Source organism: Ovis aries, chromosome 4, assembly GCF_016772045.2.
Source record: "Ovis aries strain OAR_USU_Benz2616 breed Rambouillet chromosome 4, ARS-UI_Ramb_v3.0, whole genome shotgun sequence".
Taxonomy (NCBI): Eukaryota; Metazoa; Chordata; class Mammalia; order Artiodactyla; family Bovidae; genus Ovis; species Ovis aries.
Genome location: NC_056057.1, coordinates 69545258 through 70041399, shown reverse-complemented (window position 1 = coordinate 70041399; position 496142 = coordinate 69545258). Strand labels below are relative to the sequence as shown.

The 496142-nt window shown below is 41.2% G+C and overlaps 2 protein-coding genes and 2 pseudogenes across 3 annotated transcripts; 2 read left to right on the top strand and 2 right to left on the bottom strand.

Annotated features, from left to right (window-relative positions):
* Positions 1-34392: 34392 nt before the first annotated feature.
* On the top strand, positions 34393-35339 carry LOC101104741 (GTP-binding nuclear protein Ran-like; annotated as a pseudogene).
* A 28402-nt stretch (positions 35340-63741) lies between these two features.
* TAX1BP1 (Tax1 binding protein 1) lies at positions 63742-154514 on the top strand. Of its 2 annotated transcripts, XM_012176896.5 has the most exons (18): positions 63742-63861; positions 70314-70482; positions 80677-80779; positions 87227-87414; positions 91031-91189; positions 105812-105960; positions 106053-106143; positions 111061-111246; positions 117656-117880; positions 118420-118566; positions 118920-119043; positions 120310-120413; positions 124158-124283; positions 129399-129470; positions 141454-141637; positions 141980-142128; positions 151915-151997; positions 152601-154514. In XM_012176896.5, the coding sequence occupies exons 2-18, from the start codon at positions 70321-70323 to the stop codon at positions 152800-152802; spliced, it is 2454 nt and encodes an 817-aa protein (XP_012032286.2). In that variant the 5' UTR covers positions 63742-63861; positions 70314-70320; the 3' UTR covers positions 152803-154514. The 2 variants fall into 2 exon arrangements, with proteins under 2 accessions (XP_012032286.2, XP_042104575.1); XM_042248641.2 differs by lacking the exon at positions 129399-129470.
* LOC121819408 (EEF1A lysine methyltransferase 2-like) lies at positions 77579-78078 on the bottom strand (annotated as a pseudogene).
* JAZF1 (JAZF zinc finger 1) lies at positions 154501-486360 on the bottom strand. The gene is made up of 5 exons (XM_015095333.3): positions 486212-486360; positions 307113-307185; positions 204973-205169; positions 163604-163773; positions 154501-156865 (listed from the first exon to the last, which is right to left on the bottom strand). Exons 1-5 carry the CDS (start codon positions 486324-486326, stop codon positions 156689-156691), a joined length of 732 nt encoding a protein of 243 aa, XP_014950819.2. The 5' UTR covers positions 486327-486360; the 3' UTR covers positions 154501-156688.
* Positions 486361-496142: the final 9782 nt, after the last annotated feature.

The window sequence follows — 496142 nt, the reverse complement described above, 5'->3', positions numbered from 1 at the left end:
ATGCCTTTTGAATAAGTCACGCATTCTCTAATATTCACGTCATGTGCTCATATAACCTATTGACCCTTTCGTGACTGAAGATGCAGTGCATCACCTTGATTCTATATCCAATGTATCAATTATAACAAAAATAACAGAGGTTTTTGGTTTTGGTTTTGTTTATTTAGTTTTGCTTAAAGCTATAATTACCAGAGACCCATGACATAATTTTGGTAGCCTTCAGTCACTTTGATATTTCTTAGTCAGATTATTTCTGTATGGTCCAATTCATCTATGAAGACCATAAAACTGTGGTTTGGAGTCCCAGATGCATATTAGAACTTTTCCAAAATACTAAAGCCCAGGGCTCAACTAAAAGTAATTTCTGGGGCGAGTCATTGAGCATTTACCTTTATTTTTTAATTTTCTCAAATAGTTCTGCCACAGAATGAGCATTGATAGTGGCTGCCTTATAAGGTAAAGCTATCTAAGGCATGAGAGATGTTCAGGAACTAGTCATGCTGGCAATAACAATGGGCATAGGGAGAAAGGGACAAGTAGGAGAGGCGTCTGGGAGGTGAAACTGTTGGTAACTGTTACTTCTGAATACTGAGGGAGATTTGAAAGAAAGGGACTTCCCTGGCAGTGCAGTGGCTAAACTCCTTGCTTTTATTGCAGGGGACACAGGTTTGATCCTTGTTTGAGGAACTAAGATCCCACATGCTGCATGGTGCAGCCAAAAAAAAAAAAGACGGAGAGAGAGAAGTAATAATCAAGGTAGATTCCTAGGGTTTTGACTTGGGTGACTGGTTAGACAAAAGTGCCATTTCCCACAATAGGGAACTGGGTTATTTTGAGTTTGAAGTGGATGTGTCCAGGGGCAGTTGGCCAGATGGAGAGTTGAAGTTAGACATATACATTTGGAAGTCATGGGCTAATAGATGATAATGAAAGTCATGAGTGTAGATGGGGTCCTTCCGAACATTTCTAGAGTGGATAAAATTCCTGAGAACACTCTAGGGAGTGGAAGAAGAATTAGAGCATATAAAGACCAAGAGGGAGAGTCTAAAGAAGACAGGAAATGAGGACAGAGAGATGTCAGAGAAGTTAAAATAGAACAGTTCAAAGAAAATATTTCCAATGCCAGTGCTTATCGAGTGAGAGATATGATAAGCACAGAAAAGTCTTTGTAGGCTTTTGCAACTAAGAATTATTGTTGCCTTTAGTAAAGAAGAACATTTGCAATGAAATGATAGGGCCAGCTCCCAATACTCTAGGGGACAATGACAGATGGCAAAATGGACAGAGACAATGAATATTGTCTTTTTTTTCCCCCAGGAAACGTGGCCTGTGAAGGAAAGGAGAAATTAGCAGGAAGTAAATTCAGGGAATTTTTACTTCATCTGTTTTCATTTTTTTTCTTTTATTGAAGTATAGTTGGTGTATAACATTATATGAGTTTCAAGTATACAACATAGTGACTCACAATTTTTACAGGTTTTCCTGCATTTATAGATATTTAAAATGTTGGCAATATTCCCTGTGCTGTGCAATATATCCTTGTAGCTTATTTTATACCTAGTAGTTTACCCTTGTATTGCCCCTCCTCCCTTCCCTCACCCTGCTGTTAATCACTAATTTGCTCTCTGTATCTGTGAGACTGCTTCTTTCTTGTTACATTCATAAGTTTGCGGGTTTTTTTAGATTCCATATATAAGTGATATATATCATAAAGTATTTTTCTTTCTCTTTCTGACTTACTTCGCTTAGGGTAATGCTCTCCAAATCCACCCATGTTGCTGGATTCCAGTGACTTGCCAGAAATGTTTAAAGTTCGTGGAGTTAAGAATTCCCAGTTAGGACGCCACATTTTCACAGCCCAGGGTGCATGTTCGATCCCTGATCAGTGAGTTAACATCCCTCAAACCACATGGCATGGCCAGAAAAAAATAAATAAAGTAAGGTTCATGGAGTCAACATATTCTCTCCCTATTGGCGGACCTACATGGAACATAGAAGGCTGTTTCATGAACATGAAATCAAACATGGAGAAACCAATGAATCAACTGTCTAGTGAATGCCCCTTTGTGATTGTAGTGACAGGAAGTACTCAAAATCAGATGCCTAAATCTCCTATGTTTATCTTCACATTCGAAGTGGTATTGCAACTGGGACCAAGAAAAGGTCAAAGACTGATGTTAAAACTTCCTTTTCCCTAGAGAATGGGCAGTTCCAACATTTCCCTCTGTGATTCTTTGTTTCTTATTCCAAGGGCTAGTCCAAAAGAGTGTTGCTTGCCTTTAATGAGATTTTCACCTATTTTGAAAGAAAAGAAAATAGTATCTCTCTGGATTAGTGGCCTTTATGGGAACAATTGTGTTTGTTCTGAGAATATGGCATTTATTATTTTTTATGGCAAAACATATTTTCCTTTATGCCATGATGGTGCCAAAAGACCGGTGGGTCTTTTTCACACTCGTCTTTGGTAAATTGAAAAGTTAGCAGCACTTCATTGGGTCCTGTTTTATTTTTTTTTTTAACTGAGTCATAAAACCTAAAGACCTGGAACTACTATCCTATCCACCCACAGAGGAACACTTTGTTTTGATTGATATGTTCTTAAGATACGGTAATGATTTCAAACTGGTTACACTGCACCTTCAAGCTATCTTTCGGGTGATTCATTTTTTATTCATTTTATGGCTAAATTCTTAGAGGTTTTATTTTATCTCATTTACAAGTTAACAGGGCATACCTTTATAGTCCTCAAGTATTTAGAACATCCTGTAAACTCACTTTCTAAGAACACAAGAAGTATATCTTATTACAATAATAACATCTACCATTTCTTGAGCATATACTATATGCTAGGCACTCTGAATTCTTTATATAGATTAATCTAAGTAGCCCTTTCATAACTCTATGAAGTAACTGTATTATTTTCATTTTAAGATGAGATCATTAAGACATAAAGAGGTTATTAATCTGTCTAAGATCACATAACTAGCAACCAGACCTAAAACTAAAAGCAAGCATCTGGTTCCAAAGTCCATTTTCATATTATGTCTCTTGAAAAATCAGAGGCTGTCTTCTCATTGGGAAATTAAACCTTGGTTTTTTATGAGATAGTAAAACTAATGAAGCCTAGTATATTTTTGAATATTTGACAATGTAAAAACATTCAATGCTAAACCTAATTCACCCTAGGCATAGAAATACAAAAGTAACTTGCATTTTCTAGGATAAAAAATGAAAATATTTCGATAATTCCCTTTATCCCTTTTTAATCCTCTATTTGTGAACATTTTGTTCCTAAAATAACTTCTGACTCCAGCTTTATCAAGAACAGTATTTCTTAAAAAAAAACAAAACAGTATTTCTTAAGAAAGAAGTTTTTCCATGTGCTGATACTAGTTTTTTGTTTTGTTTTGTTTTGTTTCAGCAGAATTCTTCCTTTTAGCCTACTCTGTCATTGCGGCTGGGACAAAACCAGCCTTTATCTCTCTGTTCCCTCTTCTGGGACATGGCCTTGGATTCTGTTCAAGGAGGGTCCTGCCTCTGATTTTTGTGTCTTTCTGCCATGCTGAATCCTCCAAAACTTCCTTGGCCTTCTTCCAATGACTTCTCTTGGATGTACCTTTCCAAGTGGGTGTCTTTTGAGAAGTCTGTATCATTTGCCAATTTTCCATGTACCATGAGCCTCAGCTTCCGTGCTTTGGGTCTCCCAACCACATTTTGCAATATTAGGTGTAGCAAGAGATTCCACTTCTTACTCTCTTAAGAGAGAAAATCAAACCAAAAATCATTTACATTCAAGTCTTCCTCTAGTGGGTTCTGTGTATTACATCATGTCTCATGGGGTCTCCAAGACCACCTCTCAGTCATACTCATGCTATGATTGATTTCAGCAAAAAGATACAAAGCAAAATAGCAAAGATAAAGGGGACATGGGACAAAGTTCACAGGAAACCAAGCACAAACTTCTAAGAATTCTCTGCTGGTGGAGAGAGACAGGACATACTTAATGCCCCAGCATTTTACACACGTATTAATAGAATGTTATCTACTAGGGAAGCTCATTAGAGACCCTGTACCCAGAGTTTTTATTAGGAGCTGGTCACAAAGGTACTCTATGCCTAACACAAAATTCCAGACTCCGGAGGTGTTCAGCATAAACTGCATTGTTGGTGTGAACAGTTTAGGGATAGTGAGCCATTCCTGTTAGTTGTGCTTCTGTGCTCAGTGGTGTCTGACTCTTTGTGACCCCATGGACTCGGGCCCACCAGGATCCTCTGTCCATGGGATTCTCCAGGCAAGAATACTGGAGTGGGTTGCCATTCCCTTTTCCAGGGGGTCTTCCCAACCCGAGAATTGAACCCTGATCTCCTGCATTGCAGGTGGATTGTTTACCTGCTGAACCATTGGGGAGGCCCATTCTTATTAGTTAAGGTGGAGGAAATCTTTCCCAAGTTCAAGTTCCCAGACATCAGTCAAGGGCCAAGCTTGTAAGGAGGGCTTTGAAAGGATAGCACTCAGTCTGCTATGGTAACTCTTTTTTTTTTTTAATAACTGGTGGCATACAAATAAAGAAGATCTGGTAAAAACAGGTCTAAGCCAAATTCCTTGAAGGAAAGCCAAGAATGTGAGGCTGGAGCTTCCATACATAACTGTCAAGTCCAAAGTTCTGCACTGGACAGTGAATGAGAAAAAAACAAAAATGGGAAACCAAGCAGGAACCTGATTGAAGTAAAACCCACGGAGGGTTTTGATCAGAGGTGATTGATCCCAAATGCTACCCAAGGCATGCCCAAGGCTATCCCTCCTGATCTATTCAGTTCAATTCAGTCGCTCAGTCGTGTCCGACTCTTTGCGACCCCATGAATTGCAGCATGCCAGGCCTCCCTGTCCATCACCAACTCCCGGAGTTCACTCAGACTCATGTCCATTGAGTCAGTGATGCCATCCAGCCATCTCACCTTCTGTCATCCCCTTCTCCTCCTGCCCCCAGTCCCTCCCAGCATCAGAGTCTTTTCCAATGAGTCAACTCTTCGCATGAGGTGGCCAAAGTACTGGAGTTTCAGCTTCAGCATCATTCCTTCCAAAGAAATCTCAGGGCTGATCTCCTTTAGGATGGACTGGTTGGATCTCCTTGCAGTCCAAGGGCCTCTCAAGAGTCTTCTCCAACACCACAGTTCAAAAGCATCAATTCTTTGGCGCTCAGCCTTCTTCACAGTCCAACTCTCACATCCATACATGACCACAGGAAAAACCATAGCCTTGACTAGACGGACCTTTGTTGGCAAAGTAATGTCTCTGCTTTTCAATATGCTGTCTAGGTTGATCATAACTTTTCTTCCAAGGAGTAAGCATCTTAATTTCATGGCTGCAGTCACCATCTGCAGTGATGTAGCTGAGTTAAATGCTTGAAGATGTAGAGCCAAGATGCAAATGCTCTCCAGGTGCCCCCATAGCATGGCAAGGATATCTCAGGGAAGAAAGACTGAGACTGGTCATTGAGGTGTCTGCTTGTCTTGGAAAGTCAGTGCCATGACATTACTTTGTTGCTCACCTAAAAGTAATACAACATTGTAAATCAACCATATTTCAATGAAAACAAAATGTTTAATAGCCATGTGTGCCCAGTGGCTACTGTATTGGACAGTGCAGCTCAAGAGAAGGCCCAGGAGGTCACTTGGAATCTGACTACAGCCAGACCAGTCAGAAGGCTAGACACGCTATGATGTACTCTATCAAAGAGTCGGACACGACTGAGCGACTGAACTGAACTGAAATGAATAGAGACTGATGCCTCCAATGCCATTGTCCCAAGAAAATGTCTGGGCTGGTGTCCTGATGTATGCTCAGTATTTTCATACAGACTAATGCCACATGAGGGTCTCCTAGGTGGTGCTAGTGGTAAAGAACCCCCCTGCCAATGCAGGAGACATAAGAAATGTGAGTTCGATCCTTGGGTCCGGAAGATCTTCTGGAGGAGGACATGGCAACCCACTCCAGTACTCTTGCCTGGAGAATCCCATGGACAGAGGAGCCTGGTGCGCTACAGTCCATGAGATCTCAAAGAGTCAGATATGACTGAAGCACCTTAGCACTCACTGATGCAATGCCACATGACCTTAATTAGAATAGAAAAATAACTCCTCACATGAAGTTCACGTTTAACCCCTAAAGGCATACCTCAAAAAGACCAAGCGCTCTTAGGAAGTTCAGAATGAAGCCTCGAACAGCTATTGCCCTTAGAAATTAAGGGCAAAGCTTAATTCTTCCAATGGTTAATTCTAGGTCTGAGTGTGCTTTGAGGCCAAGGAGTGCTGCTAAGTCGCTTCAGTCTTGTCCGACTCTGTGCGACCCCATAGATGGCAGCCCACCAGGCTCCCCCGTCCCTGGGATTTTCCAGGCAAGAACACTGGAGTGGGTTGCCATTTCCTTCTCCAATGCATGAAAGTGAAAAGTAAAAGTGAAGTTGCTCAGTCATGTCCGACCCTCAGCAACCCCATGGACTGTAGCGTTCCAGGCTGCTTCGCCCATGGGATTTGCCAGGCAAGAGTACTGGAGTGGGGTGCCATTGCCTTCGCCAAGTCAGAAAGCTACCCTATCTTAGAATGTCCATTCAAAAACCTTTACAGTCCTGCAACCTCAAAAGGATTGGTAAACCTTATCCAGTGCCACCAAAAGGAAATTTCTGCCTCTGTCCATGCTCAGCAGAACTCTGGGAACACCCAGATACTGTGAACTGGGGATAAGAAAGGCATCCTATGTGACTATAGCCAGTTACATGTCCTAGTAGACAAACCTTGGATCCAGGCCTTTGTGCTGTGCCAGGATGCAAGCTGAGAGGGCCACTAGGGCCTTTTCAAGAGAACTAATTTGACTCATTAGGGACTCTAATAGTCCCATATGCAACATAACTTCTTTCATTAATCAAAGACAAAGGATACTGTCTGCCTAAAGATAAGTCAGTGATCCCCAAGGAGCTATTATTCCTTTTCCTGCCCCTAAGCCTGTTAGTCATGCAATTTACTCATAAACCTTCCTTCTTTTCTGTGTCCACCTCAGAGTGAGGGGTCTATTGGTGAAAAGTTTATACATTACCTGTGTCTGCTAACACAGCACTGGCCACTCAACCATGGACCTGCAAGATGCCCCTGGACCACACACCTGCAAAATGCAGTGGAACAGTACAAAGCACCGAATATACTTCTTTCCCCTTGGAGGGGCACAGACTTGTAATCCTTCCATAGGCATTTCAAATCCAGGCCCAAGTCTACTTATCATCACCTCTAAACTCATGGCCAAGAGACCATGAACCAAATACTGGGCTATTTCAGCTTTAGGCCAACTTATTAATAGAGCAGTTAACCCTAATAGAGCAACCTTCATACTATGTAACTTTTCTGATTCTGTTCAACCAGTATTTCAATACCCACTGCAATTATGGGTTTCACTCCAAGTAATTCCCCCTTACTCACTTTGATCACCACTCCAGCAACCTACCTAGAAGAATTTCATGAGTTCAGGAGAAGCTTCAGGCTTTTTGACACCTGCATGATTGGACTCTGAAGTCTGAAATATGGCTAGACGATACTGTTTTGTAGATGATTCCCATGAAATTTCAGCTTTGTTTGCACTCTGCAGTCATTCAGAAATATCATCTTTTGCTAGGCATATTACAAAAAACAGATAAACCAGGATGTTCAGGATTGCTGTCCCTTCCCTTGAGAATACCAATATTTACTCTAAATTGGTTAGGTTCTAGAAGAGACAGAATGTCTGCAGTATTTTAACTTAATCTTCTTATTAGCAAGGAAATATCTGCTGCTTATTTAATCAGTTTAATCAGGCTTTTTGTGGGTTTCTTCCTGTAAACTTTATATTGTTTCTTTGCAGCCAATCAGTAGTAAAAGGAAGTTAAGCCTAATGAATTCTACTTTGGAGTTTATAATCATTGCACATACATTATGACGAGTTTATTCTATATTCTCTTAAAGCCTGATGTTCTTGAAGGATATAGTCCTATTTCCCTGAGGGCTGTATTCTAAAGAATGGGGTAATCTAACAAATGATCTATCTTATATCAAAGGGGAGAGTTTCCCATAAATTATATCTTTTCAAAGGATATATCATGACCATTATGGGCAGGCTTTACTTTGTTGCTGCAAAAGATAAACTTTTTTCTTTGACAGTAATTTTATGAGTTAGGATAATTTTATGAAGGCGTAGTAAAGAGGCTTTACTAATAGCATTGAAGAGGATTAGGGTGGGAGTAATGGTCATTAGTTTTCCTGCAAGACACCCATTTCCATTTTCCTTTCTCCCTTTCGTAACAGCATCCTAATTTGGGTACCGGTATGACTCTTTTCATGTACGTCAGGGGAAACTGGCACACCCAGCTCCGGAGAAAAACTGTTTTGAATTAAGGATAATACCATGTCCCTTCCTATGGTTACTGGTGCTGGAACCCAGGCCTAGGCTGGCCTGTTCACAGCATTCCTCTGGCCCCAGGGACTCGTTCAGGAAGGACATAATAAACCTGTTTGTGCTGATAAGAAATGAGAAGAGACATGAAGAAACTTCTGAGAAAAAGTTTTCCTTGTTCTTGCAAGAGAATCACAGGAAGAAATGCTCTTTCTTTGGACATTGAGGAAAGCATATACGAAGGCAGCATTTTGCCATAAGAAAAGCCAGTGTGAGGATGGAACCAACAAACTGAAAAATAATAGTTCTTGCAATCTGGGCTAGACTGAACCTGGTGCCCACCTTCTCTAGACTTTCATTATGTGAACCAATGAATGCTCAGTTACATGAGCCGATAAAAACTAAGTGGAGTCTGATTTTCTGTTACTTTTGGGGGAAAGTATCTTAACTAAAAAGGTTGAGTTAGTTTTAATTTTGTTTCATTTTCAAAATATCAAAATATTTTAATGCCTAAGAACAATTTTTACAAGCAAGCATGTGGTAAAATTCAAGCAGCAAAAAAGGACAAAGAAAACATCCATCTCATTTCAGATTCAACCACAGAATAAGTTTCACATATGTAAATGTGTGTGTTCTTGTTTCTACTCAGATAGAGGCACAATGTATACATTGGTCTAACATCTTGCTTTTTGTACTTTCTATATCCTGGAGGTTATTTCAAATTATAAAAATAGATTTATTTCATTCTTTATAAAGACTGTATGGTATTCTTTTTTATAGATATACCATAACTCCTTTAACCAATTCTAATTTTTTGCCACTATAAATAATGATGAAACGAACATTCTTAAATTTAAATATTTGAACAAAGATATGAATACAAATCTGAGGATAAACTCCTAGGGTGGAATATCTGGGTCAAAAAGTTTATATATTTTACATTTTAATAATTATTGCCAAAATAGAATCTTTTTAGAAAGGATGTTTGGTAATTGCTATTAAAATATAAAATGCATATTTTTTATGTTCATATTCAAATACATTCTTTTTCCTTGTACTTTACCAATTGCCCAAAATTATAGTGCATTTTAGACTGATAACTATTTAAACCACAACTTTATTTCAGTTTTTCTGGAGTTTTTAATTTCTTTTTTTTTTTCTATTGGGAAAAGGAATATACCTTCTTCACCATATCCAAATATCTTCCAACACCTTATTTATTCTATCTACAGTGTGGAATGTATTCTTTTCTTATTACAGATATTCTTTTGGCCCCCACTGAGCTCTTACTCTAATTTGGAAAGACATTTCTAGACCTGCAGTGCTCGCAGTCCTGGAGGTTCGCTGAAGCCTGGGTTAGGCCTGTGTTTTCTGAACTCCAGCTCATTTTCTATTTTCCCTGCCTCTTGTTTTTTTCTCAAGTACATCAAGCAACTTCCTAACAAAGGGAGTTTCTGAGTCCTAGAATATCTTTACAATGGGCCCTCCCTATCTGTGGTTTTGGCATCCACCATTATGGAGGGACAACTGTAAGGGACCTGCGCATCTGGGGAGTTGGTGTCCCCAGGGGTCCTGGAATGAACTCCCTGAAAACCGACAGATGATCTTGTTCTATTGCTTACTTGACAATTTGACTCCAAGTTTCCAACCTCAGAAAATCTCTGAGGTTTCACTGGACAGATTCATTCCTACTGCCACTGCAGCCCCTCCTGGTTGTATCTGGGTTGTGGCTTCTTTCTTTCTGTTTAATCCATCACATGATTCCATCGCTTTTCTGACTTTCATACGATTTTAAAAATATTTAATCCATTGGTGATTCTCTTTCTATTCTCTTCATTCATGTGATTTTATTTCCCTTTTTGGTTTTTGCTCTTTTACTATTATTTTAATTGCATCAAGAGCAAACACATGTGTGCAGTTTGCCATTCAAGTGGGAAGCCTCTCCCTATTCCTCTTTATTTTTCAGAGTCTCAAAGTAATTTTATTCATTGTCATCATACATAAGAATTCGCTTGTCTACTTTTTCCATGAAAAAGTAGCTCATGATGACATTTAACCTCTTATATAATTATATAAATTGAAACTATTTGGTTGGAAATAACATGTCACGTTCTAGAAATGTTAGTCACTTAGCACTTCAGGATGGTTGTAAAGTATTATCATAGATATCATAGGAATTCACTTGTCTTTACCAACTTAGTACTCAAGAAAACAACTGAATGTGTATTTCTATTAAGCATGGGTAACAAGTGAAGTTTTTGTGGCATTGATGGAGTATGACTCAGGATAAAGCTGAATTGCTCTGGAACTAAGCGGGTATGAGTGGAATGAAATGATGTGTTATTTATATTTTGTAATTATTAGCAATTCACTATAAACATATAACCTATAAGCAATAATATGATTGTAAATAATAGTCAACTCTTTTTGAGCAGGTCTTCCCTGGTGGCTCAGCTGATAGAGAAATTGCCTGCAATGCCGGAGACCTGAGTTCAATCACATGGTTTTGAAGATCCCCTAGAGAAGGGAAAGGCTACCCACTCCAGTATTCTGGGTTGGAGAATTCCATGGACTGTATTGTCCATGGGGTTGCAAAGAGTCAGACACAACTGAGCGACTTTTGCTTCACTTATTGAGGAGAAAAAGAGTGTGCATATGTATATGTTTATGATAAATTTTTATAAAATAGAGATTGTTTAGCATAAGTTTACAAACAGTAATAAAATTTACAGTACATGAATTGTAACTGTCATATACCCAATGTATTCTTACACAATACGTTTGCCAAACTTTTCTATCTGTAGCCAACATATGGTTGCAAATGATATGATTTGACAAATGGATATGCATCCCTTTTGCTAACTCTTTTCCTGATAAATCTATCATCATTAAATCTGACATATGTAGTCATTTTTTCATATTTTTGCTTAACAATGAGCTTGCAAAATTCTTAAAAATTTAACAACCAGCTCTGGCAAACTGGCACACAGGAACTCCAGGACACCTATAAACTCCACTTCAGGGGATCAAAATAAGGACCCCTCTATTTTCATCATCCAAATTGTACTTCTCTGATATCATGAAAATATCATTTTTCTCTGTAATCCCCACTCTAACCATTCCCCATTTCCGCCGTACAAAATCTGTACACCTCAGTGACTGAGAGGTTTGACCTACTTAGATCACTTACAGAAGTAAAAAACAGAAAATCAGCTGGTCATCCAAGGTGGTGTATTCAGTTCAGTCACTCAGTTGTGTCCAACTCTTTGTGACCCCATGGACTACAGCATGCCAGGCTTCCCTGTCCATTACCAACTCCCAGAGCTTGCTCAAACCCATGTCGATAGAGTCAGTGATGCCATTCAACCATCTCATCCTCTGTCGTCCCCCTCTCCTCCTGCCTTCAATCTTTCCCAGCATCAGGGTATTTTCAAATGAGTCAGTTCTTTGCACCAGATAGCCAAAGTATTGGAGTTTAAGCTTCAGGATCAGTCCTTCCAATGAATATTCAGGACTGATTTCCTTTAGGATGGACTGGTTTGATCTCCTTGCAGTCCAAGGGACTCTCAAGAGTCTTCTCCAACACCACAGTTCAAAAGCATCAATTCTTTGGCACTCAGCTTTATTTATGGTCCAACTCCATACATGACTACTGGAAAAACCGTAGCCTTGACTAGACGGACCTTTGTGAGGTAATGTTTCTGCTTTTTAATATGCGGTCTAGGTTGGTCATAGCTTTTCTTCCCAGGAGCAAGAGTCTTTTAATTTCATGACTGCAGTCACCATCTGCAATGATTTTGGAGCCCCCCAAAATAAAGTCTGTCAACTGTTTCCATTGTTTTCCCATTTATTTGTCATGGAGTGATGCAACCAGATGCCATGATCTTAGTTTTCTGAATGTTGAGCTATAAGCCAGCTTTTTCCTCTCCTCTTTCACTTTCATCAAGAGACTCTTTAGTTCCTCTTTGCTTTCTGCCATTAGAGTGGTGTCATCTGAGTATCTGAGGTTACTGATATTTCTCCCGGCAATCTTGATTCCAGCTTGTGCTTCATCCAGCCCAGCATTTCGTATGATGTACTCTGCATAGAAGTTAAACAAGCAGGGTAACAATATACAGCCTTCACATACTCCTTTCCCAATCTGGAACTAGTTTGTTGTTCCATGTCCAGTTCTGACTGTTGCTTCTTGGCCTACATACAGATTTCTCAGGAGGCAGGTCAGGTGGTCTAGTATACCCATATCTTAAAGAATTTTCCACAGTTTGTTGTGATCCACACAGTCAAAGGCTTTGGCATGGTCAGTAAAGCAGAAGTAGATGTTTTTCTGGAACTCTCTTGTTTTCTCTAAGTGATCCAACAGATGTTGGCAATTTGATCTCTGAAACCTAACAGGCCCCGTAGATACAGTGATCAGCAAAAGACAGAAAGACAAAAAAGGAAGTAAGGGCAGCTACATTATAAAGAGGACTCGGACTGGTATTCAAAGATTTACCTCCATTGCAGGTAAATCTGGGACAGGGTGGCTCCCAGTGACATAAGGCAGGAAATTCCACCACCCAGGAGGTGGCATATTAGGCTGGGCCTAGGCTGTTGCTGACATCACAGCCACATGGTGGCACTATTGAAACATAGGTACTGCAGCTGCCTCAGTACCCCCCTGCACATACCACCCCCACCTCAGCTTGCTCCTAGGTATGCAAAGCTTTACAGAGAACCAACGTGCATCTCCTCTTCAAACCTAGCATCCCTCTCCTCTTTGACACACTGTTCCTTCCAACGCAGGAAATTCTATCAATGCAGATAAGCCAATGCACGGTCTGCTTGCTAAAAGTTATATAACAGGCCCTTCCAGTGGCATCTGTCCCAGCAAGTTCTACTTGTTGGCCTCTGGTTTTTAAACCCTGTCATTCTTATGTCACTGGGAGCCACCCCATCTCAGATTTACCTGTGATGCAGGTAAATCTTTGAATACCAGTCCAAGTCCTTTCTATAATGTAGCTGTCCTTACTTATTTGTATCTTTCTGTCTTTTGCTGATCACTATAGATCACTATATCTATGTGGCCTCTTAGGTTTCATTCCACATTAGAGCACAATGGAAAAACTCCATTCTTTATCATCTTCCATAAGAAATTTAACCAAATTTAGCATTTTTGTGTTTGGGCAAGTTGTCCCCAGTTTCATGTAAATATCCCAAGGAAGGATTCTAATTGGCCCAGCTTGGGTCATGTGCCTCCCACTGGGTCAGTGTGTGGTCAGGAGGATGGGAGTATGACTGACCAGACCTGTATCACTTAGCAGCTTCTATGGTGGGGGTAGTATGGGTAGCAGCCCAGAGCTGCATGGAATAAGAAAAGAAGAAAACTCCAAAGGAGATGGGGAAATCTTATCTAAAGATAAGACAGAAATGCTCAAAGAACAAAAGCAATAAACATCACTTTTGGTAGAGATTTGACCGTTTCTCATGGTTAGGTTTTCCTTTTTTGGGTGTTTTAACAATTCCTAGGGAACAACAAGGAAAGGTATGCTTTACAGGAAAAAATTGTAAAATGGAATCATATTTAACACTAAGTAACGCTGAAGGATTCACTTTGAAGCATTTTTGTGAAATATTAGTTTATATATTATGAAGTTTAGATTTTTGTACAATTGGTGTTCTCAAAGTAAGGCGCAAGTTTTGCATGCTTTCAAACCCTATGATGTGGTATTACTTTAAATTTTCACTTATTGTGACAATATTTTAGACTCTTCAGTGGAAACATTACATCAAAAGGTACTTTATTCTACTTGAATGCATGCATGTGTATGCTCAGTCATGTCCAACTTTTTGTGATCCCATGAACTGTAGCCTTCCAGGCTCCTCTGTCCATAGAATTTTCCAGGCAACAATACTGGAGTGGGTTGCTGTCTCCTACTCCAGGGATCTTTCTGACCCAGAGATCCAATCCACATCTGCATTGGCAGGTGTATTTTTATTACTGCACCACCTGGGAAGCCCTGAAGCAGAGACAAAAAAGGCAAATGATCTCACTGCTATTTACTCATCACTATTCTAGCTTTCAGAGAAGGCAATGGCACCCCACTCCAGTACTCTTGCCTGGAAAATCCCATGGATGGAGGAACCTGGAAGGCTGCAGTCCATGGGGTAGCTAAGAGTCGGACACACGACTGAGCGACTTCACTTTCACTTTTCACTTCCATGCATTGGAGAAGGAAATGGCACCCCACTCCAGTGCTCTTGCCTGGAAAATCCCATGGATGGAGAAACCTGGAAGGCTGCAGTCCATGGGGTCGCTAAGAGTTGGACACACGACTGAGCAACTTCACTTTCACTTTTCACTTTCATGCATTGGAGAAGGAAATGGCAACCCACTCCAGTGTTCTTGCCTGGAGAATCCCAGGGACAGGGGAGCCTGGTGGGCTCGCACAGTCAGACACGACTGAAACGACTTAGCAGCATTCTAGCTTTATGATTTCATACTGTGTAGGATATTTCATCTCTTAAATATTCTGTATCAAAATATGACCTAAAGGGGTGGGTTGGGGGGATGGAGGGAGGCTCAAGAGAAAGGATATATGTATACTTAAAGCTGAGTCACATTGTTGTATAGCAAAAACCAACACAACATTGTAAGGCAATTATCCTCCAATTATTAAAAATGATTATATTCTATATCAAAATATGATTGATATCAAAATATTCTATATGATGAGATCAAAATATTCTATACCTTATTTTATCTAGGTAACATCCCTTGCTAAGTCTCCATGCCTTCTCTGTCTTCTGTCTCTCTTTCACGGAATTAGGCTTCAGAAGGATATCATCTCAATCGTTTAAATTTTAAACTGATAGGTGCTTCTCTGGTGGCTCAGTGCTAAAGAATCTGCCTGCCAGTGCAGGAGACATAGGTTCAATCCCTGTTCCAGGAAGATCCCACATGTGGAGCAACTAAGCCTGTGCACCACAACTATTGAGCCTGCGCTCTAGAGCCTGGGAGCTGCAACTCCTGAAGCTCGAGTGCCCTAGAGCCTATGCTCCACGACAAGAGAAGACACTGAAATGAGAGGCCCACGCACTGCACCTGGAGAGAGGCCCTGCTTACCGCGGCTAGAGAGAAGCCCATCAGCTAAAAAGACCCAGCGCAGCGGAGGGGGGGAGGGGGGGCGGGGGAAAGACAGGCAGTAACTCTGACTTAGCTGATTGGGTTGACAATGAAGACTGGCTTCGAAAGTCTTTTATCAGGGCTTCCGTCGGGGCTCAATGGTAAGGAATCTGCCTGCCAACGCAGGAAACTTGGATTCAATCCCTGGTCCTAGGAGATCCCACATGCTGAGAAACAACCAAGCCTGTGCACCACAACTGTTGAGCCTGCGCTCTAGAGCCCGGAAACCCAAAACTGCTGAGCCTGTGTGCTGCAACTGCTGGAGCCTACCCTAGAACCTATGCCCTGCAACAAGAGAAGCCACGGCAATGAGGAGCCTGCACGCCACTGCAGAGTAGCCCTCACTGGCCTCAGCTAGGGAAAAGCCCGCACTGCAGTGAAGACCCACCATAGCCAAAAATACATAAATAAATAAAATGCTTTTTAAAAAGGGTTATATTCACACATTTGACTTATTCTATGAACTGAATGCGCTAAACCTACGGCCCTGAGAATTTGATAAAAACAAAGTTAAAGTATATATTCAAATTACAGTACACCAGGAAGTACATTCTTTGCAATGATTTCAAGTTAAGATATTATAAATCATTTTCAGATATCAATGTAAAATGTTCAAGGGGCCATGTGTTTTTCAGACTTCATTCAGGATTACATATGCAAAGAGTTTTGAAGATCTGCATTTTAACCAACAACCACCTCAAGCAACTCAAACTCTTCATTAGGAAACACTGCTGTACATTAACTACAGCTATAATTAACTATGAAAAACATCCCATTTAAAAGAAGGATATAAAAGAAGGTAACATCTTAGTAAAAATTCATACTTAACTAAGCTAACATTTTTCTTCTGTTGATTTAATTTTTTTACTCTTGAGTCTAATCAACTGTGGGTTTCTCCCAGTTTATATAGAATTTGGCCTAAGGGCACACTAAATCTTTCCATCTCACCAGCTTTCAGCCTTTTTGTTTATGTTGTAGGTGGGAAGTGGTTGGTGTTTAAACTCCATTTTCCCCATATTTAAGCCTATGAAGTCTATATCTGTGCCCCCACAAGACCAAAACTTTCTGATTACAGTTCTCTGGGTGGTGGTTTTCCCTCCTCCACTAAATATCAATGAAGAAAAAGAGCAATTTTTCCAGACTCCAGTGGATCCCATGACTGTTTGTTTGGACTCCATGAAAAACAAAATTATAAAAGCGCTACTAACTCTGACCTTCCCTCTTCCACCTCGTAGGAACTTTTACCACAATATGATGCAGAATTCATTACTAAGGTTTGATTCTATTAAATTGCCAGACAGATTTAGTGACCCAGAGCCAAAATGGTTTTTCTACTACCAAAATTTTCCTTCCTGTTTCTAATAATTGAAAAAGGTTGAAACATATAAAGAAGTTGTAAATCCTTAGCAGCACACTTTTCTCTACAAATATACCTTCTTACCCATTAATTAGCAGCCAGCTGAGAGCAACATCTAGCCAGGACAGAGAGACCCCTGAGCGCAAGAGTGAAAGAGAAGAGGTGGCCACCAAGGGCAAAGGGAGCTGTTTGGAGAGTATGCCAGGGACAAACTTCCTGTTGTGCAAGCTTACCTCTGGCCAGCCCAGTCCCTGAGGACAAGGCCCTCTTTAAGCACCACATTTAGCCTGGCATAACCTTGGTTTGGGGAGAAATAGCAAATTCCTGATATGCATTGGGAGTAGAGGGTTAATTTTAATTTCATTTTTCTTTGTTTAATATTTATTTTGGATCTGGATTGTGGGCGCAGCCCTTAAAATAACAAAGTGGCCCAACTCTATCTTTGAGTAAAGAAAAAAAAAAAAAAAAGAAATCTAGCTTTCAAAAAAATACTATAGCTATAGATTTTGAAGGATTTCTTTTATTTTCACAGTATTTTCAATGTTATGGTTGTTGCGTCTATATTTTGTATTTATATCCTGTGAAGATTTTTTCTATCCAATGTTTGGGGAGTAACAACTCCACCTTTTTTTTTTAAAGACAATAATCCCCAAAAGGTAACTACGTGTTCCCTGTTGTGACAGGAACATTTTCTAGTCTCATCAACTGATACTGCAGAGCAAGATAAACAATTGTTAATGATGAAAAGTGAAAGTGTTAGTTGCTCAGTTGTGTTTGACTCTTTACAACCCCATAGATTGTAGCCTGCCAGGCTCCTTTGTCTGGGATTTTCCAGGCAAGAATACCAGAGTGGGTTGCCATTTCCTTCTCCAGGGCATCTTCTCAACCCAGGGCCTGAACCCAGGTCTCCTGCACTGCAGGCAGATTCTTTACCATCTGAGCCACCAGGGAAGCTGCGTTAATAATGAGAAGGTAATAAATAAGCAAAATCAAGAAGATGTGAATTCATCATCCATAGATGATTGCAACGGTAAGCTTGTTACCAAGAAGAAAAGACCTAACTACGTATGTAATATATTTTTAAATGATAAACTAACCATTGATTTATAGAGTAACTCTTGGCCAGCTCAGATTAAATATAGATTTAACTGCAGGTAAGCACATGCACAGGCTTCCCAGGTGGCGCTAGTGGTAAAGAACCTGCTGGCCAGTGCAGGAGACATAAGAGACATGGGTTCCATCCCTGGGTCGGGAAGATCCCCTGGAGGAGGGCATGGCAACCCATTCCAGTATTGCCTGGAGAATCCCATGGACGGAGGAGCCTGGCAGGCTATGGTCCATAGAGTCGCAAAGAGTGGTACACAACTGAAGTGGCTCAGCGTGTATGCAAGCAAGCACATACACATCCAGGTTAGAAAAGAATCTTCTTTGAACCATCTCTTACTAATAACAACATTAAGATCACTGAGAATTCACGAAGACTTTGTCTACCCAAAGTCTCAAATTGGTCAGTTTTGAGACAATCCCTTACAAGTTTCTTTGCAGGAATAACCTTACATTTCAGTATCAACATGGACTATTGATAATTCTTTTGCAGCCGTTCTCCCCACCTCAAATTCCCTCAATTCCTCACTGAGTACTGCTAGGTTGAAAACTTCTGGTTTCCCTAATCTTCTAAACTTAAACTAAAGAATATTAAACTATATCTGGTCTTTTTCAAAGCACAACATCCAGGTTCTCTCTAAAGAGTAAGAGGAGGATGCATCAGAAAGCAAACTGCAAACCAGGGACTGACTGAACATTGTAGTAGGATACAGGATGAATTATGGCCTGAGAAAGTAGAGGCAAGGAGGTAACACACAGATGGGGAAGGTATTCATTTTGTTTGGAAACACAAACTTATTTGATGAACTTCTGATCAAGATCAGTGGAGGGAGGAGTTCACTCAAAAGCAAAATCTGCCCACCTAAACCACCTCCTGCAGCATAATAGACAGAATGTTTAAGAAATTATATTTAGAAGACACCTCCATGCTCCAAAATGAAATGGGTAATATGGGAAATAAAATGATATATTTCTATGTGTGCATAGAGAAATAAGAAAAATTATAAAGTTAAATTTATATCTTTTGGCTTATAGAGAAGTTCATGTGAGTCATAATGTTTACAATAGGATTCAGTTTCACAGAAAACAAGCAAACTCAAAAATCACTCTCCCTCTCTTTTTCAGCCTATGTGTGTGTGTCTGTGTCTGTGTGTGATGAACAAATCACATAGGCTTGGTCCCACTACTGTATAATTTGTGAAAGATACGTATCAATTTTATTTATTTAAAAAATTTTTTTGGCTGTGCCGCTTGTGGAATCTTGGTTCCAAGACCAGGGGTTGAACCCTAGCCCTCAGCAGTGAGGATTCAGAGTCCTAACCACTGGACCTCCAGGGAATTCCCCATGTTGATCTTTTAATATGTTTACTTAGACAAATGGTAAGGATAGAATGGAGAGATGAAATTAGTTTTTCTTTATGCAACTTTGTTTTGTTTCAGTTGTTAAACCAGCCTGGATAAATGCTGTAATTTGAAAAGTCCCAAATTAAGGAAGCTGTAAAAAACTACATGAGGCTGAGTTTCACATAATTTCTAGATTTAATGGTAAATTTTATACTGGTTCGGGATTCATTTATATTTTCTAAATTTTATCTACTTGTAAAAGTAATCAATATTTATTTTAGGAAGATTGAAAAATGCAGAAAAACCATGCACACAATAAGAGAATAAATATCATCAATAATCCCAATTCCTAAAGAGAAACACTATGAATATTTCAGTATAATTATTTTTGGTCTTTTATTTCTATGTGTGTTTTATGTGTTTGTGCATTTTTTAAGTTGCATATTGTACATGTTCCACTTTAAAAAAACCTATTGAAAGCAAGTTTTCCCATTAATCAAATATTCTTCCCTAGCAGTGATTCAGTGGCTACCCCGTATACTATAAGTGTCATTTAGGATTAGATTTGGCTATAAAAAACTAATAGTGACTTAAACACAAAAGTAGGCAGATCACAGATGGTGAACTGGCTCCAAGAAGTCAAGGCTGGCTACATAATTGTGGGGCCCAGTTCAAATTGAGAATGTAGGTCCTCCTATTTAAAAAGTAGAGAATTCTGAAACCATGCCCCACAGGGTTAACAGAAACTGGTGACTAACAGAAATTCTTGAGCTTGTCTTATAGAACAGCAGGTAAGGGAACAGCTTGTTAAAAATCTCTCTGCTTGTAACCTGCTTTGCTGAACTGTTTTAATTATTTTTGACTCCTTAACCACTCTAAAGATAACTCCTTGCTATTGTAGCAGGAAGTTTTTCAGACACTTGGAATCAACTCTTGTTCCATTTAAGCCAATGAGACTGGTTAACACCATCAACCCTAAAACTGGGCCTGCTCAAGTATCTGATAAATGACCGTTGGATGTCAAAGGGCTCAAAACTCCACACTCAAATCATGCTGAATATCTCATTTTCAAACGTGTATCTCATGAAGAAGCATATAACTTGGATACAGCTGCCCAAGATGCTGATTATCTCATCTTGTCCCTACATCCAATCACCTTTCCCCACACATAAGACCACCCTGCTTCTTTACCTCTTAAATATCCCAAGCCCCTCGCTTTCAGGGAGGCAGATTTAAGATTCAGATTTGAGATTTGTTCTCTTGTCTCCTGACTTGGCTGTGTTATGAATAAGCCCTTTCTCTGCTACAAACCTCAAAGTCTTAGCATAAACTTGCTACTCATTGGGCAGACATTAAAAGTACTAAAACACAGGGGGGACTTCCCTGGCGGTCCAGTGGTTAAGACTCCTCCTTCCTCCCCATGAGGTATGGGTCTGGTCCCTGTTTGGGAAACTAAGATCCTGCAAGCTTGGGATAAAGCCTCCTCCCATCCCCCGACAATAGATTGTTTCTTTGAGATCTCTGTCTTGATTTCTTACGGAGTTTTTTTATTTCTATTTAAAGTCATCCTAAGTAACAAAAAGATTTAAAAAATTTAAGCTATTACTGTGCATTTTACCCTTCATCTTTATATTGCATAATGCCAACTTAAATGCAAAGATAAGGGACTTTCCTGGTGGCCCACTGGTTAGGGCCCAGGTCCTCTGCCCTAGGCCCGGGTTCCATCCCTGGTCTGGGAACTAAGACCCTGCAAGTTTCTTGCATGGCCAAAAGAAATGTAAATATAAGAACATTAAATTGTTGCTCAAAGTGAAATCAATTGTTTTCATTACATTTCTTTCTTTTTATATGTTAATTAATTTATTTATTGTTGGTTGTGCTAGGTCTTCTTTGCTGTGTGGGTTTTTCTCTAGTTGCAGAGAGCAGGGGCTACTCTCTAGTTGTGGTATGGGGGCTTCTAACTGTGGAGGCTTCTCTTGTTTTAGAGCACAGGCTCAATAGTTGTGGTGCACAGGCTGTTTCTCCACAGCATATGGGATCTTCCCAGATCAGGGATCAAATCCATGTGCATTGGCAGGCAGATTCTTTACCACTGAGCCATCAGGGAAGTCCTTTATTACATTTCTTGATACACACTCCTTCTACTAACACTCTACCTTCAGCTTACTGATGAGTACAAACTACTGAAAGGAAAAGGAACTTTGGGTTATCTTCCCTTTTTCTTCAGTGTTATTTTCAGGATAAGTTCTTGACTATCCACGACTTCAACATAGCATGAGTAAGGAATAATACAATAGGGATCCTTGGCTTTCATGTTTCTTTTTAAGTAGCAAGTTCTGGTTCAAACCAAAAGTGTAACCTCTAAGGGCTGTCAGGGCCCCAGCTTTATCAGTTGTAGATGTAACACACTTTCTTTGGACTCACTGTGAGTCTTGATGAATTCTAGTTCATTGTGGAACCACAGGATTTCTGAGTTCATGGGGCTCATGTAAATGGGGCAACAAGGACTAGCAACCAAGCATACTGCATGTAACCCTCTTCTCACACACATGCTCCATCATTCTATCAGACCTCATTTACAAAGCACAAGTTCAAAGACACAATTATTAAGAATTTCAGGATAGCGACAATAGGAAATTAGCCAACGCAGAGTCCTTCTGAGCAAGGTCCTTTGTAACATCACAGCTTCCATGCCCATGAAGCTGGCATGTGTGCATTCCGATTTGCTTCAGTTGTGTCCGACTCTTTGTGACGCTATGGACTGTAGCTTGCCAGACTCCTCTGTCCACGGGATTCTCCAGGCAAGAATATTTGAGGGGGTTGCCATTTCCCTTTCCACATGAAGCTGGCATGTCCCACCAAGTTTGCAAGATGTGGATTTCTTTTCTCTTTTTGCTCCTTCATCCTCTGTGTGGGGCTTCCATCCTCAATGTCACTTCATGATCCAAGTGAGCTGCTAGAGTCCAACACCGGAAGAAAGGAGAAAGGGAGAAGTGCAAAAGGATCAGCTCTTCCTGAATCATTGCTTTGAAGGAGTCTTTTCAGAAGCCCAGCTCTGCTTCTACCTCGCTAATCAGGACTTAGTCACAAGGCTACATTTAACTCACAGGTCAGCTAGAAATGTAGATTTTTTTTCTGGGTGCATTACCACCCTGAATACCTGGAATGAAATCAGGTTGTTACTAAAAAAATAAATAAATAAAGGTTAAAGGACATGGGTGGACAACTAATTGTTCCTGCCATGGCAATTTAAAGATAATTTATTTAATCTAACTAATTTTTATTTATGTGAGTCGTTTCTGATTTTTCACTACTATCAACATCATTTTAAAACTTTTAAATTGCAATTTAAGTTTAAATTTTAAATTTACTCTAATTAAAAAAATATATGTTCCTCAACAACTGACAGTGGGACCTTCCCTGATGGCTCAGTGGTGAAGAATCTGCCTGACAACGTAGGAGGTGTGGGTTCGATCCCTAGGCTGGAAGATCCTGTGGAGGAGGGCATGGCAACCCACTCCAGTGTTCTTGCCTAGAGAACCCCATGGACAGAGGAGCCTAGCTGGATACAGTCCATAGGATTGCAAAGAGCTGAACACGACTGAAGCAATGCAATGCACACTCATGTAGATGACAAAAAGGGAAAATGATATAAGCAACTTCTGAAGACTGTTGACTTTGTGAAGATCACTTCTACCTGAATCAATTTACTGTCACTATCTGGATACTTTATATCATTTTGTGTTAATATTGTCTGTTTCTAATACTAACTATCAGGATGCCTTCTATAATCTTGTCTTAATGTTGCTGAATTTCTGATATTGAGAATCTGGATGCATTGTGTCGTCTTGAATTAATATAATCTTTTGAAGTTTGCTGGAATACAAAACCTAAGTGAGAACTGCTATTGTTCATTTTCCCATTAGCATGTGCATACCATGTAATCAAGCTGTTCTTTAGTTGGTGAAAGCTAGTTCTCTGTTCATTGCTAGTAAGTCAAGACTAAAATAATTTGAATGGTCTATAGTTCATTTGTTTGTTACATCCTTGCCAAGTTTATCAAATTATTTCCATATGAAATTTTTTAAAAAGGAAGGTTTTACTAGCCTCCAAAACACTTATTTGGAGTAAACAACTGTGAAAAAAAAATTATCAGCCAATTCTTAAATGACAACTTGTAATTTATTAAAAAGAACAATGTATGCATATCCAGATTCTAATGTGAAGTTTTTTTGAATGAATTTGGGTATAATTGAATTTCAGAATTGGAACCATTAAAATCTGAGTAATATGAGCAAACCAATATTTATAGAGTATAGTTCTACACTCTAACATTTTGTCCTCCCCATATAAATATCTCGGTACATGCACCATCTGAGTGTATAAAATTAAACTACCTGAACACCTTTAAAAAATTAGAGTAAAATGTAAAAATGTCTATAAAAAGAAATTCATTAGAGATTTCAAAATATCCGTAAGTGCTAAATAAGGTTTCCAGAAATCAGTGATTATGCTGAAACGTGTCACAAGGGGAACTGTTAACAAGTGTTACTTTGCCAATGGTAGGAAGATTGCCAACCTTTAATTGGCTTTAAAGTTGGTGTTTTATCAATGGTGTATTGTAAAAAGCAATAATGCCCACATTTATGATTTAAGCTTGAAACGGGAACTCTAGATTTGACTAAATGTGGCAGTATGCACTAGTCCTTCTAATTAAATATATTCAAATGCTTGCCTTTTAAATTTGATTAGGATGTTTATTATCATGTTTCTATTAACAGCAACAACAAAAGATGTTTGTCTGCAATTTACAATGTACAATGACCAGTCAATCCCCCTCTTGCAGGGCTATGCATTAACTGTTCTGTTTTAATGGAAATACTGAGAATGGCTCCATTGAAGCTGCTGGGCAGATGGAATTCTACTGAGTTTTACAAAAATCTGGCATGGCATCATTCTCTGGATTCTATAAGGGAGGGTGTCCACATTAATAAATACCAATAAGATATCATATTATTATCTTTAATACCAGAGTATATTACACTCTGTCCCTTGGCTTCTGGATTTCTAACTGCATTCCTAACTTACCTACTAAAACTGATCCTCCAGCAGGGCACGAGAACTTTGTGAATAAAAATATGTGAACAAACAAAAAGTGAGTAAACTTCCAGACCAACCATTAAGAGGGGAAAATTCCAACAGAAAAATCACTTTCAATATTTGTGTGGCTTCAGAGAGTGGGGAAAAGATCCAGTAAGGATTTCCCAGGGAACACTCAGTATATAGGATTTAGTATTCAATTTTCAGCTAATTTTGTGTGTGTGTGTGTGTGTGTGTGTGTGTGTGTGTGCTCGCGCTCGCTCAGTCGTGTCTAACTCTGTGATCCTTGGATTGTAGCCCCCCAGGCTCCTCTGTCCTTGGACTTTCTAGGCAAGAATATTGAACCGGGTTGCCATTTCCTACTCCAGGAGATCTTCCTGACCCAGGGATCGAACACTCGTCTCTTACATCTCCTGCAATGGCAAGTGGGCTCTTTACCACTGCCACCTGGGAAGCCCATTCAGCTGATTACTCTGACTGATTTCTTCTTCTGACTTGAGTGGTTTTGTGGATTAGGGAGAGTTTACAACTTTTCTGACTCTTGCAAGCTACCAATTCATCAGACTGCCTTTCTATACCAGTCATGAATTTTCCACTCTCCTCTTCCTGCTACTCCCTGTGACATCGCACACTCTGTATTTTAGCTCATCGGCCGTTAGAAACCAGCAAGACACATGCAGTGACCACCACTATAAGCCCCCATAGCAGACACTGCTGGCTGCCTTCCCAAGGTCAACTTCCTCTCCCTTGTCTTCCTGGCTGGCAGAACCGCCTCCCACAGCAGAGCAGAAAATACCGAGTACTTGCTTTCTCAGCCTCTCTTACAACCTCAGTTCTGGCCTGTGATGCAAGGGGAAGTCTCCTGGGGATTTCTGGGAAAGAAGAAAAGAAAGAAAAGTTTCTCCTAGCCTCTCATCCCCAGCTTTTTTGTTTTTTAAAGTGATTATGTGATGCTTGGTGCCCAGGAGACCAACTTGTGACAAGGAGGATAAAGATCAAGAAACTGCAGGAAAGTCAGCTTAAAGCTTTCTGGGCTTCTCTTGTGTGATAAAAATAAGTTATTTTTAAAGTCACTTTTAACTTTACTTTCACTTGGAAGCATCTTAACTAATATTTACTGAAAATCACATACAGTTTGCCAACACAAATAGACTGGCTCTGAGATGATTCAAGTTGCCTTTCAGACAGTTTATAGTATCTACTTGGTTATTTCTCAACCCAGTTTCTTGGATGCAACAGAAAAGCAGTCTTCAACCAAAAGTGTACATGCCACTTATTGAAATTTAAGTAAAATCTAAGTAGAAAAATGCAATTTTTTTCCTGATACATTTACAAACATAAAGTAGAATGTCTGTGGACATAAAAATATGAATCTCAGAAAAGATACGTGTTTATTTTATCATTGTGGATAAAATAGCTTGTGGAATGCAAAATATGAAAAGATGAGATTCACAGCTATTAAGAACACCAAAAGTAATGATAAGAAGTTAAAAAGAAAACAGGAGTGACTTCCACATTTTGTTCATACAATTCACTCTCATATAATCACAAAAAAACAAATTAAATATAAATACTTAAACCTGGGTTTTGAGTTGATCTCAGGAATGTTATCAAATGGAATCTTCTGCATCTATTCTCAGCTAGAAAAACTGGCAAAAAAAAACCCTACTGTTTCTCACAAGCATCACAATTATTTGTTTAGGCAGAAGAACCAAATGTAGAAAGGAGTTAAATGTTTTGGGGGAGTTGACTTCAGAGATAATTCTGTCTATCCTGAGGCTGTTATTGAATTAATTTGGAGGGTAAATATAACACCTTGACTAAATCACCTTGTCTTATATTCTCTCTCTTCATAGCCTGTTCTTTAATATGGAAAATATCATTGGGAGTACTGAATCTTCCTTGTGAGCTTGGAAAATCTGAGTTAACCCCAAGCAATCTATAATCTTATATCAGTTATGCTTAAGCTCAACTGTGGTTAACAGCTTAGTAGAGGCTTAAACATATTCACTGCTTATCATCTCTCATAAAATAAGGTACAAAGTAAGGTACTAAGTAAACACACTTGCATCTAGAAGATGAGTAAAGAATCCGACATTACTGGTTGACTGAACAACAAGTTCTGGAGACTGAATGCATAGCTTAGTGATTATAGTCAATAATACTATATTACATACTTCAAAATTGCTAAGAGCCTACGTCCTAAATGTTCTCACCACAAAAAACAAATGATAATTATGTAACGGGATGGAGGTGTTGGCTCAAGGTATGGTAGTAATCATATTGCAATATATAAATTATCAAATTAATGCCCTTAAACACATTAAACTTACACAATGCTATGTTGCCGTATGTTAATAATTTTTAAAAGTCTAGACATGTCAATTTAGGGCTGGTGTAATGACATCATAAAGTCATCAGGGATTCAAGCACTGCCATCTGCTGAAAAGTCATTTTACAAGAGGAGATTGGGAGCTGGTGTCTACTTAGAAGGGCTTCTCAGAACCAGCAGATTTCATGTTGAAGGCAAAAGCTAATTGGTTCTTATGAATGTCAGAATGATCTCCGGTGGCCTGTTCACTCACCAGAATGATTAAGTAGGGAAAGGATGAACTCTTAGCTGGATATAAATGTGCCTTGCCTATTCCAGCCATGTTTAGGGCAGATGATGCCTTCACACATAAGGTAGGGTTATATAAATAAAGTGTTACATTGACTATGTATTTTATTCATACTATTTTTCAATGTTGTGCAGGTGAGTTCCTAGAATACTTATTCATGTGCATATTAATTGCATTTCTAAAAACTTGGCAGATTTTAAGACACAATTTATTAGTAAATACAGTTTACAACAACAAGTAATATTTTCCAACTGTGAGCATATCGATTCATCCTTCCTTGATACTTTCTCATCAAACATTTCAGAAGTGCATTCTGTGTTTGGCTGGAAAAGCTTCAAGATACTGCTAAAATAAAATTATTGAGCATGAATGTGATCTTCCTATCATAAAATATAAAATTCCACACGTAATGACAGCCCATTTACAGAGACAAACTAAAGTTTTATGTAGGTAACTGGGAAATAAGTGGTATCCCCACATATTATTTCTCTAGTGTTGAGCAAGTACTTTGTGATTGTATGCAGGCCTTCTGGTTATTAAGTAATAATCAATTTTCCAGTAAAGACAATATATGGCTTTTATGCATCTAGGTATTTTTTTGGTCATTTAAAAGCTTACAGCTTTACTTTTAGCTTTTGCATTCTAAACCACTGAAATAGTTTTATGAATTATGTCATAAATCTTTAGAACACTCCCTGGAGCTATATTGGAAATCAGTCATAATCTTTGGGGAACATAAGGTTAATGTAATGTATTTATATTTATTAATGTAAATATTCATGTGTTTCATGTAAAATATACACATACCCTGAGTATGGTAAATTCTTAACATTTTTACATAGATATAGGTTAAGTAACAAAGCCAAGTAAATGAGGATAATTTATGCAATTTTTGCCATTAGGGTCTCATGTGTAAAACTTCATGTTTATGAAGGTCTAAAGACACTGATAATTAAATTTATATTAGACACAGGCACAAAACACCACTATATCTTTCCTATGCATATAAATGAATAGAAATAATTTTGAGGAATGCATGCTTAATTAATAACAATGAATACTTCTGGGGAAGAAGGACAGGGAGGGGGATGTAGATGGTTCTCTGAGAGGACCTGAACTTTATCTATAATATAGACATCATTTATAATTTTAATAATTAAAATAGTTTTTTACAATGAAAATGTTTAATGCAATCGATTTTCCTGTTTCCCAAAGAAAATTGTTAGCAGTTATTTGCCAGGAGCATCACCTGAGTCCCTGTAATCTTACATCAGTGCTTGTGACCCAGGTCACCCAGTACATGATTTATGTAGACTTTTCCCACCACAAAGGAAAGGGTAGTATAGAGATTTGTTCTACACTGGCTTGCCTGCATATAGATAATGGCCAAGAAATAATAACTAACACATGCATCCCTTAAGGCTCTGTTTGCAGTTTTGTTATGAATAGTAATCTGGGTTTAAGAGTTATGTATTTTATGACTGCTTCCTTTCCCTTATATTAATATTCTCTCCCTGGCCCTTTTCTACCTTTATTCTTTTGGTACCTTAGGTTTCAGATTTGGAAAGGACTCCAGGGACCATCTAGCTCTTATCTGGTGTATAAATTTTCAATGAACTTCTCAGCCTCTGGTATTATATGCAAACACATTGCAAGTACTCCCAATTGTTCTGCTTAAACCTTATTCTTTGTTCTTTCTTATCCTAGTTTCCAGTGTCACACAGAGCTAACTAAACCTCAAAACCAGGTGAGTCACATTCAGAAGCTCAATGTACCACATCCCACTATATTTTAAAGAGCCTTGGCTACACCTGCTATCCATGAACCATTCATTGTTCAGACAAGATGGCAACTTGAGGGGCATTTAGCCATCCTCTGCCTGTGGTTCAGAAATAATAACTAACACATGCATCCCTTAAGGCTCTGTTTGCAGTTTTGTTATGAATAATAATCTGGGTTTAAGAGTTATGTATTTTATGAATATTTCAGTTCCTACTATGCAGCAGAAATGGCTTTATTTTGCAGAAGGGACTTTGGCTGGAAACAGAGGGCTCCAGCTCTAATACATGAATGTAAAATGTAAATCTATTAATAGTTGTTCAAATTATTTGCCCTTAACCGACAGGTTTCCAAGAATAATAAATGCAGGGAGACTCTGCTTAGTCATGTGACTGGAAATGGCAATAAAGATGGACCATAATTAGGAAACTGGGTCCATAAATGTGTCATCTGGACTGCTATCTAAAGTGAGTAGGAGGTTTATCAGGGTTCATCGTAAACAGGGACTGATGAATCACAAGTTTGAGAGCCACTGGTTTACAGAGTAGGTTCTATGTGGGTGAAATACTATGTAAAAGAAAGTCCCTTTTGATCTTTTGATATAAATTGTCCACTTAATTGATCATGTAAGGTAATTGTGATATTATAAACATGTAATGATGCTGTCGGCCATTACTTATTGTGTCTGTGGTACTGTGGGTCAGTGTCCACCCTGAGTACTTAACATTCATTTTCTTATTTAATCTTCAAAGACTGTTAGGGAGATTTTCTAATTATCATTTCATAAAGAATGAACCAAAGCTTGGAAAGATTAAGCACTTGCTGTTAGTCATTTAGTACTGAAGTTTGAGCATGGGTCTTTCTGACACCTGGCTGGAGATGAGAAGGGTGTGGTTTACCTGCTCAAACATGAGCCGTATGATTTGGGGTAAAGTGTGATGAGTGGCTGACTTTGATCAAGTCCACTACCTGGATTTTGGAAATGAAGATTTCCTTCGGAGAAGAGATGGATGGAAATAGTCAGCTAATCCTGGGATGTAATAATAATGTGTCATCACAGTCTAGATGCCAAGCTAGAACTTTAAGAAGACAAGCTTCACCTGTGAGTGGGTTGATAAATTTCACCTGGTTTGTTCAAATTAGTAAGGCAACCTGTTAGATGCATTCAGGTATGAGGAAATAAACTTTGTCTCTCTGCGAGGGTAGAAGGTATGTGAAAAGAATGGAGAGAAGAAACATAAACATAGAGAAGGAAGACAGTGATGGTTGGTTTTGAAACTGCCCAGCATTGTTTTCCTGCACTGAATAATGATAAGAAGAGCAAACGCTTCCTGAGTACTTACCATATGCAAGCATTTATGTGAGCACATCACAACTATACTAAATATGTGCAATATAGATGAAAAAAAGAAGGCTCAGAGAGGAGAAGGAATTCTCGTAAAGTCACTCAAGTCTGACTCAAAAACTAAGGAAATGTACTATTTCTTAATCTATGTATGCATCCCCTGTTGTTCAGCCAGGATGTATTTCAAACCCTCCTTTGACAAGGCATGCAGATAAAGGCCTGCAGAGAATGTCTGTGGATGATTTGAAGCAAATTTCTCTGGGCAGGACTCTGAGAGAGGGGGTAAGCGCAGTGGTTGAAAGCCTGACACTGTCTAGCTATTGTGGGTTTGGAAACCTGTACTTTGTTAGCCTGACTATCAGGCTTTGTGTTTTCTGTGCTTATGTCTCTGTCTTCAGTCAGGTTCCTTTGGAAAATTCCAACCTGTTTTACTGAGCTGAGAGAAACAATGTTCTTTTGTTCAGTCCTGAGCCACAGAGCAGGGAACAACACTTCTCTGTCAGGGTGGAGGAAAGGATGGAATGGGATGGCGGCAGCATGGGGAGAATGATGAATATCAAAGTGAGAGAAGCCTGAGAGGGAGCCTCACGTGCTCACATGCACTCTTGGGTCCTTTGCTCTTCTGTGTGTGGTGGCAAGAGGGAGAGAAGGGAATGAAGGCAAATGGCCTTTTACTTATGTAAACTATTGTCCTCCCTTGACTATGGCTGTAGTCTTTGGAACAGGTGTCCAATGGAGCATATACAGGGTTTCTTTGGGGGTCTCCATCATTGACCTGTCTGTCCACTGTTTATTCCTCTGATTTGGGATAAACTAGCCTGATGTATGCTGAAGTCCATCAATTCCTTCTTCTCTCCCATATGACCCTAAACTTGTTGCTGGTGTCCTCTTGCCCCACAAGAAGACTTCTCCAGTAGGGTACTCACAAGATAGCTCCAGCCTGCCTATCTTTTTAAGAACTATTTATTTATTTGGCTCCACTAGGTCTTAGTTGCAGCATGCAAGATCTTCAGTCTTGATTGCAGCATGAGGAATTTTCAGTTGAGGCATGTGGGATCTAGTTCCCTGACCAGGGATGGAGCCTGGGCCCCCTGCATCAGGAGTGGAGTCTTAGTCACTGAGTGTGGAGACTTCCTCACTTATCAGGAAAGTCCCAAGCCTGATAATCTTTTTCACTGTACACTTGGTCAAAGAAAAATCCTATATCCTTGCCATGCCTGTTGGGAATCTGACTAGATTAAAAAAAAAAAAAAAAAACTGTAGTTTAATTGATGCTATACTGGCTAAGCCTAAAACTGTGCCATCTTTGAGTACATCGGCTATACTACTTTAGTAAAGGAGCAATTTACTCCTCAACTATCCATTCTGTCCTTGTTGTCATCACACCCAATGTCTTTTCCTCTGGTCAAACAGATACAGAGGGTAGATTACCAATTCCAGGGCATAATCATAACTTCAGCTGGAAATCATTTCCCTTCTTTTTGCAGGCACTTCCCAAATGCATGAGTCTCCCTGTGGTTTTTTCAGTGTCCTCCTCCCTTGGGTTGGGTGGGCTTCCCAGGTGACTCAGTGGCAAAGAATCCACCTGCCAATGCAGAAGCCATAGGAGATGCAGGTTCAATCCCTGGGTCAGGAAGATCGCCTGGAGAGGGAAATGTCAATCCACTCCAGTATTCTTGCCAGAATAATCCCTAGGACAGGGATTTGCCTGGGGTTGCAAAGAGTCAGACACAACCGAGCACAAGGCAGCACGCACCACTTGGGTCGGGTAGGGGATGGGCAAAGAAGATGCAGAAAGAAAGCATGGTAGAGAGAAGGAACTCACAACCCTGGTATTTCTTTTAGACTGTTTGGTGACAGGGTGATAGCTGGAGAAGCAATCTAACCCTTTTTTAGCAAGTTCGTGGGCCCACATCTGAAGATTTTTTCAGAACTGAAGGTGGAAAGTACAAGCACTTATCTTCCTCACTTTTAGCACTGTTGTCAGGCTTTGGGGTTTTCCCAGTGATCAGAGGCAGCAGGAAAAGTCTTATTAAAGGTTCGATGTATTTTAATCCAACAACAAGGGTGCAGAACTATGCTTGCAACCATAGGTCAATATGGAACTAAAATGAAATAGGGCTGACAGTCCAGCCCATAGTGGCCATTAAATCAGTGGCAGCCATTATAGCTCAACAACCCCAAATTTTAAACCTGTAGGGCCAATTCCAGAATTCATAAGATTTGGGGTTTTAAAATGGTAATTCTATGTAATACATAGCACCCCCAGGGTCTCTGGAGCAAAACCCTCTAATCAAGTACATTAATACTTCTGCAGTAAAACATATAAATAGTCACAGTAATGGGTTTACATAAAGACTTTAAATAACTTAATATCGATGCAGGTGATGATTTGCCACTAAATGAGTTCAGATCGCTATATGGTTTTGGCATCAAATGAGTTGTGAACAAATTGTCAGCTTTTAGAGTTCCTTAGATTTCAGTTTCTGATAAAAAGGTTGTGGACTTGAATTAATAATACTAAGTGTTTGTCCTGGGAACTAAAAACCAAGTCACTAGACTCACTGCCTACTCCCAACAATGCATCATTGAGCTGACCTTTTACAGAATAAACTGTGCTTCATTTGACCCATTCGTGTTTTACCTAGCTAGCAGTAAACAATGCCCTTTCTAAGTGCGTCAATTGTTCTACCTCTCTCTGGCAAAAGTACTTGGTGTGTAGCAGACAGGCCTCTTGGATGGCTATAACAGTACAGAAATTTATTAAATGGTGCCCTGCTGCTTAACAAGCACTAATACAACTCTGAAACATGCCTAATTATAACCATGGAGTGTCAGGCACAAGGCTGAGTTCGCTGGAAATTCTATCCACTTTAAAGAGCATAGAGTACACCCTTAGTTATTAGTCCTTTTAAAGTATTACATTCTGGCTACTGTTGCTTGATTATACACACCATGGACTTTGACCAAGCTCTTTCTACTATTGAATGGCTGATTTAAAAAAAAAAAAAGTTTAAATAAAGGTAGAATAAAAACTATAAATTTAATCTAGAGTCTTCAGATTTCTTATATTTATTGCTGAACTTGAGATATTTACTATCAATTAATTGACTTATTTAAAATAATACACTGTAGAAATCTTCATGTTAGGCTAAAAATATTTTTATTATAACTTATTAGAGCAATAAGAGGTATTTTTAGCACAATGTCAAAAATGCCCTAGAGCTTTAGAATTGAAAGCGTATGTACATAACTTCCACATGTTTGGCATGAAATGTAATTTTTAAGAAATACATGGGATGTGAAATACTTAATGCAGAATAGTATTTATTCCTGTAGGAAAGGGAATACCATCTTCAAAAGTTACATAGGTGCCTACACAGGTATTGATAAATAAAATTTTATTCTTTGGACTAGATTCAAGGTAAGTGGGTATTTATTATTATTTATATTTTTGAATGCCTGAAATATTTCTTGATAAATATACATGTACAGTTTGCATTAATTTTTCTGAGCTAGAGCAAAATAAGCACAAAATATGCTTCAGTGTCAAATATCTTGAGAATGATGAACTGTTTACTATTTAGCCAAACTTTTATGGATTTGCTCCTTGATGTTTCTTCATGCTCAGCATTCTTTGTAGGAATTAGTTGGCAGATAAAACGGAAGGCCTGCAAATAAACTGTCTGTGGAAAATGATTCCATTTTGAACATGAAGCTTGACACTTTATTCTTAGAGGGAGGTTGAAAGCCACTGTGATCACACTCCTGCCCCTTCAGTTGCCCCTGGCGTTTCCGCTCTAGCCTTACCTTTGTATGTTGCAGAAGTTGGTCATCTGTCTTGCTGTCTGCGTTTTTGGTTCTGTGCTTCCTTTCTCATAGAAACTATTGAAAATAAGGCATCCTTATTACACGAAAGAGGCCTTTCCCAGAATCCCAGTCTTTCTCCCATAAAAGTTTATATGCAAAAAAAGCCAGAGTCCACATTAGTCAGCCTTAACAAGATGTGGGAACCTAATCATGGTTCTGTTTGGTATGCAGAAAAATTTTCTTGGAAGCAAATGCTGAACAAACATATATGAAAGTGCTTATTTAGCACTATTTACACAAACTTTTTACATTTAACATTCTCATACTAAAATTGGGGGGGGCAGGAATTTGTGCTTCTGCCATCTTTCCAGCCCTCAGTCAGACGGGTGCAGAGATGCTTCTGGAAGTAACATCACGATGGCTGCCCAAGGAGAACCCCAAGTTCAGTTCAAACTTGTTTTGGCTGGTGATGGTCGTACTGGAAAAACTACATTCGTGAAGCATCATCTGACTGGTGAATTTGAGAAGAAGTATGTAGCTACCTTGGGTGTTGAGGTCCATCCTCTTGTGTTCCATACCAACAGAGGACCTATTAAGTTCAATGTATGGGATACAGCTGGTCAGGAGAAATTTGGTGGACTGAGAGATGGCTATCATATATAAGCTCAGTGTGCCATTATAATGTTTGACATAACATCAAGAGTTACTTACAAGAATGTGCCTAACTGGCATAGAGATCTGGTACGAGTATGTGAGAACATTCCAGTTGTGTTGTGTGGCAACAAAGTGGATATTAAGGACAGAAAGGTTAAGGCAAAGTCAATTGTCTTCCACTGAAAGGAGAATCTTCAGTACTATGACATTTCTGCCAAAAGTGACTACAGCTTTGAAAAGCCCTTCCTCTGGCTTGCTGGAAAACTGATTGGAGACCCTAACTTGGAGTTTGTCACCATGCCTGCTCTTGCCCCTCCAGAGGTGGTCGTGGACCCAGCCTTGGCAGCACAGTACGAGCACAATTTAGAGGTTGCTCAGACAACTGCTCTCCTGGATGAAGATGATGACCTTTGAGAAAGTGAAGCTGGGGCCTAGCGTCAGAAGTCTAGTTTTATAGGCAACTGTCCTGTGATGTCAGTGGTGCAGCGTGTTTGCCACCTTATTATATAGCTAAGCAGAACACGTGCTTAATCTTTGGATGCTGAAGGAGATGGATGGGCTTTGGAGTGAATGTCGCAGTTAAAAAAAAACAACCTTCATTTTTTGGAACCTGCATATTTAGGTGTTTTGGAACACAGTTTTTTCCTCCTTGAGTTTCAAATACAAGACTGCTATAGTCACATGACGATATTGAGAGGTAGAATCTTGTTTGTTACTGTCATTTCCATTCCTTTTTATTTAGAATCAGAATAAAGTTGTATTTCAAATACCTTAAAAAAATAAACAAAATTTGAGAGGAGTGGGAGGGAAGTTCAAGAGGGAGGGAATATGTATACTTAATGCTGATTCATATTGTTGTATGGCAGAAACCAATACAACATTGTAAGGCAACTATCTTCCAATTAAAAATCAATTAAAAAATAAAATTTTGGTTTCCTTTTAGATAATGTCCCAATAGCTATGTAACATTCTGTTATGAGTATAGTTCAGATAAGAAAAGTCTTTAATATCATGTCCATATGGGTTGGGCTTCCCTGGTAGCTCGGCAGTAAAGAATTTGCCTGCCAAGGTAGGAGACGTGGGTTTGATCCCTGGGTCGGGAAGATTCTCTGGAGAAGGAAATGGCAACCTATAGCAATATTCTTGCCTGGAAAACTCCATGGACAGAGGAGCCTGGCACGCCTACAGTCTATGGGGTTGCAAAGAGTCGGACACAGCTTAGTGACTTAACAAAACAACAGTTATGTTTGCAATAAGATTGTTCTTAGAATCTTGGGAAAGTATGTTTATTTTTCCAAAGAGAAATATGCTAAACTGGAAATCCTCAAACAAGCTCATGCTTTTCAAAATCTGTTGCTTTGTGAAAAGGACGTCTAGATTCTGTTGCTGGCATTTACCCTCTGCCTGTGGGCTGGTATTTGTGGAATGAACAGCTCTAAGGCCTGCTGACTTAGTAGCTATTTCTCCTCTCAACCTTAAAAGAGATGTGGAGAATACGAGGAGGGGAGCCAAGGAAGAACAAGAAGTCAAAGACTGCCAAGAGTGCCCGGAAGACATTGTTGTCACATTAAACAGGGCAAAGGGAACTAGGAGCATGGATCCTGCAAGTTCTCTGTGGTTTGGGGAATGAAGCCAGGACTCTGGTTTTCTCAGTTCTATGAACTGTAGCCAGATCAGTTTCATATGAGTGTGCATGCCTAGTCCTGAGAAGCATGGGTCTATAGCTATCAGGAGCCAAGAGTAAATTCTGCTCTATATACTATTCTGCTCTAAATTCTGCTCTGAATACTGCTACTATAAAAGCAATCCAATATCATGCTCTTCAAAGCATGGGGTAGTTACATTATCCCCAGGAGAAAGAGGCTCCATGTTCCATAGGATAAAGCCCTTCTGAGGAAATGACATTTGAGCAGAGACTGGCATAAATCAAGGAAGTTTGTTATGTGGCTATCTAGAAGAACAACATTCCTGGCAGAGGTAACAGCACATGCAAAGTATATTCTGAGACAGAAGTACATTTACCTCATTTGTTTACTTTTTATTATGGAAAATTTTAAGCATATACAAAAGTAAATAGAATTGCATAATGAACCCCATGTATCTATCACCCTGCTTCTATACTTCCAATCAATTTACTAGTCTCCCTCCACATATTGGATTATTTGAAAGCAAATCCAAGACATCAGATAAATATTCGGTATGGATTTATAAAGGTGCAAACACTTTACTTTGACTTGCTGCTACATCATCACCACACAAAAATTATCAACAATTCCTTAATATCATCCAATATTCACTAGTGTTCAATTTCCCCATACTGGCTCATATATTTTTTTGCTAATTGGGTTGTTGAAGTCAATTTTTAAATGAGGTGATCTGGAATGTCTAAGAATAGCAAGGAGGATAGTGTAGCTGGAAAGAATAGAACCCAATAAACAGCAAGTCTCAGCCCATTAATGTAAGTGAAAGAAGGTGAGCAGAGGTTAGTTACCAGGAAATGAACAGGCTGATCCTGGCTGGCAGGGGTGCACAGGCTTCTGTTTGTGTATGGGCAGTATTGCCCAGTTTGCCCAGTTCCAGAAGAAGCCAGCTAGAAGATGAGATGCCCCACCCCTGAGGTCCTTGAAGTCTTTGTTCTCAGACACTCCTCAGAGAGGCCAGACTGGAGAGAACACCAACTTTTGTGCTCAGCACTAAACTGGGAACCTTTCTACACCAGCTCTTAATTCTCACAATAACCTTGCAAGATACTAATTTTTACTTGTAAAACATGAAACTAGGGCTCAGAGAGGTCAAGTGTCTGTACAGGGTAGAGAATAGAATTGAGCACTGGTCCTGTGGCCCCAAAGCTGGTCTTTGTTTTCTGATATTATATATTATACATGGATTTGTTTATTGTCTGTTTCCTCCCCAACCAGAATATAAGTTCCATAAGGGCAAAGATCTTGTCTGTTTCATTCACTGTGATCTTCCTGGGCCAGAGAAAGTACCTTAGGTATAGGAAAAATACCTGGCATGTAGGAGAGATTAAAAATATTAATTCAATGAATTAAGTACATGTTATATACCTTGAGTCTCATGGGAAATGCTTTTACAAGGATCAACTCTACAAATTTTAGGGTCTTCGTGGTGCAATATGAGACTTCCCACTTTTTCTCTACTTCCTTCAGATCTTGCTACATCTGCAGCACTGGGATGGCTTGGAACGTCATCACGGGTGGGCAAGGTGAAGAAAGCTCTGAATTGATCCCAAATGCGATATTATTTTATACTTACTAGACTGGTAAAAAAGAAGGTCTGAAAATATCAAATGTTAGTGAGGATGTGGATTAACAGGAATTCTTATATGCCGCTGGTGAGAATATGAATTGATACAATCACTTTGAAAAAGTTTGGTACTAGCCCCTAAAATTGAACTTGCTCATATTCTGAGACTCAACAGTTCCAACTCTCACCCCAGCGCTCCCAGACCTTATTTCTAGAGAGCCCGTAATTACTACCAATTGACACATTTACAGCAGACTGGTTCACAATGGCAAAAAAACAAATAAATAAAATTTAAAATTCACGAAGGAACCCAAATGTCCAAGGACTTTAGAGTGAATTCATAACCTTTGCTATCATCAAGTAACGATACAGATGGATCTTTGAAACACATTCTTGGGTTTAAAAAAAAGAGTAAACAAATGAAGTTGTAGAAGACTAATTCAATATGATATTTTAATAAAACATAAAATGAGAAAAACAAAATGACACACAATTTAAAGATACATGCATACGTACCACAGCTACTTTGTTGTTGTTGTTGTGAGTTTTACTTTATTTAAAAATTTTTTATTTTATATTGGCTGCTGCTGCTGCTGCTGCTAAGTTGCTTCAGTCATGTCCAACTCTGTGCGACCCCATAGACGGCAGCCCACCAGGCTCCTCTGTCTCTGGGATTCTCCAGGCAAGAACACTGGAGTGGGTTGCCATTGCCTTCTCCAATGCATGCATGCGTGCTAAGTCACTTCAGTCGTGTCCGACTCTGTGTGACCCCTATGGACAGCAGCCCACCAGGCTCCTCTGTCCACGGGATTCTCTAGGCAAGAATACTGGAGTGAGTTGCCATTTCCTTCTCTAATTTTATATTGGAGTATAGCCAATTAACAATGTTGTAATAGTTGCAGGTGTACAGCAAAGCAACTCAGCCATACCACAACTACTTTTTAAGCACAGAACAAATAAAACACAAAAGTTGAAGATGGTGGCTATCTCTGAAGAGGAGACAGAGGAAAGAGGTTGGAGAGGAACATATGAGTAGATGCAAAAAAACCCACCCAATAATGTTCTGGTTCTTAAGTTTGGGTGGTGTGTTCATCACTGCTTATGAAAATACTTCAAATTTCAAATCTTAGATATAAACTATGTGCCTTCTTTTATATGTATTGGCTATTAAATAGTGCAAAATCAAGCCAGCCAGGCCAGGATGGAGCTGTGTGTGAAGGCACTGTGTCTGTCTTCCTCACAGCCATCTGCTGGCTGCTGTCAGGGGCATACTTGGGGCATCTGGAAGCTGTTGTTTACTGCACCATGGGTGCCAAGAGGTGAGGTGAATCTCATAGTGACAAAGAAAACATTCACTCGAACTTGGAACTCCCAAGTACACATCCAGTAATTACACACCAGAGAGAAGACTTCATTCAGAGAAAGTGTAATTCATTTGTATTTAAACATTCCTTTACTGTTTGACAATGTGGTGATCCCACTGAGAGGTACCAGGAATTCAAATGTGTTCTTTTATAAACACTTCTCTTCATGCCCATCGTGTCGCATAAAGCTGCCAAAGATCACGCCTTTAGATTCACTTAGGCTCTTCTCCACATACAAGGAGGTACACAAATGCTCAACTGCACATGTGGAATTAATGTGTCTGATAACACTTGGCCTCCTATGAGAAAAGTCACTAATTTCATCACTCTTTCTAGCAGTTTCAGGAGTCCTGGCAGCTCTTGCAATATATAAATGGGGTAACTTCATTTATTCTAATTAAGTGTCAGAAATGAAAATCAAAAACACACATTAAGACTTTTCCTTTAATAAGGAATGTTAACAACATGTGACCTTAGCTGTGTGACAAAGACAGTACTTGTACTGCAGTCTGCGGTGTCAGACTCGTACGGAGAGTATTAAAAGTGCTCTAAAAAGGAAATTTCTTCATTATATTTAATGATAAGTTTTAGACAAGAAAAATCTATAACTAGGCTTACTTTCTTCCTAATGAAGATTTATAAGTCACCCGGAAGATATAATCAGTGTAAATAAGCTAGTCATTTAGACACTGGTTTTTTGGTTTATATTTATAATGAAAGTGTCGTTATCACATGAGCCAGATAATTGCTAAATGTCTACTTTACTTTCATCAGATAAGACAGTGTCAGTCATTGCTCTAGGCTACAAGGCAATTTTCTTACAAAATTAAAAATAGCTTTTGATAAACCAATTAAATAAGGCTGTGTGTGTTTGTTAGTTGCTCAGTCATGTCCAACTCTTTGCAACCCCTTGGACTGTATGTAGCCCACCAGGCTCCTCTGTCCATGGAATTCTCCAGGCAAGAATACTGGAGTGGGTAGCCATTCCCTTCTCCAGAAATAAGGCTGTGTGTATATGTAGATTATACACACCACATATATGGACTTCCCAGCTGGTGATAAATTGCTGGACTTGTGCAACCAGCTCTGATCAGCTCTCTAACTTTATACTGTAGCTCTGAGCCTAGGAAATGATAAACTCTGACATCCCCTGTCTCTATCTGTTCCTTAAGCTTGTTAAAACTGAGGCCAACTACTTGTGTGCATTTGGAGAAACCCAAAGGGCCTGCATCTTTGAAGTCAGGGATATAGTCCTATTCATCCTGGTATGTTTAGCACCTCAGAACTTGGCCTCAGATTAGTACTTAATTAGCAATAGTTCCTATATTTATCATCTCAATTATTAGGTAGAAACCAATAAAAGAAGGATGAAATCATGTGTATTCATGTGTATTTTTATTTTATTTTATTTTTTTATTTTATTTTTTTAATCTTTTTTTTTTAATTGGTTTTGCCATACATTGACATGAATCCACCACGGGTGTACATGCATTCCCTCATGTGTATTTTTAAAATTACATTTTAAAAAGCTGGACAGACATAATCAAATACAATATATTGTATTGGAACTTGGCTTGAAAAAAAACAAAAAGAGGTTAAAAAAGGCATTCTCGGGATATTTGGGGAAATCTGAATGGGGCCAGATATACGAGGATACTGTGGAATTATTATTTATTTTCCTAGGTGCTTAAAACTAACTTTCAAATATTCAGCAAATACACACACACACAAAGCAAATATAGCAAAATATTACTAACTGGTGAATCTGGGTGAATGGTATGCAAGTATTCATTTTAGTATTCTTTTAACTTTACTATATGTTTGAAATTGTTCATAATAAAAAGTTGGGAAGTTTTTTAAATTTCAGAGGAATGTTCCACCAACACCTGAAGTTAATGCTATGTCAACTATTAAAAAAAAATCACACACACACAAATATATCATCCGTCAGTGTTCTTGTTGTTCTTCAGTTGCTAAGTTGTGTCTGACTCTTGGCGACCCCAAGGACTGCAGTATGCCAGGCTTCTTTGTCCTTTACTATCTCCCTGAGTTTGCTCACACCCGTGTCCATTGAGTTGGTGATGCCATCCAACCATCTCATCATTATCCATCACCCTCTTCTCCTCCTGCCCTCGATCTTTCCCAGCATCAGGGTCTTTTCCAATAAGTCAGTGCAAAAGGTAGCCAAAGTAGTGGCGTTTCAGCTTCAGCATCAGTCCTCCCAATGAGTATTCAGGGTTGATTTCCTTTAGGATTGACTGATTTGACCTCTTGTATTCCAAGGGACTCTCGAGAGTCTTCTCCGGCACCACAGTTCAAAAGCATCAGTGCTTCAGAGCTCTGCTTCCTTTATGGTTCAACTGTTGGATCCATACGTGACTACTGGAAAAACCATAGCTTTGACTATACAGACCTTAGTTTCCGGTAAAGAAACCAACTCTGGTTAATTTAGGGAAAAGGTCTTTATGAAAAAGATAGTGGGTAGCTCACAGATTTGGGGATGGCTTGAAAATCATAGTGTTGCAGATGTCCTGTGAACTCCTCACTCTGTCCCCTTGGATCTCACAGCTGGTTCTGCCACTGATGCTGCAGTGGCTGCCTTGTCTTCCTCTGGAGACAGAATGTAGCTGCCACTAAGCTGCTGCCTCTGCTGGACCAGAATGGATTCTGTAAGTACCCAGTTGGGGTAACCCATGCCCTGAGCACAAGGGAGTCTGAAAAAGCACAAATCTTCCATCTCAGTGTCTATAGTAGAATGCTTGGACTGCTCCGTTAGGTGAGGATTCTCCAGAAATAGTGAGTTGGTTCAGATATTGGTCGGTGAAGAACAATAACAAAAATCAACTGCTTCTGTAGCTGATCTAGAAGTATATGTTATTAAAGGTGAAAGCTACACTGCTTCCTGGTGTGTTAGTCAGTCAGTTATGCCCAGCTGTTTGCAACCCCATGGACTGTAGCCCACCAGGCTTCTTTGTCCTGGGATTTCCCAGCCAAGAATACTTGAGTGGGTTGTCATTTCATCCTCCTGGGAATCTTCATGATTCAGGGATCGGACCTGGGTCTCCTGTATCGCAAGCAGATTCTTTACCACCAGGTAAGCTCACACTCCTTCCCAGCGAAAGTCACACGCCTTCCCAAAGGAAGTCACAATTTAATATGTATATAATAAGATCCCGCATGCCCTGTGGAACAGCCAAAATGATAATATCAACCTCTTGAGACTTCCCTCATGGTCCAATGGTTAAGAATCCATCTGCCAATGCAGGGGACATGGGTTTGATCCCTGGTCCAGGAAGATCTCACATGCCACGGAGCAACTAAGCCCTCGTGCCGCAACAACTGAAGCCCACACACCTAGAGCTTGTGCTCCACAACAAGAGAAGTGACTGCAATGAGAAGCCTGAGCACAGGAACTAGAGAGTAGCTCGTGCTCTCTGCAACTAGAGGAAAAGATCGCACACAGCAATGAAGACCCAGCACAGACAAATAAATGTGTGTGTTCAGTCACTCAGTCGTGTCCAAATCTATGTGATCCCCACGGACTAGGCTGCCAGGCTCCTCTGTTCATGGAATTTTCCAGGCAAGAATACTGGAGTGGTTTGCCATTTTCTACTCCAGGGGATCTTCTCAGCCCAGGGATCGAGCCTGCATCTCTTACATCTCCAGCATTGGCAGGTGGATTGTTTACCACTAGCTTCACCACGGAAACCCTGCCAAATAGATAAATACTAGAAACCCAAAAAACCTCTTAATTGAAAATATCTGAAAACTGAAAACTAAGCTGGGAAGTCTTAGGATTATGGTGATCTTATCATGGGAACTTTCAGTGGACTGGTAGGGTTTAAGCATATTCCATGGTGTGAGGAATGAATGATCAGTGAAGAAGTGGAGATGCAAGGTTAATGAACACATATAGTATGAATATTAGCTCAAAACTCAAGTGTGTAAAAAAAGTGTTGATGCATTCTACCAATTCATTCTACCAATTTTGAACCTATCAATGCCAGTTTTGTCAGGATTTTGGAAGATTACTCAGTACTAAAACAGAGCAGGGGATATTTGGAGACTCAGGAAGTTAGATGGGCTGGTGGTTTCATCCACCTAGATATATCCTTCCACATTTCTCCAGCCCAGAGAAATCTATGTCTAGATTAGGGGAGGAAGATGCCGCCTGCTCTTCTGCCACTTTATTCCTCTGCTCCTTTTCAAGGCATTTTTCTCTGTGGCTTAGGTTGTCTTTCCATCTGGAGGCTTGAGATTTTGAAAACAAATAGAAAAATGTTCTTTCTATATCCCTCCCCAAGGCAATAAAACTATAGATTTGATAGGAGGCAAGATTTGGGAAATTGGCAAGTTATAGGAGAAAAATGGGTTAGCATCTCAAATATATTATCTTGTCGTATAGATTGGCCTTTAAAGAAGTTAAGTTAGGAAGGGAATAGAGAAAACAGGGTGATAGCTGGGAGAAGATAGGGATAAAAGAAGATTCACCTGGAATGAGTGTAACTGTGATTTTAAAAGCACAGGAGAGTCCCTTATCTAAAGAATCTTCCCCATGGATGCATAAAAACCTACTATAAAATGCTCATTTCTTCATGCTCAAAAGTTTTATTTTGAGAATCTCATACTTGAATTAAGTTTCTCATAGTCACAGAGATTAATTTATTGACGATCAGTTTCTTTTTTTTCCCTGACTAGACTGTTGCCTGAGGGGTGGGGGTTGTTGAGTCAGGGAAGGGTACCTGAAAAGGTGGGGGAAGTATGGAAAAAGAAGGATTTAGGAAGGTGAATTTTGTTGCCTATCAGTTTGTTAGAACTTGCTACATCACACAAACCAATCACAAAAATCAATTTTCACAATTTACTAATAAAATATAAATCACTTTATAAAGATGCTCAGCATAAATACTTAGCAATAACTTCATTTTTTCCTTTTGTCCTCATGGCAGAATCAGCATGACCATGGTCTCTTCTGGGAATAAAGTAATTTCTTTTGTCTAGGAAACCCAATGCTAAATAGCAATAAATCATCATTAATTGGTTTCTACAATCTAAACTATATGTTACAGAAGAAATTCTAACCTTTATGCATCATAACTAACATCAAGTAGCAGTCCAAAACTTCAGTATAACAAAGAGCTACATGGCAATAGCTGGTCAGAAGTAAATTAACTCACTGAGGAAGTACTTAGGGAGAAGGAAAAATAATCTAGGTTTATGAAACTAAAGGAAATGTTATAATGGTTGCATTAACCTGTATCCAATCAGTAGAGAGAAACCAGAAAGTGATTTGAATAGAGAAAGTTTATTGTAAATAATTATTAACTATAACAGGGGATCATAGTAGCTAAGCTAGTGAGGAGAACTAGTGAGGAGTTCTCTTAGCTAAAGAGAACTCTGAAGATGCTAAGGATAGCAGATATAAGGAACAGACACTATGCCCATGACCGAGATACATGTTCCAGTAGGAGGATTTTCAGGGCTGAAACCCAGACCTTGGCGAGGGCATGGCTATGGGTCACTGAATGAAGAAGTCTCACAGAGAATCTCACAGAGAAGTCCCTGTGTTACTGAGGAGATAGAACTTGCTGGAAATTCACCCTCTGGAACTTGTCAGAGATTTACCTTCTAGACATTTATGTCAAACTTGCTGAAAACCTGCCTTCTTCATCTTGCTGGAAACATGCCTTTTGGAACTTGCCAAAATCTGCCCTCTAGGATCAGGAGAAAGTTATTCATGAAGAAGTATTTCATTGCAGGCACTCTACCTCCAAATTACCCAGATAGGAATGCTGGGTGCCGGATGTTACCAGCTCCCATGCACTGGAGGAATCAACTGACAAAACCCTCTGCACCGCAGCAGCTGGACACTGGCAAAATTGAGTGGGCTGCAGAAGCAGAACATTAAAGTCATATGATCAGAAAGAGCCTGCCGAGAGGGTATATGAGAGCTAGAAGCAGACTCCTTTCCTCCTGTAATTCCCCTCTAGAACTACCAACCGGCAAAGCTAAAATCATTCCAGCTGGCAATGGAAAAACATTGACAGGGCCTAATAAAACAGGCTGAGAAATAGCTGAGAAAAGAAGAGAAGCTAAAGGCAAATGAGAAAAGGAAAGGGATACCCATTTGAACGCAGAGTTCCAAAGAGTAGCAAGGAGAGATAAGAGAGACTTCCTCAGTGACCAATGCAAAGAAATAGAGGAAAACAATAGAATGGGAAAGACTAGAGATCTCTTCAAGAAAATTAGAGATACCAAGGGAACATTTCATGCAAGAATGGGCACAAAAAAGGACAAATTGTATGGACTTAACAGAAGCAGAAGATATTAAGAAGAGGTAGCAAGAATAGCAAGTGAAGTGAAGTAGCTCAGTCATGTCTGACTCTTTGCAACTCCTTGGACTGTAGCCTGCCAGGCTTGTCCTTCCATGGGATTCTCAAGGAAAGAATACTGGAGTGGATTGTAGAAGAACTATACAAAAAAGATCTTCACGACCCAGATAAACACAGTGCTGTGATCACTCTCCTAGAGCCAGACATCCTGGAATGTGAAGTCAAGTGGGCCTTAGGAAGCATCGCTACGAACAAAGCTAGTGGAAGTGATGGAATTCCAGTTGAGGTATTTCAAATCCTAAAAGATGATGCTATGAAAGTGCTGCACTCAATATGCCAGCACATTTGGAAAACTCAGCAGTGGCCACAGGACTGGAAAAGGTCAGTTTTCATCCCAAGCCCAAAGAAAGGCAGTGCCAAAGAATGCTCAAACTACCACACAATTGCACTCATCTCACACGCTAATAAAGTAATGCTCAAAATTCTCCAAGCCAGGCTTCAGGAACACATAAACCATGAACTTCCAGATGTTCAAGCTGGATTTAGAAAAGGCAGAGGAACCAGAGATCAAATTGCCAACATTTGCTGGATCATCGAAAAAGCAGGAGAGCTCCAGAAAAACATCTATTTCTGCTTTATTGACTATGCCAAAGCCTTTGACTGTGTGGATCACAATAAACTGTGGAAAATTCTGAAACAGATGGGAATACCAGACCACCTGACCTGACTCCTGAGAAATTAGTATGCGGGTCAAGAAGCAACAGTTAGAACTGGACATGGAACAACAGACTGGTTCCAAATAGGGAAAGGAGTACATAAAGGCTGTATATTGTCACTCTGTCTATTTAACTTAATATGCCGAGTATATCATGTGAAATGCCAGGCTGGAAGAAGCACAAGCTGGAATCAAGATTGCCAAGAGAACTATTGGCAAATAAGCAGATGATACCACTCTTATGGCAGAAAGTGAAGAAGAACTAGAGCCTCTTGATGAAAGTGAAAGAGGAGAGTGAAAAACTGGCTTGTAGCTCAACATTCAGAAAACTAAGATCATGGCATATGGTCCCATCACTTCATGGCAAAAAGATGGGAAAACAATGGAAACACTGACAGACTTATTTTGGGGGGCTCCAAAATCACTGTAGATGGTGATTATGAAATTAAAAGACACTTGCTCCTTGGAAGAAAGCTATGATGAAACTAGACATCGTATTAAAAAGCAGAGGCATTAGTTTGCCAACAAAGGTGCATATAGTCAAAGCTATGGTTTTTCCATTAGTCATGTATGGATGTGAGAGTTGGAATATAAATAAAGCTGAATGCCAAAGAACTGAGGCTTTTGAACTTTGGTGTTGGAGAAGACTCTTAAGAGTTCCTTGGACTGCAAGGAGATCAAACCAGTCAATCGTAAAGGAAATCAGCCCTGAATATTCGTTGGAAGGACTGATGTTTAAACTGAAACCCCAATACTTTGGCCACCTTTGCAAAGAACTGACTCACTGAAAAATGATCTACCCTGATGCTGGGTGGGAAATATAGAAGTCAGGAGAGGGGACAACAGAGGATGTGTTGGTTGGATGGCATCACCGACTCAATGGACATGAGTTTGAGTAAGCTCTGGGAATTGGTGATGGACAGGGCAGCCTGGCATGCTGAAGTCCATGGGTTGGCAAAAATTGGACATAGCTAAGCAATTTAACTGAACTGAACTGAGTGAAACAGGAGAAAAGGGGGCAGGACACAACCTATAAAAGAATGACATAGCTATAGGACACGATGAAAAGTGATTAAAACCAAATAGGTCCAAGATGGTACAAGATTTGACTTCCAGTAAGACCTTGAGCCTCATTACATGCTCACTGTAATACATTCAGTCCAGTTCAGTTCAGTCGCTCAGTCCTGTCTTACTCTTTGCAACCCCATGAACCACAGCATGCCAGGCCTCCCTGTCCATCACCAACTCCCAGAGTTCACTCAAACTCACGTCCACCGAGTCTGTGATGCCATCCAGCCATCTCTTCCTCTGTTGTCCCCTTTTCTTCTGGCCCCCAATCCCTCCCAGCATCAGAGTCTTTTCCAATGAGTCAACTCTTCGCATGAGGTGGTCAAAGTACTGGAGTTTCAGCTTTAGCACCATTCCTTCCCAAGAACACCCAGAGCTGATCTCCTTCAGAATGGACTGGTTGGATCTCCTTGCAGTCCAAGGGACTCTCAAGAGTCTTCTCCAATACCACAGTTTAAAAGCATCAATTCTTCGGCCCTCAGCTTTCTTTATAGTCCAACTATCACATCCATATGTGACCACTGGAAAAACCATAGCCTTGACTACACGGACCTTTGTTGGCAGTGTAATGTCTCTGCTTTTTAATATACTGTCTAGGTTGGTCATACCTTTCCTTCCAAGGGGTAAGCATCTGTTAATTTCATGGCTGCATTCACCATCTGAAGTGATTTTGGAGCCCCCCAAAATAAAGTCAGCCACTTTTTCCACTGTTTCCCCATCTACTTCCCATGAAATGATGGGACCAGGTGCCGTGATCTTCATTTTCTTAATGTTGAACTACAAGCCAACTTTTTCACTCTCTTCTTTCACTTTCGTCAAGAGGCTTTTAGTTCCTCTCCACTTTCTGCCATAAGGGTGGTGTCATCTGCACATCTGAGGTTATTTATATTTCTCCCAGCAATCTTGATTCCAGCCTGTGTTTCTTCCAGCCCAGCATTTCTCATGATGTACTCTGCATATAAGTTAAATAAGCAGGGTGACAGTATACAGCCTTGATGTACTCCTTTTCCTATTTGGAACCAGTCTGTTGTTCCATGTCCAGTTCTAATTGTTACTTCCTGACCTGCATATAGGTTTCTCAAGAGGTAGGTCAGGTGGTCTGGTATTCCCATCTGTTTCAGAATTTTCCACAGTTAATTGTGATCCACACAGTCAAAAGCTTTGGCATAGTCAATAAAGCAGAAATAGATGTTTTTCTGGAGCTCTCCTGCTTTTTCGATGATCCAGCGAATGTTGGCAATTTGATCTCTGGTTCCTCTGCCTTTTCTAAATCCAGCTTGAACATCTGGAAGTTCATGGTTTATGTGTTCCTGAAGCCTGGCTTGGAGAATTTTGAGCATTACTTTACTAGCGTGTGAGATGAGTGCAATTGTGTGGTAGTTTGAGCATTCTTTGGCACTGCCTTTCTTTGGGCTTGGGATGAAAACTGACCTTTTCCAGTCCTGTGGCCACTGCTGAGTTTTCCAAATGTGCTGGCATGTTGAATGCAGCACTTTCATAGCATCATCTTTTAGGATTTTTAAATACTTCAAGTGGATTTCTATCACCTCCACTAGCTTTGTTCGTAGCGATGCTTCCTAAGGCTCACTTGACTTCACATTCCAGGATGTCTGGCTCTAGGAGAGTGATCACAGCACTGTGTTTATCTGGGTCGTGAAGTTCTTTTTTAATAGTTCTTCTGTGTATTCTTGCCACCTCTTCTTAATATCTTCTGCTTTTGTTAGGTCCATACCATTTCTGTCCTCTATTGCGCCCATCCTTGCGTGAAATGTTCCCTTGGTATCTCTAATCTTCTTAAAGAGATCTCCAGTCTTTTCCATTCTATTGTTTTCCTCTATTTCTTTGCATCGATGGCTGAGGAAGGCTTTCTTATCTCTCTTTGCTATTCTTTGGAACTCTGCGTTCAAATATGTATATCTTTCCTTTTCTCCTTTTCTTTTCACTTCTCTTCTTTTCATAGCTATTTGTAAGCCTTCCTCAGACAGTCATTTTGCTTTTTTGTGTTTCTTTTTCTTGGGGATGGTCTTGATCCCTGTCTCCTGTAGAGTGTCATGAATCTCCGTCCATACGTCATCAGGCACTGTTTATCAGATCTAGTCCCTTAAATCTATTTCTCACTTCCACTGTATAGTCATAAGGGATTTGATTTAGGTCATACCTGAATGGTTGAATGGTTTTCCCCACTTTCTTCAAATTATGTCTGAATTTGGCAATAAGGAGTTCATGATCTGAGCCCACTGTCAGCTCCTGGTCTTGTTTTTGCTGACTGTATAGAGCTTCTCCATCCTTGGCTGCAAAGAATATAATCAATCTGATTTTGGTGTTGACCATCTGGTGATGATCATGTATATAGTCTTCTCTTGTGTTCTTGGAAGAAGGTGTTTGCTATGACCAGTGTGTTCTCTTGGCAAAGCTCTGTTACCCTTTGCCCTGCTTCATTCTGTACACCAAAGCCAAATTTGCCTGTTACTCTAGGTGTTTCTTGACTTCCTACTTTTGCATTCCAGTCCCCTATAATGAAAAGGACATCTTTTGGGGGTGTTGGTTCTAAAAGGTCTTGTAGGTCTTCACAGAACTGTTCAGCTTCTTCAGCGTTACTTTTCCGGATATAGACTTGGATTACTGTGATATTGAATGGTTTACCTTGGAAACGAACAGAGATCATTCTGTCTTTTTTGAGATTGCATCCAAGTACTACATTTCAGACTCTTGTTGACTATGATGGCTAGTCCATTTCTTTTAAGGGATTCCTGCCCACAGTAGTAGATATAATGGTCATCTGAGTTAAATTCACCCATTCCAGTCCATCTTAGTTCGCTGATTCCTAGAATGTCAATGTATACTCTTGCCATCTCCTGTTTGAACACTTCCAATTTGCCTTGATTCATGGACCTAACATTCCAGGTTCCTATGCAATATTGCTCTTTACAGCATTGGACCTTGCTTCTATCACCAGTCACATCCACAGCTGGGTGTTGTTTTTGCTTTGGCTCCATCTCTTCATTCTTTCTGGAGTTATTTCTCCACAGATTTCCAGTAGCATATTGGGCACCTAGACCTGGGTGTAAATGAACATCTTTCAGTATCCTATCTTTTTGCCTTTTAATACTGTTCATGGGGTTTTCAAGGCAAGAATACTGAAGTGATTTGCAATTCCCTTCTCCAGTGGACCACATTCTATCAGACCTCTCCACCAGGACCTGTCGGTCTTGGGTGGCCCCACATGGCATGGCTGCATGGTACAGGAGCTAATGTAATACATTCAGTTCAGTTCAGTCACTCAGTCGTGTCCGACTCTTTGTGACCCCATGAATTGCAGCATGCCAGGCCTCCTTGCCTATCACCAACTCCCGGAGTTCACTCAGACTCATGTCCATCGAGTCAGTGATGCCATCCAGCCATCTCATCCTCTGTCGTCCCCTTCTCCTCCTGCCCCCAATCCCTCCCAGAATCAGAATCTTTTCCAATGAGTCAACTCTTCGCATGAGGTGGCCAAAGTACTGGAGTTTCAGCTTTAGCGTCATTCCTTCCAAAGAACACCCAGGGCTGATCTGCTTTAGAATGGACTGGTTGGATCTCCTTGCAGTCCAAGGGACTCTCAAGAGTCTTCTCCAACACCACAGTTCAAAAGCATCTATTCTTTAGCACTCAGCCTTCTTCACAGTCCAACTCTCACATCCATACATGACCGCAGGAAAAACCATAGCCTTGACTAGACGGACCTTTGTTGGCAAAGTAATGTCTCTGCTTTTGAATATACTATCTAGATCGGTCATAACTTTTCTTCCAAGGAGTAAGCGTCTTTTAATTTCATGGCTGCAATAACCATCTGCAGTGATTTTGGAGCCCCCAAAATAAAGTCTGACACTGTTTCCACTGTTTCCCATCTATTTCCCATGGGACCAGATGCTGTGATCTTCGTTTTCTGAATGTTGAGCTTTAAGCCAACTTTTTCACTCTCCTCTTTCACTTTCATCAAGAGGCTTTTTAGTTCCTCTTCACTTTCTGCCATAAGGGTGGTGTCCTCTGCATATCTGAGGTTATTGATATTTCTCCCAGCAATCTTGATTCCAGCTTGTGTTTCTTCCAGTCCAACGTTTCTCATGATGTATATACTCTGCATATAAGTTAAATAAGCAGGGTGAGAGTATATAGCCTTGACGTACTCCTTTTCCTATTTGGAACCAGTCTGTTGTTCCATGTCCAGTTCTAACTGTTGCTTCCTGACCTGCATACAGATTTCTCAAGAGGCAGGTCAGGTGGTCTGTATTCCCATCTGTTTCAGAATTTTCCACAGTTTATTGTGATCCACACAGTCAAAGGCTTTGGCATAGTCAATAAAGCAGAAATAGATGTTTTTCTGGAACTCTCTTGCTTTTTCCATGATCCAGCAGCATAAGCTAAATGACACAGTCAGTAGCACCTTGACAGTTGGAGGACAACCATCAATAATAAAAAAGTGAGCCATGGCTCAATTCCTGAAAATCTCTGCCTCTTCCCCAAGATAGTTGGAATAATCATCCCACTCAGTAGTCTGTAAAATTACCCAGTTCCCCAAAACTAACTATCTCATATATCAGGGTCTCTTGCCTTCTGAGATGGCCCACAGTCTGTGGAGTGTGTTTCTTTCTAAATAAGTCCACTTCTTACCTATCACTTTATCTCTCAATGATTTTTGTGTGTGTGTGATGAGACATAAAGAACTGGGGTTCATTAAGTCCTGAGACTAGGTGTGCAATCTCAATGAAAGGACCCTGGGTTCAAGTCCCAGTTGGGATTCCGGCTGGGTTCAAGTCCCCAGCCACGGGTTCAAGTCCTGTCTAAGGTGCACAGTTTCACAAGTGCATGTTCACAGAGCAGGTAAAAGGGCAGATTTAGAATCGAGAGGCAATGAATTGATGATTTACACAGCAATAATCTCCAAATTCCATCCTCTGCCCCAACTTTTAGGCCTCTCAAACTTGCTTTACGAAGCAGGCTGGGTATCAATCAAGTAAATAGCCAAACTCTCCAGTCACAGGCAAAATTTAAATTCCTTTTCATGGATCTCTTGAGATATAGCCAAATCATGGGAGCAAACACCAGGTTAGAATCCATGGACCGTGCATAAATACTATGGTGGACTTGCCTGTCTGGAGCATATTATGCACATTATGATGTTAATGCAACCTTTTTTAGTGTGATGAAGCAGCATTCAGAACAAGTGGCATGTAGGATAGGTGGGAAATGATGGAGTCACATATAAACAATTCTTTTTAGTGAAATGTTTGGCTGTGGAGGTGGACAAAAAGGCTGTACTTGGAGGGCAATGTGAAGCTGGGGAATTAAAAACAATTTTCCAGGTGGCGCTATTGGTAAAGAACCTGCTTGCCAATGCCGGAGAGGTAAGAGATGCAGATTCAATCCCTGGCGCAGGAAGATCCTTTGGAGGAGGGCATGGCAATCCACTCCAGTATTCTAGCCTGGAGAATCCCACGGGTAGAGGAGCCTGAAGGGCTACAGTGCATAGAGTCACAAAGAGTCAGAAAGAACTGAAGCAGCGACTTAGTACGCACACACGCAGGTAAATTACAGGGCCTTGAGCAAGTGGAAAAGACAAGGGGAAAAATCCAGTGGCGATAGAGGGCTACTGAGTTTAATATAGAGCTCCTGAGAAGGCGGGAGGGGACAGGATCTGTGGAACTTAACTGAAAACACATTTCAGCCTAAAACTCTGATTTAGATTTTGTTTACATTACAATTTTAGAAGATGGCCTTAGTAACATTTTATTAATTAATAAATAACTAATAATTAATAAAATAACTTTATTGATTTTAATTATCATTGCTATGTAAAGTGACTCAAAAAATAAAGGTATGTGATGAAAAACACAGAGAAATGGGCCTTGTCGACCTAAGTACCTTAAGAATTCAAAGTATTGTGCTGACAATTCCTTTTCTCAGTAAGATAAGGAAGAAAGGTTAGAGATTATTTACATACCAATGACCTCTCTGTTGCACAGGGAACAAAGAATACTGTTAGGAGCCAGATGGGGCAAAGGTCTTACTAAAGTATAAACCTCTGCAGGCTCTGTTCCTTAATATCGTAAATTACATAGTTTCTCAGTATCACAAATTACATAGTTTCTCTTTTTGATAGCGCAAGAAACTTCTCAAAACACTCAATTTTAACTTCAAAGGTTTTCCTTAGTATTCCCAGACAAAACTTTTAGTGGTAAAGCATATAATGACCACAGAATCTATAAATGTGTTTGTTTGGGGAAATTGCTCTTAAATCTGCAAGATGAAAAATCAAGGGCATTTAGAGTATTGGAAAAAATGTTAATGAAATGATAGTCCATGAACTCTGAGTTGGATAATGAGGAAAGTATTAAAAGGAGAAAGCATAAAGAAATCCTGAGGTCTTTGAAAAATAGTTACAGTGGCTATATTTGTATAAGCAAGTTAGAGGAATAGGAAGTTGTCATCAGAGAGCAGGATGCTTGATGATGAAGGTGAAAGAACGCGTGATGATAAGGCCCAAGTTATGAGCATGGAAATAGGTATCTGGACTAGAGTGGAGGAGATTATTGAAGACGAGGGATTCAAGAAATCTTAAGGTCACGATGTTACCCTTTTAATTTTAATGTCATCCAAATAAACACTGAGGGGCTTGGAACAGAAAGGGAGGCTATGCTCTTGATAACAATCTTCAATGAATGAGGTGGAGTGACTTGGAGATCAGCATGAAACCATTTGCACTTCTGAAGTGGTTTGCCATTCTCTTCTCCAGTGGACCACAGTTTGTCAGAACTCTCCATTCATCTGTCTTGGGTGGCCCTACACGTCATGGCTCATAGTTTCATTGAGTTAGACAAGGCTGTGGTCCATGTGATCAGATTGGTTAGTTTTCTGTGATTGTGGTTTTCAGTCTGTCTGCCCTCTGATGGAGAGAAGGATAAGAAGCTTATGGAAGCTTCCTGATGGAAGAGACTCATTGAGGGGGAGACCGGGTCTTGTTCTGATGGCGGGGCCATGCTCAATAAATTTTTAATCCAATTTTCTGTTGATGGGTGCAGTTGTGTTCCCTCCCTGCTATTTACTGGGGTGGAGGTGAAGATAATGGCAACCTCTTTCAAAAGATCCCATGCATGTACTGCTACACTCACTGGCCCCAACCCTGCAGCAGGCCACCACTGACCCACCCCTCTGCTGGAGACTCCCAGGCAAGTCTGGGTCAATCTCTTGTGGGGTCACTGCTCCTTTCTCCTGGGTCCTGGTGAACACAAGGTTCTGTTTATGTCCTCCAAAGGTCTATTTCCCAATCCTGTGTAAGTTCTGGCAGCTCTGTGGTGGGGTTAATGGCGACCTCCTCCAAGAGGGCTTTGCCATACCCAAGTCTGCTGCACCCAGAGCCCCTGTCCCTGTGGCAGTCCACTGCTGACCCATACCTCCACAGGAGACACTCAAACACAGTTCTGTCTCAGCCTCTGTGGGGTCTCCAGGTCCTGGTGAGCACAAGGTTTGAGTCCTCTGACCTCTCTGGCGGGAATGGGGTTTAATTCTAAAGGAGAATTCGCCCCTCCTACTGTCTTGCTGGGGCTTCCCCTTTGTCCCTGGGCATGGGGTATCTCCTCACAGCCGCTCCAGTGAAGTGCAGCCGCCGCTCTAGCGCCTACCATATTGCTGGGGTTTCTCTCACCTTGGACCTGGGGTATCTCCTCACGGCCGTTCCAGTGCCACGCAGGCGCAACTCCAGCTGTGAAAAGACGAGAAGCGAAGAGCGAAAGAGGAAAGGAAAGATATACCCTTTCGGATGCAGAGTTCCAAAGAATGGCAAGGAGAGATAAGAAAACCTTCCTCAGCCATCAATGCAAAGAAATAGAGGAAAACAATAGAATGGAAAAGACTGGAGGTCACTTTAAGAAAATTAGAGATACCGAGGGAACATTTAATACAAGGATGGGCACAATAAAGGACAGAAATTGTATGGACCTAACAGAAGCAGAAGATATTAAGAAGAGGTGGCAAGAATACACAGAAGAACTATACAAAAAAGATCTTCACCACCCAGATAATCACAATTCTGTGACCACTCTCCTAGAGCCAGAGATCCTGGAATGTGAAGTCAAGTGGGCCTTAGGAAGCATCACTACGAACAAAGCTAGTGGAGGTGATGGAATTCCAGTTGAGGTATTTCAAATCCTAAAAGATGATGCTATGAAAGTGCTGCATTCAATATGCCAGCACATTTGGAAAACTCAGCAGTGGCCACAGGACTGGAAAAGGTTAGTTTTCATCCCAGTCCCAAAGAAAGGCAATGCCAAAGAATGCTCAAACTATCGCACAACTGCATTCATCTCACATGCTAGTAAAGTAATGCTCAAAATTCTCCAAGCCAGGCTTCAACAGTATGTGAACCGTGAATTTCCAGATTTTCAAGCTGGATTTAGAAAAGGCAGAGGAACCAGAGATCAAATTGCCAGTATCCGCTGGATCATCGAAAAAGCAAGAGAGTTCCAAAAAAACATCTATTTCTGCCTTATTGACTATGCCAAAGCCTTTGTATGGATCAAAATAAACTGTGGAAAATTCTGAAACAGATGGGAATATCAGACCACCTGACCTGCCTCCTGAGAAATCTGTATGCAGGTCAGGAAGCAACAGTTAGAACTGGACATGGAACAACAGACTGGTTCCAAATAGGAAAAGGAGTACGTCAAGGCTGTATACTGTCACCCTGCTTATTTAACTTCTATGCAGAGTACATCATGAGAAACGCTGGGCTGGATGAAGTACAAGCTGGAATCAAGATTGTCAGGAGAAATATCAATAAACTCAGATATGTAGATGACACCACCCTTATGCCAGAAAGTGAAGAACTAAAAAGCCTCTTGAAAGTGAAAGAGGAGAGTAAAAAAGTTGGCTTAAAGCGCAACATTTAGAAATCTAAGATCATGGCATCTGGTCCCATCACTTCATGGCAAATAGATGGGGAAACAATGGAAACACTGACAGACTTTATTTTGGGGGGCTCCAAAATCATTGCAGATGGTGACTGTAGTCGTGAAATTAAAAGATGCTTACTCCTTGGAAGATAAGTTATGACCAACCTAGTGGGACACGACTAAGCAACTTCACTTTCACTTTTCACTTTCATGGACTGGAGAAGGAAATGGCAACCCACTCCAGTGTTCTTGCCTGGAGAATCCCAGGGATGGGGGAGCCTGGTGGGCTGCCGTCTCTGGGGTCGCACAGAGTCAGACATGACTGAAGTGACTTAGCAGACAGCATATTAAAAAGTAGAGACTTTACTTTGCCAACAAAGGTCCATCTAGTCAAGGCTATGGTTTTTCCAGTAGTCATATATGGGTGTAAGAGTTGGAGTATAAAAACAGCTGAGCGCCAAAGAATTGATGCTTTTGAATTGTGGTGTTGGAGAAGACTCTTGAGAGTCCCTCAGACTGCAAGGAGATCCAACCAGTCCATCCTAAAGCAAATCAATCCTGAATATTCGTTGGAAGGACTGATGTTGAAGCTGAAACTCCAATACTTCGGCCACCTGATGCAAAGATCTGACTCATTGGAAAAGACCCTGATCTGGGAAAGATTGAAGGCAGGAGGAGAAGGGGACGACAGAGAATGAGTTGGTTGGATGGCATCGCTGACTGAATGGACATGAGTTTGAGTAGGCTCTGGGAGTTGGTGACGGACAGGGAAGCCTGGCGTGCTGCAGTCCATGGGGTTGTAAAAAGTCGGACATGATTGAGCAACTGAACTGAACTAAACTGATGAAACCGTTTACCTCAGATTGGGACTTGAACTAATGTGGTAGGACTGTGTGTTAGTCACTCAGTAGTGTCCAACTCTATGTGACCCCATGGACTGTAGCCTGCCAGGCTTCTCTGTCCGTTTAATTCTTCAGGCAAGAACATTAGAATGGGTTGCTATTCCCTTCTCCAGGGATCTTCCCAACCCATGGATTGAACCTGGGTCTCCTGCATTGCAGGCATATTCTTTACCATCTGAACCACCAGGACTGGGGCCCAGCCAAAAACCCTCCTTGGGAGTTGAACTCATGTGGCTGGATGTTGAATCCAGTCAAAACTGAATTCTTCCAACTCAGGTCTTCCAACTGAGATGACAGACCTTGTTTTAGGACCTAATGAAGCCCAGGTTCTTGATGTCTCATTACAGAAAGAATTCAATGAGAGACAAAGTATTAGGTAAGATGTGGGTTTACTCAGAGAGACATACACTCCACAGACAGTGTGGGCCATTGCTGAAGGCCAGTGCAGCCTCTACATGTGGTGGGGTTAGCTTTTACAGGCTGGGTAATTTCATAGGCTAATGAGTAGGAGGATTTTCCCAAACATTTTTCGGGCGAGGGGGAGATTTCCATGAATTGAGTCACAGCCGACTTTTTGATCTTTGATGGTGAGTCTTGGAACTGCCATGGCACCTCTGGGTGTATCACTTAGCCTGCTGATCTGTTGCAATGAGCATATATTGAGATTCAAGGTCAGCTCGAAGTTGGTTGTCTATCGTCTTGGACCCATTTGAGTCTACTCAGTTTATGTTGTGTCCTTGGGCTATGTCACGCTTTCAAAGGTTGTGCCTTGCCCCCTTCCCTCCTGTTTCAAGCAGACAACAGCAACAACAAGGGGAGAGGGAGTTTAACTGGTTGGTATGCAAGTCAAAGGACCAAAGTATTATAGAAACATTTGGGAGAGTAATGATAGGCAAACTATAAGGAGTGAGAGAATATCAACTATCTCTTAGCATAGGGTAAGAGAAAGTACACCACGCTACTTTAGAGTGTTTGAATTTTCTGTTTATCCAAAATCTACCATTGTTCAAATCTTGTCTTTAAAAGCACTTTTTTAAACAAAGGTTTACATATCTATCAGTTTTTTTAAGGAAAGGATAGTGTTTAGCAATGGGTACCTTTAATACCAATGTAAGCCATTGTTTCAAAAGATGAAGACAATTCATTTTACATGCTTTCAAAACCAATAATGACACTTCTATAACACACCTGTGTGAATTTATTCGTTTCTAATTTTCAGTCCATGTTGTACCACCTAACTGTTCCATTTGTTCCCATTTTTAGATTAAAAAAAAAGGTTTGCTTATTTCTTTATTTTTACGGCTGTGCTGGGTTTTTGTTGCTGTGCATGGGCTTTCTCTAGTTTCCCAGAGCTGCGGCTACTCTCTGGTTGCAGTGCACAGACCTCACTGCCGGGGGCCAGCGTGAGGAATTCCGCCCATGGCAAAGGTCATGAGGAACGAGGTTTGGCATACGCAAAGGCGTGATCAAGCCTCAGGAAACCGCCTGTTCCCGAGCATCTAACCCCAAAACCAGAGTCTGTTTTATGCTCTCACCTACACATCTGACTTTACGGGGGGCTCTCCCCCATAACCATTTCTCTCTGAGAAGGAGTAAACGTGCAGCTCCAAGGCAATAAAAATTCTTGGGCGTGACAAGAGTGTTTCAGCTTACGGACTCCTCTGAAGGTTATCTAGCCCACCTGTATAGGTTTGTCCGGCCACATGTGATTGCTTACAGCCTCCCAACCTGAGAGGCACGAGATGTTTTAGACTTACTAAAGGCAAATTATTTTGGGGAGTTAAAATTATTAGTATAGTTGGTTAGGAATTATATTGGTGAAGGGTCTCTTCATTTGTTGTGTCAATAATTGTTGCTAATTCCCTGCTCTGGGTGGGACAAGGATGTCTCAGGTCAAACCTCTCTGCTGACAGACTAGCTTGTGTGACAGGATTATCCATACTCCTGCCACATGATTGTTTACTACCTCTCAACCATAAACAGCACAGAGAGTTTTGGAGTATTTTGAGAGTCTTAATTAGCATAGGACTTTTTCTTCTGTTTGAGTCAATAATTGCCGCCAGGCCTCTATATCCTTAGGCACCTGGGAATATATTAATCAACGTATTTGGAATATAGCAAAGGAAATATAGTAGTTTTGATGTTAGCAATACTAGACTTTTTGAGTTAATGGATTTTCTCTTTTGTAATAGATCACTGTACTTTGTTATATATCACTGTGTCCTTGCTGTGTAAGAATGTAACTTTATGATATCTTAAGACTAAATAGATCTTAAGGGGAGCATTGGTGAAAGGATTTTCATTTGTTGGGTTGATGTTTGCTGCTAAATCTCCATGTTCCCTACCCTTATAATGAATATAACTAGCATATAGGAAGAAATAAGTATTAACCTTTAAGCATATAGGAGAAATAAGTATTAACCTTTAAGATTAATCATGTTAACCTTGGGTTAAATAAATTCCTTTCTTGATTGTAACTCACTACACCCTCACCCTATAGGAATGTAACTTTATTTGGAGGGTGGTGCCTGGTTTAAGAAAAAAACACCCTTGGAAGAAATAAGTTTTTTTGGTTATCAGAAAGAAAGGATCATAAAATGTAAGCAGGTCTCACTCATGGCCAGAAGATGATGTAATATCCCTAAGACCTTTTTTTTTATACATTTATGCGAAGCACCTGATTTTGACAAAGGTCAGGACTGCTGACCCCCGCGTGACTCTGTATTCATCCCTATGTGTAACAAAAGGTATATAAGCAAACCCAAAAATAAAAAAATCGGATCAGTTTCCGGAAAGACTGATTCCCCCATGTCGCTTCTCTCTTGCTCCCGGTTTTTCTGGCTGAATTCCCATCTGGAGCATGGATGCTATTCCACGTAATCCAAGTTATTCAGCCTCCTTTTCTCCACTAATCTTCCTACTACACTATCCATTTCTAATCTCTCTATATCTGTGATTAAATATGTATTTTTCCAAAGACGCCGACTCCGTCCCCCCACCTTCGAATCACCCTGGATCCACCGGGGCTGGACCCCGGCACCTCACATTGCGCTAGTTTCTCTTTTTGTGGAGCATGGACTCTGGGGTGCTTGGGTTACAGTAGTTATGGCACGTAGGTGTGTGGAATCTTCCCGGAGCAGGGATCAAACCCATGTCCTCTGCATTGGCAGGCAGATTCTTAACCACTGGACCACCAGAGAGGCTCTTCATTTGTGCCCTTTTAGTTATTCTGTCTACATAAGCCCTTTCAGATCCTGTTAACTCTTTCAGAGCTTACTGCTAAGTCACTTCAGTTGTGTCTGACTCTGCTGCTGCTGCTGCTGCTAAGCCGCTTCAGTCGTGTTTGACTCTGTGCGACCCCATAGACGGCAGCCCACCAGGTGCCCCCGTCCCTGGGATTCTCCAGGCAAGAACACTGGAGTGGGTTGCCATTTCCTTCTCCAATGCATGAAAGTGAAAAGTGAAAGGAAGTCGCTCAGTTGTGTCCGACTCTGTGCGACCCCATGGACTGCAGCCTACCAGGCTCCTCCATCCATGGGATTTGCCAGGCAAGAGTACTGAAGTGCGGTGCCATTGCCTTCTCCACCTTCAGAGCCTAGAGTCCAGTTTTTTAGCCAAATAATAGCAATAATAATAATAATTACCAATCTTTCTTTCCACTTTACTTCTAGGAGTCCATTTTCTATATATCTAACACTTTGCTGTCCCATCTTATAATATCTTGACTAGACTTAAAACAGCTTTAGGGAAGAAACTGTGGATTATTCTTTGCTTTCCTCAGAGTATGTAGTAATAGCATAACAAAGAGCACATAGCAAATGACCAAAAAGCACTTATCAAGAAGCATCCTGGCGTGGTGGGAAATGCAGAAACTTTGGGAGTGATAACTTTGAATTCAGGGTAAAAAGGGTTTGCCCTTTTGGGGATTATGGACAAGTTATTTAACTTTCCTGAAGCCATATTCCCCTGCAAAATGAGGATAAAAATTTACAGGGTTGCTGTGAGGAATGGACACAACCTAAGGACCTATGCAGTGACTGGGAAGCACTGTGTGTCCCACAGGCAGTAATTATTATGATTTGTGAACAATCCTCTCCTACCTAACTCCTCTGCCCAGGCTCTTATATCCTGACTTGAAGTTTTCTTCCATGTCTTCAACAAAACCATACTTAATAGTCTAGGCCTATCTCTACCAGGAGCAGTGTACTGTTTACCCAAGCCTCTAATGAGTTCTAACAACTCTGAATATCTTATTTTATGCTTTTTTATACTATATTTTATACTTTTGTCATCTACATTTTCATGGATTTATTTTCTTCCCTTTGCTATCGTAAGTCCTACTAGAGGAACAGTTCTTTAGATATTTCCTAATCAAAACACAGGTTAGGTGGTTAGTGCTAGGTTAGCACAACTGCTTTAAAAGTGCTAGAAATTGTAAGTATTCCAGAAACATTATGGGGTGCTGAGGGAGTTTCTTTCCAATAGTTCTTTGAATAGGTTTACAATCCCTCATTCACTATTTTGTAATCCTTTTTGGAAAGCTCTTTGCTTTGAAAATCAAATGTTTTCTTAACATTTGGTGACAAAACCTATCCTAACCTGAATTCATTTGTCAATAAACTTGACTTGAACTCATGAGCCTGCCAGGCTCCTCCATCCACGGGATTTTCCAGGCAAGAGTACTGGAGTGGGGTGCCATTGGTTTCTCCATATCTCACACACTAGTAAAGTAAATTTTCCTACTTAGTGGTGTCATATTCATAATTTGTTCTGAAAAAAAAATTAACTTGATTATAGAGCTCTGCCCCACGCCTTATGGGATATTATGTAATATAGGTACACTTCTCTAAAATCTGAAAAATTCTGAATTCTGAACTCCATCTGGCCCAAACCCTTTTATGAACAGATTGTGGATCCATATATCCCTTATATCCCTTGTACACTGTTATACATACAATAGGCTAAATTTTAAAAATTCAATTAAATACTGAAGGGACATATATTTATCCCGCTGGGAGAAACACTGTCTTAAAACTCATGGGATCATTATTAAAGGGATTAAAGCAAGTTAAAGTTGCTGAACTAATACCTTCAAGGGGAAAATAAGGTTTAAAAATTGAAGAAGTTATTAAAAAGTACAAATTAAAAATATGCACAGAAAATGTACTTTCCAATATGGCTTTTATTAAAGGTGGGCATACTGTTTTTCTGATTTCATTACCTGAAAATTGGTGGTAATACATGCAAATAAGTCACACGATTAAAAAATATGAAGAGTGATACTTCTGAAAAATTACATTTATAAAGTTTACTACTGTATTTACATTTCTTTAAAATTATTTTTTACATTTCTTAAGAGACACAGACTACTACTAGAAGGTTGCTACCAGTAATGCCAGTGAATACTGACATTATCACATCATTTTCATCTGCAAAATGAGATTGGTACTCATCTGTAAAGATTCTTCTGAAATAAATTCAAAGGTTTCAATATATAGGAAACAAATCAGTCAGCAGATAATTAGACATCTTAAGTATGTGGCAGTAAAGTATACTGAAGAGGATTTTGTATCTTCTTAATTTAGGAGATGCTTCAACATTTGACTTGATCTCATTTACCATCTCTTTTTCACGGTGATGTTGCAAATTTTATCAAGAGCTTTACAGCAATGCAGGAATATAAGGAATTAGAACAGAATGTACTTGCTTCCGTGGAGTTAGGATTTAACCGAATACTCTTAAGGCGGTAAGCTATATAACAAAGTGACTTTAGAAATTACAAGTGAACAGAGAATACAGGGCAACCTGTATTCACGCACACAGAATAACAGGTAAGAAAAGCAGTTAACTCATAGAATTAGGTCACTGCTGGAACAAGAGGAAATAGAATCATAGAGCACTAGAACTGAAAATCTCCTAGGAGAAACCGAGATTTCACAGAGAACAAAATTCCTTAGTTAAGTAAGCACCGGACTGGTCTACCACCGGGAGTTGGGAAAGTGCCCAGGAGTGAGGGGCTGCAGCAGCCCCAAGCGCGTGGTCCCCCTTTGCTTCTACGATTGTCTACTTTCCGAGCCACAGAATAACTGGGTTCGCTTAGATTTATAAACATCCAGGCAATGACATGGTACCAGTCCCTATATCTCTGGCCTACCCTTTCCACTTAACTGGTAAGTTACTTTTCAATTAAAATAATAATTAAAACGTCAAAAATGCACTAGCTAAACGGATCCTGTTTGGTTGCCACAGGTATCTGAGAGAAAGCGGAAGAAAGCGGAGGAATAGCAGAGCCCAGGGAACAGGCCATTTCGGGTTTGTTAGGGTCCAGGAGCCTACTGTCCGCAACCAGGGTGGCTAACTGCCGGGTGCGACCAGATTGACATTTCAGCGGTTAGGCCCGACCGACTCCTCGTGACGTCGGCGGCGGAAGGGGCGGGTCCATGGGAGGAAGTGACGTTTCACCGGCTTTTGGCCGTGTAGGGAGGTGTAACCGGTCGGTAGAGGGAGGCTGTGGTGGCGGAAGAGGTTCGGCGGCTGATGGCGGCTGAAGCTCGGAAACCTCTTTAACACTCCCCTCTTCCCGAGAGTTCCTCACTCGGTAAGCGCCTCCCCCATTCCGCCCCAGCGCCTTGCGTGGTGTGGACGTCCCCTGGAGCTCTGTCGGGGCTCGTGATACGCCCCTCAGTTCTGGAGTCTAGGGGCCTGGCTAGTCTAGGGAATGGTCTCCGTGGTGACGATGCTGCCGAATGACGATGCTTTCCTTCCCGAGGACAAACCTTTCCTCCCGGACTGTGATTGTGACGGGAGTGTGGGCAACTTTGGTTAGCAAAGGAGTTGGAAAAAGCCACCGGGGGCCGTCCCACACGGCGGGGAGGCCCTGGGATAGGCCTTGGCGACTTAGGGGAGCCGTGTGGGATGTGGGCCCTTTGGTTGGGGACGAGTAGCCAGCGACCCCCGAAAAAGAAAGTGCTTTGGCGGAGGCTCTGCTCTAGGGTGAGTGCTTCGTGGGTAGCGTCTGGGTTGCTGGGGTAGGTAAGCTTAGGAAAACACCTAGGTCGTGTCGAAATGGGACACTGAGGTTTGCCTGTGCGGAGTGAAACCCGTGTTTTGGTTTGAGTCGCCAGTAGATTAGGAGGCGGGGACTCCGTGCGCCTCGGGCCGTAGGCGGAGTTAGCTGTTTGTGCTCGATCTCCAACGTCACCTGGGTTGTAGAGTTAGTGAACGCTTCTCTTGTCTGCTTATAAATGACTGTCACGCCTTTTGCTCGAAGGGATCTTAAATCTTCCGAGAAGAGTCACGTTTGTCTTTGCTTAGGCAACTTGTCCTGATTTCACAACACTCCCTCCCAAAATCCCGGAGGCCCGCAGGTTGTGGACAAGTCCCGACAGGAGCTCGTCATTTTGGGGAATGTTTGCTAAGAGATTAGTATGCATGTATGTGTCCTGATAAACAGATTACCTTATTGGTAATCATTTTGTTTGAGAACGCCGTGACATTTGACTTTCTATAAATATTTTAGGTTTTACAAAGTAGTTATGAATCGCTTTTGTGTCAGGGACAGGAAAACGTCTTAAGTTTTCAACTCTCGCTAGTTGTAGAATAGCTGCATGCAGGAATTACTAATTGTAGTTTTGGAGCCCAATTCCAAAAGCGTTAAAAGAGATTATTAGAGTAACATGTAAATCTAAAAACAAAGTGGGCTAATTACCCTTGGAGTGCTATTCAGGTATGGAAAGGTGCCTTCGTTTTGTTCTTATCAAGAATAAACTTGATTTCTTGAAAGAATACTTGATTACGTTTTCTAGCCATTACATTGTTAAATTGCACACCCTTGTTTATACAATTATGGCTGCAGCTATTTGCGTAGAATAAACTGGTAAATATCCTTTACTTAACAAAATAACAGGTATTTTGGAATTCTAAGTTTCGATCTTTTTTAATGATGTTAAATATTTTTGAAAGGTCTTAACCATGTTCCCTTTTTACTGTTTTGGGGGCATTGCCTCACACATGAAGTTTATTGGATTACATTCTTTTGAAATTTCGATATTACTAAGTAAAATTTTGGCTATATCCACCTATGGGCTTTTAAAGTTTAGTTTGTCTCAAACCCTTACAGGAAGGTAAAGATTCCCTCCCCTCTAATTTAATAAAAAGGCAGTTTCACAGCTTTTTAGGAACCACCATTTAAAACAAAATTAAGTGGTGTGCATGACACCTGGCAGAGTGTAATGAGTAGTGGTACTCCGCTGTAAGAGTTCTGGAGATTGGGAGGACTGTTAGTGTGTAAACTGACAAATTGGTGGATTTGCTTCTGCCTTCCAGAAAGATCGCTGATAATTCTTTTCTGGTCTGTAAGCCAGCTGATACAGTCTTTGAGCTGAAATGTGAGTAATTGGAAGCAATTAGAATATTAGCTGTAGTTTTTCCTTTCAGATACTCAGCTTCTTCCCGAACTGTTTGGAGATAAGTTTGAAAGTTCATATATAATTAACTGAAAATTAAACAAATTTTTTTACTATTTCAACTACTGTGTGTAATGTGTTTCTATTGCAAGAGGTCATATGTGAGTTTTTATTACTAGTCTTTGTCTACTTTGGATTTACTAAGTTTTATTATGGAAATTTTTAAAATACCCAAAAAAAGAAGAGTTTAAGGACTCACTAGTTTGCTAATCTTGGTTTATCACCCCTGGAGTTTTTTAAGGGAAATCCTGGACATCAGGATATTTCACCTATAATTTATCGTCTTTAACTGGTAAGGACTTTGAAAAAAATAAAATCACTATAATAATAGTATCACCTAGAATAAAATTATCTTATTTCCTTTTGAATTCTAAGTGTTAGAATTAGCAAATTATATAAAATATCCAAATTAGAAAGTTTAATTTTCTGTACATTTAATGCACAGAAGTTCTTAGTATGGTCAACTTCCTACTTTATTTGATTAAGGTTTACACATTTTGGGCTAGGTAAGTAAAATGAGTATCAGAAGTCACTGGAAAAATGCTACCAGAAAAGCCAGATCAGGCTTGGGCTTGAAAAAGTTCCAAGAGGAAGAAGATAACACTGATATTCCCCCGCCCTCAATTTATTTTAGCTACTTACCTGAGGGCCCACTGCATATTGTCTATTATTCCTTAGATATCGATGAGTCCTCAAAAAATAACAAAAATTGGATTTTAGACCAAAGACTTAACAGAGTTAAGTTTACAGCGTAACACTTAAAAGGAACCCTAGAGATGTTAGGGAATAAAGCAGAAAATAGGGAAAAGGGCACTGCAGACAGCATGTAAAGGTATTTCAGACTTTGTTTCCCAGCCAGATATGTCTTTTTTCTTTTTTTGAACTGTTCTCATGTGTTTTTTATTTTTTTACTTATGTAACATTGGTTTATTACATTAGTTTCATGTGTATAACATATTTCTAATTCTGTATATACTACAGCATGTTTACCACCAAAAATATAGTTTTCATCTGCCAGCATACAGTTGATCCCCTTTGCTCTTTCTGTCCCCCTTACTCTTGTTCTTGGTAAGTCTGGTTTGGTTTATTTATTTATTGTTTGCCATGTTTCTAGAGGTGTACTTTATAGAGAATGGAAAATGAAATTTGATATGGTAAAGCTACTCCTACTTTTGTGGTAAGCACTGTATTTCCTCTCCAGCTGAGGCTGTTTGTTCTTTTTCTCATGCTATCAGTGAAGCTACACTTCCCAAACACTACCACAAGGTGATGCAGTGACTTTGCACATTACTTCCCCACTGGATGGTGTGTGGGTCTGTGTGTGTGCCTGTGAATCATTGTGAATTAGCATTCTCAGTGAATTTTAATGATTTTAAAAGATTTACCATCTTTTCACTCCGTTTTTTTATCTGTGTGAAGAATGAAATATAAACTGTATGGGAATTAGATATTTTACTGTTTAAAAAGGATTGATTCATGTTGTAGTTACATTCAGATAACATTTATCCTTGTTAACTTTTTTATGAGTAGAAGTTATATTGGAATTAATTAAAAAAGTAATGAGAATGAAGTGACTTTTGTAAAAATATTTCTGTAGTTATAGTCAGATTGAAATGTTTAAAGAGGTTAGTGTTGGGAGAGATTAATGAAGGTTATTAATGGGATAATTGCAAATTATCTTGCTCTAAAGATTTATAAGCATCATGAATATATTTAATATCTGATAGAGTTTTGTATTAAAAACTTGAATTTTGGGGAGAGAGTTTAAAAATGAAATTTCTTGTTAATGTGTTTATTTAAAATAATGAAAATAGTACATTAAATATACTGGTAAAAATTCAGTCAATTGAGTTAAAAGTTGAAGTTCTATTAAGTCCTCTTTTCACACATAACTCGAGTAAAGACTGTAGTGTGTGCTTTTTAGTCCCTTTTGATACATTTATAAGCATATACATACACAAACACATATGTGTATTGCTTTAGTTGCTAAGTTGAGTCTGACTCTTGCGGTCCCATGGACTATTAAAGACCAGGCTCCTTTGTCCGTGGAATTTTCCAGGCAAGAATACTGGAGTGGGTTGCCATTTCCTTCTCCAGGGGATCTTCCTGACCCAGAGATCGAACCCGTGTCTCCTGCTTTGGCAGGTGGATTCTTTACCACTGAGCCACCTGGGACGCCCACATATATGTATATACCTTTATGTTGTTTTATATCTTAAAACTTTTCAGTGAAGTAAAAGTCTAAGTATTGATTTTTAAACGCTCTTGTAATTGAGGTTAAACAAAAGTTTAACCTCCTCTACCTTGTTGTATAACATATACTGTTTTGTTGATTTAGTTTACTTTAGGAACATATTTAAGTTTTACGAAAAAAGTTTCATTCTTAAATTACTTTTAATGTACAACATGGGAAACTCACCCTAAGCTAACTTTGTTTTCTTCATAGAAAAACATTACTGATTCACTTGTCTCAGTTTTGGTAGTTGTATCTAAAAGAGTTTGGTTCAGTTAGTTTAGCTGTAGTCTTTCTCATGGATTTTTTATAACAAGTAGTGAACATTTTTTCAAAACTGGAATCAAAGGTTTTTTTTTTTTTTTTTAAAGGAAGCCACTAAACTTGAAAGGAGATTATTATTAGTGGTTTTGTTAACATCATGACATCCCTTTGGGCCCAGGTTTGCTCAGACTATTCAAAGAAACAAAGTAATGAACACTTACTTTAGGAAGTTTCTAGTGTTGTGCTACCTTTTCATTTTTCTGAAGACTTTAGGTTGTCAGCTGGAGACTATTGACTGTTAAGTCTTTCTGTGAAGTAGAGTTGTTGGTAATAAAGCCTTTTTGTTAGTGGAGAGATACAGGAAATTTACTACTGAATGCGTTCTCTTTACCTTAGAATCCTGGCAAACCTCAGGTGGGAGAGGCTGGTAGACATCCAGCCTGGTATTCTGCCACAGTGGCTTTCAGGCTCACGAGTGACAGTCTCTTTGTGGGATGACCAGTATATTGTATATCCTAAAAGTACAAAGCAGTATCTTGACCATAAGAGAAGTAGAGAAGAGACAAAAAGAAAATTGGGCGTTTTCTGAAGTGTTATTTCAGAATTTTAAAGATTAGCTTTAGTATTTCAGATCAACAAAAGAAACATGGAAAAGCATATTATCTTAGATCTTCCTAGAAATAAAGACTTCTTAGTAATTGTTAAAATGTGAGTAGTGTTGAGAATTTGCTGTTAGTCTACTGGTAAAGACACTAATGCTTTCACTGCCTTGGCCAGGTTTAGTCCCTGGTCTGGGAACTAAGATCCTGCAAGCCTCGCAGTGTGGCGCCCCCCCCCCCCCCAAATGTGATTAGTGTTACTTCTGTAGAAACTTCATGGATTGGTGAAGTAAATTAGAATAATTTGGTTAGCAAATGCCTTAACCCGGTTTTTCCCATTATTACAGAGATTCTTGTTTTGATGACTCAGAAGCAAGTGCCATTGTGTCAGTGGTATTGTTTCCTATGTGGTACTGTAGAAACAGTGACTGAAGTGAGTCTGTGACACACTGTAGAGATAGATTTTTTGAGTGAATTGTATCATTTTTTCAAAAGTAGAGCAAATGATACGGAAAACATTTAGGTTTTGAAGATTTTTATAGGCCACTTTCACCATTCATCTGCTAGCAAGTGCTGTTAGTGAGCACTCACTGAATCTATAATAGATTCTCAACAGTATGTTTTTCATTGACACTATATATTTAAAAATACATGTGTTTTTAATCAGTAACTATATGGAAAGGATGCAATAATGCTGGAATCAAGATAGAATGAAAGGGTAGAATTGGTATAGGTAGAGATGAACAAATAGGCTGAACTATTCCAAGTAGACCAACTGAGATTTTACATAATCTGAGAGATTTGAACGAGTGTTTACCAGAAGCCCAAGAAGATAGCCCAGTCCTGGGAATCTGTGAGAGCTGCTAATGGAGACTTAAATTGATGGTTTGAGTCATAGTCCAAATAGTATTTCTCTGTGCTGGCTGTATATAGGATTAAGATTACTTTGGGAGGCTTAAAAAAGAATGTGTATACACACACTTGCATGCAGTGCCCAGGTCCCAAAAAGTCATTGTCTTTTTCTAAGACTCCCTAATGATTCTAATATGTAGCCGGGGTTCAGAAAAGCTGGGGATCATGAATGTGGATCAGGAATGCATGACAGAGAAGTTGACTAGGCTCTAGGTGGAGGGATGCATTAGGTCGGATTAGGGAGGAAAGTGATGCAGGTTCAGGCGTTCAACATAGAAACACTGCTTTTGGTTTGCAAGAGGAGCAGAGGGCTGGGCTTTGCAGGAGAGGTGAAAGTTTGGTTTTTAAGTTTTTTTAACTTGTTGAACTTTCTGAACCATTTTGTAAATTAATTACTTCCCAGTTTGTGTTTTTATATTTAATCATATCGAAAGGAGTTCCAGTGTTTAAGAAGTATGTCTTTTCAATAATTCTCTGAGAATATCCATGTAATTTACTTTTAAAGCTATATATTTTCTCAAGGTATGAGTTTTTTCTTACTTGGTATCATTAAATATGTATAATTTACTTGTTTCAGATTCACAATGACATCCTTTCAAGAAGTTCCATTGCAGACTTCCAACTTTGCCCATGTCATCTTTCAAAATGTGGCCAAGAGTTATCTTCCTAATGCACATTTAGAATGTCATTATACTTTAACTCCATATATCCATCCACATCCAAAAGATTGGGTTGGTATATTCAAGGTAAGAGAACTTTCTGCATATTTCTTCCATATAGGCACTCTTTATTTTCTTCTTAAGAGGTTCACAATTAGTTTATACTTGTCTTAGCTCTATGTTAAGGATTATTTTTATAAACTTCAAATGTAAAACATTATGTAACTTGAATTATTTACTAGTGCAGGGAAGTGTACAACAAATGTTAGGAACTTCAGTTCACTAGACTTTCCTCTCTGTGATCAAAAGGTTTGACTTAAAATTCTTTTCAAATTTTTTTCCTCCTATTTTCTCCATTCCTTACCTTAAAAAAAGTGATCTTTTCCTTTGGGTTGGTATATCATTTATGGTCTTGTAATTTGTAATTAATTTTGTACAGCTCTGCAGCTATGTTACTATCTTTTCTGTTGTCCCACATTGTTAAAATATTCCTCATATTGTCCCATGCTTTAATAAGAGTATTCTGTTTTACATGACTAGTAATTTCATTGATGGCAAGAGTCCCAGTTCTAATATTTTGCCATTATGTGTTACATTTAGTTGAAAATTACACTGAGATGATCATTACAGTGGTGGAAGTTTTTTGGCAATTTCAAGTCTTCAGAATGTAATGGAGAACCAGAAAATAAGAATGTCCATTTAGCAAAGTAATGCTGTAGATGTACAGGTAGTAAAACTTACTTTTCTCTTGGGTTATTCTAGATTCTCCCTCAGAAGCAATTTTTATTTTAGCTATGACTTGTTAAAACCAAGACCATTAGGTATTGGAATTTTGATTGTGTGGTCTGTATAAGTTAAATAGTAAAGTAGAAAAATAAAAGTAGCTGCTAGAATTAGGTACATTGAGAGTATGAAGTAGTGAAAGTCTGGCCTAATAGAGTGAGGAGGACAGAAATACTGTATGGGACAAAACAAAGTTCTGGCATTTAATCATATTTCAGTACCTTTTTGAATCTCTCATCCTTTGGCATTGCTGGATTGGTGAGTTATTTACTCTCTTTTCTTTAGGCTAGTCAAAATCCATTATGAAGATACATTCATTGTAAGCTTATGAAATCAGTATCATTTTTAATTTTACATAAGAGATGAATAACAAGTTAAAGACACTAAGAATTGGTATTTTCTTGAAGAGTGAGACAGAGGAAGAACAGAGCAGGGAAATGAGATTGAGGGAAGAAAAGGGCATTCCTGGCAGGAAAATGGCGTAAGCAAAGGCACAGGGGTGAGAATGAGAATGAGTTAGTGAAGTGGAGGGAGATGAAGTATCAGTCTTTCCAAGGAAAACCTTCAGTGTTAAGCTAAGTAGTTTGGAAACTTTTCATTATGTGCAGCGAGAAGTCTGCATATGTCGGCTGATGTGTGATAAATGTTATTTCAAGAAGATAAATCTTTACTTTTTTTTTTTTCAGACTACTTATTTTTGTCTTCTGGTCCCCCCTCCCATTTTTTGTTAATAACCTATTGTTTACGCCAAAAGTTTATGACTGTCTCATCAGATCCAGCCAAACACAATTGTGTCAGTTTTACTGCCTATTTCCACATTTTTAATATCACTGCTGTAGTTCATGCCCTCCTTATCTCCTTCTAAGACGATTGCAGTAGGTTTCCTGTTTTCCCTGCTTTCATTCTTAATGCCACTCCTCCTTTTTATCTGTTCTTCAAAATGCTCTATATATAATAGAAAATGAAAATCTGAACATATCTTCCTCTTGTTTAAGTGGCTCTTCATCCTCTGTGGGATAATGCCAAGACCAAATAACTTAGGGTGCCAAATAGGGCTCCTTTATAAGACCTGATTTATAGCTTCCTTTTTTACATTGCCTGCTTATTTTTGGCTTTCATAATGCTAATGTATTATCTCTTGTGCACTCCAAGGACTGGTAACCCTTCTTTAAGCAGTAGTACTTACATAAATAAATAATAAATAAATTTGAGTAGAATACCCTTTCCATCTTGCCTGGATGATACTTAAAACTCAGTGGGAAGTTGAAGCATGTAGTAAAAACTTCAAATGGTACAGGAAAACTCAGGGGAAAAAAAAATCGTGTTTTAATACTATTACCTAGCAATAAGCTGGAGAAGGCAATGGCACCCCACTCCAATACTCTTGCCTGGAAAATCCCATGGCTGGAGGAGCCTGGTAGGCTATAGTCCATGGGGTCGCTAAGAGTCAGACACGACTGAGCGACTTCACGACTTCACTTTTACTTTTCACTTTCATGCATTGGAGAAGGAAATGGCAACCCACTCCAGTGTTCTTGCCTGGAGAATCCAGGGACGGGGAGCCTCATGGACTGCCGTCTGTGGGGTCACACAGAATTGGACACGACTGAAGCGACTTAGCAGCAGCAGCAATAAGCATTGTTAACATTGGTATATATCTGTAAATAATAATTTGTCTATAAAAAGTATACACATATGCTGTTGATGCATTGTGAAATTCGTGGAAATGTTTCTAAATATTTACCATTAAATAGTCCTTAATATAGACTTTATTTTTTTTAATTTTGTGTCCGTTTATTTCATAGGATAAGTTCTTGGAAAAGGAATTACGATGTTTGTGGCACTGAATGTTTTTAAATACTTGATATGTACTGCATATTGCTGTCTAGAATGATTTTGATGGATATATTGACAAGGCAGGCAGGGAGAAAGTGCCTAGATAGTAACTATAAGGGAAGGAATGTGTGCTTCAGAAAATGTTAAAGAATTTAATTTTCCTGGGACAGGTACCAGTTTTAGAAAATGAATAGGAAAAGTTTTTTTGGATCATGTTGTCGATTGTTTTAATATTTAGCTGAAGAATAACTTTTAAGCAGAGAGTAATAGAGTTTAGAAGTGAACTTTAATCTTACAGTGCTGAATAAGATAAATTGGAATTAGAATGGAGGCACAGAGAATGTATAGACCATCTTAATTTCTAGTTGAAATAATGCAGGCCTTTGAGAAGGGGATCAATTGTGGGTAATAATCCGTAGGAAGCATCTGTAAGGTTTGTCAGCAATTAACTGAATGTGTTGGCACTGAAACTCATTCATTAAATATCCTCAGTGAGGAGGAACAAGGTCATGTGCTGAGTAGGGATGAGGAGTGGGGCTAGGGGTGGGGATCTTGAGTATGGAGAAGATTTGGTCTTGTTACTGTGGAAGAATGGGGAATTGGAGTAGGTTAACCAGGAGATTGTTGAGCAGTTGTGAGTTTGTCTAGAGATTGAGCACCTAGAATTGAGTGAATTCCAAAAGTGGGTATTATTCACACTGCGAATTTAAAAAAGAACTCAAGAGGGCAAAGGATACTAGCATGGTTTTAGGTGCATTACTGAAATGGTTAACTGACCATGAAGTCCAGGTTGGGTAGGGGAATGAGTGAAGCCAGACTAGGGATGTAGGCTGGGTTGGAGATTTTCATTTTTTCCTTTCAGTTTTTCTCGCTCTTCTCTAGTGTTGGTTAAATTACAACTAAAACATGTAGCATGTTTGTTTATACTTTGCAAAGATCTTTCATGAGAGCATTATACTCACTATTTTGCAGGTGAGGGAACTGAGGTCCAGAAAGAAGTGTCTTGGTCACTCCAAATTAAACTTTGGAGCTAACGTTTGAACCACATGTAAACCACGTGTAAAACTTCAAGAATTGTTCTCAGCAGTTTGGTTAAGTGAGAGATCTAGTTTTTCAAAGTTAACAACAGGATTCCTAAAAAGTTCTGTGTGCATTTTATGAGTGATTGGATTGAAGTTAAAAAAAAAATACAGGAAAAGATTGAGAACTATACATGATGTCATATCTATCTTCAAACCCAACATTAATTGCAATAAAATATTTAATATGTCCCATGATATTTGTTTTATTATAATCAATTTGATTTGGTCTTGATTGTATAAATATTTTTAAGAATTTATTTATATTTAGGCCATACTCGGTACAAATTAAATTAACTTGTAATTAAAATAATTTAAACTAAAGGTCCATGAGACTTTTTTTTAAACTGTAAAGGAGTTATAACAATTCTCATGTTTCAGAGATACTATTCTAGTTGTGGAAATTGGGAGTGCAAAGTGATTATGTCATGTTGTCCAGAGTCACATAGGCAAAACCAACCTTCCCAGTAAGATACTATTCTCACTGAAACCTTACTGACACCAGATTAAAAAACTTTAATTTCCTGGTATGAAAAGTGAAACTAGCAGTGATTTTGTGCTTGAATATCTTGTTTCAAGTTTTTTTTCCCTCTTCTTTGTTTCTCTTTGCCTTTTCATATATCTTCATTCTGCTTCTTCTGTCTTCCTGCCCTGTCTCCATTCCAGTCCTTTCTTATTTTTTGTTTTTGAAAAAAAATTCTCCTGTTGTAAAAATTATCATAATTTTAGAAAACTTGGAAAAAACAGGGGATGCAAAAGATACAAATTTAAGATGGCCAGTATAGTCCCATCACCCAACTATGTGCGTGTGCTCTAAGTTGCGTTAGTCTGTGTTTGACACTGTAGCCCACCAGGCTTCTCTGCCCATGGGATTCTCCAGGCAAGAATACTGGAGTCTGTTGTGCCCTCCAGGGGGTCTTCCCAACCCAGGGATCAGACCCTAATCTCTCTACCTGTTAAGAGTGGTTACCATTATTAATGTTTTAGAAGTGTTTCCTTTCAGTCCCTTGTTTTTTCTTTTAACTCAAGGAAGGATACTTTCAGTCTTTTTTGAACGCATATATTTTGAAAATAGCTGGAGTAGTAGTATATGGGGTCGCTAAGAGTCGGACATGACTGAGCGACTTCACTTTCACTTTTCACTTTCATGCATTGGAGAAGGAAATGGCAACCCACTCCAGTGTTCTTGCCTGGAGAATCCCAGGGACGGGGTTGCCTGGTGGGCTGCCGTCTATGGGGTCGCACAGAGTCGGACACGACTGAAGCGATTTAGCAGCAGCAGCGTCATATGGCGTTTTATATGTCCTGAATTTTTCACTTATGATTGTAGCCACTTTCTCAATAAGTAGCTCTATAACATATTATCTCATAGAGGGACATTTATGTTGTTTATGATACGATATTTCTTAGACTGAGCATTGCATCAACCTTTGTGTATCTAGGCATTTTTGCAGTTCTTTCCTTTTAAAAAAGAAGGACCTTTGCTCTTGTAATGATTTTTGAAAATTACAGTATATACAAAAGAAAGAAAATTAATACCCTTACAAAGTGTACCCTCACCTTCCCCAGAAATACCTGTTGCTGTTTGGTGTATGTTTTTCTAGAATTTCAAAATTCATGGGCTCATTTTTTAATTGTTTTTTAGGTTTTGTATTCATCTGTACATAATCAGCAAACAAATTTCAGTGCCTTACCTGCTTCATGTCCTGTGTTTGTCTCCATTTATATCTCCCCCCAAACCAGTCCCCACTCTCTCTTGTCTTTGCAAGTGCTCTCTGTGTGCTCTCATTCCTAATGTTTCTTTCTTTTGAGGTTTCTCCAGAATTTACTAATACCTGTATTTTTACTTGATAAACTTGTCCTTCTGATCTTCTTTACATTTGCTTTCAGAATTTACTAATGATTAATATCAACATGTTTTTCTAAAATGTTAATCCTATTTAAAGGAAACACACTTGCCATTTTTTTCTTCCGTGTTATTCTTGTTTAATTTCCTTTTTTGCTCTTACTTTGCCAGTTGCATTAGTAACAGAAGAATGATGTCCAGTAGTATTGTTAATTCCCCAAACTGGACTAAATAGTGAAATATCTGTTGTTTTGGTTCTTTCCTAAGCATAGATAGGCCCTCTTAACTGGATATAAGTGGATAAAAGCAGTATGTTTTGACAGTTGTAGGTAACTTTGACTGCCCCATTGTTCTAAGTATCATCATAATTCTCTCTGCCATTTATCAATGTTTTAAAATTTGCTGTTATCAACTCTAAATGTAATAATTTTCTTTATGCTTGCTGCTAAGGGACTAAAAGGCAAATTCCCTTGCATTTCAAAGGATTGGACTCTGCACTCCAGAAATCTGATCAAGTTTACAAGATAACCAAAAAAATAAAAGAGAAATAGTGTGTGTCTTGGACACTGTGGTGTGATTTTTCTAATTTGTTTACTGTTCTGAAACTATGAATGCATGCATAATTTCTAGATGTCCAAATTCTGTTTCTTCCACTGTTGTCCTTCTATTGTGTGTGGAAGTTTAGATGTTAGACATAACTATCCTAAAGGGATCTGTACTCTGTCTTTCCAGATTGAGAGACTTTTACATTATTTTTTAAAAGTGTTTGCTTGACATGCACCTCATGTTAACTGTTGTTCAGTTTTTCCTTCCTTAAAAGGAATTTAAAGTATAGTCCTATATTGCTGATTTTTATATTCAGATTGGGTTGCATCTTGCCCCAATTTCTTGGTTGGCTTAGTGTGGGATACCTGTGATGTTTTAGAGCATGGTCTGCCACTCCCTTGAGTTGCCCAGATTTATGCAATAAAGGAAAGCAAAGTATAAGTTAGCACTGTGGTCACACAATAAGAAACAGCCTGAATTACTGTGATTCAGTTATAACACAGCAAGGACCAAACCACTTAACATATCTCTTAAACATTTTTCTTATGTGATAAAAGATCTCACTTCCCCCATTAATGTTTTTCTTATCATGAAAGACAGCTAGAAACAGCATTTTCCACCTTTACCTTACTGTTTCTTTTGTCAATTACATTTTATTTAGGAATAGTATAGTCAGTGACTCTGTTGGAAGGAAGGAGGTGGAATTTCAGAAAGTATGAGAGTATATCCTGCTAGGAGAAGAGTGAGTAGAGTCCTAGTGGTAAAGAGCTTGAAGGTTTAGAGTCTGACTTTGCCGTTTACTAATTTTTTTCCCCCCTGTAAGTTCATTTGCTGCTTTAAAGTTTTAACTGTTCAGCAGTTAACAGGATTTTTTTTTTTAATCTGAAATATATTTACATCTCAAATACAAAAGAAAACTTTAAAATTATTTTTGGTTGATCTCTAAAACCCAACCACTTACAAGCCTTTTTTTTTTTAAATCCAACCCATTATTTCTACTCAAAATGTGCATCCTATGTACTTACTAAACATTTACTTGCACTTGCATTTTCTGTGTCAGGTCTACTTTGATGCAGAGCTTCTTAAAAAAGCACTAACTGAATCTGTCCAGTGAAGTCTCATGTTTTTTGGAAAACCAACGTTGCTACACAGTTTCCAGATTGGCTGCCAAAGCTGAACGTGGGTGTGGGCAGCTCTTTGAAAAGTTCAGATCCTTCACCGAAGTCATCCAGCAACTCTGCCTTGGTCCAGTTACATGAGGTTATTAGAAAAAAGCCTTTCACTATCAACACTCTGGAGAGAGATTTCAAATATTGCTTCCTCTTCTCAATTGCATTGTCAGGATTAAGGCTCATGGCATGAAACGTCCGTCCCTTTGTCAACACAGATAATGAAACCCACACAACTTTGTGTGGAAGGGTTCAAAAAGTCTTCTACCTTCAAAGTAACGTTAGATAAACCTTCTTTCTCTGTAATACTTCCAGAAAGCTGTATTGCAGAAGGAGAGTAATCAATTCCAGTAACATAAGAGAAATCAAATTTTGCAAGTTCAACCAGGAAAACGCCAGTTCCCAATATCAAGCACTGAAGCATCCAATGGCATCTTGTGTTTCTGCATCCACCTTATTAGTCGAGTCCTACTCTCCAAACCAGATTTCTCCTGTATCTCCATATTCTTGGAAAGTTTGCAGTTCTCTCTTAAAGACAGCATCCCAGTGCTCTCAGGTTCCCAGAGCAGATGGGACAAAGCCATCCCCTCTAGGACCGGCCCCTGAGGATTGCACCACGGCTCCAGCGCTGCTGTCATCGTCCATGCCCTCTACTAGTTTCTTAATTTGTAAGATAAGGGTAGTATTTTTTCAAAAACAAAAAGTGTATTTCTTACTGCTGTTCCCTGTGCCACTTGAATCAGGTGTATATAATTGTGATATTAGCAGTTCTGTGTGTCCGCCATCACAAATATATGGCTCACTAAGCATGTTTTCTAACCACCTGGTCCAGGTAGAGCCTCTTCAGTTAGGGAGATGTTTTTCAAAAAACATCTAGCTCTAGAATAGTATTTCTTTCCAGACTAGCATATGGACCGGCATGGGGACAAAGAATGCAAGGTATAACTTGTACCAGGTTTATCTTTTGGGGAATACTTCAGATGGGTTCTTTTTCAGGAGATGTTAGAAGCATTGGGAGATAGGAAATGAGGGACAGAATATCTTAGAGTTAAGCTCACTGTCCCTAATAGGTTATGTGTCCTTGGGTATTAATGAATAGTAACATTTCATGGACACTCACATTCCAGCATTGTGCCAAGTGTCTTTACAGGGCTTACCTCATTTAATACACATACAAGCCTTTGAGATTGTTAGTTATCTTCATTTTATTCATTTGTTTTATGGCTGTGCTGGGTCTTGGTTGCTGCACAGCTTTTTCTCTAGTTGTGGAGAGCAGGGGCTACTCTGTAGTTGCGGTGCATGGGCTTCTCATTGTTGTGACTGCTCTTGTGGAGCACATGCTCTACGATGTCTAGGCTTCAGTAGCTGTGGCTCCCTGCCTCTAGAGCACAGGCTCAACAGTTGTGGCGCACGGGCTTAGTTGCTCCAAGGCAGGTGAGATCTTCCCTGAACCTGTGTCTCATGCACTGGCAGGTATATTCTTTACCATTGAACCACCAGGGAAGCCCTATTATCTCTATTTTAAAGAGGAAGCAACAAAAATAACTTGTCTGAAATCTTAAAACTAGTAAGTGATCTTTTTCAGCAGTCCGACCTTACTTTCTGTGTTGTTAATTACTACAGCATACAGTGCTTGCAAAAACTACCTTTTATGGAGTGCCCATCGTGGGTCAGGCACTCTGCCAAGTGCTGCTTTTATGTTTATTATCTAATTTAATCCTTCTGACAATTCTGAGAGAAAAAAACTGAGCCTTAGGTCAGGGAAATCACTTACATGATGGTTTCCTTAAGCTTCTTTCAAATGTTTTTGACCATGACACAGAAAGAAATAAAAATTCTGTGATTTGACCCAGCAGAGTCGCATGCAAATACATACTGAAACAAATTTTCATCAAGCAATACTTGGCTTTCATGCACTCTGATGCTTTCTAATTCTTTCTAATTAAAAAATAAATGTGGGTATGAATTACTAAATTGAATCACCACTTAGTCTACTGGATTGTGACCTACAGTTTGGAAACACTCCTTTAGAGACTGAAGATAGTAATACAAGATTCTTCCATCTTCAGTAGTCTGGAATATCTAATCCTAGGTCAGTCAGAATTGTAGAACATATATGTAATCAAACCTTGTGGATGATGCATAATTTCTTGTGTGTGCACAGTCACATCGGACTCTTTGTGACCCTTTGAACTGTAGCCCACCAGGCTCTGCTGTCCATGGGATTTTTTCAGGCAATACTGGAGTCGGTTGCCATTTCCTTCTCCGAGGGGATCTTCTTGACCCAGGGATTGAACCTGAGTCTCTTGTGTATCTTGCATTGAAGGTGGATTCCTTACCCACTGAACCATCATGGAAGCCATGATATGCTGGCAGATGTATATCTATTTTCTGTTTAAAACATATCTAATATTATTATGACAGTTCATCTGGAAAATAACTGAGATGTATAACATATAGGTTCATGTTGTTAGTTGGAAATATTTTAGAGATTGATGGGATACAGGTGGTTATTTTGTGTATGTGAACACCTTAGGAATAAAAGCAAAAATAAGTTTTTACAAAATTTACCATGCCTGTAGGCAAGACTTAACTAAAGATGAGAGACTAGTGAAATTTAATTAGTGGATTTAAGGAGGAAGGAGAAATCTAATTTTAAAAAAGCACTTAAATTTGAGGCATAAAATAACTTTTAAAAACTTACGTTTTGTGAAATCAAATTTTAAATGAAACATAAGTTTTTATATTTTATCATATGTGTGCTAAGATTTTCCATGGGAAATTGGATATCAAATTGCATTTTAATACATAGAAGTTCTACTGTTACAGATTTTTATAGCAGTAGGTTATAGCTTAATAAAGAACTATAATAAAAATTTGATGTGCTTGTTAAAATGCCCATGATTTGTAAACATATTAATGCATGCTTTAATTTCAGGATGCAGTAAACAATATGCTGTAAGATATCACTCATATTAAGCCACTTACTTTATAATATCTACTTTTTGTTGTTCTCCTTTAGGTTGGATGGAGTACTGCTCGTGATTATTACACGTTTTTATGGTCCCCTATGCCTGAACATTATGTAGAAGGATCAGCAGTCAATTGTGTGTTAGCATTTCAAGGTAAGAACTGAAAACAGAACTCAGTGAAATTAGATGTTTTATTGCCATTAAAAATGTTGTACCCTGTTGTAATTATCAGCTTAGGTGTGTCCAGTAACTAAAGTTAAATTAGTGTCTGTCTTTATCAAAAGTCATAGAATGTAAATATCTGGTGACGGTCTCATGATACCTTATGTAGATAATTAAACATTGTTTTCCTTATTTCTTCATTGAAGTCTTGATCACTTTTTTTTCAAATGAGAAAATAATGCTGTTACTGATACTAGATAGTAAGATTAAAGGTCAGAAAAATATTGTATATGAAAACCACAGAGATGATTCATGGGATTTATAGAATAGAAATTCTGTATGGAAAGTTGCCTATAAAAATGGATGTGGATAATACAGAATTTATTTTGTCTTAGCTTGGTGTTATATACAGAGTTTAAAAAATCCTTTTGAGGAAGATAGACCTAGTATTGTCCCTCCCCACACATTCCACCTTCACAAAGGTGATAGCTAGAGCTCCAGCATCCCTCCTGTGGCCGTGAGGTAGAAGACCAAGACAAGCACATACGTTTGTCTTAACATGCCTGAGTTCCCAAATCAAGGTCAGCTGGTAACTGCCTTCAGATTTCTTGTTATGTAAAAAACAAAACAAAACACCTTGTTGCTTTATTTTTTAAAAACACAACAATTTTATTTAGAAATCTGTAACAATTTGCTGCAGAGTGATTTTTGCATTAAAATTGAACTCACTTCAGATCGTATTAAAGCTCTTTCTTAGTCTTATTTATATTGTGGACTGTTTTTGGTCTGGGGAAGCTAATGGACTGTCTCAGTGTAATATTTTAATACACATAAAGTCACCTATATGGGTGTAACAGCTTATTTATTCGTTCATCTATTAATATCTTGGTTGCTTCCAAGTTTTGGCAGTTGTGAATAAACCTGGTAGAAACAGCCATATACAGGTTTTTGTGTGGATGTGTAAGTCTTCAGCTTATTTGGATAAATATCAGAGTATGATTGCTGTTATGGTGAGAATATATTTTGAAATATATTCTTCCCATGTAGCACTAGTGGTAAAGAACCTGCCTGCCAATGCAGGGGATGTAAAGATACGTGTGGTCTATTCTGCATTGGCAGGCGGGTTCTTTACCACTAGTGCTACATGGGAAGAGAAGCTTCTCTTTCTGAATTTCCCCTAGAGGAGGACATGGCAACCCACTTCAGTATTCTTGCCTGGAGAATCCCATGGACAGAGGAGCCTGATTGGTTGGCTATAGTCCATAGGGTTGCAGAGAGTTGGACATGACTGAAGTGACTTGGCATGCATTGGTAAGGAACCATCAAACTTTTTCCAAAGTGGCAATATTTGCATTCCCACCAGCAATGAGAGAGAGTTGGTATGGATTACGTCTTTGCTAGCATTAGGTGGTGGTAGTGTTTTGGCTTTTGGTGGTTTATGTTTTTAAAAAAACTTAACAAGGTAACAAGGTTTATCAGTTGGCAGTGTGATCATATATAGCTTGCATATATATTAATAGAAAAAGTTTCCTTATATACTGTGACAGGAAACACATTCAGAGGATACAATTTGTGCTTGTAATAAAGACAAAGATTTAGGTCCTCATAGATGTTTTATAGATTAAGAAATTTACAAATTATATATGTAGTTTATCTTTTAATTCATGGCCGTTTTTAGATGATCAAATTCAAATGTGTATATTGGAACTGATTTTGTTGTATTTGTTATTCAAAGTTGTGGCTTTATTTCCGGTAATTGTTCATGTGGTTAGTTTTCTTAGAATAAAAAGCTTAACAGAATTTGTTATAGTGACTAATGAATTTGCTTATTTATGACAGCAAAAAGTTTTTTTTTTTTTTAAATTTTTATTTTTACTGTATTTTACTTTACAATACTGTATTGGTTTTGCCATACATTGACATGAATCCACCACGGGTATACATGCATTCCCAAACATGAACCCTCCTCCCACCTCCCTCCCCATAACATCTCTCTGAGTGATTCCCGTGCACCAGCCCCAAGTATGTTGTATCCTGCATCGGACATAGACTGGCGATTCGATTCTTACATGATAGTATACATGTTTCAATGCCATTCTCCCAAACCATCCCACCTCTCCCTCTGAGTCCAAAAGTCAGCTATACACATCTGTGTCTTTTTATGACAGCAAAAAGTTTGAAAGCACTTAAAAAAAAAAGTACATCCAGTTTATTTCTATTTATACTGTAAAAGGATTTTCTTGGGAGCTAATTTACATGTTTTTGAAAATTCATAATTTTTACTTTAAAATTCAGAAAGAGAAGCTTCTGCTTGCCTAGGAGTTGTTATATAGTGAACTCAAGATAGAATCATGAAAAACATGGTTATATTAGAGGTAGAACGAATTTAAGCATAATCCAAATAATTTTGCTCATTTTGTGGAGTAGTGATGAGAATCCTGAAATGCAAAACTCAGAATAACTAATAAAATATGCATAGGTATAATTGTTTTCCTAAATGAACCCTTATTTATTTACTATAATTTGATTGCCAATGTTACAGGCTATAAAATTTGACTTGGAGTTTGGTTTTTACTTATTCCTGTTTTCAGTGTTATTGATCTGATAAGCTCTATTTCTAGGTAGCTTTGAATCTCAACTCTGAATAACTATATTTTGTGTCTTAAGTGGTATTGAACCATTTTTAGATTTTTTCTGTACTGGTCTTCATTGTTTTGCATGGGCTCTCTCAGGTGAGCAGGGAGGGGCTATTCTTTGTTGCAGTGTGCAGGCTTCCCATTGCGGTGGCTTTCCTTGTTGTGGGAGCACAGACACTCTAAGAGAGTGGGCTTCAGTAGTTGCAGCACGGGGTTCGGTAGTTGTGGCTTGAGGGCCCTAGAGCGCGGGTTCAGTAATTGTGGCACATGGGCTTAGTTGCTCTGTGGTATGTGGAATCTTCCCAGACTAGGGACTGAACCTATGTCCACTGCACCACCAGAGAAATCCTGAGCCATGTTTTCTAGTGAGTTATTTTTGTGATATTAAAAAAAGCAGACCTTGAGTATCTAGTCTGTAGAATTTCTAATGCCATGATACCAGAGCTGCTTGCTGCTGCAAGTCTCTTCAGTCATGTCCAGCTCTGTGCGACCCCATAGACGGCAGCTCCTCTGTCCCTGGGATTCTCCAGGCAAGAATACTGGAGTGGGTTGCCATTTCCTTCTCCAGTGCATGCATGCATGCTAAGTTGCTTTAGTCATGTCCGAACCAGAGCTGCTTAGTCAAACTGTTACTTTTGTTTTCTGTTTAAGCTTTTAAAGTAAATGTAGTGGCCATTTGCAAAGTTACTCAGCCACGGATTAATAAATTTAGTAGAAGTTATTAAGAGGATGGAGTTTTTAAAACTTTAAAAATTTATTGCTAGATAAATTTATTGTGGCTTGCAGGATGGTTAGTTCCCCAAGCAGAGGTGGAACCTGTGCCCCCTGCACTGGAAGTGCACAGTCCTAACCACTGGATCCATAGGGAATTCTCTGTTATTTTAAAAAATAACTGTATTTTGAAATAAGTTTAGATGTACAGTTGCAAAAATAGTATACAGAATTTTCATCTGCCCTTCAGCCAGCTTCCCTTAGTGTTGACATGTTGTATAACCGTTTATTTAAAAAAAAAAAAAACAAATTTAACATTGGTACAACACTATTGGCTACAGTAGTACAGACTTTATTCAGATTTCACTAGTGTTTCCAGTAGTTTTCCTTTTTTCTGTTCCTGGATCTAGTCCATAATCCCACATTGTATTTAGTTGTCATATCATCTTCTCCAGTTTGTGATAGTTCCTCATTCTGTCCCTGTTTTTCATGACCTTTCATTTTTGAAGAGTAGTTTTCAGTTTTGTTTTGGTAGAATGTTCCTCATTTTGAGTTTTTCTGATCATTTCTTGTGATTAGATTGAGGCTATACATTTTCAGGAAGATTACCATGAAAGTGATGTATTCTTTTCATTGCATTGTATTAGAGATTACTTGATGTCTGAATGTCTAATTTCTAGTAATGTTAGTTTTGATCACTTAGTTAAGGTGATGTCTGCTAGGTTTCTCTACATTAAAGTTAGTATATTTCTCTTTGTAATTTGATGAATATTATGGGGAGCAACTTTGAGATAAGCAAATGTTGTTTTGCCTCAAACTTTGACCCATTAATTTTAGTTATCCATCAGTGGATCTTACCTACGACAGTTACTGTTGTTGTGTTTGTCTGATGATGCCTTTTTATTCTCATTTCTTGTACATTATTAGTTGGAATTGTTGTGTTAGGAAGAGTTGTCCTCTTCTCTCCATGGATTCATGGAAATTTATTTTCTTCTGTGGGATAAAGTCTAATGTAACCGGAGACATTACTTTGCCAACAAAGGTCCGTCCGTCTAGTCAAGGCTGTGGTTTTTCCAGTGGTCACATATGGATGTGAGAGTTGGACTGTGAAGAAAGCTGAGTGCTGAAGAATTGATGCTTTTGAACTGTGATGTTGGAGAAAACTCTTGAGAGTCCCTTGGACTGCAAGGAGATCCAACCAGTCCATTCTAAAGCAGATCAGCCCTGGGTGTTCTTTTGGAAGGAATGATGCTAAAGCTGAAACTCCACTACTTTGGCCACCTCATGCGAAGAGTTGACTCATTGGAAAAGACTCTGATGCTGGGAGGGATTGGGGGCAGGAGGAGAAGGGGACGACAGAGGATGAGATGGCTGGATGGTATCACTGACTCGATGGACGTGAGTTTGAGTGAACTCCAGGAGTTGGTGATGGACAGGGAGGCCTGGCATGCTGCGATTCATGGGGTCGCAAAGAGTCAGACACAACTGAGCAACTGAAGTGAATCATTTTTTTGTTGCTCAACTTGTTTTGGCTTTGTTTGGCTACTGGAAGCTCTGTCAAATGGACTCCTGTGGTTTTTGACACCCCCCTCCCCCAGTTTTTTTGAGAACTTTTTTCTTATTTTCAAGAACCACCAGATATTTCAGGCTGATACTATATTTTCTCTGCCTCCCCGCTCCCATGGACAAAGATTAGCTATTTTTTAAAGAAGGAAGTCAAGTAAAATTGACATCATAATAGTAAAGGCTAAAATTTTCAAGATCTGAAGTAGTAATAGGCATAGTGAATACAGATTTCTGGGTCGAAATCAATATTGAAGATAAGGTGAATAGATTGATCTGTGTATTTCATTTCACTATCATTGAATGCTTTCTTTTTTCAAGTCATTCTGGAAGATTTCAGAATTTTGGTATTTATTAATAATCTGCTCTTAGCATTTCTGAGGTTTGTGTGTATGTGCTCAGTTGTGTCCCACCTCTTTGCAACCTCATGGACGGTAGCCCACCAGGCTCCTCTATAGGTTGCCATTTCTTCCTCCAGGGATGGATGTTGCCTATAAAACATATATGTAATGGTAATGCAAAGCATACTGTGGAGGATTTTTGAAAAAAATTAATTCAATTTTTATTTTTTTGGCTGCACTAGATCTTAGTTGCAAAACACTGTTTATTTAGTTGTGGCATGTAGGATCTAGTTCCCTGACCAGGGATCTAAGCCAAGTCCCCTACATTGAGAGCTCGGAGTTCTAGCTATTGGACCACCTGGAGAGTCCTCTGAGGTTTTTTTTTTTTTTTTAAATCCCTTTTTACCTGTAAAAAATACCATGGGAGCTTTGGAGAGGAGGTAAAGATTAATTTTGAGCTGTAATCCAGCAAAATTTAAGAGGGTAGCAGTTGAGCTAAAGAAGAAAGGGACAAATATTGAAAACATTTGTCAGATATTGGGCTAGATGGTATACATAATCCATGATACTGTGAAGCTTTGAGATAGCTGTCTTCAGATACCTTTTACAGATAAGAAGCAGGCTCAGGGAGGTTAAATATATAACAATTAGTGGTAGAGCTGGGATTCCAGAATAAATATTTGTGGTTCCAAAGCTTATTTTTGTTCTGCACAAGTAGACCTCATCCTCTTTTTGCCCTTACACAATTCACATGTACGGTATATTCCTTCTATTAATATCTCTCCTTTGCATTTAATTAATGTCATTTGAGAGAACATTTCTTTAACTGATATATTTCTACCCCTAGTCCTCCTAGGTTTTTATGCGTACTCTTCCATTGCTCCTCTTCCAGCCTCTTTCTCATTGATAACTACATAATTGACTCTCCCAGATGAATTGGTTTAATCTGAGTGAAACTACAGGGAAAGAATATTCTGAAAGTATAATCTTAGACCTAAGATAAAAATATGGGCATATTTAGGGAAGAAGAAAGAGTCTGGTTTTGATAGATGATTTATGAAGGAGGAAAGAAAGACATCTTGAGTGTCTAGAAACAAGGTCAGGAATAAGAGGAAATAGCAAGATTTGTTAAATACAAATAATTTAATAACAATAAATACTAATTTTTTTGTTTATACTCCTTTTAGGATATTACCTTCCAAATGATGATGGAGAGTTTTATCAGTTCTGTTATGTTACTCATAAGGGCGAAATTCGTGGAGCAAGTACACCTTTTCAGTTTCGAGCTGCTTCTCCAGTTGAAGAGTTGCTCACTATGGAAGATGAAGGAAATTCTGATATGTTGGTGGTGACCACAAAAGCTGGCCTTCTTGAGGTAGGTACCGACAGGGACTGGGTGATTGATAAATTTACATTATGAACTATATTTTTTGTTATGAACTGTGGCTTTAAAATAGTTTTAAAGACAAATCAGTTGTTGCTCAATTAGAAACAGAGTGTTTGTTGGTTGGCATTTTAAGAATTTTCAGGTTGTCCAAGACTATAACCTGAGAATCAAATGCTTTTTAACTAATGAACTTAAAATATATTTTTTGTTACAATTATGTTACTGATTTCACTGTGGCAGGGACTGTCCCTAGGCTTATTAGTATTTTGTGAATAGTATATAGATTGGCAATAAGTAATTACTGAGATAATTTAGACCTAAAACTCCTAATGTTCCCTTACCCTAACCTTTTTCCTTTAGGGATTGCCTTATCTGTTGATTGTAGAATAGTACAGATGTGGGGGTGAAGCTGATGGGAAAGCAGTATAAAGCAATAATGTGTGTGTTAGTCACTTAGTCGTATTTGACTCTTTGCGATCCCATGGACTGTAGCCCACCAGGCTCCTCTCTCCATGGAATCCTCTAGGCAAGAATACTGGAGTGGGTAGCCATTCCCTTCTCCAGGGATCTTCCTGACCAAGGGATCGAACCCAGGTCTCCTGTATTGCAGGCAGATTCTTTACTGTCTGAACCACCAGGGAAGCCTTTGTAAAGCAGTAAGTCTAACTGTAATTGGATATGAACCTTATTTCACTATACTCCAAGCATGCTCTATCCCAAATGGGATAGTGAAGCATCCTGGTCTCTTAATTTAGGTTGAGGATTTTTCGAATGATTTCTTCTCCTGATCAAATGAATAAGCTGGATTAACCATAATTTTTAAAAAAGTGAAAAATCTTATTGTTTTTTATTAAATATTTTGGAGTCATTTCACCAAAGGAAATTTACTGTGTAGTGGTGTAAAAAATGCCATGTAATTTTAATTTTTAGTACTTATTGAAAAGGAAAAACTAGAACATCATTTATATTTCAAGATATTTCTCAATGTCTTTACCCTAAACCTAGCAAATTAGAATGTTATGTTTGAGTTTCTGTGAAAAAATACTTTAATTGGTTCAGTATACATTTTTTATTAATTTACATTCCTATTTAGTCTACAGCAAGTCATTACTTATTCTTTATACTCACATGGATTTTTATATGTAAATCTCTTTTATGTCTTTGGTTTTATTTACCTTCAAAAAGAAACTGCAGAAAAAGGACGAGATTATAGATACTGTACAGTTGAACTAAGAAAGTTAGAAGGAACCTATAACTTTTATTGTGAAGTTTTTCATATATTCCCTTCCTCCTTCCAGAAATTCCTCTCTTATCTTAAATAAAGAAATGTAACTTTTATAGGGTGACTAAAACATTTTGTAGTGTTGACTGCCTGATGATCAAGGTTTTTAGCCTGGTATTTGAATGCTAGTCAAAGATGCTGAAATAGGCCTAGCTCTTACAAAGAATGCAGTGTTTATATTGGAGTTTTTTGAATGCTTGTTAGACCACCCTGATTTCAGAACACCTCCAACAGAAAAGCAACAGGCATTTTGGCCTCTACCTCTCTTTTGTGCTCCCAAGTAAATTGGGACATTGCACAGTTTAGTTCTCTTTTTCCTACTCTTTTAAAATGTACTTTGTACTTTATAGAGAAAATTTAAATTTCTGTCTCTTAGGTAAATGTTTTTGAGATAAAGTATAGTCTGAACAGTTTTTTGACAAATCTTTTAAGTTTCCACATTCATGAAAATCTTTAATGAGTTTACTAAAAATGCACCAAATTAGTACAAGTTTGAGACATTATTTAGGGCACTGTTGCATCAATGATTGAGTAACAGTTCTTCAGTTTGTGAACCTTGATGAGATCTTAGGTATTTAAAAAATAGATATTTTGGGGGTAGAGTGGGTTATTTTAAGTATGGACTACCCATTGTGTGTGAGAAAATTATTGTTAAATTTCTTAGTTATAATAATTGTAGTGGCTAAGTACAAGACTGTACTTATTAGGTGATAGCTTGCCCTGTGTACTTAAGGAGTGAAGTGTCTGCATTTATGTTTCAAATGCTTTAGCAAAAAAAAAAAAACCTACATAAACTTACATATCTATGTATTTATAAAATAAACATGGTGAAATAATAATTATTCAGTTTAGATTATGGGTGAATGGAGGTTCATTGTAAAATATTAACCATTTTGTATGCTTGTATGCTTGTATGCTACCAGAATACAAAGTTGGGGGCAGGAATTGGACTTCTATATAGTTTTATCTTATTTTAGTTAAAAATTTCTGCTTTTTCTGCTTAAGATTCAGTGAACTCTTCAGAAAGTATATGTCAATTAAATGAATCACTGGGAAATAGTAGTTCTTTTATGATGGTTCAGTCATACTGGGTCAAAGTGAATCTTTAAGCTGCCAGAAAGTTTAAAGCCCAAAATAATTTTTTTAAAAAATAGAGTAAAAAGAAATTCAGTGAATACTTAAACTTTTCTCTTTTGAGGGCATTTACTGTAGTCATTTTCATTTAGTCTGATGGAAGAGATAGATGGGGCATTTAAAAATTTTCCAGCTCTTTAACTTTTGTAAGAGCCATTTTAGTGTTTAAATAGAGTTTGTTTCCATGACCTTGGGAAATTAACTCGGGGTATACTGGGGGAAAACGTTTTTATTTAGCTAAATGTATAATGCTTCTGTTGTGAGTCTCCTTTCTTCTTCCCCTGTTAGAATCAGACAACTTGCTGAAAGAAAAATATTGACGATATTATTTATTTTCTATTTTAGGTCCCTTAATTTGGTAATTTTTAGAATACTGGCGTTCCTGAACTAAGTTAACTATTAGGGTTCATGTAAGAGTCCGTTATGTTGTTAAAGTCTGCATTTTTTTCCCTAAAACTTGCATTTACTGATGAAGTTTGTTTTAATTTACCTAAATAGAGGCTGTTTTGTACATACAGAAACTTATTTCTTAGTATCTTATTTAAATTTATTATTCATTGGGGGATGATTGCTTTACTGTATTGTGTTGGCTTCCACGTATATCAGCATGAATTGGTCATAGGTATACATTTGTTCTCATCTCCCACTCCTAAGACCTTATTTAAAGAACCCAAACTTCATAGTAATCCCACAGGTGAAGGCCTTATGTAACACACAAGGAAGTTCTTAATTCAAAGATTTCCATTCAAGAAGAGGTACATGTTTTTCTCATTGATTATTACCCAAGATAAGAAAAGCCCAGAATAGTCACTCATGAAACTAAATATGCCTTATTTTTAGTACTGATTTGAAAAGTGATTAGCAGGCAGCTTCATAATAAAAGTCATTCCTTCTGCACTTGCCTTCTTGTAATGTTTTCTTCTTTGCCCAATCAAAAATAGTTTACATTTATGATTCATTAATTTTTTTAAAAATTTTAATTGGAGGCTAATTACAATATTGTAGTGGTTTTTGCCATACATTGACAGATTCATGAATTTTTAACTGACGACAAAGGAGTTTGATTCATATGAAGAAGAAAGTTTGTAAAAGTTCTTTCTACAAATTTTTTCACTATTTTTTTGAAATGGAAAACTGAATTTGTAATATATTGTAGGATTATAAACAATTTGAGTTTCTGTTTTGTAGTTGAAAATCGAGAAAACCATGAAAGAAAAAGAAGAACTGTTAAAGTTAATTGCTGTTCTGGAAAAGGAAACAACACAACTTCGAGAACAAGTTGGAAGAATGGAAAGAGAACTTAACCATGAGAAAGAAAGAAGTGATCAGTTGCAAGCAGAGCAAAAGGTTAGTTGTGTCCTAATTAACTGATTGGAGTTATACTGTTTGAAATCCACTTTTTTTCAGGAACTGAACCAATTAAAATGAGTGAAGGTCCCATGTTGAAAAATGTATTTGGATAGATATTTGTATAAGGATAGGTCAAATCCTGTCAACCTTCTGCCACAGCCTCTTTTATGTTGTGACTAGTTAAAATACTTTTGAGATTTTTAGTCCCTAACAGCTGTTTCTAGATGCTTTACATCTAATTATAGAATACGTGATTAATCTTGGGGAGGTGGCTTAGAAATACAATTAGGAATGATAAACACTGAATAAAGGGAAGAGTAGAATAAAGTAGTTAAAATTACTTTTAAAAAATCAGAATTCAATGAAATAAGATGTAGTATTATAATTTTGAAATCATTGATGTGAGAAAGGCAATAAATTATCCTAAAAACCACCTAATTAAAAAAAATTGGCACAGTCTTAAGCTAAGGAAAAAAGTTTAAGTGTAGAACAGTGTAATTTAGAGATACAAATGGATTTAAGACAATAGTCAAAAACAATGGAAAAAGTCACCTAGTGAATTGACTTATTTATTTAATATTTTCATGAGATAATTTATTGACAAACTTGCACAGATTATGGTTATATATATATATATATATCACAGTCGCACTTACATTTTTACTAGTTGGAAATGCTTATGCTCATTGACAGGATTGACCTGTTCCCTAAGGATGGAGTCTGTTCGACATTTTTTTTTTTTTTTTAAATTTTTATTGTAGTATAGTTGATTCACAATGTTGTTTTAGTTTCAGGTATACAGCAAGGTCAGTTGGTTACACATATATCTACTTTTTCTTTTTTAGATTGTTTTCCCATGTAGGCCATTACATGGATATAGTAATATATATGTCAGTGTCAACCTCTAAATTTATCCCCCTCTCCCAGTTATTCTTTTTTGCAGCAAGACCTAGAACAGTTGCTTAATAATTGTTAACTGAGCCATTTTATACTCTAGTGGAGTGATTGTATATTGTACACTTGAGCAGAGGTGATATACAGATAGGGCTCAAACAAAAAAGATTAACCTTGTTCTGTTTGAGGATTGCTTCAGTTAGAGGGTAAACATAATATCAAGCAGTGTGTACAGTTGTTTATTTCCTTATGGATTAGTAGCTTAGTTGTTTCTGACTCTTTGCGACCCCATGGACTATAACCCACCAGGTTCCTCTGCCCTTTGGATTCTCCAGGCAAGAATATTGGAGTGGGTTGCCATGTCCTTCTCCTTATCTCCTTATAAACATCTGTCAAGTCTTTTGTCCTTATTACTATTAGCCTTTTTAGTTTAAAATACACAGTTATTCTTCCAATTTTATTCCTGGGGAATACTTGCAATCCTACAGTAGGAATATCCTACAGGTAGATACTCTGGTTAAAGAACCATTTTTTGGGGTGGCGGGAAGGAGGGTGGTGTAACACGTGGAATCTTAGTTCCCTGACCAGTGATTGAATCCGTGCTAAGCTCAGAGTCTTTTAACCACTGGACCTCCAGGGAATTCTAAGGAACCACTTTTTAAATTTGAACTTTTTAAGCAGGTGTACCCAAGTATTATAAATGTTATAATAAAATCTCATTATATGTGCCTAGCTTGACTATTAGAACATCCAGGTAAATTTTTAATCCAGTTGTTGTAACTCTTTTGCTGTCCTTTGTATAGTTCTAACCCTTTTCTTTCTACTCTTCATGCATTTCTCTTGCTGTTACCTGAGATTGGCAGTTTTCCAAAATGGCCCATTACAACCTATACTTAGCCTGTGAGATCAGGAATACCCTAAAGTATGGCCTTTGATGTTAGACTCTGTTCACCTTGAAATCCAAAGGGAAGAATGGATGATTTAGAGTAGGAATGGCAGAAAGAGAGGCCTTTAATTGTGTGAAATTACTCATGTACATCAGACCATTTCTCTGGTTCAGTTGAGTATTACCTGAAATTTAAACCGTCTTAGGTTCTCTCTGCTGTCCTGGGGACGGGTTAAGCACTATAGATAAGACTAAAGATTATGCTGACAGACTTGGGTTGAGAAAGTGGAGGACTGAGGTCAGGGGATTAATGAAGCAAAATTTGTAGGAGATTGTGGCTAAGGTACCCAGAAGAAATCTTTGGAAGTTTATGGCAACTCACAAATCTTTATGACAGTCACCCATCATGAAGGGGACTTCTTCCTTGCTGCTATTCTTCCATTGGAATATGTAATCTGGGAAGATAAGGTATGTGGAAGTGATTTTTTTTTAAGTTATTCTTTAGAAAATGGTGACAAAAAGACTTAGAATATTTGTTGCATAATAGATTCTCACTAACTTCAGCTAATATTGTATTAATTTTCATAATCAAGGAAGAAATTAAGTAATGTCATCCAAGAGGAGTAAGAATTGACATTTTACCCAGGTTCTAAAAGCTATGTTTGTATAATGTTATATACAAACAATTCTGAGCTATATTTTGGCAATTGCTTAATTCTGGGGATAAAATAATATGCTTGCTAGGAGAGCTGCTTCCTCTTTGCTGCTAGTCATGGGGCTTCTAGTTCTTTATGAATTTGCATTTTACTTCCAAAATTATAGTCTTCATCTTAATCAGGCAGGGCTGCTGGGCAGTTAGAATAGCTCAGAAACTTTTAAACCTGGGTTAGTTGAGTGACTTATAAAATCTGTGACATTTCTTGGCACCTGTTTAAAATCTGGTGTGAAATCTGGTTTAAAATCCGTGGTATGAATTCTAAAAAACAGTCTTCGTATAATAGTTTTAAAGGGCTTCTCTTTGTGAAGTATGAGTATATAAACTGCTGAATATCTGAAGACTGTAAGATAGATCATTTATGCAATATAGAAAATATGCACATCTATAGATATTTAGATTAGTGGTTGCCTGGGACTGGAGGGGAACAGTGACCATAAATAGGTAAAAGGTTTCTTCTGGGGGGTGATGAAAATGTTCTAAAACTAGGTTATGGTAATGGTTGCACAAGCCTGTAAATATATTAAAAACCATTAAATTGTGTACTTTTGGAACTAGCTTCTTGTACTTACAGTGCTTTCAGGGTTCACCCATTTTATAGTATGGATCAGTATTTCATTCTTTTTAATGTCAAATGATATCTCATTAGCTTCCCTGATAGCTCAGTTGGTAAAGAATCTGCCTGCAATGCAGGAGACCCTGGTTTGATTCTGGGTCTGGAAGATCTGCTGGAGAAGGGATAGGCTACCCACTCTTGGGCTTCCCTTGTGGCTCAGCTGGTAAAGAATCCACTTGCAATGTGGGAGACCTGGGTTCGATCCCTGGGTTAGGAAGGTCCCTTGAAGGGAAGGGCTACCCACTCCACTATTCTGACTTGGAGAATTCCATGGACTACAGTCCATGGGTCACAGAGAGTCTGACTCGACTGAGCGACTTTCACTTTACATTTATTAGACTTATGTAAAAATTATCAGTTTGTATATGTATTCATTGTGTTCTGGTTTTTGTTTTGAAGTGCTGGATATATATTTGAAATTAGAAGATTGAAAACTGAGGTTCAGAGAACCAGTGCTCCTGAATCCTATTTTTCAAATAGGACTAAAATGGGCTGTGACCCTGTTAAGTTTTCTAATTAGTTCATAATCTTTTGGTGCCCTGTGGATGGAATGTTTTCATAAATTACATTCTTAACTTGAATATTGGTAATTTAAGATGTCCTTCAAGATATTTTAAAACCAAATTATTTTGGGTGGTACTCAAACAATATTGCTTAAGCAATATGAGGAGCTTGTTATGAACTCTTGTTTATATTCATATTGTTTTGATTCTTAAGTTTCACAAATTAGGTAGGGTAAAGAATATGCCTGAAATGCAGGATATGTGGGTTTGATCCCTGGATCAGGAAGATTCCCTGGAGAAGGAAATGGCAACCCACTCCAGCCTTGGGGGCTACAATCTATGAAGTCACAAAGAGTTAGACATGACTTAGTGAGTAAACAGCAAGGTGTAGGGTACCTTGAGAAGTTACCAGGCATTTGGGAGTCACCATAAGTACACGAGTGCGAGAACGTGAAAGATCTCTCATATAATGGCTCTGTCTAGTGTGGACCTCTCCAACTGTCTTTATATTTTTGGCTTGCTTTATCCTTTCATTAGATACCTGATTTTGGACAGAGGTAGTTTAAGGCTTTTAAACTGTTTAATGTATAGATTGCCCAGTGGCTTTTTAATATATTATTATCTCCTAATGTGTAGAATTGCTAAAAATCAGTTTTGAAGTTAGGATATCATTGAATTTCTAATTCTATTTTCCTGATTTTTTTTTATTGAGAAGAAGAGACATGAAGGTTTTTACTTTTAATGCATAACTTAAGCAATATATTTATTTAAAGCCATTTACTTTCACTTTGTCCCTGATTTGTTATGTAATAGTTTCAGAATGTTTTGTTTCTAAAATAAATACTTCAAATTAGCTCATATTCTTATATAGATTAATACAGAGGTGTTACTTGGAGCATGTTTAATAGTATACATCATGATGACTTGAATATGTATACATTGTGAAGGAATTCCTCCCATCTAGTTAATTAACACATCCTTCAACTACATATTTATCCCTTTTTTTTTGTTTCACTTTGTCTACACTGTGTGCCTTGTAGGACTTTAGTTCCCAGACCAGAGATCAAACCCCTGTGCACTCTGCAGTGGAAGCACAGCCCTAACCATTGGACCACTGCGGAATTCCCCTATATGTTGTTTCATGTGTGTGTGAGAACATTTAAATTTTGCTCTGTTAGCAAATTTCAATTAGACAATACAGTGTTGTTAACTTAGAGCCACAATAATATACATAAGATCCTCAGATTTTATTTATCTTACAGCTAAAACTTTGTACTCTTTTATCAACCTCTCCCTCCCTGTCCCCCACCCCTTAGTCCCTCGTACCCACTTTTCTATTCTTTTTCTATGAGTTTGACTTTTTTTTTAAGATTCTGCATATAAGTAGATACCATGTAGTGTTTGTTTAGTGTATTTCACTTAACATAATGCTCTTAGGGTCCATCCATGTTGCAAGTGGCAGGATTTTCTTCTCTCTCATGACTAGATAGTATTCCATTGTATTTATGTACCATATTTTCTGTATCCATTCAACCCACTTAAGTTGTTTCTTTATCTTGACCGTTGTGAATATGCAGCAGTGAGCATGAGTGCCGATAAATTATCTTCCTTGTCCTGTTTTCATTTCCTTTGGGTACGTACTCAGAAGTGGGATTGCTGAATCATATGATAATTTTAGTTCCATTTGGTTTTCCATGGTGCCTGCACCAGTTTACATTACAAAAGTACACAACAGTACCTTTTCCTCCACATCTTCACCGATGTTTTGTTGTCTCTGGTCTTTATGACAGCCATTCTGATAGGTGTGAGCTGATACTGTTTTTAGTTTTGATTTGCATTTCCCTGACAGTGATTTTTGATCACCTTTTCATGTGCCTATTGGCCATTCATATGCTTTCTTATGAACAAAATGTCTCTTTAGTTCCTCCACCAATTTTTAAATTGTGTGGGTTTTTTAGGGGGTTGCTATTGAGTTGTGTGAGTTCTTTATAATTTTGGATATTTACCAGATGATTGAGTTACAAATATTTTCCTCCAATTTTGAAGGTTACTTTTTCATTTTATTGATAGTTTGTTTTGCTGTGCAAAAGCTTTTAAGTTTGTAGTTCTGCTTGCTTACTTTTGCTTTTGTTATCAAATCTAAGAATTTGTTGCCAAGACCAGTGTCAAGGAGATTATTATCCTCTGTTCTCTTAGGAGTTTTACAGTTTCAAGTCTTAAATTTAAGTCTTTTATTCATTTTGAGTTGATTTTGTGTGTGTGTGGATTAAGACAGTGGTATAGTTTCATTCTTTTGCTTATGGCTGTCTAGTTTTCCCAGCACCACTTGAAGAGAGTACCCTCTTCCTATCGCATATTCTTGGTTCCTTTGTTGTGAATTGATTGAACATATATGCATGGGTTTATTGTTGTGTTGTCTGTTCCATTGATCCAGCTTAACACATGTCACATATGCACGTGTAATATAAATTGTTAGAATATATATACGTAAACCATTTGATTTTAATTAAAAGAGCACTTCAGTTGCTCAGTCGTGTCCGACTCTGCGACCCCATGAATTGCAGCACGCCAGGCCTCCCTGTTCATCACCATCTCCCGGAGTTCAGTCAGACTCACGTCCATCGAGTCCGTGATGTCATCCGGCCATCTCATCCTCTGTCATCCCCTTTTCCTCCTGCCCCCAATCCCTCCCCGCATCAGAGTCTTTTCCAGTGAGTCAACCCTTCGCATGAGGTGGCCAAAGTACTGGAGCTTCAGCTTTAGCATCATTCCTTCCAAAGAAATCCCAGGGTTGATCTCCTTCAGAATGGACTGGTTGGATCTCCTTGCCGTCCAAGGGACTCTCAAGAGTCTTCTCCAACACCACAGCATCAATTCTTCAGCGCTCAGCCTTCTTCACAGTCTAACTCTCACATCCATACATGACCACTGGAAAAACCATAGCCTTGACTAGATGGACCTTAGTCGGCAAAGTAATGTCTCTGCTTTTAAATATGCTATCTAGGTTGGTCATAACTTTTCTTCCAAGGAGTAAGCGTCTTTTAATTTCATGGCTGCAGTCACCATCTGCAGTGATTTGGGAGCCCAAAAAAATAAAGTCTGACACTGTTTCTACTGTTTCCCCATCTATTTGCCATGAGGTGATGGGACCAGATGCCATGATCTTCGTTTTCTGAATGTTCAACTTTAAGCCAACTTTTTCACTCTCCTCTTTCACTTTCATCAAGAGGCTTTTTAGCTCCTCTTCTCTTTCTGCCATAAGGGTGGTGTCATCTGCATATCTGAGGTGATTGATATTTCTCCCGGCAATCTTGATTCCAGTTTGTGTTTCTTCCAGTCCAGCATTTCTCATGATGTACTCTGCATAGAAGTTAAATAAGCAGGGTGACAATATACAGCCTTGACGTACTCCTTTTCCTATTTGGAACCAGTCTGTTGTTCCATGTCCAGTTCTAACTGTTGCTTCCTGACCTGCATACAGGTTTCTCAAGAGGCAGGTCAGGTGGTCTGATATTCCCATCTGTTTCAGAATATTCCACAGTTTATTTTGATCCACAGAGTCAAAGGCTTTGGCATAGTCAATAAAGCAGAAATAGATGTTTTCTGGAACTCTCTTGCTTTTTCGATGATCCAGCGGATGTTGGCAATTTGATCTCTGGTTCCTCTGCCTTTTCTAAAACCAGCTTAAACATCAGGGAGTTCACGGTTCACGTATTGCTGAAGCCTGGCTTGGAGAATTTTGAGCATTACTTTACTAGCATGTGAGATGAGTGCAATTGTGCGGTAGTTTGAGCATTCTTTGGCATTGCCTTTCTTTTGGATTGGCATGAAAACTGACCTTTTCCAGTCCTGTGGGCACTGCTGAGTTTTCCAAATTTGCTGGCATATTGAGTGCAGCACTTTCACAGCATCATCTTTCAGGATTTAAAACAGCTCAATTGGAATTCCATCACCTCCACTAGCTTTGTTTGTAGTGATGCTTTCTAAGGCCCACTTGACTTCACATTCCAAGATGTCTGGCTCTAGATTAGTGATCACATCATCATGATTATCTGGGTCATGAAGATCTTTTTTGTATAGTTCTTCTGTGTATTCTTGCCACCTCTTCTTAATATCTTCTGCTTCTGTTAGGTCCATACCATTTCTGTCCTTTATCAAGCCCATCTTTGTATGAAATGTTCCTTGGTATCTCTAATTTTCTTGAAGAGATCTCTAGTCTTTCCCATTCTGTTCTTTTCCTCTATTTCTTTGCATTGATTGCTGAAGAAGGCTTTCTTATCTCTTCTTGGTACTCTTTGGAACTCTGCATTCAGATGCTTATATCTTCCCTTTTCTCCTTGGCTTTCGCTTCTCTTTTCACAGCTATTTGTAAGGCCTCCCCAGACAGCCCTTTGCCTTTTTTGCATTTCTTTTCCATGGGGATGGTCTTCATCCCTGTCTCCTGTACAATGTCACAAACCTTATTCCATAGTTCATCAGGCACTCTATCTATCAGATCTAGTGCCTTAAATCTATTTCTCACTTCCACTATATAATCATAAGGGATTTGATTTAGGTCATACCTGAATGGTCTAGCGGTTTTCCCTACTTTCTTCAATTTGAGTTTGAATTTGGCAATACGGAGTTCATGATCTGAGCCACAGTCAGCTCCAGGTCTTGTTTTTGTTGACTGTATAGAGCTTTTTCATCTTTGGCTGCAAAGAATATAATCAATCTGATTTCGGTGTTGACCATCTGGTGATGTCCATGTGTAGAGTCTTCTCTTGTGTTGTTGGAAGAGGGTGTTTGCTATGACCGGTGCATTTTCTTGGCAAAACTCTATTAGTCTTTGCCCTGCTTCATTCCGCATTCCAAGGCCAAATTTGCCTGTTACTCCAGGTGTTTCTTGACATCCTACTTTTTCATTCCAGTCCCCTATAATGAAAAGGACATCTTTTTTGGGTGTTGGTTCTAAAAGGTCTTGTAGGTCTTCATAGAACCGTTGAACTTCAGTTTCTTCAGCGTTACTGGTTGGGGCATAAACTTGGATTACTGTGATATTGAATGGTTTGCCTTGGAGACGAACAGAGATCATTCTGTCGTTTTTGAGATTGCATGCAAGTACTGCATTTTGGACTCTTTTGTTGACCGTGATGGCTGCTCCATTTTTTCTACGGGATTCCTGCTGAGTTAAATTCACCCATTCCAGTCCATTTTAGTTCGCTGATTCCTAGAATGTCGACGTTCACCCTTGCCATCTCTTGTTTGACCACTTCCAATTTGCCTTGATTCATGGACCTGACATTCCAGGTTCCTATGCAATATTGCTCTTTACAGCATTGGACCTTGCTTCTATCACCAGTCACATCCACAACTGGGTATTGTTTTTGCTTTGGCTCCATCCCTTCCTTCTTTCTGGAGTTATTTCTCCACTGATCTCCAGTAGCATATTGGGCACCTACTGACCTGGGGAGTTCCTCTTTGGTATCCTATCATTTTGCCTTTTCATACTGTTCATGGGGTTCTGAAGGCAAGAATACTGAAGTGGCTTGCCATTCCCTTCTCCAGTGGACCACATTCTGTCAGACCTCTCCACCATGACCCGCCCATCTTGGGTTTCCCTGCAGGTATGGCTTGGTTTCCCTTGCAGGTGTGGCTTGGTTTCATTGAGTTAGACAAGGCTGTGGTCCTAGTGTGATTAGATTGACTAGTTTTCTGTGAGTGTGGTTTCAGTGTGTCTGCCCTCTGATGGCCTCTTGCAACACCTACCATCTTACTTGGGTTTCTCTTACCTTGGGCATAGGGTATCTCTTCACGGCTGCTCCAGCAGAGCACAGCCGCTGCCCTTACCTTGGACGAGGGGTATCTACTTACCGCTGCCATTCCTGACCTTCAACGTGGGATATAAAATTATGCTATCCTAAATTTTTTCTTTTTACTCCATGTCTCTTTAAAAATGTATATGAAACTCACCTTTAAGATTTAGTTGTCTGTGAAATGTATACATGTTCAGGAAATAATTTAGACATTTGTAGGTACACTTGTAGCCTTTCTTCCCCATACTTTTTCTGCTTCAAAAATAATTTAATCCTTTGGATTTGGTATTTTCTTGTGAAGGTCGTCGTCGTCCAGTCGCTCAGTCATGTCTGGCTCTTTGTGACATCATGGACTGCAGCACGCCAGGCTTCCCTGTCCCTCACAGTCTCCCGAAGTTTGCTCAAACTTGATGTCATCCAGCCACCTCATCCTCTGTCACCCCCTTCTCTTCATGCCTTCAGTCTTTCCCAGCATCAGGGTTTTTTCCAATAAGTCAGCTCTTTGCATCAGGTGGCCAGAGTATTGGAGCTTCAGCATCAGTCCTTCCAATGAATATTAAGGGTTGATTTCCTTTAGGACACACTGATTTGATCTCCTCGCAGTCCGAGGAACTCCTAAGAGTCTTATCCAACACAACAGTTCGAAAGCCTCAATTCTTTGGTGCTCAGCCTTCTTTATGGTCCAGCCCTCACATCCATACATGACTACTTGGAAAAGCATAGCTTTAACACTGCAGACCTTTGTTGGCAAAATGATGACTCTGCTTTTTAATATGCTGTCTAGGTTTGTCATAGCTTTTCTTCCAAGGAGCAAGTGTCTTTTAATTTCATGGTTGCAGTCACCGTCTGCAGTGATTTTGGAGCCCATGAAAATAAAAACAGTTACTGTTTCCATTTTCTCCATCTATTTGCCATGAAGTGATGGGACCAGAAGTCATGATCTTTGTTGAGTGTTGAGTTTTAAGCCAACTTTTTCATTCTCCTCTTTCACCTTCATCAGGAGGCTCTTTAGTTCCTCTTCACTTTCTGCCCTAAGGGTGGTGTCATCTGTTTAACTGAGGTTATTGATACTTCTCGTGGCAGTCTTGATTCCAGCTTGTGCTTCATTGAGCGCAGCATTTCTCATGATGTGCTCTGCATCTGAGTTAATAAGCAGGGTGACAATATACAGCCTTGACGTACTTTTTTCCCAATTTTGAATGAGTCAGTTCCATTTCCTGTTCTACTGTTGCTTCTTAATCTGGATACAGGTTTTTTCAGGAGGTAGGTAAGGTGGTCTGGTATTCCCATCTCTCTAAGAATTTTCCATAGTTGTTATGATCCACAGTTGAAGGCTTTAGTGTAAATGAAGCAGAAGTAGATGTTTTTCTGGAATTCTCTTGCTTTTTCTATGATCCAATGGATGTTGGCAATTTGATCTCTGATTTGTCTGCCTTTTCTGAGATACAGCTTTGTACATCTTGTACAGATAGAATTTTTGAACTTTTTATTTATTTATATTTAGTCTTTATTTTTATATTGAAGTATAGTTGATTTTCAGTATTGTGTTAACTTCAGGTAGTATAGCAAAGTGATTTAATTACACATACACATATATCCATTCTTTTCAGATTCCTTTCCATATAGGTTATTACAGAATATTGAGTAGAGAGTTCCCTCTGCTATATAGTACGTCCTTATTGATTATCTGTTTTATAAATAGTAGTATGTATATGTTAATCCCAGATTCCTGATTTATCCCTCCTCCTACCATTTACCCTTTGGTAACCTTGAATTTGTTTTTGAAGTCTGAATCTGTTTTTGTTTTGTATGTTAATTTATGTCATTTTTTTTCATTCCACATATAAGCTGTATTTCCTCTGTCTACTTACTTAGTATGATAATCTCTAAGTCCATCTATGCTGCTGCAAATGGCATTAGTTCATTTTTCTATGGCTACTGTTCCATTGTATGTATGCCACATCTTCTTTATCCATCCTCTGTTGATGGACATTTAGGTTGCTTCCATGTTTTGACTATTGTAAAGAATGCTGCAGTGAACATTGGGGTGCAGTGTGTCTTTGGCTTACAGTTTCCTCTGGATATATGCCCAGGAATGTGATTGGTGGATCATGATAGTTCTATTTTTAGTTTTTTTAGGAACCCTCACACTGTTTCTTCAGTCAAGTTTGGTATTCTAGTTGATTTCAAAAGAGTGTTTGAGAAAAGCCAGATTATATTAAATGAGTGAGATTTATTTTAAGTTTCTTCTAGCAATTTCCATAAATGACATGATCCTTTTGCTAGTGACTTGCCATTAGAGTATTCAGGTACTAATTTACTAAAATTTACTGTTGTATATGTTTGAATCCAGAAAACGATGCCTTTTTCTAGATAATTGTTAGTGATACTGTGAAAGACACAGTATCTTCACATGTATTTATTTGTAGTCAAAGTTAATTTTGTCCTTTTTTAACATGGGAATAAATGTGTTGTTACTTAAGATGTTTTTAGTGGGTGTTTAGCCACAGAATCACATAAGTGATTAACAGTTTCACAGTCTTTTTGTCTGGTTGTTCATAATTGAGAATTGAGGGGGATTGGTAATAGTGGGTCATGGTGATGTGATCCTTCAGTTTAGAAGAAGTCTGCTCCATAAATCTGATATGCTCAAATCTCTTAATCTCCTTTTGTCTCCTTTGTAGTTACTGTTCTTATCTTGGTGCACAGTGTAGCTGAGTTACTCTTCTCTTTAAGTTTTCTGTTTAAATATTAGGTTTATTGTGCTCTTTTGTCATAATTTGCAAATGCTGACCAAATGAATATTTATTTCAAATTTCAAGTGTTTTTGAAGACTATGTTGCATATTTTACTCTTTTAAAAATATTTTGTATATGCATTTCTATATAGTTTTTTAAAGGAAAGCATGGTTCTTAGTTATTTGTATGTACGCTAAAGGCTTTGATGTCATTTTCATGCTAAGGAAGACTTAGACATATTGAAAATGCTTATCCTTCATTCAGATATGAATGCAACATACCTGCAGAATAATCCCCACTTGGGTATTTTATGCCTTTTATAGTGCGCTTAGAAGCTAAGAAGCTCTTAAGTGTCTTTAAAGGTACCACAAAAAGGTTCTGAGACTCTCAAGTTACAATTCAAATTAATTTGTGATTCACTATGGAGTTAATGGGGAAACAGTGTCAGACTTTATTTTTTTTGGCTCCAAAATCACTGCAGATGGTGATTGCAGCCATGAAATTAAAATGCTTACTCCTTGGAAGGAAAGTTATGACCAACCTAGATAGCATATTCAAAAGCAGAGACATTGCTTTGCCGACTAAGGTCCGTCTAGTCAAGGCTATGGTTTTTCCAGTGGTCACGTATGGATGTGAGAGTTGGACTGTGAAGAAAGCTGAGCGCCAAAGAATTGATGCTTTTGAACTGTGGTGTTGGAGAAGACTCTTGAGAGTCCCTTGGACTGCAAGGAGATCCAACCAGTCCATTCTGAAGGAGATCAACCCTGGGATTTCTTTGGAGGGAATGATGCTGAAGCTGAAACTCCAGTACTTTGGCCACCTCATGCGAAGAGTTGACTCATTGGAAAAGACTCTGATGTGGGGAGGGATTGGGGGCAGGAGGAGAAGGGGACAACAGAGGATGAGATGGCTGGATGGCATCACCAACTCGATGGATGTGAGTTTGAGTGAACTCCGGGAGTTGGTGATGGACAGGGAGGCCTGGCCTGCTGCGATTCCTGTTCAGAGAGCATTTGGTAAAAATAAAAATAAAATGTAAAAAGCAGTTTAGAAACCTCTCCTTATAAATCAGCAAGACAAGTACTGAAAATGTCAGATTTTAAAGAATCATTGGATAGTGACAGCTGTTAAAGCTGAGTGAGTAAATATTACCTGTTTTCTCTGGGATTACAGCATTGAAATCAGAATAGCATTTAGTTTTTCATATCAGTCTTTGGTTTATGTTGCAAATTCAGTAAGGCAAGAAGTTGTTTTGAGCAAAATTAAAACCAATAGAAGGTATCCGACCATTGTTGTGATAAGCTTCTTAATGAATTATGTTGTTCTTAGATGCAATGATGTTTTCATATTCTAATAAGATAATTAAAATATTTTACTTGTAAGTAAAAAATTTTGTTACTTGATGAAAATCAATTAATTTTCATTAGCATATAGATACTATAGATAGCATATTTTCATTGGCATATAGATACTTCATAACATTTGACACATTTAAATTGGCAGAATGGTGATTTTCTTTAGTTTTTGTTGTTGGGTAGTTTTTGTTGTTGGGTCGATGGGTAGTAGACTTTCATTAATAGGAAAATTTTAAATTAATTTTTAATTAGCACAATTTGTCGTAATTTATTAGTTCTTTGTATAGTTTCCCATAACTGTGTGGAAGCCTCCAATGCACTATATATTATTTGATTCTCATAATTTTATGAACTAGGCACTAAAGGCCTTATTATCTCCTTTTTGTCCATTATAAAACAAGCCTAGGAAGAGGCTTGATGAAGTTCTTGTAAGTTAGTTAATTGTCTTAGTTGATGTGATAAGATTTTTTAGTTATCTATTTTAAGATGGTAAAGAATCTGCCTGCAAGGTGGGAAACCTGAGTTCAGTGCCTAGATCAGGAAGATCCTCTGGAGAAGGGAGTGACTTCACACTCTAGTATTCTTTGCTGGAGAATTCCATGAACAGAGGATCCTGGTGGATTGCAGTCAGTGGGGTTGCAAAGATTCAAACATGATTTAACAATTAACACTTTCACAGTACCCATTGTACTTTCTTAATTATCAGTGGTGCTTACTGACTTATGCCGGAAGAAGTGGGTGTTAACCTTTGTTAATATCATGAAAACTGTTTTGTCATTGGAGTAATAGTGGAAAGCAAGATGTGTTAAAAAAAAAAAACCCAAAGTGACTAATTTTGAAGTTTTTTCCTCACTTTCGTTGCCTGCCCTCTGGTGGAGAAAGTCCTGAAATCATCCCAGAGTGTGTGAAAAGTCCAGGAGAAAAGTTAGTAATTGTTTAATTTAGTATTTAAAAAGTTTATTGTATGTTACCATTTCAGGTTTAGTTTTTATTCTTATAAAGTTTGGAGGGGACAAATGAGGGATTAAAATTTTAAGGCTAGATTTCTTAGAAATATACAAATTTGTATTTCTGATTATGTTTCTGTTTCTCAAAATATTTTATTATTGTTTCTAAGGCTCTTACTGAAGTCTCACAAAGTTTAAAAATGGAAAATGAAGAATTTAAGAAGAGATACAATGATGCTACGTCCAAAGCTCTCCAGCTTGAGGAAGATATTGTGTCAGTGACTCATAAAGCGATTGAAAAAGAAACTGAATTAGACAGGTATTTCTAATATTTTAAAAACATCTTCATGTTTTAAAAATGTTTTAAGAAAGTTTTTTTGTTTATGTTAATGTTATTTGACTTTAACTCAGCTTAAAGGACAAACTCAAAAAGACACAGTATGAAAGAGAACAACTTGAATGTCAGCTGAAGACAGAAAAGGATGAGAAGGAACTTTATAAGGTAATTTATTCCTTACATTTTTATTAGTTATCTTTTGCTGTGTAGCATATTGCCCCAAAACTTAGTGTTCAGGAATTTGGGAGCAATTTAGCTGAGTGTTTCTGGCTCAGAGTCTCTTGTGTAGCTGCAATCAAGATGTTGGCAAGGGCTGAAGTCAGCTAAAGGCTCTCAGTTAGAACTGGGCGATGTGCTGTCAGAGTGGCTCACTTACATGACTTTTGGCAGGAGGCCCTTCAGTTTCTTGGAATGTCGCCTCTTCAGTGGCTGTTTGAATGTCCCCACAGTATGGCAATCGACTTCCCTCAGAGTGAGCCGTACAAGGGAGAGCAAGGAGGAAATCAGTGCATTTTATGACCTGGTCTGCAAGTTGAGCACTGATGCTTCTTCTTTATCTTACTAATTAGAAGCAAGTCACTCCAGCTGATACTGGAGAGGGGAATTAGGCTCCATTTCTTTAAGAGAGGAGAATCAAAGGATTTAGGGATATATTTTAAACTACCTCATTGTGTATAGTCCCTAAAAGTTTTCAGGAAGTTTAAGTTACTGGTGTTTTAGATACTTAGCAGGTAATGTATAATAAGTCAGAGATTTTTTAATGGTAATAAGATAGCTGTTGATCAGGATTTGTGCGACTAATTTTCCCCTTTTAAGAATATATAAATGTTAGTGAGAGGATTAATTTATTTCAGTGATGATCATATTTTAGTTTGCCTTTTGGAATTATCTAAGAGACTTTCATTTTAAAAAAGGATTCTGTAGACAAATCTTCACCTTTTAGAGTTTTTTCTGCTTTCCTGTTTAAGCAGCTCTAAAATAGGATAGTGAGCGTTAGTTGTCAATATTGTGGATACATATTGGTATTTACTTATTTTAAGGGTTCTTAAGCAGTTCTTGAAGGCAGTTCCAGATTAGGAATTTCAAGAACATTCTGAGTTAAGTATTACTTGGATAGATTTAATCTCTTTATTAATTAGAAGAGAACAGCACTCATTTATATAATTATGGTATATGTTAAAAATAAAACATAGCTTCATATATTCAGTATTTGAGAGTCTCATCTCAATTTGCACTAAAAATGTAGAATATGATTTATTTATTGCCAGTAGGTTTTCCACTCCTTCTTATTAAAAAATAACTATTCACTTATTTATATTTATTGATAAGCTTGGTGCCATCATTGGGTACCCAAGTATGAAATTCCAAATCTTTTCTGAGAATCACCTCTTTTTTTCTTCATTTTTGAGATACCATTGACATACAGTACTGTATAAGTTTATGGCATAAGCATAATGGTGTATATCATGGAATGATTACCACAATAAGTTTAGTGAACATTCATCATCTCATATAAAAGATTTTTTCCCCTTGTGATGGGAACTCGAGGGATTTACTCTAAATAACTTTCATCTATAACTTACAGTGGTGTTAAATTTTAGTTACTGTGTGATATGTTACATCCCTAGTACTTATTTATCTTTTAACTGTAAGTTTGTACCTTTTGATTACTTTTATCTAACGCCCCCTCCCTTCACCCTCTGTCTCAGGTAACCACAAATCTGACCTTTTTTTTTTCCATATTTAGTTCTGGGTGCACAGCATCATGATTTTATATTTTTATACATTTCAAAATGATTACCACAATAAGTCTAGCTACCACTTGTCACCATACAAAGGTATTGCATAATTACTGACTCTATTCCACATGCTATATATTTCATACCTGTGACTGATTCTGTTTTTATAACTGTGTACCTGTTAATCTTCCTTACCTGTTTCTCTGATCCCCCAGCCAGCAACCACTTGTTAGTTCTCTTCATCTGTCATTCTTTTTTATGTTCATTTGTTCTGTTTCTAGATAATACACGTAAATGAAGTAGTATGGTGTTTGTCTTTGATTTATCTCACTTAGGTCCTTCCATGTTGTTGCAGATGGCACAGTTTTTCTTTTTTTACGGCTGAGTAATATACCTGTGTGTGTGTGTACACATACACATAGCATCTTCTTTATCCTTTCATCTGTTGATGAGCACTTAGGTTGCTTTCATATCTTGGCTATTGTAGATAATACTGCAGTAAACATAGGGGTATTTATATCTTCTCAAATTAGTGTTTTGTTTTCTTCAGATAATATCCAGGAGTGGAATTGCTGGATCATGTTTCTATTTTTTAACTTTTTGAGGAATCTCCCTACTGTTTCTCCATAGTGACTGCACCAATTTACATTCCCACCAGCAGTGTGGAGGGGTTCCCTTTTCTCCACATTCTTGCCAGTACTTGTTATTTGTTGTCTTTTTGTTAGTAGCCATTCTCAAGACTGAGGTGATGTATCATTGAGGTGAGGTGTTTGATTTGTATATCCATGATGATTAGTGATCTTGAACACGTTTTCATTTGCCTGTTGATCTTCTGTATGTCTTCTTTGGGGAAATGCCTGTTCAGGTTCTCTGCCTGTTTTTTGATTGGGCTTGTTTTTTTTAATATTGAGTTGTATGGGCTCTTTGTATATTTTGCATGTTAACTCCATGTTGATTGGATATACTTCAGGTATCTTTTCCCATTCAGTAGGTGTCCTTTTCATTTTGTTGATAATTTCCTTTGCTGGGGAAAGGCTTTTTAGTTTGATGTAGTACCATTTGTTTTATTTTTGCCTTTGATTCACTTGCCTGAGGAGGCATATCCAAAACTTTTTGCTAAGACTGATATCAAACAATCTACTGCCTTTGTTTTCTTCTAGAAGTTTTATGGTTTCAAGTTTTACATTTAAGTCTTTAATCCATTTTGAGTTTATTTTTACATATATGGTGTGAGAAAGTAGCTTAGTTTGATTCTTTTGCATGTAGCCATCTGGTTTCCCCAACACAGTTTGTTGAAGAAATTTTTTTTTCCCTGTTATTAATATTCTTGCCTCCTTTGTCATAGACTAATTGGTTATATGAGTGGGTTCATTTCTGGGCTGTCTGTTCTGTTGATCAGTGTGTCTGGTTTTGTCCACTACCATACTGTTTTGATTACTCTAGCTTTGTAGTATACAAAGTATAGTTACTGTGATATATTGCATTAAAAAAATAAAGATTATATGATCATCTCAGTAGATGCAGGAAAAGCTATTGTCAAAATTCAACATATGTTTGTGATAAAACTTCTCAACAAAGTGGTTAAGAGAGAACACACCTCAACATAATAAGAGTCATATACTACAAGGCTAACATCATAATGTACTCAGTGGTGAAAAGCTTGAAAAGTACTTCCTCCAAGATCAGGAACAAGACAAAAATACCCACTGTCATCACTTTTATTCAGCATAGTATTGGAAGTCATAGCCATTGTGATCAGACAAAGAAAAGGAATTCAAATTGCAAAGGAAGTAGTAAAACTGTCACTATTTGCAGATGACATTATACAGAAAATCCTAAAGATGCCACTGAAAACTTGCTGTTCATCAGTGGGTTTGGTCAGGTTGCAAGATACAAAAATAATACACAGAATAATAATAATCATCTGCATTTCTGTATACTAACAGCAAACTCTTGGAAAGAGAAATTAAGAAAACAATCCCATTTATAGTCAAAAAGGGTAAAATGTCTAGGAATAAACCTAATGAATAAAAGCCCTGTAGTGAGAAAACAGACAATGATGAAGAAAAAAATTAAGATAACACATATGGAAAGATACACTGTGCTCATGGATTGGAAGAATTAACATTGCTAAAATGACCATACTACCCAATCTACAGATTCATTGCATTCTATCAAAATATCAATGATATTTTTCACAGAACTAGAACAAATAATTCTAAAATCTGTATGGAAAAACAAAAGACCCTGAATAGTCAAAACAGTCTGGAGAAAAACAGCTGGAGGTATCAGGCTCCCTTATTTCAAACTATACCACGAAACTACAGTTGTTTCCTTCTTATTTGGGGGTTGGTTAATTCTTTTTTAATCTTTAAAAATTTTTGCTTTGAAAATTAAAAAAAATCGAGTCTACTCTGCACCTCATTGCAGAACATAGAAATGTTTTGCATGTTTATGGGTTATACCCATTCTGTTTGTTGGGACAGCCATCTTCAGAGCATGAGAGAGAGAGAGAGAGAGAGAGAGAGAGAAAGGGAAATATTAACAATACTGATGTCTAAGCAAAGTTGCAGCTGCATACTGCAGTTGAAAGTTGCAGCTGCATACTGCAGTTGAAAGTTGCAGCTGCATACTGCAGTTGAAAGTTGCAGCTGCATACTGCAGTTGAAAGTTGCAGCTGCATACTGCAGTTGAAAGTTGCAGTATGCAGTTGCATACAGTATTTTTTTAAAAACTACTTTCAACTGCAGTTAAAATTTTAAAGATACTCGTTATAGAATTTGATTTGCATATGTACTGTGAATAGCAGCAGCCAGAGTTCCTGGGAAAAATCAATATAGTTGGGTTAATTAGTCAATAAATGTATTTTTAGGCACATAGGAAGTAAATGACAGTACTTTTTCCATAAGCAAGAAATTTAATTGCTTAAGGTATCATTCTTGAATGTACTTTGTTTTTCTTGAATCTGGTCATACCTTTATATATGAATATGCCTGTAACACGTTTCCCCAAAAGAACAACCAAATTCATTTGTAATTTTAAAGAGAACTAATGTAAAATTAGTAAAAGGGAAGATTTTAGAGATCAGGTAATGTTAGACCTTAGAATTAATCTCTGTGGAAAACTAAAACAACAATAGCAAAACTCAGAAAAGTTGTGTTCTGCTTCCATATACTTGGGTAATCATTTGGCAGAATTTGCTTTCCTGACTCCTTGCTTAGTGAGTTTTTCCTTTTCTTGATCATATTTGGGTTAGAGATAAATAGTGATACTTTAAATTATTGAGTAACTTAGGCTGTGGAGTTAGAAAGAATATTCTTGGCATTTTCAATCACTGTTTCAGGTACATTTGAAGAATACAGAAATAGAAAATACCAAGCTTCTGTCAGAGGTCCAGACTTTAAAGAATTTAGATGGGAACAAAGAAAACATGATTACTCATTTCAAAGACGAGATTAGCAGACTACAGTTCTCATTGGCTGAAAAGGAGAATCTGCAAAGGACCTTGTTGCTTACAACCTCAAGTAAGGTAAGTGCTTTTGCAGTATGCATTTAAAGATTGTAAAATATTATCTCTGTTAAATGTATACAGTGTGTATTTTATTTTTACTCTTTACCCCGCTCAACTTCTGTTTTGGAAAAAGTTCAGACTTCTAGAAGAGCTGAAAGAACAGAAAATTGAATACATATATCCTTCAGTATTTTGCTACCTTTATCTCTCCCATTTATATGCCCCCCCACAAGCCATTTGAAAGTCAGTTGTAGGCATTGACATTTCATCCTAAATACTTTTTAAAGTCTCTCTTATCAACAGTTACATTCTTCTGTAAATCCATAATACCTAAGAAATGTCACCTAAGAAATTTTATATTGATATGATAATAGTCATACTTGTATATGGGGCTTCCCAGGTGGTGCTAGTGGTAAAGAATCCATCTGCCAGTGCAGGAGACACGAGACGTGGGTTTGATCCCTGGGTTGGGAAGATCCCCTAGAGTATAGGAAATGGCAACCCCCTCCAGTATTCTTGCCTGGAAAAATTCCAGGTCCAGAGGATCTTGGTGGTCCATGGGGTCACAAAAGAGTTGGACACGACAGCACGCATGTGTACACGCAGGCACACACACACACACACACGTATGTAGTTTAGTCCACATTAAAATTAGTCCGCTTATATTTTTGTATAACCTTTAAAATTTCTTGATCCTGGGTAGTCAGAAATCATACATTAATGATTATTGTTATATTCTCGGTCTGCTTTAATACAGAACAGTGTCCTTAAACCTTTTGTCTGTGATGACATCGATAGTTTTGAAGAATTCAGACTTGTCTGAGAGAATGTTCTATATTCTAATTTTGTCTGTTGTTTCCTCATGACTAGATTCCAGTTACATAGTTTTGGCAAGAAAAAGATGTTTTGTACATTCTGTTGCAGTTACATCAGAAGTCATATAATACCAGTTCCTTTCTTTCTGATGTTAGGTTTAATCTGTTGTTTAAAGTTATGTCTGCTTATCTCTCCGTTACGTTGGTGTCTTTCCTTCTTTGTGATTTATTGAATAATCTGGGATAATACTTCGAGATCATGTGAACATCCTTCTCCGCAATACTCTTTGACCAGTGTTTTTTATACTTCGATGATCCTTACCTGTATCAGTTATTACATTAATGATTGCAAAGTGGTGATTTTAAAAAGTTGTCATTCCCTCTATGTTTATTAGTAGGTATTCTTTTATAATGAGGTGGTTCCCTTTTGTTCTATTCCTTTTTTTTTTAAAATCACTATAGACTCCTTGATTAATTTTTGTTCAGTATATTATACCTCATCATTCTTTTTTATCTTAAGTTGTCCTATAGCTAGGGGGGAGCCTTTTCAGACCTACATTTGTATCTTTCTGATATATCCCCCTAATGCTTTGAATACTTCCTCGTTTTGTGGTTAGAACTTTGTGATAGGTTTTAGTTTTAGGTTCAGACCTAAATCTGGTATTACCGATTTCTCCAAAGAGCCTGATTTTTTTTTTCACATTCGAGAAAGGTATTTCGAAACCAAGAACTGAATCCTTTTGCTCCTTTGCACTTTAATTAGATATTTTAAGTCTTAAATTTATATTGACATCTCCAATTCAAATCCAGTATTTCCTAGGGGTCTTCTTTATCTTCCTCCTTTCCATACTTATGTATACCTTCTCCCAGCTTCCAAAAGTGAAAGTGAAAGTCGCTCAGTTGTGTCCGACTCTTTGTGACCCCAAGGGAATTCTCCAGGTCAGAATACTGGAGTGGGTAGTCTTTCCTTTATCCAGGCGATCTTCCCAACCCGGGGATGGAAACCAGGTCTCTTGCTTTGCAGGCAGATTCTTTACCAGCTGGGCACAAGGGAGGCCCAAGAATACTGGAGTGGGTAGCCTATCCCTTCTCCAGTGGATCTTCCTGACCCAGGAATTGAACCGGTATCTCCTGCATTGCAGGTGGATTCTTTACCAACTGAGCTATCAGGAAATCCCCCACAGCTTTCAAACGTTATATTTATTCATGTTGTTTAACCAGCTTCCCTGGTGGCTTGGATGATAATCTTCCTGCAATGCAGGTGACCCGGGTTTTGATCTCTGGGTTAGGAAAATCCCCTGAAGAAAGAAATGGCTACTCACTCCAGTATTCTTGCCTGGAGGATCCCATGGACAGAGGAGACTAGAGGGCTATACAGTCCATGGACCTGCAAAGAGTCGGACACAGTTGAATGACTAACACTTTAACTTTTTCAACTAGCTGCACACACCATTAGTTTCAGAATTATTATCTCAACACCATTTCCATCAGTATCTCTGCTAAATAAAAACTAAGATTTTCCAGATTTTATCTTAATATATTCACTAAGGGTGTAGAGAGTTCAGTCCAGTCGCTCAGTCAGGTCCGGCTCTTTGCGACCCTGTGGACAGCAGCACACCAGGCCTCCCTGTCCATCACCAACTCCCGGAGCTTGCTCAGACTCATGTCTACCGAGCTGGTGATGCCATCCAGCCATCTCATCCTCTGTTGTCCCCTTCTCCTGCCTTCAGTCTTGCCCAGCATCAGGGTCTTTTCCAGTGAGTCAGTTCTTCGCATCAGGTGGCTAAAGTATTGGAGTTTCAGCTTCAGCATTGGTCCTTCCAATGAATTCAGGACTGATTTCCTTTAGGATTGACTGGTTGATTTTCCTTCAGTCCAAGGGACTCCCAAGAGTCTTCACCAACACCACAGTTCAAAAGCCTCAATTCTTTGGCTCTCAGCTTTCTTTATAGTCCAGCTCTATATTGACAGGGGCTCTGGGTGCAGCAGACTTGCATCACACAGCCTGTGGCGTAAGGATGTACAGAGTATCAGGTTCAAAAGTTACTTGAATTAATTTTTTTAAACATTTATATTATGCATTTGTAATACAGTTCAGTTTTTTGTTTTTATTCTTGTAATCTTTTAATTTTATTTCTTGAATATGTAAAATAGTTGTATCATTCAGAAGTCAAAATGAAATTAAAAATTTACTTTTCCTTAAAAACCCTTTCTTGGGGTGGGAGGAAGGTTCACGAGGGAGGGAACATATGTATACCTGTGACTGATTCATGTTGATGTATGGCAGAAACCAACACTATATTGTAATTATCCTCCAATTAAAAATAAATTATAAAAACCCTTTCTTACCTGTTTTCATAGGTAAAACATTTTCTTTAGTTTCCAGTATATTATTATTGTTTGTTTTTTACAAAAATAAACTTGGTGCATGTGTGTGCGTGCACATACCCTTCTCTGTCTCCTTTCTTTAAGTGAAAGTGGCTCAGTTGTGTCCAACTCTTTGTGACCCCGTAGACTCTACAGTCCATGGAATTCTGCAGGCCAGAATACTAGAGTGGTTAGCCTTTCCCTTCTGCAGGGCATCTTCCCAACCCAGGGATCGAACCCAGGTCTTGCACATTACATGTGGATTCTTTACCATCTGAGCCACAAGGGAAGCCCCCTTTCTTTAAAGGGGGATATTGTTTATACTCTTTTTCCCTTTGTTTTTCTTTTCCTTTTGCTTTTCTTGAACTATATATAGATGGGAAATCATTCCCTATCAGTTCATAGAGATCTTCCCATTAAAAAAAGAATGGGTATAAATACTATGTTGTATAAATTTAATTTGATTTAATCATTATAATTGGAATAGTTTTATGTGGTTTTCAGTAGTTTGCTATTGAATACACTCAGATATAGTTAATGAAATACCTAAAACATCAGATATGCGTGACATTTAGGATTAATGGTTAAGACTCCAGTTACTTTTCAGGGTATTGAATGTAGCAGATTGCAAATGGAAACGTGAGAAGTATAAAAGCAATACAAAATCATGGTTATAAAAGAAATTCAAGTAGTATGTGAAGAGTACAAGATAAAAGTAACTCTTTTATTTCCCAGATATATCATTATAGAATTTCTCATTTTCCTAGAAATCTTAATGTTTGTATAATATTTATACTTCAACAAAAATGTGACTACATATAGTGTTACAAAAACTTTAAAAATTGATAGACTGTCTGGACATCTTGCAGTATGAGTACACATGAAGATCTTCCTCATTCATTAGAACAGTTTAGTAGGGAATCCCCTAGTGGTCCAATGGTTAGGACTCAACGCTTCTCCACTGGCAGGAGTCCAGGTTTAATCCCTGGAACTCAGATCCTACAAGCTGCATGGATAGGAAAAAAAAAAAAAGTACAATAGCAGCTTTGAAATCTCTCTTTTTATTAAATAGCTGTATAGTCTGTAATGTAGTGGAAACGGTGTTAGACTTTATTTTTTTGGGCTCCAAAATCGCTGCAGATGTTGATTGCAGCCATGAAATTAGAAGACGCTTACTCCTTGGAAGAAAAGTTATGACCAACCTAGATAGCATATTCAAAAGCAGAGACATTACTTTGCCAACAAAGGTCTGTCTAGTCAACGCTATGATTTTTCCAGTGGTCATGTATGCATGTGAGAGTTGGACTGAGAAGAAAGCTGAGTGCCGAAGAATTGATGCTTTTGAACTGTGATGTTGGAGAAGACTCTTGAGAGTCCTTGGACTGCAGGGAGATCCAGCCAGTCCATCCTAAAGGAGATCAGTCCTGGGTGTTCATTGGAAGGTCTGATGCTAAAGCTGAAACTCCAGTACTTTGGCCACCTCATGCGAAGAGTTGACTCATTGGAAAAGACTCTGATGCTGGGAGGGATTGGAGGCAGGAGGAGAAGGGGATGACAGAGGATGAGATGGCTGGATAGCATCACCGACTCGATGGATGTTGAGTTTGAGTGAACTCCGGGAGTTGGTGATGGACAGGGAGGCCTGGTCTGCTACAATTCATGGGGTCGCAAAGAGTTGGACACGACTGAGCTACTGAACTGAACTAATGTAATGTTTTTTAGTTGTGTACAATCCTTAGGTGTTATAAAAGCATGATGCAGTAAACATTCTTGTACAGATATCCTGGCACTTGTATAAATCTCTGTGGAATAAATTGTTCAAAGGACAGTTGCCAGTTTGAGGTTTTAAATTTTCTTAATTCAAATGTCTTTCCAAAACATGTATGACATATACTACTGCTAGTAATGGCTGCATAGGTTTTCATTTTATGGAGGGTATATCATAGTTTATAACAAAATTCTCATATTGTTAGAGATTTTTTATTTTTAATAAGTTTTCATAATCTTAATATTTTACTTGATCCCTGCAAAACTAACCCTGCCAAACTAAAGCTGTATTTAGGAACTCATGAAAATAAAATTGATCAAAAGCCATGTGTTTTTCAAAGGTGTTGATGAATGTTTCAAAAATCTGATAAAGGCTATATCACTTGCAGATAATAATGAGCCCACGTATTTGAAGATGTGCTAATTTTCCTAAACGATCCAGATATTAGAGTTAATTGGTTTTCAGTCTTAGTTTGAAAGAAGAGGAATGGTATTTGTTTTACCTTCTTGGACTGTTGATGAACATTTTTTTCTATGCATAATAGCTATTTAAAGAAATTCATACCTTTCTCCAAATTTCTTTTTTCTTTTGTTTAAAATGTTTTCATTTTTTATTGATTGGAAAATATTTTCAATGCTTTTTCCCCCTTTCTGGCATATAGAAACTGATAACATTTATATATTATCTTTATTAATATCATACTAGAACAGTTGCACTTTTTATGAGTTTATTTCTAGAATAAAGAGGAATGTTGGAATAAGCTAGATTTATTGAGCTCACATTGTCTTGTTTATATTACAGAAAGTGGCAATTTTAACTTTTCAAAGATACTTTTAGGTTTGGAGAAAGGTGCTAATTACAGGTTAGATCATAGAAAACATTTTTTTAACCAAAATTTTTACAGTTAAAATGAAGTTTTTATAATTACTGTTATTATTATAAAAAACGAGGGTTAGCAGTTCTAGCTGGAGAGATTCTGAGAGACAGGAGCCTCCGTTTGAGTCTGTTTAGCCAAGACTGTGAACATTGGTTATGTTGCTTGACTTCCTGTATTTCAGTGTCCTGAATTATACATATAGTGATAGTATTGATACCCAATGCATAGGGTTGCTCTGTGGGGGTCTCTAAAACAAAGTCACATCTCAGATTTTTTATAGGCTTATATATGGAGAAGAGGGAGGCAGAGGATAAGATGGTTAGATAGCATCACTGACTCAATGGACATGAAAGTGAGCAAACTCTGGGAGAGAGTGAACGACAGGGAAGTCTGGTGTGCTACAGTCCATAGGCTGCAAAGAGTTGGACCCTACTTACAGCAACTGAACGAGCAACAATAATACTTCATCTCAGTCATGAATAGAAAAGCAATATTTAATTTAAAATTTTAGATCTGTTGAAATAGAAATAAACATTGTTTCTGCTTCTGTTTTTTACTTGAATGTTTTAATTACAAATAAATTTATCTGCCTTTCTTCAGGAAGATACATTTACTTTAAAGGAGCAACTTCGTAAAGCCGAAGAACAGATTCAGGCAACTCGGCAAGAAGCTGTGTTTCTGGCTAAAGAACTTAGTGATGCTGTAAATGTGCGGGATAAAACAATGGCAGATCTGCATACTGCACGCTTGGAAAATGAGAAAGTAAAAAAGCAGTTAACTGATGCACTGGCAGAGCTTAAACTAAGTGCTGTGAATAAAGATCAGGTAAAGCCAGTTAATTTTGAATTTCTATTTTGGTCAAAAACTCATTATAAGCTTATGAAAGAGAATGACTTATGCTAAAGTAATTGAGGTCAGATTCCTGGTCACAGAATTTTAAATTTCCATTCATTTTGTTTAGTCATTGTAACTTCTTCGGTTGAAATTAATACAAGTTTTTAGAAAATTTTCTGTAAGCAAATTCCTAATGGTTAGTAAACACTGCTTTGATAACAGGTATATATTGCTTTGTTTAGATTTTCTTATTGTAGCATAAAATGGTATTGTGGTTATTTAACAGAGTAATGCTTACTTCTCAGGAGATAGATGATTCTTTTCTAGTTTTTTTCTTTAATAAACCTTAGTCCTTGGAATATAAAGCTGAAATTATTAGGAGAGCTTATGTGACTCTGTAGCCAAAACTCCAAAACAAATAACATTAATTGTCGAGAGAAAAAAGTGAAAATAAAGTTGGATTTACTACCACATTATGAGATATGAAATTTTTATGTTTCTCTTAGAGAAAAAGTTTATTTGTTTTTTAGGAGAAGACTGATACACTGGAACATGAACTGAGAAGAGAAGTTGAGGATCTGAAACTTCGTCTTCAGATGGCAGCAGATCATTATAAAGAAAAATTCAAGGAATGCCAACGGCTCCAAAAACAAATAAATAAACTTTCAGACCAATCGGTAAGTGTAATTCATTGTAGTAAAATAATTCCTTCATCAATATTTTTGTTTGAAAATCAGACTTATAATATTATACCTTTTGAATATAATTTCTCTCTGCTTGATGTCACATTATTGGCTCAATATTGTTGTGATACATTTTTTTAAAATTGGTAATTTTTATTTGTTGGAGAAATAGAATGTTCTCTTGTAACATTTAGTCAGTAAAGGGATGTGTGTAACTTTTAGACTTTGACCTTTAAGACAGCAATAGCTTTGTGGACTTCCAGGATTTATTTGTAAGATACATAGTTACTGAAGGAAGGATAGATATGCAACTCATTTAATAGTTGATTGTTAACAATTTTGAACAGGTTAATAGCAGTAGTGTCTTCACAAAGAAAATTGGGAATCAGCAGAAAGTGAATGATGCTTCAATAAACACAGACCCAGCTACGACTGCCTCTACTCTAGATGTAAAGCCACCGCCTTCTACAGGTAGAAATCGTTTAGACTTTTTGTATAAAGTGTTCTGCCTTGAAAAATATCTATGCTTGTTTATACTGCTTGTTTCATGTGTAAGAATTTTTAGGGAGCTTGTAAAATATTCTTGTAAGTCAGGGATTGAGGCAAAGGGAAAGTAAGGTCTAAAAGTCATCCATGTGGTGAATATACAAAATATGAGTGTAAACTCATGTTTATCTTTGTGAGCGTGTTCTCAAGTGTTAATTAAATGAGCTTGTGTTTTTAAATGCAAATGCTTATAGTATTTGGTCTGTAGGAAAAGAGCCAAGAATTGAAATTTTAATTTTAGCTAGCTAAAATAGCAATTTTTAAAAATAATTTTTAATTAATATTTCCCTAAATGTGTGGAATTTTGAACCATTTATGGCACTTTAATTGTATAGTTCTGTGGAGGGAAAATTAAAAATCCCTTTAGTTCTAATCACATTTCTTTCTTGCCTTGTTTTTGTTCTGTTTTGGCTGCTTCGGGTCATTAGAGTGTTTTCCTCGTTAGTACACCTGTTGGTGGATAAGTTAAAATTTTTATTAGCTTATTAACTTTTAGAATGGATTAGAGAGACATAGTGAGTACATGAACAACATGAAAATTTAAATTAACTCTAGGCTTTCATCTGTCCTAGTGTCTTTTTTTTCACCTTATGTTAAAGATGACACAATAACAAAAATAAATGCTAGAGTATATAAAAGTATATTTAATTGTATAATGTTTGGGGTAGTTGATGTTTTAGACTTAATAAATGTATTGTAAGTTTTGTATACTGTTAAATGTTTAGATTCAACTGCTGTGGAAATAGGATCCTGCCTTTCATTTCTATATGGTATTAATAGAAGTACTGAGAAAGGTGTTATATTGACTTAAGACTTACTGAATAGTATGAAGGATTAGAAAAATGGCTTAACATCTTTTCTCAAAGAATGTGGCTTTCCTATATATCTTATATAATAAATATATAAAGAACAATTTTTGTGGCATTTTAGAATATTTTTAGCTAGCAGTTTTTTTCTTTATTGAATGTGAACTTGATTCTAGCCAAACTATAGTGAAATTCTCATCTAATGTTTATATTGTTCCTTCTTTGTTTACTTAGTGTATGAATAGATGGTTTTGAATAATTGTTTTGAATTAGATATTTCTGCTTTAGGATTCCATTTATTTCACAGTATACTGACCTTCAAGTCAGGAAGCTAATATACTGAGCAAAGTAATTTTTAGTAATCTTATTTTCTGCCTTGTTACAGCTGAGACAGATTTTGACAATCTAACTAAGGGACAAGTCTCTGAAATGACCAAAGAAATTGCTGACAAAACAGAAAAATATAATAAATGTAAACAACTCTTGCAGGTAAGCTAATTCCCTTGTAAGGAAGAGATATATCAAATGTAATGGCTTATCTTATCTTTTTTGTTTTGATTGGGTATCCCAGAGTTTGTTTCTTTCTCTTGTTTTTTTTAAGGGGGGTTGCGGGAGGTGGCTCTAGGACACACGGGCTTCAGTAGTTGCAGCACATAAGCTCTGCAGTTGCAGCGCATGGGCTTAGTTGTTCTGAGAGCTTCCTGCACCGGGGATCAAACTGGTGTCTCCTGCATTTGCAGGTGGATTCTGTACCACTGAGCCACTAGGGAAGCCCTCAAAGTTTCTTTACCCTTGTATCCTGATGTTTAGTTTCACTTTTGAAGTGGGGGGTGTTCTGTGTACTTATCCATGTAGGCATGTGTGTAAAATCATGATCTAGGGAATTCCCTGGTGGTCCAGTGGATTAGGTCTTGGTGCTTTCACTGCTGTGGGCATGGGTTCGATCTGTGGTTGAGGTACTAAGATCCTGCAAATGTTACATTGTTGGGGGGCGGGAAATCGTGATTGTTTTCTGTTCCCCTAATATCCTTCTCTTGATAATGGGTAAAGGATTAATTGATGTTGGATGTTGTCTGTCTTCTAAGGATACATGAAAAGTCTCTGAACTGTGTAAAAAGAAAGTAGTCTTTTTTCCTATATGTACTGTAATAATAGCAAAGACTTTCACCACATCCTAAAGTGAGTAGATTTGTAAAGTGGAAAAAGGGAATGTTAGCCAAGTGAATGGTTGCCTTTACTATTATTTATTTTGATTCTATTAAACTGTAATAGTAAAACATTTAAATTTTGCAGTTGTCCTAGCAGCATTCACTCTGGGGTATATAAAGGACAAAGGGAAAATGCTTCTCATTTGTATCTGATTGGGGGAAGGGAGGAAAAGGTGTTTTGTGTAGTATGTGGTTTTCGTTTGTTCAGTTAAATATTTTTTTCTGTGTTTGTTTCTCTGTACATGTGGAGAGGCAAGGGGTAATTTTTAAAGCCGTGGAATGAAGTTTATATATTAGCCCAACGTTACTATAGTAATTGGGCTTCCCGGGTAGTAGTAAAGAACCCACCTACCAGTGCAGGAGATAAAAGAGACACAGTTCAGTCCATGGGTCAGGAAGATTTCCTGAAGGGGAGGACTTGGCAACCCACTCCAGTATTCTTGCCTGGAGAATCCCATGGACAGAGGAGCCTGGTGGGCTACAATCCATAGGGTCACAAAGGGTCAGACAGGACTGAAATGACTTAACACACTATAGTAACTAATGTAAAATATTTTATGTTATAGTCTTAATAATAGTTTAATCCTTTAATAAGACTTTAAGCTGAGTATTTTTGTTGCTTCAGAAGATCCTTTTATAGAGGATTGATTATCCTTGAGGTCAAAATAGTTGTTTATGAGGGACTAAACTATTTTTCAGTAAGTGAGACAATTTTGGATGAATATTTTAAAAAACCTCATTGTATTATCAAAAGGAAGATAGAATGTGTTTTTTCCAGCTGAAAACTTCTGTGTTGTAGTACAACTGAAATTCAGTAAACTGCACATGTTTAAGGTCTGCAGTTTGTTTAGTTTTGCTGTATTTATAGCTGTGGAGCTATCACAATGTCATGCTAATGGACATTTCCACTACCTTCAAATCTTTTTTGTACCCTTTTGCAACTCATTGCTCCCTCTCTCCCCTTTTCCTGGGAAATCATTGGCTTGCTTTCTGCCGCTGTAGATTAGCCTACCTTTTGTACAGTTTCTATAAATGGAATCATATGTACACTCTTCTTTTCCTGTCCCCTTTCATCACAGTTATTTTGAGATTTATTTATATAGTTGCCTATTATTGGTAGTTCATTCCTTTTTATTATGAGAGTTCATTTTTTTGCCATTTAAAAAATTGTTTTCATCTTATTATTGAGTTGTGTTCTTTATTCCAGATACAAATCCTTTGTCTGATATGTGTGATTTTATCCCAGTCTGTGGCTTGCCTTTTTATTTCCTTAATGATGTTTTTGTAGAAGGAAATGGCAACCTACTCCAGTACTCTTGCCTGGAAAATTCCATGGGTGGAGGAGCCTGGTAGGCTACAGTCCATGGGGTCTCAAAGAGTTGGACATGACTGGGTGACATCACTTTCTTTCTTTCTGTAGTTCCTTTTGGAGAAGGAAATGGCAACCCACTCCAGGGTTCTTGCCTGGAGAATCCCATGAACAGAGGGGCCTGGTGGGCTACACAGTCTGTGGGGTTGCAAAGAGTCGGACATGACTAAGCAACTAACACACACACAATGGTGTTTTTAGAAAAAGTTTTAGTTTTGCTGAAGTATAGATTCTTAATTTATTCTTTATGTATTGTTCTTATTTTCTAAGGAAAAAAATGCTAACAGAACTTGTAATGATTTTTTTCTTGTCTTCTGTTAAGTTTTGTAGTCTTAGAGTCTTTTAAGCCTGTTATTTGTGAATGGTGAGTTGTGGTACATACACTATTGATCCAGCATTATTTGTTGAAAAGACTTTTTCTCTACTGAATTGCTCAAAGCATAAAGCATATTTCTTTCTTTCTTTTTTAATTAAAACAATTTTTTAAATTGACTGTGATGTGAGGCTTGTGGGATCTTACTTCCCTTACCAGGAAGCGACCCATGCCCCTTGCAGTGGAAGCACGGAGCCCTAACCACTGGACCACTAGGGAATTTCTAGCATAAAGCATATTAAACATTTTTTTCCTTACACAAAGCACTCAAAATGAAATTGGCCAAGTTACCTTTTCATCTTGTTTTAAAACTCCTTTCCTTTAACATTCTAAGTTGTAGAGAAGAGCAGTGTTTAAGAAATCTGCCTAGAGATTGTCTTGGTCAGGAAACCCCAATTAATATCTGGAAACAATGGCATTACAAATATGATTTTTATTACCTCCCGGGCTTCCCAGGTTGCACTAGTGGTAAAGAGCCCACCTACCAGTACAGGAGACCTAAGAAATGGAGGTTCAGTCCCTGGGTTGGCAGGATCCCCTGGAGGAGGGCATGGTAACCCACTCCATTATTCTTGCCTAGGAAATCTCATGGACAGAGGAGCCCGGTGGGCTGCAGGTCAAAGGGTCACAAGAGTAGGGCACAGCTGAAGCAACTTAGCATGCATACATGCTTGCTTTACCTCCTTTGCAAAAGTGATCTATGTTTGTTGTGAAATCTTAGGCATTATGGAAATAAAGGATAACGATGGTGAAAAAATACCATTATGATCCTGATCCCCAGAAATAAGAGCTATTAATAGTTTGGTTTATTGAATTCCTGGCAGTCCATAGGACTCTGACCTTTCACTACTGAGGGCCAGGTTTCAATCCCTGGTCGGGGAACTAAGATTGTTTCCACAAGCCATGCAGTGCAACCCCCAAAATTATATTTTTGTTTATCTTTTTCTACATAGATATCATATAAAACTGTGTTAAACAACTTTTGAAGCAAAAATAAAATTATACTGTATATTCTGTTTTGGAACTTGATCTTTTCAATTAACATATCGACACTTTTCCTTGTAATTTGTAGATCTGTTGTTCTCTTTCAGTGAATACATTCTGTTCCATTGTATGAATATAAAATGATTTATCCAGTCTTCTACTGACAGACATTTTGGTTATTTTAATTTTTATACCTTTACTACAGTGTTATAGTAAGCATTCAGCACAAGTATGTTTGTATAGATATTGGCTGAATATGGATTTAAAATCTTTTGGTAATTATACTAATTTTGTTCTAGGATGAGAAAACAAAATGCAATAAGTATGCTGATGAACTTGCAAAAATGGAGCTGAAATGGAAAGAACAAGTGAAAATCGCTGAAAACATAAAACTAGAACTAGCTGAAGTAGTGGACAATTACAAAGTAAGTTTAATATTTATATGACTTCATAATTCTGTTACTTCTGAAAAGTGATACTTTTGATACTTCTGAAAAGTGCTATCTATAATTTAGTCTGTCTAAAGTTTTAACATGGGTAACTGAGGTAGCATTTTCATAATATAGATAAATATGTACTATGTAGTTATGTTGAATGTAGTTCATTAACTGTGAACTGAGAAAGTGGTTACTCATATGCATTGTGCTTGTGGCTTTCATTTCGTGTATTCATATGGACATGACTGAAGCAATTTAATACTAGCCACATGGCCATTAAAATTATATCTCTAAATCATGCTTAAATTTTAAGATGAAAAGTGATTATGTCGTAATCCTTGTTCACTTAAAATGGTTTGTGAAATTATTCTAGAGCTTTGGTGTTTTCTGGGAGTATAATAAGATCAGTAATTTTAAAAATTTATGTAAAGGTTTGAAAATTTTTAACCAAAATTTGTTACTTCTGATCATTAATAATTATGCAGGCAGATTCTTTACTGTCTGAGCCATCAGGGAAGCCCAAGCAATACAGTCTTAATTAAGAAGACTTTTTGCTGAGGTAACATTAGGCAACAAACAAGACTGATTGGTAAATGATGTTTGTAAAAATGTTGGGAAAAAAATCAGTAGGCTGTCTAATTAATTAAGTAGAAAAAATATTTTCCCTCTAAATAATAAAGTATAATCTTATATATTTTAAGGCCTGTGCATGTGTGTATACTTTGCATTTTGTGGGTGTATGATTAAAGGCCTAGAAGTTCTAAATGATTTAAATTTGTTCTGTCATAGCTAATTGTACCTGTAATCTAATTTTTAAATACAGCACTCTTAAAGACCAAAACTTACTTTGTTTGAGGTGGTACATTATAGGCTAAGGTAATTTTAATGGTGGTCAATTTCTGTTTTTAAAATTTATTTATTTTTAATTGAAGGGTAATTGCTTTACACAATATTGTGTTGGTTTCTGCTGTCCATCAGCATGAATCAGCCATAGGTATACTGCTGGTACTTTTTTATCTTCATCTGCTATCAGAATGAAAATTTGAAACTTCTTTCAGAAGGTTGTTACTGTATTTGGGATCCCTGTGGGTATTGCTTTTATTGCCTGGCAACTTCCCTTATTGTTAAAACGTGTGAATACTGAATTTATACTGAACAAAAATTTTTTTCAGATTGACTGAGAAAATGACTTAGTAAATATTTATCAAAACCTGTTATATATAAAGCACTGTGTTAGTTATGTGTTTGGTCTTGTTGTTCAGTTGATCAGCCATGTCTGACTCTTTGTGACTCCATGGACTGCAGCACGCCAGGCTTCCCTGTCCTTTACTATCTCCTGGAGTTTGCTCAAACTCATGTCCATTGAGTGATGCCATCCAACCATCTAATCCTCTGTTGTCCTCTTCTCCTGCCTTCAGTCTTTCCCAGCATCAGGGTCTTTGCAGATGAGTCAGCTGTTCGCATCAGGTGGCCAAAGTATTGGAGTTTCAGCTTCAGCATCAGTCCTTCCAATGAATATTCAGGACTGATTTCCTTTAGGATTGACTGGTTTGATCTCCTGCAGTCCAAGGGACTCACAAGAGTCTTCTCCAACACCACAGTTCAAAAGCATCAATTCTTCAGCACTCAGCTTTGTTTATGGTCTAACTCACATCCATACATGACTACTGGAAAAACCATAGCTTTGACTATATGGACCTTTGTTGGCTAAGTAATGTTTCTGCTTCTTCATATGCTATTTAGGTTTGTCATAGCTTTTCTTCCAAAGAGCAAGTGTCTTTTTAATTTAATGGCTGCAGTCACCATCTGCAGTGATTTTGGAGCCTAAGAAAATAGTCAGTCACTGTTTCTACTGTTTCCCCATCTATTTGCCATGAAGTAATGTGGCCAGATGCCATGATCTTAATGTTCTGAATGTTGAGTTTTAAGCTAGCTTTTTCACTCTTCTCTTTCATCTTCATCAAGAGGCTCTTTAGTTCCTCTTCACTTTCTGCCAATAGGGAGGTATCCCCTGCCTATCTGAGGTTACTGATATTTTTCCCAGCAATCTTGATTCCAGCTTGTGCTTTATCCAGCCTGGTATTTCGCATGATGTACTCTGGATTATGTGGGTGATCATATAAAAATGGCACAATGCTATGCTTATAGAGTTTATAATCTAGTACGGTTGCTAGACGTGAGATGGTGATCCAGTTCTTTCTCATTCATGACCTAGGTAATCATCTTTCAAACCCATGGGAAGCTAAATAATATTTTTATTTTATGAATAATAAATTAATGATAAAAGTCAATGTTCAGATAAAACATCATATTTATGGCTATACAATTGGTAAAGGCGCTTGATTTTTTTGTTGTTGTTATTTAGTGCCCTGCCTATTATTTTGTGCTGTTTAGACAAACATCCATGAGACAGGGCAAAGTGTGATGAAGTTCTACATAAACTACAAGTCTAAGTATTTTAGGGCTGTTTCAAATGGAATATTTAGGAGTTAGACATTGTGGAGAAGCTAGACCTGTGAATACACAGATGAACTGTACAAAAAAGATTTTAATGGCCCAGGTAACCATGATGGTGTGATCTCACCTAGAGCCAGACATCCTGGAGTATGAAGTCAAGTGGGCCTTAGGAAGCATTACTACAGACAAAGCTAGTGGAGGTGAGGGAATTCTAGCTGAGCTATTTCAAATCCTAAAAGATGATGCTGTGAAAGTGCTGCACTCATTATGCCACCAAATCTGGAAAACTCAACAGTGGCCACAGGACTGGAAAAGGTCAGTTTTCATTCCAATCCCAAAGAAAGGCAATGCTAAAGAATGCTCAAACTGCTGTGCAGATGCACTCATTTCATATGCTATCAAGGTAATGCTCAAAATCCTTCAAGGTAGGCTTTAACGGTATGTGAACCGAGAACTTCCAGATATGCGTGCAGGCTGGATTTAGAAAAGAAGAACCAGAGATCACATTGCCATAATTCGTTGGATCATGGAGAAAGCAAGGAAATTCCAGAAAAATATCTGCTTCACTAACTACGCTAAAGCCTTTGACTGTGTGGATCACAACAAACTGTGGGAAATTCTTAAAGAGATGGGAATACCAGACCATCTTATCTGACTGCTGAGAAACCTATATGCAAATCAAGAAGCAGCAGAACCAGACATGAAACAACAGATTGGTTCAAAATTGGGAAAGGAGTACTTCAAGGCTGTACATTGCCACCCTGCTTATTTAACTTCTGTGCAGAGTACGTAAAGGGAAATGCCAGACTGGATGAATCTCAAGCTGAAATCAAGATTTCCAGGAGAAATATCAGTAACCTCAGATATGCAAATGACACCTCCCTATTGGCAGAAAGTGAGGAGGAACTAAAGGCCTCTTAATGAAGGTTAAAAATGAGAGTGAAAGCTGGCTGAAAACCCAACATTCAGAAAACTAGGGTCATGGCATTCGGTCCCATCACTTCATTCCAAACAGATGGGGAAACAGTGGAAATAGTAACAGATTTTATTTTCCTGGACTCCAGAATCATTGCAGACAGTGAGTGAAGCTGTGAAAATAAAAGATGCTTGCTCCTTGGAAGAAAATCTATGACAAACTTAAACTGTATTAAAAAGCAGATACGTCAGTTTGCTGACAAAGTTCCATCTAGTCAAAGCTATGGTTTTTCCAGTAGTCATGTAAGGATATGAACATTGGCCCATAAAGAAAGCTGAGTGCTGAAGAATTGATGCTTTCAAACTGTGGTGTTGGAGAAGCCTCTTGAGAGGCCTTTGGACATCAAACAAGTCAATCCTAAAGGGAATCAACCCTGAATATTCATTGGAAGGACTGATGCTTAAGCTCCAATACTTTGGTCACCTGATGCGAAGAGCCAACTCATTTGAAAAGACCCTAATGCTGGGAAGGATTGAAGGCAGGAGGAGAAGGGATGACAGAGGATCAGATGGTTGGATGGCATAACCGACTCAATGGACGTGGGTTTGAGCAAACTCTGGGAGATGGTGAAGGATAGGGAAGCCTGGTGTACTGCAGTCCATGGTGATGCAGAGTTGGACACAGTTGACTGAACCACAACAACAAAGACCTATCAAAGACCATACAGGAAGGGAGGGATAATAAACAGAGATGGCGAAAGAAAGGAGCATCTTTCTAACCGATGGAAAAGAGTTAATATAAGTTTAGAGGTCAGAAGTAGAGAGCATAATCTGGGAGCTGTAACAGTCTTGAGTAATAGGTCTTTAATATCTGTGATGGAGCAGATCATTGTGAAAGATAGGTTGAATCCAGATTTTAACTGTTTGGAATGTGGGTGCTATTTGCTGTTAAATATTTTCTAGGAGAAAAAGAGACCCAATCAGAGTGGGCCTTAATGAAAATAATTTGGTAGCATGGAGAGGATTTACAGGTGGGAAGGATTTTTGAAGGTAAGAAAATTAGGTACAGATACGCTTAGAATGAGTTGATAAAGGACCACCTCTTTTGGGTACCTTCCCCAATCATCATCCATTGAATTTATCAAGGAAAGCTTTGAATCTTGGGAAAGAACGCATGTGGCACATAAGTTAATATTTGTGATTTATTCATATGAGCATGATAGTTGAAGGCATAGAAGAAAGTGAATTTTCTGAAAATGCAGAGAGAAGAAGCCAAAGAAGAAACTGCAGAATACTTGCAATTGTGAAGAAGTGTACTTTTAAAAAGAGCATTAGAGAATGACAGTGTTGGTACCATTTCATAAAAGCCAGGAGATAAGTTTTAAGAGTGAGGCACATGCATAAAAATTGACAAGTAATTCAGGGACTTCCCTGACAGTCCAGTGGCTAGGACTCTGCATTACCACTGCAGGGCATGCAGGTTCAGTCCCTGATCAAGGATCCAGGTTCCTGCATGCTGCAGATTGGCAAAATAAGAATAATAAAATAATCTTGAAACACATCAGAAAAACAATAGTGACAAGTTCAGAGATATCAAAGAATAAGATCCAGGGAAAATACATGGATATGGTAATAGGATTTATTTAAATAGAAGGGTATAAACTAGCTTTTGAAGGGTAAAGAGAGGGTAGATGATGAAAAATAATAATGATCATTTCTTTCTCTCCTCAGCTTCAGTTGGCAGAGAAAGAAAAGGAGATAAGTGGTCTAACTTCATATTGGGAAAACCTCTCCAGGGAGAAGGTACTGAATAATGTCCTTGAAAAATTTCATACGACACTGAATGATAATACAGCTTTTTGAAGGGACATAACATTTTACAGTTATATGAGGGTAATTTTTTCTTTTTAAGTTAAATGAAGAAAAGACAAACAGGTAGAAAACACTTTTTAGTTTTATGATATTTTAAAAATATTTTGATAGAAAAATGGTTAAGTGTCGAATCTTAGTTTGACTTTTGTTACATAGTTTGGATTTAACGAATTTTGGTTTTCTTTTGTAATAGGAAACATTTTAGGAGATGTTTAATGATTTCTAGCATAACCTGGCCTTCAGACAGAGCATATGTTTATAATATAAAATATACTGTATTGCAACATTTCTCACAGTAGGGTCTAAAGGGTCTTGTTATGAATGATAAAAGACACTCCTATCACTGAGAAAATTCCAAAAGTTTTAGGAGGTCAGTGCCAGGAACTGGGGACAAGACCAAAAATATTTTTTATGTTATAGTATGCATTTATGTATGTATGTATGTAGTTATGTATGTGCAATCTTCCCTCTGTGTCTCTGGGGTTGGTTTCTTGACCCCTCTCAAAGGATGCCAGAATCCAAGGATGCTGAAGTCTCTTATGTGAAATGGTGTAGTACCACTGGCCCTGAGTATCCATGCATTCTGCATTGGCTGATTTGGAGTGCCAACTGTATTTTAAGTTTATATTTGGGTACCTCTGTTCATCTGTGTGTTTATCTAATCTAATATTAATAGATACCATTTTCCTACTTGGTACTCATCAATATGAGTTCTTTTTAGTAGTGTGATAAGAATTTTTTGCTGTTCACATAGTACCAGATTGGGTCAATGGGAACACCTTCAAACTGGCTCCTGGTATGCCCCAGTATCAAAAGGATGGTGTTGGTTTTTTGAGCGCTTAATTTTTTTCTAGCACTTAATTTTTGCAAGATATTCTCATATGTTTATTTCACCACTCATCTTTGGAGTTGGCCATTTTTTATAAGAAAGAATCTTAAATTAACTTCTCTAAGGAGTTCTGGTTGTTTATTATTGGGAAATGCTGTTTAGAAGTTATCGCAGTAATTTCATCTGGCTATAGAGAGATTATCAAGATGAGGATGTTGGTTGTGTTGTTCTTGTTGTTTTGCCATGCCATCTGGCTTGCAGGATCTTAGTTTCCCAATCAGAGATCAAACCCAGGTCCTGGCAGTGGAATGGTAGAATCCTAACCACTAGATTGCCAGGGAAATCCTCCTTGTCTTCCTTAATTCCTGTTTATACACCTATTCCTCAGTGAGAATCCTGTGGCCAACGGAGTTAGCACATTTAATCTATTTGGTAGTTCCAGTATCTCACATAAAATAGTGTCAAAACTGCTAGAGCTATATCCATTAAGACACAGAAACCTGTTAAGAGTAGAATTCAATTCAAGATTGGTTGCAGTTCTTCCTTCCCCACCCCATCCCTGGGTTGTCAGTGTATTGCGTTTGAATGTTACTCGCGTTAGTTCTCTCTCCCTCACCCTCTCATCCTCCTCCCTACCTTCAGTATATGGTAACATAAAATGACAGGTGGGTTAGGTTGCACTGTTGCTCAGTCATATCCAACTCTCTGCAGACCCTTGAACTGTAGCCCGGCAGGCTCCTCTGTCTGTGTTTTCCAGGCAAGAATACTGGAGTTGGGTTTCCTATTCCAGGGGATCTTCCCTGCCTAGGGCGTGAACCCATGTCTCTTGTGTCTCCTGCATTGGCAGGTGGACTCTTTACAACTAGTACCACCTGGGAAGCCCTAAATGGTGGATCGAAGCTAATTAAAACAATAGTAGCACAAATGAAGAGTAAGAAGACAATTTTTTATTTCTGGTATGAATTTTGGTCAAGTGTATTTCAAAGTTAAAGCAATGATGACCTAATTAGATTTGACAGGAAGTTGACAAAATATGTATCTTAAATGCTGAAGACCATTTTGTGAAATATGAATTTACTTAAGTAATTTTTGGTAAGAAACCCAACTCCTAAGTGTATTTTGTGCTTGGAGTTACTAGCTAATGTTGGAGAGAAACAATCAAGATACTTTGTTTTTATACATTTTACATATATAAAATATGTTTCATATATAAAAATACAACACAAAATTATATATTTATAGAATATATTTTATAGTTTTGTAGTTTCATATATGATAGTGAAAGTGCTGAATGGTTACAACCATCTGTACATTTTGCTGAGTTACAGATGGCTCAAATCACAGAAAATAATATATAATGACTTATTAATTATGCTGCAGTTTAAATAATCTTGCAAGACTGCAATCAGTGTGTTAGATGGGGCTCTGTCATCTCAGTATAGACCTACTTCTGAGCTCACTTGTTGCTGGGATTCATTCCTTGAGGGTTGTTCAGTAAGGGCCATACTTCGTACCCTGCCATCTTCCAATCTTCCATGAGGTCACTCCTCTCCTCTCTTTTTTTATTCCTCTTCCCTCTGCTCTGTGTTTGACAGAAGATTATTCAAACCACAGGCGGGTAACCTTTAAAAATATAAAGTTGATATGTTTCCTTGCTTGAAGACCCTTATGGGCCTCCCATGTACTTGTGCATTTAAGATAAATGACAAAATTCTTTTTTGTGCTGTGTGGCTTGCAGGATCTTAGTTCCCTGACCAGGGATTGAACCCACACCCTTGACAGTGAAACCATGGAGTCCTAACCACTGGACTACCAGGGAATCCCTCCAAAATTCTTAGTACCAATTATAATCTTTTATATGACTAGCCTCTCTCTCTAGACCCACTTAAAGCCACAGTTTGTTTGATTCTCTATTGTAGAATTCCTCTCGGTAGTAGTTCTGAGTCTTAAGCTTGCATCAGAATCATCTGTATGATTTGATAAAGCACAGCTTTCTGGGTTCTATTCCCAGAGTTTCTGATTTGTAGGTCAGGGATGGGGCTTGAGATTTGCATTTCTGACAAGCTGCTGCTGATGGTGTCGGTCTGGGGACTGCACTTTGAGAACTGTTATAGTCACTCTGGCCTTAAAACTCATGAATTGCTTTCTTGTTTCAGGGCCCTTGTTCGTGTACTTTGCCAAGAATATGCTTGCCTACGATTCTTTGGTAGTTAACTTTAAACTAGGGAAGTCCTGGAAGAATTTAAACATATATAAGAAGAGAATAATGTAATGAACTCTGTTGTATTTCTCACCCAGCAATAAACAGATGTTAATTTTGGCCATCTTACCTGTTCAACCGTTTCCCTTCTGTCTTAACCCGGTGGTATTTTTTTCAAGTATATCCCCAAATTTTTAAATATTTTCTTCTAAATATTTAAGTACTCCTGCTACTCTTGACTTTAATGCTTAAAGTCTCAGGTTAAATGACTCTTCTTCACAGAGGCCTTCTTTGACCTCTCATTCTAAATTAGATACCTCTATTAAACTTACACCTGGGAACTGCACTTTTATTTTACAGCACTTACCATAATTACTGTAACTAATACTTATTTCTGTACATATTTATCTTAATTAAAACTCCCTTCACTTAATTATAAGATCCATGAAGACAGGAATCATGTCTGTTTTATTCACCATGGTATTTGTAGTCTCTACTCCAGTTTTCTGGCCTGGAGAATTCCATGGACTGTATGGTCCATGGGGTCGCAAAGAGTTGGACATGACTGAGTGACTTTCACTCATAGTGTTTGATATTTGAAGTTAAATATTTGTTGAATGATTAAACAAATTAATGTTAATGGGTCAAACATAATTTATAGCATTTGCTTATAAAAACATTTGGTAAAAGAAATGTACTGGCATCAGCAGTTTTATTATCAGTTAATACCCTACCGTGTCAGGAATGCAACAGAAGTAGGCCAGTTTGCTTTCTACTTCCTGTCTTCTTGAGTTACTCTTAATTTTCCTGCTGGTGACACTGTAGTTTTATATTACTTTTAAAGAGTGCATTTATAAGAATTTCTTTTTGCTATTTCAGCAACTTGCTTAATGTTTGTCTTTTCCCCGTGCTTTTTTAGAACGCTTACCCCTCTCTAAGGTTAGGATTAAATCCTTTTCCTTCAGCACTGAAACCTAGATCCAAACAGTGCCTGGGATAAACCAAATGATAATTAAGCGTTAGTTGAGTGAGTTTAAAAAAAAAGATGAATCATCATCTAACAGAATGTGTATTTTACTTATTTTACTTATTTTGTTTCCTGTCCATCTTCCCTGCTCTAGATACGGACTTCACATGAGCAGGAATTTTTGTATGTTTTGGTTGTACCTGAATCTCTAGTTCTTGGAGAGCAGTGCCTGCCACATATTAGATACTCAATAAATATTTATTGAACATTGTTGTTGTTCAGTCACCCAATTGTGTCAGACTTTGCGACCCCATGGACTGCAGCACATCAGACCTTTCTTTCTCTCACCATCTCCCAAAATTTGCCCAAGTTCATGTCCATTGCATGGCAATGCCATCCAGCCATCTTATCCTCTGATGCCGTCTTCTTCTGCCTTCCATCTTTCCCAGCATCAGGGACTTTTCCAGTGAGTCAGCTGTTCATATCAGATGACCAAAATACTAGGGCTTCAACTTCAGCATTAACCCTTCCAGTGAGTATTCAGGGTTGATTTCCCTTAAGATTGACTGGTTTGATCTCCTTACCGTCCAGGGGACTCTCCAGCACCATGGTTTGAAGGCATCAATTCTTTGGTGCTCTGCCTTCTTTATGGTCCAGCTCTCCCAACCGTATGTTACCACTGGGAAGACCACAGCCTTGACTATGTGGACCTTGCTGGCAGAGTAATGTCCCTGGTTTTCAGCACACTGTCTGGGTTTGTCATGGCTTTCCTGCCGAGAAGCAAACGTCTTCTGATTTCATGGCTGCAGTCACCAGCTGCAGTGATTTGAGAGCACAACAGGGAATCTGTTACTGCTTCCCCCTTTTCCTCATCTATTTGCCATGAAGTAATGGGGCTGGATGCCATGATCTTGGAGACGGAAATGGCAACCCACTCCAGTACTCTTGCCTGGAAAATCCCATGGACGGAGGAGACTGGTGGGCTGCCATCTTTGGGGTTGCGAAGAGTTGGACACGACTGAGCGACTTCACTTTTCACTTTCATGCATTGGGGAAGGAAATGGCAACCCACTCCAGTGTTCTTGCCTGGAGAATCCCAGGGTCGGCAGAGCCCGGTGGGCTGTCGTCTGTGGGGTCGCACAGAGTCGGACACAACTGAAATGACTTAGCAGCAGCAGCAGCCATGATCTTAGTTTTTTTAATATTTGATTTTAAGCCGACTCTTTCACTTTCCTCCTTCACCCTCATCAAGAGGCTCTTCAGTTTCTCTGCCACTAGAGTGGTATCATCTGCATATCTGCGGTTATTGATGTTTCTCCTGCCTATCTTGATTCCAGCTTGTAACTCCTCCGGCCTGGCATTTCTCATGATGTTCTCAGTGTATGGATTAAACAAACAGGGTGACAGCAGATAGCCCTGTCGTACTCCTTTCTCAACCTTGAATGAATCAGTTGTCTCATACAGGGTTCTAACTGTTGCTTCTTGACCTGCATACAGGTTTCTCAGGAGACAGGTAAGATGCTTTGGTATTCCCATCTCTTTAAGAGCTTTCCACCCTTTATCATGATCTACACAGTCAAGGGCTTTGGTGTAGTTGATGAAACAGAGGTAGATGTCTTTTTGGAATTCCATGGCTTTCTCTATGATCCAGCGAATGTTAGCGATTTGACGTCTGGTTCCTCTTTTTCAATAACATAGTTATTGAACATACGTGTGAATAAAAATTCATTGTTTTTTAGAGTCGCGTGCTCTCTAGTATCATAAAAATATATTTAAAAGTAACTTTTAATAGTATTAAGTAATTTAGTATATCTTAGTTAGAAACTCTATCAATTTAAATTTATTTAGAAATTTAATATATCTTAAAATGTCTTATGTCATTCCAAAAACCACTGCTTAGAATTATTTACCATTTTCATACTGTTTCAGATATTCTGTATAACCCCCTTACTAGAAATTTGAAAAGGAAAGAGAAAAGAAAATAATAAAGCAGAAAGAACAGTGGCAAAGAATGATAAAAATGATGGTGGGAAGTATTTTATTAACTATTACCAGAGAAAAAGTTAAAAATATCTTTAAAGTAAAACTGTTTCAAAATGTTCTTTAATATCAGGTACCTGACTAGCAATTTTTCTGAATTTCATTTCACATTACCAGATGATCTCTTCCTTTTTGAGAGTGGAAGAGTAATATTTGTATCTATCTATAAATGATTAACAGAGAAGGCAATGGCACCCCACTCCAGTACTCTTGCCCGGAAAATCCCATGGACGGAGGAGCCTGGAAGGCTACAGTCTGTGGGGTCGCAAAGAGTCAGACACGACTGAGTGACTTCACTTTCACTTTTCACTTTCATACATTGGAGAAGGAAATGGCAACCCACTCCAGTGTTCTTGCCCAGAGAATCCCAGGGACGGGGGAGCCTGGTGGGCTGCCGTCTATGGGGTTGCACAGAGTCGGATACGACTGAAGCAACTTAGCAGCAGCAGCAGCAGCATAAATGATTAATGGAAGTTGTCTCGAGTATATCTGTGATTTTTGTGGGTGACAAAGGCAGTGCAGCTGCTGCTGTGTTTTTTGCCTGCATTCATAATTGAAGAAAATGATAAATTTAAGTTAGAAGTTAGTGAAAAGATGCATATTTTTTTTTTTTCCATCTAAGTTCATGGATATCCCAAATTCTAAACATAGATCCTTTGGAGGGGGGTGGGTGCATTGTGAATATAAATTTAAGACTCTTCTCTAAGGTAACAGTTGTCTTCTGATTTGCCAAACAACCCAATCAGAACAATTTTGTCCATGTTCCTATATTTTTGTTTAGCCTGCCTCCATTTTCCCCCATGAGGAATCAAAGCTGCTTATCACTCCTGTTCTCACCCTTATATTATTTGCAGAGGATTTATTGCATCTTTGATCATAAAGGAGTGGAGTATGAGCCTAGAGTAAACTCTTTATTAGGTTGAAATTCTCTATGATGTTCCTTGACTGTATTAGTGCATGTATGAATCTTTTGATGAAACCCTGACTTCATTTAAGTAGTTTATTGTTTGCTTATAGAAAAATGGTCCTTTAAATTGATTTGTACTTTTATAGAAATATTTTCTCATGTCTAACTCTTTTGCTGCTTTCATGCCTTTCCCCTCCTCTTTTCTTGAATCATCTTTGAAATATTTTTAAAATTTACTCTTCCTTTTTCTGTGTTCACATTGTCACTTTCACATCCTGAATCACTACAGCAGGGTGAATGGGTTTTTTGATTGGCAGGAGATGAGGGAACATCCATTGAGGGCCTGCTATGTTTTTTAAACAATCCCCTCATTTCTCAGTAGTCCTCTGAGGCCTGCTGAAGCTAAGTTCCTCAGGGTTATTTGTACTGTAACTGTCAAGCAAATTCTGGTCTGAATCCAGTCCACCATGTCATGCTGCCTCCCTAACTGTTTGTACATTCAAGTGTGCTCACTATAGTTTGCTGCTGCTGCTACTGCTGCTGCTGCTAAGTCGCTTCAGTCGTGTCCGACTCTGTGCGACCCCATAGATGGCAGCCCACCAGGTTCCCCTGTCCCTGGGATTCTCCAGGCAAGAACACTGGAGTGGGTTGCCATTTCCTTCTCCAATGCATGAAAGTGAAAAGTGAAAGTGAAGTCACTCAGTTGTGTCCGACTCTTAGCGACCCCATGGACTGCAGCCTACCAAGCTCCTCCGTCCATGGGATTTTCCAGGTAAGAGTACTGGAGTAGGGTGCCGTTGCCTTCTCTGATAGTTTGCTAGATTAACCTTACTAAGAACTATTTCATGGTGGTGGTGTTGCTGTTCAGTGTCTGACAGGCCCATTGTAGTAAACAGTATAGGTCTTAAACTGTATGACAGATCTGGCATATTGCCCTTGAGCTGTGTTTTTAGGTATATTTCTTCTACTTTTAAAATGAATCCTGTGTTCTAGGTAAGTCATTCACTTACCAGTCATGAATTATGTTATATTTCTTATGCCTTCTCTACTCTTTTCACATGCTTAGGAAGAACTTTTAACTTCCATTTCTCTTCTCAAGCCTAAATTGACTTGCATTTTTCATGTTCACCAATTTTGCTCTCAGGGCTTGCCTAGTAGCTCAGATGGTCAAGCATCTGCCTGCAATGCAGAAGACCTGGGTTCGATCCCTGCTCCAGGAAGATCTCCGGGAGCAGGAAATGGCAGTCCACTCCAGTATTTTTGCCTGGAGAATTTGGAGGAACTTGGCGGGCTATAGTCTGTGGGGCTCACAAAGAGTCGGACATGACTGAGCAACTAACACACAAACTAGTTTTGCTCTCAATGATAATGACTTATTTCATTTTAAGGCCACTTACCCTATTTTAAATTCACTTTATAGGTAAAAATTTAACATAGTCTCACCTTGAGTACTCCCAAGGGATGACAGTCAGCAAAACCAGCTAAATTTTACTTTACAGATGAAAATTTTCATCCTTACATCCTTTGTTAATATTTTTGGTTGATTTTATTTTGTTAAACCACTCTATTGAGGTGCAATTGACATATGATAAAATTCACCCATTTTAAGTGCAGTGCAGTGAGTTTTGGCAAATATATAGTTCTGTAACTATCATTACATTCAAACTATAGAATGTTTTATTGCTGCACATATATGTGCTCATATGTACTCAGTTCCTCCAACTACCCCCCATCCCAGACAACCACTGATCTGCTTTCTTTTACTCTACAGTTTTACTTTTTCTAGCATTTCATAAAAATATAGTCATACAGAATTTATTCACTCATTGATTATGGACATTAGTCCTTTAACCAGCTGATGGACGTTCAAATTATTTCTCATGTTTTGGTTATGATTAAGACTGCTATGAACATTCTCTTACAAGTTTTTCTGTGGACATGGCTTTCGTTTTTCCTTTTTTGAGTATATACTTAGGAAGCGAATTGCTAGCTTGTGTGGTATGTGTATGTTTTTAAGAAACAGATTATTTTCCAAAGAGGCTGTACCACTTTCCTTTCCCACTGCAGTGTATGAGCATTCCAGTTACTAGCCCTTGGTATTGTCAGTTTTTAATTATAGTCATTCTATTGGCTATGTAGGGTTGCTTTGTTACAATTATAGTTTAATTTCTCTGGACTAGGGTTTTTTAAAAATTATTATTGTTTCTTAATGTTAACCTTAAAGTTTTTTTTTTTAATTGAAGTATAGTTGAGTTACATTATTGTGTTAGTTTTTGGTGTACAGCATAATGATTCAGTATTTTTACAGATTATATTCCATTTTAGGTTATTACAAGATAATGGATGCCCCTGTGCCCCACAGTAAATCCTTGTTGTTTATTTTATATATAGTAACTTGCATCTGTAATCTCGTACCCCTAATTTGTCCTTTTCCTTTGGTAACCACAAGTTTTCTATATCTGTGAGTTTGTTTCTCTTTTGTATGTACAGTTGTGTGTATTTTTTAGATTCATATGTATATAAGTGATACCATGTAGTATTTATCTTTGACTTATTTCATCAAGTGCATGCATATATACATACACAGCATCTTAATCCAGTCATCTGTTGATGAGCCTTAGGTTATTTTCATGCATATCTTGGCTATTTTAAATAGTGCTGCTATAAATATTGGGGTGTATATATCTTTTAAGATAAGTTTTCTTTCTTTTTTTTTTTTTTTTCTGAATAGTCCTTGATGACTAACTGGTAACGCTCAGTATCTTTTCTTGTGCCTGCAGGCCATTCATATATATTCTTTTGTGAAATGTCTGTTCATATCTTTTACCTAATTTTTAAAATTGGGTTATCTTTTTAGATTTGGAGTTTTAAAAAATATATTCCAAATCCAATTTCTTTTGTTAGATATTTTGGAAATACTTTATCCCAATTTGTGGCTCATCTTTTCATTTTTAAAACAAACTAGCTTTTGAAGAGCAGAAGCTGCTAATTCTGAAGTCGTACAGTTCAATATTTTCCTTAATGGTTCAGGCTATATTTGTCCTATATGGAATTTTCACCTAACCCAGAGTTACAAAGATTTTTCTCCTATTTTTTCATCTAGTATATTTATATTTTCAGCACTTATATTTAGATTTATGATTTATTTAAAATTAAGTTCTGGGTATAGAATGACAGTCAAAAAATTTTTATTTATATGCAGATAGCCAGTTTTTTTTTAACATCACATGTCTAAAAGAATGTGTTTTCCTCCACTGAATTATATCTTCATCTTTGAAAATTAATTGGCAATGAGTATGGATATATTTTTGGAATCTCTTCTATTTATATTAGGGTCAACATACTAAAGTCTACATCTGAATTTGGCTTGTGGTCTGTTTTTGTAAATGAAGTTTTATTAAAGCACATTGCCATGTCCATTCATTTCTAGGTAATTGTGACAACAGCAGAGATAGATTTGTGTAGCTTTGACAGACTGTGTTCTACAAAGCTGAAGATATCTACCATTAGGCTCTTTATGGAAAAAGTTTGCCTATGCCTGACCTATGTATTTATACTTATGCCCAAACTACTCAGTTGATTACTATAGCTTTTATAATAAGTTTTGCAATCAGATTGTGTAAGTCTTGAGGTTCTGCTTTTTTAAAAATGAGCTGTTCAGCACTTCTGTGTTTCCATGTACATTTTAGAATCAAGTTTGTCGATTTATACAAAAACCTGCTGGAATTTTGAATCAGTGAATCAATCTGAGGGGAAATTAATAGTATAAAAATAGGTTTTCCAGCCCATGAATGTGATACGTTTCTCCATTTCTCTTCTGTAACTCTCAGTAATGTTTGTGGTCTTTAGTTTATAGACCTTGTACATCTTTTGCTAAATTTATTCCTAAGTATTTTCTGTTAATGCTTTTTAAAATAAAAATAATTTAAAAATTTTCATTTTTCAGTGTTGCTGACAATGTAGTTGGTTAATATAGTTGGTTGGTATTTTTTTTTTAATTGACCTTATATACTGCAGCCTTGCTTAATTAACTCATTCTCCTAGTTCTAGTAGATTCCTTAGGATTTTCCCACTTCTATGATCATGTCATCTGTGAATAAAGATGGTTTTCTTCCTTTCCAATCTGTCCACCTTAATCTTAACACTGTTTAGTACCTCCAGTATAATGTTGCATAGAAATGGTTATAGACCTTCTTGCCTTAATATTTGATCTTAGAATCACTTAGTTTTTTACTATTAAGATTCACTGTTGGTTTTTGTTAACTTCACTTTATTTTTTTAAAACCATAAATGCATGTTGGATTTTGTAAAATGTTTCTTTGTAAATTTGTTGAAATGATCAGTTTTTCCTTTAGTCTGTGAACATGGTGAATTGCATCGATTTTTGTATGTTAAACTTATTTTGCTTTCTTGTGATAAAATCCACTTGGTCATGATAATATTATTTTTTAATATTGAATTTGATTTCTTAAGTTGAGGATTTTTATATTAGTATTCGTGAGGGTCTGCAGTTGCAGTCTTCAGTTTTCCTGTGATGTCAATGGTTTGGATATCAGGATAATACTGGCCTTAAAAAAGTAAGCTGAGAAAGTGTTTTGGTAAGAGTTTATACAGGATTAATATATTTTTTAAAATGTTTGATAGAATTTACTAGGGAAGTAGTCTGGGTTGTTTTTTGCTTTATGATTTTTACTAATAGCTAAATTATAAGAGATTCATAATTTCCCCTCAGCTCAATGAAAAGGGTACTTTAATTGGCACAATTTGAAAATATATATTGGGCTTTGTCTTGCTTTCTGGTTTTGTTAAATGTGGAAGGGACATGTATGAGAAGTTGAAAACTGGCATTTCCAACTGTATCCTTTAAATATAATTGGGAAATCATTGTAATATTTTGGCTAAATGTTTAAGCTTTTCTTGTTATAAAATACTCAGTTGCTTTGCTTTTTCTCCTTTTTTTGTTAATTTTAGGAACATAAAAGGAGTGTAGAAAATCAAGCAGAAAGGAAATTGGAAGGTCAGAATTCCCAGAGTCCTCATCAGATCTCACAGTGTCTCAAAACAAGCTCAGAGAAAAGTGGTCATGTTCCTGCAGTATCAAATACACAACCAGTTCTTCAGTATGGTAATCCTTATGCAACACCAGAAACAAGAGGTTATTAAAACTTTTTTGTTGACATAAGCCAAATATGGAGGTTTTTCTTGGTTTGTATCTTTGTGGGATTAGAGAACTGTTCTGTTGGTATAATCAACTCTAATAGAAATCCTGTTTTATAACAAGCAGCTTTAATGTTTAACTGGCTTCATCTAGAAGCAATACACCGTGAATGAGGAGTCTATTTGCTTATTACACAGTTTAAAGGTCATTTGGGTTAAAAAGAAAAACATTTTTTGGATACACTAAAGTGGTTCTTTATATTCTGTTCATCTTGCAGTAGACAGGGATTCTAATTCTAGGACCAGGTTTTAACCTACTTTTCAAAAATTTTTATTTCAGATGGAGCAGATGGTGCTTTTTACCCAGATGAAATCCAAAGGCCACCTGTGAGAGTACCCTCTTGGGGACTGGAGGATAATGTTGTCTGCAGCCAGCCCGCTCGAAACCTAAGCCGCCCTGATGGTTTAGAAGACCCTGAGGATAGTAAAGTAAATTGAATTTCCATTATCTGAGCTTGTCCCTTTTATTTTCGTCTGGTGTAGAGAGTTAGGTGTGTGTGGGAAGAGAGAATATGATTGCTTGTGTGTACACATGATTGCTTGCTTCATCTTTTTGAATAAGTTTCAGAAGGATACTTTAGGATTTATTTGGAGAATGATCTCAGAATATTGTAGTTATAAGATAGTTTAATTTTTTCTAAAAATGATGTTCATTATAAATCTTCATTCTCCCAAGCATCATTTTTTATAATTTTATTTTTGTGCTGGGTCTTCATTGATGTGAAGGCTTTTCTCAAAAAGTGGCACGTGGGTGCTACTCTCTTGTTGCGGTGCCCAGGCTTCTCATTGTGGTGGCTTCTGTTGTTGTAGAGCACGGGCTCTAGGGCACTTGGGCTTCGGTAGTTGCAGCACTTGGGCTCAGTACTCGTGCTTTCTGGGATCTAGAGTACAGGCTCAATAGTTGTGATGCACGGGCGTAGTTTGTTCTGCAGCATGTGGGATCTTCCTGGATCAAGGATCGAACCTGTGTCTCTTTCATTGGCTGGTGGGTTCTATACCACAGGGAAGCCCCCAATGTAATTTCATCTTAAAATTTTTTTAAAAGTTGAGCCACAGTTGACCTGTAACATACCAGTTTCAGGTGTGCAACATAATGGTATTTGTATATACTACAAAATAACATAAGTCTAGTTAACGTCCATCATCTACAGTTATAATTTTTTCTTTGTGATGAGAGGATTTAAGGTCTGTCTTAGCAACTTTCAAATATATAATACAGTATTAACTGTAGTCATAGATGGTTTAATCTTAATTATCAGAGTAATTTACTGTATTCTTTTGATTATAGATGTTCTAGATTGGAAGAAGGAAAGTGTTAATGACAATATTATCCTCTGGAGTGCGTCTTTTCAGTTTTGCACTTAACTAATATATCCCATTTTAAATTATAAGGTGAACTCTTTGTTATCTTTAGCTTAGAAAGAGGAAGAAGTGTGTGTATCATAGTTTTTTAGAGAAATACTCTTGTAGACATCGTTTGTATTCAATCTCGGCAGCACAGTACTGATGGACTGATGGTAATTGAATCAGTTTATGTAGCATGATATTCTTTTTTTCATTTAGAAGATTTCTTTACCATTTAATAGAAAGACCTTTTTCTTACAGCAGCTCTTGTTGGATTTTCTGTGCATTAAGAATTTAAAAGAAATGCTTTATCGTGCTCTTGGCAAGTACAGTGGTATCATGACCTGTTTCTCATTTAATCTAGTTTGCTGCATTTAATTGCTATTAACCTTTGCAGAAACTGATCAGTGTTCAGACAGGCATGATTTTAGCCCTAGAGCTCAACACCCATAATGGAGAAAAATGTATTTCTCTCTCCTGCCTTTTGGCCTCCTGTGTCCATTACTGGGAATAATTAGGAAAACTGTCAGAACTTTTGTAGCCTATTTGAAGTCTAGAGTATTATCTTCCTGCTTTTTTACACCTTCACTTCACATTTTGCATATTTAATCTGATCATTCTTGGCACAGATGTTACATGTGACAAGCCCTTCTCTACTGTAGTCATCTGCTTCAGTTTAATTAGCAGAATGTTCTTTCTGATCTGTGTGCTTTGCCCTCCTGCAAACCCATGAGAAACAGTGTTAGAATCTTGTGCTCGTTTGCTGACATGCTTAAATTTGATAATGAGATGGAAGGGCTCTTAATAGGCACATTTTGGTAATTGTATTTTGCTATCAGAAAATTTTTCACATTAGACAAACTAATTTTCATTATATTCAGACCTTTTTTTTTTTAAAATTCTTGTCTTTACAACAACAAAAATCACTTGCAAATGAAATAGTTTAGTCATTTTAGTTAGAGTAAAGAAAGCAGATTTGAGTTGACCTGTTCCTTTTCTCTGGTTCTTTGCCCTTGGAAGTATTTAACAGCCATGGGACCTAGTACCTTTGAGTTGGGGCTGAAGCAGTTACAGGCCCCTCTAGTCATATTGCACCATATCCCCCATACTGCCATAATTCCCTCCCTTCTGCACCAAAAACTGTGTTTCTATCAGATCAAAAAGCCTTTTATGACTCACTCCCCTTTACCTAATAGTTGTAATAGCAGTAACTGTAACACTAATTATGATGATGGTGATAGCTACAGATGTTTCTGTAGTTTTGACAACCATTGTTTTAATATATTCACTCTCCATAGCTGTCCTATGAGGTAGGAACTGTTACTATTTCTATTTTAAAATGGAGGAAACAGAGATACTAACTGGCTTGCTTCAGCTCATACAGCTGGTAAGTGTACTACAGCCTCATTAGTTGGACTATGGAAGCTGTGGTTTTACCACCTATCAATCTATCTAAATCAGAGGTTCCCAAACTTCCTTAGTTCATGGCACCTTTAGCATCTCAGTAAATTTTTTTTCATAGAACTTCATAGGCTAAAAGAACTAGTAATGATTTCCTAACAAATGTGTAGTAATTAACCATTTGAAAAAAAAATACACATGAAAGAAAGTCATATTTTTCTTAAATAACCTGTTCCAAATGGGATATATGTGGCTGTTGACCACCAGATGACTTCTCAAACCTTGAAATCAGATTGGACAAGCCATTTTCATTTTCTATTTCAAAGTGGTTTTCACCAGGCACCTGCTTTATATCTTAGCAACTGCCAAAATCTTAAGGATAAGATGTCATCGAAAGGAACATAGCACTGTCTAATGTTGAAACTGTGAGCTGTCTTGAACTAGTTGTTTACATGGTATCTGACAATTAGAAAATTAAAAATAATCCATAGTACCTCTGTGAATTTGCTTTGGTGCCCTAGCCTTCTGCACACTTTTTGGAATCATGGTATAAACCCTTACTACTCAAAAATATTATTGGATCAACACCATTGTCATCTCCTGGGAACTTGTTAGAAATGAGGAGTCTTTACCTCCACTCCAGATTTGTAGAGAATCAGACAAAATCTTTTAGTGGTCATATGCTTAATAAACTTTGAGTACACTAGGATGTTTAGATCAAAGTCCATCAGGCAAGGCTTAATTACTTTCTTTAACACACATCTCACTTTCCAGTTGTTTTTTTGTCTTTGTATAATGTGTTTCCCTTCCACCCGTACTAGCTTTACTTCCTTCTCCTCTATCTCTGAAAGACTGAGGCTCATACATTCTATTAATGTGTAGTTTGTTGGCAGCTTTCTACATGAATCCCTCACTGTGAATCTAGTATGCAGTGTTGTTGGCAGCTACCATGAATCCTTCACTGTGAATCACCCAACTAAAGAGAGAGAATTTTGGTATAGACATTTTTTTTTTCTGATGAGCTTTTTTTTAGTTCTCAGAGGGATCTGTGATTTTCAAAGGGGCTGTGTGAAATGGTATATCATCGTGATTCTGATTTCCTTTTCCCTGATGGCTGATAATGTTGAGCATCTTTAATATGCTTGTTGGCTGTTTGTATATTTTCTTTGGGAAAATACCTATGTCTCTTGGCCATTTAAAAATAGAATTATTTGTCCCTTGCCAGATAGATGACTTAAAAGATCTTTCCTCCCATCTGTGGGTTGTGTTTTCATTCTTTTTGGTGATATCTTTTGCAGCACAAAGTTTTACATTTTGATGAAGTCAGACTTACCTATCCTTTTTTTTTGCTTGCACTTTTGGTGCCATATCTCAGAAACCATTGATTTAGCTAAGGTAGCTCTAGCTTTTAATTTAGGTCTTTGGTCCATTTTGAGTTAATTTTTGGACATGGAGAAAAGTAACATTTTTGCAGGCATTCTTTTCCATGATGGTTTATTACAGGTTATTGAATATCCCTGTGGTGTACAATAGCATTTTGTTGTTTATCCATTCTATATATAATACTTTGCATCTGTTAGTCCCAAACTCCCAGTCCACCTCCCTTCTCCCTGCTGTGGTGACAAGTCTGTTCTCTAAGTCTGCGAGTCTGTTCTGTTTCATAGATGAGTTTAATTTGTGTCATATTTTAGTATTTGTCTCTTTCTGACTCCTTCACTTAGTATGATAATATCTAGGTCCATCCATGTAGATGCAAACGGCCACTCTTTTTATGACTGGAAATTGCAACCCACTCCAGTATTCTTGTCTGAAAAATTCCATGGATAGAGGAACCTGCAGTCGCAGAGAGTCAGACTTGACTGAGCAACTGAGCAACTCCTACATATTCTGGTGTGTGTGTGTGTGTGTGTACATATATAGTGTGTATATATACAGAATATTATATATATTTATAATAAATATTCTATTGTGTGTATATATATATATATGTATATATATATATATACACACACATCACCTTTAGCTATTCATCTGTCAGTGGACATTTAGGTTGTTTCCACGTCTTGTCTATTGTAAATAGTGCTTCTATGACTATAGGGGTGCATGTATCTGAGAAGTGACAATTGAAAAGTAATAGAGATCTTATAAAATTATTTTCCTTTTAAAAAAATCTTTAAATTATAGTTATAAATTCAGTTGATATTCCTTCATTGACATAGTACAGGAAATGGATGTTTGTTATTGTTGTTCAGTTGCTAAGTTGTGTTCAACTCTGTGACTCCGTGGACTGCAGCACACCAGGCTTCCCTGTCCTTCACTGTCTCCCAGAGTTTGCTCAAATTCATGGATGTTTGGAGGAGTTTGAATAGTAACATCTCATGAAAAGAGGATGTTGACCAATATTAATAATACAGAGTTATGAGGGATAAAGATTTATTTAAAACTTTATGTAATAGTTACCCAGAGTTATTGATACTCTGTTCTTATGTGTTGGTTTTGGCCTTAGCACATGTTTCTTAAAGGATGTTCTTGAGCTAAAGTTATAATTATCAACTTAGTAAAAGCTCTATTAGGTGGTAGATCTTTATTACTAGTTCCTTAATGGCTCAGTGGTAAAAAATCTGCCTGCCACAGTAGGAGATATGGGTTTGATCCTTGGGTCAGGAAGGTCCTCTGGAGAAGGAAATGGCAACCCATTCTAGTATTCTTCTTGCCAGGGAAATTCCATGAACAGAGGAGCCTTGTGGGCTATAGTCCATGGGGTGGGGTGGGGTACGGCGGCTGTTGCAAAGAGTTGGACACGACTAAGCACCTAGACAAACAAAAAAATGATATCTAAATTGTTTCAATTAATAATTCCTGGCAAAGGTTGAGAAATGCTGATTATATGAATCCTAATGATTCAAACGGTGTAACTGGGTGCATATTGATGGTTTGATCATGATTGTAGTTTTTATTGTGGTTGAATATATATAATGTAAAATTTGCCATCTTGACTATTTTATAATACATGGTTCTATAGTAGTAATTACAGATGACCCTTAAACAACATGGAGGTTAGGGGTGCCAACCCTCTATGCAGTTAAAAATCTGAGTCTAACTTGTCGGTCCCCTGTATCTGCACTTTCTCCTATATCCATGGCTCCACATTTGAGGATCCAGCCAACTGCAGATCATGTAGTACTGCAGTAGTTACTACTGAAAAAGTCCCACATATAGGTGGATCTGCTCAGTTCAAATCCTTATCATTCGGTGGTCAACCATATATTCATATTGTGCAACCAGTCTTGAGAACTCTCTTCATCTTGACAAAACAGAAATTCTCTATTAAATGGCAGTTCCATTCTTCCCCACCCCCCGCTTCAGCCTGTCAGCTGTCAAATTTGATTATTCTAGTACCTAGGGCTTCCGTGGCAGCTCAGCTGGTAAAGAATTCACCTACAATGCAGGAGATCCAGATTGGATTCCTGAGTCAGGAAGACTCCCTGGAGAAGGGATAGGTTACCCGCTCCAGTATTCTTGGGTTTCCGAGGTTTCTCAGACGGCAAAGAATCTGCCTGCAGTGTGGGAGATCTGTGTTTGATCCCTCCATTGGGAAGATCCCCTGGAGGGCATGGCGACCACTCCAGTAGCCTGGAGAGTCCCCATGGACAGAGGTGCCTGCTGGGCTACAGTCCATGGAGTCGCAGAGAGTCGGACATGACGGAGCGGCTGAGCACAGCACAGCAGCAGATCCCTCATATAAGGAGAGTCACATATAGTGTTTATCTGTTAGTGGTGGGATTATTTCACTTAACATATGCCTTCAAGATTCATTTGTTATAATGTGTCAGAATTTCCTTCCTTTTTAAGGCTAAATAATGTTAGTGTACAGCATACATTGTATGCATATGCCACAGTTTGTTAATCCACGCATCCATTGGTAGACATCTTAATTGTTTACACCATTAGGCTATGGTGAATAATGTGGATGTGACCCTAAGTGTACCAATATATCTATTTGAGTTCCCGTTTTCAGTTCTTTTGGACATATACCCAGAAATGGAATTGTTGTCTCATATGGTAATTATATTTTTATGATCATGATTGTGTTTTGAATTTAGTATGATTAAATGTATCTTTGTCTAAGAGATTAGTTAAATTTGTGATATGCTTTGATAAGGCAGTGGCACCCCACTCCAGTACCCTTGCCTAGAAAATCCCAAGGATGGAGGAGCCTGGTGGGCTACAGTTCATGGGGTCGCTAAGACTCGGACACGACTGAGCAACTTCACTTTCACTTTTCACTTTTATGCATTGGAGAAGGGAATGGCAACCCACTCCAGTGTTCTTGCCTGGAGAATCCCAGGGACAGGGGAGCCTGGTGGGCTGCCGTCTATGGGGTCACACAGAGTTGGACACGACTGAAGCGACTCAGTGGCAGCAGCAGCATGCTTTGATAAAAAACAAGAATATTTTTATACACTAGATTTTGAATTGAGCATCCTGTGAGAAGTTTTGGGTTTCAAGTAGGGCTTCAGTTTACTGTAATATATTTCCTTTGCTTAAAAACCAGTTTGCACTAGAAACAGCATTATGCTGATGGATCTAAAGGTATATGAACAAGTAGGTGGCTTAGGCCTTTGTAGATTAAAATTCTATTGAAAATATTTTAAGAAAAATTTAATTATTTGCAATTGTTCATAAATACATTTCAGTATGATATTAAGCAGTTTTGCGAAAATACCTAGGTACTTATATTTTAAAACCTGCTATTCAGAATCCTTTTGAGTTGACAACTTTCAGTGCTAAAACTTGATTATTTTAAGTGAAAGCTTTCTAAAATAGAATACTAATAAATTTGAAGTTTATTAATTAAAAAGTCAGTATTGAATGATGTCCTCACACTCTTTTAATGTATATAGTAAAGCTGTATGATGCAGTGTTGAAATCCTGTTGGATGTTTTTGGTTCTTGCCTACCTTTCTCTTTTTAACCAGTAGCCATTTTTTGTTGCTGGCAGTGAGCCTGCCTTCATAGCCTCATTTCCCTAATTTGTTGTATATAAGCTAGTACGGTTTGGAAATATCCAAGCTCAATGAGTAAAATGGAGTAACTGTATTTGTGAGTGAAAACTTGGTCCTTTTGTGTGACAAGACTGCCAGGGACTATATTATATTAACTGACTCCTCAGATTTTATTACATACTTAACCTATTCTCTTGAGTAAGTGGTTTCTTATTTCATGAACGTCTCAGTATTCTATCTAGAATTCTACTCCAGTCCCTCTACCCTTTTATTCTGGTAGAAAATAGAATAAGAGTTATCCTTACCAAATTATATATGGCTTAGAAAATATAAATTGCTTTTTTTTAATCCCCTTGTCCACATTTTATCAGTTGGGTTAACAGGTCTGATAGGTTGATCTGAATCTAGCACCTTTGCATCAGACTCTCTTGTTAGCTGATTCATGGGGGCAATGAATTGGTATAAGCTGTTCAGTTCATTTCAGTCGCTCAGTCGTGTCTGACTCTTTGCGACCCCATGAACTGCAGCACGCCAGGCCTCCCTGTCCAACACCAACTCCTGGAGTTCACTCAAACTCAACGTCCATTGAGTCAGTGATGCCATCCAGCCATCTCATCCTCTGTTGTCCCCTTTTCCTCCTGCCCTCAATCCCTCCCAGCATCAGAGTCTTTTCCAATGAGTCAACTCTTCGCATGAGGTGGCCAGAGTATTGGAGTTTCAGCTTCAGCATCATTCCTTCCAAAGAAATCCCAGGGCTGATCTCCTTTAGAATGGACTGGTTGGATCTCCTTGCAGTCCAAGGGACTCTCAAGAGGCTTCTCCAACACCACAGTTCAAAAGCATCAATTCTTCGGTGCTTAGCTTTCTTCACAATCCAGCTCTCACATCCATACATGACCATTGGAAAAACCATAGCCTTGACTAGACGGACCTTTGTTGGCAAAGTAATGTCTCTGCTTTTGAATATGCCATCTAGGTTGGTCATAACTTTTCTTCCAAGGAGTAAGTGTCTTTTAATTTCATGGCTGCAGTCACCATCTGCAGTGGTTTTGGAGCCCAGAAAAATAGCTGTTATTAAAAGACAAAAGGTAGTTATGAGATTTTTGGCTCCATTAATACATTTGGCACCAGAAGGTTGTATTTTATTATAATTCTCTCTCAAGAATTTCTAAATGTAGACTATGAAGAGACCCTTCATTATGTTTTTATTTTCTTAAATAGCATTTCAAAATTTTAAAAATTAATATATTTTATATATATATATATGAGAAAATTTTGTTTACTATTTTATATGTAGTTAAGCCGATTCGTATTTCAAGTATTGTTACTGGAGGGCCTAAATCTGGCAGCCAGAGTAATGTGGCACAGAATCACAATTTACCTGTTATACATATTAAGCTTAGCAGATTCAACTATGTATCATCTTCCCTCTTTGTATGTTTAGATTTTAAAACTGGATTTTAGTTAAAGACTTTTAATTTTTGAAGTATACGAAGTACTTGTCCAATATTCCTCAGCTTCTCAATCTCCTATTAGATTACTGATCCTGTTTTTCTTTTGCTCAAGTATAGCCTAAGGGAATCATTTGCCAACAGAAGTGTTTTCTCAGGTGATGCACATGGGCGGGGGAGGGTGGGGAGCCTTGTGTCACCCCACCCCCCAACTCGTTCAGGAGGGGATAATTGTCAGAGTAACAGCGCGTAATGCCATCCTCGCCCTTGTTGATGTAGCAGCAGTGTGCAAGTCTGTAAAGTGACCACTGGGATGCAGGCATGGAAATCCAAACCAGCATTTTGATTTTGATCCCAACTCACATTTACAGGGTTTTCAGCAGGCTGCCTTGATAATCTGTTCATCAGGTAGTTAAATATTAAAAAAATTAATCTGATTATTTTACAACAGGGTTTTTGAGACCTGTAGTTGGTGCATTGCTTTGCTTTTAACACAGTTTTCCAGTTGAATTTTCTCATGTATTTGCCAACAAAATACACATGCAGACCTCATAGATATTTGTAGTTTTCCTTTAATTTCTACATATTGTACAGTGGATGTATATTGTCAAAGATCCTGCCTGTCGTAGGTATTTAATGAGAATAATAGGAAAAGTAATATAGTCTTAAGATTTTTATGATAGTGGCCCATGTATGGATGATAAAAATACGGTAAAGTTACCTACATATAGGTCAGAAGTCTACTGATCTTCCTTCATTCACACATTCAGGTGTAGTACACGTTCCATTCCACTGAATATTGCTTTTTATTTCAAGGTAAGACTTAGTCCACAGTGAAATACTCTGTAAAAACAAATTACTTTCAAACTTCTGTTTACAGGAAAATCCGATGACAACAGAAGTAAAATTTTCTAAAGTATAATCTTACTTCCTTTATATGGTGCTTGATTAAATTGAGGGACTTCTTCTTGGTTTCATTTTTCTCAAAAGTTGCAAAAATTGTTCTTTGCCTAGGAAGATGAGAAAGTGCCCACTGCTCCTGATCCTCCAAGTCAGCATTTACGTGGGCATGGAACAGGCTTTTGCTTTGATCCCAGGTAAGTTCTCTCTTTTCTGTGTAGAATTGGGATTACCAGTGGTTCGCAGTGTATGGTCCTTAAAAGTTTGTTAGAAATGTGTGTATGATCCAGGGCTGTAACTCAGACCTCCTGAACCCAAAATTCTTGCCGTGGGGCCCAGCGATACGTATTTTAGTGTACCCGTGCAGATGGTGCTGATACATACAGTCCTTTGAGAGCCAGTGCTGTAAACAACTTTAGTTGTTAAATTGAGTGAGCGCTGTTGGGAAACAAGTTCAATTAATCTTTATAGTTTTACAAAAGGCATATTCTGTTAGTCAACAATGGAAGAATTCTTGTCACTGAGTCTCATTTCACATAATGTGATTGTATTTTTTCGATTTGATGAGAAAAGGTTTTTGTCAATCTAGTTGTTAAATAAATTTAGCATCTTTATAAGTGGTTTACATAGTTGTCAATAGCAAGCTTTTAGGACCAAGAAAAAGGTTCCTGGAGTAACTGAAGAGTTTCAAGGTAAGTTAAGCTGATACTAACTAGATAAATGCAGTCTTGCCATATCTGAAGATTACTGCTGTTAGAAATACTATCAGACGTGTAATTCTTTCATTTTATTTCCTCAAGCTTTGATGTTCAGAAGAAATGTCCACTCTGTGAATTAATGTTCCCTCCCAACTATGATCAGAGCAAATTCGAAGAACATGTTGAAAGTCACTGGAAGGTGTGCCCCATGTGCAGCGAGCAGTTCCCTCCTGACTATGACCAGCAGGTGTTTGAAAGGCATGTACAGACCCATTTTGATCAGAATGTTTTAAATTTTGACTAGTTACTTTTGTATTAGGAGTTAATAATACAGTTGAAAAAAAAAATCACCTCAAATAGAGCACTAAGGAGACCACAGGTGTCACTTTCGTGTACCCTCTAGCGCACTTTTTGACCAAGAGCTACTTTGAGTTTGGTGTTACTAGGGTCAGGGTCAGTCTTTGGCTTATCACTATCAATAAATGTAATTTTAACCTCTGTTAATCTTACCTGCTTAGGAAATTCTTATGTGTTTGTATATTTATTTCCCATTGTGCAAAATTATATGAATGAAGGAAATAGGGATTATTTTAGTGTTACCACACTGAAAAAAAAAGATGTATAGTGTTATTTAGCAGAATATTTACAAGATTCTGTTGACCTTGTTGTTTAAGCATGACTATTAAAAATTATGTAGTAAAAAGAATTTATCGTAAGTCTTGCAAAGTAATTCTTTGAATACAGAAACTTCATAATTTAGCCCATGAAAAAAATTTTTAAACTTCTTTAGAAAGGGAGCTGCATGTAGAATGAGATCACATGTTTGCAAGATAGCAATGATAGCAACTATCCTTTTTATATTTCAGATGTTTGCTTTAGGAATTAATAGAAAGCATATTTTGCTAATTTTATGTCTGAAAAACTTTAGAATACCTGAATAATTATTTTAAAGCCATCCTAAAGTTGTATTTCTGTCTGATGGGGAAATGGAACAAGATATGTTGGTCTAATTGCTTTATATTAAATGATCTACTGAACAGTGGTGGTTGCGGCATAAAAATCACAGAAAATGTATTTTTTTTCCTCATTTTCCTGATAAGAGTATAACTTAAAAAAAAAAAATGTTCTCAGTAAGTGATTAAACATGTAATGCATAAACCCAAATCAAACTGATGTATTTTTTATGTCTTTGATGTGTATAGCATTGACATTAAAGTGGACACATTTTTAGAGGTATGTAATTTCAGTCAAATCTATTTGTGATCATCTTGAATGTCTTTTTGGTCCGGGGTCTTAAATTTTCTTAAATATAGTACTCTTTTAGAATATAAATGTTAAGAATTTAAAATATAGACTTTTTTATTTTTCTTTTTATAGTTATTAAAATACTTTAGCTTGTCTTAAGCATACTAGTTATCTAAGATATGAACCTAACACTCAGTATAGGGCATTTTGAAGTGCTATATGTAAATTGTATATACACCATCTGACTTGTATTTGTGTATCATTGAACTCCTTTAAAAGGTTTGAGTCCAGGGCAAAACAGTATTAGGCAGTCAGGTGCCGGATGTTAGGACATGGCAGATCTGGGATGCTGTTGTGAGGAATCCACACAGGATTTAAACTTCAGGCTTAAAACGTTATAGGCTAAGCAGAATATAGTCAGGTAAAATATGTTCAACAGTAGGAACAGATAATAATTGTAGACCATGCTAACCTAAAAGTATACTTTGAATAGTATAGACTACTTACTACCAGTGAAATGAAATTGTTCATACTAACCTATTTTTAAGTAGCTTCTAGCCCCAGGCTTACAAATAGTTTACTATTGATAGACAAAACAATGCGATCCATGCAAAACATCGATGACATCTACATGTGTCAGCTGAATCCAAAAAATGGGCAGCCTAAAAGCAAGGTCCTGAATGGATGTTCGTTTCTGTGGCAAACTGGATGCTGGCCTTGATAATGGATGCTAATGAAAATAAAATAAAGAGCCGTGTTTATTTTGGGTCAGAGGCAGTTTATTTTAAATGTGATTTCATTTACAAGCAGCTTTTCTTGACAGGAATTTTATTTAGTTGCCTTCAGTTCTAAAACAAACCTCTGTTGCTTTCAAACTTAATGTGCTCTGTCCCGAACAAAACATATGAAAATATAATTTAAAGCACAGTTTTCACAGACACAGTACAATACATTCACTATACACGGTATAACAAAATATTCCCATCCTTACCTGTTTAGTAATACTGTCACAATAAGTAAATAGAAACTGGAATTTGTTTTATAGTTGAAAGAAATCTAACATGCACAATGACTAATGACTGTTTAGCAGTTGAACTACTGACCCAGCCTACAAGTTTCTTGCACTAGAAGGAGCAAAGCTAGATGATAATTGTTGGCCTAAAAAAATTTTGGTCAATTGTAGGTAGATATGAAATAGCCAAGTAGGGCCTTCTTATGCACCAACTAGTTGCTTCTCATGTCTGGATCACCCTTTAACACAAGGGTAACACTGTACGTTCAGGACCAAGACTACTCTTAAGAGATCTGAGGAAATTTTTAGAGGGCAGTGTCTATAAATACTTTCAATTCCCTCATTATGAGGGACTCAATGATATAGAAGCTTACCCATCTGGCTAACAGAATTGTCTTCCTTTCAGAACATGTGAAAATTTGAGGAGGGACATCTGCTTCCTCCCATCTGTAAGACTTTCAACAAATGGAAACATAGGAAGAAAGTTACTTTTTTATAAGCATTTCGAGTTTGATTTTCACCAGTTTTGTGGGCAGTTAGCCATCTCAAAGCAATTTTTATTGCATAATTAGGCAATTGGTAAACTCATGTTTAAGGAATAGCACTTGGGAGAAATGAACACTCAAGGCATGATGGTATTGTTGCTAAGAAAAACTTCAGGAATGGTCCAGACGCAGTTACACTCTTAACGGGTCATGTATTAGTCACTCTTTGACCACCTGCTGCAGTAAGCACTTAATTGTCAATAAGGCTCAATTTCATATTTCAGCAAAATGTCTTATAAAGCTAAACAGACGTTTCCAATGAGAATACAGACATCTACAATGTGATGGGAAAAAGTGCCTTTAAAAAAATTCTAAAAACACAATGAGCATGAAGAGGTGATGGGGTCTTAATAAAATGGTCCTGTTTGAAACGTGCTTGGAATTTTCTTATTTGCAACCCACAGGTTGGTTGGGCAGTGGTTGCAAGAATTGGCAACACATAAAACATTAATCTGTTGGCAATAGAGAACTACAAAGTGCTTTAAAACTTCACCTAAAGATGAAGATAGAACTAAATTTTACACACAAAAAATTTGCACTTAAGTATTTCAAAGTGTTTCCTAACAGATTTAAGGGAAAAGTATTTAACTAAACTAGTATCTTGGTCCACAGATATCAATAGGCATAAGTTGAATCCCTTGCACCCAGCAGGCACTCAATGAATGGTAAACTAATGCGTGAACTGAATAGACTTTTGTACAAAAATGCTATTGTATAACTCTAAAATGAGAAGTCAGATGGCAAGATTCTCAGCCTTTTAAAGGGCAAAAGGATTTGCACAATAATATAAAACACAGAAAGCACACCCTTTATGTATGTTATTTAAATATGAAAATATTTTTAGCATATTATGTTAAACATTCTTATTTATATTTCCGTTACCTAAAGTCTTTCTACTCACAAGTACTAACTCCATTATGTAAGGCATGGTAACCAGTTGGATAATGAAGGTATTATTTTGGTTTTGAACACAATGAGTTGATGTGTTGAAAACTTCAATCACATTATAATCTTGGGGGAAACAAAAACCTCAGTGCTAGCCCCTCCTCCCCCCTCCCCAGCTGATACCACTGCAATACAACTAAACAATATGCATCATGCCCTCGGTTTTAATCTTGGTTTGGGGAAAATGTGCTGAAGAACCTAGAGCTTTTTGTTTTGTTTAGCACCTTATATCAAAGTAATGAAAATGGGTATGATGATTACATGTGCAAATGTACAAAATCATTAACTCTACAAAGATACATCATTCCAAAATTACAGAAAAAATTTAAAGCATGCATGTAATTCTTTAAAGGGTTGCTGAATGCTTCCCCTGAAAAAAGGTGGCTGTTTTCAAAATCAGCAACTGCTGGTGAGGATTTCTTGGCACAGTTACGACCAGCATGTTATTGCTGCATCTTCCTGATAATCTCAGCCGACACCGGGGGATGGAAATTGATTGTGTGATGCCGCAGGCCCTGAGCTGTCTTGTAACTCTTACCACAACGACATTTGAATGGTTTACGGACACGAATCTGTGTTCTGTGACCATTCTTAGCATGGTACTTTATGCCGTTCACATTCTGTGGAGAAGACAAAAATATCATATGTTAAATGGTGTCACCCAACTGTCTGATGGGGAAAACCTTAGTGTGGGTCTGACTGCAACTGGACATCTCTCAGATGGCAACTGTATACAGAACAGGCTTTCGTTAACTCCAGTTGTGACCAAAGCAGTCCAGTGTGTTCACTGTGGTCTGTGCAGACAGGGTTATGCACACAGCTACCCCAAGGCCATTTCAAGTAGGCCTCAGTTACTTTGAAAGTACCGAGTTTGAGTTTTACATAAAATACATAGTTAAGACTCATCGACTGTACAGGCATAGTTCTGTCTGAAGAATGTTGCCAGTGAACAATTATATAAATCTATCCAAGATAGCCCAAACAAAAAAATCTAAAAGAAAACAAAGGGTAATAAAAGTTCAAGACGTATAAATTCTTGACTGGAAACTCAGCATGTCTTGTTCCCAGCCAATCATGATAATTCCTACCTTAGAGAATTTTTGTTCTTTTTCTACTCTGCATTAAGCCTGTATCTCTGCCCATTTAAATCCTGCCCCAGTACAGTTGTGTGTTATTAAGCACCTGTGGGCAGACAGGATGCTGCTTTTATTTATGTACTACATTCCAAACATATATTGAACTTTGAAAACGTCAGTTTCTGAAATTCTTAGCAACAGAAGACTTCCAAACTTCAAATTGGCGTATAAATCCTAAGTGATACATGAAATATCTGCATGCTCTCTGGATTTCTGTTCGTTGGTTTTGCTAGCTCACATGCACATTCTGTTTAAGACTTCATGCCTAGAATCACTATAGATTTAACCAGATTACTTTTCCTTTATCCCAGTTAAATGGCAAGTAAACAGACTTGGGGCATTTAGTAAACTGATGGAAGAACAAATGGCAGAGATGGTACTAGAACATGGATCTTAACTTCCAGGTCAGCTACTGTCAGGTTGAGCACTAGGGGGAAAGAAAAATAGGCTTGAGTTGCTGAGCATCAGTCACCAGAAGAGTGGGCTGCTATTCAAAGTATTACCTGAGTGTAGGCCCATTGAGCCCAGTCCTACGCCCAACTAAAGGATTCCAACATAACCATCTTCTACTTCACAGGATGCCCTTGTCGAGCTCCCAAAGAATAGGAACAAGCTGCTGCTGTTTAATGAGCATCAAGCACAGTGCCTGGTACATAGTAGATGCTCCACAAATATCTGAGTGAGTTTGTTAGAACATGCTTCATTCTGGAAGAAATTGAGAGATTTGCCATGAAACAAAATATGTTCAGTGGTTATCACTGTATTTCCCTATTGGAGATGCACCGTGCACGTTAATTCTTTTTAAAAGTCCTATGGAAGAGAATCCTTTTGACACTGTTGAACCCAGGGGCAACAGATAGCAACCAGTTGTCTACGCTTAAAAGAATCTTGTAGTCTGTCTGGTGAGTTGAAGCTCAAGGACAGATAAAACTTCTTCCCTAAAGGCCCAGCTGTCAGCGTTCTGCCTCTTCAGCTCTTGTGGGTCTTGCATTAATCCCTGCATGCAGGGTGAGGAAGCCCTTCACTGGTCTTCTAGAGGCATGCTAGCAACTAGGAGACTGCCGTGGTAGGGTGTGGAGAGAGCAGTGACCGTGCAGAATCCGACCCATTAAGGGCGACCAACCCCTTGCCGCTCCAGCTATCCTACCAGGAACCCAGGCACATGGGTAAAGAAGCCGACCTGTGTATCTAGCCCCCAGCTAGTACCCCACTGCAGTGGCATGAGAGACCCAGGTGAGAGACACCTAGCTAGGGCCAATATACAAAGATAAGCATTGTCTATCAGCCCAATAGTTAATGGGGTACCTCGGGGTTGTTGCTTTCTGTGGATGAGGAGTTACTAAAACATTTCATAGTGAACTTGTAAGAAGGATCATTATAGATCCAGGTACCCCTGTGTGTTAAGCAACTCCAACAGGACCAGAACTTAAGATACTCCATCCAGGCTGAGGTTTTTTTTCTTTTTTTAAATAAGTGAGGCAAGGTGTGAAACTAGAAATTGCTAAAGCCATGGGAAACCTGTCCAGTGTGAATCCAGATCTGGAGTTAAGCAGGGGAAGGTCATGTACAGGGTTGAGGTGATTCCAATAGGATCTGTGGTCTGTACCCAGTTTGAAAGTAAATGCTGTGTTGTGTGTGGCTGTGGGACTGATAGATACGTCAGCTTTGCTACTCTGGAAAAATCAGGAAGCCAGCTACACGTATGGAAACATGGCAGCTCTGGGTTGACCCCAAAGAGCCTAAAATAAACTACCTTACCAGCTATCTCTCTTTGTTGCTGTGACTTAAAATGTTCACAAGGGTCATGGGACAACCTTCTCACAGATGTTAGTTATATCTCTAATCAGATGTAACATTTCCCTATCTGTTCATTCACAGATAACTATGGGAACTTCACTTTCCAAGACTCAAAAGCTTTGCTGAAGCTCCTAACTGCAGAGATCCTGAAATGAGTTTGGTCTTTCAAAAATACTCACAATGACAAAAATAAATGTCAGGCAACCTGAAATGCTTATTAAATCCTCTGATCTCTGAAAAGGAGAAAGAGGATTAAGCTCTGACAGGGCAAGGAATGTCACTAACAGAACTTTTCCTCATGCCAAGCACTTGGTATCTACTGTCTTATTCAGCACTCGGGTTTTAACTAAAAACTGACACTCATAGAAGTTGACTAGGTCACGAAGCTGGTAAGAGACAGAACCGAAATGGGAACCCAGGGATGCTTGGCTCCAGAGCCCCTTTCTCCCCCAGAGTCCACGCACCTAATGTGCTGTTAATTAGGGCCAGCTGCTAGTCCCTAAAAAATTCTTAAAAGTTGGGAAGGACTAGGACACTCAGTCTGGAGAAAACTGTCTATGACTTACAGTGATCTGACCCAGGAAGGGGCACAGCATTAGGTACAGAGGAGGACCTGAGGTGGCACTGGTTCTTTTCCATGCCTGCTGAGGGAACTGATCCAATCGAACAACAAAATTCTACTCCAAATCAAATCATGAGAGCTAAAGTTAGGACACCACACACTGGGCCACCATGCCTTAACTATTTGATCTCTGTCAGTATTCAGGCTTGTGTAAGTACAATATGTAATGTGTACCATATAAAATCCTAACTTTCAGTTTCCTGTGAACCTTGATGATCTGATGTGGAAGAAAAATGAAGAACCCAAAGCTGGGCTTGGAGATGGTGAAAGTGTTAGTTGCTCTGTCGTGTGCGACTCTTGGCGACCCCATGGCCTGTAGCCCGCCAGACTCCTCTGTCTGTTGGATTTTCCAGGCAAGAACACTGGAGTGGGTTGCCATTTAAGCTAAACAGTGAAGGCATGTGGAGCAGCATGGTGACACCCCACCTGCCCCAGAGACGGCACTGCAAGTCTTCCTCTGTCATACTTGACATAGCAGCACATGGGATGTCCAGAGCAAGTCAGGTGGGAACCAGGTCTTTTTCTCCCATGGTTATGACCGTAATCTGTGTTCAGTGTAGGTAATTGTAGACATGGAGAAAGTAGAGAGAAGCCTAAGAATGTATAACAGAGTCACAGTTTAACATCTGAGGTGTTTCAGTATTTTTTGCTTTGTATGTATGTGTGTGTGTGTGTGTGTGTATATATATACACACACACAAGATTGGATTCCCTCATCAATATTTTTTGAAAATAGCATAAATTTCTAGGAAAATCATGGAACTGAAGAATATGAACATTTTTAAAAGCTCTATTTTCTGCCAAGTTTTATCCAGAAAGGTCAGTTATGCTCCCACCAGGGCTTCTAGGGAGACCCTCAGGAGAGGCAAGGAGATTAAGATCCACTGAAGGGGAGAAAGGCTGAAGTGTCCTTCTTGGGAAAATCTGGAGCTACATGTGTGCTTGACTGTAATCTACACAGATGCCAGAGACCAAGCTTGCTTTATGCTGCTGAAATGCTGTGTTCTCTGTGTAGCCAAGGACTCTTTCAGAGAAACTTTGTGCAGAACCAAGGTGGATGGAATCAATTGTGCTCCCGGCCTGGAATGTCTGCGAGGAGCGCAGAAGAATGAATCGTGTTGCAGCTCTGGGGTTCCGTTAGTCAGTGGGGAGCCCACATTGCCCCCTCTTCCTCATGCATTTTGTCTTTATCCCTTTCTCCTTAGGGTATTTACTTAATGTTCTGGATGTGAGCTGCATGCAGAAGGGTCTTTGAGCTGTAAGCACTTGGGCTAATAAGATCATAAGTGCTCTGCCAGTTGTGTGAACAGATGAGATAGAAAGGTCAGATGATAGAACTTTAGGATGAGGGGGAACTTCAGTCTGGGAAGCTGGTAAGGGCTCCCACAAACATTTGAGCTGTCCTTTGAGAAACGGGAATGAAGACAACGAGAGGAGGGAAAGGGGGGCATTTAGAGGCAAAAGAATTAACATGGGAAACCACTGTACTGCTGGCTCCTGTGCCCTACTCTATATGAAGTCTGGGCAGTTAGATACTCATCTTCTCTCAGTTCTGCAAATGCCACTGAAATGGTGAGAAGAGCTGATCCTGAGTCAGTGCCCAAGAGCCTCGTGGATGAGAAACCCCCTGCCAATAGGCAGGGCAAGGATTGAGACATGTCTGAAGCTGGCCGTGGGGATGAACAAGATGGCAGCCCTTGTGGATTCTGCCTGACACCACAGTGCGCTAGCTCATAATGCCCTCCTCTCACCAAAATCCAATCCAACAACCATGCAGTAAAGAAGGTGAAACAATTACACTAGAGAACACCACTGCCCTGCAGCCGGTGACTTCCCAGGAGAGAGTGAGACTAAAGAGTTAGGTAACATGACTAGCTTTACCTCAAGCAGCTGGTTAGGAGAAGCAGTTTTGCATTTGTTGGTGTCCCTTGCACCATTACCTGGTATTCTGTCCCAGGAAAGGAAACTCACACTTCCCTCATGGAAATCACGACCACTAATTGCCACCCTTGTCATTTGCCAGTCTGTGGTATTGAAACAGGCAGCCTCCACAGCCCAAGCTTCATGCAATTTTCTTTGGGCCTTAGATGGAGAAAGGACACTCCCCCAAAAGCCCTCATCGACCTAGATGTAAACAAACTGCAGGAAGGCAGAAACTACTGGAAATTCAAGAAAAAATAGAAGCAAAAGAGTAATGACAAGAAAGTAGAAGTGACCAGGCAAAAGGGATGTAAAAACAGAATGAAGCCAGAGGTGGAAAGAGAGAAGGCTTCACCCTCTTTGGCCAAAATAAAGAGTGTAGCTTACATTCCCTTTATTTAAATAAAGGGTGTAGCTTACATTCCCCTACCTTATTTTTTGTTTATCAGTCAGTTGCGGTCTGGGTTATTACTTTGCTCCCTCTTTTAACTTAGCTGATGTGTAAGACACCCCTAAAACAGTGTTTGGACCCTTGGGAGAAGACAGCAAGACAGCGAAGCACGGTGTACCAGCTCCCGAGAAGCATGGAGGGCAGGCGTATCCAAGGGCAGGCGGGACACAAGAGCAGTGTCCTTGTCCAGCTTTCTCCATTTTCACATAGAGAAAAGAAAATCCTTTCTGCAAGCAGAGCTGTCCTCTGGACAAACTAGTTTCTGAACAATCCCTTGGGCTCCTGGCTTCCTGAGGTAACCATTTCATTCTTTTCCTACCCCCACCCCACTACCACGATGCCTTCTGACCCACAAGAATGTACGTGTGCACTGGGGACATGGCACTGCATCAGGGCACACTCATGGGACCTCACATCTCCATCCTGGGGTTTCATCTGGACTTTCCATGATAAACATTTAACCGTGTGCAGAGTTGGTGAAACCCTGAGCCACTTACCTATGATACATTTGTGCTTTATGCTTTAATATCAGGAGCAGGAACTAAATACTAAAATAATTGTGTGTGTGTGTTCAGAGACATATTGAGGGAATAACACAGGAAGTGCTTATGCTGTCATATTTTTCAAGCCTTTCTTTAGAAACAGTCAATCTGCTGAGCTTTGGGGAAATTAGCATCACAGGCACTGAATCTGTTTTTGATTTTTATTTTTTTCACAGTTGGATTTAAAAGAGCTGCTAATGCTTCATGGGAAAGTCTGCAGATTTGCTTTCTTGAAATGTCCTCTGGACCCACACTTGCATGTATGGGTGTTTCTCAGTGTTTTGTCCCTTGGAGTTTTTCTCAATAGAGAATTTAGTGCCCCTGGCTCCCCTGACAGCCAGAGTCAGGCCTGCAGAGACACAGGTTTTGTGCCGTCTACAGAGACTTTGCTGAAGCTAGAGCTGATGGTTAGGTGTGAAAAATACCAAAAGCCCCCTTTTTCCTCATCTCTTTTCATGCCATTGGGGGGAAGTGGGCAAGGGCTTCCTTAGCTGGAAGAAAATACCCTACAATGTTTTCCAAAAGAGCTCTGTGAACCGTCTATAGGCTTTAAGACTTCAAAGTGGTCTGTGAACCACCTGCAGATCCAGCCAAGGGGAAAGGTGTTTGGCAGACAAACAGGTGACACATTTGATATTCTGCCTGATTTGACATGAATTTGAAGAATATCAAAGACATGATCCTCCCACAGCTACAAAAAAAATCTGACCTATAGTTCCCACACAGATCAGCAAAGGGGAAAACCCACCCAGAGACCAGAGCTAGCCCTGACCTGAGGGCGGCCATACACCCAATCGGCTCCGCAGAGGGAAGCACCTCTCCCCAGACTCAACTGACACGGCTTGCCATTTTCCATCTGGTTATGCCAAGCGAGAGGGTATTTCTTTTACCTTGTATCTCTTTTTACATCCAGGAACCGGGCAGGCAAAAGGCTTCTCCTCCCCTCCGTTCATGCACATGGAGCTGAGGATGGCTTCAGAGCTGATGGCACTCTCTGTGGTCCAGGACTCGTCACTATCTGACTCCTCATAATCCACCTCCTCCTCGTCGTACTCGCTGCCTGCGGGGCCAGAGCAGAAATGCAAGGAGCGTCAGGAGTGTCCCTGCAGGACAGGAGGCATGGCAGTGAAGGGACAGGCAGCTCCAACTGCCCTGGAAGAGGACATCTAGGGCACCCAGGGACTGCAAGGGCATCTAGTCCCGAGGACAGCCCTGAGGGGGAGGGTATCTGTTTTCCCATCAGAGAGACCAGGGTTCATGGTAAGGAGTTAGCTGTGCAAAAACTTGAATGCAATTCTTCAGCAAAGGTGACTGCTATAACCGAGCACGACAGATAGACCCCTGTCCCAACACACACATGCACACACACACACACACACAGGAGGCACATGACACTTCAATGAGTAGAATTCTGTCCCCTTTGTTTTCATGCTTTATCACCATAGTAAATACAAAAATCTGTGGGAGGGGTTACCTTTTACACTTACTAGGTATTTACACTTCAGTGGGAATTCATTTCAGATCTTTTTCTTTACAAGCTGAGCTGGGAAGACCACGAAGAAATGTGGCACCAAAGGGAGATAGGGAGCAGGCAGCTGAAACACCCAGAGCTCTGGGGGCACGATGTTGTCATCAGCATGCAGGTCCAGCTAGAGGAAGATCCAACAATTCCCTACCACACCTGTCCCCAGCGAATAGCACCTGCCTTTCAGTAGACACCACCTTTCCTGGGAGGGAGGGCCGGCTGAACCCCCACAGCAGAGAGCTCAGACACATGCCGGGATCCCCTTGTACCCCGAGGTTAAGAGCTCTGCTCAGAACGGAACTAAAAATCTGCCTCACCAACTTCTGCTCAGCATGGAGGGGATGGAGAACCACTTCAACAAGCACCCCCCCCCTTTTTTTTTTAACGAGGTCTACAGCCATTTATGTGGAGTTTTTGCACAATACAACCCTGAAGGACATAATTCTACAGATCATAAACAGTGTAAAATAATATGTTGACAAGTTCTAATGCATTTACAAGCCTCATGGAATAAATAGGAATTATAGCACAACATTAATAAGAATTATATGGTAGCAATTACAGTTGTGAAATTCATCCCCAGGTGTGAAGCTAAATTGCAGCAGGGGCCTGCCTGGGTGCTCACTGTGGGCTCCCTCTGCTACATCAATTATTTCAACACCAAATATTGGCACTTTTATTGGGTTTCATTTTAATAGGCATTAATAAGATTGTTTGAAGAGCCAGGCAAGCCAGGAACGATGCCAGCATGAGGTGAACACTTAAAAGGATCCAGGAAGGGAGGAAGGGACCTCAAGGTGAACGAGGGCCTCGTATGTTTCAGGCATGTTAGATGCATCATCTCATTTAACCCTCTGGTGGACCCTGTGAGGTGAGGAAGACTGTCACTCTCATACACACAAAGAAACTGAGCACCGTGTGGTTCAAGAGCTTACACATTCTCAATTAGCGATTAAAGCAGTCAGTTTTCCCCAGGTGACGTTTTCCTGGCCTCCAATGCCAGCAGCTCTCTGGGGGCTGGGGTGGGGGGAGGAGGGTATTTCTCAACCTCCATGCTTCTGGTCCTCCACTATCTACCACTCAGAATTCAAAGCAGCCTGTTTAGAAACTTGGGCAGTGCAAAAAACAACCAGGCAAAAATGAGGCGTTGGCATTCAACATGGGTTTCAGCAAGCCCCGCTGTGTTTGGCTGGAGACCCCAGGGATCAAGACAGCACACGGGTGCCACTCTGCCGAGGCCCTGAGTCGGTCTGTGAGCAAATTTCAAAATCTGTTTTTCAATAGGACACTGTTTAGGACATTTTACTCTTAAACAAATGCCACATGCCGGTGTCCTTTAAATTGCTTGTTAGAAAACTATAAATGCTGTTTCGCAAAGCTCTTCCAGTAGGACTTAAGAAAGTGAGAATGACTAATTTACCCATCTAATTGGGCTAATTTGTTAACCTGAATACTGAAAATTGCACAACATTTACAACTGGGGTACAGGGGGTGGGGAAGAAAGCCTCAGACCAACCGAGGGCTTAATGAAACCCAGCAGAAGATAAAACTTCAAAACTCCTCGGGATCAAAAGGGGCCAGGACCAAGGGATTGATCCTGTGGACACAGCTGCTTGGAAACTACGCGGCATCCAGTCCCAAGTGTTGCAGGAAGGGGGACCACAAGTCACCATCCACATCAGGATGCCTTTGCGAGTATAGGCGTGCTCACACACCACAGGGTCCTCTGGGTGCTTTGTGAAACTGCCTGCCTGGGATGGGGATCGAGAAGGATCTGATTCTACTGAGTTCTGTCCTGTAACAGAAGCTGAGCAGTGCACGGCCCTGGGTTCATGCCTTGGCTGGACAGTCAGCTGAGTGACTACCTGGCCTCTTCTTTCTCTTCTGTGAAATGGGGCAAAGACTCTTCCCTTCAGTTTAATTCAAGGGTTAATTAATGTTGATAAAGCACCTGGCACAGGAAGCCAAAGTGAGGCTATGGGCCTCCCTGGTGGTGCAATGGATGGGAGTCTGCCTGCCAGCGCAGGGGACACGGGCTCCATCCCTGGTCCAGGAGGATCCACGTGCCGCAGGGCAACCGAGCTGGTGTGCCACAACTGCTGAGCCGGCGAGCCTGGAGCCTGTGCCCTGCAGTGAGAGAAGCCACTGCAGTGAGAAGCTCGTGCACCGCAACAAAGAGAAGCCCCTCCTGTCACTGGAGAACGCTCTTGTGCAGCAGCGAAAATCCAGTGCAGCCAAAAGAAATAAAAACGAAGACAGTATAATATCACTTTTGTAATAATATGACCCTATAATATTACATGTAAAATGCTACTATCTTTTAGAAACGACTGTTGTGAAACCTAACAAAAATAAGAAAATTTGGAGGTTTGGGGATCTCCAGTAGAAAAACTACAAGAAGGATTCCATGTCACAAGAGAGGCATGGTGCTCACTGAGGACTGTTCACGCAGACACACCTACAGGGGCCAGGCTGGGAGCCCGTGTGATCCGTGGTGCTGCCGCAGATAAGCTGTGCCACCCCAGGCAAGTGATGTAACCTCTCTGAGCTTTAGATTCCGCATCTGTAAAATGGACTGATAATACTACTACCTCTTAAGGTTGTTGTGAGGGCCAATTGAGTTCCTGCTTTTAAAAGGATTTAGAACAGTGGCATATCATAAGCATTAAAAAAGTATTTGGTAAATAAATAGGCAAAAGTTCACATGAAAAATTTCATCCGCTGTTCCCTCATGCTTTCTTGAGGGTACTCGCTTTAAAAAAAAAAAAAGAGGAGGTAGGGGGTTGACTCATTGGAAAAGACTCTCTCTGATGCTAGGAGGGATTGGGGGCAGGAGGAGAAGGGGACGACAGAGGATGAGATGGCTGGATGGCATCACCGTCTCAATGGACATGAGTCTGAGTGAACTCCGGGAGCTGGTGATGGACAGGGAGGCCTGGCGTGCTGCGACTCGTGGGGTCGCAGAGTCGGACACGCCTGAGCGACTGAACTGAGCTGAGCTGGTGGGGGTGGGGAATCTGCTGTTCCTTGTATTCCTGTTTTCCAGGTGCTGCTGTTGTTGTTTAAGTCGCTCAGTCGTGTCCGACTCTGCAGCCCCATGGACTGTAGCCCGCCAGGCCCCTCTGTCCATGGGATGTTCCAGGAAAGAATACTGGAATGGGTTGCCGTTTCCTCTTCCAAGCAATCTTCCCAACTGAGGGATCGAACCCAAGCCTCCTGTGTTTCCTGCATTGGCAGGCAGGCTCTTTGCCACTGAGCCACCAGGGAGTAAGCCCACTCCAAGTGCCACCCTGTCATCAAATAAGAGGAATGTCCCCAGCCATGAGACGCGTCCTGCAATGAGAGGGCCTCCTGCAAGTCGAGGGGCTGCTGTTCCAAAAAGCGGCACATACTCAGATGCTGGCATCCGCTTGGTGATCACAGCCAGAAAACTTGTCAGCAGGGCCCACAGTGTCTTCAGAAAACATCTGAGGGCCCCAAACCTACTGCTCTTAAGCTCTTTTCACACATATTTGAATCCTAGGAAACACTAACCTAAATGAAAGTTACAGCTTTAGCTGAGAAGTATCTGGGCCCACCCGCTCTGCTTTACTTTACTCACATGCTCATGGTTTTCCAAGGAGAAAAGTCCACTCCAGCCTGGCTCGGTTTCAATCTTGGCTTTATCTGCCATCTCAAACATCTGAATGAAGGGATTCCCAGCACTTATCACCCTTTGCTAAATAATCCTGCCACTCCCCACACCATCCCTCATTTCAGGAAAGCAGGATGGAGCAAGGCTGGCTCTCCTAGCAGCGGGCGAACAGCTCTTGGATCCTATATCCCAGCCAATAAAAAACTGGTCACTGCCTCCTGAAGGGGGAGTGTGAGTGAATATACTGAATATAAATGACATACAGACCCTGATGCTGGAAAGATTGAAGGCAAGAGGAGAAGGGGGCCGAGAGAGGATGAGATGGTTGGATGGCATCACTGACTTGCTGGATGTGAGTTTGAGCAAACTCCGGGAGGTGGTGATTGACAGGGAAGCCTGGCGTGCTGCAGCCCATGGGGTCGCAAAGAGTCGGACATGACTGAATGACTGAACAACAACATTTACTGATATATTACTGTGTAAAACAGATAAGCAAATAAAAGGATGAGGATAAAATAGTTTAGTCAGTTCAGCTGCTCAGTCATGTCCGACTCTTTGCAACCCCATGGACTGCAGCATGCCAGGCTTCCCTGTCCATCACCAACACCCGGAGCTCGCTCAGACTCACGTCCATCCAGTCAGTGATGCCATCCAACCATCTCATCCTCTCTGGGCCCCCTTCTCCTCCTGCCTTCAATCTTTTCCAGCATCAGGGTCTTTTCCAGTGAGTCAGTTCTTTGCATCAGGTAGCCAAAGTATTGGAGTTTCAGTTTCAGCATTAGTCCTTCCAATGAATATTCAGGACTGATTTCCTTTAGGATTGACTGGTTGGATCTCCTTGCAGTCCAAGGGACTCTCAAGAGTCTTCTCCAACACCACAGTTCAAAAGCATCAATTCTTCGGCGCTCAGCTTTCTTTACAGTCCTATTCTCACATCCATACATGACCACTAGAAAAACCATAGATTTGACTAGATGGACCTTTGCTGGCAAAGTAATGTCACTGCTTTTTAATATGCTGTCTAGGCTGGTCATAACTTTCCTTCCAAGGAGCAAGTGTCCTTTAATTTCATGGCTGCAGTCACCATCTGCAGTGATTTTGGAGCCCAAGAAAATAAAATCTGTCACTGTTTCCATTGTTTCCCCATCTATTTGCCATGGGGCCGGATGCCATGATCTTAGTTTTTTTAATGTTGCGTTTTAAGCCAGCTTTTTCACTCTCTTTCACTCCCATCAAGAGGCTCTTTAGTTCTTCTTCGCTTTCTGCCACGAGGGTGGTGCCATCTGCTTATCTGAGGTTATTGATGTTTCTCCTGGCAATCTTGATAGTTTAATAAATATACATAACAACATGAGAAATATTTTACTTAGCAAGTGTAAAGATTCCGTATCTCCTTCCTCCGCCTTATGGACTGTCTTGTGTACCTACTCTGGAGCCCACTGCCCTTCAGGCCAGCTGGAGGGGTCAAACAGGCCCATCACTGCCACCTTTGAGGCCATCACATTGAGGTGAGCTTTTGGATTGTTCCAGGGAAGCAGGATGGGGTGTTAAGGAATGCATATGCTCATTCATTAACCCTGATCTTGACTGAGCAGGTGATCCTGGAGGCGCATGTGATCTCTGCCCTGTCAGTCTAGTACAGGGGTTGCTGGGCTCCAGCCAGCAGAGGGAGGACCCAGAATCAAGTCAGGCTCCTGGTTCTGAGCCCTCATCACCCAGAATCCATAAAATGTTCATTTCTGCAGCATGTTCTAAAGAAAAAAATTATAAAGCATTTCCTCTGTGTAAGAGAAGAAAAAGACCCCCAACACCCATTCTTGTAGCTGGGAGCGATTGGGGCAGGTAGGTGTGAGGACAGCATGCGAGTCACAAGAATTCACCCCATGGGCCCAGAGCAGGTGTCGGGGGACGGGCTGGCATGTGTCCTCCCAGAAGCAGGCTTGGGGAACAGTGAGTTGGTGAGTCGGAATTTTGCAACGAGAAGGAACTTGACAAGCCCTTGACTCCATCCTCCTCAAGTTAACATCGCAGACGTGAGAGGTGTTCAGTGGTTTATCTCACAGGTCTCTTTCTCCAGGGCTGCTGGCCGGGGACTCCAGCAGGGTAAGTCTATGCTGTGGCGTAAGCACTGGTTCATCTTCATCTCTCCACCCCTGCCCTTGCCTTTCCACAAGTCAGCTCTAAGCCTTGGCAATGCCAACTGAAAAAGACAAGTGCTTAGGCACAAAACAGAAAACCTGCCACAGGCCAGCAGCTCTCCCCACGCTGACTCTCTTGAAGGGTCGAGAATACGGCATTCTCATGACTAAAGGGAAAGCCTGAAGGCCTTCAGTTAGAAAAGCAGAGGAAAACCCCACAGCCGTGGCTTCTTAAGAGCAGTGGTGGCTGTCCTTCCGGAAGTGCCAACCTTTCCTTTGGGCTGTTGCTCCTGAGAAGGCTGACAGCACAGGGACCAGAACTGCAAAAACATCGACCTTGTATTTTAAAACAAAAATCGACTGGGTGAGATTTCTGATTTGGATGAACTTGGTCTCTTAGAAGAGAGAACACCTGCAAAGATCTGCATCCCAAGGACAAAGGTCAGAGGACTTGGGAGGCTGGGGGAACGTGCCAGGGGGGATTTATAGTGGGGATTCAGCCAAGCAATTATTCTGTTAGGATGATTACTGTTTTCACTGATGCTCTGGTTACAAAGTCCCACGGCTTTGAGGCTCTGCCCAACCCTAGTTCTCACTTAAGCACTTTCATTTTCACTGCACTAATGGGCACAATATGAAGCTTTGAGGGATGCACAAAGGCACGATAGCCAAAATGCCTGTGCTTTTTTTTTTTTTAAATTTGGCCTACTTTTGCTTTAAATCATGTTCCTTAACTTCTAGCATACACTTCCATACCTAAACTTACCTGTGCCTACTGGATTTCTTTTAATAAAAATTGTAGCTACCTAAGAATGAGCAAATTTTGCTTGACACTTGCATTCTGGAACTGGAAGGAGTTAGGAGATGCCTTTGCCATTTAGGTGGTGGTGGTGGGGTGGCTCCTGTAAGCCTGGAATGTGGAGATGTATTTTTCATGGAACCAACCTCTGTTTCCCCAGTTTTGCAAAGGGAAGAGTTGGGGTTCAGGAGGTGAAGGACCTGTCTAAGGTCACCCAGTTAGAAACAGGCAGGCTGGACTGGTACCTGAATCTTTGGTTTCAAAGTTCGTGCTTTTTGATTCAATTTTGAATGGAATGTCCCTGACTGACAGAAAGGTGTGACACACAGAGCAAAGCCTGGAGGTGCTGGTGAGGAGGGGAGGGGAGGGAGCCCAGCATGGGGTGTGGGGAGCACAGGGCTAGTCTCCTATACCCGAAGGTGAGGCCTGCCCTCCTGGGTTTCATTCAGTGTTTCAAAGAAAAGCCCCAAGAGTTGATTTTTTCAGGCTTTTCTTATTCTTAGGCATCATTAAACAATTTACAAATGACTTTCACCAACGTGAGAATTTCTACGAGAAAATTAATTTCACCTTGCTCAGTCACAGGTGGGAGTTGGCAGCCACTAATCTTTCTCACGTCCAAGGAGCAGTGGCTGCACGGGCGCAGGAGGGCCTAGAGGAGCTACTCCACATTCAAGGTCAGGAGGGGCGGCAGTGAGGAGATACCCCCTCGTTCAAGGTAAGGAGCAGCGGCTGCACTTTGCTGGAGCAGCCGTGAAGAGATACCCCACGTCCAAGGTAAGAGAAACCCAAGTAAGACAGTAGGTGTTGCAAGAGGGCATCAGAGGGCAGACACACTGAAACCATACTCACAGAAAACTAGTCAATCTAATCATACTAGGACCACAGCCTTGTCTAACTCAATGAAACTAAGCCATGCCTGTGAGGCCACCCAAGATGGGTGGGTCATGCTGGAGAGGTCTGACAAAATGTGGTCCACTAGAGAAGGGAATGGCAAGCCACTTCAGTATTCTTGCCTTCAGAACCCCATGAACAGTATGAAAAGGGAAAATGATAGGATACTGAATGAGTAACTCCCTAGGTCAGTACGTGCCCAATATGCTACTGGAGATCAGTGGAGAAATAACTCCAGAAAGAAGGAAGGGATGGAGCCAAAGCAAAAACAATACCCAGTTGTGGATGTGACTGGTGATAGAAGCAAGTCTGATGCTGTAAAGAGCAATATTGCATAGGAACCTGGAATGTCAGGTCCATGAATCAAGGCAAATGGGAAGTGGGTAAACAAGAGATGGCAAGAGTGAACACTGACATTCTAGGAATGAGCAAACTAAAATGGACTGGAATGGATGAATTTAACTCAGATGACCACTATATCTACTACTGAGGGCAGGAATCTCTTAGAAGAAATGGAGTAGCCATCATGGTCAACAAAAGAGTCCGAAACGCAGTACTTGGATGCAATCTCAAAAACGACAGAATGACTTCTCTTCATTTCCAAGGCAAACCATTCAGTATCACAGTAATCCAAGTCTATGTCCCAACCAGTAACACTGAAGAAGCTGAAGTTGAACGGTTCTATGAAGACCTACAAGACCTTTTAGAACTAACACGCAAAAAAGATGTCCTTTTCATTATAGGGGACTGGAATGCAAAAGTAGGAAGTCAAGAAACACCTGGAGTAACAGGCAAATTTGGCCTTGGAATGCGGAATGAAGCAGGGCTAAGACTTAATAGAGCTTTGCCAAGAAAATGCACTGGTCATAGCAAACACCCTCTTCCAACAACACAAGAGAAGACTCTACACATGGACATCACCAGATGGTCAACACTGAAATCAGATTGATTATATTCTTTGCAGCCAAAGATGGAGAAGCTCTATACAGTCAACAAAAACAAGACCAGGAGCTGACTGTGGCTCAGATCATGAACTCCTTATTGCCAAATTCAGACTCAAATTGAAGAAAGTAGGGAAAACTGCTAGACCATTCAGGTACGACCTAAATCAAATCCCTTATGATTATACAGTGGAAGTGAGAAATAGATTTAAGGGACTAGATCTGACAGATAGAGTGCCTGATGAATTATGGACTGAGGTTCGTGACACTGTACAGGAGACAGGGATCAAGAACATCCCCATGGAAAAGAAATACCAAAAAGCAAAATGGCTGTCTGGGGAGGCCTTACAAATAGCTGTGAAAAGAAGAGACGCAGAAAGCAAAGGAGAAAAGGAAAGATATAAGCATCTGAATGCAGAGTTCCAAAGAATAGCAAGAAGAGCCTTCCTCAGTGATCAATGCAAAGAAATAGAGGAAAAGAACAGAATGGGAAAGACTAGAGATCTCTTCAAGAAAATCAGAGATACCAAGGGAACATTTCAAGGACAGAAATGGTATGGACCTAACAGAAGCAGAAGATATTAAGAAGAGGTGGCAAGAATACACAGAAGAACTATATAAAAAAGATCTTCATGACCAAGATAATCATGATGGTGTGATCACTCACCTAGAGCTAGACATCCTGGAATGTGAAGTCAAGTGGGCCTTTTAAAGCATCACTACAAACAAAGCTAGTGGAGGTGATGGAATTCCAGTTGAGCTATTTCAAATTCTGAAAGATGATGCTGTGAAAGTGCTGTACTCAATATGCCAGCAAATTTGGAAAACTCAGCAGTGCCCACAGGACTGGAAAAGGTCAGTTTTCATTCCAATCTCAAAGAAAGGCAATGTCAAAGAATGCTCAAACTACCACACAATTGCACTCATCTCACACGCTAGCAAAGTTATGCTCAAAATTCTCCAAGCCAGGCTTCAGCAATACATCAACCATGAACTTCTAGATGTTCAAGCTGGTTTTAGAAAAGGCAGAGGAACCAGAGAACAAATTGCCAGTATCCACTGGATCATCGAAAAAGCAAGAGAGTTCCAGAAAAACATCTATTTCTGCTTTATTGACTATGCCAAAGCCTTTGACTGTGTGGATCACAATAAACTGTGGAAAATTCTGAAACAGATGGGAATACAGACCACCTGACCTGCCTCTGGAGAAACCTATATGCAGGTCAGGAAGCAACAGTTAGAACTGGACATGGAACAACAGACTGGTTCCAAATAGGAAAAGGAGTACGTCAAGGCTGTATATTGTCACCCTGCTTATTTAACTTCTATGCAGAGTACATCATGAGAAACGCTGGACTGGAAGAAGCACAAGCTGGAATCAAGACTGCCAGGAGAAATATCAATAACCTCAGATATGCAGATGACACCACCCTTATGGCAGAAAGTGAAGAGGAACTCAAAAGCCTCTTGATGAAAGTGAAAGTGGAGAGTGAAAAAGTTGGCTTAAAGCTCAACATTCAGAAAATGAAGATCATGGCATCCAGTCCCATCACTTCATGGGAAATAGATGGGAAACAGTGGAAACAGTGTCAGACTTTATTTTTTTGGGCTCCCAAATCACTGCAGATGGTGACTGCAGCCATGAAATTAAAAGACGCTTACTCCTTGGAAGAAAAGTTATGACCAACCTAGATAGCATATTCAAAAGCAGAGATGTTACTTTGCCAGCAAAGGTCTATCTAGTCAAGGCTATGGTTTTTCCAGTAGTCATGTATGGATGTTAGAGTTGGACTGTGAAGAAAGCTTAGCGCCGAAGAATTGATGCTTTTGAACTGTGGTGTTGGAGAAGACTCTTGAGAGTCCCTTGGACTGCAAGGAGATCCAACCAGTCCATTCTGAAGGAGATCAGCCCTGGGATTTCTTTGGAAGGAATGATGCTAAAGCTGAAACTCCAGTACTTTGGCCACCTCATGCGAAGAGTTGACTCATTGGAAAAGACTGATGCTGGGAGGGATTGGGGGCAGGAGGAGAAGGGGACGACCAAGGATGAGATGGCTGGATGGTATCACGGACTCGATGGATTTGAGTCTGAGTGAACTCCAGGAGTTGGTGATGGACAGGGAGGCCTGGCATGCTGCTGTTCATGGGGTCGCAGAGTTGGACACGACTGAGTGACTGGACTGAACTGAGTTTCTCAGGTTGAGTTTTCCACTGTCATCCTCCATGCCTGCACATCCCCACTGTGGGAGCCGGAGGTGGGCAGGACAGTGATTGACAGACGTACCTTTGGGTGGGTGGCCCCAAGAGCTCATGTCAGCATTTCATTTGGGGAAATGAGCAAACCCAGTGGACAGGATTTCAGAGGGCAACTATATCCTACAGGACTGTGGAAGAGTCTGCCTGGGTGTCAGCCAAGGACGTAAACAGTTGATTTCATGAGTTACATGAAAACACAAGAGGGTCTAGAGTGCCTGTGCACACTTATATCCATATCTCCCCACCTGGACGAGTCCCCTTCATGGCCCAGGAGCCAGCTGAGTGCCTCATTCACCACAAGGACCATCTTACATCTAGCCCACTTCCTTTCAGACTCTGCCCACCACCTCTGTCCCCTGCTCACCTCTTTATTCTGTGATGATGGCCCCAAACCCATTCTAGCACCTACAGTGTTCTTGTTCTTTGTATTCATAAACAGAGTGACACACAGATAAAAACAAGTCAACCTTTTCCAGAAATCCAATATGCCATAATTTTAACTCAGATCATTAATATTCACGCACAAGTGATAACCGCAGTGACAGCTAACCAAAACTCTTGGGATGGCAAATTCTGGCAAATACATTAGCAAAGCGTTGCCTCTCTGCCTTACAGAATTATAATTATAATTAGCTTTAATTGGTACCGACCCACTTTATATGAGCTGAAGCAACAACAGTCTAAATTAATTGACAACAAGTGATTACAATGGAAGACACACTTCGTGGCTCAAGGGACCATCGCCAAGTCTCAAAAATTCTTGACCTTCTTGGTCCGCCATCACTGTCCTAAGGGCAGCTGACCCTTATTGGGGGCACACTCATTTAAACCTCACAACAGCCCTGTGAGGCTGATACCTACTACAATATCTTCATTTTATATACAACAAAGGCTCAGAGAGGCAGAGTGCCTTGTCCAAGGTCACAAAGCTCTTCCGTGGTGGAGCAAGGGTTCTACTCTAGCTGCCTTAGCTCTAGAGCTTGCCTTCCTAACCTATCTACGATCCCACTAATAACTTGAATTCACCTGAAGGGAAGTGCCCGTCTCTCAGTATGTTCAAACCCATGTCATTGAACTCGTGGTGGCCTTGAGAGCACCTGGCACACCCAAGTCACACAGTATGTATTTGTTAAACACACAAATGAAAGGCAACGATGAAACAGGCCTCGCGACACCAGGTCACTGCTTTCTAACCACGTAACAGGGTTATGCGTGGGCGCTGCAAGTGATGAAGGCATGTGGAGGCACACACGCGGCTGTGGATCTGACATCCAGGGTCTGCCACTTCAAGACAGATGAGATGCAGAAGCCCAGTTCCCCGTCACCTTCCATTGTGTTGATTTTAGACAAAGTGAGAACCACGAGTTGATGATGTGGTCACAGGCAGCCGCACTCCTGCTGGTACACTCATAACAAGGGGAACCCGGGAGGGACGCAGAGGCCACCCCCCCCAAACTGGCCAGGACTGCGCAGCCCTGACTGCCGCGCAGCCACCATGACATGGCTGCCATCACTGAAGGGCTGAGCAGTGCTCGGAAGCTGTGACCCTGCTCCTGGCTCCTTCCTTGTCACTTTCACTCCACAGCCCATGACTGAATTAAGGTTAAGATCTATGGAATCTTAAGCTCCATGGAAGCCTTAAGGTTAAGGCGATGGAAATTAGCTGCTTCTAAAAACTGGGTGTTTAGATTTTAAAACAACTCCACCAAGCGAGGGTAAGAAATCCTCTAACTGAATAGGCACATTTCCAGAAAAAGATGTAAAGGGAAAACCAACCTTTTTCTTATCAGCACTTTCTTATTTTGCCTCCATCCTCTTCTTCTTTCTCCTTGAGACTTCAGAGAAGCCTCTGTTCTTCTCTCACCCGCTCAGTTTGGAGTCAAGCCCCTGCAGTTTGCTCCTGACTGAGTTTTGGTACCTAATTCTCCAGCTCTCCATCTTGGTAAGAGGAGAAACAAACTGCCCCCAAAGCACAAGAAAACGTCTTGTCTCCTTTATTGTTCTCATATTCTGGCTATTTTTCAGGGAAAACAAAATGAACAATAAGAAACAAGGACGTCCCTTCGGTACTGCAAGGATCCCGGTGACATCGCCGCCCTCCCTCCCACATCAGCTCCGCTATTTCACTTTTGGGGGAGATTAAAATGGCCCTTTCCCCTGAGCCTTCCAGTTGCTGCTCGAGATTCACTGAGATTTAACATAAAGGTTTCTTTTGGCAACAGGCAACTCTCAAGACCTATTTCCGATGCAGTCTCAGTGTTTTCAAATTGTGACTCCTAAGTGGGTCTTGAAGTCATTTTTGTGGGACATAATTAGAATTCTTTTTTTTTAAATGGACAGAATGGAATAGAAAGTATCAGAGTATAAGATGTGTTTGTAAAACTTGTTTCAGGTGTGTATCTCAGTGTAAAGATTCTTCTGACTACATGTCACAGTAAGAAAAGCATGAAGCCATTTTCAACCACCAGTAACCACTAGTATAGAGCTTCTTTCTACAAGAACCAACATTCATTTCCAGGCGGGGAAATCAAACAATTTTTAACTGATATTTAAATAGGGTATTCAGTTGAGTTGCTCAGTTGTGTCTGACTCTTTGCGACCCCATGAAATAGGGTATAGAGAGGCTGAAATAGAAGAGAAAGGTCATTTTTGGTGCCTGCCAGTAAGGCACTGTGTCAGCTAGCAGGAACCTACAAACAAACAGGGGAAGTGGGCTGTTGGCAAGCTGACCTCAGGCCCACCAGGAGGACACAGACAAGGTCTCACCGTGAAAGTGACAGAGGTGTATCATGGACAGTATGAAGACAGCTCTTCACCGTTTCGGGTGTCCTTCTGGACCGCGCCACTTTTCATTTTTTTTGAATATTCTCTAAGGGAGCCAATCTTTGTTTGCAGGGCGGGTGAAATCTGGTTCTAAGAAATGTCCTAAATCACCCACTGAGCTCTTTTAAAAAGGGTCCTACAGGGCACCCTGGACTCTCTTACCAGCTGTCATCAGGTTGCCAAACAGAATAGGTTCTCTGAGTTTCAAACCTTGCAGCTGAGCTAAGAAGGGCTGGCCAGCAAGCAGGTGCCTGTGAGGGGTGAGTGTCCAGACTCAGAGAATCAGACCTGCTCAGTCCTGTGAAGGTGCAGGGGAGCCTGGAGCGGGGGGTGTGAGTGTGTCCAAGGGCGACTGGCTTGTCCTGCCCGTCACCCTCTTGTGTCTCCTGGGAGATGGCTGTCAGACTGGGTTCCTCAAGGCTGGGCTGCTCTAACTGTCCCCAGACCCCAGTACCCAGCATGGTGTGCACGCTGAGCAGGGCTCTGCCAGTCCTTGTGGACGAAGGTATCTACGGCAGAGGCCCTGAGCACTGGAAGGATGGAACCACACGGCACAATGCACACGGGGATCTGTATGCAACATGCAGACTCTGTGCTTCGTATTATGCGTATGCAGTACACGCTACAACTTGTATTTGACACAATAAGGGGAACAGCGACAACGCCACGAGGGATCACCATCTGTACGGTGCGCGTACACAACAGCTCTGTCTCCCATTAAACCTGATGAACACGACTACGGAAACCAGCTGGATCCCAGCCAGAGGCTGCGCTGGGGCAGGCAATTCAGGGACTTGGGAGCAGGCCGCCTGTATCAGGATCTGGCTCTGTTATTACCATCTGGTGCCCTCTACCAGACTCCTCTGTCCATGGGATTTTCAAGGCAAGACTACTGGAGCAGGTTGCCGTTTCCTCCTCCTGGGATCTTCCCCACCCAGGGATCAAACCCACATTTCTTGAGTCTCCTGCACTGGCAGGCAGATTCTTTATCACTGTGCCACCTGGGAAGCCACCCTCAGACTCCATATTCCACCTTCAACTCCTCATCTGTAACCTGGAAAAACACTGGAACTAACTTCATAGGGCTGTGGTGAAGATGGAGAAGGAAATGGTGGTCCACTCCAATACTCTTGCCTAGGAAACCCCATGGACAGAGGAGCCTGGCCTGCTACAGTCCATGGGCTCACAAGAGTTGGATAGTAGACTTAGCAACTATACCATCACCACTAATATGTATAAAGTGGTTACATTAACTGGTGGCATACAATTCTGTATTATATTAGCTCTGGATGGTATTATTGTTTTGATCAGTAATTTAAAACTGTCTAGACTTGAAAGTTATGACCAACCTAGATAGCATATTCAAAAGCAGAGACATTACTTTGCTAACTAAGGTCTAGCTAGTCAAAGCTATGGTTTTTCCTGTGGTCATGTATGGATGTGAGAGTTGGACTGTGAAGAAGGCTGAGCGCTGAAGAATTGATGCTTTTGAACTGTGGTGTTGGAGAAGACTCTTGAGAGTCCCTTGGACTGCAAGGAGATCCAACTAGTCCATTCTGAAGGAGATCAGTCCTGGGATTTCTTTGGAAGGAATGATGCTAAAGCTGAAACTACAGTACTTTGGCCACCTCATGTGAAGAGTTGACTCATTGGAAAAGACTCTGATGATGGGAGGAATTGGGGGCAGGAGGAGAAGGGGACGACCGAGGATGAGATGGCTGGATGGCATCACTGACTCGATGGATGTGAGTCTGAGTGAACTCCGGGAATTGGTGATGGACAGGGAGGCCTGGCGTGCTGCGATTCATGGGGTTGCAAAGAATAGGACAGGACTGGACTGAACTGAACTGAGACTTGAAAGAAATGACCAGGTATGGACAAAGCCAGCGAGAAATCATCAGGTTTGAGTCATCTGTCTAAAATGAATGGACAAAAATGCCTAAGATATAGTTTGCCTTTTTAATACAACGGATGAGAATACTGCTTTCTCATGCTGTCAGAAATAAACAAATGGCTGATTCAGGGTTATATGGCTGAACTTATTTTTCATTATTTTACCCACAGTCCTGGAGACCTGGGAGTGAAAGAGACACGCAATCTCTCTGCCTTCAAGGTGCGCAGTGAGATGAGGGCCCCCCAGTGGCTCATTTCTGCATGGTGGGTTCCTGCAGCAAGGGCGTGCCCTGCTCTCAATAATGTGAATTCTGGAAACAATGGGAGCAGCCTTCTCTGTGGTACAGAGGCACTTGCCAGGGCTGGTTACAGGAATGGTGTTTTCCTTTCGAACTACAGATTTAACGCGTTATATGTACAAGCAGGGTGGATATTTTTATGCCAAGAGAAAGTTCAGAGGGTAGGGTTGGGAAAAGGATGATGATGGACCCCAAGAAGAATGATGCAATAATCAAGATAAGAAATAATTAGGGTCCATTGGCAAAAACCAGTTTCTGCTGCATCGGAGTAATCGTTTCTTTCAGACCCAGCTGAGGATGTGAAAACGCGCCACCGCAGAAAATATGGTGTGCTTCTCTGGGGAAGAATGTCATGAAGAGTCACTGAAAGTTCACAGGAATCGCAGAGATCTCCCATAAAAGCTTTGTTTCACACTTTGTCCCATGTGGAAACTACAGCCTGGGCCGCATGAAAAACGAGTTTTATGAGAGCACTTCTGATTTTTAAGAAGGCTATTTGGCTTCATAACAGGGCAGCTTCCCGAGAGCCCCGGGATGTCATTTTTACATATTGCACATAGCAGGCTGCCTCCATAATCGCCAGGGCCACACTTAAACCTGGTGAAACGTTGCTTGAGTGACAAACCTCGACAAAAGCGATTGGGAGAAACTGCAGGGGCAAGAACTTCCCGGTCAAAGAGATTGTGTTAAGTGTGCTATAAAAAGTAGTCTGATTTTTTGCATGAGGGTTAGGGGTCGAGTGAGATGAGAACAGCGTGGCTTCTGCTTCTGGCATTTTCCATTCCCTACACGATTATTACCCAGCTTCTCCTGGGCCCCACTGTTGCTGCAAGCCTTGAAGTCCAAGGTCGCAGAGTGAGCATCCAGTGACCTTGATGATGCTTTCTCCTCTATTTCTATTTTTCTGGCAATATCTCACATGACCATGAGCACACACTTCGGAGCCCAACAGCCTGGATCCCAATGCCACCTCCTTCACCAACTGTTCACTGACCTTGGGCCACGTGCTCAAGTTTTCTTTGCCTAAGAACCCACATCAGACAATTCAATGAATCAACATACATGTAAGTGCTTAAACCAGCACCTGCCACTCAGCACTCTCTGTAAGTATTCTCTGAACGCCAGGAGCAGCAGGGGTCTATGAAGTTGCCTGGTTTCCCCTGCCCATTCTCACTCCTGCATCCGTGGCTGGTTCCTGCCCCGTGGGTTAGTGACCCTCAGGCCCAGCTCCCATGTTCCACGCAGGGCTGCTTCCTGCCCTCCTGCCTCTCCTGGCCTGCTCTCGCCTGTGTGTTGGCCACCTGGCCACTGTCCACTAGATTCACCTTCCCTGTGTGCTGTTGTGGGTCACCCCCCCGTGCTCTCTCCACTTTGGACAAGAATGTGGCTGCCACGGCCTGGCAGTGGACTCCCCTAGCTGCCCTGTCCTAGTCCATCCTGCAGATGTTCTGTGACAAAGACGTGATGCCACATCCCTGGAAGGCTGGCTTCCTTTCAGTTGATCAGCGTTGACTTCAGAAGTGGCCCTGAGTTCTCTCTGTGGCTGTAACGTCATATGCATTAACTCTGGCCGCGAGGGGCTGCTTGGTGACGGGAACATGGTTCTTAGACTCAGAAGCCAAAATTCAGATCCTCTTTGTGGGATCCTAGGGAACATACCTGGAGAAGGCAATGGCACCCCACTCCAGCAGTTAGCAGGGAACATGCTGCTGCTGCTAAGTCGCTTCAGTTGTGTCCGACTCTGTGCGACCCCATAGACGGCAGCCCACCAGGCTCCCCCGTCCCTGGGATTCTCCAGGCAAGAACACTGGAGTGGGTTGCCATTGCCTTCTCCAATGCATGAAAGTGAAAAGTGAAGTGAAGTTGCTCAGTTGTCTCCGACTCTTAGTGGCCCCATGGACTACAGCCTACCAGGCTCCTCCGTCCATGGGATTTTCCAGGCAAGAGTACTGGAGTGGGGTGCCATTGCCTTCTCCACAGCAGGGAACATACCGGTCTCCTTTAAGCCCTGTTACTCCACTTGAACAAAGAAGCCTGCAGCAGGATTGGCCAGTGGAGTGAGGACTGAGCTGGAACACAGAAAAGGCTTTTCATGGTGCCCAGCAGAGGACGAGCTCAGCACAGACCTGGTCACATGACCTCTTCCCTCCTTGTCCAAAATAGAGGTGGTGGGCTCCTTCCTCTCCTCCATCCTTGCCCCTCCCCAGGTCACTTCAGGGTTCCCTGGACACAGGCATTGTTGTACAGAAATCCTACACATGCAGAGTGCTTCCTCTCAATGTGTTTACAGTACGTAAGTCACGCTTAACCGAATGATGCTATGTAAGTGCCACATGGTGATAAACAAGATGTTTTCCCATGGCTTAGTAACAAGACTAAGGGTTTATTATTAGACATCTATTGATAGTTGAAAACAGGAACAGTTCTGGCCTAATAAACCACACCTACTGGTCCCCGGACAGGCTGCAACAGAAGTAACAAAAGATCTGTCTGCTTGGCCCAAACTCACACGGAAATGTGATGGATGATATATTTACAGTTTGGATTCCAAAATCATCAGGCACTTGAATTCTATTGTGTCTGTTACTGCCTGTGACTGGTCTGGGAATTTTTAATATAACGGATGAGGATGGACCAGAGATTTCTGGGACCCTAGACAGCTATATCTTGAAGGCACCAAAGTGGACCCACAGAACTGTGGCATAAACAGACTCCTCCCCTTCCTCTCTAGAGTCTCCAAGACGGACTATCAAACTGCAGGAGAGGCTTCTGTTTGGGTGGCTTCCTTGTGTGCAAATCCCATGGAGGTGGGGTGGGTGCTGAGGAACTGCTTCTGGCCCATTTTCCAAAATGATTCGGGACAGAGCAGGTCAGGAAGACGCCCCACCTGCCATTTTCATGTGGGAGGAAGAAGGCTTTGTCCATAAAAAACAAAAAATAGAAACCCAGTGACCTAAGATACCATCTCACTGTCCTTTTGCCATTTATTTCATGTTTACAGTTAGGAAATGGTATTTCTGTACCAAGATCTGATCCTCTATGCAAAATAAAGGAAGACTTTATTTGGAATTTCTGTACTTTGTCTTCCGAGGCCCTCCACAAGCTGGCCCCAGCCCTCTAGCCTCATTAAGAGAGCCCCCCACCCCCACGCCTGCCCCCAACCCGTCAGCTTCTCTCCTCGGGAACGACAGGAGGTGTTTTCACGGCCCTAACTCAGCATCTCCCTCAGCTCCTGCCCTACTCCCTTGCTCTGGTCTCTACCTGCTCCTGTCATGAATGCCTTCCAGCTCTGCTTTAGGTTCCCAAAGAGCCTGGGCTGTTTTGAGCTTCTCTCCTACACCTCTAAGTCCTGAGTGTACCGTCTGTACTTACTTTCCAACTGACTTTAAAACACCCACGCTTGGCCTTTATAAGCTGTCAATGCTAGGTCATAAAAGGATACCTTGCAAGACCTTGCAAGGATACCTGGAAACAACCTCAGGTCTTTTGTGCCCATCTCCCCTGTTACGGAGACGTCACTGAGGACAGATGCACTGAGGCTGGGGGAGGTGACCTGTCCTCGGTCACATATTTAGCAAAGGTCCAGGCAAGGGCAAAACTCCAACAGCCAGGTCCTGGACTCCTCCCTCGCCTGATGTCCTGTCAGTGGCTTGCCTGAATTAAACATATAGAAAACCCATCATTTGCAAGCCAGACAACAGAAACTTCCATCTCACAGGGACGGTTCATGATACTGAGAGAGCAAGTTCTGGAAACTACAGGTTGAAATCGATGCTTCTGAGGTAGTTTCGACAAGTCCACATGACCCTCAACCATGATCTGTATGCACAGATTCAGAATCACAAATATTCAAGGAGTAGGAGGTTGACACACTTCTCTCTAAATGTCACTCTAATGTCAAGGGAAAGATGAAGGTAAGAATGTTCAATTCTAAGTTCTCACGCCACTGAACAGCTTTACTGCCCCATCCTCCTCCTCCTCTGCTATGGAGTCTGATTTGTGGCCGGCACTAAACCCAGATGATCCATTTTTCAAATCCATCCTGGCCCAGAGGCATAAGGTCGACTTCAGAGAGGCAGCCAGTGCTGTGTGCCAAAGGAGGGTGATGTTTGCAAATGTGATTATTACAACCCTAGCCAACCTCCCATTTTTCAACTCACGTCTACTAACTACTACTTCCCTTGAATTGGTTTTCCCCTATCAGGAGGATGTTCCTTTTTATCCAAAGACAAACCAATGACTCTTTGCAAGTCCCATAAGCCATATGTCATCCACAGATTTCCTAATGGGATAATCCACTTGTCACAGACTATAAAGGAAGCATTTTCCAGTGGCCTAAATGAGGATTAATGAACTAATATTCAGCGAACCTTTGGGGAGACACAAGAAAACCTCTGGCGTGGGCAACGTCATCAGAACCCAAGCAACCTGCACACTGCATTTATGAGAGGCCCTTTCAGAAGGCTTCAGAGGCATAACTTTCAAGTTTTAGCATCCAGGAGAAACACATGGCTATTTTTTTTTTCTAAAAGGTTAAAGTGGGGAATTCCTTGGTGGTTCAGTGATTATAACTCCATATTTTCACTGCAGGGGGACTGGGTTTGATCCCTGGTTGGGGAACTAAGATCCTGAAAGCTGTGGGGGTGCTCCCTACACCCACTGCCAGTAAATCAAATAAAATACTTGGTTGGCCAAAAAGTTTGTTTTCTACAACATCTCATGGAAAAAACCCTAACAAACTTTTTGGCCAACCCAATACAAGGTGAAAGTTTAGAAAGCGAAACCACAAATGTAAATGATATGATGGTGCCAATCTTTTGGGGTGGGTTTCAGAACGAATGTATGAAGTTGTGGTTCTGCCTCATGATCAAACGGAAACTCATCACAGGCATGTGCTCTGTCAGCAGGAGGCACCGCAGAAAATGCAGCCGAAATCTGTGCCTCTAGGGTCTAAAACAAACTGCTGTCAGATCAGGGCACTGGGTGCTGCTGGGGCCTTCTAGTTAGAGTGCCGCAGACTCTGGAAGTCATTCTGCATTCTCATATAAATGTTGCCCCCACAACCACTCTGAGTTGCAGAAAAAGTTCTTTCAATAATGAACAGCCGTCTGTTCCACAGAGCACAGGAAAAACACGATAAACCAAGTCACACACCTTGGCTGTAAACATATTCTTACACGAGATTGCTACAACTCCATATAAAGAAAACGCAGGCTCTTAACCACCCGCAGAACTCTAGCAACAACGAGAAAATGCACAAGGTTTCCTGCAATTAAGCCGCAGTGTTTTACAGTGCAATTTTATTTATACCTGAAAGAGAGTAAATAAATAAATATATAAAAGGTTGCACAGACCCCTCCCGCCCAAGGCTTATTCTGCAAATTAACTTTGCAGTCATAAAACCCGTGCCAGCTGGACTCTTTCCCCTGGTCCTCTGTGGCACAGGCAGCAAAAGCAGGTATATAGCTGAGAAAAAAACAAAGTCGGGCATTTTCCACCCTCAGCCAGGGATGTTAATTGAACTTTGGCTCATGTTTAAAGATTTCTCTCTTCATGTTCAAGAAAGAATTAAAAACAGTTGAGTTGGGGGAAAATGAACATCTGTTACTGACTTACACTCACAACCACAATGAAAAACATTCATAATTAAAGCAATTTTGCATCCCTCCAAGTTAGAGCTGTAATGTTGGGTTAAAAATATAAATGTGGAGGCTCCTCATTGTCTTCAGGGCTTGCTTCTTACGGCTGCTTGTAAAAAAGGTAGTTTATGCTGGGTTGAATTTTTTTTTCCGCTGGAATAACAATCTCAGGAAACAGATTTGCGTAGAAAGATAGGGGATGACAACACAGAGCACCTACACAATTGAGCCCCATTTTATGAAGCTATGAAACAGTAGTCAAGAAGTGTTTTATATTTGGGAGTTAAATACACTTTACGGCTGTGTAAAAAGCCAGAGCCATTTTGGGCCGAACATAAACATTCCAATGTCTGCGAGGTTTACTTCTGTTTGAGCCAGTGGGCAGGTTTCTATCAACCGGGAGGGATTCGTGGGTGACGCAGAACAGTGCTGGAAAGTCTTCTACATCAAGTCATTTCCCGTCCAACATGCAGAAACTTCATCAAGAAAACCAAATCTATTTCCATACCCTCACCCTGGCTATTGAAAAAAACCTCCTCCCTGATAGATCAGCCCCCAGCCTCTTTGCCCTCCAAGTCATCTTCCTTCTGCTGCTTAGTTAACATTCCCCCAAAGAGCCTCATAATATCACTCTTGTTTGATAGCAAGAGTTGCCTCTTTTATTAAAAATGTTTCCCCACTGCCAAGTCTATTAAACACAAATTCCTTAACCTAGCATTTAAGGTTCTTATACCCAGATGTATGCTCTGTGAGTCCAATACACCAATCAAATTGGTGTGGAAACCATCACTGGTCCCCAAACCATCTCTGTGTTACCCAGCTAAGTCTGGGATCTTGGAATATACAACCCCCACCCTCTAACCCTTATCTGCACTCATCCTTAAACACCTCACTGCAAAGCGACTTTCCCCAGGTAATGAAATGCTAACTGAATTGTTGCCAAGTAAAAGTGACTTCTTTAACCACTATAAACGTAATTTAAGGCTCTCAGGTTCAGGGTCTGATAGGAACTTTATTTGCACACTCATCTTCCTTTGCAACTAGATTTTTATCTCCCTGAAGGCACTGATCTTTCTTCACTCATCTCTGCATCTCCTGCAGACCTCAGCACTGGATCTGCCAGTCATAGTCATTAGACCCAGCTTCCTGGCCATCTACCTTCTAGAGAGTTGGTATAACATTTTTAAATTCTTGTCTGATATACTGCTAAGGTATATGCAGATACTTTGGGTCAAGTATTATATGGACTAAAAATCAGTCATATTTGCCTTCCATCAACATAACATGTAATTTGATCAAACAGATTTGCCAGGTGTGGGAATATAATTGGAATGGCCATCTTAGTTTGTCCCTTTTCTTGGTCAGGGTGACAGGAAATGAAATGACATTATTTTGGAAAAATCTTAAAACACAGTGTCAATGAGCTTATCTAAAAGTTCAGCATCACTTTGCCTGCTAAAGGTCTAAGGCCACTGCTCAAGGGGATTGGTCCCATCTTGCAGTGTGTCTGTGGGCTCAAGCCAGCTCCCTGACCACAGATTCCAGCCCAGAGAGGAGATGAGGCCAGGGAAACCCCAGGGAGAGGCGGGGAGAGGGCAGAACACTGTTATATACTTAACAGAACATGGAGGTTTTTCTGAGGTTTTGGAAAATAAGTCTGGACAGTCTTCTCTCAAAGTGGTATTGATTCAGCACACCTTTCCCTTCCCTTGCCACCCCCTCAGGGATGAAAACCAGAAGTGCCGAGGGAGCGGCGATGTTATTCCTGGCCCCGACGCACAGGAAGGGCCATAAATCTCTCAAGAAAGCCCAAGCTTGTGGGATTTCCAGAACCAACCCACAGATTTATGAGGACCAGACCATTCAGACAGATATCAGAGTCTTGGGTTCTTAGGAAAAACATGAATATACAGGAACATTCCTGTCATTTTGGGAAATACTACTCTTTCAAGGGTTCCCCACTTATTAGGATATGCCTGACATCGTGGGAACATCATCAAAACAGCGCAGCCTGAACCAGGCCGGTCAGCAAACCTTTAGTTGGATGACCTATCAGGGGAAGTGGCCTGTGATTCACTGGGGAAGGAGAGATGGGAGAGATGGTGTGGGCAACACAGGTTTTACATCTGGGCAGCACTATTGCTCAAATGGCCTTCAGACCATCACGACTGGCCCTGGCAACTGTGAGACAGAGCAGCGGTTCTCAGACGACGTCCCTGGACTCGCAGTGGGCTGGCAATGCTAAAGGTACCTGGGAGCTGCTGGAAGCTGCCAACTTCTGGCTCTATTTCTGGAATTTGGGCAGGTACCAGGAATCCATATTTTTAAGATGCTCCAAGGTCACTGAGAGAGTCAGGGAACTCCTGAAATACAGTGTACCACGACAGAGGTGGTTGGTGGGTGATTTAAGGTCATGTTTTGATTCTAAGGGCTTCCCTGGTAGCTCAGATAGTAAAGAATCTGCTGCGTCGGAAAGATCCCCTGGAGAAGGAAATGGCAACCCATTCCAGTATTCTTGCCTGGAGAATTCCATGGACAGAGAAGCCTGGTCCATGGGGTCACAAAGAGTCAGACACGACCAAGTCACTTCATTTTCTTTTTTCTTATTCTAAAAGAGAATTCTTGCTTGTGCACCACCCTAGAAAACCTGCTCCTGTGCCCCAACCCCCAACCCAGGAAACGGTTCCACCGTCCACTCAGTTGTTCCGGCAAAGAACCCAGGAGTCACTCTTCTCTTCCCTCCTCCAGATGCTCATGCAAGCCCTCCAGGCTCTGTTCCAATGTATCCTGAGTCCACCCACGTCCCCTCATTATTCTGGTCCCATTATTGCCGTCTCTCCCACTGCTTCAGTAGATATCCCCACCCAACATTCATTCATCTGTCAGAATAATAATCTTTTAAAACTATAAACCCAACCATGACAGTCTCCTGCTTAAAGTCCTCCAACAGCTTCACATTACACAACTGGGCAAACTCTTGTCTCCTGGGCATTTTTCTCCCTCCCCACCCATTTGAACCAGCCAGCTGAATACACTCCCTTCTTTTTTATCTGGCTAGGAGGTACTCATTCTTAACACTCACATTGGCTATTATTCCCTCCAAAAAGCCTCCTGTGACTCCCCACCCCAAGGCTGTGTACACACCAAACTTGACTCTATCAGGCAACCTGGCATTCTGTGCGGATTTCATCATCTGTCTCCTGAAAACAAATATTCTAGGAGCAAAGGAGTTCCTTAGTATTGCTGAAGGGCACGTAAATGGATCACAGTCCTATATCACATTGTCAGGAGTCAGAGAGAGGACAGCTCACAGGAGTGCGCTCCGGAGAAAGGCAGAGCTGGGTTAAAATCCAGATACCCAATCTTACTATGTGCCCTCGGGTAAGTCAGTTAACATCTCTGAACGTCTGGTTTCCATTCATATATAAAATGGGAACGTGAATAACATGCTTAGCAAAGCACCCAGGAGTCGGGAAGATCCCCTGGAGGAGGAAATGACAACCCACTCCAGTCTTCTTGCCTAGATAATCCCATGGCCAGAGGAGCCTGGTGGGCTACAGTCCGTTGGGTTGCACAGAGCTGGACATGACTGAGCAACTCAGCATGCACACGAAGCATGAACACATTCCAGGCGTCCTGATGCAGAGACTAACACTGCATTTCTTACTCCTCCAGGCGGGCACACAGCGCTAACTCTAATGCCCCACAAACACATTCCAGGTGCCCTGATGCAGAGACTAACACTGCATTTCTTACTCCTCCAGGCGGGCACACAGCGCTAACTCTAATGCCCCACGAACACATTCCAGGCGTCCTGATGCAGAGACTAACCCTGCATTCTCACTCCTCTAGGCGGGCACACAGCGCTAACTCTAATGCCCCTCACCAGGCTGGCGAGACACCTGAGGAGCTCTCTTCTATCTGCTTCTGTAACTGATTTTTCTTTCCATAAATTGTATCTCTGGATTTGGTTTCCTCCTTAGGTGATCTGTTTTAACACTGTTTCTGAAAAACCAACTGCGCAGGACTTGATAGAGTTCAGTTACGCCTAGGCTTAGGAGAGATCTGAGGGGGCTCAGGACACCCCCTGCCTGTTCTGCACCACCCCCTCCAAAGCGTGTGTTTCCATTTTCCAGTCTCATCAATGCTGTTGTCGTAAGAGCTATCAAAACTTTGCAAAGCCCCGAAAATGGTGGAGCACTGGGTCTGAAGTCTGAATTTTCTTCACTGCTCTCTGGGTAAGTGATAGCAGCCTAGTTTCTTCAAATGCCAAGCATTACAGTGCTTTTATCTCACTAATTAATAACTAGCTTTGGCAAGCAGGAAACTAAAAGGCACAGTTGGACTGTGCTCAAAAACCAACTGCACAAATGAAAGCCAGGAGTGTCCTGGGTTTAAAATGCAAGGCGAGGGTGAGGCTGTGTAGATTCCAACACAGCAGAGATGCGGAGCGGGTGTCTTCCCGGGGATGACGGAGGTGGTGGGTGACCTTCCATCCCTCTTCTCAGATAGAGGTCTGTGCACTTGTGTGAAGGGCAGGTTTCCACAATGAGCACTCTATACTGAAAATCCCTCCAAGGCTAGAGGCAGGCTTTTCTATTACTGCTCTGTAGCTTGGAAATCCCAGCTAGCTGATGACTTTATGGGTTTGTACGGTCTAGACAAGAGGGTTACTCTTTGGCAAAATTGCTCCGGGGGGAGGCCCCTGTGAAAATTCCCATCCAGCTAATTACCATTCAGAGGGCAAGCTACCGGGAGGGCGCCAGCCTCTGGCAGAGGCTGCGGTTGGAAAGCCACACTCCTGGCTTTATCACTGGCTACGTTTACTTTCCTCCCTGTCAAAACAAGGACAGGAAAAGGGAACAAGAGTGCTAGTGAGAGAGATCAACTCGGGGTGCTGGGGGATAACAAAGAATGAAGGCTGCCCAGAACTGTGACTGGGAGAGCCGTGCCTTCACTAAGGACAGGGAAACACCGGCCATCTGTCTGCTTTTACAAAAACCATTTCAACTTTCTCAGCAACTTTGAATCTCTGGAAGCAAATGAGTAAAGACACAATGGTCTGAACTGGGTACGGGGTAAAATGCTTCCAAAAATAGAGATTCACAGTGCTAAAACCCAGAGGAGCTCACAACTATTTTCACCTCAGCTTTTATGGGACCCAGAGAGGTAGGTGGTGGTACCTGTTTCTTCAATACTTGGAAGACATCATTTTCACCTACCGCAGGAAGGGGCCAAGGGAAAGCACCTGTCTAGAAACCCTTGGGTTCTGATTTAGGTGACAAATATGGAAAGGGGAGGGGAGGGGGAATAGGCTTCTGTGAAGGGAGATCAAGCCTGCACTTGGCAAGGTTCTCATCCAAAGGCAAAAGCGCCTCTGCTGGGAGGTCACCTCCAGAAGCCCTTCTAGACCACACGCTCTCCCCACAAAAGAGCCTGCTTTCCTGTCCACATTCTTCCTCACTCCTATCTTCACTGTGACACAGCGTCTTCTCTTTTCCCCTCAAGTCCCTCGGGGCGTAGACTGTATCTCTTCCCACCTTCACTTCACCGAGGTATCTAATGATGGGGTTGCAGGCTGGGCGCTCAGTTACTGCCTAAGATGGATAACTGATCAGAGAGAAATCTCTACCCGCCCCAAAGGCACACAGAAACACGATTTCCCCCCCTCTCTTTATGACTAAGCTCTAGTGAAGGACCTTGTGCTCTTTCTGAGGATGGAGTCTGGGAACATTCCAGGATCTGCAGGTCCGGAAGAACTGTATGGCTACAGCTTGATGAAGCCTCCTGAACAAAGAACTGCGATTACAGCGCAGCTGATGATCAGACACACTCAGTGTTTTGCTGTGGCTGGAATGCGAGGAATATGCACTGGGCTGGAAATCAGGAAGCTCGGGTCTTGGTACTTTTTTGATCCATTTGGCCACACAACCTTGGACTTTACACTACACTTGTATGAAGTGGTGAATCTGGATAACTGGATTTCAAATTTTCTGACCATGATTCAGTAAAAAAAAAACAAAACAAAACACAACTCAGAAAATAATGTACACACACATACACATGAAACTAAAAGTTTCCCCAGACAGTATTTATCCTTACTAAGTGTGCAGCACCCTATTTTCTTTCTTTCCTTATATTAAAAAATGCTGGTCATAACTTATAAACTGCAATAGCCAAGATGACCTTGACGCATATTTCTGGTTCTAAAATTCCACAGTGTTAAGATCTTATGCTATTTTAATGCCTTTTTTTTTCTCCATTGCGTCCTTTCATCAGAAGGAGTTTGGGGCAGTAAGCATCTCCTAAATTCAGGGTGTTAAGGAGCAACAACTGATGCAATGAAGTTGCCACATCACCCACCACTCTCCCAGGAATCCTCTGCCCTGAGGTGGAGGAGGGGCGGGCCTTGCTCTCTGACCATCACTTTAAGGGGAGCAGGAAGTGAAAGCGATCCCCTTCCATCCAAGTCACAGAATCTCTGTCCTTAGCAACAAGTACTAGAGTGGTTTGAGGCTTCGCCTGTCTTAAGACATTTATTTTCACCAACTCCTCTGTCAGTCTTCTTTTGACTATTCTGAGGGCATCTGTACTGAACACAAAAGACTATGGGGATGAACATGTCAAAGCAGTACTGTTGCTTTGTCACTGAATAAACCGAGGCCATCCAGAGTGCTTCACAGGCACACACTGTGAGCTTTTATTTTTAATACTGAAGTATACTTGATTTACAGTGTTATGTTAATTTCTGCAGTACAGGAAAGTGACTCAGTTACATATACATTCCTTTTCATATTCTTTTCCATTATGTTTTATCACCGAATATCTAACACAGTTTCCTGTGTTATACAGTAGGACCTTGTTTATCTGAGTTGGTTTTTCTCATAGTTTTATTTTGACACTGACCTTGACCCCCTGGGCCAAGCCAGAGGGAAAGGCAAATCTTTGGGAACCTGATTTGTCCTACATGAGTTTACCAGATCTCCACCATCTCTTTCCTGAGAGATTCGAAGGGGCTGCGTTCAAGTAGCCTCAAGGGCACAATTCAGGGCTCAAGGATGGAGCCAAGTGAATTGGCTCACAGAGGAACCAAACCCAGGACCTCAGATTTAATCCCAGGCTCTGGTCCTCTGAGCCAACTCTAAGTCCTGGAGCTCCAGTGGGTGAGGGAAGATGACTTATTATCAGTCTGCCAAGGACCGGCATGTAGGTTCTGTTCATTATCTTGGTCTGTCAATGAGAAGAGTCAACAACAACTATTAACCAGGCCCAGGCACCCAGGTAACAATATGGCTTATTAGGTTAATAAATTCAGGCCACTCAAAGCACTTTATAGACAAAAATCTGAAATATCACTCAGAAGGAGCCACAAATGGCCATCTTCTAGATGACGAGAGAGGCAAAATGTTCCAAAAAAATATCCATTCACTTTTCAGCCCTGTCACCTTTCCAAAATGTACTATTACATAATAGAAAATACAGACTAAGTGAACAGAAATTCTAGGAGGCTGTGAGATGTTATTTTTAAAGAGCTACCATGAAAATGAAGCTACTTTCCAGTTTATAACATAATTCATTTTCCAGTTTGTCCTCCTTGCTTGACAGAAAATGACAATGTCCATTACTATGCCACATTTATAGCTTTAGATAAAGGGCTTTTACATGGCAAAGGAGAAGCTTTCTAGTCTTGGCAAATCTTCCTTTTTTGATGATGCCAGGAAATAGGTCTTTATTGTGAGCCCTCCCCTCGAAAAAAAATCCTTTTTGGAATATTTATTATTCATTTCAGGAAACACAGCACTATAGATTATTTACAAATGTGTTAACTGGATTCTACTAAACTTTTAATTTGCAATTTACTTGCCAAGTACTATGTATTAGTTACCAATGGTATATTTATGTTTCTGCAATGCATGCTTATTATATAGTTATTCCAGAAACTCTGATTTATTAAAATTTTTTTTAAATCCCAATTTTTATATTTGCAGTTACTTCATAATTTTAATTTTATGGTTTTAGTTTCCAAAAAGGGCTTATTCATCTCCTAGGGGGAAGGAAAAAGCCTCCAGGCTGAGGTGTGTTGTCCACAGGTGGTGGTGGGAACCCACCTAGCCTGTCACAAACATCCCCAGGCAGGCGTCCTCTGGCAGTTCACTCACAACTGAGCTGTAACATTTTAATTATATGCTTTTAAAGTTAGTCATTTGTCAAGTTTTGTTAGTCTTACAAAAACAATTTAGGTATAGCATAGCATATTCTAAATTATATGCATGTATATTACTGAAACCAAGTGGCTTTAATTAAATATTTTTCAAAGCCTGTTTCCTTTTAATGGCAGTGAAATACTGCTGGTAGCAATGGCATGCTCTGCCAAAATGAACTTCATCAAGGTGAACTTTAGGGAGACTGTTAACACAATAATGGCCTAGAAGTTTATGCAAAGTTCTTAAATTAGAAAGTGGCCATTTAAAGGTGTCATTTGGTTGGGGGGGGGTGGTACTGTTCAAGATATAGGATCATGACTGTGCTTCAAAAGTGATACCCTAAACTGAATGCCTGGCACTGGTCCTGGTAATTGTTGGAGCCTTGGAGTAACACAGTACACTTCTGCCTGGCAGACAAACTGGAAAAGGATGGCCAACAGAAAAGCGTGTCGAGGTCCTTTCCACCCCTGAATTTAAGACTTTAAGCAACTGTTCTCTTTCTTCTTTTACCCTTTTAAAAAAGGATTTATTTTTTATCTTTTGGCTTTGGTGGGTCTCTTGCTGTGTGCGGGTCTCTCTAGTTGCAGGGAGCAGAGGCTGCTCTCCAGGCACGGTGCACAGCCTTCTTCTTGCGGTGGCTTACTCTGCTGCAGAGCACAGGCCCCAGGTGTGCACGAGCTTCCGCGGTTGCACCTCCCGTGCTCCAGGGCGCAGGCTCAGCAGTTGTGGCCCATGGGCTTAGTTGTTCCACGGTGCATGGGATCTGCCAGGGACAGGGATCAAACTGGTGTCCTTGCACTGCAAGGTGGATTTTTAACCACTGGACCATCAGGGAAGTCCCCTATTCTTTTTTTTTTTTTTAAACATTTTACAAATTTTATTTTAAAAAGTTTTTTTTCTGGCTGTGCCCTGCGGCTTGCAGGATCTAAGTTTCGTGACCAGGTATCAAACTTGGGCTCCCTTCTGTGGAAGCACGGAGTTTAATCCTGGACTATCAGGTTTAGAACTGCTTTCAAGTTAAATACTGTGACAATGATTTTCACTAGGATCCAGTTATATAGCATAGAAAGAGCTCAAAATATCTTACATGGAAAATACCATTTCCACTATTTGCTATAAGAGAAACCCACTTTACCCTTATTTCGTTACTTGAAAATATTTTAATTTTGAAAATATATCTATTTGAAAACTAAAAGTCCTCCTAGAGCCAGGCTTCAAAAAGATATATCTTGGTTGGAAGGCCATGGACAGATGCCCTGTAGCTATTTTACTCAAAACTATTTTGACAAGAGGAAAAACAATTTCCCTGAGTGACCTATTTTGGGGTCTGTAAGCATCTGGAACACCTTGGCCACTGCTTTTATTTTTCTGCCTGTAGAAAATAATAATGATTGGGTATCTAGGTAGAAAACACAGCAAGCACATCATGATTAGATCTTAAATTCCTATACAGTGGTCTCCCAACCAACTTTAGTTTCTTGGGGTGATTTGTTATGTTTTATTCTTCCATACCAAAGAGAGCCTGAGTTGGCTAGGTTAAAAAGAAAATTCAGCCCAGTGGAGTATGAACACATCTTTGATCTGATAAGATCAAGCTAACTTGTTGCTGCTTTGATGACTATAAATTAACACCAGCATCCCGTTTTCCAAGGAGTGAGTAACTATCTGAGTTTGGTGGTAAGAGATTCAAGGTGCACAGCCAGCATCCTTTCCTTGCTAGGTATCAGACAAGTCCCAGCAGCTTGTTTCTCCCTTCCTGTCAGATGCCACTTTGCTTTTAGTGCTTTTCCAAGGACTTTGAACAAAGCCCTGAGACAGATCCAGGGAGATTCTGTACCTGGATAGTCTTTTTAGCAAGGACAAATTAGCTTAAAGTGTTCTCTCTCTCTTTTTTTTTTTTTTTTGCAGATTCTGTCTCTAATGCTGTGCAGCTGGGTGCGCCTGGGGATCCCTTTATTGTTAAAAGTAGACCCACATGGAAAAGACATTAAAATCAGTTTGCTGCTGTGATACCCACGAAGATGAAAGGGCTTGTCTGATTTTAATATGCTGTGTTAGATGGGAAGGAAAATGAAAAGGCTTCTTTGGAAACACACACATTTGGCGGGGTTACGAATTCATCAGGTGTTAAATCCCTGTCAGCCTCGCAGCAGAGGTGTGTGGCAGCACTGGGTGTCTGCCTGTTTGTGCTTTCAGTGGAATCCGTGCCGTTTTCCATGCTTACAATATGTGGCTCTCTTTAGCACTCCTATTTCGGTTCTGGTACTTGCTTCCAGAGGAAAATTAGTCAAAGTGTGTACTGATGGGAGCTGGCATATGAATGAGCTCTGGACCCTAGCTTAAAGAGACTGCATTCTTTTTGGGGGTAGGGGGTGTGCCCTTGAAAATAACTTTATCTTTTGATATTTCTTGACATTTTTGGGCCAGTGCAGAGACCCCTACTGGGACATAGAAAGAGCAACAATGATTGAGGGCCAAAACCACACTGTGAACTACGTTTCTAGCACCAGGTGAAACATGCCTGAACATGATGTAAAGACTGTCAAGATTTCTTGTGGGAATTCTTAACAGTGGACATATTATTTTTGTTGAATTTGATTAAGCAATAACACAGTTACAGTAGAGATGAAATTCAGGTTTATAATTAAATGTGAATGGTTAAGCATGATACTGCTAAGATGGCAGGCCTCAAAAATATTGTCACTAGAAGATAAGTTATTGATGGCCGTTACTGCAAATTCTAAATCTGAAGATACGCTGTTATTAACTGGGTTCCCATTACAGAAATGGAGTTCATTTAGAGTTTCAGAGGATATCCAGGGGCTGAAACTGGGTAGTGTTAGTTTTTAATTTTTAAAAAGTAAATTTAAATTAAAAATTTAATTTTTCTTTCTTGTAAAATTCTGTCTCATGGAAAGCAAAGTATTTTGGATCTGGAAGATCGATATGCTATAATTTTCTATTGGAAACATTTGAATCATCAACTAATTCTAACTGTGTCCCAGTGTCTGGCAATTAGTTCTTCTTCATTTAATAAGTGTACAATTGTTTTTACTTGACCACACTATTGTTTCTGCAGAGTTTGAAAGCTGAGAATAAAGGATTTCACTGTCTTTCTTCAATGGAGAGGAAATTCCAGAGATTTTCTTCTTCAAACTACTGCGTATATGTACCTCCCTTTTTCTTAAATGGCTTGTTTACAGTAGAGGAAATGCTCTCTGCTCTTTCAGGGAATGAGTGGAAGTTGTGGGCTCCTTTGCCTCATTTCTGCCTGGGCCAACAATTTTTTTTTTTTTAACTGAGGTAAGTACAATGCATAGATTTTAAGTGCCTAATTCAATGAATTTGATAAATGTACACCTTTGTGTAATCAACATCTCAATCAAGATATGGACTATATCCATCAGTCCAGAAAGTTCTCGGGAAGGAGAGAACTTTTTCTTCCTGTTCCCAGAGTCAACTGCTGTTCAGATTTCCACTGTTACAGATCAGCTATCTCTACTTGAACTTCAAATGTACTCTTTTGTGTCTGGTTCCTTCTACTCAGTATAATGTTTTTGAGACTCATTCATGGTTTTTTTTTTTTAAAGTCACTAAATAGTATTCCATTGTACAGATAGATCACAATCTGTTTATCCCTGTACTTGGAGACAGACCAGCTAATACGCAGGGCTACTGCAAATAACGCTGTCCTGTACATCCCTGCACCTGTCTTTTGTGGACATATACTTCCATTCCTCTTGGGTAACTACGCAGTGTGGGACTGCTCAGCCAAAATCACTTGTTTCTGAAGCCCTGGAGAACCTTTCTTAACCAGAGGTTTACGGAGAGACAGTATTAACGTAAGTAGCTGTTTCCATCCCTAACTTTACCTCATTAATCCTCATGGGAAGGTAGGCATTGTCTCCAATGCATACAGGAGACCAAGGCTTGCAAAGCTTTAAGATCATCCATCTCTCAAACTGAAGAAAAAAATTTGAATCCTGATCCCTCTGATGCCAAAAGCTCTCATCACTTTACCTCAATGTTCCCAGAGTTTCAGAAGGTGCTCCAGAAAACTCCAGGTTTCCATAACTATGCCCCCATCAACATAGCTGGGTCTGCTTATGAATCCCCTGGCAGTCCATAACGATCATGCTCTAAAGTTGTTTGCCGCCAATCACTTCCCCCTGATCTCACCTGATTCCAACTCTTTAGGAATTTACACTGACTTACAATTTCTAAGACATTTTGTGGATGTGAATATATTGCTTATAACTGCCTTAAAACAGTAAGGAAAGAATGACCCCATGAGTACCTCTATCTTATCTAACCAATAAACCGGTCCATCTGCGTGTATGTCATGTTCATTACGTATTTGCTCCACATGTGTATAACCTGCTTCTACTAAGAGACGTAAATTCTAATCCATAAGGGCTACACCTTCTGCTTTTTTGTACTCCCAGTACCTGGAACAATGATTATAACAAAATAGATGCTCAGTAAATTACATGAACTGAGAAGATGCCCAGTCTTGGTGCTCTGGAAAACAGTGGCCACTCAACTGGGGATGACTGAACTTGGGCAAGGTTTCATTTAAATGAGCCTCAATTTCTTTTGTCTTTAAAGTGGGGTAAACAAATGGTGATTAAGTTTCTGTGAACTCTAAAGATAAAATCTACTAATATAGACTGGCACTGATTTGATTTGCTTTCTTCAAGTCAAAAACATGTTTTGTTTGGGAAGGTCTCTTGCAGGTGGTGTAGTTGAGAAAAATACTTGTAATTACTATCTTGTTGCTGCTCTCCTACACTTTGAGTTGTAACAGATTATAAATAAGTAGCTGCATAAGACGGTGGGGAAGGAAGCAAAATTAGTGACAAGACTGGGCCATAACTCTCAGGAAGCAGGATGAAGGTTTTACAAGTCAATCAATAAAGAAGATGAAAGGACAATGACTGGAACAAAGCAGTATATAAACAAATAAGAAAACAAGTCATAGGCCAGGAAAGGGTGTGTTGTGACCCTGAATATAATGTAAGCCAGATAGTAGAGCAACATGAAGTCATTCTCCAGCTTAAGTAAACACATTTATGTGAAAAGGGAAATATAAATCAAGGCTACTTTCTCAATGGGAAGAGTTTAGGGAATGTTTTTCAGGCACTGTCCAGATATTCATCTCTTTAGGGAAGAATCCATTAGAAACACCAAATCCCGGCCTTAGGAATTTATTATAAATAGGTCACAAAATTCAGTCAGGCTAAAATATTTAGTTTTTTCTCCTTTTCCACGGTTAAATAGGACAGGATTTATCTCTCTGAGATTTTTCCTTCCGTTTTATTCTTTTCTTTGGGGTGGGGATGGGGGAATTGTGTGAGTTTAGACCTTACTTTAGTTATCTTTTATTCCTTGAGATTTTCTCCCTTTAGTAAGGTTGTTCAGGTTTATTTTCTAAAAATAAAGGGATTGGGGGAAAGTTCACCTCAGCTCCATTCAGACAGAGCTTCTAAATGTTTTTTTTTTTAAATTTTTTTTAATTTTAAAATCTTTAATTCTTACAGCAGAGCTTCTAAATGTTGAGCTAAATTCTGTCAGTTCTATCAGCTATATGGCAGTAATTTCCATCTTGAGGGTGAAATTAATACTTTACTTTTTAAAATGATTTTGCTGTTTATTAGCAGCTCCTGAGAACTGCGAAGTTATAATCTGAGTAACTTACTGCCAAAGCCATAAGGGAATGGTAAAGATCTACTATCACGCCAAATAGCAGGAGACACAGGAATATGAAACGAAATGACATAATGCACGATAGGAACTTAAACTACAGATTAACAGATATAATTTGTTACTTCATGATCATTATAGGCTGCTGAAATAGGAAAACAAAAAAATTGGTTTAATTTCCTTGGGTACCTTTCTCTGGTTTGATACTTGAATTTTTTCCCCCCAAGTGGGCCAAAATATATATGCAAATATTTTCCAGGAGAGACTATGCAGTGCTATTATAACCAGAAATTCAGCCAACTCTTTCCATGGCTTCTCCATTAAGACATAAGCAAGCATCTGTTTAGTCCCACTGGACTCACATTTGGAGGCTAAGGAAGTAGATTACAGCAATCTTTCTCCAAGCAAACTGGAAATAGGCTAACCTAGGCAAGAAAACACACAGCTCTGACAAGATGGGACCCAGCATTTAAAAACAGTGGTTTCCCACCTCTGGCTGTATGTTAGAATTACCTAGCAAGAGCTTCAAGAAAACTCTCAATGCCCGATCCATCAACTGAGTAAGAGTCTCGGAGTAGAGCCCAGGCAAAGGGAGGTTTAAGACTCCCACCATGACCAATTTCAGGATGAGCTTTAACAACTGGTCTGCAAGCCTGAATAGTTAACAACTGACTGCCTGGAGTCAGCTCCAACTCACCCTTGAAAGAAACCTTGAATAAACTAAATCGATTAAGTTCTTCAAGTTCTGATCTGCTATCTGACTGGTGGAGTGGGTTAAAAGTGAGGGTTACTGTGAATAAGAGTAAACTACAGTTACAATAACTTAATGACTTTTTGTGTTTTGGGTTTAGAAGTGTCAAGTTAGCAACTGAGGCAGCTAAGTGGCTGAAGGTCTAAAGAGTTTTTAAAAAGGTATTAACATTACCATATGTAAATTAGATAGTCAATGGGAGTTTGACATATGACATATGGCACCCAAAGTAGGTGATCTGTGACAACCTGGAGGGATGGGGTGAGCAGAGAGGTGGGAGGGGGTTCAGGATGGAGGGGACGCAGGTATGCCTATGGCCGACTCATATTGATGTATGGCAAAAAACATTACAATGTTGTAAAGCAATTATCTTCCAATTAAAATAAAATTTTAAAAGGTATTAATCTGTACATGGGAATTAATAATGTTGTTTCAGTGGGGCTGGTGCTAGGATTAAGTAATCATACATAAAGCATACAGTAAGCATACATAGTAAAAAATCTAGGTTGCTTTTCCTCAGTAATTATTACTACTTTTAAAGGAGAATGGTATGAACTGTTTTAACACTTTATTTTCAGTGAATTCAATCATGTTTATCTTCACTTTTAATATATATGTTTTAAATTTAAGTATAGCTGATTTACAATGTTGTGTTACTTGAATTTTTTCCCCCTAGATGGGCCAAAATATATATGCAAGTATTTTCCAGGAGAGACTAAGCAGTGCTATTATAACCAGAAATCCAGCCAACACTTTCCAGCAAAGTGATTCAGTGATACACATACACACATATATATATAGATCTTTTTTAATTTTCAGTTTCTTTTTGGTATAGGCTATTACAAAACATGGAGTATGCTTCCCTGTGCTACACAGTAGGTCCTTGATGACTATATTTTATACATGGTAATCACATATATCTTTAATTCTTTATCTCTATAATTTAAATCAGGGGCTGGCAACTATGGCCTATGGACCAAATCTGTAAAAAAGGTTTCACAGAAACTTTCCGTTTTATAGAGCACAGACTGTCCACTTGCAGCTCTATAGCTGCTTTCACTGCTATGGTGGCAGAGCTGAGTAGCTGACACAGAGGCCCCCGTGCCTTCATAAAAAACAACGTTGACCCATGATTTAAACCGTTCAAAGCTTTTCTTAAGTGAACACTAAAAAATACATTAAAAAAGAATACAAAGCAAATAAAGACAGGAAATGAAAAAGTTGAGAAAAGAAAATTTCTCTAGAGTTTTAGAAATCACAAAATCAATCTTAATTCTAAGAATTCCTAAGACATACTTGAAACTCTATGATGAAACTGAGATCTGATTCTGTCTAGTCAAGATGGTATATTTTAAAGAATACTTTATAAATGAACTTTCCTGCAAGATGACTATTACTTCTGTACCAGGAATGCATCTTGAATATGAAACTTGGAAGAGTGAATTTAGGAGGTAGAAACATGGAAAATTATTTATAACCTGGCAATGAAAGTGACTGAAACCACATTAGTCAGGCAAAATAAGCTGATCTCTCTAACTACAGGTAAAATAACATTTCAAACATTGAAAAATGTACACAATCAAAATTGTACAGGGTAGGGGTTTAAGAAACCATTTCCCCTGCTAATTTTTGATGTTTACATGGAATGTTCTTCAAGCAGCAAATAACTTAGCAATGATCTTGACAGACTGAAAATGATACATCTTTACCACAACATAAATTAATTCTCTCAGTAGGAAATTGCTAAAATAGACAAGGTGTCAGAAAGATTTCTTTATGTCTGAAGGAGAGGAAATGATTCCATTTCTTCCAAACATTCTTACATGAAAAATAATAAACTCTCACTTTTAAACTTTCTTTATTTTCATGGGGTTCTAAAACTCCCATTACTAATTGGGGTAGTCATAGTTATCTGGTACTGGCCATGAGTCAATCCATATTAAGTCAGGTATAAAACATACCCAAGTATAAAACTGTCCCCATAATTCACATGGCATATGAATAAATATTCATAGAAATGCTCAGAAAAGAGAATCGAAGAATCACACTACATTCTCGTGGCATTCCTTAGATTTACCAGTAAATGTCAGCAGAAATCCTGGAAAGTAAATCTTCACAGAAAGACATGTAAGAGAAACATGGTGGTCTATCTCAGGGAAGGGAAAAATGCCCACACAAATGAACCCAGTTCCTCCTGTATAGAATGATCTCCAATTCTACTCCTGAAACAGCTAGTTGAAAACTGGACCACAGGGATGAACATTTACTGAATGTTCAATGCATGTGTGCGCAATCACATTTAACTCTCACACAAAAACCTAAATAATGGGTATTACCAGTGATCTGTAAGGGGCAAAGCTTAGGCAGGAACTCTGTCTGCCTCCCACACCTATTCTGTGTTCAAAATGCCCAATCCTGATGGAACACAGGGTACCCTCTCAACCATGAGCCCACCGAGACGCCCCTAGAAAAAGAGCGCCGATAATCAGAGTGACGAGTTTGAAAGTTTTCTAAATCCTCCTCCTGGAGAATAACAATGTATTATATTAAAACCCTGTATTGAATAAACCAGTTTACACCACCCTTATGGGCAGAAAGTGAAGAGGAGCTAAAAAGCCTCTTGATGAAAGTGAAAGAGGAGAGTGAAAATGTTGGCTTAAAGCTCAACATTCAGAAAACTAAGATCATGGCATCTGGTCCCATCACTTCATGGGAAATAGATGGGGAAACAGTGGAAACAGTGTCAGACTTTATTTTTTGGGGCTCCAAAATCACTGCAGATGGTGACTGCAGCCATGAAATTAAAAGACGCTTACTCCTTGGAAGAAAAGTTATGACCAACCTAGATAGCATATTCAAAAGCAGAGACATTACTTTGCTGACTAAGGTCCATCTAGTCAAGGCTATGGTTTTTCCAGTAGTCATGTATGGATGTGAGAGTTGGACTGTGAAGAAGGCTGAGCGCTGAAGAATTGTTGCTTTTCAACTGTGGTGTTGGAGAAGACTCTTGAGGGTCCCTTGGACTGCAAGGAGATCCAACCAGTCCATTCTGAAGGAGATCAACCCTGGGATTTCTTTGGAAGGAATGATGCTAAAGCTGAAGCTCCAGTACTTTGGACACCTCATGTGAAGAGTTGACTCATTGGAAAAGACTCTGATGTTGGGAGGAGTTGGGGGCAGGAGGAGAAGGGGAAGACCGAGGATGAGATGGCTGGATGGCATCATGGACTCGATGGACGTGAGTCTGAGTGAACTCCGGGAGTTGGTGATGGACAGGGAGGCCTGGCGTGCTGCAGTTCATGGGGTCGCAAAGGGTAGGACATGACTGAGCGACTGAACTGAACTGAACCTTTGTCTAACCCATCACACTTTCTCAAACTTATTAGGGAACCCTTTTCCTCAACTTCCATTTTGCGAAAGTCATATTCTGAAGCACACTTTGAGAAACAGGACTGCTGCCACTTCCCTTGATGAGAGCTGGATAAAAGAGAAATACATAAACTCTAAGAGAAAATAAACATTTTCATCTACCATTAAGGGGGGATACTACTGAGGGAGTGATAGCATGATTCTGAATGGCTTCTTTCTGCCCTTAGTATGAACCAGAATCTTTAATACCATCCTCAGAGCCCCAGGCCCTGCAGACCTCCTTGGCCTCATCTAACAAACACCTCACCACCACTTGGTCGACCTTCAGTAACCTGGGACCTGCCAGGTTCCCCTTCATGGAGCCTTTGAAAAATGCTGTCCTCTTGGCTGCATGCTCCTTCTCTCCCTCTTGGGGAAGTCTTCCCTGATTCGGTCAAACCTCTCTCCCATCACTGAGTTACAAGGTTATAGTTACTGGTGTATTTCTTTGATGAATACCTGTCTATACAGCAGTGAGGGGAAATATAATCTCTGTTCTCAGATGGGAAAAAGAAGAGGAGGGACTTTTCCAGCCTCTTTCTACCATCTTCTACCACTGACCAGTGGATCTCTGACTTGGGAGAAGGTTCTGTGCTGGTTAGCTCCGTGCCTGGGCACACGCTGGTCTGCTCCTACACAGGCAAGCCTAGGAGGAATGTTTGGGAATAAGTTCAACTCAGGGAAGAAGTCAGTTGTTACAGATCGTAGCTTTATTCTGCAGTTTAGCCTTATGCAGTAATAAAGTTGATTTTACTTTTTACCTTTGAGTCTTATTTTTCAAATCGCTTCCATTTGGGAGATGAAGACAAGAAAGAGTATTCCTTTTGGCCCCCTAGAATGCCAACATCTACTAGGCCTCAGCCCATCAGAAAGCACATGACTGGTCTCCTTGGGTTCACTACTGTAACTCAGGTCTGGTGCTAAGAGGGATTCTGAGTTTTAAAAATTGATCATTCTATCACAGAAAAGCTTTTAAACAAGCAAAACTAGGGAGACTGGTATGATGATAAGCCCCTATGTATATATCACTCAGCGTCAACAATAATCAACACATGGCAATAATCAACACAATCGATCTTGTTTGATCTATTTCTCCACTTGACTGAAGCAAACCCAACACACTGCATCACTTTATATGTAACAAATGGTAAAGGCTTGAAAGCATGTCTATAAAACCATTATCACATGCACATTATAAATGATAACTTATTAACTATATCTTTAATAATAAATAGATGAATGAATCAACAAAAGGTCAAAGAAGAGGTGGATCTCAAGCAAGATCTGCGCCTGGCCCCCAGTACAGCATGCACGCGCACACACACACCCCCCTTAAGGGCCAACCTACTCACCAGTTGGGGTGCTGCTGCGGAATGAAGAGGAGGGAGTGATGGGCGGGGTCACTGGGGGAGTAAGGCTTCCGCTACTGTGGCGAGGTGGCGTGGACACGTTCCCTCGAGACACGGAGCTGGACAAAGTCAGCGAGAGCTTTGGCTGGATCTTCTTCTTCAGAGACTCCTGCTCTCGGCGGGCAGCGTCCGTCATGAATCTGGAAGTGGAAGAGACCATTTGTGGAAACCCATCTAGAGAGCAGGAGGAATTGTGGCTGCTAACCTGAGTGCGACAGATGCTCCCCCCTGGGGTAGGGACTTGTTCACAGGTCAGTCCCAGCTTCACAAACTCAGAACAGCTGCCCTGTTCCTACACGACAGAATCATCTTCTAGCTCCCGAAAGCTCCCTGGGCCAAGCCTCTGTCCTCACTACAGCGCCTTCAGCTACAGGACTGCCTGGAAGGTCCTCTCAATCCTCAGGAAGTACACCTGCTCTCAAAGTTCCCCAACCACCGTCAACTAGAGAGGCCTTCCTTCATCTGCAGCTTGGTAGTGCCTATTGTTTGTGCCACTGAACATACGTGGCTTCGTGAGGACTCGCATTCTTTTTTGTACTCTTGAGTCTCAAACAGGTTATCTGGCTTTTTAACACTTTCTTGGTTGCTTAAAAGTCTTGTCTCCCCAGCTACTAGCTGAAAAGAAAGGACTTAAGTCCCTATAATTGTTATTAGCATGCTGCCAAGCACATCTTAGCATACATTTATCAAACGACCAAACAATTCTGCCCAAGAAGATTCAATAAGAGGGAACAAGCGCAGTACAAGGAAGAAGATCACTGAGAAAGATCTGTTTTTATGTCATGATTTTATTACTCATAAAAGGGAAAGGTGACTTTTTTCGATAGTTTCACTCTGGAAACTTCAAAGTTATATTCTTTCAACACTTCTCTCAACTTAGTAATATTCAAGCTTTGTTCTTTTCTCCCTGTTTAATCTAGCATTTTATGAATTCATATAATGAGATTCAAAAGCACTTAAGAAATGGTATTTCCTCCCTAAACAGCAAATGTTGTCTATGTTTTTTGAAATTGGGATGGAAAGTCTAGCGAACAGAGTTTATGAAAATATTTAGGTAAATAAAGCATATACTTATGCCCACCACCTATGCTAAAAACCAGATCATAACCATACCTCTCAAGTCCCCTCTGTACCCCACCCTCCCATCAACTGTGTTTTGACTATTTTAATACAATTCATCATAAACTAATACCTTTGTGCTTAGACATGGTATTTTACCCAACACATTTTACCTTCTGCTTACAGAATTCCTTTATATTGGTCTTCATTATACTACGGCATTTTAGAAATCAATAGATAGTTCTCATGCCTGGTTAAAAGTTTCCAGTTGCTCAAACACACAATGAAACAATATTACAATAGTGTTAGTATCTTAAAATGTCTACTTTTACACTTGGAACATGGATAGCATATTTCCTGAAGGGCCTTTGCAATATAATCTATACGTATAAACTGGATTTTATTTGTTGAACCAAACCATAATAAAGCTATATGCTTTGTCTTGAGCTCTTATGTTTTTGTGCTGTAAGATGGTATTGACTGAAAAGGGAGAAAGGAATGACAATGCAAACCAGAACTGTTTGCACTCGGTAGCCAGGTATTCATTTATTTTCAGATATAAAGTTGGTTCTACTGCTCTTAAAACTGCTTTTTCCTCTCCTCATAAACCTCTGCACTTAAAATATGGACTGTAAAGTAAGGAACTACGCTTTCTTTTATTATTTAAGTACAACTGCTAACTGCATAACCCACTCCAGTGTTCTTGCCCGGAGAATCCCAGGGATGGGGCAGCCTGGTGGGCTGCCGTCTCTGGGGTCGCACAGAGTCGGACATGACTGAAGCGACTTAGCAGCAGCTAACTGCATGATGCTGACGTCTACCTTACTCCAAGTTTCTTGAGGATGCGCTGCATTTTTATGGCTCTGAAAGCACCAGGTTCATGCCTCATGCATAGCTGACTGGGAATCAGGTTAGAGAGTGCACAGAGAGTGTCAGAAAGACAGTCTTGTAAGAGAGAGAGACTCAGAGAGATAGAGGCTTAGCAGTGTCTTCTCTTACTCTGGTTAAAAAGTATCAATAGCTCATGGTTTTTATTGTAAAATAAATACTCTCCTACAGTTCAGATATAAAAACAGCTATAAACAACCACAACAACATGCACACACATATCCCTCGCCTTCACCCCGTCATGGGTTTGGTCAGCTACGGACAGCCATTTATTTTTGGCTTGTATCTGCTAAGTGCTTTCTAGAAGCGAGAACGAGGCACCATGTTAAAAGCATTAAACATGAAACTCATAAAACACTTCTGCCAATCCTTCTCTCCCTCCACCCTCCCTCCTTCTCCCTTGGATTGGTGGTTATGTACTTGCAGCTATACCCATAAATCAAGGCAACCTCACTATACCAAGATACACAGCTGCAGAATTTATTCCCGGTGGCAACATACACACGGAGGGGCATAAAAATGCCTGTAGAACACTGGATAAAATTCACCAGTTTCTCCCTGGTGGTTTTGCACTGTTCCTCTTTCACTTATCACCCATGACTTTACCTATTTTTTGGAGACTTATTTAAACCCTGAACTTTTCAAGCAGTGTTCCATCAGTACAGCTATTTGTCAAAAGATGGGTGAATTCCCAATGGCCAAAACCACTTGGGGAGACAAGTTAATAAAGGACCTGATGAGGCAGAATGAATAAAGGTTGTCTGTGACTGTGGTCTAGACTGGACTCAGGTAAGTTGGCTCCAAGCATTTTCCATCTTCAGGGGCAGCTACACTGTGACATCCTTGAAGGACCACAGCCCAGACTGTTCCATCATCAGGGTTAGACACATTCCGCTATACTCCTAGGGGAGATGGAATTCAGGCTTGGGAAGTCACACCACCCTGCAGGGTGATGAGTTTTTCCCAGTGGATACTGATTCTTACATGATTGGTGATCTTTCCCAAAGCCCTCAGTAACTGCAGCCAACATGGGGTTTAGAGCAGGAAGGAAGCTGGGTGAGACAGATCACCTTGTCTAGCCTCCTCATTTTTCCTGGTAACTGGGAAATGAGGGGAACGGGCCTGTGCAAGGTCACTTTGCTGGCTGATGGCAAAGCTGGTATTTGAGAAGCCAAGCTTTAGGACTGAATCAAAAGCTCCTGCTCTGCCAGGCTGCCTCCTACACATCAGAGAACTCTGAGCTTTCTTGTTTTTGCTGCAGAGTCATGGTTTTCAAAGCTGAAAGGGGTTAAAGAGCTGAAGCTTAGGGCCTGGGAAAATGCAGGGGTTTACTTGTTGGAAGTGGGGCAACCATTAGAGTGGAGGTCTTTATTCTCTCAGCATCCAAGTTCTGCTGTGTTGCGCCCCTAGGTTCTTGGGGTCTTGGATTTGTAGCCTCACTGGGCTGTGATATGGGGAAGGCTGGCTGTGCCCACCTCCCTGAATTCTTTCTGCTTTGCAATGGGAACTGTAGCAGTAGTGTGCTAGTGTGGGCTCATGCTGGCTTGTGAGAGTTGATCATTAAATTTTTAGGGATTTAGGCCATTTGATAAATATACCTATTATCAAAAATTAAATCATGTGAAGTCAAAATTAAAACAAGTATATTAAAAACAAAGATAATACTCAAGATTTATTAGTTCTTATTGTTTTCTTCCATTTTACTATTATCTATGCTATTGAGGTTATTTACATTAATAAAGTTGTATCTGTTTGGTAGAATTACTATATGATGCTACACAGCATGTTACTTCCCTACTCTGTGCAGTGATGTAATGTTGGTAGCCTGAAATTGGCCATGATGGAGTATTTACACCATGGAAATTGGCAAATATTACAAATTGGGTTTTCCCCCCCCCCACCCCAAGAGTCAACTGTTAAACATTTACCAATATACCTACAGTTATCATTATTATTTTAATGTGGGGGAAAAAGCATTTGAACCAGGCTCCTTGCCTACCTACTACAGGAGCTAATCAGAGAAGCAGTGAAGGATGGATAAGGAAAGTTTCTTTTCCTTTTTAAAGGTATAAAAATAAGACCTCTCATTAAAGAACACTTACAGAAGATTTTTCATGGATTTGTCACTTGTGCTTAAAAACATTTAAAAAATGTGGTAGTACACACACAAATTGACTATACATATTTTAAAGCACAGTTTAAGGAAGAATAAAATGACAATCCATGTACTTACTACTCAGCTTATGAAAAAAATTTATCAGAACACTGGAAATTTGCAGATACAACTACAGTTGATTTTTCAGGGTATTTTCCTTCTGGTATTACTTTTATACACATAAAGAGAACTGGATATTTCTTAAAGAGAAAAAAAAAGTCACTTGAGGGTTCATTCACTGTTGACTAACAGCCTGGAAATCTGTGGTCAGGCAAAGTCATGTTTTCATTTTGAAAATGAAACTGCCATAAGATTAATTTTAACTCTCCTACAAATCAGAAATGCCCAAGTTACTTTAATTTAATATGGTCATTTGTAGTAATATTTGTTATTGCTTGGGGAAGTACATATTCCTTAAGTAAATTTTCAAGACTCCATTATAAATCTTTTAAATCCTTAGACCACAATGTTCATTCAGTCTGACATGTTAAACGTGGAAACATGAATGTAACACCACTGGGGGAAAATGTCAAATTGCTGGTCCACGGAGACCAGTTTCAACCACAAACTCAGGAAATTTACAGAGTTGGCTGGAGCCTGGGCAGGTCCCCTGCTGCACCTCACTCTCGGGCCAAACACCTGAGCCCAAGTGTCTCACTGGTGCAAAACCACTCGGCTTCCACCGGCTCTGGAGAACCCAGCGATGGAAGCGACCACTCGAAACTCGAGTCTCTCTCAGAAGAACTTGAAAAGGATCCAAGGTCTGAGATGCACGGTGTGGTTTCATGGTTATTATAAGACGCTGGAAAGGGCGTGTGGTCCAGACACCCCAAGCTGTGTGTCAGCGGGCTCATGCTGGCATGAAGAAGCGGGTGACCTCCAGAAGCCCCAGTGCTCCCCTTGTTCTGCCCCTGATTTTTCTTCTTGTTAAAACTGAGGAGTTTCAGTTTCATGGGTAAAAGGAACATATCACCTCTAGGTTCCTTCCCGGCTCAACAGTCCATGATTTCAGCAGCAGCATCGGGTTGTGTTTCCCAAACTTTTCTTTGGCCTCAATCTGTTATAAGAAAGCCTGTACACACATATGTATAATTAGGTCCACAATCTGTAATTTTGAAATCTCCAGGGCTCTGAAAGCTGGGAAATTTCTAATGTTCGACAGCAAAATTCATGAGGAAGCCAACCATGATGTGAACTACATAAAAGCTGTTCATATGCTTTATTTATAGTATTTAGTGTGAATATTCATATACTTCACTGAGGAAACACAAATGTGTTTGATTACATGGGGCTGCCCTGGGCCCTGTAGGGAGTGTTATCTAATAGGCAGTATTTGTACCATACTGTCTTTCTGAAATTAGAACAATTTTGACTTGTGAAACATGTTTGGGTGAAAAGATAAAGAAATTTTATGTAAGCATCTGAAACAAAAATTTCATGAAATAATCCTTATGATATGTGATACACTCTGATATTTTTCTATTTCATTTTAACCAAATATCCTGGTCATGACCTCCACATTAATTTCTTGACTAACAGGTGATTGATTAACTGGTGATAGACCACAGTGTGAAAATATTCCTGTAGCAGAAAATATTCCTGTAGCAGTGGGCTTTGTAGGGAGACTGTTCAGATGCTAATTTCTCCTCTATGTTCTCTGGCTGTGTGACCTTGGGCATGTTACCTAATCTCTCTGTGCCTCAGTTTTCTTACCCATAAATGCTAAAAATACTAAGGACTGCTTTACAGAATGCAAAGATGAAGTGAATTAATACATGTAAAGCACCTGGAACAGAGCCTGGTACTCGGTGTTTGACAAACATGTGAATGACTCTTGTTCAGGAAATCCTAACTCACAAATCTTTCGTCTCTCAATGTAACATCAGCGATTTACTGACATTTTAATAGTTACTTCTGAGCTAAACTATTGAGTATTATAGGATACGTACTGCCATCATGAGTTCTGCTGATTCTGAAAGCAATGAACCACCCTCACTGATTCTGCATGCACTGATTAAATGACTGCTTCCATCATAGGTAAATTTGAAAAAGGTGGTAACAGTAACCAGAATACAAACAGAAAGCTCCTCTCCTTTAAGGACAACATGCTGGAAGCTGGGGCATCTATAAAGCCACACGCCTCCTCTTCTTTACTTCTCCCCCTTAATCTCTTGAGAAGAATCCATTGTAGATGACCTTTCTATCAGGGCAGGCAATGAGAGACATTGCTACTTGATGCAAAGACTTCTTTCTATGCAATGCAAGGCTGCCCTTTACTTGAGAGATTCATACAGCTACACCAGGCTCAGATTTGGTTCACAACCAGACCTCTGTACAAAGCACATCCAACTACGTCATTTAAAGTTCAAAAGCTTTGTTCCACCTTTTCAATGGCCCATTGGGCATTAACATTTTTTTGGTGAAAACAAGTTTGTGAAACCAAGAAGGCCTCTGAGGAAAGCCATGAGGAGCTGGCAGACAGACCACGATTCTAAGTGCTCTCCAATCTGCTAACTCACTGCTCCAGACAATGGGATCTCTGACCTGACAGGGACAACAATCAATCTTTCCACTGAAGAGAACTAAGGGATTTTCCTTTTCTCTAACAACTACAATGCAAAATTCAGGACAAGGATGGACAGAAAGCCGGTTAGGAAGCAGAATGATCCATGCTTGTGCTGAGTCGCTCAGTCGTTTGTGACCCCAGGGACTGAATTCTGCCAGGCTCCTCCGTCCATGGGATTCTCCAGGCAAGAATACTGGAGTGGGTTGCCATTGCCCTCTCCAGGGGATCTTCCCAACTCAGGAATTGAACCCAGGTCTCCTGTATTGCAGGCAAATTCTTTACCATCTGAGCCACCAGGGAAGCCCTGAATGATCTGTAAGGCATTCAAATAGAGGCTATGGGAATAATGGGTACATTTCAGCATGCAATCATGTGTGGTTGTTCTAGGTCTCAAAGTAATGATGAGTTTCCGAACACACATCTGCTAATAAATTCATGGGGCAGCTCCTCTCATTTTAGCAACTTAAAGCCTCAGTGAGGATGAGGGGTGTTTCGTTAGAACAGCTGGCAAGTGAAACATGACCTGCTGGCAGCAAGTGGAGTGACTGCTTGTCTGTGACCCTTGATTTTAAGAAAAGGACTTTTACTGGCGATTGGGGGAAATTAATAAATAATAAATGTTCTTCTTTTCAAAGACAAAAAACAATGTGGACTCCCAAATAACACTAATTTCAGAGAGTCCCTAGTAATGTTTCAAACAATCGTATATTCATTTCTCATCTCAGAGCTATTTCTGTCTTCACCATCGGAGGCCTATGGGGTGGATTCTGAAGCTTCATAAAATTTTTTGCAGTGTCACCAAAACTCAGAGCTTCTTTTAATATGCTATTAAAAATTTAGTGCAAAATAATAAAACTAAAAGTAGCACCACAAAGGAGATCCAACCAGTCCATCCTAAAGGAGATCAGTCCTGGGTGTTCACTGGAAGGACTGGTGTTGAAGCTGAAACTCCAATACTTTGGCCACCTGATGCGAAGAACTGACTCATTGGAAAAGACCCTGATGCTGGGAAAGATTGAAGGCAGGAGGAAAAGGGGACGACCGAGGATGAGATGGTTGGATGGCATCACCGACTTAATGGACATGAGTCTGGGTAAACTGTGGGAACTGGCGATGGACAGGGAGGCCTGGTGTGCTGTGGTTCATGGGGCCGCAAAGAGTCGGACACGACTGAGCGACTGAACTGAACTGAGCACCACACAAAACCCTACACTGTCTGTTCAGATCAGCTTGGTACTTAACTTATGAGAGTTTTGAGTATCTGTGTGTGAGATTTTCATCTGATATTCACAAGGGTTGTGGACATAATTTGTGAAGTTCCCAGCCAGTGTATCAGATTTTGTTCTTGGGTATCAAACCAAAACTGACAGATTTAAGTAAGACACTTCCCACATACCCTGCCCCACCTTCTTTCCTAAGTTTATATCTGACACATGCAGGAGGATATAGTTCCTGGACTTGGAAGAATAGCTCCGGTCTAAGTTGCACAAGATAGATCAACTCCAGGGAAAGTCAATTTTGTATCAGCTAATTTATAAGAGCAGCTAATTTATAAGAGTTCACTGTATTTTGGGGGACAGGGAAGAGAAGAGAAAAGAAAAAGATAAAAAGTGATCTTACTCTCATCTACTCTCTTGACAACTATATTTTCTTTTTCCTTTTTTAAGGGCAGTTACAGTATAGGCTAAAACTTTCAAAATAGTTAATAAACTCACATTCAGTTGCCCATTTTTATTGCCAAGTGGCATTCCTTATCTAACTACCATCTAACTTTACTAGCTACTCATTAAAAAGAAAAGGCCACAGTAACATAAAATATAGAAAGGACATAACCCTGGAATAAAATAATCCTTTCATGAGCAAGACCATCATGAGATTATGATAACAACAGAACAGAGAGGAATAAATTTACTTAAATTTTTTTGAGATGCAGAGAAGCTACAATATAAAATTTAGTTTTATTATTTTGTAATCACATCATATGTACACTGTAATACACTGTTTATAATATGCAGTTTATAATTATTCTCTAGATATAAGTTATTTAAAATACCCAACTTTATTTTTTATCATCTCCTTTGCTAAAATTCAGTTTCAAGGAATGCTGACTAAAATGGACCTATTAACATTAAATTTAGACGGAATCATTTGCAATATGGTGGCACACTGAAAGAAACCAAATGCAAGAGCATCCAAATCCAGGAGTTTCTCCTTTCCAAGAGCTGGGAGAAAGGACACAGAGGGGCTGGATGCCCCTGCTCCAGGGCCCCATACACCCTAGGCAACTTGGAAACTGCAGACCAACAGAAATACCCTTATGAACAGCGTCATTCAGAGACTAGCAAGCTGTCTCTGAATACTACTTAGGAATTATTATTATTATTATTTTAAACCAATAATCTCTTTCCTGGAATTTTAGCACTCAAATGAAATTCATGCACCAAGGCTGAATAACTGCAATAATGAACAAAATCTCATCCCTGAATACTACTACTTTTTATATGCCCAATAAATACTGGGTATTTTCTCACAACTAAAGAATAATATAGTTAATCTATTATTCCTTAATGAAAGCTCTGGTTCAGGTTCCAGCAGTCATGACCTAAAGTCACAGGTCAGCATAAATTATCAGTGAAGCAATTAATTTTGATTTACTTTAGCCTGAATAGAGTAAACCATGGTCTCTTTCATCGGCAATGCCAAGAATAAAAACCACTTCTGAAAATGACGCCCACAAATCTTTGGTTCAATGGCCAACTGGAATATCCCTCTCTTGGCAACTCTCTACCATCCTTTCCATTCCTTTCTACTCCCATCGAATTGGAAATGACTATGGCTATTTCTTACACATGGTTTTCATTGCTAATTTGACATCCGTGTAAAAACCAATGAACGAAACAAAGAATTTGCATTTTATGAGGTTTCGTGGTACGAAATTACAAATAGCGTTTGAGTTTCCTTGTTGTGCCTCCTCTGGAAGCAAATTAAATGAGTTATTGGTGGCTTCCATGTAAACTGCTAATGAGATGATGAATAACTCTCCCCCTAAACTGAGAGAGGTTTAAAAACTAAAGAAAAAAAAAATTGATTTAGGGTCTCTGGAGTATTAGTTCCAGTATCATTAACAGCTGTGAACTCAGCCTGGTTGAAAGTCTGGCTTCTGGGGGCAAACTCTTAATCTGATTTAGGTATTCAAAGGCAAATTATTTACCCTTGCTTGTCTTGGGATTCTCATTTATACAACAAAAGTAAGCCTAATGCCTGGTGCCTTCAATCTGCATGCAACATAGGAGACAATGGATTCGATCCCTGGGCTGGGAAGATTCTCTGAAGGAGAAAAAGGGCAACCCACCCCAGTATTCTTACCTGGAAAATTCTATGGGTAGAGGAGCCTGGCAGGCTACAGTTCATAGGGTTACAAATGTTGGAAATGACAGAGTGGCTATGCACGCATGTAAAACCCTAACGCCTTTCTCATGGGGTTTATTGTCAAGATCTTGTTGGATAAAAAACATGAAAAGCACTTGGCTCAATACCTTGTTGCACATATGTCAGGAGGCTGCTCAGAGTCTTGGTATTTCCATGGGTGTTGGCCCTATGCCCCTGACTCTTACCCAGGAATTATGTTAAAAATGTAACAACCGCCTAATTGGATAATTCCTATGTAAGAGGTCATTTGTGGGGGGTAATCTATGCAGTCCAGTCTATCTAAGATGGACTCAGGCAGATATCTAAGTCTGGGGTGAAAAGTCTGTCTCTGAAGAAAAGCAGTTCTCTGACCATCCACTTAGGTCACTTCTTCTGACCAGCTAGGCTGGGTGACAGTCAGCATTTGGTTAAGACAAGTGACTTGGAATGAATCTAGCTCCAGGGGATGGGGTGAACTGGACGGCTCTGGTTATGGAAACTTTGGGTTGAGAAAGAGGAGCACCTGAGATGAAGGGGACTCAATGTCAGAGGAGATCTCACACAGTGAGGGTTTATGTCGAAGATGGCTTGTACCGTGTCTCTGCTGCCATTTACAAGCCACTCAGCCCCTAAAAGCCATTGCAACTCCATCCCAGAGCTTTTCCCTCTGCTGCTTATGGATTCAGCCTCACATATCATCAGGTCCTAGGTTGCCACTCTGCCCTGATTATGGTGATATGTAGTTTGAAAGTCTGTGCCTTCTCTGACTTACATACTTCCCCCAATATCCACTGGTATTTCCACTAAGATCCTAGCAGAGGCATATACAAACTCATTTGGTACATACATTACCCATCCTCAGAGAAGCAGGGAGCAATGACGGCAGACAATAAACATAATAGCTGAGACAGAAAGCTGACTTTATCCAAGACAAAAGATGTCCCTAAGTGAGGAAAGGATATTAACCACACATTCAGATGACTGCAGGCATTTGTGAATACAATTACAGGGCCAACAGCTCACTCGAATTTATTTTCATGTATATGTGACTCACTCAGTGTCAGACCAACATCGTTCAGGAACAGGGTGGAGTCATCAGAGTTTCCTTTAATGGATTAATTCACTTAGGCAATGAAACTATTTTGGAGGCAAATTCAGCTCTATACATGTGTTGTGCTTTTACAAGTACATGCCTGAGGACATCACAAGCTTACAAGACTTCAAGTTTCATGGGCTGTGGAAGGTGATTTTTTTTTCCAAGTGATTTTTTTTTTTTTCCTTTTGCTGCAAGAGTTGAGTTAAGCTGCTTCTGGACTAAAGGGTTTGGTGTTCCCTGTTTTCTAGGAGATTTGTATCCGACAGATGCATTTAGGTATTTGGTTCTTAAGTACACACACATTTGAGGACCGAATAATCATTTTAAAAACATCACAGGGATATGAACGTCTGTGTCTCTTCTTCCTGCTTGACTTAACCCAAGGAGTTTGAGAATGCTAAATATACTTGGTAAACTGTAAACTGTGAGTAAATGCTGGAGATGAAGAGGATGAGGGGGTTGAAGATGACAACAATTAAAAATTTTTTTCATTAGAGATCATTTAAAAACACAAAGTAGAGAGATTGGTATGACAAACTGCCATGTTACAACATTTCGCCATCTTGTTAAACTTTCTCCCCTCCCTCCCTTTTTAGGCCACGATTATAATCCTTCACGTATCTTATTCATGTTCATGCAATCACTTGAAAAATATATACAGATAAAATAGCTGGAAGAAGAATAAAGCAGAATGGAAGAGAAAGAGAGAAAGAAAAAATTTTCAACATGGTCCCTGGGCAATATCTAATGAAGATTCAGAATGAGTTAGATGGTTTGTGACGTAACTGCCATCTCTCTCTGACACAGACACAGCTAAACTATAATGCTTGCGAAGCTGAGCACTATTATACACAGTATATATAATATACACTATTACATACACATGTATACATATATATATGTTGAATGACACACCAAAGCTTTATTAATATGCAAGGTCTGAGCCAATGGCTCCCAACTCTCGGCTATAGGAGACCCATCATAGTGCTGAATGGTGCGGTGCTTTGAATATCATAATGGTACTTCTGGTGTCCTTTAAATTTGGGAGGGAGGAAAGGGAATAATACAAAATTACTAGTCATCATTGTTTCAAAATTAATTTGTATTTACAAGATTACCTAATCACTTTTCTCTCACATGTTCCATCCCAAACATGCACTCTACAGATTACTTGGGGGAAAAAAATACAGGGTGTGTGTGTGGGGGTGTGTGTTTAAAATTTTCAAGAATGTCACTGTATTTAACTGCTAATGAAGTGTTTCTTGGAGGGGGTTCCAGACCTTCTGTGGATTTACAATGAGCAGTCTTTATTTGCATGCCAAAAGCATGCACTAATCCATAGCATCAGCTGGTTCCCAGAAATACATGCACCCCACAATCCTGTTTATCCTGCTGGTTTATTTAGCAAAGCTTTTCTTCACAGAGAGCACAGGTCCTCATTTCAGGCTGGCCAACCTGATTATTCCAAATCCCTAATTAGTGTAATTAAAGCTTTAATGGATTGCAGCCAGGATATAAACCATGCAGCCCCCCTTTTAAACTCCTTGCTTGATGAGTGTGCAGGCCTGCTCCATGGCAGAGGGCTTCCTGTGGGGACACTGAGGCCTTGCTCTCCGGAAGGCGCTGGACACCTCTGCTCCCAACGCCCCGGCCATTTCTGATGCCCAGGGAGCCTCTTTGTCAGGTTCACACTCACAAACCGAACTGCTCCCACCCCTACCCCTCCAGGATTTACCAAAGTGAATTAGAATCTCTCTCCACGTTTCTGCAGATGCTAGCCACTAACGTAGGAGAACAAGTCTAATGTCTAAAACACTTTCCAGCAACCTAGGAGAATCCTGTTACTAATAGACCCTGCAGAGCACTCCTGTATTAACCTGCTTTCAGAGTATTGCCCAGAACTTTTCCAATAACTGAAACCCAAAGGTCCACAGCTTTAACCCACAGCACTTTTGGTGTTCCCCACAATGTGCGAACTGAGCCATATTGGCTCTGGCGAGTTCACATCATCTCAGCTGCAGATGGATATTGGACACTGATACTGCAGAAGAGAAAAGGATTTACAATAGGGGAAAAAAGCCTTTTTCAGTAAACTATGCTAGTGAAGTCGACTGCTCAGTCGTGTCTGACTCTTTGCAACCCCATGGACACCAGGCTCCTCCATCCATGGGATTTTCTAGGCAAGAGTACTGGAGTGGGTTGCCTTTTCCTTCTCCAGGGAACTTCCCGACCCAGGAATCGAACCCAGGTCTCCCTCATTGTAGACAGACGCTTTACCATCTTGAGCCACCAGGGAAGTCGCCTTGTAATTATTGGGTTGGCCAAAAAAATCGTTTGAGTTTTTCCATACGAAGTAATGGAAACCCAAATGAACATTCTGTCCAACCCAATGATACTACTTACTGAATCCTCACAACTACCTGTTCAGGGATTATTAGTCGTCCCGTTTTAAGGTGACAAAATTGAGCTTCAGAGACAACAGAGCCAAATCATTAAAAAGATGCTGATGTTGGGAAAAATTGAAGGCAGGAAGAGAATGGGCTGAGAGAGGATGAGACGGTTGGATGGCATCACTGACTCAATGGACATGAGTTTGAGCAGGCTCCAGGAGATGGTGAAGGACAGGGAAGTCTGGGGTGCTGCATGCAGTCCATGGGGTCACAGAGAGTCAGACACAACTTAGTGACTGGACAACAATGACATCAGGTAGTTTTCCCAAGGACCCACAGCTAATAAACTGCTTAAGGGAAGATATAAATAAAAATGCTCAAGATCTGTGATGCCCGACCCAACAGCCATTAACCCTATGAGGCTACTGCTCACTTTAAATCTGGCTTGTGTGACTCAGAAACTGAATTCCTGATTTGATTTTAGTTAACTTCAATGTAAACAGAATAGCACGGAAATAGAATGTTTCCATCATCACAGAAACTTCAGTAGGACAGTGCTGAAGTAGCTGATAGAAGTTCAGTTCTGCATATGCTGGGATTGAAATGGTGGCAGGACATCCAAGGAGATAAACAAACAGGTAAGCAGCCTAGACATAGGAGTCATCCACCCAGGAAAGCAGGAGAGCCTGCAGGGAGGCAGAGAAGCACAAGGGTTGAGAAGAGAAACTGGCGGGGGGTGGGGGGGATGCCTACCATCCAGATGGCAGGAGGAACAGGAATCTCCAAAGTCACTGAGGAACAGAGTTCTTATACCCTTTTCAGGTTTAATAATTTATTTCTCCTCTTACACTTGTACATAAGCATTTGGACAACAAATATTTTGCTTAAGAATGAAGATCTGCCTTTTGTAATAGAAAAGTACATTTCTTCATTCATGTGATGGTTTGATGCAAAGACGTCAGCCCTTTGAAAGATGCCCTCCAGCTCAGAGCCAGGTACACTATTTGCAGAAAAATGTGAGCCCAAGACACAGCACTCCACGGCTTTGATGCGATGCAGGATGTGGCTCAAATTCAATTCCGAACTATACACAAACTTCCTGAATAATGAGATCGCAACAACTTGTTGAAATGAAAGCTCTGAAGTTCCTTGCTGTGAAGGGACCTTCATTATGATTTTTACTTAAACCTCCCTTTCAGTTGCCTGGGGGAGTCTTCATGAAGTTATCTGATCCAATAACTTTTCTTACTGTGTAATCAAATTTATCCAGAGTAAGTCTAATTTTTTTTCCTTGTTGGGAATGAAAAGTCCATTCACAATGCCTTCAGTAAGATCTGAGACCAAACTTTCTTTTCCCCTGGAGAGAGGGTGAGACACACCTTGGGCCAGTCTATCCCATATTCTTCATCCTATAAAATGATAGCATTTGGAACCCCCACTGACTTCAAGAGGGAATTTCTCATCCACCCTTGCAGCTGTGGGGCTTCCCTGGTAGCTCAGCTGGTAAAAAATCTGTCTGCAGTGTGGGAGACCTGGGTTTGATCCCTGGGCTGGGAAGATCCCCTGGAGAAGGGATAAGCTACCCCTTCCAGTATTCTGGCCTGGAGAATTCTATGGACTGTATAGTCCATGGGTCGCAAAGAGTCAGACACGACTAAGTGACCTTCACTTTCATGTAGTTGGAGGTGGGTGATGCACAGTGGGTGGAAGGAGAGGAGGCAGTGGGAAAGTATGAGCAAGGGCATAAAGGTGCCTGCTAACATTAAAGTTACAAAACCCTTGAAATTTAGAGTTCTGAAAAGCCCACTAAAACATTTCAAACTTTTTCACCTGTATAATTTACAATGAGGCTTTGGTGACTCTTCACAGCGCCAAGTGACCCTAAAACACACAACACAGAATTGGAGAGAGAGGAGTTCTGGGGATTGAAATGCAGGAAGCATACGAACAGAATGGCAGCGTGGCCTACTAAACGGGGGAAAAAACTGGAGGATGCCGAAAGGAAGCTCCCATCCTCCCCACCCTCACTCCTGACTGTTGTAGGTAGTGTTTGCAGCCACAGTGCTGAACTCACATACAGCTGGCTTCTGCCTTGTACATGCAATTAACCACGCTTTCTCTGTGTCTGCATCACTCCCTGGGAGAACATGAGGAGTTTGAGAGGAGATGGTCTCTTTTCCAGGATACCTGGGAGCCATTAAGTGGGAAATTCACCTAATGGAACCCCAGTTTTACTTTGAAAGAGTTGATCCATCTCTTGAGGTTCCCTGAGAATGTGTTTCATCAAGCCTAATGGGAGGTCATTACAGAGGGCCGTATATGATTTTTTTTTTTTTTTTGGTAACCAAATTGATTTTTCTGATTCTTTTTAATTTTAAAATTTCCACCACCACAATGCTGCATTATTAAGAAAAAACAAAAGTTAGGATAAGGTCATGCCTTTTGGGCAAGCAGGACGGTTGAGGAGAGAGTGGTCACTTCTAAGGCCTGGCTTCTCTCACTCTCTGCTTGTAGGCGGAGGAGGGACGGGAACAGGGAGACCCCTTCACGGACAGTGCAGGGTGGGCGAGACCTGGGAGACCTCTGAGGGGTACCGAGGGTGCTGGATGGTGGGTGTGCTTCCTGCACTAAAGATGGAAACCACTTGTTGTCCCCTTCAGACTGCATCAGGGTTCAGCTCAAACCCTTCCTTCCCCTCCATCTCCTGCCTGACTGAAAATTCCAGGTGCCCCATTCCTCTTATCTGTGAGCCAAGAGGTACTTCGGCCACTTTCTAACCTGCTCTCCTTTTTAGAAGCCTGATTTCTCTCATCGTTCTTGGTGAGGTTCTGACTCAGCAGGGGCTGTGGTGCAGAAAGACCAAAGAGGGAACTGCAGACAAGACCGGCGTCCAGCTCTACCGCCTGCTAATCACATGCCTGTGATCAAATTCTTAATTTCTCTGGGTTCCAGTTCTCTTATCTGTGAACTGGAGGTATTACTCATTTATTTATCTCCGCCAGCTTTGGAAGAACGAAAGGTGGTTTCCTGGGATCCATAAAGAACTGTAAAACAGAATGATGGACAAGAAGGGCAGAAGCGGTAGGGCAAACACGAGGGACGCGGCACAGGGTCAGGGATGTGGCTGAAAGAAACAAAGAAACGGGGCTGAGGACACCCTCTGACACAGCCGCCATGTGAGCTGACTGTTCCTGAAAATTTCTGTAAGTTGGAAAACTGAACAAATGTAGGCTCCCAACATTTTCAGCAGCTACTAAGCTCAGGACTCCGTGCTGTGATCCTATTTAGTAAATGTGTATGGAGGTGCAAGTGCTGAGGGAGACATGGAGAGGAGGAAGCCGGGCCCTGGCTCTCCAAGTCCTGCCAGCAGCCTGGTGGGAGCGTCTAGGGCACAGCGCAAGTGGCGCTGCAGCAGAGCGCGGGCAGCACGTCAGAGCAGGACGGGGCTTCAGGTAGAGGCCGTGTGAGGCGGGGGCGGGGTCTGGGCTGCTGAGCGTGTGTGCAGGCCCCTCCGTGTCCGCTCTTTAGATCTGCACGAATTCTGCGTGTGTTCTGCTTCCAGTCTGCATCACTGACTCTCTCGTGTTAACGACTGCCAGGGAAGCAGGCCCTCACGTCTCCTGCTGCTGCTGCCGAGTCGCTTCAGTCGTGTCCGACTCTGTGCGACCCCAGAGACGGCAGCCCGCCAGGCTCCCCCATCCCTGGGAGTCTCTAGGCAAGAACACTGGAGCGGGCTGCAGTTTCACGTCTCTTACTAAAATGTAAAATCCTGCTCGCCGGCCAAGGATAGGAGCGGCACAATCAACACTGACCTCGCCATTCTTACTCCATCTCCCATATACATGTACTAGTTCTCAAAAACAACCAGATGATACTTTCCTTTTCACACCGGGTTCTCTGAGCATCTTTAATGTACTTGTTCAACCCTGACTCCATCTCACGCTCAACAGCCTCACAAAAAGCCTCTGGACTTTCTAAGACATGCACAGTGCTTGTCTTCCTTTTAGAATCCCTCCTGCCCCCTAGGCTTTTTTTTTTTTTAATGGAACCTATTTTATTTGGGGCAGTAACAGAGTGCCATTTACTTTAAGAATTTTAGCTGGTGAAGAAATGAGCCCTAAATGTTAAAAGCAAGGATTAGACTAGCCTCAGTAACCAGTAAGATGGGCCACCACCAGCCATTTTACTTACAAACTGCTGTTAAGAGTTTACTATCAGGATGATCCCTTCAAGCAGGCCCTATTAAAAAAATAATCACCATCTGCTCGATTCCCTTTTTATTAAACTGGTCATTAATTACTGGTTTAACAACTAATTTCATCTGGGTTTTATTGAGTAATTACAAAATAAACAGGGGAGGGTATCAAGCTTCCTGCATTGCTGAGGGCAGGAATTCTTCATAATGCTATGTTTCAAGGGGGGCTGTAATAAACCACCAAATTCCATTTAATATGGTAATTATAATTCTCAAAATTCATCCTTCCTGTGGTTAACGAGTGCCTTCTTTCAGCTTAGCTCAGCCTGACTTCAGCTTGGGTCATTAAATAGCAAACTAGTTTTCGCGCACTGGTAACAATAGATCTTTCATGGGTTATTGCCTAATTAATTGAGGTGCATAATTTGATCACTACAACTTTTTAAAAATTTCATATTCCAGGTATCATGTAACAATACTCTATTATTGTAGAGTAATTTAAAATGGTATAAATTTTAAAGTTTTGATTAGACCAGGTCTGTGATCCTCCATAAGGTAAAGTACAAAGTTTTACCAATGTTTTTCAACTAAAACATTTAGGTTAAAACATTTGCAACAAGTCATTAATTTAATAATGTGCTCATCCAAAACAAATCATAACTCATTTCTTTTTATTGGAAAAGTAATTGAGTAATGAATAATGAAAATCATCTCACTGAAAACGGCAGTAAATATGTTGACTTTATTATTAATACTCAATTTTGGTTAATAAGGCAGCTATTAAATTTGAAACATGATGGACTTGATTTATTGACTCATCCAAGATAACAGTGAAATATTATCTAGTAAATACCAAAGTTCCTGCAAGAGAAAATCTGATCATGAAACAAATGAATTCAACTGAAATTTCAGCTCCTTTTAAAAACTGTGCTGTGCTTAGTTGCTCTGTCATGTCTGACTCTTTGCAACCCCATGGACTGTTGGCCCTCAGACTTCTCTGTCCACGGGGATTCTCCAGGCAAGAATATTAGAGTGGGTTGCCATGCCCTCCTCCAATGGATCTTCCCAACCCAGTGATCGAACCCAGGTATCCCGCATTACACGTAGATTCTTTACCATCTGAGCCACCGGAGAAACCCTTTTGAAAACTATTCAATCTCAAACCTCTTATCCCTGTATCTCACATGTTCCTTAAGAGTTTTAATTGTGTATTTACATACACACACGTGCACAGGTATGAGCGAGGTGGGGAGGGGGTCCTAAGACAGCTTTCCACATCACTCAGCAGCCTGCTGAACTGGAATTCTCTGGTGAACCAATATAGGCTAGGTCACTCTTATATTCTACCCAAAAGAAGTTCATAATAAACTGCCAAGAAGATATTAGTTATACCTAAAAGGTGGTCTGTAGCCTAATACTCAAACACAACACTTCAGGAATGGTTCAGGGGAAAGAGAAAAATACCCACTGATTAAATGTAAAGGGCACTGGAGGAACGTGTTTTTTAAACTCTTGTAAATATGATTATAGTCGATTCTTCAGTTATTTACAGCAGTTATGTTCTATAAAGTTCCTGCAAACACTGCATTAGTGAGTACAGAGCCACTGTGTTGCAAGCACTAATTTTGAGTTACAAAGAAACTTTAGTGAGTAGACAAATTCACAAATATGGAATCTGCAAATGATGAGAATTGACCAGACCTTATACCACAAGCCCATATTATTCATTCACCCATGCATTATAGTTGATTATCTGCTCTAATTCTTTACACTTATAGGACAATCTTAGCCCTATTATAAGACTTTTGTGCAGTGACATGGCCCAGAACACACATACTTTATTTAGTAAACCCTGAAAATTTTCTGGGAGTTATTAAGTTTTAGAAGAATTGGAACACTATTTAAAGGTTTAAGTAATATATGTTTTGAGAATGTTCCAAGTTCTTGTCAAATATTTTCTTATTTCTCTGCATATTTCAGAGAGGGGCCTTCATTTCACACTAAGAGATATTAAGTAACATCCTGGGTTTGTCTAGTTCTAAATCAACAATGATATTTTTGATATAAAAGATTTAACAAATGATTCTTGCCTGTTACCTTCATGGGAAGGATAATTACAATTTAATCTTTGGGTAATGTCTAATAACTCGATCTAGCCTTGGAGTACAAAATGAAGCAGGGCAAAGGCTAACTAAGCTTTGCCAAGAAAACATACTGGTCATAGCAAACACCCTGTTTCAACAACACAAGAGACAACTCTACACATGAACATCACCAAATGGTCATACCGAAATAAAACTGATCATGTTCTTTAAAGCCAAAGATGGAGAAGCTCTATACAGTCAGCAAAAACAAGACCTGGGACTAACTGGGGCTCAGATCATGAGCTCCTTCTTTATAGCAAAATTTAGGCGTAAATTGAAGAAAGTGGGATAACCAATAGACCATTCAAGTATGACCTAAATCAAATCCCGTATGATTAAACAGTGGAGGTGATGAATAGATTCAAGGGATTAGATCTGGTAGGCAGAGAACTATGGATGGAGGTTTGTAACATTGTACAGGAGGGCATGACCAAAACCATCCCAAAGAAAAAGAAATGCAAGAATGCAAAGTGGTTTTCCCACTTTCCTAAATTTTGCTGTAAGGAGCTCATGATCTGAGCCACAGTCTGTTTTCGTCCTGCATTGTTCAGTTAAGAACTATTAGCTGAGAAAAGAAGACAAGCAAAAGGCAAAGGAGAAAGGGAACGATATACTGAACTGAATGAAGAGTTCCAGAGAATAGCAAGGAGAGATAAGGAACCCTTCTTAACTGAACAAAGCAAAGAAACAGAGGAAAACAATAGAGTGGGAAAGACTAGAGATCTTTTCAAGAAAACTGGAGATACAAAGGTAATATTTCATACAAAGATGGGCTCAATAAAAAACAAAAACAGAAAGGACCTAACAGAAGCAGGTGAGATTGAGAAGTGGCAAGAATACACAGAAGAGCTGTACAAAAAAGGTATTAACGATCCAGATAACCATGATGGTGTGGTCACTCACCTAGAGCCAGATATCCTAGAGTGTGAAGTCAAGTGGGCCTTAGGAAGCATTACTGCGAACAAAGCTAGCGGAAGTGATGGTATTCCAGCTGAGCTATTTCAAATCCTAAAAGATGCTGCTGTCAAAGTGCTGTACTCAATACGTCAGCAAATTTGGAAAAATCAGCAGTGGCCGCAGGACTGGAAAAGATCAGTTTGTACTTCAATTCCAAGGAAGGGCAATGCCAAGGAATTTTCAAACTACCATACAATTGTGCTCATTTCACATGCTAGAAAGGTAACGTACAAAATCTTTCAAGCTAGACTTCAGCAGCACATAAACAAAGAACTTCCAGATGTACAAGCTGGATTTAGAAAAGGCAGAGGAACCAGAGATCAAATTGTCAACATCTGCTGGATCATAGAGAAAGCAAGTAAACTTCAGAAAAATATCTACTTCTGCTTCATTGACTATGCTAAAGCCTTTGACTGTATGGATCACAACAAACTGTGGAGCATTCTTAAAGAGATGGGAATATCAGACCATCTTACCTATCTCCTGAGAAATCTGTAAGCAGATCAAGAAGCAACAGTTGAAACCGGACATGGAACAATGGACTGGTTCCAAATTGGGGAAGGGGTATGTCAAGGCTGTATATTGTCGCTCTGCTTATTTAACCTCTCAAATATACCAGACGGTATCATCCTAATGGCAGAAAGTGAAGAGGAACTAAAGAGCTTTTTGAATAGGGTGAAAGAGGAAAAGTGAAAAAGCTGGTTTAAAATTCAGCATTCAGAAAACTAAGACAATGGCATATGGTCCCATCACTTCACAGCAAATAGATGGGGAAAAAGTGGAAACAGTGACAGATTTTATTTTCTTGGGCTCCAAAATCACTGCGGAGCTTGGGCTCCAAAATACAATGATGACTGTAGCCATGAAAATGATGCTTGCTCCTTGAAAGGAAAGCTATGACAAACCTAGACAGTGTATTAAAGGGTTGAGACATCACTTTGTCAACAAAGGTCCACAGAGTCAAAGCAATGGTCTTCCCAGTAATCATGTACAGATGTGAGAGCTGGACCATAAAAAAGGCTGAGTGCTGAAGAACTGATGCTTTCAAACTGTGGTGCTGGAGAAGTCTCCTGAGAGTCCCCTGGACAGCAAGGAGATCAAATCAGTCATTCCTAAATGAGATAGAATCTGAATATTCATTGGAAGGACTGATGCTGAAGCTCCAATACTTTGGCTACCTGATGCGAAGAGCCGACTCATTGGAAAAGACCCTGATTCTGGGAAAGATTGAGAGCAGGAGGAGAAGGGGATGACAGAGGATGAGATGGTTGGATTGCATCACCGACTCAATGGACGTGAGTCTGAATAAACTCTACGAGATGGTGAAGGACAGGGAAACCTGGTATGCTGCAGTCCATGGGGTCACAAAAGAGTCAGACATGACTTAGCAACTGAACAACAAGGTGAGTTGAAATTCAACAAATATTTTTTAGTTGTTATATGAGTACTGGGCCAGAGATCACAAATTGATGCTCTACAGGATACTGACTCAAGATTTAAAAGCTGAGATTCAATGTGGCAATCCAGAGTTCCAGATTCTCTTGGAAAATCAGCTGCTCTGGCATTCAGTTCAGTTCGTTTCAGTTACTCAGTCGTGTCCAACTCTTTGAGACCCCATGAACTGCAGCATGCCACACCTCTCTGTCCATCACCAACTCCCGGAGTTCACCCAAACTCATGTGCATCGAGTCGGTGATGCCATCCAGCCATCTCATCCTCTGTCGTCCCTTTCTCCTGCCCTCAATCCCTCCCAGCATCAGGGTCTTTTCCAATGAGTCAACTCTTCTCATGAGGTGGCCAAAGTAGTGGAGTTTCAGCCTCAGCATAAGTCCTTCCAATGAACACCAAGGACTGATCTGCTTTAGGATGCTTTAGGATGGACTCCTTGCAGTCCAAGGGACTCTCAAGAGTCTTCTCCAACACCACAGTTCAAAAGCATCAATTCTTTGGCACTCAGCTTTCTTCACAGTCCAACTCTCACATCCATACATGACCACTGGAAAAACCATAGCCTTGACTAGACGGACCTTTGTTGGCAAAGTAATATCTCTGCTTTTTAACATGCTGTCTAGGTTGGTCATTAAGGAGTAAGCGTCTTTTAATTTCATGGCTCTGGCATTACTGAGCCTGAATTCTTACAGAGCAATGAGCTGAGGCAGAGAAGCAACCTGGCCCCAACATATAGAACATGGGCTCTCAAATTCACTCCCTGTTTTTCTAGTACCCAGCCGGCTCCAGTCACTTATACACATCATCCATTTGATATTCTTAAGTACCTCAACTTCCAACCCTTTGCCTACACAGGCAAAACTTCAACAACACTTATTTCACAACTATTTACTAAATGGTCTTGCTTTCTGGGCTTCCCAGGTGGCTCAATGGTAAAGAATCTGCCTGGGAATGCAGGAGATGTGGGTTCTGTCCCTGGGTTGGGAAGATCCCCTGGAGAAGGGAATGGCAACCCACTCCAGTATTCTTGCCTGGAAGATCCCATGGATGGAGGAGCCTGGGTGGCTACAGTCCATGGGTTGCAAAGAGTCAGACATGACTAAGCACACTCAGCATGCTTGCTTTTTGAGACTAACCAGCTAAGCTTCCTTCCAATTTGGAGAACTTGAATTGGTAGGAAAACCAAACAGACCAAAAAGTCACCATTACATCCATGAATCTCAACAAGGGAAGGGAAGAGATAAAGCTTTAAAATGTGCCAAGAGGAGTTTGGTTGGCAAGGGCCAACACAGATGGGATTCCTCTTTGAGGGTGCTGCACATGTGTGGGGACAGACGGAGGGTGAAGAGCCACAATACAAGATGGCATTTGTGGGGTGTGCTGTCTATGAGGACAGTGCTTTAATTATCTGGACACAAGGAAGTGGATTCACTCTGGACAGAGTTTTTCTTGTACTGTTAAAACAGTTGGGCAGAGAGGGCCTCTTTGTTACATGTCTTCTTTGAAAATATTAAGATCCTGTGATGGGTTCTGAATGGCATTAAATGGTCCTTCAGGGCTCAGCTACCCCTCTGAATATGTATAGATCTACCTGCAAAGGGGCTAGTTGGCATCAATGTCCTAGGTTTCACAGTTGGCTTGGTTGACACACTCTCAAGCCTGTTCTAAGGAGGGCCTGGCTATGCAGCAGGGTAAGTAGAGACTGACCTGCTGACGCTCCAGTGGACCACGCATTTGAGCTTCTGGGCTCTTGTGTTTTGAATCTGGAGCTCTCCCTAACACTGAGTTGATTGTATAGAATGAAAGAAGCAAATTTTGATATATGAATTGACATAGCTGGAGAATCAATGAGTCAACAGGACTGCCTGCAAAGCCAAAGGGGATCTTAGACTAGAACAAAGTAGCAGGGGGCAGTGATTCAGATTTCCCTGATCCCCAAAGAAGTTACCTCCTGAGAGCTGTGGCAAAGCAGGGAGATCACTGCTGGGAAAATACAGTGGAATTTTTCTTCCACAACTAGGATGCTGTTTGCTGCAAGTCACCTCACTAATGCAGAATTTCTTATCTACAAAAATGTTGGCTAAAGGGCAGTTCCAGGTTGTTAGTTAATTAGCACTGAGGACTCAGTTTCCTCCTCTCTTTTTGTTTGATCATTCATGGCAAGTTGGATGCTCACCTTCTTGTTGGAGGAATGTTGCAGTATCTCCTGTTATCACATCTTTTCCTGGAGACAGTCTTTTTTTTTTTTTTTTAATTGAATTAAAGAGTGTTTAAATTCTATAGTGCTTTATAATTTTCAAGTTTCACACACATGATTTCAGGTAATCCCATAATACCCCCCTTTCTTCCTACCCCAAAGGCTCCCCTCCAATTCCTTCTTCTCACTGGTAACCTCTAGTTTGTTCTCTATACTCGTGAGTCTGCTTCTTTTTCATTCATTCACTAGTTCATTAGTTCACTAGTTCCAAGAATCTGCCTGCAATGTGGGAGACCTGGGTTTGATCCCTGGGTTAAGAAGATCCCCTGGAGAAGGGAAAGGCTACCCACTCCAGTATTCTGGCCTAGAGAATTCCATGAACTGTATAGTCCATGGGGTTGCAAAGAGTTAGACACAACTGAGGGACTTTCCCTTTCATGGACTGTAGCCTACCAGGCTCCTCTGCCCATGGGATTTTCCAGCCAAGAATACTGGAGTGGTTTGCCATTTCCATCTCCAGGGGATCTTTCTTACCCAGGGATCAGAAAGGAACCTTGAGTTTATCAAGCTATGATCAGCTTGCATAAAAGAGGTTTATTTATTTATTTTCAAGGCATGTGTGTGTGCTAAGTTGCTTCAGTCATGCCCGGCTCTTTGTGACCCCATGGCCTGCAGCCTGCCAGGCTCCTCTGCCCATGGGATTCTCCAGGCAAGAATACTGGAGTGGGTTGCCATGCCCTCCTTCAGGAGATCTTCCTGACCTAAGGATCGAACCTATGTCTCTTACTTCTCCTGCACTGGCAGGCAGGTTTTTTACCACTGGTGCCACATGGGAAGTCCCCTTTTTTATGGGGTACACCCAGTGTTGTATTTTTCTAATGACTATACAGAAAGATGTGGCAGTCACTGATGTTGTTCCCTAACTATCTCTGGCTCTCTCGTTTCTGGCACATGATAAGGCATGGCCATATGACTTGATCTGGCCAGTGAAATATGCATGGTAATGACAGTTCACAGCGACACTTCCTCTTGCTGTAGTGATTACGGAAAGTGTGCCAAGATAAAGCTTTCCTAATGAGTCACAGTGGCTAAATACACTGAGCAAAAAATTAAACTTGTATTAAGTCACTAACATTTGGAGATTATTTGTTAAAACAGTATAGTCAAGCCCATCTTGATAAATACAAAGTACATACATACTTTATACTGCATTTAAACTACTGCTATTATTTTTAGATCAAATATCCTTTCTTTAAAAACAAGGAATTCCCTGGCTGCCCAGTGGTTAGGACTCGGCACTTTCACTGTAGTGGCCTGGGTTCAATTCCTGGTTGGGGAGCTAGGATCCCAGAAAGCCACGGCACGGCAAACACATCAACACCCTCACTATCCTTCAAGCTTTGGCTCAAGTTACATTTTCATTTTGACTCCAGCCAACATTTATCTCACGTGGATGTCAATTCCAACTATAAGAAAATCACCAAGTTAAGTACTTGGCTATTTTATAATTACTCATATACATTAATGGAGAAGGCAATGGCACCCCACTCCAGTACTCTTGCCTGGAAAATCCCATGGACGGAGGAGCCTGGTAGGCTGCAGTCCATGGGGTCGCTAAGAGTCAGACACAACTGAGCAACTTCACTTTCACTTTTCACTTTCATGCACTGGAGAAGGAAATGGCAACTCACTCCAGTGTTCTTGCCTAGAGAATCCCAGGGATGGGGGAGCCTGGTGGGCTGCCGTCTATGGGGTCGCACAAAGTCGGACACGACTGAAGTGACTTAGCAGCAGCAGCAGCATATACATTAATGTCACTTAACTGATTAGAGTGGAGATTTTTGAGAGCAGAGATCATATCACAGACATCTTTACATCCTCTTGATGAAAGGAAGTAACTTAGCAGCTACAGATAGAATCTAACTAAAGAATGGAGCTGTCACTAATTCACAGCATTTGGACTTTTCCATTATTTGTACATGATCAGGCAGTTTTTGAGCATGTTTTGCCTATTCATGTTGGAGTCACATTGGAAATTTAAGAGCAGAGTTGCAAACACCACATGGTTGCTTATTGCATGGTTAGACTTCTTACCACCTATGGAAATTTCCATTTTCTCTGAACACTTTGATTATATATTGGCCTGTTCATGGTATCTTCCCAAAATGAGCAAGCAGAAGAGAAAGTAGTGGTGATAGCCTAAGGGGAGAAACCAGCTAGTGGGATTTAACATTCAGTGAGCTCTAGTGCGGGAGTGATACTGATCACTGAAAAGGAATGTTTCAGAAGTTTTCAAGTTTCATTAATATTAATAATCTAAATTTGGGACTTTGCAAAATCACCTGGCTCAGCCTTCTGTCTTCAGAGTTTTTTGCTTTCAAGAACACAAAGTATTATAGTTCTTAAAAGCAGATGTTAAGACGCTGACTGTAAGTTACCTGTTTAGTTAATGATGGAGGTAGTGAAATACAGATCCACTCAACACAGGTGTCAAACTAGCTCATCAGGATGGACCATAATATTATAGTCTGCAGAATTACAACTTCTGAGCTCTCAAGAGAAAGAAGTATTTTGGACCTGGCCCCAAACTGTGAATAGGAACTAAAATGGGGAAATCTGGGAGACCAAACCAATGAGGAATAGAGATAATAAGTCATGCTCAAATTTGCAGTGAGAGTTTTAAAAAATCTATCATTTAATTTTTTAAAGGTAAGTATATTTAATAGGTCGGAGGTGGCACCTAAGAATCTGCATTTTAACAAGTTCCCAGGCAATGCTGATGTTATCGGTTTGAGAATCACTGAGCTTAGACTACTGAGATGCAAGCATGCCAACAATGCCTTAATGCTCTTGTAGTAGCCTATTTTGTGTTTAAAATATAATTACTAGTGTTAGACAGAATAGAGCAAGCATGAGGATACATTCTATGGTAATATGGCAACAATGCAAAATACAGCTTTGCAATAACACAAAATATAATAGCTTTATAGTAACTCCAATACACCGAGTTTGCTGGAAAACACAATAGGTTTGGGTGAAGTCTTAGAAAAGGAGGAGTAAGCTCATAAGGAGTGAATTTGAACCAGCTGAACTGAGATGGAGGAACTTAGAGACTGTTATACAGAGGAAAGTGTTAAGTCAGAAAAAAATTAAAATATCAAAAAAAGCAAAACGGCTGTCTGAGGAGGCCTTACAAATAGCTGTGAAAAGAAGAGAAGCGAAAAGCAAAGGAGAAATGGAAAGATATACCCATCTGAATGCAGAGTTCCAAAAGAATAGCAAGGAGAAATAAGAAAGCCTTTCTCAGTGATCAATGCAAAGAAATAGAGGAAAACAATAGAATGGGAAAGACTAGAGATCTCTTCAAGAAAATTAGAGATACCAAGGGAATATTTCATGCAAAGATGGGCTCGATAAAGGACAGAAATGGTAGGGACCTAACAGAAGCAGAAGATACTAAAAAGAGGTGGCAAGAACACAGAAGAACTGTACAAAAAAGATCTTCACGACTCAGATAATCACGATGGTGTGATCACTCACCTAGAGCCAGACATCCTGGAATGTGAAGTCAAGTGGGCCTTAGGAAGCATCACTACGAACAAAGCTAGTGGAGGTGATGGAATTCCAGTTGAGCTATTTCAAATCCTGAACGATGATGCTGTGAAAGTGCTGCACTCAATATGCCAGCAAATTTGGAAAACTCAGCAGTGGCCACAGGACTGGAAAAGGTCAGTTTTCATGCCAATCCCAAAGAAAGGCAATGCCAAAGAATGCTCAAGCTACCACACAATTGTACTCATCTCACATGCTAGTAAAGTAATGCTCAAAATTCTCCAAGCCAGGCTTCAGCAATATGTGAACCGTGAACTTCCAGATGTTCAAGCTGGTTTTAGAAAAGGCAGAGGAACCAGAGATCAAATTGCCAGTATCCGCTGGATCATCGAAAAAGCAAGAGAGTTCCAGAAAAACATCTATTTCTGCTTTATTGACTATGCCAAAGCCTTTGACTGTGTGGATCACAATAAACTGTGGAAAATTCTGAAACAGATGGGAATACCAGACCACCTGACTTGCCTCTTAAGAAACCTGTATGCAGGTCAGGAAGCAACAGTTAGAACTGCGCATGGAACAACAGACTGGTTCCAAATAGGAAAAGGAGTATGTCAAGGCTGTATATTGTCACCCTGCTTATTTAACTTCTATGCAGAGTACATCATGAGAAACGCTGGGCTGGAGGAAGCACAAGCTGGAATCAAGATTGTCAGGAGAAATATCAACCTCAGATATGCAGATAACACCACCCTTATGGCAGAAAGTGAAGAGGAACTAAAAAGCCTCTTAATGAAAGTGAAAGAGGAGAGTGAAAAAGTTGGCTTAAAGCTCAACATTCAGAAAACTAAGATCATGGCCTCTGGTCCCATCACTTCATGGGAAATAGATGGGAAACAGTGGAAACAGCAGCTGACTTTATTTTTCTGGCCTCCAAAATCACTGCAGATGGTGACTGCAGCCATGAAATTAAAAGACACTTACTCCTTGGAAGGAAAGTTATGACCAACCTAGACAGCATATTAAAATGCAGAGACATTACTTTGCCAACAAAGGTCCATCTAGTCAAAGCTATGGTTTTTCCAGTGGTCATGTATGGATGTGAGAGTTGGACTGTAAAGAAAGGTGAGTTCAGAAGAATTGATGCTTTTGAACTGTGGCGTTGGAGAAGACTCTTGAGAGTCCTTTGGACTGCAAGGAGATCCAACCCGTCCATCCTAAAGGAGATCAGTCCTGGATGTTCATTGGATGGACTGATGTTGAAGCTGAAACTCCAATACTCTTCACCTGATGTGAAGCACTGACTCATTTGAAAAGACCCTGATGCTGGTAAAGATTGAGGCAGGAGGAGAAGGGGATGCCAGAGGATGAGATGGTTGGATGGCAGCACCGACTCAATGGACATGGGTTTGGGTGGACTCCAGGAGTTGGTGATGGACAGAGAGGTCTGGCGTGCTGTGGTTCACGGGGCTGCAAAGAGTCAGACACGACTGAGCGACTGTACTGAACTGAACGCATATATGGGATTCTCAGGTAGTGCAGTGGTAAAGAATCCACCTGCCAGTGCTAGAGACACAAGAAACTTGGGTTCAATCCCTGGGTTGGAAGATCCCTTGGAGCAGGAAATGGCAATCCACTCCAGTATTGTTGCCTGGAGAATTCCACGGACAGAGGAGCCTGGCAGGCTACAGGGTCACAAAGAATTGCACACGACTGAGCATGCATACACCTAACCTAAACACACACATATAGACTCTAGGGTAACAGTAGTGATGAACCTATTTACAGGGCAGGAGTAGACACGCAGACATGAGAACTGACTTATAGACACGGCGGGGAAAGAAGGGGTGGGATGAACGGACAAAGCAGCACTGAAACATACATTTATCACCATGGGTAAAATAGAGAACTAGTGGGAAGTTGCTATATAACACAGGAACTCAAGCCGGTACTATGTGACATCTTAGGGGGTTGGGAGGGAGACTCAAGAGGGAGGGGGTATATGTATACTTACGGCTGATTCACACTGTTGTATGGCAGAAAACAACACAACATTGTAAAGCAATTATCCCCCAATTAAAAATAAATAAAAAAAGAAGGAATGGGCTCAATTTGCTCCTGTTTGACTGTGGCAACTAAGACTCCAGAGAGTTTAAGAGGATTCAGGACTTCAGGAGTCAATTTTACCTGTGTTGTGTGTTTGCTCAGTCTCGTCCAATTCTTTGTGACACCATGGACTGCAATCCACCAGGCTCCTCTGTTCATGGAGTTTTCTAGGCCAGCATACTGGAAGGGGTTGCCATTTCCTTCTCCAGGGGATCTTCCTGACTCAGGGTAGATCCTGATCTGCTTTGGTGGGTAGAGTCTTTACCACTGTGCCACCGGGGAAACCCTAATTTTACCTAAGACCTTTATTAAATAATTAAACACAGCTCATACATTCAAGAAATACAGTCAGAAATAGGCTTTAACTTTAAACATCACTAATGACAATGTATACACAGGAAAACTCACTCCCTATTTCCCATAGTTGAGTTTACTCCGAGTGGAAGTTGTATAATTGATGGCGCCTTAGAATCCTCCTTGAATGCCACTCTTAAAATCCAAGTCAACTCAGAGGGTAAATGCCTTAAGGGAAGCACCTTTGGTGCCTGAGGAACTAAAAAACCTTGGCTCTGACCTAAAACTAGTCCACAGTATTGCAAATTATATCCAAGAGTGAAGACATTATGGTCATGTTTTCATATACTCTCATACAGTGAGCTTTTTTAGAGCTTCAGCCTCATTTGGCAACTGATGCCTCTTGGGGAATAAAATTACTTCCATCATTAAAACTTCATCAAGTCATAATTTTATGACAGTTGTTAACAGAAATAATTGTAGTCAACAAGTACAGTGTGATCGATCTGTTCTTGCTATCTCAAGAGAGTCATTATTTAGCTCTGATAGACCAAGTCAGGATAGTATTTAATGAATTGCAAACTGCATATCAACCATCCAGGCGGGTGTGTTGTAATTTGCTTTAGGTTTAGCACGTTCTGTAACTGTACTATATACACAGGTCCGCTTCTAAAATGAGTTCTCACAGAACAGCCAAGTCTAAATGATGGCGTGTCATATGGCACGCAAGTATTTCTCTGCTCTCCTCTGCTTCCCTTCCTGACACCAAGGGTGGGCGTGGGGCTGTTCTAATGAAACATAAAATGAAATTCTCTTACGACGGGAAAAAAAGGAGTAGGTATGTGAGTAAATATGAAGGTGCCCCCTCTTTCAAAGTCAGCAGGAAGGCCCTTCAGCCCTGTTCGACCTGCCTTAGAAACACAGGACAAACTTTCTCTTAGATGAATACCCCCCCCTTCACTATTCTACCAACAACAGAATAAGACGGAACCTGCCCAGGCAGATTAATGTAATGATTGAAGGGAGAATATATGGTGTAATACAGAGAGGTCTAAATACCTGCAAGTGGAAAAAAGCATAAATGACTATTTTAATTAATTTCCTAATGTAAAACACAGCTGCAGTAATGTTGGCAAGTCTCACCCGGCTGCTTTAAATCATGCCACTTAATTAAGTCTTAATGCACAAAAATACATTTTATTTACTTTTTATGGAATATCAGCATTTAAAGCTTTCTATTTATTTGTGTAAACGCTTTATAAATTACTTGAAATACTGAAAAAAATCAGACTATTAATCGGCAGTTACATGGTACCCAGTTTCGGTTTCAATAATGAAATGCCTTTTTGGTGGGCTCCTGCTGCTATGTGAACTAGCTCTAGGCTATTAAAGTAATGAGTCCGGACAGAGTCATCCGATCTCAGGCTAGGTACAAAACTCAAGGAAAAGGACTTTGCCCACAATTCCTAGTCTGTTTACCAGACTGACTGTTGGAGCATTATAAAGTCTCTAGGCTTCCCCTTCCCCCTTCTGGAAAGTTTTTTTCTTTTTTGCTTTTTTCCAAGCATGAGCTAGGGAAACATGGTATTATGGAGCCCTCTGCAGGTCAGAAGTTTTGTAGGTGCTTAATCGCAAGATTTTTCTTAGAGTGGCAGTAAAGGGGAAACCGCCCAAATTATGCACATTGGAGCTCATTGAAAAGTTGTTCATCTCAAGGTCAGGCTGATGCTGACTCTTTCAAAAGGACACTTTTGTCAACTCATTTAAGGCATGGAGCCTTGACTGAAACATTTCTGCAGGCCCCTGAGAACATAATAATGTACTACAGAGTACTGGGGGCAGTATCATCCTCCTCATCGTCACAGTTCTTAATGATTATCCATGAAGAATACGGGGCTCTAAATAGTTCACCTGAAAAAACGTAATTTCTAGCACATCTGGGTTTTTAAGGCCAGGGAGAAGAAACCAGGAGTTACACAGACAAACATCATGATTTCTTCAGCCAAGTTTTCATTTTAATGAATGAAATGTATACCTAGCAAAACTCAGTAAATTTCTCAAGTGTTTTAGGAAACTTAGTATAATTTTTTACAGGGCATTTTATATTGTTTTAAACTTTTTGGATGGAGCAGATATAAATCACTACTCAAAGAAATCCATATGTAAAGATAAAATAAGAGGAACTGCATTGAAGACAGAACAAAATAAAACAAGCTCTCGTTTTCATTGAGACGGTACTTCTCGAACCACATTTTATGTGGGTTATAAAATACTCTCCAAGTCAGCAAAATAAGCAACAACTTTTAATAGGAAATTTTTTCATAACATTTTCAAGTCAGCAAAAGTACAGACAACTTTTAATAGTGGTTTTTTTTCCCCCCTCACAACAGTCAAGAGAGTATTAATTTAAATGAGGAAGCATTTAAACAAAACATTTCCTTCTACTGCATTTACTCTGTGCCAGGTAACTCATATACCTCCTGGAGAACCCAGGGATGCATGTTTCTAACAAGTTTCAAAGTAGGTGGGGCCGTGTCCTCACTGCTTCTCTCCCCGGTAGGAAAACTGTGGAGTCTAAACTTGCCTGGGAGCTAGGGTAAGAGGAATGAATGGGGAATGATATGATGATGAAAAGAACCTGATATTCCATAAGTTAAAATGTCCTTCCTCAGGTCTTGTAATTGGGTTAACAGGATCTGTCTGAAAGACTTGTAGGGAGTTCAGAGAAGGCAGTACTCTGGGACCAAGGTCTCAGTTGTCTGCAACAAGCCTCTAGATGATTCTCAGAACTTTCTGGGGGACTCTGAGGACAGTCTAACTAACCCACCATGCATTCTCTGGTCATCAGACTACCTGCAGCTGTTCCCAAGGATACATACTCCTCATTGGAGGTTTGTCTCATCTCCTCTTCTCAGTGGTGTAGACAAGCTCGGTGAAGGATAATGTCAGCAAAGGTTTTGGTTCCAGTACAACAACTCTTCCACACACAGACCCAGAATGAAAACGTTGGAGTTTTGAGCTTTGTTGAGTTCCGGAACAAGTGCTCTTAGCACGAACTGTCAACAGCCTGAGTTAAAATAGGGCAGCTGCTGGCTCCTGTGGAACCATCTCCACACTCCCCAGCCCAACCTCACAGAGCTGAATGTCAGACATGACTTTACCAGGCCTGGAATCCGGCCGCCAGGCTCAGCCTCCTTCCCTGGGCTTATCTCCCACCGGGAGGCTGTGGCTGACTTGATGGAACTGCACGCTTCTCAGCAGATGCTGGGCTGCCAGCAACAGGAGCAAGGCCTGGCCTGGCGCCGCCAACATTTACAGTCATGCCTCCTGCCCCTGCTCCCTGGCCCCGACCCCCCAGCACCGGCCTACATGCAGACTTGGCCCACTAGGAGAGGACAGGTGATGAGGATTAAGCCGAGCATATTTGCATATCCTCAGCGTGGGGAAGGAAATTAACACCACAGTGACATGATTTAGTGGGTGAACTTAAACCCGAGAAAGCTCGAGATCCCTTTTGGAACACCAGGAGGCTGAGTGAACAAGATGGAAAACGCAGCCCATCTGGTGGGGATGGGCCAGCCCAGGGTTAATGGAAGAAACAGAAAGAACTGAACCAGCTTGGGTCCAAAGTGCTGCTTACAACTCACTCACAAATTACGAGTGGGCTTTATTCTTGGACACAAGAAATGACTCCTTCACCTCCTGCTTGTTGGCTGGGCGGGTGGGGGGTGGTCGTTATTGATCTTTATCACTATATGGTACAGCCTTGAGAGACCCTCAATCACACAGCCCACTGTTTGCGTGCAGCCAAAGTCAGAAATGATCTGACAATCGGGTACTTTGGAAACTGAACATTTCATGGAATTTTTTCACTCTATTAGGAGCATGGAAACATCTTAAAAGTTTCTCACGAAAGTCAGGTTTCAATAGAGAAAAAAATAAATTAGCACCCGCTAAGTGTATTTTCATTGTTCTAAGCCTTTTTCTTTTGGGAAGGCCAAAAAATGATTTTTAAAAAATGATTATATAGACAACTGTGTCATCTGATAACAGAAGCAAGCAAGAAGGCAGCTAATGTTATTTTAATTTGCTGCCATATGAAGAAAAATGAATGCCACTAAAAGTTTCTCATTTTCATGAAGCCAATACGGTGCTAGGTGCATTCTTCGGGCAAATCAGCAAAAGCTGCTTTACCTTGTTCTTTTTTCCACTAAGACAGAAGAGAGTTCAGCAAAAATCTAGAATCACTTAGGACACAAACGCCACACCACCCACCGTGAACACAGAACTCGACCAACATGGGACGTCTAACCATAAAGTAATCAGATTAAATGTAAGACAAATGCCAGAGCACATATAAAAAGATAAGGCGCTCGTCTTTACAGCCACTACCCGAGGCGGCCGTCTGTACATTCACCACTGTGCTGTCACTTCGCTATGCGAGAATACTTAAGCCTCCCTCTTGAAGACAACCTTGGAAAATGCCTGGAAGCCTGTGAATATTGCTGACGGTGGGACCTCTGTACCAGAGGCCACCTGTAATCAAGCCTGGAGAAGCAGGCGGCCCCTAAGGCCTCAAGAGTAAAACGCACAAGGCAGAACTCCCCCAAACTAGGTGTGGCTAAATATGCATCTAAACCTCATACCAGGATTGGAAATTGCCTTTGAAGGCCATTCTACGAGAGCAGCTGCAAGCATGTTTTGAGCCACAGGAGAATCATTGAAATACACCTGCCAGCACCTCCCAGTGTGATGCTTCTCAAGGATGACACTTGTTTGGAGGTATACATTCTGGTGTGTGTGCGTCAGAGGGTAAGCAAAACAGCCATCAGAGGAGTCCTTAAAAAATCACCGTGGCCTCTCCTACATCTATGAACCTCTACTGAGGTTCCCGAGAGGCAGATCATCTTTCTTCTGGCAGACACTTGAGTATCTTGATAACAGTGTGTGTGTAAATACAACTTTAGCTACAAGGAGGGGTATACTCGAAACTTCAGAAGCTGAAACCTGGGGAGGATGTGAACTGCTCTGTGCTCTGTGCGTTTCTGCTCTGTCAGAAGACAGTCCCAAAGGGGAGTGATGTCACCATTAGGGCAGGAAGAGTGTGGACAGATGAGCCAGGCTCAAGACGGAGATGGGGGCTGGTTTGAGTATACCGTGTGACTGGAAACACCTCTGTACCCAGCTTTCTGAGCAGTGCTTGGGTGGTGGGAACAATGGCTGAGTCTGGGGTGATAAGGCTGGGCTGCTGCTGGTGTCACATGGGGCTCTGCCTTGGTGTGGGCTGCACCTGGACCTGAGGGCTCACTAACAGCAGAAGACTCGTCCCTGCACAATCTGTGTATGTTAAGAACAAACTTGACTTTCTGTGGGGGCTCTCCCAACTCACTGGAAGAATTGAGAGACATCACCATTTCAGCACTCCAGCTTCACTGTTTTGTCATCTTCTGTCATTTAAAACCTTGCACATATTGGGCATTCCAAATATTTGTCCCTACAGACCAAGATTTCATAATCCTCACTACATCAGTGACATAACCAGGAAAAGTGTTGTAAGACCCATTTTTTTCTAGACAAGGAAACCGAAACACAGAACGGCTAAGAGGGTAGTGCTTTTGGCCAAGGAGTTCAAGGATCCCTCTAGGCTGGTGCTCTTCCCAGTGCATTGTGCACTGGGGACAGGAGGCAGAGTGGCAGGATGTAACACAGAAGTAAGTTTTCTGGAAAGGGGGGGGGGTCTTCATTTTGTAATGGACATACTTCTCCATTTAATCTTTATAGTGTTGCCAGGGTCAAAGAGTTGGGTAGATTTTTCTGTGAACTGCCTCAGCTGACCCTCAAGGTCTCCTAGAAGTTGAGGGAAGTGGGGGCCTAACTTGGAGTCTTACTCCCTCCTCACCCTCCAAATACTCAAAAGTGCTAAGTAGCAGAGGTTGCTCCATCTCCTTCTTCACAGTTTCCCAAGGTTCCCCAGCAGCAATAGCTGCATCTTTCTTCTGCTCAGTTGAGAATTCCTTGTGGAGTGTCCACTTCAGTGCTCTCCACTGAAATTCTATTTATAGCATTTAGTCTAGAAATGAATGATGAAGTTCATACTATTAAGAAGGTCCTTAAGAGGCATGTTAAATGAAGCATGGGTTCCAGAACCATTCGGCTTTGCTTGAATCCCAGTTTGATCATCTCCTCTTTGTGTGATGATGGGCAAATTTCTTAACATCTCTATGCCATTTGTAAAACGGTGGGTAACAGTACCTTCCTTGTAGGACTGTTGTAAGCATGAAATGATTTAACAGATGTAAAGTACTTAGAAAACAGTGGCATGTGCATACACACAGACATACATATATATATATAAGTGTTCAAATGTATTATAGTATTTCTATGATCACAGAACCACATACTGCCTTCAACAAGTGGTGGAATTTTAATGCCCCCTTTCTTTCTTTTTCCAACTATAGGTTTTCCTTCTATCTGAAAGTAGAGGTTCCTATGAATGTAAGCAAACATAGCATAAATCAAAGAAGAATGACCAAAGGGTACATCTTGCAAATGAATGCACAAGATAAACAGATAAAGCACAAATGCTCACAGACATAGTGCAAGGATATAGTGGCCTGAGGCTGAGAAGCTGAGAGCAGTTCTCAGGGAAGGAACTTGGGGGTAGTGCTCTCACCGCTTGGGTGTGTACTGCCTCTGTTAACAGTCGGCTGTGAAACACATGTTGAACCCTATTTTTGCTTTCCTTTTTCGTAAAAGTGAAAATCCTTCTTAGATTTCTTTTGGTGAGTAAAAACAGGTACGAATGCAGATCTTTAATAAAAGTGAAGTGGTGCAAAGCAACCTCTCAAAAAGTGGGGGATACCTGTACATTATAAGCCCACTGAGGGCAGGGACCACGGTGCTTTGTGCTTAGTCGCTCAGTTGGGTCCGACTCTTTGCAAGCCCATGCTGTGTAGCCTGCCAGGCTTCTCTGTCCATGGGGATTTCCCAGGCAAGAATCCTGGAGTGGGTTGCCATGCCCTCCTCCAGGGGATCTTCCCAACCCAGGTCTCCCTCATTGCAGGTAGATTCTTTACTGTCAGAGCAACCAGGGGAACCCCTGGTGTCTTATGCAGAGTCATCAATCCATATTTCTGTCAGAATAACTCTCTCAGAAGAGTACCTGTATTTTTAAAAAGAACTACAGAGAAAGGTCACAAAAACAGCATGATTCTTAATGGGGGATTTGGAAATACTATCTGGGTAGGGGTCCTCAGCACCCTTTAAATCACTCCAAATGCTAACTAGTATTCTACAAGAAGGGCAGAACCAATTCTGAAAGTGAGAAGTTTCTTCCCCAGAATCAATTTTTAGGGACCCTACAATGAAAACATTTCACATTACATGTTATAGATAAAATGAAATAATAATTGCATCTATGAGGCTCACATGCAACATGAAGTCATATAACTTCTTGTCAACATTATCTGAATAGTTCATTTGTACTTATTTAATCATGTATTTACTGAAAAGCAACACAGACTTGTACCAAATTGTGTCAAACGGTATATGTGATTGCTATACTTAAAATGTTCAGATTATTTTGAACAGAGGGATTTATTTTCTTCTCATAGCTTTTGGAAGTCTGGACCTATCTGGTTTCAGTTAGGCAACAATCTTCGGCCAGCATTTTCTGGTACATTTGAAACTGTTGAACAATGAAAAGTAAAAACACATAATTGCCAGCACAGCTTAAGCCTAATGCAGATATAAACACAGTTAAGAGCACTTTATTTAGGTTCTGCTTTATTATTCTTAACTTTCATAGTAATTTTGAATCACAATGCATTAACAAATTTTTATTAGGTTTCCCAATGGAAAGCCAGTTGCAGGCAAGGACTTTTATGACTCTCACTAAAGAACGTCGCAATTGATTTTCGATTTACCTTTTAACACAGAAGAAAACAGCATTGGTAAAAGCTTGGTTTTGGACGTTCTAATTTAGTGTGCTCTAAAGGACCCTTAATTCCTTCCTGCGCTCTTTGCTAGTGCCCTCCCTAGTACAGCACTTTCCTTAACTTACTTTCCTTAACTGTCTTTGAGATGCAGCCCTCCACAGAGCACACGGCAACTGGCAACAGGAGGGCAGGGACAGGGCTGGTCTGAAGGGCCCCAAACCAAGCAGGGGTGGGGGGATATATATGCAAGATTTGATTTAAACTGGCAGCCCAGTTTTCCTGCAACTGAAAAGTATTCTAAGCAACTTCTCCCTCTGGACTCTTTCTGAAAGCTCACAAACAAAGCGGTCTTCCAGAAGCTGACTCCTTTAGAGGAGCTGCTACATTCTGTTTGATGATTTATTTAGTGCTTCGTATATTTCTCTGTGATTTAGGGTCGTGTGGCTCCAGCAGGCAGCCAGGCATTGCCCGGTGGCCTGTGGGATGACCAGCACAGGGAAGGAACGGAAGTAACAGCCACCCTGGAAACCGTGGTGGCCCGAGGGCCAGGGAATGTCTCCGCGGCCATGTGGTGAAGACCCAGGCTCGTGGCAGGAAGTGAGGGGCACTCTGGAATCTTCAATGAAAACACTCACTACAGGGGGCAGTGTAGAAAAACCACTTTGACTAAATAGGACATTAACCACAAAGAAGTTCCTAAACTTGCCACTTTCAAACACTGGCTATTGACTATAAGAAGTAGTTTACGGGCAGGGGAATATAGTATGCAAGAGAGTTTAGGCGTGGGCTATGTGACCATGGACAAATGGGTTAGCCTCTTGTGTCTTAGTCTCTCAAAATGAGACTTATAATACTTCTACACCAGAGGGACGTGGTAAGGATTAACTGAGATTTCATGTATAAGGCTGTTAGCAAAGTACATCGTCAGACCTAACAGTCGATAAATTATTTTTTTAGCCGTACCGAGTAGCTTATGGGATCTTAGTTCCCTGACCAGGGATTGAACACAGGCCCTTGGCAGTCAAAGTGCAGGGTTCCAACTATGGGATCACCAGGGAATTTCCTACAATAGTAATTTTAAAAAATTCACACAGTATATAGGAAAGAAAGCCTGAAAAGATATAGGTCAAAATAGCAGCAGCAGTTATCTCAGGCTGGTGAGATTACAGAAATATTTCCTTGTATGTGCTTTTTTTTTCTGTATTTTCTGCATTTTCAATAATAAATATGTAATACTTTTTGATTGGTACAAAGTTAATACAATACTAAAGCATGTCTTATATAAAATAATAAAGAAATGATTACAAGAACAGAATGAGGAAATGTTATTGCAAGCCTGACATCTATTCTCCTGGGCAGCCTCTGGAACACTGCAGTCTGGTCCTCTGTTTTCTCCCAAGAACTTATCTCAAGTGGTCATTCTGATGTTAATGGAACAGGGTGCTCTCGCAGTGATACCAAAATGTCAATACAACATATAGATGTTCACTGTTTGATAATTCTGTTGGGTTTGAAATATATTTGATAATATTCATTGATAACATGTTCATTATTTGATAATTCTATTGGGTTTCTTTAAAGAAAAAGAAAAGGCCAAGCTTTACTTCACGAAAAAGGGAATTATTCAGTGGTTTTCTTCAGATGCTTTCATAAAAACTTGACATTGCAGATAGTTGCTCAAACACCAAGAAAAGGTTCATAAAATCTTTGTTCTGCATTTATTTTTTAAGAAAACGTTTCTATCTTACCACTGAATACAAACAGTCCATCTAATCTTCTCCTATGAACTGAAAGACGACTTTTTGAAAAAACAAGGACATGTAAAGTGTTGAGAAGTATATGCTAACTATGAACACAGTCATAACCAGGGCAGTGGCGTGACATCCAACACCAGCATCTTGGATTCTCAAATACACGTGAAGAGAAATCTGAAGTCTATCACTTTGTTCTCAGAAAAACAAAGCAGGTGTTAACAATCACATCTGTACAGAATGTGAAACCAGACCTAAGAGGATTAAATAACTTTGTCTAATGTTCCTTGGGCAAGTTGTGACAAAGCAGAATTTCTCAGTGTAGCACGAAATCTCTGTTTTTCTGGATGGCCATCTACAATGAGATTAGATACAGGACATGAATCTGCAAACTTTCTCTATAAAGGGCCAGAGAGTAAATATTTTAAGCTTTGTGGGCCAAATGATCTCTGCTGTAAGTACTTAACTCTGCTATGATGGTGTGGGAGTGGCAATGGTGGATTTGCAAAGAAGCGGCTGTAGCTGCGTTTCAATAGAACTTTATTTACCAAAACAGGGGGTGAGCCAGATATGCTTTACAAGCTTTAAGTGTGCTGGTCCCTGGTACACAAAGAGAAAAACTATTAAATTATAGAGTCATTGTTTTAAATGATGGTCTTTTCTTTTGAAAAGCACACAAGACTATCATACTACAAGAGTAAACTCTGCTCGTGGGTCAAGACAGATTTGGGATTCTCTTGCACAACATACATATGTTTGCACATGATGGTGAAAATCACGTTTGGGTGATCTGCCTAGATACGCTTGGGAAGAATTCTCCCTGCCTCACCAAAGGCTGAGTCCTGAGCAGAAACTGATCTGATACACAATAAGCTTTGGTGACTTTTTAAGAAGCAGGTAAGGGAGCTTATGATACGTCTAGGGAAAAGTGGGCAAGGACAGAGAAGAGTTCCCTGGGTATGCAGATGAGGAAAGGAAGCAGAAGAGAAAAACAAGGTTTGGAAGAACATTTGGAGATGGAAGGGGCCACAGAGTTAGTTACCTGAGGCCTTTTCTCCAATCATTCTCAAGTCCCACCTTGGATAAAATGATGCATGGATTGTGTCAGTCCACGGATAATTAGCATGTTGCTTGTAGTAGCATAACCTTGGCTCTATGGCCAGTCACAGTTAAGAAAAGCATTGCTGTCTGACAGGTTGTATCATAATGTACTTTATGATGGTTACTGCTATGTAAGATCACAGATACCACCATCTATAACACAGGTGCAGGTGGGGAGAGGGCATGTATTATGTTCTTATTCATCTTTTAATGTAGCCTGAAACACTAAATGAAACTCGTGATTTCCAACACGAAATGCAGACTTTTTTTCAAAAAAGAAGAACTTTAAAAATGAAGGTTTTAGTCATACATGGTTTATTCAAAACCATTTTTAATGTGTAGTGATTTACTGCAAACTCATCTTCTCTTTAAATAGCTAGTGAGAGCTAAATCAAGATCAAAAATGAAAAATGAAGTCTTTCAAGATGTGCAAATGAAGATAGTAATGATACATTTAACAAGTCTCCTCATACACTCTCTTGCAAGCCTAAAGCTTGAATGATTTTATGACCATTTCACCGTGTGGCCATCTGTTAGACTACTGAGAAACAAGTTTTTTTTTTTTCCTCCTAGCTTTGAAGTTTACGTATGAATCTACATTAAGTATTTACTATGCTTACTTATGCTTATCGTGTTTTTGATGTTCTGGGATAAAAAATGAACAGGCTGAGCCAGAGATATGCAAATATGAACTCTAAGACCTGGTAAAGATTGCTGATACTCATCGAGCATCGCACTAGGCAGGCCAGGTTACAAATGTTACCAAGACAGACACACTTCACAGCCCTGTGATAAGTATATTATTATTTCTATTTTCAAATAAAAGAAAGTGGGCTCAGAGATGTCAAGATGCCCAGGGTGATCCAGATCCTATGTAATGATGTGGGACTCAACCCTGGGCCTGCTTCTGCCTCCCAAACCTGTTAAGCTACACTTCCTCCTACTGCAAACGTGATAAATTCTAAAGTGAGCAAATACCAACCAAAGAAAAAGAATGATTTTTTTCCTAAATTCATAATACTGTATTCTTCATAGATAGACTCCTTTAAAAAAAAATTCCCATACCCATTCTGGTGTAAGAATAAATGAACATCATGAGGGCCTTTGAAATCTTAGGAAGAAATGTCTTTATCCACATATCATCAAGGGATGATTAAAATCTTCCCTTATTCTTCTCTTATTCTTCACAGCTCAGATAACCTTTCTGGGGAGAGTCTTTTATTATTTTTTTTTAATGCTTAGATTTATATCCTTATTATCGCTTTTCTCTTTTTTCCTCTTGCTTCCTACTTTGGGCTATTCAGAATCTCTCTTCTTGTTCTTTTCCTTAACATCCCTAGAGTTCATTTTAAAATTTCCCACAAACATTTCCATTGACTTCCCTAATTAAAATCTTTTCAGACCATCAATAATATTCAACATGAACTGCTTGTACTCAAGTGCTCATTTTCTCACTGATCTGGTCTTCTTGGTTTATCACACGTGTACAAATTTCTGGCTCCATTATGGTTAGATGAGCTTTTGTAGGCTAACCTGGGACCCTGGTCACCGTATATAACACTTTCTATGGAAAGTGCATTATTTCCTAAGCAACTGATTTCTAAACAAACATTTGGGATCCAACCTATTTGTAAGTCAGGAGGTGCCAGTACACTGGAGGTACTTAAAGTGGAAGGTGGCATTTTTTCCTCCTGGGTTAGCCTTCTGTGGTTATACTATTCACAGCATCTTTACACGGCCACATTCCCATGGGTTAACGAAGAGCTCCTCCCAGTTCCCATGTGTTAACGAAGAGCTCCTCCCAGTTCTGACCATGAGGAATGGTCAGTAAGCGGATTCACAGGCACAGAAAAAAGCCCAAGGCATGGTATGGGCCAAGAGAAACCTACACTTTCATTTGAACTTGGTAAAATGCAGGAATACAAAAGCAGAGACCAAACTATCACCTTTTAAAACAGACCATCTTTATCCCTCAAAACCCGACCTTCTTTCCTTCACATCACACCTTAATTTCAACCAAGGGGTGGCAGCTATCTGCTCTAATTCCCAAGAAGACACTGAGTTTGCAAAAGCATATACAATGAAAAATTCATCACATAAGTGCCTAAGTAATATACTAAAAGGCATCATAATCTTATTTTGGTGCTTGTTTTTGGCTATTGCTTCTGCTCTAGGAGCTCTGAATGGAATTCATTTCCACGAACACTGACTTTGAGTCCTATTTGGGGTGGCCTTGGGGTAGTCTTAGGTTAGACAGTGAAACAAATTGCAGTCTGTCACCTCAAGGCGCATACAGTCCAAAGGATGAGGAAAACTACACAGAAAATATAATTTCATTTTTGAAATTTCACTGTTTGTTTTTAGTAACCACACCCAAATTTTCACTCAAATGATTTGTCTTTTACACATGGCTCAAAATGTTCTTGGTAAGAGTAAGCCAAAGAAGATCAAGTACTTATTAAAATGCTCTGAAAGCAGTGGTTGAGGGTGTAAATTAAATGTAAAGATAACATCAAATCCATAGTCTAAGTAGACATGCGATGCAGCATAATAATTTTGAATTCAGATAGAGAAAGCAAAAATAAGAAACAATCATTAACTGACCAATAACTACTAAACAGATGTTTCTCCAAAATAATACTTCAAGCACTAAGAAGGTTAAGAACTGGCTGAAATGCAAATTCCAGAAAACCAGCAGAGCGGCTTCTACAGTAGGAAATAAGTTACATTAAAATCTCTGCCGGACCCTCCGTTGGGACTCTCCAGCTTATAAAAAAAAATACATGAATATTACAATGTTTTGTGTTTAGGAAAAGGTACTAAGGAAAACAAATAGTCTGGCTATAGATACAGAAGAATCACATTTACAACAGTAGAGTCATTCTAGCAAGCCATATTTAACTAAACATTCTTTATGACCTGGGTGCTTGTGCATAGACTGTATTTTTGCACACTTGTGGACAAGATGTTGGCTTCATTTTACAACCAACATCTTGTCCACATCAGGGGAGCTTTCTCACACAGACACGCATACCATGTGGGCTACCTGCTGAGTTCTGGCAAGCTTGGCAGACTGCAGAACATAATGGAAGGCAGTTGAAGTGGAAAAAAAACCTTCCTGGGAATTTTTTTAAGTGGTTAAAAAAAAAGGCATACCGTTTCCTAATGTCCCACACTGTGAGTTGGCACAGGGAAGATAATCCAGGAAATGAGATGTAAAAACTGTACACAGGTTCCTTAACACAAGAGGCATTTTGCAAACAGCCAATATGAAGAATGCACTTCTCTTTAGGAAGTCAACCACTTGAAAGTTTAACTTTTTAATTAGCCACATGGAAGTTGAAAGAGCTGAAAATCGTCATTGATTCCACATGGAGATCTTAAGAGTTGCGTTCCCCATTCTCAGAAGCCAGCATGCTCATTTGATGGGCCTTCATTCAAAGTAACGATGTTGGAGAAGTGTATTCACTGGGCAATGTTTAAGAATTTCAGTTAGATAAGGAATATAAGGTAAATGTCATCTAAGTGCAATATTTTAGTTTTCTATTGATACTTTGGTGTAATGCTTTCCTCCAGGAAATTATGTAGCAAACCAAAGCAGAAAGTCAATCCTCATAGCTCGTAGGTTCAAAGCCAAAAAGAAAGAAGAAGAAAGGCAATAGCACCACCTAAAGGGCATTTAACTCCAATGAAAACTAAACAGGTTAGAAAAGCTGTAAGGACTTGTTCTGCCTGAAGGTACAATCGATAAGACTGCTATGACAAATGCAGCTTGACAGGTATTTGTGAGGTAGTCTCTGGAGAAGTTATATTCTGGTTCTATATCACATGTGAAAACCGGTCAAAAAAAATCAGTGTAAGCCACAGAAAAGATCATTTTGTAAAATTTAAAACTTGGTTGAAATAACTCAAAAGGATGACAGACCTAAATATAAGAGCTAAAATTATAAAACCTTAGAAGAAAACACAGGAGGAAACCCTCCTGACCTTGGGCTAGGTAATGATTCCTTACATATAACACCTTACACGTGACAAGGAAAAATAGATAATTTGACTTCATTAAAAACTAAAAACTTCTGTGTTGAAAACAGCACCATCAAAAAAGTGAAAAGACAATGCCCAGAATGTGAGGAAATACTGGCAAATCACATCACTGATAAGGGACTATATCTGGACTATAAGAAGAACTCTTACAGCTCCCCAAAAAAGAGACAAATGAACCAATTTTCAAAATGGGCAGAGGATGTGAACAGGCATTTCTCCAAAGAAGGTATACACATGGCCAACAGGCCTTTGAAAAAATGCCCAACATCATTTGTCATTAGGGAAATGTGAATCAAAACCAAAATGAGATTCCACTTCACATTTGCTAGGATGGCTATAATCAGACAGACAATAGCAAGTGTTGGCAAGGATGCAGAGAAACTGGAATCCTCATACATTCCTGGTGGGAAACTGAAGTGGTGGAGCTGCTTTGGAAAACAGTTTGGAAGACCCTCAGAAACAGCACTGTACTACAACTAGTGAATGGGTAAACAAAATGTGCTGCATCTGTATACCAGAACCTTACTTGGCACTAGAAACTAAGTGCCGATACATGCTGTAATACGGATAAACCTTGTAAACATGCTAAGTGAAAGCAGCCAGACACAAAAGGCTACATATCATGACTTCACTCACATGCAATATTCAGAATGTGGAAATCTAGAGACAAAATAGAGATTGCCTGTGGCTGGGAAATTGGGGGGAATGAAGTAAAAATGAATGTGCATGTGGTTTCTTTAAGGGTGATGAGATTATTATAAAATTAGATTGTGGCAATGATCATACAGTTCTCTGAATAAAATAAAATCACTGAATTGTATAAAGAGATGAACTCAAAGAAGTTGTTGAAAAGATTCTCAGTTTTCAACCGCCACTCACCAGCAAAATGGAAGGTATTATTTATACAAAAAGTAAAACTGTCACGGTCTTTGTGATCGTGTAGTTTCCAAGCCCCTGTTACCATGATGGGGGGAAGACCCAGTTACAGGTGGTGCGGTCCCACTCCTGTCAGCAAAAATGGGGCCAGAACCTGGGCTTCCTTACTCCATTAGAACTGGGATGAGGGAGAGGTGGGGCGCCTGGGACACAGCAGTTAAGGGGCTGCCGCCCTCTGAGCCTCATCTGCCTGGCCTAGCCCTGGTGCTGGACACACTCCTTTCACATCACTTCCCTGGGAAATTCAAAATGAGAACATCTGCACATACGAATACTATTGTTCAAGCTTCACCCCTCATTCCTCATTTGTTTTTCCTACAAAAGTCATTAAAGAAAAACACAAGTTTTCTCTTTCCTTTTACTTTAGGGAAAAGAGAGATGACCCAAAGAACAAGAGGTTAGGCAGAGCTTGGAAGGAAAACCAAGTGAGAAAAATCACAGGCTTGCCAAGAGGACATGCTTCCTTGGATGACTTGAGCAAAGAATACAGCTTGCTTTAGCCATTTCCTTTAGCACGGTCTGTGCAACACGTCTCCCACGGCCACCAGCTCAACCACCATCTGCCAACCACTTCCTCATGTCTACACCAGCAAGCTTCATTTTCATTGGTCAAGCTCCTCTGTGAGTGGAATGATAAAAGGTGCCCATTATGAAGAGTATGGCTTACAGTGCATGTGGTCTAATGGTTACAGTGAAAATGTGGAGTTATTGTGAATCAACAATCCCTTGCTTTTCATTTGCACATTCAGGTATTCTCTCTAACGCTAGCTCAGGACACACACTTTGCTTTACACCTACTGCACAATGCACTCCTGAAAAAGTGTGTTAGGTGTGCAGTTTTCTTTTGCCTCGTGCTTTACTTCTACCTTGATTCTGGTCACGGATGATGGGCAGAAGGATGACAGTGCTCTCCCACGTCTATCCTGCCTGTCGATGGCATAAAATGGCTCAGAAGGCCGGCCTTTCTATTTACATGTTCTTATTTATTGGCTGTTGCCCAAGATTCTCTGTTTATTACCCCCTCCAGAATGAACTGCAAGCTTCAGCTAAACATACTTTCACACCACTTCCCACTTTAATCACAGCAAATATTTGAAATCACAGACAGGCTTGGTAACTCCTAGTACAAGGATCCCATTACACAGCAAGTTAAATAGATGCCCAGCTTTACTGTTCCAACATTTAGTTTTGCTTCATCTGTTCTCCCAGATGAGCATTTCACTCATTCCTAAGTCTTCACATAAGGTTCTGCCAACACTGCTGTCTTAAACTGCTTGGTAACAACTAGAATTTGCTGAAGCCTTGTCAACCGGACTTTCTGGGTATACCTCTTAGAGAGCAAAGCGATTTGGGCATTAGGAAGAAGGCTCGTGTACCCAAGCCATTTATTCCACAGAGAAGCAGTTAAGTTTAGTGGTTAACAAGAACTACAGGGGACTTCCCTGGTGGTCCAGTGGTTAAGAAGCTGCCTGCAAATGCAAGAGACATGGGTTCAATCCCTGGTCTGGGAAGATCTCACATGCTGCAAATAAGCCCCTGCACCACAACTACTGAAGCTCATGTGCCTAGAGCCCGTGCTCCACAATGAGAGAAATCACTGCAGTGAGGATCCTGTGCACCACAACCAGACAGCAGCCTGCACACAGCAACAAAGACCCCGTGCAGCCATAAATAAATAAATATTTTCTAAAAAACCCAAAGATGAAAAACTCACAGATAAGGTTTGAAACCCCACTTCACCACTTACTGGCTCTGTGCACACTTCTTATCATAGAGCTGCCTACTTTCCGTAACTAAAAAACACAGGCACCGATATAACACCCACTCTATCTGGCAATCGTGAGGATTAAATAAGGTAAAGGCAGTGGCTATTTTTTGGCTGTTGAACTTTTGCCTTTAGGATGCTTCCATCACATACTCTTACTTTGGTTTGCTCAGATGTAACCAAAATAGAATCCTTCTCTTTCAAGAGCACATAGACTAACTGGAAAATAAATTATTGACTTGAAAACACTCAAAAATCACTAGACTCACTGCTTACAAAATTTAAAAATTAAGAATTTCTTAAAAAAATAAGAAAAAAATTAAGCAATAAGTGCCCTCTCTTGTTTTTATGGCTATGTAAGAATAGAATCAATATGCTATGAAAAAGGTTTATATCCCATTAGGAAATCTCATATACCTCACTGAATAGGACTGTACATTAAAACTTGTTTTTTTTTTTAAATCTCTTTATTTCTTTGGAATTCAAAGGCAACATGCTGCTGCTGCAGCTGCTGCTAAGTTGCTTCAGTCGTGTCCGACTCTGTATGACCCCATAGATAGCAGCCCACCAGGCTCCCCTGTCCCTGGGATTCTCCAGGCACGAATACTGGAGTGGGTTGCCATTTCCTTCTCCCAAAGGCAACATATCTTGCCATAAACATCCAAACATCACATAATTATCTTTAATGTAGAGAGGAGAAGTTCCCATAGTCCTATCCCAACCATTGTTAGTTGCTGGGAAACACTCTGGATTGCATTTTCCTGTGCATTTTCTTTACCAACTTAATATATATATATATGTATATACATATATGAAATTGTAAATTGTTTTTTGTTTTTCCTTTTAAATTCAGCATCCTGGATATCCTCTTAGGTCAGTACATTGGGATTTACCCAAAGGCTTTAAATAGGATGAAAAGTGAAAGTCTAGTGAAACTGAAAGTTGCTCCGTTGTGTCCAACTCTTTGCGACCCCAAGGACTACACAGTCCATGGAGGTCTCCAGCCAGAATACTGGAGTGGGTAGCCTTTCCCTTCTCCAGGGGATCTTCCCCACCCAGGGATCGAGCCCAGGACTCCTGCACTGCAGGCGGATTCTCGCCCAGCTGAGCCACCAGGAAGCCCTTAAATAGGATGGACACACTCCGTTGACTGAACTAAGCTCATACTGAAGAGCATGTTTGGTTATTTTCAGGTTTTTCCATCACAAACACTTTCACTGCCAAATTCTTAGCAGATTCACAGCCTGAACTATTCTCTGGACATTTAAGTTTCATCATTATCCTCTGGAAAGGCCGCATGCATCCTCAAGTGAACTTTGCTATTTTATGTCTTTCTCTCTTCAGGAAGTTTAGGTTACAGTGTCTGTTGGAACATGGCTTGTTTTGTTCTAACTTTTCAACATTCACTCTCCTGTGAAATGAATACAAAAAACCAGGGCATTGGTATTTATGTTACAGTGTTCTGAAAACCTGTCTCTGTCCTGGCCCTTTCATCCCTTCAGCGGTTCTGTGCCCTGAGGCAGTTTCTGTGGAGGGTCAGCGCCTACTAAACTCAGCTTCACCCCTCACTGGTGCTACAGCCTTGGGTAAGTTACTTTTCTCTGGGCCTCAGATACTTCATCTCTGAAATGGGGATAATACAGAGGTGAGGATTACACGAATTTACACAATGCACAGTGCTCTGAACAGTGCTTGGCGATATGCGTCCAATTAATAGTAGCCATTATTGTTAACAGTTGTGCGGTTGCTTTTAAAGATTCTATTTTAAAGACCTGAAAACACTGATTTCTGCCCCTATGTGAGGAGCATTTCTCACTCTTGTTTTTGTAACAGCATTCTGCCTCTTTCATCTCCATGGTTGTTTAACTGGAACCCAGATGCTTGGGCTATATCTCTCAAACAGCCCTGGTGATGCAAAGCCAGGGAGCGGCTGGCCTTGCAATACGGCTGGAGGAATACAGAGCAGACCTCTCCACTCCAGAATAACTAACGAAATGCAACAGTTAGAGATTCATTACTTGGGGGCCTTGGGAGCTACTTGGTTATCAGGAATTCACTGCTTAAAATACTAAGATTCCTGGGATGAAGAACATCCTTTAGTTATCAGCTCTCAGCTTAGCCAAGATGAGCTGACAGGGAGCTAAGCCAAAACAGGTGGAAGTAATGACCTCAGGGACGGGGAAAGGCAGGACTGGGTGAGAAACAGCCTAGAAGCCCGGGACGGGCGGGGGAGAGGGGGGAGGGGGCGGAGCAGGACAGGAGAGAGAGCCTCAGCTACATTCTAGGGTTCAACTCCCAGGTTCTGCCTCAGCCCGCAACATGCTGAGAGCACCAAGCCAGACTTAGGGGACCCCTGGATCCAGAGAGCAGGGGACAAACCTGGAGTAGATGGCCCTGTGCCCTGTCCTGCCAGCCAGGTAACCATAGCCTCGGGCCTATTTCCTCCTCCCTCGAAAGGCAATTTCAGTCCCGAGCAGCTTCAGACAAGAAAAGGCAGCTTTTAAAGTGGGATGATCCTGCATGCAACACCACAGGCTAAATGCCACCTTGCCATTAGCCACTCTGACACGTTTTCTTACATCTGACCCTCACCAGAGCAGCCTGGGTTTACTTACTCATTGGCCTGGCTCCCAGCATCATGAGAAACTCAGTGAGGATTCAGATCTGTGTTCATCCCTGGATTCCCATCATGCACCTATACACCATGTTTATTAAGATGGATAGATTGGAACTGGGGGCTCTGTTATTCTATATGTCTCTAATTAATTCTGTCACTTTCTAGCTAAGGTTGAAAGCCTGATCTGTGGCCACCATGGACAATGAGGAGGGTTTAAGGACGAAGGCTGATGGGAAGGTTTGAATGCAGGTGTGGTCGGGACCCCTATCATGACAGCACCCAGCAGCTCCGTCTCCTGGGAAGAAGGCAGGCTGCCTTCTGCCACTTTACCCTCCTGCCCACCTGTGCGCTCATCTGCTTGCAACACCAGGCCTGAGAGTGTTATGCCCTCTTTGTGTCACTGAAAATGAACCCTGAACACAAGGTCCTCTTGAAGGTTTGTATTTGCTAGGTTCCTTAGGAAGGCTGGGAATAAGGCAACACCCCTTTGCCGTGGCTAACCAAATGCCTGCACACCTTCCACAGGGCCCGCTCTTCTGCTTCCCCTCACAGCCAGCCTCCCTCTCGCTGACTCCCAATGTCTGGATATTGAAAACACCCTCAGCCTGGCTCCCTCACTCTTTTACGTGCCTTCTCTGTGACCCACCTCAGCATCCCTGCCTCACCCCACTGCGCTGTATTTCTACAGCCTGGGTTTCTAATACACAGCAGAGCATTGCCAGTTGCCCTGTCCTAGGCGTCCCCCCTCCATCCTTCTGCAGGAAGGACCGCAAGCACAACTGAGCTTAACCTAAGTTCTGTGATGATGGCGGCGGCTTGGCTGAAACCCCTCAAGTCTAACGGCAGCACGGAGATGCCAACGACGGTCCATGGCAGCCACTGGCTGCTGGTCCTCGGGTGGGGGCAGGATCTCGCTGGAGCTGCCTCGGTCTAGAGTTTTCCACCAATGCAGCAGCCCTTGAAATTAATTTTCTATTAAAATTTAAGCCTCTCAGTCTGATAAACAAACTGCACATTTGCTGTGGATTCTGTATCTGACCTTTTACACTGGTTTTGTCAACAAAATTTACTGTATTCATAAATACTAATGTTCTCATTTGGTTCGCTATCTTTAGTATACTGTAAATTATCAGCAAGTACATAAATGTCTTGGCCTGGTAATATAGTGGCCTGAAATGACTTCCTTTTTCCTTTAAAGATGTTGCATGTTTTAATGGTAGGTGTTTCTAATTAACTTGAAGTGCCATAAAATGCCCATGTATGAATCAAAGACAAGTGAGTTGCATTAAATTAAAAGTGCAGTATCTGACTAATGCTAACAAATTAGGCATGCCTTCAAGATGCACAATTTCTCTGTTTGGAGTTGTCATCTTATTAATGCAGGGATATCAAGGCTCCTACAGCAGCCACGCCAAACGAGCCTTTCAAAATTAATATCTTTGGCAATCAATTAGGAACACGGTTTCAAGCTTTAAAAAGACTTCCACTCGGGCATCTTTACAGAGCACCCTCTTCCTGCTTCCTTCATAAATGAGCTCGATTTGGGGATCTGATCTTTTTGCCAATATAAGACCAAATGAGCACTGTAAATACTGAAATCAAATGTTACTACTTGGCCTAATTTTCTTTCAGCCTGCAGTTAATCTTTATTCAGCCTTAATGAGTATTTATTGTGTGACCCTGACAGCTTGCTACTGCTGTGATAAATTATCTGACTCAAGTCCGATTAAAAATGCAACCCTGAGTGCTAATTATCTCAACAGACCTGCTTAATAATAGCATTTCTTGTCAATTATGGAATCTCAGCATGGGTGTCAATAGGAACAAATGCCCAGGCCTACCTTCGATGCTGACTTCCCATAATGCCCTTTTACTTGCCATATGTAAATCAGAGCGCTTTGTACCTGTGGTGACCCTTTATTAGCAAACTGTCAAAATGATAAAACTAGCCACAGCAAAACTCCCACCACCATACAATTAGGGGCTACAGTTTAGGACAACAGGAGGTCAATCAGACAGAGCTAATTATGACGCATCTTACTTACGGCCTGTCCAGCAGGAAGAATTAGCTGTTTCTTGAAATTTATGCGAGGTTAAGCATGGCCCACAGGAGGGAAGCTACTGGAAAGTCGGGACTGGGGAGGTGGAGGCACAGAATTACACAATTTGTTTTCCACAGTTTTGCAGGGTGTCTGGAATTAGATCTGAGTTCAATTTCAGCTCCGTCACTTACCTGCTGTGACTTGGAAGAAATCACTTCAACTGAAAAATGGAGCCGACACCACCTACCTCATTGACTGGGGGCTGGGGTAAGGATTAAGAGGTAACAAGTATAGAGACACGGAGCAAGGTCCGATCACATGGTGCGTGATGAACATCCATTTACTTTGTCCTGTCTGCTTTTCTTCCCATGACCAAGGTAACAGATAGTAACAACAGGGACAAGTAACATTTAAAATGACGCTCTCCCTAAATGCCCTGCACGATGTCTTACATGTACCTGTCATTTAATCTTCCTCCTCTACCATAGTCAGAATTGAGGAGAATAATGGGGATGCAACACATGGTGTGGGGCATACAGTCAAGAATACTGGGCTAACTTGGGCTGATGACAGACTTGTGGGGTGATCACTTCACAGTGTGTACAATGTCACTTTCTTGTACACATGAAACTAATATAATATTGTATGTCAAATTTATGTCAATTAAAAAAGAAGAGCTGTGGCTATCCCCATGGATCATTTAGTACAGCCTCCTGTTTATAGGGACAAATGCCTTGAACTATCCAAAACCGAAGATGAGAGGCTCCCAGAGATTATCTCAGACAAACACTTTCAACCTACCCAGGCTGAAAAGTCAGAGTAGCACCGACTGAACAGAGCATTTACTCCAGGCCAGTCACTGTGGGGAGTGCTCCCCTTTGTTTAATTCACACAATGTCCCTCTCATCAGCTTCCCTTTGGGGACCGGGAAACAGGGTAAGAGAGGTGAGATGACTTGCCCCACATCCCGTAACTGGCAGGTTTCAGAGCCCAGGCCTGAGCTGAGAGTCAAAGCCCCCACCTCCCCAAACAGGAGGAGCCCGGATGCAGTTTATGTTCCTCGACAAAGGCTTTCAGTAGAAAGGACGCGAGAGGCCGACACCAGCCTGAGCATGTTACACTACACCGTTATGTGGCAATTTAATTATAAGGAACAATAAATACTATGTGCCTTTTCGGTTCTCTGCAGTGACAAACTGCAGAGTCGCAGGGCAGGGACCCCGGCCGGAGACACCAGCTCAGGCTCTTCAGGGGGGCAGGGGTGCTGGGGAGCAATGTGAGAGGAGTTACTGTTTCATCACATGACTTCAAGCATCTGCAGCCTCAGTCGGTAATTCTGGGGGTCACAAGCCTCCCCTCTCCTGGCTTTTATGACTCCAGGGAGGCGTGCTCTTTCAAGGAGAAAAGCCATCACTGTTCAATTGGCCACGTCACCGCCTTCTTGCCTTACCTGCCTGCCCTTCCCAGACTGACCTCCCAGGAGCCTGGAGCCGTGCAGGGGTTCCTGAGCACAACCCGAAACAATTTTCTTAAAATAGGCTCTGGCATTCCCCAGATTAGAAGGCACCATCAAGGCGAACCCCTACTGAAATACAGATGCTCACGTTCCCTATATCTGGGCTATTTGGTCTGTGTAGAGGGGACAGAGAACCTGCTCTGTTGTTCCGTGAGGGGCCAAGTGATGTCTCCCTGCGGCCACACCCAGGGCTGGCCTGCTGGGAGTGTCCAGGGCTGTGGGAAACAGTGCCGAAAAAGGAAGGCAGTGTCAGGCCTCACTGCGCCAGAGGCTGTGCGGCTGGCCGGCTAATGAGGCCCAGATGAGGGTCTCGGGGTGACAGATCCGGGGAGATGCAAGAAAGGAATGTGATCATTTCCTTCTGAAACGTGTTCCTTCTTCCCCAGCACCTCGGCCCTGCTTCATTACTTCCTTCACAGATGATCTCAAATTAGGAAGCCAATCTCTCCCCTCGAAAGGATGCCAAGTTAGTGCCATGAGGGCGTAAATAGTGTTTCATCAATACCGCGTGGGCTAATTTTCTTTCCAGCTCTTGACACCAGCGTTCACTCTTTCCCCATAAAGTAAGCATGCCCACATTTTCTTTGATGAGTTGTAGCTAATTGTCATTTGGGGTGAGATACAAAGCTCTTCCTCGAGGGTGCTGGTCGAGGCTTAATACGTTCCACAGAGATACATGGTGGCCTTGTCTGCCACTTCCTAAAGCTTCTTTCTCCTCATCCTGTTCTGTCCATGTAAACAGTTTAGAATAAAACCTCCCTGGGCTTAAGTCTGTCTCCTGATTGTCACATGTCCTGTGATACCTACGACACCATGCAATGTTGATGCGGAAACTAGAGAAAGAAATGGCAACCCACTCCAGCATTCTTGCTGGGAAATCCCATGGACAGAGAAGCCTGGTGGGCTACAGTCCCTGGGGTCGCAAAGGGTCAGACACAACTTAGTGATTAAACAACAACTATGACGCCATGCGAGGCTGATGTGGAAATTACTGTGCATCTCTTCTCTCCTCGGGTGTCCTTAACATCCATTCAAATGCCACACAAGGTTTTGCAGGAACTATGGAAACACATCCGCTGCAGACAAGTTTAGCATGAAAGTTACTGCCCCTGTGGGCAGAGTCCTATGCTCTGGCACTGTTAGGTAGAACAGGGAAAAGGAGTCCAAAATGGCGGTGGCTACAAGACAAGGAAGGGAAAAGCCCGCAAAAATAGAACAAAAGAAGGTCTGAGGACCGGAGTGAGGACCTCAGGTAAAACAAACAACACTCCTGGCTGGCCCAATTTACATAGGACAGGCCCAGGGAGAGAGAAACATATAGAGGAGCCAAAGCCAGCTTTCTCTCTCTCTCCCGCGTGCGCTGGGGCGCTCTTCTCCTCGTGTCTTTAGGTTGACGTGCCCTCACGCCTCGAAGATGGATTTTCCTGCTATCTTCTAAATAAAATAGAGCTGTAACACTGAGCTGTAACACTGATTTGTCTAAGAGCTATAACATGGTCCATTCGAGACCTGAAAGCTATAACACGGTCTATCCAAGACCTGAGAGCTGTGACACGCAGAGGGGGCTTTAATGTCCGGCACTCCAAATCTCTGTTGTGACGAGACAAAGAATCGAGGAACATACACTTGCGTGACAGTACCATTTAACTCCTTCTGAACGCTCCAAAGAGAAGTAAATCTTTTCAAACCCATTAGTAATAAGGAATGCAAGATATGCACCCAGTGTGCTCATGGAGTCCTACTTGCACCCTCCGCATTCCAAACTATTCTACGCATGAGTCCAGTCCAATAGAAGTATGGCCCGAAGGCCAAGTCCACAGTGCATGAGGTTTAAACAGGCCTCTCCTTGCCTGCAGACCAATCCCTTAATCTTCTGGGTATCCGGCCATTTGCCATTTGGCTTCTTAGGATATGAAGGATATGCTTGTCGACACATTTCTACTGAAAAATCAAGTAATCTGACAAACTGTGACTTACACGGTGGACTCTTGTATGTGGATGCCAGATTTGAGCTGCTATTATCAATTTTTTTCATTTTATAATGATGACCACATCTTAAAAATTAATGACGCCTATTTGTTTCATAGTCCTGGTCTCAGGCCAACAATACAGTCCCTTGAATTTGCTTGAAACATATGGACGCAGGATTTCATTTATGGTTTTTGGTAAAGTCACGTTCTTCCAAAAATCGTGCATGGGTCACATGAGAATCTTGGGTGCTGTCATTTGCCTGAAGCTGTTTCCATTAGCAACGACATTCATAACAACACATGTCAGCAGTTAGCGCCCCAGCAGAGTGAATACAGCCAGTCCCAGGGAACTTCATTTCTATTTTGGGGCCTCGCTGTCCTTCCAAGGGGCAGAAAAAGCTTTTGGAGAATTTGTATCCACAGGAAGAAACCCCTCACCTAGTTTGTTTCTCTACACCGCACTTTTTTTGGGGGGAACCCTATCGATAATTAGGTTATTACATTTTGGATTTCAAGAAATAATCTATGGCACCTCCCCTTTTTGCATCATCACCTTAAAACTATCACAAGACCTAAAAGAAAACAGTCCTTCCATCTCAGATTTTTGGGGGATGTGTTTGAGAATCCATTTTGGTACTTCTGGGACACTGAGTTATATATCTTAAAAAAAAAAAGCTTAAAAAAAATCTTTTGAATCAGAGCTTAAACACACAGCTGTTGGGCAGTGTTTGAAAACAAAGGAAAACAAGAAGATATTATTTCAAACAACTGAGTGTGTGGGCACTGGCTTTATACAAAATTATGATGGTGCTCGTACATAAAATAGTGTTGAAGCCTAGTGGGTGAGCCACTCCTGCCACTCATTTTCTGGATTGTGTAAGTGCTCTCCTGACGATCCCCACTGAGCTTCTATGCAGTGTCTTCCAACTTCTGGCTTTGAAGGGCCCTCTGCACCTCCTGTCTCAGCCTCAGGGCCCATGGTCCCTGTAAGTCAGACCTTTTCAGCAATTCTTCCTCGCCCTCTCAGAAATTACCATGATTTCCCTGACCAGGTCTGGTTATACCTGTCAGGTTTTTAATGGTTATTTCAGTCCCTCCAGACCAACACATCTCAGATGCCTGGTCCATCACAGAGCCCTAGCTAGGGGTCCTCAGGATCAGCAGCGTCAGCATGGCCTGGACCCTTGTCGGAAATGGAGACTCTTGGACTCCAGTCCAGACCTATGTGGTATGCATGCAGTTTAGGTTTGAGGAGCACTGGTCTGGAACTGATAGACCTTTCTGGAAAGTGATTTCTCAGACTTTACTACCCATCAAGGAATCTGGGGCAGTCCTCAGAATGCCGGCAAATCCCACCTTTCAAAATCTCACAGGTGGTGCATTCATTTTACTTGGTGAACAAGGAGCTATGTCTACATCTAAAGTAAAATTAGTCCTTCTGTCCGCAAGGAAAGTTAAGTTTTTTAGTTCCTACACACACTGAATAAGGATCAATCTGCAACTACAAAGGCACTTTGGGATCCTGCAGTGACTCCTCTTCAGCATCAGCTGGCAGGGACCAGGAGGCAGCTGCCTCTGTTTTACTTGAAGTAGTTCTATTGGAAAGAAGCGGTGAAGAGTCGCCAGGGGTCCCCGAATGACCAGCTAAGTCTCCGTGAGAAAGCGGAGTTCTCAGTGTTTCCTAAAGCCAGTTAGGAAGACTGGAACACACAGGCCTGGGCTGCATGTCATTCCTCTAGAACAGGGCTCCTGAGGTCGGAGGCCTGGATGTGTGCTTTGAGATCTCCCTAGATGACTCTGAGGGAGGGATGGGAGCCACTGTTCTGGGCCACTGACTGTCTCCAAAAGTGGCCTGAATGCTGTTGCTGTTTAGCCTCCATCACAAAGATTTAAGGACTTTCCTGGTGGCTCAGATGGTAGAGAATCTACCTGCAACACAGGAGACCCGGGTTTGATCCGTGGGTCAGGAAGATCCCCTGGAGAAGGGAACAGCTACCCATTCCAGTATTTTTGCCTAGAGAATTCCATGGACAGAGAAGCGTGGAGGGCTATATACAGTCCATGGGATTGCAAAGAGTCAAACATGACTGAGCGACTAACACACACATACACACACACAGATTTATACACAGATTTAGGTGAGGTAGAATTGTGATTCCAAAGGCAAGAAGGGTTTTGCTGACTAAGTGTCAGTCCTTGAGGTTGTACTATATGCTTAGTAAGCTATGTTGGTTTATTTATTACGTCAGTAAGTGTGGACAGAATATCCCTTTAATTCGTAAATATGTGCTACCAACAAGTGCCACTAACCTAAGAGGGGAAAAAAGAATTCAGAATATTCTGGGTAGCCATGCTATCTATGCCCACTGCATTTAATTAGAAATGGTTCTGCAGCTTTTGCTTTCTGGAAAATTTGGTTAAACTCTAGATCATTTGAGAGTGGAATCCCCAAACTGTTTTCCCTCTCTGAGGTGAAAAGAAAAGCCTTATGTTGGTTACATGTGCTGTGTTACCTAATAAAGCAAATGATATTAGCATTTTGATTATTTTTAGAGTCTACATTTTTCTTGCTTTCTAGTAGTGATTACTTCATCACTATGCCTGAGGATGTGCAAATTTCATACACTTACAAAAATAGTTTTAAATGCTTTCAAATGCTTCTAAGATTAGAATAACTGTCTTGTGTTATTTTGCTCTCTGTTGACAGTTCATTTCATTTCATCACAGGACGTACTCTTTCCATAATGAATTTATAACTGCTACATCATAGTAATTCCCCATAAAGAACACCACAATAGGATCAATTAGTTTCCTAAGAATCTACCCCTCACAGTAGCTGTTTTTAGTTTTTCATATTTGTGCCTCATAAGAGCTTCTGCTCCTTTCATATGAATCTGTTTTAAAACAGCATTGATTTCTTGAGATTTCATGTAACTTAGTCAAGTCCACACTTTGATCCTTTTGATCTGTGATGATCTTTAAAGTAACAAAACAAAAAACTATAAGATTCTAAATGTAGCAAATTTACTCTTTTCTCCCAGCTCCTTCTATTTGGTTATTTACATTGCTGGTGACATACGGTAATAAATTGCCATTACCATCCACTCTTCACTGTGGATCAAAGCCTTGGAATGCTTGATGAAAATTTATTAGGCCTCTGCCCACTGATTCCCACCTGGCCACTCACAGTACCCATCGCCAGTGCTGCCTTGGGCTGGAGACGGAGGTTCTGGTGACTAACAGCTGGGCATTCCAGCTGGCCAACCCTGCTTCCACCCTCCAGGGCTGACCTCCACTTGCCTTCCTATTTCTCTTTCCTCATCTTGCCTAAGCCAACCTGCAGCACAGGTTGCCAAGGATACCAAAAGCCTGGGAGAATGTGGGGGGCGGGTGTGGCTCACAGAGGCCTTCGTGCTGGTAACAGTGCTGGTGCTGCTCTGCGGGTGGGCAATAGGCAGCTCACTGATGTAGCATAGTGGGCAACTGAGGGGACCTGGGGAGGCTGGGCAAAGAGCAACACTGGAGGGGCATTACAGGGAAACTTTTAAGATGCAGGGGTGTTAACATCTGTGCTCCGTTTTGGGCATTTTACTTACTGCTTCTTGCCTTGATGCTTCAGCTTTTTACCACAAAATGAAGTTGCTCAGCTGTGTCCGACTCTTTGTGACCTCATGGACTGTAGCCTACCAGGCTCCTCTGTCCATGGGATTTTCCAGGCAAGAGTACTGGAGTGGGTTGCCATTTCTTTCTCCAGGGTATCTTATTGCAGGCAGATGCTTTTACCATCTCAGCCACCAGGGAATCCCAACAAAGACATCTTTTACCACAAAGATGGTCAAATAAAAACTATACGCTAGTCATTTGGTAAAATTTATACAGAAGGCAGCTGTTTCATTTTTTCCCCTCACAGAAGTCTCATCTAGTCAAACAAATTTGTCAATAAATATTACAATCTTCAAGGTGCAAATGAAGCACTTTTTTCTACATTAACTTTTCCCATCACAAGGCCTATGGGAAAAGAACCTAAGCAGAACCTTAGTGAGAGTCTCTAATGACCTCTGGAGTGATGGCTTAGCATCTGCACATGCTAGTATTGTCAAGGGGTTGGAATGAGCAAAAATGTCCCATTTTAAAATATATTTATTTATTTATTTGGCTGTGTCACGCAGGATCTTTTGTTCCAGCACATGGACTCTCTTATTGTGGTGCATGGAGTTTTGGAGTGGGCGGGCTCAGTAGCTGTGATGCCTGGGCTTAGCTACCCCATGGCATGTTGGAGTTTAGTTCCCGGACCAGGGATCTGAACCTGTGTTCCCCACACTGCACGGCCAATTCTTAACCACTGGACCAGCAGGCCAAGTCCCCCAAATGTCCCATATTCTGAAGACAGGCTTCCGATAACGTCAGAGCATTTATGGCCAGTGAATACAGTGATGGTCTGTACATGCTGGTAATCTACAAGGGCTTGCAGACAGGCTCCTTTAACTTTCAAATTATGGAGGAATATAGCTCTGTCTTATTTATCAGTATAAATGAGATTATATTAATATTAACCAAGCTAGAGTCCTTCCTGCAAGCTATATCCCATCTTTTTGGTGACTACAAACAATAAAGAGACTCCTGGATTTAAAATACCATACTTGAAGGTAGTGGTTGCCTTTGGGAGCTCTATTTTTGAAGATTTCTCACCTAAACACACACCGTAATTGTGTCAGTGTTCTACCCTGTGCCAGCAATGAGAAAATTTGGTGATTAACATCATTAACTACCTGCCCTTAGAAGACATCCATTTTCAGAATAGCTGGGAGGCTATGACATATGCTAAAAGGCGTATCCATAGATTTACAAGGCTAGATAAGAGGCTGTGTTCAATGCCCCTGTTGTCATTTGCAAAATATCCCATGAAGGGTGCTCCCTCCATCAGTTACATCCTCTGATTCCTTATCTGGATTGTTACTCTTCGTTTCTCCCTCCCCCCTGGAACTCTCCAACTCGCAGTCAGGAAAATTCTTCAGAATATTATTCCATATCAGGATTCTGGGAGACTAGGGAGAACTCGGAAGGAAGGGGGTTTTTATATAAGGCAGTTCTCTACAGAAACATCCTGGCTGGTCCTCGACTGCCATGATCTTTTGGCTACTTGCACCCACCTGCCACTGCAGACTTTTTCCCTCCTTTCCCCTCGTTGACAGCTGAGGTCCCCCTACTGCTGGCTTTCAGAATGCATGGGTAAGTCCCAGGATCCGAATTACACATGGGAAAATGCTACCGTGCTTTCAGTGCGAGGCCCATCTTTGCCACATGGGTCTTGACCTATAAAATGGCTCTTGTGGTCGTTTTAACATTCTGCCTGCTTGCCAATGCCAGTCTTAAAGACGCTCCACCTCACAGCTCTGCCAGCTTCATAGAATGTATGTCAGGAACCTCAAGCTTCCTCTTCAGATTCAGGCAAAACTCTTTCCCTATTGCCTCCTCCACTCCAACTTATAAACATCCCAGGATTCTTAGTTGTTGGATCCCTTCCTGTTTACTGGGCACTCAGGGTCTGACGTATGTTAGAGATACTTTCCTGCTCTCCAAGACACTTCTGACACAGCCTCACCATCCCCTACTCCAACCCTCTTTGTTAGACACCAGAGTCCATTCGAGTTTCACCGACATCTGTTAACATTCTCAAGGCTCCAGCCCTCATGGCACCATCATGAGCATAGCGAATGAGATTATGTATACCAAAACGCTTTACAACCTGTCAAGTACTACCGGAGGTGTTCCTTGGGTCAGCCAGATCTCAAAATGTAAGGCTTTTTTTTTGTTGTTAAGAGTTGTTGAGCCTATCCAGTTTGAAGTCACAGTGGGACACCCAGATGCCACCCAAGGCAAATGACAGTGAATCATCTGCAGAATCATATGCAAAGCTGCCTCATTTTCAAGATGGTCTAGTGTCTTTAGCTATGTTTGGGGCCATTTCCTTAGAACTCCAAGCCTCCCAAGAGGGGCTGGGATTGTCCAGTAGCCCCAACTAGTGCAGTGAAAAACACATCTATGGAAGACTATCCACAAATGGCCACTATAGTGCTCATCGGAGGTTAAAGTCTAGGTCGGCATACTTTTTTACTAACAAATGGGCTTTTTATAATAATAGCCTCAATAATCATCAACCTGCAGGAATTGAAACCTACAGATCAAACACTGGGCTGGTGTTTATGAAGCCATTCTAACTTTGAACCAAACTTAGTTAACAAAACTTGAATTCTATATTGTCCTACTGAGTACTTACTCTGTGCTATGAATGATACTTCATTTAATCTGGTCCTTGGCCTACAAGACACTGCACAGAAGTCATCACTATGGTGGTAGCAGTTTAGTCGCTAAGTCATGTCCATACAGCCCATGGACTGTAGCCCGCCAGGCCCCTCTGTTCATGGGATTCTCCAGACAAGAATACTGGAGTGGGTTGCCATTTCCTTCTCCAGGGGATCTTCCTGACCTAGGGATAGAACCCAGGTCTCCCACATTGCAGGCAGATTCTTTACCAACTGAGCTACAAGGGAAGCTCATACATTAATTATCTCAAGGTCAATGATAGGATGACAATAATTACAAAATCAATGCAATAACAAGATTCTATTAAAAATGCACCGATGGCATAAACAGTCTGAACTTCAATCATAGAAAAGATATATCTCTTGCATTCAAGACAACTCATCCTTTCTCTTCTAATTTTCTGCAAATGTAAAATTAGGCTACTACATTTTCCTTTAAAAATGGTGTTTAATGTTTGTATGTGTTCTATAACCTTGCCCATTCTTTTATGACAGTAAGCTACCTAAATCAGACTAACTATTTCCATTTACACATCTGACTCAGGAAGCTTGGCTCAGCGCCTGGTACACTGTAAGGGCTCAATAAACAGTTGTTTTTCTTAAGCGTATCTTCTCTATTTAAATATGCTCTTTTATTTTAATCTGGGTGTGATAACTTCTGTGTAAGAATACTATTCTAGTTCACGCTTTGATGTCTCATAAGGGTCTTTACCCTGCATTCCTGAGCTCTGCTAAGCCCTAAGAATACTATTACCCTAATAAAATATCAAAGTCTCTATTTAAAAGTGCAAATTTTCCCAGGTTCTAGAACATTTGCTATCACAGGACATGAAAATAAAAACAAAAGCACCAATTCGAGACACTAATGCATAAGCTGTTTGCTTACTTTTCTGATTCTGGTCATCTTCTGTGGGCAACCATGCTTGCTTTGTCTCTACAAAAATCTAAATGTGCCCATTTCTGCATAATGAATTACTTCAGTCTGCAAACATTCCGAATCCCAGTATTCAAGTTTCTCAATAAATGCTTATAGAATGAAAAACTGGGGAATGATGAGGCAAGAGGGGTGGGCGTTCAAAGCAACTACATTGCCAGCAGTTCAACATAACAATGGGTTTGCAGTTCAGTTCTTGCAGTATGAGTAAGAAAATAGCCTCTGCCTTCCAGGTGCTCCAGGTCTAGTGAGGAAGGCAGGTAAACATAACCGCTGTGCTCAAGAGGGAAGCAGCCCTTAGCACAGAGGAGTTATATAAACTGTAAGTGTGGGAGGGTTCAGAGAAGTCTTTTGGGTTTTGAGGAATCAACCGGAGTTTATCAGATAGAAAGGGGGGATCAGGACATTGATCTTGGCACCCAGGGAAATGGTTCCTATGTTTTACCTGTGTCACCAATCCAGGAAGGGCCCCTTCCCACTTCCCCTAAGATCAGGGTTTGCCAACACAAACAGGACCACGAGCACAGAACTACACTCTAATCCACTGTTTCTCTGTTACATTCTTTCGCGGGTCCCGTAAGTGAAACCAACAGCTGAAATACAGATCTGGCTAAAAGAAATCAAATCCCCTTAGGCCTTCCCAAAGTGGCAGAGCTTTAGCTGGGAGTGGAGCTGTCTCGCTGGACTGTGAATCACTGCGGGAAAGGAACTGGAATGAACTGTAAGCAGCCGTGGGGCTGGAGAGCTACATGATGAGCATGTTCCTTTTTGATTAAAATCAGATGGTATCAACTTCAGTCTGTTTTCTTCTCTTTATAAGCACGGATGCAGAAGTGCATTTAAAGCATGTTTAAAATGTGTTCAGGAAAAAACACATTATGATATCCTTATTCTTATAAGAATATAAGCATGGTAGGGATTTGAAGGCACCTGCTATTAATATTCAATATAAATCTTACCTATTTGATCCCTTAAATGTTACCAAATGGAACCACATCCTGATCAACAGAGGACTTCATAATATTAAACAAAATCATCTTTAGCACAGAGCGGGGAAAAAAAAAGCACAGCTTCTTTTTGTGGCTCCGAAGGCAGTAGCATGGGATATCAGTTACAGTATTAGCGCAATCCTGAGCTTACTTTATTTTAAAAGCATGGAACAAATATTTGATGATGCCTCAAGTTCTACCAAACTCAAGTTTTTCCAGCTGGCAAACCACAGTCTGCAAAGTTAAGTCATACAAGGCCATATAGCCCCATGTACTAAAATACTCCCTGCCAACGGGTCATTTTTCAAGCCCCTCTAACCCCACATGTAGGTGGATAAATTTTAAGCTTGAACAACATTTTCAGGTGTGGGCTTTGTGTTAACTTCAGCCAAGAGGTAAAAACTGTCCAAACCCAATTCTGGCATTCATTTGGAAGGTTAACATTTGAGATTAAAATTTATGTGTATAAAAAGGATTTATAAACGCAAAGGTGAACCTAAAATGTGCTGTTTTAGTCACCAAGGCAAATGACAAATCCAGCCCTTTGACACTGCACTCAGCTGAAGTGCCTGCAGTTTATTGCAAGCTCAGCTTTGAGGGTTGAGAGGGAAGGAGCAGGCTTCAAAAGCTTCTGTGGTTTGACTGGGGTGCCTGACCTCAGAACTGACCTAACCAGAAGGGTCCAGATCCCAGGAATCTTTAAATAAGGCTCTAATTAGGTGACATGTACATACACATCCATGTTGCTGTTGGCTAGGAGAACGGGGAGGATTTAAAAAGATGAATCTTAACTTGAACAACTAGAAAACAAATAGACTGAAACTGATGTTTAAAACCTCATTACAGATCAGACCAAAAATCTGTTAAAACGAAATCCCACAAAAACATCCATTTAAGTTATGGGCTGAATTGACGAGAGGGCTTCCCAGGTGGCGCTAGTGGTAAGAACCCACCTGCCAATGCAGGAGACACAGGCGATGAGGGTTCAATCCTTGGACTGAGAGGATCCCCTGCAGGAGGGCATGGCAACCCCCTCCAGTATTCTTGCCTGGAGAATCCCATGGACAGAGAAGCCTGGCGGGCTACAGTCCATAGGGTCACAAAGAGTCGGACACAGCTGAAGTAATTTAACATACACTCAGTGAATGAATGCTGTTCCAATGACCTGGGGAGCAGACGGACTGTTTGTCCTGGAAGATCACAACGCACTCAGCTTCTCACCAGAGATGTCATCAGTGAAGCTACAGTGACAGTATTACCGCTGCCCCAGAGTGGCAAATAAGGTAGTACCCCCTGATGCTAGCTGCTGTGGCTGGTGGCTCTCAGAACCTCTAAATTCTGCCCTGCCCTGGCATCCTGCCAGGCCCCTATGGGCAGTGTGTGTGCTCACCCTCAGCTGGCCCCTCTCAGGCAAAGATGAGGCTTTAAATTTCTAACTGCTGACATCCTAGAAGCTCCTGGCAGACATTCTTTGTCCCTCTCTGTTAGGAGTCCGCCACAGGGGCCACCCTTATGGCTCCTATTGGTGAACACATTGGTCTGTGGGTGCCATCGTGTGGTCCCTGCTTCCCATCACTGACTTTCCACCCCAGCTACTCTGCACAGCCTGGCTGGGGGTGGGTGAGGTCCCAGTGATTAAAGGCAGTGTTGACAAAGATGTCCTTGGAGAAGCTCAGTGCCTGCCGCCCTCTGTAGAAGGATGCTGGTCATGGGATGGGGCATGGTGGGCAGTGAGCATGACCACTGAATCCAGGGAATGCTTCTTAGGATGGTGGCTTTTATGGGTTCTCCTTGTCCACCCGCAGTATCAATCCTGTCCTCCACCCCCCACCTCCTGCCCCAAGAAGTCCAGCTTAATGACTCAGCAATCTTTCACTGTCGTGACAGGTCAGCCCACATGTGAGGGCCAAATTCACTCAAAGAAAGGTGGCTTGGGGTGCTGAGCTGCCATGTATAAAAGTGACCATGTGGAAACTAAATGCACGAACTCAAGGCCCAAGGGTGGAGAACCAGACAGGCTCGGATGCAATCTGTGAACAAGATCACTCTTCTCAGCACCACTCCTGACTTTCTGGGCTCACACAGGACTCTCTTAATTGACTTCTTCTAAATCCATGACAATTAAGGGGCTTGGCCAATAAATTCCTGTGGTTTGGCCTCCATACACTTCTTAAAACACATATTAGTCTTTTACATATTCAACGCCCGTCTCTGCCAGATTTGTGAAGTAATAGAAAAAAGCAGTAATAACTGAAACACATCCTTTGTAGCTCACATGAAAAGGAAGCCAACTGCGTTCCCTGAATTCAACATTTTTTTTTTTTTTTAGAAAAAGAGGTGTAATTTATATCATTTCATTTATAATGGTGCTAAGTTAATGCTCTTGGCTGCTTTTGACAGAGACCTTTCCAATGGGCCTGGGATGATTTGTTTCCCTGAAACGCTTTCAGTACTCAAGGACTCTTAATTAGCTTGCTAGAGAGTGTTTTCCTGATGGACATTGCCTCCCCAAAGCCCTGTAAGTTTCCTGGTTTCTAAAAAAGAACAAGCAGGTGACTCAGATTCTTTGAGTTACAGGTTCTCTGCGGGTCAGGAGCAAACTGTTGTTTTGTGAAACTGGATGAGACTGCACTGGACAGGCTTCCTTTTTCACTCTCCGCCTCCTCCTCCTGTTCCTGCTCAGTGATTTGACTGCATTTTTCATTTTACAAGTGACTGTGAGGGTGTCACTAAAAGGCGTGATTTTACATGAAAATGTCAGCTTGAAATGGTACTAACACTTGAAGCCACGACTAGGAATGATTTTGCCTTAATTTAGCACTCCCTGAAAGCATTCTATAGTCAAATATGTGGGAAGCCCCTAGGCTAACAAGGCTAATCAGGTATCTTTAATGGACAAAAAATTATCAGAGTTTTTAAATTTATGTTGTGAACCTTTCAAGCTTCCATTATGAATAAGTAACCACAACATACACCATTTTCCAAACTTGCTTGGCCATAAAATCTTTCTTCTGAAGAGTATCTCATGGGAGGAGTGAAGACCTCATTTTGGGACAGGCTAGCCTATTTGGGGAGCTAATGGAGCTCTGGAAGAATGAGCACAAGAACTTGTGTTCTGACGGGGCAAGTGCATGCAGTGTGGATGGACCAAGAAAGGCCCCGAATCAGCTGCAGCAGATCTTAAAGGCACTCAGCAAGGATTAGAGCCTTTATCTGGCTCTGAGAGCTGCCATGAAATCCACTGTAGAAGGTGCTCTACTGGCCAACACGGTCCCCATCTGGATCTACTCACTACCTGTGGCATTCCCTTGAGAGCACACAACCAGTAAATCATGTCAAATAAGGTGTCTTCCGACTCTACCATTTCTCTCACTGATTGTGTCGTGTGTCCCAAGATCCTTACCGAGATCAAGATCTTTGGGGTTATGATTCAGGCATTTAAAAAATAATTTTAAATGGGTGGGTAACATTAATATGGCTGTGACTGTGCTCTTGTACCTTATAAATTCAGTTCAGTTGCTCAGTTGTGTCCAATTTTTTGCGACCCCAAGGACTGCAGCATACCAGGCCTCCCTGTTTATCCCCACTCCCGGAGTTTAGCAAACTCATGTCCATTGAGTTGGTGATGCCATCCAACCATCTCATCCTCTATCATCCCCTTCTCCTCCCACCCTCAATTTTTCCCAGCATCAGGGTGTTTTCAAATGAGTCAGTTCTTCACATCAGGTGGCCAAAGTATGCAGTTTCAACTTCAGCATCAGTCCTTCCAAGAATATTCAGGACTGATTTCCTTTAGGATGAGTCATTGGATTTCCTTGCAGTCCAAGGGATGCTCAAGGGTCTTCTTCAACACCACAGTTCAAAAGCATCAATTCTTCGGTGCTCAACTTTCTAGTCCAATTCTCACATCCATACATGACTACTGGAAAAACCATAGCTTTGACTACATGGACCTTTGTTGGCTATGTAACGTCTCTGTTAACATGTTGTCTAGGTTGGTCATAGCTTTTCTTCCAAGGGGAAAGCATCTTTTAATTTCATGGCTGCAGCCACCATCTGCAGTGATTTTGCTGCTAAGTCGCTTCAGTCGTGTCTGACTCTGTGCGACCCCATAGACGGAAGCCCACCAGGCTCCCCTGTCCCTGGGATTCTCCAGGCAAGAACACTGGACTGGGTTGCCATTTCCTTCTCCAATGCATGAAAGTGAAAAGTGAAAGGCAAGTCGCTCAGTTGTGTCCGATTTAGCGACCCCATGGCCTGCAGCTCCTCTGTCCATGGGATTTTCCAGGCAAGAGTACTGGAGTGGGGTGCCACTGCCTTCTGACTCTCACTGTTTTCATTGTTTCCCCATCTGTTTGCCATGAAGTGATGGGACCAGATGCAATGATCTTAGTTTTCTGAATGTTGAGTTTTAAGCCAGCATTATTTATCTGAGATCCCATAGAGTCAAGGCTGTACAAGAATAATGGCAAATCTCACTTTTGAGTTTTAACAGAAATTAAGCCATTTGTGGACGGGAAGTTTGTGCTGATGATTCAGTTCTGTTCTGTCCTGAGTTTGAATTTTCCCTCCCTGCCCATCTAGGTGTAAAGGTCTGCCTGGATCTGACACACAAATCTCTGAATCTCCTGGGTAAGTGAACTGTATTTAAATCCTCAAGGCACTCCTCCTGTGACCTTCAGGAACACTGGTTAGGACCTGAATCAGTTGGCCATATTTACTCCTAAAATCCTAAATACTAGGCTTCACATGGCACTGTAGAAGTGGTGTTTAGCGCTTACTTGTTTTATTTAACAAATAAACCCATTTTGTGCTTTTTTATTTTCTAAGAAATGGTGACACAGGAATGATGCTCACGGTGGTCTTGGAAGAAGCAACATCTTAGGCTTGTTTACTTTACAGGGATGCTTCTGCAGGATTTCAAGTCATGACACTGGTATAAAGTGTTGTAAATTTCCAGGACACTGGATATAGTTGTATAAAAAATGGATGAATAAAAACTGACTCAAAAATAAATCCAAATGGGGCGCTTCAGGTTATGTGGAGTACTATATTTTCTTCCCTAGCCCAGCTCTATTGTTGTAGTGTCCTACCATCTAGAAGAGCCTCATATTTTAACACACTACCTTAAAAATACTTGTGCTCTATACCCAGACTACCACAATTATGCAGTAAGATTAATGAATTCACAGGCTGTTTCTAAGAATTTAATGGCTTCTTAATAGAATAGGGTGCACACACAGCTAGACTACTATGACAAATCATAAAAGCTTCTTAATAAGAAACCTCAATTAGTTAATTAAAATTTGCTAATTGAAAATTCTAAGGATAGCATGTAAAATATTCCAGACCTCCAGATACAGCAATAAAACACGTATCTAACACACCCGGCAGACAAGTCCTACGTATCTGTGCAGCAGGAGAAACATGGTCAGTGAAATAAGGAATGAGAGAATAGGTCATCACACAGAAACCTTGTGAGTGGCCTACTATATCAGGAATGAGAATTGGAAATTATTATTATTTATCACACGGAGCAGGTGCAAGGAATGCGGGTCACCTTTATTAATCTACTCATACGTATCTACTCCTCTTATTCTTTACAGATTCATTGCTCTGCAATGGCATATAGGCATATTTAAGAAATAATGCATGAGTTTTACCAGCTTGATATACTTTCATATTTCTTGATGTTCTGAAAGGATGCATTTGATATTCAGGATAGTTCTACAAGAAAATGCTTAAAATACACATCAAGGTGGTTGATGCTTAGCTTCTGTTAAAGAGCAGTTCAAATGTTGTAAAGGGAAGAAGTGCCTTCTAAAGCAAGTAGATAAAATACATTTTTTGAAATGCCATACAACCAGCTCCAAGTCAAGGAGAAAGAAGGAAGCGCGACAACAGAGCTATCAGATACAACCAGCATCAGCAGGTCAGCCCAGTGTGCACGCAGGGTGTCGTTCCACCTCCCAGCAGGCTAGATCATACAGCGCATCTGATGCCACCCTGCCAACAGCTCTAGTGGAACCCACAGCCCAGCGTAGGTTCTCTAATACTCTCTTGTTGTGAACCTGAGGGTCCAGTTCCATGTGACCCATTATTCACCACAACTTGTGAATAATGTCAAATGTTTTTGATTTGCACCAAATCTTAGAATTTGATTTTTCAGTCTGGCCTGCATCAGACAGACCCACCCTGCTGTGTATAAGTCAGGTCTCCTCACAAAGAATTTTGGGAGAGAAGGGGGAATGGATGATGATAAGGTGGGTTGGGGGAGAGAATTGGGCAAAGAACTGAGATGCAACTTGCTACTAGAAATCAGTGTAGTGTTGACAGAAACAGGATTGTAAAAGCAGTACAATCAGGACTGTAAGAGCAGGAAAAGTAATAGAGTGGTGGCAGAATAGTGACTGTAGTAGGAATACAGACAATACCAGCAAACATTTGGGGAGATGGCTACTGAGCGTTCACAACTATATAGACTTATTAGTTTTCATTTATTATCCTCATGATACAGATGAGAAAATTGTGGCTCTGAGGTTATAATCTAACCTAACTGCCATAAACTAAACTGTAGAGTTAAGATTTCAATTAAGATGTTTCTGATACTTTGTAGTCATACTCAGGGTCTTCTGGACAAATCTCAGGAAATATCTCTGAGCCATTTGTTCTTTCATTCCTTTTACATGGAATGTTATTCTCTTTCCTCACTAGCTAGCCAACTCCTATGTATACTGCAAAGCCCAACTTATTTCTCCCTCTTCCATGAAGCTTTACTGATTACTTCAATTCCTTTGAAGTCATAGCACTGACCATTTGAGCTACTAGGCACAATGCCCTACTTTGCATTTTATTTAAGTTTCCATGGATGTCATCTTTCCTAAGCATATGGACCACATTTTCTATTTTTTGTCTCTCATAAAGTACTTAACATTTACAGGCATATATTGTTTTTATTTTACAGACGATAAGGCCAGATGACTCCAATCAGTGCTGGAATGTAAGGAGGGTCCAAAGTAGGGTGGGAGTGAAAATACTGTAACCTCATCATCTACTTTACTCAGCTAAAAATGCATTTGAATCCCTCAATTCTTCTCTTCAGAAAAGGCACACATCTGTGAGCAACTTTCTAACAGGAAAAAAGAAAACAAATTTCAGAACCGAAATTAGGTTCATTAGATTCATGTTTAACTCAACAGCCTCTTCATTGGAGATTTTTATATAGTTAACAATCCATGAACCTCTTTTAAGCCACATGACTGAGAGTACCTCAAAAGTCCAGCAGTGGCAATTTACTTCTCTGGGGAGAAAGCCTCTGGTTTTACATGCTAATTTTTAGCCTGCGTATTGCTCCTTTCTGGGCAGTGGTGGCGGGACTGGGCGGAGGAGGGGGGAGATTGCTGCACTTATCTTGCTTATGACATTTCTGCAGATTATAGTCATTTGGGGATAACCTATGATGAACAGCATGAAACTTGGAAGAGGCCCAGTATTAAATGTGACAAGGACTGGTGGAATTAACGGTTTCAGGTGGGCTTTGCCGGTGTGGTCTGCAGCACACGAAGAAGTTATTCTGTGGTCTGAGGTGCACGCCAGTCTTGCTGTGCGCACATCCTGGGCAGCAGAGAGAGCTGCGGCTGCTCTGGCTGTCCTAACAATCGTGGGTTGGCGATCTACAGAATGAATCTCTGAGGAGTCTGGTAGAAAGTACAGCTGCACGAGGGTGAACTCTGGAAGGAGAAAGCTGGGCTTCCAAAAGAGACCTGGGAGGCTATCAGCACCTTTTCATCTCAAACTGTTCCCCCTGCTCATGACCTGGCAGAAAAGTCTTCTGGCAGGTGAGCACTGGCGGAAAGTAAGCAGAAAAGGAAGAAGTCATAAGGGGTGAGTCCCTGGGAGATCCTGAAGGCAGGAAGAACAGATAACAGGCACAGCTGAGAACCAGAGGAATCACAAAGAAGGATGACAGGCAAAAGACAGCTGGCGAAAAATTAGGGCATCACAACGGGAGCACGAGAGAGAAGGCAATGGAGCAGTCAACTGTGTGGCTAAAACCTCTTCATCAGAACAGAAACCTGGCATTGGAGGACTGTCTTCTGTGGGAAACTGAGAGGAAAAAATGCCAACTATCAATTATATAGTACTTACTATTGATATATGCCAGGCACTGTTCTAGATGCTTCCATGCATTATCTATCAGTATTTACAACAGCCCACAGGATAGCTATTATGACCTCTGTTTAACAGATGAGGAAAACTAAGACACAGAGAGGTTAAGTAACTTGACCAAGGCTACACAGCACATTAGAGGCAGAGATGAAATCTGAAACCAAGTCTGTCCCCAGAGGTGTTCTTAAGTCATTCACTCTACTGTCTCCCGCAGAGAAGTTGCATGTGGTGACTTGTCCGTGTGATGCAGCCAGCTGAGGCAGGACTCTCAATTCCGACTCCTGTCCGGGGCCGGTATGTGAGAGTGAGCAGTGCAGAGGTGACCTGGCCCCAGTGACCGCCCTGAACCACCTCATAACTGAGAGAAACTGTTTCCAGTCTGTCACCAGACACATGCTCAGGAATGCTGGTGATGACATTAAACAGTTTATTTTTCAGGAAAATATTCCCTACAAAGAAAGCTGACTGTGAGAGCTAATGATGGCAGGAAAGATGGGTTATTGCACCATTACAGAAGAATTCACTCTTGGATAAAAAGACTGGAATGCTGGCTTGGATCTTTGATATGGATGTGTCCATTAGACATTTTATATAAAACAAGGAAATGCTATTAAAACCCAGTAGGAGCCTGAGCCAGGGGAATGCTGTACTTTAATCGTAAGCCTGGATGATGTGATTTAAGAATCTAGGGATTCAGGATGCTTGCAGGATCTTTCCATCATGGGTACCAAAGATTTACTATAATCACCCAGAAGCAGAATGCTGTGCTGGGTCGGTGTGAAAGACCCAAGTTCAAATCTCAGCTCACTACTGGTGAGCTTTTCAGCTTCAGTTTCATTTATAAAATGAAGGCAGAATCTCAGCCATAATGATAGAATATTTAAATAATAATTGTAAACCTTCCTGCTTTCCACACATCAACTTCTGGTTGATATGAATTCCTGACAGTCTTCAGGAATTCATGTCCCAAAACTTGATTTACCACAAAATGGACTGTCTCACTTATTGAGAATTTACCAGATACAAGTGGCATAGAAAAGGAAACACATGGCAGTGTGTGTGCATGCTAAGTTACTTCAGTCGTGTCCAACTCTTTGCGATCCCATAGACTGTAGCCTGGCAGGCTCCTCTGTCCATGGAATTTTCCAGGCAAGAATATTGGAGTGGGTTGCCATTCCCTTCTCCATACGTGGCAGTAAGAAGTATCAAATAATTTTTCTTGAGCATTTACTGACTGTGAATGTGCTTAGCTTTGCTGACCCTTTATTAGAAAAGGGTGAGAGTGTTCATGGAGGTATCAGGAGAATCACCACGAGGCCCAGAGCCTTACATGTTAAGAATCCAACTGGCTCTGATGACTGAGTGATTCACAACCTTCCCCAATCCAGAGTCAAGACTTGCTTTTCTAAAAACAGAAGGCTTTCCTACTAATCCTGAAATCTCCAAGGGACAAGGGAAACCAAAGGGATCAGGACTGGTGGATACAAGTTATATTTGGAATCCCATCCTGCATGCAGAACTAACAAATCCATAGAAGAAGGCAGCAGGCTTTGCCAGGCCATAAATCAATTACCTTTAATGGCCAGGCTTAGGGTGAAAGCAAATAGACAAGCAAGCGCTTCCCTATCTGCTATCTTCATTGTGGCCTTTAGCACTAGAGCTAAAATCACTTTTAATCAGCCAGAAAGGCAGTTGTTTTTTCAAACAGTAACATGCTGAAGAGAGAATTTCCCCTAATATTGTAGAGAATTTGAACTTTGGCCCTGGTTGTGGAATAATCCTACATATGCCTGTCTGGAATAAACGGCAAATCTTCTCTGTCCCCTTTAAACCAATAGGCTAAAGTTCCTCAAAGGCGAACATAAATGATTCTCTCCACCATCTTTTTAAAATCACAACTGTACAGGGTTAGCATTCACTTTTTAAATTTAATAAACCTAGCAAACTGAAGCACAGCGAAGTTTTCAGAACTGGGAATTCAAATTCCAAAGTACATCATGCTTTGAAGTGGGATTCTTTGGGGTTGAGTTTTTGTAAATCACGGTGAACACAGTAAAGACTGCAATTTTTCTGGGAAATATATTCTCATACGAGAAAGGTCTTAATGATCTGGATAACCACACTAGAGCCAGACATCCTGGAGTGTGAAGTCAAGTGGGCCTTAGGAAGCATTTCTATGAACAAAGCTAATAGAAGTGATGGTATTCCTGCTGAGCTATTTAAAATCCTAAAAGATGATGCTATTAAAGTGCTGCACTCTATACATCAGCAAATTTGGAAAACTCAGCAGTGGCCACAGAACTGGAAAAGGTCAGTTTTCATTTCAATCCCAAAGAAGGGCAATGCCAAAGAATGTTCAAATGACCATACAAATGTGCTCATTTCACAGGCCAGTAAGGTTATGCTCAAAATCCTTCAAGTTAGGCTTCAGCAGCATGTGCGCTGAGGACTTCCAGATGTATAAGCTGGCTTTAAAAGAGGCAGAGGAACCAGAGACTAAATTGCCAACATTCACTGGATCATAGAAAACGCAAGGGAGTTCCAGAAAAACATTTACTTCTACTTCACTGACTACGTTTTGACTGTGTGGATCACAACTGTGGAGCTTTCCCGCTGCTGCTAAGTCGCTTCAGTCGTGTCCGACGCTGTGAGACCCCATAGACGGCAGCCCACCAGGCTCCCCAATCCCTGGGATTCTCCAGGCAAGAACACTGGAGTGGGTTGCTGTTTCCTTCTCCAATGCATGAAAGTGAAAAGTGAAAGTGAAGTCGCTCAGTTGTGTCTGACTCTCAGCGACCCCATGGACTGCAGCCCACCAGGCTCCTCCGTCCATGGGATTTTCCAGGCACGAGTACTGGAGTGGAGCTTTCCTAGAAATGGGACTACCAGATCACCTTATCTGTCTCCTGAGAAACTTGTATGTGGGTCAAGATGAATAACAGTCAGAACCAGGCACGGGACAACTGACTGGTTCCAAACTGGGAAAGGTGTATGACAAGGCTATATATTTGTCACTCTGCTTATTTAACTTATGTTCAGAGAACATCACGTGAAATGCTGGGCTGGATAAAGCACAAGCTGGAATCAAGAATGTTGGGAGAAATCAACAACCTCAGATATGCAGATGATACCACTCTAATGGCAGAAAGTGAAGAGGAACTAAAGAGCCTCTTGATGAGGGTGAAAGAAGAGAGTGAAAAAGTTGGCTTAAAACTCAATATAAAAAAAAGTCAAGATCATAGAATCCGGTCCCATCACTTCACGGCAAACAGAAGGGGGAAAAGTGGAAACAGTGACAGATTTTATTTTCTTGGGCTTCAAAATCACTGCAGATGGTGACAGCAGTCATGAAATTAAAAGACACCTGCTCCTTGGAAAGCTATGACAAACCTAGACAGCATATTAAAAAGCAGAGACATCACTTAGTCAACAAAGGTAAGTATAGTCAAAGCTATGATTTTTCCAGTAGTCATGTACAGATGTGAGAGTTGGACCATAAAGAAGGCTGAGCACTGAAGAATTAATGCTTTCAAACTGTGGTGCTGGTCAAGACTCTTGAGAGTCTCTTGGACTGCAAGGAGATTAAACTAGTCCATTCTAAAGGAAATCAATCTGAATATTCATTGGAAGAACTGATGCTGATGCCAAAGCTCCAATACTCTGGCCACCTGATTCAAAGCGCCAACTCATTCAAAAAGATCATGATGCTGGGAAAGATTGAAGGCAAAAGGAGGAGTGGGTAGCAGAGGATGAGATGGTTAGATAGCATCATAGACGTGAATCTGAGCAAACTCTGGAAAGTAGTGAGGACAGAGGAGCCTGATGTGCTGCAGTCCATGGGGTCACAAAGAGTTGGACATGACTTAGCAACTGAACAACAACAAAATATTCTCAGATATGGCATTTTGCAAACTTAGTTTCTATTGGCTAAGTCAGTGAGAATTTTAAGAGTATAAAAATAATCACCTTTCTATCACAGCTAAATTTCAATTAACTCCAAATTTGAAACACTACTTCTTGGTGACTGTGTGTTTCTACCTATTAAGAGGATCAGAGCTCATTTTTGGAGGAGAAAACACTTGTTCTGTATTTCATTTTAAATTCTGAATTGCCTGTTCCTGGTTCCCTCAGTTACTCCTATTAAGTGAAAAGGGTGGCGTGTCAGTGGCTGTCAATCCTGGGATCTTGCACAGGTTTCAACTGTGTCATAAACAATCCTACAAGTGATAGTACACGGACTAGTGTTTGTAAATGACTCCATTTTTAACAAACTGAAGTAGGTTTAAGTCAGCCTCATGTGAATAGTACTTTCTTGTAAACATTGTTTAAATGGAGAATAATGCCTACACAAGAGTACATCACTCATGTACACATAAAACAGTGATGGCAGGTGTGAATTTCTGTAGAGCTTCACCCAGACCAGGGGACCCCACCCTCCAGGATCTAATGCCTGATGACCTGAAGTAGAGCTAATGTAATAATAAAGCAAATAAAGTGCACAATAAATGTAACGTGCTTGAATCATCCCGCAACCACCCCCTCCCTGGTCCATGGAAAAACTGTCTTCCACAAAACCAGTCGCTGGTGCCAAAAAAGGTTGGGGACCACTGACCTAAAGACTCCTGCCTGAAATGTTTTGGGGTTTAGCAGAAGTCTAAGTTTTCCCTTGAGAATGTGTAATGAAGACAATCATGCAAATATGCACACTGGGACAGAAGAAGCTGGAGACTCACTGGCACACAGCATCCCCTTCTGAGAAAAGGTCATATGAAAATAATCTAAAAGGGAATATTGGCACAACGGAAGTCTGCTTCAGCATAACTTATAATAATGAGAGCTTGTAAGCAGTCCTCATGACAAAATGGATGGCGTGTTTCTGTGAATTCTACCCTATGAAATATTACGTGATCATTAAAAAAATTAGTAATTCTGAAGATGAAGCAACATGGAAAAAATGCTCACAAAATAACACAGTTAAATGTGTGTCTTGATGACAACCTTTCATAAATGCCTATAAAATTAGAATGGGACACAAAACATGGAAAGAAATACCCATCAAGTACTGTGCCAGAAGGGTAGAAAATAAATGAGTCCACTCTCGTCCACCATTTTTAAAGTTTACTCTAGGATTTCCTTAATAACTGAGAAATCCAGTTTTTTTTTTAATGGTCTACACAGTTTACTAAAAAGAAATTTTTAAAGGAGTTAAGTAGGAGATGACTGAAGAAACCAAAGGAAAAAGGAACCAACCTCTTGTGGTGATCATGGATCCTATTTACATGGCTGGTTGGGTCACATTCAGATGCCAATGATGGTAACTCATAAGTCTGTTAGTCCTTAAAATACTGGCTAAAATGCTGAAGCTAATCTCAAGAAAATTCATTAAAAAAAAAAAAAAAAAGCAGAGAGGGAGACTTTCCCAGTCTGTCTTGTGGTCTGGAATTTATCATGGTATCTGTGTCTGTGAGTGTGTGGACTATGTCCGCATGTGTTTCTTTTTTCTAACACTATCAGCATGAGAACGACAAGAAAGGCACGGTAGATTTTTCAGAAGAAGCCAAGACAGCTGTGACAGCTACAGGGTTTCATTTACAGGCCACTGACACTGCACGTTTCCGTACATATCAGATTCAAAGGTTAAAATATGTACATACTGCTCTTCAGCATTAAATCCAAGCAAAGATCAAAACTCTTGACAGTACCAAAATGTTGCATTTCTTATTTTTTCACATTACTGTACACCTAAGATAACTTGGTTCTATGACTTTTTTTTGTTTTATAACACAAATAAGTAAACAAAATGTCAGGCACCTAATAAAAATGCATCCGCTCTCTATGCAAAGTCTAAGATAAAGGAGAACTTGGTGACTGGCATTCAGGGAAGATCTGAACATGTTTATTCTTATTGCCAATTGTCCCGCACAGCATAGATACATATGTTTTCCTTATAGCTAATGCTAATACACATAAATGCCTATCATTCAAGTCTTCTGACATCTCAGAACTACTGCTTAAGATGAGTAAGGGCCACGAATCAAAACATCCTTAAATTTCCCTCAAATCTGACTACAAGAAGAGGCAAGTGTATCTCTGTTTAAAAAATGTTAGATTTCTATGTGATACATCTCTTTAGAGTACCTGTGAGTATACTTAGTCTATGCAGGCTGATCAACCCTTCTTGATCTTTACTCCTGACAATAAACCAAAGATCACTGTATTTTATAAATCATGAGCACATTCGAATTTGCTAAGTCTAAGGACTAATGAAAAAAGAAAGAGGAAAACAAAGCCAAAAATCATAAATCCTTCCTGACTAGAAGGCATTCCTCTCTTATCCCTAAAAGAAATTAATTCCCTCACATCTTGTTTGAATTTAACTTCTGAAGTTCATCTTGTTCCATCTCTAGAACAAGTCAGGCGGCAGAGTATAAAGATATGACTGCATGAATAAAAACACATGACCAGTGCGGCCACTGCACACACCGAAACAAGATGGGACAGAAAAATATGAACTGTCAGGTGACATGTCGCTTGGACACATACGTTTCTGCAGTTTGTCATGTTTTCGCAATTGGAAAGCTACTGGATGGATCTAAATTCTCCTTCCCCTGCAATTGCAAAACATGGAAATGTAATCAGGAAAAGCTAACGCTTTATGAGCAGCATGCTGGCATCACTTTTCAGTTCTAGAAGACTGGCTAAGAGAAAAAGTATTCAACACATTAACACTGTACAGTACACTCAGGAACTCTACATGGAAGGGTAAGACAAACACAATGCCAGGCTCTTCCGAGAAGGTACCTTGTACAGATGCTGGGTTTGAGTTTAACTTGGGAAGAGAGTGTAATCCCCACCCACTCTTTCTTACAGCAGCCTTACATGATTTATAGTATTTTTATTGCAAATATAGTAATGAAACCTCACTTTGTGCAGATTGAAGTGGTGATGAGGGAATTGAGGTGGTTTGGCGATGGATGGAGATGGAGAGTGAGATGCAAAATTCTATTCCTGTCACAAGTGAGAAAAACACAATTCAAGCTGACCCTGGACACAGTTATGTTCGTGGGCGGCAGGGGGGTGGGTGGGGGGGGGGAGGAGGGAGGAAAGACTCCTAGAAGGCAAGGGCACCAATGACATATGGAATGTGGCCAGGCCTGTAATGAGATGAAATCCATAAAATGGATTATCCCTTCTCTGAGCCTCTGTAAATACAGAGGAGAAGCAGGATAAGAGTCTGCCATGATCGTTACTGGTGGCCAAATCTCTCTGGTGGGAAAGGCAGGTTTATTTTCACGCTTTTATATGAGTCGAAGCTTTTGAATAAACAAAATTCTTCGGAAACTCTCAAGGGATGATCCTGACTGTCTGACCTTCCCGTGGTACCCTGCCTGGAAAGTCCTCTCTTAATGCCTTTCGGGGTCTGGGATTCTGCTCTCGTATCTTGTGAAGCAGTGCAAGCAGTGAAGATGAGCTAGCAGCTTAAACTTCCAGCTGCTTAAGTTCAGAGGAGAGAAGAAAATGGGCCGGGACACCCAGGTTAACTGCAAGATGGCATAGATTTCACAATTCTAAGGAACCAGGCTAGTCAGGTTGTACGTCAATCCCAAACAAAGAGATCTGAATAGGCCCAATTAACATTTCTTATTTAGCCTCTCACGTTAGACTTTTGCTCTTTTTGAGAGGATGGGAGGGAAGTGGGAAGCTGGTGGGAGAGAGAGGCTGTTGAAAAGACAGAGGGCCAGAAACCTGGCAGAGTACTTCTCTCCTTTCTATCCTCTAGTTCCCTATTCTTCTAGAACCTGTGGGATTTTCACAGACTGATCACAAACAGTGAGACAGAAGGAATGAATCTAAACACTGGAGGATCTTTACCCCTCAGGAACCACACAAACGTTTATCCAGTCATTCAGTTTCAAACAAGGGACTCTATAATGTATATGAATGATTTGATCGTTGTTCAGTGGGGTCTGGGGCTATACATCTTGGCTTCCAAGCTGGATCTCCTATTCAGTAGCCTTTTGGAAGGGATTCCAGAAGACAACTTGGAAATTTTATACTTCCTTCATGGTGTTGAAAAGACCCAGCCCTTTTCTGACTGTACCATGGCCCTATTACATGAAAAACGGGGCTATACACTAGTCATTCATCAATACCATCTGCCACGCTTTCCTTACTATTAAATTGGCAGAAGTTTTTTTTTGTTGTTTTAATGATAATCCTTAATGCCAGCAAGGAAATAGTGAAACATTTTCGTTCACTATTGGTAAGGATCAAAATGACTACATCCTTTATGGAAACAATTTTACTGTAATTTACTGATAATCTACTGTATCGGTAAACTGTATAGTGTTCAGTCTTGAATCCCACTCTAGAAAAAAGTCAGATGTAATCATGGCATCATTCACAGCACTTTTGAAAAATATAAGACCATCCAATGGTCCAACACAGGAAATGGATGAATAAATTCTAGGTAGTAGTGCTGCCAAATGATTGTTTTAAAAAATATTTAGAGACTAAAAAATGCCCAAAATAAACTTTAAGTGGGAAAAGTAGAGACATAATTCTATGTATGTTATGATTCTGGAAAAATATGCATAAGAAACAAAAACTGGACAAAAATACTCAGAAATACTAACTGTGGTTAACTTTGGATGAAGAAAGCTAAGGTTTATTATCTTGTTTATTTTAGTAAGCTTCCACTAAGATGATAATTTTTTTTCTCTTTACAAAAGTATTATTTTATTAAGATACTGAGTCAAACAGATGAAAATTATAACAACAGAATATGCTTTTAGGTGGTTAAGATTTTTAAGCTGGCAAAGATTCATGAAAAATTCTAATTCCCATTGAAGATAAGGAAGGGTAGAACAGACTCTTGGCATCCTACGCTGGAACACATTTCTAGAGGAGGTTTTGCTGAAATTTATCAAAATTTCAGTTGTACACATCTTCAGACTCAGCAGTTCTCCTGACGGACATTCATCCTAAGGGAATAACTAAAGTAGTGTGCAAAAGATATAAATTCTGGCTGTTTATTGTTTATGCATTAACAACAACAAAAGAAGAAATAAAACTAACTAAATGTTCATTAAGAAAGGCCTGGTTTACATAAATTTAGAGTAAACCTATATGTAGACTAATGCATACCCACTTTAACGATAATCTATGGCTACATTTATTAATATACAAATATTTCTACAATGAGATTTATTTAAAAAGGGAAGAATATAAAAATGGAGTATAGAGTATGGTCCATTTATATATTACACTCTTTCTCTATACGTGTGTACATGTACACACAAATTTCAGTGTGGAAATATTTATACATTAATAAGTAGAACATACAAAATCCTGGAAGAACATGGGCCAAAATCCTTGTATGGTGTGGAACGCTGTGTATGGTCGGAGAAGGCGATGGCACCCCACTCCAGTGTTCTTGCCTGGAGAATCCCAGGGATGGCGGAGCCTGGTGGGCTACCGTCTATGGGGTCGCACAGAGTCGGACACGACTGAAGCGACTTAGCAGCAGCAGCTGTGTATGGTGGTGGAAATGTAAACGATGTTTCACTTCTCTTTTGTACCATTCATTGATATGTAAATCATTAATAACAAGAATTTACTGACTGCAACATTAAGATTTCAAAATGGCTTAAAGAACACTGCAACAAAAACTGGTAAACACACCTCCAGTTTAAGAAATAAAATGCTACCAACCCAGATGAAGCCCATTCTCTACTCCCTCCCATGGTACCCCTGCCTCCAGAGATAACTGTGATCCTGGTTTTCATAGTTCCCTGTGCCATGTACTTCTTTACACTTTTATTATGTATCTCTGTATACCTAGGCACACTGTTTTTACTCTCAAGAATAAAAAGCTGTTCTCATGTTTTCAAAGAAAAACCTGACATAGTTGAGCCCTCCTGAAGCATGGTTTTGGGCAGTGAGTGGGTCAAAACCACTAGCAGAAGAAGATGTATATGAGGCTCTGGGAGAGCAGTGGTGGAGACACTACAGGTTCCCCAGCACTGGCCACATCCCTCCCCAAGATACGGGCAGGAAGAGCTCAGACACACCTAGAGGGTTCTCTGCTTGGGTCCAGGTGGGGAAGACAGAATACAGTGATCCCCCTTTCACAGCTTTCTAACTGCCTACCCCTTCTTATAGTGGTAAAGGCAAGGATTCACCAGACTCTCACTTTCATTTGTAAAGAGATGGACTAATGTCTTCTTACCAGCCATTTTTGTGGATGCAAATCAGCCAGAGTGTTTTTAAACTACCTTATTATTGCATAGCAATCTGGAAAAACATAAGTGACAAAGCAAAATTTTAAAAAGAGTCTAATTTTTTGAACACATGGATAAACACTTGAAAGATAAAAGCAGTTTGTTGATGAACTCTAAGTGCTATTTCTATTTTTAATTCCTAATCTTATTTTAGCATTTTCATACACCAAAAATAAAGAGGTATCAAGGACCAAAGAGAAGTTGCTATCAATACCACCAGACAACCAGAAGAAGAACTAAACTAAACCTGATACGGTTGACAGTGGAGTGTTGATGAGTAAACGAAGCAACTCAACTGAAGGCTCCTTCCCAGCCTGCAGGAGAATGGTGTGGTTCAACTGCCAGGAAAAACTGTTTGGCTATTTCTAACAGCTTAATAATACATACTACACCATGCATCAGCAATTCCACTTCTAGAAATACACCAAAGAGAAATGAATGCTGTAACCACAAAAAGACTGGTATGAGAATGCTGACAGACTCTCTACTTGTAATAGCCAAAGACCATCAACAAGAGAATGGACAAGTTTAGTAATCCATAAAATGGAAGACTATACAGAGGGCAAAACCAAAACACACATTGATTCATTCACTCATAGCAAGGATGAATCTCAAAAGTATAGGCTGAACAAAAGAAACCAGATATGATTAAACGGAAATTTAATGGAAGTCCACATGAAATTCCTGATTAATTTGCATTACCATAAACAGTACTATTCTATACATAACAGAATGATCCATAACTCACAGTTCATGTAATGAACTTATTAACGGATGGGAAGAGATGACACCCACGGGCAAAGCTCTTGTTATTTTGAAGGCATATTAGGTGGAATCCTAGAATGAGGACCTATCTTTCGTATTCAGTATCTTTTAGGGGCTATAAGAATGTTGCGTGACCTATGGGAAGAAATCGAAGCGTTTACAACAGTTTTTCAGGTTAAAATTAAGATTTCTTTGACTTTGATATTATACCTAAGTATGTACATGCCCCTTTAAAACTCTAGAAAATAAGACTTGATGCTTTAGTCCTAGAGAAATCTATGTCAAAGATCATAACATTTTTTAAAGGGTAAATGAGCTAAGAGTGTAATGTGCCTTTATTAATTAAAAGCATTCCAGCTTTGAGTTTTCAAAAATATGGCTGCCATCTAGCAAAGATGAATGTGATACAGAAACCAGCTCTCCATTATACTTGTTTGGCCCAAGAGAACTGTACATCACTGACTGTGGCTAGTGTTGAACACAATGATAAAATGGGCAATAAACGAAAGAGGCATGTTTGCATGGGCACAATGAAGAACAAGTCTAAGCAACTTGCCAGCTTATTTGCTCCAGATGAATCTGCCCTAATAATGACAATGAAAAAAAGTAAATCAACTTTGCACCAACAATGGATTCTATTTTTCCTGGAAGACAAAAGCACAGAGGCATGTGCAGTTGACACACACTGCGGAAGAACACTGTGTGTTCTTTCTCTGGTTGTAGGGACAATGACACCAATTATCCTTTCCCGCGAACCCGAGTTTGGGCAAAAGACAAACTTGGATAGTATCTGACATAAAGGGATGGTCATGCAATTTGCTCTGGTGAGAGTGTGCTTTTTCAAGAGGACTGAGTATTGACAATTGCTAACCTCTCAACCTGAAATAAAAAAATTCAGTTGGCTAAGCCAGGCACAGTCAAGACAACACGTACAAGACACTGCTGAGAAGGCAGGGACAACTTCAAAAGCCGGATTCAATTTGTGGTCTTAGCATGCTGGATCATATCTCATTAGAGGACAGAAGCTTGGCAAGAACTGACTGTACACTGGCCCCATCGCCTGTAAATTACACGGGCCCGTGCTGTCACCTTAATGTGCATGGAAATTTCAGTGATCACGGGAAGGTGGAAGCTCAGGGAAGGCTTTTCTGAAAATCATTCTGCTTGTCTGACGTCATGCTTACGGCCTGAGCAATGGAATGGTGCACAGAGTGAACTGACTGGCAAGCAAAAGGTACTAACTGGCATCAAGCAAGGGAGAAGAGTCCCTGGGACAGAACAGGGATGCGATGACCAGAGACTACATTACCACCTGCTCGGGGCAGAATGAAAAATCCTCCTTGCTTGTGGTTTGGATTTTACCAGCAACTGGAGACAATGACATAAAATACAAGCTAGTGTTTAAATTATTCAAGTCTGGTAACTGCACATGGTTTGCATGTCCAACTGAAGAACTCTGAGTAAATTCTGAGCTGTTGGCTTTTTCTTGTTGTTGTTGTTGTTTGAGCATTAAGTTTTCAGATGCAATGTGTGCGAAGCAAGACACAACAGTTGGAGATGAGGAGACATGGGCCTTATCCTGGAACTGCGTGAATTCCAGTAGTTTTTTGAGAGAAACTGACATCTTTTTACTATGGTATCCAGGTAATCATGAAGAATGGTAAGACTATAGGACAAAAAGATTCTGGGAAGTCAAACCCTGGGTCTGTCATGTACTAGCTATGTGAATGTGGGCAAGTCATTGAATTTCTCTGACCCCTGTAAAAAATGAGGTCAGAGCAATTTTTATAATAGAATCAGGGCTCAATGGAGTAAATGCATGATTCCAGAAGAAATGAGACTACTTTGAATTACTTGCAAAAGTTTCTTATAAAAAAAGTTCTATTACATACATTTAAATATTTATTGTTTGTGCCATGACCTACCCAACAGGGCAATATGAAGAGTAAAATACATGAAATTCTTTAGAAACCCAAGGTAATAGTATTGGGGTGGGCACCATGATGTACAAGAAAAAGCAGACTTTGGAAGTACATCATTTTGGGTGCAAGCTCGCCTCTAAAAGCTACTTAGTAACAGTGGCAACTACCTGAGATATTCTTAACCTGGGGTCGGTGGACCTAAAGGAGCCATGGATAGAACTCAGGAGATCTTGGATAAAAAGAGTATGTTTCACTAACTTAACTGAAACACAGCATTTCTTTCCATTATGAACAGAAGTGACTAATCATGGTATCTTTGCAGAATCTATGATTTTATGTACAAAGAAGTCCAAGATATTTTTATATCACAGTATAATTGTAACACATATCTCAAAATACAGTTTATACTCATCACTAACTTGAAATTATGTAAACTAGTCACCCAGTGCCTAAGCTCTCTCTTCAGTCAGTCAGTTAGTTCAGTCACTCAGTTGGGTCCGACTCTTTGCGACCGCATGGACTGCAGCATGCCAGGCCTCCCTGTCCATCACCAACTCCCAGAGTTTACTCAAACTCATGTCCGAGTCAGTGATGCCATCCAGCCATCTCATTCTCTATCGTCCCCTTCTCCTCCTGCCTTCAATCTTTCCCAGCATCAGGGTCTTTTCAAATGAGTCAGCTCTTCACATCAGGTAAGTATTGGAGTTTCAGCTTCAGCATCAGTCTTTCCAATGAATAGTCAGGACTGATTTCCTTTAGGATGGACTGGTTGGACCTCCTTGCAGTCTAAGGGACTCTCAAGAGTCTTCTCCAGCACCACAGTTCAAAAGCATCAATTCCTCAGCGCTCAGCTTTTTTTCTAGTCCAACTCTCACATCCATACATGACTAATGGAAAAACCATAGCCTTGACTAGACGGACCTTTGTTGGCAAAGTAATGTCTCTGCTTTTTAATATACCGTCTAGGTTGGTCATAACTTTTCTTCCAAGGAGTAAGCGTCTTTTTATTTCATGGCTGCAATCACCATCTGCAGTGATTTTGGAGCCCCCCAAAATAAACTCTGACACTGTTTCCCCATCTATTTCCCATGAATTGATGGGACTGAATGCCATGATCTTCGTTTTCTGAATGTTGAGCTTTAAGCCAACTTTTTCACTCTCCACTTTCACTTTCATCAAGAGGCTCTTTAGTTCTTCTTCACTTTCTGCCATAAGGGTGGTGTCATCTGCATATCTGAGGTTATTAATATTTCTCCTGGCAATCTTGATTCCAGCTTATGCTTCATCCAGCCTAGCATTTCTCATGATGTACTCTGCATATAAGTTAAACAAGCAGGTGACAATATATAGCCTTGATGTACTCCTTTTCCTATTTGGAACCAGTCTGTTGTTCCATGTCCAGTTCTAACTGTTTCTTCCTGAGCTGCATACAGATTTCTCAAGAGGTAAGCTTTCTTATTTAAGGCCTTATGAAGCACAAGTTACCATATCACAAGTTCATAATTTTAATATGTTGACAACTGCATTTGAATATAATTGGTTTTCTTTGCAATATTATATATTTTAGCTTATGAACTTAAAAACACAATTTTGCAAAATAGTCCATCAGCTTTGCCAGCTAACTAGAGGAGTCCAAGGCACTAAAATGTCCCACAGCCTCCCTGGGAATTCATTTTCTTAGGGGTAAAAGGGAGAGTAGAGCTGTGAGGCAAGGTCATTGTGAGATTACAAATGTCAGAGTTAAGTGCACTGCCCTGTGCCCTGTATACAATAGTTGCCCAATGAGGAGAAGCTAATCTATGCTGAAAATGATGAGCCAAGGGAAGTAATTTTCTGTGTTACACATTTCATTCTTCCTTAACACGATAATTTCAATAAAATTAGCTTTGGTCTTTCAAGGACATAAGGCTGATGCTTTCTCATGATTTGCCTGTGATCTCTTATTCAGGATGGATGGTCCTTTTTGGTGTTTAGGGGCCCGGTCGGATGGCTCTCTTCTCTAAGTCTGCATTGCTATTGCTGGAAACAACCTCCACATGGACCAGAGCTGGGTGTCTACCCTGTGAGGATGGTGAGGTCTTTCTGGGGACGTGGGGCTGACCCAGCGGCACTACAGTGAGCCAGCAGGCAAGGTCTTGGCCATGGAAGCGGAAATGAGAACAAGTTATTTAGAAACTGGGAACATGAAGCTATTTTAAAGCTTGCCAGTGAGGGGGCCTTCAAAGGCAAGACTAGTCGTTAGGCTCAGCATAATGAACCTCAATGTGAGAAAATTAAGTAATGTTTCAACTTGAGTCCCAAATCAACAGTCTCAGCAATATGAGAACATCCAGCAAAGGGGAGTGCACAAGAGCAACGGAGGGAAGATTCATGGCTTTCTTAATTAACTCCGAGGTGCTGCACATAAGGGGAAAACGATAAATCAAGTAGATTACTGCCAGAGATCTGAATTTCCAAATGAAATAAGAGAGGTGTAGGGCCTTGAGTCATTTTGTAAATGTGTATGGCAGTGGGTGGAGGGGCGTCTCCAAGGTCATCCCTTATGTTAAAAATTTACCACCATGCACAACAGTCCCTTGATCTCATCTCATACCACAGGCAAAGTACTTGTCACGCAGTCAGGTGTGAGGAGGCAAGAAACAGATGAATAAAGCGCACACTGGGAGGACAACGTAAGATACACACATTAAAACTATGACTGTCAGACACACTTATTTAAGACACATTCACTGACCACCTGTGATGTAACAGGTCCTATTCCAGAAGCTGAGGACAAAGTGATGACCAAGACAAAGTCCCTGCCTCCAGGGGGCTCCCACTCTCCAGGGGGAGGCAGGTACCAACAACAAAGCAATTCATTAAGCTGTGATTTGAGGTGGTGGCAAGTGACATGAAGAAGAAAGCAGAGTTAAGGGCACAGGAGCAGGTGGACAGGGAACTATTACAGTTCGTGGTCAGGGAAGGCCTGCTGTGCAGGTGATATCTGACCAGACACCTGAAGAGGGAGGCCGGGTAGGAACTGTGTCAAGTTCTGAAGGGAGGGAGTGTGTCCCAGCAGAGGGGCCAGTGGGGACAAGAGTTGGGAGCCGGACGATCTCACGGAGCAGGAGCCGTGCTGGTGAGGGGTGAGGTTGAGAGGTGGGGAGTACTCCATCACAGAGGCCTTGGAGCCACAGTGAGGAGTGGCTCATTTTTACTCCATATGTGACAGGAAGCCACTGGTAGCAGAGAGAGGCAATCCAACTTAGGTCCTACTAACGAAGAAATACAAGCAAAGAATTCTTGGCATGTAGAATAAACAGGGATTAATCCATGTGGCAGCACTGTTATTAGTGGCAAAAACACAAACACATGCAAACAGATCTGGAAACTAGCTGAATGCCCACCAATCAGCAGTGGAAGAGCTGAACTGTTACACATCTGTATCTTAGAATTTTATGGAGGTACTGAAAGAATAAGTTGGAGCTATCTCTAACTTTGACCCAGAAAGATGTTAAATGGAAAATCAAAAAGAGACGTAGGCAATTTATATAATTTATTTATTTCAGGCTTCCATTAAAAAATATTTATTGATTTATTTTATTTGGCTGCACTGGGTCTTCGTTGCAGTATGTGGGATCTAGTCCCTGACTAGGGCTCAAACCTGGGACCTCTGTATTGGGAGCATGGAGTCTTAGGACCACCAGGGAAGTCCTCAGGCTTCTGTGTTTTACAAAAACAAATGTCACCAACAACCTAAGCCCTGCATACATGTCTGCACCTCAGTACAAATGTGATGGATACCCTCTAGGACATTAACATTAGTTACTTTGGAATAGGAGGACTAGTGGGGAGTTCGGGAGAGAAAAGAGAAGCTACTGATCTTAAATACATTTGTACACCAATTTAAACTTCATGAGGCGAGGTTCACAGCAAAGTATGTTGATGCTATGATTTTGGAAATGGACCTTAAAGATTTCAACAATTCTTTCTAGAGCGTGGGGAACCTTCATAAAATAGGTAGCATTAAAGTCAACCTTGAAGAGGACAACTGTCCCAGCCAGGAAAGAGTGGAGAAGACAGGAGAATGCAGCAAGCTGAGAACGAAGCATGGAAGGTTTCTGTACCTGATGCTGATGACTGACACTTCTGACCCATCTTCTGATGGCAGCTGGTACTCAGGGTGGAGGCAGGCAGGGAGAATAGAGTTCTTAGGATAATCCAAAACAGGGGGTCAAGAGTTTCACGTAAGGACAGTAGCAGGGGAACAGTTCAAAAAGGTCATGAGGATGCAGATAGCACAGATCTGGCACCTGGTTATTTGGAAATGGGAGTGAGGGAAACCAATGGGTGGAAAATGATAAACTTGAAGCTTCCTAGGGGGTATGTGTGTGTGTGTGTGTTAGGCGCTGTTGTGTCTGATTCTTTGCTACCTCATGGACTATAGCTCGCCAGGTTCCTCTGTTCACAGAATACTCCAACACTGGAGTGGGTTGCTATTCCCTTCTCCAGGGGATCAAACCCAGATCTCGCACATTGCAGGCAGATTCTTTACCATCTGAGCCACCACAGGAGCCCAATGAATGAATAGGTATCATGAAACAACTTTACTAACCCAAAAAAGAGAAGCTGTTTTGGAGAGAGTTGTGAAACGATGCATCCAGCACTGGATGAGTTGAACCTGCACTAAACACGCATGGACCAACGGGCAGGTAGAAATGAAAACTGGAGGAGACCTAGGATTAGGGGGTTAGAAGTCCTTTCCACAGAGGTGAGAGCTAACCTGTAGGAATGGAGTGGATACCAATGGAAAAGCAAAGTACAAGGGACGAAACTTAGGGAGAAATCTGCCTGTGTGGCAAAGAGGCAGGAGAAGAAACAGGATAGAACACGTTAATGGGCACAAGGAGGAATGGGTTTCAGAAACACAAAGTGGACAAGGGCATCAAACTCGGTAGGCCAAACAGGGGAAGGTCTCAGAAGACGCCATATTATCCATCAAAAGAAAACAGAAATGGACAGGGAATGCTTAGGATAGACGAGATCTTAGGATACATGAAGTGTGACTAAATGAAGTCAGACATTAAGAGGTTTGAGGCCACAGAGATGAGAGGCAGATGTGGAGTATAGGCTGTGGTGCCAGCTTTGCATGAGGGAGAGTAAGACTGAATAGAACACGGATGAAAAATCCAGATGAATGTGGAGATGGAAAAGAGAAGTTGAAAGAGGATGCAGAAATGGTCTCCATCTTCTCAGTACAGGAAGGAAGATCACCTGCTAAGGAGGGGACTGGGAATTCCTTTGGGAACGCTTGAAACTGACTAGTTAAGTTCACTAGTTCGGTCACTCAGTCGTCTTGACTCTTTGCAAGCCCATGTACCGCAGCATGCCAGGCTTCCCTGCCCTTCACTATCTCCCATAATTTGCTCAAATTCATGTCCACTGGGTCGATAATGCCACGTCTACCAAGATGATGATAAGTTTAGCAAGGTTTTAACTGGGCTGAAAGCATTACACGACTGTTTTGAGGGTCCAGCTGAGGTTAGAAAGGTTGTGTTTGTGGTGAGACACATCGTGCTGCAAGGCACGTTAGTGATTCTCAGCAGCGAGCCTGGGTAGCACGGCTGAGACTGGAGATAATGAGTGGGCAAGGTCCCTGGAAGGAGGGAATTCAACTAAACTGGTAAATTCGAAGTTGATATCCGACAACCAGCCCAAATATGAAGGTAGGTAAGAAAGGGCTGAGATTCTAGAGGTCCAGGTAAATGCGGTGCCAGGAAGAGGGCCCAAAGAAGCGGGTGCACTAGAGACCCTGATCCACAGGGAAATATCACAGTAGGAGATACTGAAAATATCTTGCTTAGGAAAAAGTCCAAGAAATGATTTCTACAAATGCGGGAAAAAGAGGAAATCTAAGACTATTTCTAGATGCTTTCAATTATCATTCAATCTCTTTCAATTGGGAAGTCTGAAGATTTTCAAAAAAATGTAATGCTGCTTTGAAATGGACTTAAAAGATGCACAAAAAGAACAGTTGCAAATACTGATTGGTAGACATAAGAAAGACTAAAACATGCCCTGGTATGATTTGAGTTGTATAAGCAGTCTGTTTTAAAATACTGATTGCCTTAACTGTAGATGACAAGTAAGTTATGCAGGGAGGCCCGGTACCTAAGAAGAGAATCATATCGCCCGGTTCTGCCAAGACTCACCTCTCCTACCATGTGTTTCATGCCAGTAGCACAAGCTAATTCTGTTGGAGCAAGCCAAAATGTCACATAAAGGCTCTTTCCGGCTTCCCAATGTCTCCTGAGAGCACACGCTTCTTGCAAAACACAGTGAGCAAGGCATACCAGATTAGGAGATATTACAAGGGAAATTTGGCAGGCAGCCATCATGGCTTTGTTTCAACTGATGTTCATAAAAACCTAGGCTAAGAAAATGGTAGCACAATGTCTGGTGTTTGAGATCTGACAGCATGCAACATGTTTACAGCACGCATTAGGCCACAAACTGCAATCTGGGGCTGGGGCATGCAGCAGAACCTCAGATCTGGTGGACAAAGGAGGGAAATGGGAAAGCATGTCTTGTACTGTAATAAATATGACTGCTCTCAGAAGACCACAAACAGGTGGTTTCTCACACACTCACACACACACACACACACACACACACACACACACAACCACTGCTTTCAGAAAGATTAAAAAAAGTCAAATGTTTCAGGCTTGTTTGTATAGAATAAATAGAAGTGCAGTACACACTTGGCCAATTACAACATTTTTTATGAGGTTATGACTGACTATAATCTGGCAAAAATGAGTCCAACCGCAACAGCAAGTAGAGTGAGGGTCTGGGGGAATTAGGTGAGGTTTTGGAGTGGGAATGAAAGTGAGAAGAGGAAGAAAGCTTTCATTAAGCAGTTCAGAATCTGGTAGGAGAATTTCTTTAAAAAAAAAAAAAAAGCATCCAGACTAATTTTGTTTTCATTCAAAACAACCTCTTATTTAGTATATTTTTCCTTTATGTTCTTGAACACATTTATAATGACTGCTTTTATGTCTTTGTTTCCTAAATCCAACATCTGAGCCATCTAAGGGAGGGTGTCTATTGACTGCTTGTTTTTTTCCTTGTCTAAGGGTAAGATTTTCCTATGTTTTTCATGTCTAGTAATTTTTCATTGCATATTAGACATTATGTATCTGCCTAATTTCTACGAAGACTATTGATTTTTATTCTAGAAGATAGCTCAGTATCAGGCTGATCATGCTAAACTTGTGTAGGCCTACACGTATGCTTTAACAGGGCCATGGAAAGCCCGGTGTTCTTTTTACTTTTCAGGACTCACCTCCAAACTGTCTCCTCTGAAGAGCTTACGGAGTCTTGATTTTAGGAGCAGTTAGGGTGTCTCTAGGGCTGGTCATACTCTAGGACAAAGTCCTTATTTCTAATGTGAGTCTTTCTGATGCCTCAGTTAAAAGACCAGGGGGTTAACAGGTTGCTGTTTTCATGCTGGCTAGAATGCAGTGCCTACAGGGCTGCTTGACCTCTGGTGTGGATGTTCCATTCTCACTCCTGGAGCTGCTGTCCTTTGGTAAGACACAGTCTTACCCTGAACATATCCACCCTCGGCCGTGGACCCTCATCCAGACTTTTGTGGCCCGTTTCTGCACTGATACTTCATCTCCAGGCCCCTGTGCTACAGGTTCCAGCAGCTCAAGTTGCCCCAACTCTGTTCTCACTCTTTGGGTTCTAGGTCACTCAACTGCAGTACGGAAACTGTCCTGCAGTGAGCCAGATGGCCATGGGGATCACCTCTAAGTTTCTTTTCTCTCAGCAATCAACTTTGTCCTGCCTATCGTCCTCGATGTTCTCCTATTGAGCCTGAAAACCATCATCTTATCAGTCCAGTTGTTTACGGTGGAAGAACTAGCGATGGCCAACGTTTAGCATACTTTATGCTGTACTCCATATGGATGCAGAATAAAAGTCGTCCTCCACTCCATTTTTATCACATAGCCCTTTCAATGCATGTGGGAAGCAGAGCTTCCTGATGTCTCATCAAGTGTCTCTAGAATTAATGATTTAGTCCCTCTCTCGTTCCTAACACAAATTCATACTCATTCATTTAATAAACATTTACTGAGAGTCTACTATGAGCCAGACACTGCTCTGGGAGCTGGGGACACAGCCGTGGGAGACAGAAGTATCCCTGCCCTTGTGGAGCCTATTTCCTGGTGGGGACTGTGCTGGCCCCGCTCCAAAACTATGCTTCCTCTGCAGTTGTTCCTTTAATTACTGACGATAGGAAAAAGGGGGACTCAGCATATATAAAGAATATAAAGAACAATAAGACCTATTACTTACACAACACCTCCTATGTCCCAGACCCTGCTATATGTGCTTTGTCCATACTGATTTCACACTCACAGTTAGGAAGGTATTATTATTAGAGTTAAGGACACAGAGGCTGAGACTTGCCAACCTGTTCACATAGCTCATGCAAGGCAGAGACAGCATTTAAACCTTATCTGTCTCACTCTTGCTCACACATTCTTCACCACTACATTGCTCTATTTCTAAGAGAGAGAGCAGAATGACATTGGAGATGGGGATAGGGAGAAACAGGGATTGTTTTCAAACAAAAAAGTCTCCATTTTTAATAGAAGCCACCTAGATGTCTGGGAAGACTGAGAGAAGCAAATAGATCACTATTCAAACAGGCAGAGTAGAAGGCGATGGAGCTGGCACAGAGGTGAGGATTTTGTCCTCCTTTTTCCCAGTTGATCAGGAGGGAAGTGGCAATGTCCTGCACTTTGAATCAGAAAAGAACAGCAGGCTGTTCTGAAAGGCTTCCCAGTTCCTTAGGGAAGCTGCTGATATAGGTGGAAGTGACTGAACTCTAGGAATCCCCACACAGCAGAACTAGTCCCATCAGATGCTTTAAGAAAAAGTGCTCTGGGATCAGGTACATATGAAAATTATACCATCCTTCCTGGAGATTTAAAATGCAGCTTGGCATAGGAGAGGATCTGATTAAAGCCTGTGGTAAAGAAATCTATGTTATTTAACTCAGGATTTCCCCAGATGAACTGACAGAACCCTTTTGTGAATAAATGAGCTTTGTCTGTGAGAGAGAGGGAGAGGGACAGAGAGAGACAGGGAGGGAGGGAGGAGCTGGCTAACACCCATTGGAATTACTGCTCTACGAACCCTATTTTAGAATTTGCTGTTTAATAGCAAACACTAAGCTAAAGAAAAATTAATTTTTAGAGGAGGTCAAACCTAACTACTACTGTGCCAAACGGTGCAGGAGTCTTAAAGAGAATTCGAGTAGAGCTGTAGTTCAGGAATGAGAAAATGTTACATTTTTATTAGATTGTAAATGACAAGCACTGAGTACAAGAAGGTACCCATTTGTGCCCAGGCATAGCATTCCTTTATAGTTTATACCAAAATGATATACACATTTTAAAAATTTAGTTTATTTGGAGACTTCAATTATTTTAATCAAACTTTTTCGGGAGAAAATAGTGTAACAGCCATGGCCTTGTTCATTATTATGTCTTTAAGTCATCCCAGTTACTTACCCACTTCTGGAAAGTCACAAATTGTTAATAAGCTACCTTGTCACATCAAGGCAGTTGCCTGATCTATGCCACAATGACCTGAAGGAAACACCCAGGTGCACCCCAGGGCTTCTCATCAACCTTTGTAAAGAGATACCTGACTTCACCTTGAGGCTCACCTATCACCTGCCTGCTGGTGATAGGAGGTAGAGGACGGTTTCCTGTGCCCTCATGGCGCTCTGCCCTGTCTGTTCTCCCAATCTAAGATGCGAAGGCATCCTTTCCCACTCCAGCTGAAGCCTGCTAGGGCAGCGCGTGCCCTGCACACTCGAGCTCGTCTCTTGGTAACAATACATCCCTTCGGAGTCCCTAGTCACTTCTCTCACAGCGGTTTCTTGGCTTCTTCTGTCTCCTACTGTTTTAATTTGATTAGGCTGTTACCCACCTACTGTCTACAGCACAGAAATTACTCTTATTTTTATGTCTTTCTGCATTCCCTCTGCTCAGCTGTCCTACCTGATTTTTTTTTTCATCATCAGTTTTCCAAATTCTCTTAGTTTTCTAAGCTAGTACCTTCCTCTCTGATATTTCAACATGGAAGACTGTAGAACCATTAGGAACACAGGTTCTGGAGCCTAACTGTGCAGGTCTGAACCCAATACTCCATTTCCTACCATCCGGGGACCTAGGACCAGTTACTTAACATCTGAGTTTCAACCTGTGAATCTGTAAAATGAAGATCATCACAGTACCTTCATGTGGTCACTGTGAAGATTAAATGAAACATGCAACGTGAAAAATGCTTAGCATAGAGCTCAAGGCATAAAAAGTTACGTTTGTTCTTTCTAGTATTATTTCTTCTATATTGTCTCATATCTAAAATCTAGCTTTTCTTTTGCCCTTTTTTCCCCAAGTGTATAAATATTATATAGACTAAGCAATTAGATTTCCTATAACATGAACTTGTCATTGTTTCTCATGTCACAAAATTAATAAAACTTCCTGTCTTTAAAACTCATATCCATCTTCCCCCCTACCCCCTGCCAGCACTACTCTTACAACCCTAATTCATTTAATTTTCCTCTTTCTCATTAAACTATTTTTATTTTAAAATTTGCTCAGGTGTTATAATAGACCAGCTTGTAAAAGAATTAAAGTTTTGTTCAACACATTATGTTCAAATGAGTAAAGCAATTTACAATAGGTATAAACAAAGGCTCTCCAATTTCTACTCAGTTCTTTTTAATCCAAAAAGCTAGCTCTATTTTAGGAACCCTAACTCTGCAATTTCAGTCAATGTCATTACCAAAGAAAGTTTCAACTCAATTTTGATGTGCCCCAAAGAACATTAGAGGTGCATAAACAGATATATGAACAGAAAAATATTAATTCTTTTTCTGTATTCACTGCATAGCAAAATTAAGATTTTATTTCCCCCTGAGGTAAAGGGGAAAAAGAACTCACTTGTTCAGTATTCTGCACTATTCAGTATATTGCCATCAAGCTGATGTTCTTTTATACTGCTGCTGCTGCTGCTAAGTCGCTTCAGTCGTGTCCGACTCTGTGTGACCCCATAGATGGCAACCCACCAGGCTCCCCCGTCCCTGGGATTCTCCAGGCAAGACCACCAGAGTGGGGTGCCATTTCCTTCTCCAATGCAGGAAAGTGAAAAGTGAAAGTGAAGTCACTCAGTCATGTCCGACTCTTAGTGACCCCATGGACTGCAGCCTACCAGGCTCCTCCGTCCATGGGATTTTCCAGGCAAGAGTACTGGAGTGGGGTGCCATTGCCTTCTACTCTTTTATACTGCCTAACCCTTATTATTCTCTTGAATCTCTCCTGACTTCATGTGAATTTCAGTATGTTTCCCTTTTGTATTGAAAGACCTTAAGACTCCTCCCCAAGTTCGATATTTTAAAAATTGGAATATAGTTGATTTTTGATTTACAAAGTTGTGTTAGTTTCAGTTGTACAGCAAGTGATTCAGTTACACATACATATGATATATACATATATACTTTTTTAGATTCTTTTCCATTACAGGTTATTATAAGATATTAAATATAGCTTCCTGTGCTATACAGTAGGTCCTTATATTATTTATATATAATATATATTATATATAATATATTATATATATATTATATATAATACTGTTAATCTCAAACTCCTAATTTTGAGAGGATCTCAAACTCCTAAGTTTGAGGTCCTTATATTATTTATATATAATATATATTATATATAATATATTATATATATATTATATATAATACTCCTAATCTCAAACTCTCCCCCCAATTTTCCCTTTGGTAATCTTAAGTTTGTTTTCTATGTCTATGGGCCTCTTTCATAAATAAGTTGATTTATATCATTTAAAAATTTTTTAATTGGAGGATAATTGCTTTTCAATATCGTGTGAAGGTTCACTGTACAAAGATTTTCACATATAAGCAATATCATATGATATTTGTCCTTGTTTGACTTATTTCACTTAATATGATAATCTCTAGGTTAATCTATATTGCTACAAATAGCATTATTTTTTATGGCTGATAATATGAGTAACAATTGAGGGACATTTAGGTTGCTTCCATGTCTTGGCTATTGTTGACAGTGGTGCTATGAACACTGGGGTGCATTTATCTTTTTAAATTAGTTTTCTCCAAATATATGTCCAGGAGTGGGATTGCTGAATCATGTGGCACCCCTGTTTTTGGTTTTTAGGGAACCTCTATACAGTTCTCCACAGTGGGTGCACCAATTTACATCATCACCAACAGTGTAGGAGGGTTCCCATTTCTCCACACCCTCTCCAACACTTACTATTTATAGATTTTTTGATGATGGCCATTCTGACTGGTGTGAGGTCATACCTCACTGTAGTTTTGGTTTGCATCTCTCCAATAATTAGCAATACTGAGCATCTTTTCATGTGCCTGTAGACCATCTGTATGTCTTTTCTGAAGAGATGTTTATTTAGATCTTCTGCACATTTTTTGACTGTGCTGTCTGGCTTTTTGATATTAAGCTATAAGAGCTGTCTGTATATTTTGGAAATTAACCCCTTGTTGGTCACATCATTGGCAAATATATTCTCCCATCCCATACGTTGTCCTTTCATTTTATTTATGGTCTCCTTTGCTGTGCAAAGCTGTGCAAAAGCTTTTAAGTTTAATTAGGTCTCAGTTTTTATTTTTGTTTTTATTTCCATTACTCTAAGAGACGGATCTAAAAAAATATTACTGCAATTCATGTCACGGAGTGTTCTGCCTATGTTTTCCTCTAGGAATTTTAGAGTATCCAGTCCCCGTAAGGGTCCTTTTCGCATATTTTTCTCCCAAGGTCAGACTTGGCTTCCTTCTTGCAGCTCACCTTTGCTCAGCTCTCTTTTCCCACCTACCAGGTTTTTATTTATCACCTACAAACCAGTATCTAGAGTGTCTACCATGTATTCAGTCCTATCTTATGTACGTGGCACTGTCCACAAAGGAATCCCCAGTGAAAAGGGTTGTTACTAACCTGGGCAACCTTCCACATACAGTCTTATCTTGACTTAAAGATCAGGACTCAATGTCTCAGTCTCTTACATACGCCTGCTTCTCTGCTAGCAAGGACATGATATGGTGAACTCTCTGTTGTATCAGATCTCTGCTGCTGCTGCTGCTAAGTCACTTCAGTCGTGTCCGACTCTGTGCGACCCCATAGATGGCAGCCCACTAGGCTCCTCTGTCTCTGGGATTCTCCAGGCAAGAACACTGGAATGGGTTGCCATTTCCTTCTCCAATGCATGAAAGTGAAAAGCAAAAGTGAAGTCGCTCAGTCAGATCTCTAAATACAATGATATGTCCAGTTCGACACATCCTCTCCAGATCTAACTTTCAGCTTATAGCAAATAAAGGAAACAGAGGAACCTGCCAAATGGCCTCATGGAGACAATCTAAAGGAAACCCTGAAGGTGGCCCATCTCTTCAAAAAGCCACTGTACCAGATTAAAAGAAACTTGTGGGGACAAAACATCCAAGTGCAATGTGACATGCTGGATTGGGCACTGGGTCAGATTAACTACAGTAATGGACTCGTTTAGATCATCTGGGGAAACCTGCATATGATCTGGCTATTAGACTAGATGCAAATGTACTGAAAAAGTAGAGATCAGTGACAAAACTGAGCAGACTGCAAAAGAGTGAGTACAGCTTTTGGTTAAAAATCATATGTTTATTTATGCATTTATTTTTATTGAAGTACAGATGCTATTATGTAGTATTTTTAAAAAGCAATCTGAAAAATTTGTTCTAAGGTGTAACTACTAGTGATTAGTTGAGTGGTGGGAATGTGATATTTTAATAAAATTCTTTTGTTTGCTTACATTTTCTAATTTTCTACAATGCCTCCATATGGCTATAATTACAAAAGGTTATTTTTTAAATGGTTGAGGTTTTTAAAAAATATTTTTATTTTGTATTGGGATATGATGCTTTTGAACTGTGGTGTTGGGAAAGGCTCTTCAGAGTCCCTTGGACTGCAAGGAGATCCAACTAGTCAGTCCTAAAGGAAATCAACTCTGAATATTCACTGGAAGGACTAATGATGAAGCTGAAGCTCCAATACTTTGGCCACCTGATGCGAAGAGCTGACTCATTAGAAAAGACCCTGATGTTGGGAAAGATTGAAGGCAGGAAAAGGGGACAACAGAGGACAAGATGGTTGGATGGCATCACTGACTCAATGGACATGAGTTTGAGCAAGATCCGGGAGATGGTGAAGGACAGGGAAACTTGGGGTGCTGCAGCCCATGGGGTTGCAAAGAGTTGGACATGACTGAGCAACTGAACAACAGTAAAACTGGGGTACAGCTGCCTAACAATACTGTGACAGTTTCAGATGAACAGGGAAGTGACTCAGCCATGCTTTACATGTACCCATTGTCCCCCAAAACTCCCCTCTCATCCAGGCTGCTACATAACACTGAGCAGAGTTCCATGTGCTATACAGCAGGTACTTGCTGATTATCCATTTTAAATATAGCAATGTGTATATGCCCAGCCCAAACCTATCATTCTCCTGCCCCCACCCTACAACTGGAAGTTCAATTTCTAAGTCTGTGAGTCTCTTTCTGTCTTATGAGTTCATCTGTATCATTTCTTTTTAGATTCCACATATAAGGGATGTCATACAATACTTTTCCTCTGACTTACTTCACTCAGTATGACATTCTCCAGGTCCATCAAATGGTATTATTTCATTCTGTTTAATGGCTGAGTAATATTCCATTGTATATATGTATAAAGGTTTTTTTTTTTTTTTTTGACTCATTTTCTCACAGAAGCCTCATTTCAGAAAGTTCACACGCACTGACTACATCCTGGCTCTCTTGGAGTTAAGCACATTCTACTGCACAGTTAATGCTAAACTACCATACTCGATTCAAATTCTCTGATGGATTTTTTGTCTGAGGCCCTTGTTCCTGCTCTTCACTTTCACTGAAATCACACCCAGCAGAGTGTTTATTCCTTTAGTGAGTATAACACCTGTGTGATCAGCAGATCCCTGCTGCCAACCTGGCTGATGATACAAACAGGAAGAATGAATATGAAAATCCACAGACTCTCATTAGAAAAAGGCTTAGCAGCACACACCTTTGTACATACATAGATAACATATTTTACCCAAAACACAATAGCCACGCTATTAAAAAATCCTATTCAATACCATAATTAACTTATTAACTTATAAGACTATCCTGTTCCTCAATATTACTAGGCTATTTCACATACATTCCAGTCACATAATTCTAATGTACACTTTACAATTTAGAAACTAAAGTCTTTTCAAAACCCATGCTAAACTCAGGAAACACAGGTTTGTGAGAAATCCAGAAAAGCACATACATCTTTATATATTTGTATTTAATGTGACTTTGAAGGTGTTCCACTTAAAACATCCCCAAAGTTATGGGCACTGAAAAACTGTAGCTATTTCATCTCAGTTTCAGAACAGACTGAAAAGTAGGAAACGCCAAGAGGACATGCAAATGGATGTTTATATTAATGAATTCTTTAGAAAGCATGTTTCATAAAAGAACTTTAAAGTGAGCACAGCCGGTGACTCCAAAGCCCTCTCCAGACAACGTTTAAGTAATTAGTTTACTAAAAAGGCATTAAAATGAAGCAGTACAGATAATTCATTCCCAGCTGTCTACCTCAAATCCTGAACCAAGGATCTGGCACCAAGAAACCAGAAACACTCTTTGCCTTATATAAAAAAGGGACAGTCAATAGATATTCAAGCACTGAATGATGGGCAGAGATTTTTTAATTCTCCTTAAAAATTCACTTCAATGCTAGGTTTACTTTGCCTTTTTCTCTTGGGAAGTTGTGCAGAGGTTGTTGTCTTAACATAAGTTGATTTCAGGTTCTTTTCAAAAATCCCTGTCTCCTTAATTATTTGAGTTGGCTGAAACACCAAGTCCTCTTTTAGACCCGATATATAAGTTCTAATAGTTCTCTGAGGTCGTGCTCACATGTTCAGTTTCAGTAAAAATTCATGTGACTGGACACAGAGGAGTCAGTTGAAAATGTTTTTCCTAAAAGGAGTTGCTACTATGTAATTTTAATATTAAGTTATTTCTATTAGTTATATCCTGATACATTCTGATATTCCAACAATGTTCTGAATTCATATAGCACCTCTTTACCCCAGGTTTTATAGTTTCACTCACATAAATCCATTAATCTCCCAAACTGCCCTATGAAGTCGAAAGAGCATACTCTAGCTCTGCATACAAAATACTTCCAGAATGAGCTTATAAATCAGTCATGTTTTCTGCCACATGAACAGAGAACTACAACCTGCCCCTCCCCAACAGAGAAACAAGAAAATTCCATATAGAGGTTGATTTTAAATAATCTCCTGTAAATATCTGAAGACTGAAAACATTTTTCCTACCCTGTTAAAAAGATACCTTTGAAAAATAAACGTGACAGATATGAGGTTGCTATAAATTCTGAAAATGGCTTACCTATTAATGTAACTGAGGGCAACATAGGTTGGCTGCTGTAATTCTTGTTTTTCTAAAACACGTGGATCTGTATCTGAAATAAAAACACAATTATGATTTTTCAGCTTTCGCATCAGAATATATGAGGCTACCTAACCTAATGTAACAGAGGCTAAATGGAGAAAAAGATTAATTTAGTAGAGTACTTTTTAAAGAAACCTCAGTCAGCAAAACATAATCATTTGTTCATTCATTCATAAATAACAAGATATTGCATTACTTTTCAAGAGAATTCCAAACATCAACAGTGATAAAATGTCCATCTGTCACACAAACTCCTGCACAATCCCCCTCATAAATATTGGTTTTCACTGCTTACAGTTACAATGTTGGCATGGTTTTTGGCGGTTAATCGGCCTAAGAAAGAAAGTCTCTGTTAATTATGCTCACTTCAATGCTGGAACAAATTAGTTGCCGTTGGAGAGCTCCATCAATTTGAAAATCTACTGAGTATTGTTCATATTCCCTGAACACTTTTCTAGGTTTGGGTTCAGATTCTAGAGGACAATGCTTCTCCTTAATTGTATAATGAGTTTATTATAATTTTTCTAGACTCTTAATCAGAAATTCTCATGCGGGTTCAGAATCCACAAACATCACATTCATCAGAGGATTTTTTTCCTCCTTGAAGAGACAGAATTCAAAACCATAGCAACCTTCTCTAGCGGTGTTTCTCCGACAGAACATAAAAATGCACTTTTACAACTATAAATATATTCTCCAGTTTCTCATGTACATAACTGATGGAGCTAAATATACACAAAAACAATGTTTCTATAGTAAAACTATAAAGAAACTGAACACATTTTTGTTTTCTTAGAAAAATGTTCAGACATTTCACGCAGATTTCTTTTCATTACAACCTTGCTTAAAACCATCTCATTATTAGAAGTCTTCCAGCTGCATTCAGCAATAACACCTTCTTTGGTGAAATGACAGATGCTGTTTCCAGCACCTTTGCACAGAAAGTGTTTACTGCACGTAGTGGCTGTAAGATATACATGCTAACTTCAAAGTGTGGTAACAGGTGATGGGGGTAGAGGACGCAGATACAGTGGCATAGAGCAAGGGTGGCAAAAATGACAGCAGAAAAATCAATTCACAAATGCTTTCCACTCCCAGACTAAAACCAGACAGTAGTGGCAATTTTATTCTTGGTGTTAAAGTTAAGAATCTCATGTTCACTTTATTGTTTTTCCTATGCCAAGAAATTTCAGAGACATACTATTCAGAAATCCTGCTTCCTGGGTCTCTGCCATGGCAAGTCTATGAAAGCCAAATTCCGAAACAAGAGACAAAGGCTCTCTGAATGGCTCCATCAAGTCGGGTCTTAAGGTTTTTGGCAGTGCAAGTGAGAACAGATCAGTAATTCAGCATTTCCTCTGCCTCCTACAATGACTACATATGCAACTGAGGCTGTCCGTAGATCACCGGACCTACAGAAATACTGTCTTATGAGCTTACTCCACTATCTTCCAAAACCCTAGGCTAGATGTATGCTCACATAGCCTCAAATTATGAGTGGTGGGGGAAAAAAAGGACATCCAGAAGCTTCCAAATACCTCTCTGTAGCAACAACACTACTATCTGCAAGCACCTCAGGCAGGGTTCTCCTGTTTTTCTGGAATGCAGACTCCATAACCAACAAGGAAGTAGAACCTCCAGACAGATGTCCACCAGGCCTGAGACATCTTTCTCAGATTAATGTCTCCCTAGGCAACCTGTAGGACATCCATGAAATCTTCACGTTCTTAAAACAAAATTAGGTACTTAGTGCCTGCAGTCAGAAGTCTGCATGACTGCCTCTGGAGGAAAAGCATCAGGGGCCAGTCGAGAATAAACATCGGCTCCTTCACCCGCTTCCTGGCTGACTGCTGTGTGGTGCTCATGACTCACCATTTTATGGATTTAATTACACCAGGGAGCCTTCCACATTCGGTAAAAGTATAATAGCTGCCTTCATTATTTCTCCCTCCCTGACAGAAAAGGAACTGTCTAATGCTGAAAACTCCACAGGAGGGTTAGAATGACAAGGGCATAGGGTGTTCACAGCAGGATGACGATGTCCTTTTCACGAAGACAGGACGTCATTTAGCAGAATGACCTGGAGAAGAGAAACTCTAGCCACTGGAGATGATGACTGACTCGACCAAGAAGAACATCCTTAAACCATGTGCCACACTGATGAGGTTTTTTGTTTGTTTGTTTATTTATTTATTTTTTTGGCATAAGTTGCTACAACAAGAAATACGATACGAACTTCAGGGGCTACAGTACACAGTTCTCCCAGATTATTTCTCTGCCTTGCTTATGGTACCGATGAAAATGTGAACCTTGATCACTGGCTGTCACTGCCCAGAGGTAAAGTCCACCTCAGTGAATGGCCTGTGGGATAGGAATACTTGAATTTTTCATGGCTACACAATAAACCCCTAAGAGATGACTTTTCTGTCTCATATCACCCCAGCACAGTCACAGATTTCAAGCAGACCGAAGGCTAAGAGAATTCAAATATGAAATGTACTTTGAAATACCCAAGCAATAAAAACCTAATGACTTTCTTCAACATCTCTAAAACACAGTATCCTCTAAAGTGGACAGAAACGTGCCTCTGTACCATTCCTCTTTGGGGTAATAGCTTGAACATACTGCTCCACAGTTAAGGACGAGACACAACGTGGAGCTTGCTGTAGCTCATGTGACCTACTGTCTTGTGGCTTTACAGATTCAATTAAATGCCAAAAGGCCGGACGTCACAGCACCAATGCGACACGACTCCCATGACTTCTCAGGCGCTGGAGAGAAAAACCAGGCAGATGGCAGGAAGAAGGAAAGGACAACCTTTAGACCCTTCTGGATAGACCTAGAGTCCCACATGATGAAAGAAGGGCCAAGAGCACACCCTGTTCAACAATGGAGGCATGTGTTCATCACGGCTGTCCCTGGTGTTGGGAACCATGGTGACCCACTGCCTGGATGTGGGGCCCGCGTCGAGTCTTCGGTAGCATTACCTTCAAACTTCCAGGAAAACTCAAGGTTGTCTCCCGAGTTAGCGGAGGCTACCTGATGAGCTCAAGGGCTTTGGCTGTGCTTCAGCTAGTCTGCATTGTTGGGATTTTATATGCCTCTGGAATTATTTCCAACGTAAGAAAGTAAAAATCCAGCTATACTGTCTCTCAGCAAGACTAACGAAGCCTCTCTCGGCAATGAGCTACTTGTAGGCTGGGAGGCAGGAGTGAGGAGAAGACGACAGGATATCACATCCCCAAGAAGGCCTTCCTCAAATTCTATATCCTGGAAACACTGGGCTCTGTGCTCAGTGTGGAGGGCAACAGTGGGAGGCCTGAGACGATGTGGGTGGGAAGGCAACCCCCGAAGATAAGACCCTGGAGAGGCAAAGGCCCACCCAGCCAGAAGAGGGATACTGAAGGTCTGAGATGAAAACACCACTGTTCTGTGGACTCACTGGTAACAATTAATGGGCACAGTCTGTTCTCAGTCTTCCCCTAACAGCTGAACTCACAAAGCTGCAGAGCCTTCCACGACCTCTGCCCTTCCCTGCACCAGCTCATCCGCAGCCCTGTCCTTGTCCTGTGTGACCACACCACAGACTCTGGGCCTACCCCTTCCACTTCCCATGCTTCTCAGAGGCCAGCCACCTCAACTTCTCTGCTCTCTCCAGCGCTCAGCTCAGCGCCAGGCATGTAGGAGATGATGCATAATCATTATTAAATGGACATACTAATTTTATGATGTGAAAAATTGAAGACTTTTGGTCAAACAGGGCAGGTGGATCAAAGGCATCTGTTTCCCTCACCATCCAAGGCCTCGTGCATGCGTGTTAAGCCATGTTCAACTCTTTGTGACCCCATGGACTATAGCCCTCCAAATTCCTCTGTCATTTTCAAGGGAAGAACATTGGAGTGGGTTACCATATCCTATTCTAGGGGATCTTCCCGACCCAGGGATTGAACCTACATTTTTTGCATTGACAGGCAGACTCTTTACTACTGGCACCACCTGCCAAGCCCATATCCAAAGCCCCACTAAGGAAGAAATAAAGGAATTCTCCAGGGATAGGAAAATATGAGGCAATGTCAGCAGACAAGTGATTTCAACCAGTGTTTTGAAAGATGGAAAGCTCATAAAGGAGTGCAAGTGACCTCGGGAGTAGAGAGGAAGCCACAGTCTCAAGTGCCTGCAGCAGGGGAGACACATGAGCCAGAAGGGGAGCCCACTGTAGAAGCCCGAGAGGCCCTGGACATGGAGGTGCCAGGTGCTGCCAAAGGCAAGGAAGGGGAAGTTCAGGGCTGAAAACAGGAGAACTGTTTAAAAGGCTGATTATCCACAGCCACTGAACCAGGAAACCCAGCACAGCGGAGACCAAGAAGAGTGGGGAGAACACAGGGCTGAAAATAAGGAGATTAAAGTAGAAATAGACCTACTTCACTGGTCTTCAGAACACTGGCAGCCAGGCAGGAGGGTTCCTCTCTTGACTAAGTTAAGTGGGTGCAGAGACGAGATGGCCAGATGCTGACATCTGGCAATTCCCTGATTAAGTGATTTCCCTGCAGATAAGTCAACAAGCTTCATCCACGCCTCCATCCAGAGCTTCCCAACAGCTTTTCACTGCCTCGGTGTCTTAAATAGGAGCCAAGAGCAGTCAAGGAAGGGTCATTAGACATCGGAGGGTAAGTCTTGAACATGAATGGGAGATACCAAAATAAATAAATGGTGGGAGACAGGAGCAAAGGAGCAGACAAGTTGAGACTTGGAAAGTTAAGTGACATGCCTATTTATACAAACTCAGTTAACAGCAAGGCTAGGACCAGAAGCCCTGCATCCTCAGAACCATTAGGCCAGTATTCTGACCATTTAAAAGGCTGCTCATCCTCTGAGGTCAACTCGTTGCTACCATCCAGTTGTAATACTGGCCTCCATACAATCTTTACAGCTTTCTTAAAAGCCCGGCAAAGTTCTGTTGCAACTTTTCAATCCACTTTTAGGACTAAATTTTGATGAACCAACAATTTACAAAGACCAACGTTTAATTCACAGCTAGTTTATTTCAGCTGCTGAAATAAATATTTCTTGCTGGCAACAGTCCTTCCAAAAATAAAAATAAAATAATCCTACAATTGCCCATAACCAGCCTTTGAATGGATCAACTTTTCTTTCGTTTATAGACACGTCATTTGAAACTTTTCCCAAGCCATAATTTCCATTACAGGGCAGTCAGTGCAAATTACAGTGAGATTCTTGCCTTTCCAAATTCAATGTGAAATCCAGATGCAGTTAAGTGTTGCTGTAAACTTTATGAGTTAAATATCTCAAAGTCGGGGACATTGTGCAGTATAATAACACCATCTATTAAAAAAGCATCCATGTTCCCATTTGTAGCCTGAGTTTTCCTCCACAAGTGAATGAATAAACATTATTCAATCAAGAACCGTTTGGACAATGCTCCAGGAGCCTGATTTATAAACAAACACACCATACTGCAGACTTTCCAGTTTCTGACATGACCAGAGGGCTAAAGTTATTAGGAATAGACCGTTTGGACCAGAGTGCTTTCTAACTCTTCACCAACCCATCAAACTCCTATTGATGACTGCTTGAGAGTGGTAGCTATTGTTCCTGAGTATAAGATGTGGAGCCTTATATGTATGACACCATCAAGTCTACACCCTTCAACCAAATTCTCCACCTTGTTACCTGGGACAAGAGAGACTGCCAGAGTCCACCATGGCTGCCAGGAATGCTTATGTAGCCCACAACCTGCACATCTGTATATAGCAGCCCTGAAGACGGGTGCTGGGGTTATACAATAATAAAATTCTTCTATACAGGAGTAAGACCAAAACTTACTCTCATTTGATCTTACACGCTTGTATGCTTTTACACACAAATGGCTGTGTCTGCTTTCCACAGAAATGAACCTGATGATGGATCCAAGTAACATGTCATATAAAAGACCATAAAGGAACTTCTGTGTCTTTCGTGCCCATGGGAAGAGCCTATAAGCAGATATGTGGAAGAGAAGGGAGCTGCTGGTGGCTGAGGCTAAGTGACAAATGATACGGCAGGGAAAATGATGCTCTTGAAATCCTCTCTTGAAGGGTGGAAGGAAAATGGCTGTTCATAAAGAGACCTTCCACTCCTTCCGCCTAAAACTGTTTGCCCAAGAAAGTCCTACTCATCCTCCAAAGTGTTGACCTATATACTACCTCTTCCATGCACTGTGCTACAGGCATCTGCAAATCTGTCTTAGCACCCCAGCAAAACAAAAGCTCCTTAAGGGACCAGATTTTACAGGCCACAAACCCTAAGTCCAGTGCTCTGCAAATAGTCAGTGAACATATGCTGAACAAACAAATGGATGCTCCATACATGCGTAACACAAAAGACACAAAGTGAGCATCAGCTCAGTCTGTTCCACTATGGAGTCAGATGGACAGGAAAGGAAAACAGGCTCAAGCGTAAGTGACTGACCAGCACAGAGAGATACTGACATGAAAAATACATACCAGCAAACACAGATATACAGAGGGAGAGAAAATAATGCAAACTTCAGAATAATGGAGGGCAGGTATGAAGGGCTAATTTGGGAAGGATTCACTGATGAATAGAACAGAGTTGGGTTTTAAAGGAAAGGGAGCTAGGCATAGGGAGTGGTTCATAGGTGAGGTGAGGGGATCCCCAAATGGCACGAAGTGTGAAGCAGAAAGCACAGGTGAGAGCCTGTGGGCACTACGGAAAGGCAGTAGGGCGGAAGAGCCACTATTCATTAGTTATAAGATATTCATAGAAATCCTTTAAAACAGAGGTTCTGAACTGTGGGCAATTCCGCCCCCCCCCCCCCCCCCCCGCCACCTCACTCCCTATGGGGATATTTGGCAAGGTCTAGAGACAATGAGGGGAGGTGCCACTGGTATCTAGTGGGTCGAGGCCAAGGATGCTGCTAAACATCCCTACAAAGCACACAGAGGCACTCCCCTCCCCCAACGAACAGCTACCTGGCCTAAAATGCCAACAGTGCAGGTACTGAGAAACCCGCGTCAGAGCTCTACGATTATTATCATGATGGAGCTCTTGCTTCCAGACTTTTTCCTCTTTTCTGTGGTCTAAATCAAAAGGCTGGTTGGGTAGGAGGCTACAAAAGATACAAGAGGTTCTCTGGACTTACAAGAGCTCGGACTTTCCTCACAGAGGCAAAGAACCTGAATTCATTTCAAGAAAGACATACTGACCTCTTGTCATGCACTAACTACATAAGGAAAATTCTAAGTCAGTAGATTCACAACTGAGCAGCAAAGACCACACAGTTCACAAGCAACAATAATCCAAGACAGACTGGGATCCTGTGCCAACCTAGAGGACTATACTAACCGCTGGAGAAACAAAACAGGATTCCCAAGGAGCATCAGAGAAACTTCTTGCAAGGAAATTTTACACAAGTCTTGAACTAAATATACAGTCAGAAAAGGTGAGAAAATGGTGAATCAGAAAATGGACTGAGCAGGAGCAGAGATGGGGGAAAGAAGTGTGCCTAGAACTCTGCACAAAGAGTCTTGCAATTCAGATCAGGCCCACGTCCTGGAAGGTTTAAAATGTTCTCCAAAAGTCTGCACTTAATCCTGTGAAAAATAGAGAGCCTTAGAAGGAATAAACTGATACGTTCCATGTTTTAGAAAAATAACTGGGGGGTGATGTGGAAAATGGGGGGAAAAATGGAAGAAAGAAGTATAAGATTTGGTCAAAGCAGAAATGGAAATACATAATTTTTTTTCTTGTGTACAGAGCTGATGGCCTCATTACCAAAAGGAAGTAACTAGAAAATGAAAAGGGTTTGACAGGCAAGAAAAGGAGGTCTGCTTCTGATGTGTGGGCAGACATTTTGCAGAAGCAAGACAACTCAAAGGAAGAAGAGATAAAGGGCTCAGGACACAGATAGGGACTGCAGCACTGGAGATTCCCACCAAAATGCCACATTCCAGCAGGCACTGGAAACAGACCATGTACCAAAAACCAAACAACGATATACAGCAAAAACCTGGCCATCCTGAGTCAAACCTTGGTTATTACATTAACTCAGCCAATTCACCAGAAAGTACTGACTGAGGAGGAAAAACAAACAAACAAACAAAAAAACGAGTACTGATTGAGGACCTAGTACATCTAGTAGAATTCTGCCAGGGATAAAGCAAAGCCAGAGGCTGCACTGCATCTGAAACCAAGTAATTGGTAAACTTCACAAGAGAGTGAATATGAAAGATTGGGACAAAAAGAAACCCGAGTCCAAAGAGTCCCCAAGTTTAGTGTTTTAAATGATTTGCTACCCAAGTCTCTGAGGCTCACTATTGTAATTATTCTCCCATTGGAATCCCTGCTTCCAGTTCTTGGTGTTGCCAAGAATTATAATGCAACTCCCCCACACAAGTCAAAATGCCACCTTTCAATGTTAGCTGTATAGCCTCTTTAAGTCTTAGTTTTTTTCATCTACAATTTTGGTAAGGATAGTACTTTTGCATGAGGGTTGAAATGAGGATTAAATAAGCAATGTGTTAGGTGTAGGTACTAGTTGGTTCTTTAGCTCATAGAATATTTTGAAATTGAACTCTGCAGTGTTGTGGATTATCTTCATTTTATAGTCAGTGGTCTTATGATACACAGAAAATCTGAGAACTCATCATTCATATAATGTAGTGGGCTTCCCTGGTGGCTCAGAGGTTAAAGTGTCTGCCTGCAATGCGGGAGACCTGGATTCAATCCCTGGGTCGGGAAGATCCCCTGGAGAAGGAAATGGCAACCCACTCCAGTATTCTTGCCTGGAGAATCCCATGGATGGAGGAGCCTGGTGGGCTACAGTCCATGGGGTTGCGAAGAGTCGGACACGACTGAGCGACTTCACTTTCTTTTTTCATCAAGTAGTCATTTCCCCCTTTTTCCTTTATTAAAAAAGTGAAAGTGTTAGTCACTCAGTCGTGTCTGACTCTCTGTGACCCCCCAGACTGTAGCCTACTAGGCTCCTCTGTCCATGGAATTCACCAGGCAAGAATACTGGAGTGGGTAGCTATTCCCTTCTCCAGAGTATCTTCCCCACCCAGGGATCTTCCCCAGGTTTCCTGTATTGCAGGTAGATTCTTCATCGTCTGAGCCCACCAGGTAAGCCCCTTCTTCCTTCATAATGCTTAGGAACATGGCTGACTGGTAAAAAAAAAAAAAAAAAAAAGACTACATTTCCCAGCATTCCTTGAGCCAGGTGCAGCCCTATGACTAAGGCTTTGTCAATAGGACTTAAGACTTCTGGGAAGCCCCTTTAAAGTCATGAGCCTTTCTTTGTGGTATTTTCCCCTCTTGCATCTAATCTGGATATGAAATAATTTGGGGAACAGAAGTTATACATGGCTAAGCAACACAATAGGAGCCTGGATCCCTAATCCCATGAGGCCCACCACCACTCTGACCCCCTCCAGACTTCCTGAAAGTGAAAGAAAGAAACTCTTCCACTTGAGGCACTGCTATGCAGGGTTTTCCAGTTACATGAAGCCAAACCAAATCTGAACAAAATAGCTGGAATGCTAGTTTATTTTGTTGGACTCAAAGTTCTAATCTGAACTATGTAATATTTTATGTCTTGCCTTTTTTTTTTTAAGATTCTTTAAAAATTCTCTTTAAAAATATACCAGCTGATGAAAACAAAATCAGAGTAAAATCACACTCACATCATCACACCATCTGTGGCTCACTCTTAGCCTGGGATAATTAAAAGAATGGGAAAAAGAAGAAGGGAAAACCATTATGTCAAATTAAGGCTCCTCTGCTGGCTTTAGGACTTTCTCTAGGATTGGTTATTAGTGGGCAATAATGAAGCAAATTGCACATGCATATTACTTCTGAGTTATGAACAATGCAACCAGCAGTAACCTTTGAAGCTGTCAGGATCTTTTCAGGCAAGCAATTAAAGTGAAAAATGAGAGTGTGCACAACTTCCATCACCCAATACTACATGTAATAACATCACCTACAAACACTGACATAAGAGTGTGACTCGGTCTGAATATTTATTAATGCAGATCTGTTCCCATTTGTTCCTTTTTTTCCCTGTAACCCATTCCATCCCCACCTGCCAATTTTTTTTTTCCACTTCTTTAAAGGGCAGCTCTGACATCATGAATTATATTTACCTGAAACCTACATGCACTATGACATCCCTCTCATCTTCACCTCAGGAAGGTTCCTTCCTAATCCCCTGACCAAAATACAAATTTAGGGCAAGCGTGGATTCCAGAGAAGAAAAAGTAGATAAGGAAGTAAGCTCCGATTAGGAAAACACAAAATCAAGATTATAATAATTAACGTTAACAACTGATATTTACATAAGGCTAAATATATCAAGCATTGCATGCTAGGCACTGAAGGCCCTTCAGTCACCCATCAAAGTCCCAGCTCTCAAGCAGACCAGACTCTAGAGGATGACTTACACTGATCTATAATAAAAATGGGCTGATGTAAAAAAAAAAAAAAAAAAAAAAAATCTGACTTTCTGCTGAAGTGTAGAAATCACTCTTTGCTTACATATGTTTCATGATTTAACTACTTGGAAGGACTTCGAGGAAGGGCAGGAATAAACAGAGGTGAGCCACTTGGAATAGGTTTTTCCAAGCAGAGAAGAAAGCCTTGTGCTGAGTCTGAAGATGTGAGGCTTATGGGTCCTATAAGCAAGTTTGTCTCATATGGTTTCAGTCATTTCTATGCCACCAAGTACCTAGAGACCAGTGATTCTTTGTCAACTAGAACCGCTCACTAGTATCACCTGGGTAGCTTTCAAAAATTCTGATGCCTAAAACCAATCTCCAAAAATTCTAACATGCAATCAGAAAAGGGATAAAGATCTGGTTTAGAAAGTCATTAAATCAGTTTGCATTTTTTTCCCCCAAACTAAAAACACACTGTAAAACTGTAAATGATTTATTGAAAATAATTAAAAAGTTTTATAAATAAATCCAAGTCTGTGAATTCAGACTTAAGGCTCAGGTTTTCACCATCCCCACCCCAATCTTTAAATTTTATAAAGAAAGTGCTAAGCTTAATGATTATGTTGACTATTAGTATCACATATTTTTAAAAGCAAGTCACAACCAACCAAACACCAACAATCTTTGAATTGTGAGCGATTTTTGTCTACTCAATAAGAGCATTCTGGCAAGCCCTCTTACTGGGAACTCCCCCATCCCCTCCTCCACAACCTTTTATTTTTGGTCACTGATTTTCTTCATAGTATGTTCCTAAAATAGTAAGACTGCATTCCTTGAAGTATTCTATGGCTCAGAATTTTCTGTCATTCACATTGGCCCCAACCAGTGCAGTTTTCCTTGCTGTTATTATTCACCTCACTTAGAAAGCAGGTCATAACCAAGCATAATCGTGGTGCATTTTGGAAGCCAGTTAAGGATTTGGCAAAAGGAATCGCCCTCATTACTTCTCATCTCCCAGGGAGGCAGAGGCAGGAGAGAAACAACTGAACATCTGGACTTGGAGTGACCTGGCTGTTCTGCCTGAAAGCCATCAAACATAGGGCCCACTTCAGTTACAGTTCACTGGGGTGGATGGTTGATCTGCAAAGCTCTGCCTGGCAGGCTTCGGGATCCCTCACGGCGTCTCTGTACCCAGATAGCAGCCAGGAACAGGGCGTGCAGGCTCCAGGGCCACAAAGGTCGTACGAATGTCGGGGATTCATTCCTCCCCGACCTGCATGGGTTGTGCACTCCTTCTGCTTGCTAATGAGGAGGGGCACATGCTGGGCTGTCCACAAACCAGTCTCGCTGATGGTGTGAATCTGGGCCTGGAAGGCCCAGGCACATGGCAGATGGCCCCTGGAATTCTTGGCTTCTGTGGAAGAACGTCTGGGAAGCAACTCCAGACTTCCTGTTGCTCTTTTTTTTTTTCTTCTCTCTCTCTTCAAGGCTTTCATTTCTGTAGCCAGGCAATATAATAATCATGGGCACAGTCAGCTACTTAACTCTGTGACCTGAGTAAGTTTCTTAGGCTAAGTCTCAGTTTTCTGACATGAAAGGCAGTATTTCATAGTTCCTACACATTATGGGATTATTACAAGGATTAAAAGAGACAAGTGGCACAGAGCTTGTAGTGGCTGCTACATGGTAAATACTTAATAAACTATACCTGCTATTATTGCAGGTAGTCGGGTCTGAAAGCATTTAGTGTTTACACCATTGGACTACATTTGTGAATGATCAATTGTTCTTAAGTAGCAGTGAGAACTTACCTGGTGCCACTAGCGGTCACAGAGCCTGCCTGTCAATGTAGGAGATATAAGAAGTGCGGGTTTGATTCCTGGGTTGGAAAGATCCCCTGGAGGGGGGCAAGGCCCACCCACTCCAGTATTCTTGCCTGGAGAATCCTCAAGGACAGAGGAGCCTGGCAGGCTATAGTCCACAAGGTTGCAAAGAGTCAGACACAACTGAAGCAACCTAGCATGCATGTACAGCAATGATAACTGATAGTTAGGAGGATTATCATTGCTGAGTGTCTACTATGAGTCCATGAAGAATGAGCTCCTTTCTCTGTGCAATCCTCATGAAAACCCAGGGGTGCTACACCTCCTACCCCTTTCCCAAAGGAAAATATAAGACTCAGAAAAGGTCCAGATCACACAGCTCAGAGATAGGGCTTTAGATCCAGGTGTGACTTCCAAGTGCAGCTACTTGACCCTGACCACCACCTAGTTCTGGAGAAAGGAACTGGCAACCCACTCCAGTATTCTTGCCTGGAGAACTCCATGGACAGAGGAGCCTGGCAGGTTGAAGTTCACGGGGTCGCAAAGAGTCGGACACGACTGAAGTGACTTAGCACGCACGCACCACCTAGTTCTGCCACAATATTCAATAGCAATGTTCTCAAATTGCCAACTGGGCTTTTCCTGATTTTTTTTTCTCATTAAAATACTGGAATTCTTTGGAAGCACTGCAATGAAAAACACAGACAAACTGTGATGAAAGCCAGAATCTGCAACACAGGCTTGAACAGTAACTCACCTTCACCGCCTATTCAGTTTTTCTTCTGGATGACTGATCTTAAAGAACATAAGATCTGGATCCAGAAGACCTGGATTCTAGTCTTCCTTCTAACCAGTTCTTGTTGTTTAGCTACTAAGCGACCACATGGACTGTAGTTCACCAGGCTCTTCTGTCCATGGGAATTCCCCAGGTAAGAATAATGGAGTGTTTTGAAAAGAAAAATGGAGAATAAGCCACTTCCGTCTCCAGGGGATCTTCCCTGACTCAGGGGTCAAACCTGAATCTTCTATATTAGCAGGAGGATTCTTTACCACTCAGCCACCTGGGAAACCAGCTAGTTCTAACTTATGGCTTTAGGCAAATTAGTTTTGATTCCTGTGAAATGATGGTGCACACCGCCGTCAAAGCTTGAGATAAGAATCACCTGTGAATTGAGCGATTCCAGCACAAACGCTAAGGCCCCACGTCCGGCTGCCAACCTAAGGTGGCCTTGCAGGTACTATCTCCCCAATAAGAATAACCCTATGCAACATTATTTACTTGTTAGTATCTTAAACAAATACTATGTGGGGAGGAGAAGACTTCAATTATACACTGAAATAGTGACATGAGTTCTTTGCATGAAGGGCTTAGACTTCATCCGCCTTCATTCCTGAAGCTTAGCAAACATGTGCTCATGCACTTTTCTCTTACAAGAGTAAGTAAGGACCCTCATCAGAAAGCTCTCCAACTGTGCTTCCCAAGAGTCACGTGTCTTGTCAGTGGAGACAGAAAACTTTTTGGCTAGTTTTCAGCTGTGTTTATTAAGCCACTCTAACTAGAAACAGTGTGATCAATTAATGTGCTTTAGAGATAAAAGCAAAGCCTTTCAATTTATAAACCAAAACACACTGAAATGATTTTATCACACATTCAAACCAAATGCAAAACTCCCCATAATGCTTAAGTAAAACAAGCATTATCAAAGTAATCGCAAGACATCGGATTCCTCAGAGAGGTTCAGGAGACTTCAGGGATTGGGTAAACATTACTATCAGCTGAGTTCCAGAAAATGGAACACAGGGAGGCTGATGGATTTTCTCAGCTTACTGGAGATGAGGTTTAATACTCTAGACATGGATTCAATATCATAAAGATATTAAAAAAGGAATGCACAGATAACATACACTTTTAAAATAGACATGTTCTTTGCTGACTGTCTACGGCCATGCTGCCTGTCATTTTCTTCCCCCTTCAATTCACTTTAGCCAAGGACCTAGCTCAGGGTGTTCTCAACATTTCAACAGTGCTATACATATCTTAAATTGTAACCAGGTCATCTCCCCCACAGAAATATACAGAAGGCTCACAAAACATTACTCAACCTCACTGTATGCAACTAAGATATTATTTCATTTTTAAAAATGTTGGGACAACCCACTAAATTGATTTTATGAACCATTCATGAGTCCCAAATAGTGATATTTTAAAAAATGTAACTCTTGCTAAATCACAAGTCAATAATAGCATGCATTAAGCCTACCCCACACTCGACTATTGTTTATAAGATGAAAGACTTAGGTAACTATAGAAGGTCCTTCCCAATTTGGTTCCAAACTCATTTTCCCAAGTTCTCTTCATAGAGCTCCTAGCTTCATCTCGTCCTTTGCACACACCTCGTTCACACTCCATACCTTATGTTCTGATGATCTTGTTTGCCTCCCCAGGTTCACTGCCTGCCTTTCTCTGCCTTGAGCTAGTCTACCCAGTCTCTCTGGCCAGGGTTAGCCAATGGAAAGCACCAGTAGGAAATCAGAGGGTGAAAGAGAGACGTATTCTGCCAATAAGCCTTTGTAACATAGGTTGCTTCCCCAACTTGGAACAGTTCCTCCCAACTTCTCCAGCCATGCTCGGATTCATCCTCCCAAGTCCACTACATGGGGAACCTCCCCGCCAAAGCACTCCAGAACCTACTTAATAGAATTCACCTTAGTACACACCACTGTTAGGAGACTGAACTACACTTAAATTATCCACATCCCAACAGACTCAGCTTCTCCAGAGCCACCCATTTCCCTTTGTCCCCAGCCGTTAGTACAGAGACTGGCACGGAACTATGATCACTGAAAGGATCAATAAATGGGTGAAAGATAAAATAACTGTTAATTATCAAATGACATCACAATTATATGCCAGGAAGTAGTATTTTCTAACAAGGGTGTCCAGGCCTACTTCATCACAACTCCCACTCTGGGGCGACACAGGCTCATACCCGCGCTCAGTCGCGTCTGACTCCTTGAGACCCCATGGACTGTAGCCTGCCAGGTTCCTCTGTCTATGGAGTTTTCCAGGTGAGAATACTGGAGTGGGTGGCCATTTTCTCCTCCAGAGGGATCTTCTGGACCCAGGGATCAAACTCACATCTCTTACATTTCCTGCCTTGACAGGCATATTCTTTATCACTGAGCTACCTAGGATGCCCGGGGTGACCTCATCTGTATTTTCTAAATATAACTGCTGGAAGTCAGCTCCAGAACACTGCTGCTTACCGTGTGGTACACCAACTACCTCTGGTGGTAACTAACTAGCTCCTTCACAATCCCACATTACCTAGCAGGGTGTTTTCTGCTTATTATGCTAATTACATTTTACTTGAAAGATGTAATTATTGCTGCAACCTGAAGAATTAATTAATGGCCAATTTTAGTGGGCAAAATATTCATTAATCAAGTCAACAGACAACAGACCTGCAGAGTTTAAGAAAGGTCCTTAGAGAAGAGAAAAAACAGATAATCACTTAGAGATTCCTCCGTTCCATAAATATAGGTTATATCTATTCAATTACAGTCTCCTGAAAGTTTACCTTTCAGATTTACTCCAATGACTCCTACTGAAGTCTCAGTTTAAACTTCTGGGTTCTAAAATGTATTCAGTTCAGTTCAGTTCAGTTACTCAGTTGTGTCCAACTCTTTGCGACCCCATGAGTCACAGCACGCCAGGCCTCCCTGTCCATCACCAACTCCCGGAGTTCACTCAGACTCACGTCCACCGAGTCCGTGATGCCATCCAGCCTTCTCATCCTCGGTCATCCCTTTCTCCTCCTGACCCCAATCTCTCCCAGCATCAGAGTCTTTTCCAATGAGTCAACCCTTCGCATGAGGTGGCCAAAGTACTGGAGCTTCAGCTTTAGCATCATTCCTTCCAAAGAAATCCCAGGGTTGATCTCCTTCAGAATGGACTGGTTGGGTCTCCTTGCAGTCCAAGGGACCCTCAAGAGTCTTCTCCAACACCACAGTTCAAAAGCATCAATTCTTCAGCGCTCAGCTTTCTTCACAGTCCAACTCTCACATCCATACATGACCACAGGAAAACCATAGCCTTGACTAGGCGGACCTTAGTCAGCAAAGTAATGTCTCTGCTTTTGAATATACTATCTAGGTTGGTCATAACTTTTCTTCCAAGGAGTAAGTGTCTTTTTATTTCATGGCTACAGTCACCATCTGCAGTGATTTGGGAGCCCAAAAAAATAAAGTCTGACACTGTTTCTACTGTTTCCCCATCTATTTCCCATGAAGTGATGGGACCAGATGCCATGATCTTCGTTTTCTGAATGTTGAGCTTTAAGCCAACTTTTTCACTCTCCTCTTTCACTTTCATCAAGAGGCTTTTTAGCTCCTCTTCACTTTCTGCCATAAGGGTGGTGTCATCTGCATATCTGAGGTTATTGATATTTCTCCCGGCAATCTTGATTCCAGCTTGTGTTTCTTCCAGAATTGTATTGCATGAAAAGCTGTGATACGGAGGAGAGATACCTTTCATACCGGGTCTCTTGAAAATGTTGATTTCCTCAAGGGTTCCTCAACTCAAATACCAGCCTCTGTTTTCTTACATGAAAGGCAGGGAGAGAGGTGTTTTAATGAGAACACTATTCTGTTTGCTGGATTTCTACACCATCTTTGTCCCTTATAAACACTCAGTCTTTTAAACGTGAGGGAGAGATGATATTTAAAATTCTTCTAACACCCTAGTAATAAGAGTCCAGGGAAGTGTTTGTCAACGGAAAACAACACAGTGACCAGGGATCAGATCAAACTCTACTTACTACTAAAAGATACTTCAGTCCCCAAGACAATGGTCCCTCACAAAAAATGATAAACCCATCGCCCTGTTTCCTACAGTTCTTCTCTTCAATGCCCTTTTGTAATATTTATATGCTCAGATTTGTGTCAACTGTATATTTGTGAAACATGTTCCCCCATTACATTATAAGGGGCTTAAGGGACCAGGAGAGATGGGTCACAGAAGGCAGTATACAATAATTGACAGTCAAGTTTATTTTTTACACCAAAAAATATTTCCATGTTTTCATTTAATTTTAAATGCTAACAACCATATTCTAGCCTCCACATGCTCATAAAGCTGTTTTACAGTCCAGAAAGAAAAAATAATAATAATAATTTTGTTTTAAATAATGTTCACCATCCACATCTTAATAGTCTGGACACTGAAGCATTTTTCATTTAGAGTAATGATCTCCAGGAGTAAAAATAATATAATTATAACTGAACTACTTGGTCAGCTAAATCACAACCAGAAATGCACTGGTATGTATTTCATTCACTGTGTCAAAAATCTTCATTCTGGACCATCAACATAGCACTAAATTTTGATCTGTCATTGAAAACAGGTCGCTTCTATTTCTGGCTTACAGCAGGGTAACAGGGTACAGCAATTGGCAAAGACAGCTAATATTTCATATTAAATCTCCCCACCTGACCTTCTGAATCAAAAGTAGAGAGACTCATGAATAAGGAATTATTTATTATACAAACATCTCCTTTACGTCTAAAAAATAAAAAGCCTCTTAAAGCATGGAAAGAAAGATCAAAATCCTTGGGAAGAAAGCTGGTTGTTGGCGGGATGGCCGCTGGAGACCCCTGAAGGCTGTGGGCTATACTCCTCAGCTGCCTCCTCTTACGAACAGGAGTGCGTGGGGAACCCTCACATTGGTGCGGACTGTGAGACAAAGCCAGGACAAGCGTTTCCAGGGCAGCAGTTCTGACGAAAGGGCGTGCTGGCCACTCTAGGCGTGGCCCTTGCTGGCCCTTTGCCACTGCCATGCAGGCACCATGAATTACACGCACTGTAGGAGAAAGCAACTCTCCCGAACCCCTCTACGACTCATCCTGAAATCACACGTGGATCCACCTTCAAACCACATTTTTACCTTTCTTTACATAAAACCTTTGAGAACAACTCTGCAGATAGAGCCCCACCTTTACTACCCCCTCCCCCCAGCCTAGGCAAAGTAATCCTCCCATCTGCTTCCAGTACACCCCTCCAGTCATCCCAACTTCACACTCACAAGCTCTGCAGCCGCCTAACTAGCGTTCTCTCGCACAAGGCCAGAGTTTCTCATGGTGGGGTGGGGGGAGCTTTGTAAACTAGTTTACACGTGGGTACTCCTCTTGCAATTCTGACTTAATTGATCTGAGATGGAAGAGCCACTGAATGAAGGCACTTGGAATTTTAAAAGCTCCCCAGGTGACTCTAAGGTGCAGCCACGACTGAGAACCACTGCTGACTTCAGCTCCCAGAGGACATGGCCTGTGGCTGGCTCACCCTCGACCCGCCCGCTCCCCAAACCTAGCCCCACCCTGGCACCCAGCACAGCGCCTGCTCACTGAGTATTAACTGAATGACTATAAAATGTTGTCCAATGATTGCAGAGTGAGGGTAAAGCCAGGAGGGGCACCGGCATGGGATATACACCAACAGTGCTCTTCAAACAGGATGTGCATCCGAGTCAGGTGGAGGGCTTATTACAGGTCAGCCTGCCGGGCCCCACCTCTGACAATATGCAGCTGCAACAGGTTCCCAGGTGACACAAATACTTCCAGAACCATCGCACTATAAAGGACCGAAGCTGCCTAATAATCTTAGCTTCAGCTACATGTGGTAACACGTGACCGCTGGGGCTGTGTGGCAAAGGGCAATGTCACAGGGAGGGACTGCTGGTCAAAGAGCAGGGCCAAGGACACCACCCTCTGGACTCCCAACTCCCCCAGGGAAGCTTTCATCTTCGTGGCTTAAGTATCTGAATCATCTGTCAGGTGCTTACGCCAAGGATTAAGGTGTGGCCAGCAAGAACAATAGACAGCATCAACGCGTAAGTAAAAATTACAGAACACTTTCCTAGAAATATAGACCCAAGATCAAATTTTCCCAGAGCACCACTGGCAGACTCCGGCCAGAAAACAAACCCACGGCTGCTTGTTAAATCAACTCAAGCACTAGATTCTACAGCTGTAAAAATACAGTGGTTTAAAATCCAAGCTTCTAATAGCCACCCAACTAGATGCTGTATTAGAATTACTTAGGGGTTAAAAAAAAATGCAAGTTTTCTTCAACTGCTCTCAGTTAAGAGATTTCTTTCTTAGGAGACAAAGGTAAGGAAGAAGGAAAATGCCCAGTGCATCAGGTTTTCCCACGAGTGTACTGGTTACTGGTTCCCAGGAACGGGAAGGAGGAATGAAGGCTCGCCGGCCCTTCCCACTGCCCTCCAATCACACAAGCCACTGAACAGCGGCGCAAATGGAATCGTGACAGTGACCTGGGCAGAGCTATTCTCTCCCATGGCTAGTTACTGGGCCTCTGGATTCTGGCCAGCAGTGATAAATCTGGATGTCTGAAATCTAAATACTCTTGGGTTGAGAAAAAGCTAATCTGCAAGGAGTTTCTGAAGCAGAAGTAAACGGAAACTGTGGCTTCTGAAAAAGATCTCTGTTAGTAGGACGAGAGGGGCATGAAGGTGGAGGACTCACCTACACAATGATGACAAAGCCTTACAGTTACATTCAGCCAGAGTGACATCATGGCTCTAGAAAATGTCATAATCCTGGACAGGATTCCACAACAAAAAAAGGACAATTGGTTAAAAACTAAGCAAGTGTGAATCCAGTATGAACTTTACTTAATGTCAGTTTGGTTCATAATTGTGACAAGTATACTATACTAAGGGCTTCCCTGGTGGTGCAGCGGTAAAGAATCCACCTGCAATGGGAGATGTGGGTTCAACCCCTGGGTCAGGAAGATCCCCTGGAGGAGTCTATGGTAACCCACTCCAGCACTCTTGCCTGGAGAATCCCATGGACAGAGGAGCCAAGTGGGCTGCAGTCCGTAAGTTCGCAGAGTCAGAAACGACTGAGCGTGCACGAATACTGTACTAAAGTAAGATGTTCACTAAGAAGGAAAACTGGGTGTGAGAACACCTAACTCTGTACTGTCTGCAATTTTCCTCTCAATCTCAAATTATTCTACAACAAGAGGTTGTTTAGAAAAATTAGGACACTCTGAGACATTTGCTAAAGCAAGGCAGTAGACACACGGGTAGGTATCTGTTGCATTATTTTCTGTATGCTTAAAATATTTCTGAAGTATTTCCTAATTCAAAATGTAATTTGAAACTAAGAAAACTACATGTACACATGCATCTCCAATCCCCATCCCACAAAAAGGCTGGTGTTTGTTTCAGTGAGGATGCTATGCTGAAAGCAGGCCCGAGACACACCCTCAGCCGCCAGCTCCCTCGGGTCCCCTTTGGTCTGAGCCTCCTTGGACTGTTCATTCTGCACCGTGGAGCGGACCCCCTCCCCCATCTCAGGAGTGCCCTTGGAGGAAAGCTGTAAAGGATGTAAACTTGGTCCCACCTGCTCCCCAGGCTCCCAGCCTCTGCCTCTCCCCTCAGTCCACCAGAGCCTTCCACGTTTGATCTCACATTCCCACGGAGCCTGAAACCCAGCTGGACCCCTTCATGTGTTACCTGCCAGCAGCCTTAGGATGTGGCTCTCCAAAGAGCAGAGGTTTTCTAGCGATGAGAGAAGAGTCTCTGAGCCCACAGGAGGGAAGTGAAAGGTGGAATTTCAAGGCACTGGGACAGACACAGGGCCACCTGCGTCTTATAGGGCCTGCCCAGACTCCTTCTTGGCTTCAGAGTGGACCGCATCTGGGCAGAGCTAAAAGCCCATTCCCCGTGTGCCAGTGGCCTAACTCAGTGATGATTCCTGAAGTTGTTAAAATCAACACACTGATTTCTTACACTGTTCAACCTCCAAAGGAGTTAAAAACAGGTGGTGGACCTGCTAGAATGGGAGGGTAGGACAAGAGGGGCTAAGTGGCTAAGACAACTCATAAACTGGAATCTAATCCCTGCAATAGTGGGGCGTTCACGGCTGCCCACGTGTTCCCAAGGAGGGCTATTTTCACTCAGCTGTTTGAACGCCAATACCAAGGAATGTTTGTGGCGGCCAGCCTCCTCCTGACACCTCCGCCTTGGGGCTCGCCCAGACCAAGAGAGTGAGGATGAGGGGAGGGAGGCCCAGGAGACATCACTTGGGAGTTGAAGAAGTAAAACTGAGAGCTTACTGGTTTGATTTCTAGACCAACAGTGTGTGCCTACTTGGTTCCTCCTTGTCCTTATCTGTGCTATTACTTTATTTCCTCCACCTCTCGGAGTCAAATCCAGCCCTCCCCAAAGGGCCCATGAAAGTCCTAACTGTAGCCCGGGGTTCTCTGCTTGCTTTTACAGCATTCATCCTTTCACTCCACAAATACCGACCGGACACCCTACTCCGTGTGGGTACTACTCTCGGCACTAGAAATACAGCAGTGAATGAAATAGAGAGAAAACCCTTCTGCTCTGCACTTTACATTCTAGACAGGGAAAGGGTCAATAAGGAAATAAGTGAATATATACCACTCTGCCCACAGTATGGGAGACCTGGGTTCGGTCCCTGGGTGGAGAAGATCCTCTGGAGGAGGGCATGGCAACCCAGTTCAGTACTCTTGCCTGGAGAATTCCCATGGACAAAGGAGCCTGGCAGGCTACAGTCCATGGGGTTGCAGAGAGTCAGACACGCCTCAGTGATATGTAGGCTGTGCATTTACATGTATACGACATCAGGAAGAACAGGGGCAGAGCCGCTGGGGAAGGTTCTGGTCCCTTCATCGGCACAGGCAGCACTATTACTCTTCAACCTGGTGAATGTCTCTGTGCTGTCTCTTCAGCCAGATACCCTACATCCAAGAAGGACAGGGGTTTCAGGCTTCTCTGAGCACAGGTCTGTACACCTAACAGGTAATCAATTCTGTTGAACCAAAGAATTTATATGATGCAGCCAAGTCCTGTTTTAGAACCTGAGACCTTCTGGGCATGGCGGAAAGTCAGGACAGTGATGAGTGGACGTGGAGCCACGTCCGTGTCACATCCCTGTCTCCGGGGCAGCATCCATGATGAGACACGGTGAAGCAGCCAGACATGATTCCAGCATACTGGATGTGTACATTTTAGTGGAAAAGACAGTCAACAGGAAATAATTTCAACCTGTGACCACTTCCTTGAAGGGAACAGCCAGGAGGTAAAAAGGAGAATCTCAGCAAGGAGGTTCGGGAAAGCCTTTCTGAGAAGGTGATGTTTTAGCTGAGATGTAAAGGATGAAAGAAGCCCGCTGGGTAAAGGGAAGGATAGGGGTGGAGGAGGAGGGGTTTAGGGATGCAGGGGAGGGGGTGGGGGTGCAGGGCTGCAGGGATGAGGCTGGGAGAGGATCAGGTACAAGGGAAGAGGCAGGGGTGCAGGGATGAGGTTGGGGGGCAGGGTGCAAGGATGAGGTTGGGAGAGAACAAGGTGCAGGGGAGGGCACAGGGCTGCAGGGATGAGGCTGGGAGGAAGGTAGAAGAATCTAAGTAGGAGAGGACATGAAATTTATATTTGAAGGTTACTCTAACAAGATAATCCCAGGATCAGGGTAACCACATATCAGTCCGTTGGGACAATATCATTTATGCCTGAAGCCTCAGGATGCTATTAATAGCACCCTATTTCACTCTCCAAAGTGTTACAGATTCAAAGAAAAATGATATAGTCATCCTCTCCAGACCCATTATTATAACAAACATGATCCATTGTTATGTGAAACCGGATATTCTCCAGGTTGATCATGTCCCTCTCAAACCAAGAACAGAAGTTGATACAACATATTCTATAATATCAAGTCAAGCCTGCCTTCCAACACCATAATTAATAAAAAAAAGTTTTACTGTATCTTTTTTTTTAACAGGGAAAAAAAATTCTATCAACTTCTTTCCATGACATATTCTGTGCTCACAGCAGCTGCAGGGGGCAGGCTTTTTCATGGATCAAAACAATTTTCGTGGCTCAGCTGGAGCTGTCTTCACTCTGTTTGGACAAACAGGGTCAGTCCCTGCTCTCTGGGCTGAGATACTGTGAGCCCTGTTCTGGAAGAAGTCTGCCAAAGTCACCGCCGAGGAGCTCCAGGTTACATAACCTCTGTTTCTCTAACCTCTCCTCTCAGGCCTTATTTTTCAAATGTCCAGTCATCCCTGTGGCTCCTCTGTTCCTCCTTGCCAAGTTCTTCACATGGACACAGTACTTCTAAAGTTGTATGCCAAAAGCACTCTGCTATTTCCCCTACCAAATCTTTCCAGAAGCTTCAAGTCTGTTCTCCACATCTGAGCTGTGGGCTGGGAAACTGGAAACAGCCCTGCCACACCAAACCATGCCTCCTGTCTTGCTTTCACCTGTCCTCCTTGGACCAGACCACCTAAAGAGAGGATTAAGTGTAATCTTACCACGTCTAGGTTACAAAGGCATGCATGGGTGGCAACCTCTGGCCGCTTGGATTAGCCCCCCTTCTCATATTCCATCTTAGAACCACAGTCGAGGTAGAGGCCACCTCAGTAATACTCTTTTCATTTAGCAGATTTATTTCAGGCTGATATAATAAAGAGCCCATAGAAGGGCTGGAACTAGTGCTGGACCATGGCACTGACCTCTGCTTTGCCCTCCATCACTCCAAGGAAATGCCACTGTCCTCTGATGGCCTTCTATTGACCTACATGCCCATGTCTTTTTCATCCCTCTCCTTAACTCTGTTTTGCTTCTTGAGGGCAGATAATGTATTTAATAGGTCTTGATATTATTCGCAACATGGGACCTTCCATGTAGCTAGGACTCAACAGATATTTGCTGACCAACGTGGGCACAGGTTCTTCAGGCTCCTCCTCATTTTCTTATGATGCAGACAGTCGAACAAGAGCAATGTTACCAACCATAACTATGAATGGAGTATGCCTTTTAAAAATGAATTACTATGCTATATAACTGAAACTTCTGTAATATAGTAACTCAACAAAATGAAAATTTTTGAAAGTAATGTTACCAGGCTTTGGGAAGGCAGAAGCTCATAGACCCAGGTTCAAATCCAGGCTCTGGCACTTAGTTACTAGTTAATTGACCCTGGGAAGGATGTCTCATCTTCCTTCATCAGAAAATGGCCATCACACACCCCCTTCTCTGTGAAGCCGCTGGAGCACTGCAGGGCTCCCACATATCTGTGATCTTCCCTAAGCACTACTTTCGCCCTTTTGTAGCCTTTGCACAGTTAACACAAGATCCTATTTTTTTTTCCTCTTGAGGTTAAATTTTTGCCAAAAAATAAAGAGAGGCTGGGACAGGAAAAAAACAAAAACCCTAACAGCACCATCACTAGAGATATTTCTCCCCCCATCCTTAACTACTTAAAAAAGCCATCCTGAGAAAGAGAGAAAACTATGCTGTTACTTATATCTTTTAGCAAATTTTTTAAAGTGCTGAGATGACACCAAAATGGGGGGAATTTCTGAGGTTATTCGTGCATAAGTAGGAGGTAGGAAAGTATTTACATTTAGAGAGAGAACTAAGAAAAGCCTCCTGATGAGGTGTGAACCAATGGAAAGCTGCACAGGGAAAACTCATAGGAAAGGCGGTCTGTGGACTAACACCACAGCCCAAGGAAATGGGCGAGGCGAGCCAAGCTCCTGGACTGGGTCTTCCTCTTTGGACTTAAATGCTTAGGGCGGCAGTTTTCATGCAGACACCCAGGACTGATACCACACTGACATCTTGTGGCTACAAGCATCATGACACACAGATGGCGCCAGAGCAAAACGGACCAGCTTACTGATATTGCCACCATCTGTCATTCCGCAGCATTTAAAGAACTGCAATGTTTTCAAACCACAAACTCACTGTTTTCATACCACGGAAGCACAAGTGAGGAAAGGAAGCAGCTGCTGTATCAAGGAACATATATGCTGTCTGGCAGTTTAATTCTGATATTGGCATTTGTACTCCAATGTATCAGTTCTAACACCTCTGATGAATGTCACTGTTTTCAAGTACCTGAAACTCTTGGGTGAGCACTGCTTCTTATCTGGCACCCGAGGCTCCAGGTAGCAGACTTACTGAAATACACTGATTACGTAAAAGTGAAATGGAACTGGCATTCAAATACCAACTAAACCTCCCTCTCATGAAGTCTGAGAGGGGAGGGGAGGAAGCAGAACAAGAAGCCAGTTCTTTGGAATTTCAATGTTATGTTTCTCTTCCCAAGCATACCCAGGAGCTTTGTGGTGAAGGATGGAGGCCAGACACCCTCCATCTTGCAGAACCCCAGGTTGGATGGAGTGTCTACAGCATCCAAAGCACCTGGGGGCCCTAGTGCACCCCAGACAGTACTGGGGCCAAGAAGAAGTGGTCATGGGTCCTGGTACCAGAAACTTTCTGGCATAAAGCACAGAAGTAGAGAAAGGATACCTGGGCCCCGGGAGTTCTGGTGCAGGAGATACGAGACAGGCTTCCACAGAGGCCGCATGTATCTGTTAGGACAAGCAGCGTGGGCCACGTAAAGGTGGGCATGAGGGCACTGATAGCAGGTGGTTAAGGCCACAGGCCCAGCAATCAGACAACACCGGACTGAATTCCTGGGCCTGTCACTTCCTAACTATGCATTTGAGCATGTTACCTGAACTCTCAAACTCTTTTTTCTTCATCTTAAAAGAAGGAATAATACTTTTCATGTTGTAGGTGTAATGAATCAATGAAACCATGTGTAAAAGTGATGAGAGCACACATCAAGGACACATGAATGCTGATGACTGCTGTTAACAGCTGGGGGATGAAGCGGGTGCGGAGATGGGGAGGGAAGGCCACCATCACCTGCAGATACCAGGAGCGTGTAAGCATACGATGAACAAGGGCATGAGTGGCAGTGGCGGGGGTGTGGTTGGGAGAGCAAAGGTTACTGGGCACCAGGCTGAGGCATCTTGACCACTTCTTGCTTCCTCTGCTCCCAAAGTGTCCCTGAATCTTCTTCACTTTTTTTAAAAATCTCTTTATATCCCCCCTCTTGAGAGGTTTGTTCGGCTTCTTGGCCGCATGGGCCTCACCACAGTGCACGCAGAAGAGGGTGGCGTGCACAGACACTCCACAAGCATTTGGTTTGGCTTCCCTGATAGCTCAGTTGGTAAAGAATCTGCCTGCAATGCAGGGTCGGAAAGATCCGCTAGAGAAGGATAGGCTACCCACTCCAGTACTCTTGGGCTTACCTTGCGGCTCAGCTGATAAAGAATCCACTCGCAGTGTGGGAGACCTGGGTTAAATCCCTGGGTTGGGAAGGTCCCCTGGAGAAGGGAAAGGCTACCCACTTCAGTATTCTGGCCTGGAGAATTCCATGGACTGTATAGTCCACGGGGTCTCAAAGAGTCAGATATAACTGAGCAACTTCACTTTTACTTTCTTTGACTTGGCCCCTTACTGAGTTGGGCCGCTTTTGGCAAGTTGGTTCCTTATCAATAAAATATGAATAAATACTGATCTGTGCCTCGTTGGGTGGCAGTGAAGATGAAATGAGATAATGCAAGTGACATGGGACAGACTGGGCTATCAGAACCACACTCGCTAGCCACTTATCTTCTATGAAATTCAGTCTCGAAGACCTACGGGTATGCTTTGGGTAAATCAGAGCGGACTGCATGATAGCACCACAAAAATATTTCTGAGGAATTTGTTAAGAAAACTGGGTTATCATCTTAATTTCTCAGCGTTATGTAACTTCTCAGTTCTTAGGCGTAGGGCCGAATACATACCATAGCAGCACTCTCCTTAACTGCTTTTCCAGACAAAAGCTTTTCACATTTCCACCCCCCAAATTCAGTCGGCACCACCTCATTCTGATCATCCTAACAAATGAATTATGAATTGTGCCGCAGTAAGATGGTTTAATCCAAACATCTGCTCCTACCTGCCATAGGTTCTAACACTAAATAGAGCAGGAAAACCTCTTTTAAAAAAATAACATGTGGCGTTTTGATGGTTACAGAAAAAGTGGAAAAATCAACTACTGAAATACAGTCCAGCTCATGCTGTGGCTGTATTTCCTTTCAGTCTTCTTTGCATATATTTTTAAAATTTAAAATCAGTCTTCATTTTTCACTTATTAGAATCTAAACATTTTAATATCTTGCTTTTCATAAAAAATAACTGAGTACAAATGTAGTACATAAACCTGCCTGAGACACTAAGAGCTACTAAAAGATACTGAGGCACAAGAGAACGTTAGCTGGTGATAAACAGTAAGGAGTTAATGGATACTGTACAGCGAGGGACAAGATGAATTCTGCATCACTGGAAAAGTACTGCTGATATAGTGCTGAGAGTGCTCTGGGTGGGGAGGGGTCTAGAGTGGAGGTCAGAGAGGCCTGTTAGGAAGTGGTGATGGAATTTTACCTAGCTTCCAAGAGAGATTAAAGTGCTCACTTTCTTTCATCTGACATTCAAGGTCCTGAATCTGCAACTTGAGGAATTATATGGTAGATAAAACAGAAACTTTGTCCTTAAGGGATTTATCATCTACAAGGCCACCACTGTATCAGGGCACCAGAAGCACTCTGCAGCCCTTGGCAGAGATTCCACAGTCCAGCTACTTTTCCTAAAGAACCGTGCCCAGCTGAATCATAACTGATAAGACGGCCAAGCATCTGTAGGCAAAGAAAGCCTAGGCCACAGAGAAAGTGACTGCAGCTATAGCCTTGTACTTCTCTGGGTGTGACAATCTGGGGGAGACAGGGTCAACCCCTCACATCCTCCCACAGCCCTGCTGTCCTGACATGGTCTCAGCTGTTTACAGTGGCCACTCAGGACTGTGACTGTCTAGGCCTATTCTTCATCACCTCATTGCTGAAAATAAATGCCACTCATGAGTGCAGTTTTCTCTAAGATATTCTGTTTCCATTCTTAACATTATTCCAGCCAACCCCTTATTCCCTTTCCCTGGAAGTTCTGAGTAAGGAAGAGAAAGGAAATTAAACTTTCAGTGTAGATACACAGGCTCCATACAGCAACGTCACATCTAAATCCTTACAACCACCAGCACGAGGAAAAGAAAAGGTTGTCCTCACAAAGCAGAGGACAAAACAGGGAAAGGTAAACTGTCCTGCTTCAATTTACGCACATGGCTAATCAGAGAACAAGCAGGCTTCAAACCCCACTGTGACACCACGCCCAGCCTCATTCTACAATGTCATTTTAATTACACAGAAAGAAAAACAGGTCTTTGAAAATATACTGTCTTTCTCAAGTTGGAGGATACTGTGTGTGTTACAGAGGTCTGGTCAAGGGCCTAATTTGGGGTTTAAGTTTCTACTTTGATCTCATACCCTCAACTCCTAAACCTTCATTTCTGGTTTGGTGGTGCATTTAGTCTTGTCAGGATGGCTCTCACAGTACCGAAAGCTGGACTGATGTGAAATGGATTGATTTCTGTCTAGGTTTGGGGAACCCTAAATTCTAGGCCAGCCTTCCATAGTGGCCGCGGCTTTGTGGGAGATGGTGTGGGGCTGGGATTACTCCGGCCACACACACGCTGTTATTATTTGGAGCTTTGGCACTGAACTTCACCGTGGTTCTGCTAAGACACAGTGGGTTATGTATGAGTGAGTGATTCACAAGTAGGGTGATCATATAACTTACTGTCCAAATCGTCATGACCCCTCTGAGAGTGGAAGGGGACACAACAGAGAATCCAGGTTGGGCCAGGGTGAAGTAGAACTTCTATTCCCCCTGGTCAGAAGGAGCTCTCTTAGCCTCTAGCTTAAGGCCTAGATTATAGCAAGTCTAGAGGCCTGGCTGGTCTGGTCTCCAGGCTTACAAACTCATCCTGTTGCCAACAGCAACAGTGGCTTCTAAAGAGGAAGCTTCAAGGGGGGGGGGGAGCGGAACCCAAAACTACAAAAAGCATTCTTCTCTAAAGCCCAGAGCTAGCTTAAACCACCTGCCCTAAGCCTTGGAGGCAGGCTGTTTTCTTACTGTATCTAGACCTCGGCCCAAGAGAATATCCTCCCCATAGAGGGATATGAAAATCAGACAAAGGGAGCGTAGCACAGACACAGAACTTTCAATGTTTCGGGCACCAAAACTTTTAATGTTCCTGGGCACCTGTGGCCAACCCTGCTCTAGAACACATATCCGCTCCTTGTCCCCTCAAGTCCCAGACTGGAACACATCTAATGTACACACAAGATGTATGTTGAATGATGAACCCCCCTACAATGTACAGGTGATGAGAAATCTTCAGTGTAGTGGAATCCTGTTGACAGCACTCATGTTGTTAGCGTAGCAATAAAAAGTGCCAATGCAAATGCTGTTTCTTTCAAGTCTATTGATGCAAATGTAAATGGATTTTATAACTTGTCTATTTATAAAAAGAGTAATTACAATGGAGACCCAGTACCCTACCCCTAACACAGTTCTCTATACCTAGTAGTCACTTACTTAAATGTTCTCTTGACTGAACAGAAACGAAGTGGAGCCAAGGGTCTCTCACTGCCGAGTGATCATAAAGAGACGTCCATGGAGTGGCTGAAGTCTCAGAAGCCACATACAGCCCTTACCTCGGGTTTCCAATGCATCAGTCAGAACTGATTTGATTTGCCGCCCCAAGTGGGCTTTACACCTTCCCTCCTATTCACCACTGTGTTTTTCCATTACCGATGTTAAAACAGACACTTTAACTTATAGGCATGTAGGGCTGGGGAAAGTCTCTGAGCCTGAGGCTCACCAGTCAGTCCCCTAGATGGGAACAGCAGCGCAGGCTTGTCAGGGGTGGTGGCCTTTCTCCTGCCCTGGATGCACAGCCTCAATGGACAGGCCTCCTGACCCATCCTCATGCCAGTCTCAGGGGATGCTGCCACAGGGGCTCACTTGACAGGTAGAGCTACTCCCGCAGTGAAGAAGGAAATAATTTTTCTTGGTGTCGGGCATCAGGAAAAAGTGCTTCCAAAATCCTGGGCCCTGGACTGTTTCTGATCTCGGATGAGCGATGAAGCAATGATGAGGACCGTCCTCACTTACAGTGTATACTCTCTCTGGGTTATAAAAATATCCCGTCGTTTGTAAAACGACGTTGACAGTAGATATTACTATTTGTTTGGTAAATTTTCAATTGGCAAAATAAAAAGCATCACTTTTGATGAAGTTTTTGGGTAAAATTTTGCTTGCCCACGAAAGGCAGAAGTCTAGGAAACATGGCCCAGGACTCCATTCCAGGCCTTCTGAACAGCAGAGAAATGGCCATGGGGTAGAGAGGCAGGGAGAAAACCTGTTTCAGAACTTTGGTCTGTTCAGTGCAGGATAACATGGCCCTAAATTAATACAAGAAGCAGAAGGCAGCACAGATGTCCTCAGATCTACTGCACAACAGGCTCCATGCTGACTCCATCTCAGACCATCCTCATAGCTGCTCTGTCAGACAGATACATTTCCCATATGGACACATTTCCTAAGGACACAAAGGCAGGGGTGTTGGTGCAAAGGACTCATGGAGGTGACACCAAGTACCTGATGGAGGGCTGGGCTCCAGTGCCAAAGATTGCTTTCTCTCCCTGCAGTGTGGTGTGGAAAGCAGGGAGGCTTCAGGCCTGGAATGAACAAGCACAACAAAGCTTCCAAGTTAACTGCTGAGTTGTGCAGGGAGCCTATTTCTATTCAAACTCAGTGATCACAAGCAGGTTACAGTGGAATTTTGTTTACTCTCTGTATTTGCTATCAGTTTATTTGAATACTTTATCTGTGGAAATAACCTTTATCAAAATAGGTTCAATAGGAAACATCCATCTAATTTATGTTACTCTTCAAAGTAATATTATTCAGGCAAATCTAAATTACCCAAGCAACTGCCATCCTCATTTTCTTTGTGTTACTTGCTCAGTCGTGTCCAGCCCTTTGCGACCCCATGGACTGTAGCCCACCTGGCTCCTCTGTCCATGGGATTCTCCAGGTAAGAATACTGGAGTGGGTTGCCATTCCCTTCTCCAGGGGATCTTCCCAACCCAAGGATCAAACCAAACCAGGGTCTCCTGCATTGCAGGCAGATTCTTTAACCATCTGAACCCAAACTGCTTGTCATCATTTCTAAAAATGGTTATGATAGACTAAACTAATTGTTCCTTAGAACTATCAAGAGTGGAAGTGGAAAGATTTTTAAAAATATGAGGACCACAGAGTTGATCTGAGTATTATCTGCAGATGTAACTGTTATTGCTCCTTTTCAAAATGCCATACACCACACTACGGCTATATTCTTAGGGAAACACAGCATCTAGTATTAGTATATTAATATTAGTGTATGTAACTGTTGTGAATAATAGTAGGATTGTGCACCTCATTTGAAATGTCTCCTTTGTCATAACAACTCTGTTCAGTGTTGGGAATAATATTAGGCAATCAATCATTCAACAAACACGCACTGGCTGTCTATTAAACACTAGCCACTGCTTAGGGTGACAGGGACACAGAACTGAATTAAAAAATAGACAGAAACCCCAGCCACTGGGGACTTTACTTTCTGGTTGGGAGTAGACCGGTGATATACAGTAAAAAACTTTACTTCTTAAAATCATAATGGAAAAAAATCTTATTGAAGGATAATTGCTTTACAGAATTTTGCTGTTTTCTGTCAAATGTGAATCAGCAGTAGTATACATATATCCCCTGCCTTTAGAACCTCCCTCCCATCTCCCTCCCCATCCCACCCCTCTAGGTTGATACAGAGCCCCTGTTTGAGTTTCCTGAGCTATACCGCAAATTCCCATTCGCTATCTATTTTACACATGGTAATGTAAGTTTCCATGTTACTCTTTCCATACATCTCACCCTCTCCACTCCTTTCCCATATCCAGAAGCCTATTCTCTATGTTTGTTTCTCCATTGTTGCCCTGTAAATTAATTCTTTCAGTACCATTTTTCTAGATTCTGTATATGCGCATTAGAATATGGTATTTATCTTTCTCTTTCTGACTCACTTCACTCTGTATTATAGGTTCTAGGTTCATCTACCTCATCAGAACTGACTCAGATGAGTTCCTTTTTATGGCTGAGTAATAGTCCATTGTGTAAATGAGCCACACCTTCTTTATCCATTCATCTGACAATGCGCAACTAGGTTGCTTCCATGTTCTAGCTATTGTAAATAGCGCTGCAATGAATAGTGGGATATGCGTGTCTTTTTCAACCCTGGTTTCCTCAAGGTATATGCCTAGGAGTGGGATTGCTGGGTCATATGGTGGTCTTATTCCTAGTTTTTTAAGGAATCTCCATACCATCTGCCACAGTGGCTGTATCAATTTGCATTCCCAACAACAGCGCAACAGCGTTCCCTTTTCTCCACACCCTCTCCAGCATTTACTGTTCACAGACTTTTTGATGACGGCCATTCTGACCATTGTGAGATGCCATCTCATTATGGTTTTGATTTGCATTTCCCTAATAATGAGCGATGTTGAGCATTTTTTCATGTTTGCTAGCCATCTGTATGTCTTCTTTGGTGAAACGTCTGTTTAGGTCTTTTCCCCATTTTTTGATTGGGTTGCTTGTTTTTCTAGTATTGAGTTGTATGAGCTGCTTGTATATTCTGGAAATTAATCCTCTATCAGTTATTTCATTTACTATGATTTTCTCCCATTCTGAGGGTTGGCTTTTCACTTTACTTATAGTTTCCTTTGCTGTGCCAAAGCTTTTAAGCTTAATCAGATCCCACTTGTTTACTTTTATTTTTATTTCCTATAATGGAAAACTTAAAACTTAATTTAAAACTTAAATTAAAAATATTTTCACTTTTGGACAGTTTTCATGATATACAGAAACCCATATGAATTGCTTAAATTTAATTACTTTAGTATTTATTTTATACTAAGAGAATTATTTTGCAAAAGATTTTAAACATATTTAACTCGAAGTAAAATCACAGACATCTTTTGTTAATATCCATGTTCCTGAAATATCTTGGGTTTTTTTTTCTTACTTCTGGGGATTGGGATGATTCAACAGACTGTGCTGAATTCTTTTTAGAGGATTTTCCCCTGGAGGAAAATGGTTCCCAACACAGGATTTATCCTAGCAATGTCCTGCCAAGTCAGAGTTACTTCCTATAAAACCAACAATTCATTTTTTTATGCCACACCATTAAATAATGAGGCAATGTTTTATTCAGAAAACTTTGGCAGAAGCTTATGAAATATCTTAAGAATGAAGGCAAAAGAGTCAGGATGAGGCAATGCAATCAACAGTGAGGATCTTAGGTATCACACTTGTTTTTTGTAGGGGAATTGCTAACAGATGAAAAGCAAGTCCTTTAAACATGCCCCCTTGAATAATCATCTATCAGATACTAACATGCAACAGAATATACTGGAATCATATGGGAAGTTACTACAAAGGCAACTGCTAACTTTGATTAGCCCAAATGGATGCACAGTAGATAAAAATGACTACAAAACAAGACCTAAGTAAAGAATGAAAGGCTACAGTGGAAAAACCTATGAAATTCCATGGAAATAATCTGCCATATAAAATGAAAACCATTTAAAAATTTCAAACAATTGAGATATAAAATGTCTTTTCAACTTGTGTTCAGATCTTTTCTTACATTTTACAAGCTTATTATTAGCTGTAGTTGTTGCTCAGTTGCTAAGTCATGTCTGACTCTTTGCGACCCCATGAACTGCAGCACTCCAGGCTTCCCTGTCCTTCACTATCTCCAAGAGTTTGTTCAAACTCATGTCCATTGAGTCGGTGATGTCATCCAACCATCTCATCCTCTGTCACCTCTTCTTCCTGCCCTCAATCTTTCCCAGCATCAGGGTCTTTTTCTGTGAGTCAGCTCTTCGCATCAGGTGGCCAAAGTACTGGAGCTTCAGTTTCACCATCAGTCCTTCCAGTCAATTTCAGGGTTGATTTCTTTTAGGATTGACTGGTTTGACCTCCTTGCAGTCCAAAAGACTCTAAAGAGTCTTCTCCAGCACTACAATTTGAAAGCATCAATTCTTCGGCACTTAGCCTTCTTTATGATCAACTCTCACATCCATACATAACTACTGGAAAAACCATAACTTTGACTATACAGACCTTTGTTGGCAAAGTGATGTCTCTCTCTTTTTTTTCAATATGCTGTCTAGGTTGTCATAGCTTCCCTTCCAAGGAGCAAGTGCATTTTAATTTCGTGGGTGTAGTCATCGTTCACAGTGATTTTGGAGGCCTAGAAAATAAAAACTGTCACTTTCCACTCTTTCCCCATTTATTTGCCTGAAGTGGGACCCGATGCCATGATCTTAGTTTTTTGAATGCTGAGTTTTAAGCCAGCTTTTTCACTCTCCTTTTTCACCCTCATCAAGAGACAGGTTCTTTAGTTCCTCTTCGCTTTCTGTCATTAAAGGGGTATCATCTGCATATCTGAGGTGGTTGATATTTCTCTCGGCAATCTTGATTCCAACTTTTGAGTCATCCAGCCCCGCATTTCGCAGATGTACTCTGCACAGAAGTTAAATAAGCAGGGTGACAATATACAGCCTTGTACTCCTTTCCCAATTTTGAACAGTCTGTTGTTCCACGTCCAATTCTAACTATTGCTTCTTGTCCTGCATACAGGTTTCTCAGGAGACAAGTAAGGTGGTCTGGTATTCTCATCTCTCTAAGAATTTTCCACAGTGTCTTGTGATCTACACAGTTAAAGGCTTGTAGGCAATTCAGCAGAAGTACAAAGCTTTTAAAAAAGAAATCAGTATTAACTTCTGTTATTTTCATTTAAAGTAATCAGAACCAAGCTTGCTAGCAAGGTAAAGATTATATATTCACCTCAGTAATGACTGCAGTTCATTTCTAAGTGAAAAGCAAATCATAGGAATAAGGTGGAAGGTTCAAACTAAGTAATACTCAGACATATTCCCTGAAACTTAGATGTTTGCAGTCTAACACAGCTTTCCTGGTCAAAGCACCAACCTCAGGTTCTACATAGTTTAGAGCACTCTGACTTTTAAGACTTAAAAAATAGCAGGTATTAATAATATAGCTTGACCACGAAAGTATCAGGGCATAAAAGCATGCGAGCTGATGAATTCAGAGAACAAGAACAAGGACTCTGGAGGTTCTGCATCTCAGATTCAGATCTAAGCAAACCAGAAGGAGCAAGATAGCCCTTTAAGCAGTTGGCACAGGGTGGATAAAGTTTTTAAAGAGCTGAAAAGGAGTGCTCAGTTTAAATATACAGATATAGAACGCAGCCTCAGCCCTGACTGTAGTGCGGTTGACATTTTATAGGCTTGTGGAAGTCAGGCACGGAATACAAACAAATCAACGTGGACAGGAGTAAGAGATAAACAGTTTTAAATGTCTTGTACAACTAAGATGTTTCTGTAGCCAGGTTCACTGCCAAAAGGGGAGACTTGGAAAATTTCAGCCTGGCTACTCCAATTATAGGGCTTTATGAAACCACGGAAGATATGGCAGTGCCCTTCTGAGAAAGGCAATGATGCTTTTGTGCAGGTAACTCTCCAAGGTGAGTGTGGCTTCTTGTGGACAACACTGTATAAAAGCAAGGGCTGTTAAGCATTTCAAGTTTTGGCTTTCCTACTTTTTGGAAGGGAGAAGGGAAGATCTTGTCTATTTAACAATATCTGTCAGATTGAGACTTGAGCCATTAAAAAAAAAAGTGCACAAGTTACTATGAACCTTTCTACTATTTATAATGTGAAGCACAGGTCGTCAGTTACCATCTTGACTTTAAAAGTTTTTATTTATCTTTGTGTTGGTTTAAAACTTAATCTTTAAATAATGTCACTCTTTTGGTTTAGGGGGAAAGGATAATAAAAGTTTTGATTTCTATTTTGGTCTTGACCAAAAGGAGTTCATAAACATTTACGAAGAAGGTTGCCAAGTTTGAACTAAACTGCTCCCATGATGAAGATACAAATTTTCTTATGATATATCCACATGAGGATTTCATTCTTATGTTGTGATTCATGCCAAGAAAGGCACTGCTGCTGCTAAGTTGCTTCAGCTGTGTCTGACTCTGTGCGACCCCATAGATGGCAGCCCACCAGGCTCCCCCGTCCCTGGAATTCTCCAGGCAAGAACACTGGAGTGGGTTGCCATTTCCTAGTAGTCAGAGTTCACCGAGTTACCTGAGGTACCTCTTCTTGGCAAAGTCTGGTTGTTCTCCATGAAATGTATTTACATCAAGTGAGTCCATAAACATCTCCTAGAACTCCTCCAATGGGTAAGGTGAGGAGCCTTCCAGAGCTATAGAGACATCCATCCCAGGTCTACCTTTCCTTTGCAGCCTTTCTCTATGGATGGCATCTTCATTCATTAGATCCTGAAAAAGAGGCCACACTTTGTGAGCAAGAGTCTTCAGAAGATAATGGGCAAAAGGGGCCTGGGGAGGATCCCTGTGATGGCCATTTCTGCTCGTGCATCCACACAGTGACCATTCACAGAAAGCAAACACTGATGTGGGGGAGGACGGATGTTGAGCAGTTGCTGGAGAGAAGACAGACAAAGCATTTTGTGGGAAGACCCGCTACTCCCAATTCCCTACCCCTCAGCCCCAGACTGCTTGCTTCTGAGTATGGGAAGCAGAGAGCAGGATGAATAGCTAGCGACCTTACACAGCTTACAAGCACCGTGCTGTAGAGTCCACAATTTGTATGTTTATGTCTGTACGTATAATTTTTCACTTAGAAATTGGGCTTCTTCTCTCTGGTAAAGATCCCCTGGGGAGAGGCAGTTGTCTGTAAGCTTTGCCACCAGAGGGACTTGCAATGACAGAGAATCAGGATTTCTCCCTCCGAGTAGGGGCTCTTCTCTTCCAACACTCTGGAGTGTCTCATATTCAGAAATGCAGCCTGAGGGCTGGTTCTCTAAGCTACAACAAATCTAAAGTAACTTCTGGGTTTGGCCTCTGCAAGAGTTTATCCTGGGTATCCTTGGTAGAACCAAACTACATAAAACACATCATTCACAACATGATTTCTCTTTCTTTCACATTTACCTTCTTGTTCCCTCTTAACCTACACATGGGCACTGTGAACTTTCTAAAGAAAATCAATAAACAGTCTCCACATTTTGGATAAAAGCCAAAGACAGGAAATACCTATTCTTTGAGAGAATTAGATAAGAATGAAACAAACAGGCCTGTAATTTGGAAATTAAAAATAACGTTATTGGGCAACCTTTGTAAGAGTCACAAAGAATACATGTATCTTTTAAGTTTGGGAATTAAAGAGAAAGGAAATATGTAGTTCTGCTGTGCCTTGCCGAAGGTCTTTTCTGCACTAGCATGTTTGTAAACAGCATATTTCATTTTGCTAGTGTGAGTGACAGCTTGAGAGAATCAAACCCACTACCTCATTCACTGGATCTGGCTGTCTCTTCTATCTGTGATAAGTGAAACCTTATCTTCACTTTAATGAGAATCTGTCCAATATGTTTAGAATATGAGTCAGGGCTTTCCCTGAAGCAACAGAACTGTCTCTGTGCTTCATGCATTTCAAGCTAGGTCTAAAAGTCAACACAGAGATGGGATGTCTTAAATACTTAGATTTGGATAACTATGATCAAGGAGAGACGCCATGACCGGTAAGGAGGGGACATCATTACTAAGGGCCTCTTCTTTGACTATCAGTACTCTAAACAGACATTCTACCATCTCCCTTTGAGTCTCTGCCTTTCCACCCCATGCCCAGCTCTTCTCAGCTCCCCACAGGATGCTGAGCGTCCTAAGACGCTTCGTTTGGTCCCTGATTCCTCCCCCTCTCTATCTTCTAAAGCTGTGACTACGGCATCTTACCAGCTGCATTTAGCCCAGGACCTACCTAAGTTATATTGGATTAGACTAAAATCATTTAAGCACACTAAGTGCTGAACTCCTAACTCATCTTTTTCATTTTTATCGTTAGAGCAAAGGAAAGCTCTTGGTAATTAGTTGATAAAGCGTGGACTGAAGAAAAAATAAGGAGACTGTTGGACATTGGCACAGAACTTCTACTTCGGGATCAAAATTTCACAAAAGTGAAAACATTTCCAAAGAGCTGAAGAGGAAGACTGGGCATGTGGAATGTGGATCCTAGTATGTGGTGTGGGGCAATAATGAGAGACTGCCAAGAGAGAGGATAGTGGGACAGGCTGGGGATGGCAGTGGACGCCAGGGCAGAGGAGGAACAGACAGCGGCTCTGATCCAGGAGACAGCCCAGGACTCAGAACTGGCTGGGCCTTGGAGAGGCTGTGGCTGCACATGTAAGCTCCTCCAGCCACTCACAAAGTTCTTTAGGGACCAGGACTCCTGGAAAAGAGAGGATATCCTACAAGTGAGCCCTTGGTGGTACGTGGATATCTGAGGGCATTACTGTAATGTGACCACAGGGTACACCCCCTCCCCTCAACCCTGCCCAAGCTGATGAAGTCAAGAATACATTAGCTACAGGATTAATACTATCCTAAGGGTTAGAATTCTTTCAACTGCCACACTGCAATAATTTACCATTTCTAACACAACACTGTAATTCAGCTATACTTCAATGAAAAATAAATTTTTAAGACTAATTTACCATTTCCTTTGTAATTGTGAAATAGTCTTGAACTTACAATTATGGTCCCTCTTCAAGGACTTTTAACTTTTTTAAAAATCAGCTAGTCTTGATGTATAAAGAATACCAATCTCTCTCTCCACAAAAGGATTCTCTCTCACTTGTCTTTCTGAAATCAAACATGAAATACATAATACTTCAAATTATTTTGTGCTCTATGCTTTAAGGCAAAACACACAAACCGTACAAAGTTTAAGCACATCTTTTAAAAATGACTGACTCAGTGATTTTGAGAAAATGTAATTCTGTTCTTACCGAAAAGTATCTAAAGCCAAGCCCACCCTGGAGTCACACTGATGAGTTCTCACTGGGTTAAGGTAGGTTTTTGCTCCCTTCAGCCAAGACCTAGATGACTCTGCCCACTGGGGTCCTACTGCCTTTAAAACAAACAGCAGAGGGGAAGAATATTTTTGAAACACATCCTTTCAGTTTCTTTTGTGCCCAAATAAGTCTATCTCACTACTTGTTATTTTGAGAATTAGTAGCAGCCTCCGAGGGTGGTCAGTTACAACTGAAAATCAAATGTGAAAGAAGATAACTAACATATACACAGTGATTTACAGTTTATGTAACACTGCATTGAATACTCACAACATCCTTGTATGGAAGATAGTCTTATTATACTAAGGCTGCTTCATTCCAAAGAGGATTTACAAAAGAGACAGACTTCTTGTCTTTAATTTGCGGATGAAAAAAATAAAAGGCTGAACTGCCGAAGTGACTGGCCTAGGCTCACAGACCCAGGTGTGTGGCCAAGCCAGGATCTGAACTCAGGTCTTCTGGATTCAAATGCCATGAACTTTTCTAGGATGACATGCAAATGACACCATCATCCACCCACCCCCACTCCCTAACAGAAACACAGGGCTGGATGAAATATCAAAAGAGAAACCCTTCTTCCTCTATTCACTCAGAAAGGAATTTGTTACTGAGGAAAAGGTAAACATGCCACGGCCTCTGCAAACAAAGGGTGATTTTTTTACTAGCCTGTGTATTAATGAAATATCATCACAGCCAGTGAGACAGGGGGACTTGCAACACGAAGCAGAGGACATTCAGCTTGAACAACGACCATCCTCCAATTGCAATGTTATATACATATATAAAAGAGACAGCTCCAATTTATCTGTTGAACAGTTGAAAAAGATCAGGATGGCATTAATCTCAAGCACAGTAAAAAAAAAAAAAAGGCAAGAAAAGAGAAACTTATGGGATTAAGAAGCACATCATTGAAAATCACTTTTTCAGAATCTATTTTCTGAGACAATAAACTAGAAAGTAACCGAGCTACCCTATTAAGGCATAGAACTCTTCCTCCTCATTGCTGATTTTGTTTTTTTGTTCTACTGGGGGGATGAAGGGGCCAGGAAGAATAAACGAGAGAGTAAGGTTTAGAGAGAAAAGTTATGACATGCTTAGAGATTGTTAGCCTGTGCTCATGAGAGAGTACACAGAACGGCAAAATGTAAACCAAAAAATACATAAACCAATGCATGTTCCTTCTGGGGTTCCAAAACCCACCAAAGCTTTCAACTATTATTATCCTGGCCAATTCTCAGTTTCAACTCTAACAGCAACCGGAATTCTTAAGAACAGACCACAGGCATGCACAACAATAAACACATCCAAATAAAGAAAAAAGAAAAAATTAAAAGTACCCATCAAATGTAACATCTTCAACTGAGTGAAGGTGTACTGGATTTGTGACAATTCAGCAAGATGACCATCTTTTTTTGAACTATGTAACCTAAAAAGTCAAACCAAGTCCCTTTAGCCCCTTTATAAGTAAACGTATGAGAGATGATCATTAAGGACCTTTGCAATTTTTCTCAGTAAATTACAATCATGTCTTTGTCTTGATGCATTAGTGTGTAAAAACTATAGTGGGGGGAGCAAATAAAATCTTCCCCAAACCAGTCATTTTAACATGTCACTGTTTGTAATAACTATGATTCTATTATATACTAAAGTCTACTGGGAAAGCAGCCCAGCCTGGAAAGAACTACAGGTTACAGCCTATTTGATAAATATTTATTAACAAATCAGACATAGTAACAAACTAAAATGTATCTAACCTTCTACAGTTTAATACTGTTTTTAGGGATACCCATACTATTCAAGACTATTAGTAAAACAAAGTTCTCCTTCTTGCTCCTTCTTGATCTGGTGTCATTGTCCTGGTTTATCTTTTGGGAACCACCAGGATGCAAACCTAAATGCAATGTCACTCTGCAGGCAGCTCTGGGCTCAGAGAACATCTTGACAAAAACTCCATAGCTTAGAGGAGCCAGGATCATCTCTGGAGCGCACTGGGACTTTCTCCTAGTAAGTACATTATTTGGGGATCTGTCCAGACAGGAGAAGGAAAGAAAACCACCTTCCTGACATGGGCCAGTGGCATTTATCTCCCTTTATTAGATGCCCAGAGATTTCTACCTCTGCTATGGTAATCTAGGGTGTGGATTGTCAGAGGTAAGGCTATGCTCCTGGAGAGGACAGGGCAGTATAGTCAGGGACCAAGTGAAGCATATATGGAAAGAATATACACAGTTATATAAGACGTGAGAGATGGACCATTAAGAAGGCTGAGCGCCGAAGAACTGATGCTTTTAAATTGTGGTGCTGGAGAAGGCTCTTGAGAGTCCCTTGGACTGTAAGGAGATCAAATCAGTCAATCCTAAAAGAAATCAACCCTGAATATCCATTGGAAGGACTGATGCCGAAGCTGAAGCTCCAATACTTTGGTCACCTGATGAAAACAGCTGACTCACTGGAAAAGACCCTGATGCTGGGAAAGATTGAGGGCAAGAGGAGAAGGGGGCAACAGAGGATGAGCTGGTTGAATGGCATCACTGATTTGATGGACATGAACTTGGGAAAACTCTGGGAGATGGTGAGGGACAGAGAAGCCTTGTTTGTTGCAGTCCATGGGGTCGCAAAGAGCTGGACATGACTTAGCAACTGAACAGTAACAACAGGATTCTGTCTGTGGAATTCTCCAGGCCAGAATACTGAAGTGGGTAGCCATTCCCTTCTCCAGGGGATCTTCCCAACTCAGGAATCGAACCAGGATCTACTCCATTGCAGCAAACTCTTTACTGTCTGAGCCCCTGGGAAGCCCTGGGGCTAAGGTCAGGTTCATATTTTTACATCATTTTGTTAGGTTCATATTTTTATTTATTTACTTTTTGCAGTACTTGCAGACAAATGACCTATGTTCTTATGGTTTTCTACAGGTGTCCCTGAGGCAGGGCTCTTTCTGGATGGCACCCCAGGAAAGGATGGGGGTCCTCAGGAGGCACTTCTGATCTTGCCAAATGCAGATCAGGGTAAGCCTGCTGACGAGTGTGGCATTCCTGTCACAACTGGCTACACAATGCCTACATAATGGCTACACAATGCTTAGCAAATAACCATGTGCTCCTATTAATTAATATAAGAGATTTATGCTCATTTTCAGGGCTTTTATGGTTCTAATACTACAAATCTATGCAGATTTAAATCTGTTTTGCAAATGATTCATATAATTTTATTTGCATAAAAGGACTAGCTAGATAAAGGAAGGAAATTAGGAAAAGATGAAAATGTTATTATTGTATTTGCAATTTTCTTTCAAACATTTATAAACAATGGAGAATATTTGTTAAAAACAAAAGAACATCTGTTTTTTATAATAGTTATTTCTTGTGAATATTCTGTATTTGAAATGCTTGTTCCCCAGAATTACTTGCAAATATCAAATAACTATAATTTCAAAAAAAGCAACGTGTATACTTCCTAACTCCAGTAAGTTCTTGATTAACTAAAAGCTGGAACCCAACCAAATAGAACTCAAATTACCTGGAACTTGTCCTTTCCACATGACTTTTATAAGAAAGTAGGAAACGAAAACAAAAACAAAAACAGGTACCTTATTTAAAGCAAAAGACTTGCTGAGCACATTTACAAGCCAGTACATATCTAGCCTGTCTGTATTTGGTACACAAAGTATTATACAAGAAAACAAATGTTCACAATGAACATTTATCTCTACCTCAAACCCTTCTATTGAACAAAGTAGAATGTACATAGAGAGTATCTTTTATCTCTGAAACTCTACTGCTTGGCACCTTGATTATAATTTCATAAAAAAATATTTGTGTTAACAGATTAATCAACAGTGGTAAGTTGAAGGCAAAGAGATTAAATTTTTATAGATTCATGACAGTGCAGTACATGGAATCACTGTACAGTAAGATCACAGAATCTTAAGGTTTAAAGACTGGAGATCTATCTAGCTCTCCTCAGTACAGGAATCCTCTAAGAACATTCTCATATTTAAAAACAAATAATTTAGTATCAAGTACTATACTGGACACACACAATCATCTCATGACCTCATAATATTCTTGTGAGATAGACATATTAATCATTAATCCTGCAAACAAGGAAGGAAACAGGGGTTCAGAAAGTAAAGGAGGGACAATGAGGAAGAAGAAAAAGAAAGAAATGTCACAAGTTGTTGCCAATTCTATTCTATGGACTGAGATCCAAGGATAAACAAGAAATAAATCAGAAAACACGAAAATGGCTCCCCTCCCCCATGTCCAATGCACACTCCATTCCAAAATTAATTTACTGAGATATATGTAATAAGCCAAGCCAGTCCCTGGAACACAACATACACAAAAATGTTATTTTCCTCTCTTTTCTGTATGTTATAGCATTGGTGCAACAGACAAAGATATTTGGGATCTGTTCCCAACTCTGAAAGTTCAGGAATTATCACATAACTAGAGTCAGGAGGAATGCTAAAAGCCATTCCCCTAAGAAATTCAGTATAACTGTCTTTCATTTTAATTTAAAATTCAGTAAGTACGTTCCTTTTCCCCCCAAGGAAATAAATAGCTGGAATGACTGAATACAGCACAAAACACAGACAAGGAAAAAGGATGGCAGTTTTAACTTTGAAATTCACCATTCTTGTCAGTTAAAGTCAGACCTAAAGCATTAATTTATTCAGAAACATTAATTAACTGGAGCTTTTTTTGCATTTAATTTTCTCTGGCATTTTAGAATCTATTCTAAGCCCCGTGGAAATGGCAGGTCTGATGTTATTAAAGTTAGCCTTTCAGAAAGTCCTCGAACTGAAGACTCCAACATATTAAAAAATGCTGAGAGTCCAGATAATGCAAATCTAAATTATTATTAAAGGGTATTCTTTACACATGAAAAAAAAATTCTTGGTTTTATTAAAACTGAATTCAACTTTTAGAAAGGCTTCCATTTTATACACTAGTTGGGCTCTTCAGACTCCTTCTATGAAACACCTAAAGCCCATTTCATTTCACTCATTCCATTCACTCATTCAAATATCTATTGTGTGCCAATCACAAGACAGGCAGGTACTGTTCTGAGCAGGGCAAGCCAAGTCCTGTTCTCGTGCAGCTTATAGCTTAGATTAGAAAATGACAACAAACAGACAAGAAAATATCTATGAGTGATGAGAACAGTAGAGAAAACAAAAGGATAACATGAGCAAGAGTGATCGGGAAGAACTCTCTAAGGAGGGGCATTTATGCCAAGCCTTAAAGGATGAGAACCGAGGCACACGAAGATCTAAACGCCTCAGAGGGACTGGAAGGTGTCACTGGGGAAGGGTGAGGCTGAGCTCAGCAGGTTTGAAGGCAGGAAGGTGACAGTGACTAAGCCACAAGGCAGGGGACCGTGTCCCTTGGCCCGAGGCAAACACCTGGGCGAGGAAGCTGTGGCAGGTGTGCCTGTCGGGGGGTGGGGTGTGGGAATCAAGAGCTCCATTTCAGACACGTGCAGACATGTGATGCCCACTTAGGAGGATGGTTCAAATAAGAAAAAACAAATTATAGCAATTATATCATCACCCAACAATAAGCGAGGAATTAGGAATGGATGGTGCTAGCCACACTGGGTAGAAAACCTTAGTTCTCTAGCCAGCTTTATTGCATCCCATGGGTCCCTTCAGACACTCTATGTACTCAAGCAATATTTAATGTCATATACCCCAAGTTCAATATAGTAAGCAAGTTACAAAACATCTATTAAGGAAAGAAAGTCCTTCTGGGAACCAAAACAGATGATTTCTGTTTTACAGCTATTGCGTGCTCTCAAACACACAAATTCTTTCACCGAATGCAAACCAACAGGTGCCCCAGACACATGTGGCACATTTTTAAAAAATTAAAATACATGCAATAGAAGTTGTGTAAGAGAAATTCGGAGCAAAACACTTTGTTGTGGTTCCCAACACAAAGAACTGTTGCTTGGTGGCGAATGTCTGCTTGTATGTGTGTTTGCCTGGAGCAGAGGGGATGCTGGCTGGCAGGAGGGAAGGAGACCCCACCTCCTCTCCAAGTCACTGCCCCGAATGATTGTACTTCCTTACTTGGGATTCTTTCAGCTTAAATTTAGATGTATTTGGTATATATATATTTTTTAAAGGTGACACAGACATGGGAAAAATGAATCTAGACATCTTACTCAAGTGTAAAATTATGAGGCAGCACAAAATTCTATGACGGCATCTACTTCCCAAGCCTTGGTCTCTGAAGCCACGAAAATATCACTGCATCTTGCGTTTCTTCATTTTCCAAGACATTTTTGTGTCTGACCTTCATCAGCCTGAGGGCAAGAGAGACCTACATACTTCAGATTATTTGAATTTATGGATTATGACTATAACACACACCAGGGCCAAGAGTTTTGAATCTGAGTATCCTTGCCAACATTCGGGAAAGGGCCACTTTCCTCTTTATTAACATCTTGAGGGAAGAGAATTCCTCGGTAATTAGCTGTCTGGCAGTACATAGGACTTACGAACACAGCTTGAGAACCTCAGAAACTGTATTTCTCATACCTACAAATGCTAGTAAGGAGCATGCTTCCTGAGAAACTGCCAAGGAATAACACTAACTGTAGGAGTTTGAACGAATGGCTCCTCTCATCCTACAGGAGGAGAGGATGTCTCGCTGACTGGGTGCCAGAATCTAGATCATCCCGTGAAGTGCAGCCTTCAAACTTGTTCACCAGTCCAATCTAAGATGATGGGTCCCCACGAGAAAGTAACGCCCTGGGTGCCTGAAAGAGACAGTCCTCACGGGGAGAGGTAAACAATCATAGCTATGAGGAAGAATGTGCTGGGGTCTCACAGGATGGGTTTTGAAGGGTGAACAGGAGTTAGTCAGGTTAAGAGGGCTGGCAGACAAAGACGACATTTCAAAGAAGCAGTCAGTGGTGTGAGGATACAGATGCAAGACAGCAGGGTGATGTCTGGGGAAATGCAGACCCACTGGGTTAGAGAACAGGATCGGGGGGAGAGGAAGAGGTGGATGCCAGCACCACAGAAGGGCCCTGGGGGTGTGGTGACTCCCCTGAAAGAAATAAAGATGCACTGAAGAATTCTGAGTTCGGGGTGCACTGGGAGTGGGGCTCCTGACATGATTAACTCTGCATTTTAGAAACAGCACTGGCAGCAGCTGGAAAATGCGGTGGGGTCAGGATGGGAGCTCAGAGGTGCACCAAGCCTCATAAGATCAAGCAACAGAGATAACAAAAAATCAAAATAATAACCAGCCTTTCGCCTACCAGGCTTCCCTGGTAGCCAGTGGTAAAGAATCTGCCTGCCAGTGCGGGAGAAGCAGGAGACATTGGTTTGATTCCTGGGTTGGGAAGATCTCCTGGAGGAGGAAATGGCAACCCACTCTAGTATTCTGGCTTGGAGAATCTAACGGACAGAGGAGCCTGGCAGGTTACAGTCCATGGGGTCGCAGAGTCGGACATGACTGAGCCACTAAGCACAAGTCACCTCTCACCTACCACATGGTAGGAGGGGGGCTTTGTTAACACTGTCTTCCTGATTGTTTCATGTGTATTACAGCATATTCTACAATTGAGTGTATTTTCTTTGTCCATCTAGCAGACAGAGGCCTCTGGGATGCTATGATCCTGCAAAAATATAAGGAGGGTGGGAAAATGCTGGAAAAGATCGGAGATTCACTAGAAGTATACTGGACTATTTAGAGTGGGTTCACATTAAGAAGCAGAGCTAAGTCAGTACTAGAGGCAATGAAAAGCTAGGAAACCAACATTCTGGCTAGCAGGTTGCCCTCCATAATGATGGCTACCCGCCAATGGTGGACCATTAGCTCTCTCCATCCAAAAGATGTGCTCTCTGCATGCAAGAATCCCAAGTATTTTAAGTTCATCTCTTCCTATGCGATCTCTAGCCTTGACAAGTGCCACAGCCAAGCCAGAATTTGACATGTCCTCCTTAAGCCCAGCACCTCCCACCTCCACCATGTCAACCCTAACAATCTCTTCTCCTTGAGAATCTTTGTCTATGAATGGGGGCTGCTTTATATTCGTCTTTGCTCTCAAGGCCTGGCACATAACTTAGTGTTTGTTTTAAGAAACACTGCCAGTTAAATATTGCTTTAAAAATATCACACAGCTACTGTGAAAAAGAGCCTGGTAGGTCCTCAAGAAGTTACCCATAGAATTATCACATGACTGGTAATTCCATTACTAGGTATATACCCAAGAGAATCAAAAACAGGTATTCAAACAAAGACCTGTACACAAATATTCAAAGCAACATTATCCATAATAGCTACCAAGTAGAAACAACCCAGATATCCACTGATGGATGAGTAAACAAAATGTGATTTACTTATACAATGGAGCATGACTCTGCCATAAAAAGTAATGAAGTTCTGATACATGCTGCAACATGGAAGGAACCTTTGAGAACATTATGTTAAGTGAAAGGAACCAGTCACAAAGACCAGATATGGGATTCAACTTACATGAAATATGCAGAGTAGGCAGACCCACAGAAGTGGGAAGCTGACTGGTGATTTCCAGGGGCCACAGGGAAGGAGGAAGAGTGGATGGCTTCTTAGTGGGTATAGAGGTCCTTTTTGGAGTGAGGAAAATGTTCTGGGATTAGACAGTGCTGACAGGTATACAACACTGTCAATGCACTAAAAGTCACTGAATTGTACACGTTAAAGTGGTTAAGATGGTGAATTTTATGTTACGTGATTTTACCTTAATTAAAAAAAAAAAAAAACCTTTGTGAATCTAATCTCACCAAAGACCCAAGTAAGCAAACCCTCTTAGTCCGTGTGTGCGTGCTCAGTTCCTCGGTCGTGTCTGACTCTTTGCAGCCCTATGGACTGTAGCCGCCAGGCTCCCCTGTCCATGGGATTCTTCAGGCAAGAATACTGAGGTGGGTTGCCATTTCCTCCTCCAGGGGATCTTCCCGACCCAGGGATCTAATCTGTGTCTCTTGGGTCTCCTGCATTGGCAGGAGGATTCTTTACCATTAGCGCCACCTGGGAAGCCCTCTTAGCCTATACAAGTGCCCATCTGCCCTTCTTCCCTCCCTCTTTTTTCCATTCCCATCTTGCTAGGTACCTGGGACAAAGTCAAGCAAACCCATCAGTCCTCAATTTCATCTGCAAAATGGGAGCTGCACTAAGATGATCATCTTATAACTTTTTCTGCTCTAACATTTGACAGATGACTTATTGGGATGATGTAAATCCTACTCATGGACACCCCCTAGCAGAGAGTTGGAACACGGATGAGCATTCTTCTTCCAAAGTGCCTGCGGCGTGCCAGCTGATGAGGTGATCTGCCAAAGAATTTTAAGAGCCTGTCTACATTCTTGGAAAGTTCAGCAAGATAGCAAGAGTTACAAAGAAAGCTAATAACCTATTCTTCTAAGGGGAAAAAAAACCCCACAAAATGTATTTTTCTTTGGTTTTTAATTAAAATTGACCTTTCTGAATCTATGGCTGAAGGCAGCTATAGTAATGAAAAACGATGTCATTTGCGGGTGATACTAAGAGTGTGGCAGTACAATGAAAAAGGTTAGAATCATCATAGAATTCCTAGGTCTCTCCACACAACCCAATTGTCGGGGAGGGGAGTGGGCGAGGAAGATACAGATTAAGAGACATTATTATCACACTTGAGCAAAAGACTGACCCAAGCTTATTTGAAACTCATTTGGAGTATGGGGTATTCTTGGGAACTTAGTCTCAGGTTTTTGTTTAATGTTTCCAATAGCTAGAAAAACAAGTAACTTTCAAAAAAAGTATCTAAAAGAGATGAAATTTTGACCGCAGGGCACATCAGCCTCTTAAATTCTGAGTGAGGTGAGACCAATCCTTAGTCTAAGGAAGGAAGGAAGGAAAAAGGCTAGGAAAAGGAAGACAAAGGAGAGAATTACAGAGACAGAAAAGAATTTGCTTTGCTTCTTCAAAGAAGGTGGGGGCAGGACGTAGGGCTGGGGGCGGTGGAGCAGAAGTGCGTCTCTTGGAAAGCTGCTGAATGGCTAAGGGCCTCACTCAGAGCCCATTTTCCCTAAAATCCCAAATTTCTTCTGACCCTGTTTCAGCTACATCCTTTCTTCCTCAGGCAAGTCGACCCACGCTGAATAGCAAAAGCTGCCCGGAAAGGAAAAGCCTTCTAAGGGACACTTACAGAAAAGCGTCACTGAACTGAGATTAAACAGTTTCTTTACTATTATTCCTGTGTTCTGGATTATTCAAAACTCAGGGGTGTGGGAATAAGAAAGACCTATTGGTTTACCCAATATCTAAACTGCTCAATCAGAATGAATGCAGGGATGGTGGGGAGATTGATGCTGGTAGAAATACCCCACAGGAAGGGAGGTGGGATTTTTTAAACCATTTTATTAGCTTTCAAAATTACAAAATAGCACTTGCTGATTTTTTTAAACATGGAAAAACTATTAAAAATTAAAAATCACACAGATGTGTGAAGTTAAGAAATGAATGTCCCTGAACTCCCCTAGGTTAATTGCTACAAGCACTGTGATAGGGACCCTCTTTGACTTGGTAAATACGCAGGCAACTATGTAGCTGCTGTGTCGCATTTTATAGCCACTTCTTACAGCTGTCTCCAGCTCGATGCACAGAGATCCCATTTAATTCGCACAGACCTTTAGGGGGTGAGCACTATAAACAGTCCCACTTTTCCAGGTGGGTAAAGCAACACTTCGAGGAGTAACTTGCTCAGGGGTAACCAGCTTGTGGATGGCAACTCTGTTTCAGACCAGGGCTCTTAACGGACATCTAGCATCTATCCATGTCAAATTATACAAAATCTGCTGATTATTCTTTTCAATGGTTGCATGGTAGCAGATAGAGAATATTCCAAATTTACTTAATTTGTTCCTTTCTAAGGGACATTTAAGGTGTCCTCAAGTTTTGTTCTTTTTTTTTTAAATATTTCTACGATGAATTTCTACGCTATGTATGGTAATAGAACTGCTAGGTCAAAAGTACGTTTTTAAGTTTGGCTTAGATGCAATCCTTGTAAATAGGCTATGTAAATCCAAATTTCTAGTAAGGCTGTTTTGGCATGCCCTTCTCACCCCAGCTTCCCAGGTATCAGACATTATCAGTCATTGTAATTTTGGGGCAACGTGATAGATGAAAACTGAATCCAATAGCCGTTTTCCTTGATTATAAAGGAAGGTGACAGCATTTTGATATGTTTATTAGCCATTTATATTTCTTAGGCAATTGTTCATATCATCCTCACATTTTTCTGTTCCATTGTCTTTCCATACTGATTTGTGGGAGCTTTCAATAAATTCTGAATATTAACCCTTTATCTGTTACACAGTTCCATGTATTTTCTCCCGATTGTCTAGTCCCTTAATCCTGTTTATTACAATCTTTCACCATAATTTCAAAAAGTTGAATGTTAGTTTTCTTTTTAAGACTTCAGAGATATCTGTCATGCTTTTAAAGGCTTTCTCCATGACTGTAAATATATATTGCTTTATTTTCTTTTAGGGTTTTATAGATTTGAAATACAGTGTGTGGCATGAGATAGGCATCTAGATATGTGTTTTCCCAAAGAAACTGCCAGTTGACTTAATACTATGTATTAAGTCCATCCTTTCCTACTGATATGAAAATTTTATCTTTATCATGTATTAAATTCTAATGTACACTAGATTTTCCACAGTATGTTTTAAAACCTAGGGGGGCAGACTCCCAACAACTACTACTTTTAAAATACATTTTAGGGCCATTTTTCCTTATTTATTCTTTTGTATGAACTTGAGAAGCAATTTGTCAAGCTTAAAAAAAATTGTTAGGATTTTATTGGAACTGCATGGGTTAAATTCATCTGGAGAGAACAAACTTTGTAGCACTGAGGCCAGGAGTTAGATGCATCTCCATTTATCAACATCTCCTCATCGCTTCCGTAAAAGTTCTACTGTTTGTCTCATATACATTTTCTGTTAAGTTTACAGTCATATTTTTATAAACTGGGATACAAATGTGAGAGGTATCTTTCCCCCTACAATATTGTACATGAGGTTAATGCTATGAGATAAGACTCATTTTTGTTGATTAATAACCTAATGATGAATCAATTTTATTGAAGCTTTAGTGCTTATAAGTGACTGCTTCTAATATTTATCATATATATAGATGATCATATGAATGTTGAAAAGCTGGCTTAAAACTCAACATTCAAAAAACTAAGATCATGACATCTGGCCCCATCACTTCACCACAAATAGAGGGGGAAACAACGGAAACAGTGACAGACTTTATTTTCTTGGACTCCAAAATCACTGCAGATGGAGACCGCAGCCATGAAATTAAAAGATGCTTGATCCTTGGAAGAAAAGCTATGACAAACCTAGACAGCATATTAAAAAGCAAAGACACTCCTCTGCTGACAAAGGTCCGTCTAGCCAAAGCTATGGTTTTTCCAGTAGTATATACGGGTTTGAGAGTTGGACCATAAGGAAAGCTGAGTGCCTAAGAATTGATGCTCTTAAACTGTGGTGTTGGAGGAGACTCTTGAGAGTCCCTTGGACTGCAAGGAGATCCAACCAATCAATACTAAAGGAAATCAGTCCTGAATATTCACTGGAAAGACTGATGCTGAAGCTGAAGCTCCAATACTTTGGCTACTTGATGCGAAGAGCTGATTCACTGGAAGGAGAAGAAGGGGATGACAAGGATGAGATGGTTGGATGGCATCAACAACTTGATGGACATGAGTCTGAACAAGCTCTGGGAATAAGTGATGGACAGGGAAGCCTGGCATGCTGCAGTGCATGTGGTCACAAAGAGTCGGACATGACTGAGCAACTGGACTGAACATATGAAGGTTAGTATTTAATCCTGTCAACTTAGTGAATTAAATTGGTTTCATAATATTATATTACCCTTATCCTCCTACTTTAGATTAAGCCTACAACACTGCTGTGTATTATTCTTTTGGTATATTTCTGTACTTGGCTTGAATCTGTATTGATAAATGAGATGGTTCCACATTTTCTTGGTCACATTCTTGTTTGGTTTGGGTAAAACAACTCGACTGAAGTGACTTAGCAGCAGTAGCAGCAGCAGTATAAACTGTTTGCTTCCTGTCTTTATCGACACTTTAAAGGTATATAAATTGCCAGGACAAAAGTCTGTATGTGGTATTTAGGAGGGAGGAAACTGGCTATTTTTCAAAAAGAATTAGATGGCTGGTTGGGATGGAAATGGAAGGATGAATGGTTGGATGGACAGATAATGGAAAAGTAATTTTCTTCTATGGTTGTTTTCTATTTATATGCACTTCCTAGTCAATTTTGATAATTTATAGTTGTTTAAAATTTCTACTCCATTACTAAAAAGATAGGTGCATAGAATATGTTTGTAAACCTTTGGTTATAAAGGTTTACAAGAAAGGCTTGTAAACTCTTCCTTTTCCAATTAAGCTTCCTAGAGGTGTTCCTATTTTATCAATGTTTTCAAAGAAGTGTTTTTTCAATTTTATTTATAAAGTCTGTAAGGATTTTTCCTTTTATCTTATTTTACATAATTTATGGGAAAAAACAGTTATTACTCATGTTATTTTACTTTGGATAATTTTATTATTCTTTTCTCAAATATTGATTTGAATACTTAGTTTACTTATTTTCAGCAACCTTTTAAGACTAATTTGTACTTTGAGAACTGCTTTGGCCACAGCATATGGATCTCTGTATGGGGCATCCTCATCTTCAGTAATTTCTAAACAGTCTGTCATTCTAATTATGATTTTCTTCTTTAACTCAAGAGTTTAAAAATGAACACACAAAAAACTGTACATGAATCTTCACAGAGTCATTATTCATAATAGCCAAAAGGTGGAAATAACCCAAATGGCTACTGATAGATGAACGGGGAAGGGAAAGTGGCATGATCAAACTATGGAACATTATCAAGCTATACAGAAAGGAATCATGTACTGATTCATGTTACAACAGGTATGACCCCTGAAAACAAGCCAAGTAACAGAAGCCAGATGGAAAAGAATCCATAGTTTATGCTTCTATATTCCATGTGTATGAAATCTTTGGAGTTGGCAGATAAAGAAAGAAAAGAAGTAGGTTAGTGGTTGCCAAGAGTTGAGCAGAGAGGTGAAGGAGAAGGAATGGGGGTTCTAACTAATAGGAATGTTCTGAACTAACAGGTTCTTCTGGAGGAGATGAAAATGTCCTGAAATTAAACAGTTTGTGGTGGCATAATTCTATGAATATACTAAAGACCACCAAACTGAACACTTTCAAAGGGTATATTTTATGGTATGTGAATTGTATCTCAAACAACAAATACAACAGTTATAAAGAATAATGTTTTCAAATGTCCAAGTTGTTAGACTGAAGGAAGGTTGGTCTGACATCTAGTATTATCATAGCTTGTTTGAAGAATGGACACTGCATATGGGGGCTTCCCTGGCTTAGATGGTAAAGAATCTGCCTGCAATGCAGGAGACCAGGGTTTGATCCCTGGGTTGGGAAGATCCCCTGGAGAAAAAAACAACACTCCAGTATTGTTGCCTGGAGAATTTCATGGACAGAGGAGCTTGGTGGGCTACAGCCCATGGGGTCAGAAAGAGTGGGACATGACTGAGTGATTAACACTTCCACTTTTCTTCATGCTACATATGGGGTCTAACTTTTGAAATGTATAGAGATTTTCTCTGTGGTTTGGTCTGACCTGGATTTTTGTGTTAAGCACTGGAATATGTGTTCTCTCTCTGTTGAATATTAATGCTCCCATTAAATAAAGAATTATTAATATTTTCTATATGTTTTCTTTTGGTATTAATTCTCTGGACAATTTCTGAGAGAAACATTATGATTATGCTTTTTAAAAACTGTTAAACTTTAAATTTTAAATTTAACAGTAACTTACTATAATATCTCTATTCTAAAACTTACTATAATATTTTACTCTAGTAAAATTCTGTATTTTCTCCTATGAATTGGCTTCTGAATACTAAATTTTCTAGTTCCTTTTGGACACTTTTCATCTGTTTTATAACTAACAAATCTCCCTAACAACCCCCCTTCATCCTAAAGGGCTGAAAAAATGTCCTGGGATTCATATGTATAAACACTCACAAAGGTCAGTGCCACAAAAGAGAGTTGTAAATGACACAGGCCATCAATATTTAAAGCCTGCAAATAAGAACAATTAAAATCAACTAGTAACTCAGCAAAACAATAATCATGAGGAAAGAAATCACACCTAAAATCGATCTAGAAGGGCATTAGAAAACCTACCATGTGATTTAGTGACAGAAACTAAACACTCTAGTGTGGCCCAGTGGAAAAGAAAAAACTACTGTCATTTTTTTTTTCTGTTTAGGAGCTAATGCACTGAATCTTTTAAATGGCAGGTTCACTCTGAGGGCAGGCCTCATGTGATGTTTAAAGGGGGAAAAAATTAACCTTGTGCACACCTCCTATATTCAAGATCATTAATGAAAAGCCAAAATGTTTAATTTGCTCTGATGTTTCTGCTTTCTGTCATTTTTGTATAGTTAACAGGATCATAATTTAAGTAAGTCACACATTGTAAATAACCTGGCTACATTATTCTCTCCTCCTTGATAATTAGACCACCTTTTGTTGCAAAGAATCCTATAAACCATTTAACCGTGAGTGGCTGTAAACTGCTCGTATTAAAAATTGGGTGCTTCCCCTCCTACGTTGAACTGCACCAAAGAAACGACAAACCTTTTCATCCCTACTTCATTTTCATTTTATTTGAGTCTGGAATCAGTTTCATAATACGACAATTGAAATACAGGCATAAAATTTCACTCTAAAAACTTCTGGGAGAAAGCAATCCCAATGGACATTGTCACTTAACGTAAGTACATCAGGGGACATGAATGTTGCATCCAGATGTGTAATCCTCTCCCTAAGCCCTCACCTATAAATGGGTGAGGCTAAATAAATCTTCAGCCTTGTCTGAAATTGATGAAGCCGTTTGGCACAGCACGAATTGTGAAAGCATTTAAAAAATTATGAAACAACAAATCATCATCATCTTTCCAGTTTCACAAGAAGAGCAAAGCAACATGCAAGCTATGTGTTTCTTGAGGTCACATGAAACGCCATCAGCCAGGATGTTAAAATCAAACCTGCAAAAGTCACCCTGACTTGCAGTCTTAGAAAAAAGGACACTCAGAAACAGGAGAAATCATTTTGCTCAAAGAAACAGGGACAAGCATGAAGACTATTTTCTTTGTATTGTAGTAAAAAAAGAGTACATAACATTAAATTTATCATCTTAAGCATTTTTAAGTGTATAGTTCAGTGGGTTACATACATTCACACTGTTGTGCAGCAGGTCTGCAGAACATTTCCACCTTGCAAAACTGAAATTCAGCATCCATGAAACTCTGTTCAGTCCTCTGCCCATTTTTAAATTGAGTTTGTTTTGTTGTTGTTGACTTGAAATTCCGTATACATTCTGGTTATTAACTCTGTTATCGGATATGTAATTTGCACTTTCTTCTATTCCATAGCTTGCTTTTTCACTCTCTTGATTGCTTCCTCTGATGTACAGATTTTTTAAATTAGATGTGTCAGGTAGGAAGTTAGGCATAAGCAAGGAGGGGTGGCCTTACAGAAAAGGATGCGCAAGCTGATCTCTCAATCCATCGCAGACATGCCCAGATGAGGTCAGAGATAGGCTACAAAAATAACCACAGAGACTTTTCCAACTCCTGCACATGTGCCCTAGGCACACAGTAGATACCAACTAATCATAGGGGCTTCCTCAAGAAACTTCAGGCGGCTACGAGACCATAAAGGGTTCATAAATATTCTATACACACATACATACATACATCTGATTATAACAGAATTATGGGAAGACATGCGCAAGAACTAGAGTGGGCTGAGAAGACCTGGGCTGAATCCATTCAGACCTGCCTGGGAAGATTTTTCGGGACCCTTCCCTGCTCACCTTTCCCACCCCAATCCTCATACACAGCAGCTCAGAATTAATCTTTTTTATCTGATGACTACAGCAAAAATAAAGAGGAAAGAGGAAAACCACTAATCTTCAAGCTCCTCCCAGTGTTAAAATTCAGTTTGGTAGGAATCAATGCAATTCTTTGTCTGTTTCTTCCGACTTTCCATTCATGCCTTCCCAAACATACATTTCCCAAGTCCGTTTGGAAAAGTAAGCTTTCATGACATGAACCAATTAGGGAAAACAAAAGCTTCCAATTCCATTTGTCACAGAGTAAATATTCCTGCATATACTAAACATACAAAACACTACTCTGATGCTCAATCAATACCTTTTATCTAGAAAGCATTGCCCATTTGCCTTGGTATAAAACTGACCACACAATAGTTACAGAAGTTGAATAAATACAACTTAGAGAACTGACCCTCTTATATTTGACCAATCCTAGTGGTCTTTTACAACAACGGATACGCATGTATTTAACTACTAATGGCAATGCAGTTACCAGCACTGGAATAAAAATGGATCCCTGCCTGTGCATAAAGAGAACACTCCTGGAGGAGATAGCACACTGCACTGAGCTGGGGCCCTCAGCTCCCTAGTCACACCCGGGACCCAGCGACCCCCTCCGCTTGTGCATCGGCTGACAGGATCTCTATTTGTGGTTTGTTTAGGTAGGTCCTGGCCACACTAAAGCTACTTGTAAATATTTCTACTGTTTCCCTTTAGGAAACCCAGGACTTGGTATAAAATGTGATTCTCTCATGTTTGGGGCCATTAGGGTAAATGTGCTTCGTGTATCCCACTTAAAAAGTTAACTCAGGAAAAGGTGCAGACTCTGGGACACACAGTCTGCCTTTCTTCCTGCTGTCTGGTTAATGTAGCAGCTGGCTGCTCAGGGAGGAAGGGGAGGGAGATGGGCTGGAGAGCTGACAAGACGGCTGGCTAGGTGGGATTTACCCGTGGGCTTGGCCACCATCCCGAAACGGGCCACCACGAACAGTGCCCACCCTGCCCTCCGAGTTCAAAGTCCCCAGTACAGGCGTCAGGAATATTATCTATCTCAATCCAGATGGTGTTCACATGAGGATGTATATAATATATATTTATAAAAATAAGCTGGGTACACTTAGGATTTCAGCATTTTATATCAATAAGACTTTGAAACATTAAATTTCAAAAGTTCTTCATACAGACTTAATAAATAACAGGGGGTTAGTTCCAAATCATTCCTTTTTGGGTTTTTTCTTCACTAAACTTTTGCAGTTGACCTGAGCTTTCCAACTTCCAGTCTCTCTCTCCCTTCCAATTTCCTTTATAAGTCACACACATGAAAATTTCCTAAAATCCATATCTGGCCAAATCACACCCAAGGGTAAATATCCCTGATGGCTCACACAGCTTATCACTGTCTAGAAACCCCTGGTCTGGCACTAACAGCCCTGGTGCCAGATCGGCCATCGACACTGGCCCAACACACGCCTCGGCAGTTGTCCCTGAGCCCATCCTGCGCAGACTTCCCACTCCATGCTTTAATTCATGTTATTCCTTCTCCCTGACCTCCTCCCCCTCCTCATGTCCTTCTCAGACTGTCAAAACCCTACCCATCTCTTTTCACATTCTTCTAGATGGATAATGCAACGGTAACAGCAGCAAACACTTGTTCATGATGAGTTTGCTAATAATGTTCTAATACAATTGTTCACATAAAATATAAGCTCCACAAAGGCAGGGCTCCTTATTTTATTCACTGATATACCCATAGGGTTGAAACAGTGCCTGGCCCACTGTAGGTGCACAATTATTTGCTCATTTGATAATAACATTCATGAATGAGAGCCTGTTTCCAACACACTGTGCTTCACACATATCATATTCCTCAAAATATCCTTGCAGTATGTCTAACACAAGCCCCACAGTCTAGATGAGGAAATTAAAGCTCAGAGGTGTCATTAACTTGTCCAATGCCTCCGGCTCAGAGTCAGGACTCAGCGTCCTCTGCTTCTGAACTGTCAGAAAACACTGCAGCGCCACTGTGGCTGATCTTCGGACACCGCAGTTATGGAATGCACTGTCCTCTCCTCTTGGTTCCCATTCTTGTTTTCTTAGTACGGGACGGGGAATGGTTTCTTTTTTAACTTTCTATTTTGTATTGGGGTACAGCCGATTATCAATGTTGTGATAGTTTCCAATGAATAGTGAAGGGACTCAGTCATATATATACATGTATACATTCTCCCCCCAAACTCCCCCTGGTTTGCATTCCTGAGGAGGAGGAGGAGAGAGAGAGAGAGAGAGAGAGAGAGAGAGAGAGAGAGAGAGTGAGTGAGTTATTCCATCTTCTCAAACACCCAGCTTAGAACTTCACAAAGTAGGGGCTCCATGAATATCCAGTGAGATACTGAAGGGTAGATGATATAGGGGGTAGAGGGAGTATGATTCAGAGTCTCTCTAAAAACAAACAAACCTGAAGTGTGCCATGACACCTAAGTGAGCACTAACGAGGAGTAGAGGCAGCTAACACCACGCACCCGTGACAGTAGAGAACAGCTCTGTGCTGGGTGCGGCTCCTGGGAGCGCAAGTCTTTAACATACAAAAATTAACTACAGGGCTCAAAGGGCAACGATATGTTGAAGGCAGCTTCATTTCTTGTACTATCTTGGAGAAAAATAAAAAGGATCTTTTTTAGGTTGGACTGAATGTATAATGTGAATGTGAGCAAGAAGTTTCACAGAAGAAATCATTCCAAGCATTTTATTCCATAAGAATCACATCCACCATATCACAAGTACTAAACTTGTGGCTTAAACTAAAAGCAAGCACAGCTTATGAAATCAGATTTCTCCAGCTTTATCCTCAGAGGAGGCTCAGAATACTATCTGGCACTGACGACCAGAGTGACTGAGCATTATCCTTTTCTCTTTGTCTTTCTTATTCTAATAATTCCCAGTACACTTTCTTATCCTCCTACTCCTAAAACCCTTCCCCAAGTCTGTCGTCCCTTATCTCCATGTCTCCATAAATAACTTATGATGACAATTCAGAACACGTGCATCTCTAATGTGGAGACTACCTATGCCATCCTTTATTAATAAATGCCTGTAACAATTTTTGAGCCTTGAAGGGATAGGAGTTAGAGCTGCTATTCTAGAATAGGTTAAAATGTTAAGTCACTAAATTTGTTCTTCAACACTTGAAAAAAAAAAACACCACACTAATTTGGCCATTTTTCTCAATTTCTCAACAATACAAGATTAAAGTCGGTTTCTAGTGAATCATCAGGCTGTGACCCTCATCACTGACACACTCAAAGTCCAGTGGTTACTGTACACATCAAAGATTGGAATAGATTGAATTTTACTGGTGACCTATGTCTTAGTTGAAAAAAAAAAAGAAAGCTAAATAAATGAATGGTAATAATATAAGGAAGATTTCATCCTCATTATTATAAAAATACATACAAAAAATGTCTTCATGATCTAACCTATGTGTCTGACTCTATTACTACCAACAAAGCTATTGGAGGTAATGGAATTCCAGTTAAACTATTTAAAATCCTAAAAGACGATGCTGTTAGAGTGCTGCACTCAATGTATCAGCAAATTTGGGAAACTCAGCAATGGCCACAGGGCTGGAAATGGTCAGTTTTCATTACAATCTCAAAGAAGGGCGATGCTAAAGAATGTTCAAACTACCAAACAATTGTACTTATTTCACATGCTTAGTAACGGTTATGTTCACGACTCTTCAGCAGTACATGAACTGAGAACTTCTGGATGTACAAGCTGGGTTTAGAAAAGGCAGAGGCAGCAGAGATCAAATTGTAAACATTCAACAGATCACAGAAAAAGCAGGGGAATCCCAGCAAAACATCTACCTCTGTTTCACTGGCTACACTTTGACTGTGTGGATCACAACAAACTGCTGAAAATTCTTAGAGATGGTAATGACAGCCCACCTTACCTGCCTCCTGAGAAATCTGTATGTGAGTCAAGAGGCAACAGCTAGAACCTTCCATGGAACAACGGACTGGTTTGAAATTGGGAAAGAAGGACTCCAAGGCTGTACATTGTCACCCTGCCTATTTAACTTCTATGCAGAGTACACCATGGGAAATGCCGGGCTGGATGAATCGCAAACTGGAATCACGATTGCGGGGAGAAATATCAATAACCTCAGATACGCAGCTGATCCCACTCTAATTGCAGAAAGTGAAGAGGAACTCAAGAGCTTCTTGATGAGTGAAAGACCAGAGCGAAAAGGCTAGCTTAAAATTCAACATTCAAAGAACTAAGATCATGGCCTCTGGTCCCATCAGTTTGTGGCAAATAGAAGGGGAAAAAGTGGAAGCTATTGACAGATTTTATTTTCTTGGGCTCCAAAATCACTGCGGATGGTGACTGTAGCCACAAAATCAAAAGACACTTGCTCCTTGGAAGAGAAGCTATGACAAACCTAGACAGCATATTAGAAAGCAGAGACATTATTTTGCTGACAAAGGTCCATATAGTCAAAGCTATGGTTTTTCCAGTAGTCATGTATGGATGTGAGAGTTGGACCATAAAGAAGGCTGAGCACTGAAGAATCGATGTTTCCAAATTCTGGTGCCAGAGAGGACTCTTGAGAGTCCTTTGGAGAGCAAGGAGATCAAACCAGTCAATCCTAATGGAAATCAACCCTAAATATTCACTGGAAGGACTGATGCTGAAGATCCAATACTTTGGCCACCTAATGTGATGGTCTGACTCACTGGAAAAGACTCTGATGCTGGGAAAGATTGAAGGCAAAATGAGAAGAGGGCAGCAGAGGACTGAATGGTTAGATAGCATTACTGACTCAATGGACATGAATTTGAGCAAACTCCAGGAGATAGTGAAGGTCAGCGGAGCCTGGCGTGCTACAGTCTATGGGGTGGCAAAAAATTGGACATGACTTAGGGACTGAATAACAACATCTGGGTTTTCATGAGAATTAAATGTGAAATGATACATGTGAATCACTGAGAACATGCCTGGCTATAGCCAGCACTCCAAAAAAAAAAAAAAAGTTTTCATTATTATTACGCTTAAATGGTGGTGCCACAATGAGATCTTATAATGCAGATTGTTGACTTTCTGTTCCATAATATTGGTCCTCTGTATTACCATTGTGTAAATCCAACTCTACCAATTAACAGTTCTGCCCACATGGTTTTAGGAAGATTCTATTGAAGAGAGTACACAGTACACATAAATATATGCGTAACAGTGAATGGTAGAAACACTTCACGGAACACTCCAACTTGTCCACTTTTGCCATTTAGGACCAAAGAGGAACACAATTAAACTAGAAGACATACATTTTAAAAAGACCCCAAGAGTAACTTTGATGATGTCAAATGGAGGGAGCCAGCTATTACCATCAAATATAAAGGTGAGCAGTCACATAGCATGGTGATGGGAGACTGAGCTGGAGTTTGTTAAGTATGATTATCCTTTGCTCTTATTAAGTCTTATACAGATACAGAAATAAGAGGCATAAGAGTTTTCAGGCCCAGTGCAGACATGGTTAGAAAGGCAAAAAGCCAATATATTACAAATAATGTAAAAAGGCTTATTCTATGCATGTCTTTAATCTTTTAATAATCAGAGACATGAGTTTTGTCAAACAAGCATTTCTTGATCTCTTGATGTGCCCCCTTTTAAACTGAAGCGTCAAAATGAATCTATCATAAACTCAATTTTTACACTGTCAGCACTGATGGAGTCTTCAAAGTAGAGAGTGAGGCTTCAAAGCGAAATCACTCCTTTGATTTGCTTATCACTTTTCTTAACAACAACAAAACAGAACACCTTTAGCGCAACTGGAATTTGGGACTATGATAGATAACAGTTTCTTGTGGCTCAACTCCCAATTCACTCTTTAACAGCCTCACTGTGATAATGAACTTGACTCTAAGCACTCCTTACAGTGAGTACAATGTTGAGCTTTGTCAGTAGAGGGCACTGCAGGGACATTGCAGTGGTTCCAGCACACCGTTTTTGCATCATTTTGGTCTCAGTGTTGCAAACACACCAGAACATCTGCTGTGCTCTCTCTGCTCCAGCCAGGAGAACAGGTCCTTCAGGGACCACACAGCAGTGTCCTGGGCCTACTAACCACCTAACAAAGCCCTACTGAACAGACCCTGTGTGCTGCAGTTCTTACACCCATCAGCACCAGCTTGCCTGTGCCGAGAGCCGGTTCACTGCTAGTCCAGCAACTGTGGACTGTCTGGGCCAGTGGCAGCCCGGACAACCTGGCAAACTTCCTGCATCACAGTGGGCTGCATCCCCTCTGTCTAACAAGATAGGAACTTCAGCCTGGTGCAGGGGCCCCCTTTCAAGTCTGTCCTTTGGGCACTCTTCTTTGGCTCCAGAGGACCATTAGAGTTTTCTTTATATCCTTATGGTTACTTTCCTATCTTAGTTTAATCGTTCTTTTTTAAACTTCCTCTATTTGAATGACTGTGGTTTACCATCACCTGGTTTGACCCAGACTGATACAGTGATTGACTCTGCATTTCTGAATTCACATAGCCATGCAGGTACTCTTTCCGAATCACAGACCCCTCACCCTAGTGGGTAAAAAAAAAACAAAAAACGGTCTTTTAATAATGTACATTGCCACTGAAATGTTGCTCAATCATGCTTCTCACATTTTTTGAAAATCCTTGAAAGATGCCAGGGACTATCTTCCAAATTTATTATTTTCTTGTATCATATAAAAGAATTCTAAGCTCAGCACTTCACCTCCACAAGGATTTCAAGTCGAATTATTTCATCCTCTTTTCACACCTTGTTTTTTCTTTCTTTCATGACAAGGAGACAGTCTTTTGTTCATAATATCAAAATAATGAATAGAAGATTTCCTTATGCCTTATTCTGTGTGTGCTCAGTTGCGAAGTTGTGTCCAATTCTTTGTGACCTTATGGACTGACTGCAGCCTGCCAGGCTCTTCTGTCCATGGAATGTTCCAGGCAAGAATGCTGAAGTGGGTTGCCATTTCCTCCTCTAGGGGATCTTCCTGACCCAGGGATCAAACCCACATTTCCTGCTTCTCCTGCATTGGCAGGCAGATTCCTTTCCACTGAGCCACCTGGGAAGCCCAGGAATTTGAAGATTCTAATTACTTCCAGGGTAACAACTTGCACCTAAGATACTCAAAAGTACATCTGAAAATATAGATTGTTTGTTCACTTATTCAACCTTCTTTGAGAACCCAGTACTAGACCAATCCTAACTAGTGGCTATGATCCTAGCAGATTAGCTACTATGGCATACAAAGATAAATGAAGCATCCTCCCTTTTCTTCACTGGGATAGGACCAGAAGCAGGTGAAAAAAGGAAAAAGAAGGGACATTTAGTAGCAAAAGAGAAAAACACCCAAGTCCCCAAATTACCCTTGGAATCAGTAATAAACATTATTAAATACCTCTGAAGTATTACTAAACACCCATATATTCAGGGAAAAAAACAATCAAATATCTTTAAGAATAAAAATGTAAACATTTCATACCACATCCATTTGGACTTGAGTTCTTAAATGAAGAAACTGAGTCAAATTTAAAAATAAAAGTACCTACAACATAGCAGCACTTTCTATACAAAAAGAGTTGGAGGCAGAGACTATAAGGTATGTTTCTTTTGCAATATTTCCTGCTATTCCTTGGTAATGGAAACAAGCAAATATCTGGGATTACAAAACTTTTTAGACATCCAACTCACCAAAATGCAAATAACTTGACATTTTACAACTGTATTTTCAGTAACATTTGAGATTTCCTGAGTAAATAGTTTCCAATCTATACGCATCTCTCTGACATGAGAGGAAGGTCTCAAGAAATGTCACCATCTGAAAGTTATCACAATGGAATTTCAAATGTAATGAGCTGCATCTCATGTCTGCGTAGAGAGCTTCAACAAGACTGCAAGAAATGTTCTATTCTTTCTCCCCCCAAATAATTCTAAAAGGTCACACCAGTCTAATAGTGATAGGAAACTGCCAAGAATTTTTTTTAAAAAATTAGGCAACTTATAAATTATAATTTTTTTAAAATAGAAATGACTGAGACAGGCAAAATTTATATGCATCAAGAAAAAAAAAAGAACACAAAGAGAATTTTCTAATATCCCCTCAATGACCGGAAAAATCTAGCCATATGTTCACTTATTTCCATTTTTTAATTTTAAGTAAGTTAATTTCCCACAAAAATATATTTCAACCCTCAGCATTTTCTACTTTAACCAGCCAGCAGGAAACTGACATAAAATTTAAAAAGAAAGAAACTATGTGAAAATATTATATTAAGCAAATGCTTTTCCTGCTCACCACATGAGCAGGAAACAACATTTCTGGAAATGGATTATTAACTAGAAAAGAATGAAAAGAGACTGCCTGCTCATCACCACTCAGCAAAGAACTAGTTTTAAAATTAAAAAACTAAAGCAAGGTATTTCAAAAAGTGGTTGCAAAAGAAATTCTGTAAAGTTTCAAACTAACCCAATGACAGTTGAGAAAACAAACTGTCACCAGTACAAATCATTCAGCAGAGCTCCCCATATTTTGTTTGCCAAACAAAATATCGTGAATGTGGGGAAACACAGGAAGAGATCTTATCACCTAACTCAGGCTCCTCTAACAGATTAAGAAATTGAAGACTAGAGAAGTTTCTTTTCTTTAAAAGTTGGCGGGTCCCATGAACAGGTGGGACAAATAGGGTGCAATTTCTTGGGCAGCCTAAAGGCTATCCTGAATCATGTCATTAGACTTATTCTATTGCTCTGTGCATTATATCTAGGAATCTGAAGTTGGAAGGGCATTTATACATCATTAGCCCAGAGACTGATTCAAAGTGCATATCTGAATTACACGTAGGTTACGATGTCTTACAGAACAACCGGGTGTCTATAACCCCAGAGCCTGGCAGATGGTAATCATGCAAATTAATTGTAGTGCTGGTGAAAATGGCCAAAGAATCAGATGACTCAGATAAGTGCTGATACAGAATCCTTTGGGAATAAGACAGGAGGGACCAGAAGGGAACCAGGTTTGGGTTAGAGACACTTGGAGTTTGGAGTTCTTGACAAATGTAAGCAGAGAAAAAGCTCAGGGCAGGGGAGTGGGCTGAGGGAAGGGGGGAAGAGCCTCAAGAGAGCTTTCTGGAGGTGAAATGAGGGAATGGAAGAAACACGCTTTGTTTATTGCAGTTTCACAGACCCTCCCTGGCCAACTAGCAGACCGTAAATGTCACGATCCTATCTCAACATGTGTTAAAGTCAGTGCAAGATGACTTACAAATTTTGCAACTATTTTGAAAAATTACCAGAAACGTTTTAATTCTTAAAATCTTGTTAGCTAGGTTAGTAAAATCACAACAGTTAGATGTGATAGCTAGGGGGGAAAAATCACCAAGCCATATTATGACTTTTTCTCCCTCTCCCAGGAAATTGTAAGTTATGTAGGTCCTATATTTGTCCTTCTTTTAAATGGGAAAAAGCAGAGAAAATAAAACTGACATGTTTTATTTTTGTGTTAGCTATTCAGCCTGGGGCTATTTTTCTTTCCTTTCCTTTCCCAAACAGTACCTTTTAGATCTGACACAAAAGATGGAAGGACAAAAATAAAAAGGAAAGTCGAGCTCCATCAAGCAAATTTTTACTTGTGACAAAAAATACTGGACCAGATGGACTGCAGACTTGCCAAGAGCACACAGTTAAATGTTCGCAGGAGGACTGCTAACATAAGCACGGAACTTGCTATTTCTTCTATCTCTGTTTTTGTTTTTATTCCAAGAACCAAGGGCTAAGAAATGCGGAGGAAATGACCCCAGCCAGATTCAGTCTTTTGCTTCGCACATTACCTAAGTGTTAACACCTTAGATGCACTGGATTCTAAGACAAACAACTACAGAACTAAATCTCCAAGGCTCTGGAGCTTCGCCAGAGGTATTTCAAAAATTGCTGGATACTTAACACTGCAAAGGCTCGGACACAGTCTGGGTCAGGGGTGGGAGAAGAGCATCAACAGCAGATGATGGAAAACATGATGCTGCGCTAAAGAACCACGCGATCTCCGTGCAGAACAGAGCTACCTGTGCCCTTCAGCCTTTACGACACAACAACACTCCCCAGAGGGCTGCTGCTCTGGCTGGTTTTGTTCTTGTTGTTTTAAGCCTCTAATTGGGAAAACCAGTGTGTGATTCTGTTTTATGACCCAGAGATGAATGGCCTTTTTAAGAAAGGTTTTTACCAAAAAATAAACCTAAAAAATCCATCCAAAGATGGCCCCCACTCCTTTAAAGCCAAGAGAAGCAGCAAGTACCTCCGGAATCTTGGTGCAGGGCCAGAACCCATTCGGGATGGATGCTCCCGCCAGCCAGTTAACTCCTTTGCACCTGCCTTGCTCTTGAACACGAGGCTCCCTGCCATCCACCTCAGCTATGAAATCACCCGGATGACAACCAAAGAGGGCACTGCTGGAATCTGTGTCCACTTCAGCAAACTAAGTGGAGTTTTGTCATTTCCTAGGCCCACAGGAGATGGAGGTAGGAAGGGCTGGGTACAGACAAAATTGAATTGGAAGACCCATACACTCACTGAAAATGTTTCCCTGCCACTTCAGTGTTAAGGAGGGGAGGCTTCCAGGGAATGATAGTGTGGGCCCCTGCAGGGCTGATTTCTGCTGGTGCTGGCCGTTTAAGAAAGTGGAGTATTGCTCTCTCAGCTGGCAAATGCCCCGGTGCCCATATCCCCAAAGGAATCCTTTGCAGCTCTGCCCTCCCTCCCTGGGGCCACCTCAGCCTCCCCACCATCCACCGACTAAGGGAGCCTCAACATCGAGGCCCTGGTCAGCATCTCATCAGGGGCTGCCCGCCGCTGGTAGGTAATCTGATGATTGCCTCTGGGACACTGTGGGGAACAGGTGATGGAGAATGGGTTGGGCAAAGCTTTTCTTGTTTTCTGCCCAGTCTAATAAGAGCAAAATAAGGAGGATGGGCTTTGGCCACTCTTCGAAAGACTTAATGATGTGGAATCAAGTTATGGGAATCAGTCCGAATTAGTAAATTTCAGTGTTAGAAAAGACTGGAAGGGGGCCCTCAGCAGCTGCTGTCTTCAGTCTCCAAGCTCAGCGGTCCTCAACCTTTTGGGCACCCGTTTCATGGAAGACCATTTTTCCAGGGACCAGGGTGGTGGCGGCGGTGGGGGGGGGGGGGGGTTGGGATGATTCAAGTGCATTACAATTATTGTGCACTTTTTTCTATTATTGTTACATCAGCTCCACCTCAGATTATCAGGCATTAGATCCTGGAGGTTGGGGACCCCTATCACAAGCTTTACAGAAAAATTAAAAGACTTACAGTCACTTGCTGGTCAGTGCTTTGGCCTTAGTCTCTCCCCTGGCTCACTCTGCGTCTCTTGAAGTTTTTTTTTTTTTTTTTAAGGACAAACTATTTGTGTTACATTCAAGGGTATCAGAAATTGGGCTAGGAAGTGAACAACATGAAATGTTTTTCCCTTAAAATACAAGAAGATCCCTAATTGGCAAGTAATTGATGAGTCAACACTTAGAATTACCTGATGTATACAAAATGAATTGATTCCTTTAGGTTGAACATTCCCCTTGTCATATTAATTACACTACTCATCTAATTAATAAAATGGCTCCTGAACTGCATGAAGACAAACTTCCCTACAGACCTTGCCAATGACTGCTGTGCCCAACTGTTGCAATGCCATTAATTAATGAGACCTGACTACTGAAAAATTAAAACTTTAAGGCCACAGGAAAATCTCATGAGCCAGGTAAATACAGAAAATATAGAAGTTTCAGGTTTCAAGATTCATCTCCATATATACAACATGGAATGGGAAAATAACAGGTCAAGGAAATGTCATTTAAAAAAAAAAAGGAAGAGAAAAGAAAAAGAAAACATGAGTCACTGATAAACAATCTGTTGACAGCTTTGTTTAAGACTATGCTAAGTATTTTGGGGTATTAACAATTGCCTGTATTTCCCCTTGGAAGCACAAGCTGGCTCTGATAGCAAAGACAGATGGCCCCGGCCCTTAACTGAGTCATCCCTGGGTATGGTTTCAACACACGGCCTGACATCTTGGCAGCTGTACTGAATGAATGTCCCACAAAATGTGGTCAACGCCTCCACTGGGAAAGTCCCATGGCAGTCACTCCACTTCTAAGACGTTCCCAAGGGCTCCGGAAATCAGGTCCTCTGCTGGGTCCTTGGTTCAGATTCTCAGAGCTGGCGGGGTCTTCCACCTCATCCACCTGCCTCATTTATCAAGACAGACGGGAGGAGCAGAGCCCCAGTGTTTGAATCAGGGTGACAGGTCAAGGCAGAGCTGGGAATAGCGCCCAGGTATCCGCACTCCCGCCTCAGTGCTCTTTCCTCTTTATCCCACTGCCTAGTCATCCTGGGGTCAGTGCAAACTGAAATCTTCTCACCACCCAGTTGTCTTCACAAGGAGATTCATGCTTCATGACTGTTACACTTCTTAATCCAGAAATCTCAGTAGCGGACATAAACGTAATATTTGCATCCCATGGGTTTTTCCTTGCTTTTAAGATGGACATGAAAAATGGCAGGGACTTCCCTGGTGGTTCAGTGGCTAAGACTCCACATACTCCCTATGGAGGGGGCCCAGGTTTGATCCCTGGTCAGGAAACTAGATTCCACATGCTGCAACTAAGAGTTTGCATGGTGCAACTAAGCATCCTGCTGGCCGCAACCAAGACCCGGCACAGCCAAGTAAATAAGATGAAAAATTTTAAGAAACAGGAAGGAAAAATGGCAGATCCTACCCTTTCCACATCACTGAAGATGGCCTTAGGGGAAAATGTCTCAGCCTCCCTAAGAATCTCCTTCTGGCCTGCTAACTAGCATGCAGGCACAAAAGCAAGGTGAGCGGAGTCTGAGCAAACCTGAGTCATGCAGCTGAAGTGAGATGTACCAACGAGAGGCTCAGTTTCATGGTGCTGTGTCACAGTCAAAATATCCTCAAAGCTTCTCCCCATGCCCAAACTGGAAGGAAATAAACCTGCGCCTCCATATATCCTATCGGGGCTTATGAAGACTGTGAAGGGGTCCGCCCACCTTGCAGATGACTCAGTATTAGCCTTTGCTGCTGCCACCATGGAGGGGGACGAAGTCCGGGGCACCTGGATCATGTCTAAACTCAACTCCATCAGGGGAACCACAGCTACATGCTCTTACGATTAAGCTCTCATTTAGATCGCTGGAGTCTTTTCCCAGTCATTGTTTTCATCTTTGATGCGTAACTATACAAACAGAGTGGGGGCGGAGGGAACGAACCTATTTTCAAGCCAGCTAGTTCACTGAGACGCGGGGGCCCACAGCACTGGATTCTGGCACAGCTTTCTCCCAGAGGCTCTCGGGAGTCCGGGGATGCTCAGCTCACAGCACTGCCAGTTCTGAGAGTGGAGGAGTTTGCACCCGACCTCACACCCTACCAAGTTTTAAGGAACTCATACCTAAAGCCTCTCCAGTTGAGCCTTGAGGCCTGAAGGCCTGGAATAAAGCCAGAACCCAGGCTCCTCACCTTCGGGTGCCCCTTCAACCCCTCCCCAGATGTCTCGGCCTCCCTGCGCACAGGGAAGCGTGCCTGGGGAAGAGGTAGAGAGCAGAGGTCTGGCAGCCGTCCTAGGAAAGGGGAGCTTTTCTGCTGCTCTCTCCTTGACTGTTCCTCACCCTCCAACAGCTGTGAACCCTTCCCCTCATTTATTTTCAAGCAATTAAAACTCCAGCTTGATATCATTACTGTAATCTCTCCACACTGCATTTAGGGGGATTTTTCATCACTGAAGACTTCGTGTACCCATCCAAAAGAGAAAGAGCAGTCTAGAGGCACCGTATACGCTCAGCAGAGTCGCTCAATTGGTTTTCATGCCTGAAAAAAGCCGAGCCATTGGAAATTAGAAGTTGAAAACACACATGTGGCCACATTTTCCTCTCTCCTTTGCTTCCATGTCCACATGGAAAAGAAGAAAACCCGTAGATATTTGCAAAGGTTTTATGAAATATGAGCTTTGGCTAAGCAAATGTTTTTGAAAATATTTGGACCATCCAAATAGAACAGATGTTTTTGCAGAATTTTCCACCGTCCGGTTGCTGCAGTGCTGTGTGATCCTGCCTGATGTCCAGCCCCCAGGCAGGCTGTCAGTGGTCAGCAGAGAGTGCCAAGTCATCCAGCCCCTCTGATCCTTTAGAGCAAGTTCTGCGACACCTCCCCAACCCCATTTGTTTTTCTACCTGCTAAAAGCTGTCTCTGGCATTTGAACAGCATGGAGGGCCAGGAGCAGAGTGTAAGGCAGCGGGAAGGTACCCAATTCCCTCCATAACATTCATTGACAAAGCCTAAATTTCACAAGTACAAGACTTATTTCTTACTACGTCCTGAAGCATGAGAGTCATCTAAAATCCCCTATTAAAATGTGAGCTCCTGGAGGGCACAGACTTGTGTGTTTATTCATCTTTGTCTGCCCAGCATTCAGCATATTGCACACACAGAGCAGACACTCAATAAACTGACTAACTGGAATTAAAAGCTACAAATACCTTTGTGGGAATAGGGCCACGACCAGCAGGCATCTTAACTAGAGCTGGGTGCCAGGTAAAAGCAAGATAAACAGACTAAGCCTCCAGGGTGAATGAGGCTGCCTTACAGGGCATGGGGTTGGTTTTCCCACTGAATGAAAAGCCAGTCTTCCGTATGCAGAGAAGCATCTGAAATGTCAGTGGGTTATGTGATGTGGTACAAAAGGCTCCACGCTAGATGCAGCTCAGAGCTAGTGCACAGGCTTTTATACGGTACAGGAAAGCCCCCCAAAATGTTCAGAGAACAGTTTAGATCACAGCATGTTTCTCTGCAGCTTTTATCCACCTGCATGAAAATATAATACACCTTTAGCTGAGACACCTCCATCAATCACAACAGGAAGGTGTTACAATTTAATCACTAAACTCAGATTCTTCTGAAAAATCCTGCCTCGACTGTCCTCTAAAACATCTTTAATCCGCTTCCCAAACGTTTACCGTGAAACTTTCACTTCTTTTCTTTCTCATGGGACCATTTGGAAAGGCTTTGATTTTCCAATAAATATATTAATATACAAGTGTTATTGCTTTGTGTAAAAGTATTTTTAACCCAACTCCTAATCTGCCAATATTTCTGCTGAACCTTTCACTTACCGTTTGCCACCCACACACAGACCCACAGACGGACCTTTCATCCACTGACAACACTTAGAGCTGATTAAAGGGTTCCGAGGTGATGACAAAAATACGCTTAGTTTACAAAAATGGGCAACATGGAAGGGCACATCTGTGACCAGAAAAGGCAGAAATTCGCAGAGGAAGCTGCTTTCGATTTGAGCGCCCGGGCTCAGAAAGAGAGAGGGTGGCCAGTCCAGATGCTCACATGGCACAGTGTCCTGAGGGAACCCATGCTTAATATCTAAGTAGTCTTTCTAATTTCAAAAATACAGAACAAAACTACTACTAATGGAAAGGAGCTGATTTTAACTTTTTTTTAAATCAGAAGATGAAAAATGTTAAAGAAGAAACTGTAAACTACAGGTTTACCATGGCCGTCTGAAATCCATGACAGTTTTTGCATTAAACATATCTTCCATCTCACTTTTCACTTCCACTCTATAATCTGCCAAAATGAAGAACTTCCAAGAAGATGCATGAAGCAAATACATGTTTCTTGTATAAACCAGATCCCACCACAAACAGGGTGGATATACTTCAAACACAGTTTGCACCTTAACCCTGCATCTGTTAGGACTGCCCTGGAGCACTGGCCCAGCTCTTTCATTTCAATGAGAAAGTGTGATAATGTTGTCAGCCCAGGGTGTAAAACTGACTTGAAACAAACTGCTATAATCAACTTTTCCCAGACCAACTGAACTGTATGTATGGTAGTATGTAATAAATAATTAATGCAATTAAAGAAATGGCATGAGTGTACTACAGGATTTAATCTGTTCAAGCTGAAGAATAAAGTTCATTTAAAATAATGGTTACCATATTTACATACAGATATGACTATATGCAATTCCATTCCTAAATATCACAAAATAATTCCTCAAACTGGATCTTAATGTAAATTAGCATTGTTTCATCTTTGAAAATAAATATCCCAAGACACACAAATTCTTGTATAAAAGTTTTTAAAAATATCCTAGAAATAATTGTAGAAATTAGAAAATAAAAGAAAAAGAAAATAGAAACCACCCACAACTTAGCTCCCTCCACTGCTCAAAAACCCTGTGTTTAACAATTTAGAAGTAAAGATATAAACAATAGGGGCTGTTTCAAAAGGTTGGGATGGGGTTAAGGGATCAGGGGAGGATGAATTTATCATTTAAAGTTTTTTATCATGTGCAGGTATTATGATTTTAATTTTTAAAAACTAGTTTAGACGCATGTACATACTTTTCCAGATTTGCCTCTAGGTACAGTTTTTTTTAAAGCTAAAATTGAGATTATTTTGTGTGAAGCACAGAAAAATACCTATGTAGGAAAAACAGAAGGACAACTTCTCTCACCTTATTCTCCCTCCTTCCTAACCTGAGCTCCATCCCAGTATAGAGATACGTGACTTTTATAATCAGCACTATTTTTGGTATGAGCAGGGTGTAAAATGTGACCTGTAATCTTTCTTTCATGTGAAATACAAGACTACTCTTTTCTAGATTTCATTTTATTCATTAGAATGAGAGAAGATCTACGAAATCTGCTAAGTTTTAAAATGAGCAACTGATGCCTAGAACAGTCACATACGCAGAGCTCATACGCAGAGCTCGCACACCCAAACTGGCTGGAGAGCTGGTCTGCGACTTCCCACCCCCCCAGCCAAGGCTGCTCTCACAGGGCTGTTTCACAGCTTCAGTTGCACTGCCCTGTCCTTGGACCTGGCCCTCGGGGTGGCGACTTCAGCCTGCCCACAGCCCCCTCCCCAACACAGGACCGCTCACAGTTGGCGAATGAAGTCAGGGCCACATTCTCCCCACCTGACTTTTTGCATCTTGCTGTATCTCCATTTTAAATGAAAGCAATTCTTCTCTTACTGGCTTGGCCTAAAGCAGTTTCCCCTCTGCCACCACAATTCTGCCACATACAGGTAAATCTACCAAGGTATCCTCCCTTTTGAAGAAAACTGAACCCTCACACGACTGAGCGACTTCACTTTCACTTTTCACATTCATGCACTGGAGAAGGAAATGGCAATCCACTTCAGGATTCTTGCCTGGAGAATCCCAGGGACGGGGGAGCCTGGTGGGCTGCCATCAGTGGGGTCACACAGAGTCCGACACGACTGAAGCGACACAGCAGCAGCAGCAGAATCCTCACCCTCTTCACGTAGAAGCTACCTGTTTAAGTCTCTGACTTCGCGTCTGCATCCTGCTCCCTGCCTGGGGGGAGGCTGGCTGTCACCCACGGGAGGATAACCACCATCTCCTGTCTGGTTTCAAAGCAACTTATCTTCCACTCACAGAAGGCCTTGGATTTGTGAATTCTTCTTTGAGGCAAGGGAGAGCAGGTTCAAAGACAACCTCATGACTGCATGGCAAAATGGGCTGATAGGAAGCAAAATATAGTAAAATAATCATAATTGAAAAGAAATTGTATACGAAAAAGGAACCCAAAAGCCACATAAATACCATCATTTGTTGGAGTAGATGCTGAAAAAGAATAGTTTTCTTCAGTTAAAATATCAGAAGTGATGCTTTCCCTATCTGATATATTCTATCCTTTCGTTACACTTTAAAAAGATATATCTAACAGCATTATATAGGAGTTGCTCCAAAATTTCAAAATGCCTCACATTCACCCCATTCAGTGCTGCTTTTTTTCCCCCAGTCTTCTGGGGGGTGATATTTAAACTATTTAACCCAAATACACTGCTTTGCCCCAGATAAGTTAACAAGTCAGTGTCATAATGTCAGAAGAAGGATCATTAAACATTCGTTCAGGTCACTGAATGAGGCGTACTTGTGGCTAAATTTAGTAAATTTTTCTCTAATTTTTAAATTGTGGTAAACCACATATAACAAAATTTGCTATCTTAACCATTTTTAAGTGTACAGTTCAGTGGTATTAATTATATTCACAATATTGTACAACCATCACCACCATCTCCAGAACTCTTTTCATTTTGTAAACTGAAACTCTATAGCTATTAAATAATAACTCCCCCCACCTACCCCAGCGCCAGGCAGCTGCCGCTCTACTTTCTGTCTCTGAGTAATTATTTCTTTCATAGGAATAATTCTAAAGTTTGAGTCATGGAATAGAGCTGAAACTTGAAATGGGATTTAAATATTATGCATAACACACCAACAGGAAAGGAGTATTCCATATGAAGCAGAAATCTGAGCTAAAGAAGATCCAAAAAGCAAAGAAATTTGTTGGGCTTAAAAAAATAGGAATACATATATGAGTCTCTGTGTGTGTGTGTATACACAGTGAGAAAGATATTTCTAGTCTATAGAATAAGCTTCATATTTTTATGGAAAAAGATTCATGGCCTATCAAGTAATAAACATGGGAGAAGAAATGAGTTGTATGAGTAAGCTACTGTTCAGCAATAAGGAGGTTATAAAAGAATACTTTCATAATTACTGTGCACTTTAAATTTAGCATACTAGCTTTATCAATGAGGGCAACCCTCATCTTCCCCACTGTGTGTGAAATTATTTTTCAACTGAAACTGAACTGACAGTTTTATACACAGCTCCATTTCGGGACAAAGGCTGGTCCACTCACTGGAGGACCCACTGTGAATCCCACAGGCCTGGAATGAGACTTTTTAATGACTGGTAGAGTCGTTTATAAGAAATGCCATTAATAATAATAACAACTACTCCTGAATTAAATCCTCATTTTCTGGAAATAAATCCAGAGTGAAAGGATAATGTAAGCCTGCAAGTAAAACCTTATTTTAAAAGAAATCTACTCAGACACCAAGCAGGGAGGAGAGGATGGTTAAGGCCACAGTCTTTGGAGCCGATCTGGGTTCAAATCCTGATACCTCACTTCAAACTTGTGACCTGGTACATCACTGAATCTCTTTGAACCTGTGTATCTTTGGGTGTTAGTATCTGTGGAGTGAGGCTTTTGGAAGGATTATCTGAAATGGCATATGGAAAGCTCTCCCTCGGTGGGAAACTTCTCTCATTACTATATTTCAGCATCTCTGGTGGTAACAGAATCAAGGCTTCCTCCCTACTCCAGTCATTGATTTTCTTACAATAAGTCATTAGGTTAACAGTGAGCCAATCTATCCTAAGAATAGAAAAAAATTATTGGTTAAGTGAGAAAATAATTTTAAAACAGATACACATTTAAAGTAAAAAGCCTACTCTCTCTACCCGAATTACCCCCCACCTTTTTTACCATTAACCTTTTGATGTGTTATTCCAAACCTCTTCTACACACTTATAAGTGTATATATTATAGTTGGTTGGTCTTCCCCCTCAAAACAGGATCATACTGTGCATTGCTATTCTGCAAATGACTTGCTTTACTCAACAATATATAATAGAAAATATTACTTTTAGTCATTTCCTAAAGTAAATATACTTTCTTTGAGCATTCCCCATATTAATGGATATTTAGATGGATCCATTTTTTTTGCTAGAAAAAAAAAGTTGAGCTAAGTGGTCTTGATTGATTTGAAACTTAATTCAACACTAGCTATCTTGATCACAGTGACATCAGATCATAAATAAGATCACAATAACAAACAAGAGAGATGGGAGGGAAAGAGAATTTTCATTGGCATTTGGAGTATTTTTTCTCTCTGACTCAAAAGGGATCTATCCTGGAGGCATGCCTTCTCCCATTCTCAGGGCAGAGACAAAGCTCACATGCTTAAAAGTAAGTGTTTAGGATTCTAGACTTAGTTTCACTCAAGTGGCCTTGATTGGATGGGGTCCCTCCGCAGTATTAAAACTGCTCTAATTGCATTCTTCAAGCCAGCTGAAGGCTGACAGCTTCCGCTCCCCAGCTCATTATCAGGGCACTTCAAGGGGCTCCATTATGAGCAGAGCACCTGGTCCAAATTTATTTCAACGGCCCAGGGCAAAATGGGAAGGTGCTTAATGTTCAACCACAATGGTGACATTTTTACGAGATATCCAAGGTTCAGAAACAAATAAATGAAAGGTTTGAAAGGAGCACGAACAGAAACTGTGACAATAAAAATTCAACATTAATATATCAATTTTAAACCATATACCACCCATACACTTGGGGTGGCCAAAGGTTCAATGCATGCTAAACAGAAAGAAAAAAGAGGATAAAAAAAGCCAGTACCCAACTCCTCCCCTGACAGATCAAATGTTTTATTCCAGGATAAAAGAATGAGAGGTAGATACTGAAGGCTGGTTATGATAGCAGAAAATTCAGCCAGAATTCGGAGTGTTAGTTTTAAATGCACTACGTCCACACCTTTTTTCTAGTTGCTTGTACCATTGCTGTCTTTCTACCTTTTAAAAATCCCCTTTTGGAAATAAGATGTCTTATACAGAAGTTTCTATGAGGAAAGACTGGACAAATACATATTTAGAGCTTTTTAATAGATGTATAATAGGAAAAATTTCCCAGGTTGATCAGAGCAGGTCCAAAGTAAACATTACAACCTATGCATAAATCCATATCTAGAAACTTCTTGTCAAGTGGGATTTTGCTCTCTGTGGCTGAGTATTTGCAGAGGACTTAGTATGCAGACAACAACCAATTTTAAAATCTGAAACCCAGCTGCAGAGCATTAGTGAGCTCTACCCTCCACTGAGAATCTGTTTAAAGAAACCTTTAAAATAAATATTTGTATTCTTTTACTAAACACAACAATGATGCTAATATTGGAATATAAGAAAATGATGGATGAAAAATTATCACACAGGCATTTTACAATGGGAATGCTGACTAAACTGGAACTATACAGATTTACGAAATGTTTAGTCTCTTAAGAGAAAAAGAGGAGACTAATTAATCAATTGCACTCAGAAATTTTTTCAACTATTAGTTGCTTTTCGTATTGTAATTTTATCTTTCCCAAGGATTTTCCTTATTAAGCCAACCATACAGATGTGCAAACATTAACTGGCCACATTATAAAGGCTTTAATTACTTTACTGATTTAAAAAGGCAATTAGGTAGCACCGTTTTTTCACATATTGATTGTACCTACTCTGGTTTTCTATCTGAATTCATGAATCATCAGGCAACTGGTATAACTACAGGCTGCTACTCGAGTCTTTTATTCTGTTCTTTCCAAGAAACGACTAAAACCACTTAAAATTAATTACCTGATAGAATCACCCTAACTACAAAGAAACAAACAAACAAACAAACAAACAAAAAGGGTGGCAAAATCCCTTTAGAATAAATTCTGTATGTTAGTCATCGGGCAAAGCAATCACTTGTGTGACAGTTGGCAGGCCCTCCAGTGCTAGGACTTGACATTGGGGAATCTGACCTGGGTGTTCAATAGTGGGATTTTTGGCTCAGTTCTGATTCAGTCTTGCTCGTGCCATTACTGTGCTCTGTATCTCCTTTAAAACTGCTTAAAGCAGCGGAGGTCTGGGAGTCCACAGGGAATTTCCAAGTTTACCAACGAAACTGAAGCAGACATTTGGATTCTGTACATCCAGGTCCAGTTTCTCCTTCACTTCATCCTCTCTCATTATCCTCCCCTCTTCCTATCCATTTTAGGCCCACTACATAACAGTATATAATAGTAAAATAAACAGATATCACAATGATGCTGTTCATTGTGGTACTTACGAGGCAAAACATCCCCAGCCTTTTCCATCCTTCTGTAACAGAGGACATGGAAGGCTGTATCACATGAAAAAATTTGAGAACCGTTGCCACAGAACAGATGGTTTTTTAGCTTTTGTACACCCTCCTAGCTCGACTTTAGGAGCTCACTGGATTGATGATAGTGCACCACCATGGGCAGGGTGATCTGGTAGGAAGAGACGTGGATCCAGGTAAGAAGACATGACTGAATCCAACCACAGACGGCATTATTAGCTGTGCAACACAAGTCATCTTTAAGCCTTTTTAGCTTTAGTTTCTCCACCTAAAGTAAAAGTCACTCAGTCATGTCTGACTCTTTGTGACCCCATGGACTATATAGTCCATGGAGTTCTCCAGGCCAGAATCCTGGAATAGGCAGCCTTTCCCTTCTCCAGGGGATCTTCCCAACGCAGGGATTGAACCCAGATCTCTTGCACTGCAGGCTGATTCTTTAGCAGCTGAGCCACAGGGAAGTCCACCTAAAAATGTGAATAATTATGCCTGTTTTACCTATAACAGAGAACCACTGAAAACATCACACATGTATATGCAAACACTCTGTAAACTGGAAACTAGTGTCAAAAGGACAAACATTATTTCTGCAGAAGCCATTTCCTTCATTCAATCACCTGTGCTGCCCTCCTGTGGTGAACAAGCTGCAATGCTACTCAAAAAACCAAGTTATTTTGTGAGCTGATGATTCCACTGCTACAACCAGTCCATTCTGAAGGAGATCAACCCTGGGATTTCTTTGGAAGGAATGATGCTAAAGCTGAAACTCCAGTACTTTGGCCACCTCATGCGAAGAGTTGACTCATTGGAAAAGACTCTGATGCTGGGAGGGATTGGGGGCAGGAGGAGAAGGGGACAACAGAGGATGAGATGGCTGGATGGCATCACTGACTCGATGGAAGTGAGTCTGAATGAACTCTGGGAGTTGGTGATGGACAGGGAGGCCTGGTGTGCTGCGATTCATGGGGTCGCAAAGAGTCGGACACGACTGAGCAACTGAACTGAACTGAACACGATTTTGGAGAAAATTTTCCTGGGCTCCAAAATCACTGCATATGGTGACTGCAGCCATGAAATTAAAAGACACTTACTCCTTGGAAGGAAAGTTATGACCAACCTAGATAGAGTATTGAAAAGCAGAGACATTACTTTGCCAACAAAGGTCTGTCTAGTCAAGGCTATGGTTTTTCCAGTAGTCATGTATGGATATGAGAGTTGGACTGTGAAGAAAGCTGAGTGCCAAAGAATTGATGCTTTTGAACTGTGGTGTTGGAGAAGACTCTTGAGAGTTCCTTGGACTGCAAGGAGATCCAACCAGTCCTTTCTAAAGGAGATCAGTCCTGGGATTTCTTTGGAAGGAATGATGCTAAAGCTGAAACTCCAGTACTTTGGCCACCTCATGCGAAGAGTTGACTCATTGGAAAAGACTCTGATGCTGGGAGGGGTTGGGGGCAGGAGGAAAAGGGGACGACAGAGGATGAGATGGCTGGATGGCATCACGGACTCGATGGACGTGAGTTTGAGTGAACTCCAGGAGTTGGTGATGGACAGGGAGACGTGGCATGCTGCAATTCATGGGGTCACAAAGAGTCGGACCCGACTGAGCGACTGAACTGAGCTGAACACGATTGCTAGCCTAGTAGAGAAAGGAACACCTGACATAGAATACACAATGAAAAGGACCTAACTGGATCTTTTTGCTACCTTGATAACACAGCAGAACCTGCATTTCAGTGACATAGAACAGAAAATAAGTTTAAGGAAAGAATCCTATATCTGAACAGTGACTCCAGAAATATACTCCTGCACATTGTTCTGAACCACTGGACAGTGATAGAAAACATTCTGGGAAGTGTAAAGTACTAGATAAGAAAAGAACTTGTCTCTGGAGATCAGCTGAGTCATGGTGGGGAGTTGCCCTCCCTTCCCTAATCTGAACATAGATATTCAAGCCAGTGGAATTACTGACCAACTGGAGGAACAAAATGCCATCAACAGACTTGTCTCTAGAACTAGGACAACAGACCTTCAGAACTGCAGGGACCTGAGATACCAGGTCGTTCCATTTCCTTTCTTTATAGTTAAGAAACCTAAGATGCGGATAATTGAAAAGACTGCTGAATTATCCAGGCCAGAATATTGGAATGGGTAGCCTTTCCCTTCTTGAAGGGATCTTCCCAACTCAGGTCTTCCCAAGACCAGGGATCGAATCCAGGTCTCACACATTACAGACAGATTCTTTACCAGCTGAGCCACCAGGGAAGCCCAAGAAACTGGAGCGGGTAGCCTATCCCTTCTCCAGTGGATCTTCCCACTCCCAGGAATCGGACCGGGGTCTCCCGCATTGCAGGCAGATTCTCTACCAGCTGAGCTACCGGGGAAGCCTGAATCTCATCAGAGCACACACCACCACACCAGACAGCCCAAACTACATCTTCATTTGCGTATCCCTGTGACACCTGTATACAGCAATGAGAAACACTGAAAGCTACTGAAAAGCTAAAGGGAACAAAATAAAATACTGAAATTATCATCAGGAGAAATCATGGAAGAAGCAAGTCTCCAAAACATAACTGGAGAGTTTACCCCTGGGTTGGCCAATATTCAAATAACACCAACAACAGTCAGTTCACAAGCAAATCAATAAAGGCTTGTTGATGAACCGGGTAAAGAAGCACTCAAGAACTTGGCTCCTTTCTAAAATGTTTAAGAAATGTTTAATTGTGCTCACTATGCAGCCAGCTCTGTTTTAAATTCTTTATTTCTTATAACCTCATCATGACACTCAGAATGCTGCTAACAACCTTTATTAACTACATCAGTTTATGAACCACAGTAAGCACCATAGATCAGACAAGTGATCTATTAATGAGGGGAGCTTACCAAGGTTCCTTAGCAGGAACTGAGTAGGTTGGTAAATCTGGGGAAAGGGCAAGAAAACCCAGTGGAGAACGGCACAGGGAGAAGCTGCTGGCCAAGCGAGGGCATGCTCCCAAGGCAGCATGGATCACAGCTGGAACATGACCAAGTAGGGTAAGGTTTTGGGGACTCACTGTTCCCACTCCGTAGTAGGGCTAGAACACAGTGCTCCCCTCTTATGATAATAACATTATGATGATACAAAACACATGTAGACAAATGGTACCTGGAAGACACAGCAAGCCTGTTCCGGCTCCAATCTGCGGCAAAGTCTGGGGAAAAGCATGGAAGGGGTCTACATCCATAGAGGATGCGCATGAGCAGAAGAGTCAAGAGCCTCTGAGTACCCAGAAGTTTGCAAGGTTTTGTCATAACCAGTGCCAATAAAGCTGGCTTAAAACTCAACATTCAAAAAACTAAGATTATGACATCCAGTCCCATCACTTCATGGCAAATAGATGGGGAAACAGTGGAAACAGTGACAGAGTTTATTTTCTTGGGCTTCAAAATCACTGTGGAAAGTGACTGCACCCACGAAATTAAAAGACGTTTGCTCCTTGGAAGAAAAGCAATGACAAACCTAGACAACATATTAAAAAGCAGAGACATCACTTTGCTGACAAAGGTCCATCTAGTCAAAGCTATGGTTTTTTCAGTAGTCATGTATGGATGTAAAAGTTGGACCATAAAGAAAGCTGAGCACCAAAGAACTGATGCTTCCGAACTGTGGTGCTGACGAAGACTCTTGAGAATTCCTTGGACAGCAAGGAGACCAAACCAGTCAACCCTAAAGGAAATCAACCCTGAATATCCATCAGAAGGACTGATGCTGAAGCTCCAAAACGTTGGCCACCTGATGCGAAGAGCCAACTCACTGGAAAAGATCCTGATGCTGGGAAAGACTGAAGGCAGGAAGAGGAGACGACAGAGGATGAGATGGTTAGATGGCATCACCGACTCAATGGACATGAGTTTGAGCACACTCCGGGAGATGGTGAAGGACAGGGAAGCCTGGCGAGCTGTAGGCCATGGGGTCGCAGAGTTGGACAGCTGAGTGACTGAACAAGGGCCAATGAGGCAAGTAGTTGTCACATCCACTAGCTTGTTCTACCCACTTACTCTGGCTTAGGGCAGTTGGTCTCAGAGACTTAGAAGTGACCAGAAGGCAGTGCCCAGGCTCCTGGGGGAGCTGGCGGGCCCCTGAACACTTATAGTGGCCTCTCCTTGGCCCCAGAGCCTTAGCTCCAAGCCTGACTCTGCCTAGAGAGGGGTGTGGGACAAGAGATTAGGCAATGACGACAGCAGGAACTTAGTGAAACATAAACGCAAACAAATGTGAAGTGCTCAAAATCTCATGAAGAATCACTCAATATGCCTGTCTTTTTTGTTTCCATCTTCCCAAACAGGAAAAAAATTAACACACATTGAACTTCTATTTCTACATATTCACATAATATGACACTTTCTAACAAAACTGCACTCTCATACTCTCTTGATAAGATCAATAAAATAAAGGTCTATTAATCTACATACCCAACTGATGTCAGGGTTGAATAAGTGCTTCCTGAAGAAATCAATGACAATATTAAGGGGTTAGATAAGTTCATCTCAAAAGTTACTTTTAACCTAAAAATGGTACATTTTGAAACAGCAATTATGTTTATTATTGAAAAGTCCCTATGCTATTTTAGAATAATGTTTGATCATTATGAGAAAGTATAAAACTTTGAGGATGGCTGAAGAATTCCTTAGACAGCTGCCCTCTGACCAAAGAAAGTGAGATTTGATAGAATTTTTCAGAAAAAATCACGCCAAAGGATGACCTCCCAGTGTCGCCTGGGGGGAGGGAGGCAGGCGTCCCTGCAAACCTGGCCTCTCTGCGGTGCTCAATTGCCCTGACCAGCCTACCTCATGGAAACCCTCTGTTCCCGGCTTCATTTGTCTTCAGCCCATTCAGGCTGCTCCAACAAAACACCATGAACTTGGTGACTTATGAACAACAGGAATTTGTTTCTCATGATAATGAGAAAGTCCAAGATGACGATGTCGGCAAATCTGGTGTCTGATGAGAACCTGATTGCTGGTTCACAGACGGCCCTCTCTGTGGGGCTCCACCCTCATGACCCTATCACCTCCAAGTAGTACCCTTCTCTTTGGGGCTGGGATTTCAACATATGAATTTGTGGCGAAAATAAGCATTCAGACTGTAGCATTGTGGCTGTCCCACCCTTGACTGTTCCTTTTGCTCTTATGCAGGCTCCCTTTCTGTCCATCTCTGAAATGTCCTTGTCCTCAAAGACCTTCCTGCGTGCTCTTCTCACTCCACAGTTCTTTCCTCCCTCGAGGTCTTCATTCATATCTGTACAGTAATGGCCCTCGAATCTCTTTCTCTGGTTTCACCTGCCCATCAGACATTTATACTTGGTGACTCCCCAGGTTCCAGCATGTTCAAGATCAGAAGCATCACTCACTCCTTCCTCTGCACCTGGTCACCATCCTCTGGTCCTCTCCTGGGTGAAAGGTACCTCTGTCCACCCAGCCAACCACTGGAGCTCCTCCCTGAGCCTCACCCCTCACATCCCCAATCACGGAGGAGCCCCAACATCCATTCTGGCTTCCAGGCACAGCAACTATGCCTGGAACTCTGGCTCCGGTCCCCCCAGATCTACTCCCTGCTCCACAAGGCAGCCAGGGCCAGCTTCTCAAATGCTAATGTAATCACCTCTTTGCAGCTCAAAACCCTCTAATGCCTTCCGTGGCCCTGAAGAAAATCAAAATTCCTTAAACTCAGTTTAAAGGGCCCCCAGTCCCGACCAGTGCCCAGGCCTCCAACCTTTCCCAACTTCAATACTCTTCTCCCCTGCTTTGCATCCGCTCTACTCCCAGGTTAAAATGCGTTCCCTTATCCATTCACATCACCTCACCCCAATGATCTCTTCCACCAAAGGCCATCCCCTCCTTCAGCTTTTCAGCTTCTGGGAAGTTCTGCCTGAACCCTTAAATCTAGATCAGACAGCCCATCCGGGTGCTCCGTTTGGGTCTCTTCATGTCCCTCAGGTCAACCCTTATGTCTAGCCTGCAATTTCCTATTTACTTCCTGATGCTGCTGCTGCTAAGTCACTTCAGTCATGTCTGATTCTGTGCGACCCCATAGATAGCAGCCCACCAGGCTCCTCTGTCCCTGGGACTCTCCAGGCAAGGATACTGGAGTGGGTTGCCATTTCCTTCTCCAACGTATGCATGCATGCTAAGCCGCATCAGTTGTGTCCGCCTCTGTGTGACCCCATGGACAGCAGCCCACCAGGCTCCTCTGTCCAAGGGATTCTTCAGGCAAGAATACTGGAGTGGGTTGCCATTTCCTTCTCTAGCACTCCCATTTCATTTGTTTGTAAACTCTTGAAGACTGTAAATTTTCAAAGGCTATTTAGTTCATATTGTGCCCCTGGAACCTAACAAAGATGTATCGCGTAACAGGTGTTCATAAATGTTACTGATGACATAATAATGATTACTATCTCACTCATGAGCACTGGAGCTCTGAGTTGTTAATACAAAGTGGAAACACCATGGGTTTTAGAATAAGACAGGCCTGGGTTCCTATCCAGCCCCACAGCTCACAAACTAAGGAAGCCCTCTAAATAAAGCTCAGTATCCAAAGCTGCAAGGTTTAGAATAAGACAGGCCTGGGTTTCTATCCAGCCCCACAGCTCACAAGCTAAGGAAGCCTTCTAAATAAAGCTCAGTATCCAAAGCTGCAAGGCCAAATAGACCATTTACTTCACAGGCTTATTGTGAGGATTTAAATATATAGGACACAAAATACCAATGTACACTGTATTATTTTTCATTTTTCAAAATTCAGTGCTATGAACTTGTTTATTGCAGTGCCAATTAATGCTATTGTTGCCTTAACCTTTAGGCCATTGGGGAGGTTTCTGAAGTATTTTTATGTGAGCAGTATGGGCTTGACCACTGACCCAATTCAGGGCCCAGCATTATTACTCAAGCAAATTGGTCCGTCTAACGCCCGTCACGGACAAGGCGATGGCACCCCACTCCTACTCTTGCCTGGAAAATCCCATGGACGGAGGAGCCTGGTAGGCTGCAGTCCATGGGGTCGCGAAGAGTCGGACACGACTGAGCAACTTTTCACTTTCATGCATTGGAGAAGGAAATGGCAACCCAGTCCAGTGTTCTTGCCTGGAGAATCCCAGGGATGGGGGAGCCTGGTGGGCTGCCACTAGGGTCGCACAGAGTCGGACACAACTGAAGCGACTCAGCAGCAGCAATGCCTGTCAATCCAAGAATTAAAGGTATTGCTTCTGCAATGTACATTTTATGGTAACAAGTCTAACAATATAAAGAAAATAGCTTGTTCTTTCCCAGGATGATTGAAAGAGGGCAGAAAACAATTGAGAGTGTATTTTGATAAATATTTTGGTACAAAGAGTAGTGAGATATGTGCCAGTCTTGTAACTATCATACTGCAACCCTTCCTGCTGCCTGCAGAAGATTCTGGACAAGCTCTCCCACTTTTGTTTTTTTCCTTTTAAAGGTTTATTACTGCCTTTAAAGGAATATTCTATTTTCCAGTGGAATCAAAGTAGGGAGAGACGGTTAGACAAATGGAGGGAGCAAAGGAAGATGAGGAGATGGGAGAAAAGAAGGAAGAAAAGCTAAAATCTGCCCAGCATTGTGGATTTAACTTGCTTTACTGATTTCACAGCACAACCAAGCCTCCTCATCTTTTCAAAAGACAAAAAAACTGTTAAAGAACCCCCCCCCCCCCCACCACACACACACATACTACAAAAAAACACAAAACCCCTTTTGCTCAGGCTAACTAGTGGCTTTGGAACCAATTACAAAACATTGTGAGATGACTTTTTAATTAAAACTCTTAGGTTATCCAACAAGTCAAGTAAATTGTGGCAGCTTCAATACCCACTTCAAAAGTCTGGGTTGTGACCACAGCCTCCCATCCAACCCCCCACAAATTCCAACAGAGTTAATCCTGGCTTCCTGGCCTTTGCGCTCACAAACTGTAAGTACTGTACCCTAAAAACTGTCCTTTAGTCCTTCTCTAACATGACATAAGAAATCTCCAAACTGTAGGCTTACTCCATCTCCAGACCCCTACGATGTTGGGTGAGCATCATATTATTATGAGAATCACGCCTCAGGAAGTGGAAAAGGGCTGGCCTCTCACTTCAAAATGAGAAAAATCTATGTTCTAATTCAGAGAAGATGTTGGGCCTCTTACTTACGGTGGCCCATTTATATTATACTTTTCAAGGCTTGCACATTTCAAGATCTGTCCTAGAATTCTTATGGATTTTGACCTAAAAGATGAATTTATAAGGCCAACTGGCATAAGATCCCAAACATATTAATACTGAGTGATTTTTAAAAAATGTCTTCTGGTATGTACCACAGGCACAACCACATTTAAAATGTTGCCCTCTGGCTTAAAATAGATGATCCAGCGTCTAAGTACAGATTATTGCCTTAGGAAAAAACTGCACAAAATGAACGCTAAGAAACCCTCTGTATTATTTAAATATTTTATCTTTAAAGTACATACAACTTGAATTTATTTGTAAGCAGTTTAGGTCTATCCAGAACTACAAATAGGTAAATGGAACACTTAAGTCTATTCTTTTAGATATCTTCATCCCCCAGGACTACAACCTTATATTCAAAATGTCATCCTGAGTGACTTTTTATGACCAAGTTATAAACCCCTCCAAAAACAGAGTTTACAATGGAAGTGTTGACATCATGTTAAATATTGCTCTGCAAACAGGGCCCAGTAATCAAGGCACATTATATTTATGAGGCAGGTAAAAGTCTGTATCCATTCATCACAGTCATAGTGACAGACACTAAGGTTTGAGGTCCAGCCAAATTATTGCACCCCATTTCTCCCATTACTGAGACCAAGAAGAAAATTTGCAGACATTTGTATAACTGCAAGGCTTTGACTTTTTTTTTTTTTTTTTCAGAAATCAAGGAAATAGCCTTGCTAAAACATTTCATTTATTTACACCTGCTAGGGTTTGCCTCTGCACATCTGCAAGGTACTAGAGATTTTTCTTTCCCATAGATAATTCATGAGAATGACATACATTTGCACAAACACAGCCTTTGGTGGAGGTCCATTACAATCATGAATTCCATGTAGCCACTCACCTAACCTACACTGAGACTGCATCAAATTGTGATTAATTACCAAAGGAATATTCCTCTCCTAAATTATAATTCAATATTCCTATATAAAACAATCTAAAATGTCAGCACTCTGGCTTTATGATATCATGCCATCCCAATAACACTGTTTTACAAGTAAATTCCTATTATATATTAATAAGGGCTGTTGGTGGCTAAACATCTTGCCTCCCTAGTAATGACTTGGTTGAAGGCAATTAGGGAAGCCAGGTGCAGCTGAGCTGGGTACTCATAAAAGTTTTTAAATTTTACTGTTTCCGTTTGATTTTAAGGGAGTGCATTCCACTCTGTCCAAATTAAAGAGGAAGCTATGTCCATGTTTCAGCTGTTGTGTGTTCTGACCATTACCGATAACCCCCTTTAATATTTGTTTGCTCCTTAGAAGCCAATGATCTGAGGAGTTCAAGTTTCACCCTGAACATCAATATTTCACAGCCTGTCAGTGGTTACACACACACACACCCCTCCCCACCCCCACACCCCCCCACAGTCCCAGGGTAACAGAGCAGCACCTTCATTTAAGACTTTCTGGGGCAGCCCTGAGTAGTAAAATTGATGCATGAAAGAAAGAACTTTACTCACTTTGTTAACATGTTTTTGTTGTAATTAGCTTGGGTCAGTGGAGGAGACATCAAATTAAAGTTTTATGTCATAATAGGAGCGATGATTTTCCCATTACAAGAAAATCAATTTCCTTCTACAAACTACAAACACTACATAAAAGAATTAATAAGTGTAAAGACTTAACACATCTGAAGCAAGAGAAAAGGTTACCTCTGATGATGACAAATATCCTTCAGAAGTAGAATTTTAAAAAGAGTTAACAACTTACCCACAGTAGTATTAGAAGGACGATATATTCTGGGAAATTTTCCTACTAGAATGACGTGCAGAAAACACAGATTCATTTATTTAACCTACCATGTTTTTCTTCTCTTTACTCTGTAACTTACACTAGTTAGTTTAATTCCTTTTGAAAAAAATAGACGCATGCTATAAACAATCAGTTATATGATATCAAATGACTGATTTAAATAAAATTTTTGTGTTCTGTTTTTTTAACAAGTTATATGGACATTCTAAATATCAGAGATCAGACAGACAAAAGTATGTGCCAACTGCTAATTCAAGGACCAACATTATTCCAAAAAGCTACATAAACCTTGTTATTGACAATGAGTCAGGATCTTACTTTGATTTTAAAAACAAATGAGCTAGAACTATCCTAGAAAGTAAAGCAGGAGAGGTGAGTTGGTCCAAAGCACCTTTTCAAAGTAAAAAATCATATTCCATTTAATTTCAGAGGGTAAAATAAATATGATCACATCTGAATGAGAACAGTTTTCAAAGTGATTCCTGTTTTTTTCTTGGCTGTTTGGGGAGTTTTTCTTCCATGTCTTTTTATTTTTTAAGAAAAACCTATATCTACCAGAACAGGATATAAAGAGAGAATGGTACAATACCACTTGAGAAAATAACATGGTTTGGAAATGCACCATTAGTTTGCATTAACAACTCATCTCCTCAGTTTCTGAGGAAAAAGTCACATAAAATGAAGTGCCTTTGCATCCAGTTAACCACTGCTTGCTTCTTAAGGAAAATGTTACTGAGGACTTGATTACTTAGAATATTAAGCTTCAGAACAGAACCATTTTACATGCGGTTTTTCAAATTTACCAAGAGAGAAGAGGCCATGTGTTTATATGAAACAAGGAATACGAAAATCTAACCTTCTTGTCTTTGTAAATTTCCTTTTCTTTCCCTCGATGAGCGATCGCTGTCCTTTTGTTGCTGTCTGGTGGTTAGGTCATGCCTGACTCTGCGACCCCCATGGGCTGTAGCACGCTAGGCTTCCCTGTCCTTCACTACCTCCTGGGCTTTGTTCAGACTCATGTCCATTGAGTCGGTGATGCCATCCAACCACCTCGTTCTCCGTCGCCCCCTTCTCCTCCTGCCCTCAATCTTTCCCAGCATCAGGGTCTTTTCCAGTGAGTCGGCTTTCTGACTGCTCTAAGGAAGCACTTTTAAAAGGGAAAAAAATGATCACCATCAGTATTCTCACATACTGTCTTTCTCCTCCCCAATTTGATCCTAGTAGGAATGAAGGAGGTAAAGAGAGGGGTTTGACAAAGGGTCTTTATTTCTTCCCAAGCAATGACCCGGACAAGCCTGTTTCTCAGTGGCTATCTCCCTGTCAATATCAGAACTACATCCAGAGCCTCATGCAGATTAGAAGTCCAACCGTGACAGACAGAGATTTGAAACACAAGGTAGGGGGGTGGTCTGAAGACACAGCCCTCCATAGAGCTTAAGGGCCAAGCAGGGTTAACAGCCACCTGGCTGCAACCTGCGGGGAAAGGGGCAATAACACAGGAGCGTGGCAGCCAAGAGCACCTCCTACTGAAACGGTGCTCCAGAAGCTTCACCAGTCCTTATGGTTCAGTTCTTCATTCTTCTACAAATTTCTCTCCCATACTACTAAATCGTTTTGTTGCTATTGTTGACTCAGAGATGTTTTCTTATCAGGAGCTAGCTTCCCAACAGGCTCCCAGTGTCTTATAAAGAAATTCAGCAATTCATTATAAATGTTGTCAGTGGCTCACTTCTTACCATCAGGGTACAACTAAGTTGCAGGAAATTAGACCTTGAGGCTCCACGGTGGAACACATTTTCCTATTTCCTAATTATAGGAGAAAATCTCAGTTCATTCCCATTTTAAGAGGGGTGCTTCCTGCCAGGGAGATCAAAGTCAGAGGTAAGTGTGATAAAGTCTGGCCAGATTTAAGGAGCATCACCTCTTCCTTTCCTTCCAAACCCTGCCCTACCGTTCCCCGCAAGGAAGGGGGCCTGTCTCCATTTCTGGGGAGCAGTCCTCTGATACTCCTCTGCTGGCATACTGTTATTCTCACCTGCCAAACCATTATTCCACTAACTCACTATTTGCATTTTGTTGCCTCATGCATTTCTTTTTTTTTATTGGAGATGGGTACTTATGTGAATTTATATAATCTCTCTAAGAATACATTCACTCTTAAACTACTAAAGGACTTGATTTCCATGTTAATTTCTTCTTCCTAGGTCATCTGACTTTATCATCTCTGACGTAGGAAATTTGTCAAATTATTAGCACTGTATATACTCATCGTATTGTCAACTACCATCAATTTTCAACAAAAAGGAAAATGCTATCTATGACATGGTCCCCATCTGGATACACCTCATCATCCAATTATATTCCAGTGAGCAAGAGAGACTAAAGCAAAAATAGCATTGGATATCTAGGGAAACAAAATAAATTTAGGCAGTTACATGCTCTTCCTTACACACATACTAACACAATTTGTCAAAACTATGCTTCTGTAATAAGAAAAAGAGAAGAGGTAAGAGAAACAAGAAATTCCATGGTGGAATTATACTATTCAGACTAAAAAAGTTGTGTTACATTTAGGTCCCCAAGAATATGTCCCCAAGCAACCCTTTATCCGTCATATGCCAACGTCCATCAAGAGTACGGCTCCAGAGCCAACCTGCCGAGACTCTGACCCAACATCTTCTAAGAATACTGGGCAATTACTTCACGTCTCTAAAATGAAGTTTCCTCAGTTGTCAGTCAGCTTAATGACCCTTTCTCATGGGCACACAGTTAGATTATTTCAGGCTTTCAATGCTTAAATGTTTTCTATTTCATCTGAACAAAGAGTTAATAGTTAACTCATTATATATTTGAATCATCTCATTTAAGCATCATATCCCTCTCTGAAACAGGTATTATCAATTATCACTCCCATTTCACAGAGAAGAATGAGGCTTAGCTGCTTATAAGGCCCCAAGACTAACAACTGATGGAACCCAGATTGAAGTTATATGACTTTTAACCAGGCCTCTTCATCTTCTGTTTGTCTTCTTTTCCTATTCAAATCATTCTTTTCCCTATTCCATAATTTCTTTTATCAATAACTATTTTATTTAAAAATTAATTTATCATTTTTCTAATTCTATCAGATGAAATAACATTATTTTTTATATAATTTTGAGTTGCACTTTATCCTATCACCTTGAACTTCAATTTTTCAATATGTCTCAAATAGCAGTCTATATTTTCTTGACTATTTAATGTTTCCCTCTAAAGATCATAATATTTTTCTGGTTATTAAAAACTGCAGATGTTAAATTAGGTATTCATGGGGCATTTTCTCTTGCTCTCAATGTGCTACCATAACAATTTTCACCACTAAGAGCACTCTTAAAATAGTTTAGATTTTTAAATTTAGGTATTACACCCATTTAATCTACCTTTACAGAAAACAGAATAAGGTTTTAATTTCTTACGTGCTCTTAAAATCAATTTAATTTGAAAAAAATGAATCCTGAATGAAGATCTCACTGTAAATTTACAGATTTAAGATCAAAGGAAAACTCATTGCATATAAAATTTATTTTTGGTTTTAAAACTCAGAAATACACTTCAATATTCATATTGCCATCAGAATAGTCAGTGTGTGGTCCAGTCAAGAAGATATTCTTTTACTTTAAATTACATATAAGGTCCTTAAATCCCACTTGACGGAACTTAAAGGACTCAGCTTTTATCCTAGCATGCCCATAGGTCAAAACCTCGTAAAATCAATTTACAACAACATTTCATGCGGTTCAAGTGTTGCTACTCCAAGAAAAAATTTTGTGCTGGAATGGCTTACTTACACAAATACATAGCAACATTCAACTTCCAGTTAAAAGAAGTGAAGATTTTGGAAACCTCTTTGATATTTTGTCCTCTCCTTTGGGACGTATTTGCAGTATTATATATGACCTGGTGTATGTAAGTAAACATTATGTTCACATATATTTAAAGGGTTCCCAATGGACAGGAGTTAATATTTAAACTATCAACTTTAATTAATTTCAAATTATGTTTTTTAATCTGGCAGTAATAATCTAACTTTTAACATCCCACTTTAGGGAAAAGAAAGGGAGTCACACCCACCACTGCCAAAGCAGAAAAGGAAGGAAATAAAAAGATCTCATTTTCAGAAATGACACCTCCTTCATTTTGGCTTTCACTCTTCTGTTGTGGCTCAGCCAGTAAAGAATCTGCCTGCAATATGGGAGACCCTGGGTTCTATCCCTGGGTTGGGAAGATCCCCTGGAGGAGGGAAAGGCTACCCACTCCAGTATTCTGGCCTGGAGAATTCCATGGACTCCATGGGGTCGCAAAAACTCGGACACAACTGAGTGACTTTCACTTCACTTCGTGATGCTGGTTTAGTTAATATACAGAGCTAGACTCATCCTTGCTTGTATACCATGCGTTCAGAAATTGCTAAAAAAAATTGTTAAGAGGGGATACTGTTTAAACTACTTCAAAGATCTGCTTCTAGAAATTTTTACCTAGAAATTTCCATTCATAGGCAAACAATCAGTATGTTCATATCATTTTAATCCCTTTATTAAAACATGTCCCTTGAACATTTTCTACATGGCCCATGAACATTTTCTAGTTACCATGTATATCTGAAGTTCATCAAAGGCCACATCTTTTTAAAAACATTTTCAGTTGTGAGGTTTCAATTTCTAATTTAACACCCCCATCACCCATCATTACTTGCAATAAATGAATTTGGTATGGTAAGCAAAAAAGTGCTGACTGAATAATTTCAAACTTATTTTCCTGAAAAACTTGAGTCTTGATCTATCACTGCTTAGATTTCTCCATTTCAATCTGCTAAAAATTTCTCCTGATATGTATGATTATTTCATGGGGCTAAAATCCCCATGACATAGGGGTAGTGGGCTCCCTGGGTTGTTTTGCTAAGCTGCTGAATCAGGAGGACACAGTCCATCACAGAGCCCAGAGCACATTCCATCTGCTTCTTTCTTTTCAGGTGCTGTAGCGCCCCCCTGTGGCAATGCCTACGAACACGCAGATAACACAGATGCCTTTCAGAATGTCTCAGTGACAATATAGCAAGAGGTGAGTTGACAGAAAAAGCAGAGTAGAGGATGAATCTGGGCTTCCCTCGTGGCTCAGATGGTAATACAGGAGACCTGGGTTTGATCCTGGGTTGGGAAGATCCCCTGGAAGAAGGCATGGCAACCCACTCGCCATGGACAGAGGAGCTTGGCCAGCTATAAACCCAGGGGGTCACAAAGAGTTGGACACGGCTGAGCAACTAAGCACAGCACAGAGAATGAATTCAGTGCTCAGTAAAACTTGCAACTTCCCTTTCGCTCTTCCATACCTCCAGTCACAAATATTTATCAAGCACCACAAGCACATCACAAACGTAGAAACACCTGTGAGAGACCGCGATTCTGGTGCTCATGGAACTTCTGTTTTTGCACAGTGAAAACAAGAGACAGACAGGAATCATGTAAACACAGAGATAAGGTCGTGTTAGACAGGGATAAGTGCCCCCAGGTCTCAGAAGTGGGAAAAAGCCTAACTGTCCAAAATATGGTAAATAAGATAATACACAAAAATCAGCAGTTTAATCTTTGAAACAGGAGTCAAACTTCTCTTTGCGTCAATAGACACATTTGTATTTTGTACTTTTTTTTAAATTAAGAAACTAAAAACGAAATATCTGCCAAACCAACACCCATCCTTCCCTATCTTCCATTAACACACATCCCTAATGTTTACCCCAAATAAAGACTACATGTGTCAACCCAATACCCACCCCTCCCTATCTTCCGTTAACACACATCTCTAATGTTCACCCCAAATAAAGACTGTGTCAGCCCCCAGGGTCCACAGCTGGCAAATGGAAGGGCAGAAACTGAAGGGCCAGCTTGCCCGACATCAGAGGTCACGGTCTTCCCAGGCCCCATCTCTCTGGACTGCCCCTGCCTATCGTCTAAAAGCCAACAGGAAGCAGCTTGCAAGGCCTGAAGAGGCTCAGTGTGGCCTGGGCTTCTGTCTCAGAAACAGAAGCTCACGTGTTTGTGGCCCTACACACATCAGTAAGGTCTGTTTTTACACTGTGTCTGTGTACTACCGCTGGGTCGTGTCCGACGCTGTGTGACCCTGTGGACAGTCGCCCACTAAGCTCCTCTGTCCATGGCATTCTCCAGGCAAGAATACTAGAGTGGGTTGCCATTTCCTCCTCCACGGGGATCTTCCCGACCCAGGGATGGAACCTTTGTCTCTTGCACGTCCTGCATTGGCAGGTAGATTCTTTACCACTGAGCCACCTGGGAAGCCATTTATTTTCACATGCTAAAAAGCAGCCACCTGTCTTATAGAAATGTCACCAGGGAAGAATGAACCATTAGGCACAGAGTATTTGGAAATCTCTGGAAGAAGGAAATAGGGACAAATAGACCCAAAGTCTGCTCCACCCCCACGTTCCTCAGGTTTCTCCTCGTAGTCTTTAACAATGCCCTCTTTCCTCCAAGGTCCTGGGCTTTCCAATCAAAATACCTCAGTAAGGCAGAAGAGAACCAATACCAGGAAAGGTATCTGAAGTCCTATCCAGAGAGAAGCCCTGCCCAGAAAAACTGGCACCCCACAGAGGTGCACAGTCCTTATCCTGTAGTTTGGCTTACCCCCGACATCCACGTGTTCCCAAGAGTCCGGCACTCCCCCTTGGAGAAGCTCCCACAGCATCAAGGCCAAACTAATCAGACTAATTTTCAAGGCTTCACCAAGTTTCCCCCACTCGTCCCCATAACTCTTCATTTCTGTCCAAGTCCATCTCTTCATGCTCCATCAAACATACCATCATTTCGTGCACTCACTGATTCCTCCAGACCTCCTAGGTCAGACTCCCCACTTCAAGCAGCCCCCCGACATTCTGCTAAGCCTCAACCTATCTGGCCTCCAGCAGACTCTCTGCTGCCTTTGAGGATGCAATGATGGTCCCTCCTCTGAACCTTGGCTTTTCACTGATACTAAGAGGATGTCTTAGTTCCTGCTGCCGTGACAAAATACCATAGACTGGGTGCCCTGAGCAACAGACATGTGTATCATCACAGTTCTGGAGGCTGAAAGTCCCAAATCAAGGAGCCGGCCAGTTCAGATCCTGGTGAGAGCCCTCTGCCTGGCCGGCAGACGGTCACCTTCTCCCGCGGCCTCACATGGCCGCAGAGAGCATCTCTTCCTTCTTTAAGGGCATCAACCCTATTGGATTAGGTTCCCACCCTTACGGTCTCATTTAACCTTAACACCTTCTCACAAGTCCTATCTCCAGGTACAGTCACGTTGGGGGTCAGGGCTCCAACATAAGCAATGCTGGGGGTGGGGACACACAAATATTCAGTCCATCAGAGAGGGAGCGTGAAGTAAGAGGCAAGACACAAAGAGCGAGAGGGGCAGAGAACTTGTAGAGAGGCCGCGTAAGAGAGAAGAAAGAAGGCAGGCACCACGTCTGCTTCTGTTGCATAAAATACTAGGAAGGAGAATGAGAGCACCATGGGGTTGGGTTTGCTGAGAGGTTTTGCGATGAGGGAAAACTTACGTGTACAAACCAGCCATGTTATTTTATGAGCACGACAGTACATAATGAGAGGCAGTCCTTGGTGTTCCTCTCTGAGGGTCACTGACACTTGACTGGACCGCATAATCTGGAAATCATCTTTACTCCCTTTTCACAAAAACAACGGAAATCCCTCATAGACACATTACTGAAAACCATTAGCATCCACTAAATGAGGAAAGACATCTCTCATCAAATTAAATACTATGTCAAGGGCATTAGTGAAAAAAATTTACAGGACTGCGTTTTTCACAGTCACGAGCAGTGGTTGAAAGAGAAATCAGGGGGGAAAGATCAGTTCATAAAAGTGCAACTCCATAAAAGTTATAGAAATTTTATTTTCTTACTAGAGAACAGTCAACAAAAGATTTTCAAAACTTTTCTACAGTCAATTTTTTTCTTGTTTTAATTCTCAGATCACATCTCTCAAACACAGAACATTCTAGCTTTCCTCTGTGGAAATCCAGTGGTGGAAAGGCGACTACCAACAAAACCCTGACTTACACTGCCCTCTGCTGGTTCACTGGCCACATGTCAAGTCCCTTAGTTTACAAAGTTGCCAAAAGACAAGTCCAGTATTTTGAACCAGCAAATTCAAGCCTAATTACTAAAAACAGGTTGTGGAAAATATTACTAAGTGGCTTAAATACCATCTGCACCACATCAGGCACACATTCCTAATGAAAAGGGCACATGTGCGGGAAGAGGTGGTGCCAGCTCACATCTGCTAAGCTAATAGAAAAGGGTTTTTAACCAACTTTAAAATATGCTTTAAATTCACAATAACGCCTTTAAATTGCCCCCTTTCACACCTAACCCCTGCCATGCCAACCAAGTTTTCAGAAAACAAACAAAAGAAGTGTTTTTTTAAAATCTTGGTTTTACCACTGCGTTTCAGCCTCTGCTTAAATCAGTTTGGCAATAAATAACTGCATATTACTGCAGTTTACAAAATTTATTTTTGAAGCATAGTCATTTCTTAAATTTAGAAGCTGCTAATTTGCCAGAATTTTAGTGGAAAATATGCCATTTGTTTCAACATACACAACATCAGCGTCCATTAAAACAGTTATAGCATCATTTAAAAGTCGAAAGCATTTATTACGTGCTCCATCCCGCCTGACTCTCTGGCGACCCCACGGCAGCCAGGCTCCCCTGGGATTCTCCAGGCGAGAATACTGGAGTGGTTGTCACTGCCTCCTCCAGGGGATCTTCCTGACCCAGGGATCCAACCCGCGCCTCCTGCACTGGCACTTCTTTACCACTTCTTCCCCTGGGAAGCCCGGAACATTTACTAGGTGTCTTCGGTTCCACAGAGCATTTTCCTAAGCCCAGCAAAAATGAGTTAAGCCAAATCCTCACCTCCACGCTTGCTTCCTTCAACAGATGGAGTCACACACAAACCGACACAATGAAACAAACAGCACGAGCCCGTTAACTTCCCGGAGTGTACCTGTAGTTGCTCTGGTAAACAGAGCTGAGCAGAAGATGAGCAAGAAGCTCATTCCCTACGAGCTGGATGGTTACAAAGGGCAGGGTGGGAAGAAGTCAACGTTGTCTAAAATTTGAATAAGGATGCCTCTGGAAGGAGATGGGTGGGAGGTCTGGGAGGATGCTGGGAGGTCTCCCCTCACAGAGGAATGGGACAACAATGAGAAAAAAGTAAGTCTCAGAAATTCCATGACTCCCAAAGGCCACAAAGGAACCTTCCCTGCCGAAGTCCAGGACACCATGTGCTTTTCTGCACAGGCATGACGGGCTCAGAGGCATTCAAAGGGCTCCACACACAGGTGCAAAGTCAGCTCCATGTCACCGACCGACCTGCTTTCCAGGTCATCTCTGAGGGCTTAAACCTTCCTTCCTGCAGACGGGCGATACCTGAAGTTGCCCCACAGTTCTTCAGTACATTTATTCATTTTAATCAACAGATATCTAACCATAACCCAAAACTCTTACAAATATTAACACATTAAATTCTCACAACCATTCCATGTTTAACATAGGTAGTATTATTACAGTCTCAACTTAACATATGAAGAAACTGAGGCACATGGAAATCAATACTTTACCCAGGTTCACACAAGTAGTATGTGGCAGAGACAGGAATCAAGGTGAAGCACTCACAGTATGTGCTCTTAACTGCTATGCTGTATCCAAAAAGACCACAACGCATGTTATGCTCTCCAAGCAGAAAAAAAAGACCACTGTAGAGTCAGGATAGGATAAGTTTTGCTGAGGAAACAACCCCCAAATCCTCAAGATCTGCTTCTTGCTCACACTACTTGTCCATTGAGCGCTGTCAGTCACCATGTAACAGGGACAAGGGGACTCCAGAGAATCTCACATCGGCAGTTACAATGCTCTTGCCCCATGTGCCGTATCATTCATTTCCTATTTGGGATGCGCTGGCTGGAACCCATCATAGGGACCAGCCAGTTTGGTTTACCAATCGTATAACTCAGCCCGAGCCAAGGGTCAGGAAAGTGTGCCCTTCCTCTGTGCCCAGAAGGCGGCAGCAGTGGAAATACTGGGCAAACCACCACAGAAGGCTACCAGGAAACAACGGTGACAATTACAATAGCAATGTCACATTTTTGGATAACGAAGATGACATCACTGGCCCACTCACAGTAATGGGTTTGCATCCAACCTAGCAGCACCGGTGCATTGATGCATTCACTCGTCCAAAGCACTCACTAAACAGCACCTTTCAAACCAGGGGTGGAAGCCCCCACACCTGCACGCGCAACAACAGAAAGCCACAATACGACATGACAGCAGCTAAGGGGAGGGAACCGGAACCCGCGGACAAGAAGATGCCCTCGAGGGGCAAGAGGCACAGGGGTCCACTGGCAAACACTTACACCCCCATACATCCCTCTTCTCTAGGTGGGTCCCAGGCCTGCTGCCCGAAACATTTCCTCTGTACTATCTGACATTCTACCCTTTACATTCTGAATAGGTGATGGCAGGCGAGGACTCTTACAGGAGTATTTCAGAATCTCCCAGGGGAGGTGGGCCAGTCGTTTTAAAAAGCATTTTCAATAAATCTGCATTTTTCTATTTGTTATGATTGAATTATATAAATGAAAGAAAGTAAAGTTCAGCAATATCTTATTGGCTGATGAGAACCTCAGTGTTTCAAAGGGCTGACACGTCAACCAACTCTACCTTAGTATAAAGCACTTCTGTCGGACTGCCTTCTTCCCAATAACACTGTCCACGGCTCCCCTGCTGCCCGCTCCCTCCCATTTCCAGGCAGCAGGTGTTAGCAACCAATCCTTCCCTTGAACATCTGACTTCATTAACTCTCTCCTCATTTTCAGGAGATGACTAACCTTGCCTCCCACCACCATAAAGAATAAGCCACTAGATCACAACTCTTCAGCTCATTGCCCCCTAACCCTGCCATTTACAGCTCTGTGACTGGGCAAGTTTCTGGTCTTCTGTTTCCTCATCTGTCCAGTGAAAATGTCATCAGTATACAGAAACTGCCTTTGGAGGATTAAATCAGTTAATATTAAGGAAGCACTCAGAGCAGTGGCCAGCACAGTCAGTGCCGTGTTGGGTAGATGATCCCTTGGTGGTTGTCATGCTCATCAATCATCACCACCTGGTCCAGGCCCTCATCACCTCTCGCTTGGGTGATGCAACCCCTTTCTAACTGGCCTCCCTGCCTCCAGTTTGCCTCTCTCTGGACTCCACAGCACGGCCAAAGCGACCTCTCTCAAGTGCAAGCCTAACCATACCTCTCCCCTGCTTCCGGCTGTGTCCTGTCCCTTCCCTCCAAGGCCTGCAGGCTCCTGCCTTCCCTCCCCTCCCCACACCTAACCTTGCACTCCAGCCACAATGAGGTCCTTCAGGCTCCCCTAGTGCACCATGCTCTCTCCACTGCAGGCCAGTCCTCCTCCAGCCTGGCTGCTGGAATATTCCACTGTTACTCCTTCTCCCTCCTTCAGGGCCCAGCTGAAAAGTCCCTTTCCCCAGCAAACTCTCCCCGAGCCTCCAAGTCTGGGTTAAACACCCACAGCAGGCACCCAAGAGAACCCTGTTTGTACCCTGCAGTTATTCAGCCACTGCAACTGCCTCTCAACCCATCTCTAGTCCCAAGAAAACAGTCTCCGGGCGCAGCGACCATTTTTATGTATTTAGCACCTAGCCAAGTGTCTGGCTCAGAAAAGATGCTCAGTAACTACCAAACATTAGTAAATAACTCCTGCTCAACCACAGCCTCCCTAATAAGAATGTAAATCCTGGTTTGTTATGGAACAGGGTTCACTTTTCATTTCAGAGTCCCTCCCCTTTAACTAAAGCATACCTAGATTCTAGCTTTGTTGACCATGGGGATGCCTTGAAGTGGGTCCCACCAGGGTTAAGAGGATATTAGGATTCTCCAATCAGCATTCGAGGGCAGCAGGTGGTTAAAAATAAAGGTGATAATGGGCAACAGCTAACACTTCCTGGACACTTGCAAAGTGTCAGGCCTCACACTGAGATACACACACTACAGCTGTCTCACCATCAGGGCACTCCATGGACAGCACCGGATCCGGAAGATCCCGAAAGACAAGTCCAACAAGGCTAAATGTTCCTAACTAAATGCCACCTGCCATCCCATGCCCCACCCCACCCCTGCCATGGTACTCAGCCATGAGTTACTCTAACTTTTCCTAATGAGCAAAAGAGCAAAGTTAGGACCATGACTGAGGGCTGCCAGGCCATTATTCCTGACTTTCCATTATTTCTGACAACTTGGCCAACGTGATCTGGAATAACGTGGCAAATATTCACATTCGTGGAACTGAAACTTGTCTCTTTGAAGAGTGCAGTGTACTCTGCCCAAATGTCCAGCGTCTTTTCCCTTATCCTATACTCAGTCAACAAAGCCCCATCTCCAAATTTCACTGCTAAAGGGACTGGGGTTAACTTGTATTCAGGCTGACTGAAAAAAAAATTCTATGAAATTTTCACTGTCTATTCACAACTTCCAGTAAGGCTAAAAGGCATTTTTTACAGCTAATAAATTCCAGTTTAGAAAGGTTAAATCTTCCAGGCTTTGGAACCTCACCAAAATGGAGGGAGAGGGAGTGTATATAACGTGGCTCAGTTTGTTAACGTATTCTCGAAAGCTGCCCAGTGACAAAACCAGAAACGCGGAACAAGCAGAGGGTCTTCACTCTCCTACGAAGAGATGTGGCCTTTTTTGCCTCTAGGATTTAGTGCTCGGAGCTACGCTTGGCCGGCCTCAGTCCCAGGAACAGCCAAGAGAAGTTTCTGTGCTCGCCGAGGAGGAGCGGCACACTGACACCCTGTTCTTTTTAATAGTTCTGATGATGTATATCCAAGTACTTAAAGTCAGAGTTCTGAGAGATGCTTGCTTTCTTCTGTTAATTAGTCTGAAACCCAATGCTAGAAGGAAGAGAAATGAACAGTGTGTTCCACACTGCCAATTTATTAAAAGGGACAGACAATTTTTGAAGAGAGGATGAGAGGAGAAGCCCATCGGCTTTAGTAAACGAGAGGCAGACTTCTGTTCATAAATCATGTTCAGAACAAACTATAAACCGGGATTTAGAAAACAACACAGAAGAGCCTTTCTATAAAACACAATCCTTAGATGAACTCTGGGTCCAGAGGAGCATCTCAGGGCTCGCCTAAGACTTCTGTAAAGTAAGCCACTACCAAGCCACATGAAAAAATGGCTTCTTTCTCAAACTACTGACTGTTTGGGTAGAACTTATGGAGACATAACTGAGACACAACTTTGTGAAGGAGGAGGTTTCCAGCTTATGAACAGGAAAGGGGGCCTTCAGAGGCATGGATGTGGGGTCTCAGACAGCACCCGAATGCTAAGGATGACCCTGCAAGTTTAATTTACCATGCTGTTTTTCAGAGACAGCAATGTAGAGGTCCATAAGCAGCACGACCGGTTTCTCAGGAAAGAGTTCATCTGAACTTAACCCATCACAGAAGCGCCTTTCTGTTCTGATCACTCTACATGCAACACTAGAGGAGGATGAGGATGGTAAAGAAAAGAGTCACAAGGTTGCCAGCAATACGCACTCTTTCTAAAACCTCCTGCCAATATTCTGAACAGCAGAAGTCTCCCTGGAAGAGCAGGTTCTGAGAACAGCTAGACCAAGGTGGTGGAAAGTGATCGCAGGACCACTGTAAAGCAGGTTTGGCGCATCTGTGTGGAAACACTGTGTTCTCTGTTGGGCTAAAAAGCCTAAACACCACTTATCTACTTTTGGATGAAGACTTTTACTTAATCTAACACTGATCTGCTGGTAGTAGTTAGAGATTATAGAATCTGAGCACCCAGAACTTCCCTGGTGGCTCAGTGGTAAAGAACACACCTGATCCTTCGATCGGGAAGATCCCCTGGAGAAGGAAACGGCAACCCACTCCAGTATTCTTGCCTGGGAAATCCCACGGACAGCAGAGCTTGGCGGGATACAGTCCACGGGGTCACAAAGAGTTGGACACGACTTAGTGACTGAACAATAACAAATCTGAGCACCTAGAAGCAGAGTAATACTGAAGCGATCTGTATGAAGTGTGCATTTTCAGTACTGCTTTAAAGCATGATGTTTAGTAACGTAATGAAGAGAGCTGTCAATTCCAACAGCTTTTCAGGTAACAACAGGGGCATCCATAATGAGTTCCCTTTTTATTTTCATTGTGCCACATTCATTTGGCAAATACCACCACTATGATTTCAAACGTAATTCATCTGATACACCTACCACTCTAGCTCATCAATATTTTAATGACTGCTATGTGCTACATAAAAGCACTTCTCTAGCACAGATACCCAGCTGGAGCTATATACTATACAGTATTTACAGAATGACACATTATATATGTGTTTATTCTGCCCTGAGAATAGCTAACAAAACTAAGATGCACAAGACAGTTTGAAAAAGGAATCGCAAAAGGAACAGACAGTTAAAAGTTTAAGCCCATTCAAGGTGTGTGTCTGGTGTACTTGAGAATCTGTTTGTTTGTTTTTTTTTAAGCATATTTAACTAATGGGTTGAAATGTCACTTTTTTTAAGCCTGAAGGCATTAATATGACTAGGGATTCTTTTAGATGTAAAACTGTGTTTTCATCAGAGTAAACGTCAAGCAAAAAAAGCCTGATTCATCTACATGAAGCACAGATGAATAAGCGGCACCTCATCCAACGCGTCTCAGTGACTGGGGTGAGGAGGGGCCCAGCACGAGCGCTCATCCACAGCCCCGCACACCCAGAGCCCCCACGGAGGCAGGAAGCAGAGGGGACAGTGTGGAGTCAAACGCGAAAGCACAGCGAGACAGGAGCAGGACGGCGGGGAACGCTGTGGGCCTGGCTGGAGCCAGACTGACCGGGTCCAAATCCACCCCAGCTCCAGTCCTGGCTGCACCGTAACTATGAGCAGCTGTCCTTGTTTTCTTCTCTTGGGGTCTCAGCTGGGAACATGGACCTATCTCACAGGGCTGTTGGGAGAATTAAATGACATACTACAAATAAAATGCTTGGCAACAATGCCTGGCACATAGTAGGGCTGAATGAACATAGACTTTTCCCACTATTATCACTCCTATTTCTTGCTTAATTCCCATAGGTGATCCCTAGATTACTTATTACCATGATCTTGGCAAACTATACTATAGGCAGTCATGCACTGTTTTCTTTTAAGACATAAAACAATATGGACACCATGATGGACACTCATTGTTCTTGGTACAAAAGGTTATGAAAAGGTTATATTATACAACTATTATATTACATATTTAGTACAGAAGCTTTTGCAAAGAATATGTCCACATATATGGCTGGAAAAAAAACTAGGACTATAATTACCAATCTGTAAGTATGGTCATCTCTGAGTAATGCAATCAATATTAATTATTTTACCTTTTCTTCCTTTTGCTCCTCTGTTTTCCTAATTTTTTTTTTTTACAAAGAACACACATTCCATATTTATACCAAAAAATGAGAGACCAAAATTCTCATACAAACGAAACAACAAAAGCATAGGACACTGCTGCCAAAACTGTGAAAGTGTGCAGACATGTGCCATACCACCTCTGATGCAAAAAGCATGTGATGACATAAAAGGGCACACAAAGGTCAGGTGCGGCCAGAGCGTGCTCCTGGCAGAAAGAAAGTGAACTTGGCTTTGGGCCCTCATCCAGCTATTCCCCAGTCATGGACCCTGGTGAGTCATTTATCATGGCCTCAGTTTATGATCTATTGATAGACTCAGTTTTGACCAATCACAGGAAGACAGGGAAGACCATTCCCTCCTACTGGAGAACCGAGATTTGGCTTGCAGCCCACACCCACCCTCGCTCTCCTCCCAGCTCTGTCTCTGTCTCCTTTGCTGGTTCCTCTCTTAGCTGCTCATCATCCTAGGGCCCAGGGGTCAACCCTTAGCCTGTGTTCCACTCTGTCCACTCTCATCCAGTCTCTGACTTCAGTACCACTGGTGACCTAATGATTCCTAAATGTCTGCTGTACTGACCTCTCCCCTGAATTCCAGGCCTGAATAACAAAAACTACCCACTGGAGATAATTATCTGGAGGTCTGGCAGGCATCTCAAACTCAACATGGCCCAAACTGAGAGTGTAACCTCCCTCCAGCCCTCAAAATATGCTCCACCCTCATTACAGCTAATGACGACACCATCCTTCTTTCTCCTCAGGCCAAGAGCTCTGGAATCACCCTGGGCTTCTTTCTTTCCCTCATGCCCTAAATGCAAACCTCTAACCGTACCTCTAAAATACATCTGAACCCTACCACTTCACACCACCTTCAAAGCTACCACTCTGGTCCAGGACTATCCTTTCAGTCCAGGATTATTGCAGGAGCCCCCTAACCAGGCTCTCTGCTCCCACCCACGCCCCCTGCAGTCTCTTCTGAGCACAGCAGCCAGACTGATACTATTAAAGTGTCGATCCATCATGTAGGATCTTCTGTACGACCTCTCAAAGGTTCCCCATCTCCCAGAGATAAAATGTCCAACTCCTCATGTTGGCCCGCGGGTGCACCATCATCCCCAACTCCCACTACCCTCTTCTTCCCTCCCGCCAGCCTTCTGTTGAACTACTGAATAATTCGACACTTAGATCAATATGTGGATGCTATTACTGTCATTACTATTATATTGAAGATATGTCCCAAATCTTGCTAGATATGGCCTGAATTAGCCGTGCTTGAAGTATGATTCCCTACCTCCCCCTTGTAACTTAGCTGTTTTAGTACAAAAGTTAGTAATAGGGAATTCCCACAGCATTAGAATTCTGGAAAAGATGAGGTTCACAGATCCACTCAATGTCTAACCCTACAAACGATTATCTTAATCACATTTTGTCTTCCCTCGGAGAAGATCATGAGAGAGAAGGGGAGATTAAACGATTAAGTGTGATCACTTAAAGAGTCCAGAGGGTGCCTGATCTCCATTCATTGTGTGTAAAAACCCTAATGATACAACCATGTCTCACCCAGGGTGGACTTCTGTGCACACTCTCAGTGTACAGAAACTTGGGTTGTGTTCAGTGATCTCCTTGCGGAAACCAAGAGCATACAGAATACTCCATTAACTCTAGGAGATACAGAAAATAGCATGTTTTATGATGAAATACCCCAAATTACTTTCAGAGGCACCAAACAGGAATGACAAAGAATTATATCCCTCTTTTCAACACAGAGGCCTCACAGCCAGTAGAAAATTCAGTTGGAAGACAGATTTACTAACCTATATTCCATCTTGGCCAGAATGACTGTTCTCCTCTTTATGAGTTCCAAAGAAACCATAGCCCTTCAGAGGCCAATAACAGTAGATCTTACTTGCAAAAGTAACATTTACTTACTGCAGCTAAACTGCAGAGCATTGTGAATCCTGGAGAGCAAGGTAATTAATCTAATTGAGCTGAACAGATAAGGGTTTTCAAGTGGATAAAACTGCATCCTGGGACACCTGAGCCCAGCAGCAGTGCCTGCTCCATTAAGGGAACCGGCAGAGGTGAGAGTAAGCCAGTCTTAACCAAGCTCAGCCTTGAGTTTTCCAAGAGGATTCCCTCATCAGACCCTCCGGTGCCTTTGGAAAAAAAGCAACTTATAAAATTATATCCTATTAAAGATCTTAACATCAAAGTCAGAAAACTGACCGACTTAAGACTTAATCAGCTTAATTGTGAGGTTCGGCTTGTCAGCGACATACCAAGCTTGTCTTGTTCCTTTCACATCATGACATTGAGGCTTCATTATCCAAGAAGTGGGAGGAAGGAGAGAATCAATCAGAAAGAACTACACAAGTTGCTACAGAGAAAAAGTTTTCACATTATTTGAGTGACTCACTCCTTGAGAATATTGCAATTCCTCCTGGTCAAACTTGGCTTCTTGTTCCTTCATTAAAAATAAAACAAACAACAAGAGAATAATCCCAATTATTTTACATCTGGACTCTCTTCCAGAAGTAGCAACGCAGTTCCAAGAAGGATCAGATGCAAGGGGAAACTGTTTTAAGGACGACACACAAGCACGTTCATGATTCATTCTGCCAAACCGAGCACGTGTGGAGGTTTTCAGCAGGTATCAAGAAGAATCTTCCCTGTGGATGGGGTCTGACACCTTACACTTCACTTCAGTGCATGACATCTTTATGTATTCTCAAGAAATGAGAGAAAAATAAATGAAACCATACTCAAGGATTACAAACACAGAAATTCCCTAGTATTGCTGACATGACTTTTTTTTTCTTTTAAAGGGCTCTTTTTTCTTTTTCACTTGCTCTTAACTCCACACTGGATCTGATATTTTCAGCACACACAAGTTAAAAAATCTGGAGTTACTGTTCCAGCAGGCACTCCTACCATCAGCCCCTCACAGAGCCTTGCACCTGGCTTGGTGTGCATCAATGCCCCCATGATGGCATGTCATCATTTCAATAAATAGAACTCAAGCGTTCCAAGATAACGCCGGATTCTTGGGAGGCAGAGTTCTGACACATGTGAATATTTCATTATACATCCAGGCCTTCGGCCAAGCAGAAGAAACAGAGGGATCACCTTCTAAACGTAAATATTATAGGTCTCTTTTGCTCCAAGGAGCAAGTCCAGTATATTTGTTTCGTTCACCACATGGGTCATTTTCCCTCCACTGTAAAGAAGATTCAGCAAATTAAAGCTATGTTAGTACAGCATGATGCCTGAGAATTTTTATACAAACCAGTGAGGCAAATCACTTATGGTTTTCATACCAAGCATACCTCTGACTGGCTCCATATAAATACCCCTTTCAGCTCAGAACTCCATACATACCACTATGAAAAACTGTACTCCATATGAGCAGAGACAAAATCCCACTGACTCAGGAAATACAGGTTCACAGGCTCACATGTTCATCTTCCACACAGACCCCTTGATTTTGGGGCTAGCACAGGCCTGGGACTGGAGAAATCTGAGGGTTTTCAGAACTTTCTCAGCTGCTGACAGGTTTCCAGTTTGAGAAAGTTATTTAAATTGTATCCCAGTGGCCTTATCTCAGAAAAGAGGGAACAGAGGTGACTACCAATTTTAACTACAGCAGAAACAGCTAAGCTTTAAGCAATTCCAAATGACTCAAACTACAAACACCAAATTAATCTGTCACCTAAATCTCCCAGTCCTACAGGTGTGTTTTATATGTGTCCCTAAAATATCAACCAACCCACATACCTCCCACAAGAGTAAGTTTCCAGTTCTTATTGAGTAAAGCATCTTGAGGCATTTCTCATCCTGTGCAGAATTCTACAGCCAGTCTCTTAAAGCACTTCTGTATATTTAAAAACCAAACCCATACCAGGCAAAGGGTAAGTCACAGAGCAACTAAGCCAAGTTGCCTGCAGAGAACAGAAGCAGGAGTCATGCTCATCCTGGTACACTAGGTGACCTATAGTAAAGAAAAGAGCTTTGGAGGGCAAAGAATCTTCTTATACCTATGGTCACCGTGCTCTGCATGCCACAGTGATGAAACCTCAGCTGGCAATGTGTTTCATGACATGCAGGATGAAACAGTCAGGGATACAGGCTCTAATGTTTCAACTGTCCTCTTAAACCAAAATTACACTGCAGCCGCGAAAGTCAGAAACTGCCACCACCCACAGCAGACCAGCAGAGATGAGAAAAGATATGAGATTAAGAAGAAACATCATCAAGGTTAAACCAAGGAGCAATAAAGGACGCAGTGACCCCCACAGGTTACAATATTATCAGAACAAAATGTCTTTCTAGAGAGGCTCAAAGGAAAGACTCACAGCCATCATTCCCACGGCTGGACACACACACAACTAGTTTACTGTCAAAGAAGGCATGCAAAGCTCCACTTTCCAGATCCTAAAAGAGAACTAAACCAATTTCATAGGGGTAATTTATTAAACTAGCAGTGATCTTCGTATTAAAACACAGGAGACATAAGACTAAAGGCTTTTTTACAAGACATCTCACCAGGCTAATTCACTTCCCTTCACTAGACAAACGCGTACTCTCTGGGGGGAGGGGTTAAATCACACCCTTCCCCCCAGGCTATAGGGGTTCACTTGGGCGGGATGAAGTGACTCTCTGTTTCAGAGAACAGGGTTTTTCAAGGCAGAGGGATAGTTAATTTGAGGATACAGCTCACTTCTCCAACTAGTTCTTTACACCATCTCTACTGCATCCACTTATCCATTCAAAAAAACATTCATCCAGCACCTACTCCATACCAAGGTCCTGCGCTCTCAGCACTGATTCTTCCTAGCAGAGAGAGCTGTATCCAAGCCCAATTAATTTCTTGATTGGATTAACCTTCCAAACTCTATACTCATGTTTACCTTACCAGCGATGCCAAATTCATTCAGTCCCCAAGGGAGCCAGCATCCTAGTTTCAAACTAGGAGCCTCTTCATGATGATCCTATAATTACACCTTGATGGCAAGAGGACCCCCACCTTGGTTTCCGAGCTCTCTCTAGAAATTCTAACCAGCTCCTGTTCTTTGTCTTCCCTCCTCCCTGCCAGTTCTATCCTTTCCCCAAACATTCACTTACTCAGTATCTCATCAATCTAATCATTCCATGATGAGCTGCCTTGATCTACAGGAGCTCATCCCTTCCCTTATTCAGGCAACTCCTACCTTTCCCACAGAATTCATGTGAAAATAATCTAAGCACCCTTTCTATGTGTATCAATCACCTCCCCATGAAAAAGTGTCCATAGTGATATCACTGACCACTTTGTAAAACACTTCCCATTACACCATCTCAATCAAGCCTCACCAACACTGTGAAATAGTACTTAACTCATTTTACCCATAAGGAAACCAAATAATGAAGACAGAAGCAGTCAAGACCAAAGAGATAGGAATCTGAGGCCTGGAATCTTAAAGGCCTAAGTGAATCTAAGAGTAGGATCTAGCAAGCAGGTGTCAGGAAAGAGCCTGGAACACACGAAGCTGCCAAGATTCGATGACAGAGCATACGAGGAACACTTGCACACCTCATATGTTCATCAGTTAAAGGGGAAACATCCATCTGGTTCTTGAACAGTTAGAATCTTAAAAGCAGCATGATCAAGAGGGGGAAAAATTGACTAGAAAGATTATAAAGTTAAAAAAAAGAGAGCAAGGATTCCAGGATTCTCAAAGAAAGCGGGATTTTGTCAACAAGATGAGAAAGGGACTTGTCTTCTCCCCAATGTCCCAAAAGATTAAGACATGGTGACGTGCCCACATGCTATCCACACAGGTGTCCAACCTCTCAGTTATCTGGACTCACTCTCTCACCCATGAGCCTCACCTGGCAGGACCTTTCCATTCCACCCAAAAGGCTTCTCCTTGTTAGGAGGACAGGAGAAAACACAATCCGTAGAAAAAAATTTTAAAGAATAGTGTGGGAAAATTGCTTATGATCTACTTGACAAGATGGACCAATGCTCTGATTCTCCTGTCTATAGCTTCCTGAAGGACCCCCTCCACCCAGCCCTGCCCTCCCTGCCATGGACAACTACATCTGATTAAAGAAAGTAGGGAACTGATGGTCAACCCCAGCCTAGTTTCGGTTAGATAACAATCTATATTAAAGTATTAACAGATAAAGGGATATCCTGCTATTTTTCTATTTAGATAAAAAATGCTATGTTTTTACTACCTGACTACTGGAGCTATTTCTCTTTTAAGGTCTCACTGTGTCAGAATTTTACTTGTTTGTTTCATTTGTCTGTTTATTCATTCATTAAGCTTTTCATCTGAAGCAGAATGTGCCACACAGGATTATCTTACATGCAATATAGGTTTTGTGATACAACATCAAACTAAGCCTTTAGAAAACACCATTGCTTCCTAACAGGTAACAGCTATACATCTTTGAGTCACAGTACTTGTTGGAAGAGGTTCCTCATTAGTAAATGAAGGATAATAGTTAAGTGGTTTTCTGAAAGCCAAAACAAATGATGAACCTGAAAGTACGCTATAAGTGTTACAGTGCGGATCAAAAATGTATACCTATGGCTGATTCATGCTGAGGTTTGACAGAAAACAACAAAATTCTGTAAAGCAATTATCCTTCAATAAAAAAAATAAAAAGAAGAAAATATGTGTATTTACCTTTAAGAAACTTTCCAGGAGCATGTTGTGTGAATGTACATGCCGCTGTGGCGGGAATGGCTTTGTGTCCTCCAAGGAGTATCACCATTACCCAGGTACAATTCTCGCTCTGCAAGCATCCAAGTTCCAGGTAGAAACAAAATCTGGGGACAGCTGCCCAGACACCTGATCCCAAATAGTAATGGACAGTATGTTGCTGCCATGCCAACATCTAATCTTCTATCACTCCAACTCTAGGCCTCTTTTTTTCCCTTTGCCCTTGCTCCAAGAGCTTCAATAGTAAAGATACCTGAAATATCCCAAATCCCATGATTTTGGGATCGGGGCGGGGGTATCATCAACTCTACCTTTCTGGTGACCAAAAAGTAGCTGAGAGTCCCTTAAAACAAGGAAAGAACTTTCTGAAAGAAACCCTAGTGGCCTCCAATCTGGCAACTGAAAGGAGCCCAAAGTGAAGGAGAAGTCACATAACAACCAAAGGCAGTTTTATTAGCCTCATTCAATGAAGCAAAACGTGGACCAAAAAACTCATTATTCAAACCAGATGCTGATTTTGTAACATTCACTTCAATGATGAACTGTTTCAATTTTCTTTTATTTCAAATATGTAATATAAAGCAGGCAAATCACTACACTAATAAAGGCACACTGGAAATTTATAAAGTCAGTTGAAAAAGAACTGAATGTAGGAAACGTGCTTTCAAAAGTTCATTGCCAAGAGCATTTTCTTTTTTAGTCATGTGACAAAAGAACTACAATAATGGGTCTAAGACAAGATCAATTATGGGCAGCAATGAAATTACCCTTTAATGATGATTAGCCCCAAATCTTGATTGCTGCCAGTTCAAATTCTTTGGTCACGAGGCACACAAAGCGCTGTGTTCCCCCATCTCAAAGAATGAAGAATGGGCCCTCAAGCTGAAGAGGCACATAAGACAAGGAGGCAGAGGAGGTCAACCACACAAACCCCAAGTGTCTAAGAGAAAGCAAAATGTTCATACTACGTTTACTAAACACAAAAGTTACTCTTAAAAAAGGTCTGATGATGTTCCTCTTAAAAATGATGATTCTCTGTCTCTTGTCTGAAGAATGAAGAGGAAAACAGACTTCAACTCCAGAAAAGCAGTGAGCAACTCTGGCGACAGATGCAGATGAGTGGGTCCTAGGAGAATGTGGGAGCAGACCATGGGGAGCCCAGAAAGGAGACTTTGGCCTTGGGATGTAACCCCAGAGGGAAAGGAGGACAATTCTCAGAGTCAGGGCTACTCAGAGTCGACAGACCACAGCTGTGCAGTTTCCAGGTTCTCACAGTCAGGCTCAGTGAACTGCGACCCTACCAACAATGAAGCCTAAGCACCAGGGGCCACTGCCACTGCTTTCTGGAGATTCAGCTAGAGCATTTGAGAGATGGAAAGGATCAACACCTTCATTTCACAAATGAGCAGACTCAGGACCGAGGAGACAGAACGTATTCTCATGAGACTGACTAATGGTAAAGCCAGTTCTCCAGCCACATGTCCTGACCCTTAGCCCCCTGCTCCGCCTTCAGATGATGGTGAGGCTCTGAGGAGCAGTTTCTAAGGACTGCTGTTGCCCAGCAATCACTGCGGTCCATCACAACCAGGATAGGACACGCTCCTCTTCTACCTTGGGTGTGCTCATTTGGTGATTCAACACCAGACAGCTGCGATGGAAAATCTACATTCTCACTGGAGCCATAAATCCAATTCACCAAAACCTACCATGGGCCAGGTGCCACATTAGGACCAGGGTTCACTCTCTTTACAATGCTCACAATCCAGGAGGTGTTTATAACCTCATTTTACTGAAAAATGACGCTTAGAGAGGTGATGTCACTTGCTTCTGCTCACAGCACTAGGTAAGTGGCAATCCTGGCTTCAGACCAGTTTCTCTAGCCCCTTAAAAACAGTGTGCTTCCTATGACACCACTAGTCACCCAAGTTTTGCAAAAGGAAGTAGTCCCATTCAACTGATTATGACAGCGACACAAGAAGCTCAGCCTAGTGAAAATGTCTAAATTTTGTTTATACAAGAAACAAGTGGGTCCTGAACAAAGGTAAGAAAACTTCTAAAATCTGGGTGTAAACATGAGCCTTTTGGTTACTTAGCTAAGGAGAGAAATTCCCTGCAAAATTCCAATTTGTTTTCATCCTAAAATCTTCATTCCACAGACCCTAGATATTCTGTTTCTTCTTCTTCTTTTCTCTTTCAAGCAGAAGCTTAAGATCCCACAGCAGAAGAGAAGGGACAACAGGAATCTTAAAAAGCAGCAAAGACAGTCACCAAAGAGCCAACTGACAAGACCACAGAATAAGAGAACTTCGTTATGATTTCAGTTCCCAGCCTTCCTGTGGCCAGCCGGCCTCCACCCGCGCTTCCACCTGCTGGCAACCACCTGCCACCTTCACCTTCTGGAAGCATGGGCGCTTGGCCAGCCAGGAGATTTCTGCTCTCTGACTGAACAAACACCTCCTATCTTCCAGTCTGAACACAACCCTGAAATAAGGACTCATGGCGGGTGTGGTGCTACGGTAGTTTGCAGTCTTCTGCCTGTAGGGAGGCTGGCCTGTTTAAAGCGAGAACATTCCAAAGAGGGCTATTTTTAAAAAAATTGAAGTATAGTTGATTTACAAAGCTGTGTTAGTTTCAGGTGTATAGCAAGGTGATTCCGTTATACATATGTGTAACTGAATAATGCCTCTTTCCCCTCTGGTAACTATAAGTTTGTTTTCTATGCAAAGAGGTCTATTTTCGAGCACGGGAAGACCTGCTAGGTTTAAATCTGATTTCCTCAATACACAGACCAGACAAATAGGAGTGCCAGCCAGGTAAATGGGCATGGTGTGCTCTCAACAAAACATAACCAAATTCATTTTCCTAGTGACTTTTTAGAGTTTATTTACTGGCAGTTTCAGGTTCTGGAAATATAAAAAGGATGGGTTCTGCCTTCCAGGAGCTAATAGTGTGGTGAGGCTAACAATAGCTTTGAAAGGATGAATAGTGAAATCAGATGATGAGTGTGAGAACAGGAAGATATGCCATATACTGTAAGGAAATATAACAGAAGGACCAGGGAAGTATCATCAAAATGAGGCCACATGAATTGGGTTTCTAAGATGAGTGAGTGAGTACTCGGTCGTGTCCAACTTTTTGCAACCCCATGGGTTGTAGCCTGCCAGGCTCCTCTGTCCACGGGGTTCTCCAGGCAAGAATACAGGAGTGGGTTGCCTTTTCCTACTGCAGGGGATCTTCCAGACCCAGGGACTGAACACACAGCTCCTGCGGCCCCTGCATTGGCAGGTCGATTTACTAACAATATCTTGAAGAACTTTCCATATCACTGCATTAAAAGTTTCCATGCTCTCTTTAAATGCTACACAATATTCAACTGTATGGATGATTCAGTTTATTTCACCAGTCTCCTACTAATGGATATTTGAATTGTTTCCAATCTTTTCTATTACAAACAATGATCTAATGAAAAACCTGCCTTTATAGGCATTCAGAGGTACCTGCAGGGAAAAAGTACCAGAGCCAGATCACTGGGTCAAAGGGTAACTACATTTTTAATCTAGATTCAGCCAAATCGGCCTTGATAAGGGTTGTGCAATTGTTGTACTCTTTTGTACTCGTGAGAAGTACAGTGACATTTTTTCCATATCTGATCAACAATTTATGCATGATTATCACACTTCAGAATTTTTGCCAATCCTATGAAGTAAAAAGTGCTACATAATTTAAATTTGCATTTCTCTTACTATGTCTTGACTTCCAGTTCACCAACCCATCTTGCATCTTGAGGAACCTGAGGCAGAGAGAGGTTAAGTCATAGTATCAAGTGCTATAAAAAATGAATAAATATGAATGGCAGACTGGCAGGCGTCCTGCCCTTTGCTCCACAGGGAGAAGATGACGTATAAACTGATAGCTGCAAGCAGTTCTTTCCCTCTGGAATCCATGCATCTGTTTCCAAGATGTCTGACAATTTGCTGAGAGCCACTGCTAACCCAGAAAAGCTACCCCAACTGATGGATTTGCCCCATTCTGCACTGTTGCCCTCTTTCCAATTCCTTACTGCCTGAAGACTGCTGAAGACCTCAATGATGCTAAACAACTAAACTCTAAGGCACAGATTCTCCAAATGCCAGACTGCTCACCCCTCACTGTGCTCCCCCACCAGTGAAATCCAGGGCTTCCCTATCTTGCCATGTCAAGGCTATACTCTCTGCTCTGGCAGGGAGCTGCCCCTGCAGGAAGCCCAACAGTGGTCTGAAGGAGATGGCTGATTACCAGCAGGAGTACCAGGCACAGGTAAAATGGAAACACAGTTGAAAATATCTGTAAGTTCAAAATAAGAACCCTGGAATAAGTATTATTTGGAACACACTGGTAGAGTCCAGACGTCATCTACAAACCCACGAGATGTAACATGATGTACAAATGCCAGGATCTTTACCGTAAGTTCTATATCTGTTTCCTCATTATTCATAAGGAAACTCAAGGTGGGGAGTGGAACGCGTGATGTTTTCACCCCACTCCTTGTGCCTACTGAAATGGCAATGGGTTCTCAGTAATGTCTCCTGAATCTCCTCAAAGTAAAACACCAGTTAATTCATCGCTTGAGCTGAAAGAAGTCAAATTTAACAGAAGCACAGTCAGGGACATGCGGCCAGTGTAGATAAAGAGTGTCTCCCGTTTGTACATTTCTCTGTGGTGCCCTGAAGAACTGATAGTCTTAACTGGCTACAGATTATAAAGCACATGTTCATCAAATTAGACTGGAGGTAACTGCCCTTCAGGTGTTATTTTAGACACCTGGTCCATTATTCACAAGTAAATCTGTGCCCTCAATTTATAACAATCCTTCGACGTCATGGTCTTTTGGTATAACTGAATCCCATGATCTTGGAAGCCATCAATAGTTCTCTCTTGGGCCACATCTGAGGACTGTGAGGTGGCAATAATCACATGGGAAGAAAAATCCTGGTTTTCAAAGTCAAAGAATACTCCTTACATTTATGGAAACCTTTGAAACAGAGTTCCTACCTAACAGCAGCTAGCAAGTGGCCTTGTTTATGTCTATTTCAGTAAATGAATTATTAAAAGCAGGAAAAAAAAAAACATTCCAAGCTTCAATTTTAAATCTTCTTTTACCTGATTTTAGTTTGAAACAAAGATTCATGCCTGAGCCAAAACCAAATGACATATGAGTTCTTCTGTCAGCGGCACAGGTGCCAGTCTCCTCTGATGTGCTCCCAACATTCTGCTCCAGTTTCTCTCCCATCCCTCCCTGCAGGCAGGACCTCTTCCACCCGGTCTGGACTCTAACCATGTCTGGAACATGCTCTGCAGCTCAGCTTCTGTGACTATCTGAACCTTACTCTCAAGAACTGGGCCACTGTGACCTAGGTCAGCCTAACAGTAACTGCTGACCCAGACCATGGGCTCCAGTTCTGTCTAGTCTCTCCTTCCTGGAGCTGGGATTGGTTCAGGCAACCAGGGTGAGACTGGGCCAGCAAGCAGAATTTACGGGGCCATTCCAGAACTGCAGAGGAGGAGGAAATACGCTGGGGGACAGCTGGCCTGAGATGTCAGTGCAGCCCGCCTTCTTAACGTTAGCCCACTGGACCTGAACAGATGGATCAGTAAACTATCACTGCTTCTAAGGCCAGGCCTTAGAGCACATCCACCAACGCCACCCATTCAGTAACTGCACACATGTGTTCCTTAGTTTGTTCATTTGGTCATTCATTCATTCTCTATTTAAATAGCCTCTGCACAGTACGGTTAGGCAGACACCTCTCAATATGGCAAATCTACTACACTCCTAGTTAGCTTGAATACACTCAAGTATGAACTTCCACTAACTGGAACAACAGGATTCTTTCCTAAAAGGATACTTCAGCCATAACAAAAACACCAAGTTATGACATTCTACCTAAAATTGCTTCTCCCCTTTCTCTATTAGAAGAAATCAGTTATATTTATACTTAAAAATGTCCAGTCAAGGCTATGGTGTTTACAGTAGTCATGTATGGATATGAGAGTTGGACTATAAAGAAAGCTGAGCGCCGAAGAATTGATGCTTTTGAACCGTGGTGTTGGAGAAGACTCTTGAGAGTCCTTTGGACTGCAAGGAGATCCAACCAGTCCCTCCTAAAGGAAATCAGTCCTGAATATTCATTGGAAGGACTGACGCTGAAGCTGAAACTCCAATACTTTGGCCACCTGACGAGAAGAGCTGACTCGTTTGAAAAGACCCTGATGCTGGGAAAGATTGAAGGTGGGAGGAGAAGGGGGCAACAGAGGATGAGATGGTTAGATGGCATCACCAAATCAATGGACATGAGTTTGAGTAAACTCCAGGAGTTGGTGATGGATAGGCAGGCCTGGTGTGCTGCAGTCCATAGGGTCGCAAAGTGTCGGACGCAACTGAGTAACTGAACTGAACTGAAAAATACAGATGTCACTTCTCTAGGAAGTCTTTTCCAACTTCCCCAGTTTTCCTAGAAGGCTTTCTAGCTGTATCTCCTACTCCACCCTCCTTTAGTCTCTCCTTTAGTCACACTGGCCTTTACTCAGCCCCTGCCTTACCTGTTAAGCTGCTTTCTGCCTCAGGCCCTTTGTACAGAGAGTCTGTGCTCAAGTGTTCTTGCTCACATCCTAACTATGACCACCCCCAGCACCACAGTCCCTACTGCTCACCCCTTCATTGAGAAGCCTTACCACCATCCCTGATCCTCACCATTTTTCACCCTCAGCATCACCTGCCTTCCCTCCCCTGTGCTTATCAGAGGTACTCTCTTAAGATTGTCATGCTGTTTGATTAAAATCCATTCCCCCTTTAGACTGTCAGCTCTTTAAGAGCAGGGGCCATGACTATTTTTATTTATCATTGTATCCACAGTGCTATACAGTAGGCACTCAGTAGCTGAACGAATGAATGACTTTCTCTAGTAACTGTGTCACTAAATTCCAACTGCCCAATAGTGTACTGGCCCCAAAGCCTGGCCTCTGCCCACCTCTCCAAAGCCAAACACTTTTCTACAATTCATTTAAAAAGGAAATGGACATTTATCCCTATTGCCACGTATATCCAGATATAGTAACAAGGATGCATAAAGGATCTTAGGCGCCTAGGGCTGATGATCCTCACGTATTACTAAGGTCAGGCAGAAGTAGCCTTAGAATATATCCCAAAAGATCGAAATAAGAACTAAAAATTAAGTATCACTCAGTGTTTCTGATCAACCCTGACCTAAACAGAAAAGTCATAACCAAAGAACCCCACTTCCTGCCTCCTCTTCAGTTCCCCTTCAGTTATTCTGACCACTGAGGAGGACCCAAGTCAAGTGAAGACAGCGGTGTGCCAAGTGCAGTTTCTCAGTGAGTGTCCTTTAGTGGCTTAACTGTGTCTGCCCTGAAATCCATATGTTGAAGCCCTGACCCCTAAGACCTCAGAACTTGACTGTGTTTGGAGATGGGGCCTTAAGATGTGATTCAATGAAAATGGGGTCTCAAGATGAGCTGCAAGCGAACGTGACCAGTGTCTTCATCTCATAAGAGATGAGGATGCAGACACATGGAGGGAACAGCACATGAAGATCCTGGGAGAAGATGGCCACCTGGAGCCCAGGAGAGAAACCTCAGAGGAAGCCAGCCCTGCTGGCACCTTGAGCTGGGACTTCCGGCCTCCGGAGCTGTGGGAAAATAAGTGTCTGTTATTTAAGCCTCTGGGTCTGGGGTGCTTTGTGATGGCAGCCCCAGCAAACTAATGCAGTGCCCAAGCAGCTCTTGCAGAAAAGGAAAGGAAATCTGCCAAGTAGCCCCTGCCCGCCCTGCTCTCGACAGTCCTAGGTGTCATCTTTTCCCAGGGCTGTCCTCCCTTCTTTATTGACAAATGAGAACTCTGAGACACAGAGCCACAGAAGGGGCTGAGCCAGAATCGCACTCCAGGGCAGCTTCCAAATTCCATGTCCTCTTTTGCACTAGACCTTCAGATCCTACACACCCAAATCAAGTAGAAAATGTGAATGCAGATTCTAATGTGCTTTATTTTGTCCTTAGCAAATGGGCAAGATCACCATTTTATTTGAAGAACCAAATGCATTTATATGCATCACCCAAATAAAGTGACTGAAACCCTGTGAAACAGATGTGAATAGGAGTTAATTTTGCTTTTTAATGAGCATTCTGACCAGATCAATACTACAAAATGCTAAACTGCAAAACGTCATTACAATTTCAATGCAACTGTCCAGGTGATTGGTTCAAAGAGGCACTTAGGGTAGCTGAGACGGTATTTTCTCTTCATAAGAACAGGAGTCCATTATGTAAAATAAAGTCATGAAAATTTTAATTGCACCGCTAAAGGACAGAACCTGGCCTAGCCCACAAACCAGGGCAAACATGAGAAACAAAACACAGTTGAATGCTTAATCAGCTGTCTGTCACTTTCTGAATAGTGACTAATATTCTAATTATTAGTCACCACACTGAGAAGGTGCAATTATAGAACAGGGACGATGGCTTTTTTGTTGTTGTTGTTAACCCACAATTTGTGAGGCCTTTGTAAAAATATGATTTAAGTCTCCTTAAACTATAGAGGAGAAAAAATGATTAACAGTTAAAATTTGCCGCCCCCCGCCCTTCACCGAAGCATTGGGAAGAAAAAAAAAAAAGCTTTGCAGTTGTATTGACAGATATGACTAACAACTGTAATCACAGAAATAAATTTAGTAAAACGATAATTTATCTGTCACAATCTACCAAGGGGAAAAAGTGCGGTACAAGCAGCTGGATTGTGAAGTTAAATGAAAGCAAAGATAGAACCCAGTTTTTTAATGAAATGTAGAGCATTATTAATTGGTTTCCTAGCAACAGCCAGGCTAAAATTACTTAACATGTCTGCTCAATCATATGCAAATATGAGTGTTATCTCTTAAATGTTGATTTTAGTTGGTCTTTTCAGATGCAAATCCAATGTGTAAAATGAATGTAAATGTTGACAATGCTGATACAAACCCACCCCTCCACCCGCCTCCCCGTCGCCGCCCCCCACCCCATTAACAGCATTCTGGTGTTCAAAGCACCAACGCTGAGGATCCTCCCTTTGGAAGGACTGACTGCAGCAGCCGCCACCTTCCTTAGGCTCCTCCCTGTCTTCACTCACCACTGCCCGCCCCTCAAGGCGAGCAACAGAGATATTGCTGGGCCTCACTGAATGGCACTACAATTATTTCTCATTAAATGATGGATTTAGTTTTCAGCTTAAAGTTTAATCAGATGATGCAAGAGGCTTGCCAACCCAAGACCAAGGTTGGTCTCAAGTTTGATTTTGCATTTAAAGCCAAGCCTTTAGATGACTCCGTCCATCAAAGCCCAAGTAGACAAATGCCCTTCAAAACTGTCAGATAAGGCACGCTTCTTCAACTCTACTCAGTTTCATCGAGGAGCCAGAGAACAATCATGTTCCACAGGCAACAGAGACACCAAGAAGGGGTAGAAAGCCCTTATAATCATCAATGGGCTCCAAAGCCACCCTAATAACACCGACTCCAAAGAAAAGCAACGTGCTTGCTACGCTTTCACTTACTCATGCAACAAATTCTTAATGCATATTTACAATCTGTTAAACAATGATCTGGGTGCTGGAGAAACAGCAGTGAATAAGAAAAAAAATCCGTCTTCAACTGTCTTAGTGCAGAAGAGAGACAAATAAATCAAGAAACAAACACACAATAAAATTTCAGGTAGGGATAAAAAATAGGAAGAGGAAAAGTGGCCTAAAAAGGAGAGGAAGGTGGGTAGGGCTGGGCGGACCACAGAAGAGGAGGCCTCTCACAAGGGTGTCTTTTGAGCAGATTAATAAAAAAGAAACAAAGAAGCCAAGCACAGGTGGGAGTGGGGCCTTAAGTATGATGAGGAACAGGAAGGGGAGGTGATATGAGAGAAGTGCTGCTCTGAGCCAAGTTTTCAGACCACCTGCTAACAAAACTGCGCCCCTAAGCCCCTGCCTCACAGTATTTTAGGGACATTGCTGTGTCCAGAAGCACCTTAGGACTACACTTCAGGGCTAAAGATGGAGGATGCCTGACACATGTAGAAGAAAAAGGGGAGAGGCAGTCTTACTAAACCCTAAAAGTTCTTCCCTTTCTAGGTCAAGGCTCAGTCCCCTCCTGACCCCTGAGAGTCAACTGAAAAGGACATCCTTAGACCGCCACCCGCCCCCCACCCCAAACCCCTGGAGGAGGTGGAGTGAGCATTTCTGGCCAAAGTCCCTTGCCTAAAGCCTCCAAGGGATGGAGATTAGACAAACAGTTTGTTCCAGACACCCCATCAAGGCGCCAGGCTATTTCAGGCAATGATCATCAGCTCAGAACATATATTCCAAGAAGTACTGATGCTTGTTTATGAAGAGAAGTGATAAAGATTCTGTGGACAGCTTCATACTAGGCCAAGGATCTCCAGACTAACCTTACTGAGTACTGGGCCAAGGGAAATCTGGATAGATTCTTCTTCTAAACATTACTCTCCAGCCTTGTAATTCATGCCTCACGTCTCTGAAGGCTTCAGAAGTTACTGTTAAACACAAATGCCCTTAAGAGATGCACATGAAACTTTGGGTGTAGCTACCCATCTGGTGCTGGCGTGAGGCTTAGCCTGGAGCATATAAATGCAAGTGAGGTGGGATCTAATCTAATTGGTTGGCCTGGAATGAACCTATTTCAGGAATGGCACAGTTTGGAGAGCAGTTGTCATACTTGTCTGGATGATACAAATATTTCGCCAGGCTTACCTTACTGCATGTTAACCTACTCAATTAAATAGAGGATAATCCTCTATTTGCAGCATCTCATCACAGTTCAAGGAGACTATACTGCATTCTGAGTTAAAAATCAAACAGGGTGTACATGTTACCCCAGTCCTGGTCATTGATATGTTTTGTTTAGGCCAGTGTTTCTCAAAGCAGCATCAGCAGTACCTGATGGGCTTATTAGAAACACATCTTCAGAAGGCTGGGACCCACATTTATTGAATTAGAAATCTGGCAATGGGCCCAGAAATCAGTTTAACAAGCCCTCCAGGTGATTCTGTGCACGCTAAATTTGAGGGCCTTCCGAGGCCAATTTAGCAAGATGGTGTACCTCCGAGTTTATACTTAACACTAACTTGCTGCAAATTATTTCAATCAACAGGAAACCAAGGATAGTTGCTCTGTACCTTCGGCACAATGGCACACATTCAAAATAAACACACTAATTGTGTGAATTCCTGACACAGTAACTTTTTCCAAAGAATGCACCACTCAGAACACAAGATGCTGATTTACTGATTTCTTAAGATAACCAATTGTTCTGACAAAGAGAGAAATGAAAAGAAGCAAAGCCAGTCATTCCTTAGGCGACTCGAGTTTAGTGTAGCCTTCTGAGAGAATGCTGAGAACTAGTGAGTTCTCTAGGGCTATCCTCTCCTGCTGGACCCATTCCAGCACTGGCAGGGCTCCCTTCTGAGCAACAGGCACTCCTCAGGGTGAAGAGAGGCCCTAGGAGCACTCACTGTAAATAGCCTAAAACCCTTGCCAAATGAACCAACTGCCCCTAATTCTTACATTTTAGAGAGAACATTCAATCTTCAGTGTCCCCAACAATAAAATGGATGTTATGCGGGCATGCATTCATTAAAAACTTTGAGGATGAAGAAAAGCAATCTAGAAGATGCTTTAATCACTGTAAGATAAATATACATGAGCAAACCTGCAATCAGAAGGGGGACTCTCAGACTGGATTGTGCATGAGAAACACCTGTGGCGTGTGATAAAAATGCATGCTTCTGGGCCCCATTACCAGACATTCTGATTCACATGACATAGGGGCCAGCATTTCGCCTTTTATGTAAGCATGCCCAGGTGATTTTGATGCAGGGGTTTGCATTTAAACTACCAACATGGTCACTTCTCCAATTTTCAAGGGATATTAATAAGAGGTTTTTTACATAAGAAAATAAGCAATCCTATTGCAAAAGAACTACAAGTTCCTTTTTCTCTACCTGTGTGCTCAAGCTGGAGTTAAGAGAAAGTTAAGGGAAAGTTTATACATATTTTAAACTTTTTAATAAGTAATTTTTTTCTGATTACCAAAGTTATACATGTTCATTGCAGAAAGAAAAAGAAAAGCAAAAGGGATAAAGCAAAAATACCCATAATCTCACAATCTGAGTTAACTTGGTACATTATATTCTTCAGATGACTTGCAGGATGTTTACACAGACATACACACACTTATTTTAAAAACAGTGGGATCCAAATATATGTAGTTATTGTGGTATGTGTGTGTGTGTTTTTTTTTTTTACATCTAATAATATTGTCAACATCTTTTTACCAGTCCTGGATTCTTCTAGATATAAAGAAGACAGAATGTCTAAATATCAATTTTCTGTTGCTAAGAGTTTTTTTTTCTTTAATCAAGGAATTAAAATTCTATTTATGTGGCCTGCACATAAATATAAGTATTTGTGTCATTTGTAAAAGCATGCTAAAAATCTCATTATTGTTTTTATTAAGTGATTTAACATTGATACAGAGTTTATTAGTAATTTATATTAGTTCATTAGTTCATTTTAATGAATGTGTGCCCAATGCTTGCAGGCTTCTAGACATATGTACAATATATAAATACTACAAGTATTCACTTTAATGAAACTTATTAAACCAAGGTTTTTCTCATTAATTCAAAAGGAGTCAAAAGGCTCTACTGGAACAAAATTGAGACACACAAAAAAATTTTAACATGCCCCTAGAGTCTATAAACTTTAATTCTATTCAACCAGGAAGTGGTCAGAACATAAATGCATTTCACAGAACACACTCCTCATAACTTGAAAGGTAAATTCTTGCATGTTTTATAAACGGGGCAGAAAGAATATGAGTTTCTGTGACTATGCCACATTCACACTGCCCTGCTCCCAGGTATCAGGAAGCTTACAAGGGCTTCAACACTTAGCAGTCAAGTGAAATCAAGCAAGCCTTATGTCTTCTATGCTTTGGTTTTCCTACCTGGAAAATGAGGAGTGCTAATGAAGTATGTCTGTGTAACTGATTTCCCAAGAGTTTTCTGAGGGCCAAGTGGGATGATACACGTTAAGTTCTAAAGTACTGCTCCAGTGTTATCCAGAGCCTGTATCTGGATAGGCTCTCTGAAATGGGGCTGACTCACCATTTCTTAGTCTACGCCCTCCCATCATAACCCACAATCTCTCAACATAACAACAGATTGGACAAAACTGTTAGACCAAAGAACAGGAATAACTTAACCTGTCAATACTTGGTCTAATAACTGCTTTACAACTTTTTTTTTTTTTTTTTTTTTACTGCTTTACAACTTAATCAGACCCAAGGATCTCTGATTATGGTCATCAAAAGTCACAGTGATATATTCTGGCCAGTTCTTCATGAATAACAGTTCTCTGGGAGTGACAGGCAGGCTCCCACGGCAGGCTGATCAGCACACTACCTGGGGAGCTTATAAGAAACAAAGATTCCCAGACCCCACATCAGAGATTCTGGTAAGCTTTTAGTGTAACCACATAGGAAATTTTCTGATGCCTGACCTGTCACAGTAGTTTCTAAGCCAAATTATTCTTGACATTAAAAATTGTTCATTAGTTTCTATAAGATTCAGAACCCTAAAAACAACATGATTGAAGGGCATGTCATGACTTATAAATATATTCACGAAGACAGAAGGCCCTCAAACCTGCTCTCTAGTCACTTCAACAAAAACATCGACATAAAGGACTACCTGCATATGCACAATGAACTTTCCCCTTAGTACCAAGGTTGGGGAAATAACAAAGACTGCCACTTCCCTTCTCAAACTTTTTTTTTAATTTCACCACAGCCTTCTCTGCTTACATAAATAATACCACAGTGTGCACTAGATGATTATAAATGGTTTAAAATATCCTGAAAATCATAATTATCATCTATTTTTCCTTCTCTTTTTCCCATAAGCAACAAGCCAAAAGGATAGACATTTGGCCCCTACCACCTGCTCTCTGTACATGCTGACAAAGTTCTGGACACAACATTCTTTTTATTCATTCAACAAATGACCCAAATAAGCATTTCTCAGCACCAACCACAAATCCACAGAGCATATCCTACAATTTGCATAGGAGTTCTATTACCACTCTTTTAGCGAGTCAAATATTGCCTGATTTTTCTAACCTCAGGGCTGGAAAACTGGGCTGTCCCTTTGCCATGGGCACTCCGTCTCAAAACTTCCCTCTACTGTGGGAAAAGAAAGAGCACCGTTTTCAAAAGGAAATACTGTTAAGTACCATTCTTGAAATCTGATGAAATAAAAACAGGTCAACATATAAACTTCCAAAGTTATTACTGTACTGAGCAATTTCACCTGGAACATATGGGTCAGAGACCGACTACCTAAAATATTGATTTAAAAAAAACCGAAAACCTCTTGGATCCTACTGCCCTCATGATCAGCTATTGCTTGGCTAAAACATTCTTAGTTGGAATCCCAAGGAGAAGGTTATTATATATAATTTTCCTACAACTGATGAGCTGGAATGTAATAAGCGCTCATTTTGAAAAGATGTGAGTTACTGGTCACTTGGCATTAGAGAATACTAACTAGGGTAAACAGTGTGTGGCAGCCTTGGCCTGAAAGACAGTGAGCAATGAATTCATTAGGGAGAAGAAGGATCAGCAAGGCTCAGTTAATTTATAATATTGACCACAACATGAAATCAAATTGTGTTCCAGAACCAGAACTCATTAGAAGTGTGTGGGAGGGTGGTTAAAGGGAGCAAAGACTTGTTTTGCTTACAAGCTTGAAGACTTCTGGGAACAAAGGATCAGGATACTCATAGTTTAGGGGAAACCAGGACTGCCTGTAAAGATTTCAAAAGAGTGAACTTCAAGGACGAGGCAAGATTCTTAAGGGTGGTAAGAGAGGATTAAATAGAACTTATAAAGTGAAGTTACTGTAAAGGCAATTTGAGCTACACATAAGGAAGCAATTTCCAGCCATAATTTTAATTAGAAGCCCAGAATGATCTTCTGCGTAATGATGGCCCTTCATCATTACCATTATTCAGAATTACCCTGCATCCACATGCATAAACATAGAGTGAAAATGAAACATAGATGTGGAAGAAAGGTCAACCACAATCAAATTTTTTATCCTTCAACTGCAGGTGAAAATTTCCAAATAAAACACCCGAATACAGTTAGCTCTCAATTTATAATCAATTTACAATCAATCGGGGCCTCCCTGGTGGCTCAGACAGTGAACAATCTGCCTGCAATGCAGGAGACCTGGGTTCAATCCCTGGTTAGGAAGTTTCCCTGGCGAAGGAATGGCTAACCACTCCAGTAATCTTGCCTGGAGAATTCCACAGACAGGCACAAAGAGTTGGATATGCCTAAGAGACAACACTTTACAAACTGACAAACCCCACCCTCACCCCCAACCCATCTCTGACCCTTCACACTACTCCCAAATCTGAAACTTCCTGCTACAAAAGAATCTTCATGGATAGGTATGGAAATCTTGAAGGAATCTTCTCAGTGGAGGGAAGGAAGAAGCCACACAAAGTAGATACTTTTAACCACTGAGGCAAATTCCAAACAAGCAGGGCTGGGTCTCATCTATTCCAAAACGGTTATCCTCAAAGCCTCTCCAATAGTTTACTCCTTATTTTACCTTCTTATTCATTAAAATAGATGATTCATTTGGCTTAACCAACACTCTTTTAAACATGCAAATACTTTTATAAGCAGATTAAACCCTATCAGTTATATACATCATGAACCACGCTTGCTTTCTATCAGCTATCATCAGTTGCTGTGAAGAAATGAGTTCTGATTGAGGACCATCAGAAGGGGAAGTAAGGCAAAATTAAGTTTAGAAAATAAAAGTGTTGCAGGGATAGAAGGGAAGGGGTATCACAATGGGGAAATCAAGTTAGAGTCATTAACACCTGTCGCCTAGATAAAGGGATACAGATAGAGATGATGACACAGACAAAATGCCAATTGTATTTACTTTTTAAAATTCTGCCGGGAGGACCCAGGAAAGGAAACAGAAAATCTTTTTTTCCTCGTTTTGTTGCCTAGCAGCAACTTGCTCTTAAGACCCAGGATCCAACCTAGTATGAGCAGCACTGGAGTCCGACTTCAGCTTAAGATAAACGGCATTTTGTGCACTAGCCTCGAAACCAACCTGCTATAACATCTCCTTACTGTGACCTCCAAGGACCCCACCTCCCCATGCAACCTCACTCAGAGTTCCAGGGGCACCACGCTTCCTCCTGTTCCGTAAAAAGGGCCAACTTGTTCCAATCTCAGGGCCCTGGCACCTGCTGCTCTTCCCTCTGCTCCATCTCTCTCTCCAGTCTTCCAGAGTCTTTCCCATCACTCTAGTCTCAGAATAAATTTCACCTCTCCAGACGGGCCTTCCCTGACCCTAGCCAATGTTGTCCCACCTGCCACCAACAAAACTCAAATGTACCTGTCCATTTTTATTGGTCCTATGGCCTATTTTATCTGGTTCCTAGCATAGGCCTATCAGAAATGTTGTTCAGTTATTTGTCTACTTTGTGGATCACCTGTTGTCCTCACTAAAAGCCAAATTTTCACCAAAGCAGGAGTGTAATTTCTTGTTCATTGTTCTCTAATCTGTGCAACGGCATGCAGAAAGCACTCCACAAATACTGGCTGTCTCAAAAAGAACTTGAACAGACATATGAGACATGACAATTTTTTTTTTTTTTACATTAGAGATTTCACCATTATATAAAGCATCAAAGGCATACACAATGACAATCTCTAACTAAACATTTACGGTTTTAACATCCAGAGTTGGGTCTCTACAGCTGGTTTAAAATTTACCAGTTTACTGACCTTGTTTTTGAGAAGAACCAATCAGGGTCCAATCTAGAAGTGATTTTTTAAAATACCCATATGAGGTCATTCTAGTTAGTTTCAAAACAGAATCCTATAGTGACAATCCAAGTTTCAGGGTAGGGGACTTCCCAGGAATATGAGAACAGAGGATAGAAAAGTGTGTGTGTGTGTGTGTGTGTGTGTGTGTGTGTGTGTGTGTAGGTTTATAACTCCTACAGTATAGAAAAGTGTGTGTGTGTGTGTGTGTGTGTGTGTGTAGGTGAGAACAGAGGATAGAAAAGTGTGTGTGTGTGTGTGTGTGTGTGTGTGTAGGTTTATAACTCCTACAGTATATTGTCCAATCTGTTTTTATGCTATCCTTTATCATCTTCTATTTTGTATTCCAGTTTTCAGAATACATTTGTATTCTCTCTCCTGGACTGTAAGCCCATTTAGGGATGGGATTCATACCTGATTCCTTCTACCTCCCAAATGCCTAGCATTATGCTTCATATACTGTATGCGCTCAATAAACACCAAACAGATGTATGGATGATATTCCATTACTATTCAAAATGAAGCAAACTATGAGCTATCTTGTCTGCAAAGTCGCTATTTTCCTAAGTGATCACTGAGTAAGTGGGCGAATTAATATTTCCCTTCTACAATAACATCGTTGATCACTACTGAGAGACACAGGCTACCCGAAACACAAATCTGCACTACACTGCATCCACACAGACACGGGTTTGAGTGAACATTGAACGTGGAAAGCACTAGGCTCAATGTTTCTGCTCCCCTAAATGAAAAACCTCTTTCTCCTCAACAGGCTGTGTGCCTAACAACAGAACTGTGTTGCTACTACAAACGTGAACCAAAAAGCAGACGTTAGACAGAGCTTTCACCACGTGGCACAAAACACAGAGTTTAAGATGTAGGGGTTGCCGCATGTTACAAGTTTTACAACTGTCCTTATGTCAGCTAATTGCTTATAAGAGCAAACAGCACCCTGCCACGTGCTCATAACCACATGTTCTGTGGCTGTTTTAATAAGAACTGGCTTGGATTTACAGCAAAATAACTTTACTTGAAACTCTGAGCCAAAACCTTATCTGATAAACACCCCCACACATGGACATCTGGGGACGGTATTGTGAGGCACTGCTCTGAGAGAACACAGAGGAGATGTTTTCAAGGGCAAAAGAGAGCTTCAAAAGAAGCAATTACTTTTCAAGTCTGATCAATAGCACAGAGCATGAACTGTAAAATGCCTCTTAAAAGACTCATTTCAGGCTGAGGTGAAGTGACATTTACAGCAACACAAGAACGAAATACTTATAAACAAGCTGGTGGTATTCTGGCTAAGTAGGTGGTACCAACATAAAATTCTGTTTGTAGCTCCGTATCTAGGTAGAAGGAGGTTATCAGCAGAGTCATCTCTAGTCCCCTTCCTGTATTAACGTCTTGTGCTATTGTACTGGGTCTCTTATTTTAAGCAACTCCATGTAATGAAGTTTCTGCAAGCGGCTGAGATTGGTAATGGGACAAATACCATTTTCTATGCTCTGTTTTACCTCAGGCAAAAAGAATACATTCTTCCAAAGTGTATGGAGAGAATCACCAATCTACAATGCTGCTATGGAAGCTATAAACACAACAGTGATCATAATCAGAGCAGGTACCAATCATTAAGCTTCACTAGGCGTCAGGTTCCGTGTTGAATGGTTTGCATTTATCATCACATGTAACCCTCACAACACCATGAAGAAGCTACACTCTTCCTAGTTACAGATGAAAACACCGAACTTGGAAAGTCAAAGGTACTTGTCTGAGGTAGCCCAGCTAAATATAAACGGTACAGCTGGGATTCAAACCCAGTCTTCCAAACTCTAAACTCAAGCCCTTATCCACCACATTACCCTTTTTCTTGCTCGTGACCTCTTGAATAGGAAGTCAGTCCCTCTTGAGAAGGGGGAAGAAAAGGAAATCACCTGGATGCATACGAGAATATAATCTGTGCCGCACCCCACCCCCACCCCCAGCAAGGATGAGTCTAGAAACAGTCATGTGTTCACAACGGAGATAGAAACAACACTTGTGAGGTGGGTCTAGGGTGGGGAGCCTTGAGCATGGAGCTGAGTGTGTGCTGTGCTCTGATTAGGTGGTTCAGATCCACCTGTGTTTAGAGAGCACCTGTCATATACTGGCCACTCTAATCTCCAGAGTTTCAGTCCTTGCCTCCATGGGTTTGCAGTTTAGTTGGGGGAGAGAGACCCATAGGAGTAATAACTAAAAACTGCACAATAAGACCCAATACTGACATCAGTACCACTTGCTCAGGCACAGGGCTATGTCAGGTGAGGCGGACAGAGGGGCTGCCAGGAGGGCTTCCCGGGGGTGCTGGATCCTGAGATGAGCTACAAGGGAGCCGGCAGAGCGAGGGGAACGGCCAAGCCAAGGGCAGGAGGGTGGGCTGGGCCATCTGCACCACACATCTGCAGGAGATAAGGCTGGGGGCCAGAAAATAAAGATTAATGTTGCTTGCTTACTCTGTGTTAGGCCCTGTGCAAAAGCACTCTGCCGCCTAACAACCCACTGAGCTAGGCACTCTGATGCCCTCTTAGGGGTGAGGCTGAGGCACAGAGGGGGACAGGGACCACATGAAGTTGCACAGCAAAGTGGTGAGGCTGGGGGCGCTAGGGCTCAAGTCATCCCTCATCCCATCCCAAAGCCCACAGGAAGCTCTGTGCTGTGTAGCCTCATGGGCTCAGCAAGCTCCAGAGGTCAAGAAGGGGTTCACATGAGGAACTGGCAGGATAGAAACCACCTTCTGGCTATAGGAAAAGTAAGGGGAAAGGGGTGGGTTCAGGGCATGAGGCCCATCAACTGCTAAGATGCAGTGGCTTCTCTGCAGCCAGACTTCCCCACCTCACTGGCGGTTCCTCTGTTCTGCTCCAAGTCCCCCTTCACAAGCTTGTGGCACTCCAAGACACGAGGGTGAAATCTACTCGGGATAGGTGATCCACAGACAACCAGAAATACCTTTCCCTACCACTCCTCCCGGCTCCTCGACAGCATTTATCACCAGAATCAGAAGTACTTCCTTGCAAGTCCTTTTTGCCTGGCGAATGGTGAAATTTCAGACAAATTATGCGCAATTCATCTTTGCAAATCCCCAGAACATGGATGGCAATGCTTTCTGAATGATGCCTCCGCTTCTTCACCAATGCTGCTTCTGAACGGTCATCACATGTGTGGTGTCTGGAATGGAGCCAGGAGCTCAAGTGGCCAACTTGGCTCCTTTCAGACCATCTGGGTGAAGACTTGGTGACAAGCAAGAGAATATTATGTCACCACCTTGGGAAGGAAGAGCAATGAAGGACCCACAGGGATACTGTTAGTCATGTTAACCAATATATATTGGTTCTGAGAACACACTGGACATTCTTCTAAGAACTTTACAGGTAGGAATTCATTCAATTGTCATGACAACCCCATAGCATAGATGTACTTATTACCCATGTTCCTGATGGGGAGACTGAGGCACAGGCAGGTTATATACCCTGCCCAAGGTCACAAAATCAGTAAGTAGTAGAGCCAAAATTCAACTCCAGGTTATCTCACTTAGAGCCCAGAGTCTTCATCACTTTCTACTAATTGCCTCCTGGGGGGCTTCCCATGGTGGCTCAGTGGTAAAAAAACCCGCCTGCCAACGCAGGAGATGCAGGCTTGATCCCTGTGACAGGAACGTCCCCAGGAGAAGGAAGTAGCAACCCACTCCAGTATTCTTGCCTGCAGAATTCCATGGACAGAGGAGCCTAGTGGGCTACAGCCTGTGGGGTCACAAAAGATCGGACATGACTTAGTGACTAAATAACAACAACAAATTGCCTCTTAGGAGAAAAACTAGAGGCAAGACTCACACACTGTGGAACCACAGCTATCACGTGCTACAAAGCAAGGTGATGTAACCTCTCTGTAGGACTCAAGCGTTCATTAAAAGAAGGGAGTAAAAACTAGATAGAATAGCACACTTTCAAAATCCTGACGCTGGTAGAAGTCACAACAGACATAAGAACCAGAAGCTACTTTCATTTCTGAGAACAAACCCATCCAAGTAAGAAAGGCGCAGAGAACAAGTTAATAATGGCCTAAATATAAAGGCACAGCTTCAAATCCAACCTACTATTAATTAATTTATGTATTGCCACTAGGGATGAGGCGGTTAGTATTAAGTTAGATTAAATTATGGAGAAGCTTCAGCATTGCTATGACTATTTCAACAGTAATTATTAAGTTGCTATGCCTTCCCTCCCTCATAAAAACCCTTCATTCTCATTTTCTGAATGCTTTGCTATTCACCTGTCGTGAGCTTCTTTTGACAGGCATGACAAGCTTTTCATATTAAAGACACTTTTCAAAGACAGCAAGGAAATCTGATTTGTAAATCCTAGTAGGCTTTTGATCCAAACTGGTACTCTGAAGAATATTTGTCTCCAGCTTTCTCTGAAGGGTCCTGGATCTCACTGCTGAGATGAGAGTACTTGCCAAGACCGACAGGCCCTGAAGAAACTATGGATATTGGAAACAGGGAAAGGGGCACTGAATGAGAAGTCCAGAGGCCTGGGCTCACTCCCAGACTCACCACTTAGGAGATGCGTGGATCTGCCTTCAGCTTTCCTATCTATAAAATAGACGCCCCCAGCTAACTACCCTCCTGGGGTTGGCAGGAGGCGCAAATATACACTGAAGCTATCTGGAAACTGCGAACCACACAAATGTGAACTGATCAGATAACTAGTTAACTGATGAGCTAATTAACTAATTACTTGGCTGATTGATTGATTAATTTATTCATTGGTTAGGTGATTCACTGGGTTATGGTAGACCTAAAATGGAAGGGCTCAGTTACTCCCCTGAGGGCCCAGCTCTGATGACCTCTTGCCCCACTAGTCCTGCTTCAGATTGGAAACAAACTACCCCACTCCCTCTAATGAGCCATATCCTGGTTCAGATTCTGCCACAAAACACTGCTTTGGTGTGCTCCCATCAGTGCCTGAGGACCGGAAAGGTGTCCAAGCCTGAAATGGTCCAACTTTTCAAGGAAAAGACCAAAGGGAACTCTTAGCAAGGTCCACTCATTCCCTTGCCTCTGCACCAATCAGAGGACCAGGGAATACTTAGTACTTGCTTCTCCAGCTGCTCTGCCCTGAGTAATTCACTCATCCACTGAACTGTGTTTACTGAATGTGCACTGTGTGAGGATGACAAGGAAAACATCCTGCCCTCAAGGAGCTCAGAGTGGAGCAGGAGGCAGCAGCCCTGTGGACAAAGCGGTCAGGAAGGTCTGCCGAGAGCATGCTGTGGGTGGGCAGATAGAGGCCACATTCTTTCACCAAAGAGAAGGAGGTGGGGAGGAGGAAAGGAAAGGCTCAAGAGCTCCCGCGGAGGCTGAATGAAGTCACTGCAAGTCCCGGGTGCCAAGCTCCAGATTCACTTGCAGTGAAGTCACTGCAGGTCCCTGGCAGAGGGCAAAGTGGCTGAGGAGTTAAAACTGTTATTGTCTGGTCGCCAAGTCAAAATAAAGGAGAACTGACAGAGACAGACACACTCATGATGGTGTGTGTTTACTCCTCCCTCACCCCAAACCCCATGGAGATTCTGATTCAGTAGGTCTGGGACAGGAGAGCACATGTACGTACTTAGAAGTTCTACCGGATACAGTATCTGGCCTGCAATGTTTTCTGTTGGTGCCTCCAACATTTTTCACATCATGGGAGAACACAGTAAATGATAATATTTCAACACACTGAATTAACATAGAGATGATCTGGCAACACGTATAGGGAATGGTGGGGGAAAAATCAATTTTCTTTCTTTGTATTATTATTATGATAAGACAAACAAAATGCTAGGAAAAATACTGAACAGTGGATTTTTATAAATATTCCAAATATGACCTTTTGATATCACTAAATTCAAGAAGTTTACAAGGGCAGCCCTACAAACGATGTTCAAATGTAATTTGAACGGTTATAACTTTTCGAACGTTTGTAGGAAATATTAAATTTTAACACAGAAAGAAATTTACAACCATGAATATGTGGTGACATGTGAAACCCATTCGTGGCTCATAGTTTTAGGAAGCTCTCAGTTACATTATATTATCCCAGCTTTCAGTTCAGGACAGAACAAAAATTCATAGACTCGAAAGATGCAGCCACAGCCTGCATCCTGTTCCAGTGAAATCTTAAGCCAAATGTTAAATAGAAAGTTGATCTAGACACAGCTCAGAGACATGTGACTTCTAGAAAGTTTAAGTTCGCAAACAAACTGAACACACAGCTCCTGTGTAGAAACCCTGAAAACCAGAAGAGACGGTTTAAGAAAAGGATTTTTTTTAAGGCTCAGTTTTCTGAGCTCCAGAAGTGAAGTCAAAGAACTTGCCCTATGTTCTTTAGGTACACAGTGATAGAATGCCAGAAAATTCCTGTAAGGTGTTGGTAAGGGGCCAGCAACTACTCAAACCAAGCCAGTTCCCTCTGTAAAAAAGGCTGTATTTAGAGTAACATCAAGTGAATGCCAACAAGACTCTCAATTCAACTTTTACATTTTTATATTATCTACAGTTCCAAGATCAAACTAGACATTTTCAATAAAGCATGCCTTCAGAACTGGAAGGCTTCATTATTATCGGGCATAGACTAAACTAATAACAATTTTTTTTAAGTCCTGGTTTTGGTATAAATGTTCATATAAAGTAAGTTCAGCTGTTACTATGAACTTAGCCTCAGAAAGATAACAGCAAGTTTCTGATGTTGGGTGCTTGAGAGATAATTTAAATATTTATAGTTCTCTTAATCTATGGCTTTCAGACTTCTGACCACAGCCTACACTAAGAAATAACTTTTAATATTTCAACCACATGGAAAACTGAAAAAAAGTTTCATGAATATTCTTTTCTAATTTTTTTAATTGTAAAAATAATACTTAAAAATTCATGCTGGTCAAGGAAAATTGATTTATAACCTACAACTGGATTATAGTTGAAAAACACTATAGTCAGAAAAATAGTAGTTAGCTAAATTATAGTGTGTCTGCAGAGTGAAATACTACGCAGCCATTTAGGTAATGAGGCAGTTCTACTACTGATATGGAATAATTTCCAAGACAGGTTATTAAATGACAGAAACTTAACTTCCAAATGTTAGGGCTAGATTCCTGATGATGTTCAAACATTTTCACCCTCTTCTTTGTCAGCAGGACAGTAAAAAATAAATAAATAAAATCATCAGAAAAAAAAAAATGTCTCAGATGTCATCACCCATAAAAATTATCTGGGGAGTTAGTGAAATTCCTGGGCCTCATCTCCAGAGATGCTGATGTAGTAAGTTTAGAGTATGGCTCAGAAACCTGAATTTCTCACGTGTAGCACCCCTCCCCTCTAATGCACACAGGTGCAACAATCCTTACACAGGTACTCTGAGAACACACTCTGAGAACCACCTGTGAAGTCTCCATGACAGGTGTCAGACCACAACTACAGGCCAGAAGCTTTGCAGGCTCTGAGAGCCAGGTGAGCAGCAGCCTCCTGAGGCTCACAGAGAGCCTGCCACTCAGGCAGCACCAATCGCCCAACATCAGAAATCAGTTCTGGGCTTCCCTGGTGACTCAGTGGTAAAGAATTGGCCTGCCAACACAGGAGATTCGGGTTTGATCCTATTCTGGGAAGGCCTCACATCTCGAGGAGCAGCTAAGCCTGTGTGCCACAACTGCTGAACCCGCGCTGCGCAATAAGAGAAGCAAGCCACCACAGGGAGAAACCCATGCACCCCAAGCAGAGAGGAGCCCCCGCCCGCCGCAGCTACAGAAAAGCCCCCGTGGCCATGGAGACCCAGCCCAGCCGAAAACAAATGAAGAAAACTATTCTTTAAAATTTAGAGAATGCAGGAAGCTGAGACAGAGGGGACACTTGTATACCCATGGCTGATTCATGCTGATGTATGGCAAAAACCAGCACAACACTGCAAAGCAATTATCTTCGAATTAAAAATAAATAAATATTTCAAAAAGGAAAGCTGAATATGACAGCTATGAATCAAAAGAGAAAAGAAATCAGTTCTAAGGGCACTGGAGGATGCCCCTAGACTCCAGATGTCCTTGTCAAATACTCAAGGCCTATCTACTGTGGGTATCTTTCCTCAAAAGGACAAATCCCCTCCTCCCACCCGCATTTTTAGGTCCTAGCATAGACTAAGAGGCCAAGTAGAGAGGAAAGCCCTGGTGTTGGAATGACAACGTTTTCATTTCTGAATTCGCCTCTTCAAGCTGGGGTAACCGAGAGCCCTGCTAGCTCCTGTGGCCCTGTCTGGGACTTCAAAGAAGTGCCTCTTCCTCTTGCAGGGGGGAGTGGAGGTAAGTCTGCACTGGATGCAGAGTATAGCCAGCAGAGACCACGCTGGCTTTCAGCACCCCCAACCCCTCCCAGGCAACCATATCCAACACAGCTCACTGTACGGGGCAACCCTGGCCGAGGACTTGCTCTGGGTTCCAGTGATAAAAGTCCTAGGTACTGCACTGGCAGTCAGGAGGGCTTTCAGTGTCAATTCTGCCTCCAACCAGCTACGTGACTTGGACAGTCAGGGCCTCCTCTGGTCTGCAGTCTCCTTAGAGACAGAGTGAAGAGTTTTACCTAACCCGAGGTCTAACACGCTGGGTACAGCCTCCTTTTGCACAGCTCCACACCTTCCTTTTCCATACCCCAGCTCAACTGAGACCCTTCTGCCAGAATCGCCAGGCTTTGATCTCTGGCATGTCTGGCCTTTGCTGTGTTGTATAACTGTTCGCTGCTTGGAGAGTCCCTTTCGGCAGGTGTACACTGCCAACTTGTCCATGTCCTTCAAGTTCTAGTTTAAGGCTACCTGTATCTCTGGTAAAGACTTCCCTGACTCCCTCAGGTTCCACTATGTCTTGAATGTACATCCCTTCCTTAAAGCAGTGTCTTACTGAGTGTAATTCTTGGCCGATGTGTCTATCATCTCCCCATTACAGGTAGGAACCACATTCTTTGAAGAGGATGTTCCTCTGACCACCCAGTACAGGTGTATACCATGCTCAATATTTGCTGGAAGAATTAATGAATAGAAAGACTATACTTCTACCCTCTAGGAATTACTGAAGTATCCTCCTATATTAAGGAGAAGGGACATTACCCATGCTCGGCCTTTAGAACTATAGATAGAAGGATCTTTTAAATGTAAGAGAAAATGATAACTCTCTATTAAAGGAATCTATGATATATTCTCATCAATGCAGTCAGAGTGGCACTTTAAAAACCGAAGCCATGTCGTTTTTATTGTGTGTCTTTCCTACTAAAATGTAACCACTGGAAAGGAAGCGTCAGTTTCATTCACTGCTGAATTCCTAGCACCCAAAGCAGTGTGGGTGCGACCTAGCATGTACTCTGTCAAAAAAAAAAAAAAAGTGTTGAATGAAGAAATGAATGGACTAACAAATGAACCTGTGCAGATTAAAGTTGTTAGGTGGGGGGATTAGGAGAAGAGAATGAACTTGGAAAGATTTTGCAATGCTAAGCATGTTTACAAATTGCTTTGTAATCACTAATTAGCTTTAGTAAACCATAAACCACATCCCCTCAGACACAGGCAATGCTATCCTCCCAATTAGAAGATAAGGAAATTCAAACCCAAGGTCACACAGCAAATCAGCTTCAGTCCATGCTTAGCCCCTAGCTGGTAATGAGAATAAGATTAAAGATACTGCTGATTTGTAAGAGGTTGAAATATTAGAGAAAATAAAATAGTTGAAGGCACGGGGACCAGAAAAGCTCTGTACATATTCTTAGAACACTGCATCGAAAGAAAAACAGACTGTTCTGTCTGGAACGGTGAGTTCTCCGTGTGTGTACACTGCATTATTCACTCATCAATTTCCAAAGCCCCGAGTGGCAGACATCTGCAGGGAACAATGGGAGCTGCAGTGTTGTTCCAGAGTCTCAGGCCCAGGCCGCCAATCAATAGGGACGGCACTCTATTGCCGCGAGATTGGGGCTCGCTCACCACCAGGCCCTGCACAGGCTCTTTACAGAGAGGATGCAGCAGGTAGAAAGAGGAGGGAATAAAACAACAACTTTAAAAAAAGGAAAGTATTAAATCAAATAAACAATAGGCTGACATAAAATATATACATACATAATCACAGTTTAATCACAGTACAGTCATTGAGCAGCAAATATGCTCACTTATATTACACATTACAACCCCCAATACGAAGGAAAATGGACAGATGGCAAAGAGTCTTAATTTTTAGATTTCAGGTTTTTTAATTAAAATTTAATTTGCTGAAAAACTGACCTTGGTTTCCTAGCATTATGACTCATATAGTCCAAGAAGGGAGAGTAAAATGTAAATTTTGATGAAACTTAGAAATTAATTTTGGTTGGTCTTTTTCAATTTACTTTTAATTCATTTAAAATGAAATCTCTCTTCTGTTTAAGAAATTATTTTCCACTAAAACATAAAAACATCCATTCAATACTGTGGGAAGGAAAGAGGTCATAGTGAGTTTGCCCTGACTAACGGTGAATGAAGCAACCAAGAGAACTAGGGAAAAAGAAAGCCCCCACCCTTGATCCCCTGTAGCTGGATCCATATTTAAATCAGTGGAAAGTCCAAGGAAAAGGTAACTAAAATGTCTAGGGCACTGAAAGGTCTCCAAGCCAAGGCTCAAGTGCACAACCTCTGCTTCTCCAGGGCCTGAGTGAGGGTATGATACCATAAGGTCATGTCTTCCCAAATACCAGAAGCAAATATGAAAACACATCTGAGCACACTTTGAGACGGAGACAAAGAAAATCCAAAGCTGGGAGTGAATTATATCCTGCCCCTGCAGCTTAATCAATCACTTATTTAAACTCCACTCTGAGTAAAGTCAGATGAGGCACTTTTAAACTTCTAGGATGGTGGTTTATTGTAGGCATCCAACAAGCCATCACAATACTGAAAACAGTCTGGCAATAATTCATCCTCAAAGAAGCACGAAAAGTGATTTAAAGTTTTCTCCACATCAACTTATTTTTAACAGCTTTACAAAGTTTATATAAAATTCATCCATTTAAAGTGTACAATTTAATGAATTTTGGCAAATGTATACAGTTGTGTAAGCACCACCACAGTTAAAAAAAAAAAAAAGAGAAGTGTTTGCATCACCCCCCAAAAAGTTCCCTGGTACCTCTTTGTAGGCAAGCCCCTTCCTCCATCCCAGTCCTGTGCAACCTGATCTGGTTTCTGCCACTGTAGTTATGCCTTTTCTAGAATTTCATTATGAATAGAATCATACAGTACGTAGCCTTCTATGTCTGGCTACTTTCACCTAGCATAGTAGTCTGGAGAGTTACGCATTTTGCTGTGCGGATTGAGAGCCTATTCCTTTTCACTGCTGTTTAAGTACTCCATGTTTTCCTATCACCTTTATATCCTCCCTAGAAGCCCTAAAAATAAGCCTGGTGCAAATATCCCAAAGCTATTTCTTGATTTTCCTTGATTTAGTCCTTCAGAGAAATGTCCACATGATGTTGGTCACTTGGCCAGTTACAAAAACTGCCTAGATGGCCATGTTATGCAAGCCAAGAAGAATTTAAGCCCAGCGGTGAAAATGACTAGACATGTTAAAGTAAAGAACGGGAAGATGGGAAGCCAACACTCAGGTGAAATCTCTTGACGATGAAAGAGGAGACCAGCACGTTAGGAAACACCACTTCCCCACTGACTGATCAGTATGTTGTGTTACAAAAAAAACAGTGAGACCCCTGACAGCTGGCACCTGCCCACTGGGAGGGGTACATGAACGACCCCACAGCACTGAAGAGTTGTGATCTTCAGGTGTTTCACATCAGTGCATTTTCAGATAACCGAGAATTTTATTCAGTGCCTTTAAGTACAAACCAAGTACTGAAAGTACTAATTCCACAGAGTCTACTGGACACAATTAAATATTTGATGATACACAGTCATCATTATAAACAGTCTGACTGCTGTGCTAAGTTCCTGAACAGAGATGTTCTCAGGGGCTACCAAGTTTGCCAGACCTGGATCTCCCTATTCCAAAAAGCTCAAGAATAAGTTCCTGAACAGAGATGTTCTCAGGGGCTACCAAGTTTGCCAGACCTGGATCTCCCTATTCCAAAAAGCTCAAGACTATCACCATGTTTAAACAGAAGATTCTGTCTTCCTATGTTACTTAGCACTCTGGATGCTACTGCTGTGTCCTGCTGCTAACCTATTACTATTTTCCCATTAAAAAAATAATCAAAATAGTTCCAGGATACAAAAAAAAGTCTAGAGGATAAGTATTGGAGTACTTAACGTTTCAAGACTTAAAAACTATTCACAATTGATATATTTGTTTTAGATCATTTTCCCCCTATTTGCAAAGAAAAACAGGTTTTTGTCACATCATAAAAGTAGTTTAGACACTTTCCAAGGCATCTGGAAAACAGAGAAAAGAAATCACTCATAACCTACTATTTGAACGACCAATATTCACATTTTGGTAAACTTCCTTCTTTTTCCCAGAACATCTGGGTTTCCCAAATATTTGTGGCATTTGGAATGCCGCTTTCATGACAACACTTTGTCAAGCACGTTTCTTTAGGTTGCTGCATAGCCATCATTCTTCTCGAGGCTGCACAGTAGGGCAAGTAAACATTCCAGTTACGGAACCAATCCCATGTCATCATTACTCATTCACGATATTTCCAACTCCTTGCTCTTGTGCACAGACTTCAGCGAATATCTTTATGCACATAATCTAATCTCCTGACTTTTAGTCTACTCAGAAAGCATATCTGAGTATTATTGGGCTTGGGAGTGACTCCTTGGTATAATCAGAGTGAGGTCCAAGAAATGATTTCCCTCATTAATTCATCCATCCATCCAAGCATTCATTCAAAAACAAAAACTTGCCAAGTTCCTAGGTGACGATAGAAGTCTTTAGTAAATAAATTAAAAGGGGTAAAACATGGTCCCTGCCCTCCATAAGCTCACAAACTAGCTTGCCACACTTGAAACAATCAGAGAACAACAAAGGATTCACTGCTAAGTCACATTCACTGCCCTGATGACACGTGCAGCTCAGCATGTGTGGGAGGAAAGCCCCCATGCCTGATGTAGTCAGACACAGATGGGTGAGGGGTCTTAGGACAGGCAAGGCTGTCCCATCCACTCTTCTGCTCTGACACTAACAAGAAGTGGTATCCAAACCTTTCCTACCAATCCAAAACGAAACACAGAAACGGTATATCTTTTTCTTTCCTGGGATGAAGCACTGTCACTGCCATTCCTGGTGAATCTAGACCTTTCTTGTGGTACCAGGGAGCGTTTACACATGAGTGGGGCTGTGTGGTAACAAACAGCCTCCTATTCTCAGACAGCTCAAGCTCAGATTTTCACAGTTGGAACCAGACAATCTCCCTGTAAACATCAAACGTCTACACAGATACATGCATCTTAAACAAATACCAGGTTTAAAGTCTGTTGCTTGTGCGGTCATGTATTCGAAGCCAGGGGTTTGGGCTAACATTGCTTTTTTATTTCCACGCTCTTACTAGCAGGATGCTTCCCCCAATTTCTGACACTGAGCAATTCACCAGTGAGGGGGAATCTGCTAGGCACACGGAGCCGAGGCCCCATATGTTCAAGAGACGGAGGGAGAGGGCAACATACCTCTTTGGCACTATTTCCAGTCTGATAGGCATTAAGGGAAAATTGAAAAAAAAAAAAAAGGTTTTCATGCATTTGTTGACAGAATGAGAAAGGGGGTATGGCTGTCTCGTTCTGATTGTGAAAATCTGAGCTTGGACTGTCTGTGGAGAGGAGGCTATTCATTGCCCACCCATCTGGGGTCTTCCCTGGTGGCACTAGTGGTAAAGAACCCATCTGCCAAAGCAGGAGACATATGAGATGCAGGTTCGATCCCTGGGTTGGGAAGATCCTCTGGAGGAGGGCACAGCAACCCACTCCAGTATTCTTGCCTGGAGAATCCCCATGGACATAGGAACCTGGCGGGTTGCAGTTCATAGGGTCGAAAAGAGTCAGACACAACTGAAGTGACTGAGAGCACACAAACACAAACATGATATGACAATGAGCTAAATAATTACTACTGCAGCCATGAAATTAAAAGACGCTTACTCCTTGGAAGAAAAGTTATGACCAACCTAGATGGCATATTCAAAAGCAGACACATTACTTTGCCGACTAAGGTCCGTCTAGTCAAGGCTATGGTTTTTCCAGTAGTCATGTATGGATGTGAGAGTTGGACTGTGAAGAAAGCTGAGCGCCGAAGAATTGAGGCTTTTGAATTGTGGTGTTGGAGAAGACTCTTGACAGTCCCTTGGACTGCAAGGAGATCCAACCAGTCCATTCTGAAGGAGATCAGCCCTGGGATTTCTTTGGAAGGAATGATGCTAAAGCTGAAACTCCAATACTTTGACCACCTCATGCGAAGAGTTGACTCACTGGAAAAGACTCTGATGCTGGGAGGGACTGGGGGCAGGAGGAGAAGGGGACAACAGAGGATGAGATGGCTGGATGGCATCACGGACTCGATGGACGTGAGTCTGAGTGAACTCCGGGAGTTGGCGATGGACAGGGAGGCCTGGCGTGCTGTGATTCATGGGGTCGTAGAGTCGGACACGACTGCGTGACTGAACTGAACTGAACTGAATTTGCCTGTCTTAACAGTCATATCATTTTCTTCACATTGTCCATTTTCTCATTCCACTCTCTTTCCCACAGTTTTCTCCTCTGATGGCATAAACACATGGTTTGTAAAAGTCTTAAAACACTGACTGGAAAGGCACTTTCCGACAGCAACCTCAGCGGTAAAGTCAAAGAGTGCCCATGGGGCCATGAGGGGCCTGGAAGCTTGTGTCTTTCTCTGCGGCCAGAACCTGTCCCCAGTCTTCTCTGGGTCCTCGGGACAGGACTCACTTTCCAGGAGCATCTAGACTCTTCAGGGAATTGAGGAAGCAGGATGAGTATCACACAAGGGGGAGCTCCTCATTCTACCTGGTGAAGAGGCAGGTCTGGGAAGCTCGGAGGCTCTGCTTGAGGGGCCCAGACAGACTTTCCGTCCTGGCAAAGGGTGGAGACAGGTATCCCAGGAAGAGCAAGCAAGGTCAGCAAAGACATGCAGGGAACAGACAGGGAAACGCCAACAGCTGGCCTGTGACCAGGCTGCTCACAAATGGGGATTCCACATAGCAGGGCTATAAAGACAAGTGACAGGCCAAGGATGCCTATGTACCACTACCAACGTCCTCTTGTAAAAGAAACAACTGCCCAGTGCACACTCACCCGAGGATCTCATCTCAGCACAAAGGAGGCAGAGGATGCCCTTAACCTGGAGAAACGCTCACACCGCGGCCCTGTCATTTTCGCTCATTTTGCTGCAGACCAGTGGACATGGCATCCGGAGCTGGCCCAGGTCTGCATCCTAGGGAAGGATTACTAGAGCTCCGGATGGGGCTTTCCTCCTAAGAGGCAAAGCAGTTCATCAATGTCCTCAGTGGCGAGGGGTTAGGAAGCACTCAGGTAGGACCTGAAGGCAGGTCCGGGTGGCTGCCACGTGCATGAGGCCACCAGTTCCCCTGCAGTGGCCCGACAGCTGAAAGCGGCCCCTGAGGTCCGAAATTTCACCAGGTGTATTGGGGCCTCTAGGCTGAATGTGAAGTATACTCAGGAACTGTTTTAAATTACAGTGTGCGAAGTCAGTCTAAGGAGCCATTAAAAGTTCTTGGACAAAGAATCTGTACTAAAAGGAAGGAATGATTAAGTTATAAGATTAATGGAAAAGCATGATGTAAATTATATATAATAATTAATGAATCACATAAACACAAAGAGAGACTGAAATGCATCCAAATATTAATAGCAGTGGCTGTGAGAGGGGGGATTACAATGTACTTTATGTTCTTACATGTTTTCTAAATTTTCTCTAATTTATGTTCCCATTTTCTGTATCTTTTTCATTTCCTACAATCCATTTAAAACCTGAAGATAAAATATTTTTATTTTCAGTCCTTTGAGGTTTGAAACTTAAGTTTTTTCAAATCCTTCATTTTCAAACTGTTATGAACGGCCACAATTTAGTAATATTAGTTGCTCAGTCACATTCGACTCTTGGAGACTCTATGGTCTGTAGCCCACCAGGCTCTTCTTCCATGTGATTATCCAGGCAAGAATACTGGAGTGAATCACCATTCCCTTCTCCAGGGCATCCTCCCAACCCAGAGATTGAACCTGGGTCTCTTGCACTGCAGATTCTTTATCATCTGAGCCATCAGGGAAGCCCACAATTCAGTAAAAGTTTGCAAAAATACTCTTTACTAGTTAAAAAAAACCACTCCCTTGTGGCTCATACTGACATATACTTATTACTTTTCTTTCTGCTTTCAGTCGTCTATCACAGTATTATTTGACTTCTAGATTTTCCAAAACAAATCGTCAGGCTCACGTCTTCATGTAGTTTCAGGCTGATGTGATGAAGTAGGAATTTTAATTTGACTTAATTATTTCATTACAAAGAGGAGAAATTTAGCCAGATCTATTGATTAATCAGATCATCTCTTATACTTTAAAAAAGGGCTACAGGTCAGCTAACAATAGGCAGGTTTAAAAGGACATGAATTACGTTTGATGGATTCATGACAGGGTTGCCAAACCTCTCTGTACAGGATTTTCCCATATTTGACCATATCACTCCAACAATTTTACTAAGATTCATCTGAATACCTAAAAGTCTTACATTTAGTATAAAGTCCTAACAGTATGAACCCCCAAAATGGCTTGCTTTATTACTCATGAAACCTTGAGTCCATCTCCTGGTATAAGTAAGCTGGTCCTCTGACCCTCAGTTACCTTATCCACCATTTACCCCACTATGGTAGCCACCTGTTAGCACATTATTTTCTCTCAAACTTTACCGAATTTCTTCTAATTTACTTAAATGCTTAACTTCTGCAAGATACTTTATTAGTTTATTCTATTTCCCACTGACTCAGAGGGAGGGGGAAAATCAAAGGCCACAGACGTAAAAAATAAATTGTGGTTTAGTCTTCCTTTGTAAAAGAGAAAGGCAAAAATATAAAATTCTACTCAACTTAAGAGTAAATGTCATGCTGATGTATGGTAGAAACTGACACACTATTGCAATGCAATCATCCTTCAATTTAAGAAAAAGAGTAAATGTGGCACATTAGTGAGGAATAATGGAAGGAAGAGCAGGGATGGGAGAGAGTTAGAGGAAGAGGGCAGTAGTGTGAAAAGGGGGAAAAATGATAAAGAGTAAGAAAGCACAAAAAAGACGCATAGAGAAACAAGTACTGGGATATAAAGATTATTGGAATAGAAAAGGTTTTAGAAGTATTATGACTACATGCTTTTAAAAAATCTGTGTAAATCTGTGTTGCATTTTCACAACAGACACAGCTCTACTGTAGTTTCATAGTGTCTAGGAAGAATTTTTAAAATTATAAATCATATACATGGTTTGTTGAGCTCTCTGGCTAGGTTCCAACTTCCAGAGGCCAATTCCCTATTTATGACAATTTTTCTTTTGATCCAGAAGCAAAGGTGGAGAAAAATGCTTGTGTACAGAACAGCCTGGGACTGTCTCCAACTAAACTATACAGCCCCCAGTCCAACATAACAAAAGAGAAGGAAGACCCACCTAGCACGCAAGCCCCAGCACGCTTCTGCTATGCCTCCCTCTACCATGTCGGCTTGGTCTCACGCAGTACTAGTCCCTGGGAGCTAAGAGCTGCACACAGGGTGAGCGGTGTGGAAACATCTGCCCTTCTCTACCATCTGACTCCTCGCCCTAGATCCTGCTCAGTCACCCTTAAATTTGCCTTTTTCCCACTGACTTCCCCTCACTCATCTCCACTGCAGCCCTATAAGCAGTGTGAGGTCACCAGGAACCAACACCCCTACCCCCGTGCCCCAGGAGGCCCAAGTATGTTTACCTATGAGCACACAGTTCCAAGCATAGTATCAGCCAGGAGTAGGCTCCTAGAAAATGTTTCACTGAAATTGATTGCATAGCAGCATGCAGCTTTTTGCACAGGTATCGCAACATGCAGGTTTTTACACACGTTGACCAAGAGCATCCATTTTACACTAAAAAAATGGTAACAATGTTTTTAAAACATCTTTTTTTCCTAAAGTCTGCATTCAAATCAGGATTTTTTTTTTTAAAAAGACTTTAACTTTTCTATTGGGGAAATTTTCATGATTAATATCCAGATTGCAGCTTTTTTCCCAACGACAATAAAAAGGCAGAGATAAAAAATGAGAGGGTTTGGTCAGTTCCAGATGAAGATACCAGGAAACTCTGAGGCAAACCTGGCCTGCCATAATCTGCTTTTCCTCTCCCCGCCTTCACTGGTCACGCTTCACAGCAGTCTCCCCACCTTCACTGTCTGTAGTCACACTGAGCACGTCTGTTCCCTCTTCTTGACAGACCTCCTCACATGCGGAACCATGTTCTCCTCACCAAGCTCAGCAGCCACACTCTCCTCTCTTCCTCATTATAGGCTTCCAGAGCCTTCATTTCTTTTTGCTTAATTGAATCTTACATAATTTTTAAAACTATAGTTCATGTATAATGTGTCAATTTCAGGTATACAGCAAGATGATTTTTATATATGTGGGTATATTTATATATAAAGAATATATATATATATTATGTATATAAAGAATTATGACTACTGGTCATTCCTGCTACTGCTAAGTCCCTTCAGTTGTGTCCAACTCCGTGCGACCCCATAGACGGCAGCCCACCAGGCTCCCCCGTCCCTGGGATTCTCCAGGCAAGAACACTGGAGTGGGTTGCCATTTCCTTCTCCAATGCATGAAAGTGAAAAGTGAAAGTGAAAGTGAAGTCGCTCAGTCATATCCGACTCTTTGCGACCCCATGGACCACAGCCTACCAGGCTCCTCTGTCCATGGGATTTTCCAGGCAAGAGTACTGGATTGGGGTGCCATCGCCTTCTCTGACTGGTCATTCCTAGATCTCATCAATTCTGCTTGTTACGTTGAATGAACTAGGTCTCCAAAGAAAGGCTGTCAAGAAATGGAAGGCTCTCAACAAATGAATGGATAAAGAAAATGTGGACACACATATACACAATGGAATATTACTCAGTCATAAAAAGAATGAAATAATACCATTTGCAGCAACATGGATGGACCTACATATTCTTTATATATATAATATACATATATTCATTTTATATATAAAGAATATATATAATATGTACAAATATTCTTTTTATATATAAAGAATATATATTATACATATTTCTTTTCAGATTCTTTTCAATTATAGGTTATTACTAGATACTGAATATAGATCCTTGTGTTATACAGTAGGTCCTTGTTTATTTTATATATAGTAATGTGTATACGTTAAAAGCAAACTCCTAATTTATCTCTCTCCTGCCTCTTCACCCCACTATCCCCTTTGGAAGCCCTAAGTTTGTTTTCTAAGTGTGTGAGTCCATTTCTGTTTTCCACATGTAAGGGGAATATGATACATATAATAATTATATAATAATTGTATTTTTCTCTTATGATCATCTCTAGGTCCATCCATGTTGCTGCAAATGGTATTATTTCATTCTTTTTATGACTGAGTAATATTCCATTGTGTATATATGTGTGTGTGTGTGTGTGTGTGTACACACCACATTTTCTTTATCCATTCATTTGTTGAGAGCCTTCATTTCTTGACAGCCTTTCTTTGGAGACCTAGTTCATTCAACGTAACAAGTAGAATTGATGAGATCTAGGAATGACCAGTAGTCACGTACAGATGTGACAGTTGGACCATAAAGAATCCTGAGCACTGAAGAACTGATGCTTTTCAACAGTGGTTCTGGAAAAGACTCTTGGAAGTCTCTTGGACAGCAAGGAGATCAAACCAGTCAATTCTAAAGGAAATCAACCCAGAATATTCATTGGAAGGACTGATGGTGAAGCTGAAGCTCCAATACTTTGGCCACCTGATGTGAAGAGCTGACTAATGGGAAAAGACCCTGATACTGGGAAAGACTGAGGGCAGGAGAAGGGAGTAACAGAGGACGAGACCGTTGGATGGCATCATCGACTCAATGGACAAACTCCATTTCTGATCAAACTCTGGGAGATAATGAAGGACAGGACAGCCTGGCGTGCTGCAGTCCATGGGGTTGCAGAGTCAGGCATGACACAGTGACTGAATGACAACAAGCAACGATCATGGTGGGGCCACCACTCACCACAGGGGGAAAGCAATGCCTCCTCTAAGGGCAGTTTGAGAGGCCTGCAACAATGTGGGCTTATACTGAATTTGTGAGGAACCAAAAGCCCAGAATGTTTTTCCACACCACAGAACCTCTCCTGCCTCCCAAATACCCTCCCCCTGTCTCCTCTTGGAACAATCATTCAGTTGAGTTGCTCAGTTGTGTCAGACTCTTTGCGACCCCATGAAACGTAGCACGCCAGGCCTCCCTGTCCATCACCAACTCCTGGACTCCACCCAAATCCATGTCCATCAAGTCAGTGATGCCATCCAGCCATCTCATCCTCTGTCATTCTCTTCTCCTCCTGCCCTCAATCTTTCCCAGCATCAGGGTCTTTTCAAATGAGTCAGCTCTTGCATCAGGTGGCCAAAGTACTGGAGTTTCAGCTTCAACATCAGTCCTTCCAATGAACACTCAGGACTGATCTCCTTTAGGATGGCCTGGTTGGATCTCCTTGCAGTCCAAGGGACTCTCAAGAGTCTTCTCCAACACCACAGTTCAGTTCTTCAGGGCTCAGCTTTCTTCACATCCATACATGACCACTGGAAAAACCACAGTCTTGACTAGACGGACCTTTGTTGGCAAAGTAATGTCTCTGCTTTTGAATATGCTATCTAGGTTGGTCATAACTTTCCTTCCAAGGAGTAAGCGTCTTTTAATTTCATGGCTGCAATCACCACCTGCAGGGCTGCTGCTGCTGCTGCTGCTAGGTCGCTTCAGTCGTGTCCAACTCTGTGTGACCCCATATATGGCAGCCCACCAGGCTCCCTCATCCCTGGGACTCTCCAGGCAAGATCACTGGAGTGGGTTGCCATTTCCTTCTCCAATGCATGAAAGTGAAAATCAAAGTGAAGTCACTCAGTCATGTCCGTGTCTGACTCTTAGTGACCCCATGGACTGCAGCCCACCAGGCTCCATCCATGGGACTTTCCAGGCAGGAGTATTGGAGTGGGGTGCCATTGCAGTGATTTGGGAGCCCCCCAAAATGAAGTCAGCCACTGTTTCTACTGTTTCCCCATCTACTTGCCATGAAGTGAGGGGACCAGATGCCATGATCTTAGATTTCTGAATGTTGAGCTTTAAGCCAACTTTTTCACTCTCCTCTTTCATTTTCATCAAGAGGCTCTTTAGTTCTTCTTCACTTTCTGCCATAAGGGTGGTATCATCTACATATCTGAGGTTATAGATATTTCTCCCAGCAATCCTGATTCCATCTCGTGCTTCCTCCAGTCCAGTGTTTCTCATGATGTACTCTGCATATAAGTTAAATAAGCAGGGTGACAATATACAGCCTTGACATACTCCTTTTCCTATTTGGAACCAGTCTGTTGTTCCATGTCCAGTTCTAACTGTTGCTTCCTGAACAATCATGGGAATCTAAAACAAGTCCCCATTAAAACTTCACTATGGAAAATTCAGAGAGAATGCTGGGAAATCCTGAAAATTCTCAGTGCCAGGTCTTTTCAAAATGCAATGAAGGAAGTATATAAATGCAGCTCCTAATACAGTACAGGCTTCCCAAAATTTTTGGAAATACTGTCTTGCTTGACTTCCCTCTACCCATGAGGCTATCTGGCCATATAAGGGAGACTCTGCAAAGCACAAATGAGCTATTGCCACAGTCCCATAATCAGAGCTGTCCAGCAACAGAATGGACCAGAAAAGGGTTGATGTGCCCTTAATCATTACAATGGTTAAGCATGGCAGTGGGCCATTTGTTAGGATTCCTATAGAAGAAATCTTGTGTGGGGCCCCTGGGTAAGTTTGAGACCTCTAATGACCCTTCCAGTGCTTAAGATTTGATCATTATACAACCCCTTCAAGATCCCTGGGCAAACTTAGTCTTATTTTCAAAACTCTGGTGCCCTGGAGTGAGTGCAGGACTCAAAACATTCACTCAACAATCAACCAACTAACCAAATCACATTCATTAACTATCTCCCGGATGCCTGCTCTTGTGTGTACAGGTGAAAACTGAATCCCATTCACATTCCCTATCTAACTGCATTCTTTATTATTCCACTTGTACCTTATTAATCTGAGAAACTTTAGGATATTGATTACAATTAATATTAGGTCATTATTTATGATTCCCTATGCCTATCTATCATTTATTAATTATTGTTGTTGTTACTGTTTAGTCGCTAAGTCGTGTCTGACTCTTTTGTGATCCCATGTACTGCAGCCTGCCAGATTCCTCTGTCCACGGAATTCTCCAGGCAAGAAGACTGGAGTGGGATGCCACTTCCTTCTCCAGAGGATCATCCTGACCTAGGGATCAAAACCACACCTCCTGCATTGGCAGGCGGATTCTTTACCACTGAACCACCAGGGAAGCCCTTATTAATTATGGTACATAATAATTTCTCAGTTTTAACATTTCAACATAGCATCAATGTCTATAAACACATCCTTTTTTTTAACTAAGGTGAAGTCTACATATTGAAATAAAAAATGGGGCTTCTATGATAGAAAAAATTTATTTCTCCTCAAAGAAAACATATATTCAGAATAGACAAAACATACTAGGGAGAGCAAGAGCCAAACATTTAAAAAAAGTGAATGTTTAGAAGCAGATACGGTAATCTATTTGCAACTGCTATCTGCCCTTGTTCAGTAAAACTAAAAATAAAATTGGCCTGTGGTTTACTAAATTTGGTTGCAAGTGCTTTTCCCACCAAGGCACTCTACAATCACATCAATCACTAATAAAAATGATTGGAAGGGGGCTGGAAGAAAGGCTGTAGTAAAAATATACTGTATATTTTCTGGAATGAAGGATGAAACAGAAGGCTTCACTTCTTGTTTCAACTATTTTAGCACCTTCTCATCTTACTCAATTTCAGGTCCACTAAAGGGACTGGGCAGTTGGGCCAAATACAAGAACTCATTTTGAAAGAAGATTAAGACCCACTTCAGTAATAAACTGTCTTCAGTTACTGCACACATCAGTCAAAGTGAATCATTCACTCTGGGTTTAACTCATTCTGCAGGACTCTGGAATAACACACTCCTCATCTGATTGAGGCGCATGTTCATTTATTACCAAAACATGGTGCCACAGAGCTGTACGCCTGTCATCCTTCCCCTATAAAGCATGTTTTAGTTTTGAGGCAAGAAAAGAAATTCAGATGGGACATGAGTAATCTGGGAACCTCTTACAGCTCTCTGACCCACAGTAATTCTTTCTTCCCCTTTCAGATCAGTCAGCAAAGGGACTGAATGCCGAAGGCAGGGCCTGGTTGCTCAGGGCCATGGGACACATAGAACCGCCACCCAAATTTTGAATTCTCATGCTAAGAAATGATGAATGCCAAGAAGGCCAGGAGAAACCACCACAGCCAGGCTGTGATGAGTCAGAATGTGTGTGCACGTGTTTGTTTGTGTAACCAGAGAAGTACAAACACAAGCACAACTTTTAGAGGTCGTGCTACACAGCAGTCAAGAAGATGGTCTGTAGAACCTGAATACCTGGGTTCAAATTCTCATCCTCCCTCTTACTGGGGTGGACAACCTTGTGCACATCGACCTTATAATGGCTCAGCTTTCTATCTGTAAGGTGATCATAAGGGTACCTAACTCGTAAGGTGACTGTGAAGGTTGTTCAGGCCAATACAGGTAATGTCCCAAGTACAGTACAGAGCATATACAGATACACCCCTGACAGACACAGTATTCATTCAACCCAGATTGCTGCATGCTCCAGCAAACTGGTGTTGTGTGGCTGCCAAGAGCTATGCAATGATATACTTAAACACCAAATCACCTTTCCACCTTTCCATCTTTCAGCTGGAGCCATGGCTCCTAACCCAGTCCTTACTTGTGAAAGGGTCTCTTGGCCCTGTTTACTTTGGATGGGCATCAAGCATCTGTTTTCCTCAGAATCTGAAAGTTACTGGGTCAAGGCTGTCAAGGCCCCTTTTCACACAGAGAAGTGAGTCAAGAACTAAGAACGCTCTGTGCGGTGGTGGAGGTGGTGGTGGTGGTGGTGGTCACTTGGCCAATTTCAAGGGGAGTCACTTTGTGGCTTTGGCAGAGTCTGCCACTGTCTGCTGGAATAAGCTCAGAGCCAAATTATGATTTGTCTATTTTGACTTGTGTACATTTTCCGAGTACAAGAGACTATTGATAAGGAAACTAGGTAAGAGGAGAGAATGTTTGTTGATTCCCCCTGAAAGCACAAAATGCTCATTCAGTGAAGGGGGTGGGCTTTCACTCATTATAATTATGGATTAAGGCTACATCTTCTATAGCAGTGATTCCCAAATACACATCAGAATTGCCTGGGAGCTTGTTAAAACATAAATTACTGGGTCCCACTCTCAAAGTTTCTGGTCTAGTCTGGGGCAAGAGAATCTGCATTTCTAATACAGTCCCTGTAGATACTGCTGCTGCTGCTCTGGGAACCACACTCTGAGAACCACTGTTCTATATAACAAGAATATCTCCCTAACTGTAAGAAAGTCAAGTTCAGAGCCTAGGACAGAGCACGTATGCATGCTAAGTCATTTCAGTCTTGTCAGACTCTACCTGACCCTATGGACTGTAGCCAGCCAGGCTCCTCTGTCTATAGCCAGCCAGGCTCCTCTGTCTATGGGATTCTCCAGGCAAGAATACTGGAGTGGGTAACCATGCCCTCCTCCAGGGGATCTTCCCGACCCAGGGATTGAACCTGCATCTCCTGTGGCTCCTGCATTGCAGGTGGATTCTTTACCAATGAGCTATGGGGGAAGCCCAGGACATAGCATACTAGTAAGCAAAAAAGAGAGTAATCATTCTCATCAGATACTTGTTGAATGAACATACAAGTGAGCAAGTCTTCCTCCATAAACACTACAGTTCCTATACTACCAGACACTGTATATGAATCAAGATGACCTTCAATATCCTTCAACCAACCACGATGGATTTTTAAAACAGAAAAAAAGACTGTAGCATACACACACCCCTGTGATGGTCTGCTAAATGGACCCAACATCTAAACCCTCCTCCTTTCTTTTAATAATGTAAGTTCCAGAGTTTTAGCTTGACAAAGGCTGGCACACTTGCAAACTTCATTTCTCTATCTCCCTACAGATATGTATGCCAAATAACAAGTTCCACTTCCCATAGGTTGAAGAATAGATGAGGTGAGAAGAAGGTGGCTTCAGCCATGAAGTCTAGGACCACAGTCTGGATCAGACATTGGGAAACTTCTGTAGTGGGCCAGACAGTAATGTTCTGGCACTGTGGCTCAGAAGGTCTCTGTCGCAACTATTCAACTCTGCCACTGTAGCACAAAATCAAGCACAAACAATATGAAAATAAGTGGGCATGGCTGTGTTCCAATAAAGCTTTATTTATGGGCATGAAATTTGAGTTGCATATAAATTTCCGTCAGAAAACATTTTTCCAACCGTTTAAAAATGTGAAAACCATTCTCAGTATGTGGTCCATAAAGAAACAGGGAACAGGCCAAATTTGACCTATGGGCCATTATTGGCCAACCATGCAGTAGAGGATGATGAAGCAACAAGAGAGAAGGGAGCTGTCCTGAGAGAGCCTCATGGAGCAGAACTACTACCCATCCAAACAACAGTCAACTTCTGTTAACAACAGAGAAAGAGGCTTCTAACTTGGCCGAGTAATTGCATTTCAGGGTCCTTGTTAAAAAAGTTTAGTGTGCACCAACAGACCATGCATCTACATATATAAAATCACATTTTGGTATGATAGTCAGAAATATTAGGACTATTCAAAATGAACAAAAAGTTACAGGAATGGGAGAGTCTTTTTTTCAAAGCCCTGATGTAAGCTTAAATTCCGTGTTTCCTTATAACCTTCCACAGTGGTAGAACTGATAGGCGTAAACATCTATCTTGGCGGCTGCAGCAGAGATTGCCCAATGTCTACTCTTCCGTTATTCCTTCATAACAGACCCCTGGATGATTTATTCTGCAGAAGAATTACACTTCTCCGCCTCCCCAAGCTCAGCTCGGAACAGGGACTGTGGGCCTAAGGAGAAAGCACACACTCTTCATGCACACACAACTTCTAGGCGCTTTCCAGAACTCTCTCCAAACCATAGCTCACAAGGGACCAAGAGGAGGTAAATAGGCCCCTCCCTCCCATTAAGACAGCAGTGGCCAATATAATATAAGCAGTAGCTGTTGGGTAGGCTTCCCAGAAAGCCCCTTTGGCCATCCTGGAAGCCTGGAAATCAGGAACATTAACTTGGGACCATGACACAAAGAGGAAAAAAATGACCAAGAGCTCAGATGGCACAAACATCCTGGGCCACTGAAGAATAACAAGCTAAATCTAGAATTCTTTAGTGCTCAGGTGTCTGTTACCAGCAGCCAAGCAGGTGACAGAGGATGAGAGAGGATGAGATGGTTGGATGGCATCACCAACTCAATGGACATAAGTTTGAGCAAACTCAGGGAGATAGTTAGTGAAGGACAAGAAGGCCTGGCATGCTATAGTCCATGGGGTTGCAGAGAGTCAGACACAACTTAATGGCTGAACAACAACAAATGTGATTCTAACTCACATAGGCCTCAAATTAGGTCCTATTTGTACAAATGAGCAAAGACAACACCCACATCCGCAGAGTGCACAGCTCAGAGACAGAGAATTCTCAGATATATGAGAGCAACAATACACGGGTCGAGTGGATGTCTTCCAGGGTGATTCTGGGAAGGTCAACTTGCCTGAGGGTCCTGTCACCATCAGTTTACTCTGATCCTAAGTCAACTCCCGACTGGTCCCCTGCAGCTGAGAATTCAGTCTGATGTGGACACGGACTGGGCTTAGTGACATCCATAGTTCAAATGGGTGTCAAGGAACCTAGCTCCTCATTTTGGGTCTCCACTAATGGCTTTCGAATTTCCCTGGTGGCTCACACAGTAAAGCATTTACCTGTAATGCGGGAGACCCAGATTCAATCCCTGGGTTGGGAAGATCTCCTGGAGAAGGGAATGGCAACCCACTCCAGTATTCTTGCAGCCACCCCCACTCCAGATATGCAGATGACACCACCCTTATGGCAGAAAGTGAAGAGGAACTAAAAAGCCTCTTGATGAAAGTGAAAGAGGAGAATGAAAAAGTTGGCTTAAAGCTCAACATTCAGAAAACGAAGATCATGGCATCTGGTCCCATCACTTCATGGGAAATAGATGGGGAAACAGTGGGAACAGTGTCAGACTTTATTTTTCTGGGCTCCAAAATCACTGCAGATGGTGACTGTAGCCATGAAATTAAAAGACGCTTACGCCTTGGAAGAAAAGTTATGACCAACCTAGATGGCATATTGAAAAGCAGAGACATTACTTTGCCAACAAATTTCTGTCTAGTCAAGGCTATGGTTTTTCCAGTGGTCACGTATGGATGTGAGGGTTGGACTGTGAAGAAAGCTGAGCACTGAAGAACTAATGCTTTTCAACTGTGGTGTTGGAGAAGACTCTTGAGAGTCCCTTGGACTGCAAGGAGATCCAACCAGTCCGTTCTAAAGATCAGCCCTGGGATTTCTTTGGAAGGAATGATGCTAAAGCTGAAACTCCAGTACTTTGGCCACCTCATGCGAAGAGTTGACTCATTGGAAAAGACTCTGATGCTGGGAGGGATTGGGGGCAAGAGGAGAAGGGGACGACAGAGGATGAGATGGCTGGATGGCATCATCAACTCGATGGACGTGAGTTTGAGTGAACTCTGGGAGTTGGTGATGGACAGGGAGGCCTGCTGCTGCTGCTGCTGCTGCTAAGTCACTTCAGTCATGTCCGACTCTGTGTGACCCCATAAACAGCAACCCACCAGGCTTCCCCGTCCCTGGGATTCTCCAGGCAAGAACACTGGAGTGGGTTGCCATTTCCTTCTCCAATGTGTGAAAGTGAAGTCGCTCAGTTGTGTCCGACCCTCAGCAACCCCATGGACTGCAGCCTTCCAGGCTTCTCCGTCCATAGGATTTTCCAGGCAGGAGTACTGGAGTGGGGTGCCATTGCCTTCTCCGCAGGGAGGCCTGGCATGCTGCAATTCATGGGGTTGCAAAGAGTCGGACACGACTGAGTGACTGAACTGAACTGAACTGAATGGCTTTCGGTCTGGGACCAGCCTTCCCTGGCTGAAAGCCAGCCAGCTGGTCACACATCCCTAGGTGCCAGCCACTGCTCTGGGCCCTGGGAAAACCACAGTGCGCTTGGCTGTGTGTCCCCACCCTCCATGAGCTCACATGCTGGTAAAGGGAGCCAGTGAATAAGCAAATACATAAATAATAATTCCAGTAGAGGTTAAGTTCCACACAAAATTGAACTGGGTAATGTGATAGAATGAGGAGGACATGCAGGTTGCTATACTATCTGAGATGGAGAGAGAAAGCCTCGAACAGCTGTATCTTGAATGATAAGGAGACAGGGATGGGACAATTTAGAGAAGTAACTTCAGGCAGGGTCGAGGGGAATTCTGTACTACCATCACACAATTTTTCTGTAAATCTAAAATGGCTGTAAAAATCATGATGCAATTTTTAAAAAAAAACCCAAAGAGAAACATAGGTGGAAGGAGCAAAAGCAAAGAGCTTGAGGCACGAAGGACACTGGTATGCTGAAAGGAGGGGATGTGAGCGTGGTTGCAGCGTGGTTAGCACACAGGAGGGAAGGACACTGGATCGGAGAAGCAGCAGGTGTAGGACATGGTGAGACTTGTAAGTATCATAAGGCATTTGGATATTCTCTTGTTGGAAAGGGGATGCTGATAAGCAAGGGGGCTTGATATGACTGACACTTTTGAAAGATCATGCTTGCTGCTGCAGAGGACCAGCTTTAGGGGGCAGAAGAACTGACGCAGAGGCAAGGAGACCAGTTAGGAGTCTGCAGCATTGGATGACAGTGGCCTGGAGTCTCTGCTGTTGGGCTCCTCCCTGAATCCAGTAAAGAATCAGTTACACTTAATGAATCGCATCCTTCCTAGTGTGTATGAAAGAAAAGTGAAAGTGTTAGTTGCTTGCTCATGTCCAACTCTCTGTGACCCCATGGACTGCAGCCTGTCAGGCTCCTCTGTCCATGGAATTCTCTAGGCAAGAATACTAGAGTGAGTTGCCACTTCCTCCTCCATGGGATCCTCCAATCCCAGGGATCGAACCCGGGTCTCTTGGATTGCAGGCAGATTCTTTACTGTCTGAGCCATCAGGGAAGCCCACTTAATGAATTGCATCCTTCACAGTGTACATAGAGCTTACTATACTATATATTACAGAAAAACTGGGAGTCTTGAATCTTAGACTTCACTTCTAATGCCTAAACAAGTAAAAAAAAAAAAATTTACCTAAAGCCCTGATACTTCTTTTATATAAAACATCTTTAGGAAATAAAATCCTTTGGCTTTAGAAGCTCTTTTAGCTTAGATTGTGATCTTTTAAAAGCAGCTACTTTGAGATTTGTTTACAATGGCAGAAGGCAGAATTTAATAGAACAATGGGGTGATATTGCCCCCAAGGTGGTGAAAATTGGATCTCCAGTAGGGTTGAGGAATCTCACTCTTTATATATAAAGCACACATAAATATACAGTACAGAACCAAAGATACAGTATATTCATGGTATTAAAATTCATGGGTGAAAAGAATAGGAGACAATGTCAGAAATAGTTCTGAGAAGGGGCTTCATGAAAAAAGGGCTGAGAAACACTGATTCACATGAACACCTCATCCAAAACAAAATTCAGACCAAACCCCCATGATCACTCTCTATCCCCTTACCCTGCTTTTCCTTCCCAGCACTTACCGCTAGCTAACATGACACACACCATACAATGGTGGTGGCCTATCTGGGTCTCCCACATAGAATGTAGGGTCCAAGAGAGCACAGGCTCTGTTCACGGCTGTGTCCGCAGCACTCAGAACAGGCACATGGGCGGTGGGGTTGAAAGTACACTGTTGGATCAGATGTTCCCAAAGGTTCCCTCTCCTGTGATGTTCTCTGATTCTAAGATGCCTTTAATAGCACTGTTAGCCACAAAGCATCATTTTTTGATCCACCCCAGGAGGCCATTCCATGCATACCAAAATCATCTCATAAGAATGTGGTCCCCTTTATGACCCCCTCTGCCCAGGGCCAGCTGTGTTTTAGAAAGTCATTGGTATATTTATCAAAGCAGCTCTTCAGTCAGAAACACCAGGGTAACAGAACCTCCCGCTGCATCAGGTGATGATGAACAGATGACAGGATTTATGAAATTATCAGCAAGATATGGACCTTTATGACTCACATTCAGCCTCTACTTGTCAAAAGAGAGATCTTGAATTGTCTGGGAGTTTCTCGGAGAAGGAAGAGTTCTTGAGCTATCTATATACCACAATAGGCATAGAACCAAAGCATTTTTTGAACTGGGAGAAACCTCAGAAATTATCCACTCCTGCAGCAGAATACAGTTTCTGCTCTCAAAGTCCAAGTAGAAATTCTGGTTACTTTCTAATGAGTGACAATGGACAGGTTTCTAACCACTCTGCAGCTCAGTTTCTTAATTTTCAGGTGCATGCCACAGGTGAATAAATTCATGAACACACTCAGAACAGCAGCAATGCATAGGTGCCTATAACATTCAACAAACATTATCCATTCTCACTATAATCAGCTTTGTGATTTTCACTTTTGTTAAAGCTTAAAAAAAAATCCTTTAAAGAAAGATTTAACCAACAGTTCTAATATGTCGGGGAGAAAAACCACTAGAGTTCTACATAAATTTGAGAGCCCCAAGTAGCACTCCAAGAAGGCCAGCAATTAAGCCTAATGCACTTATTTTACTCCCCAATAAATGGAGACTCAGAGTTGAAGTGAATGGTCACAGTCACACTAGGAACCCCATCTCATCTACTGACCCTCTTGCCCAATGTTATCAGGTGCCTCCTCATTTTGCAGAAAGGCCAGAATGTGTGTGCCAATGGAACTGCACTACTGTCACAGGAATGAGGGGTCACAGGTGACATGCAGAAACCAGAGTGCACAAAACGGAGCACTTGGCCTTCACAATCAAGGATGTTCACCATGTCCTGTAGTGCAAAGCAGGGAGTCTCCCCGTGGAATCCCTAATAGAGGCTTATACAGCCCCTGCTCGACTATTTCCAGAAAATCCTTTGCTTCTCCTGGTAGCCTTTGCTACTGACTAGCTCCAGAAGCCAGAATTAGAAGCAGTATGCAGCTATCTTTTATTCTTGAGGACTCTCACCATTCCTAAGACACTCAGATGAAGATTTTGGAGTCAACTTGACAAGGTCAACCTTACTTAAGGTTCAGTAATAATAAAAATAAAATCGACCTCACAGCCTTTCTGAAAAGGTCAAAAGAGATAAAACTTTCGATTGTGTTTAATAGTCCCCAGCACATTGTTGGAGCTCAATAAACTATAAATCCAATTAATAATTATTATAACTACCCACTCATTAAACCACGAGACTATATGTCAGCTATTCAATGGAAAGGCAAAATTCTCAAAAGCAGACTTACTTGCTGATCTAGGGCAGGTACCAGAGAGTTGTCCACCCAAATTAGGGTGGACATAGTAAATAGAACTGTAATACTTAGGTCCTGCTGGGGGCTACATGTGCCAGCATTTCTGCAGTGACAGGGAGTCATGCAATCAAGTTCACACCAATGGAACAGAGTGCAAGACAGGTTATCCTTGGAGCCTTGGGCCATAACACTTTGTATGTGCCCTGAACCACACTCTTTTCCTTTCCTCCAACATGAACACAAAGGGTCATTTTCAGGGAAGGATCCCAGGGAACCCAACGTGTACCATAAAAAAGGGGAATAGGTGTGGGAGAGCAGAGAAATAAGATGGAAGGAACACAATGCCCTGAAAGACTATATGGAACTGAGCAGCCTGCAGGTCTACCCTTGAATCCTTATGTGAAAAAGAAGCTTCTTGGACCCTAATCTATGGGATGTTGGGCCTGTTTGTTATAATGGCTAAGTCTTTATTCTGAGTGACCCCTCACTGGGAGCAATGACTCAGCCGAAAATTTACAATTACTTTTGATCAGGCTGAAGGGTTTCCCAGGTAGTCCAGTGGTTAAGCCTCTGAGCTCCCAATGTAGGGGGCATGGTTTCCATCCCTGGCCAGGGAGCTAAGATCCTGCAATGACTGCACAAGCTGCACATTGCAGCCAAAATAAATAAAGTTTAAAAAAAAAAAAAAAAGATCACAACCACCATCTGAGAAGCAACTCAAAGGACAGGAGTTAGAAGAATATTAGAAAAAAAAACCTTATAATTTCTATGGCTTCAAAAGTCTTTATTTCAAGGCAAAATGTGAAAAGGAAAAAAGAATGACTGTTTTTAGTAACATTTAATCTGGTCCTCAGCGATCAATGCAAAGAAATAGAGGAAAACAACAGAATGGGAAAGACTAGAGATCTCTTCAAGAAAATCAGAGATACCAAGGGAACATTTCATGCAAAGATGGCCTCAATAAAGGACAGAAATGGTAGGGACCTAAACGAAACAGAAGATACTAAGAAGAGGTGGCAAGAATACACAGAAGAACTGTACAAAATAGAGCTTCATGACCCAGATAATCACGATGGTGTGATGACTCACCTAGAGTCAGACATCCTGGAATGTGAAGTCAAGTGGGCCTTAGAAAGCATCACTACGAACAAAGCTAGTGGAGGTGATGGAATTCCAGTTGAGCTATTTCAAATCCTGAAAGAGGATGCTGTGAAAGTGCTGCACTCAATATGCCAGCAAATTTGGAAAACTCAGCAGTGGCCATAGGACTAGAAAAGGTCAGTTTTCATGCCAATCCCAAAGAAAGGCAATGCCAAAGAATGCTCAAACTACTACACGATTGCACTCATCTCACACACTAGCAAAGTAATGCTTAACATTCTCCAAGCCAGGCTTCAGCAATACATGAACCGTGAACTTCCAGATGTTCAAGCTGGTTTTAGAAAAGGCAGAGGAACCAGAGATCAAATTGCCAACATCTGCTGGATCATCAAAAAAGCAAGAGAGTTCCAGAAAAACATCTATTTCTGCTTTATTGACTATGTTGTGGAAAATTCTGAAAGAGATGGGCATACCAGATTACCTGACCTGCCTCTTGCGAAACCTGTATGCAGGTCAGGAAGCAACAGTTGGAATTGGACATGGAACAACAGACTGGTTCCAAATAGGAAAAGGAGTACATTAAGGTTGTATATTGTCACCCTGCTTTTTAAACTTATATGCAGAGTACATCATGAGAAATGCTGGGCTGGAAGAAGCACAAGCTGGAATCAAGATTGCCAGGAGAAATATTAATAACCTCAGATATGCAGATGACACCACCCTTATGGCAGAAAGTGAAGAAGAGCCTCTTGATGAAAGTGAAAGAGGAGAGTGAAAAAGTTGGCTTAAAGCTCAACATTCAGAAAACGAAGATCATGGCATCCAGTCCTATCACTTCATGGCAAATAGATGGGAAACAATGGAAACAGTGGCTGACTTTATTTTCTGCGCTCTAAAATCACTGCAGATGGTGATTGCAGCCATGAAATTAAAAGACACTACTCCTTGGAAGGAAAGTTATGACCAACCTAGATAGTATATTCAAAAGCAGAGACATTACTTTGCCAACAAAGGTCCGTCTAGTCAAGACTATGGTTTTCCCAGTGGTCATGTATGGATATGAGAGTTGGACTATAAAGAAAGTTGAGCCCCGAAGAATCGATGCTTTTGAACTGTGGTGTTGGAGAAGAAACTTGAGAGCCCCTTGGACTGCAAGGAGCTCCAACCAGTCCATCCTGTAGATCAGTCCGGGGTGTTCATTGGAAGTCTGATGTTAAAGCTGAAACTCCAATACTTTGGCCACCTGATGCAAGAGCTGACTCATTTGAAAAGACCCTGATGCTGGGAAAGATTGAGGGCAGGAGGAGAAGGGGACGACAGAGGATGAGATAGCTGGATGGCATCACCGACTCGATGGACATGGGTCTGGGTGGACTCTGGGAGTTGACCAGAGTCAACAGAGTGATGGACAGGGAGGCCTGGCATGCCGCGGTTCATGAGGTTGCAAAGAGTCGGACACAACTAAGCGACTGAACTGAATTGAACTGAATCTGGTCCTTGGAGCTAAAGGCTTCATGGTAGAAGATACATGTCTGGATATAATTGAGTGGATATCGGTTTAAGTTCCTACATCATAAATTTAGTGTTGCTGCAGAGAGGGGACCAGAAATGAAGCCTTTTGGAAGCTGAGGGTTTAGTGAGGAGAAACAGAAATACTAGAATAACAATAATGGAATGCTGTCTGTAGTACCTGTCATAGCAGATAATAATAAAAGCATTATCAGCTCATATTTACTCAATGTTTAACATGTTCCAGACCCTGTGCTAGGACTTGCCACTTACTTAACCTTCACAACAGCCCAACACAGTAGATATCACATTTCCCACTTTGCAAATGAGAAACACACACATTAGTAAGTTGCCCCAAACCAAAGAGCAGTCCAATCAGAACCTGAGGTGTCCAATACCAGTGACCACTCCCTCAGCCACCAGAAGGTGTGATGTACAGTGGGAGCACAGGGAAAGCAGGCTCCAGACTAGCAGGTCAGCCCTTTTCCATCCTCTGTGATGCTGACTCAGAATCGGGGGAAGAGAAGGAACACCAGATCCACCCTACAATGCAGTCCCAAAGCTTTTCTAAAGCTCTGTGTGCTGGCAAAGGGCACCACAGGAAGTGTTCTCAACCTTCAGATCCTTGCCAAACAGCTCAGGAACCAAAGAGAAGCACAGAACATTGGGCCACCCAAATTGAAGCCTTTGGATTAAGTTACTTTCAGAATGGAAATGGAGTCATCCCTAATCAGGAGAGTAGAGTCTCTGTTCTTCATTTAAAATCATTTAACTGCATCTAAGTATTAATTTCTCCATGTGGAATGCTTATTCCTTCCTCACTTGGGAGTCCCAACGTATGCCTCCCATGATCTCTGGGAGTAACTTCCTATTCAGTATTATTTTATAATAATAATAATATTATTATATTTAATTATTAGTACAATAATTATATTTAATTATGATTAGAATAACTATTATAGTTAATTATAAATTATATTAAATTATATTTAATTGTATGTTTAATTATTATTTAAATAATCATGTTAATTATATTACTTAAATTAATATGTTGATCATTGTGTTTAGATTAATTATATTAACCATTATATATGTTATTATTATAATATATTAAATTATTTTAGTAAGTAAATTATATTTGTTATTATTTCATTTAATTATGAATTTTATATTTATTATAGTTCTTATTAATTAAAATAATAATTATTATTTTATACAGTATTACAATCATTTTGGGCTTCCCTAGTGGCTCAGATAGTAAAGAATCTGCCAGCAGTGCAGGAGACCTGGGTTCAATCCCTGGGTTGGGAAGATCCCCTGGAGAAGGGAATGGCAACCCACTCCAGTGCTCCTACCTGGAGAATCCCATGGACAGAGAAGCCTGGAGAGCTACAGGCAAAGAGTTGGAAATGACTGAGCGAATAACACTTTTCTTTCACATGATCATTTTAGGGAAAATTTATATTCCTCTCTATACTAAATGTCAAATGCTTTTGGATATTTTCTATTTCTGATAAAAGATATCTGCAAGAATGGATCACTGTTCACTCACATCTACCCTCGTCCCCTTAGGGATGAATAAATTTCCTTTCCTACCAGCTCTGTGCCTGGCCATGTGACTTGATTTGACAGTGAAATGTTTACACTAGTATTTCCCCATACGATGAAGAAGAAAAAAACAGTAAAAAATATCTATTTTTTCATGGTACAGCTACATAAAATACTACCTTTCAGAATAAAAAAAAAAGGAACTGATGGTGAAATAATATCTTCAGGCTCATGGTCTATATAATCTCCCTCAGTAATTGTTTGTCCTTCTGTCAATATGTTTTAAGTTACTGCTGTCAAGACCATTCTCTCCTCTCTTTACCCCACGCCCCTCTTTCTGCCAACATATCCACTAAAATCTATTCAAGATTTCACAAAGCTATAGAAGAAAAATTTTTTTAAATCCATAGGTCCCCAAAGTTTGAAAACTACACCAAAGATTTTTTTTTACTGCATTATGATTACTGATAATCCTTATGTTCACTTCTACGCCAAAATAAAATAGCAAACATTAAATGAATTCTACTAGTCAAAAAACTTTTATTTCAACACAGATTGCAAAATGTAAATAGAGCTTTTAAGTTTAAACAAATAGCAAACTAGATCTGAAGAGATCTAGAGGCCAATTAGGGTTTCCTAATCTCTACAGGGTTTTGTAAGTGGAAATGGGATCCTCGAGCTATTTGGATGTTACAAAAAGCATAGAAAAACTATAATCATAATAAAGCTATACAACATTCCACACCATCTTTGCCGGCTGGGATTATTTTAACTCCTTCAGGTGACACTGGTTGACACAGGTCAGCAATGCTAAGTCCCCTGACAACTGCTCTTATCCCTCCTTCACTCTCTTTCCCCAGACACCCGGATGGCTTGTTCACCCCCTACTCCATTCAGGCCCACATGCCTCCCCCTACCTTATCTCAAACAGGCCTCTCAGCCTCTCTCTCCAGACTCACTGTATTTCTTCACAGCATCATGACTGTTTGAAATTATCTTATGTGTGTGTTTTGTCTGCTTCTCCCGTGAGCATAGACTTTAATTGTGTCATATCCATATATCTGCTACTCATAAATATGTATCAAATATAAAAATTGAGAGTTTTAGCTGCTGCTGCATGAAAATGCAAAAAAAAAAAAAAACAACAACAACAAAGCATTTACTTACTTACCAAGTCAGGTTGATCGTTGGACAAGAATCTTTCAAGACTTGGAATTCTCAGGGGAGGGAGAAGGAACATAACTAGAGACCCTCAGTAATAAAAGAGTTGCAAACCACTTTTAAATTCAATTATTGATAAGTCTCAGAAGCCTGGACCAGCTGCTTAACTGTATCAGATCCCAGCATACTCTTCAAAGGGGAAACCCAGTGGAAATATATGCTACAGGACTGAAAAAGATTTCAGTCATTGTCAGATACCATTTAGGAATTAAGTATTTTAAATGTCTTCTCCAATCAGTAAACAACTCAACTATTGCCACTCAAGCTTCTAAAACAAGGCCTATCCTGGGACTTTCCTGAGAAGCTTCCAGTATTTGCATATGTGAAATTTCAAGAACTATTATTAAAGAGATGCCATTTAACAAGAACATGGCATTTTGTTAGTGCTACAGTCATGTTCTTGGATTTCTTCATAAAAGCCCTACAAATCCCCTTTCAAATCATTCACAATAAACCATCACAAAAAGTACATTCAAAGCCATCTTTTGTTTTTCTATTGCTTACTTAGTACATGAAAAAATTATGTTTTCTGTTTACATACTTAAAATCTCTCTAGACTCCCAAACTGTCTTTTCTCCCAAAGAAAAAATTGTATTTATCAAATATGGAAGTCATTTTTCTAATCACATGATCTAACATCGCAAAAACTTAGATCCAGACAAACAATACTAAATTAAGGCTGGTATATTTTGAAACAGCAAGAATTTGTGTGTGGAATGCTTTAACAGCTCATGGGTTCCGACGACCATTCAGTATGACTTATTCAAACACAAACCAAAACTCTACCAGGGAAATCGAATTTCATCAAATATCTCAAAGTAAAAACGCTTAACAGAGAACAGAAATGTATAAGGGTATTTGAATTCATCTTCTTCCATTGTATTATGAAAACAAAGAGGACGTTAGAATCTGAGGACTGTGGCATTGGGAGCACCATCATGTATATAAGAAAATGGTACAATCCTATCAATTAACATTTACGGAGGGCTTACTGATTGCCAGGCCCCTCAAATGCATGTTTTTATTTAATCCTCATAACAGCACTCTGAGATAAATACTAATTTTCCTCATCTCACAGAAGCTGAGGTCTAGAGAAACTGAGTAATTTGGCTAAGGTCACAGAGGCAGCGGGACTGGGGTAGCACCCTGACTACCCTACAGTAATGCCTCCACACAGCTCCCCCTAGAGACAATGAAGGGAACTCACTGGAGAGCTTTCTTTTCAGAATTCTGCAGTTCCAACAGCTACCTACATGAGTGGTATCTCACTGGTTCTTGGTTGCTAAGTCGCTTCAGTCATGTCTGATTGTTTGCGACTTCAGGGACTGCGGGCCGCCAGGTTCCTCTGTCCATGGGGATTCTCCAGGCAAGAAATACTGGAATGGGTTGCCATGCCCTCCTCTAGGGGATCTTCCTGACCCAGGGATCGAACCCTTGTCTCTTATGTTTCCTGCATTGGTAGGTGGGTTCTTTACCACTAGTGCCACCTCATTACACTTTGAGATACATACTATTATTCCATTTTAAAGAAAATAAGGTACAGAGAGATTATATACATTAATACACTTTCAGCAGTAAAGATCATTTTTTTAGAATTTGGTATAAAAGAAAAATTTTTAATCACATTAAAAAAAATAGTCAACCATTTCACGCTTCCTTGCTGGAAAGAATGGTCTTCAAAGTTTACTCTGCATCACAGCATTCAAATGTACTGCATTATAAACACAGGGCCCATCATTACCATCTCCGTGCAATGCTGTAGTTTTCTTGCACAATGTTTTAAAACTCATCTATATTAGTTACAAACATTCAAAGGTTAAGTTTCACATAAAAATCTTAATTCCTAATTTCCAAAAGCAGCAGTAATAATAATAATAGAACCTGCTGACAAAGGGCCTGCACTCTAATATGGTAGCACTTGGCTGCAGGTCAGTAGCAGCTGCCTTTTTAAGTGAAGCAAGATCATGGCATCCGGTCCCATCACTTCATGGCAAAAAGATGGGGAAACAGTGGAAACAGTGGCTGACTTTATTTTAGGGGGCTCCAAAATCACTGCAGATGGTAACTGCAGCCATGAAATTAAAAGACGCTTACGCCTTGGAAGGAAAGTTATGACCAACCTAGATAGCATATTCAAAAGCAGAGACATTACTTTGTCAACAAAGGTCCGTCTTGTCAAGGCTATGGTTTTTCCAGTGGTCATGTATGGATGTGACAGTTGGACTATAAAGAAAGCTGAGAGCCAAAGAATTGATGCTTTTGAACTGTGATGTTGGAGAAGACTCTTGAAAGTCCCTCGGACTGCAAGGAGATCCAACCAGTCCATCCTAAAGGAGATCAGTCCTGGGTGATGTTAAAGCTGAAACTCCAATACTTTGGCCACCTGATGCGAACAGCTGACTCATTGGAAAAGACCCTGAGGCTGGGAAAGATTGAGGGCAGGAGGAGAAGGGGACGACAGAGGATGAGATGGCTGGATGGCATCACCAACTCAATGGACATGAGTTTGGGTAAACTCTGGGAGTTGGTGATGGACAGGGAGGCCGCGTGCTGCAGTCCACGGGGTCGCAAAGAGTTGGACACAACTGAGTGACTGAAATGAACTGAACTGAAGGGCTCTCCAGTCTGCCAGAGTTGCCCCTACTCCAAATAACACCGAACTTGGTCAGTTCACTCATATGCATCCTGAGGGCATCTGAGTTTGAGACTCTTAGGCTTTCTACTTTGAGCATGTCTGCTCTAACTACATACTTGAGTTGGTATCACGTCTTCATATTGACCTACATTAAATACCTGCCTCCAGTATAACTAAAAAGTACATCTGTTAAAAAAATTACATCTATTTGAATGAATCCCCCCCCACACACACAAATTTACAGTTCTTTAAAAGTCTGATTCCTTTCTCACACTCCCTAACCCTCACAAGGTTCATTATTTCAAAAGCCAACAGGTTCCCAACCTTGGCAACATATGAGAATCAACTTTATGAAGCTCGCACCCAGACCACCTCTGGCTGAGCTCACCAGAAGATCTAGGGGTGGAGCCCAGGCATCCTTATTTTTTCCAGGTTCATGCAAGCAATTCTGCTCCTGTCGAGCACTACTTACTTAAACACTACTGCTATACAGGTGTGACTTATAAATCAATAAGACTGATTTCCACAGGTGAGAATCACTCTCATCTCTTTATGTAACAACATGACGTAAATATTTACGATGCTATCATCTTGTCTGGAGCGCTGCAGTCCATGGGGTCACAGAGAGTCGGACACAACTGAGTGACTGAACTGAATAGTTTTCCCAGGTTTTGACAAAATATCATTTCTTTATTCTAACATCCAAAGTGAAAGGTACATATGATTTAACATCTCTTGACCAAAATTTTTGGTCTGATATTCACATACTTTTCCAGCAGACCTTTTGGGTCCCTGAAAGTGCTCAAGTGAGGCCAACATACAAATGGGAGTTTCCAGCCGTAGCAGAACACTGAAACATACTAACATAAATCACACACTATCAACCACTGTGTTGAGTTTGGTGCCAAACTCCAGACATCTCGGGTCAAAAACATTCTATCAAAAGACCTATTTGATAAAGATCTAAAATCTAAACTAGCTATAGACTCCATGGGGCCATGAAACACCTGTGTGACACCTGCTGGCAGTCCTGAAGAGTCTCAGTCTATAGACACACCGGCCTGTCAGACACCCCAATAAGAGATGAGGTCAGCACAGTCAGAGGGCTAGAAAAGTTCATCTGCAACTTCAGAGGTGATGATTTTCCATAATATATATTTTTGCTTGATACCAGAGGGAACATGGGCATAATTTATGCTTATTACCAAGATATTCAATTTGCTTAACAGTAAGCTGTACAAATATGTCTCTCCAGATTCCCCTGCTTTTTGCCATTTCTTAAATAATTATGGCATGTATTGAGAATCAGGCAGTTAAAATAGCATTCGAGAAACTTTCACTGAGTTAGGCAAGAAAAGAGAGTCTTCCATTTTTAAGCTCAGATATGCTCCTGCATCAGTCATCTGAGGTCTAGTGTCACAGTAACGTGACCTATAGTGTGCCCTCTCTGTAAATGCCACCAGCGAAATGTCCAGCAGGGAGGGCTGGAAACACATGCCAAGATGCCAGGCTCTTTATTCACAATGTTCATACAGCCAGGTCCAGTTAGGTATGATTGGTCCAAACAAACTTTTAAAATAATTCACATGAACATAATGACAGTATTTTAATTTTGAAAATCTAAAGTAAAAGAGATGTTTATAAGTGTTAATAGTGTTAAATGGTGTTTGAAAAGAGTCTTCTACTCCCAGATAAAAAGTATCAGTAAAGGAGAGAAAACTGGTTAGTATCTTTAGACAATTCAGTAATTATAATCATTTTAGAACTGCCAAGTTATTGTTTTCATTATTGTTACTGGGATGCTCATGGATCTTCCTAACATTTTCTTAGAAGCCTCAAAACATTTCTGTTTCTACCAAAAGTAGTATCTCCCCAGCCAACCAAACAGCTCCCTTTGGAAATGCAGCCATTCTGAATGTTAAGACACTTAGGTATACAAAAGCCTTCTATTAAAATGCAAATATTTTATAAAAAGTCAGTTTATAAAGAGCAAGTACTAAGGGATATGCAGACACCAGAGAGCAAAGCTTGCCCCTCCCTCCCCTGAGCATTTTACTGGCTGTGTATATTGCCTGCTGGGTCATTTGGTCTCTGTCTTGGTCTGTGTCTTGCATCAAATGGGACTAATACTTAACTTCTAGACAATGCACATAAAGCAACTAACCAGTGACTCACTCATGGGGTGCTTAATTCTAGTAGATATTGTTACTACTTTATGCAAATAAGATTGTCAGAACTGTCCAAGTGGATTCAGGATTCAAAATCCAGTTCTGTCCAGCTTCACAGTCCCAGCTTCCCCCACAACCCCTTCTACCCCACCCCCGCCTCCTTTATACTAAACCTCTCAGGCAAAGATGTGGGAGGGATGCAAGATATACTTTCGTCCTAGCATTGTTTTAGCCCTAGAATGTTCTAGGCAACCAGATATTGTAGGTAAAGCAAACAATGATACAACTAAACTTCACAATATCCTCAACCTGGAAAAAGACTAACCAAGTTCAATATCCAAGTGTAGAAATAAAGAAATGGATTTTCTCTTCCAATTTCCATAATATAAATTATCCTAGACTAATCGCATAACTGGTGTTTGTGTCGTAAACATATACACATGAACAAATAAACATGTAAGTCCTCACAAATGCACCCCTCCAGAGGTGACAGTCTTCAAAAATGTTTTTCACCGCCAAAGTTACCTGCGAAACTAATTTTTTCTATAGTGCGTGAGGCAAAGTACATGGGCGGTTATCATCAAGTATGGTGCACATAATTCTGTACGCTCACTGTAGCGACATGAGCCCATACTACACCACAAAGAAAAAAGGACCAATTATAAAGATGCTATTGTTTATTTTTTAATCTTATCAAAATAAGCATTCTAGTCATATTTCACCAGTTAAGGTAATCAACTAATAAGGTACTATATTTAATTTCCAATTAGAAGGCAGCACTTCTGGGAAGAAATGTCTAATTCATAGCTTGCTACGACAGTGAATTAGATATTCTATGAAAATTGTTTAGAACAGTAATGATTCTCTATCTGGTACCAAGAAACATATCCAAGTTTTATGGGGTCTGCAGATTTAGACTCTGTTTATGAAAAAAAAATGCAACATCACAAATATAAAATGCTTAGAAAAGTGATTATTTGGATTAAAAAGTTACAACAAAACCCCAAATTTTAAAGCTGACCTTACCAATACATCACAAAACCAAGATCCAGAAAAAGAATCCACTATGTGAATCTGAAACACTGCTGTAAATACTTCTTTGGGGCTGCACACTCTGATTACTTCTCATATGACAATGATTCATATTAATATCATTTCTGTAAAGCACAAACCACAAACATGGGTGATCAAAATGTATTTTTAATTATTGATAATTCAGAAAACTTACTTTCAGCCTCATAGGTCCGTTTTAATGCCATATAAATTTTTAGGATTGTTGTCAAATTTGTAAACACCTATTTCTTTCACATGTGAGCCGTAAGAGTTCAGGGCATTCCACATCTTCTAGTGCATTGTCTAAGTTTAAATATTTTTTGTTTTGATAACAGTAATGTTTGTTGTCACTGGTGTGTGTGTGTGTGTGTATGAGTGTGTGTATTCAATTGAAGAAGAAACAAACACAGAATTCTCATTAAAAAACATGGCGCAGTTATGAATGTGTATTTCCATTATTGGGTATATTCTTAACAGAAAGAACTTCCTTATCAAATATACTTAAATAAGAACTGAATCTTTTACTTTCAGTTTTATACATCTAATAAGTAGAAGAATTTTCCAGACTCACTTCTAGCTCCAAACCATATTCAAACCATGTTTCCACCAGCAGATGTCATGGTATAGACTCACGCTGCAATACTAACTCACCCCTACCAATGTGGACAGACCCCAGGTGAGCTGGAACACTGGATGCCATTGCTGGGTAGTGAGTCTTACCTTAGGATGGCTAGGAGTAACTTAACTAAAGAAAACTGTGAGCTGAATAAATACATTCCACTCAACCAAAACAAGTGTCTGCAATTTAAATCTTCTTTAGCTGTATCTCAGAAACACTCTAAACTCCAATGTCACCAAAGCCAAGAAGAAATGTCATAGAAGGGAAGTCAGAGTGGAAAAGGGTAAGCTACCTACAATTAAAATTTTATGCCTTACAAAATTTACAAATTATGATGCTATCCATGAATGCATGCCTGTGAACACTGGTATAGGGTCCCTCCAGGCCCCTGGAAAGGTCTAGGTGGGCCCAAGCAATGAATGCAGAAATGGTAAAACATGTATTGTACAAATGAGGGGCCCTGGTGCTTGCAATTCATGAGCTTCACAATGAATCAGTCTCTGTGGTCCCCATTATCATTCATCATTTATCTCAGTCTGTACATGTCTGATCTCTCCAAATAAATTTCAATTCATCAGAAACAGGAAGTACAGTCTTAAGTACTATAGACAGAAAATAATCAAAAATGTGGTAATCCTATCCACAGTGATCTAGAGAATGAATATATTATATACACATATAAACACACATATGTATATATGTACACATATGTGCAGTGTATATACACATACATGTAAAAACACATGTATCATTTATATATGCATTTGTATAATGTTTTATATATACAGCATTTATCTATACATTATGTATATATGTTAATTATATATATGCATAATATAAAAGAAAGAGTGAGTCTTTTCAAGTTAACATGGTATCCAGATCTTGTCCTCTCAAGGAAGTTTGGCTCAGAAGAAAGTCACCATTAGAGCCTGGCAAACAAAGAACAGGGCTTCCCTGAGGAGGCCGATGGGTGAGCCAGGCCATCAAGAGACTTTCAATGCTCTCTGGTCCTGGACAGCAAGTCTGTAGTTACTGACCCAAAAGAGGCACTTCGACTCCTGCCAAAGTGAAAAGAAAGTTACTGGGAAGACTTCATTCTTAAAGAGAATATATCCATTAATCTGTTCTGTGCTTGCAGCCGGATTTAAAAAAAAAAAAAACAGGTGAAAACTACTGCAAGATTATAGTGCTTAGTGCAAGAGGAAAACATAATTTTCTTTCAACTGATTTAGCATATTAAAGGAAAGTCTTTTTAAAAACAAACTAACTTCTGACATTTGCAGTTTGATTCTCAATTTCTAAATAAAACAATGTTTGCTATTCCACACTTTAGCCAGATCAATATGGCTAACAGAACAAATCTATTACCCTGTCATGAAACGAAATGTATTATCTGCAATCCAGCAAGTATTTCTTCAGTAGTACCCAGGCCACGTCTGCACTCTTAAGATCTGAGGGCAAGGGTAAGGATGTGGTGGGAAGAGAAATTTAAGGACATGTAGCCTCAGAGAAGGCAACGGCAATTCACTCCAGTACCCTTGCCTGGCAAATCCCATGGACGGAGGAGCCTGGTGGGCTGCAGTCCATGGGGTCGCAAAGAGTCGGACAAAACTGAGCAACTTCAATTTCACTTTTCACTTTCATGCATTGGAGAAGGAAATGGCAACCCACTCCAGTGTTCTTGCCTGGAGAATCCCAGGAACGGAGGAGCCTGGTGGGCTGCCGTCTATGGGGTCACACAGAGTCGGACACGACTGAAGCGACTTAGCAGCAGCAGCAGAAGCAGCCTGCCAGGCTCCTCTGTCCATGGAATTCTCCAGGCAAAAATACTGCAGTGGGTTGCCATTTCCTTCCCCAGGGGATCTTTCCAACCCAGGGATAGAACCCGGGTGTCCTGATTCTGAGCCACCAGAGAAGCCCAGGATATGGTTCTTGTCTTTAAGAAAAAACTAGAAGAAAGGGAGGATTTTTAAGGGCTTCAACAGCATTATGTCCTGTCTCTGGGACCTGAATCTCAAGGCTTTTGGCTTCCAGACAGTCCTAGGAAAGCCCCTCTCAAGTGTCACCAGCCTTCTCCAGTCTGGAAGCTTCTTCCCTGTCATCAACGAAAGAATCAGTTTTTCTGAAAACAGCTGTCAGTTTGCTCTTCTAGAATTGTCAGGGTGGCAGATGTCACCAAAATGTATGCCCTGTAAAGGAAACTAGTTTCCAAAGAATATGGGAGCTTCTATAGAGTTAGTAGGTGGTAAGCAGAGTTTTCCTGTCTGTACATTTCAGTCACATATCAGAAAAGGGACACTAAAAGAAACAATCAGAAGCTTGTGAAACTTACAAGTCATTATGTTCCCTAGCAATGTTTTTATAAAAGGTGGTTTGACTGTTTTCAGGAGACAAGTGGGCAAATGGAAAAGCCACTGAAGACAGTGCTTTGGAGAATTCCAGGAAGCATTACAGTGAGGGGTCCCCCACTGTGTGGTCTGTGCACATGGGTGTGTGCACCCACTTGTACACACACAAGCACTTAAAACTTCCCCCAACTATCTACCTGGGACCTTCTGGTGAACCATAGGAGGGAATAACAGGGCATCTTGCCACCAAGCTACAGGGTGCAGGCAAAGAGCAGGGCAGGCAGTGACAAGCCTTTCATTCATTCATTCAGTCATTCCTTCTCCCCACAGGAAAGGCCCTCGTGGGAACGTGCCCACAGGCCCAGGCACAGTGCCTCTTTCTAGTCTTGAATTTTTTTCAAATAAGTGCAGGCCACAAGGAAAGGCCACGTTAGAAGCCGCTGGCCTTGACACCACTTCCCAGTCCACAGCGGCAACTTTTGCCAGCATCTAAAGTACCTCTGGCCACTCAGAAGCACAAATGGCCACAGGCCGCAACCCCAATGCTGGACTGCGGAAGGATATCCCATTTCCCATTCTCAATCTGTCCTAGGGTGAGTCTAGTGATTTTACATAGTTGTAGGCAGACACAACCCACATCCTACTAAACTCTTAATGCACACCTTCATAGAATTCCAACATACTTATTTGGCAAACACACAAAATGGCAAGAAACTGGGTGACGTATATAATTGAATACTACTTAAGAAAATGAGTACTTTACACAAATTAGCTCATGTAATCCTCATCAGCTACTCCCTGGGGTAGATGCTGTTACTACCTTCATTAGACAGCCGAGGAAACTGAAGCTCATTGTGGTAAAGTCATTTGTTCACAGCCAAATGGCTGATAAGTGGCAGAGGACCATATTCAAAACCAAGCAAGCTGGGTTCACTATGGGGCCCTCATATAATCTTCATCTCAAGGTTTCAGAGTTACTTTCTAAAGGAGGAAATAAGCCACTTTGGTCTGGAGGGGCAGTAGGGCCAGTATGGTCTAGTTCTTCACCTGTTTGGCAGCTTGGCACAAGGCCAGCTCTGCATACCTGTCTGAAATTCAGATTTCTGCTCATATTTACCAGTCATGGAAATTTAGGCAAATTAAGTAATTTTTATATGTCTCAGTTTGCTCACCTATAAAACAGGGATAAGGGCTTGCTGCCTATCATACACTGATCTATTTAATATACAACAGTGCTGCTTTAAGAGAATGCAAATTGTTACCAAACTGTCCTAGGAGTCAAATTCTATATTGTTGATAATAACTACCTTATTTTTCTCTATAGAGATTTTGATATTTATTAATCAGATGGTCTATGAATCTATCCTGTGAAATGAAGCAGCATGGATTTATTAGCCAGGTTTTGGAGATGAGGAAACAAGTAGAAACTCACAACAAGAAACCTGCTGACATTCAGGTCACCAAGATATCCACCAAGTCATAGCTACAGCAAGCCACTATTAGTCAATGATACTCCCATCTCCTTATGGAGCCCCAACAGGAAAATCCCAATCAACAATGGCAAAGCTGAAGTCCCTAACATCTGGAGAAGGTTCTAAATAACCTGCTAGTTTAGTACTATCTCAAGAGTAACTGAATCCAGTAAAATCCGTGTTTCAGTTTAAGGTGTGCAGGCTACCTGGGGCCTTTGCACTCTCTGTTCCCTCTGCCTGGACATCAGTGGTCCTTGGTTGGCCTCATGGCTAACTTCTTCACTTCTGTGAAGATTTTGAATCACCTATCAGCTTCACAGTAAGGCCTATCCTGACCAGCCAATTAAAAATTCCAACATTTCATATCCCAACCCACTTTAGCCTGCTGTAACAGGACTCTTTCCATACCACTAACCAGGATACTACATAATTCACATTTTATGCTGTCTATCTCCTACCACTAGGACACAAATTCCCCAAAGGTTGGGAAATTTGTTCACCAAAATATACCAAGCGCCTAGAACTATACCTATTACAAATTAGGTGCTTGATATATGTTAATACATAAATTAAAAATGCAGAGGTACTTTTACAAATGTACCAAATAATCACATCTAGTAAGAATGATTTCTTTCTGAGACACTCCACAGCACTGGGGCACTGGGATGCACAGACCAAGCGAAGTCCCATGAGTCTGTGACAAGACCTTCAATGCTAAATTTAGTGCTCTTGGTGTTTCTATGATTTCTAGTTACCAACTCATCTTCACCTACCTAGGATGTGCATGTCAAGAGTGTTTCTACAAACTCAAGTATCTACTTACAGTAAGAAGCAAACAAATCTTGATCAGTTTTTTCCATCTCCAGGAAACAGAGCCAAGGTATGAATGAATTAATAGCGAAGCTGACATAGAAACACTTCATTGTTGCAGGGCTATGTAATTTCTAGGCAATTTAAGTTGGTAGGAGGGTTTTAGTTGGAGTACTCAGATTGTACATGGAGACAGGTGCTCCAGGACTAGAGCAGCAATGAAACACAAGGAAGACAACAGGACCTCAGGTGAGGCATTCCCCTAGGAGAAAGGAGGAGTGCTAAAACAGAGGAAGGGGGAATCACACTTTCTTCAGCTCTACAGCCCCAAATCCTTGCTAATGGGTGTGTGCAACTGGTTAACAAAAAGAGTTGAGTGTTTATCTGTAACAGCTACTTTCAACTTATGCACTTAATCTGAACTAAACAATACAGTTATTATGAAAACTATGGGCCTTGTACACCAAAGGCCTTGAAAACTCTCTCATGCAAGAAATATGCCATGTTCCCATCCATAAACCTTCATCTCATTACTGCTTAAGGATTCTGACTAGTGGTTAAATGGCAGTAACTCAGAAAGGTCCTCAAGACGAACCTGCCATTAGCACACCTTTAATGCTCCTGTGATTTCTAAATAACATGCTTCTTTAAAAAATTACAGGTAATATTATATCTTTTGATAATCTTTTCATGCATCTTTTTACTGTGGCCACTTGATGACAAGAATATAGAACTGGTAAATCAGTCATTAAAAATAACAATCTCTCTCCAAAATATATAGACAACCACAAACAATAAATTCCACTTAAAAATACCTGTAGTATAGAACTTTCACTAAATGCTTTGTCTGATGTATTTTCACTCATGTCTCTTCATTGGAAGTGTATTTATATGATACTGCCTACTAAAACCAGATTGTTTTTATTCTTCTTGAAATCAGTTCTCACTTCTTTTTGCATATGGGGCTGTCTTTCAAAGTGAGGGGCTTCTCCTCACTTTAAGGCACCGAATAGTTTCAGCTGGTTTCTTCACCCAGGGAATTTTAAGTGTCTGTTTAACATTTACTTTCCATAAAGTTTTCTGGTTTCAAACTAGTTTCAAAGTAGAGTAATTGTCAGTAGTGCCCCAAAATTCACTTAAGCTATTGTTGTACATTTAACTGTTCAATATTTTCACAAAAGAAAAATACTAGCCCTTTGGAAGTGACCATCACTTAAAATTTAAATTTATAAAATTTATAGAATCTTAAAACCCTCTTAAAAATGTTTGCACAACACTAAAGACAATCTCTGCAAACTTAACTGGTGATTCACCAAGAGTTAGTTTCAAAATTTTCTGATTACAAACTTAAACCCTCAAATAGTTAACTGTCTTTAACACATTTTAATAAATATAATTTATATTTCCTTTTAACTAGCTAGTCCAAGCAGGCAGGCAATGTGGAGAAATTATTACTTACATTATAGTTTATTCTAAAATAAAACTGCTAGTGAGTGAATGAGATATGCATTGACATCCCTCCCTGTTAGGAAATGTTATTTACATATTTATATTATATATATGTATATATTTACATATTTATATTATATATATGTATATATATAAAACTTTCTATTTATCATTGTAAGTAAGAGAAGCGACTTGAACTAATAAAACTTTCACTGTAACTTTGTATTATGGGACTTTAAGTATTATTTTAAACTACTCATCATGAAAAATCTGATTTATTCCTTAAGCACCTTGAGTTATGCCTATTCAATCATGATGATGAATCAGCAAATATGCTACTCCATTAAACTCCTGCTTTTAAGACTACCAAAACTTGCCTAGCTTTTCTGTCACACCTTTATCAGAGGAGATAGCGAAAGCTATTACACGGATGTTTTAGAACTTTGTAAGTTTCAAAACCTGGACAATTACCCATCCAGATTATCTTCTGAAAGACGTTCTACAGACATTTTCTATGAGTATTTCCCATTCTGGACGTCCCATCATATACCCATTCTCAAGCAGCATTCAACGCTTATAAAGCACGCACTGTGTGCACAGAAAGCATTATACTCGGAAAAGGCGCGTAAGGCTCGGCCTCATTTTATTCGTGTATAAATAGACAGCAGTAGTGATTTATTCTCTCAACTTTGTAGAAACGTGAGCAGCATCGACATGGATGAATCCACAGCATTCACTGGGAAATGATTTTCTGGGGGCAATTCACAGATTCTCTGGATTAAACAGCCCCGTTAGGGAACCACGCGGTCCCTTCACCATCCAGCCCACATAGAACAACTCGTGGGCGCCGGCCACACCTTCCGCAGGTGGATGGATCGGCCAAGCCACACGAACCCGACTCATCTCTCCTCGGAGGGGCTCCGGATAGGAGCGTGTAAATGTGTGCAAGCTCTTGTGCGAATTAAGGACTTGTTGAAAGGCCTTGGGGTCTTGGGAAGGAAGAGAAAGTCGCAGCCCCGCAGGGCGCCCCCTCCCCCGCGGCCACGAAGTCCCCTGCGCCCCGGGCGCTGCGCAGGCCGCCGCTGCAGATCCTCTGCGCAGCCGACGCACCTCGGGCCTAGCACCATTTGAAAGGCAAATCTCAGAGCCGAGGCGCATTTAAATGCCCGACCCCGGGTCCCCGGGGAATGGCTCTCCTGCAGACGCAGCCGCAGGGGCCTCCGGGGCGGCGCGGCCCTGGGCACTGGGCGCGGCCCGCGGGCGCACCCGGGACCTCTGCCCGCAGCACCCGGGCATCCGCGTCAGGCCCGGGCACAAGCGGGCGCCCCCAGGCCAGAGAGCCCTGCTGCCGCCTTGGAGAGGGAGAGCGCCGGTCCTCCGCCCGCGGCCTCGGCTCCGGGCCCCCTCCCGGCGCACCACACCTAGCAACCGGCGCTGACAGGACGCAGTGGCGGCGGCGGCGGGAGGAGGAAGCGGAATGGCTGCCGCGGTGGAGCCACCCCCGCCCCCCCCCGCTCCCACCTCCCAGCGGCTGCAGCCGCCGCCGAGCCCTGACAGCTCGAGCCCGGGCGGAAGCGGCGGGCGGCGTGCAGCTCCCGCCCCCCGCCGCCTCTGGCCGCTCCGACCACCGGGGCCAACTAACTCCGCGCCCCTGCCCAGCGCCGGCCGGCCGGCCGCCCAGCCGGCCCCACCGCGCCCTCCGCCCGGCGCCCCCTCCCCCGGCGCCCGGCCCCGCCGCCGCATCTCCCCGCCGCCGAGTCCCTCCTCCCGCCGCCCCCGCCGCAGCGCAGCCCCACTCCCAAACACTTCACCGCCGGCGCGCACGCCCCGCGGAATCCCCCAGCCCGCCCGCCGCACCTCGGGGCTCCCGCCCCCTCCCCCACCCTGCTCCCCGCACCACCACCCCCCCCGGGCACCTCGCGCCTCCGCATCCCGCCACCCCCAAGCCCTGGGCTCGAACACACCCTCCCCGCCCCGCCGCCGCCTTCCTCGCTCCTAACCAGCCCTGGCCATTCTGGGGTTCTCGCCCGGGCAGGAGTTTCCGCACGCCGGGCACCCCCGCCCACCCCCGGGCCATTTACCGATGTGGTTGTCCTCGATGTGCTCGATGAGGTCGGCCAGGGTGGGGAAGTGGAGTCCGCAGCCCCCGAACCGGCAGGTATTGGAGAAGAAGGAGGCGGCGGCGATGCCTGTCATGGTGCTACATCGAGAGCCCCCCTGGTGTCGGCTCAGCGAGCGCCGGGCAGGCGGGCGGAGGGAGGGAGGGAGGCAGGGTGGGGTGAGGAGAGGAGGGGCTGGGGGAGGGGGAGAGAGGCGGGGTGAGGGGAGCGGAGAGGACGGGACAGAGGGAGAGGGGGCGAGAGCGATGGAAGGATTGCGAGGAGAGACCGGGAGGCAGAGGGGAGGCGGCGGCGGCGTTGGGAGCGGCGGGGGGAGGGTGGGGGTGGGGGTGAAGCCGCCGCAGCTGGGAGGAGGGACCAGGGCGCGCGGCAACAGCTGTGCGGCCCCAACCTCCGCCCCTGGACTGAGGCCTCACCTGGGAGCGCCTGCCACCAACTTTATCTCACTCGGCCTGCCCTTCACAGTTGGTTAATACATGCAATCAGTTTGGAGCCTCCTTGGTTATGTATATTACATTCCTGGTATATATACATCCATTAATTACACTTACATCCCTTCAATGAGAACTTAGGGAGTTACCCGGGCCCCTGTCGGGGACATTTGTTTGCACCTGGCCACCTGCTAGGTTTGATACTGACATTCACAAAGGATCCAGGAAAGGTAATTGTGTGCACCTTACTCTTTAAACCTTAAACAAAAAAAAAAAAAAAAAAAAAAGCCTATTTTCTCTGGAGGATTGTACTAATTGATTTTAATGAAGTTTCCCTCTAGGCCAGAAGAAAATCTTAGCTTTATTTAAATTTCAAAATAGAGTGCTTGATTGTCAAGTGCATTTGCCTGTGTTTTACAAGTGTACCACGTGTGTAATATTCCCTGCTCCTTTTGGGAAAACAAAAACTAAAATAATTTCATTTCCCCAAATTACAATACCCCACTGCCCCAACTCAGATCTGCAAATTAACCCATGTGGCTTCCTGGGAGCAAAACTATCATAGCAGAAAGGATACCAAACTGGTTAAGGCTAAAAGGAGTAGAAAGAGAATCAAGGGACATATTTTCACCTAAAAGAGAAGAGATTCTCCCAGTCAGTGTAGATTACACCATTCTGTGAGTATTTAAACCATAAGGTGGACCACTTAAGCACTTAAAGTTGGATCAGGTAGCTTATCTGAAACCTCATTTTGCTAATAGTCAATTACCTCCTTGTCCCCACAATTTTACTGATATTTTTACTTTTAAATATGTTTTCTGATAGCACTTTTACAGGTGCCTATATATTATCAGCAGTTTATGATCTCACAGTGCATTTTTTCATTATGGAAGTAAACTGAATTTAGCATTTTTCTTTAAGACAAATTTCACTTATCCTCTGGTGCAGATACACAGAGAAATAGTATTCCTCTCTCCATAAAATAAACTATATTCATTTCTAATGTATTTTCTAGTAGGATTCTTGGTTTTTTTCATTTGAGAATTTAGAAGAAAGGCTCCACAAAATGTTTTACAATCTGAGAGTCACAGTGATTGAGAGTGATGAGTGCCCTCACCCGTGGCATTTCCTCTTTTCTGGCCCCTCTCTTCTTGTCTGCCAGCTCACAGGGTAACAAACTTTTGTTGAGATGAGAGTTGGGTTGAATGAGGTTGGGGCAGTTATGTGGTTAAAGTTCAGTTTGGTGCCAAGAATGATTTCCTGGGCCCGCTTGGGGGTGGAGACAGGGCCCGGGTGGGCCTGATAATGAGCCAGGGACCCAGTTGGCGGGAGACTGGAGCGAGGGCCAGACAAGGGTCTAAAGAGCAGAATTAGAATTTTGGCAGCTGCGCAGTGCATTCAGCTGCCCAATCTGGGAAGGCTTTTAGCTACAGCAGGCAGAATACACACCACACCAAGTACCACCAACAGGGCAATGCAATGCAAATCCTTCAGCCAAAGCGATGCCAAAACAGCTTCCCTCTAGAGATGAGTGTTTGGTACCTCCACCATGAGGCAGCATTTAGGAAGCACTGAGAGCTTTAGAGAAGTAGCATTTCTGTCCTCTGGAGGGAAAACTGTCCATGTGGAATTATGAACTTTAGAGAGAGTGTGGAGAGGCACAGAGGTAGTTCAGACAAGGGATCTCACAGCCGGAAAGTGCCAGAAATATGCAGGTAAAAGATGAAGGAAGGAGACTGGGTTTCATGAATGTTTAAGTCTATACTGTTCCAGTATTCCTAAAATAAAAACGTCATATGCGAAATTTAATAAATAGTTTTTAAAATGGAACAAGCCAAAATAACCTGTAAAATGAATAAAAATGTTAATTTTTAAGATTAGAATTTTTTCTTTATCTATGGCAATCATTAATATTTTGTAAGGACTCAGTTTATTTTGCATAAAATAACCTACCCTAATTCTTCATGTATGAATTGAAGCTCTGCTTATATGACATACTGCCCATTGCATTTTTTTAAAATCTGCCCACTCTAGGCATTTCTGGCCTTCCTTTAGATACATAATCATAGTCTTTTAGATCTGGAAGATGCTCTGGCCAGCAGACTCACTGATTTTGTAGATGTGATAAACTGAGGTCAGAGGCATAGAGTGAATTCTTTCCAAGTACACACAGCCAACTTTCCTCTCTGTGTTCTTAATGCATTCAGTTAAGGCATCAATAAAAAACTGAAAGACAAAGATATAGTAATACAGACACACTTTTTGAAAAATGCCTTACAATGTCATACTCACCCTTATGTATTAGTTTGGCCAAAAAGTTCATTCAGTTAATGATTACATTAACTGAAATCATTAACTTGGTGAAAATGAACACTGCATCTTTTATTTTTACTGAAAAACAACAGACTTCTTGGCTAATCCAGTATTAGGATTTATAGAAATGTTTGTTTCAAGGGTGTCCTTTCGTATAAAGTCAGCCTAAAGGTATAAGAATATATAGAACAAACATTTCAATCTGTTGGGTCCCAGAGAAGATGATGGTTGATACTTACAAAAAATATTTGTTCACCTGATTTGAATAGTGAAGGTAGTCAAATGAAAGGGACAGTAAGAGAACTGAGGAGGCAGAAAGAGATGATGGTGATTGCAGACTAGAAGTGCTCTCTGGCTTAAGATCCCTTTCTTGGAAACCATTTGCCTCTCCCCAGATCTCTGTGCCTTTTGAAGTGAAGTGAAGTCGCTCAGTCGTGTCTGACTCTTTGCGACCCGTGGACTGTAGCCCACCAAGCTCCTCCGTCCATGGGATTCTCCAGGCAAGAATACTGGAGTGGGTTGCCATTTCCTTCTCCAAGGAAATGAAGTGAAGGCCCACACAAAATGCAGGCATATAGTAGCCCCATAGCGTGTTGCTTAGCATTACAAATGCTTTGGGATCCAGTTCAGTTCAGTTCAGTTCAGTTCAGTCGCTCAGTCGTGTCCAACTCTTTGCGACTCCATGAATCGCAGCACGCCAGGCCTCCCTGTCCATCACCATCTCCCAGAGTTCACTCAGACTCACATCCATTGAGTCCCTGATGCCATCCAGCTATCTCATCCTCCGTCATCCCCTTCTCCTCCTGCCCCCAATCCCTCCCAGCATCAGAGTCTTTTCCAATGAGCCAACTCTTCGCATGAGGTGACCAAAGTACTGGAGTTTCAGCTTTAGCATCAGTCCTTCCAAAGAAATCCTAAAGCTGATCTCCTTCAGAATGGACTGGTTGGATCTCCTTGCAGTCCAAGGGATTCTCAAGAGTCTTCTCCAACACCATAGTTCAAAAGCATCAATTCTTCAGTGCTCAGCCTTCTTCACAGTCCAACTCACATCCATACATGACCACAGGAAAAACCATAGCCTTGAATGGATGGACCTTAGTCGGCAAAGCAATGTCTCTGCTTTTGAATATACTATCTAGGTTGGTCATAACTTTTCTTCCAAGGAGTAAGCGTCTTTTAATTTCATGGCTGCAGTCACCATCTGCAGTGATTTTGGAGCCACAAAAAATAAAGTCTGACACTGTTTCCACTGTTTCCCCATCTATTTGCCATGAAGTGATGGGACCGAATGCCATGATCTTCGTTTTCTGAATGTTGAGCTTTAAGCCAGCTTTTTCGCTTTCCTCTTTCACTTTCATCAAGAGGCTTTTCAGCTCCTCTTCACTTTCTGCCATAAGGGTGGTGTCATCTGCATATGTGAGGTTATTGATATTTCTCCCAGCAATCTTGATTCCAGCTTGTGTTTCTTCCAGTCCAGCGTTTCTCATGGTGTACTCTGCATATAAGTTAAATAAGCAGGGTGACAATATACAGCCTTGACGTACTCCTTTTCCTATTTGGAACCAGTCTGTTGTTCCATGTCCAGTTCTAACTGTTGCTTCCTGACCTGCATAGAGATTTCTCAAGAGGCAGGTTAGGTGGTCTGGTATTCCCATCTCTTTCAGAATTTTCCACAGTTTATTGTGGATACAGTAGCAATCACCAAAATCCAGCATGGCCATTGCCCACAGGATGGGGGCAGCTGCCAAGAAGGTGTGAATCTATTGGTCTAACGGAGCCAGCCAAAGCCACCAAAGGATTAGGTTAATTTAGGGATACACTGATCATCAAAAGCGTGCACTTTCTGTGTCCTGCATGGACATCTGTTAGCACTACAAGAGTATGTCTATGAGCATTAGATCCTATTAACTCTCCATACTGCCTTCAGCTCTTAAGTTTTCTGGGTCATTCTTCAAAGTTCCCCTTAAGGAGCTTTTCAGGTTTACTGGACATAAACCAGCCCATAAGGCCTTGAGACACTCCCATTACTGCCAGCACTATGTAGACTGAGTAGATCATGAACCCAGATAGGTCTTCTTCAGCTCATGCCAGTTTGACCACTTCTAAGAATGAATGATGCTCTCTAAAGACTCAGGCTTCCAGTTCTGCCAACAACCACCTTTGCCTCAACAGGATGTTTTATTGAGGTTCCCACCTTCTTCCAGGGAGGACAATGTCTATTCCAGGTTTTCTTGTTTAATATGCATGCAACCAAGTTTTCAAGTTCTCAGCTCAGAAATGAATCAGTTTTATCTGCTTTTTTGGTGATTAATTATCATTTTAGCCCCTAGTCTCATTCTGCCTAGAATTTAGCATTAACCTTAGAATGAGTAACAGGGGTTCTCTAGTTGGACAACACCAGTGACTAGTCCTCATGGATGTTACCCTGTATCTCTCTACCCTGTGCTTCTGCCTTACTGACTGTATACATAGTTATGGCATTACATTTCTAGTTTTTTGTAAGATTTCTCCAGAATAAGGTGATAAAATACCCAGCCAATGACTGTCATTCTAACTGAGCTCCTGGATTTATTCCCCTACTGCAGTCTGCCACATGCACCCAAATAATAGCTCCACACTCAACTCTGGTGGGATTTGGCCAGCCCAGTCTGCGGTTTAAATACAGTCATGAAAGCAGCCAGCCAATCACTATTTTATTCATTCCTGACATCTTGATCAAAAATCTATGCCAGGCTCCTATTGTACAACTCTCAAAGGAATATTCATAGAAGAACTGCCTGGACGGTGACTTCAAGATTTGTGAACCCTGGAGCCTGATCTGCCATGCAGCACATGGGGGATACAATTGGAATAAGTACAGCCTCTTCTCGTGAGGGAACGCCAAAGACTTTGCAAGTCCTCCTGAACGGGTTCCTAAAGCCTGCCTAGGGCAGCTCAGTGGACTCCACATATGTCCTCTTGGTTGCTCTGGTGTCTGCCATTTCCCTCCTTTCCAGCTCTGGCCACTCAGATGGTAACTCCTGTTGCTCTTGACCATATTGGAGCCACTAAAGCACTAATGCTTGCATAAGACTGCACAGCCTTTTTGCCCAGAGACACATCTTTAGGCACCAGTGATGCTTATCCAGCAGTGCCCAGTATTGAAGATTTTCTATCCCTTCAAAGACTTCTATTATCTTTTTTGTCCTAGCCTTTTGAGGTTTCATCAGCTTCCATAAGTACAACCTTTAGGACTCGGACAAGTATTGATGGAGAATGGATGAAGGGATCAAGTTGGGAATACTGCTCCATGATCTCCCCTCCCCTGCTGGAATCCTGCAGTGCCGGCCTGCACCATGAGACTAAGCTTTCTATTCAATGACCTTCAATAACTGGATCTCTGCAGAAGTCTTCCAGCCTTACCTCCTGTAGTTCCCTCTTTACACCAACAGTTCAAGATGGATCAGATGATTTGTTTTCAAAATGCATTCACTGTACACACACAAGCCACCTTGCCTTTGCATGTGTTTTGTAGTCTGCCTGAAACAGCCTTCCCTCCTTCCCTCTCCCCTCACCAAACACATGCAGCAGCTCATCCTGTCACCTCCTCCAGGAAGCCTTCTCTGCATCCTATCGCCTCTTTCTTCCCTGTTGAGCTACATGCTTATCATCTGTGCTCCACCTAAGCTCCCTCTGCATTAATTTTGACGGCTTACTGGTCTTCCTTCTCCTCTAGACCAGTCATTCCCAACGGTTTTAAATCAAGAACCCCACCAATAAAAACAAAATGTGATCACATGAACATTCATGTCTTTTATTTATAAATTATATATAGATACTACTACTCAAACATAGCATGTATATTATAAAGTAAGTCAGATGCTTTCAGAAGATCCTTTTTAAAAAACAGAAATGGAAGGTCTAATATCTTCACCCCATACCCCAGAGTATTGTTTGGCCCACATCCTGGGTTGAACGCATTCCACCTTGGAGGTGACTGATTGTAGTCTCCATGAAAAAGAAGGCTATCTCTCACCGTGCCTGTACACAGGGCTCAGTACAAGTTGTACAGCATATAACTCAGCGCTGTGATAAGCAGCACACTAAAACTTCAGTTTTCAATGCTGAAGCAATTTCCAACAATCTGTTACTGTTCTCTTATGCAACATCAGAGAAAGTATTCAGTCATCTCTCACCTTGGGTAGATTACAACAGTTATACCCCAACAGTTATATCCCATGATCATGGCCCAACCTTTAGTGAGACCTCTTTTCAGGTCTAGCAGTGTCACTGCCCTGTGCCCCTAACAGGCACTTACAAAATGCTTGTCTCATTGGTTTTGATGGCGCTCGTTTCCTAGGCTCTGCTAATGCAGACAAAGCTGCTCAGTTGGACAGAGATAAGCAGGGAAGCATTGAGCCATGACATGAGATCTGACACTAGCTCTCCTTTTATTTCACTGACTAGGACCCCTTTCCCTTTCACAGATGTTCAGGTTTATTATGACGATAATTTTACATAACAATTACCACGATTCATCCCAGTGCCTACTGTTGGGTCAGGCACTGTTGGACTAGATGTCTTAACACAGATCTGTTTTTAAACCCTATGAGATAGATAAATACATTATGCCCAGATTATGGATGAGAAAAAAAACAAGACCCAGGGAAATGAGGTAACTTACTGAGGTCCATAAAGCTAATAAGTGTGGAAACTAAGTTTTAAGCTTCAGGCTGTCTGATTCTAGCATCTCGGCTCTCAACATGAGGTTCCTACTTGAATTGGGGTGTTCTTGAACATTTTCCTCCTCTCCCCTTGAATCTGGGGAGAAGTTGGGTTCTTGGCCACAGGCAGGATTAGGCTCACATACATCAAAACACTAAGACTGAGGGGCAACATTGTCATACTTTGCTAACTGTACCTAGGATTGGGTCCTGGGTGTCAGGACAGGGTATTGATGATGGAGGGGGCCTGGGACCTCCAACAGGTATTGAGAAACTTGGCTTGTCTTTCCCATATCTGTCTCCTTTGGAAGGTTCTTTCATTGCTGTTGCCAAGCTCATTTACAGGCCTTAAGTACCTGATTTTAAAATTGAACTTTATAGGGAAGTAAGACTTGGAAAAGATACCCTTGTTTTGTTCTTCAGCCAGTTCCTGACTTATGCATTCATTGTGTACCTTCCTACTGTTTATTTTGGGGCTGGGTAGGGGAACACAGGAGTCACCTATCATGTGGCAAGGTAACTCTTTTTTGTGTTTGTCATGCTCTTTGCCTTTGTCTCCAGTCTGTAATAACTCTAATTAGGTTTCTTTTCATCCAATTGTTCGGTGTAATTGTATTTTCTGTTGCAGTTTTAATTTCCTGAGTCATAGAACAGACTGCCTGCTGAACACCATCTCAAAGGGCTCTAGAGTGAGTGAATGGGCTCAGTAGCCATGGTGCACAGCACCTGGGATCCGAGCTCCCCAACCCGGGATGACCAGCGTCCAGCGCTGCAAAGTGGATTCTTCACCACTGGACCACCAGGGAAACACCCTTCGCAATCTATGAGTCTTCCCACTCCTGGGTTCCCACTTCAGGGTCACATTGCCTTGAAGGCATTAGTTCTTTTAAAAAATGTACTAAATAATCTAAACATTTTATATTACAGTTAATCTTTGATGTCAGAGCCAACTCGTGACTTCAGTCTTGTTTCTCTTTTCTCTTCCTTATGCCATCCCCCTTTCTCACACTACTTCCCAATTTTATAAACCTCCCACCATACCCCACCTTGTCCCCTCACATCCGCCCTGGGATTCCTTTTCAGGACTGATTCTTGCATAAGGCCTGTGCATGAAAAGTGTTTGGTACTGTATTTAAGAAAGTTGTACCAGAGAAGAGAATTTGAGAAAGAAACACAATAAAAAGGTAATTGGGAAAGAAAATGCAAAAAGGGTAAAAGCAGAGGTTGAAAAGATCTTTTCTGTCTTCTCTCTCATGTACACCAAAGTCCTGCAGCAGAGGAATCCTCCTTTCAGACAACCCCTCCTCAGCCTCACACAATCAAATTTACATCTGGCTTATCTTTTTCACTCTGTACCCTGGTCTAAAAGACTAATCAGAGGAAAGGTCCCCACCAAAGTTTAACAACAAAAAGAAATGCCAGCTCTGTCACTTGTATAGGCCGTTGACCTTGGCTAAGTCAGCCATTCAATCTCTATGAGATTTCCTTATCTATAAGCTGGATATAACAGTACAGAGTGTACCCAGCTCCCAGGGATAAAATGAGATACTGCATGGGAAAACACTAGAAACTGTAAAATATTAATCAAAGATGAAACTTTATTATTACTATTATCCTGTGTCCAGTTCTGCAGATGCTGTGGCCTGCATCATCTCTTCTCACCAAATGTCCTTGGAATTCTTAGAGAACAGGGTGGTACCACCTGGTGTAGCAGAGAGGCAGAATTTTATGTTTTAGAAGGGAAGTTGGTATTTTAAATTGTCGACTTTTTATCAATAGTTATGTAGGCATGTTAAGAGCTGCTGCTAAGTTGCTTCAGTTGTGTCCGACTCTGTACAACCCCATAGATGGCAGCCCACCAGGCTCCCCCATCCCTCGGATTCTCCAGGCAAGAACACTGGAGTGGGTTGCCATTTTCTTCTCCAATCCATGAAAGTGAAAAGTGAAAGTGAAGTTGCTCAGTCGTGCCCGACTCTTAACGACCCCAAGAACTGCAGCCTACCAGTCCATGGGATTTTCCAGGCAAGAGTACTGGAGTGGGTTGCCATGTTAAGAGCAGGCACCCATTACTCTGGGAAAATTTGCAATAGGAGTCATTTTTTATTTGTTCTGTTTGCTTAACTAAGGCTTGGGGCTTCAAGTCTGCAGGCAGATGGGGGTCTTGCTACCAAAATGACTGGTTCAGGAGGGTGGACCCAGAAGATCTCAAGAGCTGTGCTTAGACCAGTTGTTATCTGGATAAAGACCTGCTCTCTCCTCATCTGAACAAGCATGTTACCCAGCTGATGCCAGCAGGCCTCTATGACCATGAGGAACTTCTACCCAAGGATAAAACCAACCTGACAGAACAGAGTTTGAGAGATTTCCAAGAAACTGAAAAAGAGCTCTGATATGACTGTGCCTGAAGCCCACATTGGTCTTTGCATTTATACAAGCCAGTGACTC

What these genes read in the sequence shown, in the direction of transcription:
- TAX1BP1 (XM_012176896.5), top strand. Translation starts at nt 70,321, where the DNA reads ATGACATCCTTTCAAGAAGTTCCATTGCAGACTTCCAACTTTGCCCAT. An exon ending in AGTTGCAAGCAGAGCAAAAG is followed by an intron (nt 91,190 to 105,811) that starts GTTAGTTGTGTC and finishes ATTGTTTCTAAG; the next exon opens with GCTCTTACTGAAGTCTCACA. An exon ending in TGCTTACAACCTCAAGTAAG is followed by an intron (nt 111,247 to 117,655) that starts GTAAGTGCTTTT and finishes GCCTTTCTTCAG; the next exon opens with GAAGATACATTTACTTTAAA.
- JAZF1 (XM_015095333.3), bottom strand. Translation starts at nt 486,326, where the DNA reads ATGACAGGCATCGCCGCCGCCTCCTTCTTCTCCAATACCTGCCGGTTC. An exon ending in CATCGAGGACAACCACATCG is followed by an intron (nt 307,186 to 486,211) that starts GTAAATGGCCCG and finishes TTTTTATTTCAG; the next exon opens with ATACAGATCCACGTGTTTTA. An exon ending in GCCCTCAGTTACATTAATAG is followed by an intron (nt 205,170 to 307,112) that starts GTAAGCCATTTT and finishes TTCCACTTCCAG; the next exon opens with ATTCATGACGGACGCTGCCC.